This window comes from Bos taurus, chromosome 13 (assembly GCF_002263795.3).
Source record: "Bos taurus isolate L1 Dominette 01449 registration number 42190680 breed Hereford chromosome 13, ARS-UCD2.0, whole genome shotgun sequence".
Taxonomy (NCBI): Eukaryota; Metazoa; Chordata; class Mammalia; order Artiodactyla; family Bovidae; genus Bos; species Bos taurus.
In genome coordinates, this window is record NC_037340.1 from 21,297,340 (window position 1) to 21,874,055 (window position 576,716).

A 576,716-nucleotide genomic window follows, 5' to 3' on the forward strand; every position below is an offset into this window, starting at 1 on the left:
ACCTATGGAATGGGAGATAATACATGCAAACCATATCTCTGGATAAGGGGCTAATATTCAAATATAAGGGACCTAAATAATTTATTAGCAAAAACCCCAATACTAATAATCTGGTTTTTAAATGGCCAAAGAACTTGAATAGTTATTTTCTCAAAGAAGACATAAAATTGGTCAACAGTGCTTAATATCACTAATACAAACCATAACCACTAGATATCACCTCCTGCTGCTGCTTCTGCTGCTGCTAAGTTACTTCAGTTGTGTATGACTCTGTGCGACCCCATAGACGGCAGCCCACCAGGCTCCCCCGTCCCTGGGATTCTCCAGGCAAGAACACTGGACTGGGTTGCCGTTTCCTTCTCCAATGCATGAAAGTGAAAAGTGAAAGTAAAGTCGCTCAGTTGTGTCCTACCCTCAGCGACCCCATGGACTGCAGCCTACCAGGCTCCTCTGTCCATGGGATTTTCCAGGCAAGAGTACTGGAGTGGGGTGCCATTGCCTTCTCTGAGATATCACCTCCTATCTGTTACCAAAAAGGCATGTGATAAGTAGTGGTGAAGATGTGGAGTAAAGGGAACTCTTGTGAACTGTTGGTGGAAATGTTAATTGGCTCAGCTACTATGAAAAAATAATATGGAGGTTCCTCAAAAAATTAAATAAAGCTGTTTATTTAAAGCATTTATTTATTTAAAGCAATAAAGTATATGAACAATTATACTCTGGGTATTTATCCAAAGGAGATGAAATCAGTATCATAAAATTGGATAACAAAGTGGATAACAAAGTAGATAACACACCCCTGTGTTCATTATAGAAATATTCACAATAGCCAGTATGGAAACAATCTAAATATCCATCAATGGATGAAGAGATAAATATATATCATAAAATGGCATATTATCCTGCTATAAAAAAAGTAAATCTGTTCAAGGTAAACATAGATTTACCTTGAAGGCATTATGTTAACGGAAATGAGTCAGAAAAATAAATACTGAATGATTCCACTTATGTGCAATGTAAAAAAGTTGAATTCATAGAAACTGAGAATAGATTAGTTGTTGTCCAGGACTGAGGGGTGGGAGGATATGAGATATTAATTGTAACTACAAATTTTCAGTTTCAAGAGGAATAAATTCTGGTGATATACAGCATAGTGAATATAGCTAACACTACTGTATTTTATATTGAAAGTTGCTAGTAGAATAGATCTTAAACATTCTCATGACCACCACCACCATAAAGTCATCATTATGTGAGAAGATGAATGTGATAGCCAACATTAGGGCCAATATTTCTCAATATATACTTGAATCACATGGTACACCTTCACACCATACACCTTAAACTTACAGTGTTATGTCAATTTTATCTTAGTCAAGCTGGGGGAAAAATGTCTAAAACAACTTAAACTTCCCACCTTAAGAAATTAAAAAAGAAAGCAAGCTAAATCCAAAGCAAGCAGAATGAAGTAAATGATAAAGATTAGAGGGAAATAGAGAATTGAAAAATACAGAAAAGCAAGACAAATAGTTTTTTGTTTTTTTTTTTTTGAATGATCAAAATTGACAGACCTTTAGTTCAACTGACCAAGAATAAAAGAGAAGACTTTAGTTACTATCTTCAGGAATGAAACTGGACATTACTACCAAACTTCCCCAATGAAAACTAAATTTAGGGGGATATTATGACCAATTGTATGCCAACAAATTAGGTGACAAATGGACACATTGTGAACAAGATACAAAATACCAAAACAGATTCAAAAATGAAATCTGAACAGTCTAATAAAAAGTAAAAACACTGATTAGTGATCAAGACAGCTTTCCACAAAGAATATCCCGTATCCAAGTGGCTTCATTGGAATGTTCTGCCATATGTTTAAAGAATACTAATTCTTCAAACTATTCAAAAAAATAGAAGAGGGTACACTTACCAACTTAAGAGGCTAGTTTTATCCTGATACCAGAATTAGACAAAGTATCAGAAGAAATACAGATCAGTATCTCTTACCAAGATGGCTGCTATAAACCTCAAGAAATACTAGAAAATTCAATTCAGAAGCTTAGTAAAAGGAGTATAACCCATTACCAAATGGAATTTATATCATGACTGCAAGATTTGCTTGTCAATACACTATACCAATAGAATTAAGGGATACAAGAGATATGGGTTCAAGCCCTGGGTCAAGAGGATCCACTGGAGGAGGAAATGGCAACTCACTCCAGTATTCTCAGTTGAAAAAGCCCATGGACAGAGAAGCCTGGCAGACTATAGTCTGAAGGGTCACAAATTGTAGGACAGGACTGACTAAACACACATGAATAAAAATAGACATTTCAAGTTATTGAATTTAGTGCTTTTCTATGTATGGGAATATACTAGAGTCTGAGTTCATTGAAATCATTCCTTTGATATCTACCTCAGCTATCTGGGGCCAGTATCCTGTTTCAGGCTTCCCCCGGTGGCTCAGAGATAAAGAATCTGCCTACAATTCAGGAGATGCAGGTTAGATCCCTGGGTCAGGAAGATACTCTGGAGTAGGAAATGGCAACCCACGACAGTATTATTGTTGGGGAATTCCATAGACAGAGGAGCCTGGCAGGCTACAGTCCATGGGGTCTCAAAGAGTCGGACACAACTGAGCACGTACCAAGGGAACAAATGCACAGTCATATTGGCAGATGTAGAAAAAGGAACTTGATCCAACATCCATTCATGATAAAAAAAAAAAAAACAGGAACAGACCCTAATTGCTTAGCCTAATAGAGGGAATCAATGATAAACCCATGGCTAACATTATACTTAGTGATCAAAGAACTAAAGGTTTCCCTCTAAAACCAAGACAACCACTCTCAACACTTCTATTCATCATTGCACTGGAGGTTCCATCGGGGGTAATCAGGCCAAAAGAAAAAGGAAAAAGCCCATTTATATTCAAAAGAAAGATATTGAGCTTTATTTGTGGAAAACATGATCTTACATACAGAAAACTATAGAATCCACACATATTAAGAAACTTTTAGAATGAGTTCAGCAAGGTTGCAGAGTACATGACTAATAAGCAAAAAAATCATTTGTATTTGTCTATACTAGTTGTTACTGGATGAACTGTATGCCCTCCAAATTCATATGTTGAAATCCTAATACACAGTACCTCAGAATTTGGAGGTCAGTTCTTTAAAGAGGGTATTATATTACCATGAGGCTGTCAGTGAAGGCACTAATTCAGTCTGAATGGTGTCCTTATAAGAGGAAGTGTGGACATAAAGACTTACACAAAGAGACTTCAGGGAAGCACTTGCACAGAGCCAAGATTACGTGAGGGCACTTAGAGAAGGTAGTTGTCTGCAAACCAAGGAGAGAGGCCTCAGAAGAAACCAAGCCTGCTGACACTTTGATCAAGTTTCCAAAACTGAGAAAATTTATGTTAAGCTACTCACAGCATGGTATTGTTTCGGCAGCCATAGCAAACTAATATGCTAGCCATGAACAATTCAGAAATTAAACTAAGAAAATTCCATTTATAATAACATAAAAAAGCACTTATGAATAAATATAACAGAAGTACAAGTCTAGTACACTGAAAACTCCCATCTTGAAAGAAATTAAAGACCTTGATAAATGGAAAGACATCTCATATAAATGGATTGCAAGATTTCTTATTGTTACCATGGCAAAAGTCTCCCAAGTTAATCTACAGAGTAAGTTTAATCCCTATCAAAATTCCAACTACTATTTTTGCCCAGTAACCAGAATAGCTTGGTACTAGTACTAGGATGCACATATAGATTAATGGATAGAATTTAGAGTTCAAAAATAAAACAGTCTATGACCAATAGATTTTCAACAATGATGCCAGTTCATTCAGTGAGAAAATTATTTTGTTAACAATTACCAAGACAGTTGTATAGCCACATACAAAGAAATAATTTTGGTCCCTTTCCTCATACTGAATCCAAATATTGAAACAAGATGAATTAGAAACCTTAAAAAAATAGCTAAAATTATAAAACTCTTAGAAAACAGAGGTATAAATCTTTGTGACTTAGAAATATACTTGGGTTTTGTATATATGGTACCTAAAGCAGAAACAATGAAATATATTTAAATTGATTTTAAATTAGATTTTTTTAAAGTTGTGCATATAAAGACACTATCAAGAAAGTGAAAAGGCAGTCCACACAATGGGAGAAAATGTTTGCAATTCATATATCTTGACAAGAGCCTAGTGTTCAGAATATACAAAGAGCATTTACATCTCAATAATGAAAAACACCAACCCAATTAAAAAGGAGTTCCCTTGTAGCTCAGGTGGTAAAGAACCCACCTGCAATGCAGGAAACCCAGATTTGATCCCTGGGTTGGGAAGATCCCCTGGAGAAGGAAATGGTAACCCACTCCAGTAGTCTTGCCTGGGAAAGCCCATGGACAGAGGAGTCTGGTAGGCTACAGTCCATGGGGTCGCAAGAGTTGGACACAGCCTAGCAGCTAAACCACCAATTAAAAAAGAGCAAAAGAGTAGATAGACAGTTCTTCAGAGAAGATATACTAATGCCCAGTAAGCAACTGAAAAGATGTTTAATAGAAAAGGCAGAGAAACCAGAGATCAAATTGCCAACATCCTCTGGATCATGGAAAAAGCAAGAGAGTTCCAGAAAAACATCTATTTCTGCTTTATTGACTATGCCAAAGCCTTTGATTGTGTGGATCACAATAAACTGTGGGAAATGCTGAAAGAGATGGGAATACCAGACCACCTGACCTGCCTCTTGAGAAATGTGTATGCAGGTCAGGAAGCAACAGAACTGGACATGGAACAACAGACTGGTTCCAAATAGGAAAAGGAGTACGTCAAGGCTGTATATTGTCACCCTGTTTATTTAACTTATATGCAGAGTACATCATGAGAAACGCTGGACTGAAAGAAACACAAGCTGGAATCAAGATTGCCGGGAGAAATATCAATAACCTCAGATATGCAGATGACACCACCCTTTTGGCAGAAAGTGAAGAGGAACTCAAAAGCCTCTTGATGAAAGTGAAAGAGGAGAGTGAAAAAGTTGGCTTAAAGCTCAACATTCAGAAAACGAAGATCATGGCATCTGGTCCCATCACTTCATGGGAAACAGATGGGGAAACAGTGGAAACAGTGTCAGACTTTATTTTTCTGGGCTCCAAAATTGCTACAGATGGTGACTGCAGCCATGAAATTAAAAGACACTTACTCCTTGGAAGGAAAGTTATGACCAACCTAGATAGCATATTCAAAAGCAGAGACATTACTTTGCCAACAAAGGTTCGTCTAGTCAAGGCTATGGTTTTTCCTGTGGTCATGTATGGATGTGTCTGAGTACCAAAGAATTGATGCTTTTGACCTGTGGTGTTGGAGAAGACTCTTGAGAGTCCCTTGGACTGTAAGGAGATCCAACCAGTCCATTCTGAAGGAGATCAGCCCTGGGATTTCTTTGGAAGGAATGATGCTAAAGCTGAAACTCCAGTACTTCGGCCACCTCATGCGAAGAGTTGACTCATTGGAAAAGACTCTGATGCTGGGAAGGATTGGGGGCAAGAGGAGAAGGGGACGACAGAGGATGAGATGGCTGGATGGCATCACTGACTCAATGGATTTGAGTCTGAGTGAACTCCGGGAGTTGGTGATGGACAGGGAGGCCTGGCGTGCTGCGATTCATGGGGTCACAAAGAGTCGGACATGACTGAGCAACTGATCTGATCTGAAGTAAGTGTTAGTCGCTCAGTCGTGTCCGACTCTTTGCAACCCCAAGGACTGCAGCCCACCAGGCTCCTCTGTCCATGAGATTTTTTTCCATGTAAGGATACTGGAGTGGGTTGCTATTTCCTTCTCCAGGGGATCTTCCCAACCCAGGGATCGAACCCGGGTCTCCTGAACTGCAGGGAGATTCTTTACAGACTGAGCTACAAGGGAAGGGAAATATAAATCAAAACCATAATGGGATACTACTTCATACCAACCAAGATGGCCATATAAGTATTTTTTTTAATGGGAAATAACAAGTGTCAGTGAAGAGGACAAGAATTTGGGACCCTCAGACATTGCTGAGAATTTTAAAAGATGTAGCCACTATGGAAGACAGTTGGTCATTTCCTCACAAAGTTAAAAAGACTCAGTGTATCATCCATGTATCCACATATATTGTAAGTGATGTCACAGCATCATTAGTCATAATAGCAACAAAGTGGGAACTATTCAAATGTCCATCAGGTGAGTATATATAATGTAGTATATCCACTCAATGGAATATTATTTGGCAATGAAAAGGAGTACGGTATTGATACATGCAATAGCATGGATGAACTTTGAAAACACAGTAAACGAAAGAAGTCAGGCCCAGAATCACATATTGTCTGATTTTGTTCATGTGAGGGATAAAGAACAGGCAAATCCATAGAGTCAGAAAGTAGATTAGTGGTTGCCAGATGCTGGGCCAGGGGAGGACAATGGGAAGTAACTATTAGTATGAGGTTTTGGGAGTGATTCATATGGTTCTGGAAGTAGAAAATCCACTGTACACTTTAAACGAATGAGTCTAGAGCTATATATGCCAATTAAATTTTACATCAATAAAAAACTCAAATGATGAAGATGCAAAGGAGGAAATTTAGAGAAAAGGAAAACAAGATTAATGCAAGGTGAGAAAAGGAAGTGCAGGAGAAGCCTTCAAGGCTGAATATTGGTCACATGATGGTTTGTGTGCAGAGCACTTCAGCAGTGAACACAAGGCCCACGATCTGTGCTAGGAGTGAGAGTCTCCACCCGGGGTTTGCAGAAGCACAACTTCGGCTGGGTCCCACACTTAGAAAACATATTTCTTGAGGTTCACACATATTTTGATCAGTTCAGAAAAGCCTGGGTTGACAATGTCCACAACAAATCCGCATTTTCAGAACTTTTCTGAGTGTTTCCTATTAGGCATTATGCAGCATATTCCTTAACATATTTCATTTATTAATTCACTAAGTGCTTGCTGAGTACTTGCCCATTTTCCTTTTTAGCAAAATGCAGGAGTTGAATTTATCTTTGCAAATAACCGAGGAATAAGGTCTATGTTGCTAGTACTCATTGTTGCTACATGAAAAGAAATGTCAGGTAATGCCCTCACCCTTTTTAGGGGTTGCTGGGTAGCACCCTGCAGGCCTATAAGCCTTGCAGTGACCCAGCCCCAAAGATGAAAAAAGAATCTGAAAATGGCACCAGAGTTAATGACACTGGATAGGGGATCTTATATGTCTGAAATAAAGACTCCTGGAGCAACACCTCACTGTGTATGGCAGACAGGACATGGCAGCCATATTCACTACTCAGTAGAGAAGGCAGCTACCATTTATAGGGGGAATTGACATCAGGTTGGTTCATCAGTTACCAGGGAAACCAGCAGCCTGGGAATGTCCTTTATAGGCCCTCAGTTTAAAGAACATCACAAGGGCAAGTGTTTCTCTTTAATAAACTAGCAGGTGGAGCCATTCTGGCCTAAGGATGAGAACAATCACTAGCTCGGACAGGAAACAAACAAGTTCATATAAGTAGGGTACACTTGGAGCAGGGACTGGTCGACCAGGGGATGTACAGGCAGCAAGAGAACAGCCATCTTGAGTGGCTTGACCATACATCACACCCCTACACACCCTGCACCACCCTTCAATCTTGGTCCACCCCTCTTCTGTGATATACCTAGCTTAAGTATGAAGAGGCGTACTGCAACCAGATACTACACATAGAATACAGAGTCTAAGAAGTGGGCAAACTTTGGAGACAGGTTCTTATCGGGTCAATTTTTTATGGACGTCCACAGGAGGACAACAACGACATCTGACCAGAGACCCCGCAATCAAATTCATTTGGCAGTGAGTGAGGCCACTGCTGTTGCCCAGCCCACAAACAGACTCCCTCTACTTAGGCAAGGGGCGAAATATAAGATATTTAATAGGTACAGTACAGGGAAGATCATGACCATTAGGCAGAACACAAGCCATAAACAGCATTCTGAGATCATATCATTCCTACCTGTAGTTTTCGCCCTGGCCTGTCATACCCACAGCCAATGTCAAATAGACTGGAGAGATAGAATAACAGGCCACAGGTTAATATAATGGTACTTTTCTCATTTGGGGGGCCAGATTACTTACCTTAGTAGTCTTCAGTGAGTCCAGGGAAAAGACAGATGAAAACTGCAAGGACCTTTCTAATTCTATTCCACATATAGCTTAGCAAACCCAAACTATTGAGGATTTACCTGCTAGTCCCAAGGTTACTTTTTTATGTTCCTCGGGGGTATAGACCGATGGTGAGGGCAAAAGCAAGTTACTGTCCTGACCTATAACTGGCAGTCATCTTTTGGTGTCAACAGTTGAATTCTGAAGGTGTTGACTAGTAGCCTCTCGCTTAATGTGAGGTAGGCTCTGAGACGATTGCTCTTGGAATGTTCAGTTTTATAGTTCCTAGGGCTTGAGTTAGCCTCCTGGCCCACAAGTTGAGAGAGCAGGATAAAACGCAGAGAGCAGGAGAAAACGCCAGCATATGTCATTTTCATAGACCTATGTCTGAACTTTGTGGCAGGTGAATTGAGTTCCTTGGTCACTGTGTCCGTGGGGTCCTGTATGTTGCGCACAGCTCTTCTATACCCTGAATAGGGGGTTTTTGCATTACTTGATGACTCACGTAGGCATTCTGTAATTCCTTCCACCTGTTGTAACGCATTGCATACTGCATGTAGCTGTCGTTCCTTCCTACTGTATTGTTGCTTTGCCGCTTTCCATAGCTGTGACGAGAAAGGGTACACTCATTTTGCCATTGTCACAGCCCCTAGCCAAACCCAGGTGACTGCCCATGTCTAACTCACAAGTCTATTCCTGAGTTAGTATCCTTAAAGCTTGTGCCTGTAAGTTTAGGGGCAGTGGTCAGGGGTGTGCTTGGATTTTGTGAATAGTCTATGACCCTGTTCTATCTGTATTCACCAGTCATCCCTGTGTAGTCAAGATAAACCACCAGCACAAGACTTCTACTCTTAAACTTCAAAGACTCTGAGATTAACAGGATATTATCAACATAATGGAAGAGAAAGATCTCTCTCATGGTAGATAACTGCCAGAGAGTCCCCCATGCTGGGTGGATGGCCACCTTGGGACTAACCCCACAATCTTCCATTCCCTGTTATATTTTCCTGACATCTTTGTACTCAAGGGATTTTCCCTGGCGTCCCAACTAGCTCACCAGCTGCTGAGTCACACTGGGCAAGTCCACAAGCCTTGTAGTTCACCAGCCTGGATACTGAAGAAAGAGCCTCAAAACAGTGACAGAGACATCAATAATACTGGATAAGGGAGCTCACCTGTCTGAAATAAAGGGTCATGCTGTGACACCCGACAAGATACGACAGGCAAGCGACATGGAAGCCATATTTACTACTATTTATAGTAGTAAAGTAGGGGCTATTTATAGGGGGAATTGCCCTTATATTTACTGTCAGTTACCATGGAAACCAGCAGCCTGCGCCTGCCCCTTACAGCCCCTGAGGTTAATGAGCATCAGGAGGGCAAATGTTTTCTTATAATAAATTAGCAGGTGGAGTCTTTCTGACCTAAAGATTAGAACAATCACTAGCTGGGGCAGGGGGCAGGCACTTTTGCCTGAGTGGGGTGTAGGTGAAGCAGGGACTGGTTTAGCAGAGGCTGTACAAAGAGGAAGAGAACAGCTATCTTGAGTGGCCTGATAATATATGGGTGTGCTGCTGCTGCTGCAGCTAAGTCACTTCAGTCCTGTCCAACTCTGTGCGACCCCATAGGTGGCAGCTCACCAGGCTCCCCCGTTCCTGGGATTCTCCAGGCAGGAACACTAGAGTGGGTTGCCATTTCCTTCTCCAATGCATGAAAGTGAAAAGTGAAAGGGAAGTCACTCAGTCGTGTCGGACTGAGCCATGGGATTTTCTAAGCAAGAGTACTGGAGTGGGGTGCCATTGCCTTCTCCGATGGATGTACTAGTCCATTTTAATAATTTGTTTTCTACTATTTTGAACTGCACATTTTTGTACTTTGCAATTTACTGGTCAAAAAACTTTAACTTATTAAGATTCAGAAGACAGTACAAACATGTATGCCGTTTTAATGCAGTATGTTATTTCATTATGAGTGAGCCAAATATAATTATATTTTAATTTCATCTAAACAGTAAATGTACTATTGACATGAGGATAAAAGCCATTAAGTACTCTTGCATACTTAATGTCCCTAAAAAAAAAAGAGTGCTATTAGCTGTCATATAATTTTTTAAATGCGTATTTCATTCAAAACACTCTGTTCCTAAAAATTTTACTTAAGATTATAAAACAGCAAAAAGCTGAAATATCCAGAAATAGTATAATGAATTCTCAGTTGATTCTGAGAGCAGAAGTCAAAGAAGGTGAATAAAAAACAAGGAACTACCCTATTGACCCAACAATCCTACTACTGGGCATATACCCTGAGGAAACCATAACTGAAAAAGACACATGTACCCAATATTCACTGCAGCACTATTTACAATAGCTAGGACATGTAAGCAACTTAGATGTCTATTCACAGATGAATGGATTAAAAAGTTGTGGTACAATGGACTATTGTACAATGGAATATTCATATATGTATATTTTATGTATACAATGGAATATTGCTAAGTCACTTCATTCGTGTCAGTGACTGCTGCCATAGACAGCAGCCCACCAGGCTCTCCCATCCCTGGGATTCTCCAGGCAAGAACACTGGAGTGGTTTGTCATTTCCTTCTCCAATGCATGAAAGTGAAAAGTGAAAGTGAAGTCGCTCAGTCATGTCCAACTCTTAGCGACCCCATGGACTGCAGCCCACCAGGCTCCTCCATCCATGGGATTTTCCAGGCAAGAGTACTGGAGTGGGGTGCCACTGCCTTCTCTGACAGTGGAATATTACTCAGCCATAAAAAGGAACGTATTTGAGTCAGCTCTAATGAGGTGGAGGAACCTAGAGCCTATTATACAGAGTGAAGTAAGTCAGAAAGAAAAACAAATATTGTATATTAACATAAACATATGGAATTTAGAAAGATGGAACTGAAGAACCTATTTGTAGGGAAGCAATGGAGATACAGACAGAAAATCGACTTGCAGACACGGTGGGGATGGAGAGGGTGGGGGAAGGAGAGGCTGGGATGAATTGAGAAAAAAAATCAGCCAAGATGAAGAAAGGACTCTTGTAATTGTATGCTAAAGATAAAAAGATTAGCTTTATCAAATGGTGAGGGAGAGGAAATGCCTTAGACCTGGAGGAAAAGGTCGTAATATTAGATTAGGACTAAATAAAAGGAATCCACTAATAGTAATTTCCCTTTTGTTGTTGTCGTTCAGTCACTCAGTCATGTCTGAATCTCTGTGACCCCATGGACTGCAGCATGCCAGGCTTCCCTGTCCTTCACCATCTCAGAGTTTGCTCAAATTCATGTCTGTTGAGTCGATGATGCCATCCAACCATCTCATCCTCTGTTGTTCCTTTCTTCTCCTGCCTTCCATCTTTCCCAGCATCAGGGTCTTTTACAATGAGTAGACTCTTTGCATCAGGTAGCCAAAGAATTGGGGCTTCAGCTTCAGCATCAGCCCTTCCGATGAATATTCAGGGTTGATTTCCTTTAGGATGGACTGGTTTGATCTCCTTGCTGTCCATGAAATAACAATAATAATGTCCTGAAATAACAAAAAATAGGTTACAATAAATAGTGAGTACCCCACAGCCTGTATTACATCTCAATTCTTTTCTAAGTGAGCATGATGGTTTCTTGAGTATCCTGTTAGCCAAGTTTCAGTTTAGGAGAGATGACAAATTTGGAGGTGGGATGAGATGGGTAATTGTAATTACCTTCAGGTAGATAGTATTGCACTTGAAATGTGCAGAAATGGCTCTGAAGGTCAGTATAAATAAGGGGCTGTGAACAGGCCTGAAATCTGTATAGACATTACCTCAGGTGCTAATGAATGCCCAAAGTTCTCTGTTGGCCAGAGTGATTCTCACACACAGTTTTAAGATCTTAAAAGGAGGGTGTTCAGTGAATTTCAGATCTTTTGTCATGGACAAGGAACTCAAGTACTGCTCCATGAAGACTGTTGATTCATTTGTTCCTTGAAAGGTTAGTTAAAATTAAGCCAGTGAGTAAAAAACAAACAAACAAAAAAAATCCCAGCAATTCAGTTCTTATAACTACAGTAAATAGAAACAAACCCCACTCACTGTAACTCTTCTCTTTCTAGTGAGATGGAAGATGAAACTTTTTCCTTCGAGACATCTTAATTTGTTTCCCTGAAAGTGAAATAGATTATTCTGTGGTGAAATATGTATGGCAGACTTAGATCATTTAGGCCACAAAGTATACTACCTTTAATTAGCAGGATTTTATATGAGTAATGAACTTTCCATTTCACCCTGAACATACCATCCTACATATATCTTAGTTATTTGTCACCTGCTATAATGTAAAGGAAAAATAATTTTTAACAAATAATCATTGGTTGACATTTAAGGCAATGTACCAAAGCCTAACTTTATTATGATGGTGCACTTCTTTCTTAGTTCTGAGCACTAAATCATCATGCATGATTGAATTTTGCTTACCTGCATCTTCTCCCATACTTAAGTATTTTCTGTGTGGGCTGCTCTTCAGAATAAGATGTACTTGTTCATAAGATATGAGTAAAATGAAACAGCACCAGTGAGATAGACAAAACACACAGAAGCCTCTCCAGAGTCACTCTGAATTACCACTTGGCTCCCTTTCAATTTTGGGCATCAGATTTCCTCTTAGGGTATATAGCTTCCATCAGGAGGCCAAAGCATTGCTGACAACAAACAAAAATAAGCACTGCTAACTTGCACATATAATAATAAAGGAAAAATAGAAAATGATATCCAGGAGAGGCAGGGACTTGTTTCTTCTTTGAAAAGCAGGAAATACCCATTTTTCTACTGTGAAAGGGGATGGGGAAACACTCCAGACTAAGGAAGAGATGCTCTTGAAATGGCTCCTGCTGGGTCCCCATGATTTTGTGTATAAATGGGACATGGAGCTGCACTGAACGTTTTATTTCTTCAGGGATTCATGAAGTAGTGAGGTCACCAGGGATACAGAGAAAAAAAAAATCAATGTTAATTAAATGACAATCAGAATTTGATAGGAAGATTACTTTTTTCAACTTAATGTTAAATAGATAAGTATCTCAGGTACTCAGCTTTGGGTGTAAGGTTACCCAGAACTTAAAAACGCTTGCCTGGGCAGAAGTAAAAGAACCAGGTTGTGTAAATAAGGTGAAGAGGGACAATCAACTGGTTGGAAGAAAACTCAGGAGAGAGCAAAGAGCATTAAAAAGTGTGTGTGCTTAACATTTGCAAAATAGATAGCAAGTTGAGTATGGGGTTGAGGACAACAGGGTACACTTTTTGTTTCTCTTCTGCTCACCAGCCAAGTAACCATCAGAGAGGCATTCTTTGGGCATCAAATTGGAAGAGTAGTTTAATTATCTGGCTCCACTTCCAGTGGGTATTGAGACAAAATTAAGGTGGTTATGGATGGCACCCATCAATTTTTCAGAGCACGGAAAAGACTAACAGGACCGTTTGCACTTAGAACATTAAAGCGACTTCTCCATTTGATTTATAACGCCTTGTCTCCTCTTCCTTCCCTTTCTTCTCTTTAAGAAGCATAAAGTCATGTACTTCGTGCTAGGCACTGTTCTCAACTCTTTAATTATTCCGTATTAACGCATTTAGTCCAATGCAACCACCTTATAAGGGTATAACTACAATTCTCCCCATTTGATGGATGGGGAACTGAGACACTTAAGAAAAACAAAGCCATTTAGCTAATCAGTAGGGGAGGTGGAATCCTAACCCAGTCTGGTTCTAGAATTTTAACCGACGTGCTGCTTCCCTTTTTTTTTTTTGTAAATCTTTACCCCCATTAAAATAAAGTTAACTATTCAAAACAAGACTATTGAGAGGTCTGGAAAGGGTTAACGCTGAAGCACTTCCGCGAGCTGAAAAAACAAAAACAAACGAGCCAGCGAAAGCCAGTTAAAGCCCCCGTAGGAAATTCTGTGGGCCTCCTGTTTCTTTAAACTCTCGCTTTCGCTCCCGCTGACACTTTATAACAAAGCCGCCACGGCGGGTCCGAGCCGCCGCGCGCTCCCTTCCTCCACCGGCCCCGCGGGTCTGGGGTCCGAAAGGGCTTCGCTGGGTCAGTAACCGAACTGGCTTGGGTTTGCTTTCTCCGCACCCCCAATCTCCGCAGCACACGCCCTCCCAGGAATGGCGAGCTGTAATTAACCCTTTAGCGCCCAGGAAGACCCCGTCGGCGGCGAGTGGCCCCCGGGTCGGCTGCTGGGCCGCAGAAGCCCCGCAGACGGGCGTGAGGGCCGCCCAGGGCCAGGTGGGTGCGGGCGCTGCTGGCCCGCCGCCGGTGGGGGCGAGCAGAGTGCGGGGATGGCGCCCGAGCGGCACCGAGGTGCCGTCCGGCACTCCCCTCCTCGTTCGCCTTTCTCGCCTCCTCTCCCGGAGCTCCTGGCCGCCGAGCTGCCAGGGGCACGCCGGGCTGGAGTTGCCCTCTTACTCCCCCTTGCTTTCCTCCCGGGGTTTAATCTCTCGGCGACTCCTCTGCCAGCCCCGAGGAAAGTGCAGCCATTGGACAGGTCGGTGCTAGCTGCCGGTTTCGGGGAGGAAGGTGGGAGACGCCGGGAGGAGCGAGGGGGAGGGAAGGAGGAGGCGGGAGGAGGGTGCAGCGGCGGATCTGGCAAATTGCGAGCCGCCTTCCCTCCCCAAAGTGTGGAGCTGGAGCGCGGGGGAGCGCGGCGGCGGCGGCGGCGGCGGCGCCTCCTCCGCCACCAAACTCCGGGGCTCGGGTCCACCTCCTCCTTCGCCAGGAGGAACCCTATCCCAATAGGTTTCAGCCTGACTTTTTCCTCCCCGTTTCTTCCCCCCTCCCCACCCCCCTTTCCCAATACATTTTTCTGCCTTCGGACCTCAGACTGCTGCAGCCTGAGCCTGCCCAGGGGCTTCTCATCCCTCCGGCTGCGGGCGAGGACGCGCGCCCTGCGTAAGGGCGAAGAAAAGAAGAAAAACTTGTCGGAGGGCTTTCGCCAGCCCGCTGTTAACCCCCTTCCCGCAAACCTAAGCCTCCTTAGAGGGGGGCCATCCCAAGACTGGGGAAAGTTCCTTCTGAGCCCTCTTGGATTTGGAGGAGGCACCCGCGCTGGCTGTGGAATTAGATCTGTTTTGAACCCAGTGGAGCGCATCGCTGGGGCTCGGAAGTCACCGTCTGCGGGCACTGGGGTGGCGCTGCCTGTGCGGAACAGAGAGTTTGCCAGCCCCAGTTGCAAGTGGCCTCTCGTCTCCGCAGTTGTTGTTCTGTGTCTGGGGTGAGGACTGCGAGTGTTGTGGGAAGTTCTGAAGGGAGACCTGGAGGTCCGGAGAGGACTGCGCTCTGCTCGCACCCGCTTCTTCCTCGTCCCGGCTCCTGGGTGTGCAATCCCAGAGAAATTTACAAAAGCCTCTGCGTCCCTCCGAGACCGGTCCGCAGCATTCAGCCCCGTTGTCCCCATTCCCAACGGGAACCCCGGAGCAGCACAGGGCGCCAGGGAAGGACTGGCGGGGAGCGGGAGATCGCGGCGGCAGCATGGCGAGGTTCCGGAGGGCCGACCTGGCTGCTGCAGGAGTTGTGTTACTTTGCCACTTTTTAATGGACCGGCTTCAGTTCGCTGAAGGAAAGCCTGGAAATCAAGTCAATGGTAAGATGCACTTTCGCTTGTTGCTTTCCTACCCAGTCGAAGACCTCTCTGGTACCCAGTTCTCCACCCACCTCCACTCCATCTATCTGCCCTTGGTAAAGTTACTGCAATTGCATTTCAAGTAAACTTGGGACTCTCAGATGAGCAGAAGGTTGGCTGGATGAGTAGGGTGGTAGGGACTGAGGGTTTTTCTTAAGGATTTACCACTTGCTTCACCTGAGCGGTAAGCAGGGGATGGTACTGTCTTCCCCCGAGGCGTCCTGAGAGGGCTCGGTGTTAGAAGAAACCTTCCCGCGGGTACCTCCCCAGGAGCTGGCATCCTGCTCCGTGTCCTCCCGGGCTCCTCCTCTTCCCCTCCTCCTTGCCTCCTGCCGAGATAAACTAAGGGGGTGCATTGTGGCGGATGTGGTGGCAGCCGGGGATTGCAGCGCTCCCCTCTGCTGGAGAAAATTCCCTGTGGCCGCACCTTCCTCCCGCAGGAGGTCCCAACCTCTGGCTCGCTCTTGCTGTCTGGGGCTGAGCTGGCGCTGGAAGTGGGGCGGGGTGGGTGCGGCGGAACACCGGGGAGGGGAGGAGGTGGTAGAGGTCGGGTGGACGCGCCTCTGGAGACCAACCACCCGCCCCATTGTCCTCCGCCGGCCGGCTTCGCGGACAGGCCTGAACGTGCAGGGGTTCCTGCGAGTGGCCTGGCACTGCCCCCGCGCGGAGCCCGGGAGCCCCGCACAGCCCAGAGGAGGCGCCCCTTGCTCGGGCGGCTGCGCCAGCCAGGTGCGCGTCCAGCCCAGGACCGCGCCCCCGGGGTCGAGCGCTGAGCCTGCGATGCAGCCCTGGGCCGGGGCCCGCCGGCTTCTCCCGGCCAGGTTATGCGGAGCGGAAGGTCCAGCTGCCTTCCGGGACCCTGTCCACCGTGAACCGAATATCTGCTCCCCATTTCGCCCCGCCCCCCCCCCCCTCCGAAGAAATGCACAGACTTTGAGAGGAGGTGAATGAGGGAAAAACACTTGAGAAATAAACGCTAGCTGGTTAGGATAATCAATATTTTGTTTTAATTCCGAGGAGGGGAAATAAGTGATTCCTCGGAAAGTATTCTGGCGTCCACAAATGTCAAACTTGCAAGTCTCAGAGGGAGGGCTAGGGAGAGCACCTGGGGATTCCAGGTGAGGTGAATCTAGAAGGAAATCCTTAAATGAAATTTTACCAACCTGAGACAGCCCGAAACACTGTGTCTGCTCCTTCTGAAAATATTACAGAGAAAACCGATTCTGACTGTGCTCCAGTTTATCATCAGAGGGGTGTGTGTTGGGGATGGGAGTGGGCAATAAGATACCACTTTTAAAGCTGTGAATAAAACGCAAATTTCCTGGATGTCGGTTTGTTGTGCATAGAAGGACATAGGTTGTTCCTGACAAGGTGTTATTTATATCAGTACATCATACCTTCTGTTTATTTCTCTGATACATTTCATTGGTAAAAAAAAATAATAAAACTGTTACTCGTCTGGGATGCAGCACATTTATTTTAAAAAGGGCAACAGTAATTTTCATGGGCATATTCATGAAATAAATAAATGCTTAAAGAAAGCAATTTATTATATCCCAAAGGAGATTAGAGAGGTGTGTGTGCCAGAATGCATTCTAAATTGTTTATTTGAAAACTTCTTTGGCACTCAAAGTAAATAACGCATTTACAGTAAAAAAAAAAAAAGTCAACAAATGTTTATTTTTTCCTGAACCTTTTTCATTAATAATATGTTACTAAGGAAAGAACAATATATATATATATATATATATATATATATATGTTTACTAAGTTCTCAAATTGAGGGTAAAATCCACTCCACTCTAAAATTGGTCATATAATTAAAAGCTTTTGCTTTGGGGATTATAAAATACATATATTGCTCAACATAAATCTGCAGGTGTTGTAAACCAATATTTCTGATGGAAAACTACTCTAGAAGCCCATATATTTATAGGCTTAAGTAAAAAGGAATAGTTTAAATTTCTTGGCAGTTTTTTTTTAAAGATATATTACAAAGTGAAGTAGCTTCTTTCCAAGATATCAATCTCCATTACTTTCATGAAATCATCTTGGAATTAAATAGTTAGCATACTGTAAAATATAAAGTATAGGAATGAAACGGAAGAGAAAAAATAGTTTCCTTTGTAAAACAGACTAGCTAAAAGTTCAAAACGTGAAATTTTTAAAAAGTCCAACAGTCTTGGAATTTGGCATGTAGCAATCAGGATTTTTATTACAGACATTTTGACACAGGGGGGAGAAACCTGATTTCATAACAGAAACATTTTTATTATGCATTACTTTAGAAATGCTGCAGTTGACTTTGTTGCCACCAGAGGGCAAAGAAACTGCTAATTTCCTTCCCATTCTTTCCCAAACCTTGGATTAATGATCCTCAATATTTTCTTTTTCCTATATGCAGTATTTGTTGATATTTCAACTTGACATTTAAAAATGAATGGTGACTTAAAATAATGAGAGTTTATTTTATTTCCAATTTTCATTGAAGTTAAATATTCATTTAACATTTATATAGTACTTCCTACATGTAGACTTATACTTTGAATACATTCTTGTGGCATAATAAGTAGTGGAAAACCCCAAATGCTCTCTTCTTCATCACTGTTGGCAATTATTACCACATTATTGTGGAATTCCCAAGAATATATTTGAAAAAAATCTGTCTTATGATTAAAAGTTCGTTATTGTATAGTGAACTTTTTTAAAGATTGAATATGTTGTATTGATTCTTATATCTGAAAAGTATTTGCTCATACTAAATAGTATGCCTCAACCAATATTTAGAGAAAAATAAGCCTAGAATAATGTTTAATTTTATAAGTCTCAAATCATTTCCATATTGTTATACATTCATCTTTATATCCTGAACTGATTGTAAAAGTTTAGTAACAATGTCAAAGGAGATAGATGCATTAATCTTAAAGAATTTAAAAGTTTAAATCAGGAAAAAAGGTCTAAAAGTATGTAGTTATACTTTGGCCTCATTAGTGCTCTTAAATGTGATTTAATGCAACAATAAGTTCATTACCACTATAGAGAGAGCAATGATAATTTAGGGCCCCAAGGAATTTTCACTTTTTTTAAACTTTCTAATATTGTTGTAGAGAGAAGTAGTTTATTTTTAGCAAATCATTTACATTTAGTTGTTTCTCTAGTTGGATGTTTTTCTATTATTTTCTGCTTTCATTAGAGTTTAAAAACTTAGTTTGAAATACCACTAATTTGTGGAGTTTGCTATGAGAGTATTTCTGTTGAGATGTACTGTCACTATATATAGACATATCTGTAGCAAAAGATTATGACAGAGGGTTAATTCAAGTGAATATTCTCTATAAAATGGGCATGTGTCAGATTATTAGAAAATTTAAAAAAATATTTTTTTATCAATGACTCTGAATTGCATATAAATCATTTTTAAAATATGGAATGTGAGAGTCTTCTTTCTTTAGAGAATAGATAGAAGTTGAAGCCTGAGGCTGGGTAAGTTTGGAATGAGACATAACTAATCTCGAATTTTCAGTTCAGAAGTAAGGTTTGAAATTCATGGATGTTTGCAGAGAGATTCAGAATCATTACAATTAGGACCATTTATGCATTTCTTAAGTTTGATCTTTAGAAAGAGGTTCTTATCAAGAAGAATGTGCTTGAGTAAAACTTAGGAGTGGAAAATACTAATTCACTCCCCACAGATTTCTTGTCTGCGAGAATCAGATACTTCCATGCAAAGATGTGGATACTGTGGATTCTTTTCAATAGTTTTGGTCTCAATTTTTGCTTCCTAAAATGTATCTTCCCTTGTAGAAACAGAATGTTCATAGAGATGAGTGAATTGATCAAGCATGATTATGAGATTTAAAATCTTAAGTCAGTTTCCCACTACATGAACCACAGCCTCTGAATGAAGCTAGTCAGAGGAAAGCAGAGCCACATGATGGGGAAACTTGAGTCCTGTTGACAATGTTTGTGCCCCTGGATCCAACCATGCCTGAAGCTATTATATCCCCTGGACTTTTCAGTTATATGAGCCAATAACTACCTTTCTTTATTTAAAAAACAAAAAACAAAACAAAACAAAAAAACAGGCTCTTCAGCATGGCCATTACCAGTAAGATGGAAATGAATATACAACAGGCCTCAGAACAATAGTTTAAAATGAGAGAAGAGAATCCAAAGGTCTGTGATAATGGCCTTAAACCTTCTGTTAATAGAACTTTCAAAAAGTTCCTCGCACTATTCTGCTACACTTCTGAGTTCTGACTATATTTTCTCTCGTGTACTTAATCTAATATCTTAAAGTACAGTGTATACTCATAGTATGTATATATATATGTATATATGTATGTATATATGTGTGTGTATACATATTATGTGTATATAGTGGTGGTGCTCTATTTTCAGTGGAGATGAACACTATTAAATAAGTTTAGTTCTTTTGGAAACCCACTCCAGTGTTCTTGCCTGGAGAATCCCAGTTGTGGGGGAGCCTGGTGGGCTGCCGTCTCTGAGGTCGCACAGAGTTGGACACGACTGAAGCGACTTAGCAGCAGCAGCAGTTCTTTTTGAAATTACTTTTGAACTGAATTGTGCTTAGGCCTCATTGCATTAACCTACACTGAAGGTGGCTTTAAAAACAGTCTCCTAAAACTCATTATTGGATTTCCCAAGTGGTGGAGTGGTGAAGAATCCACCTGCCAATGAAGGAGACATAGGAGATGCAAGTTTGATCACTGGTGAGGAAGATTGCTTGGAGTAGGAAATGGCAACTTACTCCAGTATTCTTGCCTGGAAAATTCCATGGACAGAGGAGCTTGGCAGGCTACAGTCCGTGGAGTCACAAAGAGTTGGACACGACTAAGCACAAAACTCGTTATGGTAAATGTTTCTGGGGAAGGCGGTTGGTGGTGTGGTGCAATGCTTTGCTCGTAATTATTCCTCAAGTAAGAGAGAGGGAGGGAGGGAGGGAAAGAAAGATATTGTGTCTTAACAATGATATAGTTCTTGTGAACTGGTTTGTTTGTATCTTTTGGACATTATGAATAGTGACCAGAAATATTACTTTAAAAAAACGAGGTTTTTTGAAAGCTCAGAGCACAGTTTGTGGCTCGAGTCCAACAAGTATATGAACCTTCTGGTGTGCATTTTTTGTACTAGTTTACTTAGGTCTTCAGCTTGTCTTTCCCTACTTTCATTTAGCTGTGTCCAGCTTTTCTCACTTAAAATCTTGTATTAGTTTTAGAGAGGGGAAATAAGTAAATAAAAAGCAATCACCCTAATACATAAGGTTGTATATTACAAAGTTTCTTTTCTGCTTTCTTTTCATCTAATTTCAGTCCTTTGTCTTTATTCTGAGCACATATTTCATGAAGCTTTGATTATCTCTTTCTAGTATCCCATTCTGAGAAATCTTTCTTCTTCCCTGAGGTTTACACAGGAGGCCTTCTCTCACTATCCCCCAGACTATAATTCTGTTCAGCTGAGGAAGTTGCTACAGAATGACAGACAGTACTGTAGTGATGCTTCTTCTAGGACAGTTTTTCCCACTATTTCTTGTGTCATGTATTGCCTGGCCAAAAGAATACTATCCAAGGAAAGAGGAGAATAGAAAATATTCTATATTGTATTGTAGCCAGACTTTGAACTCATTGCATGTTTTTTCTTTGTTTCTATTTTTCCCTCTTTAATTAAAAAGGTGATAAGATATGGATTGATGGCACAGATTTGGGTATTTAAATAGAATTAGAGGTCTTGTCAGGAGCCTGTTTGCAATTAGGATAGCCTGTTAAGGATTGTAGATCTGAACACAGGGTCAGAAACTGTATGACCTTCCTTGAAACACAGACTTGCAATCCCTTCCTCCAGAGGCCATCCAAATACATCTGAGCACTAGTAACTCACCTTTCCCCTCCAAATTAAAATCAACTGTCTTCCCTGCTTCAGGCATTACGGTAGACAGTGGCCTGTGATTTTGTCAAGAGAGGGTCAAGAAGGCAGGGATGCAAAATGACTTCCATTTTACTTTTCTGGAATCTTATGACTTAGTTCCTCTCTTTCCCCCACCTATTATTTTTCACTCATTAATTGGAAATTTTCCCTTGAATACGTATTGTTCAAGGTCTGATCCTCTAGGTAAGGTGCTTAGCTGACTGTGGCTATAGGACTATAGAGAACCTGATGGGAATTTGCCCTGTGGATAAACTGCATAAGAATCAGAATGTTTAAAAGTCAAGTTTGTACATACTCCTTGGAGTGTTCAGTGATAGGAGAAGTCTACATAAAGCCAATAAATTCTCTCTAAGCTTGCTGCTTGGTAAGTATACCCTGGTTTATTTAGATCAGGCTAATGTGTTCTTTGGTCCAGTTGGAATATGCAGTATGCAGTGATGATTTTTAGATAGTAGTAATATCCTCCTGTGTTTATATGTATCTGTTTGTAGCAGTAGCTCCCAACTTTTTCTCTCTGAAATCATAATTTGGACATTGTATTAAATATTTATTTCCCTAAACCCTGAAAGGGAAGTAAGCTAGGTGGAATTTATTATTTTACAATGTGAAATTCATAAATAGTAATGATGTTCAAGATGTAAAATAGTCCTGTAGGTGCATTTAAGGTACAGCTCTTTCTGAGTCTATGTACATATAGTACATACGTATTTGCATAATTCTCTCCAAGATACAGCTTAGACAGCAGCTACTACTGACCCAATGAACCTGATTATTCAGTTGGTATATTTTTGTTTGGTTAAAAGAGCCTATTAACCTTACTGCAGATGTAGCAGTATCTGACTTCTTTTGCTTGCACCCTCCCCTTTTCCATCTGTTATCCATTTCCTTCAATACATTCAAAAGGGTCTATGAAGAAATTATATCAATGTAATCTACATTGCAAAATAGTCCTGAAAAAGTGTACAGGAATTAATTTTTGCTATACTAACTCATATTTTCAATGCTTATGGGTTCTTGATATTTAAAGGAATCCTGTACTGAACTTTTGATTAAAAAAAAAACTCAATTATTTTGTTAGACCATAGTTTTATGTTTAAAATTAGTTATAGGGCACTAATATGCATACTTCTTTCAAATATATCATCTGATGTTAGCTGTCTTATTTATTGACTTTAATTGAAGTATGATTGATTGATATTAGCTAGTTTAATTGTGACCTTTTAGTATTTATATACTTCCTGGGAACATACACCTATAATTACTTTTTCCTTTTAAGGGTACGGGTAACTGTAAGGGTAACTTAGCCCTTTTAGTAGACAGTCAACTTGTTTTTAATTTTATATCACTGATTTCTAATTCCTTGGAGAAGGCAATGGCAACCCACTCCAGTACTCTTGCCTGGAAAATCCCATGGACAGAGGAGCCTGGTAGGCTGCAGTCCATGGGGTTGCGAAGAGTCGGACACGACTGAGCGACTTCACTTTCACTTTTTACTTTCATGCATTGGAGAAGGAAATGGAAACCCACTCCAGTGTTCCTGCCTGGAGACTCCCAGGGACAGTGGAGCCTGGTGGGCTGCCATCTGTGGGGTCGCACAGAGTTGGACATGACTGAAGCGACTTAGTAGTAGTAGTAATTTCTAATTTACATATTTCAAATCTATTTTCATTTCAATTATTTACCATTTTCTGTATTCCAAGAAACAAGAATTGAACTAAAAGGCATATTGCTATGTATTTGCATCTTTGGTTCTTGTTTGTTTGCAGTAGGAATAGAGTCATTGAGTTTATTGTCATGCAACAAAAGTTTAAAGAGTATTTTAACACCTATTTGAAAACTCTGAATGCCCTATAAAAGTAAAGTTGACTTGTAAGGTTAAAAAAAAAAAGCCATTTCACATTTTAGTTTGAAAATGTTCTGGCTACATTATAAAGGTATTGCTCAATGTTTTATTTTCATATGTTGATATAACATCATCAGTTCAGTTTAGTTGCTCAGTCGTGTCGTACTCTTCACAACCCCATGGATCTCAGCACACCAGGCCTCCCTGTCCATCGCCAAGTCTCAGAGTTCACTCAGACTCATGTCCATTGAGTCGGTGATGCCATCCAGCCATAGGGTATTGTATATCTTGCATAGTATTTTTACCTGTTTGGATTTATAATTTGAATTTTGACATTTTATGTAGTGTTCTAAATGCTTATTTATTTTATTCAACTTAAATGGACTTTATGAAAGCTTTAGATTAATGTGAAGTATACGTAATAATATTTCCTGTATCAAAACACTGTAGTGACATTTGTAAATATGGCAAGAACTGTACAATTTTTATAGGTTATGAAACAATTTTGATTGAGGCTGAATTTTGTATATATGTATCACATGTAATTGTGTTGGTCCTAACTTTCCCAGTTGATTTATCCCCCAACCGATTTATATAGTCTTCCAGTTATTTTTCTATAAGAGGTGTATCCAATCTTCCATCAATAAAAAATCAGTACTTTTCTTAAAATGGAACGAGGGCATGGCATATTTTATTTCCATTTTACTGAGATGCAATTGATACATAACACAGTGTAGGTTTAAGGTGCGTGTGCCTACTGAGTCATGTCCCACTCTGTGCGACTCCATGGACTCTTGCCCACCAGGCTCCTCTCTCCGTGCGATTTACCAGGCACGAATACCAGAGTGAATTGCCATTTCCTTCTCCAGTGGATCTTCCTGACCCAGGGATAGAACCCAGGTTTAAGGTAGAGAGCAAATGATTTGATGTCCATACATCATGAAATGATTACCACAATAAGTTGAATGAACATATAGGTACAAAGTAAAAGACAAAGGAAAAATTTTTTTGCCTTGTTAGGAGAATTCAAGGTTTACTCTCTTAAGAACTTTGATATGTAATGTATAGTAATGTTAATTACATTTATCATGTTGTGTATTACATTCCCAGTAATTATAACTGGAAGTTTGTACCTTTTAACTGCCTTTGTCACTATACAAAGATGTTATGTTATCAAGTTCAGTTCAGTTCAGTTGCTCAGTTGTGTCCGACTCTTTGCAACCCCATGAACTGCAGCACGCCAGGCCTCCCTGTCCATCACCAACTCCTGGAGTTTACTCAAACTCATGTCCATTGAGTCGGTGATGCCACCCAACCATCTCATCCTCTGTCATCTCCTTCTCCTCCTGCTCTCAATCTTTTCCAGCATCAGTCTTTTCCAATGAGTCAGGACTTCACATCAGGTGGCCAAAATATTGGAGATTCAACTTCAATATCAGTCCTTCCAATGAACACTCAGGACTGGTCTCCTTTAGGATGGCCTGGTTGGATCTCCTTGCAGTCCAAGGGACTCTCAAGAGTCTTCTCCAACGCCACAGTTCAAAAGCATCAAATCTTCAGTGCTCAGCTTTCTTTATAGTCCAACTCTCACATCCGTACATGACTACTGGAAAAACCATAGCTTTGACAGACCTTTGTTGGCAAAGTAATGTTTCTGCTTTTTAACATGCTGTCTAGGTTGGTCATAACTTTCCTTCCAAGGAGTACACATCTTTTAATTTCATGGCTGCAGTCACCATCTGCAGTGATTTTGGAGCCCCCCAAAATAAAGTCAGCTGCTGTTTCTGCTGTTTCCCCGTCTATTTGCCATGAAGTGATGGGACCGGATGCCATGATCTTCGTTTTCTGAATGTTGAGCTTTAAGCCAACTTTTTCACTATCCTCTTTTACTTTCATCAAGAGGCCCTTTAGTTCTTCACTTTCTGCCAGAAGGGTGGTGTCAGCTGCATATCTGAGGTTATTGATATATTTCTCCTGGCAATCTTGATTCCAGCTTGTGCCTCATCCAGCCCAGCATTTCTCATGAGGTACTCTGCATATAAGTTAAATAAGCAGGGTGACAATATACAGCCTTGACTTACTCCTTTCGCAATTTGGAACCAGTCTGTTGTTCCATATCCAGTTCTAACTGTTGCTTCCTGACCTGCATACAGATTTCTCAAGAGGCAGGTCAGGTGGTCTAGTATTCCTATCTCTTTCAGAATTTTCTGCAGTTTATTGTGATCCACACAGTCAAAGGCTTTGGCACAGTCATTGACTGCATTCCCCAAACTGTACATTTCATCCCTGTTACTCATTTTATTAACTGCAAGTTTGTACCTCTTAATTTCCCTGGCCTGTCAGTGCTGTTTGAACACTGGTACTGTGTATAGCCTTGCATACATCTCTTCATGTTCATATGTAGGACTTCTATTTAGAGGTAGAATTCATGGGTTATTGGGGTTGTGAATGTTCTACCATAAAAGGTAAAACCTGGGACAAACCCTGATGGACCTTCCAAAGGTCTGTTCCAAAGATAATGCTTCAAAGATAAAGGTGCATGGTACCCTGATGATTATCTCTGTGCAGATACCACACTCTTAATTACTTTAGCTTTTAATAAGTCTTTTAACAACTCTATTGAAGTTTTGATGGAAATCACTTTATATCTTAGGGTCATTTGGTAAAGATTTCAATTTCAAAACAACTTGGAAACGATGTAATTTATTTTCTACAACAGCTAAACCCACAACACGTACCACTGTACATGACAAATTGTTAATAGTGACTATTTGGCAAGTGACCTTTTTTTAGTTGAAACAATGTCCTTAGATTGAATGTTAGTGCTGTTTTCCTGGTCACATCACGATACTAAACATGCATCTAGCTGTTTCTTGGGAAATAGCAGGGGGAAACCATAGGTTGATTAAAATGAACAATTCAACTAAAGAAAAGAATGTTAATTCCTAACTTTTTAGGAACTATCACAAATGAGAGGTGGCTGCCAGGCAAATAATACCAGGAAATGACATTTTTACAGTGTCATTTTAGTAACCTATCTCGATTAGCATAGCAGTTCCAAGCAAGACGTGAAATTTGCTGCTTTGTAAGCATCAGTTCTGATGAGAATGGTAAAATCCTCTAGATTTAGGATTCTCCTTAATGTTTGCTCTTTAACTAATATCAATTCCATGGCAGATTTACATTGAAAGAGAGTACACTTTATAAATTGCTTCCATTTAAAGATAGTAAATTTATGATTTTATTTAGACTGTAAGACAATAAATTAAAGGTTTATAATTTGCTTCATTTGAAAATCCTAATTGCACCTCCTTCTTAGCCCAGTTTATGTCTGGCCATTGCTCTGAACCCTGCCTGCTGATCTGGATGTTTTTTAATAGGGAGTAAATGGACAGGCTGGGCAGGCTGTTTTATTTCTTTGTTATTTAGCCTTCATTATCTTTTTAACATCTGTTGTTCATTTCAGATATTTTTAAAAACAAGCGTGATTCAACATCATTTGCGGATGATAGTCTCATTGTCTACACATTGCAAAACAGCTTTAGACAGGAAGCCAGATTTGTGCAATCTTAGTTTTGGTCAAGCTGTTTTTAGAAGAGCGGTTTGTAAAATAGGCACAACCAATGAGACACTGATTTTTTACAAACCAAGCACTGATGTTTGACTTGAGACTGCCTTTCCGTATCCCCAGTTCCCTTATCCTAGCTCTGGCAGGCACCATCCTTTCTAGCCTTGTTCATTTCAGTAGTGTCCCACTTTCACTCCAACATCATCCTGCTGGAGTCCTTTCTTCATTCCACAGCTGGAAAGATCTTTCTGAAATGCAAATCTGTGTTACCCTTCTGCTGAAAATGCCTTCAAGTCTTCCTCAGGCTCTCACCCTAGAGGTCAGAGGCCTCGATTACCTGATTCTGGTTTACTTCTTCAGGTTCAAGGTCATCACTTCCTTCCTCCTGCTCTCCCAGGTTTCCCACACTTTCTCACCATGAAGCTACATATGCCATTCCCTCTCTTTGAAGCATCCTTTCCTTCTCTTCCTGTCTATTTGTCTTTCAGGTCCCAGCTTCATCTGGATTTTCAGCATCATTGACTCATTCCTCAGTGTTTCTCTGTCAGCTCCAAGACTGAGATGAGTCCCTCACCAAAGTGTATTCCGCACACGCTCATGGTGTCACTCATCATCAGTGGTGTAACAGGCTGTGCTTGCACTTGACTGTGAGCTGCCCAAGGTGAGAGGCTGTCTGGGACTGATCACCATTGCCTCAAGAGGTCCCAGTACAGGAAGCCCCACTGAACATTTGTAGAATGGAGGGGTCTTGTTATGTCTTCTACTTTGTATGATAGTACTATTAATGGGTGCTTAGTAGCTCAGTCGTGCCTAACTCTTTGTGACCCCATCAACCACAGCACTCCAGGCTCCTCTGTCCATGGGGATTCTCCAGGCAAGAATATGGGAGTGGGTTGCCATGCCCTCCTCCAGGGGATCTTCCTAACCCAGGGATCGAACTCAGGTCTCCCACATTGCAGGCGGATTCTTTACTGTCTGAGCCAATTCATTTGTTTAGATTTACCACTCAGACAAAGGGTTTTGTTTGTAGCTTATTTCTACATATTTCTTTGGGCAGAATTTCTCACTCATATGGAGAAGGCAATGACACCCCACTCCAGTACTCTTGGCTGGAAAATCCCATGGACGGAGGAGCCTGGTGGGCTGCAGTCCATGGGGTCGCTAAGAGTAGGACACGACTGAGCGACGTCACTTTCACTTTTCACTTTCCTGTATTGGATAAGGAAATGGCAACCCACTCCAGTGTTCTTGCGTGGAGAATCCCAGGGACGGGGAGCCTGGTGGGCTGCCGTCTATGGGGTCACATAGAGTCGGACACGACTGAAACGACTTAGCAGTAGCAGCAGCAGTCTCACTCATAATTTATTTCACATGACACCTTGGATTTAAATACCCATGATTATAATCTGTAGACAAACCAGAGACTGACATCAGAGTAAAGGAATTTGTCATATGTTTGTGAAGAACTGAGAATTCATTCACAAATGATGCTTTAAGAATGATCAAGTCACTCCGTAAGCTAAGAAGAATAGAGAAAGCGATACTTGAGTGATTTGTAATCCAACAATTTGAATTGTCTGGTAAGATGTTAAAATTGGTTCATTTGTTTCTCGTGAGAGAATGCCATGGTTAAAAAGCATAGATGGATAAACAGTGAATGAAATAGAAATTAGAGATTGAACCATGAAATCTGCATGAAGAGCTTTCCAGGTATTTCAAAGCTAAAGATGCAAACTGGAAAATGTGCTCTAAGATGATATACTTACAAGAGTTCCAGATACAAATCAATGGGCAACTTATTAGACTTTTTTTTCAACAAGATCCTAAAAGATTTCTTAATGTTTCATACATCTTAGCTTTTGCTAGGCCATCAATCTGTATCCAGAATGGGAGTTACCTCACTGATGTGAGTTAAAGTCTTTCCAAGGTTTTCAGTGTGATTCACTTGCTGAAGTTTTGGTCAGCATCCTTCATGTATATAACAACTTGTATTTGTTATTCTACAAGCACATTTTTTCACCATATCTTTCTATTTATTGCTTTTCTAGAAACATCCTCCAAAGGCCTTCCGATATGTCATACTAATTTTATGGAGTGAACATCTGATATGTGTCTCTTACCCCCTTCTTCTTGTAACAGTACCTTCTCATTATTTGGGGATGTTCAGTCTTTTAGAAACAGCGTGTCACCACCATTTAGGAAGGTCATCTTGCTGACTCTGTGTTGTTCACTTGGGTCTTTGTCATTATACTGTGCTTCCCCAGATAGTTTAGCATATGTCCCAAAGGTGGATACTCATAATAACCTTTCATCTTGGACTTTAGGCCTATTAGTTTATGCTTAAATGTTACATGCATATTCTGGAAGAGAGAGTCTTTTTTATAGAAGTTATTCTGGGGGTTGCTGCATTGGGAAAATATACATCTAAAGCCATCTATAGACAGACTTCCTGATGGGCTTCCTTGGTGGCTCAGATGGTAAAAAGCCCACCTGCAATGCAGGAGATAATGGTTTGATGGCTGGGTCAGGAAGATCCTCTGGAGAAGGGAAAGGCTACCCACTCCGGTATTCTTGTCTAGAGAATTTCGTGGACTGAGGAGACTGGTGGGCTATGGCAAAGAGTTGGACACGACTGATCCCTCTGACTTTTAGACTTCCTGATAGCATAAGTCAGGAAATTTCAGTTTTCACTTGAGATGTATTACTTGCCTCTGAGTCTTAGTAAATACATCAAAGTTTTCAGTTATAGTGTTATTTGAGTAATTACTTGATTGAGGACTGTTTCTCCCACTAGACTGTAAACTCCATGAGAGTAGGAATCACATTTGTTTTCTGTTTTTTTTTTTTTTTTTTTTTAGCACCTTTCATAGTGTTTGGAATATAGAAAGTACTCGATAAATATTTGTTAAATGGAAGTTTCGAATAAGTTCATTTGGGAAATATTCTCTCAGTGACTGGTAAAATAATTCAGTGCTCAGACATCAGGTGAGATTTATCAGATGAGTCCAAAGTTGCAACTGCAATAGATTTTTCCCTGTTGGTTTTCTTAAGTAATTCTCTGTCCCTTTCTCATTCTACAAATTAAATTCTCTTACCTGAGTCTTATTTTTCTAATCTTTCTTCACATTTAATTTGGTGTTTTCCTTTTACTTTCCCTGCAATTCCTATCATTTTATTTTTCTTATGGGTCTAGATATATATTCCAGGCAATAGAAAGAAGAAGATCTTAACTCTTCAATGGATGATACATCATAGCTTTTCTTAGGCCATTAATCTGTACCCAGGATTCAGAGGCAAACAAACATCAAGCAGAAAATAGTTGATCCATAGCCAGTGCTTATTCATTTTATTTGCTTAATTCTTTTTTATTGGGATTTTCCAGACCATTTTAAAAAAATGTAAAAAAAAGAAACAAAAATAGTAAGATTACATGCTAACATAGCACCCAACACATAGTAACTTCTCAATTTAAACTTGGTTGACTTACATATTAAATAAAGACCCACAAAAGCCTGTTTCACTTCTAATTTTAAAATGCATTGACTCATTCCTCTATCTATTCACTCATTCAATAAGTAATCAAATAAAAAAAAAAGGAAGAAATGGAGGAATAAATCAATGCCTTTTTAAAAAGTGAAATAGGCTCTTGTAGATTAATTGGAAACCTAGCCATTCTATCTCACATACGTAAGTAACTTATATGTAAGTTGAGGTCTGCCATATGCTACACGTTTATGTGTGATGAGTGCTTAAAATATATGACATTTTCATGGTACGATTGAAATCCATTTAAAAGTTCTGTTCACCCAATTTTCATATATTAGTTCAGCTGTTCCTCCAATGGGATAATTTTAGTTGTGTCAGGCGAGTGTATTCCCCTCGGTTCTGTCTCGTCACAACAAAGATTTGGAGTGACGGACGTTAAAGCCCTTGGCGTGTCACAGCTCTCGGGTCTTGGACAGACCGTGTTATAGCTCTCAGACAAATCAGTGTTACAGCTCCGTGTTATAGCTCATTTTATTTAGATAATAGCAGGAAAATCCATCCTCGAGGTGTGAGGGCGTGTCGACTCAAAGACGTGAAGAGAAGAGCACCCCAGTGTGGGGGGGAGAGAGAGAGAGACCCCTAGCCCTTTGGCTCCTCTTTTTATATGTTTTTTCTCCCCCTGGGCCTGCCCTATGTAAATTGGGCTAGCCAGGAGTGCTGTTTGTTCTACCTGAGGTCCTCACTCTGGTCCTCGGACCTTCCTTTGTTCTTATTTTCACGGGCTTTTCTCTTCCTTGTCTTTTAGCCACCGCCATTCTGGACTCCTGTTTCCTATTCTAACTACCCAACAGTTGAAAGATGTGTTTGTTCAATCAATTTAATTTCATATTTTATTATCTTGGAAAAATATAAACTAGTTTCTATTCTTAAGGAATGTGACCCACAGGGAAACACAAGCACAGACATAGCATGAATCTCATAGAAGAACCATGTCCAGGGGTTGGCAGGGGTTGGGAGAAGGCCTTTTGGGAAGACAGCATTTGATTGCTGTATGGTTGTTAAAGGAAGCTTCTGATGCCAGACAGCCTTGGCTCACAATTTACCAGTTGAGTGACCATGAGCAAAAATGTTAACTCCTGGAGCCTCCATTTCTTCATCTGTAATGTGGGAACAAAATTACTTATCTGCACTGAACATTTCTGTTCTCTGCAGGTTTGGTGAGATTGCCATAGAAATATTAATATAAGGAAGTGTGGAAGCAGTAAGTGAAGGGAAAAACTAAACAAGAGGGAAAAAGTAGGGCAGAAGTAGGGAAGGAGTGCTCCACAGAATGGTGAGCCAACTGAAAAGGCTTTCAGTGATAATTTAAGATATTAACTACCATGGTATCCATTTCAGACTGTCCAAGATTAAACCATCATCTTTGGGGTAGTAATAATCACAGGCAGGGGTACTGTTGCAAGTGCAGGAAGAATTAAGGCCAGTGAGTGTTTTTGATGGCCACGTGAGCATCAGATGGCATGCAGAGGCCCCGCCAACAGGCTCCGACTTGCATGGCAAGTCCCAGAATCAAAACACTGCTCGTTTTCAGAATCCTCGCCCTCACTCAGCCATAGCCTAGGGCAAGCTTTGGATCTGAAGAACATTATTCCAATAAAATGTACATTAAAAGAACACTCAAATAATTTATTTTTAACAGACTCATGTTGTGTAAAATGAGATGAAGCTCCCAGAAACAGTTTTCTTTTTTTTGGCTTGTGCTGAAGACACAAAATAAAATTCTGCTGCGTCATCTACTTTGAAGGAAGAAAAGAATTCTTTGACCTTATTATTAATAACATACTTGCTTCTGGGGTAAATAAACTGCTGTATAAGATTACACAACTCCCTTCGGTGATCAGGTAACTTTGTTGGATTTATTATGATGTTCTGTGTATAAAGAGATCCAAAATGCTACGTGTGTCTTAGTGAATTTATCAGAAAAGTTAAGCAGTATATGTGTAAGAGCCTGACAGCTATCCTGAGGTTTCATCAGTGAATGGAAGATGAGAAATGTCAAAATAAGAAATGAGTAAAAAAACCTTTAAACATCCAGAGTTCTCTGAGCAGTTCCTATTTAGCATTTTTCCTGCAGAACTACAGAAGGCCTTCGGTGCTTTAGTTAGACCAGCCCTACGTACATGGGCGGAAGAGGTGAATACACTCACGGTGCTATTTGAGAGTCATGGAAAAACTTCCAACTTCTGTCCCCTGCACTACTGTGTCTGTGGCTGCTAACTTCAGAGAGTGGTGTTTTGGGTTGAGGTAATGTGTTGTGGAAAATGTCAGTATTAAAAGGAGAAGCAAAAAATAAAAAAATAAAAGGAGAAGCAATAGCCACCCACAGCCTTTCTGTTTGAAACCTTGCAAAACAGGTATTTACCATACAGGTTCAAGCAGACTGGGCAGGCAGGCCCCCGGTTAGACCAAGAACAGGAAGAAGTCACTAAGAGCATGTGTGGGCATGTGCATGCCGATGTGAAGTTTGTGTGTGCAGGTGTGTGTGTGTGTGTGAAGGTGTATGGAACAGGAATGCCAGGAACAGGCAGAGGAACAGGAATGCCAGAGTTGGGGGGCTGATAGAGAATTGCTGCAGAGAGCTGGGTGGGCTTGGAGGACCAAACCCGTATACGATGTCTCCGTGTGTGTCCCTGTAGGGTATAGTGCCTAGGCTCCCATTTTAATATACAACGACTATTACATTGTTTGCTCATATAATCAAAAGTAATAACTTCTCAGTATATCCAAATTATCCAATTGGATTAGCCCATTAACTGGAAGAAATTGGCTTAATTATATGATGATCAGTATGAACAGGAATTGTTCCATCCCTCTCATAGAGCCACATAAATATGTCTTACATTATAAATTACATTGAAATTAATAGACCATTAAGTTGGTGTTGATGAAGTTTATTTCTCAGAATTATTTATTCATTCAACAAACATTTGTTAGCTGTAGTCTAGGTGCCAAATATTGTGTTATAAAGAGAGAAAACATACAGTCCCTGCCAGGTAGAGGTTACAGGGCAGTATTAGAAATAGGAAGGTAAAGAGATAATTCTAAGAAAATGGGTAAGAGGAAGAGAAGGGACCTCATGATTTTCTGATCATGCACTGTGGATTAGAAAAAAAAAGGACCACAGGACTTAGGTTAAAGGGTCAAGGGAGACTTCCTTGAGGAGATATTTCAGTCTTGATTTGAAGCATGCATAAGATTTAGGAGTGTGGAGAAGATGGAAATATGTTCCCAACACAGAGAATGGCCTGGAGCCAGGAAACAGCAGGCTCTTTGCTGCTGCTGCTGCTGCTAAGTCGCTTCAGTTGTGTCCGACTCTGTGTGACCCCATAGACGGCAACCCACCAGGCTTCCCTGTCCCTGGGATTCTCCAGGCAAGAACACTGGAGTGGGTTGCCATTTCCCTCTCCAATGCATGAAAACGAAATGAAAGGGAAGTCGCTCAGTCATGTCCAACTCTCAGTGACCCCATGGACTGCAGCCTACCAGGCTCCTCCGTCCATGGGATTTTCCAGGCAAGAGTACTGGAGTGGGGTGCCATTCCAGGCTCTTTGGCAACTGCCATTACCTGTGGGGAGAAACAGTTGAAAGACCAAGAAAGGTCTCCTCTGTCATAGAAAGGTGTTGAATTCTTGCCTGCGGGTGACAGCTGGCCATTAACAGATTTTTGTCAGCTGAGAGAGAAACTCAGGTGGGCCTCTCAGAAAAGTAGTATTGGTATGGAAGGGGCAGACCTGGAGACAGACCAGATTTAGAAATGATTGGATTGATAAGGATGAAAGGTGATGAAGACTTCCAATAACAGGAGAACGTCTAAACCAGTTCCCAGATTCTCCAGGTGCTTTAGGGAAGGGACAAATGCGTTCAGCTTTAGACATGTGGAGTATTGAGATGGTTAAGGGACATTCCTGGGGAGATAGATGCCAACTCTACCAGGTGGTGGTCTTGGATGAGATTGAGATGTTGAATCAACATGTTTAAGTGATAGTGAAAACCAGTGAAGAAGCATGACAAGATGGAGAAGAGCAGAGGGTCAAGGTCAGAGTCCTAGAGAAGTGGTTTGGGAAGGATGTATGGAGGAGGGTGCTCAGGAGGGAGAATGAGGAGGAATTACCTGAAGAGGGAGGCCAATCTGTCTGAGGAAAAGCAGGTCATTAGAACTGGCAAGGAGTGGCATCTGGGAATTCAGTCAGAATTTAGCTTGGGTGGATGAATGAGAGGCCCACTTTTGCCAGATTTCATAAGTGATGAAAGTAAGAGAAGTTAGTGATCTGGAGGAAACTACAGTCTTTAGAGAAAATAAAAGGATGTCTGGGAAAGAACTGAAGGGGAGGAAGTACTTACTGTCAAGAGAAGGTTTTGCCAGGATGGGAAATTTGAACCTGTTTACAGGGCTGACCATGTGACTTAGTGGTAAAGAATCTGCCTGCCAAGGCAGGAGACGCAGGAGGTGTGGGTTTGATCCCTGGGTTGGGAAGATCCCTTAGAGGAGGAAGTGACAACCACTCTAGTATTCTTGCTTGTAAAATCCCACAGACCAAGGAGCCTGGTGGACTACAGCCCATGGGGTCACAAAGAGTTGGACACCACTGAACACTCACACACGTACACATAGGTAGGGGAAGCAGCCAATAGATAGCTGGGCAGATTGAGAATATAAATATAATAAACTGTATAAATATAATATTCTATAAATATAATAAACTATGTTTTGTCTCTGAAAGAATGATCACAGCTCTCCCAAAATGCAGCTTGACTCATGGAATCCTTTATTATGTTACATGTAAGAAAATTGATGGGACATCTAATAAAAATTTAATTAAGGCTGGATTATATCACATTTGTGGACCCTGAAGTCATCAAATCCATGAAACCTTAGAAATAAAGTTTGTTGGAAAGAGAATTTCACCTTAAGAAGTAGCAACAAGAAAAATGAATGTTTCATTTATTTTATCAGTTTAGCCTGGGCTGCGAAATGTTTGTAACATGATAAATAAAGTACATGAGAGAAAAGGGCATTTAAAATATAACTTGTTTAGTTTTTGTGCATTTTTTTTAAACCAGCATCACACCCTGAAGGAAATGGGAGTAATGACTTCATTGTTCTTTTATCAATAGGGACCAGTATTAAAATAATAAACTGTGAAAAAGGAGTTGTTTTACCTGCTGCAGTTTGTTTTTTATGGCTCTTTATGGATGAATATTTATAGTGATTATAATAGTGCCCAGCACATAGTACATACTCAGGAAATAATTGTGAACTATGAGTTTTCTAACCTTTATTTGTATATAAGCAATCAAGGAAATAAGACCAAAATACTTTTTCATAAAAACTTTGGATCTCTCTCCTAGGAAACAGTAAACTCTTATAAAAGAAGTGTTTATTTTCTTCCAATATTGCCTTCAAGGTGAGTTGGAGTTTTATCAACAGTTGTTTTATAAAATTGTTAGAAACCTTTAAAAGGACTGATTGTTATCATCTGTAACATGCTACCCAGCAAGACATTCCTGACCAGCTTGAAGTTAAGAAAAAAATAATCAGCCTTAATTAAAGGCTGATTAAAAACAGGAACACAAGTTAAGAGCAATAAAACCCTCTTAGCTGTAGATCGCGTGCTCAGTCATTCAGTCATGTCCGACTCTTCTCGACCCCATGGACTGTAGCCCACCAGGCTCCTCTGTCCATGGAATTACCCAGGCAAGAATACTGGAGTGGGTTGTCATTTCCTCCCTCTTCCCAACCCAGGGATGGAACTGTATCTCCTGCTTGGCAGGTGGATTCTTTACCACCACAGCACCTGGGAAAGATCGTAAATTTGTTTCTCTTTGTAATTGGAACATTGGTCCATGCCTGAGAGAGAGAGAGAGAAAGAGAGAGAGAGACAGAGAGAGAGTGTGTGTGTTTGGGGTTGGGAATGGGGTTGGGGGAGGGGGTTGGGAAGTGATGAGTGACGAAGAAAGTAAAAGATGAAAAATGACATGGCTTTCTGATAATCTAATGATATTTCTGGATATATACATAAAGTTACTTAGTTTGTGCTTTCTTAAATTATATCTATCCTATTTTAACTTTGAAATGCATTGCAATGACCAAAACGATAAAATGCAGAATAAATTTTGTTTCATAAGACATGCAGAAATGCTAATGTGATTATAAATATGCATCTATCCACAGTGATCCTTCAGCTTGTAACTGAACTCGTTAGGTCATTTATCATTGTCTATGTTGGTGGCTTTGTCATATGCTTTCCTGTAAATCAGAAACACAGGCCTCTCCTTTTAATTTTTTGTGTTTTTTACATTTCTTGTTCACTTAATCTGACAATATATTAGTGAGAGATAAACTAGCATAAAGCCATTTAGTTTTTCTAGCACTTGTATTTGAAGAAAAATAGTTATAATTCAGTGAATTTATGTCACTTTTAGTAAAACTTACGGGCTCTAAATATACACTAACGTGTCTAGAATAGATGATATAATGCTTTGTTAATGTATAAAATAATGAAAACACAAAGTTTTCATATTTTACATATTTTTGTTAACCTTGTAGTGTTTTCTAACATGTAATAATAAATACAGCATTGGAAATTTGTAATCAAGTTTATTTAGTCGTTCCCTTCTCCAGGGGATCTCCCTAACCCAGGGATGAAACCCAGGTCTCCCACATTGCAGGTGGATTCTTTACCAAGTGAGCTATCAGGGAAGCCCTAGTAATACAGCATTGGAAACTTGTAATCAAGTATATTTAAGTCACAATAAAAAAGACAAATCGGCTTGTTAGACTCCTTAACCTAATGAAGGTCTTGAAACAATTCTGAGACCTGTAAGTTCAGATGCCTTAAGTCAATTACTATAGAGCAAAAACTGAAATATTAGGATGAAAAGCAACTCAACTCATGGCTTCCATCTTCTCACATTCCCTTGGCTTTTTTTTCTGAGTTCCTGCTTGTATTGGGTACACCTGTTAATCTGCTGATCAGTTTTACATTTCACAGTTCACTTGGTCCCTGTGTAAATCTTGTTTCTCCGACAACTGCTCTCTATCTTGCAAGGAGGAATATGGGCATTGAGTTCCATCAGTCCTTCTGAACTGATTTACTTTTAACCCTGGAGGTTAAGGGACTGTATGTTTTTCCATTTTCAACAGTAGCGCTTTGCGGGGAAAGAATGCACTGCAGAGCTGACTATTGGTTTGCCTGCTGCTAGTTCCTTCTCCTGTCCTGCCTGTGGGCACTCCCATAGTGGGCAGACAGGTCTCCTCCACCACGTGCTGGGCTGGGTCACAAGGGGAAGCCATGAGTGGTGCTGATTGGTAGTCAAGACAAGGGAGTCAGATCTTCATTCGAACTCAGCCCCACCAGTCTTTCATAAAGGATCTTCTTACTTATATAGCATCATAAAATTACTGACTATAATTACTTTGAGAGGATAGAAAGAGCTATCCTATTCTCATAACTATTCTATATCTAATATATATTTAATATCTATGGTCAAAGAGAATTTGGCGAGGAGCGCATATAATTTCTTTATTTTTTTGGTGAAGCATTGAGCATTACTGATTAGATATATACCATCCATGTCATTGCTATTATCAAAGAACTGATTATGACAGGGAAACAGATGTCAGAAAGCAATTACACTAATAACAACATGATTACTGCCACCAATTTAACTCTAGAAACCTGCCTGGAATCCTTATGAAGCAAATCACTTTCCTCAGCCTGTATAGAGTAGGCACTGATCTCTTTCCCTCTCTCCTTACAATTTCAAAGAAAATGTGCATTAAAACGTTTTTGATTCGATGTATCAAATAACAGCATCAGCTATCCAACCCTTCTCTAAAATATCAGATCTTTTTCAAAGTAATTTAATTATTTTTCCAAAGCATACTTTTACAGATGGAGGGTTTTGTTTGTTTGTTTTAAAAAATTTGTTTGCATTTATTTAACCATCATAGTTTGAATTGTGTGCATTATGACAGAATATGTCATGCTCATTCTTTATTTTCCAGGTTACATAAGTTTCTTCCTTGTTTCTCAGTGTTCTCTCTTTTTTTTTTTTTAACCTTGACTCACCAAGTCACCGTGTTTTAATATTTTGTGCTTTTTCTTCTTCCAAGTTTAGTATAGATATTTTACAAAATACAAAGCAGTGCACAGAGGAAATATCTTGCCCACCACTCAATGGTCCAAAATGACCAATATTAGAATTTGATGTGTTTTTTTTCTTTTTTAAAAAATTCTTATGTATGTATCATCTTTATTCCATCCATTCTGGGTCTAGTGCCGTACAGTGCTCAGTCACATCTGATTCTTTACGACCCCATTAACTGTAGCTCGCCAGGCCCCTCTGTCTATGGGATTCTCCAGGCAAGGATACTGGAGTGGGTTGCCATTCCCTTCTCTGGGGGATCTTCCAGGCCCAGAGATGGAACCAGGATCGAACCTGAGTCTCTTGTGTCTCCTGTATTGGCAGGTGGATTCTTTACCCCTAGCCCCTGGGAAGCTGCATTCTGGCTCCACCACTTACTAACCTTAGACTCAGACAGAAGTCTGTGCCTTATGTTTCTCCTCTATAAAATGGGAACAATAACAAACCCCTACCTCATAGGGTGACTTTGAGAATTAAATAAATTACTTCATGTAAAGTGATTAGCAGAGGGACTGACACATAGTAAAGGCTCAGCAAATGCTGGTGATTTGTATTCCTCATTTCTTATTTATATCTTATTTGCCTGTCCTGTTATAGTAGTGGATACATTATAAAAGAGAAACAAAATAGAAATTAAAAGGAACAAGATATCCCAATGGATGGTCTGCCGTACTCCACGTTGGAGACCACTTGGCAAAGGACATTGGACGTTTGCAGGAAAGATAAATGACAATATTTATCAATATCTTCAGATGACCATATTTACTTTGAAATTTCAGATTTGGGATAGGATTCCATTTATTTTGAAAACTTGGTACTCTCTAACAGTAATTTATGTGTTCTTACAGAAAGGAGATGTGACTTAAGGGCATCTTATGATGCTTTAGTTTGAAGCCTCTAAAATAACCACAGGCCTATAGTAGCAGGTTTACATGCTGGGATTATTTTTCAGAGTTCAGCTAAATTTACCCATATCCCACCCCTCCATCATAATAGTTTCCTGACAATTACAGCCCCCAACAGCCTGTTCTCTCTTGATTTCTCTTCTGTTCTCTCTATTTTTCCACCTGTGTACGTCATGGCATAATGAACATCTTTAGTAAATAATGTGCTTTTGTTGTTGTTTAGTTGCTAAATTGTGTTTGACTCTCTGCACCCCTGCAGACTGTGGCCCGCCAGGTTTCTCTGTCCGTGAGATTTCCCAGGCAAGAGTACTGGAGGGTGTTTGCCGTTTTTTCCTCCAGGGGATCTTTCCAACCCAGGGGTCAAACTGGTGTCTCCTGCATTGGCTCGTGGATTCTTTACCCCTGAGCCACCAGGGAAGCCCTCAACTAATGTACATGTTGGCTTCAAATCAAATGGACTGAAATCTAGACCTTAGAGATGACCTGATTGGTAATTATTCAATACTTTATTCTTCTATATTTGAAAATTTTCTTGTGAATTTTAAAGAATCAACTACTGCTATGTCCAGAGTGTCTTCATAAGAACGTGGATACTGCTGAGGACTTCTTATTAAGATATTTTCTGGGAGAGAAAGATATGTTAGGAAACAAAGAAGTGGGAAACAAGGGTGGGGAGCAAGTGAGTAAAGAACAAATAATTCAGGAAGACACCTTTGTCTACATAGACAGAGGTCTCAACATCAGTTGCCTGAGTTTCTCCCTTCTAGGGTATTTTACATGATTGTGAAGAGCAAAAGCACAGTTTGTTGAGGAATAAATCTGACACTTAGTGGTGAAACAGGATTAACATCAAGCTTATCTGGTAAATGTATGCTTGAAACAAGGTTTTCTAGCCATGTGAATAGAGACCTCCAGTCAAAATTGCTAACATCTTGCCTTAGAAGATGAGGGAGGAAGGGGAATTATTTTCATGGGTGCTATCGAAGGCTATGCACAACTAGCTTTGACTCACTCAGTTAAATGACCAACTATTAACTACCAACACTCACAGATAGAGGAGGATCTTCCTTCCCAAAGATTATAGAAATGTGGGATTTCCCATGTTGTTGTAAGGTCACATACAAGGTCATTTATTATCTCCAAAATTCAAAGTTCTGGACATTGGAACGACAAACATAAGCCCAGATTTGTTTTCTTTCAATATTTTCGGAATCTAGTTGTGCCAGGAAATGTCTCACTTTGATTTATTCTGGTTATTCATCTCTTACGTCTGGTAGGAACTTACTGGGACATACTTGCAAGTTCTCGCTTAACAAGACCACTGGTCCTGGACGTGCTTCTCTTTGGTGAGCCTTCCACCTTTCACATGGAGCCAAGTCACGTCACCTCTCTGTTTTTCACGTTCTCTAAGAAGGCCCTTGTGCCAGTTCTGGATCTCTTACCAGGTGTGCCATAACATACGGCTGTCACAGGTGCCCGATAGATCGTAATAAATGTGTAGGATTTATTTTTTGCTACACCTTTGGAGAGGCAATTATGGTGACTTCTTGTCAGATGAAATGTTAAGCCAAGCTGTGTAGAATCGGGGCAATTTATTGTCAGCAGGCAGTGAAGTGTAATTTTAAACCCTTGCCAAGAGGAGAACAGGTGTTTGCTGGAACCTGTGGGAACTCCTCTCCTGCTTGTCAATCATAGAGTCAAGCCCTGCAGTAAACAGTTCTCGGTTAGTAACACCAGGTCGGTAGTTACCAAACCAATAGGGCCCCATCTCCGAAGGCCATTTATTTAATTCTTTTAAGTCAGTTCTCTTATTTCCATAATATTCTGACCACACCAAAATTTTACCAAGCTGCACTAGATTTTATGAGTCAGACCTCTCACTTCTTGCTAGGTACCTCCAGGGTAGCCATGGAAACCACCCTAATGAGTAAATATAAACCTGGTGCTTGTGCCAAAGGTGAGTAATTTGGATCTGGTAGTAGCAGGAAAGCTATTTTTAGGGGAGGAGGAGGAGAAAATGAAAGGGAAAAAAGCATTAATTATCTTTCTTCTTTATTTTCTTGTGACTCAATATTTTTGCCCGAGACAAGAGTGGAAGGGGGAAACAGCAGCTTTGTGAAGTGTTTGAATCCAGATCCAGGGCAAAAAATAAGTCTTACTGCATCAGCTTCTCCTTGAGCCTTTTACCTTTTGAAAAACAGTGTTAGTGATATGAAACACTCTAATCATCTTTTCTTCATATATAATAGCTCTCTTTGTAGGAATAAACCTTACTGGGAACAGTTTTTGTCCACAAAAACATAATTGAAGTTTTTGGTTGTGCTCATAATAAGCCCTGAATGGCAGGATTCCTTCATCTCCCAAAACGTTTTCAGAGAGGGGCTTCCCTGGTGGCTCAGCAGTAAAGAATCTACCTCGCAATGCAAGAGACATGACTTTGATCCCTGGGTGGGGAAGATCCCCAGGAGAAGGAAATGGCAACCTGCTCCAGTATTCCTTCTCTTTTCTTTTTAAAATTTATTTTTTTTTCTTTGAATTTTTATTTTATTTATTTATTTATTTATTTTCCAATTTTATTTTATTTTTAAACTTTACATAATTGTATTAGTTTTTAATTAAAGGTTAACTGATGCATAATATTGTGTTGGTTTCTGCCATACATCAACATGGAGGAGCCATAGGTATGGCAGTGTCCTCGCCCTCTTGAACTTCCCTCCCACCTCCTACCCCATCCCACCCCTCTCAGTTGTTATAGAGCCCCCATTTGAGTTCCCTGTCATTCAGCACATTCCCACTGGCTATCTATTTTATATATGGTAGTGTATATATTTCCATGCTACTCTCTCCATTCGTTCCACCTTCTCCTTCCTCACTCCAGTATTCTTGCCAGGAAAATCCCATGGACAGAGGAGCCTGCTGGGCTACAGTCCTTGGGGTCACAAGAGTCGGACACAATGTAGTAACTAAACAACAACAAAAATCAGTTAGTCTTCAGGGAAACAACGTCAAGACACGCAATGTGGGAAAAAGGGAAGAAGAGAGAAGAGTCTCTGAGGCAACATTCTTAGGCATATCACTGACTTGGTATCTAGAGGTCATTTGAGAAGTGTGACAAATATCCCCACAAAAAGAATTTATGGGTCATTTTGTTCCATTCTACAGTTCGTGGGATCACAAAGAGTCAGACACAGCTGAGCAACTAACACTACTTGTTCCATTCTAGTTCAAGTCCTTACTGAAAATAATAAGATGTTTTACAGCTTCTTGCACCAAATATTTGAATGTACATGCTTTCTTTTTGGCCCCACGTAGAGATCCTGCTCAGTTGCTTCAGTTGTGTCTGACTCTTTGTGATCCTATGGACTATAGCCCACCAGGTTCCTTTGTCCATGGGGTTCTCCCAGCAAGAATACTGGAGTGGGTTGCCAGGGCCTTCTCCAGGGGATCTTCCCCACCCAAGGATCGAACCCAGGTCTCCTGTGTCTTCTGTATCACAGGTAGATTCTTTACCTCTGAGCCACCAGGGAAGCCCAGGTAGAGTTCAGGTTATTTCAAATAGCAGATTTTCATACATAGCAAAAACAAATTTTCTGAGTAACCATTATAAATAAATGGAGCACACATCCCAGAGATTCAAAAGTACCACTTTGGTCTTCGTGCAGACCTATAGAACACATGGGAGAATCACACAGGCAAGGGGTTTTCTCAGGTGAAAAATGCCTGCCTGGTATACATGTCTTAACTCAGTGGTTCCCAAAGTGAGGAGCATAGCATCACCTGAGAACTTACTAGAAGTGTGGAGTCTCAGTTTTCTCCCACCCTAGGTCTACTGGATTGGAAACTTGAGTGGGCACCAGCAAGCTGTGACTTAACAAGCCCTCCAGGCAATTCTGATAGATACTCAAGTTTGAGAATCACCGCCTAAACTTATCTTTACTTTAGGAAACCCCCCTCTCATTTCCTGAGGCCTGAACTTAATTTATTTCAGTCTAATAGCATCCCAGGTGGCTCAGTGGTAAGGAACTCACCTCCAATGCATGAGATGAGGGTTCAATCCCTGAGTCGGGAAGATCCACTGGAGAAGGAAATGGCAACCCACTCCAATATTCTTGCCTGGGAAATCCCACGGACAGAGGAGTCTGGTGGGCTACAGTCCATGGGGTTGCAAAGAGTCAGACATGACTTAACGACTAGACAACAACAACTCTAACTCTAGCTAACATTCCCCGTGCTCTAATTTGTATCATAGTGTGTGCCAAGCACTTTACATGCATTATCCTGTTCTCAGAACTACCCTGTAACAGAAAGTCTATAATTAGCTTCATTTTAATGATGAAGTAATGGATGCTTACGGAGAGAAATTTTCCCGAGGTTACACAATTAGTGAGCAGCAGTGACTGGGGTCCAGCCTGTTTCACAATTAAATCTGTGCACCTAACGAACAGAACTATATCTCTGATATGTTTATCAAATGCAAAGTCGTGAACGCTTGGGTTAGAATAAAATTGTCTCAGACCCAGTGGGATCCCATCTTATGTGGGAAATTGATGTGTCTTCGCCGACTTCCTCTGTGTACTGACTCACCTAGAAAATATTGCTTTTGTTCTTCCTTAATCCAGTTCTGTGGCTGCTGTTAAAATCAGTCTCAAAATGCACCTAACTCCTGGAAGCTTTCTCAGATTTTCTCTGTGGAATGGATCATTTCTGTAGGCATTTGCTTTCAATTTTTGTTGTCTTCTGTTCCTGCAGGTTGGTGGGTTTACGCTATTTGCATGCCTCCTACATCGAATCCCTCAAGTGAATTGCAAATTCTTCCAAGAGAGGAACTACTTCTTTTATTGGTGACTTCTCTCAGTTTCCCAGCAGGGTTCTGTACCTGGTAGGCTTCCAACAAGGCTTGTTGTCTAACAAGGATATTTATAAACTCTCTTCCTAGTCCTTGAATACTGTTTTAGGTTAGGTTAAGGAGGAGCCCACCTGAAACACTGCTGTGAAATAGCAAAAATGAATTAGAAATGCTTAGTCAAAGTACCAAAACTGGAGATAACTGTTGTTTTTTAGTTTGAGTTTCCAAACACCTTTAATGCAGATTAAGATGAATTTCAAATGTTTCCATGAAGTACCCACTAGGATTGCATAGTCTTTCCTCTCCCTGTTGCACCCACGCACCTGAATTTATTGAAATGATTCTGTTTGCCTCAAAGGGTTTTGAAGGGAAGAAGGAGATGGCAGAGTTTTTAATGAACTCACTCTCCATCCCATGAAAGGGAGCTTTCAGAAAAGACTGTTTTACTTTGTTGTTTTAGTCTAAGTTATGGGACAAAAGTTTTAAACTCTAAGTGGTAATTAAGATTTTTATCATATGAAGAAGGAATTCCTACTAATGCCTTTTTGATATCTCATCACATGTGTTTATGCAGATTATCATTCCTTTATGGTCCTTAGAAGTCCATGCATTTTTATTTAAATATAGTGATTTGTAGAATTTCTAAGTTTTTCTATGCATATACACACATGTATAATATTTTAAATGAAAAATAGTCTTATTACAATAGAAACAGGTTTATTGTAGATAAAGGAAATAAACAAATACAAATACAGTAAAATAATCCAAATACATTTTTCTTTCCCATGTGATAGACTTATTGATATAAATTAGTATACATGTATATAAACAAATACTCTCATACACACACACACACACACACACACACACACAAAGTCATAAACATTTTTAATGAAAACCACATTCTACAATGGTGGCTCAGTGGTAAAGAACCCACCCACCTGCCAATGCAGGAGACGCTAGAGATGTGGGTTTGATCCCTGGGTTGGGAAGATCCCCTGGAGGAGGGCATGGCAACCCACAGCAGCATTCTTACCTGGGAAATTTTATGGACAGAGGAGCCTGTCGGGCTATAGTCCACAGGGTTGCAAAGAGTTGGACATAACTTAGCAGCTAAACAGCAACAATTCTACAAAATGAACTCTGATATATTATATATGATATGTGTTATCCTTTCCCAGTGTGTGGGGTAGACTATTCTGACGTTCAAGAAGTCTGAAGTAAAATAAGCACCTAAGAGCAGGAGACGGTACACAAGAAAATAGTTTTCCAGATTTCTGTGAGGGCTGCTTTGTCTGGAGAATTGGGCAGCAGGGACAGTCCAGGCCAAACAGTCTTTGGGAGTATTAAACATAGTTCTCTAAGTTACTTGTACTTTCTCCCTAAATTGTGTTAGAGTAATCTGATAGCCCTAAAGTAGTATCAATAATTGACGTCCCACTTCAGCAACTTTCATTAATTTTGAGCACAGAGGAGGAGGATTATGCTCAGTGCTAACCTCACTGAGGAGGTCAGTGCTAACCTCACTAAGCATGGACAATAACTGCTTTCCTTGTCAATTTTCTTGCTCTGGGTAGTTGAATTAGAAATACCCCTTATCTTACCTAGAAGAAAACTGCACCTGCCTGCCTGACAGATTTCCTCAGACACACACACGCTCTTTGAATAAGGAAAAAAAATTGAATATGTATTTTCCCACACAGTAATTTAGAGTACGTAAGTACTCATTTTTCCGTTAGTAAAAGTCTCCCTACTTAAAAATTTTCAGTGAGAAGTCAGCTGAGTTGTTTATAGATGCTGTGTCCTAAAACTTTTGAACCTCTTCTCTTTTACGGGGTATTATAATTAAACAGCAAAGTAGAAAGCAAATTTGCTTAAAAGATTAATATCTCATGGATGTTTAATCATGAAAGACCAGTCTAATCAGTTTCTACAAGACCACTACTTACCCACCCCATCCTGAGAGATTCTAAAGCAAATAATCTGCATTTGAATTACTATCTGATAAATTCTTTATCAGGGCACCAAAATATGCATTTAAAAATATTCTATATACCGCAGTTTAGGAGAGACATGAATTTTAATGAATTTTTGAGCAACTGACCAGAAAGCAAATTGTGTCTTACTCAGAATTTTTGACTGAATGGCAAACCTAGACCCTAGAGCTAAATGACAAGTGAATTCTACTTAAAGTTCAAGTGCTTTGCTGTTGGATCTAGAGGAGGGGTATCTTGTTCTGGGATAGCCAACCCTCTTGTTTAGTTGCTCAGTCGCGGATGACTTTTGGGATCCCATGGATCCCATAGCCTACCAGGCTCCTCTAACCATTGACTTCTCCAGGCAGGAACACTGGAGCAGGTTGCCTTCGATTTGGTTTAACAAACATTTGATTAGTGCTTGCAGTATATGAAGCATTCAGGTATGTAACCCTGCTGCTGCTGCTGCTGCTGCTAAGTCGCTTCAGTCATGTCTGACTCTGTGCGACCCCATAGACAGCAGCCCACTAGGCTCCTCTGTCCCTGGGATTCTCCAGGCAAGAACACTGGAGTGGGTTGCCATTTCCTTCTCCAATGCATGAAAGTGAAAATTGAAAGGGAAGTCACTCAGTCATGCCCGACTCTTAGCGACCTCGTGGACTGCAGCCTACCAGGCTCCTCTGTCCATGAGATTTTCCAGTCAAGAGTATGGGAGTGGGGTGCCATTGCCTCCTCCGATGTAACCCTAGAAGAATCAAAGAGAATGATAAGACCTATTTCTTGTTTTTGCAAGTTTTCAAAAATAAAGGATTTCACAATAGACAAAAATAGACACATAAACAAAACATTTTATGACACTGATAATTGTTATAAGTAATGGCATTTTATAGTGCTGTTTTGGGACATCAGTGGAGAACTATTATCCTTGCCAGGGATGGTCATGTTCCAAACAAAGGACTGATTTTCTCTTATTCCCTTGTCATCATTCATTAAGAATCATGTAACATCACAGCTTAGGGCCTCTCCCATAATAAAAGCACAACAAAGAGTTGCTTAGCTGACCTGAATCAAAGTATTCTACTTGGAGTTTTTAGGATATTTTTAAGGAGCATCAGGCTCCCTTGAGAGATTTTTAGAAATTTGAAATCTCCCCAGGCCTACTAAAACAGAATCAACTTTGGAAAAAGATTCGCACGTGGTTCATTCATTAAACTTTAAGAAGATCTAGTCTAGAGCCAGTGAAAAATAGGATAAATCATTGAAAAGTACGAAATAAAAATGGATTTTAGAGACAAAAGTTTTTTAGCCATGGTAATGTTGTTACATTTTATAATTCATCTAAAGTCTGTGGAATTATAATATGGAAATGAAGGAGAATCCAGACCTCGAAACATATATTCAGTAAAATGGACACTACTTGTACCTGCCAGATAATGAAAATCTGCATTTTTATGAATGTGTTTTTTATTTTGTTTAGACCGCAGAATAGTCCGTATCAAAAGGCCCTTCTAAGGCGAGTGACTTATCATGAGTCGACTATTAAGCAAAAGAGTCTGGATTATTAAGAATATTTTTTGATCTCCTCATATTGTTATGATAGTTTCTAACTGCATCGTAGTCTTAGGCTGACACAATAAAGCAAACAATGTAATCATCACCAGGCTGAGAGTGAGAAGACTTTTTATTAATTTTATAGATGTGAACTAATCACAGTAATTTGAGTCTTGGACCCCACTCAAAAAAGCCATTTATTTGACTACTCTGTGATGTGTATGTGTTTTCAAGTGTTCCATAAAGGCAACAGATACAGAAAAGTCAGAAAATAAGAGCTCCATTTTAAAGTCTAAAGGATTGGACAAGGTATTCAATGCAGAGTCCTTTGTTATCTGAACTCCAAGAACTTTTGAGAAGTGGACATATATATTACTACTTTGCTGTAACAATTTTATCTTCTCCTTCTGTTTCTGATCTTCTCCCTTCCCCATTTTCTTTTTAGTTTCTTAGTGTGGGGTGTGTAGAATACTGAGCTTGAGAAGTGTTTTGTTACTGCTTTTCTGAAGGATGTGCAATCCCTAGAAAGCTGGAGTGGGACTAAGGAAAGTGAGAAATGAAAGCAGACAGGCCAATAAACAGTGTTGCTGAAGTGGCCACAGTTTCACAAGAAAACATAGCTGGATGCTTAGTCCCACAAGTTGTGCCTGAGCAGTTGTCTGAAACTATAATGTCTTGGAACAGATTTTTATCTGGATCAGTTTGTTTCCTGGATTCTCCCATCTTTTGTTTCTCTTTGATCAAAACTCACTCTATAGGGCTTTGACTCCTCTATACTTTGCCCCCTCCCAGAAGCACATGCAAGATCAGGCATCTCCTTGGGTGTTCTGTTTTTACTATAGACAAACTAAACTGTAATGGAACTAAAATGCAAATTCTGTAAGGGCAGGGATCTTGGTTTTATTCCTGAATGTATCCAATAAGCTTTAAATTGTGCCTAGTTCATATAGTAAACGTTTGGTTTTTTTAAATTTATTTTTTAATTGGAGGAAAATTGCTTTACAATGTTGTGTTGATTTCTGCCATACAACAGTGCAAATCAGTCATAATTATACATATATCCCCTCCCTCTTGAGCCTCCCTCTTCTCACGCATCCAGGTCACCATAGAGTGCCAGGCTGGGCTGTCTGTATTATAGAGCTGGAGAGGGTGTGGAGTAAAGGGAACCCTCTTGCACTGTTGGTGGGAATGTAAATTGATATAGCCGCTAGGGAGGACAGTATGGAAATTTCTTAAAAAACTGGGAATAAAACTACCATATGACCCAGCAACCTCACTACTGGGCAAATAACCTGTAAATATTTGTTGAGTATCATTTTTCATCTGTATTAGTAGAAATGAGGTTTCTGACAGTAATATACAAATACCCACATAATTAAAGCTCAAATACCATTTTATGTTTTTGGTCTGAGTTAACTGATATAACAGACTCATCAGGCCAATGAAATGTCTGATGTCATTTCAAATTATTATCAACTTTCGGCCCTTGAAGTTTTGAAAAGAATATTCTTTGCTAAGTCTCGTAGATATTTATATTTATGGAATCAAACAGACCCAGATCTGAGTCCTTATTCTGCCTCATACAACTTTAAGAAATTTTCTTGAACTTTTTAAGTCATAGTTTCTTCTTTTATAAAACCCACAGTATTAAATGAGTTAATCGAATGGTTTTGGTTTAGTGCCTATAATAAACCAAGTGCTCAAAAATGTCACTTCTCACAGCAAAGGAAACTACAAATAAGGTGAAAAGACAGCCCTCAGAATGGGAGAAAATAATAGCAAAGGAAAAAATGGGCAAAGAATTAATTTCCAAGATATATAAGCAACTCATACGATGCAATACCAGAGAAACAAACAACCCAATCAAAAAGTGGGGAAAGGACCTGAACAGACATTTCTCCAAAGAAGATATACAGATGGCTGACAAACACATGGAAAGATGTTCAACATTACTCATTATTAGAGAAATGCAAGTCAAAACTACAGGGAGACACCACCTCACACCAGTCAGAATGGCCATCGTCGAAAAGTCTACAAACAATAAATGCTGGCGAGGGTGTGAAGAAAAGGGAACCCTCTTGCATTGCTGGTGGGAATGTAAATTGATACAGCCACTATGAAAGATGGTATGGAGATTCCTTAAAAAACTAGGAATAAAAGCACCCAGCAATTTCACTACTAGGCAAAATTGAAAAAGACACAGAACCCCGATATTCATTGCCGCACTATTTACAATAGCTAGAACATGGAAGCAACCTAGATGTCCATCAACAGATGAATGTATAAAGAAGCCATGGTACATATGTATACAATGTAGTATTACTCAGTCATGAAAAGGAACACATTTGAGTCAGTTCTAATGAGGTGGACGAACCTAGAGCCTATTATACAGAGTGAAGTAAGTCAGAAAGAGAAATATAAATATTGTATACTAACGCATGTATATGGAATCTAGAAAGATGGTACTGATGAATTTATTTTCAGGGCAGCAATGGAGAAACAGACATAGAAAACAGACTTATGGACATGGGGGAGGGGAGGAGGGAGAGGATGAAATGTATGGAAAGTAACGTGGAAACTTACAATTCCACATGTAAAATAGATAGCCAATGGGATTTGCTCTATGACTCAGGGAACTCAAACAGGGGCTCTGTAACAATCTAGAATGGTGGGATGGGGAGGAAGATGGGAGGGAGGGGACATGGATGTACCTATGACTGATTCTTGTTGATGTTTGACAGAAAAACAACAAAATTCTGTAAAGGAGTTATCCCTCAGTTAAAACATAAATATATTTAAAAAATCAATTAAAAAATGCCACTCAGTATCACATGCCATTTAAAAATTGAACATATCAGATTTTATTATTTGAAGGTATTTTGTCAAGTCACTATGTTTGCTACTAGTAGCCCAGTCTTCTTTGTGAACTATATATTTCTCACAAGTGTTGCACATCATTTAGTGATTTTTTCTTTAGCAGAAATGTCTCTTTTCTTTAATCACACTTTTAACCAGAATCTTACTTTGGGGTCTTTAGACTTTAGCATGAGAAAATTATAGTAAAAATACTATCATTTTTATTAAAGATACCCAATAATTGAAACTTTACACACACACACATTCACACCATGTGTCAGTATCTCCTTGAAGTGAAATCAGGTTTGACAAACATCGTTATCTGCCAGCTTGATGATCTGTGCTGAACTTGGAAGCAGAGTTGAGCACTGAAAACTTTGTGCTGAGCATCCACGTGAAGCTCAAGGACTGTTGGTCAGTCACTGGGAGCTCAGGGAGGACTCAGGCTTTGTGAGGTGTTAGTGCTCATCCATCTCTTACATCCTTGTCTCTTCTGGCCCTGACAACTCTGCTCTGGCATTTCACCCTCTTTGTCTGCTTTCCTCCACAGTTCATGATTCCAGGCATACATGAAGAAGAGAAATGCAAACAGCGTGTACTGAAATTCTGACAATTTTGAAAATTTTAAATTTTCCCTTCTTATTTCATTATTATTCTTAAATACATTTAATTGCCTTCTTCAAGATATATACTTCACTGCAGTGATGAAGATAAAAAAAAATTATTGCTGAATCATTTCCTCATGGAAAATCAATCAGGAAAAATTGACATGTACAAAATGACTAGGACTATACAAATTGGATTTCTACTGTGGCTAACATATTTTAAAACATACTTTATTAAGTATTTACTATATGCCACACATTAGGGCATTCATTTTACATGGATCATTTCATTAGACTCACTATAGATTCCTTAATTTGCATTAAGAGAAATAAAGAATTCACATATTAAGTTACTTGCCCAAAGTCCTACATCTAGCAAGTTACAGAGCTGGCAGACCTTTACCAGAATAGGGAGTCACTTATTTGTTATTTCAGTTTTCACAGTGTAATTAAAATCATACAGTTCTTATATTTCAGTGTCAGGAGAAAGCAAAGATTGGCTAGAACTAAATCTATCTTTCTTGACTTTAGAATCATAACCTACCCAGTTTTTAAAGCCTGTATTAATATTACAAGTATAGCCTGCACACAGTCAGTTTAAGGGATCAGATAATTCATGCTCCTAATTAGAACTTAAGAGGAATTAATCACTCATTTTTGGGTCCTTTTTTTTTTTTTTTTCCTTTGGCTAACAATCATTCACTTAAATATTCTTCTCAACACTTCCAGAAGATATCTGGGAATAATACAGAGGGGCAGTTCTCATTTCCTTCAGTGTTGATTAGGGAATAATCATCTCTAGTGGCAATTGTTAGAAGGCTCTTTTTCTAATTTGGAAAGTTTTTATCTGTGGCTCAAGACATATAGTATCATAATTCAGGCTTCACACAGGAAATTGACAAAGACATCAGAGATGTTGTACTTTAGATATATGCCTCTTCTTCATTCCTTTCAAGGGCTGGGCAAGCTTAAGTTCTAAAGAAGTATGTTGGCCAAACAATAGCCACAGGAATAGATGTGCAAAGGTAGTATTTACTCAATTTGAATCAATGAACCCTTGGCCAGTGGGTCATTATTAGAGTATTTTAATTTGCCTATGTTTTCCTCCAGAAATTGGGTATTTTCAATAAATTTGTTGGGGAGATGTCAACTGTTGAAGGGCATTTCCTCATTGGACTTGCTTTTGACTTGCTTAAACATGGCCTTGAAATTATAAACTATTACCTCCCCTTCTTCTGGTTTGCCTTTATTCCTATTGTTTTGGGAGCAACACGCAGACACTCAGTCAGCCAGCCAGCTGGCTTCTTGGAGGAATCAATGTCGAAGTGGAGAAAGATGAGAGACAGGAATAACAAGTACTGTTTTGAGCTTCTGATTTCTGAGGGCAAATTTTCAGGCAGAAAACTCCCTAGAGTTGGCTTTGGTCCCCAGAGCTATCTTCCTTCGTCACTCACTCCTCCTGTGGTGCATCATCTGCCAGCAGCCTGTGCCATGCAGTTCATTTCTATCTCCCAACTGCACTGTATGGCTCCTGCACTGTATGGCTCCTGAGGGTGGATTATTTACTGCCTTTTCTTTTTTTTTGGTTGTGTGGCATGTGGAATCTTAATTCCGCCACCAGGGATTGAATCTGTGCTCCTGGAGCACCAGGGAAGTCCCCCTTTTTCAAAGAGAAATCCACAACACTTGATGCAGTATCAAGCACAAAACAAGAGTCTCAATAAATACTTGCTGAATAAGTGAAAGAATCATTTCTCAAAGCCAGTCTCATTTTAACTTTAGGACTGCAGATACAGTCCATCAAATCATTCATTTGAATTAGCAACCCTGGCCTTGTAAAAAATATAAATACTTTTGATAAGATAAGGAGCTCTCAGGTTAATGGGAATGACATTTAAGTGTCCTTTTTCTCAACATGTAATTGGGATTAGCTTCACTGAAGAAGAGAAAGTCACTCAGGCGTGTCTGACTCTTTGTGACCCCATGGACTGTAACCTGCCAGGCTCCTCTGTCCTTGGAATTCTCCAGGCAAGAATACTGGAGTGGGTAGCCATTTTCTTCTCCAGGGGATCTTCCCAACCCAGGGATCAAACCTAGGTTTCCCATGTTGCAGGGAGATTCTTTACCACATGAGCCACCAGGTGAATTTAAATTGAGGGTGGGGGAGAGTTTGGAAATAAGGAAAGTGAGTAGATTGAGGGATAAAAAAGACTTCGGGTTGAAGAGTGGTCGGTCCACTGGGGGAGGAGAGAACAACAGGCATTGCCATGGTAATAGGAGCCACTAGAAAGGAAGAGAGGTGGGTAAATTAGAAGTCTCAAGATGCAGGAGAAATGGCAAGGGTACCCAGGAGTTAGCCCGCTGCTGCTGCTAAGTTGCTTCAGTCGTGTCCAACTCTGTGCAACCCCATAGACGGCGGCCCACCAGGCTCCCCCGTCCCTGAGATTCTCCAGGCAAGAACACTGGAGTGGGTTGCCATTTCCTTCTCCAATGCATGAAAGTGAAAAGTGAAAAATGAAAGTGCAGTCGCTCAGTCGTGTCCAACTCCTAGGGACCCCATGGGCTGCAGCCTACCAGGCTCCTCCGTCCATGGGATTTTCCAGGCAAGAGTACTGGAGTGGGTTGCCATTGCCTTCTCCTAAAACGCCTCAAATCTTTCCCTTCCTTTCCTTGCTAAATTTTTTCCTGTTCCCAAGGCTTGTATTTCAGGCCATATCATTAGTATTGCATTTCAGACTTTTATATTACATTGTATTATATTATGTAGAATAGTATTATATTATGGGTGAAGTAAGTTGTAGCGAGTTGACCCAAGGGCCTATCACCATTCATTAAAGTCTTTCTATGGGGAAAATGCAGAGGGTAACATTTTAGAATTTTGAGACATCTTAGAAATCTTCCAACTCAGTGGGTTTTTAACTTAGCTTCAGAAATCTCTTTTTAAAAAGGAAAATCTTACTTTGCCTTGCGAGGGTGACACAGATGCAAATTGGGGTGGTCACCCTACCTATTCAGCACGTCTTCCTCTTCTCCCTCCCCATCTCCCCCCAGGTGGTCTGGCCTCTGTGGAGAGGTCTGGCTCTGCAGTGCAGTTTGCAGTCAGTGATCTAAACACTTACACTTGTTTACTGGTGAAAGAAATCCAGTGACATTTAGAAACTTGGCAAAACGAGTCAAGAACAAGCCAAGTCTGGTCACCAGTGCCGTGTGCTTGCCCCGCCACCAAAATTCCCTGGCAGTAAGAGCATCTGGCATAGTGTCTAACACACAGTGTCTGACGCAGAACAGACACTTCATAAATAATAGAGGTGGTGCAAGGAGTAAAAAAAGTGAATGAATGAGCTCACATTCATAAGGTTCAATGGGTATCCAAGTATGCAGTGTCCTGGCTCCTTTGGAAAAATGCTTGAGAGTTGCCTATACTTGGGGGAAAAAAGCCAACAGAGAACTGATCAGAAGTGATGCGTCATCGTTTTCTGAAGACATCTTTCTCGCTAGTCAGGCTCTCTGTTTCCCTTGTGAGAAACCCTCTTTCCATGAGGACAGGGAGCATGGGTGTTTTGTTCACCATCAATACATACTGGGCCCAGCGCCTAACAGTGTGCGGGACAAACCAGATGCTCAATACGTATTTGTCAAATACACAGTTTACTGGGTCCCTCCATCTACATGATTTAACTGGGTAATGAATGTGCTCCAAACTACACCCCTTTCCTTCCGTGTTTCTGGTATTGGATCATTATGTATACACTCTTCATTGCCGGAATATATCTGAGAGTCAGTTTTACCTAATCTCCTTTGCTTCCGTTCTGCGACCACACAGTTGTCAAAGTTTGATCATTTTACCATCTCAGTATTTCTTAAATTTCTTCAGTTCTTTCTGGCTCCTAAGTTACCCCCTGAACTGTGGTACCTTCGCGTTTCTTTCCTGGGCCACTTGTTTTTTTGGAGTCTCCCTTGAGGCAAAAGCAGAAGGGGATGGCAGAGGATGAGATGGTTAGATAGCATCACCGACTTAGTGAACATGAATTTAAGCAAACTCTGGGAGATAGTGAAGGACAGAGGAGGCTGGCAGGCTACAGTCCATGAGGTTGCAAAGAGTTGGACACAACTTAGTAACCGAACAACAACTTAGCAGCTCACCTTCTTTTGGTCACTGTCTTCTTGCTTCTTCCTCTTCTTGCCTGATTGGTCTTTTCCGAAGTGAAGAAATCTCACTTTGCCACCTCCTGGCTTAAAATGTTAATGTCTCCCTAGTCTCTATGAGATTGTCTGAACCCCTCAATTAGCACAGCATTCAAGTCACCATTTTAGCCTCCTTTCAGGCCACTCTATTCTCAGCTTCCCCTAAACTAACAACCTGCATCTGCTTAAACGCACTATCCTCTCTCATATTCATTCCCTGTTCACCTAGTCTCTGGTGCCATTCTGCCCCTCTTTTCAGCTTTGCAATTTCTTACTCATCTTTGAAGCCACAGTTCAAATGTCCAATTTTTGACCTTTCCTATAGTCCTCTTGACCTCCAACTCCACCTCAGTTAGAGTTGGAGCACATCTTTTATAACTTTTCTGAATTATAAGATAATTGGCTTCCCACTAGTGTCTCCACTGGACTATGCACTTGATGGCAGAGAGGCTTCCTTACTTACCTGGGACTACATCAAGAGTCTGGTCTTTCAGACAGAGAAGGTTTTGTTTGTGGATTATTCATATGGATTAGTAAGTGGTGTTAATTTAAAACTCCTAGGGAAATGCTAGAGTCTTAAACTCTAAATAGAGGAGATTCAGAAATTCCTTGACTTACAGTGGGGTTACGCCCCCACAAACCCATTAAAGCTGAAAATATCCTTAAGTAGAAAGCACATTTAATGCACCTAACATCATAGCTTAGCCTGACCTACCTTAAATGTGCTCGGAACACTTACGTTAGCCCACAATTGGCACAGTCATTTAAAACGAACCCTATTTTATGATAAAGTGTTGAATATGTTATGTAATTTATTGAGTGCTACACTGAAAGTGAAAAACAGAATGGTTGTTTGAATCCAAAATGGTTGTAAGTGTATTAGTTGTTCACCCTTCTGACCACATGCCTGAATGGGAGTTGCAGCTCACGACCTCTGCCCAGCAGAATGAGAGAGTACTATGCAGTATGTTGCCAGCCCAGGAAAAGATCAAAATTCAAAATTAGAACATTTTATACTGAATGCATATGGTTTTTGCACAGTCATAAAGTCAAAAAATCATTAAGTTGAAGTGTTATTTTGTTGGGGACTATCATTATATTATTTGATGATATGTAAGATACTCAGGTCTATGGACGTCCCTGGTGGTCCAGGAATTAAGACCTCATCTTCCAATGCAGCAGGCACAGGTTCAATCCCTGGCTGGGGAATTAAAATCCCACATGCTGTGCAGTATGGCCAAAAAAAAAAAAAAAGAATGCCACTACCACTTAATGTGGTGTCCGAACACTATTTTTAAAAGGAGAAGTTAAAAACACCTCAAAGAAAGTAAAGATCCTCAGGTCTAAATATGGGAAATAATATTAGATATGTTCCAAACATGTATTTCTTTGTAGAACTTAGAGTGGCATAAGATATTAATAATGACTATAATAATTAATACATAGCATAATCTGACAAGGAAATTTAAACGAAAGTGTCATAATCCAACTAGTTTTGATTAAATAGCTTTAATTATTTGTCTTCTCTGCGAAGCTGGGGATACTCTTTTGCCTAGTACTTACATGGTATTTATCTAGTATTTAAAAATAGTAATTATATATGTAAACATAGAGTGTGCATAAATAGATTGGATTTAGATATCTATATATAATTATACAGCATAGAAATAGTATTTATATGTTGTCCAACTCAGATGTAGTACTTTTGTGTAAAACACTAGATTATATAAGTAACCCCGTTCAGTCCAGAAGCAAAGATTTTCTGCAGCCAGTATTAGTTGAGTCGTGGTATTTATTAAATGTTCACTGTTTTCCAGTCAATAGAAATTCAGTAGTTAACTAAAGAGTTGCAGTAAAGATAGAAATAGAATCATGGGAAGGGGAAACAAAGAGAGTTCTTTTCTTTTTGTGTCTTCTTCAAGTTTACAAATTTGAATCGGCTCATTAGTCGTGAATGAGAAAGTTTACTTGCTTTATGTTTTGCTATTAAAGGCATTTTATAATACCTACGCTACACAACACCTACCCTACAGCAACTCATTTTTCTTTTCTTTTTAACACTGAACTCTCCAATCAGGGAAAATAGAAGCAAATGGTGTTAAGATCTATTTACACCCTGCCAAGAGTTAGCCAAGCTTCTTAGACTTATTGTAGGTTTGCATCCGCTTTCTTTTAATTGCCATCAGTCCCTGGGGCCTGATCTCCTATTCCTTCAGAATCTAGAAGTGAGAGATGGAAGCTGTCTGGCGCCCCAACTCTAAATCTGCTTTGAGGAATAGCAGAAATAAGCTGGGAAGAGCTTCCTATAACCTGCTGGAGTGGTTCCTGTTCTGCATGAACTGTTTTCTACTTTTCTTCTTAAGAAACATAAAGTTAACAAATGGGAACCTTTTTTTTCCCCCTGTTGTGTATTTAGAGGCTAAGAGGAGCTGGTTTTGATCTTTAAGATCTAAAACTGATCCCACCTCTCTCTTATTTGAGTCCTCATGGTATATTTCAATTTTTAACAGCATGTGAGATGGCTAAGGATGTGAACATTGAGCTATGATGTTTTGGGTTCCTTTTTCCCAGCAGTTTTGTTTAGATGAATCTTGGACCTTGGGTAGATGTTCTTGCAGAAGTTGTGTTGACAAAGACATCTGTGCAGATCCCAGTTCGGAACAATATTTTAATTTTGGGAATTGTTCTGAAACAGCTGCCAGCTGACATTACATTATAGAGGTGTTTGCAGGGCTCATACACTGCATGTAGCATTTTACATTTGCCACTTATGAACTGACAGCTGGGCTCCTTAGAAATTATATTTAATATAATTGTTGTGAGGAACAGCATATTGGGCAGGACTTCCTAGGATACAGATGAGCATTGCTGCTCCACCCAAACAGCCCTGGGATTGTCCTGCAGCAATTCCTTATTTGAATGCTGTTTTGTACGGATAACTCCAAGAATGGAATTATTGTCTTCATGTTTCTCTTCAAAGAATGAATGAGTTAATATTCAGTACCTTTAGGGAGCAAGAACTATTAATATATCCCTTGATTTAATTCAGTATAATTTTTTACTTGTTGTCATGTCTCTTTGCAAAGGATTGCTGTTTCAGTATTTTTAAGAAAACAGAGTCCAAATTTCTATAGGTTTTATATTAAAAACAAACATTTTTTTATTGGTTTGAGATAATTGGCCATATATTAGCTGAGAGAAAGCAAAAAAAAATTTTTTTGGGGGGGTCTGTTTTTTTTTTTTAATGGAAGGTATAAACCAAACATACTTTTCAAAATGTTATTTAAATACTAGAGGAAAAGAATATCGGTCCTGCTAGAAATGTGATTTAAATATGGTAATTCATGAAAATATGTGTTGGGGCTCTGACCAATTCACACTAATTATTCACACACAAAGAACATATTGTTTTCTTGAGAGAGGGACCCAGCGAATGAATTGAAACAAAATGCCACTTGTGATAAATCCAGGAAGATTTTTTAATTTGAATATGAGAAAGCATGCTTTCCTGTTGATTAATCATGTTATGTTTTAGGCTAAAATAGGCACCTAACACCATTGTAGGTAAAATCTGAAAGTAGCACTTGCAAAGCCTTTTTAGTATCCTGACTTTGATTGGATTTTGTCTGCTGATTTAAATGTATTTCCTTTAAGAGCGTTTGAGGAAAATATCCCCACATATATTTTGGTTGGTATCATTTGCTGTAAAGTTATTTTTTATGTATAATATATCCATATTATTTATGGATATATTATACATTTGATTGGATATCTTGTTTTTAATTTTTAGTAATGTTTTTAATTTTATAGTTTTTAATTTTATAGTAATGATAAATTTTGTCATATGACTTTATGTTTAACATCCTCTTGACTAGTAATGTGGCTGTGCTCAGAATTAGATTTCCTCACATGCTTTGCCTTATAGTTTAACAGGAAATTATATTACAACTAGATTTGGTAGCATTTTCCTCAAAAATCAGTTACAATTTTGCTTTAACATTCTTATATATACCAAATGCCATTTTTTCTTAAGCTTCGTATTGTTCCTAAAACTAAAGTATAAATGATTTGAAAATTAAAAAATAGAATAATTTAAGGAAGTACATTTTATTAAAATAATGTGCCTTTTTGCTAATTCTGAAGATTATAGTGAAAGTGCTGATGAGATGTTGATGTTTTGGAAAAGGGGAAAATGGACATTGGATGAGAATTAACCAATCAAATTATACTTGCAATGAGTATTCACAGGCAATCGTTATATGCATTGTGCTAGACAATGAAGATGCAATGATGCGTAGTATACAAATCCTTCAAAGAGAGTGTAGCAAAATAGATTGGATAAATATGTAAATATATTCTCAGGAGAGTAGGAAAAGAACTCAGGAAGGAATTCACATTGGGCTTTAGTCACATATGAGAGACATCGCAGTTCAGTTGCTGAGTTGTGTCCAACTCTTTCCAATCCCATGGACTGCAGCACACCAGGCTTCTCTGTCCATCACCAACTCCCAGAGCTTGCTCAAACTCATGTTCATCGAGTCGTTGATGCCATCCAACCATCTTATCCTCTTATCCTGCAGGAGGAGAAGGGGATGAGAGATATCTAGTGTAGATTTAAAGAGTGAGTCAAGAGGGACTTCCTGGAAGAGGTGACAGCACTCCTAAGTTCAAAAGGGTAAGTGAGAGCTGGGGAAGCCTGGACAAGAGGTTTTCCTGGAGGTGGAGGTCAATTTAATCAATGCCCTAATCAATGCCCTGTGGAGACAGAGAAGATGACACTTGGGAAAAAGATCATGGTTCAGTGTGGCTGGAGGAGACAGTAGAAGAGGAAGCAGAGGTAAGACTCGTTTTGCTTTAGGTGTTTTACCAGCAAAGGAGTAGTTTTTAGATCGTCTCTCAATGTTGTATTCCACATAGATGCAATGTCGATTAAAAAAAAAAAATGGAGAGGGAAGTAAATCTAGTTACAGATGGCCATGAAGGTTGGAACAGCTCTGGAAACCTCAGGGGCACTTTACCTGTGTTCAAAGTTAAACCTGCACGATGGAAAGATTCCCTTTCTGGATACTCCATGCTGTAGGGAACTTGTCTAGTGAGTACTCAGTTGCTAAGTCGTGTCTGATTCTTCTCAACGCCATAGACTATAACTCTCCAGGCTCCTCTGTCTATGGGATTTTCCAGGCAAGAATACTTGAGTGGGTTGCCATATTGCTTTCTACGAGATCTTCCCCACCCATGGATCAAACCCACATCTTCTTCGTCTCCTGCATTGGCAGGCAGATATGAATCCTGCGAAGCCCAACTTGTCTACCCTCTGGGTTAAATTCTTTTGCTTTTTTCCTGTGCATAAGAATTAAGAAGGTTGGTGGAAAAACTTAGCACTTTTTTTATTCTTATGAAATGTATTTTCCCAGAGAATTGAGCTGTGCTTCACTTTGCAAATTTAGGAAAAAAAGAAAAAAGCTTTTATATGCTCTGAAGGTCCTGCCTTCTCATCACTAGAATGAATGGATCAAAAGATACCCTGTTTGGCTTTGTGTTTTTAAGGTTTTCTTACATCATTATCATTTACTTTGCTGCTTCTCCACATTTTATCATTCCAAAATACAATAGGGAGAGAAAAAAAAAAAACCCTCTAAAATACCTCCAAGTTCCTGAATATTCCCATGGAAGTTCAAGTTGAAGATTTTTACTTTCTGTTTCAGCCTTGTTCATCTCAGGAAACTCTATACAGAACTGAAGTTTTTTGTTTGTTTGTTTGTTTGTTTGTTTGTTTCTTTTTTTAATGGACCATTTAGAAAGAACAAACTCCTATGACAGTCATAAGACTAAGGCAGGTTTTCACAATTGTTTAACACGTCATTTTCAGGCATCTCTGAGAAATGCACAGCTTTAACTTCCAGCTACGGGCACTGGATGAACACCTACACATGGATGCCCTCACACCCTCCTCCCTCCCTTTCCTGGCAGACATACAGATTCTGTTACTGCCCCACTGGTTATTGTTATTTCAGCCATACCAGAAATGTTTGTGCTCTTCTGTCAGCTCCGGGAGTCACACCTTCATCCTTGTTTATACTTTATTGCCACTGAAAAAAAGGATTATTGGAACACCCTTATAGTGAAAATCATGTTGCTGAGCTTTGTAGTTTTCTTGGCTCTTAGGTGATTAACACAAGAGGAAATGAAGTGAAATTTCCTGGATAAACTGAGTAGAAAGATAATCATATGCAGTCTCTCATTTTAGTATTCTAAAATGTGAGAATAACAACCAGGGTGGAGGTAATTCCACTGAAGAAAATCCAGTGAAGAAGAATATACTTAGTGTCTATAAATCTATCTTTGAAAATCCAAAAGGAGTGACCCTATGAAATTTGATTGCTGTCAATATTCATAAACAGGATTCTCATGAAATCTATAAACATCAATATTAAAAACGAATAGAGGATCTCAGCTAGGTTTAAACTTATTATCTGTAAGTATGCTGCATTTAGAAATTAAAGCTGTTATTTACAGTTTTAGAATCTATTCAAATATAACTGATGTTTTTATACACAGATTGGCTTCCCTGGTGTCTCAGTACTAAAAGAATTTAACAAGTGGTGCTGGGATAACTGGTCAACCACTTGTTAAAGAATAAAACTAGAACACTTTCTAATACCATACACAAAAATAAACTCAAAATGGATTAAAGATCTAAACCTAAAACCAGAAACTATAAAACTCCCTGAGGGAAAATAGGCAAAACACTCTCTGAGGTAAATCACAGCAGGATCCTCTATGACCCACCTCCCAGAGTAATGGAAACAAAAGCAAAAATAAACAAATGGGACCTAAAAGCTTTTGCAGAATGAAGGAAACTATAAGCAAGGTGAAAAGACAGCCTTCAGAATGGGAGAGAATAATAGCAAACAAAGCACCTGACAAAGAATTAATCTCAAAAATATACAAGCAACTCCTACAGCTCAATTCCAGAAAAATAAACAACCCAATCAAAAATGGGCCAAAGAACTAAATAGACATTTCTCCAAAGAAGACATACAGATGGCTAACAAACACATGAAAAGATGCTCAACATCACTCACTATCAGAGAAATGCAAATCAAAACCACAATGAGGTACCACAATGGTCAGAATGGTCACAATGGTCAGAATGGCTGCGATCCAAAAGTCTACAAACAATAAATGCTGGAGAGGGTGTGGAGAAAAGGGAACCCTCTTACACTGTTGGTGGGAATGCAAACTAGTACAGCCACTATGGAGAACAGTGTGGAGATTCCTTAAAAAACTGGAAATAGAACTGCCATATGACCCAGCGATCCTACTGCTGGGCATACACACCGAGGAAACCAGAATTGAAAGAGACATGTGTACCCCAATGTTCATTGCAGCACTGTTTACAATAGCCAGGACATGGAAGCAACCTAGATGTCCATCGGCAGATGAATGGATAAGAAAGCTGTGGTACATATACACAATGGAATATTACTCAGCCATTAAAAAGAATACATTTGAATCAGTTCTAATGAGGTGGATGAAACTGGAGCCTATTATACAGAGTGAAGTAAGTCAGAAAGAAAAACACTGATACAGAATACTAAGGCATGTATATGGAATTTAGAAAGATGATAACGATGACCCTACATGCGAGACAGCAAAAAGAGACACAGGTGTATAGAACAGTCTTTTGGACTCTGTGGGAGAAGGCGAGGGTGGGATGATTTGAGAGAATGGCACTGAAACATGTATATTATCATATGTGAAACAGATCACCTGTCCAGGTTTGTTGCATGAGACAGGGTGCTCAGGGCTGGTGCACTGGGATGACCCTGAGGGATGGGCTGGGAAGGGATGTGGTAGGGGGGTTCAGGATGGGGAACACATGTACACCCATGGCTTATTCATATCAATGTGTAGCAAAAACCACTGCAATATTGTAAAGTAATTAGCCTCCAATTAAAAAAAAAGAATCCACCTGCTAATGCAGGAGACAGGGTTTCGATCCCTGGGTCAAGAAGATTCCTCTGGAGAAGTAAATGGCAGCCCACTCCAGTATTCTTGCCTGGGAAGTCCCATAGACAGAGGAGACTGGCAGGCTTCAGTTCACGGAGTTGCAAAGAGTCAGACACGACTTAGAGCCTAAACAACAAAGACATAGATTAGAAAATCTTATTCACGTTGTCTTCAAGTGCATACAAATAAAGGAGATGCATGGTACTGAGGATTTCCTCACATGTTTTCCAAACTATTGACACACTCTTAAAAATAAAAACCAGTGTTGTACTTTGAGGATAAATGAAAACCAGTGTACAACACTGGTTGTACAGGATCTGAATTCAATGCCGTCTATTTTCTGACTATAAAGTGAAAGTCACTCAGTCATGTCTGACTCTTTGCGACCCCATGGACTATACAGTCCATGGAGTTCTCCAGGCCAGAATACTGGAGTGGGTAGCCGTTCCCTTTTCCAGAGGATCTTCCCAACCCAGGGATTGAACCTGTGTCTCCAGCATTGCAGGTGGATTCTTTACCATCTGAGCCACAAAAATTTGCTTAAAAAGTAGGTTCAAAGCTACACTATTTAAAGGACATATGCAACCATAATTGTTTTATTTTTATTTAGTTAAATAATTGCCCAAATAACAGGAAAAAAAAAATCTGTTGATTTTTGAAAAAGCATCCCTTTTGCTTACTGAATCACCTTTGTTATCCTAAAAATAATTTTTGTAGTGTTTTTATCAGCCCACTTTTTCTTTTTTAACCTTCACACTATACTTCAAATATTATTTCAGTGCATAGTGATTGTATAGGAACCACCAAAATGAAACATATTTATGATTAATTCAAAAGTTTTCATGAGAAACTGCAAATCTTATGTTAAAACATGTAAGATATTTTTGCTTCTTCTGATTTTTTTTTCCTATCACCACCTGATTATATCCTTTGGTGATTTTTAATTATATAAATATTAGCATCTTCTAGCCTATCCTATAGATTATTACAAATAGATTAGAATAAATCCATACAGGTGTCTTGAGTCAGAGAACTTCAGGCCTAAGATTTTGCTATGCCCCTTTCTACTCTTAGTAATTATGAACAAGATAATTTAATTTCTCTAACCTTTTTTTGTCTAAACATTTTTCTTATTTGTATAAAATATTAATTATTATATTACAGAATTCTTGAGTAGATTAAAATGAGAGTAAACAATATAGTTAGTTATTGCTATGTTACTTTTTAATGTTTACTCTTAAGTTGAAGTGTGTAATTAATTTTATTACTTTTATTATAGAGTAGTGTTTGTTTATCTACAATAAACATTGTTATTATTGAACATTAAACATTTTTACTTTACTTAGTGTAATAGCAACGCATTATATTTCTAAACATCCTGATTATGCTAGAAACATGTCTGTTTGTTGTGAAGAAAACTCATGAAAATATATTTTAAAATTCATAGTGCAATAAAAAAATAAAAAGATAAAAAAAATAAAATAAAATTCATAGTGCAGGAATATGCAGAAAGGCTGCTACTGCTAAGTAGCAGTAGCAGCAGTAGTCATCAAAACATTTAATAAGCCCTAGTGAGAATGCCATTGGGTGTTGTTTTATAAAAGCACTCCTAGTGGTTTTGGGCATCTCTTGAAACACTGAGACATCAAAGGTAAATGGAATTCACATGATTTTAAAGTAAAGGTGATTTCTGGTGAGACCTTACCACCAAAGGAATGCTGAAAGCAAAGCCAGGAGGCTCGTTAAGACAGAGTAAGGATTGCTCAAGGTGTTTTTGCACAAATGTAGCCAAGAAAACAATTTTGGGGGGGGTCTTATTCCAAATGCCGATTATAAAATTATTTAAATTAATGAGATGCTATGGAATATGAGCACAATTAAGAAACGACAGGAAGGAGAAGAAATGCACTTCCTAAGGAAAAGGTTGAAACTACTAAGGCATTTCAGTAAATTGAAAGTGGAAAATGTGATGTCTGTTATTTATCTCTAAATATGGCTATTGGTGGAGAAGGCAATGGCACCCCACTCCAGTACTCTTGCCTGGAAAATCCCATGGATGGAGGAGCCTGGTAGGCTGCAGTCCATGGGGTTGCTAAGAGTCGGACACGACTGAGCGACTTTCCTTTCACTTTTCACTTTCATACATTGAAGAAGGAAATGGCAATCCACTCCAGTGTTCTTGCCTGGAGAATCCCAGGGACAGGGGAGTCTGGTGGGCTTCCGTCTATGGGGTCACACAGAGTTGGACACGACTGAAGCGACTTAGCAGCAGCAGCAGCATGGCTGTTGGTAAAGAACCTGCCTACCAGTGCAGGAGCCATACAAGACATGGGTTTAATCTCTGGGTCGAAAAGATCCCCTGGAGGAGGGCATGACAACCCACTCCAGCCTGGAGAATCTCATGGACAGAGGAGCCTGGCGGGCTACAGCCTTCAGGGTCACAAAGAGCTGGACAGGACAGAAGCCACTTAGCAAGCACACAGAGTTGAAGGTGATAAACTAACTGAAGTATTGTATGTAAGATGATTAGGTCATTTCCTGGTGTGAGTGAGTACTCAGTGAAGATGAGCAGTGTTACTGCTACTCCCGCTCCTATGTGCTTCTACTTCTGTTACTACTGTGATGTTTGATTGCTCAGCTAAGGAGGGAAAGTGTGTCTTATTTTACTGACTGCTCACTGTGCACTAGATTGTGTGTTAAATGCTTTTTATGCATTAGCTCATGTAATACACACAGCAATTCTGTGAGGTCGGGTCCATCATTGTCTCCTTTGTACACAGATAGAGCAAACTGAGGCTTAGTCTGAATTGCCCAAGATGAGAGCTAGGATTTGAACCCAGGCAGACTGGCTATTAACCACCATTGGGATCTGACTTCATGCTTTCTCATAGAGAGGGATTTCAAATGAGAGAGACAACAGGTCTGTTTTATTCACTCCTAAATCGACAGTGCTTAGATGCCTGCCTGGTACATATTAAGTATAATAAATATTAATTAACAAATAATAATTTAATAGATATTTGTTGAAGGAGTGAAAAGTACCTTTTCAGGGATAATTAGGCTTAAATGCTCATTTTGAATAATGGGTGAGTTATTTTTCTTTAGGAGGAATTGGTGATTTTCTGAAGAAAATCAGGAATTTCTGAGACCATTAGCCATAAAATAGTCCTGAAAGTGAAGGATGACATCTGTGAAGGCAACTGATTTGAAGTAGAGGAAAAAATCGCAGGCTAGTTCAATCCTATAATGCTGAGTTCCCGAATGTCAAGAAAATACTGAGATTAGGTTTCGGGAGATCACAAAATATCACTAACTGGACAGTGGTGACAGCCCTGTTAGAGAATGCAACAGGCCAGAGAAACATCGAAACCTGGCAGGAATGACAATCAGGACAGGGAATGAATCTGTGGCTTCTTGAGAATCCGCCCAGCAGAGATGGTGTCCATCTCTAGTTCTTTTATCCTAAGAACACCCTGTACTTATTTCTGTGTTTTTGTAGTTTTGCCCTTAAATGCCTAGTAAAATTCTCTGAAAAATTTCGACATTGGCTTAGCTCAACTCAGTAGAGAAGCGTCTCAGCCACACCTAGACAAATGTGGTTTGGAGCCTTGAAATGTTCCAGAGGGAGAGGGCGGCAGCTGTTGAGTTGGGCAACAGGGTGGAGTGAGGGGCTGCAGGGCGGAGAGTTAGGATCAAGGTGGGGATAGTTGAGGTTGGGTAAATGCCCATGACCTCCCTCCAGGGTGTTCTCCACCATGAGGCCCTGTGGTCACAGGACATAGATTTTTCTCTGGGCTAAGTCAACCCAAATGTAGAGAACTGCATTTTGTTGCACCCTGAGAAATGCTTTTAAAGTTTCTCTGGATCTGCTTGAAGGTCACCAAGATGCGAGGAGGAGTCTGGGACTGTTTTGTTAACTCCCCTTTTCCACTTGTCTGATCTTTATGCTGATTCAAATGATTGCACAAACTCCTCACAGAACATTTTGGCTGCTTACACAAAGAATTGTTTTGACAGAAAACCTCCTAATACTGCAAAAGGGTCTTTGCTGGTTCAAAACGAGGGTGTTCATGCAGTGTTTTTATCACGTGTGCCAAAGTGCACCACAGTTCAGGGCTGATGCTTGCCCTTGGAGTTCCCAGGGTTTTTTGCTGCAGAGATTAGGATGGAGGAGGGGTGCCCAGAGGAGTGCTGGGAACAGGACAGCTTTGCTCTATGGAAAGTTGCCGGGTCTATGCTTATTGTATTACACACCTAGCAGAGCTGTATGCTTGTTTGTTTTCTCTTTTGTAGAAGATCTGCGTAAAACTTAGATCTAACATGGCTTTCTACTAGGGGAGAATCACTTTAATCCAGTGTTTTTCAATACTTACAGTGATTCTGGAATTGATCCAAAGAATTTATTTAAAAAAATCATAATGTAAACAATGTATAAAATTTGTTCTTTCATTAAACATTACTTCTTTGGTATTACAAAGACCTATTTCCACTACAAAATGGGATTAGGTGGGTGTGGGGGCTCCATGTGGAACTTTGTACTGCTTTAAATGATTCATGGGGTCGCAAAGAGTCGGACACGACTGAGCGACTGAACTGACTGACTAACTGAGGTAGCAGGCTGGTGTTCAGAAATCTCAATCATCAGCCTTCTGGTTCCACCTGGGGGTCCAGTGTTTATTCTTAGCCTGAAGTTACTATCGTTTTTCCAGTGGTCATGTATGGATGTGAGAGTTGGACTATAAAGAAAGCTGAGCACCAAAGAATTGATGCTTTTGAACTGTGGTGTTGGAGAAGACTCTTGAGAGTCCCTTGGACTGCAGGGAGATCCAACCAGTCCATCCTAAAGGTGATCAGTCCTGGGTGTTCATTGGAAAGACTGATGTTGAAGCTGAAACTCCAATACTTTGGCCACCTGATGCAAAGAGCTGACTCCTTTGAAAAGGCCCTGATGCTGGGAAAGATTGAGAGCAGGAGAAGAAGGGGACGACAGAGGATGAAATGGTTGGATGGCATCACCGACTCGATGGACATGGGTTTGAGTAGACTCTGGCAGTTGGTGTTGGACAGGGAGGCCTGGTGTGCTGTGGTTCATGGAGTCACAAAGAGTCAGATATGACTGAGTAACTGAACTGAAATGATCTGGAGTCAGGAAAGTTTTGAGAGTCAATCCTTGGAACAAATTTGCAGTTCTTATGAGGCTATATGATAAAAGATCCATGAGAGTTGTTTGTTTTTTAAATCATGGAACCAGGTATCCATATTCTTCAAATTTCAGACCTACCTGTGGGTAGCCAAGGAAAAGCAGGTGGTATTACATGTAACTACAACTTTTCTTACTGAAGATAAACTTACCTCAATAAATATCTGGTTTGCACAGTTAAACACACTTATGATTGCAGGTGTCTATCATTGCTTATGGCAGCCAATGAAATCAGTGAAAAGAATGTTCTTACCAATGGTTTGAAGAATGAGTGGCATTTTCTGGGACAGTTGCTGGAATAACTGCAATATAAATAAAGATGTTCTCTAACGTGTGTGTGTGTGTGTGTGTGTGCACGTGCATGGGTGTGTGGGCACACAAGCTAATTGCTATTCCATTTGTTCCAGAATGCTCAGCTAAATACATATGGGATTTAGAGTTCTTGCTGTGAATTTGTGTCTTACAGTGGATATGGAAATACAAGTTAATGTAATTAGTTCAACTTTTCTAAGAAATCAACAGCAAAACTTCTGTTTCCTTGAACTGTAAGATTTCCTTCAAGATAAAATTCGACTTCATCTGAGAATCAGAGAGATTTTATAATCTCTCATTCAGTCATATAAAATATGGGGCATTTTAATTGAGAGCAAAGCTCAGCATGTTGATTTTCTTGATACAGGCACGAGCTCTCAATGCAGATTTACTCCTGAAATTTTTGGTAACCATTTGCCTTTTGACAACAAAAAAAAATCTTAACATTTGTTCGGAGCTTTTTGTTCCAATATACTCCACAAAATTAGATGGTAATCAGTGGTCGAGATTATGAGTCCAAAATCTGGTCCATAATTGATCCTTCCCCATTTCTTATTTTCAAGTCTTATTTGCACTATGGTTCTTGGAGAGTGCAAAAGGAACCAGAAAGGGGGAAAAAATAGGTTATGTGGGAGGGATTTAGGATTACAGAGTAAGCGATCTTTTCCTTTTGTGGTAAAATGAGTTTTGCTAACTTCAGAGAATTATTTTGAAACCAATAAGAAAAACTTGTGTATCAAGACTGAAAAATCTTTGTAGAAACTAGATTATATTCTCCTGTTTGACTGTGGTGAAATGTATACAAACTGTAACGTCTGGTTTCTCAACCAACATTGTGCTGTTGGTCCGGTTTCCTCATAATAGGGAAAGATTTTTAAAAATTTAAAAAACAGATTTTCTTTTAAGATGAAACAAAACATCAGTAAATGTGAATAGTTGTGACAGAATCACTCCTGAGCGTGTCTAGTTATAGCAGCCACAATATATCAGGGTTTTTTTTTTTTTCATTTAATTTCACAGTTTCTCAGATTCCTGATTATGACATTAATCTCTTGGCAGATGGAAGCATTTCTGCCTCTTAAGAACTGTTTGCTGTTGTCAGGTTAAATATTATCTTTTGGCTAGGTTACAGTTGTGAAAGTTGGATTTTTCATCAGTGATATTACATTGCAGGTTCTTAAGAAATCTCATATAAAACATATTTCATCTTTTGTTAATTAAATTAACATTAGCTATAGGTTGCCTAATTGAAACCTAGAAAACAGATGATTTAATTTATATTGCAAATTCAGGGATGTACAAATGACCTCAAAAGTTCTCTATAAAGAACTATATAAAAGTTCTTTATAGCCCACTGAATACAAAAAGATTGAATTCTGTGGAGAGAAAATGAGAATAGCAATATTTTGGTTAAAACTCTTCAATTTTTAGATGACCAAAATATGTCAGGGGGCTTCCCTGGTGGCTCAGATGATAGACAATATGTCTGCATTGTGGGAGACCGGGGTTCGATCCTGGGGTCTGGAAGATCCTCTGGAGAAAGGAATGGCAACCCACTCCAGTATTCTTGCCTGGAGAATTCCACGGACAGAGGAGCCTGGCGAGCTATAATCCATGGGGTTGCAAATAGTTGGACACAACTGAGTGACTAATGCACACACACAAAATAAGGCAGAGAAAGAGGAGATAAGTGATTTTTACAATCCATGCAGATAAGTAGCATCAGAACTGGGGCTACATCAAGCTTTCCTGGATTATCATTATTTCTATTACATTGTATTCAAATGCAACCCTCTAGTTTGCTTTTTGCCCACAAAATTCATTCTCCATTTCTTCCAGGGTTATAAAGTGTTTAGTTGGGCACATGGCTGTCTGGAGAGTAATGATTTTTTTTTCTCACCTACCTATTCATCCAGGTGTGACCATGTGACTAGGTTTTTGCCAGTCATAGAAATGATGTTTGCAGTGCCTGCATCATTGCCTAGAAATACTGCTTCCCCTCCAAGGGGGTTAGAATGGAGGGCTGATGAACCAGCTTCAATGAGGAATTCAAGTAAAGTAGAAGGGAGCTGGGTCACTAGAAAACTTCATGGAGCAAAACCACTCACTCCCCCTTAATTTCTGTCTCCCTCTATTATAGTAGTTAAAATACATTCTATAAAACATTGATATGTTTTCCTTCCTCTTCCTTGGTCTTCAGCAGGGGTTAACATCAGTGGAAGAATATGTGCTACTTAACCTAATGCCAAGTACCTTGGGATGGGAGGAACTTAAAGCAGCCTCGGGTAACATTGCTGTAGCAGCAACCTTGCTTTTTTGGGAAGATGCATTGGAGAATATAGGTATGGGTAAGCGAATTTACCTAGAATTGGGTTGAGCAAGAAAGAATTTGGCAAAGGAATAAAAATGTCAGAAATACTACTTAGTAAATTAGAAATTTTGTATTTCCTACAAAATATCAATTATAAGATATGTTTAAATATAAATACTTGGAAAATATCACATGACCATCACTTACACTTTTCATCAGACTTGACGTTTTATTATTCATGGTCTTAAATAAAAACTGAAGACTGGGATTATATTATTTTCCCACTTTAAAAATGTTTATGAATTTTGATTTACATCTTAAAGAATTTTTAAAAATACACATCTAGAATGTTATCTTTATAAATGCTCTTTCCCACTTCTTAGATTTTTAAAAAATGTATATAGTTTTTGAAAAGGAATAAACACTTTAAAAACTTTGCAAATTGCACACTGCACAAATAAATGCTGGGTTGAGTCAAGTTTAAGTAGAATAATTTTGGGGGGAATGATGGAATTCCCAAAGAAAAATCTTTGGATAACTACAGTGCTCAATTCTAGGCAAACATCTATAATATATAACATGCTCATTGGCATGTGGATAATTTAATCCATCAATGAGCTAGCCTGACCTGCAATATTTAATTGAAGCTGGCACCCCACTCCAGTACTCTTGCCTGGAAAATCCCATGGATGTAGGAGCCTGGTGGGCCACAGTCCATGGGGTCACTAAGAGTCGGACCAGACTCAGCGACTTCATTTTCACTTTTCACTTTCACGCATTGGAGAAGGCAATGGCAACCCACTCCAGTGTTCTTGCCTGGAGAACCCCAGGGACGGGGGAGCCTCATGGGCTGCCGTCTATGGGGTCACACAGAGTCGGACATGACTGAAGCGACTTAGCAGCAGCAGCAGCAAAGTGGTTGAAAGTCTTTCTGATTTATTAATCTCACTGTATAGTTTTCACAGCTCAGTTTGTTTTTATTGCTCAAGCAAATGTTTTTGAGGTTTTTTTTCTGCTAATATTTTTCAGTTTCAAATCACCCTGTCCTCTTTGACATATTAGCAAGCACTATCAAATGAACTCTGGCTTTTTCTGGGTATCATGCTATTTTGAAATAGTTCTCAATAGGTATTTTAATTTTCTTTCAGAATTGATGGCAAACTTGAGTCACAGCATGGGGAAGCTAGAACATAAGGATTCTCTCCAACATATGTAGAGAATGATTCCTTTGTATCATATTGTCTTCTAAACTTCCTTAGTTTTCATTGATGCCACTGTCTTTGGTATACTGACCAGTCTTTAGGCAGGCGAGAATTCTACCACTGAACCACCCATGCACCCTGACCAGTCTTTAAAGTCAGCGAGCTGTTCTTATCTCTGCCAATAGTATCAGCCAGAGAATCATTGCACAATCTGGAGATCCAAATTTCTTAGGCACTTGTAAAGAAACATACTTCATTTAGAGGAAAAAAGCAATACAAGGACAACTAATTAGAACTCTGAGAATTGCAACTTTGCAGAACACCATTAAGAGGAAAATGCAAAGTATAGGCCTGATTACACTATAAATTTTTAGGCTCTCATTAGCATTAATGACCTATAAAATATTGCATGGGTAGCATAGTGCTGGGCTTATGAAATGCATTCAGCTGAGGTTTGCTGTTTAAAATGCAAGTTCTTATTTATCTAGAACATCTAGATGTCATGTTTCATGAATTCAGGCAGTCCATGAGTTTTGTATCTCTATGTATGAATATATATATATATATATATATATATATATCAAATTATTCTATTATTAAATTTGAAATGCCCATTATAGACTAGGACACTTTACCAGGTGCTTGTATTTTAACAAATATAAATGTTTAGTGATTTATATACAAAACCTGTTTGTGTATAACTTTCTTGAAACTTTCTTTTTCCATTCAGCTATTTTAGTATTGCATGGGGTATTCCCTGGTAGCTCAGGTGGTAAAGAATATGCCTGCAGTGTGGGAGACCCCGGTTCAATTCCTGGGTCAGGAAGATCTTCTGGAGAAGGGATAGGTTACCCACTCCAATATTCCTGGGCCTTCCTGGTGGCTCAGTCAGTAAAGAATCCGCCTGCAATGTGGGAGACCTGGGTTTGATCCCTGGGTTGGGAAGATCCTCTAGAGGAGGGCATGGCAACCCACTCCACTATTCTTGCCTGGAGAAACCCCATGGACAGAGGAACCTGGCAGGCTGTAGTCCATGGGGTGGCAAACAGTTGTACACAACTGAGCGAATAAGTCTGTTAGGTCCTGAAAAAACTGTGGCTGCAATGAAAGTAGTTTTGATACCATGTTATTTATAAGCACCAAGGACACTCACTCAATTGTGAGCAAACATTGTTTTTTTGCCTTAAAGAGACTATAACCAAATTGTGCATTTATTGAATTAATTATGCCTTTCTACCTTCCAAAAGATATTTAGGGCAGACCAGTCAGACGGATCTGTGGATGCAGGTGAGAGAGAGGATGCAGGACAGAACAAATAGAACTGGACACAGAGCAAGTGAGCAAACAGTTTAGAAGCTGAAGTGTACTCTAGAAATTCAGAGATTGAAGCCAGCATATCTTGTCAAAGAAATTTCAGCATCTGCGTGGTTGAGTTGCCAAGTGAAGGATCACCCTAGAAGGATATCTGTTGCCCAGACAAAGATGGCACATGGAACCAGTAGAAGTGTAAAAAAAAGGGCGGGGGGCAGGGGGTGGGGGGGTGACTAATGCTGTTCAGTGCAGTAAGCAGGCAGTGCCTATTTTGTGGAAGGGAGAGCATTATCAGAGGTATACTTCTGGGAAATCATAAGGCATATTTGACAATTAAGAATTAGTTCAGAATTGTGGACTATCATGTAGACCTAGGGGTAAGATGAGGGACTCAGGAGATGAACCACTCCATGACCATATTGTAGAAGGCCTTACATTTCCAGCTGAGGAGGTTATACTTACTTCAGTAGGAAGTTGAGAATCCACTGGACACATCATATTGCAAATATGCTGTGAAAGTGTGTTTAGAAGCATTACTTTAGCTGTGTTCTCTAAGATGGGTTTAAATATGAAGGAAGTGATGGTGAGACACCAGTTTGGAACCTTCTGTGGGTAATAGAGGTGACATGTAGACAGTGGAAGACTGTGGCTGACCTACTTGTGATTTTTATTGGTGGTAAGTTGATTTAGGAAACTTGACCATAATGAATGTTTAGAAACCCTTGATCTAGGAAATTTTTTCTTTCCTTCTGTTGTGCAATTGAAAAATAAAAATCTTCCTGTGGGGGGTTTTGAAACAAATTCTCAGTTGGTATGACTCATGTGACACTATTCTGGAATAGTAGAAGCATTTGGGCTTCCCTAGTGGCTCAGACAGTAGAGACTGCCTGCAATGCAGGAGACCCAGGTTCATTCCCTGGATTGGGAAGATCCCCTGGAGAGAGGAATTGCAACCCACTCCAGTATTCTTGTCTGGAGAATCCTGTGTACAGAGAAGACTAGGGGGCTACAGTCCATGGGGTCGCAAAGAGTCGGGCATGACTGAGCGACTTACACACGCATGCACGCAGGCAGTAGAAGCATTCTGCTTAAGAAATTACAATACAAGATAATACTTTTGACCATTATTAAGGATAAAATAGGCATGGTTTCAAAACATTGATTAGTTCTAGTAATTTTCTGGTGGAGTCTTTAGCGTTTTCTATGTAGAGGATCATGTCATCTGCAAACAGTGAGAGTTTTACTTCTTCTTTTCCAATTTGGATTCCTTTTATTTCTTTTTCTGCTAATTGCTGTGGCCAAAACTTCCAAAACTATGTTGAATAGTAATGGTGAAAGTGGGCACCCTTGTCTTGTTCCTGACTTTAGAGGAAATGCTTCCAATTTTTCACCACTGAGGATAATGTTTGCTGTGGGTTTGTCATATATAGCTTTTATTATGTTGAGGTATGTTCCTTCTATTCCTGCTTTCTGGAGAGTTCTTATCATAAATGGATGTTGAATTTTGTCAAAGGCTTTCTCTGCATCTATTGAGATAATCATATGGTTTTTATTTTTCAATTTGTTAATGTAGTGTATAACATTGATTTGCGGATATTGAAGAATCCTTGCATCCCTGGGACAAAGCCCACTTGGTCATGGTGTATGATCTTTTTAATGTGTTGTTGGATTCTGATTGCTAGAATTTTGTTAAGGATTTTTGCATCTATGTTCATCAGTGATATTGGCCTGTAGTTTTCTTTTTTTGTGGGATCTTTGTCAGGTTTTGGTATTAGGGTGATGGTGGCCTCATAGAATGAGTTTGGAAGTTTACCTTCCTCTGCAATTTTCTGGAAGAGTTTGAGCAGGATAGGTGTTAGCTCTTCTCTAAATTTTTGGTAGAATTCAGCTGTGAAGCCGTCTGGACCTGGGCTTTTGTTTGCTGGAAGATTTTTGATTACAGTTTCAATTTCCGTGCTTGTGATGGGTCTGTTAAGATTTTCTATTTCTTCCTGGTCCAGTTTTGGAAAGTTGTACTTTTTAAAGAATTTGTCCATTTCTTCCACGTTGTCCATTTTATTGGCATATAATTGTTGATAGTAGTCTCTTATGATCCTTTGTATTTCTGTGTTGTCTGTTGTGATCTCTCCATTTTCATTTCTATGATTATTGTAAAGTTGCAGGATATAAAATCAACACACAGAAATCCCTTGCATTCCTATACACTAATAATGAGAAAACTGAAAGAGAAATTAAGGAAACAATTCCATTCACCATTGCAACGGAAAGAATAAAATACTTAGGAATATATCTACCTAAAGAAACTAAAGACCTATATATAGAAAACTATAAAACACTGGTGAAAGAAATCAAAGAGGACACTAATAGATGGAGAAATATACCATGTTCATGGATTGGAAGAATCAATATAGTGAAAATGAGTATACTACCCAAAGCAATTTATAGATTCAATGCAATCCCTATCAAGCTACCAACGGTATTCTTCACAGAGCTAGAATAAATAATTTCACAATTTGTATGGAAATACAAAAAACCTGGAATAGCCAAAGCTATCTTGAGAAAGAAGAATGGAACTGGAGGAATCAACCTACCTGACTTCAGGCTCTATTACAAAGCCACAGTTATCAAGACAGTATGGTACTGGCACAAAGACAGAAATATTGATCAATGGAACAAAATAGAAAGCCCAGAGATAAATCCACGCACATATGGACACCTTATCTTTGACAAAGGAGGCAAGAATATACAATGGATTAAAGACAATCTCTTTAACAAGTGGTGCTGGGAAAACTGGTCAACCACTTGTAAAAGAATGAAACTAGAACACTTTCTAACACCATACACAAAAATAAACTCAAAATGGATTAAAGATCTCAACATAAGACCAGAAACTATAAAACTCCTAGAGGAGAACATAGGCAAAACACTCTCCGACATACATCACAGCAGGATCCTCTATGACCCACCTCCCAGAATATTGGAAATAAAAGCAAAAATAAACAAATGGGACCTAATTAAACTTAAAAGCTTCTGCACAACAAAGGAAACTATTAGCAAGGTGAAAAGGCAGCCTTCAGAATGGGAGAAAATAATAGCAAATGAAGCAACTGACAAACAACTAATCTCAAAAATATACAAGCAACTCCTACAGCTCAACTCCAGAAAAATAAATGACCCAATCAAAAAATGGGCCAAAGAACTAAATAGACATTTCTCCAAAGAAGACATACAGATGGCTAACAAACACATGAAAAGATGCTCAACATCACTCATTATCAGAGAAATGCAAATCAAAACCACTATGAGGTACCATTTCACGCCAGTCAGAATGGCTGCAATCCATAAGTCTACAAGCAATAAATGCTGGAGAGGGTGTGGAGAAAAGGGAACTCTCTTACACTGTTGGTGGGAATGCAAACTAGTACAGCCACTATGGAGAACAGTGTGGAGATTCCTTAAAAAACTGGAAATAGAACTGCCTTATGATCCAGCAATCCCACTGCTAGGCATACACACTGAGGAAACCAAAAGGGAAAGAGACACGTGTACCCCAATGTTCATCGCAGCACTGTTTATAATAGCCAGGACATGGAAGCAAGCTAGATGCCCATCAGCAGATGAATGGATAAGAAAGCAGTGGTACATATACACAATGGAGTATTACTCAGCCATTAAAAAGAATACATTTGAATCAGTTCTAATGAGATGAATGAAACTGGAACCTATTATACAGAGTGAAGTAAGTCAGAAAGAAAAACACCAATACAGTATACTAATGCATATATATGGAATTTAGAAAGATGATAACAATAACCCTGTGTACGAGACAGCAAAAGAGACACTGATGTATAGATCAGTCTTATGGACTCTGTGGGAGAGGGAGAGGGTGGGGAGATTTGGGAGAATAGCATTGAAACATGTGTAATATCATATATGAAATGAGTCGCCAGTCCAGGTTCGATGCATGATACTGGATGCTTGGGGCTGGTTCACTGGGATGACCCAGAGGGAGGGTATGGGGAGGGAGGAGGGAGGAGGGTTCAGGATGGGGAACACAGGTATACCTGTGGTGGATTCATTTTGATATATGGCAAAACTAATACAATACTGTAAAGTTTAAAAATTAAAAACAAACAAACAAACAAAAAAATACAAAACATTAACAACACAATGTGATAATCAGTACTTTAAAGCTTGGGTGCCACTTTTTTGAAGTATGCTAATGAATTATTTTTTGGTGTTCTGTGGTATCTGTTGGGCTTCCCTTATGGCTCAGCTGGGAAAGAATCTGCCTGCAATACAGGAGACCTGGGTTCGATCCCTGGGTTGGGAAGATGCCCTGGAGAAGGGAAAGGCTACCCACTCCAGTATTCTGGCCTGGAGAATTCCATGGACTGTATAGTCCATGGGGTCACAAAGAGTTGGACATGACTGAGCGACTTTCACCTTCACTTTCTTTGTATCTATTACAGGACAGGCCAACTTGAACAATGATTTTTAAAAATTCTTTCCTATTTGAAATCAGTGAGAAAAGTACTGTCAATTATATTTACTCTTAAAAACACATTACTGGAACTTCCCTGGTGGTCAAGTGGTTAAGACTTTACCTTCCAATGCAAGGCTCTTGGTTTCCATCCCTGGTTAGGAAGCTAAGTTCCCAAAAAAACCACAACATAAAAAAAAAAAAAATTATGAGTATTATTAATAGTCATACATAGTGTGTTAGGCAGAGGGATATTTTTGAATTCTCTATGAAATAAAGCTGTGAAGTGATGGGACTGGTCCCATCACTTCATGGCAAATAGATGGGAAAACAATGGAAACAATGAGAGACTCTGTTTTGGGGAGCTCCAGAATCACTGCAGATGGTGACTGCAGCCCTGAAATTAAAAGATGCTTGCTCCTTGGAAGAAAAGCTATGACCAACCTAGACAGCATATTAAAAAGGAGAGACATTACTTTGTCAACAAAGGTCTGTCTAGTCAAAGCTATGGTTTTTCCAGTAGTCATGTATGGATGTGAGAGTTGGACTATAAAGAAAGCTGACTGCCGAAGAATTTATGCTTTGAACTGTGATGTTGGAGAAGACTTTTGAGAGTCCCTTGGACTGCAAGGAGATCAAGTTAGTCCATCCTAAATAGGAAATCAGTCCTGAATATTCATTGGAAGGACTAATGCTGAAGCTTAAACTCTAATACTTTGTCCACCTGATGCAAAGAACTGACTCCTTGGAAAAGACCCTGATGCTGGGATAGATTGAAGGCAGGAGGAGAAGGGGACGACAGAGGATGAGATGATTGGATGGCATCACCAACTCAATGGACATGAGTTTCGGCAAGCTCCGGGAGTTGGTGATGGACAGGGAAGCCTGGCGTGCTGCAGTCCATGGGGTCACAAAGAGTTGGACACAACTGAGTGACTGAACTGAACTGAGGAAATAAAGCATCCAAAGCTTTTCATAAATTGTCTATCTTTTGACTTCTTTTGCTTGAACTCATTCTCTGTCTAGACCTTATGCCCCAGTCAACTTACATTATATTTGTACTTTAATGCTTCTCCCTTATTTCAAACTGTTGTTACCCCTGGGATGTTCTTTGTCATCTCAATTTCTGTTTCTTTTAGGATCGTTAAAATACAATAGCTAGATAATTTTAAAAACAGCCTCATGTATTTATAGTTCTTAGGAGTTTTCAAAACATTTTCCTATTATTATCTCAAAAATTTAATTTTTATAATTAAAAATTTTTAGACTTTTATTTTTATAATAATCTTATAAGATTTTGAATATTATGTTTACAGAAGAATAATTTAAAGTGAAGTTGTGCTCAAGTGAGCTTTGAAGCTTCTTAAGTCTTATAAAGAGTTGTTTCCCCAACCCCTCCACCCCACAACTGGTGTCTTAGATACCTCCCACTTCTCTTGCCTCTGAACTTCGTGTATAAGATGTACATTTCCTTCAAGAATGGAGTCTTTTGATTTTTTCCCCCAATGTGCTCTTTACATTGTGAGCCTTTTTAACCCCTACAGCTGAGGCTAATTACAAAACTAGTTTGACTAAAGTAGTAACTGTGAAGTAACTTTGTAATTTTGTGAAATAGCTATTATATTTGCTGATTGACATCAACTATATGGTGGCAGAGTTTCTAACAGAGGTTTTCTACTTTTCCACAACTTGTTTTAACATTCCATATACAAAGTTTTACAAAGCTGCTCTCAGTTGCTTGAAAAGGCAGATGTGACAGCAAAAACTTAAAGATCTATCATATTATTGATAAGTGGAAAAAGGTTAAAGAACTTTAGTGGTCAATGAAAGGGCTAAATGAAATGATAAATTTCTCAATTATTAAAACTGCGATTAAATGTAGATAACCACTATTGTTATGTTGTGGAGGGCATTGTAGTTAGTAGTTTTAAATTTGATATATCTTATTATTATACAGAGCCCATATTTAAATATTTACCCTCTACAAATTATCAGTGTTGTCTTTCTAATGGGACTGAAAGAATACCTAGCTTAGCTTAACTTCATGTTCCAATTATTTCTTCATACAATTATCTTGTGCTGCTGCTGGTGCTGCTAAGTTACTTCAATCATGTCCGACTCTGTGTGACCCCATAGACGGCAGCCCACCAGGCTCTCCGTCTCTGGGATTCCCCAGGCAAGAACACTGGAGTGGGTTGCCATTTCCTTTCCCAATGCATGAAAGTGAAAAGTGAAAGTGAAGTCGCTCAGTCATGTCTGACTCTTCAAAACCCCATGGTAGACAAATATTTTGGTAAGCTTTTGACTGCTGATTCCAGCTCAAGTTCATGTATAAAATTCAACATGTTTCAATTAAAGTTGCTCTTGAATAATTTCTAAGTGAATAGTTAAGTGATCAGTGGACTTTTAATGTATTCCTCATTATGGAACTCTGGCTACTACTGAAGCAATTTGAATGTTTATAATAAAATTCAGGGTAACACAAATTCAGATTTGCTTGCTTTTCATCACAAGATCTTAAAAATTTCATTTTATTTTTGCTACAACTTTACATATTAGACATCAATTCATTATTCTGCAGTAGGAATGTTCACCTGAATATAGCAATAAGGAATAAGGGATCAGAGAATTTATATCATTTAATCAAAGAGAATAAGAAGTCCAGAAGGTCAATATCTAGACCTTTTGTTTAGGCTAATAATGGAAGGATGGAGGAAGAGCTTAGTCAGGCTTTGGAAAAATCAGATAGTCAGCCAGCAGATCCAAGACTAAAACCCAGTTCCGTCTAACTCCAAAGTCAGGCAGCAGAACAACAGGCAGCTGTTGTCCTGCTTCCATAAACGATGTCATGAAGCCGTGTGGTAGAGGTAAGTCAATGAACTGGACATAAGAGTGTGAAAAGCTTATAAAACCAAATATAAAATTCTGCACTGGATTCAAAGAAACTACTGTGATCAAATAGATGAGTTGTGGATAAATAGTAACATATGTCAAAAGCATTTGCTTAATGTAAATTCAATATTAGTCAACACTCTGACAAAGCCAGCCAAGACCCCTTGATGAGTGTTAAAAGAAGCACAAAATTAAGAACAAATAAGATGAGAGTCCTATTTTATATTGTTTGCTTGGACTTGAGTCATGGTTTCTTTGTTCATCTTACACTTCAAGTTAACTAAAATTTATTTAGAAAATAAAAGCAGTAGAAGTTAAAAATGCTTGGCTTATAAGGAATGATTAAAAAACATGGAAGGTGTTTGTTTAGTCACTGTTAGAAAGCCTAGTTGGTCATGATAGATGTCCTCAAAATTTGACCTTCTTCTTTTCAATATATTGATGTGTTTTGTTAAGATTTAAAGTCTACAGCATGAAACTCAAAACTCAAAAGTATCATGTTCTACCTGTTGTTACTTCTCTATAAGTCACTGTATGTCCTACATGAGTGTATAATGGTTTATCTCAAAAGGCTGGTCTTTTACTATGAGGAGGAAGAAACGAATGCTGAAAATTTTGTCACTTTTTATTCCACTCTGGAATATTGCAATAGTGCTCCCTAAGATCAATATTTTGATCTCTCTTTTCCTATGATTTTTTTTCTTCTAAAAAAAATTTTTTTTCCTAGGCTTGAAAACAATCATAGAAATCAAGAGAAGATAGTGAAAATCAAAACTCAGTTCAATTCTCTGGCCTCAGATTCTATATACATCTCCATCATCCAGCTTCTCCCTCTTCAAACATGTCAGTGTCACAGAAGCTCATCTTTATTTAGATCAGTGATGCTCAAATGTTTGATTTTATCTCAGGATCCCTTGACGCTTTAAAAATTTCCAGTAACTTGTCTATTGTGAGTTATATCTCTGTATTTACTATACTAGAAATGAAAAGTGAATTAAAATATTTACCTAATAGTTCATTTAAAAATAGCAAACCCATTTTAGGTTTAGATAAATGCCATTTTATGGAAAAAAAAAATAATATATTCCTGAAGACAAAACAGTAAGAAGAGTGGCAATATATTTTGCATGTTTGTACATTTCTCCAATTCAGCTTAATGGAAGATGGCTATATTCATCCATATGCTTCAGCATCCAGTCTCTTATGTTGTGTTACACATCACTCCAGGTGGAACAGTGGCTAAGAATCTGCCTGCCCCTGCTGGAGATGCAGGAGACGTGGGTTCAATCCCTGGGTCAGGAAGATCCCTGGAGGAAATGACAGCCTACTCTAGTATTCTTGTTTGGAAAATCCCATGGACAGAGTAGCCTGGTGGAGTACAGTCCATAGGGTTGCAAAGAGTTGGATGCAACCGAGCATGCACACAACCCCTAGAAAGTTCCACCACAGACTCATGATAGAATGAGAGTGAAATGGACAAATACATTTGACCCTTGCACAACACAGATTTGAAGAGCACAGGTCCACTTATGTGTGGATTTAAAAAAATATATTGGAGATTTTTGGCAATTTGAAAAAACTGACATATTAACCATGCAGCCTGGAAATGCTGAAAAACATTAAGAAAAAGGTATGTCATACATATACGATACAAAACATGTGTTAATCAATTATGTTTTTGGTAAGGCTTCCAGTCAACAGTAGGCTGTTCCTAGTTAAATTTTTGAAGATTCAAGAGTCATGTGAGAATTTTCAGCTGAGTGGGTGTCAGTGCCCCTAAGCTTCGTATTGTTCAAGTATCAACTGAAATGTCTCAGTGATATTATGAAAATAGTTTTGACCTCTGGCCCCTTGAAAAGGTCTCAGGAACACCTATGGGTCCCCGGAACACACTACTTTGAAGAGAACTGGATAGTCCGTTTATTTTTTAATCTTCTAATTATGTCTCTCTGGTGGTTACAGATAATGTGTTCATTGTACTCTGGATCATTGGCATTCAGTGATACTCTTCTCATCAGAGAAACTAGTGATTAAAACTGGGGCTTTATCTAAGCAAGAGTTTGGCTCAAGAGTGAGGAGGCTAAATATAAAAAGTGTATGTGTGGGCATAAGCGTGCTTACAGGTACATACTTTACATTTTAAACATGAATGTATTCCTTGTTGATCAGTAGAGAATGAAGTAATACGGGTCACTCAAAAAAATAGCCATGGTATCAAAGACGGTATTTGCCCCTGTCTTGAACGTAAAGGTGTTAAGACTTATTCAGGTTATTTGACACAAAAGTAAAAATAAAATAGATTTTTTTTTTTTTTTTTGCTTGAAATAGGATGGACAGTTTTTTACAATTACATAGACAACATCAGCAGGATGTAAGTCATTTAAAGATGACATTAGCCCTGAGCCAGCTAAAATAGGGAAGGAAACAAGATTTTGAGTTATCTACACAGCCCACATTCTGTCATCTATAACTGTTTAATTTTGCTTTGAGATGCAGTCCTGGGGAGAAGAATACACATCATTCTGCTTCTACCAGTGCAATATGCTTTGGTGTCCATCTGTGGGGAAATATTAATGGATTTACCAAAATTAAAGCATTCACTATTGGAAGAGCTTTCCTTTCATATTTTCATTTTATTTGAGATTTCAAACATAAACTAGCAACTGAGTTGTCAGCTTTGCCAAGAGAATGATAAGCAAGTATCATTTAATAAAGATTTATCTGACTGAAGGTGATACGAATTTTGGTCCCTGAGAATTTTGGGAGTATTAAAATTACTGGGAAATCATTCATGTGTGTATAGGATTGGGTATAAATGACATATTTATTTTTAGACAAGTCCTTTTTAAAAAAAATTATTTTGGTTATTGATCTCCAGCAGGCTGTTGAACAGCCTTCAAAATTATGATTTAAAAAAAATGCTCAGGAGTGGATTCCCTACAGCAGGGTGCAATGGATTGGGGTGAATTAGACATATTATTAGATTGGTTTCTAAAAGACAGGGAAGTAGCCTGAGGAGATTAGAAGAGGAGCAGGCCGGGTGACAATATTATAACCAGAGCAAGGCAGCAGGCCACAGGCAAATGGTCCCCATCAGGGAGGTTCACTATGGATACAGATGACACGTCACAGCAGACAGATGGAACAGAGACACAGCCCATTCTTGCACAGAGGGAGATGGCCAAGCAACGGGCATCTGAGAAACAGGTCTGACAGCAGGCGTCTGGGATGGGTCTGGCCATACCTGGGATGGAGGGGTAGTAGCAGTGTTAGTCACTCAGTTGTGTCCGACTTTGTGATCCCATGGACTGTGGCCCGCCAGGCTCCTCTGTCCATGGGATGCTCCAGGCAAGAATCTGGAGTGAATTGCCATTCCCTTCTCCAAAGGATCTTCCTGACCCAGGGATTGAACCCAGGTCTCCTGCATTACAGGCAGATTCTTTACCTGAGCTACAGGGAAGATCCAGGGTGGAGGGGGAGGGGGAGTAAAATCAACAAAAAGCTCAGTTATTGAAAGTGCCGTTAAAGAGAGACACGTGCTGCAAATCAGGCACAATCCTCTATCAGCAGAGCACGTAGAGCAAGAGTGGTGGTTTTGATGGTGCCAACAGGCATTCTTTGGAGGCCATCTCCAAACGAATTTCAGCTCTATGTGTGTTGATTAAATAGTTTGGACTAATTCGATACAAAATTTCTTTTTTGAGTTTAGCCCGTGGTTTGATTTTACATTCTCCAGGATTTAGTTGAAAAAAAAAATACCATTTTCCTCTGGGAAACATTTTTATGATAATACAATAGAGCCCAATTTTTGTTGTTTTTGGAAGAGGGTTCAGTTCAGTGCTAGTGTTCATTTTTCTTTTATGTTAGGATTTATTTATAAAATGCTTAAGAGCCCTTTGAAATCTTTTGGAAGTGGTACACTCCCTCTTTTTTTGGTACACTCTTTAAAATTATATGGTGACAAACTGTTGATTCTTTTCATTGTCAGTTACTTTTATTTCTCCTAATGCCCATGACACTCCTGTTATTAATTGTGCATTTAGGGTCATGCATTAACTCATTCAAGCCACTTGGGCTCCTCCCGATATACGGGTGTTCGATTCATTAAATGATGCATTAATTGTTTTCAAATCACTAGGGCCTCTCTTAATAACTTGCTGGAGCCTGCAATTAAATAGTGTCCCAGTGCCCCCAAAATGTATCCTCATTTAATGACTCAGTCACTCTTGAAAAGGGAATTTGTTAAGTGACCACAATTATGCTAGAGTTGGGAAGTAAACTGAGTTACTTTTCTGAGTTCCTTTCTTATCTTTTGTCTATCTGTGGCCTTCCCAATAGCTTGCTGAGGTATCAACTGCAAATATATATTAATATCGTAAAAGCTTGTAGTTTTGCAATTTCAAAATCTAACACATTCCTCAACCTTAATTTTAGGCATCCACAGACCAGAAAATCAATGACCAAGACAGATCTTACACCTTACAGTCTGAGATGGGCTCCATTACAGTGCCAGCAGGTAGCCCATATAATGGAAAGTGTTACGTATAGGCACTGGACTAAATCTCTATTTCAGTTTTTTCACTGAATTCTCCCAAACTATGGGCTATAGGTTTTTATATTCACCTAGATTTCACAGATGAAGTAACTGAAGCTTAGAGTAGTCCCAGGCAAATGGTAGGGTTGGAATCCTAGCCGAGTCAGTAGCCCTTCCGTCTCCACAGTTCAGTGGCCTCTCATTCATTCATTCCTCTTACAATCACTGATGCTCTCTCTGTGACATATTTGACAGCTTACTGAGAGTGAAGGATGGGTAGCTCTGAGCTTCGTCCAATTCCTTTAAACTTTATAGTCATGACAGAGAATGGTTTTCTTAAACCAAGGGTTGCGGAGTCCCAGTCTTTAAATTCAGGTTATGCATAAGCATATAGCATACGTTTACCTAACACAGTTTAATGTTCTTGCTGCTGTGACACATGGATGTACATGCACGTATGTGTAGCTAATATGAGTGTATCCCCCTTTTATGCTGATCGTCTCTAACATATATATGCCCTGTGTGTAGAAGTCTAAAAAACATGTCACCTCTGGAAATATTCTGCTCTGGGCCATTGGATTTGGATTCCCCCAACCCACCCCCAGCCTTCCCCCCACCACCGGCTCCCCGACTTAACTCCTTTCTTTCCGAATCTTCGACTCTCCTACTGGTCCTGCAGCAGCTGTGGCTTCAACCATCGCCCTTGGTCCTCTCTAACTATTCTGCCGCGCTTTCTCCGGCTTGTGCTATTCCCTCCATAAGTTCCCTGATTTCTCTCTCAAATGCCTCTCTTGTCTCCCAGCCACCGGAAAATAGAATTCCACAGCTAAAGCACTGAGGAGATAACCCAATACGCCCTGTTCTCTTTTCTTAAAAATATTGGGTAGTTAGTATTTCTCTTCCCTTTGTGGTAATACAAAAGTACAACATTATGGTGCTTTGTGTGTCACTTACTCTGGATAAAAGTTTGTTGTTTGTCGGCTTTCAGTGTTTCTGACTTAAAGAATACTCGCACCTGGTTCTTTACTCGCTTCTTCCTGCGCTTCCCCGCCCCCATCCCCCGCTTTCTCTCTCGTCCCGTTTCTCTTCCCCAGTCTCCTGTAATTACCTTTCACATCTGTTAAACTGCCTTACAGGCTTTTGACCGGCATAGCCACAGACTCTAAGGTGGGAAATCCTATTTTCTGAGCTCTGCTCCCTTCTCCTCCAGGGCTTGCTGTGGGCTTTGTCAAATGAAAGCCACGGGGTCCCCACCTCTGCCTACTGCTTAAAAGCTCCTTGCCTCTTCCCTACACAGAAATTAGGCCTAATTTTAGACCCACTGCCTTTGGGAGGTTGGTCACCTCTGGAGTGATTTTAAAGCTAGGCGTGATTAAGGAAATCTCTCTTTTACTTCTACACTAATTCCATTTACCCGTTATAACTTATTTTTGAAGTAAAACTCAAGTCCAGTGACCCAAAGAATTGGTTTTACCTTCCAAGTCTGAACAGAGAAAACGCCAAGTGATATTACATGGGAAATTGCTTCTTTGATTTAAAAATAAAAATTGGATTTTTTTATTTTCGTAGGATAAAAGATCCTTACTGAAACAAAAGGTAGCATAGCTTCATTCTCATGTTAGATTGTTCTCTCTTGACCAGTTTTCTTGTTTATGGGGAAAAAAAGAACTCATGTGAAGAGACACTTCCCTATTTTAGAAGAAAACAAGGAATTTTAGAAATATAGAATGTTATTATTTCCAGTGCAAAGAAATTTCAGGCCACATTAACATTTCCTATAGAAGAGTCATATGCTCCTTGTGCTTAGTAGGTACTTGATCCATATTTATTGAGCAATGATAACAGCTAGTACTGAAATATTTCTTTTATGTGCCAGCCACCCTGCAAGGATTCTTAGTTAATCCTCACAGTCACTTAAACAGGTATGTGGTATTCTTGTTCTTGAGTTACAGGTTTAGCTCTAGGGTACACTGAGGTTAAATGACTTAAACTTGTTCAAGGTCTCTTAACCAGTAAGGAGCTAAGCAGGGAATTCAAACCCTGGCTCCAGAGGCTTGCTCCTACTCCCACTGTGTATACTGCCATCCCCTGTATAAAGACCAGGCTTGTTCATGACATTGTATATCAAAGATACCTGATGAAATAATTCTACTCATGAAGATTTCAGATGTAAACTTACAACTGTGACTGCAATCCAAATTGCTGGCTGTTATGTACACAAAATCAATAATCCTATACAGGAATATTGATTGCTAAGATTTCCTAATTCAGACTATTCGTGTTACTTCATCCTTGGTCATTAAAACTCAATCCTTTGGTCAGAATTTTACTTAAAGGAAACAATACTTTCTATAAATAAACATTGGCTTCTTATACTTTGAAATTCCTTCCACTCCCTCCCCCAAACTGCCCTCCACCTTTGATGGTCACTTTGTACAGCAGTAGGTTTTGATGTTCTCTGGTGTGCCAACAGCAGCAATAAGTCTCAATATGGATTTGTTTATCTCCAAATAAAACCCTTGGTGTGCAGAACAGACTAAGGCCCAAGTTAGACAGCAGGAGGAAACCTTCTTCCTGGCTGTTGGCTTAGAAGCAGTGAATGCCCTTTGCCACGGTAATGATTCACCATTGTTATCACAAGGGGTAGCTTCATGTAAGGCAGGTCAATTGGATAGCTGTTTAGAGATCTAACTTTTGTCCTCAGGGCTTGGCTCCAACTGTCATCCATGAAGGGTAATACTCCTGTTTCAGTGGGGCTGACATGCATAATCATATTTTACTGATCAGTTTATGCAGCCCATCAGGGGACTCCTGGGTGTGGGGAATTGATTTGATGCAGGACTTACAATGGTTGTGGCTATGATAAAACATGCTTTGCTCAGAGTTTTCTGTGTTCATGATGAAAAAATTGCCAATGTATCCATATAAAATATTGTTATTCTGAATATTAAGTCTTACTGCATATTTCCAAGGCTGAATATACATCTTAAGTGTATAACAGTTGTCATGTTTGTTTCAGGAAGCATTAAACAACGTTTGGCGGAATAAAAAGTACCATATTCTGATACTTCATCAGTTGAGATAGTTGAGAGCTTATAATAAAGTGTTCTCTGGGCTACTTAATTTTTACATAATGACTGTTTATACATGCATTTTTATAATGCTCAACCTTAAAGTCCTAAATTCCTTTAGAAAGTCACATAACATAAATAATTGGGGGAAGTATTCCTTTATTTAAGAATGGCCATCAAATCCATCTGAATATTCTAAGGCTTTTTTTACAGAAGGTATGTCTGGGTTCAACATAATAATAATGTTTCCTTTGCAAAGAAGCAATCCTTCTGAAATCAGGGCAGTGCATTAAGAGTGTATGATGCTGGGAGGGATTGGGGGCAGGAGGAGAAGGGGACAACAGAGGATGAGATGGTTGGATGGCATCACCAACTCGATGAATGTGAGTTTGGGTAAACTCTGGGTGTTGGTGATGGACAAGGAGGCCTGGAATGCTGCAATTCATGGGGTTTCAAAGAGTCGGACATGACTGAGCGACTGAACTGAACTGAATCTCTCTTTGACTGTGCACCCTCGATGTTGTGTTGGATACCAGACACAAAATCATATGCTAAACTAACTGGTACATATATAATATCATACTGATTGTCCTAAAACATTATGAAGTAATCAATACATATTGTAACAGTATTTTCAGTCTTTCACCTCTCTGCAGCCTTAAAGCATTCTGTATTTCTGAAAATGGAACTATGATATTTTATTCTTAAAAATTATTAATGGCTTACCTTGCTCTTACAATAACATTTTCCTGAAATAGTGAAAAAAAAAAGAGTGTATATAATAAACAGTTGAAAATAATCTTAGAGACAAGACCCAAGGAAGTGAAATTTTGTGATTAATAAAACAATTCTCCAGGATCTCTTCACTATTCCATCAGCACATCACAAAAGCACATGGCAGCTGGGGATCTGATCAACTAGTAACACAGCCTTTCAGAAATGATTCCTTTCTTGAAGCAGCATAAGTGAACTTTGAAGAGGAAACCTGAATATTCAAGAATAGGATTTAATAAATGACTTAAATGTGGGAGTCAACCATGCTGACAGTGAACCCACTCCAGTGTCCAGGGGTTGGACCTGATGGAGTTCCATTTCTGAAACGGTATAAAGTCAAAGAAACACACTGGTCCTGAGATCGCAGAGGAAGTCAAAGCCCAATTTTTAGAAGGAAAAACTAGCCTGGGCACTCCTCCCCAGGCTGGAGGTACAGCAGGAGCCAGGGCTGTGAGAAATCTTCTGGAGGAATATAAAGGTAGATGTTAATGAAAAAAGGAATTTCCAAGGTGTCCTTGGAGTTTAAAATCACAGGAATCCCTGGAAAACCAAAGGATTGGTACTTTCCACTTTCTTTTTTTTTATTTTTTTATTTTTTGGTACTTTCCACTTTCAATCACAGTCTAAGAAGTTAATTTGTTCCCCTAAGTTTTCCATAGCATAGTTCCCCTATGTGTCATAGTCCCATGAATCAGTGATGTGTTTGCATTAACCACTTTCCAGTTTCTGCCTTTCATATGTTCCTTAGAGGTCAAAGTGAGGTGAGGGGGGATATTCATTGGTTCACACATCTCCTTGTGCATACATGCTAAGTCGCTTCAGTCATGTCCCACTCTTTGCGTCCCCATGGACTGTAGCCTGCCAGGCTCCTCTATCCATGGGATTCTCCAGGCAATACTGGAATGGGTTGCTGTGCCCTCCTCCAGGGATCTTCCCAACCCAGGGATTAAAGCTGCATCTCCTGAGGCTCCTGCAGATTCTTTATCACTGAGCCATCTGGGGAAGCCCATATCTCCTTGTAGATCCTCTTAACTGGATTACTTTTCTTAACAACAACAAAAAATTCTTGAGCCTGGAATCATGGTCTTCTGTAGGGGGGCAATGATAGATCTCCTTCTGTGGATGAATTCAAGACTTGTCTTGTTTAGGAATCTTCCATATTCCAGAAATATATTAGAATACTTTTCTTTTTGTTACATCTCTTTCATGACTCTTTTCTTTAGTGTTATCAAAAAAATGTGGAAAGTATTTTCAGAAACAGAAAATAGAGAATATACTTCATGTTTTTTATTGTATTTAAAATTTTTAACATGTTTATTTTTTCGACTATGCATAGTGGGATATTTTTTGTGTGTGTGTGTGTGTGGCTATCCAGCCTATTGTCAGTTTTTCAGTTGAAAGTACCAAAGCCTAAGAAATTAAATGCTTGGTCAAAATCATACAGCTAGTTAGTAGCAGAGCTAGGAATTGATATTAGATTTCCCTAACTGGAGTGTATGTGATTGTATGTGATAAATCTTTGTATATAATAATACACTTGCAATAGGTAGTTCATTAATAAATAATAATGTAATAATGTGATTTTCAAGTAGCAGGACTGGCTAAGAACTTTGCTTTTGCAACATCAGAAATTATGCTATCAGCTACCAAGCATTTTCAGTCGTCAAAACTGAAGAACACCCTCTACCTATAACATCAACTCATAAAAAAATAGATTTTATCTTGGCTACCATACTCTGGAAGTTCCATTTAGGATTCATTTTTTTTAGATATAAAAATAAGTAGCATTATTTTCATATTTCAGATGACTAAAATCTTAGCCTTGAATCATTCACTCAATAAATACTAAGAATAGGGAAGACAGTTCCAACTTGACATCAAAGAGTTTAGATATAATAAAATTATCACCTTTTGTTCTGGTTATGCATATGTAACCACTTCTCTTACTCACTTAAGAATTTTACCACTCCATCATATCTGGAACTATTGAAACAGGTCTTAATCTTAATTTAAAATCTTGCAAGCACAACCGGTAGAAAATTAATAGCAACCACAAAAATTAGCTTTAATTAACAACAACCTCCAAAACTGATTTTAGATTAGTCAGTCATGCACAAGCAATAGAAAATTAACAGCAACAACAAAAGTTAACTTTAACAGCAACAAGAGAAGGTGACTTTAATTTGAGGATTAGGACACATAGATTGCAAACCTATATCCCTTCTTTTCTTTGCCTCTGAGGTCCTACCTCTTTCCTGGAACAAGAGGGGATGAGAAAGTTTCCTTATCAGTCTAGGCTGAGGACTGTTCCACAGTCAGATGACCGCAATTGTCAAACCACAAGTATTTGTTCTGTGGTTTTGAACATTTGACCTAGAACAGTTCCTTGCACACAGCAGGTATTCATCCCATATGTTAAAGAATGAATGATTGAGATAAATCAGTATATACTTAGCACCTGTAGTATTGCCACTAGTCTAGGTTCCATATACGCACCGCAGTTCTTGCCCTCAGGAGTTCAACCCTCTTTTCCTTAGCATCTTGTCTGGTGCTACAAAACTGAAACAGAAAACTCAAAAGATAACCTGTTAATCACATGCAGAGTTCACTTCGACTCTGCGAAGAGGAAGCCAACTTGGACTTCTGCTGTCTCCTCCTAGATGTCCTACCTCTCACATCTGCTTTTCCTGTCATCACAGAACATCATCCCCAGTCTCCTCTGGGACCTCTCTACCAGCTGTTTCTCTCCAGTTTGTTCTTAAAGTTGTCTCTCATATTTTTTGCATTATGCTTGTGGGAGATTTGCACACTTCATTGATACATTAACTACTTAAGGGATAATAATAGTAAGCATGATGGCCAATTTCCTTCCCAACTAGATCATTTATATAGATCAACCTTCTTGCCCTCCATCTGCTGCTTGAGCTGATGATATTCTGGTGGTTAAACATTCTGGCCTTTAAGGTGCCAACTGCTGCCTAATTAAAACATCATTTCTGCAAAATTATTGCAGGGTTATTGATTGCACCTATTAATATGAGAATAAATACTCATGAACCATATCAAGTAGCTTCAAAAAGAACCTTGTAAGGCCAAATCACTACAATCAAAGTACAGAAAGGAGCAGTACTTTGCTAGTAGGGGTACCTCAGATGGATGTATTTGATCTGAAAGTATCACTAAACTCTTATTATTGGGGAAAGAAGTCAAATTTTTAAAAATCTTTCCAAATTAAATATCACATAGTTACCAAGGGCTTCCCTGGTGGCGCAGAGGTTAAAGTGTCTGCCTGCAATGTGGGAGACCTGGGTTCGATCCCTGGGTCGGGAAGATCCTCTGGAGAAGGAAATGGCAACCCACTCCGGTATTCTTGCCTGGAGAATCCCATGGATGAAGGAGCTTTGTGGGCTACAGTCCACAGGTCGCAAAGAGTCAGACACGACTGAGCGACTTCACTTTCACTTTCACTTTTGCCAAAGGTGAGAAGATGATAGGATCCTGAGTTCATTGTATAAGAGCACAATGTGTGTTATTTTATATTTCTTTAAAACTTGCCCTTATGATATGCTAAGTCACTTCAGTTGTGTCTGACTCTTTCTGGCCCTTTGAACTGTAGCTCACCAGGCTCCTCTGTCCGTGGATTTTTCAGGCAAGAATACTGGAGTGGGTTGCTATTTCCTCCTCCAGGGGATCTTCCCCAAAAATAACATAATAAAACTACAGTATTTTAATGAAAATGTCTGCCTCACCTGTTCTGATTTTATTTTAATTTCAAATCCTTCTATCTCTTGAATCAATTTTTGACAGAAAACCACAAAATTCTGTAAAGCAATTATCCTTCAATTAAAAAATAAATAATGTGGCAAAAAAAAAAAAAAAAAAGATCCCACAACTAAGACTTGGTGCAGCCAAATAAATAAAAATTAAAAAAAAAAAACCTTCTGATTATTCAGTTTTTTGTCATATTTTCTTACATGGTTAGAGCATGATTTTATTCATAATCTTCTAGATACATCATGATGGGAAAAAAGATACAGACATGAAGCTAGGAAATCCATCACACTTCCTGGGGATTTCAATTTGGCCCCAATAAAATTGTTTTTCCCTGTCCTACTGATTGTCTGCAAAGCCACATAACAAATGTGATTTCATTTCCCTACTTAATTTGAAAATATCATTTAATGAAGGGCTTGAAAAGCAATGAGGTTAAAATACAAATAGATGCAAATGAGAAATAGAAAGAATACAGGGATCAAAAGGTCAAATTAGGACTAAGAGGTATATGGTGGGAAGTGGTACTTTGTAACGATAATTTTTAAGCTACATGTCTCTCAGCAATCACTTAGTTGAAATTTTGGTTGTGACCTTCCTGATGACTAAAGCCAAAAGGGAAAGAAGCAGTTACATTATTCACAATTGTCCCCTAGGAAAAATGCATGCCATTTCTTTAAAAGAAGCAAAAACTTTTCTTCAATACAGAAAAAAAGAGTTGTATGCCATGTATTCAGGTAAAATCCTCTACAAAGTCCCTATAGTTTTGGAAATAACAAGTACCTCGGGGCTTCCTGTGTTAGAGTGTTTCAGTGTAAGCGGATGTCTGGACTCTGGGCAAACAGAACAGTGTGTGCAAATGTCTTCAGGCAAGGGCATGCATGGTGTTTAAGGGAACGATCCAGAGACCTGTGTGTCGCAACAGAATCAGTGAATAGAAAAGTGAGAGGTGAGTTCAGAGATCTAGGGCAAAAGGGGAAATCACAGAGGCCTGGTGGGGACTGTCAAACTTGGCATTTGCTCTGACTGGAATGGGACATTGGAGTGTTTTAAGCAGAGGAGCCACACAACCCAGCTTATGCTTTAGTATGATTATTCTGGTTGCTATGCTGAGAATAAACTACAGGAGGAATAAGGTGGTAGCAGGAGGCCTGAGTTAAGAGGCTATTGCAACAATCCAGGCAAGCTGGGCTTGGGCCCAGCTAGTAGCATTGAAGTTTGTGAAAACTGATCAGATCCTGGGTCTGTTCTGAAGGTAGAGCCAATATGATTTTCTGAAGATTAGAGGAAAGTGAGAAGTCCGAGTCAGATAAAAAGCAGGCCACCATTAGCTTTATTTGTACCTTTGTATGAACAAGGAAAAGATGCTCCCTCTTGGACCTTATAGCTTTGGAGATTGTAGTTTGATGGCAAGTGCATGAGTTGGATTTCAGTCCCTCACTTGAGCCGCTTACCCAAGTCTATTTGTCACTGGTTAGAGGATTCATATATTTTCTCTGCTTTCCCTACTCCCCACCCGCATTAAGGGAGCATGCATTCAACTCATACTTAATCAAAGTTGGTCAACTTCAAAGAGATGGCAACATAACTACTATAAAAAGTTTACTGTAGCATATGAACCTTTTTTTCTCATGGAAATGTGTTTATTAAATTTTCCTTTGATTTTTAGATACTAGAATTTTATTTTCGTGGGAGCTGGGAGCCTAAAGTTCTGAGGCTAGATGATGGTGGTAACTCCACATTATCATTCCTTGTAAGGATCTAGATGTTTCTAGTTCCGCTGAGTTGTTGTTGCTTAGTCATTGAGTCATGTCCGACTCTTTGCGAACCCATGGACTATAGTCTGCCAGGCTCCTCTGTCCATGGAATTTCCCAGGCAAGAAAACTGGACTGGGTTGCTAGGCTCTTCTCCAAGGGGTCTTCCTGACCCAGGGTTCGAGCCCATGTCTCCTGCATTGGCAGGTAGATTTTTTACCACTAAGCCACCTGGGAAGCCCAAGTATACTATATATTATGACGGATAGTTCTTAAACATACAAAGCAAAAATATTGGAAATATACCTCTAAAAGAGATGGCAGGGGTGAATGTTGGTGAGTGTTGGTGGGTGGTGTACTTGTAATCTGAAAGAAGTTTACTAGTACAGCTCTATTGAGCCTGCAGGCAAATAGAGTATAGTTTACTAACTCTTTCATGCCTTTGTCCCTGGAGTTCTCTGCTGTCTAGATATTACCATTCCACAATGATGACCACAGAGATAGCAACATCACCCTGTACCACTCAGGCCCTTTGAGTGTGCATGGCTGATTAACACAGACACACTCATTAGGATGACATGTTATGGTGCATTTGTAGTTGGGGCCCTGGAATTCTCTCTTTTTCTTTAAACTGAAGTAGAGTTGATTTACAATGTGTTAGTTTCAGGCATACAGCAGCAAAATGACTGAGTAATATATATACATATGCATATGTATATATATTATTATTATTTGATTCTTGTTCCATTACGTGTTATTACAAGATATTGAAATAATTCCCTGTGCTGTACTGTAAATCTTTGTTGCTTACCAGTCTTAGTAGTGTGTATCTATTAATGCCATACTCCTACTAAATTATCTGCCTCAGCCCCCAGCGACCCTGTAATCCCATCTTTAAAGAAAATATTTTGTGGAGAACAAAGTACTTGTGCCTGTGTAAATCAGCCACACACACTCAAAGGGCCTGAGTGGTACAGGGTGATGTTGCCATCTCTGTGGTCATCATTGTGGAATGGTAACATCTTAGCACAGAACTCCAGGGACAACAGCATGAAAGAATTAGTAAACTGTACTCTATTTGCCTGCAGGTTCAATAGAGCTGTACATTTTAACTACATTTTAAAATAGATTTGGTTTGTTTTATTCTCAGATTCTATTTTATATTCATTTTTTTGACCCAGGCCCATGGCAGTGAAAGCTCAGAGTTCTAAAGCACCAGGGAATTGCCAAGTCTTTTTTTTTTTTTTTTTAATTTATTTTTTGGCCTCATCGAGTGCAGCACTCAGGATCTTAGTTCCCCAATCAGGGATCAAACCTGTTCCTCTTGCATTGGAAGCATGGAGTCTTAACCACTGCACCTCCAGAGAAGTCCCTTAACCACATCTTATAGCACTTACAGCATCTGAGTTTTAGAACTCAGAACAGCACCTGGCTTCTAGTCAGGCTGATGGAAGGAGCTTTCATCATCGTCTTCATCTTTGTGATGACTTATACCTGTCTATTCCCTCTCGCCATCAGAGAGCAAGCTTCCCAAAGCAGGGATCGTGATTTAGTCTTCTCGATTCCTCTAGTACACTGAACACTGCTCGACCCCATAAGTGTTTATTAATAAGTGAGTAATTCAATACATAAATGAATGAAAGAATGAATGAATAATCAAATAATTGAGAGCAAGTAAATGAGAGCAAATAAATTTGCTGGTCATATTCTATTCTGCCCCGGCCATCCGATCATTCCTCTAGTCTCTTGCCAAGCTGCTGTCAACTTTGATTTGTGACTTTGGTAGAATATATGCTGGCTTCTACAAGCTTTATTAATCTCTTTCTTCTTGCTAAGTTGAGTTTGGATTCTAGAATGCTGAGGTGGTAAGACTCTGGGGTGTACTCTATTTTTCCTATGAACCAGAAGTAAAAACTAGTCTGGGCAAGATAAAAAGGAATCTAAACGAAGAAATGTGATTGCCTCATGTTCTCAAGTGTGTGTGTGTGTGTATAAAATTCTGCCACACAACAGTTACCAAGATTTCTGAGATTTTGATTCAGGAATTGTCAGCCTTGCTGAGGCTACTGCCTTATTCATAGGTCCTTTCAGAGCTTCAGTTCTTGCCCATAGAATCTGGGTTATCACACAATAACACACACCATGCAAATTCCTGAGAGGCTGACATACAAAATAGAGCACCAACAGTTACGTTACACATACCACAGCAAACAGTTGTGAAGATGGCTTTGTCAGTGCATTCTTTCTTTGAAAGGAACTTTATATGGTGGTGAAATTATAATCAAAACTTGTTTAATGATCAAAACTAAGACAAATTAGCTGATCCTAACAGTAACAATGCTCAACAAAGAAGACTATCTTCCCCACTGTAAGAACAGAGCTTTCAGTGACCTCTGTCTTGAATACCTCCTTCCCTTAAAATGTGGGGAAAACTATGGTCAGTATTCCAAAGCAGTCTTAAAGGCTTTGGTGAGGAGTAAATGAGAAAATATATGCAAGATATATCACCAGGTAATTAGGTTATTTTGTACCAGTATTCTTCACATTGGGTTATTGTGTACCCATGATAGAACACAAATGCTTACCATCTTGATCATAAACTTCAGTACTTACTATTCCTCATAACCAATCTATTTTATTCATCAGAATCGTACTATGATGCATTTCTTCGGAGTGTTAAAACTTCGTAAGCACCAAGCAGAGGACATTTCCAAATAGGACTTCTGTAACCAGTGAGCTTTTTGATCATTCTGAATAGTAGGGAAAATTGAAATTGTTCTGCTGAATGGAATAAAGATTTAAAGGTTATCTTTCTGCATCTGCTTCATGTCTGTGCATCTTAAGATATATATTCTGAACACCATTCTTATTTAACTTCAAATACCCGATGCCTCTCTTTAACTCTAAATATTTCTTTAAAATTTGCTCTGGGATCATTTTTAAAAAGACCTTTGTACCTGTCTCATTCAAATTTCCTAAGGTTATTGTTTTGCCCTACAAAACTTCCTGAATATTTTACCCTATATTTGAGTCAATATCTTTGTGATAGTAAAAACTGTAATGTTAGCCAAGCAAACCTTTGTTAAATACCAAAAGCATTGGGAAGTGTTAGACTTATGGATTCACAGGCAGAGGAAGGGGGATCGTTGAGGTCACCGCATTTCACCTTATACTTAGAAGAGAAGCCAAATGACATCCACATTGAACCCAGTACAATATGTGTGGTTAAGCCAGGTGGAATCCTGTTCTCTTGCCTGTACTTTACAGCTTTTCCTACCATGCCAAGAAACACCTTTTTCTATTTTCAGTTCATTAAAGAACAAAAGTATTTTATCAGTGGGATTTATTATAATATATTTTGGGTTACAGATGAGTATTTAAAGCAATTTCCTGCAAATACAGATAGTGAATAGACACATAATATTTCAGAGTGTATGTTCTGTGTAAGCAAATTCTGTTTCTCCAGCTTTGAAATTTCTGTCTGCTGTATCTCAAAATATTTCCCTGAAGCAATTTCCATTTTTTAATAGTCTCCACTCTATCTTAGTTTATTACGCATGTCATTTTCCTCCAACTTGGTTTATTTTTCTCAAACTGATTCCACATGCTACTTTCAATCACAGCATCTCAAGACTTTGGATGAATGGCCCTGAAGCATTTCCCTGGCTTGGCATTCTGCAAGGATTTCAGTCTGAGTATACAGAGGCACTAGAGCTGAGATGTGAAATACTTTGTCTTCGTATTGCCTGTCCTTCCATAAACCAGTTGAGATTTAAAAGCAAACAAAAACTTACTTTATTCTTTGTCTATAAATTTAGATTTTTACAAACTCCTTTTAAAGTCAGGTTAACCAAATGAACAGAAATCAATCTGAATTTTTTTCTTTTGAACATTCTAGTAAGTTGTCTAACCTTATAATAGCTGGAATTTTGCCATACCATGAAGAGGAGGAAACCTTGGGAGGTGAATAGAAAAACTGTTTATCAAACATCTCTGATGTATGTAAGTAAAGTGCTAATTACTGCTTTAATTTCTTTATGGTACAGTTCAGTTCAGTCTCTCAGTTGTGTCCGACTCTGCGACCCCATGGACTGCAGCACACCAGGCTTCCCTGTCCATTGCCAACTCCCAGAGCTTGCTCAAACTCATGTTCATCAAGTTGGTGATGCCATCCAACCATCTCATCCTCTGTTGTCCCCTTCTTCTCCTGTCTTCAATCTTTCCCAGCATCAGGGTCTTTTCCAATGAGTCAGTTCTTCTCATCAGGTGGGAACAGTATTGGAACTTCAGCCTCAGCATCAGTCCTTCCAATGGATATTCAGGACTGATTCCTTTAGGATTGACTGGTCTGATCTTCTTGCAGTCCAAGGGATTCTCAAGAGTCTTCTCCAACAAAACAGTTCAAAAGCATCAATTCTTTGATGCTCAGCTTTCTTTATGGTCCAACTCTCACATCCATACATGACTACTTTTACGGTTGACTTTAATATCATAACACTTTTTTTCAGAGTCAAATTCAGTGGCCATGGCCAGTAGGAAAAATGATATTAGTAATATCTTCATAAAATAGATACTGGTAACAGCTATTTTCCTTTCTCCTCTAAAGGTGTATATTGTATTTGTTTTAAAGAAACATAGGTAACATTCATATTTCCCTGGTGGCTCAAGTGGTAAAGAATCTGCCTGCAATGCAGAAGATGTGGGCTCGAACCTTGGGTCAGGAAGATCCCCTGGAGAAGGAAAAGGCAACCCACTCCAGTATTCTTGCCTGGGCTATCCCATGGACAGAGGAGCCTGGCGGGCTGCAGTCCATGTGGTCTCAAGGAGTCGGACATCTGAGTACATGTACACGCACACACAGGTAACATTTAACACAATTTTTAAGCTGTCACAAATTCTTTCAGAAGTTGGTGGTATATAAAATCTAAGAACATGAAAATAGAGACATGACAGCATTTAAATATGAGAAATGTATATGCTAGTTAGCTCTATATCTAGCTGGACAGTAAAATTTTTCTTTGGATAAGCACCCAAAGCTCGAATTGTATTTTCAAATAACTAGTTCTTCTAACTGTATATAGTTGAGAAAACCAGAAACTGGAGCTATTTTAATCTGGAACTGTTTCCTAAGGCAGTTTAATTATCTAAAATGAAGCTTTAAAGACTGGTTTCTTCAGCTTTGACCTGGGACAGCTTGACTTTTAATAAGCTCTCATGTTTGAGATCTCCCAAGTTTTTAGAGTATCTGAATGTTTCTGAAGGCAACAACATGCGATGAATTGAATTCCCATAAAAACCTGTGAGCATCAGTTTTTTCTATTAATAAATTATAACTTCAAACTTAATATTAGGTTATTTGAAATTTTATGTTTCAGTTCATTTATTTTCAATTATTCATTTAGCAACTCGTTTGGTAGCTAAGTCATTTCTGAAAATTAAAATTTAGATAGTATAAATTAGTAAATCCCTGTGCTTTACTCTATTCTTTTAGTCAGTTATGATGGATGAAAATAATGATACCTACTATTTGGGATGCTCAAACAGTAGTATACCTTTTGGAGAGGAACATTTTTTTTTCTTTTTCATTTTCTTTTTAATCTTTTAAGGCAATCGCACCCCACTCCAGTACTCTTGCCTGGGAAAATCCCATGGACAGAGGAGCCTGGTAGGCTGCGGTTCATGAGGTCGCTAAGAGTCAGGCACTACTGAGCGACTTCACTTTCACTTTTCGCTTTCATGCATTGGAGAAGAAAATGGCAACCCACTCCAGTGTTCTTGCCTGGAGAATCCCAGGGACAGAAGAGCCTAGTGGGCTGCCGTCTATGGGGTCACACAGAGTCAGACACGACTGAAGCGACTTAGCAGCAGCAGCAGCTGCAGCAGTGTCTTTTGGAATGGTAAATTTTGGCCTAGATCTATAAGAAAAGTTAATTTCTACTGAAGCTTGTTACTTTAATTCTACCTGAATCACTTGAGTTACAGTAGTTAAAACATGTACATTTACTCACACACACATTGATAAGGATGATGGTTAAAAGGAAAAATGTCTCCATTCCCAGCAAATAGAAAGATGAGAAGTACACACAGAAAATTAAAAGAAAAATAGAAATAAAGAAGGAAGAAAGGACGGAAGGAAGGAAATATTAAATGTGTTTACTTGAGTAATAATTTTTTGTTCTTTTTTGCGGAATACTAAATAATTGCACGTGAAGTGAGAGTCGCTCAGCCATGTCCAACTCTTTGTGACCCCATGGACTATACAGTCCGTGAAATTCTCCAGGCCAGAATACTGGAGTGGGTAGCTTTTCCCTTCTTCAGGGGATCTTCCCAGCCCAGGGATTGAACCCAGGTCTTCCACATTGCAGGTGGATTCTTTACCAGCTGAGCCACTAAATCATTACATGGTCTAGTTTATTTCTCTTATTCCTTAGCTTTCTTTCCTATTTTAAATCTGAAAAGAAGAGGCAGGTGAAAATATGTAAGGATCCACATGGATTCCACTATGGATTCCACTCTATTGGCATATGTAATTACTATATTCTATGTCAACAGAATTTTCATTGATTTATCCATAATTACATAGTAATTTCTGAAATTAATTGGAATTCTATATTTCCGAGACTGTTATTAATTTACCAGCACATTTTTCCTCTTATGTTTTACAGCAAAACACTGTGCTCTGCGAATAAAGCTTATTATTCATGAGAAGCGATATGTCAAAAATTGGAAAGTCAAGGTTACTTTGAGGATTTCTTGTGTCCATTTTCAGACCAAAGCATTTATATGGTCATGGAGATACAAACAAAAACATGCTACTTTTATGTATTGACCTCATTTATACATTTGAACAACCCAAGGCATGGCCATTATTATTCCTATATTTTTTGAGATGGGAATACTGAATCTTAGAGAAATGTACAGAAAACTGAAGTCCAAGGTTACCAGTATTATAATCAAGGTCTATCCTCATATCCTTATACTTGAAACCATAACGTTAACTCTTCATTTTGGTGCATTGACACGTCTATCAGTATATAATGTTCCTTTCCGTGTCCAGTAACTTTCTTTGGTTTGAAGTCTGCTTTATGTGATATTACACCTTTCTTTTGATTGGTATTTTTTAATATAATTTTGTTTATGTATTTATTTTCGCTGTGCTGGATCTTCCTGGCTGCGTGGGCTTTGCTCTCATTGCAGCGAGCAGGGGCTACTCTCTGGTTGCAGTGCACGGGCTTCTCGTTGCGTCGACTTCTCTTGCTGCAGAGTATGGGCTCTAGGGCACACGGGCTTCAGTAGCTGCCAGCACTTGTCTCAGTAGTTGCGATGGCTCCCGGGTTCTAGAGCACAGGCTCAGTAGCTGTGGTGCATGGACTTATTTGCTCTGGGGCAGGTGGGATCTTCCTGGATCACTGGTCAAACCCATGTCTCGTGGATTGGCAGGAAGATTCTTTACCACTTAGCCACCAGGGAAGCCCTTGATTAGTATTTTCATAGTATGTCTTTACTTTCATCCTACCTATATCATTGTATTAGAAATGAGCTCCTTATAGACATCACATAGTTGGAGCATTTTTAAAAAATCCACTCTGCCAATCTCTCCTTCAATTGGCCTATTTAGAACACTCATACTAAATGAAGTAATTGACAGTGTGTTAAGTGTTTAACTTCTTTCTGTATATTGAGAAACATATTGGAAACTATTATGGTTTTGCTTTCAAATATCTATAAAAGAATTTTAAAAACTGGATAAAGAATAAGTAGTATATTTTATTTACCAGTACTCTTACCTGTTCTGTTGATTGCTCTGATGTTCCAAGTTTTTTTCTGTTGTCATTCCCTCTCTATTTTCATCAGTTCTTTTAACACAAGTCAATTAGACATTCTTTGCATAGCAAGGTTCCCTAGAAAGTCTGCCTTTCTGTCTCTACCTTTTAGAGTTTTCTGCTGGTGGTTTTATTCATTTTAACCAGGGTTTTAGGTGTGATAAGGGGGAGATGTGCTTGCTCCGTACTTCCAGAACTGAAGTCCCCACCACCCCTACTCATTTAAGTACAGTTAGCTAACATCAGAAACATGCGTAGGAACAGAGAGCTCACTTTCCCCTTTTCTCTGTCTCAGAGCCTAGAGTCTAACAGCCAGCTCTAAGTATTCACCTCATTAGTCCAGAGTGCATCTGACTTGTAAACGTTGTGGGGAAGAATATAGTTAGCTGCAGCAAAGTAGATAAAATACCAATGAGGAAATTATGTGGAAGAAATTTTTCCTTTGCTTTCTTCTCAAAATACTTATAGATGGATGAGGAACTGAAGTTGGGAAAACACTCAGGTAAATCTTAAAGCAGTAACTGCTAACAGTTATTTACAGGCCCTCTGCTAATCTTTTTACTATTTTAATCTGCATAGTGCTCTATGAAGTGACCATTATTCTTATTTCTATTTAACAGACTTGAAAATTGAAGCTCAGAGACAAGTCTCACAGAGCTCTACAGTAGTGGTGCTTCCGGGAACTCAAATTTCCCCTCAAATATCACTGTGTTAGAAATAAACACCAGAAATAAACACCCCACTCCAGTACTCTTGCCTGGAAAATCCCATGGACAGAGGAGCCTGGTGGGCTGCAGTCCCTGGGGTTGAGAAGAGTCGGACACGACTGAGCGGTTTCACTTTCACTTTTCACTTTTATGCATTGGAGAAGGAAATGGCAACCCACTCCAGTGTTCTTGCCTGGGGAATCCCAGGGACGGGGGAGCCTGGTGGGCTGCCGTCCATTGGGTTGCACAGAGTCGGACACGACTGAAGGGACTTAGCAGCAGCAGAAATAAACACATGAAGTACCTGACATACACTTGATGTTCCAAAATAGAAGATATAGAATAATTATGATTTTTTTGTAGTTTAAAGGTTCATTTGATCTGACTGTGTTCCTGGTTCTCCAGCAGTAAAGTTCAAGAGCAGAACACGGGAAAATTTTCTAGCTAAATAAAGCTGTTGAAAACAGGCAATATTTAGCCATGATAAATGCATTGCCAAAAGAGTCTGAAGACCTTTCTTCTTTATAGAAGTCTCACTTGCAGAAATCAACTGATTTTCATCATTTAAGTTAGAAGGCTGGTATTAAAAGGTCTCAACTCTTCTTAGAAAATTGTGGAGTTTGTTTAGTCAGGGCTTGACTCAATTCTGACCCCTGCTTTGTGTTACTCAGAGTAGCACAGAGCTTTGGTTCCAGCCATGCCATTTGAGCAAGGAGCACTCTCACAGAACCTGAGCATTGCTCTGAATGTGGCCACAGAAGCAGCATGGACCTGGGCTTCACGTACTTCTGTAACCAAATGAAGGATCTTTTATGTCCTTGGTGGGCTGTGATTTAAGCTGTGCCAGCCCTTCTTATAAACTACAGTGTCCTTCCATGATACCTTCGATTCACCCCGAAGCCGATCTTCAAAACTATTACAGAAACTTAAATCATGCTTCATACTCATCAAATTCTACGACTCTCCTTTAACTTTTGGACATAAATTCTCCCAGATGGTTTTGCAGTTCTTTAGAATGTCTGACTCAATTAAACTCCAATCCTTTTAGCGATGAGAAGTGAATGCAGTTTCTAGTTGTTAAATGCTCATGTTCAATTTGAATTTCAATAACTATCCTTTTAGGTTTAGGCTGTTTGTGTTTTCTCACATCAGTAAGATAGGGATTCAGACAATGTGGGTGTCTTATTAGAGATTGCTGGAGAAGACTCTTGAGAGTCTCTTGGACAGCAAGGACATCAAACCAGTCAATTCTAAAAGAAATAAATCCTGAATATTCATTGGAAGGACTGAAGCTGAAGCTGAAGCTCCAGTTCTTTGGCCACCTGATACGAAGAGTCAACTCACTGGAAAAGACTCTGATGCCAGGAAGGATTGAGGGCAGGAGGAGAAGGGGGCTACAGAGGATGAAATGGTTGGATGGCATCACCAACTCAGTGGACATGAGTTTGAGCAAACTCTGGGAGATGGTGAAGGAAAGGGAAGCTTGGCGTGCTGCAGTCCATGGGGTCGCAAGCAGTCAGACTCAGTCAGACATGACTTAGCAACTGAACAACAATTTAACCTTTAATTTAACCTTTAATTCTCCAAAGTCTGTGATCTGTGTCAACAGCTGAGTAAACCTTTTAATGGGTTTACTTTTAATGGGTTAACCTACTCATCTGAATGTATTATAATACAATAAATTAAATTAATACAATACATTAATTAATTAAATCAATTAAATTAATACAATAAATTAAATGCCTATATTATGCTTCAACTTCCTCTGAATAGCTCATGAACTAGAGATCTGGGTAACAAAGGAAACACACACAGTTTTCTCCTCAGACTAAAGCAGTGAAGCTGATTTGCAAAGTTCACAGCACAAACGCTCCTGGTGAATGATGCCAAGTTGGGCACACCACGTTTCTCCTCCAGCTTGAATGAGCTAGGGAAATGCTTTCACCCTTTCTCTTTGCAGGTGCCCCATTCCTGGAGTCAGCCTTCTTGGATTTCAATCTATGAACTGAGTTCTTACACTCCATTTAGCCATTGGTTAATTTGTGCATCGTAACTAGATAAACACTGTCTTCTTGCCAGAAATGCTAAGCCGGTCAAACCCTGAGTTTAGATTGCTACACTATGCAATACCACTTTCATCTAGTCCTTCACTTTACAAGAGAGGAGCTTAAGGCTGTGAGAGATCAAGGAAGCGTTGCTTGAAGACTTTCAGCTGGTTCATAGCAGAGCCAGGAAGTCCCAGCCTTCCTTCTCAGAATAGAATGTAATTAACCTGGGCTGCAATGGTTGAAAAAAATCTTTGCATAGGAGATGGAGCTTCTAACAGCCTAGGTAATTAGAAGCATGTGAGTAGGTAGAGTTCAGCATCACCACAGTTTCTGTAGGAAGAAAATTCTGTAAAAGGTCTGTGAAAATGATGAAAAACATAGATGAGTCTGGAAGACTATGAGCATGCTGATATTTTCTAACATCAAGTATATTAAACACAAGCTGAGCAAATTGATGCAGCTGTTTTTTAATTGAATACAAATTTGAACTAATACCTGTTTTGAGACAAAAAATAGAGGCTTGCCTTGGCTTGAGTAGGGATTGGGAGGGCTGAAAATTGTGGGAAAGTGCTTACTAAAGAAAAGTAAGAAATTAAGGCAGGCACTGCTTTTCTGTCCTCTACTAGTGACACTCCTGGAAGGTAAGTACAGAGCAAGTTGATCATTATATGCTTTTCTTAGCTCAGAGAGCAAATACAGCTTTCTTAAAGGGCATCTGTAAGGATGACTTCCTTTTCAGTGGCAGGTAACAGACTGCTAAGTGTTTCTAAATTATTAAGAACTTACTGCATGATGCATGCAGTACAAGTGGAGTTGCAGGCCATATAGAGAACCATTAACTCAAGTATAAATATGCATCACTGTTGCTGAGTTCCTTGGAGTTTTCTCACAGGAAACAACCTGGGCAGTTAGTGAAGACATTTGATGTATTAGTATACACTTTGTGAAGGGTATACACCTTGTGAAGTGTCAATCACGTTAACTTAGACCTTGCATTTGTAAATATGTGGTGTTTACTGTATTCCACAGTGACTATAAATTATGGAGAAATGTCAACAGAAGAGGGTCTCACTCTCTATAAGTGGCTTCTGATTATTCCTAACAATGTGTTTTTTGAAAATTGTTTTTCAGTCAATGCAATGTAGGATTTTTATCCCAAAAAAGTGACAATAAAAATTCATATTATAGACCCTTTAGCTTTAATTGCTATTATATGTGTATTTACATGGTGGTGCTCAATTTCCTTTGCACCAAAACCTTATTTTTAAAAGGACAGTCTTTACAATTACATATATACAAGGTATGTGTGTGTGCTCAGTCATTTCTGACTCTTTAACCACATGGACTGTAGCCTGCCAGGCTCCTGTGTCCATGGGATTTCCCAGGCAAGAATACTGGAGTGGGTTGCCATTCCTTCTCCAGGGGAATCTTCCCGACCCAGGGGGCGAATCTGCATTTCCTGTGCATCTCCTGTGCATCTCCTGCATTGACAGGTAGATTCTTTACCACTGAGCCTAGGCTCTTGCTAAAAGGACTGCAATTTGCTGGCAGAAAATATTTTACACTGCCAATCTAGTTAGGAGCCTGCTGTAAAAACATCTGCGGCTTGAAAGAATTGGAGACAGCTAATAACAGTGACTATAATTAATAGTTAATTGTTTTAAGGAAAGCAATTAGCAAATTGAGCTGATACTTAATCTACCCGGTTAAAAACAGGAAGCAAAAAGAATTCAGAAAAAGGAAGCAATGTATATTGTATCCACGGTTGTTTCTAGTGGAGATGGTCAGTTTTTCACATTTTCTTTTAAAATATACCTGCTGAAATATACTTTGACCCCTAAGACCTAGTTTATTTTACCTTTATTCCCCTGCTGTTTGTTGCTTAAACCTTCACTTTTGCTATTGGGTATTTAAAGTCAATCTGGTACTCCATTCTAGACACCATACTTTAATACTGACGTTAAGCAAACTGCACGGGGGCAACTAGAGAGGGGAATTACTTGATTGTCAAGTGCAGCAATGTTTAGTCTGCAGAAGAAAGATTAGGCCAAGACATCCTAAACCACCTACTAGAATTTGAAAGACTGTGTTTTAAAAGCTAGAGATACATGTATTGCCTAATTCTAGGAAGTTGATTTAGGTCCAATGGATTAAAAGAAAACCAATTGCCACTTTTATCAACCCCAAACACACACCCAAATAATTTTATAACGTTCCTGCATAGCAATACGTGACTGGAGCTTGGTTGCTACCACTTTTTAAGGCTATCTGAGTCCATTTGAGCTACTCTAACAAATATACAGTAAGTTGCTGGCTTAAACAGCAAACATTTATTTCTCACAGTGTGGGAGGCTGGGAAGTCCAAGTTTAAGGTGCTGGCAGATTCAGTGTCTGGTGAGATCCTGCTCATTTGTTCAGAGAGGACGGCTGCACTCGTGTCCCCAGGTGACAAAAAGAGAGCTAACTAGCTGTCTGGCCCTTTTTTTTTTTAATAAGGGCACTAATCCCATTCATGAAGGCTTCACCCTCATGACTTTACCTCTCAAAGGCCCCATTTCTGAAGACCATCACATTGGGATGAGGGTTTTGACATATGAATTTGGGGGACACAAATACTCAGCCCACAACAAATTAAACAAATATCTCCTGCTCTCTCTACCTGGTGCTGATCCCCAGCACTGAGACCCAACACCAAGAGCTGTTTATCATTGTGCCTGCACCTTGGTTTCATTACACATGGCAATCTGTCATGCTAATGGTACTCATTAAACCTCTAGACACTTGAGTTTTGTCTCCTGACATCTGAGTTTTTTGTATCCATGATTGTGATACTTAACGGTTCAAAATGATGGGCTATATTCTATTGATTTTTATTCTGTTTGAAAATGAAAGTCACTCAATCATGTCTGACTCTTTGCAGCCACATGGACAGCAGCCCTCCAGGCTCCTCTGTCCATGGAATTCTCCAGGCAAGAATACTGGAGTGGGTAGCCAGTCCCCCACCCAGGGATTGAAATACTGGGTCTACTGCAATCTGTTGCAGGCAGTTTCTGTACTGTCTGAGCCACCAGGGAAGTTCACTTATTCTGGTTAAGGGAACATTTTACTCAACTTCAATTTGTATGATTTAAAAAAAAAATGGCACTTTTCAGTTTCATAATTTAAAAAGCATAGTTTGTGATGTAGCCTTTTACAAAATCATCTTAACTTTTGTGAGCTAAAATGGAAAAGATAGTTTCACATACATCAATTAGGAGACAGCCAGTTAAGCACAGAGTGCTACTCCCTTGTGGACGTTTCAGAGGGGCAGTTTCATCTCTGCTGACCATTCTTCTCATCACCAAGTACTGAGATCCTTCCTCCCTCTGGATGGGCATGACATTCACCCAGAGATTTGGAGAGGATTCCAATGACACATGATTCTGAGATGGTTAATTGACTTTAGCCATGCAGCATATGTAACTGGAAAAAACCAAAGCACGACATGTAAATTTTAGCTTCATTTTTTCCTCACTGGACTCAGTTCTGCTTATGATTTTCTCCTCTTCTTTGAGGCTCTGGCTTTAGCTGAATGGGGTCAGTGCTGCGAGACAGGCTGTTGTGTAACTATTGTGAGGTCTGTGCTCTGCCCTTGAGGCTCTGGCCCCAGGAGGTGAGGGGCTGAAGGCAGTTTGAATTCTGCTCACCAAGCCCAGTGCCCTGGGGCCCGTTGGACAGCTCTGCCTAAGTGCCCAACGCAGGGACACTCGACTCTAATGTTCTGGTTTGTGTCTCTGCCTACTCACCATGGACTGAGGGACAGTTTGCCAGTGTGGGTAAAAGCTTAACATAACTTATCCTTTGTGGGGCTATTCCTTGAGAGTAGAATTACATCCGTGTGTTGGAGTGGAGGGTGAAAGTGAAGTGACAGTGAAAGTCGCTCAGTATCTCTGACTCTTTGTGACCCCATGGACTATATAGTCCCTCTTAACTGATGTCTATGAAACTATTTTGTCCATTTTAGCTCGTAAAAGTTAAGATGATTTTGTAAAAGGCTACATCACAAATAATGCTTTTTAGAGTATGAAACTGAAAAGTTCTGGCATGGAATTCTCCAGGCCAGAATACTGGAGTGGGTCGCCTTTCCCTTCTCCAGGGGATCTTCCCAACCCAGGGATTGAACCCAGGTCTCCGGCATTACAGGCAGATCTTTATCAGCTGAGCCACCAGGGAAGCCCAAGAATACTGGAGTGGGTAGCCTATCCCTTCATCAGTGGATCTTCCCGACCCAGGAATTGAGCTGGGGTCTCATGTATTGCAGCTGGATTCTTTACCAACTGAGCTATCAGGGAAGCTCATCAGGAAGCCATCAGGGAAGGAGTGGAGAGTAATTAAACACAAACCAACATTGTGTACTTGATGTTTTGTCCAAGCCCTTGTTCTGTGGATCAGTGGGAATGACCTGTTGCTGGTGGGAAGTCATTCTCGTCTGTTGAGGATGACTTGAGGACCTCCTCTGGATTGGTCCTGCTGCTTCTCCTTTACGGTTAATTGGCTGGGATGAGCCTTCCTTGGGAAGAGAGGATCAACTGTGACACTTCAGGGAGCATATCTGAGAGTTGGTGATTTGAATAGCAAAATATAGCTCAGTGATTCTAAAACTACAGCATATTTTTTAAAGCTCATAAAATTGCCCAAAGTGCCAGAAATCCCCATTTTGGACTGCCTTCAAGGCGATGAGAGCTCAGACACTGACTCATCGAACTGTTTCCTTATTAACAGATGTGGTACCAAACATTTTTGAGGATTGAAAAAATGAGCTGTTGTTCAAAGCCTGTGAGTCTCTTAACTACAAAGCTCTCTTAACCTCTTAATCTTGAGACTTTGGGGATTTCAAAGGAAATCTGATCACAATGTATCAATATACATACTGAATTTTGTTGTTGTCTATCTTTAACTCATCCAAATGCTATTTGGCCAAAGACACTTATTATATTTGAGAAATCTTTTGAGTCATTTTATAAACTGTTGGGCGCTCTATTTCTTTCAGCCAGGAAGTTGCAGTTGCCAGCATTAAGCAGAAAGTATGTTATTGAGTTTTAGCTTTATTTAGAAAGAATGAGGTTTCATGTGTTTGTGAACAGATTTATTTCACTGACCGTCCACTCCAAACATCACATAACAGTTGAAATTTCTCTTAGCATTAGATATACTATCAGAAAAGTCTCCCCTAATTAAAACAATGATTATCATTTTAACAAAATATAAATATATTTGTGTTCAACACAATAGAAGAGAAAAGTTTATGAAAGAGTCCCACAGGAGTAAAAATCAGTCCAAGGATTTATGTTTCTTGATGTTGTGCCATGTTCTTCTGAGGGTTTGGTATTGGTGTACATACTCATTAAACAAATACTTGTTTTCAGTGTTGGCAGAAAAAATGTCTTACCCAAGTGTTACACTGAGGTACTGGAAAAGGAAATCACAACCCACTCCAGTATTCCTGCCATGTGAAATCCTACAGACAGAGGAGCCTGGCAGGCTACAGTTCACAGGGTCGCAAGAGTAGGACATAACTTACTGACTAAACCATCACCACCACACTAAGGCAAGTAAAGGTAACTTTTAAAAAATTCATGCCACTCAATAGAAGGAGGGGTTGGGAGGGGAGAACTTAGCAAGCTCCATTGGTGCTTCCACTTGAATAGGTTGATTGACTTTTTTTCTAGCCAAAACTGAGGTGTGAATGCTGCTCTATGTTTGTATAAATAAAGTTGAGCGTCTTCAACTGATCCCCCCATTGTTAGTTATTAATATACAATTTATCCACTTCTCTCAGATTTGATATAGAGCTAGCAATTATGTTGACATTCCTGCTGGGTGGAGGGCCCTATTTCCTTAGCAGGGTTATATAACAGGGCTTATAATGTCCTTATCCATTCATAGTGAAAACATTGACACAGAAGTAGAAAATAATTTTTCAGAGCAGCGAAGGAATTAATAGGGTTCTGAATAAAACTTTTTTGAAAAAAGGCTTTTAATCCCCACACTTGTACTTAACCCTCAGGCAGTCTGTGTAAATCATTTGGAGAAGATCTGGAAAGATGACCTAACATGTGTGTCCAGTTTTTTCCTACCAAGGTAAAGACATTCAACTTCTTGATGGTTCAATTCCTGCATTTATAGCGTAGGTATTGGTGCTTGCGGGTTCTCTTGCAATTCAGGTGACGAGTGAGCACGAGTAAAACCTACTATACTTCCCAGATGGCAGATGTAGTCTCCTAGGGCCCGCTTTATTGCCATCCATAGAGATACTATAATGGCTTGTTCCATATGACAATGAAGTTGTATTTCTTATCTATTACCTCTCCATGCTTTGCAGGGGGGAACGGAGATTGGCAGGAAAATAATTCAAAATCAGGGTGAAGTTGAAGGTCTGCAAACTGCAAGTGCAGAGAATATAAATTCGTGGGCCTGCTCCAGACAGCACAGTTAACTCACTTAACTTCCAGCCGTGACACCAGTGAGCTGTATTTAACATCAAAGCGCCAGAGAAGGTCACCCAGGTCCCACAGGAAAGTCTTTCAAACTTATTGCAGCTCAGCCGGCATCCTGAGGAAGCTGAAGGCGTGGAGAGCTTAGTAGCCTCTGCCCACTGGTGGCACATGATAGCACTCAGGCAATTTTGTGCTGAATGGGCCTTGTGTGTAGACAGTCTGGTAGGTATAACAGACTTGCAAAAGAGTAAGGGAGTTGCTAGGAGTGTTGATTCATTTCTATTCCATGTCAGAAGGGCATGTGGAAGCCTTGGTCTTTTATTGTTGCTGTTGTTTTTAAGTAAATGATATCTGCATGAACACCCTTTAAAAAAAAGGACAAGATCTAAGTGTTTGATCATGGAAGTTTATGCCAAATTATATTCTACTTAGCTCACCTGCATTTTGCACGAAGTGTGATGGGGCAGTAGTTGAAATCACAGGTGTCTGAGTCGGCTTTTCTGCTCCGTATCTGCCCATCCCTAAAATAGGCCTTCATCAGCCACTGTAGGGTGGTACTTCAGTGAGGAATAAGGAGCATTCATTGAGTGGGAGTTGCCTGCTGTTTTCCACACAGTGAAATGAGAAAGCATGTAGCCTGAGAAGTTTTTCGTTGACTGTTCTGTGCCAGGGTTTATCAGCTAAGCAGTACATTCATTACATCTACCACTGAAAGAAGAGTTCCCACGTGCATCCACATGGTGCGTTAAACAGAACAAGAGCATTGTAATATCAGGAAGATAGGGTTGGTATTTTCCCTTATTTTTCAATATAGGACAAATAAGAGTAAATGAGGAAATTTTTGAGCCTAAAAGAGGTGACACAAAATACAATTCTATCTGGCAGATTTGTACCAGAAGTAAATTTAAAGAAGCATAATTGCCAGTTTCTTGCACAACAGTCTCCACAGTTTCTGTATCTGCGACTTTATACCAATCCCATGGAAGCAAATAAAAGTGAGAAAAATAATAATGTGTACTCATGCTTAGTCAAGGATCCAGGTGAGATTATGTCCCCAAATGAATAGACACTGTCACCATTCTAGCTTAATTTAATGGGCATTACAGTTTTGCACTGAGTAGGTGGACTCAAATGAAAAATTAATTAGTGGATATAATGGCCTTATAAACTGTAAAAAGAGTAAACTTTGAAAAGAGTAAACAATCTACATGAGGATGTTTTTCGGTTTTTGTGTTTTTTTTTTGTCTGTTGGATTATTTTGTCTGAAAATCACCAGAAGGCGTAGAGAAGGGATTGTCTGCTTACGGGAAGCATCTGAAGGCAGAAATCTACAGGACTACAGCACTGAGTCCACTGTGGCTGGGAAATGTACTAGTACTTCAGGGAAAGGATGATGGAATCACTTTCTCAAGGATCTAAGATGGGGGGAAATGGACCAAGGCAGACTTTATTTCCATGTTTTCCTATGGATGTTGTCATATTGTGGAGGAGACATTATAATGAGAGTGGACTCTTGAATGTCAGTCTTGCTTAAAGTATGTCCTCCCCCATTCCCAACACTGCCTTTGAGAAAAGTGGCCTTGTGGGAAGAAATGAGAAAGCATGTGGTGCTGTGCAGAACTGCTGAAAAGAGACATGTCCTGTGGCATTTCAGTGAGACAGGATGCTGACTGCCATATCTATTGACACGAAGTGAATGGCAGCCCTTGAAAGTTTGATCACTGCATTATCTACTAAGATAGACTTGAGAAGTTGGTATCTCCTGATGTAGAGGGTTCTGCAGTTTGGATAATGATTATTGTCCCAACTCTTTCCATTTTTTTTCTCATCCTTCTTTCTTTTTTATTGTAGTATAATCAATACACATTGTTGCATTAGTTTCTGCTGTACAACAAAGTGAATCAACTATATGTATACACGTGTCCCCTCCCTGCTGAGCCTCCCTCCCTGCCCCATCCCACCCCTACAGGTCATCACAGAGCACCAGGTGAGCTCCCTGTGCTAAACAGCAACTTCCCACCAGCTATCTGTTTTAAACATGGCAGTGTATATATATCAATGCTACTCGCAATATGTCCCATCCTCCCTTACCCCATGTCCACACACCCATTCTTTGTGTCTGCATCTCTCTTCCTGCTCTGCAAATAGGTTTATCTGTACCATTTTTCTAGATTCTGCATGTATGCATTAATATATGATATTTGTTTTTCTCTTTCTCATTTCTAGTGCTTGAGTCCCAGATTCCTTTCCCTTCTCTGGCCTTATTCAACTGCTGTCCAACTCACCATAAAACTGATGTTCGTGACAAAATTTACTCTTTCATTCATCCATCCAATTTACTGTGAGTGTTTAACACATTTCAGATGCTCTGCTAGAATTCTGAGAATAAAAAAGATAAAAGGAAAGGTAAACCCCACATTGAGAAACTAGCGTGCAAAGCGGTAAAGCATGGTGAAACACGCTAGGTGATGGAGCACGTGCCTTGGACACACAGTGGCCGGGTAGGGAGGGCGGGCAGAGTGTGTGAGAGCTTCCCGGAGGAAATTGGTATTTGGCTTGGCTTTCAAAAGATGAGATGACATTCTTCTGATAAAGGCAGAATAAAGGGCAATTCAGGTAAAGAGACAAATTTACAATAGCAGAGAATCGTGAAAAGGTGTAGTGTCTTCGTGGAATAATAAGAGGTTCAATGACACTAAGTCTTAAGTTCATGATAGGCTGTGAAGGACTTGAAGTCTGGAGGAGGAAGTAAGTACAAGGTTATGTTGGGCATTGTCCACCCTTTTATAAGATTTTTGCCTTAGGCATCTGGAAATGAACAAGTATGTTAAGGCTTTTACAGAAATAGCCTATTTTTTTTAATGCTAACAGACCATATTTATTGCAAAATTAAGAAAAACAAGTGAGCAGAAGATAAAAAGCACTCACATCCCACTGACAGGGTGGGACACTGGGGAGTCCATCTGGTGATGGACAGAACCAAGGGTCACCCTCGGGTGGGGCTTAGCTGAACTTCCTGTGACAGGGAGCCTGGAGTACAGTCTGGGCTGGGTGGGCTTTACTGTAGATAGGACCCTCATCCTCTCTTCCATCCTAGAGTGACCCAGAGGGAGATAAAGGCTTTTTATCCTTTAATAATGGACCCACTCTCTAGAGGGTGTCAGTTTTGTTTTTCCTTCTAATCTATTTTTTAATTTTATCTTTGGGTGTGCTGGGTCTTTGTTGCAGCCACAGCTTCCTCTAATTGCATCAAATGGGGATTACGCTCTAGTCACCGTGTGCAGGCTTTTTATTGTGGTGGCTTCTCTCGTTGTGGAGTGTGGACTCTAGGCACGTGGACTCAGTAGCTGTGGCTTGTAGGCTTAGTTGCCCCATGACTTGTGGAATCTTCCTGGACCAGGGATTGAACCCATGTCCCCTGTCTTGTCAGTCAGACTCCTAACCCCTGGACCAAGGAAGCCTGAGGGGGTCGGTTTTCTACAGAAAAGCTGCAGTGGGGCTTGAACGTTGGCTGTATACACAGCTCTCAGATTTCCAGTGTGAGAGTTAGCCTAAAGCCTAAAGTGATTCTAGAAATGCCTCTGTACATGGAATCATATGATTCTTCTTCAGCAATATGAAATGTGAAATAGACTGTCAAGGGAATCTATATTTCTTTGTGGAAATTTGTTCTCACCTTTTAACAACTGATTGATACATTTTTAAACAGTAATCTTTTAAAAATCATCTTCTAAAGTTTGCCTAAATCAATTTCCTTCTGTCTTTGAAGCTATTTGTACACACATATAGACTTGAGATTAGGTTTTCTTCTCTTGGCCAGAATCAGAGTATAAGCGATGGCTAACACAAAGCTTTGGGTCAGGAAGAGAAAAAAAAAAAAAAAAGACAAATCTGCCTTTTTATCCAGACACTCAGAATTATGGACTGCTCAGGAGGCTCAGTGGTAAAGAATCCACCAGTCAATGCAGAAGCCACAGGAGACACGGGTTCAGTCCCTGGGATGGGAAGATCTCCTGGAAGAGGCAGTGGCAACTCACTCCAATATTGTTGCCTGGGAACTCCCCTGGATAGAGGAGCCTGGCAGTTCACTGGGTAGCAAAGAATCAAACACGATCGAGCACGCATGTGCTCTGAAATATAGCCCCGGATACCTGAACCTGTGGATTGGTTACACCTCCTGAGAAAAGGGAAGAAAGAATAGTTTTCATTGCCTCTTTATGTTAGTGTTCTGAAAACTCACTTCATTCTCTGGGATATTCATATTTAATTGTTGAAAATTACTCTAAAACTAGAACTTTTCTAACAATCGTTATTCTGAAATCACTGTAGAATTGAGTTTTCTTGGGTGATTGGTCTGCTTAGAGATTTCCAGAAGGACAGTTTCTCCAGTGTCCTGAGGAAGGTCCTTCAGCCATCAGTTCATGCTCTTGAAAGAGTACGTTCTCATTTCTCCTTTTTTTTTTTTTGCCCCAAGGATTTCATTTCCCAGCACGTTTTTTTTCTTTGCTTTTTGGTACATTTTAAGTTCCCCAAATTCCCTGTTACCATTTCAGTATGAAATATACTCTTTCTAGGCCCCCAATTTGATAATTCCAGCCTGGGAGATTATTTCATTAAGAAGATGACTGAAATCAGTTTTTAAAGTGGAGATGCTATATCTCAATTGGAAATTGAACTTCAGGAGCAAACATTTACTGGTTTAAAGAAAAATCTTTCTTTTTTAAAAAAATAACAGCTGGGATGTTTTTTCCACTTGAGCTCACTATAAACCACTAATAAGGTCTTTAGCTGTGTGATCTTAGCATAATTCATGGTTGTCGAGAGGAATATTTGCCGACTTAGAGGATATGTTGACTTTTATCAATGAAATGCAGTCAGGCTGGTATTTATAGTCAGATTTTAAAAATTTCAAGCACACTGGACTTATTCCACATACATAGTAAAACTGAAAAAAAAAAATAGCATACCATGATAAGCAGAAGTGTAGGCTAATTTTGTAAAATGTGTCAGCTACGTTTGGGAAGATGGCTAAACAAGCGAAAACAGATTTTACAAAGAAAAAGCACAGGTGTTCCAGGTGTTGAAAGATGGGATAGGTAGCAGCATGTGTTACCTCCTCAAATGTCAAGAACCAGGGGGAGGAACGCTTGTCTGGTTCTTCAGATACCCTTGTTGACTCAGTGTTAATGCGGTGCAGGAAGAGGGTGTCAGTGAGCCCATTCCCCCTGGGAATTGAACTCAGGTTCCTCAGAAGCAGGAGCCGGCTCCAGCTGGCACATTCCTCTCCTTTCCAGCACGCACCGCTGCCTCCTTCCCTTCCACTCTCATCTCTGAATGTTGTGAGCAGCCTCTGATTTGCCCAGGGCACCAGGCTGTGAGCCAAGCTGATTTTAATGACTATCCTTAAGCTTTAGCCAAACAGATGTTTTACAGGTACACATTGTTGGGCAATTCACAGTTAATACATTATTTAAAAGGTGCCCGTAAAACATTTAAAAAATGTATTTTAAATATTTGTTCTGGTGGGCTTTCTTATTAAAGGAACCCTATAGCAAATCTTTCTTGAAAGGAGAAGAATCTCTTTATGATGTCAGTAACGATCAGCAGACCCTAGGTTTGGCCTTGTATATATTTGATGGATTGAAAGCTTTATTTTCAAGCTGTTACCCTCTGCAGAGGTCCAAATTCAGCTTCACCAGCTCCCTTATCAATTTTTATAATAAATTTATTTATTTTTAATTGGAGGATAATTGCTTTAAAGTATTGTGTTGGTTTCTGCCAAACATCAACATGAATCAGCCATAGGTATACATATGTCCCCTCCCTCTTGAACCTCCCTCCCAACTCCTTCCCCATCCCACCCCTCTAGGTTATTACAGAGCCCCTGAGTCATACCGCAAATTCCCATTGGCTATCTATTTTACATATGGTAATGTATGTTTCCATGTTACTCTCTCCATATATCCCACCGTCTCCTTCCTCCCCCAACAGATAGGGTCCCTTATCAATTTTATTGCTGCATGCCTCACAGGAGGGTCAGATGGTTTGGTAGGAGGGAGGCAAACTGTCTACAATACCTCTGACTCTCTTTTCCTGCTTTGCAGTGTCCTTTCAGGCTTTCCTGCAAGTTGCCTATTTCTGTGAATGAACCTTAATGAAAACTCACACACTCGCATAAATAACTAGATCTTCAAGGATGACAAATTTGGGAAATAATACCTAATGTGTTTAGCTTCAAAACAGGAAATACCTTCTAATTTGGGAAGTTTGGGTACGTGTGTGTATTTAAATTAAATAATGAAATCTAGTAAAAACTTCCTGCCTAAAGGACTTGCATGTCTGTTCAAACAGATTTTTCCAAGTGTATATCACATCACGTGCTGTTTTAAATATCCTACCCATCCCAGTGGGTGTCTGGTCAACGTCTCTTCCTGCTTGTGTCATGGAACATAGCTTTTGCAATTTTCATTACAAATTTGACAAAGTAACAGATACCAGCTCAATTCCTGGTATTATTCTTACTTCTGATTTACTTATCTTCTAGATTTTTCCAAAGGTCAAATTTTTCCATTTTTCTTGTCCTTCTTCCCAGTTTCTTTATTTTCTTTCCTCTTGAAATGAATACAATATGTATCTTTCCTGATCTTGATCATCTTACCTTCTAGACTTTCTATTTATGCCAAGATCATGCAGTCAGTCAACTGAAGTTATCAGAGAGGCTCTTCTGACAAGCTTCCGAATCGCTTTTGACAGATATTAAAATAAACATGTACTTTCAAAGACTTCTCAGCTTCTTTCATTTATTTTTATTTGTTTGGCACACTCTATGGCATTTTCTGATTTCCTTTTATTTTTGATTTTCTGCTTTAGGATTATGTTTTCTTCTGCACAGTGAGACACCACCCACATGTGCAGTCAATTGAAGGAGCACAAAAGATAGCTTTTCACATGAAATGACTTTTAAGTAAATTGTAATCTTTTGATTTGGAGAAGGCAATGGCAGCCCACTCCAGTACTCTTGCCTGGAAAATCTCATGGACGGAGGAGCCTGGTAGGCTGCAGTCCATGGGGTTGCGAAGAGTCGGACACGACTGAGCGACTTCACTTTCATTTTTCACTTTCATGCATTGGAGAAGGAAATGGCAACCCACTCCAGTGTTCTTGCCTGGAGAATCCCTGGGACGGGGGGGCCTGGGGGGCTGCCACCTATGGGGTCACACAGAGTCGGACACGACTGAAGTGACTTAGCAGCAATCTTTTGATAGATTACTTTCATATCTCATATTGGAGGTTTTGGTTGCAAAGCCCAAAGTCAGAATGTTATGGGGGAAAAAAACACAAAAAAACACAAAACATTCCTTTTGAGCATGGTTGAGTACCATCCTTTCCAAATTAGATATTCTCCCGAACTCATTGTGCTCTGCTTAAGTAATCCATTACCTTTGAGATACGCAGAATCAAGTCCATGACTTTGGATCAAGTCAAAAGTGGGTTCTATCCCTGGGTTGGAAAGACCCCCTAAAGAAGTCAATGGCAACCCACTCCAGTATTCTTGCCTGGGAAATCCCATGGACAGAAGCGACTGGTGGTTACACTCCGTGGGGTGGCAAAGAGTCAGACACAACTGAGCACAGCACAGCATCCAGCCCTAAGTGATATTCTGCTCCTTTTGTGATTCACTCACTAAAGTGAAGCAGACTTTTCAATGGTCTATTTTATTTTTTAATTAATATTTTATTGAAGTATAGTTGACTTACAATGTTTCAGGTACACAGCAAGGTGATTCAGTTATACATATACACTTATATTATTTTAAAAATTACTTTCCATTATAGGTTATTACAAGAAATTGACTATAGTTCCCTGTGCTATACAGTAAACCTTTGTTGCCTAGTGTGTACTTTATTTTTTAAATTTATTTAGTTATTTTAGTTGGCAAATAATAACTTCACAATATTGTGATGGTTTTTGCCCTACATCAGTATGAATCAGCCATAGGTATACATATGTGCCCTCCATCCTGATCAATGGTTTCCTTTAAAGAAAAATTTCCAAAGAAAACCCTCTCTCATTGACTCATAAAGCCAAGAGTATTTCAGCAGCAGTGTTGGCCTCAGTATTGCCTCAGGGCTGCTCCATTTCCAGAAAGAGGAAATAGGGTCCCACTGAAGATTTAGTAGAGAAAGTTTTGAAAAAATCATGGTTATGTAAACAAGTCACTGTTAGGGTTTTTGGCCTCTTCTCGTCTTCAGTGGTAAAGAATCCACCTGCCAATGCAGGAGACATGAGTTTGATCCCTGGGTCAGGAATATCCCTTGGAAGAAGGAAATGGCAACCCACTCCAGTATTTTTGCCTGGAGAGAAGCCTGGCAGTCTACAGTCCATGGGTCGTAAAAGAGTCAGACACAACTTAGCCACTAAACAACAGCGTCTTCAACACATACTTCTTTGTGATCGGGGCTGGCCTTAGAGTCACGGGTGGTAGATGCTGACAGAGGGAACCTAAGGCGCTTTTGCTGTCTTGATGGTCTCCCCGCAGGCTTCACCAGCACCCGGTGCCTCTGTGTGTGATCACCATCAGGTAACAGGCTGGCTGGCTGCTGCAGCCAGAGCACACAATGCCCTGACAGCTGACAGGTGTTGTGGCCTGGCGCTGGAGGAGTATCCTCTCCCATCTGGAAAGTGGCCAAGCTGGCACCTGGCAGGAGGAAGAGCCAAGGCAGCGAGAGCTGCGGCTCCTCTCATTTCATCTCAGAGGGAGATGTGGGTTCTCTGGGTTGGTCACAGGAGGTGCACATGTTCAAGAATCTCCCGTGGGAGCCCAGACTTGGCCATGGCTGCTCCTCTGGCTCCAGTGCACACATCTGGGCTGTTCCCACCGATGATCGGCCATAGCCAGGCATCTCTTTCTCTTAGCCCAGCCACTTAACAGGGGGTTAGCATTGACATGATTGATCTGCCTCCTGCTTTTTTTTGAGTCCAGTTCATGATAATCACAGCAGTGAAGAGTCACTCCCCAAGGATGTGCACTGAGCCCATAGACAGCCTTTTGGTGTGAGTGCTATTCAAACGAATTCACATTCTGAAAGCACTAACTGTGGAGACAGAACCATGAAAACTCTGAAAGCACTAACTGTGGAGACAGAACCATTAAAACTCTGCCAGGGCAGTAGAGATGGGAAAAGACTAGTGTAAACTATTGAAAGTTTTGGCAGAATAACACCCGATAGATAGATGCCTTTATTGCTATTATGGATACATATAGAATTCATCAGAATCTGTTGTAAATGAAACAGACAAGTATGTGTTAATTCCCTTCTGATATAAATAAAGAAGTTTAAAAAAAATTTTTTAATTTGTTCTCAGAACATCTTGCTCTTTTTTAAAAAACGTTTTTATGTATGGAAGTATAATTTGCATATATAAAAATGCACATATTCTAATTGTAAGCATGATATCTTCTTACTAGGGAACCAGCACCCTGATGATAAAATAGAACATTCCTAGTACCCCAGAAGTACTGTGTGCTTTTTTTGATCACTTTTCCCCACTTCATCTCTCTTGAGGTCTCCTCTACTCTGACTTGTCATCGTATAAATTGGTTTTGCCTGTTTTACACTTATATCATTAGTTGGCAAGTATTTTCTCTAATGAGCCAGACAACAAATATTTTAGGCTTGGGGGGCATCAAGTCTCCACTGCAACTATCCAGCTCTGCCATTGCAATGTGAAAATAGCCACAAGCAATACATAGACATTTGGGGATGGCTGTGTTCCAACAAAGCTTTATTTACAAAAACAGATGTTGGCTGAATTTGTGTGTGGCTGCAGTTTGCCAGCCTCTGCTTTACATAAATGCCTGCTGGTATGTTTGTGAGATCAATCCAGTGGTGCACTGGGGCCAGCTCACACTAGCTCCTGAGGACCAGCTATGCGCATCTCTTCCCAGCTCAGCAATCAGTGACTTCAGTGGAATATTTACACCATGGAAACTGGCAAATGCTACAAAACATGCCATCCCCTACTCCCTATTTGCTTTGGAATGTGAAAGAATAGGGTGTTAGTGACAATTCACTTCATGTCTCCTAGCTTTTGTTTCTTCATTTGTAATGGGATTATGGAAACACCCAGAGATAATGTATATAACATGCTTAGTGTCTTTTATGCTGCTACTAAGTCACTTCAGTCGTGTCCGACTCTGTGCGACCCCATAGATGGCAGCCCACCAGGCTCCCGCATCCCTGGGATTCTCCAGGCAAGGATACAGGAGTGGGTTGCCATTTCCTTCTCCAATGCATGCATGCATGCTAAGTCACTTCAGTCATGTCTGACTGTATGTGACCCTATGGACAGCAGCCCACCAGGCTCCTCTGTCCACAATGTGCTGCTATTACCTGTTTCATCCCAAAATGATGATCATATTCTGAAATATTTCTGGATATTAGCAGATTGTGAGAGTTCATCTTAGCACTTTCTATGTTCTAATTTTGGATCTTTGATGTTCTTGATGACGTTGGAAACGTCTCTGACACTTGCCCCCCGCCCCAGTCTCCAGTTACATTGAGATGTACACCTGACTCAGCTTTTTATACCTAGAATTGGCTAATGTCCTCTGGTCCTCTGCCCCTTTAGCCCGTCCTCCACAACTGTCATTAAGTTTGCCTTTTCCAAAGTGTGACACATATCTATTTGTTGATAGTTCCCAGAATACTGGAATAGTTTTGCTAATGTTAATAGTTCCCAGTGCCCACAAGTTGGGCATCATCCCTTTCACCAAGTCATGTATTGTCCCAATCCCTCATCTCCATTATCTGCTCAGCATACTCCAGGGCCTCTGGTCATGCTGATGCATCTTCTCATGTCATTTCCACCTAATCTGTAAGGGCCAGTTTCCATGATACCTCCTCACTCTCGACTTTTTTCCAACCCACCTTCCTATCGCATCCACAACAGAATGAATTGTACCCTCATCTGTGTCCCTATGGTCATTTGAGCTTAACATTTGTTATAACGTGTGTCCCATTGTGTTTTAATCGATTGCTGGTTTATCTGCCTCTCTCATTGAGTTGCGAGTTTCATGAGGACAGAGGCTTCTTCATACCATCTCACCATAACTCTGGTGGGATACAAACAGGTGGCTGGAATGTAAGCCAGAAAAACAGGGAAACCCAAGAAGGTAATAACGTGGGCTTATTGTCACGCCTCATAGCAGGGTCTGCCATCCCTGGGTAGGCACATCTAATAAGAATTTCTTTCTGGTTGAAGAAGGGCTCCTGGTTAAATTGAAATTTGAGAACAAGCCAGGAACTAGTTCTTTTAACTGATTATCTCCAGAACACCTTTGGGAGAGTGTTTAACACACTTCTATGGGTGTGGCATTGGCTTTGTGGGACACAGATTGTAATTGCGGCTTTCGGCCCAGCATAAGCAGTGGCTAACACATTTCTTTCTGCCCTGGATGGCTTTTGCATTTGATTTCTCAATGGTTATAAAAACTCAAAACCTCTGTTCATGTGGTGGCATCACTAGCCTTCCTGATTTGCAAATGCCATACCTATTCTTACAACGTTGCAATACATTAAATATAGCAGGTGTAGCTTATCTTACGTTGCCAGATGCCAGTCGCACAGCTGGGAAGCTCAAGGCTCTAACTCAGGCACAAGCATTAAATAGTTCCTAGGGCAGGAGTCTGATCTCTCACACACAAGATTTTCAGTTACCTGGTTCTACAGGGAGATGGAAATATAGGGAGACCAAGTTGTGGGTGACCTGGAAATAGAACTGCAGAGATGGACCTGAGCAGGGTAGGCAACCAGAAGTAACTGAAGCTTGACTCTCAGGTCATGGGAGGGTTCAGCTGGCATGTGTTCTCAGAATAAATTAGAGTAGGAAGAAATAAAATGCAGACATCCTGTGAGAAGTCTGTTACAATAGTGTAGTATTGTAAGTAATGATGTAGGCTCCCAGGAAGTAGCGAGGTTTCTAACTACGGTAGTGGCAGTAAGATTTTTACACATACACACACACACACACGCACATACATATATGGGCTTCCAGGTGGCACAGTCGTAAAGAATCCACCTGCCAATGCAGGAAACCCAAGAGACTCAGGTACAAATTAACCAATTAACACATTTGAATGTCCCCTCTGGGATATCTGTTTGGGAACTGTATAAATTAATGAGACAAAACATCCGTTCCTGTCAATCAAGGTCAACCCCAGGTCAGAGTTTCTCCACGAAGTTAAATTTCATCAAATTAGCTTGCGGGACATGGTTTTTCCAACATAACAAGAAAATGTGTTGTGACTCCAGGATTTATCGAGTGACACTGTTAAGCTTTTTAGTAAAAATCAAGTGCTAGGAAGTCATGAGTTTTAAATACACACTAATTTTAAAAATGATATATAGAACTAAGAAATCATCTGTATGATTTATCCCTTTAAAATGAATCTAAATTTTGGCCTCAATTAATTGGATAGTAAAGGAATAAGATTTTTTTTTCTTACTTGAATTTTACAAGACAGGTATACTCATTGAATATCCCTTAGTAGTTGTAATGTTAGTCACTCAGTTGTGTCCGACTCTTTGTGACCCCATGGTCTCTAGCCCGCCAGGCTCCTCTGTCCATGGGATTCTCCAGGCAAAAATACCGGAGTGGCTTATCATTCCCTTCTGCAAGGAATCTTCTCGACCCAGGAATTGAACCTGGGTCTTCCGCATTGCAGACAGATTCTTTACCATTTGAGCTACAGGGAAGACCTGTTGGGTATGTACAAATACATTTCTTCACTATAAAAGTTTATTTAATTGTGTAAAAGAAAAACCTCGATGTTTTTGGATGCTCAACCATTTCTAAGGTAGCTTTCTGGAAATAATTAAATTTTTATAGCGTTTTAATTTTCTTCAGTCAATAGAGTTGAATTTAAGATCTTACTAGTGTTTAAACCTGTGTGGAAGAAGGAAAAAGCATCTCTGTTGGTTGGGTCTCCTCCTTCACCCCATTTCTCTGCCCAATAGTTGCTTTTTTTAAGAGTAGACAGATTAAATTGGTTCTCAGAATTGCTTGGCTTTTTTGATTCTCTGATTAGCTTCATTGTGTTTCATCATCTGCAGAGAAAGCATACTAGTACCTTTAGTCAAGAGTTGTGAAGTGCCTGAGTTCTATGGGCTTCCCTGGTTACTCAGATGGTAAAGAAGTTGCCTGCAGTGCAGGAAACCCAGACTCTATCCCTGGGTCGAGAAGATCCCCTGGAGAAGGAAATGGCTACCCACTCCAGTATTCTTCCCTGGGGAATTCCGTGAACATAGGTGCCTGGTGGGCTACAGTCCATGGGATTGCAGGGAGTAGGAAATGACTAAGCAACTAACAATTTTACTTTCACTTTGAGCTCTTCAACTGAAATATGGAAAAAAAAAACACACACACACACACATTATTGCCTCCTTGAACAATAGATAAAAAGCATGTCCCAATCACCTGTTGCCCTTATAGCTTAATAAAAGAATGAGACATTTTGGTACTTGGAAATTTAACAAGAATTTTTTTTTGAGGCAGTATAATTAAATGCTTGAAGAAATTCTCTCAAAGAGCAGTTGTTAATAACTTTTCAAATTCTCAAATTGTAATCATTGAATATTTCTAATCTGAGATCTGTCTGGGATGTGGGGTGATTAACACTTCAAAAGTTATCTTGTGGATTCAGGATCTGGTATTACATTATGAAATAGAATGCTGCTGCTGCTGCTAAGTCGCTTCAGTCGTGTCCGACTCTGTGCGACCCCATAGATGGTAGCCCACTGGGCTCCCCTGTCCCTGGGATTCTCCAGGCAAGAACACTGGAGTGGGTTGCCATTTCCTTCTCCAGAAATAGAGTGCTAGAATCATTTATTTCTAGACCTAAAGAATTTCAGAGCAAGAAATTCAGTGCTCTACTTCTACAGGTAAATAAACTAATAAAAGCAGAACTCAAATTGGGTTTGATCTAACTGACAAAGCTATGCTGTGGAAGAACAGGGCTCTTAATCCCTAACAGGATTCCTCATGCCTCTGTTTCATTTTATTTCAAGAATAAATGCTCTTGATCCCTAGATATGGGAGCTTTCAAAGACACTTCCCTGAAAGTATGTTTCAAAGTAATTGGAATTTATAAGGCAGCACTGCACGTGTCTGCTCTGTATTCTCCCTTTGGGGAGATAATGTGTCCCTCTCAGGTGTCACGCATGTGCTCTGATGGTCAACCCCAGTGTCTGCCCCTGAACTGTAGCAGTGATGACCGGTGGGCCCCTGAGCTGCTGCACAGACCGAGTGTGGAAGCCTGAATGGAGATGGGCTAGTCAGTGCCACTCCCCCTGGAACTGAGAACTGTGACAGAAAGTTAAACTCTGATTCCTGCACTGTCTCAGTGAATGCTGGCACCCACAGGTGGCATTGCATAGCTCTGAGAGCAGAGGAAGCTGCTCTGTGGAAAATTATAGGCAGAGAATTTTGCTGGAGCCTGGCTGGTTTTCCAGTTCTGGGTTCTAGTCATTCCAGGGAGCCAGCTGTACCGGGTTACGTCATAGCACACCACATGCTAAGTCGCTTCAGTCATGTCTGACACTTCGTGACCCCATGGACTGTAGCCCACCAGGCTCCTCTGTCCATGGAGATTCTCCAGGCAAGAATACTGGGGTGGGCTGCCATGCCCTCCTCCGGGGGATCTTCCCCACCCAGGGATCAAACCCACATCTGTTATGTCTCCTGTGAATCTTTGTTAGAAATTCCTTTTTAATTTTTTTAAAAATCTTCTCTAAAGCCAGGTCAAATGGAAGTCTTACTTGAAATGATGCCTAATTCATGTTTATCCTTTTAAACATCTTTATGGGAGAAAGAAGAATGCCTTTTGTGACTATGAACATTGCAAGGAACTTTATATTTCATTCACGGAAATGCACACGGACACCCAAGGTTCATCTCCTTTTGTCTGTCTTTGTCCCTCCCGCCCCTTCCAGTTCATATCTTTGAATTCCAAACTCTCATTTACTGAATTCCTGTTATGTGGCATGTACTATGTTCCACATAGGTCTTCTTATTTCCTTTCAGCCAAATGTATATTTTTGCCTTTCATGAGATGAGGTACACTTCTTCAGTCAACCCGTTTTTTTTTTTTTTTTTAGATTGTGTTTGAAATTTCAAAAGTTAAGAACTTTGGTTTTAGAGACAGGTTTCCACAGTGATGGAAGAGTTGTGCACAAAAAGCAAAAGACTCCGGTGCTATTTATCTTGATTGAAGGGCAAGGTTTCATAACTAGCCATGGTTGCTCTTTTGTAAAGATGGGAGTAATTTTGCAACCATTCTGTATCTTTTCCAAAGGCCAGAGAAAGAATAAATGGACTTACGTTGAAATATTGGAAATGCTATTGAAAAGAAATGCTGTCGAGAAGAAAAGATTGTCCAGATGGTAAAAGCTGTTGAATATCATGTGGCGAGCCGAGTAGCATTATACAACACCGTCTGCTGTGCCTGAAATAACAAGATTTTCGTTGTCTGATATTTTGTAGTTGTTTTCCCTAATAATTTTGAGTACTATCTTATGGAGGTTCCATTAACAGAGTTCATAAATGTCCTCTATGTTAGGCAAATTTTGTAACTTTTTATATACTATTTTACATGGCTCAAACATTTTTCATGATTTTTCATGAATCCTAATTGGATTCTCCAAAAATACTGCAAAGAAAAGTCTAATCTTTTCTTCTCAGATGCAGTCCAAAATATATTATATGGTTTCATTTTCAGTTGACCAAATTGTAATTTAAATATTTATGGGGGAAAAGCCAAGGCAACCAGTGCTTATTGGTAATAGTGAGGAGATGCTTATAATGAAGAGTGACGACCCCAGTTTGTTCAAAATCAGTATTTTAGCCATTAATTATAATTTCTTCACCTTAAAAAAAGAAAAAAAGCTTCTTTTTTTTTTCCATACTATTACTTACAGATGCTATTTTGGTTTTAAGTAAGGCTTACTTTCTATCTCTACGTACTTGATAGATGTTCAGTGGCTAAGTCCTGTCCCACTCTTTGGGACCCCATGGACTGTAGCCGGCCAGGCTCCTCTGTCCATGGGATTTCCCAGGCAAGAAATACTGGAGTGGGTTACTGTTTCCTTCTTCAGGGGAGCTTTCCAAGTCAGGAATTGAACCCACACCTCATGCATTGGCATGCAGGTTCTTAACCTGCTGAGCCACCAGGGAAGCCCATGTATTAATAGTACAATGGCTACAATTCAGAGTATAGCTTGAGAACTTTTCAAAAGAGAAGGAAGCAGCAGCCAGAGAATGGAGTCCCCCCCACAAGTTATATATTTAGCCACTGAATAATCCAGATTTAACCCTGCTTGGCTGCTTGCTTATGTAATGGGGCATTTTTCCTGCTATAGGAGTTTTATAACAACAGGACATTGTTTGATGTAAGCATGTACCCTAATTGCTGCTGAGTCTAAGTGTTTTTCTATTGGTCTGTACAATCTCTTTAGGTCTCCGAGAATATTCTCAGCTTCTAATGCTAAGGATTTCTCTGTCTTTGCCATCTTTCTTTCAGAAACAAGGTAGACGACAGAGCTCTCACTTCTGCCCTCTGCCAGGGTGAAAGTATTTTAATGGGACAGCCATTATGTAAGATGTATTTCACAGAGTAGTTGAGCACATAAGCATTGCCATATGCTATGGGCATAGCTTTGCTGGTCAAGATCTATTAAAGCAAAAAAAATAAAAAAAATAATTGCTGTACTTTGTAAAATATTAGACCAAACAAAGCTCCCTGTGCCACTGGACTTTCTTCCTATTCTTTCCTATCTTCCTGTCTCCCTTGTACAGTACCAGTCATCTGAAGAAATACTTAAAATAGGAGAAGTATTCTCTTGTCTGTTTAGACCTGTGAAATCTGATCGACCCATCCGAAGAAAATGAATTATTTCAGGGACTTGTTTACTTGGAAGAGCAGATGGTCATAAAGGTGATTTGTGTTTCTTTATGGAGGAGATAGACTTCTGCTGTGCATTGTTCACTGGAAAGATCATTTGCCACATTTGATAGAATGTGGTCTTTGTACCTTAAAGTAGCTGGCTATCAACTCTTGCCCCTTTCCTCTAAAAAGTTGTGGGCTATTTTTAACTCCCTGGTAGCTGTTATGCAGAAGTAGCTCCATGGTAAATTTGATAATGATTGAAGGATTTTAGATTATAATCACAAGATAAATATCTGTAACATCCTTATAAACCAGGAATCGGTCTGATATACTTTCTCGGAGGTGTAGTATTTCTTTTTTATTCAGTTACAATTGCTTTAGAGGGATTTTCTTGTAGCCTGGTAATAATAAATATTCTCTAGAGAAATAGAGAAATGATGGTATAGTTCGACTAAGAAGCTGTCACATCTCATTGGCTGATGTATTTTAAAGACATGGAAATAAGGTCCAGAATAAGAAGCTGTTTTTTCTCCAACTTCTGACATGAAAGCCTTTAGAATATATATTAATTTGCATGGATATGCTACATATTATAGATTTGAAATATGTATTTTCTTTACTTGTTAACTTCTGTATTCAGTAATTTTTCTTGGAAAAAACCATTCAGATTGGTGCATGTCATAATGAACTTTATATTAATATTGCTGTTCAGATACATGAATACTTGTGGTCTTATTTGTCCTTTTAGGGCTTCCTCTGCTGACTTACTGACTGTACTGAGAGGCTCATCATTGAGGAGATTGTCTTTCTGTCAGTGTCCATGTGGCCAAAAAGATAGTCTGATGAAACAATTTAAAAAATCTTACTGTGTTTGTAGCAGAGCGAAGTCATGTGGCCATGCTGGTGATCAGGCATTATCCCCATCCTGTAAGCCTTCAATTTGTTTGGAAATGAATGCCATATTGGCAACACTCACCAACCATCAGCCTTGCCAAGGCCACGCTGGCCTGGATTCAGTTCTCTTGGCCTGGGTGTCTTATTTTTCCCTACGCAGTCCTGATGGAGCTGGGGGATAGCGTTTAGCCTTGAAGCACTAGTGAAATCCTTAGCTGTGAGCAGTTTGTATGTGACTTGAATTGTCTTCAGGTTCATCTGACCTGCAAAGGACTCCACAGTCTTTTCACATCGTCTTGCCTGTCCTTCGTAAGTGCACTTAGATGCTTCAAGTAAATTCAGTTGCCTTTTTCTTTGGTTTGTTTCATTTTTATTTTTCTTCTATCTTGAATTTATATATATATATATATATTTAAAAGTTTACATTGTTACATTGATTTCTGCCCTACAACAATACAAATCAGCCATGATTATACAAATATCCGCCCCCCTCTCTAGCCTCCCTCCCCTCCCCCTATCCCACCCTTCCAGGTCATCAAGAGCTGCAGACTGGGCTCCCCATGCTATGTAGCAACTTCTCACCAGCTAATCCATCTTACATCTAATAGTATATATGTTGATGCTGCTTTCTCCACTCTCCCCTTCAATTGCCTCTTGATATTGGTGAATTAACTGTCTTGTGGAGGGAGAAAAGCCTACATATAACCCCATCAAAGCACTTTCAGTTGATGTGACAGAGCCTAAAATTCACTCCAATCAGATATGAAAGATTTATATCATCCTCTACCCTGTTGAGTTGAAAAGAGTTACCAGAGGACTGGAAATGTATTTTCACACCAGCTTCCAAAATCCTTGTTATAATTTTGGACAAGACCACAGAAGAGAATCTTCATTCAAGTTGGACCTGATACGATGAACCACTCAAATTTATTCCACCCACTGATTAAGGATGTGGATGGCTCAGGCAGACTGCTTTCAACTTTGAAAAGATTGTCAACATCATCATGAATCAGTCCTGGTATATTAGAGAATTTCTCAAAGCAGCTCAGCTGAATCCCCTGACTCCAATTGTCTTGTCCTTTAATTAATTCTACATACCACTGCCTGAATGACTTAACTCCTACAATGCAGCTCTAGTAATGTGGGAGGGGCTATGGAGGAGCCTCTCATCGCTTGCTGTTGTTCGCTAAGTCCTGTCAGACTCTTTGAGACCTCACGGACTGTAGCATGTCAGGCTTCCCTTCCCTGTCCTTCACTATCTCCTGAAGTTTGCTCAAATTTATGTCCATTGAATTGGTGATGCTATCTAACCATCTCATCCTCTGCTGCTCACTTCTCCTCCTGCCCTCAATCTTTCCCAGCATCAGGTCTTTTCCAATGAGTCAGCTCTTCTCATCAGGTGGTCAAAGTATTGGAGCTTCAGCTTCAGCGTCAGTCCTTCCAATGAATATCCAGGACTGATTTCCTTTAGGATGGACTGGTTTGATCTTTCAGTCCAAGGGACTCTCAAGAGTCTTCTCTAGCACCACAATTCAAAAGCATCAATTCTTCGGCACTCACCCTTCTTTATGGTCCAATTCTCGAACCCATACATGAGTACTGGAAAAACCATAGCTTTGACTATACGGACTTTGAACCCTAGACTCATTAGCATTCACTGAGCTCCATAACCTTTCTTTCCATCTTCAGCTTCCACTCCATTCCTTTGCACTAACCAAATATAATATCCTATTTGTGGTAGGTAAGGTAAAGCCTCTCCTGAGGTGTCCACCCCCTATTCCCCTGAACCTATGACTATGTTATAGCTAAGGAGAAGCAAGTTTAGAAAGGCATTAAGTTTGCTAATCAGCCACCTTGAGGTGGGAAGCTTATCCTGGATTAATAGGGTGTGTTCAGTGTCATCTCAAGGGTCTTATAAGTGAGAGGGTCAGAAGCCTGAGAGACAGATTGGAAGATGCTAATTAGACTTCTGGCTTGGAAGATGAGGAAGGGGGTCATGAGGCAAGAAAGGGAAGTGATGGGACCTGCAGAAGCTGGGTAATGCAGAGAAACAAACAATCCCCAAGAGCTTCCAAGAGGAATGCAGCTCTGGGGAAATCTTAATTTTTAGCCCAGTGGGGCCATTTTGAATTTCTAACCTCCATAACTGTTGATAATAAATTTGTGTTATATTAGCTCCTATGCTATGCTATGCTAAGTCACTTCAGTCGTGTCCGACTCTGTGTGACCCCATAGATGGCAGCCTACCAGGCTCCCCCATCCTTGGGATTCTCCAGGCAAGAACACTGGAGTAGGTTGCCATTTCCTTCTGCAATGCATGAAAGTGAAAAGTCAAAGTGAAGTCGCTCAGTCGTGTCCGACTCTTATCGACCCCATGGATTGCAGCCTAACAGGCTTCTCTGTCCATGGGATTTTCCAAGCAAGAGTACTGGAGTGGGGTGCCATTGCCTTCTCCGATCAGCTCCTAAGTTAATGCTAAATTGTTGCAACAGTAAAAAGCTCATACAGTGTTGTATAGTGCAGTAGTTATGGAAACAGACTCTGAACCCAGACAGCCAGGCTTGAATCCTGACGCCGACACGAGCTTTGTGTCCCTGGGCAAGTTTCTTGAAGTTTTCTGCAACTTGGCTTTCTTCCCCTACTCACTGAAGTTTCTGATAACTAGATAACTGTTTTCTCCAAAAAACATCTTGTGCTTTACTGCTATCATAGTTTGCTAATTTTATGCCCATAATTCTACTTGGGGAAAAAATGTACTTATTTTATTGAATCCTGCACTAATGTTCTGTCCTCCTTAAAAATTTTTGTGATCCCATCAGGCTAATTTATGTCTTTCTCTGTTTTTTTCTTGGTGCAACTCTAACATTTTTATTTTTATCAAGTTGCAAATTTTGTTGTAGTCAGGCATTGTATTTACTTTATTTAAACTCCTTTAAAATATGGACAGATTGTGTTCACATTTGAATCTCCCGTCCCTAAGGATTTGGAAAGTATAATACTTGTTAAAGATGTCCCTAAATCTCTGTGGAATCAGTGAGCAGGTTGCCATTTCCTTCTCCAGGGGATCTTCCCCCACATGGCACTGAGTCCACATCTCCTGCATTGGCAGGCAGATTCTTTATGACTAGGCCACAAGAAAAACCTGAGTCTTATAAAATTAAGGGTTCCATAAGATGTTGTTGGAGGCTATACTACCCATTTTAATAAATAAATAAAATCATGTCCCCAGGAAGGGTTTTAAAATGTTCAAGGATGAAATGGCTAAATAAACTTATTCAAGCAATTCCAGTAAAATGAATTTTTAAGTTCACAACTGACAATTTGTAATACATTTTTTAAATATTAAAATTAGCACCCAGAGGTATCCTTTGCAGGGTTCAAATGCTCAAAGTATTAGTATCAGGGCCTCGAGTAAGGGTGAAAATAGACAGAGACGTGTTCTCTTTCCTCCTGCCCCAGCCCTCTGCTGGTGTCCAGTCTCAAACTCTAATGAAGGGAAAATGGAGAAAATAAACAAGGGTCTTAGCGCAAGCAAGCAGAGGATGGCATTGCAGAATGATTTTCTCTGTGTCTGGAGGACTAGAGAGAACGCAATGCCCTCAATTAAGACTGATTTTGATATTCTATTCTATTTCATACACCGTGACCAATGGTTCCTACATCCACTTTTCCATTTATGGCTGGAAGTTTTCTCTATAAATTATGCTTGATAGTTTCAACAGAAAATTGTGGTTGCAATCAGGAAATTCTGTCCTTGTGTGCTAGTTCAATTAATGCTCTGAGTTCTGGAGAAAGAGACAGCTTAATGTGGATTCCAGCCTTGTCACTTGGGACTTTTGTGGCTTTGAGCCAAGCTTCGCTTGTCCAAACTTCTCTTTTCTTATGCAAAGCTATTAATAATAAAAGAATCTATCTTAAACATAACAGTTATTACTCTTTCAAAAATTCTGCTTTGTATATCTTTTATATTTTAAAGAGTAAAGTGTCATATTATTATTTAATAAATGAGAACACACATACAGTATATACTTAGATAGCAAAGCTAGTTTAATGCACAGAATAGATGCTCCTTTATTCATTTGTGAAGAGCCTGATTTGGGCAGGAGCATTGTCCATGTCAAAATACTAATTCTTTGTGTGTTTGAAGGCTAGTTGAAAATTTGACCTTTAATATTCAAGTGGGAAAAAATTCTGATATGCAGAAATGAAAGAATTAACAGCTATACTGACATGGTCGTTTTTCCAGTGCTGGTCAGAGCATAAGTACCTGAATATCCTCTGGGAGCACATGAGGTTAGATACAGAGAAAAACAATTAATAGGAACAATAAGGGTAAATCAGAGATTCACCTTTAACCTCAGTTGAAATGTGATAAATGAAATTGACGTTTCAGAGTGCTATTAGGGGGCTAAAATAATAGGTGCTCCTGCTCAGCTGTGTCTAACTCTTTTTCATGTCCATGGACTATAACCTGCCAGGCTCCCATGTCCAAAGGATTTCCCAGGCAATAATACTGGACTGGGTTGCCATTTCCTTCTCCAGGGGGTCTTCCTGACCCAGAGACTGAACCTGTGTCTCCTGCATTGGCAGGCGGATTCTTTACCACTGAGCCACCTGGGAAGCCCAAAATAATAGGAATGGTGCTTATGAAAGTGGTTCAGTCGTATCCAACTCTTTGTGACCCCATGGACTATACAGTCCATAGAATTCTCCAGGCCAGAATACTGGAGTGGGTAGCCCTTCCCTTCTTCAGGGGATCTTCCCAGCCCAGGGATTGAACCCAGGTCTCCTGTATTGCAGGTGGATTGTTTACCAGCTTGAGCCACAAAAGAAGCCCATGGTGCTTATATTAGGATGTAAAAAGAATATCATTTCTCAATATAAACTGATTTGTGTGTGACTATCTAATAGAAAATTATAATTTAATTTGATAATGGAGAATTTTCTGTCAGTGGGACTACTTACACATTGGACTACAAAGTAGAAACTTGAAAAAAGAGTAATTAGCATACGTGTGTGTGTATGTGTGTGTATATGTGTCCTGTTGGTCATAACCTAATAACATTTTTTTAGAAAAACTAAGTTGTACAAGACATATTGATGATTTTAACCATATTTAATAGGCAGGCTTATTGTTATAGCCCAACTTTTGGGAACCAAAGTGACTTATTGAAGGACAAACTCTCTTTAATGTGGTATTTTCTCCTCTCTTCATTCCTCCCCTCCTTCTTTTCTAACAAATATTTGTTGAATGCCTCCTATATGTTAGGCAGCGGGGAAGAACAGTGATCAAACAGGCAAAAATTCTTGACCTCATGCAGTTTACTTTGTAAGATAATAAATTAGACAAGTAAGAGACAGATAATAAACAAGACAAATAAGATAAATAGTATGTCAGGGAGTGATATGTCTCTGAAATCAATCTCCCACATCATCTGAACTTTTTCCTCGGATCTTCAAAAGTCATTTTTCCCTAGCCATTTAATCTAAAATTTCCACCCTCTACCCCAAGTACAACTTCTTTCCCATCTCAACATATCAGATTTCTCAACCCTTTTGTCTGGATATTAGTAATATCTTGAATTTAACCTCTTGTCCCCAGATAACTACAATTCTATGCCTCCCTGTGAACAACCTTGGTCTGAAGCTATGGAACTCAATTTTTTGTATTGTCTTTACTTATCCAGATACCCCCAAATAGGAAAATTGGGTTTAACACCATTCTGACATTTTCATTATGAATCTGGAAAATGAAATGGAGTCTCTACTTAAGCTAACGAATAGTTTTGAAAATAATTGAAAACATCTCACAAACCCAAGGTCTAGTTGCTGTGGCATACTCCTAGTAAAGTCTCTATTGGAATACCACACACTAGTGGCTTGTAGAAGATTTTACTATATCCAGACTATAAAATGGTTGCTTCAGTACTGAATATACATGAGTGAATCCTGAATGTAAAATCAGTATATGAACCTGAAACTTGGTTTGGTAGTTTTTAGCCAAACAATCTTGACCCGCACCAGCACCTTGGCTTGTAGATTAATTCATGCTTGTAGTCACCTGGATTCATTAAGAACAAAACCCGCAACTCTGTAACTAGTTCCTTTGAAACATCCCTTTCAGAACAAAGTATTCAGTTTAATTCAGTTCAGTCGCTCAGTCTTGTCTGACTCTTTGTGACCGCATGGACTGCAGCACACCAGGCTTCGCTGACCATCACCAACTTCTGGAGCTTGCTCAAACTCATGTCCATCAAGTCAGTGATGCCATCCAAGCATCTCATCCTCTGTTATCCACTTCTCTTCCTGCCTTCAATCCTTCCCAGCATCAGGGTCTTTTCCAATGAGTCAGTTGTTTGCATCAGGTGGCCAAAGTATTGGAGTTTCAGCTTCAGCATCAGTCCTTCCAATGAATATTCCGGACTGATTTCCTTGAGAATTGACTGATTTGATCTCCTTGTAGTCCAAGGGACTCTGAAAGGTCTACTCCAACACCACAGTTCAAAAGCATCAATTCTTTGGTGCTCAGCTTTTTTTATAGTCCAACTCTCACATCCATACATGACTACTGGAAAAACCATAGCTTTGACTAGACAGACCTTTGTTGGCATAAATATTTGTTGAGAGATTGATTCATTAACAAGACTGTCAATCTTTACAGTAAAATAAGCGTCTTTGTCTGCATGTTACTGTCCTTTTAAAACAAACTCTTTCATGATTCCTTAGAAACTTATGAAACTTACAATGATAACTTCTTATTGTTTGGACTTAAGGAGTTAGTTTACTGAATTTGCTGATGCAGGATATTCTATCCTGCACACAAATGCTTCAGAGGTTATGATTTAAAATATTTACTTAATATTTGTTTTCTACAAATTTAGAAATGACCAAATTTGGCCAATTTTAGTCATATGAGAGATGAGTGGTCATTAATGTTCCTTCTACAGTCTACTGATGTTAAATTGAAATTGAAAAGAAACAAAAACAAGTTCATATCGATTCATCTAATTCAGGGAACTTTGAAGTCCGTACTGAAAGTACTCCAAAAATTGTACTTCCCTGGATTTTTTTCTCCATTAAAATACCCCTAACGAAAGAGGAAGTTGAGGAAGTTTCTGACACTCTTAAGAAATCTGAATATAAGGTCTGACTAATAAGCTAGAAGATTATTAATTATTAATTGACTAATAAGCTTCAAGATTTATATCTTATTTTAAAATTCATGTGATTTTAAATTCATCAATAATATAGATTTTGATATTTTAAAAAATCACACTTTTTTTTTCTGTCTTTGCCAAAATCACACTCTAGGTTGCTGTTATGACTTCAGGTAGCCTCTGCCTCATGGTCAGCTTTTCCAGGCATTGTAGACTTGTCTGTTTGTTATTCTCTTTAGTGTCAGATTCTGACTCAAATAGAAGAATTTCTGAATTACAAATGGACTTATCTAAGAACTCAAGTGTCCAAAAGATCTCTCTTGACCTACTCGAGTACTTAACAGCAGCTGTTATTTAGAAGATACAGTGGATTACATATTAAGTCAGCCTTTCCACCAGCTGACTGGCTGCTATTTCTCAGGAAGTGACACTGATTTTTTATGACCCTCACATAAGTAATGATAGTCAACCTCCTCAATTCATTCAACTTTAATTGAATAAATACAGTGTGGATTCTCCCATAGGATCTCAAAACCAAACCCAAAGTTGTTCACCTAAAATTAAACCTTTGACTGTATGAAACTAATCGGATTTGAAATGCAGGAAGTTCCATTTAGCAGTCAAGACCCCTAGACAATTCCAGACTTAATCAGAGCATTGCCTCCACGGTCGGTTCAGAGAATATACAGGGAAAAATATGTTAAATATATGACATTCTGTTATGGTTGCTTGGGATGAAAGGACCTGCTTGCCTGTGTACCTATTAGAAAAGCAGCAATCTTGGAAATATATTGAACTGTCAGTAAATTCTACAGAGAAATTGGCTAGTTGTCACTTTCTTTAAGTTTCTGAGACATAGGGACATATTTTAAACAGACTAGACCAACTTGTTCTTGTCTGGCCTATTGGCAGTGAGCTTAAAGGCAGGTTTTCTTTTTTTATTTGATTTGGGTGGGGGAGGTTTTAATCTTATCTCTTTTTAGTTGACTTTACATGTATAACACAGAATTCTGTAGTTTCTGTATATTGTTTTAAAATTGAGAACTCCAGATGTTGTGGTCATCATTTTTAGACCTTATTTTATGCTACTAGTTAATTTTGCAATGTAAATTTTCTATAGTATTGGGTTGGCCAAAAAGTTCTACCCAAATGAACTTTTTTGGAAACCCAATATTTGGGGAAAAAGTAAATGATTTTAATAGGAATGATGTATCAAAACTATGTCAAATGCATTATTTATTGAACCGATTTAACACATATTTATTGAGCATCTACTACATGTCAACACGTAATACTAGGCATTTAATATCCTGCAGTAGAATGGACAGTAAGTTTCTGCTTTATGAGGCTTGTGTTCTAGTGGGAGATAGGGGTAAACAAGCAGAGAAGTAAACCAGGTATTATCAAATGTTAAAATGCTCTGAAGGAAATTGACAAGCTTAGGTGTCATAACTGTCATGGGGTGACATGTCATGGGGTGTCGTGGGGTGTCAAACTGCCCATTTCTTAAGGTGGTTAGGAAAGGTGGGAAGAGCATTAGAGCCCAAACCTGACAATATGAAAGTTCCAGCTTTAGCTAGAAAAAGAGGATCTAAGGCAAATAAAGCCTTCTGTACTCTGAAGAGAAATGTCATTGGAGCTTTTATGAATAAGAGGATGAGACTGATCTTAGTTGATATCAAAGCCAGTGTTGAGCTTCTTTAGCACTTTGGAAACCAAGTGGAGCCACTGAAAAATGTCAAGGATGTGAGATGATATTTATAGTTATAGTTTAAATATTTATAGTTTTAAATATTTAGACTGCTGTGTAGACAATGAATTTTAGGGATATAGCAGTGAGAACAGAGACCATTGCAATTGTTGCGGAAGCTCAGGCCCAGGTGATGGTGATGTGGACGAGGGCTGTTGAGTGGGGAGGGGGAGGATTAGAGGCATTTGAGATTTTATCTGGGGGCAGAAGCATTAGAACTTGCTAAAGCATTCCATGTATGTGTTTGTGAGTGTGTTTGTGTGTAGGAGAGAGAATACATACACCCTGGGTAGTTAAGGGTGAAGAGCATGTAGAGAAATGGAGGATGAGGCAGCAGGAGAAATCAAGGAGAACTTCTGTATTTTGGTTTGAACAGTCAAACAGAAGAACAAGTCTATCAAAAATACAATTCTTATTTACAATTTGGAAAAACAGTTCAGACTTACAGCAGGTTGAAAGTGTTGGCATCAAAATGCATTTTTTTGGGTTTGGTTTAAAATAGAAAGATTGGAAGGGGAAAGATAAAATTTCTGTTTCAGAGCCGTCAAGCTTATATATTTCTTGAACACTAAAATTGTTTTCCTTAAAGAGGTTTATAATCACCATGTTTTCAGTGATTGCTAGGAATGATTTAAAATTTTTTCACTATAAATCATCCTTGATATAGAATGAAAAGAAAGTGACCTATTTCTTTTCTTTTAAATGCGACAGTGAATATTCTGTTTCACTAATGAAATGATGTTCTTCCAAGCCTTGGTGATTGTCTTTTAATTTCAAAGAGTCCAGAAAAGAAAGTGACAGCTGTTAACTTTTGGAAGTATGAGAGGGGTGACAGAAGCGTGCATTTAAATCATGTTAAAAGCTTGACTTGAGCTGTTAGAAGTTTAGTAATTTATAGCAAATGATATACAGTGAGCTGAAACTGATGAAAAACCAACAGGATATGTAGGCATTGAAACAGGCAGAGGTTATGCAAATAATAATGTAAAAAAAGCACAATTGACTTAGTTAAGCAAAATATATGGGCTTATCTTTTAAAGCAATTTCTTTGAAGGTACTTAGAAAAAGTAGATCAAGCCTTGCATATTGACTGACTTTCTCTGTCAGCCCCTTTCACACTATTTCCTGAGGACAAAATTTTTACCCTTTATTATTCGCACTAACATTTTGAATGAAAATCTCCTCTAAGCCAATCTTTACCAATAGACAGCTAAAGTAATCATTGTATGTCCCATCTAAAGGAAAAAATCGGGAGAAAGCACCTTGCATTCTATGTCCATTCAGATATTTCACAGGATTTCCATTTCATAGAATGGAATAATTTATTATCTACATCTGATATTTGACTTTTGCTGATCCCTATGTATTCTATCTTATCTATTTAGGCCTTCATTGGAGAGAACAAAAATACAGCTGTAATTCCATTTTCACAGTATAACCTCATTTACTTGAATTTATTTTATTTTTACTTCAATTAAATTAATGTAGAATGACTAGAAAACTATTGCCTGGGAATCCTCAGGTAATTCGCATATTGATATATTGATTTTTCTGAGTTAATAAGCTATTTAATGCAGATTGTTTTCATAGTGAACAAGTAGGCATAAAGGCATAATCTGTTCATATTGAAAGATGGATATAAGTTTGAAAAACATTTTTCTGTCATAACTTAAGCAGTCAGAAAACTCTCAGGATGGTTTTTGGTCTGCTTAAGAGCTAGTCACTTTAGGGATATCTTAAGAGGATGAAATTAAAAGACACTTGCTTCTTGGGAGAAAAGCTATGTCAAACCTAGACAGCATATTAAAAGACAGAGACATCACTTTAGTGACAAAGGTCCATATAGTCAAAACTATGGTTTTCCCAGTAGTCATATACGGATGTGAGAGTTGGACCATAAAGAAGGCTGAGTGCCAAAGAATTGATGCTTTTGAACTGTGGTGCTAGAGAAGACTCTTGAGAGTCTCTTGAATAGCAAGGAGATCCAGCCAGTCAGTCCTAAAGGAAATCAACCCTGATGATTCATTGAAGGACTGATGCTGAAGCTCCAATACTTTGGCCACATGATGTGAAGAGCCAACACGTTGGAAAAGACCCTGATGCTGGGAAAGATTGAAGGTGGGAGGAGAGGGGGATGACAGAGGAAGAGATAGTTGGATGGCATCACCGACTCGCTGGACATGAGTTTGAGCAAACTCTGGGAGATGGTGAAGGATAGGGAAGAGTGGCGTGCTGCAGTCCAAGGGACTGCAAAGAGTTGGACACGACTGAGCAATAGAATGACAACAGCTCCATCCCTGTCCTGTAGACTTCCTTCAGGACACTTCTCCTAAAGTGGATGTGTGAATTATGTTTTAGCTCAAAACTCTCTACCCTAACAAACCCAGTTGGGAGCTACAAGTGGCCTTGTCCATACTAATCTTCTATAATTGTTTCTTGTTCTGTCCTTCCTTGATCTCCTACCAAACTGAACTATAGTTGACCCTTGAACAACACGGGCTTGAACAGCGTGCTTCCACTTGTATGTGGATTTTGTTCAGTAGTGATCAGTGGTTGGTTGAATCCATGGGTTCAGACATGGAGTATGTAGGGACCATGTATAGAGAGGGCCAGCTATAAATTATAGGAGGATTTTCCACTGTGTGGAGGGTTGGTACCTCCAACCCAGCAATGGTCAATGTGCTTCCCCCCTCCCCAAAAACATTCCCTACCCCATCCCCAGGAAATTCATAGATCCTATCCATCTTGCAGTACACACCTTGCTTCTCCCACCACTGGGATCCAAGGTTGTTGTTGTTTAGTCACTAAGTTGTGTCTGACTCTTTTGCAACCCCGTGGAACAACAGACTGGTTCCAAATAGGAAAAGGAGTACGTCAAGGCTGTATATTGTCACCGTGCTTATTTAACTTATATGCAGAGTACTTCATGAGAAACGCTGGGCTGGAAGAAGCACAAGATGGAATCAAGATTGCCAGGAGAAATATCAATAACCTCAGATATACAGATGACACCACCCTTATGGCAGAAAGTGAAGAGGAACTAAAAAGCCTCTTGATGAACATGAAAGAGGAGAGTGAAAAAGTTGACTTAAAGCTCAACATTCAGAAAACTAAGATCATGGCATCTGGTCCCATCACTTCATGGGAAATAGATGGGGAAACAGTGGAAACAATGTCAGACTTTATTTTGGGGGGCTCCAAAATCACTGCAGATGGTGATTGCAGCCATGAAAGTAAAAGACGCTTACTCCTTGGAAGGAAAGTTATGACCAACCTAGATAGCATATTCAAAAGCAGAGACATTACTTTGCCAACAAAGGTTCGTCTAGTCAAGGCTATGGTTTTTCCGGTGGTCATGTATGGATGTGAGAGTTGGACTGTGAAGAAAGCTGATCGCTAAAGAATTGATGCTTTTGAACTGTGGTATTGGAGAAGACTCTTGAGAGTTCCTTGGACTGCAAGGAGATCCAACCAGTCCATTCTAAAGGAGATCAGTCCTGGGTGTTCATTGGAAGGACTGATGCTAAAGCTGAAGCTCCAATACTTTGGCCACCTCATGCGAAGAGTTGACTCATTGGAAAGGAGTCTGATGCTGGGAGGGATTGGGGGCAGGAGCAGAAGGGGACGACAGAGGATGAGATGGCTGGATGGCATCACAGACTCGATGGACATGAGTTTGAGTAAACTCTGGGGGTTAGTGATGGACAGGGAGGCCCGGCGTGCTGCAATTCATGGGGTCACAAAGAGTCAGACATGACTGAGTGACTGAACTGAACTGAACTGAAAATAGAGGACTTCATGCAATGGAGAAACAGTGGATTCTGATAAAGGGAATTGGGAAATTTACTTGCCCAAGATGCAGAAAGATGACTATCTGGCTGTTCTTAAGAGCATTCGCTGCTCCTGTTTGCACATAAAATCAATAGATAGTTTGGTAAGCTATGCTTTCAGGTGATTAAATTAAAGTAGCCCATCAGCAGTTCCTAGGTCCCTTCTGTCTTAAAGGACTTGATGAATCCTCCATGAAGTCTCAAAAACAAAACCAGCTGAAACAAAAATGCATTCTGCATGGTTTCTGCTTGCACTCCATTATATGCCACTCAGTCTTCCTGATATGAATGTATTCTTCAATTTAAGTATCCTTCAGCAGTTTTCTTCTTGACTTTTCTGTCTTCCGTGCTCAGTAATGAACTATTTTCTGCTGTGGAAATGCCCTCTCTCTAACAAGGCCAAGTCACATTGCTATGAAAGGGTAAAAGTTTGCTTCTTTCTCTCCATCACACTTCTTTGAAAGATAAATGGAGTGTGTAGGTCTCCTGGGTTGTCTTTCAAACCCAGAATTTATTCTAAGGATATTTTGATAACAGAACTCACAGTACATACTCGAGGAAAGTGTACATTTGAGGAATACTCAAAACCCAGGGACTCTACAGTCATGAAAATGATAAAAAGATTTATCATAGGATACCTAAGGAAAGCAGCACATGTGTGGTACAAGTGGTGGCACTCCCGGGTAATGGCAAGATTCTGTCTCATATAGCACATTTTGAGGATATCTCGATCAACATGGGCTTCCCAGGTGGCATTAGTGTAAAGAACCTGCCTGCTAATGCAGGAGACAGAGGAGATGTAGGTTCAATCCCTGGGTCGGGAAGATCCCCTGAAGGAGGGCATGGCAACCCACTCCAGTACTCTAGCCTGCAGAATCTCATAGACAGAGGAGCCTAGCAGGCTATAGTCCATGGAGTCGCAAAGAGTCAGACAGGACTGAAGCGACTTAGCATGCACATGTACAGACTGACGTATGATTCCATTAGAAGTCAGATTTTTGTTAAAAGTTTACAGTTATCCCTATTTTATAGTATAAATACTGAAAACTTCAGAAATATTAGCAATTAAGAAGGGCTTCTGGGAACCTCTATTTAATTAAAGAGTAATTTTAGATACCTACTCTTTGGACACTTGTATAATTTGTAAAATGTCAACGTAAATGTGTCTCATTTCTTACAAAGCAACTCAATTTGTGAAAATGAACAATTTGGAAATTTTACAAGTTGTGACAAAGATATATATGCTTACTGAAAAACTGGGACTTAAGGAGTTTGCAAGCCAGCTCACACCAATTTAGTTCTATCTCTAATTCCAGTCTTCAAACTAGGACAGTGTGGAAATTAATTTTAGAGCAGATAGAGTATTCTGCTGATGTGTGTCACATTTTAAAAGGCATATTGATCTCTTTCCAGTTTCTTTTGTGGACTATAGACATGGGAAATGCTCACCGTGAGAATATGAAATATAGAAAGTTTGACACACAAATAAAAAGAGTTGTGTATTTGATACACAGTGTTAGCGACTTTAATATTTTCATACACAAATTTCCAGCAGCTTTTCATTCTTACGTACATTTAGATTACATGTATATAATATTACAAGAAACTTGCATCAATTGCATAAGTTTTTGATTCAATAATATGCTGAAAGTATCATCTTTCATGTTAGCACATGGAATTATCTACCTCTCTTATGGCCGCATAGTTTTGCATGAAGTTACTGCATCATAATATATGTAACCAAGCTCCTGATGATGGCCATCGTGATGTTTCCCAATTTTTGATTTGAGTGACACTGAAGTGAAGTTTCTTTCACACTTGTCTTTGTGCCCTTATCTGACTGGTTCTTCAGGAAAATTTCTACATATGACCTTGGTGGAGCAAGGGCTGCTGCTGCTAAGTCGCTTCAGTCGTGTCCGACTCTGTGCGACCCCATAGACGGAAGCCCACCAGGCTCCCCCGTCCCTGGGATTCTCCAGGCAAGAACACTGGAGTGGGTTGCCATTTCCTTCTCCAATGCATGAAAGTGAAAAGTGAAAGTGAAGTTGCTAAGTGTCCAACTCTTTGTGATATTAATACATGTTGCCAAATTGTCTTCAGAAAAGTTGTGCCTGTTTATATTCTGTTTTCATAGTCCCTAGCAATACAAATCTAATTTTTGCAAATCTAGTTATTGGGACAATAGGTTTATTTTTTCATGTTCAAGTTATATACAATATTGGTACCTATTTTTATATTGGGTGATACCAGAAAGACTAGCAGATATGCATACTGTTTTCTCATTGTGATTTCCTGGTGATCAAATATTTAGACTGTTCCTTTGAACTTATCTGACTTAGATCAGCATGTTCTTGTAAATTCAGCTCTTAACTAGAGACTTAACTTGTTTGTCTTTAGATCTAATATCTTCTTGGGTTGACACATGTTCCTAAATGAAAATTATTTTTCTATGTACATTTGCGGCTATTTCATATGAGAAAGACCATATGAACTTAATCATCTATTTCTTTACTATCTCAGACTATAATCAAGCTTGATTTTATAGTGATAAGATTCCTGTTGTACAATTACTATATAAGAGAGACACAAATGACTAATTTCATGACTTTGTTTATACTTACACTGTTGTGGAAAGTAAATGTTTGACCCTTTTCTGAACCAAGATAAAGTTCTGGGTCACTCTTTATGTGCTTGATTCAATAACTGATAAAACCTACAGATCTAAAACAAATCATTGTAACCTATTAGCTATGCTGTCGGAGAAGGCAATGGCACCCCACTCTTGCCTGGAAAATCCCATGGGCGGAGGAGCCTGGTAGGCTGCAGTCCATGGGGTCGCTAAGAGTCAGACACGACTGAGCGACTTCACTTTCACTTTCCACTTTCATGCATTGGAGGAGGAAATGGCAACCCACTCCAGTGTTCTTGCCTGGAGAATCCCAGGGACGGGGGAGCCTGGTGGGCTGCCGTCTATGGGGTCGCACAGAGTCGGACACGACTGGAGTGACTTAGCAATAGCAGCACCTATACTGTTCTGTGACATTTAAACACATGAGCTAGAATTGAAAAACCAACATCTTTGTCTGTTCAGTAAAGTGTCTGATAAAGCCAAGTATCTCTGTAAGCAGTTCTGTCTTTCTAAAATTAATTGGAATTGTCTATGAAATATAATTGGCCAGGGCATTTGGGATTTAGCACATCTTCTCCAAGGCCATGATGAAGCCCAATACTTGAAGTCCATTCCATAGCTGCCTTTGTTGATGTTGTTCAGAATTAGTTTGGGGAGATTTTTTTTTTTTTTTTAATGAGGTACAAGGAGAGAATAGATCATCGAAAAAAAATTGTGTTTAATCCTAGACTAGATAAGCCTCATGTAAGGTTTTTTTTTTTTTTTTGCTATTGTTGTTGTTCCTCAAATTAAATTCCCATGCTGGCATAGACCTCGTTCCCAGAAAAGTAAGTGGAGCAGTTAGCCAGACTATCAAGGCATATGATCTTGTGGTCAACAAAGGAAATTTTGAACTCGTTTCTGTGGCCTGTTGCAGACAGGCTTCTGACTGAGGTAGAAATAGAAAGCAGTTACTTTACTTTCTGTTATCTGAACAGAGGGAAAATAATGGACTTTGCTGTTATCCCATTGAATGCTTATTTTTCAAATGAAGAAAGTAGTCCTAAGAAGTCACACAATTTAAGGATTACCATCTCCTGATAAAAATCATCCAACTCTCCAGCCAATGAACTCCTTTTATCTTTCAAAATGGGGATTGAATGTTTTATAAAGGGGTCATAAAGGGACCTGCAATGATAATCTTGGTGTTTCTGAGAAACACATTGCTAATAAAAAAAGGAAAATAAAATCAAAGATCGTGTTACTAGAAATAATTGAAAGGAAGTCTTATCCAACTTTACCTTTTGATAAAAAGCTACTAGAGAACATTTCACCTCTGAGAGGAAAACAACTCGCCTAAAAGGGGTATCTTTACAGCCATGAGTTTTTATGATTCCTTTCTTGGCAAGGACTTTGTCCTGGTTTTCATTAAATATATGGTCAGTGTAAGTTGAAGGTTCATATCTTAATTTACAAAACTTTAAAAAGTTTGTAGCTTGGCACTTAAATTTAGAAGCATTCATATCTGAATATACTGTGCTGTAGAGTGACTTGCAAAGGTCTTTATTTAAATCAGTCATTCTAAACCTAGAATCTATGTATCCCCTTTTTAATATCCTCTCCTTAGGGATGCCAGATTTCTTTAGAATATAAAATATTCAATAAGCTAAATAGAACCTTGCTGCTACTGCTGCTAAGTCGCTTCAGTCGTGTGTGACTCTGTGCGACCCCATAGACAGCAGCCCACTAGGCTCCCCTGTCCCTGGGATTCTCCAGGCAAGAACACTGGAGTGGGTTGCCATTTCCTTCCCCAGTGCATGAAAGTGAAAAGTAAAAGTGAAGTCGCTCAGTCGTGTCCGACTCTGAGCGACCCCATGGACTGCAGCCCACCAGGCTCCTCCATCCATGGGATTTTCCAGGCAAGAGTACTGGAGTGGGGTGCCATTGCCTTCTCCAAATAGAACCTTAGGGACCTGCATATCTTGAATATCTCAGAAGTTTGTTCAACAGCTTCACCTCCAATTCTATGCCCTACAGAAATACAGAGCTATGGTCAGGATTTCTAAAATTTTCTAGGACATTTTCTCTGTCTCTAGCTTTAGAGTTCCACTTCTTACATATTTTCTCCATACTGTGCTATATAGCATAGATACGAAAATCATCACCATCTTTGAGTCCCCACAAAGACTACTTACACAGAAACTAAAGATTTTTCTACTATTGGGTTGGCCAAAAAGTTTGTTTGGGTTTTTCCATAAAATGTTATAAAAAAAAAAACAACTGGAAAAATGGAACAGGGATTATCTCCATTTTTGCAGTGTCTTTTGCACACTCCAGTGTCATAGTCTTTGTTAGGAGAGAGCTTCACGCTCTTCATAGCTCCTCTTTTCTTTTCCTCCCTGTTCTCTCCTCTGGTCTCTTCTGCTCTGTTCTCCATGCAGGTAGAAAACTTCTCTCTTGATACTCTGTAACTAAATGGTATCCAGCTCCCATGAACTTGCACTTATACCATCAAAAGCTTGTTGAGAAATTTTCCCAAGCAAAGAAAGTTCCCTTCCACCCTTCAGCCAAGGAACCACGGTGCCAGGGTACACCTTTTTTTCCTCCACCACGTTACAACAAAAAATTTATAATAAACCGTGACAGCCCACAAGGTCAGTTTGCAGAGGCCATGAATAACTTATCATCCCCCCAGTTGTCATTTTGCATAATCAATTGGAGTACAAGTCATCAATGTACATAGCTCACTGACCAGACTAAAAACTATAACATCTATGAAGGCATAAGTGTAGCAGTTATTTTAGTGCATTAGAAAGCAGAGCAGCAGTCAGTTACTTACCTTGAGCCATGAGACCTCATTTTACATTGTACACCTGTAATATCTAGGCCGTTCTGGAAACTGCTGGTTTTAACTGTATAGCATGGGATTGTGTTTGCGTTCACTTAGCTGTTGTTAGCAGAATACTCCCTGCTTGTTTTCACAACAGTTTTCTGCAGGGTTTATGGATAGTACATCTATATTTTCTTGCACACTGTTGAAGAACCTCCAGTTAGATGATTACTTTGTTGGGGTCATGGATGTGGCTATAACTCAACAGCAGCAATGTATATATGCCGACTCGTTATTTTCAAGATCAAAATACTAGCCATTGATTTTCACCAAATGCATCAACAAAGATCATAGAAGTCTAACCAGATAGGATAGTGATGCACTGACGTTCAGTGTCAGGCCACAGGTGAACTTGTATGGAGCTCTAAGCACGTTTGAATATGTGTAACTTGAACCCCCTTGTACTTAGCATTCAGTTAAATTTTTGATGCAGGGGTGGCATTAAAGAAACCTTAGGAGAGAAGAAATATTAGCAGAATCTCATATACTCAAAGTGACAAAAATTACAGTAAGATCAGAAGCACAAAGAAAGCTTAGCAGGAATCTTTTGTCTTATGATCACCAATCGTGTCTTGAGATGAGCCATGTTAATTTCCATCAAGTTACAGAGGTTTCAAAGTGAACTCTGTTAATTTGAGTGTTGTATATATGAGTCAAATGGTGTTGATGTGCAGAGATGTTTGGGTGGCACATTAAACAGAAAGAGGTCGTGGAGGAACGTTTGCTCAGAGAAGCATTTCAGTGACCTGTGAAAGGATTCTATCTGACTGGCTTCCTCATAGCCTGCCTTGATTTCTGAATTGAAACTGTATTGCTCTACCCTGATGCCTTTAACCATGGTAGAAAGCCCCTCAAAATAATGATGCTTTGTCTTTTGTATCAAGCCCTTGCTGAGAAGCAGTTTCCTACAACCTTAATGGATCCATTTTCTATTGTGACAATTGCTGTGTACTTGAACAGAGTAACTTGCTCTCATTGCCACCTCTCCTGATGTTGTTGTTTAGTCACTAAGTGGTGACCAGCTCTTTGCAATCCAATGGACTGTAGCGTGCGAGGCTCCTCTGTCCCTGGGATTTCCTTTTTCCAGAGCAAATGATACTGAACACACTGTCCTTTTTAGAATGAAAATGAGGTGTCTTTTGGTGACTAGGTATCTTTTTGTATGTTTAAAGATGGAAAGAAATAAATCAGATGTTCTTTACCTGCCAAACATTTAGTAACCATTCAATAAACATGAAATTTAGTAAACATTTTTGTATTGGAAAGACTTATTTCAGAAAATAAAAGGATGAGCCTTACAGGTCAAATCATATTGAATTTAGAGCACTTGGGTGTTCTCATGCCTGATCATTTTCCCCTGGAGAACTGACAGTGAAAGGGAATAGATTCTGGACCATTTATTTGAAACAAGATTCTATCTAAAATAGTAATATGATAAAACACGATCAAAAGGAATTTTGAGGCAGGACCCCAAACTGAATTTTACTAAAGGCAATGGAGCCTGAGGATTTTTTGATGTATTCAGTTAGCATCATTTCTTTGACGGATAAAGAGAGCAAAGGAAGGCTGTTCTTTTAGGAAGTGTTTACTGACCTTGACCATGGGCAGACACTGTGGAAGATAGTAATGATACAGGATACACATAATCTGTGCCTTCGCATGTGCCATCTATCAGTCCATCTTTGTGCGAATTAGAATATACCCTGACTTATCTTTTACTTCTAAACTAGGGGTTCTCAAACTTTGAGATCAGAATCACTTGCAGGGTTCTTCAACGCGTAGATCATTGAACGCTACCAATTTCTTCTTTTTTAAAAAAAAATTATTTATCTTTTTGTTTTTCCAGCTTCACTGAGGTATAATTGACAAATGAAATTATTAGATATTCAAAGTATACATCTTGGTGGTGGTGTAATTGCTAAGTTGTGTCGGACTCTTGCAACCCCATGGACCATAGCCTGCCAGTCTCCTCTGTCCATGGTATTCTCCAGGCAAGAATACTGGAGTGGGTTGCCATTTCCTTCTCCAGGAGGATCTGCTTGACCCAGGAATTGAACCCAGGTCTTCTGCATGGCAGGCAGATTCTTTACCAACTGAGCTACAAAGGAAGTCTCTAAAGTATACATCTTGGAACTTGATATAAGTATTCATTTTGAATCAAGTTATTTAATACACTCATCACCATCATATTTACCTCCTCCCTAAAAAAAAAAACAACAAAACATTTAAGTTCTACTCTCTCAGCAAATTTCAATTATGCAATACAGTGTTGTCAGTTATGGTTAGATTCAGTAGGTCTAGGGTGAAGCCCAAGAATTTGTATATCTAACTGGTATGTCTGGATGATGCTTCTAGTCTGGGATTACACTTCAAGAACCACTGGTCTAAATAAAGGTCAGATACTGCTTAAATGTGAGTGAGGATGGATGTGAATATTAACCAATCATTCTTGTAATTCAGTGAATAAATGCTATCACAGAAGAATCATAGTTCTAGTAAAATTTGATGTGTGTTAAACTTTTGTGTGTCCAGTGTTCCTGTGTCATTGTGTGTCCAATGTCACTGTAAAATGAAGAGAAAACCCTTCTGCATTTTAAATTCTGTTTTTTATAATGTAGTCTTCCTCTTAAAGAGCTCACCAAATTGGGCAGTTTTTGATAAGACATTCAAAAATGTTTTTGGTGAATGAAAGGAACACAAGCTATAGATTAAGAATCTGGATTTAAATATTGAGAAGCCTAGCATCTAATTTATCTAATCGATCCTGATGAACTGTTAATAAGCATTTGATTACCTGATATTTGTATTTTAGGGGAGCCATTTTGACTTTTTCTTGTCATTTGTACTGAAGTGTCTGCAGCCATCTTTCTCTGTGAATTGATTTTTATTCCCCTCTCCCGATTTATAATGGATTATGGCTCAGAGCCCTCCTCTCACTCTGGGATACGCCTTTGTCCTGGTTCTTCTGTACTCTGTTAGTCACTTGACACAGCAGGCTTAACAGTATTTCAGAAATAAACTTTAGAGGGCAGGTATTCCATGCCATACTCTTGTCCCCTGAAATCAGAAGTGACACACTCTGTTGCACCCTCAAGGGTATGATCATTTTTCATTACTGGTTGTTTTCATCTGACATTTGATGTACTAAACTCAAGGATACAGATTTCAGGAGACATGATGGGAAATATCTGGAGAGCCCTTTTGATTATCACTGATTAGAGCCAACCTTCTTTCTTTAGGTTTTAGGTCATGTCTGTAGTCAGAAAATGAGTTTAACCACTGGGAAAGGTCTTCTTTGGGAAGGAGAAGCAGTGATTTTTCACCTTCTGCCAACATTGATAAGTAGATTCCTGTAAATGCAAAAATTGCTAATTCATTGCCGAGAATATGGCAACTAGGAAAATTTTATTGCCAAAATAATAGCATTAGTTATAAGCAACAGCATGCCAGTAAATGTTTAAAAACTGACTCTTTGAGGAAAGAAAATAGGTCTGACTTGTAGCACTTGCCAATTTCCTTGGTGTAGATTCTGCCACCAAGACGACTTTTATGCTACCAACCAGATATCACTGAAAATGGCGTTGGCAAGAGATGTGCACAGCTGACTCCTGGAAGCTGGCTTCACAGCACGAGAAGCTTACAGCTTTATTGTTTGTTTATTTTCAGGTGAGAGAGCTTAACAATAGGAAGGAAGATGACCCTCAGATTTTCGATATTGTTCCTTTATGTAAGCAAAAATGTTTCAGGGTTGGACTTTTTCCAGCTACTAGCTTCCCGCTTCCACACAATGTAATAAAGACTCTCCATCTCTCATCACTGTAGAAATAACTCAGAAATTCAAAAGAAGCAATACACTAAAGAAAACTCATCACTAAAGGGGAAATAAGCACACAGCATCCCAGCAATGTCTTTGTAGTAATGCCTCTGAGCTGTGGGTTTTGTGCTAGGCACTTCCACTGGCACTTCCTCACACTGCTGTTCCAGACCTATCACCCTGCCTTGTATCCTTCTTTACCTGCTCTCTGCTCCACTAGACCCTGAGATCCTTGAGGTCAGGCACCATTTTTTTATCCTTATTGCCAAACCTTAGCATAGCTCTTGATTAACAACACGTGCTTGCATGGGTTCTGTGCCTCTGTAGAGGGCAGCTCTGAAGGGCCACATTAGTCCAGAGATCCTCCTGGGGTTAGCCATAGTAGCTCAATTGGTAAAGAATCTGCCTGCAATGAAGGGCACCTAGGTTCAGTTCCTGGGTTGGGAAGATTTCCTGGAGAAGGGAATGGCAACTCACTCCAGTATTCTTGCCTGGAGAGCTTCATGGACAGAGGAGCCTAGTGGGCTACAGTCCATGGGGTTGCAAAGAGTCGGACACAACTGAATGACTATCATTTTCACTTTCTGCTGTAACTACATTACAATTAAAATTTTCCCTCTGCCTAATTCTGCTTCCCTTAACAAGCTGAGGGCATGCTACAACAGACCTCTTGCATGCAGATCTCTAGTTCAAAGACAATAGTTAATGTATGGGGCTTTGAATATTGCATAATGAAATATTTGGAAATCTGGCCACTTTTCTACAGCAGCGCATTTCAGAGAAACATGAAATAATTTGCATTTATTAAAAAGCAGCATGCATCATTTTGCTGAGGCTGCTATTAAACTAGATAATCCATTAGATTCCTTAACTTCTTAAAAATTTCTCTGCCACTCTACATTAGAATGACCTGGCTTAGCTGTGATTAGTGCAGCAAAATCTCCAGATAGATTATAAACTCTTTTGAGAAGGAGTTCTACTGCAGTCAGAAAGTCTCTCAGAAAATTCTGTAGAATTGGCATGGACTATGGGTCAACTTTTTTTTTCTTGGTTCCAGTGAAAATGTAAATATGTGCCTTTGGTCTCATGGAGTGAAGTATACTGAACTGACCTTTTTATCATCTTAATTCCTTAGAATTACCTGGGATTCCTAAAGACAATCCATTCCCATGTCTTTTGTGTATCATGTGGCCAAAAGAATGTGACGTCTGCATCTGGAATAACAGAGCTCTGTCTATGGCAGCAGCAAATCCCCAGGCTTAGGTGAAGCAGAGCCAGTGAGAAAACCTATGACTGTGTGTTTGGACCCACAGATCCTCAAGAGCACAGTAGATTTCCTTGCAAAACATATTTTTGGGTTTTTTTTTGTTGTCGTTGTTATACAATGAAATGGCGTCGTCTAAATGTATGAATCTCAGATATGAGGATGATTAAGTTTAGATTCTACAGCATGCCCCAGAACAGCTATTATTAACCCCGGGCTTGCGTGCCCTAGTTTTAGAATGAAGTTCCTACTTAATTATATCCCAGTAGTCCTCAAATGGGTTTACAATGTTCTTACTAATAGGATCCCATTCTCAATTGTAGAAGATGCTTCTTTTAGCTATCAGTTAAATGGAACAAGCAGACCTTGAACTCCTGTCCTGAATTAGGGAAAGGTAGGATGGGCTGTTATAATCACCTTTGTGATCACCATGATTATAAATCAGAGAAATATGTAAATATAGAACTGCAGGTACTAAAGAATGACACAAGCATTGAACCACAGCTATGTGGCTATCTCTTTCTCTGTATGTATATTGATAGATAGGTCTATATGGGTGTATGATATTCATACTGAAACAGATAATATTATAATTTGGGTTACCTTTTTAAATAGTGCCACCGCTGTAAATCTAGAAGTGAAATGTCAGTAATTATTCTATAATTATTCAGCATACCTATTCTTTATCATTTTGGATAGAAGGAAATAACAGAAAGTAGAAATCTTTGCTGTTTATGTGTTACCTTTATACTCAAATAGGAGAAATATGAGCTTATATTATTGTATTCTTTTGCCTCATGAATAGAATGTACAGTTTTGCATTCTATTATCAGTCATAATAATATGACTTCCCTTCCCTTCCTTCTGCTCTCTTCCTCTTTGTCTTTTTAAGTATGATAAACAAAAAAGCGGGACCTCAGCACTCAAGTCCAGCCACACTGGACCTGAGATTTTCCCAACTGTGCTGAAGCCCTTAGTGGGTGAGACCTCCCAGAGAAGAGAACAATTGGTATTAACATTTTTTCCAAGGTAGGCTAGCCTGGAATGTGAAGGCAGGGTAAATGCTGGGGAAATGGCTCTGAGGTCCTAGCAATGCGACTGTGGCAGCTGGTGCTGGGGTCGCTGTGTCCACAGCCACGTTCCAGAGCTCTGAATGGCCTGTCCGGACATAAATCCAGCCTGTCTTTGTCTGCGCTAACAGATGGCAACCTCATGGCGAGACTTGTTTTATGGTGCAAATCTTATGTGCACTTGGAACATCCAACCTTGTGTAAAATGTGACCATCGTGACACCATCACTTTCCTTACCTCTAAAAAGCAAAACCTTTTTTTAAAAAAATATACATGTTTTAGTACAATGTATAGAGCACCACGTTTTCCTATTAACTGCTTATTCCTAACCTTTGTTGACATAAAATCACAAATGGGCTTGTGCAGCAAAAACAACAACATGGGGAACCTATATGGTGTGTTCATCAAGACACCCATTTTGGGCTAGATTTTCAAAAATATGTCCCAGGAGATGGAAATATGACAGTAGTATCAAAGACAAAGAGAAAAAAAAAAGGATTTTATCTATGTCTGGATGAACTCAGAAAATTAAGGGAGTTTGAAAAGATGAAGTAAGTGAATAAAATGAGCTCAAAACACTGTATGATTTCAATATTTGGGCTCAGACCTAGGAAAACCACTTAATTTATTTCCTGCTTCATTCCTTACTCGTAAGATATACTATACTCAAACTAGAAAAGGTAAAATAAGCATATGAAGATGAAACCACTATAATAATAATAACAGCAATGGTACTAATAGTAATAATTTTTAAAAACATGTAAAGAAGGAATAACCTATGTTGAAATCATACTTCACTGCTTAAAATTAGTTTACGATTTCAGGTACAAAGGAGACACATTTCAGCGCACTGAAATAATTGCTAGTAACACCTTACTCATTTGTGTCTGGAATCTGGAACAATCTTGAGTAGATAGGTGATACAATTTTTATGGTACAACTTAAAGAGAAGGAAGACCTTGCTTGCTTTCTTGTTTTAAAATGGAAAAAAAAAAGCACACACAATGTTAAAAAAATGGAGCCTGATGCCTCAAAGTGAATGTATTAGTAGGTTATATTGACACATTAGTGTCAATGTGTCACAATTTTTCTGGAAAAATCAGACTGTATGCTGGGTGAGACTGTTATTTAGTATTGTGTACTTTTTCAGAGAAAGGTTTTTATACTGTCATTGACGGAATGGATTTCGTTTATAACAATAACGTTAAGAAGAAAAGAACACAAGTATCATGTGAATTAGGTGAAAGAATTTGGAATATTTAGAAAAGACTTGAAGAGAAAGATAGCTATTTCAAATATTTGAAAGACTGTCATATAGACAGTGGTTTGGGCTTCACTGACATCAATTTAATGAGCAGAACAATCAGCAAGTTGAAGTTTCAAATAAACCAGTCTCCACTCAATGTCAGGACGGGTCTTGTAAGATTGCAGCTCTTTAAAGTAGAAATGGACTGCTTTGGGAGATAGTAAGCATGTTTGTGGGCTTCCCTGGTAGCTCAGCTGGTAAAGAATCTGCCCGTAATGCAGGAGTCCCCGGGTTGATTCCTGGGTCAGGAAGATCCGCTGGAGACGGGCTAGGCTACCCACTCCAGTATTCTTGGGCTTCCCTAGTGGCCCAGATTGGTAAGGAATCCACCTGCAATGTGGGAGACCTGGGTTCAATTCCTGGATTGGGAAGATCCCCTGGAGGAGGGCATGGCAACCCACTCCAGTATTCTTACCTGGAGAATTCCATGGACAGAGAAGCCTGGCGGGCTACAGTCCATGGATTGAAAAGAGTCAGACATGGCTGAGCATGTTGGCATGTTCAAAGAGAAGGTGAGATCGATCTTTCAGGTGTATAGTGGAAGGAATTTCCACTTTGCATGAGTGATTAAGTATGATGACCTCATATCTATTCTATATTTGGTTAGGGGAAGAATGCCACTTAGAATTCATTCAACAACATGTCAGATTGTGACATTTGAATAGTGCCATTCATTTGGGACATTTCCTTTTTAGATATTATCAATAGTGGCTAGAATATGGGGGAAAAGCTAAAATAAAATGTCCTTTGGTAATGTAGATGGGATCCTGTAAAAATTAATGATTATTCCTTGCAACAGATGACACAACCCAGTGTTAGACCGGTAAGTTTTGTGAGGGTGAGGCTGCCAATCCAAAGATTGGAAACAGGTGACAAAAGTTCCCTGGGGCACTTGGCATCTGTAAGTAATCAGTTACTGTAAAAGCCTTGGTCAGACACAAATTAGCTTAATTGCTGATGACATTTTTAATAGCTGAAGGACCTCACAGCTTTATTTAATTAGAATTTCAATATACTATATATATTGTAGCTGATCACCTCTGACAAGTGTTTTGTTCTCTTCTACTTTGTTAACCTAAGTTGCAATGTACCAGACATTTTATTTCTGTAATGTGAAAGGCTCATAAACACGTGATAGAAGGCAAGATACACTCCTCTGTGTACTCTGCTCCAGTGTTTCTCTGCATTTCTCTGGTCCTTGCATTCATCCATAACCAACCCTTAAGGAGAAATCAAATACATCTGTACTTGGTTTCTGTTCAGTGGAAATTAAATCCCACAAAAACCAAATGGAGGTTTGAACTGAAAATGCTCATTTTAAAAGTATGTTACTAGCCTTTCTGACATTTTATTCCACTGCCCTCTTGCCCCTCCCCAATGGATGTGGGAGCAAATTAAAGTTTATTCATAGGGGAATTGATAGATAAGAAATAAAGACTTAAATTGCTAACATCATCCCAAATCGGCACTTTCCAACTTTTGGGTTCTCATACTTCAAAGCATCTTTGGAAAATGTTGGGGAGGGGGAGGATTTAGTGGAAAGGCAGGCTATTCAGTTTGGAGAGAAATCTTTTAGCGTGTCATGGGAACATTTTTGTAGATGCCTTTATGCCATTGGCCAGTATTTCCATTAATATGATGAGATAAATTTTCTTCTTATCATACCCTGGGTAACTCATCAGAAAAACTTTTGCTTTGTTGAAACAGTAGGATACTGTACTTATAACAATTGAGACAGGCCATAAAAAAGGATACAAATATATATAAGGGAAAACGATGTAATGGTTTAATATACAGTCTTTTCTTAATGTCAAAGGACAATACACTACATGTGATTCAGAGAGAGGTGTCACATTTTCTGTTTTCTCCATAGGAATAGGGAAAACTATAAGGCAGAATTCTCTGTCACAAAATGGCTACATTTTTAGTTTAAGTGAAGAGTGATCGATAGACTTGGTGGAATTTAAATCTTACCCTACAGTTGTGCATTACCTTGTGTCCCCCAGCCAGTTCCCCCGTCTCAGGAGATCTTTTACTTTCACAGGTTGCATTGTTTTTAGTAGACATTGAGCCATCATTTAACAAGAAGGAAGCATTTTGCATGATTGTGTTTTGTCAAGCCCCTGCTTTGTATTTTATTGGCTTATTCAGGTAATGAATGACTGATTTATTGCTTGGGAGCAACTTTTTGCTCTTGACAGTCCTCATACCTCTTATGCATCAACTATCTAATCACAATTAAAATTTAGAAACAGTAAGTCGCTTGGCAGACTACAGTGACATTTCCAAGGCAGTTCATGTGAGAAAGATAGAATTAAGCAGTAGACAGCGAATGCCTCTGTGTTGTGTGTAACTGTAAAGTGGACTTCAGCTTTCTGTTTCCAATGGAAACACTATTGGATTACCTCACATAATCCTTCAGATTTCTGAGCAGTTTCTGACTGTGAAGCACATGTAGTAACTTCCTCTACATCCTGTGAAGACATTACCTTGGCATACTCTTGTTATTTAGGAGACAGTTGTTGAATTTTTCCAGCAGTTACATTGTGCAAACATAAGGCATCTTTTAGAGTTTCCTGACTATAAGATATGCAGATCCTCTGGTATGGCTTCGTAGCCCCCAAGCGTACCACCATGGTTCAGGAAGGGATTTCTGGGGAATAAGATGCAACTTGCTGGCACCTCCAAGAACTAGGGTGGTGAAAATGTCATGGACGACAAACCTGGAGTCCCTCTGGTACCCCTGAGTGGTCCTGAACAAGTCCCAAGGAATCTAGACTAAACATGTTCTACCGTGGGAGTCGCGCCCCGATTTTCATTCCAACATCACAGAGTCATTTGTCAGAAGTTGGCTTGGGCCTAACAAGTGTAAAATCCCTCGGATGTGTTAGGATTAAATTATGCAGCTGTTCCCAGTGTCTTTCACATCCTGCACTGCTCCTTTCTCTTTTCCTTAGTAGGATTTTTGAGTTTAAGTACAATTTTTAAATAGATATGATTAATTTATAGCAGAGCCAGTTTGTGATTATTTTGTACATTTTGAGGTTGCTAAATTATGCAAATATATTACTGTTGCATTCTACTGCTTACCTTTTAATTATTTCTATTTTTCAAGGAGCTATCAGTTCAGTTCAGTCACTCAGTCGTGTCCAACTCTTTGTGACCCCATGGACTTCAGCACGCTATGAGAGAGAGCATAAACCAATATTTGAATATGCTAATTATTACATGATCAATGAATTGTTTTAAGAGATGAAAATTATGGACTAAAACCAAAGCAAAACCCTGTGTATTTGGGTCTATCACACAATCTCAGTTCCCTCTTATCATAAATATGTGGAAAAGTACTATAGATTTTTTTTATAGAAGGGTAGCCTATCCCTTCTCCAGAGGATCTCCCCAACCCAGGAATCAAACCCAGGTCTCCTGCATTGCAGGTGGATTCTTTACCAATTGAGCTATTAGGGAAGCCCACTATAGACTAGTTAATGTTTCGACTTTGACAGTCAAGGTTGCTATGCCCTAAATCAGAGGTAAGGAAGAAATAAAAGGCCTGAGAAGAGGGGATTATATTCTGAGGCAAGAGAGGCAAGTTGCATAGCCTAGTGAGTTGGTAGCCTGCAAAGGGGTCACGCTCAAGGGTAAAGATTGCTAAGGTCAGAATTCTAGGATGAAGGAAAATGAACAATGCCTGGGCAAAAGAAGCACATTTGGGTTTTCTACATTTAATGGTTTATTAGGTAACTTATGTTGTCCTAGACTTCTGCTTGGCATGTGGTTTTCTCCTTTATTCACTCTCAGCAAACATTTATTAAACCCTTTTAATGCAGCAATGCCCAATGCAGGCATCATGGAGAGAAAAGATGGGATTACCAGTGATGTAAGTCAGAATACGTCAGTTGCCATGATGAGGAGGAGAAAAGTCTTGTGTGTGTGTAATCAAGCCGGGTGCCGTGTTGTTGTTGTTTAGTCACTGCTGCTGCTGCTGCTGCTAAGTCACTTCAGTCGTGTCCGACTCTGGGCGACCTGAGACGGCAGCTCACCAGGCTCCCCCGTCCCTGGGATTCTCCAGGCAAGAACACTGGAGTGGGTTGCCATTGCCTTCTCCAATGCATGAAAGTGAAAAGTGAAAGTGAAGTCACTCAGTCATGTCCGACTCTTAGCGACCCCATGGACTGCAGCCCACCAGGCTCCTCCGTTCATGGGATTTTCCAGGCAAGAGTACTGGACTGGGGTGCCATTGCCTTCTCCAGTTTAGTCACTGAATCCTGTCCAACTCTTTTTTGACCCCGTGGACTGAAGCCCACCAGGCTCCTCTGTCCACAAGTTTTCCCAGGCAATAACACTGGAGTGGGTTGCCATTTCCTTCTCCAAAGGTGCCATGACATTCTTAAGAACAGAATAGATGGGGGTCGGGGGGGCAGCGGCAATCGAAGACAAGGGAGTGGCATAAACTAGGCATTGAGGTAGGAATGTCCAAGGATTATTTGGGAGTGGAGGAGCAGTTTATTTTTGCTGGAAGGTTTGTAGAGTCGGGTGGGATATCATTTGGAATGGTCTTTTTAGTATCAGATTAATAGGTCTAGCCTTTATTCTGTCAATAGTTATGAGCCAGTAGAAGTTTTTGAACTGGTCATTTGACTCTATCATGACGTATCTAGCAACAGTGAGCAAGGGAGATTTCAGTGAGGAGAGAATGGATACAGTTAAGAAATTAGGATGTAGAAGTAATATAACCAGATGAACTATGGTGTTAAAGTTGAAATGAAAACTAAGTGGCATTTAATTGCAGTTGGAGGAATCTGAACTAATTAATGTCCTTTAGGTACTTTAAAAAATTTTTTTGGCAGTGGTGAGACAATAAATTTAAAATATCCCTACTCCCTATCTACCTGGAAAGGAGAGTCAGAATTAAGAAAAATATTGAAAGGGTTAAAGAAATTACTATTTTTGCTAAAGGAAAAACCCATAAGATTTCATTAACTCTCCTATGAATTGGGCAACTCTGTCAAAAATAAAATAAAAATAAGCTATAACTTCAGTTAATTTCTATGTTTTTTGAGAAATTTTGTCATTTGCAATTGATGCAGCTCTTTCGGTTGTCTAACATCCTCTGGGATTTGAGAATGTACAGGATGCTTTCTAGCTGGAACTCTGGCCAGCGCTGTCAAGGTAACCTCAATGTTTTCATTATCATAAAGGGATTCAGAGGCAAAAAAGAATATTGTGGTGGTTCAGATGGTAAAGAATCTGCCTGCAACACATGAGACCCAGGTTCGATCACTGGGTTGGGAAGATCCTCTTTGAAGGGAATGGCTACCCACTCCAGTGTTCTTGCCTGGAGAATTCCATGGACAGAGGAGCCTGGCGAGTCAGTCCATGGGGGTCACAAAGAGTCAGGCACAACTGAGCGACTAACACTAAGGATGTTTTGGCCTCTCGGTTTTTAGTTAGAAATTTCTAATTTCTACTTAAAGCCTAAAATTAGTAAGAAGAAATATATGACAAAGTTGCTCTGGTGGAAACTATGGAGTCAAAAGCTTAAGCTTCAGGTTTACCTTTAAAGAGGAATGCCAGTTTTGCTGCTACAGAATAAAGTTATAGTAATGGAATTTTCCCTCTGATGATGAATTACCAGTCTGAGAGGAAGTGGTAAGGGAATGGTAGCCCATCAGCCAGAAAGCCCCAAGAACAACCATTAATAAGCACTCTTGGGTTGAACACCTATCATTATGGGGTCTGAGCTTGCTGGGAGAGCGCCATTCTGCCTCCGTCTGACATTCAGGACAGTCAGTAAGAGAATGAATGAAAGAGTATTAAAACACTTCCAAAAACAGACTGAAGAAGCCTTCATTTTAGATAAAGAATAAATAACTAAAATTAGAACATTTTATTTTTTCAAGGGAGTTTCATGAGTGAAACTAAGGAATCTTTAGAGTTAACTGTGAGTAACTTTAAGGAGTTAGGATGCACAACTTTTATGCATAATATTTTGAACTTTAAAATATGTGATACTTGAATTTTTTGAGAACCTAAATAAGAGGAGAGCAAGATTGACAGAGCACATCAAACAGTTTGCCGTTTGAAGTTATTTTTGAAAGGTCGGAGAATGGTTCCCATGTCTGTCAAGATTGTAGTACTGTTCCTTTAAGAGAATTTCGTATGTCACATTTCCATCAGGAAGTCGGAAGGTGGCCAGTTTCTCACGTAGTTCCACAATCCTCAACAAAATCTACCACTTACAGAATCCTCATTGCACCACGAGACGTAAATCGTTGGTTCCCCAACCAGCTGGTGGTTTCTGTGGCTCTGGCGGGGCTGTCAGCCAGTCTGTGGGCTGAAATGTTGGCGACAAAGCAGCACTGACATGGAAACATGAAGTCGTGTAAAGGCCACTCTTGAAATGCTGGTGGTGGCCGGACCTTCCTTGGCGCGGAGAAAGAAAGGAAAAATAAATGTCTCAGTGCTTACTGTGTCAGTAAATGAAGTCAAGAGTTAGACTGGATGTGGGTAGAAACGTTCAGAAGGAATGTAGGAAAGAAACAGATGAATATATGACTAGGAGACTTAATTTCCAAATCTATGGTCTTCTAGTTAACAGTAAATGTCATATAAAATGTCTCCGAGCAACTCATAAACTCCATGGGGACAGAGACGGGGTCTAGTTTTGCTCCCTATTTTACCCCTGAGAACTAGTTTGCACTCAGTAGATTTTTGTGAAATGACTGAGTGAACAATTATCTAAAGTTTTATGACTGTGGTTATGTTTAAGAACATAATTATGCCAGGTTAAATAATGAAACAATGAAATACTCTGGTCCTGATTCTTAAAGGCCACTTATTGAGGGACCAAGGAAAAGGTCATAATTCTGAGTCTCTCGGGTTCTTCATGATTAAAATGAGTGTTAGATTAATTCATTGTTATTCTTCCCATTTTCATAGACACTAGTGTGTCAAATGGTTTAAAGAGTTGAATAAATATCGTCAGGGGACTTCTCTGGTGGTACAGTGGTTAAGACTTTGCCTTCTGATGCAGGGGTTGCAAGTTCAGTCCTTGGTCAGGGAGCTAAGATTCCACCCACATGCTTTGTGGGCAAAAAAACAAAACAGAAAACAGAAGTAATATTGAAACAAGTTCAATCAAGACTTTTAAAATGGTCCACAGCAAAAAACAAAACAAAACAAAAAAAAACACAAATAACCGTCCTCAGCCCACATCCACAGGCCTATAATTTCCCACTTGACAGTGGTGGCTGTTTTCACTTCTTTTTAACTATTCCTCTTGATATTTATTAACACATATTTAGATAGTATGCTTATGGTGCTAGCTTTGGTTTTTCAACTTTACCATCTCATAATACACAATTGCAAAATGAGATTTTAGCTCTTTGTATTAACCCCAACTTCCTATTACACACCATCTTTTCCAGCTTCCAAACATTAACATTATTTGGACTGTGAAAGCACATTTTGGCGCTGAGCTATGTATGTATTAGGATTCCCTTCATCTCTCTTTTGAATTGGGTTTCTAGCTTCATAAGTTCTTGGTCTAGCATTTCCTTTAAGACGTGATTTTGGTACAGGAGTATACGCTCCAGTAGTTTCCTGAAAAAGAATGCTTGAGAGAGAGATTTTTGAGACTTGGCATATCTTAAGTGTTGTACTTTCATGCAAAATTGACTGCATATAGAATTTTTAAGTTGGAATTCATTTACCTTCACAATTTTTGAAGGTTTTTTTTTTTTTTTTTTTCTTCTAGTTTCCTGTTACACTTTTGAGAAGTCTTAAACCATTTTCACCTTTTGGTCTGTGGTCTATTCTTCATCTCTCTTTCAACATATTTTGGTTGTCATATCCACAGTGTTCAAAAATTTCATGCTGCTCTGCCAAGTGTGTGTGTGTATAGACCCAGTGGTTTCTATCGGTTTGGAAACTCATCATTTCTGGGAAATTTCCTTACTTGGCTGATTAATGTTTTACTCTTCTCCATTTCATCTGTGCCCCCCACCGCCCTTTCTGGAGTTCCTGTTGTGAGATTCGGGTTAAGTTTAGAGTAAGGCTTTCTAGGTTAATATTCTCTGTCTTTTTTTCCACTTTGCTGCTTCTTATTTTTCCACCCATTTTAAAAATTTTTGCTAAATTTTTCTGTCAAAGTTCTCTTCTAAGCCTTCTTTTATTCCTAACATCAAGTTGGTTTCTTAGAGTTCTTTTCCCCTGTTTTTTTTTTTTAAGAAATAAAATTGTGTTCTTATTTCATGAGTGAAATATTATCTCTGGTATTTCTAAGGATAGTTATGGTAGTGTTCATCTCATTGCGTAACATCATTTCCCTTCAGCCTGTCTGTATCTGATTGGTCTTAACTCTTTTATATTAGAGACATTCCTCAGATGTCTGGAAGTCCTTGGCTGTTCACTCATTATTGTAGAATGGAGTGCTATAAAGCTAACTGCATTCACTCTAGGTTGATCTGGCTGAGTCTCATTTGTTGAGAAATCTCAGTATCAGTCTCTATCCTTCTTTTATGTTGGTCAGATTCTAGGACTTGTCACTAAAAGTATAGGCTGTGACCAACAGCATCCATATCATCTGTAAGCTTGTTAAATGTATTAATAGAACATCTGGCTGCTGCTCCAAAGCTTCTGATAAGAATCTACTGTTTATCAGGATCCCATGGAGAACAATCTCTTCATTTACTTGCAGTTCCTCAACCCAGACACCAGGATCCTAGGAGGCCAGTGAGGGATGGCATAGAGGGCAGCTGTTTCCACGTTTAGATGATAACCTTTTAAGTAATCTTCCTGATTACAAGGCAGTGTCCCTGCTTTCATTATTGCCTGAAGTCCTAGTCTGTTTGGGCTGCCTTAATAAAATACCATATACTGGGTAGCTTAAAGAAAAAATATTTGTTTCTCACAATTTCGGAGGCTGGGAGTCCAAGATCAAGGTGCTGACAGGTGGAGCATCTGGTGAAGTCTTATGTCCTGGTTTGCAGATGGCCACCTTCTTGCTGTATCCTCTCATGGGGGAAAGTTTATAAGGGCAATAATTTCATTGGTAAAGTCCCCACCCTTGTGACCCAATCTAGCCCTAATTATTATACATCCCCAAACCTTACCTCTAAATAACATCATCATAGAAATTGGGGCTTTAACATTTAAAACCTGGGGGAACATAAACATAGCATCTGGTGTCACTTCTGTTTTATCCTTTCTGGATAATATGCCTCCAACTTTTTGCTAAGGTGAACAGAGAATCTGATGATCTAGTTTCTTCTTGCTGCTGCTGCTGCTGAGTCACTTCAGTCGTATCCAACTCTGTGTGACCCCATAGACGGCAGCCAACCGGGCTCCCCCATCCCTGGGATTCTCCAGGCAAGAACACTGGAGTGGGTTGCCATTTCCTTCTCCAATGCATGAAAGTGAAAAGTGAAAGTCAAGTCACTCAGTCGTGTCCAACTCTTCGAGACCCCATGGACTGCAGCCTACCAGGCTCCTCTGCCCATGGGATTTTCCAGGCAAGAGTACTGGAGTGGGGTGCCATTGCCTTCTTAATCCTCCCCAATTTTCTGCCCCACATCTGTGCCTACTTCCTGATATAGTAGGTATATCCAAATTCTGAGCAAATCAGCCTTTTGTTTTTCTGGTCCTGTCTGGTTTCTCGTCTGTTTTTCTGACAGCTAAACTTTTGTATTTGTTTCTTTCCCTTCCATTTAATTTTTGTATGGATTTTTGTATTTAAATAGTCCTGCACTCTGATTTATTGGGTTTTAAAGTAAGATCAGAAGCAAATATGCAGATGTAGTTTACCACCTTAACCAGAAGTAGACTAAATTTTAAAATTCCTCTGACTCTCAAATTTTATGTCTCAATTTCTTTGCTATCTTTATAGAATAAATATATCTTATTATTTATTTGTACACTTACTTCCTTCTTTATAATTTGTCTTTACCCAGTGTTTAAAAATCTGAGCTCTGTCATTTCTAGTTATTTTATGTGAGCAACAAATAGTGCTGTGTTAAACAGGATTTATTTGTGTAGAAATTTTCTACATACCCCGTTTTGAAAAAAAAAAAATCTTTATAAAAAGAAATTTTATTGCTCAAGTTTTAATTGCAACCTAGTTCTGAGGTCAAAGTTAATTAGCACCATCAGAATTCATTGTTAGGTCTAGGGGTATTAAGAGTTGCAGAACCACAAAAATATCATGTGTGTCTTATTTCCAGTTTCACCCCTGAGTAATTACTTGGCATCTGAACAAGATTATAAAGTGCTATCAATCAATCATAATTCCATGTAAGACCAAGCACTTTAAGCATTTTAATGATCACCAGACCTGCTATTTGGTGAGTAATATTGCAGTTGGGGGCTTCCCTGGTGGCTCAGATGGAAAGGAATCTGCCTGCAGTGCAGGAGATCCAGATTTGATACCTGAGTCAGGAATAACCCCTCGGGGAGAAAATGGCAACCCACTCCACTTTTATTGCCTGGAGAATCCCATGGACAGAGGAGTCTGGCAGGCTACAGTCCACGGGGTCACAAAGAGTAGGACAAAACTGAGCAACTAAGCGTGCGCGCGCGCACACACACACACACACACACACACACACTGCAAGCTGGATGCTTTCTAGTCACAGGTTATTGACCACTCTGCAAAGTATTGATTACAACACAATGCTCTCACAACTATTGTTTCTTGTAACTTTGGAAATGATTAAACAAGAACTTGGTAATATTGACTATGATTACTTATGAACATTTTCTCATATATGTATGTGTGTCTATGAATGTGTGTATGCAGGCGGAACAAGAATCACATGAAATGCTTCTGGACAAAAGTTCTCCAAGTTGCCAAACCTCCAGGTTGGAGAATCTTGCTACACTTTAACACAGTAATGACTATGAGTGGTCCTTCAGCCTTTGAATACATTTGACTTGGTTTAACCAAACCTTCCTGAAAACTTTGTTTTCTGCAGAACATGTTTGTTTTGCTTATTTTGTTTTTGTACAGCACTTTAAGAAATTTTCCCATTGGAATAGGAAAGTGTTAGTCTCTCAGTCATGTCCGACTCTTTGAAGTCCCATGGGCTGTAACCCATAGCCCACCAGGCTCCTCTGTCCATGGGATTCTCCAGGCGAGAATACTGGAGTGGCTTGCCATTCCCTTCTCTGGGGTATCTTCCCTATCCAGGGATTGAACCCAGGTCTCTGGCACTGCAGGCAGATTCTTTACTGCCTGAACCACCAGGGAAGCCAAAGCTACATGTGTGTGAAAGTGTTAGTCGCTCAGTCATGTCTGACTCTTTGAAATTTCATTCCCACCTTGGAATGGGAAGGCGTATGGTAAAACTATTTCGTGATACCTCTGCACAAGGCGAATTTTGTGTTTCCTGAACTTCGTTCAGTATTTGGCACATACTCATTAAATAGTTTCAAAATAACCTGAGCCAACTTGGATAAACTACTTTTTTATCAATATATTTTAAGCAAGTTCTTCAAATTATCATTTGAGTTGGTATGAGGTTTTTTTTTTCCCTCCCTATCTTAGATTCTCTGAAGGTACAACTGATCTGGTTTGCCTTATAACCAGGGGCTAGTTAAGTTCCCGCATATGTAATAATGTGAGCTGCCTCTAAACCATCTCCTGAAATAAACTTTGCCTCTGACATATCCACAGTGGAGAAATGGCTAAGCCTAAACAATCCAGATTGATCTGAGAGGTTGGCAGTTGCTTCAATTTCCAATCGAGTCTATATCATTAAAAATCTCTTTAAAAAATGGTTCTTTTTGTCAGTTAAATGTCATATGTGCTGGGTGTATTTGAAGTAATATCAAAGTATCTTATGTGTTATTAAAATTCTCTTTGATGATTTTTGTAATGCCTCAGGCTTCTTATTTCAATTATATTTTGCTAAACTGTGAACATACAAGATATTGAAAAGATGAGAAGGAATGTCGATCTGATGGCAGGTCTTTGCATTTTTTTAAATAACAAAATGTTATGATTTCTTTTGTATCTATTTTTTGCTTAAATGAATGAATCTTTGTGGTGGATATATATAGTTGAAGGTCATAGTGTATCAGTGTATTTTATCAAGGTGTATTTGCGGGGGATGGGGGGGAGCCTGATATTCTTGTATGTCCTTCACAAAAGCTACTTAAATACCAAACACACAGTAGAGAATCAGGTAACATTTGTTGGTAAGTCTAGTGTCTTACAGCTTCCCAGAGAGCTCAGCGGTAAACAATCCACCTGTTAATGGAGGAGACGCAGGAAACGTGGGTTTGATCCCTAGGTCGGGAAGATCCCCTGGAGGAGGACATGGCTACCCCATCCAGTATTCTTGCCTGGATAATTCTGCAGATAGAATACCCCAGGAGGCTACAGTCCATGGCATCACAAAGAGTTAAACACAATTGAGCACAAGTGCACGATGACATGATTTAGTGTCTTATTGTGCTCGAACTGCTATTAAAAAATACTATACACTGAGCAGTTTAACAATTTTTTTTTTTTTCCTCACAGTTCTTGAGGCTAGAAATCCAAGTTGCTGGCAAATTCAGTTTCTAGTAAGAATCTTAGCTTGTACACAGCCACCTTCTCACTATGTTGTCACATAGCTTTTCCTCTGGTGTTTCTTCTTTTTTTTTTTTTTTTTTGTTTCTTCTTATTGTATCACTAATCCTGTGAGGTCAGGGCTCACTCTTATGAACTCATTTAACCTTAATGACTTCCTGAGAGGCCAAATCTGAAATACAGCCAGACTCAATGTTAGAGCTTCAACCTGTGAATTTTGGAGTGACACAAAATTCAGTCCGTAACCTCTGGTTTTATAAAATGTATTTTGAGCTGGTCTTGATTAATTTATTAAGGATTACATTCCAAAGCTTTCAAAGAAAGCACTGAGTGTTCTATTTTCTTGATTTTCTTAAATTGAAGTAACATTAGTTTATGTTTCATGTGTACAATACTGTATTTCTACTTCTGTATATTCTGTAGCATGCTCACCACCAAAAATTTAATTTCCATTCATCACCATACAATTGTTGTTCAGTCGCTCAGTCATGTCTGATTCTTTGTGACCCCATGGACTGCAGCACGCCAGGCTTCCCTGTCCTTCTCTGTCTCCCGAATCTTGCTCAAACTCGTGTCCATTGAGTTGATGATGCCATCCAACCATCTCATCCTCTATCATCCCCTTCTCCTCCTGCCTTCAATCTTTCCCAGAATCAGGGTCTTTTCTAATGAGTCGGCTTTTTGTATCAGGTGGCCAAATTATTGGAGCTTCAGCTTCGGCATAAATCCCTCCAGTGTATATTCAGGGTTGATTTCTTTAGAATTGACTGCCTTAATCTCCTTGCAGTCCAAGGGGCTCTTAAGAGTCTTCTCCAGCACCACACTTCAAAGGCATCAATTCTTTGGTACTCAGCCTTCTTTATCATCCAGCTCTCACATCCATATGTGACTTCTGATTTAGATGGGTAATACATGGGAAAACCACTGAAGTTCTTTGACAAAGAGTAAAAGAGAAATCCCAAATGGTGTTATCATTAGCTCAAAATACATAGTCTTCTCAACTGACTTTGGCCTCTGCATATTATGCTGCCATTTGACTTTTAGACACAGATAACAAGGACTTTTCCCCCAACAGAGTATATGCACTCATTTTTTTGAAGCTGGATTTTTGTAAAACATTCTTCAAATCAGGGAGTCACCTAAGGTGACTAGAATCTTTTTCCTTGAGGAAGAAATAACAACACTTCACATGACTTGTTTTAATCCTAGAGTTCTTTGTTGGTCATTTGTGTCTGATTTGCTATGGATGCAGTCAGAGTCATCCCTGCATTCTGTTAGCCCTTTTCACTATCCTGATTTAGTCATAACCTTCACAATCATTTTTCTTCTTGAACATCATATACTCATGAGCTTATTTCCACTATGGGATTTGGAATACAATCCAAATAATAATACCTGTCTGATTTATTACTTTGATTCTTTGTTAAGTGGAGCAAAATTAATCTTTTTTTTAATTTAAAAGTGATAATGTACTTATATCATTTAAATATGGAAATCATGGTCACTGGCTAAATTTTTTATGGGCAATAGCAAGAGATTTTCAAAAATAGGCTTTATTTTTAGAGCATTTTTAGGTTTACAGCAAAAGAGAAAAAGGTACAAAAATGTGTCATTTATTCTGTGCCACTTACATGTACAACCTATCCCACTATCAATACTCCTCACCAGAACAGCATATTTGTTACAATCTATGAACCTACACTGACACATGGTTATTATCCATAGTACATAGGTTACATTCAGATTCACTATTAATGCTGTATATTCTATGGCTTTGGACAAATTTATAATGAGATATGTCCCTGATTATAATATTGAAGTAGTTTCTTTGTCCTAAAAATTCCCTGCATTCTCCCTCTACATCTTTCCTCATCCTCTAACCCCCTGCAACCACTGATCTTTTTACTGCCTCCATAATTGTGCCTTTTGCAGAAAGTCAAATAGTTGGAATCACAGTATGCAGCCTTTTTATACTGGCTTCTTTTACTTTCTAATATTCACTTAAGTTTTCTCCATGTCTTTTCAGGGCTTGATAGTTCATTTCTTTTTAATGCTGAATAATGTTCCATTGTCTGGATGTACTACCATGAATTCATCCATTCACCTCCTGAAGGACATCTTTTTTTTTTTTTTGAGATGCCTATTCAGCATCTAGTTGGCAGGTTTTGCATTAAAAAAAAAACACACAATAAAAATCAGCTTCTTTGTTAGTGATGCTCATTGCAAAACAGAATTGTACAGAAATAAACAATATAACCTTCATTCTACAGGGACATCATTTGTATTGCTGAAGGGATACTGAATCATTGCATGATATTATTATGATTGGTATTACTGAACAAAGAACAGCAGCTCTTAAAAGTCAGTTTATCTCTGTGAGAAGTGAATCTGCTAAAATATAAATATGTTATCATAAAGTTCATATCAGCACCTGCTTTTTTATTCCATTTATATGGGCTTTAGTATATTTTTTAAATCTAAAATTATTCATATCTCATTTAGTGGATAAAAAATCTTCTAAGCAGCAACTCTCTTCAGGTAACCCCAACTTAATCAATTATGAGAAAATTCTAAATCTTGAATCTTCACTGCTACTGCTGCTAAGTCACTTCAATCGTGTCCGACTCTGTGCGACCCCATAGACGGCAGCCCACCAGGCTCCCCCGTCCCTGGGATTCTCCAGGCAAGAACACTGGAGTGGGTTGCCATTTCCTTCTCCAATGCATGAAAGTGGAAAGTGAAAGTGAAGTCGCTCAGTCGTGTCCGACCCTCAGCGACCCCATGGACTGCAGCCTTCCAGGTTCCTCCGTCCATGGGATTTTCCAGGCAAGAGTACTGGAGTGGGGTGCCATTGCCTTCTCCATGAATCTTCACTAGTGAATCAATTGATATAAATATCAATAGTAGATTCAACAACAATCAGTGGGTAATTGCTTAATTCCATCCCTTTTTCTAAATGAATCTAGCCAAATCAGAGGACAATGCCATTTTCTTGTGAAAATCAAAAAGAGAGGAGAGAAGCAGTTTTCTTCAATTTTCCATGATAGTGCCTTTCATAATTCAAGGGCTATTGAGAAAAATAAAGTAGATAATGGTTTAGAAAGTACTTTTCAAAGTAGTATAGGCAGATAAGGAGTTAAAATAAGGCTGTAAATATTGGAAGAGAAGTCTTTTCTATGTCAGAATAACATCAGAGCCAATATCCACAGACTATTTAATGTTTTCCTTCATGTTCCTCCATATTCCGTAACTTTGAAAGGTGCCCCCAAGGTATAAACATACGATGTTTAATTCCGGACACAGAGGAGATAAAATTCTTTGGAGTTTTACTATGGCAGTGTTTCTCCAAGCATTGTTCTCTGGTCTACCTGCCTCAGAATCTCCGGTGGCCTTCTTAAAGAGAGTGGACTTTAGGAATTTTCAGGGACACTGTGATTCTGATGCATTCTAAAGCTTGAGAAACTAATTTGAGTGCATTTTTGCTGTTTTAGGAAAAATTTATTAAAGTGTAACACATAGGCCTTTTGATTTCATAACAGCTACCCGTAATTTCCCCTTTCATATTTACTCTTCTAGAAGGAAATTGTACTTCCGCTTTTTTTCCTGAGATTATGTTATTTAACTCATTCTTTCCAAAAAAATTTATTAAGCATCTAACAGAACTTTAAAGGTTTATCATTTGTCAAAGAAAACCGCTTCATTATTAGTTTTGCATTCCTAATTTATTAGGGCAATAAATACTTAAAAATGATCTTTGGTTAGATTTTTGGGAGAAATGTGAACTTTGGACACAGTCTCTGCTTGTGAAAAATAAGCCACCCTAAATTTTGAGGGCCACCCCCCCCCCCGCACTGTACTGCCTTTTCTTTTACTTTAAGCCAAAATTGCTATTCTTTCTACCTACTGTGGTATTAAATAAAGACAGAACAAATCTTGTTCTTTGTTCCTCCATGCCACACCTTAATATATGGAATTTAAATGTATATTCTAGTATCGTGGAGATACTATAGTAGTAGATTATAGTGGACACTAGTTTTTTTCCTTTTCTTAGAGACATTGCTGATGATGTTTCATATATAAAATTCACAGTCAAATATTTTATGTGTCTTATTAAATACATGAAATGAGAATTAATGATCCTAGACATTTAAGTTGTTAGTCACCTGTCACCTTAATTACTCATTTTTCTTACCGTAGTCCACTCTTTTATGCTAATTGACAGCTCATTGGAATCAGTCAAGCCCTTATTGAGTGAACATGTTAGTCTTTCTATATGGCAGCTGAACATCTTCAGAATAAAAGTGTTTTCTTTCTTACTGTTATCAGTAGAGCCTAAAATGATAAAAAAACAACTTATATTCCTAGTAGTGGAGGTGATCTTTTGAAAACATGTGTCAGATCATGCCCTTTCCTGGTTAAACCCTTCCACTGACTTTCCATCTGTCTCAGAGTAAAACCCCACTTCCTTACACACTGCTAGTGCCCTATGTAATCTGGTTCCTCCTCACTTCCCCAGCCTACTCTTATGCTCTTTGCCCAGGCTCCTTCTCTTCCAAACACACTATTCCTCCTTCAGATTCTCCAGTAGAATGTCCCTTCCTGCCTGTGCCACAGCTCTGGTTGCTTCTTCTACATACCGCTGGGAAGCCTTTGGGAAGTTTGAAGATGGCCTGTAACAAGATGTAATTCATGCAAATGAATGAATGAATGAATGTACAGTAAGTTGAGAAGAATGCATTTCTTTTCTTAAACAGGAAGTGACATAGGCATTTGGGGGAGTGCTTTGAAATGTTTCAAATGTCTGATATTGGTAAATGTATTATGGATTGGCATGAGGCCTTTCTAATTGGCCCCAGAATGAGTTTAAATATGGTAAAGTTAGGATTAGCATTCTCAGAGCAGACCTGCATCTAAGCTTAGAAACAAATTTACATATAAATAGAAAATTAAATCAGTTTTCTAACCAGGTATTTTTGAAAATCCAATAATAGGTTAACAAATTTAAGGTTTATACAAGCACACAGAATATTTTTGACTTAATTTTAATTAAACTTCATGAAGTATTTGATGGATAAGTAAAAAGAGGAAGAAAGCATTCTCTTGGCATTCTGAATAGCACTGAAGGATATTGATGGCTTTACAAAAATGATCCCAGACTGCCTGTCTGTTACCCAGCCAAGTAATTCATAACAAAAGGCAGGTTAAAACACTTCACTCTAGAGCAGTGTGTTGTGAGATGTGAGACATTACATAAAGTTAAAGCAAGAACAAGCTGACATGTTTTCTTCTCTTTATTCACATGCCATTCTTTATAAGCAATACATTTGAAAATTTGCCTCAGAGCATTTTGTGTTTTCCTCTAGGGAAATGTGAAAGAAAATTATCTGTGTAGAAATAAAAACATATTAATGTGTGTTAATTTATTCTACAAGAGATGAAGAGGCTTATGTTGGAGTAGGACTGGAGTTAAGTTCAAATTGTGATTTCTGTGTATGAACACTGGAAATGTTCATGGCCAGTTATCACCAGTTTTTGAAGTGTGAATTGGTTAGGGGCAGAATTGTACATATATGTTTAATTTTTTGATATCTCTCTTTCCCAGTGTTCTTTTTTCAAGTACGGCCATTCTTAGGGCTTCCCAGGTGGCACTAGTGGTAAAGAACCTGTCTGCCAATGCAGGTTAGACATAAGAGATGCCGGTTTAAACCCTGGGTAGGGAAGATCCCCTGGAGAAGGGAATGGCAGTCTACTCCAGTGTTCTTGCCTGGAGAATCCCATGGACAGAGCAGCCTGGCCAGTTGCAATCCATACGGTTGCAAAGAGTTGAATAAGACCGAAACAACTTAGCGTGGCCATTCTTAAGTTAAATTAATTAAGCTATAAATGGAGTACAACCGTTACCCAGGTTTCAATATAGTGTAAAAGGACAACCAAGGTTCATTCCTTTTGTCTGGAGAACGTAGAACAATGGACCCAGATCCAGATGCAGAGCAAACCACAGCAGGTCACATCTGCGTAGAGTAAGCATATGACAGCCCAGCTGCTAACTCCAAAAGAATTCTCTCTAATCAACTCCCCAAATTATTTTTACATAAATAATTTGTAAATTTTTGTCATTTTCTCACTTTGTCATTTTTCTTCTAAATCAGATCAGATCAGATCAGTCGCTCAGCCGTGTCCGACTCTTTGCAACCCCATGAATTGCAGCACGCCAGGCCTCCCTGTCCATCACCAGCTCCCGGAGTTCACTCAGACTCACGTCCATTGAGTCAGTGATGCCATCCAGCCATCTCATCCTCTGTCGTCCCCTTCTCCTTCTGCCCCCAATCCCTCCCAGCATCAGAGTCTTTTCCAGTGAGTCAACTCTTCGCATGAGGTGGCCAAAGTACTGGAGTTTGAGCTTTAGCATCATTCCTTCCAAAGAAATCCCAGGGCTGATCTCCTTCAGAATGGACTGGTTGGATCTAAATACTTCAATTAAAACCTCTTTTTCTTTCCTTTTTTCCTTTTCCTAGATTAATCAAAAGACTTGTCTGGCTCTTTGATGTAATGTGTATCCCACCTCCCCCATGACTTGTTTTTATACCCATTCAATACTTTAGCTTATACTCCTTACTACCTTAATTTCTTCCTTTTGGTGTCTAGGGTATTGTGAATAGATATCTGGGCTTAAATTGATTAAAATTTAAATATTAGTGTATACCTGCCATCCTTCTTTATCCTAGGTTGACTTTCTAGCTTTTTATGCTGTTTGTTTTTTAAATTTTTTATTTGTTTAAAATTTTTGTTAACAAAATGGACGAGTTCAGCATTATAACTTTCACTTATATTCTATTACTTTACCCCTACTCTATCTTGTTTAAAATTTGGAATCTTTCCCCCAAATAATTGCACTTTTTCTTCCTGGGGCCTTTTTTAAATGATGAATGAGTTCAGTGTTTTTGTCCTTGATTTGGAACCAGACTCGCCATTTGTATATCTGCTCTTGGAGTTGTTTGTTGTATGAGACTGCACTTCATTTGTTGGGGCTTTGAAGTTTCAGTGTTTTTGAAAGTCTCTGGAAGACTACCTGATATCTAGGGAAACTCAAAACTGGAAAATACCAGATGGGTGGATAGCTTTCAGAAAAAAGGAGGACATTCCAATATTTTATAAGAGTTTGGACCCTCCCAGAATTATAACCAATGATTTCCTACTATTTTTCATGAATTCTATTCATTCATTCATTCATCAAATATTCAATAATTGCTTATGGGCCTCTTTGATGAGGGTTCATTTTTTATGTGGTAAATACACATAGCAGAAAATTTACCATTTTAATAATTTTTAATTATGCAATTCAGTGGTATTAACTACACTCATCATGTGTTGCAGCCATCCCTACTATCAATCACCAGAACATTTTCTTCATCACAGATTGTACTCATTAAGCAATAATTCCTCATTATTTTGCCTTTTAAGTATCTGGTAACCTCTACTCTACTTTCTGTCTCTAATGTTTTGACTACTTCAGATAAATGGAATTACATTTGTCCTTTGTGTCTAGTTTATTTCAGCTTGCACACTCTTCAAGGTTTATCCAAGTTGTATTATACATAAGATTTCTATTCCTTTTCATGGCTGAATAATATACACACACACACACACATATATATGTATACATAATATATAAACCATGTTTGTTGAGCTTTATATGAAAACATATCCCTGTATCTTCCCTTTATGTCATAACCATACAAAGGTACTTAAACAACATAATAGTCTCATATAATAGGAAAATATATCATGATTTCAATAACTTTGTCTGAGACAGATTTATATAATGAATGATTTTCTGAAAAATTTTATAGAGTTTTTACTAAGCTGACCAATCCCTTAAATTTAAAAAATGAGTTACTTATCTCACAAAAGGGCTTGAATAGGATAGCAAAAAAGAAACAAGGGAATAGCATTAAAAATGTTGACTCACTAACAATCAAAAATTGTTAAATTTTTTAATTGTTAAATTGTAAAATTGTTAAATTAAACTGGTGAGATTCTGTTTTTTCATTGAACAAATAAGCAAAAATAAATGTTTTAAGATACCATAAAGTGATTGATGAAAATATGGGATATCTGGCTTCATGTCCTTCTGGTTATTTTGTAGACTGATGGAGTTTAAATACATAAGAGTGCAGATTCCTCTTTCATAAATTGTTCCTGAAAAAGAGTTAAGGCTGCTCACAAAAGTTAACCTCTACAATCAACTTAAAAATTCAACAATTGATGACTAATTAGATACTTTATAATGTATTTTAATAAGTACTTAAGTACTTACTTTAATAAGTACTTAAAGTACTTACTTTAATAAGTACTTAAAGTATTTACTTTAATAAGTACTTAAAACTGGAGACTACTCCAGTTTATCTGGAATTTGTTTGTATGAGTCAAAAAAATGTTTAGAAAAAATAATTCAAGGATAAAGGAAGAATGAAGCAATAGATTCTATGATCCAGCAATCCCACTGCTGGGCATACACACTGAGGAAACCAGAAGGGAAAGAGACACATGTACCCCAATGTTCATCGCAGCACTGTTTATAATAGCCAGGACATGGAAGCAACCTAGATGTCCATCAGCAGATGAATGGATAAGAAAGCTGTGGTACATATACACAACGGAGTATTACTCAGCCATTAAAAAGAATACATTCGAATCAGTTCTAATGAGATGGATGAAACTGGAACCTATTATACAGAGTGAAGTAAGCCAGAAAGAAAAACACCAATACAGTATACTAACGCATATATATGGAATTTAGAAAGATGGTAACAATAACCCTGTGTACGAGACAGCAAAAGAGACACTGATGTATAGATCAGTCTTATGGACTCTGTGGGAGAGGGAGAGGGTGGGATGATTTGGGAGAATGGCATTGAAATACGTAAAATATCATATATGGAACGAGTCACCAGTCCAGGTTCGATGCCCGATACTGGATGCTTGGGGCTGGTGCACTGGGACGACCCAGAGGGAGGGTATGGGGAGGGAGGAGGGAGGAGGGTTCAGGATGGGGAACACAGGTATACCTGTGGCAGATTCATTTCGATATATGGCAAAACTAATACAATATTGTAAAGTTAAAAAAAAAAAAAAAGTTTCAGTGTCCTCCTGATCTATACATGGTTAAAATGTTGCTTTGGATTTCTATCTCACTTTGGTGGCTTAATTCTTACCTGGTGGTTTGACTATTTCAGGAATATATCAGAGAAATTGAAATCTAACTTTAGTACAGTTTTACTGTCTTAATTTCTTTTTTAATGTAATTTTGTTGATTGTGGTTTATTTACAATGTGAGTTAAATTGTGTAATCAGCATAAATGTATGCAATCAAGCAGTTTAATTAGGCAATGTTATTTAAGAAAGTAGCTACAGAATTCAGATATTCATAGCATTTTAGAAATTCTTGAACTGTATTTTAAAACTGCTATTGGAATGGTAGTTGATATTCAAATTTAAGTATTTCTCTTTTAAAAAAAAAAGGGAAAAATACAGTGAATTCAATGGAGTAAAAATATAGTATTATAAATATGATACAGTTTGTAAAAACATCAAAATTTCTTGACTAAATTTGCATTATTCCTCTTATTCCCAGTTCTATTCCTCATTATTGTCCCAGTTTTTTACTTGAAGTATCTCTATCATTATCAAAGAGGCTATTTGGAACATGATTTTTTTAAACTGAAAATCATAGGTCTACATAAAGAAATATTTTTTCTGTGTCAAGATATTTCACCCCAATACTATCTTGAGGTGTCTTAAGGGGAATTAGGCAAGGAGATGAATCATGGAAGTTTTCAGCTAATAAATACTCAAGAAGTTCTAATGAAATGAATACATCTTTGTATATAAAGTATTTCTTATTTAAATATAGATAGCAAAGTGTCAGTTTTGTTTAAAGAATTATATGCTTTCTACTGTAACTAATATATTATTTATGAATCCTTGCCTAACAATGCCTTTGATATTCAGAAACATAAGTCTTTCCTGTGATTTCTTTTAAAGAACTTTTTGTAAAATTATTTGGAGATGTCAAAGCTGAATAGTTTTGCCCATTGCTTTGTGGTTCTCAGGTCATGTGAAAATATATTGCATTAAATATATGAATTAAATGTGAGAAGTAGAATAACTTGGGGGAAAATCACTTTGTCTTGCTGTATTAATCTCTCTGAAGATTTTAAAGGATGCTACAGATAGAATGTTGTAACACTAATATTTTACTTGATGAAACACATATAGAAAAAGATGATAAAATATAGGAAATTGCACAGAAATTGATAGGGCTACATCTAATTTTCTCAAGAAATAACCCCCATAAATATAAGTATACAAGGCTAAGAATTTTAAGCAGAGAAATTAGAGTGCCTTAAGCAAGAGCTGCTATGATAGAAAATGCGTGGTCACCACCCTAAGTGTATCAGGACATATCGCAAGGAAATAGCCTGGGCAGTTTTAGTGAACATCTATTATAATAACAAAAAAAAGCACAAAGATGAATAAAGACATGACACCTCCCATGGATAAGTTCATGGTAGTTTGTGAAGGAATGGCATTTAATCAAGAATTACACTTTCATGAGAAGAACACAGAAATGGGTTTGATTAAAGTTCTATGAGATCACATTAAAATACTCTGCCTAGGAAAATCTTCTATTGGTGATGAGGGAAGGTTTCACCAAGTCAGAATATTTGAACTTGACTTTCAAAAGGTAGAGACATAGGAATTTTTTCCCTTGCTATAGAAGTAACACATTATAAAAAATGTACAAAATAAAGATATGCCAAAAGAACAAAACAAATCAAATTGACTGCTTACAACTTGTATAACAGAAAAAAATCACTAGTAATACTATAATGTATTTCTCTTTTTAATTTTGTGTGCATATGTATGGTTTTCCTTTTAACCAATTCAAATAATACTATTGCAGTTTTTTATACTTATTCATAAATCATTTTGCACATCTAAGATTTCCACAGCATCAAATCCTAGAAGATTTTTACTACAGATGGAAAATATGCACATATGAAGTTCTGATTAAAATTGGAATCTGCCTACCAATGTTAGAGAGTACAATACTATTTTCATAAAATAACCTTATCACATACTGACAAGTACAATTTTACAATAAATCTTTGTGAGTGTAGTATATAAAAAATTACAGTTTATTGTATTTCTCTGACTTCTTAAAATGCTAAATATTCTAATATATTTGGTAGTATTTATATTTCTTTGCTGTGAATTATCTATTTATGGAATTTGCCTATTTTTTAAATTTGAGGACTAGTCTTTTTAAAAAATTTGTTAAATAGGATGTACGTGTGTATATTAAGGAAAATATACATGATTGAAATTTTATAGATCAAAAAGACAGCCTTCAGAATGGGAGAAAATAATAGCAAATGAAGCAACTGACAAACAACTAATCTCAAAAATATACAAGCAACTCCTACAACTCAACTCCAGAAAAATAAATGACCCAATCAAAAAATGGGCCAAAGAACTAAATAGACATTTCTCCAAAGAAGACATACAGATGGCTAACAAACACATGAAAAGATGCTCAACATCACTCATTATCAGAGAAATGCAAATCAAAACCACTATGAGGTACCATTTCACACCAGTCAGAATGGCTGCGATCCAAAAGTCTACAAATAATAAATGCTGGAGAGGGTGTGGAGAAAAGGGAGCCCTCTTACACTGTTGGTGGGAATGCAAACTAGTACAGCCACTATGGAGAACAGTGTGGAGATTCCTTAAAAAACTGGAAATAGAACTGCCTTATGATCCAGCAATCCCACTGCTGGGCATACACACTGAGGAAACCAGAAGGGAAAGAGACACGTGTACCCCAATGTTCATCGCAGCACTGTTTATAATAGCCAGGACATGGAAGCAACCTAGATGTCCATCAGCAGATGAATGGATAAGAAATCTGTGGTACATACACACAATGGAGTATTACTCAGCCATTAAAAAGAATACATTTGAATCAGTTCTAATGAGGTGGATGAAACTGGAGCCTATTAAACAGAGTGAAGTAAGCCAGAAGGAAAAACACCAATATAGTATACTAACGCATATATATGGAATTTAGAAAGATGGTAACAATAACCTGGTGTATGAGACTGCAAAAGAGACACTGATGTGTAGAACAGTCTTATGGACTCTGTGGGAGAGGGAGAGGGTGGGAAGATTTGGGAGAATGACATTGAAACATGTAAAATATCATGTAAGAAACGAGTTGCCAGTCCAGGTTCAATGCCTGATACTGGATGCTTTTGGGGCTAGTGCACTGGGACGACCCAGAGGGATGGTATGGGGAGGGAGGAGGGAGGAGGGTTCAGGATGGGGAACACATGTATACCTGTGGTGGATTCATTTCGATATTTGGCAAAACTAATACAATTATGTAAAGTTTAAAAATAAAATAAAATTTAAAAAAATTGAATAGATATACATAGTATTAATCTTAATATGTGCTATTGATGTTTTTCCTGCTGGCCTTTTAAATTTATATAAAACTGAAATGGGCTTGTTTTAATTTTCTACTTAATGTTTTTTTAATGTCTTTGTGTTTGATGCTCAAATTTGAGCACCTTAACCATATTTTTTGAGCCTATATTATCAACTCTGGCAACAGTAGAAAGTCAAAAATTCCAGAGTTTGTGATTGTACTTTTCATCTTTATCCAAGAATGATATTCAACACTAACAACTAATATTATCTGTTTAGTAATAATGGGAACAGAACAGGCTATAGGGCTGAGCCTTGACCTTGCTAACCAGGTCTTTAATTCCTTAGTTGTTGGATTATGTGAAGGGCATTGCTCATTATTTTGGGGGTAAGTAGAGAGTGGGGTGCAGTTAATACGTTAATTTGTTGAAATATGGGGATATTTTGATAATGGTATGATTTATATTGGGCTTCCCTGATGGCTCAGATGGTAAAGTGTCTGCCTGCAATGTGGGAGACCTGGGTTCAATCCCTGAGTCAGGAAGATTCCCTGGAGAAGGAAATGGCAACCCACTCTAGTACTCTTGCCTGGAAAATCCCATGGGTGGAGGAGCCTGGTAGGCTACAGTCCATGGGGTCACAAAGAGTGAAACATGACTGAGTGACTTCACTTTCAAATCAAAGTTACAAAAACATAATCTGATAGAAATATTAATACATTTAATACATGAATTGTCTGTCATCTGTGGTCATTGGCTAAGTCAGTCTGGGCTCCTTTATGGATGCATATGTGCTAAGTCACTTCAGTTGTATCCAACTGATTCTTTGTGACCCTGTGGAGCCTGCCAGGCTCCTCTTCCATGGAATTCTCCAGGCAAGAATAGTGGAGTGGGTTGCCATGCCCTCCACCAGGGGATTTTCCTTACTCAGGGATGGAACCCATATCTCTTACATCTCCTGCATTGGCAGGCGGCTTCTTTACCACTAGCGCCACCTGGGAAGCCCTCCTTTATGGATCTGACCTCACAAACTGAATATGGGCTGATGACAACACGCTGTGAAACTGAGTCTATCAGACATCCGGCAGCCATAACTTAATGGAAGGCCCTTAGTGATTTGGGTCATAGGCATCTGGGTGTTATCGTTGACATGAAAGTGAAGTCGCTCAGTCATGTCTGACTCTCTGCGACCCGGTGGACTGTACCCACCAGGCTCCTCCGCCGATGGGATTCTCCAGGCAAGAATACTGGAGTGGGCTGCCATTTCCTTCTCCAGGGGATCTTCCCGACCCAGGGATCGAACCCAGGTCTCCCGCATTGCAGGCAGATGCTTTAACCTCTGAGCCACCAGGGAAGCCCCATCTTTGACATGGGGCACCATTATAACAATTGATTCTATCTGCCCTGATTTTGGCTCAGGAGACTAAACTTGCCTTAGAGTCTATTGGCCACGACTGGTCCGTGTTTACAGAAATTTCCATCTCCATTGGCTGGCACAGTCACACTTTTCATACATTGGATCTACCTTTTGTTTTTACATCGGTCTGAATACAAGAAATAAGAGTAGTTGCGGATGGCCAATAATAAAGAGAAATATTGAGGTGTTTCATCAAATAGCTTTACTTTTTTATTGTGCTGTGGAGACTCAAAAGTTTTATAATACATGGATTCTCACAAATAGTTAACCTGAAAACAAATGTATAGAATATTTAATATATGATTCCAAATAGCCTCAAGTATGTTAATGAGATATTTAGCTAGCAAGTTCCGTTCAGTTCAGTCGCTCAGTCATGTCCGGCTCTTTGCAACCCCATGAATCGCAGCACGCCAGGCCTCCCTGTCCATCACCAGCTCCCGGAGTTCGCTCAAACTCACGTCCATCGAGTCAGTGATGCCATCCAGCCGTCCCATCCTCTGTCATCCCCTTCTCCTCCTGCTCCCAATCCCTCCCAGCATCAGAATCTTTTCCAACGAGTCAACTCTTCACATGAGGTAGACAAAGTAAATAGTTGATAGAATTTTATAAGCTAGGAGAAACTGTAAAAGCTATAAATCTGCCTCTTCTTATTTTACACATGGCTAGGGTCATGTAACCTAAAAATTCCATGTGCTTTCTGGCTTTATGATGCTGTGTTTTCTGCAGAAAAGCCTAAAACCTTATTAAAAGATAGACCCTTAGATTTAATTACATGCTGTTTTCACTATCCATAGGTTATTTGTAGGCTATGGCTCATGTAGAAATGAGTTTATTCTCCAAATCTGACAGATTTATTGGGAAAAAAATCAGTGGATAGCCTGAGTTCTCTGACAGTCATCTTTGTTATAATAAAATAGGAGGCTATCATCATGGTAAAACAAGTGCTGAAGTCTACTTGAAGGAATTCAGTTTTTCTTTCAAATTTCTACTAGGGAGTTTTAATAGAAAATACTCAGTTAACAAGATTAATTATCTGTTTTAAAGCACTTCGAAACTTTTCAAGGCATGAAAAAATATAATCAGTATTAAAGTGCTCTTATTTTCTGCTGTTTTTACATCAACATTTTTTCATTTCTTCCCATTGGCAGAGTCAACTTGATGAAAATGAAATATTATATTCTTTATTTGCTTTCACTGCTGGACTGTTTACATATTTTTGCCATTTCAAATAGTGTATTTCGTCTGATACATTTTTTCTTTGAGATTCTTTGTGTCGTATTGTTGTTGCTCAGTCACTAAGTCATTCTGACTGTTTGTGACCCTATGAACTGCAGCATGCCTGGGTCTCCCTGTACCTCACTGTCTTCCAGAGTTTGCCAAGTTCGTGTTCATTGAGTCGGTGATGCTATCCAACCATCTCATCCTCTGCCACCCTCTTCTCCTTTTACCTTCAATCTTTCCCAGCATCAGGGTGCTTTCTTTGTGTCATATCATTAGACTTTCTGACAGATGTCTAATTCTACCCCTCGAAGATTCATCTAAAGTGGATTGCTGCTGCTGCTGCTGCTAAGTCGCTTCAGTTGTGTCCGACTCTGTGTGACCCCATAGACGGCAGCCCACCAGGCTCCCCCGTCCCTGGGATTCTCCAGGCAAGAACACTGGAGTGGGGTGCCATTTCCTTCTCCAATGCATGAAAGTGAAAAGGGAAAGTGAAGTTGCTCAGTCGTGTCCAACTCTTAGCGACTCCATGGACTGCAGCCTACCAGGCTCTTCCATCCATGGGATTTTCCAGGCAAGAGTACTGGAGTGGAGTCTGAAGTAGATTAGATGACAGTTAATACCAAGCCTGTGGGTCCAGTTCTGCTTATTTTCCTAGTGTATCACTCACCCTGTCATATACATGTTTCCTCATATGTGAAATAGGAAATGCCAAATAGTAGATGCCAAGTACATTAACATATGCAAATGTTTGGAACAGTGCGTTACATCCAGCCAATCCTAAATGAAGATCAGTTATTATTACTAATATTATTATTATTAACCCATTATTAGAAACAGTACATAGATCACCTCTATAACTGTTAACACAGTTTTATTTTCTCTTTATTTTTAAGATTTTAGTAAATATGGACCAATACCTTAACATTGTCTTAAATATTATTAACCTTTGCTCATAAAGCTAATCATGTTTTCCATAGGATAATTAACCATTTTATATATAAGATTAAGATGTCTGCTTATTATCTTATTTAATAGTAAAGTTAGAAAACTATTAAATTTTTAATGTGTAAATTTTTTCTGTACATACTTTGGACTATTTGGTTGCATTTTCCTGTTCTCTTTCATTTCCTGTGTGTTTTTTCTTGAACCACCTAATGTTCTTCTCTGGAAAAATACTGCAGAGCAACCAAAAACCCTGTGATGACTCAGAAGTCAGAGAAGGGGAAGAGTGGAGAGTCGGGGTATGCTGGACACTTAATCTTGTCTTCAGTCTTTGTGGTTCTTCTACTCTGTGCCTCAGAGACTGGACTAATGCTTCAGACTTGTAGAGTAGTCTCCATTTATTTTCCACATTTTATTTTAAATGTCCTTGTTTCCAGTACTTCATACCTTTTTAACCTCACTGGACCATGCCCACGTTCTTCAAAGACTTGTATTCTATTTCTTACTGAGTTCATGAACCGGGAAGAACTGCAACCACGAGTCTTGCTGAACGTCACCCAACTGGCCAGCGAGCTTTTGTTGAGTCAAACTCATATCTGATAAGGAGAAGCTGCTATAGCTTTGTTTTCCCGTAATTTTCTCCTTCCGCCCTTTCATCTGACTGAACAAGAGACATAATTAAAGTCTTAAGAAGTTGGACAACGGATCACATACATAATCCTTTAAGACACTGTCTCAGATGAGCAGCAGCCTGGCCAACTATTTGCTTACTCATTCACTCATTTGCTTTTCAAAAAGAAAAAACTTTGGGTATTTATCATATGTCAATGACCATGTTTGTACCGATGGGACAAAAAGTATAAATAAGATCAAAATCCTGTTCTGAAACATCTCTGTGTTGGGAGACTTCAAGGCCACTGTCAACTTTGGTGACGTGATAGGAGGACTCACAAGACTCAGTTGTGCTTTGTTACAGCAAAAGGCTACAGAGCAAAATCCACAGAGGGCAAAGGCACTCGGGGTGATGTCTGGGAAAAGCAGGGCAGGTTTCCAAGAGCCTCTCCAGTGGGATCACAGGGGAAGCATTTACTTCCTCCAGCAACCAGTTGTGATAACAACTGTTGAAATATGGTCAGCCAGGGAGGTTCACAAGAAACTCAGTGCCCAAGGATTTGTACTGGGAACCGTTCACATAACCACTTTCTGTCTGCCATGTACCTAAATTCCACACTCCTGGAAGGAAGACAGGTGGTCAGCATAAGCAATATTGTTTGCCCAGGCAGTTTAGCCACAGTAAGCCTCTCTTATCTGTTAGGGAAAGGTGAGGACCCCCCCACCACCACCTGCGAATCTCAGTTCCCAGGTGCCAGCCAAGGGCCAACCTTACAAACAAGATTACTAAGGATGGCAGTCTCAGACCTGCTGTCTCAACTATTTTCTGTACAGTCTCACATTGAAGTGGGCATAGGTGGAAGAATGATTAAAGAATCAGATGAGAAGATTCTTTGATGAGAATGAGGCATTGGCCTACAGAAGAAAACTTAATCAGCTCTGCTTGGAGGAGTCAAGGGATGCTCCATTTACCAAGACACTATTTGAACTAGATGTTGAAGGTGTTGTGTGATTTCCCAAAGCCTGGAATGAGGAAGGACTTTCCCCCCATGCAAAGGTATTTGTTGCAGGTAAAGAGGTTATTGAGAGATTCTGTGTGGTGGGAGCATAGAGCTGATGAGGGAGGCAGAGTCAGGGAAGAGTGGTTAGAACAAGAGCATGAAGTGCTTTATCATTTTGTTGGGTGGTAAGGAGCCTTAGAGGTTTTAATAAAAAGAGAGAAATGAATAAATTTGAAAGCTATCTCTGACAGCAGATGGAGAAAATATTGGAGAAGGAAGAGTTTGAAGAAAGTAAGACCAGGCAGGAGGCAAGAGATGATGAAGACGTGACCTTAGGCACCTGTGGTGAGACGAGAGCATGGAGCAGTGGTCCTCAACTGGGAGACATGAAGAAACATGTGTGAAGCTTAACAAGAAAATAATGTCCAGGTCCCACTCAAACCCTCTACTGCCTCTCAACAAAACATTCTGCATGCTTGCTCTTCTGTAGCTATCTTCTCTGTAATGCTATCAGGCAAAACCTCCAAGCCCACTACATAACCAGCTCGTCATTGGACAGAACCAGTAATAGAACCATTTGTATGGAATTTCCCCTTCACTTCCATAAATTGAGGTGTGTGAAAGCATACAGCAGTCTACCTTAGCTGAATAATTTGCCTATTCTTGGATGAATCAAGCCAGTAAATCTATTTGTAGCGAAAAATTGTAGTCTTTGCACAGGATCCACAAGGGTGATTTCGTTCATTTGTGAAGTGCAAGCCAAAGTGTGTGTCCAAAAGGTACAGTCATGGTGGGTCCTCACTACACAAAATACATGTCAATTTATGTAGTTACTCCTTGCTCATTTGACATATATTGTGTATATGACTGTATGTAAGACTCAAGAAATACAGTACAGCTAAAACTAACACAACATTGTAAAGCAATTATACTCCAATTAAAAGTAAATAAACAATAGAAAAAATCATGCTGGGGTTATAATAAAAAAAATGCAGTTAAAAATGCATTCAACTATTAACTGAATATAAGGTATTTAAATAAAGTCATTAGGATGAGATGCAAATATAAACATAGCTAACCCAGAACAGTTTTCTTCCCTTTTGTTTTTATTTTAAATGATTTTATTTTATAGTAGATGATAGCATAAAAGAAACTTGCAGGTTTTGCAAAGAATAATATGAAGGGGTACATGAGTTTCTTATTTTGCCCTCAAGATTAACTAGACATTATTGGGTTTCATAATGATGATCTATTTGAAAGGTAGTGAAGAACCTTTTTCAATAATACTTTATCTGCAATTTTTATTGAATAAAATATCTCAAGAATGTGTTAAGGTCAATTTATGTATTAAATGAACAAAAATGTGTCTTTTAGCTTTCTCTCCTTATATCCAAACGGGAGTTATTAGATATATTTAATGTTTCCATGAACTATGTGATTAACAACTATAGCAAAGTGTGTTCGCAGAAATTATCTTGGAAGGTTTTCCATCAGTGGTTTAATTAACATACAGCAGACAGAAAGCAAACAATCTGTTCAACCAGACTACTGAATGATCCCTCCTGTTGCTTTCATTTTCACTACAGCTGGGAAGGGAAAGATTATTTTACATATATCCTTTCCTCTTGCTTCAGAATGATCTGTTTTGGTGGTGATTTAAAGAATTATTTGAAATATTTTTATGAGTTGGAAAGCCCATGAAGTGAATAGGAATAATTTACAATGTAGAAAACCAGACTGTGGCTTTACCAGTTTTTCTCCATCTTTATTTCCATTTTTGACTTGTTTTATCTCCTCTAAAAATCATTCTGAAAAGGGGTCAAAATCGAAGCCAATGTCAAACTTTCGTCTTAATGAACCATGTACTACCGAGTCATGAACAAATAGGGAATGTTTCCGCTATGCGTGATTGGGTAGTTTTGCTTATCCATAACCTAAGCAGAGAAGAAGACTTACATGTAAAGCAACAACCCCAAGGAAAATTCAGAGTCTAGGCTCTAACACTCACAAATTTTGTCATTGGAAAGCCCTTACGTCCTTTCTTAAAAGTGAAAGTGAAAGTCACTCAGTCATGTCCGACTCTTTGTAACCCCATGGACTGTAGCCCACCAGGCTCTTCTGTCCATGGAATGCTCCAGGTAAGAGTACTGGAGTGGGTAGCCGTTCCCTATCTCCAGGGGATATTCCCAACCCAGGGATTGAACCCCGGTCTTCCTCGTTGCAGGTGGATTCTGTACGAGCTGAGCCACCAGGGAAGCCCCATAGGTCCTTCCTTAGCCTTTGTTTACTCTTCACAGTCAGCCAGCAAGTGATTGAGCGATTGGTTTACAGAGTTCAAAGTGGTAAATTCTAGGAGGAGCAAGCATGTCCATCTTGGAAGCAAACTAATCAACAGCTGTAATAGGTGTTAATACAACAGTAAAGAAAGCAAGCAAAAAAAAAAAAAGCATGTAACATCACTAAAAAGTAAAAAACAAATACTTTATATAGGTCTGGGGACTTACCCTTATATGGGATTGGCCAAAAAAGTTTGTGTAGGTTTTTCATAAGATGGTACAGGAAAACCCTAATGAACTTTTTTTGGCCAACCTAATAAATTCCAGAGAAAGCATTTATGCCTGTTTTATGTGGAAGGCCTATCTGTCTGTTAAATTCACCTTCCCCAGTAATGTAGCTAAAGGATGAGGTGGAATGTTCATCACTGAAACAAGAGTTTGACACATTCATCAGACTTTCCAAATTTCAGCTTAAGTGGTGTTAAAAGATTAACTGAGGCATACTAAACATTTTAAGAGCCTACCCGAACAAAAATCAGTTTCAACAGGGCAGTGGCATACCAAAAGTGGTTAGTAACACTCCAAGGACCCCAACTAGGGGAGAGATTTTATGGAGAAAAGGCAGAAGAAAACAGGGAAATTATTTCATTGGCTGTAGCTTAAATGTCTGCCTGATTCAGAAAAGTCTAGTAGGGAGTTTGTGACTGTTGTCCTTAGGTTTTGATTTCTCAGACTTGAGGCACCTACCGGCTCAGCTTTAAGTTGCTTACATAGGCTGCTAAAGCCATTAAAGACTCCTCAGTCTGATGGCCTCCTTGTCTAATTAATTTAATAGTGGGGAACATGGACTTTATCCTCCCTATGTTTTGAAGCTCTTTTTATTTGTTCTTTAGGGTAAGAAGCCAGAAAGGGAGAAAAGGAGAAAGGGGACTTCCTATGCAGACAGCTCCTTCGTTGTTCATTATTTCATCTACTACATGCCTTGTGCCAGGACCACAGGGGCTAGCGTGATGTTTCTGACCTAACGGTTTCATGAAAAGCACTGTATTTTGTCCTGTGTTATAAAAATCTAAAATGATAATGTTGAAGTTAAAGTTGGGCAGTGAATATCCAATGATAACATCTATTTTAAAGAAACCTACAGTGGGGTTGAATTTCTGGTTTGAAGAGTTTAATGAAGACTACTACTTTGAAGATTTAGGTACATTTTTCTGATTTACATTATAAAGAACTAACAAACCTCTGGCTGGAGCCTTTCCCTTTCTGTGATGTTAAAAAACAAAAACACTTATATCTAGGACTGTTTGACCCATTGACTGCATTATATTTGCTATCTTTCTTATCTAGACTGATGTTATAATACGGATACTATAGGTTTTCAGTTGTTCCTACATAATTATATTCAGATCGCCACCACCCCTAGGGCAAAGTGAATGCATAGCTCTAAAGTTTAGTCTAAGTGTTGTGCTATGAGGCCTTACCTGGTTGTTATAAAACTTTACTGTGTACTTTTGTTGTAAGCTACATCATATATTTTTAGTAATGAAGCAGGACATCTAAATAAATCAAATCAAATTGCTTTATGTAGCTTTACCTAGAATCATAAGTCTTAGAGCCTGACACCTACTCAAGAAAAGCGGTCTGCTTTTGCAGGTGAGATATTTTCATTCCCATTTGAAATAAAGGGTAACAAAAGCACAGAGAGTTTTGTAAATTTTTCAACATCCCCTATTCAGCAAACCTAACAGAAAGAATTCCACCCCAGTTCTCCAGAATCCTTGCATTTCTTCCCTTACCTAATTCTGCCTGCTCTCATCATCTTTGTCTACAATTTATTTATTATTCATTCATTCAGTCAACAAACATTTATTGAGCACTATTCAATGGCCAGTGGGTATAACACCTTAAAAAAGAAACATTTTCTGTAAAATCCTCTTTAGACATACTTGCTGAAATTTACTGCGTGGCAGGTGGGAGGCACTGCGATCAACCCTCCATGTACCCGAGTTTTTTCTTTAGCCTTATAACAGTTCTGTGAATTGAGCACAGTGCTGCATTGTCTGGCTCTCAGTTACCTCTCTATGGAATGTTTGGTCGTTTCCATTTCCATGATTCTTTTACACTCTAATATTCTCCAAGCCCATGGAAAGGTCTAGATGGCCTACACTACGGTAGTATTTTGCTCTAGGCTGTCTCTACTAAGGCATTAAACAATGGCAGATCTTTTAAATTCACAGTGAAATCAAAGGATATCCCCTCAAGAAGAAGTGATTAGCACCTTCAGGACTTCAAAGGGAGATGTTTTAGACATTTGCATGTGACTAGTAGTGGTAGCCTTTACTTGGTTATTAGAGTTCAAAGTAATGGATTTAATGGTATTATTTGTTGTTATTTTTGTTCAGTTGCTAAGTCATGTCCGACTCTTTGCAACCCCATGGACTGCAGCACACCAGGCTCCCCTGTTCTTCACTGTCTCCCGGAATTTGGTTAGATTCATGTCCTTTGAGTCCATGATGCTATCTAACCATTTCATCCTCTGTCTTCCCCTTCTCCTCTCGCCTTCAATCTTTCCCAGTATCAGGGTCTTTTCCAATGAGTCGGCTCTTTGCATCAGGTGGCCAAAATATAAGTTTCATTAAATACATTTTGGTTTCTTGGAATCTTCTTGTATTGATAGCAACATCACAGCTGTGATTTAATCACCATTCTCTTAGCCCTTTTGAACCCATGTCCTGCCGGCTATAAAGGCTGTCAATTCATATCTTTTGGTAATCGTTGCCTAGAGGAGAACTGTTCTTGGTCAGATGCTGAATTTCCCACACTTGTGGAACACCTTCCTGCTGACCACCTGAAGTGAAAGACTAGAAGTAATGATGAAATCTAATTCCCTGCCCCCGCCCCCCCCCCCCCCCCCCCCCGCCGTAGAAGCAGCATGAGCTGGGTCAGCAAAGCCAGTCCCCGCAGATGGCTTTAAAATACCTCTGTGATTTGATCTCCTTGCGTTTCTCTAAGTGCCTATCACTGTCATCCTTAACCACTCTGACAAGATTCCAAGGTGAGAACAGCCCAAATGAACAAAGCATTTGTGATGCCTCCCAGGGACGTTGCTTATTAAATAAATGAATTCGGCAGTGAACCAAGTCTGACTTGTGAGCTGCAAGGCAGGTTATCACATTGACGTGAAGATCATCCCATGTATTTTTTAACCCGTTCAAATGCTCTGTTATCTCTCTGCTGCCCAGCATAACTTATGTGAAACAATATCAACTTGCAAGTTAATGATGTCGGATTGTATTTTCAAATGTGCAGGGAGTCACTTAGTTCCATTCCTTTGTTTGTTTTGCAGCTTGTTTTCTCGGAACAACTAGAGAATGTTTATGAAGTGTGTGTGTGGAGGGCGGGGAAGGAAGGGAATAAAAATGCATTGCTTTAGGGCAGCGCATCTGTTTTGGGGACTCTGCTGGATCTGCACATTAAGCATTGTCATGACTTATGGCATGTCCTGAAATTGCCTTCTACTCAGAGTTGTTCATACCAAACTCAAAATATTACAGTTAAACGAGTTTCACTGTTCTGAGTTAGTTTCCTCTTTTCATGAGTGGCAGGATATTTTTCTTCTCTATGAGAAAGCATGCGAACGATGTCTGACAGGTGGTAACTCATTATTTTATTTTATTTTTTCAAACAGATGGGCAGTATCAGGTAGCTCAAGCCTTCCCACAGACAGAAGAGGAGGTGGAGGTGGATGCACATGCATTCAGCTACCGGTGGAAAAGGAACTTGGATTCTATCAAGGCCGTAGACTCGAACCGAGCCAGCCTGGGCCAAGACTCCCCAGAGCCCAGAGGCTTCACGGACCTGATCCTGGACGATGGGCAGGACAACACCACCCAGATTGAGGTGGGTCGATAATCTGGGTGATTGAGGTGGATTAATGAGTATGCTTCTTGGAAGGCACCCAAATTCCACATTATGCTGTCTCTTTGGCTCAATTTAGAACTTTTGGACCTTGTTGCAGGGATCAGTTTAATTCATTAATTAATAATTGATTAATGATGGTAACAACAATAATCACAATATATAACAATAATTATGTGTTATACAATTTGTTGATAGTCAGGAACTCAATGATAAGTAATTATTACTCATTATAAATAAATTAATAGAATTAATTAATTAATATAAATAAATAAATAGCGAAGCTATTTAATCATCCACAGATTCACTTACTCAAGAAACAGACAAACAGGGGCTTGGTGTGGTGATGACAGTGAAGGGAGAGAATAAAGCTCCTCCCCGCTGGGAGATCAGTATGTCAGAGGGTCAGAAAGTCTAGCTGCCATAGCCACGTGATATGCACAGAAGTATGTACAGGCCAGTGTGGTGTGGAGGAGGGGTATCACCTGCTAGCAATTGGGGGATGGACTGCTGGCGAAGAGGCTTAGGAGTGGGCATTTAAGCTCAGGCTCAACTGGTTGAGAGGAGCTCAGCAGGCTGATAATCTGTTAATAGTAAAAGAAGATTGCTGGCAGAATGAATTACACATTCAAAGGCTGACTGTCAGGATGACAGGCATGGAGTCTCATATGGTAACCAACCAGCTATACCAGTTTACCTGGGACTGAGGGGGTTCCAGGGATGTAGGACTTTCAGTGCTTAAAATGGGGAAGTTCTGGGCAAGCTAGGATGGTTGGTTACTCTGTTCAGTTCAGTTCAGTTGCTCAGTCGTGTCTGACTCTTTGCGACCCCATGAACTGCAGTATGCCAGCCCTCCCTGTCCATCACCAACTCCCGGAGTCCACCCAAACCCATGTCCATTGTGTCGGTAATGCCAGCCAACCATCTCATCCTCTGTCGTCCGCTTCTCCTCCTGCCCTCAATCTTTCCCAGCATCAGGGTCCTTTCAAATGAGTCAGCTCTCCGCAACAGGTGGCCAAAGTATTGTAGTTTCAGCTTCAATATCAGTGCCTCCAATGAATACCCAGGACTGATCTCCCTTAGGATGGACTGGTTGGATCTCCTTGCAGTCCAGGGGACTCTCAAGAGTCTTCTCCAACACCACAGTTCATTAATTCTTCGGTGCTCAGCTTTCTTTATAGTCCAACTCTCACATCCATACATGGCTATTGGAAACACCGTAGCCTTGACTAGACAGACCTTTGTTGGCAAAGTGATGTCTCTGCTTTTTAATAAGCTATCTAGGTTGGTCATAACTTTGCTTCCAAGGAGCAAGTGTCTGTTAATTTCATGGCTGCAATCACCATCCGCAGTGATTTTGGAGCCCAGAAAAATAAAGTCAGCTGCTGTTTCCACTGTTTACCCATCTATTTCCTATGAAGTGATGGGACCAGATGCCATGATCTTAGTTTTCTGAATGTTGAGCGTTAAGCCAACTTTTTCACTCTCTTCTTTCACTTTCATCAAGAAGCTCTTTAGTTCTTCACTTTCTGCCATAAGGGTGGTGTCAAATGAGTATCTGAGGTTATTGATATTTCTCTCTGCTGTCTTGATTACAGCTTGTGCTTCATCCAGCCCAGCGTTTCTCATGACGTACTCTGCATATAAATTAAATAAGCAGGATGACTATATACATCTTGGTGTACTCCTTTTCCTATTTGGAACCAGTCTGTTGTTCCATGTCCAGTTCTAACTGTTGCTTCCTGACCTGCAAACAGGTTTCTCAAGAGGCAGGTCAGGTAGTCTGGTATTCCCATCTCTTTCAGAATTTTCCACAGTTTATTATGATCCACACAGTCAAAGGCTTGGGCATAGTCAATAAAGCAGAAATAGATGTTTTTCTAGAACTGTCTTGCTTCTTCGATGATCCAACAGATGTTGGCAATTTGATCTCTGGTTCCTCTGCCTTTTCTAAAACCCACTTGAACGTCTGGAAGTTCACGGTTCACATATTGTTGAAGCCTGGCTTGGAGAATTCTGAGCATTACTTTACTAGCATGTGAGATGAGTGCAGTTGTGCGGTAGTTTGAGCATTCTTTGGCATTATCTTTCTTTGGGACTGGAATGAAAACTGACTTTTCCAGTCCTGTGGCCACTGCTGAGTTTTCCAAATTTACTGGCATATTGAGTGCAGCACTTTCACAGCATCATCTTTTAGAATTTGAAATAGCTCAACTGGAATTCCATCACCTCCACTAGCTTTGTTCATAATGATGCTTCCTAAGGCCCACCTGACTTCACATTCCAGGATGTCCAGCTCTAGGTGAGTGTGAATGATCACATCTTCATGATTATCTGGGTCGTGAAGATCTTTTTTATACAGTTCTTCTATGTATTCTTGCCACCTCTTCTTAATATCTTCTGGTTCTGTTAGGTCCATACCATTTCTGTCCTTTATTGAGCCCATCTTTGCATGAAATGTTCCCTTGGTATTCCCAATTTTCTTAAAGAGGTCTCTAGTCTTTCCCATTCTATTTTTTTCCCTCTATTTCTTTGCATTGATCTCTGAGGAAGGCTTTCTTATCTCTCCTTGCTATTCTTTGGAACTCTGCATTCAAATGGGTATATCTTTCCTTTTCTCCTTTGCTTTTTGCTTCTCTTCTTTTCACAGCTATTTGTAAGGCCTCCTCAGACAGCCATTTTGCTTTTTTTGCATTTCTTTTTCTTGGGGATGGTCTTGCTCCCTGTCTCCTTGTACAATGTCACGAAACTCTGTCCATAGTTCATCAGGCACTCTGTCTATCAGATCTAGTCCCTTAAATATATTTTTCACTTCCACTGTAAGTCATGAGGGATTTGATATAGGTCATACCTCAATGGTCTAGTGGTTTTCCCCACTTTCTTCAATTTAAGTCTGAATTTGGCAATAAGGAGTTCATGATCTGAGCCACAGTCCGCTCCCAGTCTTGTTTTTGCTGACTGTATAGAGCTTCTCCATCTTTGGCTGCAAAGGATATAATCAATCTGATTTTGGTATTGACCATCTGGTGATGTCCATGTGTAGAGTCTTCTCCTATGTTGTTGGAAGAGGGTGTTTGCTATGACCAGTGTGTTCTCTTGGCAGAACTCTGTTAGCCTTTTCTCTGCTTCATTCTGTATTCCAAGGCCAAATTTGCCTGTTACTCCAGGCAAATGTGACTTCCTATCTTTGCATTCTAGTCCCCTATAATGAAAAGGACATCTTTTTTGGTTACTCTGTTATTACATGTAATTCTCTATGATAATTGGAGCCATGAAGTGGAAAGAAAAGGATGGTTGCAGGTGGGCTTGGTGAGTATGGAACGCTGCTGAAGGCACATTCCAGGCAGATTTTGGGGTTGCCCAGAGGCCTCAAGGGTGGTGTTGCATTGCTTGGGTTCCCATTGTTGTTGTCGTTCAGTTGCTAAGTCATGTCTGACTCTTTGTGACCCCATGGACTGCAGCACACCTTATCCTTCACCGTCTCCCTGAACCTGCTCAAACTCATGTCCACTGAGTCCATGATGCCATCCAACCATCTCATCTTACTGCCCTCGTCCCCTCCTGCCCTCAGTCTTTCCCAGTATCAGGATCTTTTCCAGTGAGTCGACTCTTCACATCAGGTGGCCAAAGTATTGGAACTTCAACCTCAGCCTCAGTCCTTCCAATGAATATTCAGGGTTGATTTCCTTTAGGATTGACTGGTTTGATCTCCTTGCAGTCCAAGGGACTCTCAAGAGTCTTCTTCAGCACCACAGTTCAAAAGCATCTAGGTTTCCACGGTCCTTTGCATTGTAGATGGTAAAGTATGATCTTGTTAGTACACTAGATATAACAAAAAGAAACAAATGAATCGTATGGAAATAAGCGAAAACTGCCGGAATGAGAACTGAGCTGTTTGTTCAGTTTGTTACAGCAAGGGAGTGAGCCTTCATCACTGGCCTTCAGAAGAGACTCAAAGAAGGAAGGAGAGTAGGAAGCTTCTCAGTTTAAAAAAAAAAAAAGAAGCTTTCAGGTATGCTCTGCCTGGAGGTGGTTGGCATGGAGAAGCCAGAGGTGTGCTAGTCAGAAGCCAAGTATCTTGTGGGATTGGTCTGGGGGATGTTTGGCTTTCCATGGTTGGTCCAGAGTTGGGCAGAGTAACGACAAAAAAAAGAAAAACCATCAGTTGTCAATAAAGTCCTGCCCATTCTGGTACAGTTGCTTCCAGGATTGAATTTTGGCTCCTGGATTAGTTGCTCTAGAAGTTGAGGTCAGACTTCTGTTTTTATCCATGGTGTGGACATTGTCCATTTGTATATTCTCTCCATCTGAAGTTTTAGTTCCTACCATCGTCTAGGTAATACGCTTATGTTTTAAAGAACCAGGCAGCATTCTTTTTGGTGCCCTGAAATACTCATTATTTAGGAAGAGAACTCAACTTCATGAAGCAGATGCGACATAGTTCTGCAGATAGTATCAAGGCTTTGTTTTGTTCCCTCAGGGTAAGAGCAATCTTCAGATCTGAAGCATAGGCCATTGGGATTCTATGGATGTGAGAGTCCCAGCGATTTTTAAAGCCGTTCTCCATCCGCTTAGCTAGTGTGTGACTTTGGGGGATCTCTGGATGCCCCAAGTCAGCCCCTTAACAGGCAACAGAGGATGTGCCAGTAGCAGAAGTCATATAGTGCTTCCAAGAGGCCATTCTGCCTCCTGCAGGGTGTCTGCTATTTTGTCAACAATGTAGTTATAGCAACTCAGAGTGGGCAACGCAGTTCTTCTCTGACCTGCTCTTTGGCCAGGGTGCAGCAGAAAGCAAGGCGAGCGGAACAGAAGCAGAGCTGTTTACTCTCTGTCTAGAACTAAGCTAGTAACCTGTAGAGATTAAAAGGGGAGAACACGGACTCCTAGAACTCTGTGGTCTCTGTGCAGGATGCTGACTTTTTCTTATCATTTATCAAATAGAAAAGTCCTTTTGCTCAGAGATATATGAAGACTTCTCAAAATTAGTCCTAGTCATTAGTATAGTCATGATTTTGTTATTCAGCCACTTTTTCTCTTTTTCTACCGTAATAGAGGGATTCCTGATGGTGGCCTCATAGAATGAGTTTGGGAGTTTACCTTCCTCTGCAATTTTCTGGAAGAGTTTGAGCAGGATAGGTGTTGTTAGCTCTTCTCTAAATTTTTGGTAGAATTCAGCTGTGAAGCCGTCTGGACCTGGGCTTTTGTTTGCTGGAAGATTTCTGATTACAGTTTCAATTTCCGTGCTTGTGATGGGTCTGTTAAGATTTTCTATTTCTTCCTGGTCCAGTTTTGGAAAGTTGTACTTTTCTAAGAATTTGCCCATTTCTTCCACATTGTCCATTTTATTGGCATATAATTGCTGATAGTAGTCTCTTATGATCCTTTGCATTTCTGTGTTGTCTGTTGTGATCTTTTGGACTCTGTGGGAGAGGGAGAGGGTGGGATGATTTTGGAGAATGGTATTGAAACATATATAATATCATATATGAAACAAGTCACCAGTCCAGGTTTGATGCACGATACTGGATGCTTGGGGCTGGTGCATTGGGATGGCCCAGAGGGGATGGTACGGGGAGGGAGGAGGGAGGAGGGTTCAGGATGGGGAACACGTGTATACCTGTGGCGGATTCATGTTGATATATGGCAAAACCAATACAATATTGTAAAGTTAAAAAATAAAATAAAATAAAAATAGAGGGAGACCACATGATGTCAGAGATTCTGAACCAGTAGAAAGGAGGAAGGGTGATGGAGGGAGCTATTCGCTGAGTACTCTCGGTGCTGAGACCTGCCAGGTGCCCTGTGGAATCATCTCACCTGGTCCTCTCATCAACCAGACAGGACTTGCGTCCCCAGGTTCACTGGCTAATCTCAGTGATTTACATGAGGGGACTTGCAGATTTTTAGGCTTAGTATTTTTCTTAAGCTCTCTCATTAATGAATAAAGGGCTGGCTTTCAAGCCAGGGCTGCCCAGCTCTCAAGACAGCCTTATTACTTGACTTCCTCTAACACGAGGGGTAATTTTTTTGGATAGTGGCAGCACCTGAATATCGATAGAGTAACCCTGGGGTTTCAATCTGTGTGGAAGGGGAATTTTCTTGAAGCTAGATTTCATAACAAGAGGACTGCTTTTATTTTAAGTTGGTTTTTGTGGGGCTCTGGGGATAGATTGAGATTATTGGGGATCTAAAGCTCCGTAAGTCACTCCTTGGCACCGCCACTAGTTCTGGAAGCAAAAGCCTACATCTGAAACTTCTCAGCAAAGTTTATTTATCCTGGCCCTTGAAATAGTATTTTTGAACACTGTTGCATCTCTTTGGGGGCTGGGAGCGGAATACTTTTGTCTGATTGAGTTAAATGGGAATAAGAAAGAAAGGAACCAAATGGTTAGACAGTGACTGCTCTGCCCTGGGCATTGTGACAAGATCTTTCTTATCTTTTAGGAATAAGCATTTTGATTTATGTTGCGTAATACAAGCAATGAGCATGAGAGACTCTGTATGCTTTTTCTTTTTAGAAGCTTCCAAAGTCGATGTCAGGAATCAGAATTATTTTGCGTAAGAGCCTGACTGTAGCAGCGGCTGTTAAAATAATATGTATCCCAGTGAGATTTAAACCACCCAGAATGGCATTCATGTGCGTGTTCTCCCCAACTTCTGCCACCATCTAGACTTTATATCCCAGTTTCACTGAACAAAGACAGAAAACAAAAGACAATAGTATATTTACTCTTTTGGCACAGGCTCATTCTGAAATAAACAAAGGCTGTTATTCTCTTAAATTGTGACAGTATTTTTTCTGGCTCTGCCTGAGAACAGATAATGGAGGGATTATAAACCTTAGTATCCCAGTTAAAGAATGCTTCCAATGGAAGGTTCGTTGTTGTTGTCATCGTCTTCTTTTTTTTTACATTCTTTTCATGAAGATATAAAGATGTTTTGAAACTATTTGTATTTCCTGGTGAATAAGTGGGGACTCAGTAGTTGACAAGTGCCCCTGTTGATCTGGATGTTAATTGACACGAGAACTTTCTTCTTGTATCTTCTCTGTTCGTGTGGACGTGTGACCATGTGGACGTATGACCACTTGAACAGAGGGGATCCAATTGGGCAGATCGAAAGAAGCATTCTTCCTTCGGATTAGTGGGTATTTAAAGCAGTCACTAGCGTGCTTTTTGTAATTACTTTGGGAACATAAGGGCTTCAAGGAATTTCAGGTAAGACTGAATTCCATTCATGATTCGGCCTTGTTTGAGCAGTCTTCAGTGAATTCCATGCCCCCAGGGACACATGCATGGATGAGCAACACATGGACCTTCTCCTCCCTGCTGACTGCCCTTCTGTTTTCTGGGGCAGAACCCTTACAGCATTGAGGGGGCCTTGTAAGAAAGAGGAGGCTTAAGCAGTGTTTGGTGAGAATGGCCAGTCTTTATAGAGCTATGGTTCTTGGGTTTCTTCCTGTGTAATACTGTTGGTAACTTACAGTTCCTCACTTTACAAAAATCAGTCACAAATTCCTTTCTAATGCAAGGAAGCAAATACGTGGTTCTTACCACTTTTTCCTTTTTATTATTTTTTTAATTATTATTATTTGTTATTTTTATTATTTTTCTTTTTTCTTTTTTTTTACTTTACAATATTGTATCGGTTTTGCCATACCTCAACATGCATCCGCCATGGGTGTACACATGTTCACCACTTCTTTCACATGAAGTGTTTGGAACTTCATATTCCTTCTCTTGGGCCAGTGAATATATTTCTGAAAAGGCTTGTCAAGTGTGATTTTGTTTTTGGCTTTGATTCCGTATTACCTGGATGACTTGAAGAAGGGAAGGTTAAAAATAGGATTTATGGATCATATAAGTGTAACTCCATGATCCAGACTGACTGAGACACTGTGAACTTGACCAGCACCTCTCTGGTGATGCAGATATGGCCAAACCATAGGCCACACTTGGCCTTGCAAGGAGTTAGAGCTCAGAGCAGATTTAGCTGTTAGGTTTGAGGATGTACGTTTCTGAAAAATCCTAGATTAAACTGCACTGACTACCAACATCGCTCATGGATTTCACATTCTTATACCAAATAAAAATTGCAGGCACATCTAGCAATTGTGTCACCTCTGTTTACATTAAAGCTTATCTTTAAGGAAAGTATCCTGGAGAATGGTTAGCAAATATGCCCTATATTGCTGTTGAGTCACTAAGTCATGTCTGACTCTTTGCAACCCCATGGACTGTAGCCTTCCAGGCTTCTCTGTCCATGGGATTTACCAGGCAAGAATACAGGAGTGGGTTGCCATTTCCTTCTCCAGGGGATCTTCTTCCCCACCCAGGATAAAACCCACATCTCCTGCTTTGCAGGCAGATTTTTTTTTACCACTAAGCCACATGGGAAGCCCCAAGAATGTGCTGTAGTTGTAGCTAAAAACTAGAGATCAAAGACTTCCCCGGTAATTCAATGGCTAAGACACCAAGCTCCTAATTCCAGGGACCTGGGTTCCATCCCTGTCAGGGAACTAGATCCCATATGCCACATGTAAGAGTTCACATGCCATAAGATTGGGTGCTGCAACTGAGACCAGGCACAGTCAAATACATAAATAAATAAATCTTAAAAAAAAAAAAAAAAAAACTAGAGATCAACTGTTTTTCCCCAAATGCGTATATAAAAGCTCTTTTTTTGATCATCTGCTGTGGCACATTGTCAATTGTATCTGTATCATATTGTCACAAATTCTGTATTTCTTGAAAAAGCTAGCAGTTGCTAATTGCTGCACACAGGTTATTGTATGCATTCGAATATTTTATTGTAGTTCATAAGTAGGTACTCTGTTTGCCAAGAAAGAAGTCACTGGCAAATCCTTGATCTAAAAGAGAGTGTGGTTGCTTTAATGGCATTTTACAAAGCAAAGGTAAATTTCATAATGTCTCATGTGGGCATAATCTCCTTGGTATGTTTACAGGATAGAGAATGCATCAGAATATTCTTAGATAATGAAATTCTACTGCTTGTGTGTCTCAAGCCTAGATATGCTTTCTTAATTTCAGAGATCTGACAATAACAGTTCTAAATAGAAATATCAGTAGAAGTAATAAGACACAGCATCCCATTTCACAGAAATAATGGAAATTTGCAAAATACTACTATGCTGATTCTGCCTCAGGCCACTGTTCTGCTTAGGAACTCATGGAAGACAGTCCTTATAGATGAGAAGGATGTGATTATAATACAGATTTGTGACATTTTTCAAAAGAAAGAAAAGTCTCACCTGATACTGGAAATTTCTGTTACTATACTTATTATGAATGTGAAAAGCTGGTGTAGATTTTTTAATGAAGCATTTCCATCTCAGGGGAATCTTAAACTTGCGGAGGTATCTCTCTGTGGTTGCAGAATCAGAAAGCTGTGCAAAGGGAATACTAAGATAAATCCTGAAGAAGCACACTTCTCTGACTCAAGAGTGAATTGAAATTTCCTAAATGCATGGGGATGTCAGATCAGCTTCCACAAAATATGAGAAAGAAAGTTTGGTGAGGGCCTCTGATTAAAAAGGAGCAGAAATACTGCATAAATTAATCGGTACCCAGAGGAAGACCCTTATTCTGTAGAGAGCCAGGATTAGTGTAGAGACAAGTTAGCATCTGAACCCAGTCACGGAGAGAGAGTTAGAAGGAAGCCAGGTATCAAGGTATTTCTAGCCAGAGAGTTTTGCACAGATAAGCAGGGACAGGATTCCAAACTTCCTTATATACTGTGTGTCTTAGTCTGTTCAGGTTGCTACAACAGAAATACCACAGACTGGGTGACTTAAACAACAGACTTCTGTTTCTCACAGTGCAGGCTGGAAGTCCAAAATCAAGGAGCTGGCGGATTTGGTGTCTGATGAGACTCCACTTTCTGGTTCATAGTGGGGGGCTCTCTTTCTGCTGTGTCTTCCCATGGCTAAAGGTGCTAGAAGGCTCTTCAGGGATCTCTTATATAAGGGCACTAATCCCACTGATGAAGGCTTCACCCTCGTGACCTAATCACCTCCTAAAGGCCCCTCCTAATACCATGGCATTGGGGGTTAGGTATCAACATGTGAATTTTGGAGAGACACAACTGTTCAGTTCATATCACTACGCTAAGGTGTTTGGGATTTATCAGGAAGGTACTTGGAAGCTACTGAAAAGTTTTAAATAGGGAAAGGCGAGACTGTATTGATGCTCCAAAAATATTACTATGGGGGGCTGAGGGAGAAGTGGATCTGAAAACACAAATCTAAGGAGTGGAAAGATGATTAAATTTAGATGAGAATTACTGTGAAGTAAAGTGAAATAGTAGTTAGAGGAATGCTGCTAATGAGCATATGAATTTCAGGAATATTTAGATTTCTAATCAATAACATATATTAACCACTATGATCAAGTTTATACCCAAACTTCTGGTGTTTGCTTGATTTTGAGGGCAATTACAGATCCTGGTCATTTCCTTCCCTGGCAGGGTGGCCAGCTACAACCTTGACAGCACCTATCTCATATGGTTTGGGAATTGAACTCATGTCTTCAACTCTGTATTGCCAAAGGTTATGTGAACTGACAACAAAATCTGTTTCACTTCCTTTTTTGGGGGAAATTGGCAAAAACACACAGTTTCAAACTTATGATTTAATCCCATTCATTTTCTTTTAGAATCTTGATGATGATGACTTTCAGTTTTCAAGGAAGAAAATCCACTGAAAATAGTAAATCAGGCAGAACTTATCTGCAATTATTGCTCACCCTCTAAAAAGATAATGAGGATTAAAATAGAGTGTCATATATCTTGCTCAATTATAGATTATTCTGAGCTTGACATGTCAGCTCTTTATTGAAACAAAAATGGAAAAAGATCCATAACTGTCCTTTAAAGATTTCCATAAAGAATAACGGAATTATCTCTATGATGCTTCACTGTTAGTTAATTGAGTTTGCTTACAGTAAGAGCATGTAAATAGTCTTCAGAAAGATATATACAGGTTGTAAAATTTCAGCTGAATCTTCACCAATACTTTGGCCACCTGATGCAAAGAACTGACTTATCTGAAAAGACCCTGATGCTGGGAAAGATTGAAAGTGGGAGGAGAAGGGGACGACAGAGGATGAGATGGTTGGGTGGCATCACTGACTCAATGGACATGAGTTTGAGTAAACTCTGGGAGTTGGTGATGGACAGGGAGGCCTGACATGCTGCAGTCCATGGAGTTACAGAGTCAGACATGACTGAACTGAACTGAAAATTAAGTGTGTTATAGTCATATGATTTACTTTTAGAACAAGAATTTTATTTTGGAATAATATTCTTACATTCTCCATACATGAAAAGAAATATCGTATTTAACCTCCCCTCACCAGGAACCTGAGATTAATAGAATCTTGCTCTTGAGTTTCTCCAACCTCAGTTTCCTAGCCATTCATGAGGGCTCTATCATATTGTCTACCTTTCTTCACATTAATAGGATCGTGATAGGGAACTTCTAATACAGGAAACACCAGGTTAACCAGTTGAATTTCTGTCTTGTCATCTTGCAATCTTCTTTTTTGTCTTTCCTTAGGCTAACTTCCAACAGGATGTTTAAAATATGCTTTCATAAAAATTATTATTATTATCAAGATTATAGTACAGCTCAATGTTATTAGTCTATATCATTTATCCAACTGATTTTTTTTAAATCATGCTGAAGAAATGATTAATTGTTTGATAGTCCAGAATGTGTCCAGTCTTTGTATGTTGAGGAAGGGGCTAGGGTAAAGGAACAAGTGATCACTAAGGAGGGACTAGAAGTTGGTAGCAGAAAAGCCAGTAGAGTCCTCTGTTCTCCTGGCATCTGATGGAGGGGTGTCTGCCAGTGGACAGTGGCTCAGGAGGGCTGTGTCCTGTTTGCTTTTCCTCTTTATTGGACAAATTGAAAAGGAGCATTGTACAGGGGAAAGACACACTTTAGGATCAAGCGCCAAGCAGCCCAGACTGACCCACCAGTGGATTAAGAAGTGCCAGTACCTTGGGCTGGTCTTGCCAGGTTCCATGCAGAGTTGGGTTCAGGCTTAGTCCTTCTCCTTGCTGGGTACATAGCTCATCTTCTCAGCTATCTAGTTTCTGGGCAACAAAGAGACAGCTTTGGGGGTCAGTCACTGGACAGCCTATTCTGTATTAATGGATTATGCCTTAAGGATTAGTCTTTTATGTGACTCTTTCAGAAGCAGGATAATATAAGTAATCGTAGCTCAGTGAAAATCACCCAATCATGTCTGACTCTTTGCGACCCCATCGATTGTAGCCTGCCAGGCTCCTCTGTCCATGGAGTTCTTCAGGCAAGAATACTGGAGTGAGTAGCCATTCCCATCTCCAGGGTATCTTCCCAAACCAGGGATAGAACCCAGGTCTCTCACATTTCAGGCAGATTCTTTACTGTCTGAGTCACAAGATAAGCCCAAGAATACTGGAATGGGTAGCCTATCCCTTCTCTAGCAGGTCTTCCCAACCCAGGAATCAAACCGGAGTCTCCTGCATTGCAGGTGGATTCTTTATCAGCTGAGCTACCAGGGAAGCCCTTATTTGTAGCTCAAAGGCTCAATAAGTCTGGATTGATAAAGGTATGCCAATAACATGATTTTTATTACTACATCTGGAAGAGTATTGAGGCCACTACTTAATCATCTGAAGATTTGTGGCATAGTGAATCTGCCAGCCCCTATGATGTTATTAAGTAAAATTAACTTATTTAATTTTAGAAATACTAATACCAACTGAGCTCACTAAATCATACCAAGTCTTTGCCATTTATTTTATCTAACAAATTAATGTTAGTTACTAAACTCTGCAGTTTAGTACCAATGCTTTGAAAAAATAAGGACAAGGCCTCTGATAAACAACGATGATCTGGCATTTTGTATGGCACCCAGAAGTTTCTATGGACCTTTGTCAAAGACGTCTCATGTGTCTTTGCCAAATATTATGACTTAGATGGAGACGTTATTAGGTCTCCACATAAGTGGGCCATTGCTTATATAGGAAGTATTTAAAATTTTCTGCTTTAAACTTACAGTATGATAAAGTATAGTTTTATTCTTAAACAATGATGTATAATATATTTTGTCAAGTGTTCAGGGAACTTTTATCTCACCTTGTATATTTCTGAAGCAGTTTTAAGGTAGATAAAATGAAAGTGTGTTAGTTGCTTAGTTGTATCTGACTCTTTACAACCCCATGTAGCCCACCAGGATCCTCTGTCCATGAAATTCTCCAGGCAAGAAAACTGAAGTAGGTAGCCGTTCCCTTCTCCAGGGGATCTTCCCAACCTAGGAGTCAAACCAGGGTCTCCTGCATTGCAGGCAGATTCTTTACCATCTGAGCCACCAGAGAAGTATAATGTAGATAAAGTCTCTCTATAAAAAAGCATGCATACGCATATTTATATTCTTTGTTTTTTGCATTTGTCATAAAGAAATTTTCCAACATGTCACTCTCTACTGTATTCAGGAAGGCATCAAATATCCAAAGGTCTTTTTAAGAAGGGGTGCTTAACATTCGGAATGAATAGAGAATGCCTTAATTTTCTTTTTGTGTGTCCGAAAGAAAACCTTTCTGTTCATGCCCCAGCAATGCATAGATGTCTGAATCTGTCTAGAAACGAGAAAAGAATTGAACTTTGCAGCCCTTGGGAACGGTTGTTTTGAGCTATTTTCTGATGGTATTTCAAGCCTGAGCTATTAAATTGAAAAAATAGTTTGGAATCCATGGCACTGAATTGAATGAACAGATTAAATACTGCTGAAACTATTTCTATTTTACAAGTAATTCTTTGCTCTTTTGTAAACTTCATATATTTACATGATCTCTAGCTTAAAAAGCAAAGCTATGGAAAACACTAACATTCACCTTTTAGACAATATCTCTATCTATCATTTATCTAGCTATATAATTCTGTATTCACAATGCTGATCCCACTTGTGGCCAAAGGAATTTGAATGAAAAACTAGCAAGCAAATTTTTTACTGTTTAAACATTTCTCTTAGTCACAGCACCTTTTATTAAAGAAGTCTTTTAGATATTTGCCAAACTAAAAATATTTCATCTTCTGATAGGATTTTTCCAGTTAAATATAATACTGCCTACCTTTTAAGCTTTCATGAATTCTACTCTATAAATTCTTGTAATTTTCAAAGTTGAATGTTATGATTTATGATCATCAGATTTTTTTTCCGAGAACATTTTAGGTTATAATATTTTCCAATTTTCTTAATTTATAGTGCTTTGCCCAGTATTCATATTTGAGTGCAAATCTTTACTAGTTCTGTCATATAAAACTAATGTAGAGCAAAAGATGATTTAAAATTTTAGTTTCTGAAAATGTTTACAGAGAACAATAAAAAACGTCTCCAAGGAACTCAAAACAGTTCATTTATTCATTGTAAATAGTGTTATAGATGATCTGTTATCTTAAAAAATCAAGTATAAACAATCATTTTTCTCCTTCTTATTGAACAAAAAATGACTTGTCAAATTTCTCTGTCCATTGAGCAAGCAGATTATTTTTACAAGAAGCAGATTAATCTTTTATTATTTTATTATTTATTTATTAAAATCCCATGGACAGAGGAGCCTGGTAGGCTGCAGTCCATGGGGTTGCTAAGAGTCGGATACGACTGAGCGACTTCACTTTCACTTTTCACTTTCATGCGTTGGAGAAGGAAATGGCAACCCACTCCAGTTCTTGCCTGGAGAATCCCAGGGACGGGGGAGCCTGGTGGGCTGCCGTCTGTGGGGTCGCACAGAGTCGGACACGACTGAAGCGACTTAGTAGTAGTAGTAGTAGTATTTATTTCATTTTTACAAAGAATGAGATCAATCTTTACCAGAGTAGAAGGATGTCATATTCAGATGGGAAAGGTGTAATTCAAAGAGTAAGAAAACAACTTTATGAATAAATACAGAAATGTGCAGGCCAAAATAAGTATTCATTGGAAACTGTTCTCACATTACTGTTTTGACCTGGTGATAAGAAATTTATCCTCTAAAGTTAAAAATTTTAGACAAATCTTTATATTGTCACTGTTCCTCAGAAACTCTGTGGAAAGTAATATTTTCTACCATAAACCTAAGGAAATAAAGTGATCAGTTCATTGAAAAGCCCCCCTTCTTTCCTTCTGCCAATAGTCCAGCCAATGTGACTGTATTTAGGCAGAAGATTTTACAAAGAAAACAGCTGCAATTCAGTTACTTATTGCTCCACAAAGAACTTAAATAGAAATCAAAATCACTTTTGCCACGATGGTTGAAATGTTATTTTGCCTCATCGAATAGGTTTGCCACGGTCTGAGCAGATTTCAAATGTATTTGATATGCTTTATTCAGGCAGTTTAGTTGCTGAACCATCATAACTGCCACTTGAAGGATTTTTTTTTTTAATTTCGCTTTGTAAAGGTGTATTTCTAACTTCGTTCTTAAAAAGAGAACGGTGACATTTTCTGCATTTAAATCATTTGCATCAAAGGACAAAAGAAAAAATAACTCTGCATTTTAATTTCCAAAAGAAAAATGTTTAAACATCTTCAAAGGAAACCTTTTTTTTTTTCAGTTGGTGATTACTTCTGAATGCAAATTAGAGTAAGTGGTAAATGACTGTTCTTCCTGATTTTCTGTTGACTTTGTAAGAGTTGGTAATGCAGACTCTGGTTAAGAGAAAATGATTTCCAACTTTGAAACAGTCCCTGAAACAAAGCTGGAAGCCAGTTGACAGCACTGAAGCAGAATCTGGGACAAACATTAATTTTCTCACTTTGTTCCTTTTCATTCTAGCAGTGCTTTCCACCAGTGATCTTCCATCTGCCCAGTAGCCTCTGTACCAAAGTGTCTTGGTCTTCCTTTGGGCTGAAGTTGCAAAATTAAAAACCAAAGAATTTGGTATTGTAGGTAGTGGTTTTAAAAATCCTTTTGTGTAGGCAAGGTTGCTATAAACTACAGGTTTTTTTTTTCAAAGCCTGTAAAAAGAACTTTAAGTCATTTGTAAATGTATGTGTTATCTATATATGTTTGGGTGTGTATGTTTTGTGTGTGTCTGTAGACATATACATGTGTCTACATTATTCATAATCATTGTAAATAAAAATTACCTCTGTGGGGGAAAATAAACAGTGGCTGGATAGCCCCTTCTCCATTATACTTAGACACTTATTTCTCTGAGCAAAAACCAATATATATATATTTTTTTTCACGGAGACAATAAAAATTAAACAGCAACCTGGAAGACATGGCTAAGGTTCCCTTTGCTTCAGTGAATGGCTTAAGCTTTGAATATGTTCTTTAGATTATAGTTCTGGAGGGAAGGATGAGACACAGTGAAGGAAATCAAAGCATAATGGGCTTTTTGAAATAATGGGAATCAGAAATTATGAAAACTGGAAGGGAGGTGTGACTATGAGCCCAAGACAGTGGGGCAGCCAGGGTTCTCCAGTCCTGTCTTCCTTCACTGTGCCCCTTTCAGCACATGCACACAAAGCCCTGGTACACCTGGCTCTGTTTCAATCTCCATGGCCCCTCTTCTCCCTTGGGGGCAAATTTCCCCTTCCTCTCAACCAAGAAGCAGCCAGGCTTTCTCTTGATTGGAAGCTCGTGTTACCGCTAACAACTTCTATAGTCTGAAGTCATTATCCTGTCTCTCTGTTCCTGCAAGTTCCTATGAAAAATAGTAGATTCTCTTCTAGAATAAGTGAAAGGGCCTCTTTAGTTAAAGCATAGTTTGGCAAGAGAAACTCTGTGAATATCCACCTAAATCATATAGCCAAGAAATGACCAGATTGTTTCAAAAGACCCAGTCTAGGGAAATCTAACTCAGATTACAGCCTCCGTGAAAGATGAAACAATGCTGCATCCTTTGTTGACATTCATAAATCATTCATCGATTTGAAGTAAATTTTATTGGTGGCATGGAGAGCAGTTATTTAACTGAGGGTTAGACGTAAAACCCAGAAGGGGTAGAGAGACTCAACTTCCTTTCTGACCAAGAAAACCAAGATTCACTTGTGGCTTGGACTGTAAATAAAGTAGAATGTGCCAAGGGCTAGAACTAGATGACCAAACAAAAGCCTGACATTGTCGTTGGCTATTTCCACCTTTGAATGAGTAGTGAAGTGGGGTATGTGATCATTGCTTGTCTACTGGGATTCTTCCTATGACAGTAAATTTGTTTTCATACTCAAATGATCTGAATACAATTTTTTTCTGCAAAAGAAGAGATGAAGAATGAGGATAAGTGGTTACCGAGAAAGCGTTTTTCTCATGGTTGTGGTGTAGAAACCCCTTTCCCTCGGGTTCAGGCACAGTGACGCCTCCTCGGTGCCTACCTGGAACCCTGGCTTGTTTCCGCTGGACTAAGTCCCCATCCACTTGCACTGATTGAAGCTCCTGCTACCTGCACAAATTTGCTCCCCCACCCCCTATAAACTGTGTTTTGAAGCGTTACATTTAAAGCTGTCCACATATACAAAGTAGTAGTAAGAGGCGACAGCAGTGCTGGCATCCGCAGCATCGGATCCACGCAGTGTTCTGGAGCAGAGCAGTGAAGCCACCATGCTTTGCAAAAACAAGGGTGCACCTGCAAGAGAGGCGTCCCCTTGGCTCTGGCGCTGCTGCTCTTACTTCAGTCGATTTGCCTCTCCTGCGGCTGTTCTTATCCCCTTTGCTGCCTTTCCTTCTGCTTCCCCTCTGACTGTTGCAGTGAAATGAAAGGAAATGCTGCAAAAAGCACACATGCCTGGAGACAGAGAGAGGCAAAGAGAGAACAGAGAAGCACCTTACTGATTTCTGTCCCTGCCAGTGATGATGGAAAACACGAAACCACTGCTGGGAATCTTAGACCACCTGCCTTGGGTGCTAATTGGCCTTTCCCTGACAACAGCAATATTATAATGCTTCCAGGTGGGCAGCAGCCATTGGGCATCTGGGTAGAAAAGGGAGGGAAAGGTTCAACATAACTTTGGGCCCTTACAGGGTTGTGCACCCACTCACTCCTTGGTGAGTCATCCGTGGTGCAAGGCTTCTTTTAATAGACTAATCCACGTGTTAGCCTCCTATCAGGAATCAGGAGAGACCTGTTTTCAAGTTCCCCTTTGATGTGATCAATCTGGAATTTCTCCCCCCATTTTCTTGAGGGATTATGTATCTGCCTACTTCTAACATGAAGTAATAAAACTCCATTTTTTAAAATGGCTGTATTAACCACTGTTTTGGATTGATGACTCCCTTTTGGTTTACATAGACTTCCTCCAAACACAATTCCATCTAGTTCATTAAATCCCTTTCTAATTATTATACTAGCACATGCCAGATTTGTTGTCATGACATGTAAGTACAATTGCCTTGATTGGGTTCTGAGTGATCTGAAACTCTGCAGTCCTGTATTTGAAGACAATCACTGGATTTACATTTGGTTGGCAAATTTCAGCCCTTGGGGTCATGGTGGCAAAATTCCCAAAAACTTAAAAAAACAAAAAACCAAACCAGAGATTTCATCACAGGTGGCATGATTTACTGCATTCCTGGGTACAGGAGAACGATGGGGCATGGGGATAGAACCGTGGCAGCTGCAACAGAGTGGAACCATGTGGGAGTGTGGGCACAGATTGCCAGAGTTTCTAGTTTCTCAAAAGATACCCAAACACTCTAAAGTTGTTCATTCATTCTTTTTTTTTTTTCTTAATCACACCTGGACCAATACAATGATGGCAAAATAAAACATGTCCGTAGGCCCATCTATCAAATGGTCCGGGGCTTCCCTTGTAGCTCAGTTGGTAAAGAATCTGCCTGCAATGCAGGAGACCTGGGTTCAGACCCAGATTCCTGGGTCAGGAAGATCCTTTGGAGAAGGAAATGGCAACCCACTCCAGTATTCTTACCTAGAGAATCCCATGGACAGAGGAGCCTGGCAGGCCACAGTCCATGGGGTTGCAAGAGTTGGACACGACTTAGTGACTATATGATGACCCAATGATCCACACAGAGACTATTTCTACTCTATACCAAACAAATAACTGATATATTAATAATAAAATAATTAATATAAACTTGCTAGGTCATATCCCAGAGGGCCAAGTTCTGAGAGGAACCTCCCTGTTGTCTTTATGTGTACCCCAGAGGCAGCATACTCTATACTGAGTTAAACTCAGTCGAATATAATCTGATTCTTGGAGATCTATCCCAGATCTCTTCTGTCCTACTTTTCTTCCACCCTTATTTTATGTAAGTACAGTGCTGATGAACTGCTTCCTATTGTGTCCCTTGTAAACATGACTTGATGTTGAAAACAAGAAGTGAAAGATGGTTTGAAAGGTCTCACCTTCACTGGTTATGTCGAAGAATGTTTCTAAGATTATTTTTTGGTCTTTAGAAATGTTGCAATCCCATGGACAGAGGAGCCTGGCAGGCTACAGTCCATGGGGTTGCAAAGAGTTGGACATGAATGAAGCGACTAACACTTTCACTACTTTTTCATGATGTCTATAACTAGCTTTCTAAAAAATTAAATAAATAACAAATGGATTAAACTGTATAACTGCATGATCACCATGTATTCAGTAGTATTGTGTATGTATAAAATAGCCACAGCCTTTCTAATCTGCAGATAGATATGGAGGAAAATGAGACTGAAACTCAAATAAACTGACTCGGGGCACACTTACAGAGACTTTTTTTCTTTTCAATTGTATAGATGTTGCACCAGATACAAGTGGCACCTTACCTGCCACACTTGCTTTAGAAGTCCGATGGAGTAACTGCGTTCAGCTCAGATCACTGGCAGAGCCAGGATAAGGACTGACATCCCCTGTTTCTGCCCCTGATGTCAGCCAGTCCCTCCCCACTCATCACTGCATTGTAGCTCTTTACCTTGACGCCAGGATAACTGATACTTGGTGCACTGGCCTGAGTCTTATCCTTCTCCCAAGTCAGATGTTGAAGCCCTCATCACAAGTCTGACTGTATTTGAAGGTAGGGCTTTTAGGAGTTGATTAGGTTAATGGTAAGGTTAAAGTTAAATGGTTAAATGATTAAGGTTAAATTTAGGAGTTGATTAAGGTTAAACCTAATGAGCTTCCTTTGTGGCTTACCTGGTAAAGAATCTGCCTGCAATGTGGGAGACCTGGATTCAATCCCTGGGTTGGGAATATCCCCTGGAGAAGGGAATGGCTACCCACTCCAGTATTCTTGCTTGGAGAATCTCATGGACAGAGGAGCCTGGAGGGCTACATTCCATGGAGTTGCAAAGAGCGGGACATGACTGAATGACTAAGCATAGCACAAGGTTAAGGGTGGGGTCCTAATCTGATAAAGTTAGTGGTCTCAGGCAAAGAGTAGGAGGGACATAGCTCTTTCTCCACAGATACACACTGAGAAAAGATCAGGCAGCCTGACAACATGGTAAGAAGGCAGCTGTGTGCAAGTCAGGAAGAGGGTTTGAACCAGGATCTGCAGGCATTAGCACCCTAATCTGAAACTTCTGGCCTCCAAAACTGTGAGAATAACTTTCTGTTGTTACAGCCATTCAGTCTATGGTATTTAGTCATGGCAGCTTGAATGAACAAAGACACCTGGCAAGTGTGAAGAGACAGTTTACTCCATGACGTTTTCTTAAAAGGGTCCTTTGAAGCTTCTGACACTAGAACATGTAACCTTCCAATCTGAACTTAGTCAGCCAGTCAGTTCAGTCATGTTTGACTCTTTGTGACCCCCATGGTCACAGCATACCAGGCTTCCCTGTCCATCACTAACTCCTGGAGCTTACTCAAAACTCATGTCCATTGAGTCAGTGATCCCATCCAACCATCTCATCCTCTGTCATCCCCTTCTCCTCCTGCGTTCAATCTATCCCAGAATCAAGATTTTTTCCAATGAGTCCATGCTTCGCATCAGGTGGCCAAAGTATTGGAGCTTCAGCTTCAATGTCAATCTTTCCAGTAAATATTCAGGATTGATTTCCTTTAGGATTGACTGGTTTGATTTCCTTGCAGTCCAAGGGACTCTCAAGAGTCTTCTCCAGCATCACAGTTCAAAAGTATCAATTATTCTGTGCTCAGCTTTCTTTGTGGTCCAACTCTCACATCCATACATGACCACTGAACTTAGGTGGTACTGTTTTCTTAATGAGAATCCTACTCTCTTCAGTCCTGTGACTGGCTGCAGGGATCCCCACAATAGAATCTCTTATTGTATCTTCTTTCCACCCCACTTCCTCATGGTGTATTTTCCAGTGAACCCATGATAATTTCTCTCTCCAAGAAAAGTAGCAAGGTCAATTTACCATTGTGCACACTTTCTCTCTTTATTCATATGGACTCCCTATTTGTAAACAGCATTTCCTTAATGGTCTGAAAGTTTTGGTTACAGTGTTTTGGAAACTGAATTATCTAATTAAATCCTTCAAAGTTTGTGCGTGTGGCTAGAATCACTCAGAGTTGCACATATCGTTCAATAATCAGTGCCGGGTGAGAAAATTAAATATCAATTAATGATACTTTTCTTCTGGTACCCTAGATAGCCTTGTTTATTTAGAATGAGACATCATATAAGGTAAAGAGTGTCCTAAGAGCATTGACCCCAATGAATGAGTACAAGTCAGAGATAGAATGTGGAAGGGAAAGATGGTGAAGATGAAAAATAATCTAGGTCTTTTTTTGGAAAATTCAGATTGATCTCAGCTTATTTCTTATCTAAATAGCAAATTATTTATTTAGTCACCAATTACTTCGGGAAGTAGTTTTAAATATAGCTAAATTAAATATAGTTTAAATATGCTTAAAGATAGTCAAAATAATCTGAGATAGTATAAAATGCATTTCTTATACAAATACATGAAACTTTACCCGTAATAGTCCCAACAGCCTTTGCTCAAAGTCTTCTAATGGGAATTTATCCTTTTTTAAGAGAGAAAATTTTGGTTTTGACATCTTAATTTATTAAACTGTTTTCTGATCCTTGCCTGAATATTTCATCCACAGAAAATCACAGATGAACTGTGCTTCTGACCTTTGGGTAAAGTAAGTCCAGTTCCTCTCTGCCATCCAGTGGACTCTTTCCCATTCATTTCTCACATGACTTGGCCTACAGAACCTCAACCATTTAGATCTTTCTCCTCTAGCCACATTTTATTTCATTTGTTATTAAAATGCTGAACTCACAATTGTACTCAGCAGGAATTTGTCAAGAAACTATTATGGGGCAGACTAGCAACTGTCCCTCAACTTACTATTGGGAAAGTAGTAGCAATCTGTTTAGACTCTATACATTTACTTAGAAACTGACATGTAGGAACTCAAAATACATTTTTTTTAATAAAATAAAGCAAAGTTCCTAGGTTTCATTCATCCATTTATTTTAGTCATTCAACAAATATTTATTGCTAGGTTTTTTGTTTTTTCTCATAAATAAAGCATATATGAACTGGGCCTTCTTGGAGCTACGGTTAAGTGGTAAGGTAATGGTGAAAGTCGTTCAGTCTTGTCCAGCTCTTTACACCGCAAGGACTCTAACCCGCCAGGCTCTTCTGTCCATGGGATTCTCCAGGCAGGAATACTGGAGTGGGTAGCCATTGCTTCTCCAGGGGATCTTCCTGACCCAAGGACTGAACTTTGGTCTTCTACATTGCAGGCATATTCTTTACCATCTGAGCCACCAGGGAAGCCCCACAATTAAGTGGGGGTGGAAATAAAAAGTAAATAAAGAAATCTAGAATCATAAAGATGAAGAAACAAAGCAGGTGAAGAGACAAGAGTCATTAGCTGGGGATGCCAGGGGTTTCTGAGATACGATGGATGAAATTTCTGTTGAGACTTAAATGATGGAGCCACAGGGATGGAATATTCCAGATGGGAAAAGCGGCATTTTGAGAAGGCAGTGAGTAGGGAGGAGGTGGCTATATTCCAGGAACTGGAGGAAGGCCATGGTTCCAAGGTTGGTGGGGAGAGACTGGCTCAGGAAGAGAACCTGAAATTCAAGTCCAAGTCCAGAGATCTTTGAAAGCCCGGTGAAGGAGTCTGCATATCTTTGGGGCATAATTTACTTCCTGTGCATTATTTGTACTAGGAACAGCTTGATCCCCAGAGGACCTCAGAGGCTGGTTCCTGGAAAAAGGATTAGAAGATCAGTACCATGTAAATACTCTCGCCACCCCCACATCCCTGCTCTGAGGAGGTGACTGCCACTCTCTATGCCTGCACAAAAGCCCTTCAGCCACTCTTAAGCACCGGAGTGACCTTGGGAGTCCTTTAGAGCTTCCTACCAAGAGGAAGTGTAAACACATGCAAATTCTCATATGCTAGATTCTTTATTGTGGCTTTTAGAGGTGAGGGGGGAGTCTGAGTTTGAAGATGGAAACCTTGTAACTTTCCTAGAATCCTTGTGAGTTAACTTTGTCAGAGTATGAGGAGTATGAGAAATTCTCTAGGCTTTAGCTCACCAGTTTTATGACCAATATTTTCGGTTCTTTAAAGATGTAATCTGCTCTGAAGAGGAAGGGAAAAAGCACTGTGGCAGTGGCCTCTGGAACTTGGATATCATAAAACCAAAGTGAAAAAAAAAAAAAGACTCAACGTTTTCATTTGCAAACTAATGGCATTTTAAAATATGCGTTATCTATAAAACCTATCTTTTCAGAAAGAGAAAGCATTAACAAGAAATAGAACATGATATTAGAGTAATGATAGGTGAATAACCAAGTGTATCTTAAAAAACTCATTAAGTTATTGTCATTTTCTTGCATTTTATTCTTTGAGAACCACTGTATTATGAATTCATTACTGTGGATCTCATTTTTGTCTCTATCCTAAATTCTTTGATAAGTATGCAAACAAGTTATTTTTCACGTAGCCACTTTCCAAAACTCCTTCATTTAAAAGATTGACCAGCAAATGATTTTATTGCTTCATGAAATACTCTGGGGGAAATGATCACTTTCCGTTTTCAAGGCAATCTTTTCGTTTTTCTTCCTTGGCTTTAAAAATTATGCCTGTTATTTCTCTGCATGTTTTGCAAACCGTTGTTGGCGTTTTTTGCAACCAAAAACCTCTAGGCCATCGTAAGTTATATAGAGTCTCCACTATATCCAGGAGGGCTTCCCAGGTGGTTCAGTGGTAAAGAATCCACCAGCCAAATAGGAGACACAGGCTCGATCCCTGGGTGGGGAAGATTCCCTAGAGAAGGAAATGGCAACCCACTCCAGTAGTCTTACCTGGGAAATCCCATGGATAGAGGAGCCTGGCAGGCTACATCCATGGGGTTGCAAAGAGTCAGACACAGCTTGGCCACTGAACAACAAATAGTCACATTCAATTTACCGCAACTGACTCGATGGACATGAGTCTGAGTGAACTCTGGGAGTTGGTGATGGACAGGGAGGCCTGGCGTGCTGCAATTCATGGGGTCGCAAAGAGTTGGACACGACTGAGCGACTGAACTGGACTGAACTGAACTGAATTCTTTGCACTGCATGTTTATGCAAAGTCTGATGATCATGCTTGAAGACTAATGATCTTTAAAATTGTGTTGATATCTCAAAGCAATAGACTTCCCTGGTGTTTCAGATGGTAAAGCGTCTGCCTACAATGCAGGAGACCTGGGTTCCATCCCTGGGTGGGGAAGATTCTCTGGAGAAGGAAATGGCAACCTACTCCAGTACTCTTGCCTGGAAAATCCCATGGATGGAAGAGCCTGGTAGGCTACAGTCCGTGGGGTCGCAAAGAGTCAGACATAACTGAGCGACTTCACCTTACCTCTCAAAGCGTTACAGCACATTCATTACACTTGTTTCAAAGCTAGTATACCTGAAGGGAAAAAATACATAAAATTGTATGTCTAAAGAATTCATCCAAAGCCATGATATGAAGATTCCAAATTTATACTGTTTGGGACGTGTATAGATGCAACCTATGAAACATTCAGAAAGCTCCAGATCTGAGAAATCAGAAGTTCTCCAGATGTCATATTCACTAAGGAATAGAAATCTGGACTCAGCCATCTTTATTGGGAACTTTAAGGATCAACATTTCAAAAACAGATGAAGGGCTGTTTATTACTCCTACAGTTCTCTGGAATGTAAACCTTGCTGTGTGTGCTTTGGAAAGTGCTAAGCTCAAGGTTTTAAGAAATGAAATTCTTAAATTCTGGTAAACTCACTGGAGAAAAGTTTAATTTTTTATATATTTCTGAAGTCTTGGTTTTGGTATGATCATATAGATATAGAACATGTTCAGTTGCATATTGGGAATTTCAGCTAATAGGGTGATATTTGCTCTTATTCAGTGTTTCCCAGTTGTGTCTGCACATTGGATTACACTGCATTCAGCCCTGATTCTGACTTAACTGGTCTGGAATATGATCCGGGCTGTGAAATTTGTAGATTATCTCCAGTTGATTTGAATGTGCAGACAAGTTTGGGAACTACTGCTGCAGTTCAAGGGCATTCATTAACTCATGGCCTTGTACTCCTCCCGCCTCTGCCTTGAGCACTTATTTGAATACTCGGTGAGAGAAAGAAATACAGTTGTTACTTGAATATGGGTTGTTTGTTGTTGAAGTTGTTGTTGTTTAGTCACTAAGTTGTGTCTGGCTCTTTGTGACCCTATGGACTGTAGCCCACCAGGCTCCTCTGTCCGTGGGATTTCCCAGGCAGGAATACTGGAGTGGGTTGCCATTTTCTTCTCCGGGGGATCTTCCCAACCCCAACACGTCCCCTGCGTTGGTGGGTGGATTCTTTACCACTGAGCCGCCTGGGAAGCCCAGCTTGAATTTGGGAGAGCTTCTTGGTTCGCATCTGCTTACTCCTTGGGCCTTATTCTGTGACCATTGGTATATGCGCTGTGTGTGGGAACCAGTGATATTTATTTTTCTGTACTTGTTTGTTAGCATTTATAATGACGTGTTAACTGGCATCGTTCCTCTCAGCTGTCCAGGCGGTCCTAGTTATCCTGACTAAATTCAGCAGGGTCATTTCTGAGTGCTCTTCTCCCTCATAAATACCGGCAAGTCTGTTGGATTCTTCAGTCTTTCTCACAACAGCCTCTTCCCTTTTGTTCTTTCTCTTAGTCATCTGGTTGAGCTGTTACGATTTTGTTCTTGATTCTTTTATTCTTTTTCTAAAAAGTAATTAATTCGTTCATTTTTTTATTCTTTATTCTTATAATAGCTTCCAACCAATGTATAATTCTGATCTCTCTCTTATCCAGCCCATTCTATTTTCTAGATTGTTTCTTCTAAGTCTACACTTAAAACTTCCAAGGCTCTCATTTTATGCAGAATCAAGTTCAGACTTTCAAGATTGATGTTTAACGGTTTATAGCATCAAAGTTCTACCTATCTAACTGCACTCACTTCACATTACTCCCCTGTTGTTCCAGTTAGTTTCTGTATTCTTCTCAGTTTTTTTCTTGCTCATTCCCCTGGGCTCAGACCAGTCCTTCAGAGAATTACCCTCTCAATTCATGTTTTAAAGCCCAGATTAATTATCATGACTTCTATGAACCCTATATTTTATAACTAAAGCCAACTGAGATTTTCTCCTTCTGAGAAGGCTTATGGAAATGACTCTGCCATTAGTACAGCCCTTATCTTCTGCTGGTCTGGAGTAGGGAGATCTGAGTACCTGCATTATGTCACTCTGTTGCAGGTTTCTGGAGAGCAAAAACTGTGTCCTGAGCATCTTTCGCCCTTCCCAGCAGCCAGCTCAAGGTCTCCCACATACATAAACATAAATACTTGTTAGCTTGTATGAGTGACAACTAAAAGAAATGGTTGTAAATAAATAGGCCGTTTTATAGCACCTTCTACATTAGACTATGTTCTCTTGAATATTTTACCTCCGTGCATTTTTCTGGCAGCCTTTCCAGCTAGTTCTTAGGAAAGTGAGAAGCTCATAACACCGATTTTCCCCTGTGTGATTTTGTAAGACAGAAGCAAAAAAAGAAAGCCTGCTCCTCAGACTGTACAGGAATAAAATCTCTCCTCTCTATCTTAAAATTTGATTGCAAGAGATAAATACCAGCTTTATAGATCTGAGAGGGAATCTCTCTGCAAAGTCAGCAAAAACCATATTGTGAAAATATTTTTCCGAATCTAGAATTGGTAATTTTAAAACAAAACCTCAACAGATTGTGTTTTTCCTCTTGCTTCTTTATTTTTAATGGCTCATGAAAACGACTGCAGCCTCTCTGCCTTGGATCTGCCCTTCTCTGACCTGTGCCTCAGCTACCTTGAGTTCAGTGAGTTTGCACCAAGATTTTCCATCTTCTAAAATGGAATCCTGGAAGAATTTATAATTTCAAATGGGCTTTTAAAATTCGTATTTTGAAAGCAGTAGGAAGATTTACAGTCTTGAAAGTCCCTCTATGCTAAATGAAAAGCAACTACAGATTTTTTTAATTGAAGCTGCCCACAAGTATTGTCAAAATGGTTTCTCAGCAAAGTGGAAATAGTATAGTCAAAATAACTTTATGTATACTTAGCAGAACAGCTCAACCATTCAAGCACAGAACATTTGCATGGCTGCTGCTGCTGCTGCCAAGTTGCTTCGGTCATGTCTGACTCTGTGCGACCCCATAGATGGCAGCCCACCAGGCTCCCCTATCCCTGGGATTCTCCAGGCAAGAACACTGGAGTGGGTTGCCATTTCCTTCTCCAATGCATGAAAGTGAAAAATAAAGTTGCTTAGTCACTCAGTCGTGTCCAACTCTTGGCGACACCATGAACTATAGCCCACCAGGCTCCTCCGTCCATGGGACTGAAAATTCCTGCAGTTTATCCCATGAAGAGGTACCCTGGACAAGCTTTGTATCTTGTTCTGATCAAATGACGAGGCGGAAGTGACGTTGAACTCCTTCTGAGCAATGCCTCCTGATGCTTGCAGCCTCCACCCTTACTTGCTTGGATTCTCTCAGTTTAGGAATAAGCCCAGTCTGCTCTCCTTGGGCTTGAGACGGCACAATGAGATAGAGACCCTAAATGGGTGACCAAGTCCATGTGGAACCAACTGACATGAGAACTGGCCACAGACCAGCAGTGAACCCAGCTGGCACCATGTAGGACAGAAGCAATGCCCAGCTGCCCCCAGTCTCACCTCAGCTGAATCCTGCACAAAAGAATGGTTGTTTCAAGCCACTGAGTTTGGGGGTCGTTGGTTATCCAGCAATAACTCCTGACAGAAGTAGCTTGTGGTGGGAGGGCAGTGGGGTTGTCATAGATCATGGAAATTTCAAGAATAATAAACTGAATAGTGAATAAAATATATAAGTAAATTAGATTGGTTTGTTTATGATTTTTTACTTGTACTTTGCTATTAAGAAGAATTAACCATGGTAACATCTTTTCTTAGGAGGTAATAAGGCCCAAGTAACTAGGTTTGAAAAATATAAAGAAGGTCTATAACCTGCATATACTGAGTATGATGTACCGATGTTTACTATTTAGAATACAGCTGTGAACCCAATAAAAGAGAGAGAGAGATTTTAAACAGGGGGACAGTAAAAAATTTTTAAGTCCAAAGATAAAAATTACAAAGGAAATTAAAGCAGACTCAGAAATAAAGCATGGCAGACTAGGAGAAGTGCATAAAAGACCAGGTGCACAGTATGGTGTTGGGGTGCACTGCATGCTCATGGGGCAGCAGGAGAGCCAGCAGAGTTGGTGAGGAATGTCATGAGGAAGATGAAGGGGAGGGGATGGCTCCAGTGTTTGTAAGGACTTTGGGTTTTATTCTAAAGTGTGAAGGGAAATCTCGTTAGAGCAGGAGAGGGATATGATCAGGTTTCTGCTTTAAAAGGATTTCTTTTAAAAGGATTACTCTACTTTGTAGAGAATAAACTAAAGGGAACCGAGATGAGAAGCAGGGAGACCTGTGAGACAGCTATTACAGAAGGCCTGAGCACTAGCCTCATGAAAGCAATGTGACCAAAGGTAATATTTGTTGAGGTCCCAAGAGAATTTAATACCTATCAGGCATTTTAGAAGTGGAAAGAACATAGACATTGGAGAGATATAGGACTTTTTTTTGTATATCCCTGGGTTTTATGTGATGCCAAGCAACTTAGTTGGTATTTCTGAACTTTAGTATCCATACAATTTATTGACTTGTAAAGATTATATGCATAATGCATATTATGTGCCAGGCTGAGAATTTGCACTTATGAGAGTTAGCTACACTTATTAACCAGCTCTCATAAATATGTGATTAACATTTTCTTAGTTTTAAAGTAAAAGATCTAAAACAAAGACCTACTAGCTAAAGTCCAATAATAGATGGCAAAGACAGAGCAAATGACTTCAATATGTGGAGACTATAGAACTCTAATTCAATATTAGATATAGATGCTTGGTCAGGCCAGTTAATAAGGGGCTGCTGAAACACAAAGTAAGTGACTATTTTTCCATCATTTTGTCATTCCAAGTATGAGAGTATATTTATCTACTTCTAGTTTACCAAGCAACATAGCTCTTTTCATGTTTTATTGGGTTTAACAGTTTTGTAAAGTATGTTTATCACAGATCAAATATACATATACAATTTGCTTCCAAGCTGTATTTTCTCCTAATTCTTGTTCTATTTTCCACATATTAATTTTGCCTCAAAACCAGTACTATAAAATTTGCAAATGAGAAAAACTAAAATAATATGAGATATATTATCAATTAATTTTTTAAAAAATTTAATGTGAAAGATGTGAAAATTGTGATGGAGAGGGCTTAAAAATATATTTAAATAAATGGAGACAGTGTGAAGAATTATCTGTTATTTCACCAAATTTAGAAATTTGAAATAATTACCCAAGTAACATATCCTCTTTATCTGTCCTAATGTTAGGTTTTCAAATATAATTCCAAAATTCCAATGACATTAATATAATTTTATTTAGAGGTAATTGTCAGTCCCTGTAGCTAGATATGGAGAAGGCAATGGCACCCCACTCCAGTCCTCTTGCCTGGAAAATCCCATGGACGGAGGAACCTGGTAGGCTGCAGTCCATGGGGTCGCTAAGAGTCGGACATGACTGAGCGACTTCACCTTCACTTTTCACTTTCATGCACTGGAGAAGGAAATGGCAGCCCACTCCAGTGTTCTTGCCTGGAGAATCCCAGGGATAGGGGAGCCTGGTGGGCTGCCGTCTATGGGGTCGCACAGAGTCGGACACGACTGAAGCGACTTAGCAGCAGCAGCTAGATAACTGATAGAACTGGATACCAAATTTTCTGTAATAGCCAGCAATATTCTCACAAACATAGTTAGGTTAAATATCCTGGTGCTTCTCTTTACTAGCATAATGTGACATATACTATTAACGATGAAATTACTTTCTTTGTTTGCTATATTTTCTATGCTTTTAGAGAAATATTTTGATAATAAAAATGGCAAGGCAACTACATGAAATTTGGTGAAAAGGTGGATTTTGTTCAGGGGTGGAAACTATTATGTTTGAGGAGAATTCATGCTTCAGTAAGGGTTAGTAGCATAAAATATAAAATGTCTCAAGTTTTGTTTTTAAAGATATGAGAGGTTGAAAAGAAGACATGGAAAATTTTATTCTTTGACATTAAAGATGTAATAATATGAAACAAAGCTGGATAATTATATTAATACCTGTCACTTGAAATACAAGACTGGATAGTTTGGAGACTGTAACAGTCACCTTAGAAATGAAAAGATTGGTCAGTTCATAGGAGGAAATTACCCAGCCTTTCCACAAATGGTTATGTGAAAACTGTCAACTGAGTTATAATTTTTAGAAATTGGTCTAGAGTAAATTTTTCCATAATTCTTGTAAAAATATAAATAGTAGTTATTTCTCAGTTTTTTTCCTAAGAAATAGGCCAAGACAGGGAACTGTATGGATTTTCAAAAAGCCCTCTTATTTTAGAAAGCTTGGGTGGCAATTTTGATTAATACTAGAGAATGACATGAATTTTCAAAGGTATTAAATTTAGGGGTTTTTTTTGTTTGTTTTTACAAATCCAAAGTTAATAAACGAACTATCTGTATGTGCTATCAACTGGATTTTGTCTTCCCTAAATTCGTAGGTTGAAGCCCTCATCCCCACATGGTTATATTGGGTTGGCCAAAAAGTTCATTCAGGTTATCCTGTCACATCATATGGGCAAACCTGAGTCAACTTTATGGCCAACCTAGTGTTTAGCGATAGGGCCATTACAAGGTAAAGATTAAATGAGGTCATTAAGGGTGCAGCCTGAATCCAATGGGATTGATGTACTTATAAGAGGAGAAGTGAAGTGAAGTGAAGTGAAGTGATAGTCCGTCAGTCATGTCCGATTCTCTACGACCCCATGGACTATAGCCCACCAGGCTCGTCTGTCCATGGCATTCTCCAGGCAAGAATACTGAAGTAGGTTGCCATTCCGTCTCCAGGGGATCTTCCCGACCTGGGGATTGAACCTGGGTCTCCCAAATTGCATACAGATTCTTTACCATCTGAGCCACCAGGGAAACCCTGATGAGGAGAGGAAGACACTAAAGAACTTTTTCTCAGCTGTTTGACAACATAGCAAGAAGGCTGTCATCTACAAGCCAGGAAGACAGCATTCACAAAAACCACATCAGCCAGAACTTTGATCTTAGGCTTCCCAGAACCCAAAACTGTGAAAAATAAATTTTTGTTGTTTAAGCCAGTCTATGGTCTTTTGTTACAGCAGCTTGAGCAGACTAAGACAGTATGTTTATGGTGCCCCAGTTCCTGCCCTAGCATGAATGCACATCTAGAATAGAAGTGTTCATAATTTTAAATTATGATGGTTTTTTCTGATTACCAGAACATTCTGAGGTCCCTTACACCATTGTCTTTTGCAATTGATGAGAAAAATATACCAAGAATTATAGAGAAATTCAGTGATACTATCAAATGATCACAAATTTTATGCATCATGATATATTGTGCATTTAAAAAAGGCATTCAAATACAAATTAAAAAATAATGCATACAAATACAAGACCTGTGATTTTTTTTCAGTTTGCACAGATAATGTAGTGTCCCCAGGGATTCATACACTCCTTGCAACAAGTCTGTTAAGTTGCCTCCAATTTTGGGGCCAGTCTATAACTTACCAACAAAAATGTTAGGGACCTATTGAAATTGTACTATACTATCCAGTTACTATAACTAGAGATCCGTGCCTTCTCTTCAAACTGCACACTTGTATTTCTTTTGGTGGGTATCACCAAAGTCTTCTGATTCATCCCTAGCAGTGTCTTCCCATTTTTCTTGTGGCTTTAGGATCTTGGGACCTGAAAGGCATTTTAAGAGACATCTAGTTCAATTTCTTACATAGAATGAAGTCCAGAACTTACAGTGGCTATTTAAGAGACAAAAACTGTACTTCAACCCAAATCCCCATTGAGCAATGTTATTGTGATGCTAAGTTTGCGTTTTTTAAATAGAAATCTCCTACATATTTAAAAATTTTTTTCATGCATATGTTTTTTCTGTAGTTTTTCTTTTTTTTTTTGAGCCTTCAGAGGTTCTTTGTAAATTGCCAATGCATCTCTTAAGTGGCCACTGTCTGATTTGGTTTCACTTGCTTGTATTTATAAAAGGTAAATTGAGATGTTAATTCACTCAAAACTACCCCAGATTCTCTCTCTGGTGGATTCTTTCTCACCCTTCTAAGACTGGGAGCGCTCTCCCAAGTTTATTCTTCCAAAGGTTAAAGGTTTCTACCAGGAGGAGATAAATGTATACTATTAATATATCCAGATAGAAATTGCTATTTGTTTCATTTAATAAATGAGTCAACACAAACACATACCAACACATTCCAAAATGCCTGGAGAGCTAAGCAGCCACTTAACTGAATTATGGAGCTTTGGTTTTGTTATTATCTTGAAAGATCATAAATGAATATATTATGCTTGCTTGTACATATACTTTACCTCTCTCTACATAGCATGAGACATGATCTCATCTAAAAGAAACTGTTACTGGGAAAATGAAAATTATTTTATAATGGAAATATTGCTGGGATCCCATTTTATTCTGTCACATAGTAAGCTGACCTCACAATAAATTCACATACACAGCATACACACACACACACACCAACTAATCTTACATTCTTGGATCGTCATTTAACTAAACTCTTATGAAGAACTGATAAATTAAAGAGTCTAGACAAGATTTCTAGGGAGATAGACCACACTGCAAATAGATCAAGTAGGTAAAAACCCTTAGAGAAATGGTAGAGGAATCCGTGAGAAACTGAAAATGTGTAAAAGATATGCATAATGAGAACTGGCGCAATGATCTGATATAATCAACAGGAGACAGAATTGATTTTAATTCTTCTGACACCATAACATTAAGTTGAATTTTTTCCTGCATAATTGTTCAGAGTGTCTGAAAAAGGGTATTGCTATAGTACTTGCTGATGTATATCGAAGGCTATTTGAAGCTAATATGGAATTGTCCCTATCGTGGTAAAATTGTATGGGGCTAATTTAATAATTCTTTATATTCTGTCCATATGCTCTTCAAATGTGCTTAAATATGTTGGTCTAATTTCATTCTTTGGCAATACAGTGACAGAAAGCTAAATCCTCTCACTGGCTTTTTATTAATAGAGACGCTCATGTGACCTAACTATCTTCCTATACTACCTTCCCTGTAGGTCACCTTCTTGTAATGTAGCTGGGAAAAGTGGAGGTTACCGTGGATTTTTCATCCACCTCTCTTTCCGTGTATCTACTGCTGTCTAATGGTGTCTTCAATTCTCCCGGAAGATCAACTGGGCAGTACCTGTAGGTCCAGGACCCCTGCCATCCCCTGTGTGATTTTACTTCTGGCCAAAGAAGGATTATGAGCCCAGGGAAGTTCACACTTTGAGTCCACTGAAATGAACTGAAGGCGTAATTGACTTCACTGAACTGACAGAATCTATTAGTGACCGAGCGTGTGAGAACCACGGAGCAGATCACCTGCCTTCACGTTCAATGCTGTAGTCCACATCATGTTCCCCTCCCCGCAGCTTTCCCTGCCTTCCATCCTCTGCCCGCGACTTTGTCAGAATGTAGCCGCGCCTCAGCATATTCCCTCTTTTTGAGATCCTTCATAACATTCCTGGAAATAAGCCAGGAGATTATACTAAGATAATAACTAAAAGCAAAGCACAAGCAACTCATTAAAAGTCTCTCATAAGGAATTTGGGAGTATCAGAAAGAGAAAAACAAACATCGTATATTAACACATATATGCAGAATCTAGAAAAATGATACAGATGAACCTGTTTCCAAGGCATGAATAGAAACACAGACCTAGAGAATGCACGTGTGGACAGAGCAGGGAAAGGAAAGGGTGGGACGAATTGGGAGATTGGGGTTGGCATATATACACTGCTGCTGCTGCTAAGTCGCTTCAGTCGTGTCGGACTCTGTGCGACCCCGTAGATGGCAGCCCACCGCGGCTATGTGTAAAATGCATAGCTAGTGGGAAGCTGTTGTATACTAGCACAGGGAGCTCAGCTCTGTCCCCTGTGATGACCCAGAGGGGTGGGCTGGGGAGACGGAGGAGAGAGGTCCAAGAGGGAGGGGATATATGTATGCATGTGGCTGAGTCACTTCATACAGCAGAGACTAACACAACATTGTAAGGCAATTGTATTCCAATTTTTTTAAAAGAAAAGTCTCTGGGTAGAATTATAGCCATTGCCAAGATGAAGCTGTACCATTGAAGAATTCTTCAGCATTACCTCCTGTATTTTCTGTCAAAATGTATCTCGCTAAAATATATTGTGTCTTCTACACACGAAACAAATGATTTCTGCATAATGAATGAAGAGAGAAAATTTAGTAATACTTGTATAAAATGCTTAAACATAAATTCATTTTATACAGATTCAAACTCTAAGCAACCTCTCCTTCAAAATTTAGTAGAAATGACTATTTTCATGTTTCTATTAACACTGATTTCATTCTCCTTAAGTAGTGAAAAAAATTTCACTCTATATCAATTAGGTTGTTAAAACCAGTATTTTAAAGAAAAGGTTTAATGAAAATTTATATATTGGCTTTTTCACAGGGCAGTTTAAATTTATTGACCTTTAAGCTCTTCACTGAGTATGACTATCTAATTTATAGTCTTCTTTAAGCAGGGTACTTATTTCAGGGTACTTATTATAGATATTCTACATGATCGGTGTATAACATTGTAGTCTTGTGTCTCTTGATATATTGTGGTAATTTGATTCCAAATAATCAACAATTAATACTTTGAAGCATCTTCAAGGATTTGTTATTATTTTATGTAAAAAAAGAAAGTGGTTACATGTAATGTTTATTTTCAAAATTCAGTAATTCAGTAACACAGATTAAGGGGACAAAACACTCTCCAAACCCCATCATCTAGAAAAAAACAATATAACAGCTTCTCTATTTTTGTGACCATGTTTGATGCACTCCTCAGTTGAAATGGTTGTGTAATTAGGTGTTCCATTTTTAAGAAAGGGCTGCCCAGGTGGTATTAGTGGTAAAGAACTCACCTGTCAGTTCAGGAGACATAAGAAATGAGGGTTCGATTCCTGGATCAGGAAGATTCCCTGGAGAAAGGCATGGCCACGCACTCCAGTATGCTTGCCTAGAGAATCCTATGGACCGAGGAGCCCAGATGTGAAAATCTTGGTTAATATCCCTCTGTATTTGTGGGTATTACAAATATGTGTGTTGCCTTTATAATTACATTACAACTCAGGCAAAAATTCCTTGAATCCCAACTTCCTTCTCGCACATGGTACAGCCATTGTTTCCACTGAAAATTATGGAGAAGTATCAGCCTAACCAAGGTTTTTTACTCTTTATACATGACTCTATTTGTCTTGCTAGATATGTACAAGATTTCTTATTCTTTTTTTTTTTAACCTTCGAGAAATTTCACCAGAGGATTTCTTAATATTCAAAATTCTATTGCAAATTTACTTGGGACATAGTGTATGATTCAGGTCTTTATCTCAGAAAAAAATTATTCTAACATAATTAAAGAGACTTATCTAAGTCAACTAAGTGTGTGGATATATATGTGTGTGTATGTATATCAAGTTATTTTAAAATATATAAAGTTTTTAAAATGTATGTCATTTTAAAATAATTTATCATTCTTATATATATATACTTCATTCTTCTTTTCCATTTCATGTTGTGTCTTTCTCAAGACTTTTCCCTATGTCCTGCCTAGTAATTAATTACATTTATTCTGCTGTTGTTGGGCTTTTCAGATGGCTCAGTGGTAAAGAATCTGCCTGCCAATGCAGAAGATGCTGGAAAAGTGGGTTTGATCCCTGAGTTAGGAAGATCTCCTGGAGTAGGAAATAGAAACCCACTCCAATATTCTTGCCTGGGAAAATCCCATGGACAGAGGACCCTGGTGGGCTACAGTCCATGGAGTTTGCAAAGAGTTGGATACAACTGAGGGATGGCGTGCACACAAACACACACACACATATTCTGCTCTTGTTTCTACTAATGATTTAATCTCGTAACTTTTTCCTTTGTAATTGTCAGCTCACTCTCTTCTTTTTGTAATTTGCTCATATCCTTTTGGTTTCTTATATCAACATGATTTTTTAAATTGATTATTCATTTCACTATTTGTTACTTATTGTTTTTAAGGAGGTTTATATACACAAGTAATATTTTAAAATGGCTTTACCTTTAAATATACTATATGACCCTTGTGAAATCATTAACATAAGAATATAACATATTTGGTGTATATTAACACCTGGCAGGAACCATTCAAATTATAATATTTCTTTATTTATTATGAAACTATCTTTGAAAGGTGATCAATCCATTAAATGCTAAATAACTTTACCTAAGATCTTTGGCTATGTTTTATGTATCTGTATATTTCAGATGACTAGCACAGTGATGTTCGTACAATATACTCATGATTTTTAAAAATAATTCTCAATGAAATGAATTTAGAATTCAAATGCTGTTACCACAAAAGGCAATATGAGGCATCCATAAAAATTATTTAACATAAAATCAACTTAATACCTATGAAAACAAGAGAAGACCACACATAGGTTAGGAATTGAGTGAACTGATTGTTGCTGAATGGTTAGGCTATAGTCGCAAAGACGTTTTCTCTGTATTTTTGGTGTATGTCCTCTGTTTACAGCTGCACATTTCCAGACATGTCTGAAAAGCATGGACTTATAGGATTTATAGCTACCTACTGTGCCATCCACTTTCAGTAACAGTTGGTTTCCTAAATGAATTGGCAAGTAGTCATATCACAGTGGTGGTTTGTTTTATTTTCTATGATGTTAGAAATAGTTTACTTTTGAGCAGAATAGGAAAATCTTTACGCCTGAAGTGGCTTTTGGCAAAGCTTTAAGTACCATTACTCCTATAAAGGACAAGATGTGGTTTGAATAATTTAGTAGTGCTAAGATGTCATATTTTTGAGACATCTAGTTTATGGCGCTCCTGAATAGCTGAGCCAAACACCTCTCCCAGGAATTTAACAACTTCTGTCTCTAAATTCCTAGGTAAACAATAAATTGTCTTCCTCTTTGAATAGAAGTTTCCATGACAACCTGGCAAGCTTGGGCTGTAGAAGGCAAACACCAAGAAGTCAAAAGGCTTTAGCTTTCAGTATTTTCAAAGATGTAATATCGTTTTGAGAAGCTCCGATTTAAGTGAAAATGTAAATGTATGTTCACATAGCCATATCAGTAATTATAATTACTTATTACAGACCCCAAAATGTATATTTTTGCAGCAAGTCCATTGTTTAGCATAACGATACTCTTATTCTTTATGTTAACTTCAAGACTATGTCTTGATTCGTTACAAAGACTTAGAGGTTAAAGGAAATACAGAAGTCATTTTAGATATGTTGATTGCAACAATTATACTGAACTCTATACTGAAAATTTGTAATATTAAAGAAAATATCTATTTTGCAATTATATAAGAATTTGGCACTATCATAAAATCTGTTACATAACTCATATAAAGATTATATCTCTGACCTCAATGATGCTGAACTCTGTAAAAATACTAGGAATAGGAAGAAAAATTAATTTTTTAATTTAAACTCATTGAATATTTTCTTCAAAACCACTCTATTATACCATTCATTGAAAAATTAAATGAGTCATTATCATTTGTTATTCAGACTTGATGATTTCTGGCAGGTTAGATAAAAGTTTTCATTCCTGCTATGTGATTTGATGGAATACTAGATACGAGTGGGAGATGTTTGTTATCCAGATCTATAAATGTGTAGATAAGGTTGTCTTATTCAACACTGCTTAAGTCTCTTTTCATGCAAGTTAAGAAAACTTGTTTGTCAGGATTCTTTTGGTTCATAATAACTCAACTCAAGGTGTTTTAACAATACAAGAGATTTAATGATTCATCTAAGTGGTTGAACAAGTCTAGGAGCTGGCACACTTTACTGGTTAGGGATCTGGCTCTTTCTTTGCATTACGTATGGGCTTATGGTTCTGTCTTTATCTGTTTGCTTTGTCTTCAGGCAAGGTTCCCCCTTGGTAGCAAAATGGTGGCAGTGGTTCCAAGTCTCACAGCTACACATCTCAACAATCAGAATCAGGGAAATTATCTCCTCTCTACATAGTTCCCTGGATGTCTCACTAATTGGTCTTCCTTAGGTTATACGCTCATCCTAACAATCAGCCATTGTTGCCAGAAGTATGACACTTGTAGAAGGACTTGTGCCCAAAGTCAAGAAAGGTTCTCACCACTGAAAGCTTCCCCAGACAATGGAAGGAGTTGAAGCACAACCACAAAGCTTGTTACTCTCCTAGAACCCGGGCCGTCCGTGTCATCACCTTCTGGAAGGGAGGGCCAGAAAATCATTGAGATGGAAGCTCCTTTGAGTTGCAGACTCTTATTCCTACTTCTTTCTTTGTATTTCCTTTTTTCTTCTTCTCCACTGCACTTTATCGTTAATCATGGGTATACATGTAATTTGTATATGATAGAGTTTAATTGGAGATTTTCCTAGGATTTATTTTTTTAATTTACTGTTAACATTTAATCACATTTCTCAAGATTTACACTTGGGGTCATATTTTTTCTTTTAGTCATGAAGCAAAATCTATTTAGGATTAATTAAAGATCTATTTAGGATTTTGCTTACCATATTCCTTTCCTTTATGTAGGGGTTAAGGTTAGGGTAAGTACCATATATGGTACTTAAGAAAAGGTACATGGGATTCTTATTTAGACTGGATCTCAAGGATAATTATATTTTATATAATTAGCACTTAAATAATAAATGCATTAGATAAAATTTATCCCAAATTTTATTATTCTAATCATAGACCCTCTGTTCACTAACCATAAATCTTACATATACTTGAGTGTTTTCAAATATGTTCTGTTTGCTAATGCTAAGTCACTTCAGTCATGTCCGACTCTGTGTGACCCCATAGACGGCAGCCCACCAGGCTCCCCCGTCCCTGGGATTCTCCAGGCAAGAACACTGGAGTGGGTTCTGTTTAGAGACTCCTCAAATAGATAAGCCAAATTACATTTCATGAGAAAATAAACCACAGAAAACCTAATTGTGTTTCAAATTAGTCAAGAATAATATGATTTTACTGAGTGTTCCTCAGCAAAAATGCTTTTTAAAACATGTAAATATTCAGTGAGTGAGAAACAAGAAAAATAAAGGTTTTGTGACAGGTACCATACTGATATCAATAGTGATAATTCAAGTACAAATGGCATTCAGCAACCCGCATTATAGGGAAGAGACGTATTATCTCAATTTCTCAGTCAGTTCAGCTCCGTTCAGTTGCACAGTGCTGTCCAACTCTTTGTGACTATGGACTGTAGCACTCCAGGCCTCGCTGTCCATCACCAACTCCCAAAGCTTGCTCAAACTCATGTCCATCAAGTTGGTGATGCCATCCAACCATCTTATCCTCTGTCTTCCCCTTCTCCTCCTGCCTTCAGTCTTTCTCAGCATCAGGGTCTTTTCAAATGTGTCAGTTCTTCACATCAGGTGGCCAAAGTATTGGAGTTTCAGTTTTAGCATCAGTCCTTCCAATGAATATCTAGGACTGATCTCCTTTAGGATGGACTGGTTGACTCTCCTTACAGTCCAAGGCACTCTCAAGAGTCTTCTCCAACACCACAGTTCAAAAGCATCAATTCTTCATTGCTCAGGTTTCTTTATGGTCCAACTCTCACATCCATACATGACTACTGGAAAAACCATAGCTTTGACTAGACAGACCTTTGTTGGCAAAGTAATATCTCTGCTTTTTAATAAGTTTATCTAGACTTTTTAATATGCTGTCTAGAAAACTCAATTTCTATGACCATTCAATGAAAGCAGGGGCAAATCCTAGTTTAAAAGGAGAAGTTTGAATTTGCTGTCACTCAATAGTAATTATAGTTCACATTATTAGAAAAGACTAGTTCCAGAAAAACATCTATTTTGCTTTATTGACTATGCCAAAACCTTTGGCTGTGTGGATCACCACAAACTGTGGAAAATTCTTAAAGAGATGGGAATACCAGACCACCTGACCTGCCTCCTGAGAAATCTGTATGCAGGTCAGGAAGCAACAGTTAAAACTGGACGTGGAACAACAGACTGGTTCCAAATCAGGAGAGGAGTACATCAAGGCTGTATATTGTCACTCTGCTTATATGCAGAGAACATCAAGCAAAATGCTGGGCCAAGTGAAGCCCAAGCTGGAATCAAGATTGATAGGAGAAATATCAATAACCTCAGATATGCAAATGACACCACTCTTATGATAGAAAGCAAAGAACTAAAGAGCCTCTTGATTTAAGTGAAAGAGGAGAGCAAAAAAGTTGGCATAAAGCTCAACATTCAGAAAACTAAGATCATGGCATCTAGTCCCATCACTTCATGGCAAATAGATGGGGAAATAATGGAAACAGTGACAGACTTTATTTTTTTGGACTCCAAAATCACTGCAGATGGTGGCTGCAGCCATGAAATTAAAAGATGCTTCTCCTTGGAAGAAAAGCTGTGATCAACGTAGACAGCATATTAAAAAGCAGAGACATTACTTTACCAACAAAGGTCTGTCTAGTCAAAGCTATGGCTTTTCCAGTAGTCATGTATGGATGTGAGAATTGGGAATATAAAGAAAGCTGAGCGCAGAAGATTTGATGCTTTTGAACTCTGGTGCTGGAGAAGACTCTTGAGAGTCCCTTGGACTGCAAGGAGATCCAACCAGTTCATCCTAAAGGAGATCAGTCCTGAATATTCTTTGGAAGGACTGAGACTGAAGCTGAAACTCCAATACTATGGCCACCCGATGCGAAGAACTGACTCACTGGAAAAAGACCATGATGCTGGGAAAAATTGAAAGTGGGAGGAGAAGGGGACAATGGAGGATGAAATGATTGGATGGCATCAGCGACGCGATGGACATGAATTTGAGGCTCCGGGAGTTGGTGATGGACAGGGAAGCCTGGGGTGCTGCAGTCCATGGGGTCGCAAAGAATGTGTGTGTGTGACTAGACTGTACTGAATTCCAAAAGTGACATTTTTTGTTTAGGCAGCAGCAAATAGAAACCTAACATACTGGTTTAGGAAAGACCCTTGTACACAGATTGCTCACTAGCCTTTATGTTTTGGTTTTATGTAACAGTTTATTCTAAAGAGGCTTATTACTTTTATATTTTAAAAATCTAATTCACTTTCATTGAAAGTGAAAGTGAAGTCACTCAGTCATGTCCGACTCTTTGCGACACCATGGACTGTAGCCTACCAGGCTTCTCCATCCATAGGATCCTCCAGGCAAGAGTGCTGGAGTGGGTTGACATCGCCTTCTCCAGGGTATCTTCCCGACCCAGGGATCAAACCCGGGTCTCTTGCATTGCAGGCAAATGCTTTACCCTTTGATCCAACAGGGAAGCCCCACTTTCCTGAGAGATTATTTAATTCATTTGGCTATTTTGAAGAATACTAACACTTCTAATTCCAATAGAATCATTTTTGTTTGTTTTTTTATGAATTTTAGGAACACCTCTGTTCTTCTTCTTTTTTTTTTTTTCTTTTGGGGGCTGACTTTTTTCTTCTTTATAATGAACTGTATATGAAGTATTCCAGGTGGAGTGTGTGTGCTCAGTTGTGTCCCACGCTTTGCAACCCCCTGAACTGTAGCCCGCCAGGCTCCTTTGTCCATGGGATTTCTCAGGTGAGAATACTAGAGTGGGTTGCTATTTTGTCCTCCAGGGCAATCTCCCCGACCCATGGGTTGAGCCCGTGTCACTTGAGTCTCCTGCATTAGCAGGCAGGTTTTTTACCCCTACCCCCACCCGGGAAGCCCAAAACTCTATATATAACTCTTTAAATTATGTAATTTTGATGTATAATGATTTAAATGTTTCTCTTTTTATTTTTTTTAAATATTTCTCTTTTTAAAAGGGAATCGGAAGAAAGAAAATTATTTTTTGATCCTAGGACAATAAAAGTATTAAAAATTTAACTGATGTGAAAAAAAAAAAAAAAAACATTGAATGTAGCACTAAATTCACCTGAAAAAGAAAAAAATTGTTACAAGTGGATTCATCTTAGAAGTATTATTTAAAATAGCAGTCAGAATCAACACAAAGCTTATAACAAGAACCAAATATGATTACCTCTATCTTTGCTTGCCACAATTCTGACATACTCTCAATTTTAGGGTAAAATGATGTTTAAACAACTCTAGGGAAAGAGCAAAATAAACTGATGAAATGGAGAAATTTCAAGCTGCCAAGGTCATAAGTAAACTATACTTTTTTTATATTCTAAATTAGAAAGTAAAATGGTTTAGGCAAATTTAGCTAGTACTGAGTAGGTTCTGAAAAGAAAATAAATGTTTCTCTTTTTTTCCTACCTTTATTGAGATGTAATTGACATGTAACATGGTGTAAGTTTAAGGAGCATAACATGCTGATTTGATACACTTACATAGAGCATTAGCTAACATCTCCAACATGTCATACTATTACCATTACTTTTTTAGTGGTGATAACTTCTAAGATATACAGTCTTAGCAACTTTCAAGTTACTATATTGTTATTCAGTCAGTTAGCTATGTCGAACTCTTTGCAACCACATGGACTGCAGCACGCCAGGATTCCCTGTCCTTCACCATCTCCTGGAGCTTGCTTAATCTTATGTCCATTGAGTCAGTGTTGCCATCCCACCTTCTCATCCTCTGTCGTCTTCTTCTCCTCCTGACTTCAATCTTTCCCAGTGTCAGGGTCTTTTCTGATGAGCCAGCTTTTCACATCAAGTGGCCAAAGTATTGGAGCTTCAGCATCAGTCCTTCAAATAAATATTCAGGATTGATTTCCTTTAGGATTGACTGGTTTGATCTCCTTGCAGTTCATGGGACTCTCTAGAGTCTTCTCCAACACTACAGTTCAAAAGCATCAATCCTTAGGTGCTCAGACTTCTGTATGGTCCAACTCTAACATCCATACATGACTACTGGAAAAGTTACTATATAGTTACTCTCAGTTCAGTTCAGTTCAGTCACTCAGTTGTGTCTGACTCCTTGCGACCCCATGGACTGCAGGACGCCAGGCCTCCCTGTCCATCACCAATTCCCGGAGTTTACTCAAACTTATGTCCATTGAATCAGTGATGCCATCCAACCATCTCGTCATCTGTTGTCCCCTTCTCCTCCCGCCTTCAATCTTTCTCAGCATCAGGGTCTTTTCGAGTGAGTCAATTATTCACATAAGGTGGCCAAAGTATTGGAGTTTCCACTTCAGTCTCAGTCCTTCCAATGAATATTCAGGACTGATTTCCTTTAGGATGGACTAGTTGGATCTCCTTGCAGTCCGAGGGACTCAAGAGTCTTCTCCAACACCACAGTTCAAAAGCATCAATTCTTTTGTGCTCAGCTTTCTTTATAGTCCAACTCTCACATCCATACATGACTACTGGAAAAACCATAGCCTTGACTAGATGGACATTTGTTGGTTACGTGATGTGTCTGCTTTTTAATATGCTGTCCAGGTTGGCCACAGCTTTTCTTCTAAGGAGTAAGCGTCTTTTAATTTCATGGCTGCAGTCACCATCTGCAGTGATTTTGGAGCCCCCCAAAAATAAACTATGCCACTGTTTCCACCGTTTCCCTATCTATCTGCCATGAAGTGATGGGACTGGATGCCACAATCTTAATTTGCTGAATGTTGAGCTTTAAGACAACTTTTTCACTCTCCTCTTTCACTTTCATCAAGAGGCTCTTTAGTTCTTTTTTCTGCCAGAAGGGTGGTGTCATCTGCATATCTGAGGTTATTGATATTTCTCCCGACAATCTTGATTCCAGCTTGGGCTTCCTCCAGCCCAGGGTTTCTCATGATGTACTCTGCATATAAGTTGAACAAACAGGGTGACAGTATACAGCCTTGACGTACTCCTTTCCCGATTTGGAACCAGTCTGTTGTTCCATGTCCAGTTCTAACTGTTGCTTCTTGACCTGCATATAGTTACTCTATAGTACAGTATTTTTAGTTATAATCACCCATGCTGTGCATTAGATCCCCAGAACAAATCATGTTATTACTGGAAGTCTGTACCCTTTGACCAACATCTCCCCATTTTACCCCCTTCCAGCCCCTCATCACCACTATTCTCATGTGTTTCCATGAGTTTGGCTTTTTTAGATTCCACATATAAGAGATACCACAAGGTCTTTGGTATTTATCTTTCTCTTGCTGACATTTCACTTGGTACAATACCCTCAAAGTCTGTCTGTATTTTCTGTGTTCTTGATGTGCCTTATTTTCTATCATTACAGGAGGACACAGATCATAATTACTATATATCTCGGATATATGGTCCATCTGATTCTGCCAGCCGGGATTTGTGGGTGAACATAGACCAAATGGAAAAGGACAAAGTGAAGATTCATGGAATACTGTCCAATACTCATCGCCAGGCTGCAGTAAGTGCTTTGACATTTCGAATTTCTTTTTTTTTCCTGCTGTGAAAAAATTTTTGCTTTACCTGACATACTGACATTGTTTGTTGTGATCACTTTTCAAATATATTTAGTTCTGCATTTGCAGTTTAGATTACAGATAAGATGTTGTGGAATATGATAAAGAATTGTTTTGAGAAGCCAGTATTTTTTTAACCATTAGTTAATTAATTTAATTGTCCACTGATTTATCCAGTAAGTAGCATGAGTTGCACATTCCATTCAGAGTTGAGGTTTATCTTGATACTTTTCAGTTTTCTTGTAATCCATGCATTTAGACAACATTTTTAATACAGTTAATTCACAATCTTCCATTTTATATGAGTTTATTACTCTTGGTCTGAAGATGATTTAACTAGACACATTCATAATTCAAATAACACATGTAGACTAAATTCCATGTGGTAAGCAGAGAAGTTTAATATAAAAGAAAATAATTAATTAAATCCAGAAGGCTCCAAACGTAATTCAAGCCCAAGCTTAAATCACTTTCCAGTGGTGGTTCCTTAAAAGGTAATTTAAATCTTCTGAGGCACAGTTTCTGCATCTATACAGTGGGGAGGACAGGAGATATTGAAGCAGGTCTCCCTTAGCTTACATGGTCACTGATACTGTATTCTTCCTGTCAAATTGAATGCTTACATGGATTAGCTTTTTTAAAAAGTTTTATTTATTTGTGGCTCTGCTGGGTTTTTGTTTCTGTGCAAGGGCTTTTCTCTAGTTGTGGAGAGCTGGGGAGACTCCCTAGACGTGGTGTGAAGCCTTCTCATTTCAGTGGCTTCTCTTGTTGCAGAGCACAGGCTCTTGAGTGGGGGCTCAGTAATTGTGGCCCACGGGTTTTGATGCCTTGTGGCATGGGGTATCTTCCTGGACCAGGGATCAAACTCATGTCCCTGTCTTGGCAGGCAGATTCTTAACCACTGAACCACCGAGGAAGCCCAACTTTTTCAGTTGTCACAACAGTTCTATAATTTAAATATCACTTACCATCTAGGTGTTGCAGATAGGAGAACTTAACCTTGGAATAACCAGCCTCTCTAAGGTTCTCATGCTAGTAAGTGGTGTGACTCAGGTGCGAACCTAGGCAGTCAGTCCCTCGTTCAAAATGTATGTGTAAACGTTACCACTCTCGGTTCTCAGAATATTCTTTGATAATCATTTTGTCAAAGATGATTCCTGATTTAACATTTCAAACGTTATTTAGTTTCATTGCCGCTGATTACAGTGGTGATCTTACTATCGTGAAGCAATGTCCTGTTCAGTTTAGAAAGATGTGCAGTGAAAACAAAATAACTTTACCTTTTCAAGTGCAATTGCCAGATATTATTGACACAAAGATAGAACTAATAGAGTAATGGCTGATCTGATTTAAAGAGGCATTGATGTGGTAAATATAAGATATCAAAAATGTTGACCATCAGCCTTCATTGTGTATATGTAGATGTTCCTATATCAGGAGATCACCTTCTAACAGTGAAAATGGAAATTAATTGTATCATGATGCTTCATTGAAGTTCAGAAGCAGATGAAGTAGCCACCACCCCTTGCTGAATTACATCATTCCTTTTCCTTTGCATATTCAAGCAGTCTCAGAGAAGATGACAGATTCGGAAATGATTCATGGTCTGGCTTAGAACAGATCTTCAAAAGAAGAGAAAATGAGAAATATTGGATTAATACCATGATTTTCAGGAATGTATTGCATTTGACAATCTTCCCACTATATCACAGTCCCTAATAATATAATATATACTTTATAAGAGTTTGAACATTGGCATGTCCACATGGAGATTCCAGAATATGACCTAGGTCTTTGTCTATAAGCAAAGGAAAAAGTTCATCAGTTATAATGTTAGCTGATTTCTTCTTAGACTTTCTCAAATGTTCTCCCACAGGGGCGGTAGTTCGTGTGTCCTGTCTTTCCTTAAAGAAGATTTTTTTTTCTCTTTGGAATAGAGTTTTGTTGCCTCGTAACAACTTTCTGATAGTTTCAAGAAAAAATATGATGATATAAAGATCTATTTTTTTCTTACTGTGATTGTGACCTTGTTGGTTTGAACACCAAAGATTGGCTAAAACACAGATGGAAAGACTCGAGCTTGAGCTTGAAACTTATCTGGTGCTCCATGCATTGATTTTTAAATATATATCATTGATAGAAACCTTTATTTTAGTTACTGTGCCATTGGTTTTCCGTGAGAATCTAAACCATTGTCAAGAATTTCTTCCGGCTAGAAATTAGTCCTGAATCCACTATCCCTATCACCACCAACAGAACACATACACACACACACACACACACACACACATGCGCATTCACATCCAAGTACATATTAATAAGTTCAGTTTATAACAATAAAGTTGATAATATCATGTAGTTACTTTTTTTTCAGGAAAAATTTGCCATTTAGACTTTTTCATTCAAATAGTTTTATATCTTGGAACTTACAAATTTTCTTACTAGAATATTTTATAAAAGTTTCCTACATTCTTTCTTTCAGAAATATGATGTTATATATTTGTTTTAAAAATTGTAGAAAGTGATCCATGTTTCACTATTTCTTCCACTGGTCTGCTCATCTTTCCAATCCTGCCTTGTTCTCTTCACTCCCTCTCTATTATGCCAGCCTTGGAGTAGAACCAGGTTTTAGAGGTGATGACAGAATTGCAGTGTTAAGGTAGTGTTATGGCCAGGGACTCAACGATGCCCACATACAGCCTCTTCCCCCACCCCTCTCCATACACACAACACAGACACTCAGCCACAGCTACTCTCCCCTCTGTGATATTATTGAGAGGCTTAACCCCAAGGGAAAACAGCAAATGGGAAACAGTGATCCACTTCATAGATTAGGTTCCTGATATAATCATCAAAATCCTTGATGCAGAGCTTTCTGGTGGACTTTCCAAGTGGTGCTAGTGGTAAAGAACCTGCTTGCCAATGCAGGAGAAGTAAGAGAAGCAGGTTCGGTCCTGGGGTTGGGAAGATTCCCCTGGAGAAGGGAATGGCAACCCACTCTTGTATTCTTGCCTGGAGGATCCCATGGACAGCAGAGCCTGGCAGGCTACAGTCCAGGGGATCACAAAGATGGGCACAACTGAAGCGACAGCACGCAGGCCCCCTCTGGTAGTTTGGCTGGAAACAGGACTTAAGTTTAACCTCTAAGGGAAGAGGGGAGTTTCTTAAGTCTTAACACCAAATGATGAAATTTGCATACCCAGGGCATCCTTTCTGTCAGCCAGTTAGACAAAAGAAGAGAACAGAAAGATCTAGCCTAGGGGAGACTCAAGGGCAGCTGATTAACTAACCAGCCCTGGGCAAAGGGAAAGGAAGTCAGAAAGCTGAAAACTGGGATGACTGCCCTTCCCAACTTCCTCCCAGTAGGTCACAGGAAGACACAGGAGTGTCTGACCTGGAAACATAACTTTTTAAAGAATATTATCCCCTTCACCACTATCATCTATAAATGTGGTCTGAACAGTATTTTGGGATCTTGGGTTAATTTTCTAGAAAAGGAGGAATATTGGACATAGAGTAACAGTTGTCTCTTTTCTCCCATCCACAATACTATTATGCTGTCAGAGTAAAACTTACCATTTAATTCACATTCTTCACGTGCCAAAACACCCTAATTTCTCTTTGCTTTAATAATGTAAACTAAAATGATTAGTATTTATACTATCTCACACGCTAGTAAAGTAATGCTCAAAATTCTCCAAGCCAGGCTTCAGCAATATGTGAACCGTGAACTTCCTGATGTTCAAGCTGGTTTTAGAAAAGGCAGAGGAACCAGAGATCAAATTGCCAACATACACTGGATCATGGAAAAAGCAAGAGAGTTCCAGAAAAACATCTATTTCTGCTTTATTGACTATGCCAAAGCCTTTGACTGTGTGGATCACAATAAACTGTGGGAAATTCTGAAAGAGATGGGAATACCAGACCACCTGACCTGCCTCTTGAGAAATTTGTATGCAGGTCAGGAAGCAACAGTTAGAACTGGACATGGAACAACAGACTGGTTCCAAATAGGAAAAGGAGTACGTCAAGGCTGTATATTGTCACCCTGTTTATTTAACTTATATGCAGAGTACATCATGAGAAACGCTGGACTGGAAGAAACACAAGCTGGAATCAAGATTGCCGGGAGAAATATCAATAACCTCAGATATGCAGATGACACCACCTTTATGGCAGAAAGTGAAGAGGAACTCAAAAGCCTCTTGATGAAAGTGAAAGTGGAGAGTGAAAAAGTTGGCTTAAAGCCCAACATTCAGAAGACGAAGATCATGGCATCCGGTCCCATCACTTCATGGCAGATAGATGGGGAAACAGTGGAAACAGTGTCAGACTTTATTTTTCTGGGCTCCAAAATCACTGCAGATGGTGACTGCAGCCATGAAATTAAAAGACGCTTACTCCTTGGAAGGAAAGTTATGACCAACCTAGATAGCGTATTCAAAAGCAGAGACATTACTTTGCCAACAAAGGTCCGTCTAGTCAAGGCTATGGTTTTTCCTGTGGTCATGTATGGATGTGAGAGTTGGACTGTGAAGAAGGCTGAGCACCGAAGAATTGATGCTTTTGAACTGTGGTGTTGGAGAAGACTCTTGAGAGTCCCTTGGACTGCAAGGAGATCCAACCAGTCCATTCTGAAGGAGATCAGCCCTGGGATTTCTTTGGAAGGAATGATGCTAAAGCTGAAACTCCAGTACTTTGGCCACCTCATGTGAAGTGTTGACTCATTGGAAAAGACTCTGATGCTGGGAGGGATTGGGGGCAGGAGGAGAAGGGAACGACAGAGGATAAGATGGCTGGATGGCATCATTGACTCGATGGACATGAGTCTCAGTGAACTCTGGGAGTTGGTGTTGGACAGGGAGGCCTGGCGTGCTGCGATTCATGGGGTCGCAAAGAGTTGGACACGACTGAGCGACTGATCTGATCTGATCTGATCTGATATATATGTATGTATGTAGTAATTTGATTACATGTTCCTTCAATTTCCCCTTTGTCCTTTTTTGTTTAAATATCCCCATTGTTCTTTTTGAGTTAAATAACAATTCTTAAATCATATTTGCAGTAAAAACAGATGTTAAAACCTAGTTTTCCAGTTGGACACATTAAAGGAAGAAGCATGTCTTCAAACAGTAGTTAAAGGAAAAAAAAAATTGGCATAAGTCCCTATCACATGACAAGCAATGAGTCAAGCACCTTACCTTCAAATAGTGGTACTTATTTGGGTTTTTTGTTCCTTATTTAAAGTCCGTAGTTATCAGGTTGCAAACCTAGAACTTTCTGACTACAAACCTGGGAACCAGTTGAAATTTCTTCTTCTTTTTTTTTTTTAATTTCTATGAGACCTTCAAATGCCATCATTTTGAGATTTTCTTCTGTACTTCTCAGTCCATATAACTTAATTTATTGCTGGACACAGTTTGATTCAACAACCAAATTATAATTCATGTGTCTTTTGAAACCACAGTTTATGAAGTTCTGATTCACAACTTCTACAGAAGCGCCATTGTCCCAGTGGAAGGATTCTGGGGTTACAGACGTTATGAGACCTTGACTCCAAAACTCATTTTCTTAGATTCAGGCCTCTTTGGACCTCAATGTTATAACCTAGAACAAAGGGGAAAGTGCCTGCTTTGACTCCCCTCCAGTGTTATTTCAAGAATAAAAGTGAAATAAATATGAAAGGACACTGCAAACATCAAATAACAATGAGGCAGTAATGAAGCATTGTTGTTTGAGTCCTAATTCTTCACAACAAAACATATTAACCCTAAATACATTAATTCCTAAGTAATCTCTCAGAGTCGCTTTCTATAGATAGATATGCACCCATATATTTATATCCATATATCTTTAAATAATTTTTTTTGGCCAGGAAATTGCCAGTGTGCTTTTTGTCAGACATAAACATACCCTGCCCTTAAAATTTTTTAACTATTTTTCTATGTATTAGTAAGAAGATTGATTCTTTATATAAGAAACACTAGCAAAATGAAATGAATTGTTGCTCTCCTGTCTACCATAAAGCTGGTAAAGTTTTTGATGAGACTGGTACAGTTTTGATGATAGACTGTTTTAAAATTTAAAAATTGGATTGTTCTCTGTGGGGATCTTCAGACTACTCAAAAACATACCGAAACCTTCATTAACAAAAATTAGGCTTTCTGGAGGTATTTTCTTTTTCCCCAGAAAAATAACAGCATTTTGACTAGCATTTCCATTGGTCTTAAATTTGCATAATGTTGATGTTGGGAGAACTACATTCCGATGCTTGTGGTGACTTAAGTCAATTGTTTTTGTATATTGCAGAATTTTATTTTTTCCTGTGCATTAGAAAATCTGTTGATAAGTGATTATTTTTCTAAATTATTAACTCAAAAGGCAATTTAATTTGCTATCTCTATCGGGCTATTATCTGGACCACACATTTTTGTCTGTATCCTATTCACAGTGTCTAACAATAAGTTGCTTTTATTTTTATTTTGACTGGTAAATAAACTTGCTGCATTCTCTCTTGTGAGTTGTTTCATTTCAAGTAAGACATACATCTGGAGGAGGAAATGGCAACCCACTCCAGTATTCTTGTCTAGGAAACTCCATGGACAGAGGAGCTTCGCAGGCTACAGTCCATAGCATTGCAAAAGAGTCGAACACGACTGGACACACAGGCACAAGACATACACAGTTCATCAACCTGTCCTTACTTGTCTTCATTCATGGGGTTTTTCTCTAGTTTAATAACAGACTAGGATAAGCTGTGTCTGTACAACTGTTTCTCTAACTTAATTTTTGTCTAATTAATTCACTTTACTATTAATATTATCATATTGAAATTATAAATTTTGAGAATAATTATCTGTCCTGAAGAAAGTATTATTTGAGGGCCTTTTATGGAAAAGAAAGGCTGTGTTTTTCCCCCATTCCACAAAACCAATCTGAGATCAGAGTAACTGAATTCCTTTGCATGCCATGCAGGTGAGCTGGTCTGCTTGTCCCAAAGCCAGTGGACATGGAAGGATCTAGTCCCTCTTCCACAGATGGTGTTAATGACTCAGGCTAAACATTCCCATCTAATATTTTAGTCATGGAAGCGACTTTGGAAATTCTCGAAGATAGTGGCCAATTTTTACGCATATTCCTAACCTTTGTTTTCCAAAGCAAGAACATACTTTCTTTTTAAAAGTCATCCTTGAGTTCATCATATTTCAGTTTAATTTCATCCCATTTCTCCATGTTGTGTCTTTAGTAGAGGACAGGCACCATTCTTTACATAAATTTCGAGTCATAGGAAGTAATCATACATTCGCCGTTGTCTGTGATGACTGTAAAGTAAATCTAGATAGATAACTATCTACTCAACTTTTTAAAGTCACAAGTGAGGCAAATACTTGGAGGTTTCACATTAATCTTCTATAATTAGGGCTGCTAAAGTGGGATCCCACAGTCAAGCAGCTGTGTCTCAGGTGAAATAAATAAATCCAGTTACTCCTATTTTTCATCATAGGTTGTCTTATCAAACCCATTTTTAATCATCCTTTCTGATCTCTCTAGGACCCTATGAAGACTTAACAAGGGTTAATTTTAGATAACATGAGTGTAAAACATAGTCTCATCCTGAAGTTATTAAATGATAAAGCTTCCACAGGACTCTTTTCAAGGAAAACATTTTGTAGCACAGAAAAGTTAGCAAAATGTAGATGGAATATAATGTTCCCTAAGAGTAAATACAACAAAAAGCAGCTAGGTATAAGTCTTGTGGAAAATCTTAGAAGATAAAAGACTTCAGACATTTTGGAATTGAAATTTCCTGAACAAGTTAGTATTCTAGTATCCTTTAAAAATATTTTTTGGTGTCTGTTTTCAGTAACTTTATTTTTGTCCATTTCTTCTTACTAAATTATAGCCTATGACTTAGGTGGATGATTACTTTCGGTGAAATAGTCAAGATCTCACATTGTTTGTTTATAAGTTGGCCTCCCCATCAGGAACATGTGTTGTGCCTGAAATTCCAGCCCCAGAATGTAGGTCTCATCCCTTCTTCACTAAAGGTGCTCTGTTCCTATGCCGATGGGACCGGAAGTAGAACACTTTTAGTCACTCTCAATGAGTGATAAATTGCAAGGAATTTCTTGTTATGCAGCCAATGTCTGACACAAATGTCAAGTAAGGTTCACTCCTGATAGACAGGCTGAGTTTAGCTACCTGAGTCCTGATCCCTGCAGGACCAGCTGTAGACATGAGTAGGGTGGGTAAAGGAGCAGCTCTTGGAAGCTGTGTTGAGAGGCATCAATTTACTTATTTAGCTTTTGAAAAATCCAAAAGTTGGCCACTTTGGCAAACTATTAAAAACCAGTGAATCTGCATAAAAAATATAGGAGACTCTCTGGATTATTGTAACTTTCATTGAATTTATTTCCAAATAAAATGTTAAAAAAAAAAAAAATAAAAAAAAATAAAAGAGGGGATGTTAGTGGAGGAGGATGAAGAGTTAAAATTGGACCTGGCCTAAATTTTCATTTCAACCTGTGGTCAAATTTTGAATGATTTAGTCACCCTTCTGCTGAGATTTGCCTGCACTGAATTCCAAATCCTAATACCCTACCTGATGTGCATAGAAACCAATACTGTGACGCAGGTATTTGAGAAAGAAAAGGGCTTTATTGCGAGGTTGACCTGCAGGGAGACAGGCAAGGCTCAAATCTGTCTCTCAGATTCAAGGTTGGGGCGAAATTTAAGGGGTCAGGGGATTTCAAACTTGGAAGCTGATTGGCTAGTCTCTAGTTACTGTGCTGCTGGAAGCTGACTTCTCACTTTGTAAAGGGCTCCAGTGGCAACTTATCGGTTCTTTGAGATGCGTAGATTGAAGTTTCTTGGTTTAGGGTCAGTCTGGAGACACCGGTTCCTATCTTGCACATGTGCACTGCTGTTTCTGTAAAGTAACCCAGGTTTTGATTATTCAACAGCCTGATTTTAGGGAGCAAAACCAGTTTCAGTTGGTCAGTGTTTCGAGCTGTTTCAATGTCAGCTGAGGGGCAGCTTGATAGAGTGTATAAGCATGTCGACTTAGAAACAGGCTGCCTACACAAGAGTCTCCACTTCTGCCAGCTAAAAGCTGGGTAACTTACAGTGTTTTTACTTTATGTTAATCATTTCCCTCAGCTGTAAAATGGGAATGATGATAGTACCTACTTTCTAAGATTTTCACTAGAATGGAATGATTTATTAATAACATTTGTACTATGCTTAAGCAGTGGCTGCTCTAGATGACTGTTAGTATTGATACTAATCACTGTCATACAGACATTTTAACTCTAAAACAATCATTTTTCCAGTGACAGGAGAGAAGGGAGGACAGATTATGATCCACGGAGACAAGCAAGGGCATTTTCAAACTGTCCCGGATAAGCTCATAGGAATACATTTCCTGTCCTGCCCTGTTTGAGGGTCACTGGTCAAGGAAGTAGCCACCATGTCCTTGTCCTTAGGTGTACTGAGGCTGCAAAGAGCTTTTGCAAATCATTACTTTAAAGGTGCTGTGCTAGGAGGTATCCCTATCCTTTCCTGCCCTAAATGGAAAATTTCAGGTCAGATGAGTGCTAACAGGCAAAGTGAGATGATGTTATCCAGAATCAAGTCTATTTATCCTTTTAACCCATTTCACACTTGTCAAAGCTTCCTTACAGCACTGTTTTAGAGTTTCAAAGACCATTTATATGACACAAAGTCTTGACTTTCCAAGTGGGGTTTCTGGGACAGTCTCAGGAGCACTGGGAGCTTGTTAGAAATGCAGAATTTTAGTTCCCTCCCCCCACCCCTGACTATCCGCAGCAGAGTCTATTTTTAACAAGAACCTTAAGTGATTACCATGCACACTCAGGTTGGAGAAGTCTGGTAGAATTACTGCCTTGTTCTCAGAGCAGTGTGGAAAATCCGGATGTGACCTCTGGGTCTCCCCTCCCCCACTGACTCTCCCAGGGCTCCTTTATAAATCCTGGTTTTTCTTACCCTCTGTGCCCTTAAACAGACTTATGCTCTGCACTCTCCCTGAATGGTAAACAGTCACATAACTCATTTGAATAATTCTCAAAACGTGCAAGTATAGGCAGGCAACCATAAGCCAAGTGTTGCTAGGAACCAGGAAGTGTAAGAGATCAAAAGATATGATGTTCACTCAGTCTCAAGTTCATATGAACAAGCAATGGGTAACTGCAAAATGTTCATATGTTATTTTCTAATTTACATGTAGCCCCATGCAGTGTCATTCAATATGCAGGGTTAATTAAGTTGTCGGTTACAAAAAAGTGCTGAAGCAGTTAGAATTTCTAACCCAGAAAATCAATTCGATTGATGGGCTTTATTTCTGAAAGGAGCCACTCCCTTGCCTGTATATTTGCATATTGATTAGCCCCTTTTCCTGAACAATTTGACCTTTTAATTAGGTTTCCAGTGTTTTCTGTCACTGGATTAACGACCCATATCCTGTTCATTCCCCTGCAAGAGGGAGAGTTTGTTTAAATTCCATTTTGTAAAAATTCCACATGGTAAAAGTGGCGTGAAGCATCCTGCCCACTGCAGCTATTTTATTCCTGGCAAATACTCAGCTCATTTATGGCCTTGAAGCAGGATCTGACTTTAGGATATATCAAAAGAAGCTTGCATTGCTGTCGGCCACATGGAAATGCCTCTCCATAGTACATTTTCTCTCTTTGGTAGTAACTTGCTGTAGAAACTTGTTAATTCAAATTTTTCTATCTGTATGTACATACATACACCTGTATACCAACTTGAAAAGTGTTAGTTGCTCAGTCATATCTGACTCTTTGTGACCCTATGGACTCTAGTACTCCAGGCTCTTCTGTCCATGGAATTCTCCAGGCAAGAATATTGGAATGTGTAGCCATTCCCTTCTCCAGGGTTCGTCCAGATCCAGGGATCAAACCAGGATCTCCTGCGTTGCAGGCAGATTCTTTACCATTTGAGCCACCAGGGAAGCCCATATACTTATATTTATATCTTTCAGTTTATTTTACTTTTATAAGTGAATATTTGTTAAACAGGTGAATAAACCAGTGAAAAGTCATTACCATTGACAATTGTAAAACACATGCAAAGATGCTCATCATCACTCGTTATCAGAGAAATGCAAATCAGAACCACAATGAGGTACCATTTCACGCCAGTCAGAATGGCTGCGATCCAAAAGTCTACAAGCAATAAATGCTGGAGAGGGTGTGGAGAAAAGGGAGCCCTCTTACACTGTTGGTGGGAATGCAAACTAGTACAGCCACTATGGAGAACAGTGTGGAGATTCCTTAAAAAACTGGAAATAGAACTGCCTTATGACCCAGCAATCTCACTGCTGGGCATACACACTGAGGAAACCAGATTGAAAGAGACACGTGTACCCCAATGTTCATCGCAGCACTGTTTATAATAGCCAGGACATGGAAGCAACCTAGATGTCCATCAGCAGATGAATGGATAAGAAAGCAGTGGTACATATACACAATGGAATATTACTCAGCCATCAAAAAGAATACATTTGAATCAGTTCTAATGAGGTGGATGAAACTGGAGCCTATTATACAGAGTGAAGTAAGTCAGAAAGAAAAACACCAATACAGTATACTAATGCATATATATGGAATTTAGAAAGATGATAATAATCCTGTGTACGAGACAGCAAAAGAGACACTGATGTATAGAACAGTCTTTTGGACTCTGTGGGAGAGGGAGAGGGTGGGATGATTTGGAAGAATGGCATTGAAACATGTATAATATCATATATGAAACGAGTCGCCAGTCCAGGTTCGATGCACGATACTGGATGCTTGGGGCTGGTGCATTGGGTGACCCAAAGGGATGGTACAGGGAGGGAGGAGGGTTCAGGATGGGGAACACGTGTATACCTGTAGCGGATTCATGTTGATATATGGCAAAACCAATACAATATTATAAAGTTAAAAAAAAGGAATAAAAAAAAATTAGGAGTCTATTTACAAAATAAATAAATAAATAAATGAATGTTGTGTAAGTTTAGAAAACAGGCCCTTGGATCTATCCTTGGCAGATAAGAAACGGAAGCATCTAATCCTCAAATGTGCAAAATGAGTAGTTCAGGCTGTTCCCATCATCCAGTGAGAAGAGACCACCACGTTACCATCAGACCTCAATGGTGTGCAGCTCATGACAGCTCCACGCAGCCCAGCATGGAGTTGAGTCGAGTCTAGTCTAGTCTAGTCCCTGTGATTTCATCAGAAAGACTGCTCTGTACCTTCTCCAGATTTTCTTTTTGTGTGTGTGGCTTTAGCCTCAGGCATCCGGGAGCTTTCTATTTCCGCTGTTATTAAATTTTAAAGAAAATTAAGTTATGTTAACTAAGAACAAAAACATCAGTCACTGACAACGTTAAGAGTACCAAGTAGAAAATGCCTGTAGAAGATGTGAAAATAGGTAGGAAAAGGATCACCTAGTATAAGGGAGAGAGAGTGATGTCCTGTAGTGGGCAAGATTTAGGAGTTTGGAGTCAAGCACATTTGGATTGAAATCCTGGCTCTACTGCTTCTGGTGCTTTGAACTTATTAGTTTTCCTTTCTTATAAAGTTTGATCAAGGAGGTCAAACCAGTCAGTCCTAAAGGAAATCAATCTTGAATATTCATTGGAAGAATTGATTCTGAAGCTTTAATACTTTGCCCACCTGATGTGAAGAGCCAACTCATTGGAAAAGACCCTAATGCTGGGCAAGATTGAAGGCAGGAGGAGAAGGGGATGACAGAGGATGAGATGGTTGGATGGTATCACCGACTCAATGGTCATGAGTTTGGGCAAGTTCTGGGAGATGGTGAAGGGAAACCTGGTGTGCTGCAGTCCATGGGGTCACAAAGAGTCACATATTACTGAGCGAATGAACAACTTGTAAAGTTTTGTTTTGAAATAATTTCAGGCTTGTAAATAAACTTGGAAAACTTATCGAAGAGTTCCCATATAGCTTTCAACAAGCATCCCCAAGTAGTAACACGATATACTCATGGTATGATTTCTAACACCAAGAAATTACCATTGGTGTGATACTCTTAACTAATCTACATGCTATATTCACCTTTTGTGAACTGTCCCCAAACCACCCTTATTCCTATTTGGAATCCAATATAGGACCCACACTGCATTTATTTGTCAAATCTTCTAGTCGCACCTCCTCCAATCTATGACACATTTTCTGTCTTTCTTTATCTTTCATGAACTTGACATTTTGAAGAGTCTTTACCAGTCTCTGTACAGTGATCTTGATTTGAGGTTTGTCTACTGCTGCTTCATGGTTAAATACAGGTCTCTATTTTAGCAAGAATACTAGGGGAGGGACTTCCCAGGCAGTCCAGTGGTTAACATGCAGGCTTTCATTGCCCAGGACCAGGGATCCATCTCTGGTGGGGTAAGATCCCACAAGATACACAGTGTGGAAGAAAAAAAAAAAAAAGAATACCCAGGGAATGGTATTTTGTCTGTCATCATGCATACATCAGGAGGTACCTGATGTCATCACGTCTCATTACCAGCCATGTTAACTTTGATCACCTGCTTAAGGTGATGTCTACCAGATTTTGTTTCTTTACTGTAAACTTACTATTTTTCCTTTTCTAATTACTAAGTATCTTTGGAGGAGATACTCTGTGCATACAAAACATCTTCTTTCTTGTCATACTCTCACCTAGTTTTAGCATTCATACTTATTCAATGCAGACAAAATACTTAGAATGATGTCTGATACATTAAAAGCTAATTCCATTCTTATAACACCAGTAAATACACTAGTTATGATCATTTCAATATAACAAAAATGAAGCCATCATAATGTTTCTGTGAAACATAATATCTAATTGTGATGTGATTCTATTACAAAAGCAATTTGCCTCGATTGCTATTAGAAACAACATATATCAAATCATTTCCACCTCCTTATTAGAAATCAGATAAGGAGCTGTTATTATTCAGGAAACTAGTTTTAAGGAACTTTTGCTATGCCAAACCCTTCAGGTATATAATACAATGTTAACTATCATTGACTCCATTGACTCAGAGCTTATGAAGGTCCAGGTGTCATTTGGTCATTTATTCAGGTATTTTGGATGAAAACCCGTATCATTAGAAATAGCCATGTAAATAAAACAACATGTATTTTTTCCTTTAAATTTTCAACTCCTCCCAAAGTTATTAATATAATATTTAATAATACTTGGCATCAATAAACAAACTGAAAATGCTATCACTCCAATTTACTTGGCCTAATTTTTTGGAAAAATTAATACAAATCTCACTTTGTCAGTCATCACCATCTTCATCCTGCTTATTTAATAGCTTCAAGATACAAACACGTGCCCTACAAACATGAAATTATTTGAATGATTAAAAATAGCACGTTCAAAAAAAATAAAATAAAAATAGCACGTTCAAATACATGTATAGAAATTAATGATTAACCCATGAATTTATTCTTAAATAAATGGACACCACCTATATTCTTTGGACTTGTTGCTGTCGTGAACTTGTGAGATCAGCAATTACTAAAAGCTTATCATTGTCGTTTAGTCACTAAGTTGTGTCCAACTCTTCTGTGACCCTATGGACTGTAGTCCGCCAGGTTTCATGGGATTTCCCAGGCAAGAATACTGGAGTGGGTTACCATTTCCTTCTCCACTAACAGGCTGCCTTCATGAGGATTATACCTTATAAAGATGAAATGGAGGCTAGGGAACCATAAGAGTGTAACTTTACTCCTGTAAACAAGAAGCTGTCTTAAAACAAAAGGCATTTTTTATGAGTGACTTTCTCAATGGTTTTTAGGATTATAAATGCACCCACTTCAGATTTTTTAACTCTTATTAGGAGGTTTCTGTCTTCAAGGTCTTGAAAGCATTGATTAATTTATCTTTGTAATACCACTGAGAAATAGGCAAACAAGTAAAACTGGAGCAGTGTTTACATAGGATTATAATTCTTGTGTTATTAAAAAAGAATTAGCAGAGATCACAATAATTAGAACCCAGATGGCAACAAGCATAAGAAAAATATGTAACAGAGGCAATAAGAGAGGTAGACGTGCTTAGTAATCTATGAGAGGGGCTTCCCCGGTGGTCCAGTGGTTAAGACTCCCCCTTCCAAAGCAGGGGCTTGAGTTCCATCCCTGGTGGAAGAACTAAGATTCCACAAGCTGCGTGGCATGGCTGGAAAAAAAGAAATCTATTAATATGGCCCTAATTTCCTCTGATAGTCAATTCCCCACAGTGATTCCATGGGGCAAGTTGTAGAACAGCATGATTCGGTTTCAAAACTCACAGTCATATGTGGCTGTACCTGCTATAAATTTGCAGCACACCATCTAGCCCCTATTTACCTACTTCTACAAGCTTTTCAAAGAACGCTTCACAAATTTCTTGTCCCGCATATGATACTTCTTATGCCTGTCTCAGAATTATGATACCTCTCCTGTCAAATAGTTCGCTTTCTGCCAAGTATAAGGAATTAGCAAATTCAGTTGATTTTATGTATGTCACACATGCGTTTTACAGTTTCACTTTTGAGTTTTTATTTTACATTTTGCTCTATTAATTAATTTATTGTCTTTACGTGACAATTTTCTAAACACTTCTTCCTTTTATGTTGTGTGCGTGCGCATGCGTGCTCAGTCGCTCAGTCATATCTGACTCTTTGCAACTCCATGAACTGTAGCCCACCAGGCTCCTCTGTCCATGGGATTCTCCAGGATCATTCTCTACATAGGATTATAATTCTTGTGTTATTAAAAAAGAATTAGCAGAGATCATAATAATTAGAACCCAGATGGCAACAAGCATAAGAAAAATATGTATAAAGAATACTAGAGTAGGTTGCTGGAGAAGCCGATGGCACCCCACTCCAGTACTCTTGCCTGGAAAACCCCATGGATGGAGGAGCCTGGTGGGCTGCAGTCCATGGGGTCGCTAAGAGTCGGACACGACTGAGCAACTTCACTTTTCACTTTCATGCATTGGAAAAGGAAATGGCAATCCACTCCAGTGTTCTTGCCTGGAGAATCCCAGGGATGGGGGAGCCTGATGGGCTGCCATCTATGGGGTTGCACAGAGTCAGACATGACTGAAGCAACTTAGCAGCAACAGCAGAGTTGGTTGCCATTTTCCTCCTCCAGGGGATATTCCTGACCTAGGGATTGAGCCTGCATCTGCTGCATTGGCAGGCAGATTCTTTACCCCTGAGCCACCTGTGAAGCCCTTCTTTTACCTTAGATATTTCTTACTGCATGAGATCCAAAATAGGAAAATATTCACCATTTGTGTCATGTACATCAATTAAATCTAGTGAATTCCAATATTATGCTTCTTGTTTGCAGTGGCTTTTTGTGATATTGTCCAGGATTTTGTTTACATTTCTGGTTGCAGAAGAGTTTTTGTTGCATATTCAAGTTCTAAAAAATTTTAATGATGTGGTTAAAGGATGTGTAATTAATTAGTGACACAACAGGTCTTCTCACACCTAACCAAAATAGGTCTTCTTCCTGTATTCATCATCTCAGTTAGTGGATTATGGTCCGCCAGTCACCTAGCTAGAAACCTGTCCTTTATTCTAGATTTCTCTCCCTCACTCCCAACTTGTGTGTGTGTGTGTTTGCAGTCGTGTCTGACTCTTTGTGACCCCACAGAATATATCCCACCAGGCTCCTCTGTCCATGAGATTTTCCAGGCAAGAATACTGGAGTGGGTTGCCATTTCCTTCTCCAGGGGATCTTCCTAACCCAGGAATCAAACTGGAGTCTCCTACATCTCCTGCATTGGCAGGCAGATTCTTTACCACTGGAGCCACCTGGGAAGCCCAACTTTTAATTATGATTTCAATTAATTATGATCCTTCCAGTATTATTTTCTACGTATGTTTTTACCCATGCCTTTCACTCCCATGCTTTCAGGTCTCATCTGACTAGTGTCTGGCAGTCCCCTTTGAAGAGCTTCCGTGCATTTCCTCTGGGTTAGGTGTCCTCTTCAGGTCCTTACTCTGCTCCTGCCTGGGCCTATTAGTTTCTCCTTCCATGTTGCTCTCCTGCATCACCTTCTTAATGCCTTGAAGGGAGAAACTGGTTGGGTCTTACTCTTTGAGGCTTATCCTTGGATTTAGTGCCTGGTATGTATAAGGTGTTGGATCAATGATTTTTGACTACACGAATGAATGAATGAATGAATGAATGAATAAAACTCTCCTTTAGCTTCACTGAATACCTGTTTAATATACCATGAAAAGAAAGTGAAAGTAGAAGTTCCTCAGTCATGTCTGACTCTTTGCAACCCCATGGACTGTAGCCACTGTAGCCCATCAGGCTTCTTTGTCCATGGACATCTCCAGGCAAGAATACGAGAGTAGGTGGCCATTTCCTTCTACAGGGGATCTTCCCAACCCAGTGATCAAACCTGGGTCTCCTGCATTGCAGGCAGATTCTTTACCATCTGAGCTACCAGGGGAGGAAGCAATAATGAACCAATTACCCAGGAGTAATTACATGGAATATATAATAATTTAGCTTCAAAGAGTCCCATGAAATCCTAGCATTTAATCATTTCTGTTTGTTTTAATAATTTGTGTGGATGTGTTGTTCTGTGTATCTGTGTCTATATGTGTTGTAAAGAGGGATGATAATTTTCAGAAATTTGCCCTTAAGTGTGATACTTTTTATTTACTTTCAATATTTCAGTAATTAGGAGCATTGCCTTTGTTGTCTTTCAAATCTGGGTTCAAGTTTTGGTGTCCCACTTGGGCCATTTTTCCCTGGATAAGGAAATGGCTACCCACTCCAGTATTCTCGCCTGGAGAATTCCATGGACAGAGGAGCCCAGCGGGCTTAGAGTCCATGGGGTCACAAAGAGTCTGACATGACTAAGCGACTGACACTTTGGGCCATTCTTAACGACTCTGGTGCTAAGTTAGTTTCACTTTGAAGCAGTTAAAATCTGAACCCCATGTGATTGTTTTATGTGTACATGCATATAGAGAGAATGGTTGATGAGATACGGTAGGAGGTATAACTTTGCAAGAAGTAATGGTAGGACTCTGAGGATGACACTCTGTGGTCCCTCTTGATCCTTTGCCCCACATCCCTTCTGCCTCCCTGAGCTCAATGAAAATTGAAACTATGGGAGGCAATTTCCAGGATACCAGCTAACATCCCAACTCAAGTGCTGTGTCTCTTCTTTCTGCCTGAGAATAATCCTGGGGAAGAAGGGAATCATCTGCCCGCTGTCAATCAACAGGAGATCAGAGTGGATGGATCAATATCCCAACCTCCCAACCTCCAGTGAGATGATTCTGAGTCATGTTTTCCCTACTCTCTCCCAGAAGGTCTCCAAGGGAGACCTGGCTATAGTGGTAACACATCCAGTAACTGTTACTGGTTTTTCTCTTCTCTGTGTCTCACTTTTCCCACGTCCCTAGCAAATGCTTCCTAGGATCACCTTCCAAACTATCTGCCCCAAGTCCTTATGTCAGGTTTACGGCACCAAGGAAACTAGGCCAAGGCTTGAAGAATATGGGAGCCATGGCCAACCAAGGTTGAGAGATCATTACAGTCAAGAGAGACATCATGTTGAAGAACTGGAGCCCAAGATTAAGGGTGGCATTTTCAAGGAAGTAAAAGTTGTTCTAGAAGGCTGGCCAGGGTAGAGAACGTGAAGGGAGAACCATAAGATAGCAGAGACCAATTAGTGGTGGATCTTAAAACTCGTTTTCACTATTTTTGCATGATTCCAGGGTCAGTGGGATTCTAGATCGAAAGATTTGGATTGGGGAGTGATATTCTATCTAGATAGTATAGGAAAACAAATTCCAAGGAAAATGGAACCAAGATACCTGTAAGCAAGTCATTGAGATAAAACTGACCTACACTTAGGGAAGGGTGTCAGTAGTACCTGAAGAGAAAAGGGTAGATTTCACAACTATTGAGAAGGTAACACCTTTATTAATTGTCATTGCTATTAGTGCAAAGCAGGCCATGGTGATAACTAAGGTAAGCTGGTCATTTAGACAGTAAATGGGGAGACATTTCAATCATTGATATTGTGCTTCAGGATAATATATTAGCAAATTTTTCTGTGAAAACTTACTATCAAAAATAATCTTTAACTTATGTATTTGTTTTTCTCAGTTTGATTCTAAAAATATTTAAATATTTGTCATGGCTGAGAAATTGTCATATTCTTCTGGTTCATCTTTGGTAGTAATTGATAGAGTTTGTTAGTGATAGATGTTTAAACCAAACTCTTATTCTGGAAGTGAGAATGCCAAATTTTACCAATTTCCCCATGGCATGGAAAAAATTAGACTGATGGAGAACAATATACTAGACCAAGTGCCTTTATAAAACTGTGTCTGATGTCTTCTTTGAAATATATGATTTTGCCACTGAAGCTTTTATTTTAGGGTTATTAGTAACCACTCATTTCAGTCAGTGCTGTAAAAATAGGTTTTGTTGTTCCCATTAGTCAGCATAAATTAAAAAATGAAGATAAACCCTTCTGAAGATGCAGCTTTCATTAAAAAGGAAAGGGAAAAAAACTAATTGAAAGTCACTGTAAATTTTAAATGATTAATATCATGCCAAATAAGTCATTAGGAATCTCTGATGGATATAAAAAGCAATCATTTGCACAATTGGAAAGAGCCAAATTCAATCTAACTATACTGCTCTATTTTTTTAGCTTGTATGTTAGGAGAGATATAATATTGAAATTGTTGAATTTTAACATAATAGCCTTTTATTATAGGTGGTTTGTACATTCTATTGGGCTCTAAATCAGCTAATTAATTTCCCTATGGACCCTTTTATTTCAGTTGATCATCTTTGTTACAACTCACTGTTTTTTTCTTGTTTCCTTCCTAATAATAATAAATCTGATTCTTATCATTTCAAACATATGAAAAATCTAGGATTTGTTTTTCTTTGCTTTGCTTTTTTGTGTCTTGTTTTTTATCTTACTATACATATGTATGTATAATATATAACAATAAGATATATTATAAATATATATATATATATCCAAAGCTTCAGATCTTCTTTCAGAAAAAAAGAGGGGCAAAATTTATGAACTTTATTCCTCGGTCTCTCCAGTTTTCCTCTCTACAAAGTAAAAGTAGCTTTCTAGTGACCAACATTTTTTAATTATTGGTATCCCATGCCTTTAAAAGTGTACATAAAGTGGTTGCTCTCAAACACACTGGGGGCCAGGGCTGCCAGCCCTCACCCAGTTGAAAATCCACACAGTGGTACCTCTGCCTCAAAAACAAAGGAATTAATGAGTGACTCACCCAAGGGCAGGATAGAATCTGGACTCAAACCCTAGTTCTTTTGATTTCATACTTTGTGATCTCTAATCAAACTTTTCTCAACACTGCAATAATTTAAAGATCTCTCTATTGAAAACAGATACTATATTATTGGGGGAAAAAAAAAAAGAAAACATGTTATAAGTAGAACTGACCAATACAGTTCAAACCCATGTTCAAGGGTCATTTGTATACTGAATCAGGGGAGTTTATCACAATCTGAAAAAGAAAAATATCTGCAGGTTTAGATCTGTAGGTGCAAAGTATCTTGTTCTATAAAACTGCCTTTTGTTCTATACAGAAGATAAGTTGACTATATAATTGCCTAAACTAAAATATTTTTACTTTTTATTCAGTAAAACTGAACAGGTAACATGCTCTACTATTTTGGAGAAGATTAATCCAACAAAAAATAACCCTAAATAAATTGTTGATCATGATGGTTGACCTGCTTTGTAGTGATCAACTGAAAGGTAGTGGTGATGTTAAAGAGAAAAGCTTGATTCAGAGCTGAAACTGTTATATTCTCTTTGGAAGTGAAGAACAGATTAAAAGATCATAACAGCCCAACTTTATTTTTTCACATATTTTAAACATTTAATTATCAGAGGGTAAAAAATTCTTTTATTTCCATCCAAGATTCAGATTTGAAAAGTCAGCTACAATAATAGTGGGGTAAAGTAGAAGCATTTTTTTTTTTTTTAGGTAGAAGGTTCTTCATTTTACATTTACTGTTATGCACATTATTGATTTTCTTTTCTGGTTGTTGTTCCTTGCAGAGAGTGAATCTGTCCTTCGATTTTCCATTTTATGGCCATTTCCTACGTGAAATCACTGTGGCAACTGGGGGTAAGTGGTTTTCTACCCATTCACTCTAAATAATCTACAGTTTCACACAGTTATTATTTTTAATTTACTCCATATTTCAAAAGGGACATTTATTGGGAAAGCCATTGTCTTCTATCAAAAAGTGATGGGTATAAATAAAAACTAAGAAAAGTACAGCTATTGGGAAAACTTTTCTGTAGGAAAAAAAAAATGTACTTATAATAATTTTCAGCATAGATTCATCTCTGCTTTCTTTTCAAGTTTTCATTCATTTTTGATAATATGGAAGACTATATGAAAGGGAACAGAATTATAAAGAAAATGTGCTTAAGGAAGCTATAGAAGTGTATCATTTTCTTTTAACTTATGTAATAGATTGAGATATGTGTATACACACACACACACACACATTCTATTAGCTTTAGTTATTTGGTTGTTTCCTCCCCCTTTAATGCCACCTAAGTTGACTGAGAATTTTAAAAATGAACACTGAAATTTGGTTTGAATTCTCTTCATTTTATTTTTCTCCACAAACTTTGGAGGTTAGTTTAGAGTTAGCAATAGCCTAGAAATGCAATTATCTGTTTTTATAGCATATAGGAGTCAAAAAATGTATTCCTTGAATGCTACTAGCAGAAATAAGCAAAATGCAAGAGAATATCACTGTTTGCCTAATAAGGAGCAGTAGATAAAGTAGGAGAAAGAGAGAAAAACATAAAAATGGAAAAGTAAAGAAGCAAATTATTAATAAATTAAATATACAGATAGGATGAAAGGTCTGTGGATGGCTCATACTAAAGCACCAGAGAGAGTCCCTTTCCTTCCCTGGGTTTTGGTCTTCTGGATGGTATGGAAACCAGGTTGGTCACTCATCATATTTCAGTAAAAGACTTAGAAGTTATATAGGATTCAGAGGAAGATTTGTAATCAGGAATACCAATAATCAAGGAAAAGTTTTAAGCACCATCTCTAAGCACTGGCAAACAAAGCTACCTCTGCCTTAGGATCATGTAACCTAGTACACAAGGTGAAGCAGTGTGGGAGTTCCTTAGAAAATACAAATGATGAAATATGAGTTTCCAGAGATGATAAAGCTCAAACGTGAGAATCCTTTAAGACTTAATAGAAAAATTATTTAAAATATTTCTTGAAGGAAGTTAGAATTTCTGTGATTGTGTAGGGAAAGAAGAGTAAGTCACAGGGAAGAATGTCTTGAATAAATACTATACAGAAGAGAAAATTGGTGGAGTATTTTGAGACAGTAAATAACCGAATTTGAATGAAGCTGGATGTGTAGGTTTAAAAAAAAAAACAATGTTAAGATGTGAAAAGCAGGTTGGGACAATTTTGTACACTGCCTCAAAAGTCAGTTAGAGTCACTAGTCCTTGATTAGATAAGTGATAAACTTAAGAAGCATAACCAAGATTATATGTGGAATCTAAAAAAAATGAGACAAATGAACTTACTGACAAAACAGAAAGAGACTCACAGACTTAGAAAACACACTCATGATAGCTGGGGGGAAGGGATAGTTAAGGATTTGGGGAAGGTTATGTACACACTACCATATTTAAAATGGATAACCAACAAAAATCTACTGTATAGCACATGGAATTCTGTTCAATGTTGTGTGTCAGCATGGATGGGAGGGGTGTTTGGGAGAGAATGGATACATGTACATGTATGGCTGAGTCCCTTCACTGTTCACCTGAAACAACATTAACAACACTGGTAATTGGCTATAATCCAATATAAAATGTTTTTGGTGTTAAAAAAATAAAAACACAAAGCAGAATCAAGATACTTTGTAATGCCTTGAAGTTAGTGCATATAGTTGAAAGTGTGACAAATATTGCTGCTGCTGCTAAGTCACTTCAGTCATGTCCGACTCTGTGCGACCCCATAGACGGCAGCCCACCAGGCTCCCCCGTCCCTGGGATTCTCCAGGCAAGAACACTGGAGTGGGTTGCCATTGCCTTCTCCAATGCATGAAAGTGAAAAGTAAAAGTGAAGTCGCTCAGTCGTGTCCGACTCCTAGCGACCCCATGGACTGCAGCCCACCAGGCCCCTCCGTCCATGGAATTTTCCAGGCAAGAGTACTGGAGTGGGTTGCCATTGAGGACCTTGGTAATTCTGTGGCTTCAAACCATAGGAGAGAACTGATGCTATTAGCAAAATTTACAAACTCTAAGCAAAAGAACTGGTTTTAGGGCTTCAGTCCAGAAGCTATTACATTTTATGTAAAAACAGACCTATATATAAGTAAAATTTACACACAGATTCTGTCTTAATGAGTTCACTGTGTATTTCTGTGCCAGTATATTGCCAGGCATTTAATAGACATTTTAATTAATATGTTGAAGGATTGAATGTAAAGGAGAAAGGCAAATTAAAAGATTGCTCCTATAAGCCATGAATTACTTCATGTCCACTCACATCTTTAAAGTATGATGTAAACATGTTATCTCATAATATGAACATTAAGCATATTTTCTGAGACTTAGGCTACCAGTGTTCTACTTAATTTTTAAAAGTGAATCATTAATTATGTTTGTTCAAAATCTGTACACACAGTGGTAAAAATATGGGCAGCTTTGCATTTTCAGTTTCTCAAATCATTTTATCTTTAAAAGTCATGTCAGCAATTTAGCCAATATGAAGTAAGATTTCCCTTAGCTGAGTTGGTGAGAAAAAACCCAAACAGATGGCTATGTCATGTTTACTGCTTCAAAATACCTTTTTTCTTTGCAAAGATCCTCAAAATAAGTGAAAAATCTGGTGTCTTGAATGATTTCTATCTTCTTTGAAGAAACCAATAATGTAAAAAAGCCTTTTTCTATTTTTTGTTTAAGAAATGCTAGTATGGCACTTGCATATATAAATCCATACCTTGTTTAGAGAGGCACAAATGAGATAATTTAGACACTGACCTAGGCTTCTCCAAAATGGAACCAGAATCTCTTGTAAAAGTTTCCAACTAAATAAATAGCTTGTCTACACCTCCATTGTTTATTTATTCAATCAATTTTGGTTGAGTCCCTCCTATGTGAAAGACACAGTACATAACATTAATACTTTGGTTTGTACAGAGAAGAATAAACTGTGGTTCCTCCAGGAGCTTAGAATCTAAGAAGAGGAAGGATTATGTGACTAAGTGATAAGACAAGGTTGACTGTGAGTGTTGGAGGATCAGAAAGGTGCCCCATGAGAGGGTCATTCTTATTGAGGAAATCAGAAACAGGTTTGTAAAAAAGCTAACATTTGACATTGGCCTTAAAGGAAGGTGGAATTTTAGTATGCAGAGAAGCAGGTTGAAAAGAGGTGAAGAGGGAAGGAATATTCTAGACAAAGGGATGCTGAGCTAAGTGACTTTGCTGAGTCCATATTGAGCATATTTGGAGGGCTGTCAAGTAAATCTGTTTGTCTTGAGTGGAGACTCAAAGTAAGAGTTCAGTGAATGGGAACTGGGAAGAGTGGTGTAAAATACTTTTAACTTTAGACATCTGGATGATATCCAGCAAGCACTGGGTTTCTTTGAGTAAATAACAGATCTGGCCTGATCTGGTAATGGAGGATAGGATAAGGTGAGGGGTTTAAAGGTAAAGAAAGAGGCAGGTTTAAAGGTAAAGAAAGAAGCCAGTGAAGGGCACATCATTTGAGTTGTCTAATCATTGTGTTTGCAAAGGTTTTCAGGCAACAGGATTCATTAGGACACAGGTGAGTAAAGCTAAGAACAGCTTGGAAGAGAACTTCTGAATCATAGATTTTCAGTTGGTCTCTTCTGACTAAATAGGTGGTATAAGCAGATAGACCTACCTGACAAATGCTCATCATTTTACAAAACTAGAGAAAGTAGTTAACTATGAAAAACTTACAAGAAAAATAGAAACCACAGGTCAGGTTAAATAAAGTAGACTGAAGACCATTACAAATAGACCAGGGACTGAAATTTTTCAATAGAAATACATTGGTTTTTATGATACAAAATGAAAGAAGATATTCTATTGACTGCCAGTTCTCCCTGAATGTGTCCACAAATTACTGTGACCTGTCTTTATATATGGACTTCCTGGTAGCTCATTGGTAAAGAATCTGCCTGCAAATGCAAGGGACATTGATTCAATCCCTGGTCCAGGAAGATCCCCTGGAGAAGAAAATGGCAACCCACCCTAGGATTCTTAACTTGAGAATTCCATGGACAGAATAGCCTGGCGGGCTACTGTCCATGGGGTCGCGAAGAGTCAGATATGAGTGAGCAGCTAAATAGCAACAAGATGAATACTTTAATAGGTTCTTTTTAAATTTTAGGCTTCTAAGGTCATCTTTTAAAAGCTTCAAAAAGCAGGTTTACATCTGAGGATATAATTTTTTAATTCTTGCAACCATCACTAGTAATGATATCTTTTTCATGAGTTCATTGTAGGCACTACATTTAACTAGATGAGAGGAAAGTGAGAGGTGGAAGAATGGTAATTGATGCCTTATATAATGGGGAAGAGAAAAGTTGACATTATCCAGACAATTCTGACCCCAAATTTTAAGTATGTAGATATAGGCTAATTCAAAATGAGTGTGCAGAATTGCAAGCAAGCCACACATGAGATTAGGAATCAAAGATGATATGAATTAAAAGGCAACTTTGGTTATGTAAAGGTTTACTGTCCTTTCCTTTCTTTGTGAATTTCTAGTTGAAGATATAAGAAGATAGCTGTTCAGGTTTTTTTGTCAGGGTATGAAAACAGTTCTATTGTAAAACCTGTTTCACACACATCTCTTCTTCTGGTTTAATGATATAATTGACATATAGCATTTTATAAGATGTCAATTTTAGTTCTGTTTTCTTTTGTTTGACAGATGCTAACTAATAAAATGTAAAATGTCCACTAAGTAGTCAGTATTTAATATCTGGAAAATTAATGGCATTAAAAAAAGTCAAACAAGGAAAAGTAAAATATATATAGTCAGCCCTCCATATCTGTAGGTTTTGTATCCTGGGATGCAACCCACTATGGATCAAAAATATTTGAAAAAAAATTTTTTGGAAAGTTCCATGAAGCAAAACTTGAATTTGCTGTGAGCTGGCAACTATTTACATAGTATTTACATTGTATTAGCAATTATTTACATTGTATGAGATATTATACAACCTAGAGTTAATTTAAAGTATGTGGGAGGATATGTGTTGGTTGTATACAAATTGAGCTTGAGGGGATTTTGGTATGGAAATGGGGCTGTGTCTGGGAGACAGAAGAACAACTGTATCTCCTTTCTTCCCATGCCTCCTAATCCATTAGTACTCCTCCCAAGGTGAAAATAAATTAATTTGTGTGTGTGTGTTTTAAACTGTTGTTGTTTATTGTTTAGTCACGAAATCGTGTCTGACTCTTTTGTGACCCGATGGACTCTAGCCCACCAGGCTCCTCTGTCCATTGGATTTCCAAAGCAAGAATACTGGAGTGGGTTGCCATTTCCTCCTCCAGGGGAATCTTCCTGACCCAGGGATTGAATGTGTGTCTCCCTCATTTGAGGCATGTTCTTTACCACTGAGCTGCCAGGGAAGCCCCACTCTTTGAGTTATGGTATGCAATCAGATCTAAACTAATTTCCTATATCTTGTTAATAGTCATTTGTTTTTTCCCCCTTAAGTCCCTAATAAGAGAGGTTAAAAAAAATAGTGCATATTATTTTGATTGGGTTTTCAGGAAGTATATTACCAAATCTTCCAGTTTCTTTTTTATTCTTTCTTTCAAATAGCAATATTTTAATTGTAGTCCCAAATAATATTTTATTTTGTAGTCCCAAGCAATATTTTAATTGTAGTCCCAAATAAGGACTTTCATGCTTTTTAGAGGTACTTGATTAATAACAGTTATGAAAGGCTTTTTAACAGCAGAAGAGAGTTAGTTATTACTCAGGATGATTGATTTAAAATACCAACCCTGTAATCTTCCAAATATATAACCTCGATATAACAGAACTTTATTGCATCCATTATCTTTCTGAATCTAGTGAAAAAGTAAATGACATTATTTTATATTATTATTATCATTATGTTATTATGTGTATCTAGAGATCTGATACATGCAGGGAGATATTGAAGGGATAGATGTTGCACAAAAGAAAATCCATTCCAATTTGGTTCACTAATTTAAAGTAACAAACTCAAGTCTCAAAGATTCCTGGATGGAAAGATAAGTTGTGTGATGTCTGCTCTGCCGTGTCTGAGTGATTCTCTGGATATATGTCCTGAAAGTCCAGCTCAATTGTCCTTCTTGATAATTTACTCCCCCAGACTGTCGAGTGTCCCTCAGTAGATTGAGCAGATTCACCAACATTACTGAATTTCTTTTCCCTGAGGCTTTATGAATTGCATGTTCACAAGCCCCTTTGTTTCTCCTGTGTATCAATGTGTTGTATTTCATCAGCACTGGTTCCTTGGGATTGGGGTGAGGTGTCGCTGGAGATCAGAGCAACAAGAGATGCAGAAAGGGGCCACCCAGGAGATAGACTAGAGTCAGTATGAAAATTACCAGAGGCAGAAATATGGGTAGACAGAAGTACAGTTTTTAAAAAGAGAGGATCATTGATCCATGGTGGGTAAGTGATGATTGGTGACAGGAATGGGGAAATGTTGATTAATCAAAGTGAAAGTCTGCGTAAGAAGCAGATTCTCCAGGCTTAGCCCCTTCCATCACCATAGCAGCCACAGAGAAGTCCACAGATCAATGGACGTTCACTGTTCACTTAGGAATGTTTGCACACGGAAGGCACCGTTTAGTCTCTTGTGGATCCAGGCTTTGTTTGAAATATTGGCAAATATTTGCTTTCCTCCCTAGTTCAGATAAATAACAGTATTACCTAGATGCTCAGATACATCACCCAATTGAAAACAAAAGGAGTTTAGATGACTAATTAATAAAGTAACAAAGTACAGCAATTGCTCTAACTTTGTTCAGTCCTAGAAAGAAGAGAAAAATATTAAGTGAGGCAGGATTGACTTTAGATGCTGGGCTTCCCAGGTGGCATGATGGTATAGAATCTGCCTGCCAGTGCAGGAGACACAAAAGACGCTGGTTTGATTCCTGGATTGGGAAGATCCCTTGAAGAAGGAAATAGCAACCATGGACAGAAGAGGAGCCTGGTGGGCTACCGTCCATGGGATCACAGAGAGTCGGACTTGATTGAGCACACACACACACTGGACTTTTCAGGAATAAGTTCAAAAGTGTTCTCTTTTTTACTGAAGTCAGCAATTGAAATTCATTTTCTTGGAGAAGCAGTCTCCAAGAAGCAGTCTGATACCTAGGTTAAGATAAATACTCTTGTATTAGAATGTGGGTCTTCATAAATCACACCAGTCGTAGCTATTGTGACCTTCAGTGAATTACTTAATCTCTCCTGCCTCAGTTTCCCAATCTGTACAATAGCATAATGAAAGCTCCTAGTTCATAAGGACTTTTGTCAGGAGTTAATGACATAACATGTATTAGTGATACTTATTTCAGAGAAAAAGCTACAAAAATAGCATGTATTGTTACTACTGTCCTTTTTTTTTTTTTAATATGTATTTGTTTCTCTTCTATTCCTTTGCAAAATATGTTTGCTGTAAAGTTGTGTTTGCCTGTTAGTTTGTCTATTGTTTTCTTTGGTAACATGATCCATAGCTCAGGAGGTGCTTAGGGACTTACCTTTTCATTATCTCCTTTTAAAGTCTGGCTCATCCGTTCCTAACTGGGAAGTATAGGCCTGTGTAGATGACTCGGATGTCCTCTTTGTTAGCATGGGTATATCTGTCATCTCTAAGTACACCGCAGAAGCTCCTCTAAAGGCCTCCCAGGGCTGCAACTCTGAAAGTATTACAAAATTTCACACATGGCAGAAGAATCTTGAAATGTTGGTCTAATTGTGATATTATGGGTCATAACTGAATAACAGGCATAATTATCAACAGCAAGCCATCCATATCTTGATGCTTCTTATTCTGCCCTTTGTAGAACATGAGCTTTAAGGACAAGTCATCAAAGCATAAAGTTAGTTATGGGTAAGATGATGGGGGGTGGGGATGACACTTGCCTGGTGGCATCTCATCCAGGTTGCCTTTCATAGACATGAGATTTGATTAACTGCTAATAATCCAACTCTAAAATATACTGAAGACCCAACCCCAAATGCAAAATTAAACATTCATTTGGGTAAATTTATGTGTGATGTTTTGCCTTTGAATTAGGAGACAATTTTCTTTATTCGTGCTCAGTCGCTTCAATCATGTCCAACTCTGCAACCCTATGGACTGTACCCTGCCAGGCTCCTCTGTCTGTAGGGATTCTCCAGGCAAGAATACTGGAGTGAATTACTGCGCTCTCCTCCAAGGGATCTTTGTGACCCAGGCATCAAACCCGCATCTCCTGCGTCTCCTTCATTGCAGGCAGATTCTTTACCACTGAGCCACTTGGGAAGCATAAAGTTATTTCAATGCTAACCATTATTGTCAGGATTTTCCCCTGTTTACATCACAGGAAACCAGTAGGTATAATGTGGAAACAACTCAAAATTGTGTTCTGACTTCAACTGGTACAGCTCTGGAGCTGGGACATATTATTAAACAATAAATATTTTGTTGGCTATTTCTAATGGGATTATGGTAGATTTAGATTACTTTGTTGATCTGACTAGCCAGAGGGCTACAGTGAGATTTTCATTTAATCTGCTTATGGTTCAAATGAGAGGTTTCTGCTGAAGGCAAAGAAAATGGAGGGGAAAAGCTTTTTTAATTATTTTATTATCAATTTCCACAGCTCCTTTAAAAAACAAGCATCTTTTAGTTAATAGCTTGTGGAGAAAATCAATAGCACTTTTAGATTGCTGAGGGAACATAGAAAAAGTAAAAGTACTTGGAACAATTAGATTCTGCCAAAAAAAAAAAAAAAAAAACCCACAAAATTCTATATAAATGATAAAAAGTCTTTTAATGTTTTAAAAATTGTTGGCAATATACATAGCAAAAGATTTACCATACTATTTATTAAGTGTAGTCATTGAGCACTGCTCCGAATAAGTTTTTCCTCCTGATTATTCTTTTTTTAAGTGGTAATCTCCATAGATAACTTATCAGTTTCCTCCAAAATGCCTTCAAAACACAATTGTTTCCCAAAACTTTATACCAGTACATTCTTGTAAGCAAAGCTTACTGTTCTTAGTAGGTGGCAGAGAGAAAAACCTATTCCATTGGAGAAGCATTTGTGAAGGTCACAGTCCAAAGACACAGGACCTCTAAAGGCTGAGAAACTTCTAAAACTGAACTACAAAGAGAAAAAATAGAAGCAAAAATAGAACACCCAAGAACTATGGGACAATAATAAAAGACGTAGTTCAGTTCAATTGCTCTTGTCTGACTTTTTGTGACCCCATGGACTGCAGCACACCAGGTTTCCCTGTCCTTCACCAAACTCTCAGAGCCTGCTCAAACTCATGTCCATTGAGTCAGTGATGCCATCCAACTGTCTCATCCTCTGTCGTCCCCTTTTCCTCTTGCCTTCAGTCTTTCCCAGCATCAGGGTCTTTTCCAGTGAATCAGTTCTTCACATCAGGTGGCCAAAGTATTGGACCTTCAGCTTCAGCATCAGTCCTTCCAATGAATATTCAGGACTGATTTCCTTTAGGATGGACTGGTTGGATCTCCTTGCAGTCCAAGGGACTCTCAAGAGTCTTCTCCAGCACCACAGTTCAAAAGCATCAATTCTTTGGCACTCAGCTTTCTTTACAGTCCAACTCTCACATCCATACATGACTACCGGAAAAACCGTAGCTTTGACTAGACAGACCTTTGTAAGTAATAAAAGATGTAATGTATACATAATTGGAATGTCGGCAAAGAGAAAAGAAGAGCAGAGCAGTGAAATATTTGAAATAATAATTGCCAAGAACTTTCCAAAATTAATGACAGACACCAAACCAGGAATCTCAGAGAACACTAACCAGGAAAAAAAGAATGACAGCAGAAAGCACAGCTGGACATATCAGTTTCAAACTACACACACACACATGAAAGAATGCATGAGAAATTCTTGAAAGAAGTCAGAGAAAATCACACCTTCCTACAAAATACCCAACCAGTGCTCCTTAAAACGTCAAAGTCATCAAAAACAAGAGAAGTCTGAGAGACCGTCATAGTCAAGAGGAGCCTGGGGAGACATGATAACTAAATACTCTGTGATGTCCTGGCTGGGATGCTGGAATATAAAAAGGACAGTATGCAAAAATTTAGGGAAATCTGAAGAAGTTTACTTAATAATTCAGATAATTATTATGTATCATTATTGTTTCATTAATTTTGACCACGATATGGTCATACTAATGACATACTAATGTAAAGTGTTAGTATGAGAAACCAAGTGTGGAGTATATGAAAAGATTCTGCACTATCTTTGTAGCTTTTCACTAAATTTAAACCTAGTAATAATAAAAAACTTATTTCTTTAAAAAAAAATAGGAAATACAAGTGGCTGCTAAATATATGGAAAATGTGTAATCATACTCCTAATAAAAGAGGTACAAATTAAAACAATGAGGTATCTTTTCTACTTGTGATTTGTAAAGATGTTTGAAAAATAAGTTTTATAATACAATAATTTTTTAGGATATAGAGAAAAATAGTCTCAATTATAATCTATTAAAATATAAAATGCATAATTGTCATTTCCACTTCTAGAAATATACCCTTTAGGTGCATTCACACAGGTGTGAACTAATGTATAAGGCTATCCCTTGCTAAAGATTGAAAACAACCTGTTAATAAGGTTGTTCAAGTTGTGAACAGATGAAATAAATTATTATGCACTCATAGAATGGAATGCCGTGTAGCCTTTAAACAGAATGAACAGCTCCATAAAAATCAAGGCGCAGAACAATGTCACACCCATATATGTGTGCATGTATATGATTGCAGACAGGGATATTTAAACATGCATAAACTATCTCTGAAACAGTTTGAAAGAGATATGATTTTAAGTTCACAAAGAAATTGCTGGAAAGATATATAGCAAACTATTAACAGTGGTTACTCTTAAGAGAAGAATTGGTAGATTGCTGGAGATGGGAAAAAAGGAGACAAATTCCACAGTCATCTGTACATCAAACGATTGCTTTGTTCATGTATTATCCCTTCAAATGCTATTAGGATTTAACATTCTTATTGGTAAGAACTCATAAGGAATAAATCCCTGAAGTACATATATTTGTTTTCTTTTTGATAATCGTTATAGTAGATAGTTATTTGAAAACAATGGAGTTTTCAGAGTGTAAGGTATCAAATTTTTTTGTAATGAGTTTTTTTCAAAAGTTTCTTATGTTTTAGAGTTTCAGGTAGTAAATGAAGTTGCCATTTTTATCGTGTTCATTTAAATTGTTTATTGAAGTATTTATTGGTATATCTAAATTTCTTGAGGATTAACCCAAATTAACATCAAATTGCTAAATGTGACATTGAAAGAAGGGCAGAAAAAAGATTTGGGTGATTCATGGTTTAAATATATTGGTCATATTAGAAGGGAAGATATCACCATTTAATTAATCAACACATATTTGATATGATTAGAAACAGTTTATTTGACAAAATAGTATCAATAATTAGAAACTGGAAACAATTAGCTGAGTATTTTCTAAGGAGAAATAGGAAAATGTAAGGAGTGTATCTATTATCATAAGTCTGCAGATTTGGCAGCAAGAAGTATCAGCGCTTCAAGGGTGGACCTGTGAGGAAGAGAAGTTAAATCAGGAATGAATGAGGCCATACCAGTGGAGATCCTCTTGCTGTGGTGCTAGACATTGTTTAATGAGGATATTGTTATGAACTGAATATCTGTATCCCTCCCTAAGTTCGTATGTTGAAGCCCTAAACTCCTATGTAGAGATGAGGCCTCTTAAGAATGTAACTGAGGTTAATGAGGTCATAGGGAAGGGGCCCTGATTCAGTAGGATTGGTGTCCTTAAGAGAAGAGACCACAGCAAGCTCACGCTCACCCTGTGTGCACTCAGGGAAAGGCCACATGAAGACTTAGCGACATGGTGGCCACATCTGCAAGTCAAGAAGAGTCCTCAACAGAAGCCAAACCTTGCCTGAACCTTGATCTTGGACTTTCTAGCCTCAAGAACTGTGAGAAAATACATTTCTATTGTTTAAAGCACCTCATCAATGGTGTTCGGTTATGGCAGCTTGAGCCGACTAATACAGATGTCCAAAGGGCTTAATGACTTTGGACTTTCAACAAGGTGGGAGACAGACTCCAGAAGTTCAGATTTTCTGGACCAAAGTGATACTTAAGTTCTTGGCAATGTCCTGACTCTGAGTAACCTGTCCTTTGGCCAAGCTATAAGGAGCAGAGCCAGCCTCAGAGAAGCAGAAGCCAGGCTGGGCTTCAGGGCTGGCCAGGGTGGCAGAATGAGAAGGGCAGAAGCCAAAGCAGATTAGCATTAGGAATAACAGAGACAGCTTGTGCAAGGTACTAGATGACCACTCCTCAGAGAAGGTGCAGGGTCCAGGGACTAGTGCCAGCCAGAGGAAGATTTCCAGACCACAGGATTCTCCAGAAGGACAGTTATACAGGACAACAGACAGCTGTGGGCTGCCCCCAGTGGATTTGCTGTTGGATAGAAGAGAAGAATGACCTGATGGGAGAGCCCACAAATAGCTCAGTTGAATATTTGTTCAAGAATGTGTAGAATGAAGAATTTCAGGACCAGCCACTGAAAGTGTGCATGAAGGTGGTGGTGGAGGTAAGGAATTACATTAGCTCTCTGTTTGTAAGAATATCTCTACTGAGAAATCTGTGTCTTATTAATACTGTCCAGGAGCCTTCTTTATTTCAGTGTATTCCTTGTATGTTACATAACCTTTGCATTTGTTCTATATACATTGTTGTTCAGTAGATAAGTTGTGTCCGACTCTGTGAGCTCACAGACTGCAGCATTCCAGGCTCCCATGTCCTCCACTGTCTCTCAGGTTTCTCAAATTCATGTCCATTGAGTCGGTGATGCTATCTGACCATCTCATCTCTGCCACCCCCTTCTCCTTTTGCCTTCAATCTTGCCCAGCATCAGTGTTTTCCAATGAGTTGGCTCTTCAACCTGTAGAATATATAAATTACTTGCCTTTTCAGTATGTATATAAATGGTATACCACTCAGGTCAGGGACACAAGCATGCATTTCTTTTACCTCTAGAGACGATCGGTTGTTTGGGCAGTGGTTGATCCTATGGCACTTATCCTATAGTCTGACACTATTTTAGTACTAGGCTCACACCTACTGGAGACAAGGGAGGTGGGGTGGAGCTGCTATACAGTTCAGTTTAAAAACTCTTAGTTTCATAAACTAAACTGCAACTGTGTTTCAACACTTCAGGCTTAGCAGGTGGATGCCATGGAACTGATAAAATGTTAGAATGAATAACAAGTTCTGTCTCAGAATTCCCTGGAGTGCTTTTTAAAAATGTGGATATCAGGGTCCTGCACCACACCCGCAGACAACAACTGCTCTAGAATGTCTATGTTCAAGGGGCAAGGGATGAGGGACCAGGTTAGAAGATGAGGGCATGGGACTAACCTAGACAAATGGTCATTAAGTTGAGTTTGTGTAGCATACACACTCTATTTTTCCCAGATTCTATTTCATTTTAATAGAAAAATTTTGTAATATTTCATATTCAAAGTACATGTAAGATTTGCACTTTTAATTGATTATTATTATTTTATTTGGGGAGATATGGAAAAGTGATGTGGATAATGGGGAGTACAGACCACCTCTAGACACCACCACCCTCTTCTCAATTGGACTTCCTGGCAGCAGAACCCAAGAATCTGATTTTCAACAATTCCCCAGGTGATCCTCATGCTTATTATGCTTGCTATTTTCTTGGGCTCCAAAATCACTGCAGATGGCGACTGTAGCCATGAAATTAACAGATACTTGCTCCTTGAAAGAATAGCTATGACAAACCTAGACAGTGTATTAAAAAACAGAGACATTACTTTGCTGACAAAGGTCCATCTAGTCAAAGCTATGGTTTTTCCAGTAGTCATGTATGGATGTGAGAGTTGGACCATAAAGAAGGTTGAATGCTGAAGAATTGATGGTTTTGAACTGTGGTGTTGGAGAAGACTCTTGAGAGTCCCTTGGACAGCAAGGAGATCAAACCAGTCCATCCCAAAGGAAATCAGTCCTGAATATTCACTGGAAGAACTGATGCTGAAGCTGAAGCTCCAATACTTTGGCCACCTGATGTGAAGAGCTGACTCATTGGAAAAGACCCTGATGCTGGGAAAGATCGAAGGCAGGAGGAGAAGGGGGCAACAGAGGATGAGATGATTGGATGGCATCACTGACTCAATGGACATGAGTTTGAGCAGGCTCCGAGAGTTTGGTGAAGGACAGGGAAACCCGGTGTGCTGCAGTCCCATCAGGTCACAAAGAGTCAGACATGACTGAGTGACTGAACAAGAAAATGGGACAAAACACATTTTAAGAAACAGCACTTTTATATAAATCTCAGTGGAGATTCTGTAGTAAAAAACGAACTTATAAACATCTTTCTACTTACATCATCAAGAAAGCAATTAGAGTTTTCAGGCATAAATTCAACTGCAGCTGCCTATAAACTGTAAAAGGGAAAAAAAGTCACTTCTCATCCCCAGATTGCAGGTCTAATTACTTCCTTGTAATAGTTTGCCTAGCAGGTCAAGATTTAGACGGCAGAGCATAAGATTGTTCTTACAAGCCTCAATGTCACCTCTGCTTTGTGTCTGTCTTCCAGAGCTTTCTACTGGGGACACGGACTCATTATTTTCACGATTTTGTCGTCTGGCAGTATTTAAAGACAGTTTGTGCCTGGTAACTTTCATTAACTTTTCCCCAAAACTGTGTTCTAAGCAATAATATGGTTTATCCCCTCCTGCCCCATTCTTCGTTATGCTGTTTTCTTTGGGTTATAAGGGCATTATGTATATTCGTATCACATTCCAGAACATGAAGCATAGTTGACAGTCTCCTCCTAGGTTGGTCCAAACGCAAAATGTTGGGCAGCCTCTTCAAGTTAACATTTCAGTGCTGTGCCATTTGAGTGAGAATTCTAAGGGGGATAGAAGAGAAGAGTTTTATTTTTTTCACTTCAGTGATTCAGTGAAACAGTATCTGTTACAAGCACCTCATTCAAATAACCCATCCTCAAAGTGAACGGCACTTGTAGTAGCTCCTTGAAAAATTGAGCCTGCGGGTACAATAGAGCACTTACCTTCAGAGAAGGGATGTAAACACCAGTCTGAGCAAATGCTGTGCCACTTCTGCTCGGCTTGTGTTAAAAACAATGAAAAAAATAGAATGATGAGAGTCTTTTGTACAGAAGGCTTTTTATCCTAAATAGAAGGCAAAAGAGTGTATAAAACGTTTTCTTTAAAATTCTCAAGGATGAATAAGAAATTCATAATTAAGAATTCAAAACAAAAACGGTCATTACATGATCTTGATTTTATGACCCATCCATCTATTCTGGAATGTTTGTTCAAATGCACATTGCCCAGCCTTTCCTGTGAAGTGTCCAGCTTGCTTCCTCTAGGCCCCTGCAGGCCAGCATTGACCCCAGCAATATATCCGGGAACTGCATAGCAGGATTGTCAATTTCACTAACACCTAGGTTTGGGCTAGAAGAGGAAGTCTTTCTGCGCCATTCAGCTTGAAGATACTGAGAATCTACCTGTAACTCAGAGACTACCTAAGACAACTTATTAACATTGAATACAGGATGAAAATGTTTGGCTTGCTAAATAATTTTTTTTTAATTTGCCAAGTTGTCCATTTTCATGGAGCAAACCACAATCCATCACCTTCATTGCATTTGCCTTACACACAGAGTAGCTTCAAGCCAATACATATCGATGTTGTCCAGTGAGATATTTGTTTCTCGAGCTCTAGATGTAAAATCCTGAGCAATCTTAAAACCACGGGAACCTTCTAACCTTAAGTGATTTTTCTTCCTCCAATAGATGCAGTTTGAGTATTTAGATCTTGACATTTTGGCAGTCGGACACACTATCCCTGATGAAGAGCCCCATGACAGCAGTCAAAAAGTAATTCCTCACCCTAATGAACTTGATCTTTTAAAAACTAGGAGCAATGTATTAGCAGTTTGTTTTAAAAGAGAAAAACAAGCGAGGCTACATCTGAAAGCAGCGTTTCTGTTGGTGGACTGCAGTTTCCACATCCTGTGGTCCTTTCATTAGTCTTTTTATTAATGATTTCTCACTACTTCTGCCATATCCTTAAACATCCCCAGTGTTTTAATCAAGGATATGTTGGTTCTGGCACTTGGTCACAACACCCTTCCTGTGCTTTAATGGAAATGTTAATAAAATGAGTGTCAGACTGTACAGAATGAGGGGAGTAGAGTATATAAATCCCCACTGCCCAGGCTCATTATTCCTTTTTCTTTTTTCATAAAATCAAAATTATCTAAACAGCAATGGGTCAAAGAGTACAACTTTGAATACTTTACAGCACTAGGGACCTAAGCTGCCTGGAGGTGTTTCAAATCTATTTTAATTCTGTTTCTGACAAGTGGGTCTGTAAGTGTAGATGAAGGATTTCTCCTAATGCTACTATGCAAAGTGTGCCAATGCTTACTTTACATAGCTGCAGTGACGAAGCTAAATGTTTCCAATATGTATTAAGTCAGTTTTTAGTGAAAAACCCAAAGGCAAATGAGAATTTATAGCCTTACGTTTAAGAAGAAAGAATTACAAGTGAATGAAATCTTTTTCCTGTGTTAGAAAGAAGTATTGAGGTTCGATATTTTAGTGAACCTACTGTTAGTTTTACAGTCTGCTATTTACAAGTAACCATGCTGGACACTGTTGATGAGACAAACCAAAAGGCATGATATTGGTGCCCTAGAGAGGTAGAGATACAATATACCTGTACAGGTGTACTATTTTATACCTATAGTAGGTCATTCATATTTACCACCTGGTAGATAGCAGAGAAGGAAATGGCATTCCACTCCAGTATTCTTGCCTAGAGAATCCTGTGGACAGAGGAGCCTGGTGGGCTGCTGTCCATAGGGTTGCACAGAGTTGGACACGACTGAAGCGACTTAGCATGCATGCATGCATTGGAGATGGAAATGGCAACCCACTCCAGTATTCTTGCCTGGAGAATCCCAGGGATGGAGGAGCCTGGTGGGCTGCCATCTATGGGCCCACACAGAGTCGGACACGACTGAAGCGACTTAGCAGCAGCAGATAGCAGAGTGGGCTTCCCAGGTAACTTAGTGGTAAAGAATCTGCCTGCCAATGCAGGAGACACTGGTTCGATCCCTGAGTCAGGAAGATTCTCTGAAGGAGGAAACGGCACCCCATTCCAGTATTCTTGCCTGGGAAATCCCATGGACAGAGGAGGTTGGTGGGCTGCAGTCCATGGAGCCACAAAAGAGTCTGAGTGACTGAGCACACACACAGAAAGCAGAGTGGGTTGGTTAAAGGTGCAAACTTTAGAGCAATATGGCCTTGGTTCATACTCTGCCTTTGCATTGAATACTTTTTGCCATCTTTTCCTTAGCTTTTTAATCTGTAAATTGGGTATTTCAATAGCCTCTGCCATACAAATTGCAGTGATAATTAAATATTACAATACGTATGAAATGCATAGGACAGTCCTTGGCAAATGCTAAACACTGAATAAAGATTAGAAACTTTATATATTCTCTGAGGAATATAATTCTTCCACAATTTAGGAATATTGCTACAACGTTTAGTGCCTGACCATCAACCCCCATTGTATTTGACCTTATCTGGGAAACAGAGCTTCTGGGCTGCAGGGCACAAGCTGGGCTTACAGCTAGGTGGGGAATTCATTCAAATATGTTCTCCCCACAGTGGGTAATTCAGTCATTGCTTCTGTAAAAACATAAATAATGCATGTCATGGTCATTTAGAACCACTCACAAATAGTCAAAATAGGAAATGTTAAATTAGCTAAATTCAAAGATCTGCTGTTATACTTACTTAGAGGCACACAGTCATGTGCACACACATTTATATGCCTATCAAAAAGATAGGACACTGAAAGATGAACTCCCCAGGTTAGTAGGTGCCCAACAGGCCACTGGAGATCAGTGGAGAAATAACTCCAGAAAGAATGAAGAGACGGAGCCAAACCAAAAACAACACAGAGCTGTGGATGTGACTGGTGATGGAAGTAAAGCCCAATGCTATAAAGAGCAATATTGTATAGGAGCCTGGAATGTTAGGTCCATGAATCAAGGCAAATTGGATGTGGTCAAACAGGAGATGGCAAGAGTGAGCATCAACATTTTAGAAATCAGTGAACTAAAACGGACTGAAATGGGTGAATTTAACTCAGATGACCATTATATCTACTAATGGGGGCAAGAATCCTTTAGAAGAAACGGAGTATCCATCATAGTCAAAAAAAGAGTCCAAAATGCAGTACTTGGATGCAATCTCAAAAACGACAGAATGATCTCTGTTTGTTTCCAAGGCAAACCATTCACTATCACAGTAATCCAAGTCTAAGCCCTGACTAGTAATGCTGAAGAAGCTGAAGTTGAATGGTTCTATGAAGACCTACAAGACATTCTAGAACTAACACCCAAAAAGATGTCTTTTTCATTATACAAGACTGGAATGCATAATTAGAGAGTCAAGAAATACCTGGGGTAACTGGCAAATTTGGCCATGGAGTACAGAATGAAGCAGGGCAAAGGCTAATAGAGTTTTGCCAAGAGAACGCACTGGTCATAGCAAACACCCTCTTCCAACAACACAAGAGAAGACTCTACACATGGACATCGCCAGATGGTCAACACCGAAATCAGATTTATTATATTCTTTGCAGACAAAGATGGAGAAGCTCTATACAGTCAGCAAAAACAAGACCGGGAGCTGACTGTGGCTCGGATCATGGACTCCTTATTGCCAAATTCAGACTTAAATTGAAGAAAGTAGGGAAAACCACTAGACCATTCAGGTATGACCGAAATCAGATGCCTTACAATTATACAGTAGAAGTGAGAAATTGGTTCAAGGTATTCAGTCTGATAGAGTGCTTGATGAACTATGGACAGAGGTTCATGACACTGTGCAGGAGGCAGGGATCAAGACCATCCCCAAGAAAAAGAAATGCAAAAAGGCAAAATGGTTGTCTGAGGAGGCTTTACAAATAGTTGTGAGAAGAAGAGAAGTAAAAAGCAAAGGAGAAAAGGAAAGATATACCCATTTGAATGCAGAGTTCCAAAGAATAGCAAGGAGAGATAAGAAAGCCTTCCTCACTGATCAATGCAAAGAACAGAGGAAAATAATAGAATGGGAAACACTAGAGATCTCTTCAAGAAAATTAGAGATACCAAGGGAATATTTCATGCAAAGATGGGCACAATAAAGGCTAGAAATGGTAGAGACCTAACAGAAGCAGAAGATATTAAGAAGAGATGGCAAGAATACACAGAAAAACTATACAAAAAAGATCTTCACAACCCAGATAATCATGATGGTGTGATCACTCACCTAGAGCCAGGCATCCTGGAATACGAAGTCAAGTGAGCCTTAGGAAGCATCGCTACAAACAAAGCTAGTGGAGGTGATGGAATTCCAGTTGAGCTATTTCAAGTCCTAAAAGATGATGCTGTGCAAGTGCTGCACTCAATATGCCAGCAAATTTGGAAAACTCAGCAGTGGCCACAGGACTGGAAAAGGTCAGTTTTCGTTCCAATCCCAAAGAAAGGCAATGACAGGAATGTTCAAGCTGCCACACAATTGCACTCATCTCACATGCTAGCACAGTAATGCTCAAAATTCTTCAAGCCAGATTTCAACAGTACATGAACCATGAACTTCCAGATGTTCAAGCTGAATTTAGAAAAGGCAGAGGAACCAGAGATCAAATTGCAAATATCCACTGGATCATCGAAAAAGGAATAGAGTTCCAGAAAAACATCTACTTCTGCTTTATTGACTATGCCAAAGCCTTTGACTGTATGGATCACAACAAACTGTGGAAAATTCTTAAAGAGATGGGAATACCAGACCACCTGACTTGCTTCCTGAGAAATCTGTATGCAGGTCAAGAAGCAACAGTTAGAACTGGACATGGAACAGACTGGTTCCAAATAGGAAAAGGAGTTCATCAAGACTGTAAAATGTCAGCCTGCTTATTTAACTTATATGCAAAGTACATCATGAGAAATGCTGGGCTGGATGAAGCACAAGCTGGAATCAAGATTGCCAGGAGAAATATCAATAACCTCAGGTATGCAGATGACACCACCCTTATGCCAGAAGGTGAAGAAGAACTAAAGAGCCTCTTGATGAAGTCAAAGAGGAGAGTGAAAAAGTTGGCTTAAAGCTCAACATCCAGAAAACTAACATCATGGCATCTGGTCCCATCACTTCATGGAAAATAGATGAGAAAACAGTGGAAACAGTGACAGACTTTATTTTTTTGCGGGGTGCGGGGGGCGGCTCAAAAATCACTGCAGATGGTGACTGCAGCCATGAAATTAAAACATGCTTGCTCCTTGCAAGAAAAGCTATGACCAAACTAGACAGCATATTAAAAAGCATAGACATTCCTTTGCCACAAAGGTCCATCTAGTCAAAGCTATGGTTTTCCCAGTAGTCATGTATGGATGTGAGAGTTGGGCTATAAAGAAAGCTGAGCGCCAAAGAATTGATGCTTTTGAACTGTGGTGTTGGAGAAGACTTTTGAGAGTCCCTTGGACAGCAAAGAGGTCCAACCAATCCATCCTAAGGGAAATCAGTCCTGAATATTCATTGGAAGGACTGATGCTGAAGCTGAAACTCCAATACTTTGGCCATCTGATGCAAATAACTGACTCATTGGATAAGACCCTGATGCTGGGAAATATTGAAGGCAGGAGGAAAAGGGCATGACAGAGGATGAGATGGTTGAATGGCATCACCGACTCAATGGACATGAGTTTGAGTAAACTCTGGGAGTTGGCGATGGACAGGGAGGCCTGGTGTGCTGCAGTCCATGGGGTCACAAAGAGTCGAACATGTCGGAGCAACTGAACTAAACTGAATTCCCAGGTAGTACTACTGGTAAAGAACCCATCTGCCAATGCAGGAGACTTAAGAGAACTGAGTTAAATCCCTAGGTCAGTAAGATCCCCTAAAGGAAGGCATGGCAACCCACTCCAATATTCTTGACTGGAGAATCCCATGGAAATGGAGGCTGGTGGTCCTTAGAGTCACATAGAATCGGACACGACTGAAGTGACTTGGCATCGCACGGCATGGCATACATTGTAGAGATATTGCAAATGGCATTGGGAGCCCAGATAAAAGCAAATTGATTCCTACTTCGTATGTCATGAATGGATTTATGGTGGAAGTAGCATTTGACTTGAATCTTGAAGCAAGAGTAGGGTTTTGGCAGGCTGAGAAGCTGGGGGATGGAATTGCAGGCAAGGGAAGATGTCTAAGTGAACTGTTTTCAGCACACGTGGAAGGTGGTGAGTGGTCCAGAGACTTGTACATGGGATATGGAGATATTTACTAAGAGAGAAGGTGAAGGAATGGGTTAGAAACATTATGTAAAAGTCCTTGATATTAGGAGAAGGTTGAACTTAATTTTATAACCACTAAGATGGGACTGTTGAAGACTGTGTGGATTACTATGGTTGCTTCTTGTTTCCATTGTGAAAGATGGATGAAATACAGGATCCTGGTCATCGTTTCCAGTATGTGATTAAAAAACTATAGGATCTAAATTGGCCCAAGACAGAAGACTAGAAAGGAAATTAAAGGAGGTGGTGATAGGTCATTGACAGAACTCTTACACATGATGGTTCATTAAGAGTGAAAGAAGTCCAGGAGAGAATAACCATGAACCAACACAAGAAACAAAGGGTAAATAGCACTCTGAGGCATTTAGTGACAGTCCCACCTTTATGGTCACATGAGCTAAAGGGGAAAATGGACGTTGGATTCTATATCCATTGTGTGTGTGTGTTTATGTTTTTTCAAGACCTTTTTGTAATAGGCTAACAAAGAGGGAAAATCTCACAGTTCCCCTGACCTGCACACCCTGGTAAACCCTGTGTGGTGGCGTTTTCCTGGGCACAGCTGAATGTCAAGGAAGTTGGCTCACCACAAATGGAGCTGAGCCTTACCACTGGGTAAACCAGCTGACCTAACTGCTGGGTGCACGGTGCCCACAGATGTAAATGGTGGTTCATATCCCAGTCCTCTGCCCCATTTTCTGTTTTGTAGATGGCAAGAGAATTACATGGTAAGTAGGGGGAAGTGCAGAGAAGGCAATGGCAACCCACTCCAGTACTCTTGCCTGGAAAATCCCATGGATGGAGGAGCCTGGTAGGCTGCAGTCCATGGGGTCGCTAAGAGTCAGGCACGACTGAGAGACTTCACTTTCACTTTTCACTTTCATGCATTGGAGAAGGAAATGGCAACCCACTCCAGTATTCTTGCCTGGAGAATCCCAGGGACAGAGGAGCCTAGTGGGCTGCCGTCTATGGGGTTGCACAGAGTCGGACACGACTGAAGCGACTTAGCAGCAGCAGCAGCAGCAGCAGCAGGGGGAAGTGCCCATATGTATTCTAGGATAGCAGGTTATTTTTAAAGTTCAAGCATGATTTCCACAAAAATCATGTAACAGGAACTATTTTCCACAGAAAAACAAAGGAAAAAGTAAAACTGACATCATTCTTAGGTTTATTAACAAAATCTGAAATAACAATGGAGGGTCAGGAAACTATACAATCTAAGCAGGAAGTAGCTCTGGTGAGGGGCAGAATGAATGAATTAGATAGAAGGGGAACATGGAGGGAGATAGGCTGTGGAGTTCTGCATCCATGTCCTGGAAACAATGTTGCTGTTCAGTCACTATGTTATGGGGTACTGGTCTCTTCATGGACTGCAGGACGCCAGGCTTTCCTGTCCTTCACTATCTCCTGGAGTTTGCTCAAACTCATGTCCATTAAGTCAGTGATGCCATCCAACCGTCTCATCCTCTGCCGCCCCCTTCTCCTGCCCTCAATCTTTCCTAGAATCATAGGCTTTTGCAGTGAGACGTGCTTACATTTAACTTCGCTTTGCTATCTATATTCATTCTGCTCACTGGTTCAGCCTCTCTTATTTTGTGCTTTATAAGTGTAATATTTAAGCTACAGTTACTGTGTTAAATAGAGTTAAAGTTAAAAACTTTCAGAGAAAGTTCTGAAATTCTGAAGTTGTAAGATGTTTCTTCTACATAATATATTAATATTCCATAATCACTGCATACAGTTGCACATTAGAAACAAAATGACTTGATATAAATCATCATTACTTACCTCTTTTATGGAAAGCCCCAGAAAACAATCCCCCCTGTATCCAAAAGGCAAAGGTTATCACATGTTAATAGTAGCTAAAGAAGCATACTTTTAAATAGTATTAGCAGTATCATTAATATGATATCCATTCATGCAATTTCTAATATTAGTTTTTGTTTTTTTTTTACTGGAATATCCAATCAAATGTCTGAATGAACAAATTCGAGACTCAGAATCCTGAGGTAATAGGTAATAAATCATTTTGCTACCTGGGTTGTACCCAGGGTAGAGATAGCCTTGTGAACTTGATCATGGCTGGCTTCCCCATGGTTTAAAACATTACTGTGAGGACTTTCCTGGTGGTCCAGTGGTTAAGAATTCTGCCTACCAGTGCAGGGGACACAGGTTCTATCCCTGGTTGGGGAACTAAGATCCCACATGCCACAGGGCAACTCAGCCCGTGTGCCACAATTACAGAGCCCATGCACTCTGGAGCCTGTGTGTTGCAACTAGAAATCCCACGTGGTGCAACCACAACAAAAGAGCTTGCATGATGCAACAAACATCCTACGTGCTACAACGAAGACCTGACACAGCCAAATAATTAAATATTAAAAATAAATAAAAATTGAAAATAAATAAAACATCACTGTGCAGATCTCTCCAGAACTTCCTGGGGATCCTGACATATAGGTATCACTAGCATTCGGGACAACTCTGTGTCAAGGCCCCACCTCAAAGGCAATACCAAATTCAACATTCCATGCCCCACTCCCACCACCAGGGTCCCCACCCTTCCCGCATGTTCCCCACTGTCCTGTATGGAAACTCGCACACTGCCCTGTCCAGACCTGAGGTCTTGTTGTCATTCTCATTCATATTTCACTCTTTCACCAACTCTTGTGTTAGCAGGTCTAGAACAAGTGTACTTTTTAATCTTTCTCTAATGCAACAACTTTTCTAACTACTTTCTGTCTTTGTGTTTTGCCTGTTACCCTCCCTCCTGGATAACTCATGTACCCTCTTACGTTATTGCTGTTCTTCTCATCTTGTCTCTCCAAACTCTTCTCCCTATGATAAAATATTCTTTTAAAGGTGGGTAGGCACAGCTTTTCTGTGTCAGCAGGAATTCCATGAAATGGCTGTTCATGCTTCCAACTTCTCAAAATAGCCCTTCTGTACTGAGTTTCAGCCACACTTTAAATACCTTAGGGTTATAGTTACTTTATCCCCTGGTCCAGGCCTCTTCACAGGCTCTTCCTTCCCAGATTCATTACCTGCATCATCCCTGCCAGGCCCTTGGGTCTCAGCTGATACACTTCTTCACAGAAGCCATGCCTGGCCCCAAGACTTGTATAGGTATTCCTCCACTTATTTAAATATGTAGGTGTATGTGTTGGGAAAAGGATTCAGAAAAAAACCAGTTCATTGATGAATATAACTCTTGGCAGGCATTGGGCAAACAGTGTGCTCTCTCTCCTAAAGGCAGGATCTGAATATTTGTTTCCTACATGAATAAATAGTCAGACACGACTTAGCAACTGAACAACAACACAAGAATAAAATCAAAATTAATTCCCTTCTTAGATTTATCTGCATAAGGTTTTTAGAAGAGCAGCTCTGCAGGTTTTCCTTGCGGCTGGTCTTCAGCCTGTGTTGTTATTTCTATCCAGTAATCTGCAGATTGCCTTCTTGTTGTGCTTTGGGAATCTAGTTCCAATGAGCCCACTGGGAGAAATCAGTACCTTGAATTGATCCCAGGGCATTTGTCTCCCGTGAATAAGTAATTTAGAGTTGAGAGCGTACTTCACACAGCCCAAGTTAAGAAACATCTTATTTCACCAAGAAATAGGTCATTTGAATCAGGAGACTCTGAGAGTGTGTTTAAGGTAATTACATGGAGCAGGTGGTCTTCACAGCTAGTGCTGACTTTGATTAAACAGAGATCACAGTCTGAAAATAGCCTGAGTCCTGTTGAGTTCTGGAGAGGAAAAGGGAAAAATTTAATAACTAGCTTTGAAGTGAATACCAATATTCTGTCATCCTTTACTTATTTTCCATGGCAGATTACAGATATTCTTACTATTTTAACTGTGTTTCTGTAGGAAAAGTGTGAGGCAGTGCTCTTTTCCCATTTCCTTAATTTCTTCCTTAAAAACTTGTTCCAGTGATAACTTTTAGATTTATCATGAATCTATTTGTTTTTACTCATAAATTTCTTTTTCCAAACTTAAAGTTATATTTGAATGGAAAAAAATTTAGCCTTTGTAACCAAATCCAGTTTTGAAAATGGCCATGCAATTTCTACAGAAGTCAATGAAATTGGTTATAGGTGCCCGTGGATCATATAAAGATTTGTTTAAATTTGAGGGCAGCACCTTGATGAAAAGACATTATTTCCTTTTGATGGAAATATGGGAAGAATTAATTCTCTGTTTTACAAATTATTTCATTTTAAAAATAATACTCTTCTAAAGTAATAATACATGATTTGGAAAGTAATAGTGTATTATATTACTTGGTCTGTCTGTTTCTCTCTGTCTCTTTCTCTCTCTCTCTCTCTCTCTATATATATATATATATATAGTCTATGTGGCAGACATAACATGTCAGTTTTTCAGCTGTATTAGTTACTTTTGATGGCTGTAACAAATTTCCATAAACTAGATGGCCTAAAACAACCAGAATGTATTCAGTTCTGGAGGCTAGAAGTCCAAAGCAAGTATCATTAGGCTGACATCAGGGTCGGCAGGGTCGCACTGCCTCTATAGGCTCTGGAGAGGAGTGTCACTTGCCTCTTCCAGTCTGAATCTCTTCAAGGCCAGTGTCTTCTAATTTCTCTCTGCTCTATCCTCATATCGTATTCTCCTGTGTATTTGTTAGTGTGTGTGTGCACATACACACTCATGTCTAATCTCCTTGTGCTACTTGTTTCAAGGATACATGTGATTGCATTGTCCATCCAGACAATCCAGGATGATCCTTAACACCCAAGGATGGGCAGAGATCTTTTTTTGCCGAATTATATAACATTCAAATGTTCCAGGGGTTAGGATGTGAATATCTTTGCAGGTGATGGTGGGGTGGTGGAGGATGTTTTAGTCTAAGACACTGTTAAATACACATTCCCACTTTCTTCCTTGCTAATGGAATCCTGATTTTGTTCAAGGTTCAGTATTCCTATAAGGTATTGTCATTGACTCACAATGAATCTAAACCACTTCTGGCGGTCAGTCTCTCCATGCGGTGCAGCTGGGGATGCTCCTGTAATCCAGTTCTGGCAAGTGAGATGTGGAAAAAAAAAAAAAACACAGAAAAGAAAATGAGTCTGGGTGTTAGTTTTCAGAAAGGGGCTTCAGTAAAGAACCTAAATGGAACAGGCATGACTAATGCTATTTCTGGTCCCATTTTCTGCCTTGAAATCAGATACGATTACCTGTTACTAAGGTAACAATTTGTGATCATGAGGCAAAAAAGCCCTTAAGGGGGAAAAAAGTAACAAAGCCAAAGATGGGAGAATTGAAAGAAGGTCATTATTAAGCAGCTGAAGCAATGCCAACAACTTCCTGTTCCAAACTTCTTGATATATAAGAATATTTAATTAATTAATTAAACTGATATTTGCTGAAGCCACTTAGTCAGACTTTCAGTTACTGCAACCAAAAGCATTCCTAACTGATATATACTGAAATATTTCAAAAATACTGAGGAGCACAAAAATAGAAAAAGAAATCACTATTAACATCAGCACACAGGAATTATCACTGTTAACATTTTGTAGTATATTCTTCCAGCCATACAAAAGGGATCTTTCAGAGCGTTCTTTTTGATCTAATTATGTTATGACCGTGTTCTCATGTCAGTAAATACTAATTTGAAAAATCAATATCTCCATGGTGATCCATCATTTTTTATTGAACTTTTATTTAAAAATTAAGAATTGAATATTTTAAGTACTTTCCTTTCCAGTCTATTTCCCAAACTTCCCTGGTGGCTCAGATGGTAAAGCATCTGTCTACAATGTGGGAGACCCGGCTTCAATCCCTGGGTCGGGAAGATCCCCTGGAGAAGGAAATGGCAACCCACTTTTCCCACAGACTCTCGAATGAATGTTTCAAGAGTTGCTTTTCATTGTTGTTGTTTAGTGTTTCTTGGTTTAGCAATAAAATGTAAAATGAACATGAACAGCAAAAAGGAAAAAGCACTAGGTTAAGTGAGGATCTCTGAGCCATAAGAAAATTTTCCTTGTTTTCACAGTATTCCCCCTCCCCATTGAGAAATCTAACAGAAAGTTCCAGGAGGATAAAATCTAGTTCAGGTTGACTGAGTAAATGATTATGTTGCTAAGGAGCTTCTCTTAATTATATTTGATAGAAATCGTATTTGTTTTGCTATTTTCTTTCAGCAGTACATTCTCTAAATAACTTTTATGTAAAATAGCTTTATGCAAGAGGTAATACAGCATAATTGTGATTTAACAAAACTTAAAATATAAAATCAATATATAATATTGGTGCCCAAGGGAAACAAAACATTTCTCATATGCAGAAAAGGAATTCATGGAAAGTGTGAGTCTAACAACTTATTCTGTCTCAGAATTTCAAGGAGGAAACTGAGAGACTAGCTTCTAGAGAACAAACTTTGTCTCTATCTTGTTGCTGGAGATAAATACACGGTAAGGGCACAGTGAGTAAGAGAATGTCATTCTAGCAAATGCTGACTCTCCACGGAAGTATTCCTAGCTGTGGAAAACCATAAGAAGTGGTGAGGGAAAGTGTTAAAGAGTTTCTGATTAAAACCATGATTCATGTACAGAAATTCTAATCCTCTTCTTTCTCATCGAGACCAAGTTATCAGTTGCTTAGTCTGCATGTAGGATTTTGTGATGATATTTTCATAAATTTGTAATGCATCTTATGTTTCCATTTATAATTCCATATAGATATGGGCAGAGGTGTGATAGGAAAAGAAAAAGAAAATAGGTTTCCATAGCAGCAAAACAGAAAATCCATAACATGGAGGTGATGTGATATAAATAACTTCTTCCTCCAAGGTGAAGGGTGGAAGTACAGTAAATGTGGTGGGCGGATCACCCAAGTGCAGACATGTTGTGTAGTTCAGAAGGCATTCAATGTAATTGAGAATTGACTGTAACTCCGTTGATCAGGTCATGTCATTCCTGTTGCTATTCTCTCCTCCCCCTAAGTAAATGAATGAGTGAAACTCACTCAGTCCGTCGTGTCCAATTTTTTGCGACCCCATGGACTGCAGCATACCAGGCTTCCCTGTTCATCACCAACTCCTGGAGCTTGCTCAAACTCATGTCCATTGAGTTGGTGATGCCATCCAAGCATCTCATCCTCTGTCATCCCTTTCTCCTCCTGTCTTCAGTCTTGCCCAGCATCAGGGTCTTTTTCAGTGAGTCAGTTCTTTGCAGCAAGTGGCCAAAGTATTGGAGCTTCAGCTTCAGCATCAGTCCTTCCAGTGAATATTCAGGACTGATTTCCTTTAGGATTGACTGATTTGATCTCCTTTGAGATACAAAAGTGACAGGACAGAAAGGGCAGTCTTTTGGTCATTTAAATAATTTTGCCAATTTTTTTGGTGCATTTTACATTTTGGTTTGTGGTTCAGTTGATTTTAAAAATATTCGTCACTAAAACACAGTTTCTGCTGGGCACTCATCTAAACTAAGATAAAAATTGTGTATTAGGTATTAGCAGTTTAAGTCATGGACGGAGGAGCCTGGTAGGCTGCAGTCCATGGGGTCGCGAAGAGTCAGACAAGACTGAGCGACTTCCCTTTCACTTTTCACTTTCATGCATTGGAGAAGGAAATGGCAACCTACTCCAGTGTTCTTGCCTGGAGAATCCCAGGGACGGGGGAGCCTGGTGGGCTGCCATCTATGGGGTTGCACAGAGTCGGACATGACTGAAGCGACTTAGCAGCAGCAGCAGTTTAAGTCATATCCACACAAGTTAAAAGAAAAAAGTCTAAGAAACTCATTGTGAGCAGTATTGGCAGTTACAAGATAATCACCATATCATATTATGTTGTCCTCACTTTCTAGGTTAGTAATTCAGTTTGAATTTGTTATCATTAAGATGTCAAGGCTTTCATTGGCTAGTGGCTGCCATTCATCTGTTTCAAAAATTTTTCTCCACGTAGTGATGAAAGTAAGTGATGAAGAAAAGGTATGATTAAAGATAAAATCATTAATGGCATCTGGCTTGGGGACACCATGACTTCTGAAAATGGAGTATGCAGATAATATACTATGTTTAAAGATCTCAGAGGGTGGGATAATGCTGATCTACTCACGACACTCTTACAAGGCATAGAGGACAAGAGGATGGCTCTCAGAAACTAGCAACGTAAAAGAGAAAACCAAGATTGTAGTGTCATTGAAGACGTTTGAGAATAGCTTTCAAGAAGAGGGTAATCAATTATGTGGAATTCTCCTGAGAGTCTGAGTAAGATGAGGACTTAAAAGTCACTGTCACAGCCAGGTTTTCCACTACCTGCACGCGTGCTAAGTTGCTTCAGTTGTGTCCAACTCTTTGCTACCCCGTGGACCATAGCCCACCAGGCTCCTCTGTCCATGGGATTCTCCGGACAAGACTACTGGAGTGGGTTCCCGACTCAGGTATCAAACCTGCATCTCTTATGTCTCCTGCATTGGCAGACAGGTTCTTTACCATGGGCGCCACCTGGGAAGCCCCAAAAAGAAGATATGAATATAATAACAATAAATATAATAATGAATCCAGCCTATATTGTATTTTTTATAACAATACACATAAATTATAATTTTAATATTCTTAAATACCTTTTTAGGTACTTTTTATGGAAAAAAGTCCCCTTGAAGGTCTTAATGTAGCTCCGCTGAGCACTGGATGGGCAGTGGGGGACCGCTGCTCTCCTTGATAAGAATAGTCTGGAAGGAGTCCTGGGAAGAGAAACCTGATAGGTGTGGCTTCAGGGTGAAGCCAGAGGAGATGGGTGTGTGTGTGTGTGGGTGTGTGGGTGTTTGGGAAACTAGGAAGCCATATCTTTTAGAAGATACAATTGGTGGAGCAGAGTCCTCCAGAGTAGAAGGGTGTTGGAAAGATAACCAGTGGGATGAGTCAGTCTTGGATGGGAGACAGTTCTTCCCATGGCTTCTGCTTCCTCTGTGAGATAAAAAATAAGATCATCAGCTGGGAGTGAGGCAGTCTGAGAAGTGTGTGGGAGATTTGAGGAGAGGACAAAATATTCAGTAGCCACTTATATATTGAGAGAATGGATTGTCTAGGGAAATGTAAGAAGATTGTTGAGGGAGAGAGGATGTAAAAAAGCTGAGAATGTTAACGACAGTAGTTATCTCTGGGTAGCAGAAGCAAATTTGATTTTTATTTTACTTTGTATAATTTTGGTTTTCAACATGTTTTAATGGAACTACATTTCAACGTTTTAACACGATGCCTGGTTGTTCAGTTACTAAGTTGTGTCCAACTCTTTGTGAAGCCACAGACTTCACAGCAGGCTCCTCTGTCTTTCACTATCTCCTGGAGTTTGCTCAAATTCATGTCCATTGAGTCATTAATGCTATCTAACCATCTCACCCTCTGGTGCTCCCTTCTCCTTTTGACTTCAATCTTTCCCAGTATCAGAGTCTTTATGAATGAGTCGGCTCTTCACATCAGGGGCCAAAGTATTGGAGCTTCAGCTTCAGCAGCAGTCCTTTGATGCTTTATAAAACTGTTAAAAATAATTTTTTAAAACTCCACAGCCTTCCTATTCTTTGTATCTTGCCTTGATTTTTATTTTCTATATGAATTTTTCCTGGATCAAATCCGGTTACATGTTGAAATTCCACTGAGACAATCTCCAGTGTGTGATGGTACTCTTTTTCATATATTATGTTATTTTAACTGTTTTCTGTGTAAATATATTGTTTTCATAATGAAATTACCAAATCTTCACTGCTAGCAACTAGGTCCCATATCTACTGTTCTTAGTTTGAATGCATCAGTGGACACAAAGGTCTTAGATACCGGTCTTCTTTGTTAACACGTGGGTTTTCTCTCTCCTTCTGTGGCAGAGCTTACTCTCTCCTTGTAGGCCATGTAATCCCCGCTCTGAACTAGACGCATCTCATTGTGCCCCCATCCTTCCAAATATATCTCCGGTTTTGTTGAGACCAAGAGCTTGCTAACTGCAGAACAGACTTGCGGTTGAGATCGGGGTGGGCGGGGTGGGGTGGTGTGTGTGGCAGGCAGGGAAGGGGAGGTGAGCAAGAAGGAGGTGAGAGAGGACTCTGCTCCTCTACTCGCTCAAATTCTCACCTCCATTCCTCGCCTCCTGCCCCACAGCACTCCCTAAAGTGTTCCAGTATCTGTGGATGGTAGTAAAGAGAATACCTATGCTAGCATCCCTTCTCTGTGGCCACCGTGCTAGAATTTGCTCAATGATGTCCTTCCAGATGATCCTTTGAGATGAATGACTCTTCTCCGGCCCCAACCAAGCTCCTTGCTGGGTCACACGGAGGTGGACTGTGTGTGTGTGTATGGCGGGTGGGGGGAGGCGGACAAGGAGTGGGTAGTGTTTGGATGGAGGTAGAATGACAACTTGGGAGTTTAATTTGGAGGTATTCTTTCCTTCATGTTGGCTGTGGCTCAGCAATGCTAACCTCCTTTCAGTCTTCAAAGGAACCATGCTCCTTACCATGTCAAGGCCATTCATGCTTTTTTCCTCTTCTGGAACTCTCCCTCACCAATGCATGCTTATTAATTCCTGAGCATCCTTCAGTTCAGCCTTTCAGGGCACTCACCTAACTGTCCACTATATACTATGCTAAATAAATTCTATATACCACACACTGGGTGCTACATGCTGTATGCTATTGACTCTATTATACATGCTATATTCCATACACTACATAATGTATAATGTCAACTTTATGCTGCATACAGTATATTTTCTTCCTAGCATAGCATTTGTCACTGTCCCATCGTATATGTTAATGTTTCTGGCTATTTGTTTAGATATTTTTCGCCAATAAATAGATTTGCCAGGCTAGAAGCCATGTCTTTGCTGTTTACCATTGTATACTTAGTGCCTCCATAAATGCTTTTTGAAGGTTGAATAATGAATTATGTTCTTCCAGAAGAGATTAATTTTGAGATTTCTGAAGGGAAAGTATATAATGGATGGAAAACTGAAGAATGGAAGAGCTTGGGCAAACATAAAAGCAGAAATAAGCTTCTAACATGTGACAAGTAAACTTCTGGGGTTTTTTATTCTAATGAATTATAAGATTAAGTCTACCTTTATGAGACACTGTCCTCAGCATAGTGATTTGCAGTGGTCTTGCTTCACTGTCACACTCAAGGTTCTGAAACTGTTCTGGGAGAGTTATTATGCAAAGGTGACTTTCAAAAGTCTTCCTGATGAACAGATGCCAAGGCAGAGAAAGATTTATTCAGTTTTGGGTGTTTTTAACGTTAGAGTTTATTCAGTTTATGGTATTTTAGCTTCAGTGTTTGGATTCATATCCTTAGAATGAAAATTATTTAAAAGTATGTACCTCTTAGCAGTAAGGATGTGCATATTTATCTAAAAGAAAACAACTTCAAGAGGCAATATAAACAAAAGGAGGAAAAGTCAACAAATTAATCTAGAATATTACTCCTAAGGAAGTTATCTTTAAATAATTCTTTTAGGTTGATCTTTGTCCTAGGTTTTATAAATGGTTCCAGGTACAAGTTAAATACATTGCAGTCCTCTCTATCAGACTTCCTGGGTTCCTGTTCTCTGCTTATGTATCTTACTCAGACTTTGCAATATTTGAAATAAATCTTCAATACATCTTTAGCAATTCCCTGAAGAAAAGTTTCATCTTCCATTTTCTTCATCTATTTGCTCAAGAAATTTAATTCAGAATCTTGTATCATAATCAAGGGGAGGGCATAATTGAGGGAACAGACAAATCTCTGAGGACAAAAGCTGATTGTTAAACAAGAAGCTCTAGTCGATCTTTCTCAAAAAAGACAGATGATGTCTTGTTACCAGTAACCCCTGAATGGAAAATGAGTCAATACAGCAGGTCAGCAGGTCAACATTAGCAGTGACTCTTCCTGGACCTTCCTGCTCTGCCCTTTTCACTCTACTGTGATGTTTCTCAAGTTGTGTCTGTAGGGCTGAGCGATAGGCAGATATTTAAAAAACAGCATATTCTGCTCAAATAAACGTAGATTACCACATACCAAAAATCCCTCTCGGAAATGTACATTAGATTAAAAACTCTAAGGCATTCTAAAATTTTTCAAAAATACTATTCTAAGCTGAACTAATAAAGCATTAAGGGGAAAAAAATCAAGGCACAGAAAACAGATACAATAGCAGTCTTAAGTTTCTCCTATCCTTTCTCCAATGTCTTGTGCACAGTAGGTATTAAATACATGTTACATGAGAGAAAAGAGAAAGATGTTAGTGGCAATTAGAAGTTCCGTGCATGGTAGGTCAGGTAAAATCCTATGGATGCAAAAAAGGACTGATGCCAGTTCATCAGTATTTGAAAAGGATGGATAGGGGCTATTATGAATATGTAAACTGAAGGAGATCTCATCATCATCTCTTTCTGATAGAGGTTATGTCATTTGCTATTGTTCCAAATCCCCATTCATCCTCAATCTTCTAATTTTTTTGCCTTTTGAATTTTCCAAGTACTGGATTGGCCCGTTTTGGGCCAACCCCATATATGATTTGCCTTAGTTTTTAAAAATTTCTTATTTTATATTGTTATTTTAAAGTCACCTTATTGAGGTACTATGGACATACAAAAGCTTGTAAATATTTAATGTATACAACTTTATGAGTTTAGAGATAAATATTCACCCATGTAACCATCACCACAATCAAATCTATAAATAAATTCGTGTGTTTATGCCAAGTCGCTTTAGTCGTGTACAATTCACTGCGACCCTATGGACTGTAGCCTGCTAGGATCCTCTGTCTGTGGGATTCTCAGGCAAGAATACTGGAGTGGGTTGCCATGCCCTCCTCCAGGGGATCATCCCGAACCACGGATTGAACCCACATCTTGCATTGGCAGATGGGTTCTTTACCACTAGCACCACCTGAGAAGCTCATAAATAAATCCATTACCTCCCACAGTTTCCTCTCATATGATTGACTGATTGATTTTTATATTGATTTTTCTTTTGTGATAAGAGATTACCCTCCTAATAAAATTTGAAGTATATTTTTAACTATAAGACCTATGTTATAGAGTAGATCTCCAGAACATATTTTGTTTTTTTAGAATTATTCAATGGATAGCAAGTTTGCAATAGATGCAAAGTTTAGATCAAAAGTAGATTTAAATAAAAGAAAAAAATTTATTTAAAAAAAAAGATTTTGTAATGCCTCTTGATGAAAGTGAAAGAAGAGAGTGAAAAAGTTGGCTTAAAGCTCAACATTCAGAAAACGAAGATCATGGCATCTGGTCCCATCACTTCATGGCAAATAGATGGGGAAACAGTGGAAACAGTGTCAGACTTTATTTTTCTGGGCTTCAAAATCACTGCAGATGGTGACTGCAGCCATGAAATTAAAAGACGCTTACTCCTTGGAAGAAAAGTTATGACCAACCTAGATAGCATATTCAAAAGCAGAGACATTACTTTGCCAACAAAGGTCCGTCTAGTCAAGGCTATGATTTTTCCAGTGGTCATGTATGGATGTGAGAGTTGGACTGTGAAGAAAGCTGAGAGCCAAAGAATTGATGCTGTTGAACTGTGGTGTTGGAGAAGACTCTTGAGAGTCCCTTGGACTGCAAGGAGATCCAACCAGTTCATTCTGAAGGAGATCAGCCCTGGGATTTCTTTGGAAGGACTGACGCTAAAGCTGAAACTCCCGTACTTTGGCCACCTCATGCGAAGAGTTGACTCATTGGAAAAGACTCTGATGCTGGGAGGGATTGGGGGCAGGAGGAAAACGGGATGACAGAGGAAGAGATGGCTGGATGGCATCACTGACTCTATGGACGTGAGTCTGAGTGAAAGGCCTGGAGTGCTGCAATTCATGGGGTCGCAAAGAGTCGGACATGACTGAGTGACTGAACTGAACTGAACTGAATGCAATCAAGAAAAAGTTATATGGATTGAAGGTTTCATTTGTTTATGTATAAAATAAAGGATGAAAAAATCAGATCAACAAATATCTTGATCATTTTTCTGAAAGAGAAAATGAAAAACTTGAACTTTTTCTAATTGTGGGACAATACATAGCCTGGTTTAAAAAATGAGAAGGCACTCCAACTATTGTGATTTGAAATGCTGATCTATAACTCAGGGAGGTTTTATATTTATATTTTTTAAAATTTTTTAAAATAAAATATCATATTTTCCCAAATTTCTGCTTATACCAATTAACCTTCATATTATGATATGTTTTCATCACCCTGTTTCCAAGATGTGTTTAGCAACAGCTGTGAGTTTGGGGTATTGTCTAAATGACATAATATGTCATCATTTTTTATAATGCATTATTTTTTAAGATACCATGTTGCTGCCTCCAGTGGCAATTACGGGCTTGTAGTGGTTTTAAATGTTTCCATACAAATTGGCAACTTGAGCATATTAGATATTATTATTCCTTGATTGGAAAAGCAGCTTCTCTCTTAGCTTGATATATTAAATTGTGTTTCCAGTGATGCACTAAAAACATTAAAAACTAATTATAGCAAAATCTTTCTTCTTCTAGGGTATTCTGCCCCAGTGTTTGTAAGCTTAGCTCTAAAGAATTAGATCAGTTTGATTATTTTGTCTGAGAAAACATCTTGTCTAAAGGTTTCTCTCCTTAATGATAATTGTAATCAGTAATTTTCTATTTTTAAATGGTCTTTCTAATATCTCCTTTCAGATGGAAAAGAATTATAAGATTATCTCAGTGGAGAATAGGTATGTTTTAAAAATACCACCATAATTAAGAAGTGATCCTTAAAGTAATAAATCTTTTTTTTTTAAACTTTACAATATGTCAATGTACATCCAAAACATTAAAAGTAAGCTCCCAGAAGGTAAGACCCTCTTTATCTTTCAGCGCTATATCCATCCCCGAAAATAACATCTGGCCTGTGTCAGCCCTCCAATTGATAAATGGAGGAATAAATGAAATATGTAAAGCATAGTTTTCCAAACATTCATGGAGATGTAGTAAATGCTAAGTCTGATCGTTTCCATCTTCGAAGGGAAATTAATATGACTAGCAAAAGAAACAAATACACAAAATATGTAGAAGTTCCAAAAATATTCTCCATGTCATGGGAAAGTTGAAAGATGATGGGAAAGTTCAAAGGAATACAAGAACATCTGCCTGGTAGGATGGAAAATGGCTCAGGAAAAAGATAAAGCTGAAGAAGAAGGTGCGATTTTGTCAGGAGTAGTTCGCTGGGGAGAAAGGCTTTCTGGAAGGGAGAAACAGAGAAGAGAGTGTGAAGAAAGGAACGGGAAAAACAGTGAAAGGAAAAGACCTGCCATTGCCTATCTGGGGAGAAAACCGAATAGATCATTTATTGCTGCTCAAGGAGGGTATTAAAAGTTAGACCATGCCACTCAGCTGTTTTATTATCACCTTTTACAGTAAATGGGTTCTCTTCCTTTTTCTTTTATAATAAGTAGTAACAAGGGATGCCCTGATCAGAAATTTTCTATTGTATTTTTTTTTTTAACTGAATGCATTTATATTATAGACACACCCTCTTTTGAAATCAGTCACCTCTTTGGATTTCTGTGATGCTCTTTCCCAGCTCATTCCCTCTTTTCCTGGCCTCCTCTGTCTCCTTCCATGCTCACTCTCCTCCATCAGGAAGGCTGGCTCCAGCATCCCTGTCCTCTGGCCGGCCTCTGTAGACTGACCACGGTGATGTGCAGCCTCCTGTCCCACCTCCACTCTGCTTTTCCAGGTGGCCAGCCTCTAAGGACTTCAGGTTTGGATAATCATCACCTCTCCTCCTAAACCTTGCTCCCTATGTCCTCCATCTCTCCACTTTTTTCCTACATTCTAAAGTTAAAAAAATTTTTTTTTTCCTTCTGATCATCTTTTCTCTGTTGTTTCCCCTCATAAACTCTGTTTGACCCATCTCTTGCTTTCCATTCTCACTGCCAACAGTTAGGTCACCTCACACTGAATTATTTCTAATCACCTCTGGCTCCTCGCTGGGCTTCTCGTCTACCACTACTCCCTCAAAAAGGAATGTAATTCTACCAAACTAAACTAAAATATATCTTTAGTACTCTCCCTTCTGCTTAGTTTCACAATAGAAATCAGCCAACATTTATTGAGAACCCGTTACTTGCTACACAGAGCAGTAAGCAGAAGGGGTTACAGTAACAGATGCATTCCCTGCTCCATAGGGACCTTCAGTTTAGTGTGGGTCACAGACTGGTAAACCTTAGTTACTCAGTAAATTAGGTAATACAATGCCTTAAAATTTCTTCTATCATTTTCTATTACTTTGACATAACCTTGTTTACTTTAACCTTGATGGTAAACTCTTCATACCATTTTAAAATAACTCCTGAATTGTTTTTTAAATCTACACCAGCAGCTATGGTTACTTAAACACTTAAAAAAAACGGAATTCCTTAAAATAACCGAATTGGTTTTTACTTTAAAAACTGAATTGTTTTTTAATTTTTTTTTAATCTACACCAACAGCTCTGGTGATGATGTTTTATAATTTGAAAGATAAGTAATTCTTTTAATCCAGAGGTAGACTTTTTGAAAACATTTGTCTTGAGATTTGGAAAAATATATTTCACTTGGACTGTAGATGTTTTCCAAGCAAAATATACGTATTTATAAACTAACATTTGGTTTTGTTTAGTTCAAAAGCTTAAACCAAAAACGTCAAAGTGGAATGTTTGCTTTGTCAATAAACATTATAAAAAATTATGCTGTAGTCATTGCCACATATTTACTCCATTTTAAAATTGGTTAAGAATAACCAAATATTAGTGTTCTCAGCTTAAAGGAGACTGTTAATATTATAAGATGTTTTATGTAAGTTCCATGGTAACCAGAAAAATAACACATGTAAAAGATACATGAGAGAGGTAACAAAGCATACCATTACTAAATTATCAATGAAATGCAAAGTAAAATAGCAAGAGAATAAAAGATGGACAAAGGAACTACTACAAGGCAGAAAGCAATTGACAAAATGACAACAGTAAGTCCTTCTTTATAATAATTGCTTTAAATATAATTATATTAAACTCCTCAATCAAAAGGCTTAGAATAGCTGAATGGATGTGTGTGTGTGTGTGTGTGTGTGTGTGTGTGTGTGTGTGTGTGTGTATATATCCAACTATCTGCCATCACTTTAGATTTAAGAATGTATACAGATTTCGAGTGAAGGATTAGGAAAACATATTTCTTGCAAATGGGCACCAAAAGAGAACAGAGTAACTATACTTATATCACATAAAATAGACTTTATGTCAAAAACTGTTACAAAAGACAAAATATACTGTATTATGATAAAAGAGTTAATTCATCAGGAAGCTATAACAGTTATAAATATATGTGCACCCAACATCAGAGCTGCTGCTGCTGCTGCTAAGTTGCTTCAGTCATATCCGACTCTGTGCGACCCCATAGACGGCAGCCCACCAGGCTCTCCATCCCTGGGATTCTCCAGGCAAGAACACTGGAGTGGGTTGCCATTTCCTTCTCCAATGCATGAAAGTGAAAAGTGAAAGTGAAGTTGCTCAGTTGTGTCCGACTCCTAGCGACCCCATGGACTGCAGCCTACCAGGCCCCTCCGTCCATGGGATTTTCCAGGCAAGAGTACTGGAGTGGGTTGCAATTGCCTTCTCCCAACATCAGAGCACCAAAATATATAAATCAAACATTGGCAAACTGCAAGGAGAAGTTATCAGTAATAGTTTGAGACTTCAATACTCTTCTTTCAATAATGGAAATAACATCCAAACAGAAATCAGTTAGGAAATGGCAGGCTTAGGCCAAAATAACACTGTAGGCCAAATGAACCTCACATTTCATACATAACATTCCACTCATCTGTAGCAAAACACATATTCTTCTCAAGTCATGGAACATTCTCCAGGATAGATCATATATTAGGCCACAAGACAATCTTAACATATTTTAAAAGACTGAAATCATATCAAGCATATTTTCCAACCACAGTGGTATGAAATCAGAAATTATTAGCAGAAGGAAAACTGGAAAATTCACAAATATGTGGAAATTAAAGAACATACCCTTGAACAACCAATGGGTCAAACAAGAAATCAAAAGGAAACCAGATGATATATTGAAACAAATCAAAACAAAACCATAGCATACCAAAGTTTATGGGATTAGCAGAAGTACTAAGAGAGAAGTTTATAGCTATAAAAAAAGAAGCAAGTTTTCAAGTAACCTAACTTCACATCTCGGGAAACAGGAAGAAGGACAAACTAAGCTCAAAGTTAACAGAAGGGAGGAAATAATAAAGATTAGAGAAGAAATAAATGAAAAAGAGAACAACAAAACAATAGAAAAATCGTTAAAAGTAAGACTTGGTTTTTAAAAAGATTAGCAAAAATGACAAACCATTAGACTAAGAAAAATGAGAATTGACTCAAATCAGAAATGAAAGAGGATACAAGTTATATCAGAGAAATGTAAAGAATCATAAGAGATTACTGTGAAAAATTATCCACCAACAAATGGATAAACTGGAAGAAATATGTAAACTTCTAGAAACATAAAACCTACCAAGACTGACTCCTTAAGAAACAGAAAATGTGAGCATATCTGTAATTTATAAGAAAATTGAATCAGTGATCAAAAAACTTCCATACAAAAACTTTCAGCCATATAAAAATATGAATAATACAGAAAACGTGTGTACCCAATACTGACTGAAGGGGGTAAAACGGACACAGTTGAATTTTGCTATGTACCCTTTTCCATGTGTTCTTCACTGGAAATAAACACTCTTCTGAGTGTGGTGTTTATCAAAGTGCTTTTCCAGTAAAGTAGATCTGATTGTGTTAAGTCTTGGATTCAGCCCTTCAGTGTGCTCCTGCAGACTTTGAAAAAAGGTCAAGGAATTGCCTGGTGATTCAGTGGTTAGGACTCTGTACTTCCACTGTAGAGGGCCCAGGTTTGATCCCTGGTTGTGGAACTAACATCCTGCAAGCCACACGGTGTGGCTTAAAAAAAAAAAAAAAAAGTCCCCACACCTTTGCCATGGTTGGCACAACCTCCCAGAACTGACCCCTGGCTGTTGTTCTCCAACCTCATCACACACACACCATTCTCTGCAAAGTCCAAAAAATGTCCTCTCCCTACTGTAACCTCAGTGCCTAATGTAACCTCTCCAACATACCAAGCACTCAACTATTACCTGCAAATGGATGTGGACATGAATGACTGTCAGAACTTGTGTTGAGACACAGATATGAAGAAGTCACAGTCTCCGTCCTCTAGAGTCTATAACAGGTGATAAGTGAGAGGAGAGGCAAGGGGATGGATATGAAAATAAACAATTGTAACTCAGTGTGGTAAGACCTGTAATAGAAGTCAGGTGAGCATAGGGCTGGAACTCCAAAGGGTGTAATCAGATCTTATGGGGTTGGAGAGGATAAAAGAAGGCTTCACACAAGAGGAGACATTTAAATTGGAGCTTGAAAAATGAATAGGATTTTCCAGGACACAAAAGGAGGAAAGCATATTTCAATCAGAAAAAGCAGCATGTGAAAATGCATAAAATCCTTGGCACCCACAGAGAGCTGTGAGTATCAAAGCCCAGGTTACATATGGAGGAGAAAGTGAAAGTGTTAGTCTCTCAGTCGTGTTCGACTCTTTTCAACCCCATGGACTGTAGCCCATGGGCTTCACAGGTGGCTCAGACCATAAAGAATCTGCTTGCAATTCGGGAGACCCTGATTTGATCCCTTGGTCAGGAAGATCCCCTTGTGAAGGGAATGACTACTCATTCCAGTATTCTTGCCTGGAGAATTCCATGGACAGAGGAGTTTGGCGGGCCACAGTCCATGGGGTCACAAAGAGTCAGACACAATTGAGCAACTGAATAGCACAAGAAGGAGATAAATTCACAATGAAATTTTTTAAACCTCTTTCTCTTCCAATATAAGGTTCTCTGAAATGGCTATATCTAATGAAATTGCGGTTTTGTATACTTTCAAAGCCATTGGGTAGCAGCTATAAGCCAGAGGGACTGGCATGTCACTCTAACACTTGAGATGAACTGTGTTGTGGTATCAAGTCTTTAAAAATCTCCAGCATTGCAGAGCCTACAGATGATGACAATGGTCACCTGAAGGGGGTGATGACCCACATTCACATGACTTTACCTTCCACGTTTTGCAGGATGGTATGAATTTAGTTGAAGACCTGTGCTGACCCTCCTACCCAAGGTCAGCAGTGAGTAGACGCCTACTTGAGTAATTTCAACCCTTTGTTAGTAAAAACAGGAGAGAACCTTTTTTTTTTTTTTAGCTTAAGGAGAGTCCTCTTCCTCAAATAACAAAATAACATTTAAATACTCCTGAGAGGGGATACCATGGTAAAGATCATATGCCATTCACACTGTAGTACACAATAATTCACCAGATTCTTCCTGAGAGATTTAAATAGGAAGGAGACAGCTGATAGTCATTTGTACCCAGGCAGGGTTTCTGACAATGGCAATGTTGAAGCCTGGACAGTGAACTCTAATAAACCTTGCCTATTTTTCCCCAGGCCTCCTGTACCCCAGATTTGTAGAAAGGTTAAAACATCAGTCATTTTTATTTTAATAAATTTAAAGGGGTATAATTTTAGCACTGGGGTCTGATTGAATATAGGCTTTCCCTGGCTTTGTTGAGCTTTGGGCATATATACAAGGAGTGCTGTTATGACTGCGTTATGTCATCGAGGCCAAATTCACCAGCAGCCACCTTGACTGCTCCATTCACACATTGATCAGGACCTGCAGATGGATGTCCAGGAAAGAATTCTTCCCAGCATGGAGGACCTTTTCATGCTCTGCCTTAGCAAACATCAAAGTGAAATAAAAGAAAAGCCATCCCTTCAGTTGTGATCAGTCTGAATCAGTTACACAAAAGCACATTTTAAGATATGGGTTTTTGCTGCTCTGCCTCAAAAGCTACATATTAGAGAACCAGATTATCAATTACAGAATAGTGGCTGTGCTTTCCTGAGGTCCCCGTTGAGAAGTGCCTCTTTCAACCCAAGAAGATGAGAGCTTTGCTCCCCCAGCCTTTGTGGCAGATGTAAATGTAAAGGTGTTGAAAATATATATATATATACAAATCTCTTTCATTTTCCCTGGGAGGCAATGAAGTGTTGCCACTGCATATGGAAGGTCTTTTTCTACTTTTCGTACCAGTTAACCTAAGAGCAGGTGTAGCATTATTCCTTCACTCTGGGTGGTCCCCGAGTTGTGGTTCTATTGACTGCCTTTTGTTCGCCACATACCTATATCCATTTCTGCCTGATTCCAGTATTATTCTGGTCAAAGGTTCAGTAAAATGAGAAGTAAATGAGCCATTTTTTTGAATAACATTTGCTACTGCTTTCCTTCAGTTGGATAATGAGATGTTAAGATATAATTGAAGTAAAAATGTTGAGAAGGAAATGGAAAAATAAGATCCCTAATAGAGTAGGATGGAGAAGGCACTGGCAACCCACTCCAGTATTCTTGCCTGGTAAATCCCATGGATGGAGGAGCCTGGTAGGCTGCAGTCCATGGGGTCACTAGGAGTTGGACACGACTGAGCGACTTCACTTTCACTTTTCACTTTCATGCACTGGAGAAGGAAATGGCAACCCACTGCAGTGTTCTTGCCTGGGGAATCCCAGGGATGGGGGAGCCTGGTGGGCTGCCGTCTCTGGGGTCACACAGAGTCGGACACAACTGAAGCGACTTAGCAGCAGCAGCAGCAATAGAGTAGGAAGGAAAATAACATTTTCAGATATCTAAGGATTCGTGGTTTAGATTCTCTTTCTGTCTAAGGTATGTACAAAGTAAGAAGAAAAATACATGGGCACATATAAAAGCAAACAGAAATTCATTGAACATCAAAAATGTCCCTAGTTGAATGTGTATGAATGCTTGAATATGTACTTAAGCATTTTAGAATCTAAGCAATCTTTGTAATGACTCCAAAGGTCAAGGAAAAATGTTTTATTGGCATTTTTATCAAAATAAATATATTCAATCCAATTTTTTCATAATAATTATAAGAAATAGAATCTCTAACATTTGAATTAGGATCTAGTTTGTGAGATATATAGTAATTCTAACCAAATTCTATTCTCTTCTGCCTCTTGACCATATCCTGAATGAATATGAGTAGCTCTGTGTAGGAACTCTCTGGTGGAAGAATATACATCCTCATAAACTCTCCCCTGAGGCAACACTAGGAAGGGATAACCTTGAATAAACAAACTTGATTTTTTTTGGTTGTTTATTTTTTCATGTACTGTGAGGGAAAGAGTTGGGAGAGAATTATTAGAATTATTATAAATGCGCAAAGGTCTTAGGGCTTCTTTTAATCTCTCACTGCTCTCAGTAACTACAGGTTTTCCCAAAACAGAGTTGATAAATATTATGTAAGAATACATTATATCAGTGAAAATAAATGCTCTTTTTAAAAGCCCAATCTAGTTGGTATTAATCAAGATATTGAAGGGCTGTGCAAAAGGAATCAGCAAAATGGGTAAAATCATACTTAAAATGCTTTTAGAAGAAATAAGCTGATTGGATTTTTATTGTGCTTCAGATTTTGAGATACTCAATATGTGTTTTGAATGGATTTACAAAATCTCTGTACTCTAAGATGTGCATGCACGTGCTCTCTATACACATATGTATATATACCTATGTATGCATATACATATGTGTATATATAGGGGTGTGTATTGGAGAAGGAAATGGCAACACACTCCAGTGTTCTTGCCTGGAGAATCCCAGGGATGGAGGAGCCTGGTGGGCTGCCATCTCTGGGGTCGTACAGAGTCAGACACGACTGAAGTGACTTAGCAGCAGCAGCAGGGGTGTGTATGCACACAAAACACACACATATGTGTATAAAAACAAAGCCAAATACGTTATAAATTTCTTTCTTTTCCCAAATAGAGTTTTTCTTTCAGCATTCCATTTAGAGTGTTCAAATTGGAGGGCATATTGAAAGTACAAAGTGCAAGTTGTGCAGTATGAATGTACAATTGGGTCAGTGCTCTCTTGTTATGGCTGTTTTGTCCCTCTCATTGAGCACTCATCACCTTAAGGGACCAAACTACCCAAACATCTGAGAAAACAGAATTAAGATCACAAGTCTGAGACTGTAAACAGGGCATGTGTCTCAAGAGGGTGGAAATATCACAGAAGTTCGAGCCTGACCAGGACCTCAGTGATCAGGAGCTCAAGAGGAGAGGAATCAATGATGCAGTGGCCGATGGGCCTCCCCAGAGCTCTGATTTTAAAAGTATGTCAGAGCAATGAAATGCTCGATGTATATGTTCTGTGTGGTAAAATTGCACCCACATTTGTAGAGAACCTTTTCACCAGCTAATACACACAGCAGTGTTGTTTAAAAGGGGGTTAATTTTAGTCTGATTTACAGAAGAAATTGCAACTCAATGAGAGTAAGTATTGACATGAGTTGGGATCATACAGCTTGGAAAACATGAAAAAACAAAAGAAGTTATAAGTTTTTGTTTCTCTTCTTTTACTCACCTACACAATTCTAGCTCCTGTTCTTCCCTTCTGGGGTTGAAGAGAGGCACTTCGTATCCTCAACATAAATGCTTATATTGGTAATTTCATGTATATAATTTACAGCCAATAACCAAGCTGTCACTGGTTGTTTTTCTTCCCCGGAGGATAACTTGTAATTTGTAATCCCCAATGTGGCTTTAAGCCAATAGAATAAAGGAGTCTTTGAGAGTTGATGTACTTTGACATATATGCTGCTGCTGCTACTAGTCACTTCAGTTTTGTCCAACTGTGCGACCCCATAGACGGCAGCCCACCAGGCTCCGCCATCCCTGGGATTCTCCAGGCAAGAACACTGGAGTGGGTTGCCATTTCCTTCTCCAATGCATGAAAGTGCAAAGTGAAAGTGAAGTCGCTCAGTCATGTCCAACTCTTAGCGACTCCATGGACTGCAGCCCACCAGGCTTCTCCGTCCATGGGATTTTCCAGGCAAGAGTACTGGAGTGGAGTGCCATTGCCTTCTCCATTTGACATATATAAGTTTTCATTATATAAAATATGATTGATGTATTTTACCTTAACAGGTGGTTGGAATTGTAGAGGAAATGTATTTGATGATTGAGAAGAGTATAGTTTGCTTCCTAGGTACCCATGGTTAGTAAGTTCACATGAGTTTCAGAAATGTTTCTTCTTTCTTTTTTCCTTTAATGAAGTTGCATGTGCATACCAGTATCCTCAGAGTGAACTGCATGATCTGCTAGCAACAATTTTGTCTCACGGAAGCCAGTCACATGAAACCCATCATTGTATGGTTGCATCTGGCAGACATTTACCAGATAACTTACCACAACTCTTAATTTTCATATTAGCAGTTGCTGCTACATGTGATTTTGTTTAAAACCCTGACTGAATTACAGGCATGTATTTGTCTGAAAGAGGTTGGCTTAGATAGCATGGGATAACGTATTATGATTCATAAAATGGCATTTGTGCAAAATGCAAGTTGAATTATGCAAAAACTTCATTTGTTTGCTTCAAGCAAGTTGTCTACCACACACACCAGTTCAATTCAGTTGCTCAGTCATGTCCTACTCTTTGTGACCCCATGGACTACAGCACGCCAGGCCTCCCTGTCCATCACTAACTCCCAGAGTTTACCCAAACTCATGTCCATTGAGTCAGTGATGCCATCCAACCATCTCATCCTCTGTCATGCCCTTCCCCTCCTGCCTTCAATCTTTCCCAGCATTAGGTCTTTTCAAATGAATCAGTTCTTTGCATCAGGTGGCCAAAGTATTGGAGTTTCAGCTTCAACATCAGTCCTTCCAATGAATATTCAGGACTGATTTCCTTTAGGATGGACTGGTTGGATCTCCTTGCAGACCAAGGGACTCTCAAGAGTCTTCTCCAACACCACAGTTCAAAAGCATCAGTTCTTCGGTGCTCAGCCTTCTTCACAGTCCAAATCTCACATCCATACATGACTACTGGAAAAACCAGCCTTGACTAGACAGACCTTTTTTGGCAAAGGAATGTCTCTGCTTTTTAATATGCTATCTAAGTCAGTCATAATTTTCCTGCCAAGGAGTAAGCATCTTTTAATTTCATGGCTGCAGTCACCATCTGCAATGATCTTGGAGCTTAAGTCTGTCACTTTTTCCACTGTTTCCCCATCTATTTGCCATGAAGTGATGGGACAAGATGCCATGATCTTAGTTTTCTGAATGTTGAGCTTTAAGCCAACTTTTTCACTCTCCTCTTTCACTTGCATCAAGAGGCTTTTTAGTTCTTCTTCACTTTCTGCCATAAAGGTGGTATCATCTGCATATCTGAAGTTACTGATATTTCTCCCGGCAATCTTGATTTCAGCTTGTGCTCCTTCCAGCCCAGCGTTTCTCATGATGTACTCTGCATATAAGTTAAATAAGCAGGGTGACAATATACGGCCTTGATGTACTCCTTTTCCTATTTGGAACCAGTCTGTTGTTTCATGTCCATTTCTAACTGTTGCTTCCTGACCTGCATACAGGTTTCTCAAGAAGCAGGTCAGGTGGTCTGGTATTCCCATCTCTTGAAGAATTTTCCAGTTTATTGTGATCCACACAGTCAAAGGCTTTGGCATAGTCAATAAAGCAGAAATAGATGTTATAAGTATACATATATCCCCTCTCTCTTGGGTCTCCCTCCCATCCCCTCTGCTGTTGCTGCTAAGTCGCTTCAGTCGTGTCCAACTCTGTGCAACCCCACAGACGGCAGCCCATCAGGCTTCCCTGTCCCTGGAATTCTCCAGACAAGAACACTGGAGTGGGTTGCCATCTCCTTCTCTAATGCATGAAAGTGAAAAGTGAAAGTGAAGTCGCTCAGTCGTGTCCTACTCTAGTTACCCCATGGACTGCAGCCTACCAGGCTCCTCCGCCCATGGGACTTTCCATCCCCTCTAGGGAGAATTTAATTGATTGTTTTTTTCTTGCACATTTTTGTTTTAAACACTGTCTTTGGGTGTTTTTTATTTATTAACTCATTCAACCATCATAACAATCCAATGATATTGATATGATTATTCCTCCATTTAATGGATTAGAGATCTGAGGCACAGAAAGGCCAAGGAACTTAAGTCACTAAAGTCAAAGAACTTAAGTAAAATTATTCGAAATAACTTGATTTCACCATTAAATAAATTCTCTACTCATATGTCATTCACCTACCAATCTGAGAGTCATTTGGGGGACTGTAATAGAGGACATCCCTCCTAGCTCAGTTGGTAAAGAGTCCATGGTGTCACAAAGAGTTGGATATGACTGATCGACTTTCACTTTCACTAGAGTAATCTAATTTAAATCTACTTATTCAATTTGCAGTTAAAAGAATAGAGGCTGAAGCAGTACAGTAAAAGTAGCAGGACTTAAGAGGACTGCCGCTCTGCTGTAAGGTGGAGGTGTTGGAACTTTCACAGAGACAACAGGTCTTTTCTTCCTCAAACTCTTTAAGAATGAAATCCAGTGAGGGAGAATGTCTAGTTATTGACATGTAATGAATTCTAAAGTATGTTGTGAAGGGGTCATAAAATTTGGAGACCAATTCTAGCCATGTGGCTTTAAGCAAATTATCCAGCTTCATTACATGCTTCATTTAATAAATGGAAACTTGCATCTCCTGCATTGGCAGGAAGATTCATTACCACTAGTGCCGCCTGGGAAGCCTAATAGTAATAATACTAATATTAATAACGTGGACATCCCTGGTGTCTCAGAGGTAGAGAACCCACCTGCAATGCAGATTCAATCCCCAGGTGGGGGAGATCCCCTGGAGAAGGAAATGCAACCCACTCCTACATAGAGAATCCCATGGACAGAGGAGACTGGTGATCTACATTCTATGGGGTCACAAAGAGTCAGACACAATTTAGTGATTAAACAACAACAAAATCAATAATGTAATTCCTTTCAAAGTTATTATAAGGACACATTGAAGAAAATATATAAAAATTATGTAATTGGTAAGGCCCATATAGGTATTGGGGTCTTCCCTGGTAGCTCAGTGATAAAGAATCTGCCTTCACTACAGGAGCCATAGGATACACGGGTTTAATCCCTGGGTCAGGAAGATCCCCTGGAAGAGGGCATGGCAACCCACTCCAGTATTCTTGCCTGGAAAATCTCCATGGACAGAGGAGCCTGGCAGGCTATAGTCCATAGTGTTGCAAAGAGTTGGACACAACTGAAGCAACTTAGCACACATGCATATAGGTATTGGAGCTTCCCTGGTAGCTCAGCCAGTAAAGAATTCACCTGAAATGCAGAAAACCCCAGTTGATTCCTGGGTTGGGAAGATCCCCTGGAGAAGGAATAGGCTACCCACTGTAGTATTCTTGGGCTTCCCTGGTGGCTCAGATGGTGAAAAATCTGCCTGCAATGCGGGATACCTGGTTTCCATCCCTGAGTTGGGAAGATCTCCAGGAGAAGGGAACAGCTACCCACTACACTATTCTTGTCTGAAGAATTCCATGGACAGAGGAGCCTGGCATGCTACAGTCCATGGGGTTGCAGAGTCAGACACAACGAAGCAATTTTCACTCATATACACACTGGTTTATTATAAAGGATACAACTCAGGAACACCTGAATGGAAGAGATGCATAAGGCAAAGGGAAGGGGAAGGGTGTATGTGTGCAGTTTCCAGGCCCCTTCTGTGTGTGCCACCCTCTGAGTGAAACTGTTACCTGAGAGGGGACCCCTTCCAGGACCCAAGAGCAGGCTCTTGTTTAATATTCTAAAATGAATTGTTCAGGAAGACACATGTACTGAAAAAGCACAAGACTTTATTGGAAAGGGGTACCTGGGTGGCGCTAGTGGTAAAGAACCCTCCTGTCAATGCAAGAGATGTAAGAGATGTGGGTTCAATCCCTGGGTCAGAAAGATCCCTTGGAGAAGGAAATGGCAACCTACTCCAGTATTCTGGCCTGGAAAATCCCATGGACAGAGGAGACTGACAGGCTACAGTCTGTGGGGTCAGAGAGAGTGGAATACGATTAAAGTGAACTAGCACCACATAGGTATTGGCTAATCTCACAATTATCAGAATAATATTTGTGGTTAATAAATATGTAATCATGGTTAGTAAATATATAATTATTGTGTAGGGGTTATTCATATCAGGACTTACAGTGATAGAATTCTCAAATGCTTGAGGAGGTGTACAAATTTAGAACTATAGATTATTCAAGTGACTAGAGAGGGCAAGGGCACCCCACTCCAGTACTCTTGCCTGGGAAATCCCATGGACAGGGGAGCCTGGTAGGCTGGTCCATGGGGTCACGAAGAGTCGGACCTGACTAAGAGAATTCACTTTCACTTTTCACTTTTCTGCACTGGAGAAGGAAATGGCAACCCACTCCAGTACTCTTGCCTGGGAAATCCCATGGACAGGGGAGCCTGGTAGGCTGGTCCATGGGGTCACGAAGAGTCGGACCTGACTAAGAGAATTCACTTTCACTTTTCACTTTCCTGCACTGGAGAAGGAAATGGCAACCCACTCCAGTATTCTTGCCTGGAGAATCCCAGGGACGGGAGAGCCTGGTGGGCTGCCATCTATGGGGTCGCACAGAGTCAAACACGACTGAAGTGACTTAGCAGCAGAGACCATCTACAGAAATAGCAAAGTAGATCCTTCAGTTGCAAGAGAAAATCTGCCAATTATAGCTGAGCTCAGAACTTGACTTTAGGCTTAGTAATGAAAGCAAGAGAAGTGTGTAACTGTTGAAATTCAAAAATCTAAACACATTTGCTTCTCTTATTTGGACTTTTTAAGTGGAAGTATCACTGAGTTACACATTTGCTCAGTAATAACCACTTTTCTACAAATCTTATGACCAGGTAGATAAATTCTATTTAAACTAGAAATACGTAATGAGTAAAAGAGACATTTTGTGATCAGCTTTTCAAGTGGCTACAACCAAGCTTGAAAATAAAAAAAAAAAATTTAAAAACAGTAAATATGTGTTACCTAAATTACCTTAAAATGTGAAAGACCAGAAAAATGAAATATTTTTTCTGTACAACTGGACATGCCCTAGATAACTAAAGACAAGAGACAGCTATGAGTGCTTTTGAAGATTTGGAAAAAATTTATTCAAATAAAGGATGCTTTACTTTGCATAGCTGGTTCTTATTCAACACCTGATTACACTTCCCTCCCTGCTCTCAGCAGGCCTGGAAGGTTTCTCTCCACTCAGTTATTAATCATTTCTAAAATGATATTTTTAAAACTTAGGAGTGTAAGGAGAACTCAGTAGGGCCCATGGCTACATTCAAGCATTTTACTTTATAGTCATTAAGAACTAACCTAAGATAATGGAGGAATTGGGTTTCATATGGCTAAAGAAAACAAATATTCTCTGAATTAGCAAAATTAAACTCATTGTATGGAGTAGTGGAATCTTTGTATTCTTGAATTGTTTTTCACATTAGTCTTCGTGGTAGTGGTATTAATGGTAATAGTGGCAGCAGATTAATCATAGTGGCAGATGTGCTAGTAATTATAGTAGCAGCTTCTTGTTAGTGGGTCTACCCTGGTGGCTCAGAGGGTAAAGTGTCTGCAATGCAGGAGACATGGGTTTGATCCCTGGGTCAGGAAGATCCTCTGGAGAAGGAAATGACAACCCACTCCAGTACTCTTGCCTAGAAAATGTCACGGACAGAGGAGCCTGCTAGGCTAAAGTCCTTGGGATCGCAAAGAGTCGCAAATGACTGAGCAATTTTTCACTTCTCTTCTTGTTAGTAGAAGTTGTAGCAATTGTAATACTCCTATAGTTTAAATGGCACCCCACTCCAGTACTCTTGCCTGGAAAATCCTCATGGACAGAGGAGCCTGGTGGGCTGCAGTCCATGGGATCGCTAAGAGTTGAACACGACTGAGCAACTTCACTTTCACTTTGCACTTTCATGCATTGGAGAAGGAAATGGCAACCCACTCCAGTGTTCTTGCCTGGAGAATCCCAGGGACGGGGGAGCCTGATGGGCTGCTGTCTATGGGGTCACACAGAGTTGGACACGACTGAAGTGACTTAGCATACAAATATAGCTTTTACACATTAGCAAATTCTTTCATCTTTTCACTTAGTTCTTTGGGAACAGTTTGAGACTTCACCTTTGAAATCTGAGAAATTCTAGTCCTGGAAAACTTTTTCCTGATGAGAGGAAGCGAGAGAGTGATTCTCCTTATCTGAAAACTGGGTTATACAGAATGGAGAATAACATTTTGAGAAATCTATAAAATAAATGTAATCTTATTTATTTTAAAAATAGTGAGAATTATGTATCTGAAATCTTTTATGACTGTATTTTTCAATTCTGTTTTTAGGAATTGCTGCTGCAATTTCTTACTGCAGTTGTTTCAATGAATGAATATTGTATTGATTTAAAATTATCTTACTGCCTTGAATTACTGCTCTCCTTATTCTTTAATTCAATCAGTTTCTCTTATTAGTACATGGAAAATTTAAAGTAGAGGAATAACTATCCAGAGATATTGACCCTGAAAGAACACTTTCAGAGTGTAAATCAATCTTTTCCTTAAAAGATTATATTTATAGAATTGTTGTCTTCCTTTTAATGGTGAAATTATAAAAGGCACACTGGTGAGGATAAGAGAAAAAAATCACAGACCCTGAAAAATAGTCACTCTTCATCTTTATAATTTTAAGGGTGTTGGACTTTGAACACTGAGAGCATGACTCTGAGAATCTACAGGGAAATCAAGTAAAAGCAATGACTTTCACCCTACTGTCGTCTTTCAGTACACTTGAGCTGTGTGACATTGCAAATTACAAAGTTCTGCTCAAGACACTGGGAATTTATTTTGAAAGTTTTTTTTTTTTTTTTTTGGTGAATGAGGAACAAAGAGTAATTGATGACTATAACATGCTAAAGATTTTACCAGTTTAAGAATCTTTTTAAAACCTGAATGGCTATGATTAAATTATGCCTTTGGTGAAAAATAAAAAGGAAGTCAAAGGAAAGAAGACACTGCTGGAAAGACAGAAATTGATTTCAAACTAAATAACTACAGATTTAGGGCTTCCCTGGTGGCTCAGTGATAAAGAATCTGCCTGCCAGTACAGGAGACTGGGTCAGGAAGATCCTCTGGAGAAGGAAATTGGCAACCCACCGTGGTATTCTTGCCTGGAAAATTCCATGGACAGAGGAGCCCTGTGGGCTACAGGCCATGGCGTCTCACAAGAGTTGGACATGACCTAGCAACTAAACAACAATAACAAACTACAGATTTAATTCTCCAATAACTTACTAGAAATTGCAATAGAGAATTTGAAACAATGAGGGCCATGATATGCTAATGAAAGCTTTATTCAGACCATGAAATGAGATAAAAGTTTTACACTTTTAGGGGTTTAAATTCAACATAATTTTGTGGGTTTTTTTTTTAATTCTGCTTTTTCTAAAATTAATTCTTAAAAAATTAAATTAATTCTTATGAAAATATTAATATAAAAATGATCTATAGTAACCCCAGATATGTAGTTAACTTATAATTACCTAAACATTACAATTGCATTGTCACAAATAACTTGCTTTGAATTTTCTTTGGTTAATGTATGTATATGAATGTTTTTATATGTTCTTAATTGTGCACTTCCTAGTTTAATATTAGAAATTAGTATTCCCTGAGCTGACTCTCCTTTTAGGCAGCTAAAGACCTTGGAGGCCAGAAGCCAGTATAGGATTAACAATTTGTCATGGATAATCCACAAAGTAAATAAACCCAGTGTGAATAATTGAAAGTGGGTAGAGTTGTAACATGGGCACTATTGAAATTTAATTCAAGATGAAGTTCTCCATAGTAAATTCCCTCTCGTTATCCAATAGCTGAAATAGGCTGACATCGATAACTCTCTAAATAGAGAGGTATTTGTGCATTATCAATGGTTACATATAGACTAACTCCTTGATACGGTGCTACTTGAGCAATCTGAGAAATGTGAAGTTTATCCTTTAGTGCTTAGCTTCCTTTCAACTTTGAATAGATGGTTCAAAATACTTTCTGCATTTTAGTACTAAATATATGTATGTGTGAATTCTAAAATGTCCTAAACTGAGATTAAGAATGTGTAACTGAACATCATGAGAATACATTAATTTGTAAACTGAGCTTACCTGTTTGACTAGTATAAAAATAACAAGGGATTACTAAAGGCAGATTTAATGTTTGGATTACTTACAGTACTATCCTAGCCTTTTCACCCTAATAATCTCTTGGGATAGTAGTCACTTTAAGTGACTTTAAGTCACACACTTAATTGTACATATAATAAGTTTATGATTACTATTCTGCTACCATATTGTATATTATTCTGCTACCATATTAATCCAGACTCAACTATTGCTGATCAGATATTAAGATATTAATTATGTTTCTTTTTTTAGCTACTGTGATTTTTCAAAATGTCAGTGAAGTGGAGTTGGGATATTTTAATTAAAATATTCTGTTTTTTTCTTAACAAGCTCCTGTTTTTCTAATTACAGGTTTCATATACACTGGTGAAGTTGTGCACCGAATGCTAACGGCCACACAGTACATAGCACCTTTAATGGCAAATTTTGATCCCAGTGTATCCAGAAATTCAACTGTCAGATATTTTGATAATGGTATGTGTTGGTTAGCCTATATTTTGCTGAATGTATACTTATAAACACTGATCATCAGATTCATATTAATATTTTTGTAATGTTGGGTTTAGACTGGATTTGTTAACTGGTGCAAATAGCCTGAGGTAACGAATGTTATACTGCACCAATTAATACTATAACAAGTGGATAAAGTATATGGTAAAATGTCACTCACGTATTCATTCATTCATTTGCTCATTTAACAAACATTTATTAACATGTATTAGGGAATATAATAAATGAGTTGCAGCAAACATTGTTTTGGACAAAGCAAACACATTTATTTGATGCTATTTGAAGTAAGTCCTTCCTACTAAAAAGAAGTAAATAAGGAAAATTTTTTAGTTCTGATTTTTAGGTAGAGACAAGTGGCATAATATATTGATATTAAATTTCTAAAACTTATAAACTATTTGTATATTTTGAAAATATAGGATGGTGTAGTAGTGAAGTCACTCAGTCGTGTCCGACTCTTTGCAACATCATGGACTGTAGCCTATCAGGCTGCTCCATCCTTGGGATTTTCCAGCCAAGAGTACTGGAGTGAGTTGCTATTTCCTTCTCCAGAAAATATAGGATAGTGAGTAATTAAAATTCACTTGGCCTTCCCAGATGGCTCAGTGGTAAAGAATCCACCTGCCAAGTTGACGTGAGTATGATTCCTGGGTAGGGAAGATCCTCTAGAGAAGGAAATGGCAAACCGGTCCAGTACAGAAATCCCATGGACAGAGGAGCCTGGTGGCTACAGTCCAGGGGGTTGCAGAAGAGTCAGACACAACTCAGCAACTAAACAACAAAATTCACTTACGGAAAAAGTTTTCCTGACTTTGAAATATGAAATAGAGCTGTTAAATTTTATCGTATATACTGACAACAGTCTATCCCTACTAATTCTTTAGGGGAACACACAAAATAGTCAAGGAAGAAGTAGACTATGTCACTAAATGCCCCCAAACCTAAGTAAGAAATTGATGTTCCTAAAAACATAAATGAATTTTCCTGTCTACATCTTAGTTAAGACTGTAACTATGATAGAAAAAGAATATAGGAAAAGAGAGTTTGTTTTGGAAACTTAAAAATAGAAATTTCTGTACTCTTTACAATACAAAAATATTATTTATTTGCCCATATGAGAATCATCTTTTAAAAAATAGAAGCATGTGGCCTGAACAGAGTTATTTCTCCTCTTGTCTTGCCTTAATGACCAAGGGAGAAATTAACCGTAGGGTAGCATAGACTTACTGGTGACCTCAGCTTTGGGAAAATGACATCACTTTGCTGAAAGAGATCTGGCCAGTGTGATAAAGTCATTTTACAAGTCAAAATAGCAAAAGAGGAAGACAACTAAACACATTCAGATGTGCACTTTGAGAAACAGATTTCAAACAATTTGAATAACACCAAAGTATGCTCCAATAAATGAAGTTAACTCTAAATATTAACTATAATAATTATTTCCTTCGGTTATGTTAAGAACTGTTATATTCTGTCCTCTCACTTAAAGGAAATTGACGTACAAAGGGTCAAAGATATACAAGCAGATTTTGAGTATACTTTAGACAGAACTACAGTGAGCAACTTATCTGAAGCTTATTTCCTGAATCACCTAAGGAATCTACCCTATGTAGTTTAGAAAGTTGAGTATTTTCCAAGCTTTGTCACTTACTAGATTATGTTGAGACATTTAGTCATAGACACAAGGTTCTGTTGATCAAGTGTTTATATCATTAACATCAAAATCATAAAACATATTGTCTCCTTCCCCATACACTCTCTCACATATCTTGTGCCTAAGTAGCTCCGTAGTTAAATTTTATCTTTATTAAAATGATTTTGAAAAATTGATATGTGCCACTTCAACTGGATTCTAAAGGCCAGTGGCTATTTATAAGAAATGATTTTCTCTTGCATACCTGGCACGAGAACTCAATACACAGTAGGTCCTCAATAATTATACAATGAATGAATAAATGAAAAAAATTAAGTATGTAAATTGATTTTTAATTCTGAGACTTGTGAAAGTACAAATACTCAAGAACTATTGTATTTTTACTTTATTGAAATATCTTCTGTGTAGTAATCAATGGGAATACTGAGTTCTTATAATAATAAAAGCTAGTAATTTCTGTGTTTTATTAAATGATAGAAGCACTTCTCAATATTGTAAGGATCTTCACAAAGTCCTTTCATACCAGAGCAACTTACTGAAATATTTCTAATTCTGATTGGTTAGGATCATTGAAGGAGTGCTTAAGGATGGGAAACTCAACATTTTAGGAAAGCAAAACTTCTCTAAAGGAGACAGTGGCAGTTTAGAACATTTCTTCTAAGATGAAATTTCTGCAGTATTAAAACACTAGGTTTTAAAAATCAGACGATGCTTCCAGATATGATAGCCAGACTAGATAACTACTGGAGTGTAAGGAAGTCACAGAATATTAATGCACAAGAACTAGAAAAGTTATTAAACTAAATCTTTTATTAGAAAAATAATTTGATGGCTCATAAATAGCAGATTAGAAGCATAATTCTTATCGAAATCATAAACCTAATCAAACATAGAATCAGAAAATTTGGAGTTAATAGTGACCTTAAATGCCCCTAGATCAGCCTACTTGCCTGTTTTTATTTTGGAGATTAAAAAATTGGCATCCACTACTGATCAGAAAGTTTGATGATCACCCTAGCGATACTAAGTTCCAGCTGCTCAGTTCCGTTAAGCACATAGGATGGTGCAGTAACTCATGTAGTCTGTAACATGAGCTTAAATAACAACTTCAGCTCCACCAGGAGGAACTGTGCCATTAGATTTTGTGTCCATCATCAGAGAAACAACATATGATTGTCAGTCATAAGCCAAGAGATGCACCACTCTAACCCAGCTCTTTGGTAAATTCCATGCTTGAGTCCAAGTTTTGCTCTTGACAGGTTATTCTCCTACCTCGTAGCTGACCAAAGAAAATGTTTTTTGATTCACTTATCTAGTTGCTTCCTGTGTTAGGTGCTACCTAGAGAGCAATATGTGATCATTATCTGCTAAGAGAAATATAAGATTATATCTCTAGAAGCCGCTCTCACTAACCTGTGGACTATAGGGTTTTAGATTTAATAACAGGTGAAACTTGAAATATTGATTATTTCATAAAACAAAATAGAGATAATTTTAAAATTTAAGAAGGTAATTTTAATGTAGGTAATTTTAAAATTTAAAGATAACATTTACACTCAACTAATCTTACTAGTGGGCTTCTCTTGTGGCTAAGTGGTAAGGAATCCACCTACCAATGCAGGAGAGGCAGCAGACGGAGGTTCGATCCCTAGGCCGAAAAGATCACATGGAGGAGGAGATGACAACCCACTCCAGTATTCTTGCCTGGAGAATTCCCTGGACAGAGGAGCCTGGTGGACTACATTCCATGGAGTCACAGAGTCAAACACTATTTACCAACTAAACAACAGCAATCTTACCAGTAGACCCACTTAAATTAACAAATGTTGGAGGAGCTGTGATAGGACTTATTCACACATTTTAGTGTTATTTTATAAAGCCTGCTATAATAATATGGGGAGAATATCATCATCAGAATTTGCATTAAAAACATTTAATTACTCAAAAAGAGGTAGACCTCTTTTATGCACAAGAATGTGCAGAAACTATGTATTTGGGAGCTGAATGCAGAAATCTCTAGAAAGTGAAAATTAGTCTTCCCATGTTGCAGAAGATACAGGTTCAAGCAGATTGTGTCCAAAGTCACACAAAAAGTTTGAGAGGCAGGACCCAAGTCTAGATCATCTGCCTGCCAATTCCGTGTTCTCTCTGCACCATCAAAGTGCTGATTGAAATTAGTGAAGATAGAAATTAGCAAGGATAGGAATTACGAGGAGACCAGATCTTGAAAGGTGTGGACACGTGTGAAGGAAAAGAAGCTGTTAAGAGGCATTTCATGATCAGAAGACCCTTTTACTTCTACAATTATGGAAAATTTCCTGGTTATTACTGTCCTCGCCTTTTCCAGTTTAGAAAAAAAAAAAAAAAGTAGTAGAGATACAGAGATGCCCATGAAAGGAATAGACATGGATTTTCACTTAAAACAGGGCTATGTCTTAGGTGCTGCTTATGACTAAACATACCAAGGTAAAAGTCAAAAATAATGTTTTTACTTATAAAGTTTTACCTCAAAGAAACAAATATTTTTCTGTATTTAAAGTGTACAGTGTGATAATGTGGTATATGTATACCTTGGAAAAGAATTTCTACCATCAAATTAACTAACATATTCATCCCCTCACATATGTACCTTTTGTTTTTCTGATGTGAACTCTTTAGGTTTTATTCTCAGTAAATTTTGATTATATTATACAGTGTTGGGCTCCCCTGTGGCTCAACAGTAAAAAATCCACCTGTAATGCAGGAGACATGGGTTAGATCTATGGGTTAGGAAGGTTCCCCTGGAGAAGGGAATGGCTATCTACTCCAGTATTCTTGCCCAGAATTGAATATCATGGACGGAGGAGCCTGGCAGGCTACAGTCCATGGAGTCACAGCGTTGGACATGACTGGAGCGAGTGAGCAAGCACACATACCTCCAGTGCCAGACACTGTATTCCCTGTGTTACACATCAGATCCTCAGACCTTATTTATTATATCAATGAAAGTTGGTATCCTTTTGTTAGCATTTCTTTTTGCCCCAGACTCTAGTCCCTGCTTTAAGATTTCACACGAACGTGATACCATGCAGTTTTTCTCTTTCTCTTTTTGGCTTATTTCACTTAGCTTAGTGCCCCTCCAGATTCATCCTTGTTGTCTCATTGGTGGCTATTAAGCTGTGTTTCAATTAATATTTCATGTTAATAATTTTATAGTAAACATTGGCAGATTGACTTATCAGACTGTGGTATATAGCACTGAAGAGTCATCCCAGTGTACTTCAAGGGGGCTTCAGAAATCTTAGCCTGGGGCACTTAAAGCTACCTTGCAACCTTCTAGAAGCAATACTACAAAGACAGAAATGCAGGCATTGTGAATAAAAGAAGAAAATTCCCATTAGTGTTAAAGAAATGTCTTCAGCACAGAAGAGTATAATTCTAAATATGGAAGAGACATCTTCAAGTCTGTTATAAGTGATGCTAGCTTCCCTGAATGTGTTCCTTTCTCTCTCAGCATTTGTCAAATGTATTTGAAGTTCATTCAAGTCACTTGGGTTGCATTTTGAAAGTGGCTCATGGAAATTTAAGCAGACAGTAAACCCATTAACATTAATGGACTTCCTAAGGCAAAATTCCCCCATACTGGGCTCAATATTAACCTCAGTATGAGGTTAGATTTAGAGAATACTCAATTCTTTATAAATATCCCAAATGCTATTTCAGTAACAGAATTCCAGTTAACTATATACAATTCAAGTAGCACAACTACTAGATGAGAAAGTTAGATCCATGCTTTTGTGAAGATTCCCACCAGAACTGATTGAGTTATTTTTCTCATCGCATTTCTTCTGTTCCAATGGGGTTTATAGGCACAGCGCTTGTTGTCCAATGGGACCATGTACATCTCCAGGATAATTACAACCTGGGAAGCTTCACATTCCAAGCAACCCTCCTCATGGATGGACGCATCATCTTTGGATATAAAGAAGTAAGTAATACATTGATGAGTTCTTTCCCCTTTGACCTCTATCATTTTCTCCAGGTGTCAAGTAAAGGGCATTTAACATTCATGAACCTCAAGTCATTTTCTCACCTCTTGATTTCTTTTGCTTTATTAAAAAAATACAGTTTTTAAAATCTGCTGGATAACACCGGTTATTTTGGGGTTTTATTTTTGCATTCTCATATCTTTGGCATTATGACCCTTGAATTTCATTAAAATTATTAAATAATTATATTCTTGTGATAGTATAAAGAAATGTCTCTGAGAAAAAAAAATATTCCCAATTGGAAGGATTTTCATCTAAATCTGATTGTTTATGTTTATATTATTTGTTTTTGCCTCATCATCTTCTGTGACATCTTTTGACTCTAATTTCAAAGTGTTAATAGACATGAAGATTTGTGTGGCTCGATGACCCAATACTGAGAGCATTCCAGGACAGCTGAGTCCACAAGTCCTTTGGCTAGTGTTTATTGCTACCTGATAGGAAAGATTAGGGCTTCCCCAGTGACTCAGTGGTAAAGAATCCGCTGGCAAAGCAGGAGACACAGGAGACACAGGTTCGATCCCTGGGTCAGAAAGATCCCCTGAAGGAGGGCATGGCCACCCACTCCAGCGTTCTTGCCTGAGAATCCCATGGACAGAGCAGCCTAGTCGGCTACAGTGCATAGAGTCCCGACGAGTCGGATATAACTGAAGAGACTAAGCAGGCACGCAGCAAAGATTAATTAGAGATCTAAGTGACAGAATGAATAAGGAAATTTAAACTTTGTTTCATTTCCCCAGGCTGACAGAGAATAGAAATTGACTAGATTGCAACCTTAAATTTACAGAATGTCTAAATTAGAATAATAGCATGTTTGATTTAACACTCTGTTGACAATGTAATTAAGATCTATTAGACAACCTAAACTTGGGGAGAAGGTAGCAAAGAATTTAAGAATAAAGTTTCAGAAGTATCAGAAATGATGTTTTAGGCAGTCACTAATCGTGAGAGAAATTCTGACAATGTGAATTGATAATGGGCATTATTGACCATGTCTAAATGAGTATTTATAATACTGCAATACTGACTCACCATCTTATTTCCCACTGAAGGGTTATTTTTCCCTTGGGAAATGAATCCCTGACTCTAAAAAAGATGCCAATGATTTTAAAAGGATTCACTTTGGTCACGTCTTCTGAAATCTATCTTTTCTATAAAGTGAGGGATGGTTATGTTTCAGTTAAGTAGGCCAACTTTTGGAAATCTCGTAACCATGTTAAATGTTTCCATTCCTTTGAAGAATTCTTCCATGTGGAATTAATCATTTACTTGGGGCACTTGTGGACATAGAATAGAAGAGAAGATCTACTCTGCTTGTTGCATCCTCACCCAAAGCTGTTTTGATATCATAGCCCACCTGTTCCTTACATCACGCTCCTTGGAATCTGAGAGAATATTGCTTAAAGGGACTTATGCATTCCTGGTTTTCATTGTAATCCAGTGTATTGCTGGAACTGCCAAGTAATGTTATGCAATGTTATTTTCGACATTGTAACTAACAGTGGTAAAATTTCTGGAAAGATGAAGAGTCAGAAAGTCTAGAATCTGAAATCGCACTAACTGTAGGCTTTGTCAAAACAGAGGTTTGTGTTCTTATTGTGGTCTCTCTCTCTCTCTAAACCTTATTATCAAAATTGTCATCTTTATTTATACTGTTCTCAATGGGTGTCTCACACTGCATAGTAACAGTTTATTTTTCCTATTCTCTCTTTGTAGTGAGATTGATATTTTTTAAATGTCCTTTTCTTTTCTTTATTTAACTGAAGAGAAATTTTCCATTGTGATTTTCCTGTATTGTCATGGGAATATTAAGCTGAGAGTCAATTTTAACACTTTCTTGATATTCCCAGACTATCAGTCCTTGTGAATTTAGAGTTCTAAAGGAAGTCATTTCTTTGTCATTTGCCTTGCTGCCCTTTCTCCTTCCTGGTTAAAAACCAGTTCCTTGTTTTCTGTTCTACTTTTTTCTTCCTGATAACTGTCTTGTATTTTATTTTTCTAAGGCAAGGTTCTGCTTGTAAAATCTGCCACAGTAAAGACCCTCCTGCCCATTTGAGGTTACAGCTAGGTGCTCCTGGCCTTTCTAGAAAAGCATTTATAATTTGAGAGTGTGACATAGTTGTTTGCCTAATGTGTTATCCTTGACAACGTGCTTTCATACACATGATAGTTTTCAATTCTTCAGCAATATCTTATATTCTTATCCTTCCACAAAGGCACAGGCACATAGAAGGTGTTTAGTAAATGTGAGTGGCTTGACTATGGAGTTAGGTCATACACAATTACCTTGATTTTACAGCTATGCAGACAGAGAGGTTAATTGATATGCCTGAGGTTACAGAGCTTCATATGGACAATCCACAGCAATATTCTTTAATGTGGTGACCCGAGGACACCTCAACGTTTTTTTCTTTCCCAAGAAGATTATGTACAACAAGTCACAAATCTATTTCTCATTTGTTTCATTTCAATAAATATGTTTTAATGATTGCTTTTTAATAATCTTTCCATCGGACTCCAATATATTACACAATTATCGTCCCATAAAGTCAGGAGTTAAGCTATAGAGCTAATGAAATTGTAAGAACATAAAGGAGTATAATTTTATAGTCCTGTTCTGATTAAATATACAGAACTAAAATTATTTTTTAATTTTTAAAATACTTTTATTTATTTATTTTGTTTATTGCTGTGCCAGGACTTTGTTGCTGTGAGGGCTTTCCTCTAGCTGCGGAGAGCAAGAGCTACTCTCTACTTGCGGTACGCAGGTTTCTGATTGTGGGGGCTTCTCTTGTGGCCAAGGACCTGCTCTAGGGCATGCAGGCTTCAGTGGTATCATGTGGACCTAGCAATTGTGGCTCCCAGGCTCTAGAGCACAGACTCAGTAGTTGTGGTACCCAAGTTGCTCTGCCCGCACGTGGGATCTTCCAGGATCAGGGGTGGAACCAGTGTCTCCTGCACTGGCAGGCGTTCTTCACCACTGAGCCACCAGGAAAGACCCTATTTTGTTAATTAAAAAAAAAAATGAAAAGAAGGTGTACATAAGTGAAAATAATGATAAAAACATAGATCCTTTCTCAGATAAATGGATTTTGGAAAAATCAAATTACCATTTCTGTTCTGTTAATAGGAATAACTAGCTGTCATAATAGAACACAGATTCAGTATATTTTTTTTAAGTTACCATTGAATAGTGATGTTTGTTTGCTTTACAATTATTCTTGTTAGTCGCTAAGAAGTGAAGTGAAGTGGCTCAGTCGTGTCCGACTCTTTGCGACCCCATGGACTGTAGCCTACCAGGCTCCATCCATGGGATTTTCCAGGCAAGAATACTGGAGTGGGTTGCCATTTCCTTCTCCAGGGGATCTTCCCAACCCAGAGATTGAACCCGGGTCTCCCGCATTGTAGGCAGATGCTTTACCATCTGAGCCACCAGGGAAGCCCTGTTAGTCGCTAAGTTGTGTCCAACTCTTTTGTAACCCCATGGTCTGTAGCCCATCAGGCTTCTGTGTCATGGGATTTCCCAGGTAAGGATACTAGAGTGGGTTGTCATTTCCTTCTCCAGGGGATCTTCCCAACCCGGGTATCAAAGCCAGGTCTTCTGCATTGGCAGACGGATTCTTTACCACTGAGCCACCAGGAGAGCTCTTGATTATACTACAGACCCTGAAATTCTTGGTCTATTGATAATGTAACAAGGAAACTGCCTGTTTACACACACACACAAAATATTATTCCAAAAACATTACAGATTTGAAACCAGAATTCTTACAGTTCTTGATGCTGCCTGTCCTAGTATACTATCATATTTTAGGAGTTGCATTTCTCTAACTTGTTTCATCTTTCTTCTCCTATTATATTTTGAATTTATTGTTACTTCAGATACAGACTTGGAAAGGAAGTGATCCATTTTGTGACTATTGTAAATTTGATTATTTTTTTTTTCACTAGTTCGTGGGAGGTTTCAGACAATACGATTAAAAAGAAAAGTCATGCAGTCTTTTTATGGCCATAGAGGAATACATGTCCTACCTTAGAGTCAGTCTACTTTATCCATTTTCATGGTTGAATACCAATACTTATTACCTCATCCTGCAGCAAATTTTAGAGGAAGTATATATAGAGGAACTTTACTGTTTATTAGGTTAAATTACGTTTTAATCTCTTCTACCATATAAGTATTTCATCCTAATGTTCCTTAGTGTAACATTTACTGTTTTTGTGGAAGGATGCATAATTAATAAATCATTGCCAATTGGTTGTGGGTTTAACTGGCAACCTAAATGCATTTTTTAAATTTCTTTGAGAACTATTTCTCTTACTTAAACTGTAATGATCCTTCATTCATGATAATCATCCTGAAAGTATTAAAAGGTGAACATTTGGTGAGCTTGTAAAATTTATAGGGAAAAAAAAAATTCAAAGGAAAAGGAGAAAGCCAAAAAGAACTGAACAGTGAAACAATTGCCACTTAGGTATGAAGTGATTTGCTGTTATGGCTATTGCTGTGTATGCTAGAATGCTTAACATTGTTAATATAATGTATATGCATCCCAGAAACTATATATATATATATATGTGTGTGTGTGTGTGTATAGATATATTTATATATTTAAATAAAATTTATTTGATAAATGTATCATACAGGGTTCAGAAAACCCAGATGCCATAAAACGCTAATTATAAACTATCAAGAAATAATTCCAAGAAAAATGTAGATACAGATGTTTTTATATCATATCACTTCCCTCTATTTTAAATACATAAAGTGCAAACCATAAAACACTAAACTATCAAGAAATAATTCCAAGAAAAATGTAGATACAGATGTTTTTATATCATATCACTTCCCTCTATTTTAAATACATAAAGTGCAAAATTGTATCTGCATGGCTTTATTTAGGCTCTAATTAATTTGCATTTATGCAATTTTGTTATCTCACATACTAAAGCTCCCCAATATCTTCATTTTCTAAAACTTCCCATAGTACAAGATAATGACAGATTGAACCATTCTTCCTTTATAATATTGGGAGTGAAAATAACTAAATAAAGTAGCAAGGAAGTAGGAATCAATGACCTACAAGAAATAATTATATTTAGAACAGAAAGTTTATTCTAATGCCGCCCTGCAACTAGTAGGTTATGTTGTCCTTGGACAAGGTATTTGATCGTCCTGGGTGCATTTTCTCCTTCTAAGCCCCACTTCCCTTTAATCTTTGAGATGACATGGAGAGGTTTGTTTCACACAGGGCTCCTGTCCATATCAGGCCATATCCCATTTCTCTGCTCTGAGGATTCCAGAACCTAAGAGCTAATTTGTCCTTGAGGCAAAAGGCCTTGTACTTTCCCAGGCCTCCTCAAATCCAGGGTATGCTTCCTAATTCCATTTCCTTTCCCTCACTGTTTTATTCCCAACTGTTTAGGCAAATTCCTTTATCCAGCTATCATATCAGAAGATCTCCCCATTATGGTTTTCATTATCCTGAGCCAAGTTGTACAGGCTTCTTCAGGGGGTACCTGCCTCACTCTCTTCTTTTAAAAGATGCTCCAGCTCTACTTTGTCAGTTCAGTAATGGGCAGTCTTTAAGTCAGAGGGTTCAGTGATGTGTATTTAAAACATGGATATGTTCACTTCAGTTCATTCGCTCTGTCATGTCTGACTCGTTGAGACCCCATGGACTGCAGCACACAAGGCTTCCCTGTCTATCACCAACTCCCGGAGCTTGCTCAAACTCATGTCCATTGAGTCAGTGATGCCATCCAACCATCTCATCCAATGGATATATTTCCCACATCTAGATATTTGAAGATTTCACATAAAAATATAGATTTGTCTCCTTTCTTGAGAAATCAGAAGCCCTGGAACACTCATCCTACATTTCCAATCACTGGCGATTGGCTAGAAAATTTACTCTTGGTGTGCTCTCTCCAATGTCTCCCTCATCAATTTCTTCTTTCCTACCCGAGACCATTTCTAACTTATGTAGAAATGAAGTTGGAAGCCCCTCTTTTAATATAGAGCTGTTCTTGTCAATTTAATCCTGTTGTCTGCTTCCAGATTTTCTATGGGGTACAATCATGAAAATGAGAGTAGGAAGCATTTTAAGAATATAGCTTTAGGGACTGCCTTGTGGTCCAGTGGTTACGAATCTGCCTTCCAATGCAGGTGATGTGTTGAGGAACTAAGATCCCACATGCTGCAGGGCAACCTAGCCCAAGTGCCACAACTAAGGCTTGATGCAGCCAAATAAATAATTTTTAATAATAATATTAAAAATAATATATCTTTAACTTATGGCTCATCTTTGCTTTCAGGCCATTAAGTGCATTGCTGAATAGCTGGCATATGAAAAACATTCAGAAACTGAAAGCTAGAAGCAGATTAAAACAATTGTGAGAACTGGCAGCGATATTCAGGAAAGCAAATGGATGTTTGTATTGTCAAATTTAACTGAAAGCCCTGCTGTTCAAATGTAGTTTTCAGACAACTAAGCCCTAATATTCAGGACTTTATGTGTTGCTTTGATAGTAATAAAAGAGAGCATGACTTTTAAAAATTGGATGTCCTACTGCATAAGGAGAAGCCCAGTTAGATTTTTAAGGGAGATGAGGTAGGAAGTTAAGGGTTAAGTGAAGGTAAGAGTGGTTAAAATTGCAAGCTTTGGGGTTTTTTTAAGGTACATGTATAAGCTATTAGACACCACGTTGCTGTTGTTAGCGAGTGAACAAAAATGAGTTTAAAGTAATTCTTCTCCAGTTGCATTCTGCTAGGCATATGATTCATACTTGGGAGCACATGCTCTGCAATCAGACCCTTGCTGAGATGCTGTGCTGCCTATTAGATACATAGCTGGGCCATAATGGAAACAAATGAATGTTTTGGCAAGGTTTGCAGGGCAGAACACAGAGAAAAATAAAATTCTGTTCCCTCTGACTCGAGCAGCATGCTGTTACCCACCTAACTGTTATAGAGACAGACATAAAAGTTCACGTTTTCAGTACTGTGTCTGGCCCTTGTGTCCTGGAGAATAATACCACAGACGGAAAAGAGAACAATTTCTGTCTCTGAATCTTCCGCCAAAGCCCTGCATGCTCTGCCCTAAGCTGACGCCTGATACCATTTCCTGCCTTAATTTCACCTAGTTATTCCAACTCTTTTCTGCCTCCATACTTCATTTGCTTCACTGTATCATTTCTAGAAAAAAATTATACTTACTTAAGTAACAAACTTATCTATGTCTTATGAAATGGAAGGAAAATTAAAATACCTTAAAAGAAAAGAATTGACAAATGCTTGTGTAAGCCGAAATGGAAGCATATTTTAACTGGTGTTAACACTCCTTTTCTGTATCTGTCCTGTGGAATGAAAAACCTGTTCTTAGAAATTTATGATTCATTACAAATCATACGGAGGTCAAGTGAAAATTAAGCTTAGCTTTAATCATAAAAAGGTGAGTATTACAGGCTCTTGAAAATAATGAAGCCACATTTTTTAAAAGCTGGTGTTGTTCAGAGATTGTATGCAGATTGGCTTCCTGACTGACATCCTCAGGAACTAACTTAGGAGAGATTTTAAGGATGAATATAAATTTGGAGAAAGGATAAAGAATAGCTTCCATAAGTAGAGTTTCAGAGTTTTTGTTCTTGGACATTACCCTTGGCTATGGCTTCTCTGAGTTGCGTACTTTGTATCCAATACAGAGTCTGCTATAGAGTAGGGGACTGTGACACTATGACAGGTCCTTGTGCTAATTTTGTGCACTCTCAGTTCTAATTCTAGACAGTTTATTTGTATACATATGCACACACACAATTGCTTTGTTGATGTTAGTAAAAAAAAAAAAATTGTTCATTTTAAATGTAGTTTTAGCCGTGCTCCTGATTTAGCTTAACAAATGGCCTCTCATTATAAGCTGTGAAGCCTGGCCTGACTCGCTCACAGGGAGCTCACATGGCCCAATTACTTACTGCAGTAAGTGAGTAGATGAACCATCTTTATGCTGAACAACCCCACGCCTTTGAGGTTTTGAAGTGAAAAGATAACAGCCCAAGAAGGCAAAGTGGAAAAGATAGGACAGTATCAGGTGAAGAGAGGCAGACGTGTTCCTGAAAGAAATCTAAGAGAAAGCCTACACTTGGCCTCATTAATCTTCTCCCAAATTAAGCATTTCATCCAATTGATAAAAGTGGTTTTATTCTAAACATGATATGTAATCGTTTCCTAAAAGACTTGGCTGGCGTCTAGGAAAATGTGGAGAGTCAAAAGCTTCTTGTACATTTTCATGTTAATATTTAATCAGGATAAAATAGCAGAGTTTTAGAAATTCTATGCTTTTATTCATGCACTCTATAAAATGTGAAAGAAGAGCGCTTGAGGCCAGTGGTATTGCAGCCCTCTTCCTTTTGCATCGCTTCCTGCCCCTAGTCTCCTCCTTCTCTGGACCTTTCTATGCTGCTCTTCACAGCTGTCTTCTCTGCACAAGCAGAGGACACTATGCTCATAGCCAGCAATGGGAAGAACCCTGAAGCTGTGCAGCACACTGGCCCCAGTGAAAAGCATGCCATTTTTCTTGCTACTAAGACCAGAAGTCTTGATGATGCTGTTGACTTCTTCTCCCTCTCCTTAAATCCATGACATGCTCACCAAGAATCATCTTCCTGCCACTCCAGCTCCTATACTTACCACTTACCTAGTATACTTCAAGCCACATATATTGATACTAAGTATGACTTGTTCTTATTTAGTTGCCATGTCATGTCTGACTCTTTTGCTACCCCATGGACTGTAGCCCACCAGGTTCTTCTGCTCATGGTATTTCCAGGCAAGAATACTGGAGTGAGTTGCCATTTCCTTCTCCAGGAGATCTTCTTGACTTGAGAATTGAACCCATGTCTCCTGCACTGGCAGGCTGATTCTTTACCACTGAGTAACCTGGGAAGCCCAAGTATGACTTGGCAATTACTAAATAAATTATCTCAGAGTTTCATTTAGTAAATAAACTTTTAGGGACAAAAATCTTGGTTTGATTTTGTTTGTTTCTGTTGTCCACATATCAGAATACTTCTTAATGCTGGTTAAGAACTGGGCACACTGATATAAAATTGGCAATACCACAACATTGTTCAGGAGAAGACCGATTAGTACATAAAGGGAAAATGTCATCTTCCATTTACTTGTTTTGAGATAATTCCACAAATTTCAGAAACATTAAAATGTCCTCTTAGTTGGTCAGTTTCAATGAAATAACCCTTTTTATACTTTCATGATGTTGAGGCAAAAATAAGCAGTATAGCCCTTATTATATCTTCTCTCCAAGTTATTTTCCTTTCTTTTTATTGGTATGCTGTTTATTATGGTTTATACAACCATATCTGATCTAATATGTTCTTTAATGGATTTCCCACAGGTGGTCCACAAGCTGCTTTTTCTACTTAAAGATTTGTTCATGCATTTACCCTTCCTTTTCATTTCTTGTCCCTTTATTTATTGAAGATTTTTTTCTTTTTTGTGTTTTTAATTAATGTATTTGTTTACTGTACAATATTGTATTGTTTTTGCCATACATTGACATGAATCAGCCATGGGTGTACATGTGTTCTCCATCCTGAACCCGCCTCTGACATCCCTCCCCATCCCATCCCTCTGGGTCATCCCAGTGCACCAGCCCCGAGCACACTGTATCATACATCAAACCTGGACTGGTGATTCATTTCACATGTGGTAATTTACATGTTTCAATGCCATTCTCCCATATCATCCTGCCCTCGCCCTCTCCCAGAGTCCAAAAGACTGTTCTATACATCTGTGTCTCTTTTGCTGTCTCGCATATAGGGTCATTGTTACCATCTTTCTAAATTCCATATATATGTGTTAGTATACTGTACTGGTGTTTTTCTTTCTGGCTTACTTCACTCTGTATAATAGGCTCTGGTTTCATCCACCTCATTAGAACTGATTCAAATGTATTCTTTTTAATGGCTGAGTAATATTCCATTGTGTATATGTACCACAGCTTTCTTATTCATTTGTCTGCTGATGGACATCTAGGTTGCTTCCATGTCCTGGCTATTATAAACAGTGCTGCGATGAACATTGGGGTACACATGTCTCTTTCCCTTCTGGTTTCCTCAGTGTGTATGCCTAGCAGTGAGATTGCTGGGTTATATGGCAGTTCTATTTCCAGTTTTTTAAGGAATCTCCACACTGTTCTCCATAGTGGCTGTACTAGTTTGCATTCCCACCAACAGTGTAAGAGGGTTCCCTTTTCTCCACACCCTCTCCAGCATTTATTGCTTGTAGACTTTTGGATCGCAGCCATTCTGACTGGCATGAAATGGTACCTCATTGTGGTTTTGATTTGAATTTCTCTGATAATGAGTGATGTTGAGCATCTTTTCATGTGTTTGTTAGCCATCAGAATGTCTTCTTTGGAGAAATGTCTGTTTAGTTCTTTGGCCTATTTTTTTATTGGGTCATTTATTTTTCTGGAATTGAGCTGCAGGAGTTGCTTGTATATTTTTGAGATTAATTTTTTGTCAGTTGCTTCATTTGCTATTATTTTCTCCCATTCTGAAAGCTGTCTTTTCACCTTGCTTATAGTTTCCGTTGTTGTGCAGAAGCTTTTAATTTTAATTAGGTCCCATTTGTTTATTTTTGCTTTTATTTCCAATATTCTGGGAGGTGGGTCATAGAGGATCATGTTGGAGAGTGTTTTTGCCTATGTTCTCCTCTAGGAGTTTTATAGTTTCTTGTCTTACATTTAGATCTTTAATCCATTTTGAGTTTATTTTTGTGTATGGTGTAAGAAAGTGTTCTAGTTTCATTCTTTTACAAGTGGTTGACCAGTTTTCCCAGTACCACTTGTTAAAGAGATTGTCTTTTCTCCATTGTATATTCTTGCCTCCTTTGTCAAAGATAAGGTGTCCATAGGTGCGTGGATTTATCTCTGGGCTTTCTATTTTGTTCCATTGATCTATATTTCTGTCTTTGTGCCAGTACCATACTGTCTTGATGACTGTGGCTTTGTAGTAGAGCCTGAAGTCAAGCAGGTTGATTCCTCCAGTTCCATTCTTCTTTCTCAAGATCGCTTTGGCTATTCAAGGTTTTTTGTATTTCCATACAAATTGTGAAATTATTTGTTCTAGTTCTCTGAAAAATACCATTGGTAGCTTTATAGGGATTGCATTGTATCTATAGATTGCTTTGGGTAGTATACTCATTTTCACTATATTGATTCTTCTGATCCATGAACATGATATATTTCTCCCATCTATTAGTGTCCTTTTTGATTTCTTTCACCAGTGTTTTATAGTTTTCTATATATAGGTCTTTTGTTTCTTTAGGTAGATATATTCCTAGGTATTTTATTCTTTTCATTGTAATGGTGAATAGAATTGTTCATTCCCCTTTTTTTCTCTATAAAACTGGTAGTAAAAATAGTAATCATACCTCTAATGATTCTTTTCTTAATCTAGAAAAAATGACTAGTAGTAAGAATTTGTCTTACTACTGTTGTATCATGTTTAGTATATTCTCAGTGTGTCCTAATTTTTTAAAATGAATGCATTATAGATGTCTATAATATTCAGATTTTGGTTCTATTGAGATTTAAATTTAGGAGATATGACCTTAAACTGACCCATAATAATGTGTTTTCCATATGAGTTTTACCGAGGATAGTGAAGTTTGACATGCATTAACAAACAAATGCCAAATCTCACTGTATATTAATCAACTATATTAATATTAATTTTAATTTATCTATTAATATTAATTTTAATCAATGTAATAATCAAATGTATGTTAATAATATATAGTTAAGAGTACACTATTGTCTTTCTCTACATTTTATATCTACAAGGCCACTTGAAAACAAGGATTTTTTTCAACTATGAAAATGAATATATAATACAGTCTTTAGGGAAAACAAATGAAACCAAAAAAAATCTGTGTTTCTGAAATGATAGCCAGCACTACATGCATTCATGGTGTGCCAGTATGTGTGATAAGTTTTCAGCATTCAACATCCATTTGATTCTCGGAGAATCTGTTACTTTCATCATCAAATAGCCCCATCTGTAGGACTAGGAACCCTCTTGTCACTTTAACCCATCAAATAGCTCTAAACAGATGTTATTTTCAGATATTTATATCTTTTTTCTTTACTATTTCCTGCTCTCTCTGTCCCTTCATCTCCATCATCTAATTTTATCCATTAAACAGAATGATGACATTCCCCACCCCTACCCCTGAATGAAATTCAAATCTAACTCATAACAATATGCTTTTTCTTTTCCAGATTCCTGTCTTGGTCACACAGATAAGTTCGACCAATCACCCAGTGAAAGTGGGCCTGTCAGATGCATTTGTCGTTGTCCACAGGATCCAACAAATTCCCAGTATGTAGAAGAAGGGTAATCTCAGAGTCTGAGTGCTGTAGGGGTAAATTGAAAGGAGGTTGATTTAGGCTAATTGCTGCTTCTTAATTATATTGTTTGGCTTATAAGTCTAATTGGCATTTGCTATCTCTCTGGTAGTGTTGAACTAATAATTTAGGAGGAGTGAAATTAAATAGCCAAGCCAAGACAGCTTGGATTCTTTGGAATAGTTTGGTTGTGCAGATATATTTCTTTTATTAATAGGAAGAAGAACTTAAAAGAGTGACAAGTTATTTGACTGATAGTTGTGTGACTGTTGAGTTTACATAAATTTCTCAGCAAAAGAACAGCTTTGTGCCATTCTATATTTAAAACATTCTTATAAAATTATTTGAGAGTCTAAAGGAAGATTTATTTTAAAAAGTATAGAAATTGAGGTTAAAAAATATTGACAGAGCCATACCTATCACATAATATATTTTATTTTTTGGTTTAAATCACTTTTGCCTTTCTAGTGCAGTTTATATTTTTAGAATAAAAACATATATGTTACTTGGGCAGCTGGTCATCATATTAAAAATCAAAAATGTAACTGCTATTTGTAGTAGTTCTGATCATGTAAATAGCCATTTCTTGAAAGCTTCTGTTTTCAGAAACCTCCCTCTATTTCAAGAATAGCCCTAAAAGTTGCTTGGGTATGGTAGTACCAAAGGTGATTATTATTTGTGTCCTGGATGTATTCATGTAAAGCAAGAGGTTACAATATAATACGTCTCAAGATTAGATCATTCCTTTCCCTTTTGTTCAAAGGTCTTGTTCCTCTTTTATTTCCTTATAGCGGTAGACTTGATTTATCACATGCGTATGCTGTTTGTTCTAGACTTGTGCTACATCTGTTTAATTATGTCATCTCTCAAATATAGAAAGTAAATGCAGTGCAAATTAGACTTTTCAGAGCAGTGGATTGGCTGGAAACATTATAGGGGTTATCTTATAATTACAGTTTAGAATGACATTCATTTGTGGCAGTTCTGTTTGGTGAAGACAGTGAATCTTCCATGGCTGTTTCTCCTTGTTCACTGAGAATTTGTGGGAGGTAATATTCCAGCCAACTGTTAAATCAAGGCAGGTTTTCCAGAAGCAAACCTGTACTGTGAACAGAGCAGAGACATATCCTTATGTGCAGGCAACATAAAGGCATCCTGACAGAACTCTTAGACAAGAGGCTGAGCCCTGGAAGAGGCCAAGTTGATTCCTGTGTGAGGAAGAATGTTCTCACATTTTTCCTTTCAGAGGTTTTCAGTCAAGCATGACCTGAGCCAATTATCACTCAAGTAAAAGGATCGCTAGTTTTATTTGTGGCTTCTTTCATCCCAGAAAGAATTTTATTTGCAGCTTCCTCAAAAGCCATCCTGGTACACATTGATATTCTGATATATTATTGTTTGAAGAAGAAGATCCACCAAAGTAAAGGAATTTTTTTTTTTTTGCAAATGTATTTTAATATTCAATTATTGTATCAGAGGGGACTTCCCTGGCAGTCCAGTGGTTACAACTCCCCACTTCCACTGCAGGGAGCACAAGTTCAGTCCCTGGTTAGGGAACCAAGATCTCGCATACTGCTGCTGCTAAGTTGCTTCAGTCGTGTCCAACTCTGTGTGACCCCAGAGACGGCAGCCCACTGGGCTCCTCTGTCCCTGGGATTCTCCAGGTAAGAACACTGGAGTGGATTGCCATTTCCTTCTCCAATGCATGAAAGTGAAAAATGAAAGTGAAGTCGCTCAAGTCCGACTCTTAGCAACCCCATGGACTGCAGCCTACCAGGCTCCTCCATCCATGGGATTTTCCAGGCAAGAGTACTGGAGTGGGGTGCCATTGTCTTCTCTGAAGATCCCACATAAGGTGAGGCAAAAAATAAATAAATAAATAAGAAGAAGGAATAGAAAATTTATTGAATTGAATAAAAGTGAAAATATGACATATCAACTTAAAAAATGTATGGGAAAAGGACCAAATTGAAAACAAAACTGTCAGAACTGACAGATGACAAAATTGTCCTCAGACAGCATCATCCCTAAATGCAATTTTTGCATCCCTTGTGACATTGTAATAGGGTGACCCTTATGTTTGGAGGGGAAAATATCCTTCTTAAGTATAAATTTCATTGAATAAATTGGCAACGTTAATATAAATTTTGAGAACAGATTACCTCTGAAGTTTGGGACTCAGCATTCATCTAAAGGAAGTACTCAAGCTTTGAGTTCAGGGAGAAGCTTCTCTCAGGCAGGCTTTGCGCCAGAGTGATGTTCACATTTCCTGTTAACCTCAGTGTCATCTTGAGAAAATTTGCCAAGAAGGAACAGAAGTCCTGAGTTTCCAGTCCACTCATCCCTGTCGTTAGATGGGACCATATTTTAGCAAGAACATTGGAATTGATGTGTTCTACTTAAAAGTCTTTGGAGAAACAGAGAAATTTTAATCTCCTTGAAAATCTGTTCCCACATTTATAAAGTGTAACAGTATGTGTTAGGAAGTTCAGTGTAAAAGACATGGTTGCATGGTTGCATTGTATTCTCAGTCAGGGGGAAAAAAAAACAGCTTACTTATTTATGCCAGAGATTAGGCTAACCCAAGAATACCGTAATACAAGTTACACAAGTAATATTTTTTTGAGGAATTAGATGATTCCTAGAGATCAATATGCTACTTACTTGCACAATCAGAATTTAGATAAATATTTAAGTTCTTTTCAAGATTCTGTTCCCTTACTTAGCAACCTTGCTTATTAGGAGTCATCCTTATAGGGAATTTAAATCTTCTATCTCTGTTACCCCTTTTTCTTCTCCTGAGTGAATTTAGGGAAAACTGATCATTATCTTCAGTAATGGGTGGTTTTATTTCTTCTGTATTCCAAGGTGCATTATTATACAGGACCTCATTCTCATAAGATCGATTTTCTATTCTTTTAATCATTTTGGTTGGAGAAGGAAATGGCAACCCACTCCAGTACTCCTGCCTGGAAAATGCCATGGATGGAGGAGCCTGGTCGGCTACAGTCCATGGGGTCACAGAGTCAGACAGGACTGAGTGACTTTACTTTCTCTCTTTCTATAGTTCCTTTTGGAGAAAGAAATGGCAGCCCACTCCAGTGTTCTTGCCTGGAGAATCCCATGGACAGAGGGGCCTGGTGGGCTACAGTCTATGAGGTTGCAAAGAGTTGGACACGACTGAGCAACTAACTAACACACAATCATTTTGGTTACCTGGGTTATAGACTGTAGATCCTTGGCTTAATCTAGCCATGACAACACGGGAAAGTATGACAACCATGAGAATAATTCTTCCCAGTGGACCCACAATTAGTATACCATTCTTATCAGATTTGGTAAAGGTTTGGTAAAGCACTCAAAAAGGTATAAGGCAAATGGAATTTGTTTATTATGAAGATTCACCTCCCTTTCATCATAACGTCGACAACAAAACAATTTTTTTTCAGTTTTTAAAGGCATCCAAATAATAAATGTTTTCCTTATTACTTTCACCAGGGCTTATTAAAATAGACTTTACCTTTCAAAAAAGATTAGGTGGTCTGATAGTTTAAAATATCAAAGGGAATTCAGGCATTGTAAGTAAGTTAGTAAACAGTTCTGAGGTTACAAGGGAAATTCCTTTCCTCCTTCAAAAAAAAAAAAATGAAAAATGTCTATGATGAAATTAATCCTTATATTTGAAAAAAGTAAAAGATAAAAGCTAGTTAATAGTCCAGAAAGTTTAAGGGATATTGTCATGTGAATACTGGCTATGAGACCTTGAACATTTTATTTAATTTCTATAACTTTCTTTATGTGCAAAATGACCATCTTGGTATCTAAAGATACAATGTGTGTATAGCATGTGGTACCTGGCACAAAGGAACACTGTATTTGTATTTGCATGTATGTTTATTCATCAGAATCAACATTGCTACTTTAAAAAGACAGTAGTTCTGACTGAGGTGTCCATACCCAGACCCAGTGCCCTGAAGAGTGAGGCCACAGGGAATTTCCACTCAAGGACACTTTGACACTGTCTCTGAAACTCATTCTTTCTGATTATGACATCATTTGTTTGTTAACCTTTTGTATTGTCTGTTGGTTGTATATGTCTGCATTACCTTCTGTTTTTCATAAAATATTTTATAGAACTTAGAACAAAAGCCACAGAGATAAGTCAGTTCGGTCCCCAAAGGAACAGATGTGAAAAATAGGTCTACATGTAGGGAACTTGTTTATAAATTATAGAAATATGAGGTAAAAACATACTTGGGATTATGAGCACAGTCCATATTAATTCAAGGGAATTTTTAAAATAATAGAAAACCCAAAGAAGGAAATTAAAGTGCCCATAAATCTACTACAGAGAGATAACAATCAATATTTCCTTGTATCGTCATCCAGTATTTTGTTTATAGTGTATACAAACACACACAGGAAGAAAATTGGTATTATCCTGTAAATATGTTTAGCGCCTGTTTTTCTTATATACAACATTTTTTTTTTCTACACTGCTAAATACCTGTCTAAATGTGGTCATCAATAGCTGCAACAAATTCCTTTGTTTCATAATTTATATAATTTGTTTCTGTACTGGTTTGTCATGTAGGTTGCTTTTCATGTTAATTATCAGTAAAACAACAGTACTGAACATCCTCTTTTTAAATGTTTACACATATCTAATTCATAAAAAGTGAATATGCAACCCTTAAATGTTAATGGATTTTTATGTACATTGACAAATTGTTTTCTATAAAGGCTGTAACAATTTACTCCCCTGGCAGCATCATATTACATACCCTTTTTCCCCAAATGCTCTCAGACAATATTATCATTTTTTAAACTTCACAGATTTGATATGCGGAACATGGTATTTCATTGTTGCTCTAATATTCTTGTGATTACCAGAAAGTTCTAACATTGTCATCTATTCATAGATCATGTATAATTGCCATACGTTCTTGCTAAGTAGCTCTACTGAATAATTGTTTCTCAGTCTCAGCTTATGTCCCTCCAGATCCTTTTACACAGTACGTAGAGGTCTTGGATAAATGGACAGTGCTCACTGATACCGTTCATACTTGTTTGTTTCTCTCCTCCCATTTAACATTTTGAATTTCAGTCAGTCTCCAGAGTGCTGACTTTCCCCATCATCCCTCACCTTTTCCTTCACCTTCTGAGCTTAATGAGCATAACATTTCCAGCAAGAAATGCTGAAAGTCCACTCGTGTCTCCATGGTTGGCTTATTTGGAAATTCAAAGCTATGTCATTTCAGTAACGTCAAAGTTACAACTGCATGTAGAATTCCTGTACTAGAAACTAATCTGGAAAGCAGCTGACCTAACTTGAAATTGTTCTACTACAAGTTAAAATAATGACAATTTCTCAATCCCTTAGAATACTCCACTTTTTTCTTCCTACCAACATACATTAACTGGCTCTTTCATAACACCAGTCCCTTTCTCATCGGCATCTACTATTTTAAATATACTGACACTGTTTGTGCCTTCACTTTGTTGGTTATTATTATTCACAGCTCAATGAGAAACAGCATTTTCAAAAATAATTTGGGAAGCAAATGTATTTTAAAAATACTTAGAGATTTAGGGAACTCTTTAGCACTGTATATAGTTTACCATACATGGTTTCCTTATGAAATTACAGAATAGGCAGCAATTTTTCAAAGAGCTTGATCAAAATGATGTGCACAGACTAAAAAAAAATGTAACTTAAACAGAAACAGAGATGCACTTTTATTATACAAAATACCTTAAGCTTTAATTCTAAAAAATAATAATAATAATAACAGCATAGACCAATACTATTCAATAGAACTTTCTGTGCTGTTGAAATGTTTTAAACCTGAATTGTCCAGTATGGACTTACTAGCCATACGTGACTACCATGCACTTGAAATGTGACTGGGGAATTGAATTTTTAATTGGATTAAATTAATTTCAATTGTAAGAGTTATGTATGACTCATGGTTACCATATTGAATAGAATGACAATGAACCATATGTATGTGTTGAAATAAAATATTAAATTTCAAGTATAATATTTATATTAACCTACTTTTTACTTCTTCTTTGCCTTTTGAAAGGCTTTAGGATTTTAGAAATGATTCAGTATTACATTTTCAAATTTAAGCATTCTGCTTTAACTGATTTTGCCCATAAAAAAATGTGTATAATTTTGGATTTGGTAGTAGGACACATCTATTATAATTACTTAGTAACTAAAATGAAAGAACATGTTGACAATATTTTTCCTTAATTTTTATACACTGCAATTAAAGCTTTTTCAGAAGACCTGAACCTCATCTATTATTTTCAAAGTTATCAGGACTTTTCTCATTCATTTAATGACGGATCGATCTACAAACCCTTCAGTAAATTGTGTCATCTTACCTTGTCTCTCCTCAAAATGAAAAACACTTCAAAATTATTCATTTTTACAGAAGATAAAATTGCTTCTCTTTACTGCACAGCTTCATTAGGCACTCCGTTGTCAAGTACATACTAGCTCACTCCAGGCTCAACAAAAGGAAGCAGAAATAGAAATCATGACATTTTCCCCATCAAGTCACCGCTCATAAAACTCTTCAAAGATAGAAAGCATTATGCAAAGTGATATTTTATTGCTTTAATACATATGGTTCTCCCATACCCTATTTGATTGATGTTGATTTTTCAAAAGAAGCAAAAAACAAGAATTTTTTAGATATTAGAAATCACTGATTAATTTTGACATAATTGAAATTTTTTTTAGAATTTTTATGAACACAAAAGAATAATGAGAGGAAAATCTGAGAGGTTCAGATTAGCACCTCATGGTCACCTAAATTTTATGTTGCCTTGTTCAGTGCTAACTTATATTATTGTTTAATAGGATTAGAACTATAGAGAGAATTTTAAACCATTTGAGGCAGGGATTTCCCTGGTGATCCAGTGACTAGGACTCTGTGCTCCCAGTGCCAGGGGCCTGAGTTCGATCTCTGGTCAGGGAACTGGATCCATATGCTGCAACGAAGTATTCACATGCCACAGCTAAGACCTAGTGCAGTTAAATAAATAAGAATAAATAAATATTTGTAAATGTTTGAGGCAGAAGTATCTTCTATTGTAGATGCTTTATTTCACAGCTCCAACCGGCTAATTCTTTTCATGTATTGGATTTTTGTGTGGGAAGCTTATGACTTCTGTAATAGTGCACTTTTTCACTCAAGAGTCTTTTTTTTCCGAGTCTTAATGCTGGGAATGAACTTGTCATTGAGTTTTGCAATATATGATATTTACATTAAAGAGTACTCTCACAAGATGGTGCTGTGTGCTAGGCCCAGTTGGGACTAGAAAAGAAAATAAATAATCTTCAGGGACCAGTCATTAAGCATTGCAACACATAGATAAGAACGTGTTAGCTAATCATTTACTTGACAATTCAGACAAGATATTAAAATATTTATATAAATGTAAGAATCAGACAATTTAGGAAATTTAGGAAATAACTCATACATTCTCTCTGTAAATGTTAGTTTTCAAGCAGACAAATAAACTAGATCATTGCTAATCATGCCACAGGGTACTCATTAAACTGTTTCCATTTGAGCTAGAATGGATATTGATTGGAGAGAATTCCTGGTGCTTCCATATGATCACTCAGTCCCTCCCGCTGATATTGTTTAAAATATCTAAAAAAGTGTAATTTGATGGTTATGCTTTGAATCATATTGCCTTAAGATTTTGATTATTGAATTTTATTCTCTATGTGTTAGCTGCTGAGAGATTTATTTCATTTCATTTAAAAAAATTTAAAGCCCTTCATGGGTATTATAGTTGATCTTGGTTTTGTAAAGATGTAATAAAACAGTTGAAGCTGCATCACAACAAGACAGAATGTTTGGTTCACCATTATTTTGGCTAGCTTCCTAAGAAGACACATGAGTGAAATACATTTCTGGAATCAAATGAAAGTTTCTAGCACTGGCAGGAGCTACCAGTAAATGCATTCCTAATTACTTGTTTTTGACAGGGAGATGTCTGAAATACAACAGAAATGACCATTTGGAAGCTGTCATTAATTGGCAGGTCATCAAACAAAACTCATTCTTATTGATTTTGGTTTTGTTAAATTCATCTCCTCCCAATTGTTGGAGGTGTCTGAGCAGGTGATAGAAAAAGGTCAAAAAAGGTCACTCCTTCCCCTTACCCCATCTGCTTCATCAATAATAAACTCCCAGAGGCTTCACTGTCATGCCCATTGTTTGAGCTTTTCAAAGTACAGTATGAAATTAAAAGAAAACTAGTATTTTAAGCACCTACTAATATGATAGATACTATGCAAATTTTAGGATGAAGAAGGCTCATAAAGCCCCATCACAGTGATCCCAGGGCAAGTCCATGTTATTTATTTATTTCTGAGAGCTAAATTGTTTAGCAAAATGTATAGGAAACCAGTATATAGGAATGTATACCATTTAGGCAGAAGCTGAGTGATGGTTTCATATGCCTTAAAAGTTAAAAAGAGAGAGAGAAGACATGATTCATGTATATCAAGACACCTTACTAAATACCATGAAATTAGCATTTTCACTAATGTTGGATAAAATTTCACTTGAAAATTATATATGCATCTTTTGTTTATGCCAAAAAGATGTGAATTGGATTTCTAAGCAGTTTTTCCTAATCTGAGAAACCTGAAGGTGTATTCAGTGAAGGGCTCTATATGCATCCCCAGTCCCCACAGAGTTCATTTTGGGCTACTCCCTCCCCTTCCTCTTCTGCTGTAGAACTTCATGGAGAATAATCAGAAGTGGGTGAAAGAATATGTGTGGAGAGAAAAGGAAGTGTGTGTAGGTTGTGAGTAAATATTTGACTTCCCTCCCAGATGTGTGGATATCTACATTTCCTGATCGTGGTTACTAACGGACAGCTTTCTGTCTTCTGAGTTACCACACTCCTGCTTCATGTCCTAGAGGGCATCATTGTTGGGTCTGTTGACTTCAATCAAAATTTAACCTTCCCTAATATAAAATGGGAGACAAAATCCCAGAAGCCTAATTTCAGGGCCTAAATCTATAGGAATTAGATCATTACATGCAGTATGATCTATGGTTGCCATATTGAAATTAGACAAAAATTATGTCTGACATTTTCTGAACACCTACTGTGTGAAAGGGATTATTCTAAGCAACTTTCATTTACTATCTCATCTTAATCCTCAAAACAACTCTGTGATATAGGTACTATTATCTCTATTTTATAGATGAGAAAAGTGAAGGACAGAAAGGATAACAAGAGCTCAAGGTCATGACATACCTAGTAGCAACACTAGGATTTGAACCAGACTGTTCAAATGCATAAATTTTTTTGTTAACACTATGACATATGACTTCCTAAAATCAATGTTTTAAATATAATTTATAGCCTGTCAAATAATTCCTGATAGGTATCATAGTATCAAGAAATGCATTCCTGTTATTGTAACCATTCCAAGAGCTAGGTAAAATGCTGATAATATTACATTTCTCTTTATACTTACCAAAGTCAGGCAAGCTAATAAGTATAAGGCTCAGGTCTTTTTTTAAAGTAGATTTTGAATACATATCATCAGTGTCTTGTTTTGGTATAAGATATACTTGCTTGTATTTATCTGATTTTTACTTATTAAAGTTCTTCTCAAAGTTTTCATCTAACCTATTCTTCAGGAACATGGCTGGATTTGCTGATGAATTATTATAAATTCCTACATGCAATATAAGTGTTAATTATTAGCCTTCATTGGATATGACACTGTATATTTAATAAATAGCAATATTGATTTAATGATTTAAGTTGTGTCTTCAATTTTATTACAGAAACTTACCCTAAACCTTTAAAACAGACTCTTATTCTAGCTAAACCGGGTGTATTTATGCTATGAAAAAATTTTGATTGCTACCCATTCCTAAAGGACTCACTTTAGCTTCAGAGAAGTGGGATTATCTTACCTTCTTGATTTCATATGTCAAGTTCTTTCAAAATGTATAAATCTATCAAGAAATTATCTTAAGTATACACTGGGTTTGAAAATAGATTTGAACCCTGTTAAATAAGTGAGAAATCTGAGACCCTAATCAACATTTTCAATTTCCTGATGAAAAGATTTCTGGTACATGGTCACTGAGTTTCAGATTTTGATACTCAATCTTTTTACAGGCTTTGATTATTTAAATTTTTTATTTTAAAGTCCCATCACGTGAAAAGCATGTAACTCTACATTCACTATTAAAGTGCAGTTTTTTTATAAGTGAAAAAATGTTGAAAGGGGATTTTTTTTCTATTTTTTGTTTTTCCAGATGTTCGAAGAAGAACAATTTATGAATACCACCGAGTGGAACTACAGATGTCAAAAATCACCAATATTTCAGCAGTGGAGATGACCCCACTGCCTAGTAAGTTAACATGGAAACAAAACTGGGTGGGGAAACAATTTGCAAGTTTGATGATCTGGTCTATTTATGCATGGGTCTCTGGATCCTGCATATATATGGGGATGCGTGGGTGATTTCAATGTTAGTGGAGTTATCTTTTTTTTCCCTCTCCTCTTCATGCTGCCAATTAGCCTTGATGCATCCATTCTCTCCTGTTTCCTAGCGTGTCTCCAATTCAATGGTTGCGGCCCCTGTGTATCCTCTCAGATTGGCTTCAACTGCAGTTGGTGTAGCAAACTTCAAAGGTAAAAGAGAATAATGCAAAACATTTAAAAACTTTGTGAAGACGTGTTGCTTGTACTCTTCCATTGAGTTTTGAATGTGTAAGGTGTGTTGACTGGGTATACATGAACAAATATACACGTGTTAAAAAAAAATACACCAAAATGCTCAGATGAGGGAATTGTCATATTTTTCTATGTTTGCTCAAAATGACTAGGAATCTTTGTAGTCCATACGATAATCATCTGACCTACTTCTAATCACGATGGGGCTTAAGATTGATGATGGTGATGGATGAATCTATAAATTGATGCTATTGGTTCATAGTCTTCAGAAATCATGATATGACATATCTTCACAGTAACAAGGATGTTTTATGTTTAATCACATGAACAGTCTTAGCAAATTCCTATAAATATGTCAGAGGTTACCAACCAGGATTAGAGGTCTAGTCGGAGGCTGAGGAATGTGATGACCCTAACTGATCTGTGCTACATAAATACAATGTGTGGTTTGGGCCTGGGTTGTAACTAACTGACTTCGAAACTTAAGCTGCATCACCTGCTGGTGTCAAAGAGGTTTACCAATTTTCATGAATGCAAAGAGGATTTTTCAGTCTGTAGGGTTTTTCAGAGACTGGATGATCATTTGTTGGAAATACAGAGTGAAGACATTTAAATGTCTTACTCAACCATTTTGTGCATCGGTTATGTCCCAAGTGCTGGGAGAGCAGCAGTGGGTCATATAGATCAACCCACTCCAGTATTCTTGTCCAGAAAATTCCATGGACAGAGGAAGAGGAGTCGGGCGGGCTACAGTCTATGAGGCCGCAAGAGTCAGACACGACTAAGTGACTCACTTCACTGCCCACCATGGAACTTCCAGTGTGTCTAAGAATAAGTCCCCTCTCACCTTCAGAGTTCATGAAAAATCTGCTTCTTGCTCCAGGAGGAGAACTGAGTCTTCAGGTTCCTACATGTTCCACCAGAGCTTTCTGTTTTATAAGAAGCCAGTGTCTTATCATCTTACTGCAGCCTTTGCTGTGATGATAGAGGCATGTTCAGGAAGACTTTAGAAGTTACTGAAGCTTAAAGAATAGAATTCCAATTCCTTGATAACAAGCTTTTGGTAACATGTGTAACTTGCTGACTTTAGGACAACCACTATAATATCATAGAGAGAGTAGTAGTATTTACTGTAACTGTTGCTTTATTTTCAATGTAACATGTTGTTCCAATAATTTCCTTTGTGCAATGAATTGCTAATAATGCAAAATCAAGTAGGCTAGTCATGTTCTTAAAAGTAGATTCTTGGCTGTCTCTCCAGAGTGGGAAGAACTGCTATAAAATTAAGGATTTATAATCCTTTAGATTCAGATATTGCTGACAATGCATACAAATTACATGCAGATCAGAAGTTAGTCAAAATCCATTTAGATGATGACCAAAATGAATCTAAAGATATGGCATTTTAATATGTATATTTAAGTAATACTGAACTAAAACATGAAAAATGCCCAGAAGAATGAAGTAGAAGGTTTTGATTTGAGGTGCAAACTTAATTCAAGTTCCAGTTTAGTGTTCACCAACTTTCCTTCATCTGAGTCTGTGTGAGGTGCCCAAACGCTGTGGTTCCTGGCATGGGTACATCTTTGCTCAGTTGTTCAATCCTGTCCTACTCTTTGCAATCCCATGGACTGTAGCCCCCCGCCAGACTCCTCTGTCCATGAGATTTCCCAGCCAAGAATACTGGAGTGGGTTGACATTTCCTTCTCCAAGGGGAGCTTCCCAACCCAAGGATCAAACCTTTATCTCCTGAGTTTTCTGCATTGGCAGGAGGATTCCTCACCATTGAGCCACCCGGGAAGCCTGTGGTTCCTGGCATTCTGTGCCAACCTCTATGTTTAGCATCTTGCTCAGGGCTTATGGACATTTGTCCCTTATTGGTCTCGTCTGCTAGGCTCTGAGTTTATTAAAAGTAAATTGTCTCCATATCTCCACAGCCTAAGGATGTACCTGCTACTGCAGAAACATGAATGAGTGAATGACTGATGGTTAGGTTCCAAATGACGGAATCTTGAGTTAGTTTGGGAATGAAACGTCTCACAGGATGAGGGATATTCAGTGCTGAAACCAGGAACATTGACAGAAAACCAGGATGAACTAGCCACCTCACCTAGAGAACTATTAGGACAATTCTCAACTGAAATAATGATATTATAAATGAAGGTTTGGGACACTAGTCTAGAAATCTACCTTCCACTAACCATTTCATTATTTTTTAAAACATTTTTGATGGAAATGTATGTTTAGGGTTCCAAGCAAGCAATTTTGACAATCAAAACGCATCAAGTGACAAACTTCTTTGTACTGTTAATGCTCCCATTTTATTGAGAAGTTTCTCTGACATATATCGTTCCAAGGAATTTCCAAAGATATTTAATTCACACAACATTTTTGTAGTTGAGGAAACTGAGGCTTCCAGGAGCTAAGTCACTCGTATATGATCTCAGAGCTCTTCAGTGATGAGTTTGAAACTCAATCTCTGTGACTTCTGGCCTTCTGGGGATTTTTGTTTGTTTGTTTGTTAATTGAAGGATAATTGCTTTACAGTGTTGCGTTGGCTCCGGCCTGCCATTTTGATATCTCACCTCTTCTGCCTCACACAGACCAGGCCACAGGTGTACTAAGCTACTTAATCTTAACCACTTCTTGATAAACAGTTGACATACTATGGGAAATGAATATTTCTGTAATTGAGGGTGCAAGAAAATTACATGGTTTTGAAGTTGACATGAAAAGAATGCAGAAGAGAATCAAGCAAAGCATGACTTTTATATATTACTGAAAGCATAGGGGTTTTTTAAGATTAATGGAAAAAGAAAGGTGATGATGCATATGAATGAGGAAGGAATTTGTCAAAGAAGAGTATTAAAGAAAACTTCAAGTTTTCTGCATGTTACCATTTGGTGTTTGGTTGCATACCAAACACTAGCTTAAAATCTTGGATTTATTTTTAATTCATCAGCAACTCAGTTATATACATATCAAGACCTGCTTAATTAATTTGTTTAACTATGGCTCATTGCACTTTTGTTCAACTTAATTTCCCCACTGCATTTTATTAATTTCTCCTTAGGCCTGTGAGCATCAAAACTTCACTTTTGCTGCCCAGTAGCATTTCCCTAGACTTTAGAGCTTTTGTTAACAAATTCAATAAAACAAGAAACATCTTATCCTAAGGAGCATGAAAATTGCCTCTCAGACTCTGTTCTTCCATGCTTCTTACCTTTCCCTTTGTGCTTTCTTATCCCTGAATGATAATCAGTTGGTGGCAATTACTGAATTCTCAAGTTGGCCTTCCTCTAAAAAGATAATTTTAATTGGTTTGTTTATTTCCTTTAACTCCCATTTTTCAACAAACCAAAACCAAGGCAAAATGTTTATAATGGCTAATCCAAGGTCTAAAGGAATTTGAGTTATAGGAACATTTAATGAGATTGATGATCAAAAATGTTTTCTCAGAGGAATTCCCCAGTGGTTAAAACTCAATGCTTTCTCTGCCTTGGGCCTGGGTTCAATCTCTGGTCTGGCAACTAAGATGCTGTAAGCCATTCAGTATGGCCCACTGAAAACATTTTCTTGGGATAGGTGGTCATTTTTTCTAGATAAGATTGTTTTTATTTCTTCACTGAAAGCTGAGAGGACCTGAATCAACCACTTTCACCCATACCTTTTATCTTCACTTATTCAACAAAAAAAAAATTTAGTATCTCATGTTTAAGTTACTATCCTAGATTGGGAAGTCAATAGTAACTGAGAGAAAATTACTTCTCTCATAGAGCTTAAATGTTTAGTAAGCAAGATAGAGTTTAAGCAAAGAGATATGCAGGAAATTAAGTTAGTAGTGGTGAGTGCTAGGCCAAAAGAAATAGGATATCAGAAGGTAAAATATAGCAAAACTGATAAGAATAACAGGAGTGTACATGTTGGTTTCATGCTAAGTAACCATTGTCTTTGTGAAGAGACCTTGGTTTCATCAGCCATCACCTTCCAAATGTTCAGTTTTTAACTGAAAATGTTGGGTTGGTCAAAAAGTTCGTTATAATTTTTCCATACGCTGTTATGGATGTTACAAACATTTTGACAAAGCCAGTATATTTTGGCTCTTAAAGTACTCATTTACTCATTCATTTACTTAAAAATGTATTGACTGCTTTCCACATTGATCTGAACAGCAACTGTTAGTCTAAGCACTGAGGTAGTTAGAAACCTAGTGATGCATCAATCAAGGCAAAGTTCTCATGGAGCTTAGAGTGTAGTGTCTTAAGCTAGAAAATGAATGAATTGATAATTAAATTAAAAAGTCAGTTGATGATGAGTGGTCTGTCAAGTTTAGAGAGCTGGTCCTTGTTCTGGACTGAGTGGCCAGGTAAGGCTTCTTGGGAAAAGGGACAGTTAAACTTAACTCTAAACAACTGCGAAAGATTGAGGGCAGGAGGAGGAGGGCACGGCAGAGGATGAGATGGTTAGACAGATCACAGACTCAATGGGCATGAATTTGAGCAAACTCCAGTAAATAGTGAAGGACAGAGGAGCTTGGTGGGCTGCAGACCATGGAGTCAGAAGAAGTCGGACATGATTTAGTGACTGAATAGCAACAAAACAGCTGGGAACCAGCTACACCAAAGTGAAAGGAAAGAGCATTTCAAAGGGAGACAAATTACTTTGTAATGGATTAGAAATGAAGGCAAAGAAAATGATATGAATCCAGGATACTTCCTAAATTTTTGTTTGACCAGTTTGATGGATGCTGGTGCTCACTTTTTGAGATAGGCAAGATGGCATACGAGATAGAGGCTAGGGTAGGGAGAAATATAGAGTTTGGTTGGGGTAAACTCTTCAGTAAATAAAGATTTTAAGTTTAAGGTGCCTGTCAGACTTCCAGGTAGAAATACTGGGTGGGTAGGGATATATGAGCCAAAAATTCCAGGAAAAGGTTATGGCTAGAAGCTCAGATTGGAGAGCTATTATCATATAGATAGCATTTAAATTCAGTGGACTGAATGAGATCAGCTGTGTAGAGAACATAAATTGAAAATAGAAGACATCCCAGGAACCAGCCTATGGCTTGGCATAATGAGGTATGATGCTGATTTTCCATTACATAAAATTATTTAAAGTATTTGTATGCATGTATGTTTGTTTAGACAGAGAATATCTCAGAGAAAATATCTAAACAACTGATAAATATATTTGTCTCCAGGGAAATGATCATGAACAGGGACAGGAGGAGAATGAGTATTGCTTTTCATTATATACTCTTTCCTGTGATTTGAATTTTGCCACATGAAGTTGATGAATAAAGGAGGAACCAACAAAGGGGGCATGAAAGAACATAAATTCTTTAAAAGGTAGAAATGCAATCTTAATCTTACTCATTTTCATGTCTCCTACAGCACCCAACACAGCACTGGACCTAATAAAGGATTCCAATACATACAGGCTGGACTGAACTGTGAGATAATTGAGGCCAGAAATTTCCACTTTACTGGGAATTGTAATTGCCCACTTTGGCCATTTCTCCCCATTGGCTTTGTCAGTGTCAACCACGTGGCTGTAGAAAGAATTATGGGGATGCCCAGCATAAAATGTTAACATCTATCATTAAGCACTCTGAACGCTGAGGAGTTAGTCTCTTGGTGCCTCATTTTAAAAGAATTTTCCACCTTATAATTACTTAGTTCCAGTCAAAGTCATAAGACTGGTACTGGTAAAAACTTGGTAATAAATGTTCTATGATTCCACCCATCAAAAGAATAAATAAAATAGGCAAACCTCTCCTAATGGATCTACAGAAGAATACTATAACATATTTACTTAAGAAAAAATATGAGATGAGGGAGAGATGTTTCTGAATAACTCTTCTCTATTTTTTTTACCTATTATTTCTACTTCATCTCCCTGAGCATCTTCTGGCACTGCCTGTTATTTTGCACTAAATGAATTGAGTTTCTTTTCAGTAACAAAAAGAGAAATAGGAAGAATCACATGTAATACATTTCAAAAATTTTGAAAATACATAAAGTCAGAAATATTGGCCAGTAATTCATTAACAATAGGAAATATATTATCAACCTAAATTAATTAAGGATATAAATGCATATCCGCTGGAGTAGGAAATGCAACCCACTCCAGTATTCTTGCCTGGGAAATCCCATGGACACCTGAGCCTCGTGGGCTATAGACCATGAAGTCCCAAAAGAGCCAGATATGGCTGAGAGACTAAACAACAACAGCAACAACAAATAAAAGCACATCTAATTTTTTAAAAGAAAATTCTTCTCATATTTTCATTGAGCTTACAGAAATTAAATTGCCTACATTTGGGAGAAAAAAGGGAGTTGGAGAGAACAAATTTAAACTGTGCAGCTGATCTCACCTTTCACCAGTCAGTAATCTTTTGCTTCTAAAAAACAGCACCAGGGTGACTTGAATGTATCTTTGTCCTTTGATCTTGGTCCTTTGTACCCCTTAACGCAGGCACCTTTGCTGCACTGAGTGGGACTCTAGTGTTTAAAGACACAGTGGGTATTTTTCATTATCATATGGTTCAAAGAAGCAAGCCAACAACTTCATCACCAAGAACCTCGCACTCCGTAGCCCATTTTGATATTGAAGGAAGAACAGAATGTCAGGCTCCTGAGAGGGCTGTAACTAAGGGAATTCCAAGCATATTTTGACTGAGTATGATTTTTACTTACTTACCCCCCTCAATATGTAGCCCTGAAGTAACATGCAACTCCACTATAATCCTTAGAGGGCCATGATTGAATGAATGAATGAAAGTTGCTCAATTGTGTCCAACTCTTTGTGACCCCATGAACTATAGAGTCCATGGAATTCTCCAGGCCAGAATACCAGAGTGGGTAGCCTTTTCCTTCTCCAGGGGATCTTCCCAACCCAGGGATTGAACCTAGGTATTCCACATTGCAGACGGATTCTTAACCAGCTGAGCCACAATGGAAGCCCTAGAAGGCCATACAAAGCCATAAAAAGTTGGTCTGATTTAATAGTAAGGCTTAATTTAATCCAAGGTTTTAAGATTGAAGGAGAGGATCAGGAACCTATGATTCTTGATTGACAAGCCATATACTCTGAAATTATGGTCAAGTCTGAAATTTGTAAAATTAAGATAGGTCAGTAGATTGAGTGTAATTTTACCTGTTCAAATGCACCTTTTATATCTTGGACAAAGCTCTAGTCTGTAACACTTTTGACATTATGGTCTAATAAATTCACATTGAAGCTACTTGTAAATTATTCATTTATATGATTTTTTTTCACATAAGGACACCTATTAACTTTCGTGATAAGGTGTGAAGTCCAGACCTAATAATCAAGTAGAAGCCATTAAGAAATCTAGAAGCCCTGATCCAAAATTAATTATATTAGACTTATTTCAGTGGATTGGGGTAGAATAAAGTTCTGTTTGAAAATGTACCTAGTTTCAGATGGAGATTTGGAACTCACTGAGTTTTTAATTTTTTAAATAAATTTTATTGATGTGTGTTCCAATATACTGACTTTCAAGTTGAAATCTCTTCTATCTGCTTGAAAGAATTACTGATTAGTAATATTTTGATTGCCAAAAATGTTATTCTTTTCAGTATATAAATTGAATGTCAGATGTAGATACAAAATATGAAAGTTATTCATAACTATAGCAAAATCTACTTTTTCTTTGATAGAAGGTATCTCCTTACTTATGTACTTATGTCAGATACAAAAAAAATTATTTCATTGATAAAAAATTAATTGGAATGTTTTGTCACTTTGCCTACTTATGATCAGTTCAGTTCAGTAGCTCAGTCGTGTCTGACTCTTTGTGACCCCATGGACTGTAGCACACCAGGCCTCCCTGTCCGTCACCAACTCCTGGAGTTTACTCAAACTCATGTCCATTGAGTCAGTGATGCCATCCAACCACCTCATCCTCTGTCATCCCTCTCTCCTCCTTCAATCTTTCCCAGTATCAGGGTCTTTTCAAATGATCAGTTCTTTGCATCAAGTGGCCAAAGTATTGGAGTTTCAGCTTCAGCATCAGTCCTTCCAATGAATATTCAGGACTGATTTCCTTTAGGATGGACTTGTTTGATCTCCTTGCAGTCCAAGGGACTCTCAAGAGTCTTCTTCAACACCACAGTTCAAAAGCATGAATTCTTCAGCACTCAGCTTTCTTTATAGTCCAACTCTCACACCCATACATGACTACTGGAAAAATCATAGCTTTGACTAGATGGACCTTTGTCAGCAAACTAATGTCTCTGCTTTTTAATATGCTGTCTAGGTTGGTCATAACTTTTCTTCTAAGGAGCAAGCGTCTTTTAATTTCATGGCTACAGTCACCATCTGCAGTGATTTTGGAGCCCCCTAAAATAAAGTCTGTCACTGTTTCCACTCTTTCCGCAGCATTTTGCCATGAAGTGATGGGACCAGATGCCATAATCTTAGTTTTCTGAATGTTGAGTTTTAAGACAACTTTTTCACTCTCCTCTTTCACTTTCATCAAGAGGCTCTTTAGATCTTCACTTTCTGCCATAACGGTGGTGTCATCTGCATACCTAAAGTTATTGATATTTCTCCTGGCAATCTTGATTCCAGCTTGTGTTTCATCCAGTCCAATATTTCTCATGATGTACTCTGCATATAAGTTAAATAAGCAGGGTGACAATATACAGCCTTGACGTACTCCTTTCCCTATTTGGAACGAGTCTGTTGTTCCATGTCCAGTTCTAACTGTTCTTCCTGATAGACAAGAAAACAATTGCTGTCACTTCTAATTGAAGGCATCAAGGAAACATTAGGCTTTAATTATATACACTCAGCAACAGTGGATAAATTGCCCATAAATCTGAAACTGGTGACCATAGTAGCACAAATCTAAACTAAATGAAATTCTCTCTCTTTAGTGTATACTTATTAAGTGTATTGGACTTTCTGTGTCAGGGAGTACTAACCAGCCAAACCTCAAGTGGAGCCCTAAATGGAGGAAGTGCTCCTGAGTTATTCAAAAGGAATCAAAATTCCCAAAATTGAAACTAGAGAGGAAGCCACGTTTTGTTGTCTGAAGTAAATTCAGACTGGATGTCTGAACACCTAGAGCCACAGCCAAGAGTTAACTGACTAACCTTGGACAAATTAATGAAGCTCTTTGACTGTATATGCTAAAATGTGAAATCAATATGTCATCTAGATATGTTTGCTTCTTATGTTCTTTGCATCTGAATGACTGTAAGCTCAGTGGTTCTCACACAAGTACAGTGAAGAACTGCTAATAAAGCATTGAAACATATACATTACCATATGTAAAGTAGACAACTAGTAGGAAGTTTCTGTATAAAACAGGGAACTCAACCCAGTGCTCCATGAGAAGCCAGAGGGGTGGGATGGGGTGGGAGATGGAAGGGCAGTTCAACAGAGAGGGGACATATATATACTTACGACTGATTCACATTGTTGTATAGAAGAAACCAACACAAGATTGTAAAGCAATTATCTTCCAATTAAAAAAAGATGAGAATTGCTACCAAAGCTTGTTAAAATGCAAGTATCTCTGAAGCCCTCCAGGGGATTCATATTCAGTAAGTCCAGAGTGAAGCCCAAGGATTTAACTTTCTAACAGCCCTCCTCAGGGGATCCTGGGGTAATGGGAGACTGGTATAGTGGGAATGCTGCTCTTTCACATGTAGGCTAAGAATCCTGTAAACCTGCAGTGTGGAAACACTTGTTCTTAATTTCGAATAGAGAAATACTACGGAAAAAAAGTTCTGAAGGCAAAAATATTTGTTGTTAAAATCTATCAAGAGTTAACAAAAAATAGATCATAATAATAGAAAACAAGAAAATTTTGGCCAAGTATAGCATATGAGTGACTTCACTTTCACTTTTCACTTTCATGCGTTGGAGAAGGAAATGGCAACCCACTCCAGTGTTCTTGCCTGGAGAATCCCAGGGACGGGGGGCCTGATGGGCTGCCATCTATGGGGTCGCACAGAGTCAGACACAACTGAAGTGACTTAGCAGCAGCAGCAGCATATATAATAAATAAATAAGATTATTTTGGAACATTGTTGGCTAGTTAGAATTGTTGGAACATGTTTGATTTCTGAATTTTTAAATGAAATTTTAAATTACTGCTTCCAAAGTAGAAATTCACTGTTCTAAAAGAGCAAAGATACTTCTAGAAATACTATACATCCAAGATAATTGTTTTTGACATGCAGGACTTATAAGCAGTGAATTGAATTTTGAAATCATTTTAGTGTAAGTCCCTTTATAATCCTTCAAATTTAAATAAAGAATCTTAGTACATCTCTTAATTAGGTTATCTTGAAATATAGCATAAACAAAGTTGTCTTTTAAGAATACAGATTTAGAGTCTATTTTTATTTCCTTCTAAGCATTCCAAGGTCGGCTTGAATAGTGTACAGATTTTTGTGTGTGAATTAATTCTACTAGTATAATGAGGTGTGATGTCAGTGTATTCTGATATAGAGAGTACTTTTGGAAATGTACATGAAAAAAAATGAAAAAAAAGAAAATGTACATGAGATACTAGTAACAGAGTTCACCTTTGGAAAAACTGCCATGAATTGGAAATTGACATAAAAAGATAATATCATTTCATCAGATTCCCTTTTATAGAGTTTGAACTTACATATGTACATGTTACCTACACCAAATCAATCAATAAATATTAAAAGAAAGGAAATATATGTTAAAGTGTATTAAAATTTGGATACTCTTTCAGAAGATTCTAAAGTTAAAGAGCCTTTCAGGAACAGAAAATTATCAATGCTGAATGTATGGCCAATATTTCTTTCTCCAGAAGAGATGCATTGGATTTATTAGCCTTTTGGATATAAAATGCATTTAATTCTTTAAAAAAGAAATGTACTGAACTATGTATTTTATCTATCTATAATCTAAAGCTCTCTGTCTTTCATCTATCATATATTTTGCATTTTGGTCTTTGCCTCCTTTTTGCCACTGGCCATCTGCCAGTCTCTCTGGGTGGGTAACTGTGAATACAGATTGGAAACCAGATTTCTTTTTTCCAAAATCTAAAGCAACAGGTGCTTGAGCCAAGTCTCCTGGTAATGAAGTCCCACCTGAAATATCAAGGCATCTTTAAAGTTGTCTTTGATTTTCCAGTCAGTGAATGATGCTGTGTTTGCATTCCATCTGAGCACCATTTGGCAAACTAGAGATAAAATCTGTAGAATTATTTAGCATCATATCTGTTTATACTTGTTTTTTCAAGATTATCCAAGTGATTTTCAAGTTTTGCTTATGTGTTAGCCAACTGTGGTGGCTGCATTTTATTTGGTTATAATTTAGAAAACTAAACTTCAACAAATGCAATCTAACAAACATATATGGAGTAGCTAAAAAGGGATCATTCTAGTGCTAAATTACATATTCCATTCCCTTAGCTGGTTTGTACTAATGCAATAATGAATTCCCCTGGAAATAGTTAAAATTTGATTGTCCAAGAATGAAATTGAATTTTTCAATTAAAAAACAGTAGGTTCTAAATTATTATGAGGAAAAAAGATCCTTAAAGGACAAGGAAACCAACATTTAAAAGTAAAAACCAAAGTTTACAGTTGGCTTCCATGTTAAAAAAATAGAAATGACTATTGAGTATTAGGTGAACCTTAGATTAACAGTCTTATAATGAAAGGACATATTGTGGTAAGAAGAGAACATTTAATAAAAAGTCTGTTGGTTTAAATATTTGTTTTGCTGGAAATCTTATGTCAAGATGTATAAAAATGTTCAAAATACAATATATTCATATTCAAGTCAGCTCTTTCAACACTTACATAAGAAAATGATAAAAGTATTATTGGATAGTTTCTGAATTTTTGCTTTCTGCTAAAATCTTTCTCATGAAATTAAAAGACGCTTACTCCTTGGAATGAAAGTTATGACCAACCTGGACAGAATATTAAAAAGCAGAGAGATATTACTTTGTCAACAAAAGTCTGTCTAGTCAAGGCTATGGTTTTTCCAGTAGTCATGTATGGATGTGAGAGTTGGACTATAAAGAAAGCTGAGCACCAAAGAATTGATGCTTCTGAACTGTGGTGTTGGAGAAGACTCTTGAGAGTCCCTTGGACTGCAAGGAGACCCAACCAGTCCGTTCTAAAGGAGATCAGTCCTGGGTGTTTATTGGAAGGACTGATGTTGAAGCTGAAACTCCAATACTTTGGCCACCTGATGCAAAGAGCTGACTCATTTGAAAAGACCCTGATGCTGGGAAAGATTGAGAGCAGGAGGAGAAGGGGACAACAGAGGATGAGATGGCTGGATGGCTCACCGACTCAATGGACATGAGTTTGGGTAAACTCCAGGAGTTGGTGATGGACAGGGAGGCCTGGTGTGCTGCAGCTCATGGTGTTGCAAAGAGTTGGACATGACTGAGTGACTGAACTGCACTGAAAATCTTTCTCTGAGAAAAGCTGAAATATGATTATTTTATACTTCTTGATATGAACATACTACTTAAGACTTTTAAGAAATTTTCTAAATGCTAAAGAGTTTATTTTCTCTCAAGTCTTGAGTCAGAGATACAATGCAATTAACAATGCTGTTATTTCTTTAGCTCTACGAACATCTAAATAGTGTTCTTCCAGAGAGGTATCTTTCTATATGACTTTAAGGCAATCTGACCAAGCTAATAACACTTTATTAGGGAAAAACAAAGAAGATATTTCAGGATAAAAGTGATCTATTGGTTGAACAAAGACTGTGCTATGCTTAGTCACTCAGTCGTGTCTGACTCCTTGCCACTCCTTGGACTGCAGACAGCCAGGTTCCTGTGTCCATGGGATTCTCCAGGCAAGAATACTGGAGTGGGTTGCCTTGCCCTCCTCTAGGGGATCTTCCCAACCAAGGGAGAAAACCCAAGTCTCCTGTATTACAGGGAGATTCTTTACTCACTGAGCCACCAGGGAAGGTCAAGAATATTGATGTGGGTAGCCTATCCCTTCTCCAGGGGATTTTCCCTACCCAGGAATCGAACGGGGTTTCCTGCACTGCAGGCGGATCCTTTACCAGCTGAGCTACCAGGGAAGCCTGAACAAAGACTAGCATTCCAATTTTCCTTTTCTGGGTTATTATAAAATAGATCAGCAAATTCCGGATTAGTGACACTCATTTTTTTTTCTCCTTTCTAGAGAACCACTTTCTCCTTCATCCCAGATCTCAAATTTTCCCTTCAATGACAATTCATATTTTGAGGGGGGACTGTTCTTTCCATGTATCATGACCTTGTCTGCAACAGTTTCTAATGACAGGCTCTCGAAAAATTACACAGATATTATATTCCTAAAATAATGTCTTTCAGCCACCAGAGAAGACCTCTGTATTGAACTGTGCCCTGATCAGAATTCATCTCTTTCTCCTCTGCACTCTGCTAGCACACGGGTTTATTTCATCTTTGCCCAGATTTCCTGCTGCCACTAAATTGCATGAGCTTTAAAAGAAAAGACAAGGGAGTTGTTTTAAGAGGAAGAATGCCTTACCTTGGAGATGCTTAACATAATTATAGTACCTACCTTTTATTCTCTATTACCATGTGCTAGGCATCACAGGAAAGCCTTTACTTCCACTAATCTTCTAATTCTAAATTCATTATTTCATTCAGTCTTTGCAATCACATTAAGAGGTTTTTAAGATCCCTGTTTCATAGATTAAGTACATGAGAATTAGGAAGGTTGAGAAGCTTAGCCAAGGTCCTGACATTAGTAACCAGTGGAGCCAGGATTTAAAATAAAAATTTTTGAAAGATAGGTGGTTGGAGAGATGAAGAGAAAAATAAATAAGTATCTCCATTAGGCTTCTATGCCTACACTTAGTGTATGTGACTTTGCTAAGAACATTCACAAACTGGATGAGCAACCCAAAACAGAAGGCCTCCCCTTGCCCACTTAAAGGAGTTTATTATTAATAGCATATTTACACTAACCTCTATTCAAAACTTATCTGAATTATCTATTGTAAAAGATACATATAAAGTTTCCTTTAATAATTGAAGTTATATCCTTGCAAAGTGAGTAAATGGTAAGCTAGAGTCCTCATTTAAAAAAAAAATTAAAATTGGGAATTGCAGAAAGTAAAAATATCACATAGATGGGGAAAACTATTTGTAAATAATCTATTAAGATTGCATGCAGTAAAAATGGCATATGGACACTTTATTTCAGATAGGAGAGGTAGTCCTGTATCGTTTTTTGTCCGTGTCAAGTTTTCTACTCATATCAGAAGATGGAGTTAAAATGGGTCCATGCACTCAGTCTGTGAAAACAGAGAATAATCCTTGATGCCATCCATATTTTGGAGGAAGTGGTGCACAATGCTTCACAGATTTAAATTTGTGTATGCCAGCATAAACCTAGATTGTCTAAGATAAAGCGAATGTGGTAGGAGATAAATATACTAGAAAACCTGACAAAAAGATTTACCAAAATTGAGCACAGAATTCGTCTATTAGAAATGTCTGTGAAGTGTGAGGATTAGATTCATGCTCCAATTGCCATGTGCCCAGTTTTCTCAGTACAAGCCTGCATTAGCCCTATTATCCCAATACCCCATTTCTTTCTCTCTCCAACGTGTAGTGGTTCCCACTATACATTAATTATATGGTCACCCTACCTAACACCATTATGGAAATCTTTGCTCTTGTCTAAGTTTTAACTACATTTGCGTATTCAGGATCTAAGGCAAAGAGTAGAATTCCTAGGTTAAGTTCAGTTATTCTCCATAAAGGAATTCCTGTGACAGAGATCACAAGACCAGCTGCCTGAAATACTTACTAACTGAGCCTTTATAGGAAACCTTGCCAGAAAAATGGAGGACCTGTAACAGATATGTTGATTAAGAAGAAGAAAAGCAAAACATGTATTCCAAATACATTATTTCGAAAGAAGATTTTGACTGCTTTTGAGAGGTTTAATGAAGTAAACAGTGACACTGGGATGAACAAGGTGGTTGTAATAATTATCGCCTAAGGAAACAGCAGACAGTAAATGAAGGACAAGGTCAAATGAATATCTTGGTGTTTGAACATGAATAATAAAGAATTCATTTTGAGAATGTTGAATTGATGGGTCTTCTGAACTATTAGCATGAAGATTCAGGTCTAGATAAATATTCACCATATGCTTCTATAGCTTTCACTATGAATAATTTTTTGATCTGTGTTGAAGGACTGCTCTGGAATACCAAGTCAGTTTCATTAAAAGAAAACTTGAAGAAAAAAAGCTACACATCCCAAAATGCTTCTGTTAACATAAGGTGACACTAACTGTATTTTATGAAGCAGAAAATTGCTTTACATCCAAATTCTTAAAATCCTTCTTTTTGCTGTCTTTAACAAGACATAGAACATTTGTACACATGAGCTGCATAAAACTCTAATACAATTAGCATTTAGTAATTTGATATTTTATATGCCTGACAAATCTGATATACAATAAAGCAAGGAAATAAGGAAGCAGAACACTTTTTTATAACCAGAATCATTCGTTAAAGTGGAATGAATTTACTAATACATTGTTCATAATCTACATAAGGACCCGGACTTGCTATAGGCTTAGAAACAGACCATTCCAGGTGAGTCCACAGATTCATATGAAGAGAGAATAATAAAAATTTAAATAATAAAATTTAAAAAGAAAACAAAGGTTTATATATATGAAAAATCACTACAAAATTATACATATTATTTTTTTAAGCACTGGTATTACAATCTAGACTTCAAGAGGCAAATTGAACTCAAATGTAGATAGGTAGGTAGGTAGATAGAAAGAGATATATTTTAAAATATTTAAACATGCGGTTTTTAAGTAATGAGGAACTCTTGTTTAACGTTGCAGCAAACTCTATAAATCTTAGAAGTTTTTCCATCAAAATCAATTTACTTCTTCTTGGAATAATCCTATTAGCATTGCCTTTCTTTGGGATTGGAATGAAAACTGACCTTTTCCAGTCCTGTGGCCACTGCTGAGTGTTCCAAATTTGCTGGCATTGAGTGCAGCACTTTCACAGCATCATCTCTCAGGATTTGAAATAGCTCCACTGGAATTCCATCACTTCCACTAGCTTTGTTCATAGTGATGCTTTCTAAGGCCCACTTGACTTCACATTCTAGGATGTCTGGCTCTAGGTCAGTGATCACACCATTGTGATTATCTGCGTCGTGAAGATCTTTTTTGTACAGTTCTGTGTATTCTTGCCACCTCTTCTTAATATCTTCTGCTTCTGTTAGGTCCATACCATTTCTGTCCTTTATCGAGCCCATCTTTGCATGAAATGTTCCCTTGGTATCTCTAATTTTCTTGAAGAGATCTCTAGTCTTTCCCATTCTGTTGTTTTCCTCTATTTCTTTGCATTGATCACTGAGGAAGGCTTTCTTATCTCTCCTTGCTATTCTTTGGAACTCTGTATACAGATGTTTATATCTTACCTTTTCTCCTTTGCTTTTCGCTTCTCTTCCTTTCTCAGCTATGTGTAAGGCCTCCTCAGACAGCCATTTTGCCTTTTTGCATTTCTTTTCCATGGGGATGGTCTTGATCCCAGTCTCCTGTACAATGTCATGAACCTCCATCCATAGTTCATCAGGCACTCTATCTATCAGATCTAATCCCTTGAATCTATTTCTCACTTCTACTGTATAATCATAAGGGATTTGATTTAGGTCATACCTGAATTGGTCTAGTGGTTTTCCCACTTTCTTCAATTTAAGTCTGAATTTGGCAATAAGGAGTTCATGATCTGAGCCACAGTCAGCTCCCGGTCTTGTTTTTGCTGACTGTATAGAGAGCTTCTCCATCTTTGGCTGCAAAGAATATAATAAATCTGATTTCAGTGTTGACCATCTGGTGATGTCCATGTGTAGAGTCTTCTCTTGTGTTGTTGGAAGAGGGTGTTTGCTATGACCAATGCATTCTCTTGGAAAAACTCTATTAGCCTTTGCCCTGCTTCATTCCATACTCCAAGGCCAAATTTGCCTGTTACTAGAACTGGAATAATCACTCTTAAGACTTTAGAAGAAAAAGCTGAGTTTAGCATGAGCTAAAGATATGCCTGGGGAAATAGGTTCCTTGAGCAAAATAAGTTGATGAAATGGAGCAATGACTGTTTTCAAGTTTGAATGATTAATGTAAATAAATATGGATACCTGAAATGCAGTACTTGGATAAAATCTCAAAAACAAGGGAATGATCTCTGTTTGTTTCCAAGGCAAACCATTCCATATTACAGTAATTCAAGTCTATGCCCCAACCAGTAATGCTGAAGAAGCTGAAGTTTAACATTTCTATGAAGACCTAGAAGACCTTCTAGAACTAACACCCAAAAAAGATGTCCTTTTCAAGTAGGGGACTGGAAAGTAAAAGTAGGAAGTCAAGAAATACCTGGAGTAACAGGCAGATTTGGCCTTGGAGTACAGAATGAAGCAGGGCAAAGGCTAATAGAGCTTTGCCAGAACACACTGGTCATAGCAAACATCCTCTTCCAACAACACAAGAGAAGACTCTACACATGGACATCACCAGACGGTCAATACCAAAAATCAAATTGATTATATTCTTTGCAGCTGAAGATGGAGAAGCTCTGTACAGTCAGCAAAAACAAGACCAGGAGCTGACTGTGGCTCAGATCATGAACTCCTTATTGCCAAATTCAGACTTAAATTGAAGAAAGTAGAGAAAACCACTAGACCATTCAGGTACGGCCTAAATCAAATCCCTTATGATTATACAGTGGAAGTGAGAAATAGATTCAAGGGATTCAATCTGATAGAGTGCCTGATGAACTATGGACAGAGGTTCATGACATTGTACAGGAGGCAGTTATCAAGACCATCCCCAAGAAAAAGAAATGCAAAAATGCAAAATGGCTGTCTGAGGAGGCCTTACAAGTAGCTGTGAAAGAAAAGAAGTGAAAGGCAAAGGAGAAAAGGAAAGATATACCCATTTGAATGCAGAGATCCAAAGACTAGCAAGAAGAGATAACAAAGCCTTCCTCAGTGACAATGCAAAGACATAGAGGAAAGCAATAGAATGGGAAAGACTAAAGATTTCTTCAAGAAAATTACAGATACCAAGGGAACATTTCATACAAAGATGGGCACAATAAAGGACAGAAATGGTATGGATCTAACAGAAGCAGAAGATATTAGAAGAGGTGGTAAGAATACACAGAAGAACTATACAAAAAAGATCTTCATGACCCAGATAATCACAATGGTGTGATCACTCACCTAGAGCCAGACATCCTGGAATGCCAAGTCAAGTGGGCCTTTGGAAGCATCACTATGAACAAAGCTGGTGAAGGTGATGGAATTCCAGTTGAGCTCTTTCAAATCCTAAAAGATTTTGATGCTGTGCAAGTGCTGCACTCGTATGCTAGCAAATTTGGAAAACTCAGCAGTTTCTACATGACTGGAAAATGTCAGTTTTCATTCCAATCCCAAAGAAAGGTAATACCAAGAATGTTCAAATTACTACACAATTGCACTCATCTCACATGCTAGTTAAGTAATGCTCAAAATTCTGCAAGCCAGGCTTCAATAGTACGTGAGCTCTGAACTTCCATATGTTCACTAGATTTAGAAAAGGCAGAGGGACCAGAGATCAAATTGCCAACATCCATTGGATCATCAAAAAAGCAAGAGAGTTCCAGATAACACTTCTGCTTTATTGATTATGCCAAAGCCTTTGACTGTGTGGATCACAACAAACTGTGGAAAATTCTTCAAGAGATGGGAATACCAGACCACCTGACCTGCTTCCTGAGAAATCTGTATGCAGGTCAGGAAGAAACAGTTAGAACTGGACATAGAGCAACAGACTGGTTCCAAATTAGGAAAGGAGTACATCAAGGCTATATATTGTCACCCTGCTTATTTAACTTATATGCAGAGTACATCATGAGAAATGCTAGGCTGGAGGAAGCACAAGCTGGAATCAAGATTGCTGGGAGAAATATCAACAACCTCAGATACGCCGATTATACAACCCTTATGGCAGAAAGCAAAGAAGAACTAAGGGCCTCTTGATGAAAGTGGAAGAGGAGAGTGAAAAAGTTGGCTTAAAGCTCAACATTCAGAAAACTAAGATCATGGCATCTGGTCCCATCATTTCATGGTAAAACGATGGGATGTGGAAACAGTGGAAACAGTGACAGACTTTATTTTAGGGGGCTCCAAAATCACTGCAGATGGTGACTGCAGCCATGAAATTAAAAGATGCTTCTCCTTGGAAGAAAAGTTAACCGATCTAGACAGCATATTAAAAAGCAGAGACATTACTTTGCCAACGAAGGTCCATCTAGTCAAAGCTATGGTTTTTCCAGTAGTCATGTATGGATGTGAGAGTTGGACTATAAAGAGAGCTGAGCACCAAAGAATTGATGCTTCTGAACTGTGGTGTTGGAGAAGACTCTTGAGAGTCCCTTGGACTGCAAGGAGATCCAACCAGTCCATCCTAAAGGAAATCAGTCCTAAATATTCATTGGAAGGACTGATGCTGAAGCTGAAGCTCTAATACTTTGGCCACCTGATGTGAAGAACTGACTCATTGGAAAAGACCCTAATGCTGGGAAAGATTGAAGGCAGTAGGAGAAGGGGATGACAGAGGATGAGATGATTGGATGGCATCACCAACTCAATGGGCATGAGTCTGAGTAGACTCCAGGAGTTGGTGATGGACAGGGAGGCCTGGCTTGCTGCAGTCCATGGAGTCTCAAAGAGTCAGACGCAACTGAGCAACTGAACTGACTGACTGACCACATGTATATAAGAGATGTTCTAATTTTTCTGGAGAAGGAAATGACAACCCACTCCAGTATTCTTGCCTGGAGAATCCCATGGATAGAGGAGCTTGGCAGGCTACAGTCCATGCGGTCGCAAAGAGTCGATCCAGCTGAGCAACTGAAAGTTACAGTTACTCAGGATCTTAGAAAAATTATCTCACAAATGTAATATCTCTGAAGGATATAGAAGTGCACAATCAAAAATCATTAAGCAAATATTTTTTAAAAGACACGGTTCTGCTCATCATTGTAAGATTCACTCATGCATTATCTCTGGCATTAAAATGCCTTAAGTTGCTTCTCCTACAGATATACAGAGAGAAAAAGAGAAAAAGTTGCTTCTCTTCTTGGAGTTCCATGTCAGTGTTATATTATCATATTTTAAATAAGCTCATTGTACTTGTCTAAAAGATTTAATTACATTGTAAAATATAATGATAATAAGCCTAGATTAATTAATGGGATATACAAATGACTTAATAAAATGGTTTTCAAAATTCTTCATCTTAAGCAGGAAAAACATTTTTGAAAAATGAAACCTCAAATACAAATTGGTTAAAATTAGAACTTGAAAATCCATGATGAATGCAAGTTGTCCTAGTTAAAAATACTAACTTAACTGGTTCACTAGTTCTTTCTACAGATGATTTGCCAGGACCCAAATGTACTGTGATTTGATAGAAACACTTCCATAAAGATACCGCCTGTGATGCAGGAGACTTGGGTTCGATCCCTGGGTTGGGGAGATCCCCTGGAGTAGGGCATGGCAACCCACTCCAGTATTCTTGCCTGGAGAATCCCCATGGACAGATGGGCCTGGCAGGCTACAGTCCATAGGGTCTCAAAGAATCAGAGGTGACTGGGTGACTAAGCACACACACACACACATACACACACACACCTCTTAAGGAAGGGGTGGGGAAGAGGAGAAAGAAACTGATTTGTCTGGGTAGTTTAATGGTAGCTCTTCCTGGAGCTGCTGCTGCTGCTGCTAAGTCGCTTCAGTTGTGTCTGACTGTGTGCAACCCCACAGAAGGCAGCCCACCAGGCTCCTATGTCCACGGGATTCTCCAGGCAAGAACAGTGGAGTGGGTTGCCATGTCCTCTCCCTTCCTGGAGAGATGATGATAAATGTCTCTTTTATTCCTTATAGCCCTTTCCTAAATGGTAAATGAAGGTAAAGAAAAGTTCATGCTATGGATTCTCTGAGAAACTAGAAGTACCATCTTTATCTGTTTCTCTATAAATCTCAGCTTTCCAAATAAAATTCTGAAACTTTTCATAGTAAAGAATAAATACATAAATTAGAATACAGACATTTCCTTGATGAGATAATCATCTCCTCAAAGGAATTTCTGGTTTCTTACCCAAGCCCAGCACTGCTATCTTGGCAGAACAGAGGTGAGTTGACGCATGCCTCACTGATGTTCCTGAAGAAGATGGACAGCTCTGAAAGACGGGGAGTCATTCATTTGAGCACCATGAATAAAACCTTATTGGCAAATGGATAGTATCTTACAGAGGTATGGCACACCTATATCCACAAAACATTATGCTCCTTTTCCTGAGCCAACATCAAAGGAAAAGTCACTGCTCTTTCTGTCCACCTCTGTGAATTTGAAAGTGCCCTTCAAGTATAATATTTGGTAAGAAGTCAAGAAATTCTAAGAAAGGGTGTCAAAAGTCAGAATCCTGAAATGGCCAGAAATTTTGTTTATCGCAGGGTGTTTGCTTCAATGACTAACAGCCACAAGGAGGAATCTTCTTTTTTTTTTCTTTCCCTGAGAATTCAACTCTCATTTCTGTTCTATCAACACAGCAAAGCTGAATGCTGGCAAGGAATTTTTAGATCCTGGAAGAATTTATCAAAAAGAGAAGATTTCTTCTGTTCTTTGTTTTATATCCCTAACTTTTATGGCTGAAGACGCTGGATCAGTACTTGAAGATTATTTTATAGATTTTCAGTTAGGTTACAATGTCTTTTTTTTTCCAACAAGTACTTTTCAACCTGTGCTAAGTGCTATGGGTGGTAAGAAAGCATAAAATAACATATTTATTGAGCACTTACTGTGTCAAATGCCAGAAGAGTGCTTCATCTATATTATCTCATTTATCCTCACCCAGTGAATGTATATTTTACAGTCTCCAGTTTACAGAAACTGAATCTCCAGTAATAGCTCACCATAGATCCCACCCAATAATCTCTATAATAACTTGGAGATGGATCGTAATCAATCAATGGCAGAGTCGAGAACTGAACCTAATTTTATGTATACAGTTCTGAAGCTCATGCTCTTTCCACTAAATAAGTCAGTCACAAGTTTTTGCAAGAGTCAAATGGGGATAAATGTAAGGAATACTGCCAGATTTGCATAAGAATTACATAACTGACAGTTATTAAACACATGTCAACTACTACATGCTCAGATGACGTCAATAACCTCTACTTCCTTCCTTTTCTTTTCCCATTGTACCCGTAGTATATTAGGCAATGTTGTTTTTTTCCTGTCAATGACCCAGTAGCATGTTGAAATTATTAATCAAGTTAGTTATTACTTTAAGTTTAGAGACTCCATTGCTCTTAGTGCCTGAATTCAGAAGGGGAGTTGAGTGTTTAAGGAGAATTCTCTTTTCTAATGTGACACAATGTGCTGTGCTCCCCAGATTCTTGAGAATGTGCTAGAATGCTGCTCATATTAAAGACTGCAAAAGTTGCACATTTAGTTAGGTGGAAAAAGGACATTGCTTTTAAAATGGAATGCTCACTTTATACACATATTCTAAAAGCTGCAAAAATGATTAATTTTGTTCTTAGAAATAATTATTAATAAATAGTCTTCGTTTTTCTAAAATAAAAGCTACCTGACATCTTATTCATGTATTTATAATTTGAAAAAACAAAATGAACTGTCTGCTTATGTAACTGTAATAGTCTACCGTCAGTTACCATACCTCAGCCTCCAATTAGTCCATGTCTTCTTTGAAGAGTTGCAGTGTTACTAAAGGAGTTGCAATCTTTCATAATGAAAAAGCCAAATTGTTAAAATGTGTTTTCAGTCAGATTTTGGCAAATTGCAAAAGGCATATTTAAGGTCAGTCAATGAAGAAATATTATACTTGAAGTTGGGATAACAAGTTTGTTTTTAAATGTTAACAGCCTTTAGTAGAAAGGCTAATGGCAGAAAATGAAGAGAAACTAAAAAGCCTCTTGGAGGTGAAAGGAGAGTGAAAAAAACTGGCTTAAAATTCAACATTTAAAAAACGAAGATCATGGTATACAGTCTCATCACTTCATGGCAAGTAGAGGGGGAAAAGTGGAAACAGTGACAGATTTTATTTTCCTGGGCTCCAAAATCACTGTAGATGATGACTGCAGCCATGAAATTAAAAGATGCTTGCTCCTTGGAAGAAAAGCTATGACAAACCTAGACAGTATGTTAAAAAGCAGAGACATTACTTTGCCAACAAAAATCCATATAGTCAAAGCTTTGGTTTTTCTAGTAGTCATGTATGGATGTGAGAGTTAGACCACAAAGAAGGATGAGAACTGAAGAATTGATGAGTTCTGAAGAACAGATGCTTTCAGATCATGGTGTTGGAGAAGACTCTTGAGTGTCCCTTAGAGTGCATGGAGACCAAACCAGTCAATCCTAAAGAAAATCAACCCTGAATATTCATTGGAAGGACTGGTACTGAAGCTGAAGCTCCAGTACTTTGGCCACCTGATGTGAAGAGCTGACTCACTGGAAAAGACCCTGATGCTGGGAAATATTGAAGGCAGGAAGAGAAGGGGATAACAGAGGATGAGATGGTTGGATGGCATCACCGACTCAATGGACATGAGTTTGGGCAAGCTCTGGGAGATGGTGAAGGACAGGGAAGCCTGGTGTGCTGCAGTCCATGGAGTCTCAAAGAGTCGGACATGACTGAGCCTTTGTATTCATCTCTAATTGGGTAACTTTTATCAGATAGTACATGTTCTGTTCTCAAGCTGGGTGCTGTAATTTTTTAAATTTATTTTTAACTGGAAGATAATTTTTTTATAATATTGTGTTGGCTTTTTCCATACAACAGTGTGAATCAGCCATAAGTATACATGTGTTCCCTCCCTCTTGAACTCCCCCCCACCCCAACCCCATCCCCCCTCCCAGGCTGTCACAAAGCACCTCACTGAGCTCCCTGTATTATATAGCAACTTCCACTAGCTATCTGTTTTACATACGGTAATGTATATGTTTCCGTGCTACTCTCAATCCTCCCCACCCTCTCTTTCCACACTGTCCACAAGGCTGTTCTCTGCATGTGCATCACTGTTCCTGCCCTAAAAATAGGCACCATGTAATCTAGCCAGCATATTCAAAAGCAGAGATATTACTTTGCCAACAAAGGTCCGTCTAGTCAAGGCTATGGTTTTTCCAGTAGTCATATATGGATGTGAGAGTTGGACTGTGAAGAAAGCTGAGCGCCGAAGAATTGATGCTTTTGAACTGTGGTGTTGGAGAAGACTCTTGAGAGTCCCTTGGATTGCAAGGAGATCCATCCAACCAGTCCATTCTGAAGGAGATCAGTCCTGGGTGTTCATTGGAAGGACTGATGCTGAGGCTGAAACTCCAGTACTTTGGCCACCTCATGTGAGGAATTGACTCATTGGAAAAGACCCTGATGCTGGAAGGGATTGGGGGCAGGAAGAGAAGGGAACGACAGAGGATGAGATGGCTGGATGGAGTCACCGACTCCATGCACATGAGTTTGGGTGAACTCCAGGAGTTGGTGATGGACAGGGAGGCCTGGTGTGCTGCAATTCATAGGGTCACAAAGAGTCAGACACGACTGAGTGACTGAACTGAACTGAACTGAACTGAATCTTGATTCAAATTGCATCTGGGAGAAGGAAAATCCTTCACCAAAGAACCCTTCCCAGAGCACAGCCTGGGTTCAATCCAAAGAAGAGATGGGTCAGATGGAAGGAGAAAGGGGACTGCAATGAAACAGAAGGCAAGCAAACTAGAGATGTTAGAGATTAGAGGGAAATGATTTGGAAAAGAGCTGGTAGAAAGCAAATGGAAATGCTGAGTCTTTGTTGTTGTTTGAGTCTCAGTTTTCTCTATGCCCCACCAGCTACCCTCTTCTGGAAACCTTAGAGTAGATTATTTCTTAAGCAGACTATATGACTCAGTGAACAGAAATGTCTGGTTTAGTTTGGTGATGCATACAAATCCCAGTGTTTCAAAAAGAGGAATGTGTGCAATTTTTGTCATCTCAGTAGTGTATGATTTCCAGCCTGCTCAAAAACTTTACCCACTTTTCTCTGAACATTTAACCCTAAGATACACCTTGGATTCTAGCTGATTTTAGTCATTGTAGTATTGAAGTTGTTAGCTTTTCAGCTTTCCAACATCATAACAAATATTATTTTATATCTCTGTCGAGGGTTGTTCTGAATCTCAGCAGTTCGGTACTTCTTCTGAAGTTTGCTATGTGTACCTTGTTTTTGCCACTTAATCAAGCTGTGCATTGACTTCTTATTTTACTTTGCATTCGTAGAAGAAAGATGCGAAGCAGGAAGCAGTTAATGATTTGACTATTTTGCTGAAACTTCACTTTCTTGGGTTCTAACTTTGCCTCTTCAAACTGAACAGTACAATCTTGATTAGAAGTAGTCAGAGTGGCCATTTTATCTCATTTCTAATTTTAGGAGAAAAACATTCAGTCTTTCATCATTAGGTACGATGTTGTTGTTGTTGTTAAGTCACTTCAGTCGTGTACGACTCTGTGTGACCCCATAGACGGCAGCCCACCAGGCTCCCCCGTCCCTGGGATTCTCCAGGCAAGAACACTGGAGTGGGTTGCCATTTCCTTCTCCAATGCATGAAAGTGAAAAGTGAAAGTGAAGTCGCTCAGTCGTATCTGACTCCGTGCGACCCTATGGACTGCAGCATACCAGGCTCCTCCGTCCAAGGGGTTTTCCAGGAGGAGTACTGGAGTGGGGTGCCATTGCTTTATCCGATGTTAGCTATAGATTATTCATAGAGCTCTTGCATTATAGTTAACAAAGTCAAAATAATTAAAACATTGCCAAATAGTGAATTTACCCCATGAAAACAAACATGGTTTGGTTTAAAGAAATCTATTCGTGCCATTTATAGCACTAGTATTGAAAATCATTTAGTCATATTAATAGATAGGAATATATTTAATAAAATTCAACTTTTTTCTATGTAAGAATTGTTCAGAGTCTGTCAGGCCCCTCTGTCCATGGAATTCTCCAGGCAAGAGGGTAGCCATTCCCTTTTCCAGGGGATCTTCCCAACCCAAGGATCAAACCTCAGTCTCCTGCGTTGCAGGCAGATTCTTTACATCTGAGCCATCAGGGAAGCCCTAAGTAAAAAAAAATGTTAGCAGGCTGAAATAGATACATATTAACATGACAGTAAATATTGTTTCAAACAATGGAAAAGTATACCAAACATTAAATACCCCAGAGACATTCCCACTAAAACAAGGAAGAAGACATGTGTGTGATTACTACTGTTATGTACCAAAATTCTATAACTCTGTGTAACACACAGAGAAAAGAAACAAATGAGATAAAACTATTGGAAAGCAGAAGCTATTTTTTTGTAAGTAAAGGAACCTGATACAAAATACACAGAAGTTCACAGCTTTCCATGTCAGAAATAACTATTTAGAAAATGCAAGATTAAAGTTCCTTAATAATTGCAAAAATAGATAAAATACTTACTAACAAGCTTAATCATGTGTAGGTTCCATATAAGGAAAGTAATGAAAGTTTGATGAGACACTTAAAAGAACACCTGAATAAACATTTTAATGGATGGAGAGCCAGAATAGATTAAGATATCATTATTTCCACATCAGTTCCATCAATAACATTATTATTTGGAGCATCAGAATGTAATTAGAAAAATCACAGAGAAGCATAAAGAGTGAGACAAGTTGAGAAAAAATTTAAAAATAAGATCAATGAAAGCAGACTGTACTAAGTCTAAATAAAATGTTAGATTAAACTGTAGTAATGAAGTCATTATAGGAATTGCATGAGAAGGAACAGGGCAATCAATGGAAGATTATACAGTTTCAGAAATAGACCTTAGCATATGAGTGTAACATGCAGTTCCAAACAATGGACAAATGATCTCTTACTCAACAAATTATCTGAGGACTCTTAGCTACCAATCTGAATAAAATTTGTCTCTTTAGATTTGGTTCTAACTTCATGCCACATACTACAATAAATTTAAAGCAGATTAGAGAACTGAAAGTAAAGAATGAAATAATGAGCTAACTAGTAGAGCCTATGGCAAGTTTTACGTAATGCCAACATAGTGGAGGCCTTTCTGAGCAAAAAAGCAAAAAATAAATCTTGAACAAAAGGTTTAAAAATGTTACAGTGTGAAAATACATACCACTGCATGGCAAAAAAAAATCATATTTAGAATTAAATGGCAAATTACAGACAGATGATATATTTAACAGAAATTTAATGCTCTTATTTTATAGAAAACCTGTAAACAAAAAATAGTCCAATTGGATAGAATGAGGATTGTTAAACATGGTGTGAAGTTTCACCTCACCTGTAATAGAGAAATGCTAAATAAAACATAACTGTCACTTTTAATCCATCAAATTGCAAAAAGAATAATGGTATGTATTTTTATAAGGGTTAAAATGACATATGCATGCTTACAATATTGTTGTTTAGTTGCTAAGTCTTATCTCTTTTGCAAATTCCTGGATTGTAGCCACTAGGCTCCTCTGTCCATGGGAATCCCCAGGCAGGTATACTGAGGTGGGTTTACCATCTCCTCCAATGGATCTTCCTGAACCAAGGATCTAACCCTCATCTCTTGTATTGGCATGCAGATTCTTTACTACTGAGTCACCAGGGAAGCCCATATGCTGATATATAGGTTGAATTATTATTTCCAGTTTTATTGAGAAATAATTGACATACTTCACCATATAATTTTAAAGCTTTCATCATGATAGTTTGATTAACATATATGGTGAAATGATTACCAAAATAGGTTAAGCTAGCATCCATCTTCTCATATAGATGCAAAAAAGAGAGAAAAAGAAAAAAATTTTTTTCTTTCATAGTAACACATAGAATTTACTCTTTTGAAACTTTCCTATGTATCATACAATAAAATGTTTATAAAGCCATATAATGGAGTATATGCTGTCATTAAAAATTAACTCTCAAGGGGTATTTATGGACTTGGAAAATGCGAAGACTATCATATTAATTGTAAAAAAACAAGTTATCACATGATATGATTCCACTTTGATTAATACATAAGTATATGTAATTATATGTTAAATAAAGATTGGTTGGAAAATAAAACTAGCAATATCTTAGCACTGGGATATTATTTACTTTAATTTCTGTTTCTATACTTTTCTGTAATTTTCTATTAAAATGATTATTTTACAAACCAGGCAATGCTATTTAAAGCATAAATATGATTAAAATTTTGAACTACAAGGATAGAATTATTCAAACTGAGGGTTTCAATTCAGGAGGGTCATGCTATCAATTACCCAGTGGGTTGCAATCAGCACTTTTGTTAACGAAATAGAATAGAATACAAAATATCTCTGTGCTTTATTTGGATGTTTTGAAAAAAGAAACATCACAATAAATATGTAGTTTCAGCACACACAAACATACAACCATAACACATACCCAGATATATAAATGATTAAACAATGTTAACTATTTCTTAGTATGGTTCATTTCAAAAAGTTTCGACTACCTTGGAGTAATCTGTTTTTTGATAGATTGAAGATTTCTGAAATTGCATACTTCATATTACTAATGCAGTCACATCCACTTCATGCAGGTGAATTAGGACAAAGCTGGAGGTCACTGAGGAATTCAGAGTTAATTATTTCAACTACTTCTGGTGGGAATCCATATTTAACTATTTAAGCTACTATCGGTTTTAAAAAAATAACAATAATAATGTCTAAACATATGGCTTAAATTTGTGAATAATACAGAGATTATGTGATGCTCTGTAATGAAGGATAATTTTAAGTCAATACACAGCCAAACTTGCATAATTTAAAATTTCCTGAGCCAGCATATTTCAGCGTTCACTAGAAGCACTTAAAAGTTAGGAAGAGCAAAGATAAAAATTGAATTTTACTGCAAACAAGTATGTCCAAGTCTTTTGAATCAGATACTTTTTAACTGTTTCCATATGGGTGAATACTTCATTCTCTTGCCCTTTCTAAGTAGTATCTTAGGAGACTTTTTGATGTAGATATAAAATAAATACTCAGATATCTAATAATCTGGGTACAGTTGCCATCTCCCTGATTAAAACATGGTGAAAGCACTGTACTATCACTAATTATTTTGCACTAAAGTGGGTTTATTGGATTGTCCAAGGTATAAATGACTTTTTATGCATCATGTATTTCCTAGGATATATATATAGAACCAATAGTTTGGAAGGAAAAAGAAATAAGATGTGAATATTTTTAATGATATACAAGAATTGGAAGGGTAAAAGACCCTGATATTATGCTTTTAAACACATATTAGGGTGCTCTAGACTCTAGAAAACTAAAGAAATAGTAAGTCTTTATTTTATAAAACCTGCAGCTCTGCATGATGCCACATCTGATATGACAAGGTTCTGCTTATCAGATCCAGATGATTTCACCCCAATTTTCCATCTGAAACTCATCTTCACTTGCAAAGTTCCTGTGTTCTGCAGATAACTATTCTTAATGGCATTGGCTTACGATCCCGGGCTACAACTAATATCAAGAGCTTTTGTTAGAAGGCAACATGCTCCATATCCTTGCATATTATAATGATGTAAAATTTCATAATTTGTCCTATAGTGTTGTCTCCGTAATAGATTACTGTGTACTCAAATTCATCTATCATTCCCAGAGCTCTATGTAATGAGTAGTTCAGGTATGAAGATTCTGAAAAACTTTAAGCTCAAGTTTCTTGATTTTAGGAGAAATGCTTTTAGAAATTAAATCATCCATCTCATGCCTGAAGCCAATTAGGAACAAACATACCCCATATGGGAAATGAGATATGACTTTTTATTACTAACTTTTTATTGACAGTAATGATTATTGTACTCAACATTTTAAATTTTATGACCTACCTTTCTAATGAAATTTTTTCAGTATTTCGAAACAAAATCATTTTCCTGTATCTTACAGCTCCACACTCATAACAAAATATGTTATGAGTTAGTTTTTGTCACAGCTGTTTATCATTATACTTGTTTCTCATCTAAAACACTTATTTTTTTAAGTACTTTCCATCTCTTTAATGCCAGAGGATCATTTTTCACACTATTGCAGACTACGGCAAGAAAACGTAACAGAGGTACAATTGATTTTCCCATTAAGATACTATGCCAGTAAATACACCTGAGGCCTCAGTTCAGTTCAGTTCAGTTCAGTCACTCAGTCGCGTCGGACTCTTTGTGACCCCATGAATCGCAGCACGCCAGGCCTCCCTGTCCATCACCAACACCGGAGTTCACTCAGACTCACATCCATAGAGTCAGTGATGCCATCCAGCCATCTCATCCTCTGTTGTCCACTTCTCCTCCTGCCCCCAATCCCTCCCAGCATCAGAGTCTTTTCCAATGAGTCAACTCTTCGCATGAGGTGGCCAAAGTACTGGAGTTTCAGCTTCAGCATCATTCCCTCCAAAGAAATCCCAGGGCTGATCTTCAGAATGGACTGGTTGGATCTCCTTGCAGTCCAAGGGACTCTCAAGAGTCTTCTCCAACACCACAGTTCAAAAGCATCAATTCTTCAGCACTCAGCTTTCTTCACAGTCCAACTCTTACATCCATACGTGATTACTGGAAAAACCATAGCCTTCACTAGACAGACCTTTGTTGGCAAAGTAATGTCTCTGCTTTTTAATATGCTGTCTAGTTGGGTCATAACTTTTCTTCCAAGGAGCAAGCATCTTTTAATATCATGGCTGCAATCACCATCTGCAGTGATTTTGGAGCCCCAAAAAATAAAGTCTGTCACTGTTTCCACTGTTTCCCCATCTATTTGCCAGGAAGTGATGGGACCAGATGCCATGATCTTAGTTTTCTGAATGTTGAGCTTTAAGCCAACTTTTTCACTCTCCTCTTTTACTTTCAAGAGGATCTTTGGTTCTTCACTTTCTGCCATAAGGGTGGTGTCATATGCATATCTGAGGTTATTGATATTTCTCCCAGCAATCTTGATTCCAGCTTATGCTTCATCCAGCCCGGTGTTTCTCATGATGTACTCTGCATATAAGTTAAATAAGCAAGGTGACAATACACAGCTTTGACGTACTCCTCCCTATTTGGAGCCAGTCTGTTATTCCATGTCCAGTTCTAACTGTTTCTTCCTGACCTGCATACAGATTTCTCAAAAGGCAGGTCAGGTGGTCTGATATTCCCATCTCTTGAAGAATTTTCTACAGTTTATTGTGATCCACACAGTCAAAGGCTTTGGCATAGTTAATAAGGCAGAATTAGATGGTTTTCTGAAACTCTCTTGCTTTTTCAATTATCACAGAGTTAAGTATTAATAATTATGACAGGAACTGTGTAGTCTTCAAAGCCTAAAATATTTAGTACCCTGTTTTTTTCCCCCTAATCTCTTAATCTGACTCCTAATCTCCAAACTAATTCCTAATTGGATCTCAGGAATCTGTGAAGGTTTTCTCCAGAATTTTCTTTTGTAGCAGTTTCATCTTACTGGTGAAATAACACATGTTCAATTGTGTAGAAAGATATGGACTTCATTTTTATTCCTTATGTATGTATTTTAACATGTACTCTGTTTTCTTTATCCTAACATACAACCTTTGCAAAATAAGTTGTATTTGTGAAGCCCTTTCCACAAACTGAGATCAGTTAGAGACATGATGAGATCAATGCTTTAATCTCACAATTGAATAGATGCTGCAAACTAGGAGAATATTGTTTCCATTCTTGGCTGCCTTATTAAATGGGGTTCACTTAACATGGTTCCTGGGGGCTTTGAAATCAACATCCCATTGAAGCTAAGTGGAAAATAGTACAATTAACTTGAAGTATCACTCTCTAACAATCTGCTTTGATATTAGGTAATAGTGAGAAGAAGGTAATAGCTTGAAAATAAAACCATTGGAAATCTTTTGTAGTTAGGAACTCAGACTGTTGAAATCATTTTTTAAGGAATATTTACAAAACCACATAATTTCTATTTATAAATATTGAATAAATATGTGCTCTATATTTGAGAGCAATTCAGATTTTTCTCTCATAAGATTCTATAATATTAATTTCCAAATATGGTGATGGAGGAATTTTTAAGTATAAAAGACATTTCATATTATCATGGTACACAGCATTAATTTCTATACATTTTGTAACTTCTATCTATATAGTGAAAATCTCACGTACTCATTTTCGAGAGTTCTTGACCTTGTTACGTACATACTACAAAGACATTACTTAGGTGTTAAAAACAGCTGACATTTACTAAATGTTGACTGTGTACCAAACACTCTACTTTTAGTTCTCACCTAATCCCCCTCCATCATTTTACAGATGAGGAAACCAGTTTAAATAGGAAAAATAGCTTGCCTAAGATCACATACCTATTTGGTGGCCAAAACAGACTTCTAACTCAAGCAGTTTGACCCTAGACTTTTCATCTGAATTATGTTCCCCTGCAAAGTCTTATGCATATGAGAAGCTTGAAAACAACCAATTGTAGTGTAATAGTAGATATTAGCACTGATGTTGAGGGACATTGAAAACAGGGTGCTATGTCTTCTGGGTAAGAGCAAAAGGAGATGCTTCTGGAAGGAGATAAGGCTTGCATTATATTTGGTTTACTAATTAGAGATGAGGAAGGTACTCCAGACAAATGTAATGGCATGTTCAAAGGCAGAGACTCAAAAAGAGAGAAACACAATCAGAGAGGGGTAATAAGCACAGGAGATGGGCTGGTGGAGCGGGAAGAGGCCTGTTATGTAGACATATCATGTAGGAAGTCAGTGGGTTTCCCAATTCAGTGTGATGAGAATCACCCGGGACACCTATTTCCAATGGAATTGCTGGACCTAAGTTGCAGGAGAATCTTACTCAGATCCAGGAATCTGCATTTCAGCAGGAACACCAGGTGATTCCAGGTCAGGAGAGCCTCTCTGAGAACTCTGGAAAACAACCTGCTAGAGTACAACGTGGTTAATGTCGTGATGTTTTAGAGAAACAACACAGCAGCTCAGTGGAGGGAGGACGGTGTTTTCAGAAGTGATTTTTTTACTTATTTGTTGTTGTTCGGTTGCTCAGTCATGTCAGACCCCATGGACTGCAGCATGCCAGGCTACCCTGTCCTTCACCATCTCCCGGGGTTTGCTCAGACTCATGTCCATTGAGTGGATGATGCCATCCAACCATCTCATCATCTCATCATCGTCGCCCCTTCTCCTCCTGCCTTCAATCTTTCCCAGAATCAGGATCATTATTTAGAATTTTGAAATAATAGAAAGATAGCTTTTCTTAATGATTGGTACAACACACACAGAGAGACACACACAGACACATCTTCTTGCTTATAATTGGTTTCTGATGCTGTTTAAATGACTAGGTTTTAAAATTAAATGATGAAAAGGCAAAGTCCTGTTTTGTTAATTTGTAAAGGCATCATAAGGTACAAAAATGTATGACTTTTTCAAACCAAACTTTATTTGTGTTTTTCCATTGTCAATCCTTCCCACCCTGGACATTAGTAAGCTGTGGATCAACTAATAGGTAATCAATTGTGAATAAATAAATGAATGAATTACTTAATTGAATTACATATTTTCAGTAGAACCTAATTTCACACACAATAATTGAGAGAGTATTTAATAACTCAGGCAAACTGCAGTGTTTCTATACTTTTCCCTGGGATTAATGTAATAATTTAAGGGACCAATTACTTAAGATAAAATTGACTCATAAATTTAAGATTTGGTACTGTCTTTTTACAATATAAGGTAAAAATTATTTCCCACTGGCTTTGAGTACGTCTAGAATGGAGTAAGTAAAGACAGACTGCATTTTAAAATTATTTGTTGCGTTTAATTACTTGTCAGATGATTCCCAAAATATATTCTCTGTAGAAAATTGATAGATTCCCGTCTTGCAAAAGAGAATATCAGTATACTTTTCAATATTTAAGCAAACTTGGGAGAAAGAGAAGAGGCAACAACCGTCTGATTCATCTGGAATTGGACTCTAAACGTCAGAATCTCTTTGGGTAACCAGATATGGCCTTGACCAACTGGGGATTCTGAACTCAGGATGCTAGATCACACACTGATGTTTATTTCACACTTGAGCTTGTTCAGCACAGATGGTAGGTATAAAATAGCTGAGCTCTAATGGATCATGTCCAAGCAGAATGATAGATATGGTCTTTTCTGTTGACAGTCGAGCTGTTTTCACATTCCACTTGAATTAAATTGTGCTCATTCATGCTATGGTACATGATCTCTGGCAAGGATTCTTAGGAAAAAATCATGTGGACTCATTGCAAAACAAGTGAAAAAAGAAGTTGTGAAGTAACAGTGTAAGAAAACATGAGACTAAAATTGAACAGCCTGTAAGAATATAAGACAAAAAGCCTCCATTTATTTTGAAAAATACATAAATATCTATTTAGATTATTAACATGGATTTATATTTATAATGTATTAAGTATATATATTTATATATTAAAATTCAGGATCAATGTAAACCTTTGCTTTTCATAGACTCATAAATATATGAAAAATAAATCATGTGTCAGATATACTAGTTCAGTCACCCAGTTGTGTCTGACTCTGCAACCCCATGGACTGCAGCATGCCAGACCTCCCTGTCCCTCACTATCTCCCCAAGTTCATTGCATGTCCATTGCATCGAAGTTCATGTCCATTGCATCAGTGATGCCATCCAGCCATCTCATCCTCTGACAGCCTCTTCTCCATCTGCCCTCAATCTTTCCTGGCATCAAGGACTCTTCCAATGAGTCAGCTGTTCTCATCAGATAACCAATATACTGGAGCTTCAGCATCATTCTTTCCAACGAGTATTCAGGGTTGATTTTCCTTAAGATTGACTGGTTTGATCTCCGTGCTATCTAAGGGACTTTCAGGAGTCTTCTCTCGCACCATAGTTCGAAGGCATCAATTCTTTGGCGCTCTGCCTTCTTTGTGGTTCAGCTCTCATGACAGTACGTGACCACTGGAAAGACTATAGCCTTGACTATATGGACCTTTGTTGGCAGAGTAATATCTCTGCTTTTCAATACACTGTCTAGGTTTGTCATAGCTTTCCTGCCAAGAAACAGTCATCTTCTGATTTCGTGGCTGCAGTCACCATCTGCAGTGATTTTAGAACCCAAGAAAAGGAAATCTGTCACTACTTCCACCTTTTCCCCTTCTCTTTGCCATGAAATAATGGGGCCACATGCTATGATCTTAGATTTTTAATATTTAGTTTTAAGCTGGCTCTTTCACTCTCCTCCTTCACCCTCATCAAGAGGCTCTTTAGTTCCTCTTTGCTTTCTGCCATTAGAGTGGTATCATCTGCATTGTCTGAGTTTGTAGATGTTTCTCCCATCTATCTTGATTCCAGCTTATAACTCATCTAGCCTGGCATTTCTTATGATGTGCTCAGCGTATAGGGTAAACAAACAGGGTAACAGCAGACACTTCATTTTTCATAGGTAAATATATGAAAAAAAATCATGTTTCAGATATACTGCTACTGCTAAGTCACGTTAAGTCATGTCCGACTCTGTGCAACCCCATAGACGGCAGCCCACCAGGCTTCTCCGTCCCTGGGATTCTCCAGGCAAGAACACTGGAGTGGGTTGCCAATCTTTCTCCAATGCATGAAAGTGGAAAGTGAAAGGGAAGTCGCTCAGTCATGTCCAACTCCTAGAAACCCCATGGACTGCAGCCTAGCAGACTCCTCTGTCCATGGGATTTTCCAGGCAAGAATACTGAAGTGGGGTGCCATTGCCTTCTCCATCAGATATACTAGGAATGCTTAAATATAACACTGGTCCTAACTTTAAAGTATTCACAATCAAGTTTGGTAAATAAGTGGTTTCTGACTCTTTGCATCCCCGTGGACTGTATAGTCCATGGAATTCTCCAGGCCAATATACTGGAGTGGGTAGCCTTTCCCTTCTCCAGGGGATCTTCCCAACCAGTGATTGAACCCAGGTCTCCCACATTACAGGCAGATTCTTTACCAGCTGAGCCACAAGGGAAGCCCAAATAAGACATAAGGCCATGAAATTGTATATAAATGAGAAAAGTTAAATAGTAAAGTAACATGTGAGCACACCAATGATGAAGCTTTATCAGAATGGGCTCTGGGTAGTAATTTCTGAGTCTTGAAAAGTGAATGAACTGTAGTTAGATTTTCTGTAGGGAGGGCAGAAATTATTTCAATCAAGAAAGAGAGTGGAGGGCTTCCCTGGTGGTCCAGTGGTTCAGACTCCATGCTTCCAATGCCAGGGTTGTGAATTCAATCTCTGGTTGGAGAACTAAGATCCCACATCCACACAGCCCAGTCAAAAACTTTAGAAAAAGAAGAAGAAAGAAAGTGGGAGTGAGCCAAATCTCAACAACCCAGTGCTTGCTTAATTTGACCTTTTATTTTTATTATTTTACTTAGCTTTTATTGGAGTACAGTTTCTTTACAATGTTCTGTTAGTTTCTACTATACAGCAAAGTGAATCAGCTATACATATACATATATCCTCTCTTCTTTGGATTTCCTTCCCATTTAGGTCACCACAGAGCACGAAGTAGAGTTCCTTGTGAATCTGACCTTTTAGGCGTGACTTAATCTTAGGAATTATGTAGGCAGGAATCCACAGGAACACACTCAGCTTCGCTGATTCACTGAAAGAACTGACAGAGAGGAGAAAACGTTGTGCTCCAGGTTGCCGTTTATTACAACAAAAGGACACAGATTAAAATCAGCAAAGGGAAGGAACGTGGGGGAATCCAAGAGTGACAAGGCACAGCTTCCAGTCTTTCTCCCTCGGTGGAGTTGACACTTAATTCTTCCAGCAACTGTTCGTGAAAACACACACCAAGTATTGCCACTCAAGGAAACTCATCCAAGTCTTGGTATCCAGGGTTTTTACTGAGGGCCATCATATAGATATGAAATTTTCCATTACCAACTTTATCTCTATTCTCCAGCCCCCGCAATGGTCAAACTGATGCAGCATGGCCCAGGGCTCCAAGCAAATAAAAACAGACATGCACTATAAATCATGTTGTTGGTGTGAACTATCTAGCATAGCCCAAGACCCAAGATATACAAAGACACTTTTATCAGGCAGGATATTCCAAAGCCTTAGACGTGATCTCCCTGGACAAGGGCCAGTTCTCTCTTTGGAATGTGTAGGTTTGAACCTCCCAAACCTGACTTACTAACCTTTTACTGTACAATAGGGAAAGAGTTTTTGTGACTGTGGATCTTAAGTTTTAAAATGTAAGTAAAACAAATAAGATCTGAAATCCTGAAAAATGCCTGCAAAAAAATTTGCATCTGTTTGTAGTAATGATGAAAAATATATACGTATGAGGAAAAGAAAAGCCAGCTCCATAGAATGGCTACTGTCTCGCCTTTGTATGGGGATCTCTGTATTGTGTGGGAACCTCAGTAGAGTGATCTGCTGTCACGTGCAAACGTAACGGCATCATTACCTAAGGTGTGCATGGGTGGTTACACAGAACTCTGGAAATGCTCATCCACTGCTCCAGCTAACAGTTCTATAGAAAAAAATGTTTTGTTGTGCACATTTGAAAATTAACTACTTACCAGAGTTTCTCTTTTAATTTCTACCTCCACTCTGTACCCCATACTTTCTTTTCTGATCTACAACATGGCTGTCTCTGAAGATGTTCCAGTGGATTTGATCGCCATCGGCAGGACTGGGTGGACAGTGGATGCCCTGAAGAGGTACAGGTGCGCTTTATTATGATGAGATTGCTAAGACCACGCTGTCGTATATTATTGCTGCAACTTAATGAAAATGGGGTCTAATTTAATAAAAAGAGCCCGCAGTCACTGAGCCCTTATAGGTACCAGATGTTGGGTTTAACTCTACATGTATTATCTCAATTTATTCTCATACCCATCCTATGAGATCAGAGCTGTTATTGCCTCCGTGGTACCAAGAGGGGAAGAGAAAAGAATGAAGGGTGATGTTCAGGTAGAAGTGGAAAGAAAGAATCTGGAGGTAGAGATGTGACTCAGGAATCGTAAAACCAGGATTTAAATCTTTTCGATCAAAGGGCAGCTGTCTTAAATATTTGCTGCTTTTTTGAGATCTTTTTTTTTTTTTTTCTTCATCTTTTTCACTCAAATAAGGAAATCAGTGGTATGGAGGAAAAGATTGCAGTAAATCAGCATAATAGAAGAAGGTAGATGTGGTCTAACATGGAAACAGTAAGTCTCAGGCAAATATCATGGATACAGTGATGCAAAGAAGTGATTTAAGCAAGTAAATAAAATTGCAGAAGGGATTCTAACGTGTTTAAAAGTTTTTTAGTGAATTGTATTTGCACTGTGAGTTCAGAGTTACATAAAAGTATCCCATAAAGTTCACAGAGAAAAGTAGTATTTGTTCCTTCTCCCTTTGTTAAGTTTTAGGGTATATATTTCTAACAAAAACCATTATCACTTCTACAAGCTTTCTCATTCAGTGAAGCATATCATGTCAAAGAGCTGTTTTTAAAACTATTAGGGAATCCTGGTTACTAAAGCCTTTTTAATTAAGTTTTTATTTGATGTCTCATAAATATCTTGAGAAATGCATTTTTCAGGATATTCTTGAACTTACTGCCAATGTACCTTTAATCAACTTTTTGACACTTGGTTGGGGGTGGGGGAGGTGCATTACAATAATGTATACTGATTTATCGGAGGAAGTGATGGCACCCCACTCCAGTACTCTTGCCTGGAAAATCCCATGGATGGAGGAGCCTGGTAGGCTGCAGTCCATGGGGTCGCTAAGAGTCGGACACGATTGAGCGACTTCACTTTTATTTTTCACTTTCATGCATTGGAGAAGGAAATGGCAACCCACTCCAGTATTCTTGCCTGGAGAATCCCAGGGACGGGGGAGCCTGGTGGGCTGCCGTCTATGGGGTCTCACAGAGTCGGACACGACTGAAGCGACTTAGCAGCAGTAGCAGTATACTGATTTATCAACAGTATTTCATTTCACTTATTTAACAATGATACTTAAGAAAGAAAATCTATTAATGAGAGTCATTGTTGTGTTTTAAGGTTGATATTTCTTTCAGGTAATCACAGTTACCTCAATTAAAAATGTTGAAATTGGATATCAAAAGTGTAATTGAGACCTCGTAATTTTCTTGCTTCAGTGTGGGCCCAGTATGAAACAGAAGCTATTGAGAAGAATCCACCACATTCTAAGCCCTCCTAAATATATGTGTGGGGAATTCACCGTGTCCTATGGTCTGTGCTAAGCACTAATTTTTTTTTTAAATGATTCCCTCTTCCCAAGAAGCTCAGACTCTAGCACATTCTATAATATCCAGTGTTTCCTTTTTATTCCATAACTAAATTGTCAACATTACTAGCTCTATTGTGAGCAATCCTAGACTTCTGTTACAGGTAAGTGAAGAGGGTCACCAAATCCAGTCTATTTTCTGTGCCTAAAACTAGGGTTAAATTTTCCTTCTGATCTTGTGAGATGAATTTATTCAATAAGTGCAGATCCTAATATAAGAATGTACTATTTACTGTTCTAAGTACTGCTAATTTAAGTGTGAGAAATGTGTGTAGCAGGGGAAACACACACTGAACAAAGAACCACACTTAGAGAATGACCCCGGCAAAGAGGTGCATGGTCTTGTTCAGCAGGATAAGGGAGCGTTTATTTGAGGAGGTGATATTTAATGACTTCTGAGGGGTAACTGAAGATAAGAGTGGTGAGAGGTAACACTGGTGAGGTGAACAGGACCCAGTAACATTGAAGGAGTTTGAGCCTCATGTTAAAGGCAGGACAAAGCTATCTGGAGGGTTTTAATTAAGGGGATGATATGATCCAAATGACTTTTTGGAAGAATGAATACATTGTATATTACCCTGTCTTAATTACTGTAGTTTTATAAGAAATATCACTAGCTATAGAACAGACTTTACTTTTTCATCTTCTCAGGTGTTTTGACAACTTTTGAACTTTTGTTCTTCGTATAAATTTTAAAATAAGCTTGCAATATCTGTAGTCAGTCAATCTTGTCAATATTTTTACTCAAAGTCTGTTGCTCAGTTGTGTCCAACTCTTTGTGACTCCATGGACTATAACTCGCCAGGCTCCTCTGTCCATGGGATTTCCCAGGCAAGAATAGTGGTTGCCATCTCCTTCTCCAGGGGATCTTCCCAACCCAGGGATTGAATCCACATCTCCTCTTAGCAGGTAGATTCTTTACCACTGAGCCACCAGGGAAGGCCCTCATTTTTACTGAAGTTACATTGAACTATGAATTACACTGCATTTCCAAAATGGAAATTTTAAATTTCATCTTTTCATTATTGACTTCTTACCTAATTGAATTGCCAGACAGCACATTCTATATGACACTGATTCTTTAAAATTAGTTGGAGCTTTTAATGGAATAGTCAGTGAGTCATTTGTAACAAAGATCTACATGTGCTCAGAAGGATGTGTGTTTTCTAACTGATTGGTTATCCAGTTGGATAAATGGGTTCTAGGTATTTTCACCATAAGCCTCTTTACGATAAACATTTTGGCCACAAACATTTTTGCCAAGTAAATGGCCATGAGGTCATAATTTTGCCACTAAAGATACAATAAGGAAAAATAAAAGAGGGACATTAGAAAGGATATAATGAAACATGAAAGTGAATAGCAAAATTGAAAAGATTTTATTGAGAAGTACAAAGTATCTGAATACACTTAATGTGTGTGGAGACTCACAGCAATACTGTGCAAGTAAGCGACTTTATTCTGTGGGTTGAACCTAAGCACTTGCCTTCCAAGTCTTTTGTTCATAGTATTACACATTTTTTTGCTACTAATTTGTCTGCTTGTTCAACATCCCAATGTTATTTTCAGCAAAATTTCTTCCTTCTTGAAGAGAGGCATCAATTCCAAATGCTAGGATGCATATTTGTAACCGAGCTTTCTATTGTGTCATAAAAGCCTCTGCACTGCTGTGTGTTCTTGGCATTTGTCACATGCCTTCAGTAGACATTACAAAGTTTTATGGGAAACGCAGATTCACCTCTGTGCCTTCAAGGTCCTCAGCCTCTTTCCTGCCATGTCTTGTGTTTCAGAAGAAAAAACCAACTTGGGCAAATCATCATCATCTGTCATGATTTCTGTACTGTGTATATCCAACCAAACCACCAGCCAGATATTTTATCTTTTACAGCAAAATTGCCTTACAGCCAATTAGTTATGCGACAAGAGTATTTTCAGCAAAAATGCATGTGACAAAGATATTTACAGCAGAGAAGATTATGATAAAAATTCTGGGCACGTGATAAAGTCAGTCAGACTCTCTCCATTCTCTTCATCTTCACCTCTGAGCTCTTTGGAGGTAGGCTGGACCTGCTCATCACTTCCTTGCATAACCTCTCTTTTATATCATCTATTTTCTTATTTCTCTGTGCTGCATCCCAGGGGATTTTTTCAGATCTATTTGCCAGTTTATTAATTCTTTCTTCCTCTTGTTCAATCTGCTCTTTAACCTATCCATTGACGTAGTAATTTCAACAATGGTATTTTTCATTTTTTAGGGTCAATCTTTACTCAATCTGCTGTATCATTTTTATAGCCTGTTTACTAGTTTATTTTTAAATTTTCCTATTTATTTATTTCAATATTTCATGTATAATTTCTATACGTTTCACACTGGATGATCCCAATCTGGGATCAAAAAGTTTTTGCTAGTCTGATTATGTTGTTCTCTGTTTTTGCTTGGTCTTTGTCAGACTACTCTTTTTCTCTTTGTGTTTCTTTTTGTGTCCTTTAATTAGCAGTGCATTTGTTTGATCTTATTCCATGGGAATTTCTAGGATGTAGGTAGGTGATGTTTTCCACTAAAGAGGTTTTGATGATGAAAACCTGAGGGCTTCAGGGGGTGCCATCTGTTCCTGCGTTACTATGGGGAGGAGAGGTTTGGATTAATCTCCCCCATCTACTGTTGGTACCAAGCTGATCTCCTTGGAGCATAATTAGTTTTTGGCATTTTTACCTTCAGAGCAAACCCTGCACTTTTACTTTACCTTATGTATATTGCTCCTGCTGTCTTTATAGCACACAGGTTTTGCTTTATTTTGTTTTGGTGGTGGAGACAAAAGAAAGGCCCCTTCAGAGACTTTTCTCTACTTCCTGAAAATCCTCATAATGCTTCAAAATTCTTGTTTTATCCAGAATCCACGTATATTATGGCAGGAGGACCATTCAGGATCTGTAGTGTGCCTTTACTGCCATGAGCAACACAAAGGTCAGGATTTTGGCTTAACCATTAGGGTGATTAAGAATACTGATATACAGATTTCTGTGTGTGTGTGTAAATAGAACCACGGGGGAAGAATAATGTGTGACAAATTCCGTCTTAGACTTATTGAGCTTGAGAAGTCTGTGACATCCACATGCATATAAGTCAATAGATGAATACTTGGGCCTAAAATCCAAGAGAAAAATGTGGACTGGAGATAGACATTTATGCATAATTAACATAAAGATGTTAATTGAAGTCATAAGTATGGAGGAAATTATTAGTGACCATGCCTATAGATAAAAGACAGGTCAGGAAAGATCCATAAGAACTACCAACCCTTAAAGCAAAGAAGGAAGAAGCAGTTGGCGAAGCAGTTGTTAGAAAGGAGTCAGAAAATTGATGAGTGTGTGTCACAGACTCTAAGGTTAGAAAATGGACAGACAGTGCCAAATGCTAGTGAAATATTGAGTGTATATGGAAGGTGTGATAAATACAGAAATATTTAGAAACATTGGTATAAGAAGTTTCAGTTAAGTTGTGCTGGACAAAAACAAACTTGTGGGCATCTGCAAAGCCCAAGGCTGGTCCATCTCTCTTGAATTCCGACTGTGAATGGAAGGAAAAGCAGGATGATCCCAGGATGCATGTGGAGAAGAGGGAAGATGGAGTTTTTAAAATAAGCTGGGATGTGCTTGAGTATGGTAAAGTGCTGATGATAACAAGGCAAAAGGGGATTAAGACTAAATACTGAGGAGAAAGGAGGGGGGTCAAATGAGCAGGTTCACAATATCTGAGAAGGTAGACTGGGCTGGGCCAGAGCAGACACATGGGGAACAGCTGTTAACAGTGGACTTGTCCATCCCAACAGGAGGAAGAAGGACAGGTCAGTACAGATGATGATGGGATGATGATCTGTAAATAAATTTTTAAAATTCTTGCTGATGACTCACTTATCAAAGATATAAAAAGTGAGGCCAAGGGTAAAATTGGGGGATACATTATGGAATGGCAGTTCTAAGTAGAGTGGAGAGGGTTTGAAATTGATGTTGAGGATAATGAGAGAGGAGGTCAGCAAAGCTGGGCAGTATTGCCAGGCAGCATAGAAGCCCTTGCTGGGGATGCTGGAGGTGAGTTTGTGGAGCTCCCAGTGGGAGGATGTGTGGTTGTTCTCCAGCTCGCTCGCTCGCTCGCTGTCTTTCTCTCTCTCTGAGCTTTGGCGCAGGCAAGGAAAGGCAGAGTTTTTACTGTATTTGGTACTGCAGATTTTCTAAGAAGGTGATGTGGAAAACAAAATACACACAAAAACAAGGCAAGATGCTTAAAGATATTGAAAAGAGAGGTTGAACTGATGGGGAAAAAACAAGACTAAAGGGAGAGCATCATTGTGCTTGGGTTTTCTACAGAATCACGGGATAAGAAGAATGTGAGTAGCTACATTCATGAACAGCTACCTGAATAGACAGGAAAAAGGATAACTGAAGGTATGATTTCAGAACTAAAGCATCCCCAGCTGCAGAGAAGGTCCAAGGTGTGGGGATGATAACTAAAGTGGAGTCAAGGAGGAGATCGTGAGATTACTGAGGCTGAGAAGATGCAGGAACGAAAGTCTGTGGGATCGAATGGGCTGCTAGGATGTTGGAGAGAGTAAGCTGGATCATATCTAACTAGTGACAAGGAAACCATATTGGATGTTCTTCCTGAACCAGCAGTACAGTGCATTGCATGTTCCTAATGACAAGAGAACTTTAAAAAAGGTATTTATTTAATAAAACTTTTCAGTTGTGGGATAAGTACCATCCATGTGTACGTAGTTATCTTCTATTAATTGTCAAGGACCACCAGAGGGATGAAGTCCTTTGAAGCACAAAGAGGTAGGGAGAAATACCAACTTCTAAACTATAAAACTTTGCATGTTGGAAATCGTTACTGGTAAATGTCATATTGTTTCTTCTTGTGGGCTATAAATGAAAACTACGATATGCACCATGTCCTCGTGTAGCTCGGTTAGGGAGAAAATATTCTAAGTGATTGCCTGAGTGCTGTTCAATCCTTTGCGTGGGTGGCTCTGAATATTTCATAAAGGAAGGCAAAATTTTAATCTTAAATATCCATTCACCCTGTGGGAAGTTATTTTTGAAACAATGGAGTAGTATAGAGCAGTTACATGTTTCAAATTTAGCATTAGCAATTTGATGTGAATGGAATACATTCTTTCTTCACACACTTAACCATGTTTTAAACCTTCTCTTTATATACATTTTTCTTCTGGTCTGTTTCCCATCATGTCTTTTAAAAATATATTGATATAAAATTTGGGTTAAGATCAACAGTAATATGAAAAGTTAAACTCAGAAATGACGGAATCCAAATATCTAGACATGGAAATGCTTTCTAACATCCCATTTTAAATATATATATGAAGTCAGTAAAATCTATAACTGTAGTCCTGTAAAAAAAGTATTCCTCATCTTGATTTGAGAGGCCTTTGTGCTTTACAGCCCAGCTTCTTTTTATTCTTTTGTTTCTTCTATTATTTTTCTCCTTGATATAATTTTAAAATGTAGCTCTGATCACTCCTCCATTGTCTCCCCCTCTGTTTCTCTTATTAGTCAAAAGAGAAGATGTGTGACCCCACAGAGCCAGCGGAAAGTTCTACTCGAACCAGCACCACCATACGTGCAACAACCACACAATTCAGGGTCTTGACGACCACCAGAAGAGCAGCCACCTCCCAGCTGCCCACCAGCCTGCCCACAGAAGGTGCCCTGGAGACACTTTTTCTCTGTTACTGAAGGGGGGAAAATTCACTGTTGACGTGTACAGGAGAGGTTCTCCAGGGGAAATTTTTTTCTTCAGCGAACTGGATTTCTTAGGAATGTCTAAAAGGGAAAATACAAAATTATAGTGGAGTAAAACTATGTGCTGTGTTTTTTTTGTGTTTTTTTTTTTTTTTAATGTATGGATGCCTTTTATTAAGATTTAGTCTTTAATGGTGATCTTGGCTACTAGAGTCTCTAGAAAAGAAAGAAAGAACTTCCTCTCGTGTCCTTCCTTCCTTTCTTGCTGAACTTTGTAATAACAGTGTTTAACATTTTAATCACAGGATAGGAAGGCAAAATGCATAGAAAATGTCCATTGATTTTGTATTCTGAATAACAGGTAATTCTGCTAATACACAATTCTTATATTTGCGTGGATACAGTCAGTAAAATATGCTGGTCTATAACCTTATAGAGAAGCACTGTGTATGACACAGAAATTGTACTAGAGAAGCATTTCCTTTGCCAGGAAAGGCAAAAATACTAGAGGGCATGAATGCATGCACACAGCTCATTGGGGAAAGATGGGATATTAGCCCAAATTTGTTAGTCATTTATTCTGAATGGTGCCACTAGGGAGAAATGTGAGACCAGTTAGCCAAGAGTAAGCCTTGAGGGGAAAACATGGTCTTATTTCTTTTCATAAGCCTTGCTTTAATTTGAATAGGATATTAAACTTGAATCTTTTGCTCTTAATTGAAATTTAATTGGATATTTAAAGTTAACTAGAATAAAGTGTTAAAATGAGGTGAAGGACAGCTGCTAAGTACATTTTAATGCTTTTAAAACCAATATTATATTTTAATTCATCTTATTTGGGGTTGTTATGTAGCCTGAGAAAAATATTTCTGTAATTCAAATCCTCCCCTTTAGAATGAAATATACCATTGAAATTAAAAGCACATTCTACATTTTGTAGGACAAGATACTTTGTATGTTATTTTGGTCATATTTATTAGCAATGAATAAGCATTTAACTTTTGAAGTCAAGTTTGTAAATATTGACAAATATTTACTATTCCAGTTAACTTGGAATTTCCTTGATCTTGGCCTTTAAAATAAATAAGGACTTCTAGAGTCTAATTACAGTAAATCATTTTAGAAAATTAAGATAAATGTATTTTAAGTCAAAGTTATACCAGTGTACTTTTCTCATAGCTCTTAAGAGTCATATAAAACTTTACTAAAGTTTTACAATCTTGACCTTACAATCTCAGAAAGTTTAGTACTACATCCTATAAGGTAAGACTAACTCTCATTGACCTAGAAATTTACTCAGTAAAGTATCAGAATCCATTCCTGTTAAACAGTTAATGCATTAGTAGACAATTGATTTATGTACCTTAAAAATTTTTTTGTTGTAACTTTGACTTTCTCTTCCAGATGATACCAAGATAGCTCTACATCTAAAAGATAATGGAGGTAGGAACTGACATTTTTCTTTTATAAATATTTTTTAGATACTAATCTATTTCATTCATTTAAGCATGAGAAAGAACTTGTGGGCTTCTAAATGTAGAGTGAGGTCATATTTTACTCCTTCATGGTGTTTAACACAGGAAGAATTCAATGGTTGACTTGAAAAGTCAAATTATTTCAATAGCGGAGTGAAATTCTAATCTCAGTGTTTGCCTGTAAAACTTCAGGACGCCACTGACCAATTGTAAAGTGAAAATTTATCCACATTCCTTGCTGTTTCTTGTTGCTGGAGCCCTCGGTTTATTGGTTGCATATGTGGCTATCTACCAGTATTGGGTTCAAGCCTGTTTTTCACTACATTGACTATTCAACATCATTTATAATTAAAATTAAGAAATAGAGCAATATGGAAATATACTTTTACTAGGCGTTTTTATCTTCTATGCAAAGAAAAAGACAAAAAGAAACTTGAGGAAGAACAGTTAATAAGTAGATAACTAGAGTTTTTCTAAGACAATTTAGGAATGTATGTAATAGTACATGAAAATTTGAGGAAGAAAGGCTTTACCAAAACAAGTCTGTAAAAGATATTGACCAAAATTTTTCAAATAGCTCTTTTCCTTTTAAATTATGTTAGGTCATATGTGCAACTCTATCATAGAATGCTGGATTTCATAAAAGAGATGTAACTATATTAGTAACTGTTTATTCAGCTCAGGAAGGGGGTTTCCTCTTAGCAGCATCTTTTATGTAAATGTGGGTTCACTGTATTATTGATCTCGACACAGTCTCACTTTTGCAGCCCCAGGCGATAACCTGAGTAAGTCAGAATCCAACATGTATGGTGTTAGGTATGTTTCTCTCTGTATTTGTAGAGAATAGTTTCTAAATTACTCAGTCTAAGTCAAGAAACAAATATTTCTGTTTGTTGTTAGGTTACTGTATATCTATATATATGTATTTAGATCAGTCCACTTAAAAGTTGCTTAGCCTCTCCATATATATCATTATCACATCAGTTTTCCATTGTCTTGCTTCTGTATCACAATATTTTATTTCATTTATTTACTTATTGTTGTATTAATGCAATAAGTGGATAGCTTCACAAGTAGCCATTTGCCACATATACACTAGCTAGAAATAAAATCTTAGTGTTGAAGGGACTTTAGCAATTCCCCCATTCAACATTTCTCAGAGCAGGTTGTTGGTGAACCTAAGTCCTAATGTCAGGGTTACCTCCTTTGGATGGAGGATGTTAAAAAGAGATAAATGGAATGGAGGAGGGTTCCCCAGAAGCTTCTGTTGTATTTGCTATGTTTAATTATTAACACAGGTAGTAGTTATATGTGTTTGTTATATTGTTCTCGATTCTGTCTTTTCTTTTTTCTTTAATATGACTAAAATATTCTATAATGCTGACAGAAAAAAAAACTGGAAAAGGAAATGGCAACCCACTTCAGTATTCTTGCCTAGGAAATCTCATGGACAGAGGCGCCTGGTGGGCTACAGTCCATGGGGTCACAAGAGTCAGACATGACTTAGCGACTAACCAACAACAATAGAAAAAACAAAAGATTCCTGTTATCAAATAGCTATGAGATATTCTGGTTGAAAAAAAAATGTAAGCAATTTACTTTCTGGAAAACTGTTAAAAGCTTTTACCGTTCATTCATTCATTTACTTATTCCTGCCGAGTGCCTGCTAATTGCAAGGGATTGTATATGCTTGCAGCTATGGTAGTGAAAATGGTTTAGACAAATTCCTGGCTTTCAGAAAGCATAGATTCTAAAGAAACTTCCAAGATGGTGATAAAGATTTAGCATCTGGCATTTCTCCACTATTTGGTCTTAAAATTTTTTTGCAAATAGCTTTCACTGACTTAATGTTTTGTGGAATACACTTTGGGAAATAGTTTTCTAGAATGTTACCAGTTATCCCAAGGAAAATCCTTAGTTTTGTTTAATGCAGCAAGGAATAGTAAAACTCTGAAGATTTTTTTAATGCAGTGTATTAAAACTATCTTATGACACTGAGAAATCAAGTTAAGTAAATTCCAAGATTGAAATGGAGGGCTTCTTTTCTTTTTTCATCTTACTAGAAAAATTAACTATTGGATCTTCAGATTATATAAGATCACTGATATGCATCAGGTGGCACAATGGTAAAGAATGCCAATGCAGAGAGACACCAGAGATGAGGGTTCAATCCCTGGAGCAGGAAGATCCCCTGGAGTAAGAAATGGCAACCCACTCCAATATTCTTGCCTGGAAAATTCCAAGGACAGAGAAGCCTGGCAGGCTACCGTCCATGGGGTTGCAGAGAGTCAGACATGACTGAGCTACTGAGCACAAGCATGCCTCAGGTACCCGCCAGAGTTCCAAAATATCACAATGAGACTTAATATGTCTATACACTGGAACTCTTTTCATGGCCAGGTTTGCTAATGAAGCACTTTTCCTAAATGTGCAGTTAGAGCAGACCAACTTGACCAGTGCTAAGATAAATGTTCCTTTCAAAGAGTACTTGAGATTGCAGATTCCTTTTTATAGCAACTTTATTAAGTTAGCATGCTACCACTGCTTTTTATTTTATGGAATATGGAAATGTAGGAAGGACTGCCAATTTAAATCCAACTTCATTAGTTAATTAAACATGTTGAAAACAGAATTCAGAATTGTTCTTTTCCTCCAGCTTCACATTTTTTTTCTTTTTTTGAGATTGAGGTAATAATGGAAAAGGATGTCTAAATGCTTTCTCACATTTAGTGAGAATTTTTTTAGATGCAAGCTAAGACATTTGTGTAAATTGCTATGTATTGCAGAGAAATTCAGCACATTTTCTTTTAATTTAATTGGCTGCTCTTAAAACCATTTTAATTTAGAGGTCTGTACTTTTCTAGAAGAGGGTGATGTTTATCAAAGTACTCAATGTGTAGCTATACTCTGCCCTTTACATCCGTACATCACCTTCTTTAGATATTGGATTACCTTGGCCCTGAGTCTTCCTAGAATATTTCTATGACTTAAAGTAGTTGATTTTCTCAGTGGTATCCACAGCTGACCTGATTATATATTCACTTTCCAGGAGATTTCCCTTCATCTTTGATATGAAAACATAAAATACTTCTGAGCAGCTGGACACCAGAGGCACACAACAGGGCTTCTCATTCACAGGACCCAGACTGAGTTCCAGTCTGCAAAAATCACTCTTGATAAATCGTCACTTGTGCATTGTGTTTCCTGCTACAATTAGATCAGGTCTAGGAAGAGCCTCTGCATATTTCCAGTTAGTTGTTTGATTGGAGACGTTTTATTAGTCTTCAGCATTGAGTGAAAATCCTCAGTTCTCTAAATAAGTTGGAGAAAAGAGACTGAAAAAAATATCTAGACAAAGAGAATGACTCCTAATGAAGCAGGTGCCATTAGTAAGTTAGCACTGATTGGCCATTATAAATGGCTGAATACAAAAACTCAGAGGAACCAACATACAGATAGTATTTTGTCTCCAACTGAAATGTTCCTACTTGCGTGTTTATGGTATTAAGTTGCAAGTAATATATATGTCTAATTAAGTAGCATTTCTGCTCCTTATTCATGTGAAAGGCAGGTAAGAAGAAGGAGGTAAGAGGAGGAGGAGAAGGAGGAGGAGAGGGAGGAGGAGGGGGAGGAGAGGGAGGAGGAGGGGGAGGAGAGGGAGGAGGAGGGGGAGGAGAGGGAGGAGGAGGGGGAGGAGAGGGAGGGGGGAGGAGAATCGAAGAAAAAGCAGAGGAAAAACATTTATTGTTTCCTATGCTCCAAGCACTCTTCTAAATGTACCTGTATTAACTCATTTAATTCACACAACATCCCTGTGACTAGTTCTGCCCATATTTCCATTTTTTAGCTGAGGAAATGGAGGTACAGAAAGGTGAGGTTACCTGGCTGGTAAGTGGCAGAGCTGCCACGTGAATCTACTTAGTCTTAAAGTGGATTCCAGGACCCTGGCAGCCTCACAGTATGGCTGCTCCTGAGTAGTACAGTCCTCTTAGAAACTTCACATGGGAGACGCCAACCCAAGGAGTTTCATTCCCACCTCCAGTATTCTTTTTCCTCTTTTATAACAACTGGTTATACGTATAAGTATTTAGAAATGAAATTTCCTTTTGCCATGTAATTATGCCTTACTTTTCATTTTATCCTTTCTTTGAAAATCCCAATGCATTGATCCCCCTGTGTAACTGAGTCCTTTCTGAAACACTGGCATGTATTCTGCAAACTGCAGGGGTATTCTTTGTTTATGTTCAAAAACTAAATTCTTTCAGCCTTCTAGGTTTCTCGAGAAATTCAAGTTTAATTCTCTATTAAGGGGTTCCTAGAATGTATTCTTTAAATAATATGTATTTCTGTGGATAATGGTTATAAGCATTTAAAACTACATCTCCCTTGGGTTTTCGAATTCTGGCAAAAGCTTGTTTAGAAAAGTCACATTTTTAAGGAGTTACCTAGCTGTATGTTTTTAGCTGGTGCCACTATTGACTGCCTTCTTTGGTATTTAATTAGTTGCTTCCAAATGACACTCACCACCTAAATAGAAATGTAAATGCCTTCAAGATGCAAACTGGAAAAAATTATATTTAGGGCCGAAATAGGTCTGTGAGTTGAATCAATGGCAAAGTCTCTTAACTGAGAAGTGAAATCTTCAACCAGATTCAGCTCAATTTAGCAAATGAAGTTGTGCCATTCTGCTATACTGCAGATGTTAAAATTATATCAAGCTCTAAAATCCTATGATTAATTTTATTATTTAAAATTTGTTGACTGAGATTTGGTACTATGATAATAATACCAAAAGCTGCATTCGCTCTTGGTTCCTCGAAAGATTCTTCCTTCTGATAAAGTCATGTTTCTTTTTAAAAAACATATTTGCATGTAAGTTCTTAATTACTAATGATATTTAAAGTATGAGCACCCGAGACATCACTGGTGTGTCTTGCAGGTGGCACTGTGTTCGTCATTTCTTCTCATTGGTAGGAAGTCTGCTAAACCTGGATTCTGAAAGGCTGTGTTCTTGAGTCGGAAGGTGGGGTCTTCATCAAAAGGATGCTAAAGTAACTACATTAAGCAGTTTGCAGAATGTGATCAAGTTAATTCTGGAGTACAGATCTGCAAAATAATTAATTTTAAAGAGTTAATACAGAAATATTACTTTGAATGAATTATGGAGTGGTTTGTCTAAATTCTGAATCTGTTGTGTTTAATCTCCTACTTATGAACATATAAGGCCTTTTATCCAAAGATAAAATGTTAGAACATTATTCTGACTTTTTCACTAGACTACTTCTAAGGTTATATTTTTATTACCTAGTGTGTAGTGACAGATCAAGTGTCTAGTGTTTCATTTATCATTCAGTCACATTATTTTTTGACTTTAATACATAAATCATCAAAGTCACCTATCTTTCACTTTTTTCTCCTACCTTCCCTTGCTATTTTTTTTTTCATCTTTTTCTTTAGCAGCGATCACAGTCTTGTAAGCAAAGGGAAACCGTTATTACCTTTTGACAGACTATTGAGTATCTATCACTTACTGTTTCTAAAACTGTAAAAATAACTTGGCATTTGGTTTTATGTTTTGCTCTGTGTGACTACTTTCATGATAGCACTAATTGTATAAGAAAGTGTACAAGTGCCATAATAATGAACATTTCTTACACTTCAGAATATTATTTTGAATGTCCCGTATGGATTAAGAAATTCTCTTCTAAAATTTTGTTTAGAGTAGTGTTTTTCAACTTTTTATGTACATAAGAATCATCTGGTTATTCTCATTTTATTATTCTAGCTCCTAAGAACCCCAGTGCTCAGGCTGTTCTCCGTAACACTTAAATCTGAACCTCGGGATCTGGGATCCAGGCATCAATACTTTTTAAGCCCTCAGGCAATTCCCACATACAGTTCCATCAAGAACAGGTGGTCTGAGGCAATGCTTCATAAATATGAAGAAGCATTGGAGACATCAGGGAAAGATAGAATCTATGCAAATCTGAAATTTACTTAAGAAATACAAACAAACTATAAATTTAGGCATCATCAGCATATAATGATAGTTGAAATTATCAGAGTGAATGAGATCACAGAAGAATAAAGTAAAAATGAAAAGGTCAAAGGACTAATGAGGGAAAACGTACATGCATGCTAAGTCACTTCAGTCATGTCCAACTCTGTGTGACCCCATGGACTGCAGTCCACCCAGCTCCTCTGTCCATGGGATTCTCCAGGCAAGAATACTGGAGTAGGTTGCTGTGCCCTCCTCCAGGGGATCTTCCTGACGCAGGGATCAAACTCACGTCTGTCATGGCTAACTTGCATTGACAGGCAGGTTCTTTACCACTCGCACCGCCTGGGAAGCCCGTAAGGGAACACAGCAGTTGAGATTTTGTGGGGGAGGGAGGGGAACTCAAACACAGCAAGACAATCAGAAGAACTGGACTCACAGAAAACAAGAAGACAATTTCAAGAAGCAAGTAGTGAACAATGCCAAAGACAAATGGAAAAAAAAAAAGAAAGGTAACCATTGAATTAAATAGTAAGTTGACATTGGTTGATCTTGACCTGATAGTTCTATAGTCCACAGATGCACAGTCCCCAGAGAGAATCTGAGAAGTTGATGAGCAATAAGGACATTGAAGTCAAATGGGACATGCTGCTATTTAAAGAAGCTTGGTGAGAAGGGAAGTAGGATTTCTGTTGTTTTGTTTTAGGAGTGTATTTATATGTTAGAGGTGTTGAGAAGAAAAAAAGACATGAAGAAAAGGAGTGAGAGATGACTGAGAATGAAGCAATATATGTGTAAGCAGGGATGGGTCAGTCCACGTGGATGAGAGGAGATGGGTAACAGGGAGAAATCTAGGGTATTCCTCTGGGCTTGTTGTTTTCTCAGTGTAATAGGAGACAGCAATATGGCAAGAGTGAGTGGGAGAGGTCAGAGTATGGGGTCCAGGAGTTGAAATAACCCATAGCACATTTCTGAAGGAAATGGAAAAGGGAGCCTCCTATGTATGTATGAAGGGTGTGCCAATGTGAATTTGGGGCCTGCTGACCATGTTGACCATCCTTGTGCTTTGGTGACATCAACACTAAATGTTTTCATGTGTGCTTGAATCAATACTTATTGATTCAAGGAATCATGAAATATGCTGATCCAGCTTAAGCAACCAAAAACAAAAAAAAAGAAGAAATTTTCTTTGAGAGAAAGAATATGTTATTTTTTAAGACATAAAGCTTTAAAGACAGTATTTGAATCTATTAAATGGTAAATTTAGTTTAATATTTTTAGCAGCTAGGTTTTCACTGGCTTACTGTTCCATTAAGACTAATTTTTGCTTGAATTTTATTCTGCATGGTCAAATAATACCATGCAAGATTTAAAATGTATCTTGGGTAGCAAGGACAGGCGTTAATTATTTAACACTAATTCATAACAGTAAGTACTGTGACCGAATGTTATTATTTCAGTTACAGTAGTGAATTAGCAACTAATTGGATCAAATTTCAATAAGTGATTTCAACATGTCTTAACATTATGCTCAGCAACTACTAAAGAAAAAAAATTTTTTAATATAGAGTTAAATTAAAATGGAATTCTAAGAAATATCTGTTTAACTTAAAGAAGGCAAGAGAGGAAGAAAAAATGGACCACATGATGGATGGACACGAAGGAAACAAATAGCAAAATGGAAGACCAAATTCAGGCATACCAATAATTTTACTAAATGAGTCAGAAATTCTACTTCTATGTATTCAAAAGAAAGCATAGCCATAAAAGTATTGTACCAGAATATTCATAACAACTGTATTCATAATTGCCAATAACTGAAACAATCCAGGTGTTTGTCAATAGAATAAACAAATTAAATATTTCATAAGATGGACTACTACTCAGCAGAAAAAAAATAATAAACTGCTGATACATGCAATAATATAAATAAAACTTTAAATCATTAGTTTAGGTAAAAGAAGCCAGGTATGAAAGAGTATATATAATATGATCTGATTTATGTGAAATTCAGTATAGATGAAACTAATCTACAGTAAGAGGAATCAGCACAGTGGTTTCCATGGCAGGGTAAGGTCAGGATTGATGGGAATGGAATCAATCGACTGATTGATTGAAAATTTTCTGAAGGCATGGAAATAGTCTGTATGTTGGTTTGGCTGATGATTTCTTTGGTATATAAGATCTGTGCATTTCAAGGTTGCAAATTTTACCTTAGTGGGAAAAAAAAGAAAACAGAAATGTTGATGTACTTCTCATGAACTAGATAGTTTTTTCTTAACTCTCATGAGTAAATTTTTTCAAGCTTCTTAAAATTCTCAACAAAAGAGAGCAAAAAGATTTATCCTTAACAAAGAAGCTTCTCTAATTAATAAGCATAAAATGTAATGCCTCTGATTACTTGATTCATGGTTTACTTTAAATTATTCTTAGAATCGTCCCATGTAGTTGCTAATAGTGATAAAGTTATCTTGCAATTATTGGATTTACTGTACACCAGACATTCATCTAAGGGTTTTGCATGTTGATCTCATTTAATCCTTAGAGTACCCCATGAAGAAAGTCATACTATAATCCTATTTTACGCATGAAATATCAGAAGGACAGGGATTTAAGTATTCTGTCTGGGGTCCCTAATCTGTAAGGGATGTAGCCTGGCTACAACACTAAACACTCTGCTGTCGGAGCATGTGCTATGCTCCCCATAGCCATCCTGGCCTGCAACCTGGGAGAGCTTCTCCAGTTGTGGCACTGAATATAACGGAAGAATCCTCTTCACCCTGTACCTATCAGAGTGAAAAGACAGATGTGTGTCCAAACCACTGAGCTAATCTGGAGCCTTAGCACCTGCACGCCGCTCAGTCACGGCTGTACCACCAGGTCAGTATGAAGCCTCCTTGAAATTGTTCACAGAAATGGGATCCTTTCTCTCACTGAAGCTTGAATGCATGTTGAATGAAAGCGTGGACACTGTAGCCATTTGCCTGCCACTCTGCCTCTACTAAAGCCATCCAGGATCTCAGCAAACACAGACAGCTCCAGGTGTCAGTTCATGATCAGAATGAGCCCCGTGGGTCCTCTGAGCCCATCCCTCGACAGGTTAACTGTCGACAGGTGACTGTAAGATTCATAGTAGTGCTTTATACCCACGTGTGGGGCCAGTTCACAAAGCTGATTTAATGGGAAAGGTAAGGCTGAGACTAGTGCTCACCTCGAGAAGTAACCATATTCTATCCCACATTCAACGTGTGGAGCTCTGTATTCCAGGAAACTTGATATTCCAGGACCTAAGGGAAGACAGCCATGATAAACACACTTTTTTAGCATGCTTCTTCCTTCCCAAGCAGGCCAGCTGAATTTGCCCCCATTAAAGCCCTTATCTGAGCCATGTTTTGGCAGTTCTGATGTGAAACATACCCTTCAAAACTGGTCCTCAAGTGGTTTCAGTTTTTTCTTTCCACCCTTGATATATGTGCCTGTTTATTAGCTCTGGTAACACACATTAAAATATAGTTCGAAGCTCTACCCAAGTTTATTTTTTTCCAATTTCCAATTCTGTCTTTTTGAGATACATTCATATAGTCCTGCCCATTTACCCTCCTGGGAGATTTCATATGTCAGCCACAACAAATAGCAAAAGGTTGTGTGGTTGTTAACATCAAGGGCTAATGTTCAATCCTGAGGTACCCACAAGGGCCAAATTGACATCTCCAGCAACTAAGTTAACCCATGCTTTCATAGGAAGCACTTAGGTTCTCATTAATTGTAAATATAAACTCAGGTGCCAAAGAACTTGAGACTGGCTTAATATTTAGCAGTTTTCTAAAGAAGCTGTCCATAAGGTTAATTTTGTTTAGACAGCCTACCAAACCACAGCAGCTGGGCTTTTGTTTTTCAGATACTGTGTGCAGATTCTATGTGGCATGGCCATGTCCCAGTTACTGCTGGAGTCTGGGGAGAGACAGGTTAACTCTTACGGAGCTTGGTGGTTTGTTTTCCTTCAAAGGGGTCAACAGTGAAGGTACATGGAGATTGATCTTGATCTTTCCACTGGAAAAGCTATTCACTAAGACATCCTTGCTTTATCCAGCATGCACTTAAGCTTCCCATTTCCATGAATAATTTCAAGAAATCCTCATATTGACTTGGTAAGACAGCCATGATTAAAAGAAATGGCAATAGCAAGGGTTCACATTAGCTAAGTGGTTTGGACACACATCTATCTTTCCACACAGACGGGAGCAAGGTGAAAAGGTTCCTTCTCTATGATCAGAAAACATGATGGATTTGATAGGGAAGTGAACATTTATTGCATTTGTATATTCATTCATATGTTTGTATATAAATGAACTGTTTTACTATAAGGGACTTAATTCAAATGGACAGGATTAAATGGCATAAAGAGTCACTCTCTTCTGTACCCCCAGATCTTGAAAGTACATTGTCAACCTCTTCTTTGGTATTCCATTGTAATTGTGAATATATTTGTCATATATATTTAATATGTTTACTATTTAGATGGGAAACTTAAGTACTAAGATTTCTGTGAGTTATTTTATAAAAGTAGAGATTTTTAGAAAACAATTTTTAAATATACTTTTTTTTTAATTTTATTTTTAAACTTTACATAATTGTATTAGTTTTGCCAAATATCAAAATGAATCCATCACAGGTATACATGTGCTCCCCATCCTGAACCCTGAAGAAGCAAGGCAACTTGATATAGAAAGCTGACGTTAGGAAAACTTTAAAAGTTAGATCTTATAAAGATCTTGGTTGCTGAAAATATTAGAGACACAGGTCAATTATTACAAAACATAGCACATACAAATAAGAAATGAAAACCAGAATGGATCATTACAAGGATTTGCTTTTGGTGTTGCAGTAGCCATAGATATGGTGAATCCCCTGTTTCTGATGCTCACACACACACATGCACAAAAGCACTAATCACATAACAAAGCTAGTAGCAGACTGGGTGGTGACTACTCTCCAAAGTCCCTCATTTTGATGGAATCAAGCATTTCTTTTAATATGATTTCACGGAAATTTTATTTAGCCTTATTTTCCTGAGATAAAAGGTAGCGGATTATTGTTTAAAAAGGATTGTCATACCCTAAGCTCTTTTAAGCCAGAACATTTTATATGTTTCCCTGAATGAAATTTCACAGCTGCTCTGTAGTAGCACAGGCTGCAGACGAGAAGCTGGGCCAGCTGCCCCTGCCAGAATATTATTCTCACCACACATAATGCACTTAGCTGTGTTTTGTGCACCATTTTAATATCTTTTCACAGTACTTACTCAAATCCCTCCTAAGGAGATGTCATCATGTGAATTATAAATGAATGTAGGGTCACAGTGATTCGTATTGTGGATTAAGTATGGCTTGTATAATAGTTTCAAGGAACCCTAATACCCAAATAATATTGACAGATTGGTAAGCATCCAAAAGAAAAAATAGGGACACCATGATTAAGAAAATGAAAGAACAAAGAGAATTATGAGAAATAAGAAGGTATGTAAAATACCCAGAGAAACTCTAAATGAAGTCAAGGTCATGATCATGTTTGTAGAAAATTAAAAAAAAAAAATAAATAAAAATAAAAGAGACATGAAGGAAATTATGTGAGCTACGAAATGAGATCAGTTGCAAGGGAAACTTCCAAAGGAAAAGTCAGTTTAGTGAAAATTTTTACTTTTACTTGATTTTCTGCTGTTATATTTGGTAGCTCATAAATGGGTTCAATAATATTCCACAGGGAAACTCGTGTGTTTTCAATCCAAAAATGCAACACTAACATTTTAAGCATTTTGTAGTTCAATTTCATTCTGAAGTGTTAAAAAAGAACACTTGACATCATCTGTATAAGATTTATGGATTTTTGAACAAATTCATGCAAGACTTTTCCCAAAGCCTCTTGGTCCCCCAAAAGACATTATATTGTGGAATTTATAGGTTTTTTTAAAAGCCAAGAGAATAGTTAGATTTAGAACTAACTCTTTAAAGTGAATAAAATTTCAGACAAGGAATGTTTCTACTTTAGTTTTACTTTATTGCTGGACTTTAGTTACTGATAAGATTTAAAAGTGGGTATGATCATTTCAGCAGTGTATTAAAACTTCTAATGTATTCAAGAATTGTACTTCTAAATATCATTAATAATACTACATACATATAAATACTGAAAAAAAAATAACAGACGTAGAAAGACCTAGGAGACATAGTGGTCTAAAATTAAATGCTACACCTTGAAGAAACAAAAGGTCAATTTTTTTTCCCTTCTTTCCTCCTATCGTCTTTCTTCTACTTTTTTTCATCTTATCTTTTATCAATACTTTATGAACTTTTCTTGGAGTGCAGAAAATTAAACACATTTACATGAGGTCCTGGATATTTTCAGAATGTGCAGCCTTTTAAAAATCTGTCATCTTTGCTATCATGGTAGCTATAAAACTTACCAAAAGATAGGATAATGCCTTGATTGATTTGACAGTTCTCAAAGTCCTCTCTGTGTCTAAATATTGATCTGTGTTTTATAAAGCACTAAAAGTTAGAAACTCATAAGAACTGATAGGTCACTCTGTGGATTAGATGGGAGTGTATTATCTTTGATACTATTGATTTTCTGTGCTTCATTTATGTTTTAAAGTATGTCTACAAGAGAGCAGAAAAAAGGCTTTGATTTGGTAGCCTTTTCAAATATATTTATGTATTTCCTCTTTTGTTTTTGGCTCTGAGGCTCCCTTCGGGGGGTCTTATTGTCTCTTATCATTAACTCATCGTATTTAAATATACAGGGTAAAGGTAAACAATGAAAGACTCGAGCTGTCCTCTGTGTGATACTATGTGTGTGAGAAAGAGTAATTCTTCAACTTTTGTTCACTTTGGGGCGTAAATGAAAGAGCATAAGACATTTCTAAGACTAGAATAAGAACTTGGTTTTCAGGCTAGATTCCTCCTGACCTCTTTGAATATTCCCCCAACTCATATAGACTCTGACGAACTTTAGAAGTTTGTACCTGAAACAGGTTCAGAGTCTTCTTCGACCTACTTCTTTCTACTGATTGCCAAGAATAATCAGCTGTACCTCAGGAATGAATATTGTCAGAGATGACATCTCTGTTCATTGTCTTTTCTGAGGAATGAAATCAACTTATTTGAGCAGTCTGCCCTCGAGGTGAATGAACTAAATTTCAATTATGGAAATTACTAGCACTTCCTTAAACCTTTTAAATTTCAACTTGTGTTTGAGGTGATCATGATTTTTATCACAGAGGGTTCTCTGTGTTATTTGCAGTTTCCCGTAAGTGTGTAAACCCTAGTCCCTTTAATTGAAAAGTGGTATCAAACTGAAAACCAAATAGTGAAATAATTTGAAATCAAAGCACATCAATGATGTATTCACTTTATCTCCAGATTTAATGTTCCTTAATGTGCCATCATAATACCTGTTAATAAAGAAAGCAGCTAGAATAGAGATGCAGAAAGCTTGGCTAAATAGTGAGAGCAGAAGAGTAAGTTCTCCAGAAATATGAGTACAATTTTTGCCACTTCATTTTGATTATTTCTGAAGTATTTAGAAATAGCATGGGCTTGGGACACCAAGATACCTCTGTAATATTTTGAAATTTGCTACATTTCTCCTTAAATGATTTGTTCTAATTATGACACGTCTTAAAGTCATGTGCACATTCATGGGTTCCTAAGTATTTCTTCTGTCTACTGGTTAGTAATATTGTGAAAATCCATGAAGATAGTTTATTTTGTTAAAATCATCATCATCCAAAGATGTTTTAAAATGCTTCTTGGCTTGTAACAAACTACATTCTGTACAGGTTTCACTAGATATGAAATGGTGTCTTAACATCCATACCAGCACTGCAAAGAAGAATTTGTAAAGGAGGATATTATAAGTAGCCATTATTAGAAATATAGATTAATAATCATTGTGAGTGTAAGCATTTATGCCTAAATAAAAGGAGTGAGTGGATTTCAAGGAATAAATGCAGTTATGATTATGATTTTTTATTCTAAAGATTGGCAACATATGGCCTGCAAGTCATAGATAGTTTTATTGACAAGAACTGCTGAGTTCTTGAGTGAAACATGTCCCTAGCTCTCCTCTTCCTTCCTAAGATAACTGTCCCTTGCCTGCTGCCTTCTCAACAGGCTCTGGGTCTCTGGCCCATTTGAGAAATCACAGTCCAAGGTCAAGTCACAGGTGTCTTTTCCTTCCCCTCCCCATCTTCACATACACACACACACAAAATTAAACTAGACTTTATGATGCTTCTGAAAGATTACTAATCCCAGAAATAGAACCAGATGCTATTTGGATAGATGGATGCATGAATGAAAAGAGAGCAAGATGGATGAATGCATGCATGCATGCATGGATGCATGAATGGAAGAAGAGATGGATGGATATAAAGAGGGATGGATGGGTGGATGGAAGGATGGATGGATAAATGGATAGATGGATGGATGAATGGATGGAAGGAGGGGTAGTTGGATGGAATTATACATGAGATTTGAATAAACATTCAAGACTTTCTTTCGTGACTCTAGCAGATATTTTTGCCACATATTCTCCAAAGTAACATTTTATTTTTTTTAATTTAAATTTATTTATTTTAATTGGAGGCTAATTACTTTATAATATTGTATTGGTTTTGCCATATATCAACATGAATCTGCCATGGGTGTACACATGCTCCCCATCCTGAACCCTCCTCCCTCCCCATACCAACCCCCTGGGTCATCCCAGTGCACCAGCCCCAAGCATCCTGTATCCTGCATCAAACCTGGACTGGTGATTCGTTTCTTATATGATATTATACCTGTTTCAATGCCATTCTCCCAAATCATCCCCCCTCTCCCTCTCCCACAGAGTCCAAAAGACTGTTCTATACATCTGTGTCTCTTTTGCTGTCTCGCATATAGGGTTATCGTTACCATATTTCTAAATTCCATATATATGCGTTAGTATACTGTATTGGTGTTTTTCTTTCTGGCTTACTTCACCTGTATAATAGGCTCCAGTTTCATCCACCTCATTAGAACTGATTCAAATGTATTCTTTTTAATGGCTGAGTAATACTCCATTGTGTGTATGTACCACAGCTTTCTTATCCATTCTTCTGCTGATAGACATCTAGGTTGCTTCCATGTGCTGGCTATTATAAACAGTGCTGCGATGAACATTGGGGTACACGTATCTCTTTCAATTCTGGTTTCCTCGGTGTGCAACATTTTAAATTAATCCTACTTTTCCATGAAAGGAATCTGTCGCCCTCTTTTAAAAATAAAAAAAAAAGCCAAGTGTACAAAATGCAGTAATACAAGTACTTAAGAATGAAGCCAGACTCTTAAAAGTAACAAATATTAAGGGCAAAACATAATTTATGCAGTGTCCTGAATCTGACAGTGTAATTTGCCTCAATCTGCCTCATATAAAATATAATAATGTAATAACTACATTAGTTAAGTACTTATTGTATGCTAGGTGCTTTCTTATGTATGTAATATGTATGAAATGTTTGATTTTCACAGCAACCCTATGGCATAGTTACTGTTACTGACATGGAGAGAGGGCCTAACCAAAGACTAAGCAGGCTACATTAGGAGCAGGTGTGTAGCTGCCCACCCCATGGCTGAGCAGCCAACTGTCCTAAGTGGTGAAATTGGCTTGAATTAACTACAACGTGCAGTGTGAGCCTTCTTCCTGGAAGTTACAAGCCTTCAGTAGAGTCCAGAGTTGTCAGATTCTGCCATTTGAATTATTGTCAATGTGAGAAGACATGTTCCTGATACTTCTTCCTCTACCATCTTCCCAGAATCCTCTGAAAATGAACTTTTACATAATGGATTACTCTAAATTATACATTCCGTGACTAATGAACTTCTGTTATGTTAAGGGAAAGCTTTAGGAATTTAAGCTTTATTAGCTGTGGAGTGCTGTGCAGTGCTTCGTTGCTCAGTCATGTCCCACTGTTTGCGACCCTGTGGACTGTGGCCCGCCAGTCTCCTCTCTCCATGGGGATTCTCCAGGCAAGAATACTGGGGTGGGTTGCCATGCCCTCCTGGGGATCTTCCCAACCCAGGGATCGAACCCAGGTCTCCCACATGGCAGGTAGATTCTTTACCATCTGAGCCAACAGAGAAGCCCATTAGACATGGAGAAGAATTACTGAATACGAACTATGGGTCTCATGCAAAGAATAAACAAATAATAGCAACAAAACTTGAAAGCATGGATGGGAAGAATTGGGAGTTCATATTTCTTTTCTCTATTTGGAATTTTGTTGTCTTGTATTTACCACACATTCTGATAGATAGTCATGTCTGGTTTTTTTCTACTAATAAAATTATGATAAAAGAAATAAATCAGTGCTTATTAATTGAGGTTTAATAGACCAAAAAATGTTTAAAACATAGATGCAAAAGTTGGAAATAACAAAGATGTAAATTGCTAATGAAAGGATTAGGAATCACTGTTCTAGAACTTCTATGAGTCTTAAAGAATTGTCTAATGATTCAAAAATACCCATCATATTATGTAATAAGGTACAATTTCCTGGTGCACATAATTTAAGAATATCTCCTCTAAATGCCTGAGTAGACATCAAATATTATAGAATCTTAGAACAAGAGAAGACTTTAGAGATTGGCTTTATTTGGTTGCTTGGCTTGGCTTGGCTAATTATTGCTTTCAAAATTTAATTTCTCCTTTTTCCTTACTCTCTGAAATGGATATTACAATGGAGAGCATCTTAGTAAAAATTACAGAAAATGATATTAGTCTGTGGCATAGTAGAATATTTTCATATGCTGTGTGTTCCCTTTAGATAGTGATAAACTATTTGCGGGTCATTTAGCATCCATCTGTTACACTTTTATAGAGCATTTCAGTTTAAAACAGAGTTTGAAAATAATCCTTTGAACTCATGCACAGACTTTCTCAAAATGCCTGTGTAGCCCACCAAAAGATGTTTGGTACTCTTCAGTTCACATTTTCCAAAAGAAAATGAGAGAGGAGATTTCAAAAAGTAATCAATTTTTCCATAGGTAACAGTGCCAGTGGTTTAATGAGAAAGATCAAAGTTAAATTTATTACACAGTTAATTAGAGTTTTAGATTTTCCCCAGTACTTTTAGAATAAAGGCTATTAATTTTGCCTTATTTAACAGAATAAAGACTATTGAACCATAAATTAAAACACAGTTATAAATGTGCTTTTAATCATTAAGAGTATGGGTTTTTCATTTGCCAAGCACCTAACTTCTAAAATTGGTGTTGCGGAAAAGAAAAGTCGTTCAGAAAGTAAAAAAAAAAAAAAAATTCACTGGTACTTTATTAAGAATATGAATATCCCCCTGAGTGAAAATGCAGATCTATGAGTGCACCCATGAATGTCTGACAGCGGTGCTGTTCTTCCAGCCTCTACAGATGACAGTGCAGCCGAGAAGAAAGGAGGAGCCCTTCATGCCGGTCTCATCGTCGGGATTCTCATCCTGGTCCTCATTATAGCCGCGGCCATCCTTGTGACAGTCTATATGTATCACCACCCGACATCAGCAGCCAGCATCTTCTTTATCGAGGTAAGTGTCAAGTAGAGTACGTGAAAACCTTGCCAACTGATGAACTGTAGCCATTTGCTAACACCACCTGCATTTAATATTTAGCACATTTTCTCCACTTTGCACTTGGGAGCTGGCTGGTTTCACATACGCACGCACGCACGCACGCACGCGTGTATTGATGGATGGCTTTCATGTGCTGAGTTCAGTTACCTTATCTCAGGAGCTTTTAAAGAAATAAGCCATCTTGCCTTTTCCAGACCTAAAAGAAAATAGAAACCATATTTTTTGTCTCATTACAGCAAGTATGTGAACCAGCTGTTCTTCTGATCCTAAAAGGAATGTACCATGTGCCACAGGCTGAGGGACTTAGCTTAAATCAACTAATCGATAAATACTGAGTATTAGCTGGGTTCATAGTACACTATGATGGGCCTGCTCTTAAAATGCTTACAAAACATTTAGGAAAAATATAGATTTCCCTACAAAATAACAGTTATAACAATAAGATAATGGTATGTGCCATTGCCATTTTGTGTGAACGTGTGTGTTTTTATACATTTATCAATATATATATAAATGCATATGCATGCACACACACTCATTCAAACACAGTGAGAGCACCAAGCCAAATGAGTGTTGTGTTTGCATGTACAACATGCCAGTGCCCAAGAGCAATAGGTAGGAGGAACAGCGTTGGTGTACAAAGGGCCAGAGCCAAGCCCTGGTATCCAGGAGGCCTGAGACTGGGAAGCCTGGGGGCCACAGGATAAGGTCCATGTGACCAAGTCACCTTCTATCTCTCAGACAACTGGCTTCCTGGTCCCTCTGTGTGCATGGCTTCCATCCCAACATCATGGAGCCAATGCTCTTCAACACAACATAAATACTAGAGCAGTGAAGGAAACCTCCCTCAGAGCTTCCAACTTGAAAAGTTTAAATCTTCTCCAGCTCACCAGGTGATATACAGATAGTCACTTAGAATTTTATTCACGTGTTAAGTGAGAAATTGTGATGACCTTTAAACTACAGATTTACCTTTGGCCTCTGTACCAGTGGAAAGTGAATGCAGATCAATTAAAGAATTGTTCAGAAGTCCCCTATGGCTCTCAGCTGTCTGTGGAGTGAAGTGCAGTCTTCTCAGACCTCCTTCAAGACCTTGGCTGTTTCCATCTTGTCTGTCAGTTCGGTTTTTAATCCCATAGCTCCTCAACTTGGAATTCATGTTAGTTGCTCAGTTGTGTCCGACTCTTTGCCACCCATGGACTGTAACCCACCAGGCTCCTCTGTACATAGAACTCTCCAGGCAAGAATACTGGAGTGGGCTGCCATTCTGTTCTCTAGGGGATCTTCCAGACCCAGGGATTGAACCCGGGTCTCCTGCATCACAGGCAGATTCTTTACCATCTGAGCCGCCTTCAACATGGAGTTCAGTACCATCCAATTCACTTCATGTTCTTCTCCACACGCACCCCAAATTCTCTATGCCACCAAGACGTTGCTCCTTCTGTTCCTTCCACCGAGAAAGTCCCCTCTTACACTTCAGTCTTTGAATTCTGGATCCCAGTAGCCTTCAACACCATGTACCCTGTAAGCTTTCCTTACCATCGCTCTGCCAGGACAGCCGCACATATTCTCTCTTTCCTCTGAAATTCTATCCATAGTAATACATCTATATATTTCTCTGGTATTTACCTTTCTGTTTTGCATTAAATATATAGGTGATTTATTCCACCCTGAAGACTTCTAACTTCCTCGAGATTTCAATTAAATAACTGAAATCTCTTTCAAATAAGGGTATTCTATAAGTACTTTCTAGAAAAAAGATAAATATCCTAGGATATTTCAAACTTCCACTAAATTTTCACACACAATGTCTTCCAAAACTGGCATTCTCATTTAAAGTGATAATTTAATGACTTACTGGAGTGGGAAAGCCATTGCCTTCTCCAGGGGATCTTCCTGACCCAGGGATCAAACCCAGGTCTCCCTTATTGCAAGCAGATTCTTAACCGTCTGAGCCACTAGGGAAGCCAAAGTCGTAATAATTGTATAATGATGAGACATTGTGTTTGGTTGGAAAATTCATATTAAGTCTTGTTGATGTGCTTCCATCTTAATTCTGATGGAAGAAAGGTCATTTCCCAAGGTTATGACTGCATTGCTCCAAGGGCTGACAGGTGACAAGCTGTAAATCTTCAGTGACTGACCAGACACCAAGCTGCTGCTGTAACCCTCACGTGTTTAAGCCTTTTAGTGCCCTGTGTCCTATACTCTCATAACACAAAGGAAGAGACAGGCCGAGTGGTGGATCGCCTTCCCCAAGGTCAAAGAGCCACAGTTCTAGGAAGAATCCTCGTCTTTCCACACCTATTCCTCAGGTTCCCAGCTTCTCTTCTCTTTGCCTTTTTTCTTGCCATTGAGTCATTTGCCAATAATTCTGCCTCCATCACTGGCTCTTTGACACCCTGCCGTCCTCATGCATCTCACAGTGGCTGGTCAGCAGATGATTTTTTAAGATAATCATCATAATTGTACTATTATTAAAGCTGATCCATGTCTGCAAAATCAAAACAGAAATGCATGATGACTGCCCAGTTTTACTGACATGCCAGACCTATGAATTCAAAGATTTGAATTACTAACTAAATTAGAGCTATTGGTGCATGAAGAGATTGTGTTTATCAATATTGTCTAAATTGCTTTTCATCTTCTATATTATACTACTGTCTGCTTTTTAGGCGAATTTCATGTGCTTTTTTCCATTAAGAAAGTTGTACCTCTTCATTATTAAAAAAAAAATCTGTGGAAACATAAAAGCAAAAAGTAAAGTCATTTAGAGTCCTAATGTACAGAACTAATCACTATAACTGTGTTTTTCTGTAATTTTTACATGCATAACTTGGTGTCTGCCTACTTAGTATAATTATGATTTAACTGACATGCAAATTTATACTTTTTATTTTTGAAACATCATTCTGATGGCTGTATGCTATTCCATTCAACATTCATTCAACAGCTTTAAGTTGATTGTCCCATATGCTGTGAAGAGAGTTCAGAAACACCAAGGGCCTAACATTATTTACAATGCCTTGAAGTAAAAAGAACCTTATTTCAACCAATTCAACTGTGCATTAGTTTTCTATTGCTGCTGTAACAAATTACCATGAACCTGATAGCTTAAAACAACACACAGTCTCTTACAGTTCTGAAGGTCAGAAATCCAAACTCAGTCTCATTAGGCTAAAGTCAAAGTGTTGGCGGAACTGACTCCTTCTAGAGGCTTTAGGAAGAATCATTTCCTTACCATTTGCAATTGTTAGAGGCTGCATGCATTTCTTGGCTCCTGGCCCCTTCTTCTCATCATTCCATCTCTGCTTCTGTCATCACATCTTCTATTACTAACTCCAACCCCTACCGTCTTCTCGTCAGGCCCCTTGTGATCCCAGATAACCCCCCCAGGTCATGGGCCTTAGTTTAATCACATCTACAAAGTCTGTTTCGCCTATCTGGTGGTTGACCCGTTTTTGCAGTTAGGACATGGACATCATTGGGAGGCCCTTATTCTTCCTATCACAGATTGAATCAAATGTGAACTGCATCACACACTTCTCATTAAACTGGGATATGCCCTTGACTTTAAGACACATCCCAATGTCCATGATGTTAAAATGTGACCCAGTATGTTTCTTGTGTATTTCACCACGAAATCCAGACTGCATTAAACACTTATAAAAATTGGTTTCCATGCTAAAAAAAAGTGTATGCTGTGATGAATTTTTTTTAATTTTATTTTAATTTATTTTTTTAATACCAGAAACAGTGTATACTGGGATATAAACAAGTAACAATTTTGTGATAGTTTCAGATGAACAGTGAAGGGACTCAGCCATACATGCACATGTATCCATTCTCCGTCAAACCCTCTTCCCATCCAGGCTGGCACATAACATTGATACAATAGCTTTCTGTTGGGTATCCATTTTAAATATAGCAGTGTGTACATAACCTTCCCAAAGTCCTTAACTATCCCTTCCCCACTGGCAGCCATGAGTTTGTTTTCTAAGTCTGTGAGTCTCTTTCTGTTTTTTAAGTCAGATCATTTGTATCATTTCTTTGTAGATTCCACATATAAAGGATGTCATATGATATTTCTGTTTCCCTGACTTACTTCACTCCATATGACAATTTAATAACTTGGCCCTTAAGTGGATAGGCCACAGTTTATGCACCCATCTTGTATTCTGGTGCATTTGGGGTTCTTACCATTGTTTGCTCTTATAATTGGCCCCATGAACATGATAATGAACATGATAATGATAACAGTGAACATTTACTAAATTCACTGGTGAAAATGACTTGTATTTATTATCTCATTTAGTCCTCACAGAGAACTGTGAGGCACTAAAATGGTCTCCATGTCATAGATGAGGACCATAAGGCACAGAATTTAAGCAGCTTGCTCAGTATCATGTATTTAGTCCATGGTGGAGTCAGAGTTTCAGCCCAGGCTCTCCAGAATCATGCCCTTAACCTCTAGGCTATGCTGTCTCTCTGTGGAAAGGGGCTTGCTTCACACGCTGTATGTAGCCATGTAGGAAGATGTGTGCATGCGTGCTAAGTTGCTTAGTCATGTCTGACTCTTTGCAACCCTATGGACTGTAGCCCACCAGGCTCCTCTGTCCATGGGATTCTCCAAGTTAGATTACTGAAATGGGTTGACATGCCCTCCTCCAGGGGATCTTCCCAATTTAGGGTTCAAACCCATGTGTCTTATGTCTCCTGCCTTGACAGGCAGGCTCTTTACCATTAGCACCAGTAGAGAAGCCCAGGAAGATGTGTATCTAAGGACATACATTATGTTCCTAGAACAGATGCCCCGAAGTGTGATCTCATGAAAGAAAGAAACATCTTAAAGGCACTTAACAAATACTGCCAAAATCATTGCCCAAAGGTGTACCCCGCTTTATGTAGCTGTCCTTGCTATTGTCTTGTTTTAGTGAAGATAATAATGACAGTAGCTATTATCTTTGTATTATGTGGATGCAAACACTCTTCCTCATATGTTACCTGGACTTTAGCTTTTAAACTTTTTCTTATAGAAAGAAAATGGGATGAAACAAGGATTAAATTCTAAAAATTCATTGTTACATGGAATGCTCAGTGAATGTGACTCAAGTGATTAAAATCAAGAGAAAAGTAGTTGAGAATGAGGAAGTCTTGATGGTAAACCAAATCATGACTTCATATATTGTGTAATTAAATAATAATTGAGCTGACTATTTACACCTCGTGTCTTAGAGGATCGGGGCTAAGAGTTCCATTCTCCTGAGACAGTCACTCTTTACTCATTTGGCAGAATAGTCTATTTTTCATAAACTTATCTTCTATATTTCTCTGTCATCCTCTTCAGGTCTTAAACTGAGCATTTTCTTTTGATTTTTTCTAGATGGCTTTCATTTGCATTGACCTATCTGGCTTCTCTCAGTAATTTTCAAACAGATACTTGAGTTTGACTAAAACCTATCTCATTATACATGAATGAATAACATGCTTAAAAGTCCTTTTTGGAAATCGGGTTCATTATATTGAAATAAAATAGCAAAGAACAAATATTCAAATAAGCACATGTTCCTTAATTTTTAATAGATTTTCATGAAGCTGCTATTTCTTTGGAAGAATTAAAATGCCTTGGGTTCTACATGAAATTTAATGTTTGCTGAACATTTCTAGGCATAGATTCTGTGGTTTTATAATACAGAATGAATATGGGTTATAGACATAAATGTTTGCCCACTGTTAAATACTATCATATATCACTATTGAAAATGCCCCTCTATTCCTAAATACTTTAACCTACTCCAGTATTCTTGCCTGGAAAGTTCCATGGATAGAGGAGCATGGCAGGCTGCAGTCCCTGGGGTCACAAGGAGTCAGACACTACTGAGCACGCACATGCACACTGTTCCTGAAAGCTAAGTGGCCAGTGTCCTTTCTCCCCTCCACCATTTTTGGAGGCAACTCCAGTGCAGAGACAGAAACACAGCATGGTGAAACAGTTCACTTGGGGCATGTGACAGCCAGTTTCAGAGCCAAGACTTGAACTCGGGACTAATCTGGCCTGTGGGCTGTGCTGCTATAGCACCCACATAACCACAGGCTCCTGAGCAGTTTGTCATTCAAGGAATTCCTCACCCCAAGAAATATTTGTGAATAACAAGGACCCATGGAGAGTGAGATGAAAGAAAGACAGGCAGCTGTGGCCCTTAACTTTTCCTGGCAATCAGGAGTGCTGCCAGGAAAGAAACCAGAGGAAAGGAGCTAGGCAAGGATTCAAGAGGCTGCTGCTGGGGAGAAAAAAAGTGTTTACTAAAAGTTTGGCATCTTGCTTTACAGCTGCCTAGTGAATAGCACTTGGAAGACAAGAAGACATGATTCATTGACTAACCTGTGTAGTAAATAGAGAATTCATTTCATAGACCCATGGATCTTTTTTTATCTTGAAGTCACATTTCTTTTTTTTTCATAACTGAGTGTTGCCCTTAAGGCATTCTTTAGTAAACTCCAGGAAAAAGTAGGTTCTTGAAAGAAAATATTTATTTTTATTTCTTAGAGGAGGCAAAAGGGGGCATTCACTTTTGATGAACTACTGTGAAGAAAAGATGAGGCAAAATCCAGCTTAAATGGTTTGACACTCTCCTTAAAGAAGTTGTTTTATTAGATGGCAACTTTCCAGAAATATAGCCATGTGAAAAAAGGTGAAAATCATTTGCATTTTTTAAAAAGACACTTTTTGTGTATCTGTCTAAAATGCTGGAATTTTATTCATGTCCATCACTGAATGTTTCTGAGACATCAGTTTAAGTTTATGGTGATTCTTTTATTTATGCAGTTACCAAAATAAGATCTCTTTATAATCTTTCATTTACTTTTCTGGATAACATGTATATGTGTGTGTGTGTGTGTATATGTATATGCTAAGTTGCATCAGTCATGTCAAACTCCTTGCAACACTATGGACTGTAGCTCACCAGGATTCCCTGTCCATGAAATTCTCCAGGCAAGACTATAGTGTTTTTAAATTAATAAAATATTTTCTTCATCAGGAAGAATTATTAAAAATAGTGAATAAAATATTTAATATCTCACTGAATTCTCTGCTCTAATTGCTTCTTAATTACCATGTGCTGTGCTTAGTCACTCAGTCATGTCAAACTCTTTGTGACCCCAGGGACTGTAGCCCACCAGGCTCCTCTAGCCATGGGGATTCTCCAGGCAAGAATACTGGAGTGGGTTGCCATGCCCTCTTCCAGGGCATCTTCCCAACCCAGGGATCAAACCCAGGTCTCCCACATTGCAGGCAGATTCTTTATCATCTGAGCCACCAGGGAAGCCCCTTAATTACCATACCATAACTCATTATTTTTAATGGTGCATAAAGCCATGAAATAAATTTTATATATATTCATATTATATTTTTATCATACATATTTATATGTATATATATTTTTTATGGGGCTTCTCGGGTTGTACATTGGTAAAGAATCTGTCTGCCAGTGCAGGAGAAGCAAGAGGTGTGAGTTTGATCCCTGGGTTGGGAAGATCACCTGGAGGAGGAAATGGAGAAAATTCCATGGACAGAGGAACTTGACGGGCTCTGGGGTCACAAAGAGTCGGACACAACTGAAGGACCAAGCGCACACACACATATAATTTACACTTGTGTATGAAATTCCACAGGGAGATCCTTAAAAGATGAAAGAATCAAGTGAATAAATAAATAAAAACCCACAGAACTACAGTCTACTTGGGTGTCTTTAAACCTGAATTATGTTGCTTTAAGAACACGATATATGTTTTAAGTATTCCAAGTCTTTCTTTCTGTTAGCTCTTTAAAAGAAGGTTGCTCTACTTATAATACCAACGGTTGAATAATTTCTTCTTTTTGACTTTAGTATCTGACTTTTGTTAAATAATTTCTTCTTTTTGACTTTAGTGTCTGACTTTGGTTAAAATAAATACTTAAGTCTATTTATAGAGACAGAGACTATAAACTTTAATTTAGCAATGATAATTGGGTTGAAATCATAATAAATTAAACTATAGATTATTTTTCCACCAATTCAAAATAGTGTGATTTTTAGGACAGCATTATAAAACAACTAAACTAAATAATTTATCGTGAATTATGCTTTTGAACTGTGGTGTTGGAGAAGACTCTTGAGAGTCCCTTGGACTATAAGGAGATCAAACCAGTCCATCCTAAAGGAAATCAACCCTGAATATTCATTGAAAGAACTGTTGCTGAAGCTGAAGTTTCGATATTTTGGCTCCCTGCTGTGAAGAGCGGACTCATTGGAAAAGACCCTGATGCTGAGAAAGATTGAAGGCAGAAGGAAAAGAGGATGACAGAGGATGAGATGGTTGGATGGCATCACTGACTCAATGAACATGAGTTTGAGCAAGCTCCAGGAGATGGCGAAGGACAGGGAAGCCTGGCATGCTGCAGTCCATGGGGGTCGCAAAGAGTTGGACACAACTGAGCGACTGAACAAAAACAACAATGCTTTGGATGGAAAGACACATAATAAATTCATTCCTGTTGTTGTTTAGCCACTAAATCATGTTCAATTCGTTACCACTGACCTACCAGGGAAGCCCAATAAATTCATTAGGATAATGAAATATTAGGAGAAATATTGGACTGGGTATGTCTTAATGGGTATGTCTTAACAAACAACATAATTGGATTAGAATTTGTTTAGAAAGAGAGATATATAAAAAATAGGCCATATGAACTAAAAACCACTGAACATGTTGAGCAAAGTCAAAAGAAAACCAAACTGATAAATATATTGATAGCAACAAATCCAAATGTAAAAGAAATGAAATTATTGGGGAGAAAGCTATAATAACAGAAAGTCATAGACAAAGCTATGGTTTTTCCAGTCGTCATGTACAGATGTGAGAGTTGGACCATAAAGAAGGTTGAGTGCCCAAGAAATGATGCTTTTGAATTGTGGTGCTGGAGAAGACTTGTTGAGAGTCCCTTGTACAGGAAGGAGATCAAACCAGTCAATCCTAAAGGAAATCAGTCCTGAATATTCATTGAAAGGAATGAAGCTGAAGCTGAAGCTCCAATACTTTGGCTACCTGATGTGAAGAGCCAACTCATTAGAAGAGACCCTGATGCTGGGAAAGACTGAGGACAGGAGGAGAAGGGGGCAACAGAGAATGAGATGATTGGATGGCATCATCAACTCAATGCACATGAGTTTGAGCACACTCCAGGAGATAGTGAAGGACAGGGAAGCCTGGTGTGCTGCAGTTCATGGGGTGGCAAAGAGTTGAACACAACTAAATAACAACATCAAAATACAAGAAGATATAAAAATTTCAGGAGTACAGAAGAGGAAAAGTAGAATATATTTTTTAAAAACTAAGTAATTATCATGGTTTTGGATTTAAATTTTTATTTACCAACTGTAAAAGCTATTTAGGAGAATATATTTAGTGTAATTGGGAAACAGTATATATCTGTTTTTTAAATGAAATGATTTATGGTATTTCAGTGGAAGAATAACCAGAGGTTATGAGATTTGAAATTATTTTCTATTAACTCTGGTTAATAGGTGGAATTAACTGATCAGATCTTTCAGGGGACTGTCTTTAAAACAAAATCAGAATGACTTCCCTCACTGTATTATTTTATTTTGCTTCTTAGTGAACTTTAATAAATATATGGTAGCCCCAGGGGATAGAACATCTGTCTCATTCATTGTTTTTATCCCCAGGACAAGCACAATGCTTAGTAAATACTTGCTGAATAAATGCGTGCATATGTGCTCAGTCGTGTACAACTCTTTGAGACCCCATGGTCTGTAGTCTGCCAGACTCCTCTGTCCATGGAATTTCCCAGACAAGAATACTGGAGTGGGTTGCCATTTCCTTCTCCAGGTGTGAGAAATATGCTCACCAGCTTCAAACCAAGGAATGGAATCCGAGGCCCAAAGCACAGCAGAAGTGATACTTTGAATGATGGTCTTGCAGGATGAGGTATCTCATGGACAAGTACACCCCTGAAGTTACAGCAAGCTCTTTTATTCCCTACCACACAGATCCCTCCCCAGTTCCTCACTGGCTACGTACTATGGGGTTAAAATCTTCCCAGATGTCATCGTCTAGGTCTCATAGGGTATTCTTTCTACTCCCTTCCCATACGAAGTCCACATTTCTCAACAAGGACTTTAGTTTATCCCTTCCCAAACATCCTGTTAGCTTAGGGACCCTCCAGGTATAAGCTGTTAGACAACACTAACTTGCCAATAATTTTCCAAGAAAAAATGGCTGACTCTGAGTGGAAAACCATTGGTTGATAATTTTCCACACAAGGCCAGCTACCTCATCCTGAAAATGGACCACTTCAAGTTCCATTTCTTACTAGGGGAGCTTCCTGGTCCAGGGATCAAAGCTACATCTCCTGTCTCCTGCAGTGACAGGTGGATTCATAAGTAGTCTCATCTAAAATAATCCAAGTGGAATGTCAATAACAGAATCATAAAATGATAGAAAGTTAGAGACAACAGGAAATTTAAGGAAAAATCAAATGCAGTGGTCCCAACTCTTGCATTACATGTCTCACCTGAAGAGAAATTAAAACTTCATTTCCCTGAATAAACTTTTGTGTGCTTGGAACTATAAGTAACTCTTGAAATTGCAACATTGGTGTTATAAGACTTGATGCATTTGGACATTTTTAATGCAAATCTTATCGGAATATTTTAGTTGAATCTTTCACTGTAAGTTTTAAATGCATAAAATTAATGTTGATTTAAAATATTGCCCTTTCAGGACTTCCCTGTTGGCCAGTGGCTAAGACTCTGAGCTCCCAATGCAAGGGGCCCAGGTTTGACCTCTGATCAGGGAACTAGATCCCACTTGCCATAACTAAGATCTGATGCAGACAAAATATTTTTTTTTAATTTTTAAAAATAAATAAAAATATTGCCCTTTTAAAAAATCATTGGTACATATGTAACAGTTATAAGGCTAATTGGAGCTTATAGGCTCATAGTAAGTAGAGAACCAGTGTTTGTCCATTTTCTCACTTTATAGATGAGAATGTGAATAATAAGAGATGGGAAGTGATTTGCCTGAGACCTTAGTGTTTGACAGTAATGGAAGCAGGAACCAGCTAAGTGCAGTAAGTAGAAAGAGATCAGTGCAAAGCAGACAGACCTTGCAAAAATTCTAGCTTTTAATTTACTAACTTTGTGACTTTTGGTCAATTCCTTAACTTCTCTGTGTAATGCAACCAGGAATTAAAAGCACATTTGCTGCCTCCCAAGGTGCCTTCATCAGCATTGTGTTAAAAGCACTATTTTTAAAAAGATAATCATTAGTTTTAGCCAAAAATTGGTATTTAGCCAAAAATGCCAAAATTTATTGGAGGTATTTATCTTTTTTCCCATTGGGCTTCCCTGGTAGCTCAACTGGTAAAGAATCCACCAGTTCAATTCTGGTTCAAGGATACCCTGGTTCAATTCCTGGGTTGGGAAGATCCCCTGGAGAAGCGAACGGCTACCCACTCCAATATTCTTGCCTGGAGAATTCCATGGACAGAGGAGCCTGGCAGACTACAGTCATGGGATCACAAAGTCAGACATGACTGAGCAACTTTCACTTCACCTCATTTATCTTTTTCCCATTGCTTCCTTCTTGTATATATTGGAGGGGTTCATTTGTTTCCCATACTCAACCCTCCTTTCTTAAGCAAACACTAGTGAGTTATCCAAATGAGAAGAGGCAGGAAAAAAAGTGATTTAGAATGATGTAAATAATTCACAAACCAGGTTCTCAACCCCTGGGTTTAATACCACTGATTATGCAATAAAAGTCATTTTTATAGGTTCTAATCGGTCTGTCTTAGACATCTTGATTTTTTTATTTCTTTCTTTCATTTTAAAAACATTGTGAATGTTGGAGTTACTTCCAGAACTGTAACCTGGCTCACATAATATCATTAGAGTGGTTATCATTACTTCTTTATCACAGGATGAATGTCTTGCGCTTTCAACTAAGCTTTTGTAGAAATTACATGAGTCTTTGTAAAGGATAGAAATGAACATCACTGGAGGCTCTAAGTAAGGAATCATTAAACACTGATATTAGTCAGTTACAACGTTGTATGAAAATAGCTATAAATGCATCTGTAATACCCCTTCCAATGATCTTTAATAGCAGATATGCTTAACATTTTTTTCCTTCCATCCTAATGCTATATTGTTCCCCTTCTTAGGATTTTAATTACTTTTTTATTTTTTAAAATTGAAGTACAGTCGAAGGACAGGCTTCGCAGGTGACTCAGTGGTAAAGAATACGCCTGCCAATGTAGCAGAGTTGAGTTTGATCTGTGGATCAGAAAGATCCACTGGAGAAGGAAATGACAACCCATTCCAGTATTCTTGCCTGGAGAATCCCATGGACAGAGGAAACTGGTGGGCTGCAGTTCATAGAGTCACAAAAGAGTTGGATACCTCTTGACTAAACAACAACAAAGCTGATGTACAGCATTGTATTAATTTCAATGGTACAACACAGTGATTCACTTTTTTATAGATAGGATCATAATTGTTTATTTCAATTTCTGAATTGACTTGAAAAGAGATAGTATGTATCCAAAATTCCAAAATAAATAGGACAAGTTTCTCAAATTTAAAAAAGACATATATTATATATATTGGAGAAGGCAATGGCACCCCACTCCAGTACTGTTGCCTGGAAAATCCCACCGATGGAGGACCCTGGTAGGCTGCAGTCCATGGGGTCGAGAAGAGTCAGACATGACTGAGCGACTTCACTTTCACTTTTCACTTTCATGCATTGGAGAAGGAAATGGCAACCCACTCCAGTGTTCTTGCCTGGAGAATCCCAGGGACGGGGGAGCCTGGTGGGCTGCCGTCTATGGGGTCGCACAGAGTCAGACACGACTGAAGCGACTTAGCAGCAGCAGCACGAGCATATTATATATATATATATATATATATTTTTTTTTTTTCTGTAGTACCTTAAATAGATAAAAAGTTTGCCATCTGCCATTTAGAGTTTTTCTAAACCTTTTCATCTTATGTAAACATATACAAATTAAACACGTCATGAGATACCAGTCAAATACTATAGATCTCTTTTTGTCCTGGCTTGGTTGATAAGCATTACTCTAAATTGTCATTATAAATAGGGTTCACCCCTGGATTTGATGGAATAAGCAGGGGTCCCCAACCTCCAGGATCTAATGCCTGATGATCTGAAGTGGAGCTGATGCAATCATAACAGAAATAAAGTACACAGGAAATGTAATGCTCTTGAATCATCCCGAAGCCACTCCTCCACCCCAGTCTGTGGAAAAATTGTCTTCCATGAAACCAGCCTCTGGAGCCAAAATGGCTGGGGTCCACTGGCCCACAAACCAGTCAGTTGGGTTGTTTCCTGATTAAATGTGGATTAAAACATGCAATCCCTTTAGGACAGAAGATAGTTCACCATTTACCATCCCTAAGGTCATGGCTAATTAGAGTTTAACTTGCTGCTTTTCTTTGACTTCACTGACCTCACTGACCTCACCCCACAGTGATGCTCCAGATACAAGTTACTTTATGAGAACAGCCTCTCGGGGACCGCAGCCAGTCCTGTCGTTGTTCAGAACAGCACTAACTCACATTCAACTTTTATTAGAACATTTATGACCAAAGTAGCTTTATCTCGTCTTTTAACCAAGTCACTAGGTGCCCGTGAGCTGGCTTGTTTCCACACTCACTGCAAATTGCTTTTCCTCAGAGTAAATTGCCTAACAGCAAATTACTACTGTTTTAGTAGACAACAACCACTCGTGGCAGTTTGGTTCAAAAATTAAGAGATACTGCCGGCTACATTATCAATATGGTATTATGAGCTAAGACTAAGGAGGACTGGAATCTTCACAACTTATATCATGGAAAATCAATCCAAACTGAAGCTCCTACTTGTGAAATGCAATCTGGTAGATGCTGTTAATATCACAGAGGTGTAACTCCTAGTTTATATCTATTGTCTGATATAGTTGTTAATAGTTCTCCCACTCCCTCTCAAAGTGTCCTAATTTGGACAATGTCATGTGGTCATCCTCTGTATAATCACATTTGCCAGCTTATTATATAGGTGAAATTGTAGAACATAAAAACTTGAATGACCAAATAGCCACATAGGAATTTAATAATAATACAAGGAACATTAAAGGTTTATTCAATGCTGAATAGTGCAGTCAATTCAGTTCCGTTTAGATCAGTAACTCAGTCGTGTCCAATTCTTTGCAACCCCATGGACTGCAGCATGCCAGGCCTCTCTGTCCATCACCAACTCCCCGAGTTTGCTCAAACTCATGTCCACTGAGTCGATGATGCCATCCAACCATCTCATCCCCTCTTGTCCCCTTCTCCTTCTGCCTTCAATCTTTACCTGTATCAGGGTCTTTTCCAATGAGTCAGTTCTTCATATCAGGTGGCCAAAGTATTGGAGTTTCAGCTTCAACATCAGTCCTTCCAAAGAATATTCAGAACTGATTTCCTTTAGGATGGACGGGTTAGATCTCCTTGCAGTCCAGGGGACTCTCAAGAGTCTTCTCTAACACCACAGTTCAAAAGCATCAATTCTTTGGCTCTCAGCTTTCTTTATAGTCCAACTCTCACATCCATACATGACTACTGGAAAAACCATAGCTTTGACTAGACAGACCTTTGTTGGCAAAATAATGTCTCTCCTTTTTAATATGCTGTCTAGGTTGGTCATAGTTTTTCTTCCAAGGAGCAAGCGTCTTTTAATTTCATGGCTGCAGTCACCATCTGCAGTGATTTTGGAGCCCCAAAAAATAAAGTCTGTCACTGTTTCCACTGTTTCCCTATCTATCTGCCTGAAGTGATGGGACCAGATGCCATGAGCTTAATTTTCTGAATGATGAGCTTTTTTTTTTTTTTTTTTTTTTATGCTAGAACTCTTTGTTTTAAAAAAATTTTTTTTCTATTTTTATTTTTTTTTTTTTATTTTTTAAACTTTACATAATTGTGAGCTTTAAGCCAACTTTTTCACTCTCCTCTTTCACTTTCATCAAGAGGCTCTTTAGTTCTTCTTCACTTTCTCCCATAAGGGTGGTGTTATCTGCCTATCTGAGATTATTGATATTTTTCCCGGCAATCTTGATTCCAGCTTGTGCTTCCTCCAGCCCAGCATTTCTCATGATGTACTCTGCATATAAGTTAAATAAGCAGGGTGACAATATACAGCTTTAACGTACTCCTTTTCCTATTTGGAACCAGTCTGTTGTTCCATGTCCAGTTCTAACTGTAGCTTTCTGACCTGCATACAGGTTTCTCAAGAGGCAGGTCAAGTGGTCTGGTGTTTCCATCTCGTTAAGAAGTTTCCACAGTTTGTGGTAATCCACACAGTCAAAGGTTTTGGCATAGTCAGTAAAGCAGAAATAGATGTTTTTCTGGAACTCTCTTGCTTTTTCAGTGATCCAACGGATATTGGCAATTTGATCTCTGGTTCCTCTGCCTTTTCTAAAACCAGCTTGAACATCAGGAAGTTCACGGTTCACATACTGTTGAAGCCTGGCTTGGAGAATTTTGAGCATTACCTTGCCAGCATGTGAGATGAGTGCAATTGTGCGATGGTTTGAGCATTCTTGGGCAAAATAGTGCAGTCAAGGACTGAAAAATTCTTAGGAAAGAGAGACAGAGATTAATTTAATCAGGGGGAGTTTCATTAAAGAGACAGTATTTGAGCAGAGTCTCAAATGAGTGCCAGGCTGTGGAGGAGGAGATGGCATTCACATGCAAGTAGGGTCTGTTATGATTTTACAAAAATGTTAAATCAAGGAAGGTTCAGATTGGTTGGTTTATTCAACTGTATATTGGTATCTATGGTAAGTACTGGGAGTAGCTTTAATGCAGATGGAGATTACATGTGACAGATTTTGAAGAACTAACTACAAAATCTGGGCTTCAGTCTACAGGCAGTCAAAATCAGTGATGTAATAAAGAAGTAGAAATTGAAAAGGCATTAGGAAAATGGGCTGGAGACAGCTGGAGAAGAGAGAAAGGACCCACACAGGAGAGCTGGAAGGCTGTATTTGTAGTTCATGTGTGACATGAGAACTGGGAGCTGAAGTAGGGTATTAATAGAAGGAATGGAATGAAGCTAATTCAAGAGCCATGTGAAGGCAGAAGACAGAATTCAGCCATTTTCACCTGCTTAATACTTTGTATCTGAAAGTGCCTTCAGTTAATTTTCTTTGGTTCTCAGTGAGATCCGTAAATGTAGTCATTGTTGTACAGAGAAGGTAACTTGAAGAAGTTAAGCAATTTCTAAAACTCCTAGAGCTAATTCATGGTAATGGTAGAGAGGGTGTCCTGATTCTTTGCGTTGAAAGTGTGGGATGAAGAAGAAAGAAGCAAAGATAATTCCAAAGTACAAAATCTGAGAAACAGGGACATAAAATTTTCTGGTTATTAGAATTAGAAACATCAGAAGACAAAGTTAGCTTAGGAAAGAAAGTGAGAGGGGTGGATTTTAAGCATGTTTGTTTTGAGCTGATGGTCAAATCACAGTTGGGCCTCTTCAAAAAAGCAACTGAAGGGAAGGAATGGATTAAGATAAAGCAGTCAGGTGAGAAAATATGAAAGTTACAACAGTGAGAATTGAACTCCAAGAGAATAAAGAATGCCACTGGGAAGAGGGATCAGAGAGTTCATGGCTCTCTTAGGACATCTTAACATTTAGCATTTAGAAACCAGCAAAGGAGACAGTTGATTAAAAAAAAAAAAGAAAACAAAAGGAAAAACCCAAATGCAAGAATATATGCCATCTTAGAGAACCAACAACAGGGAGAATATCAGAAATGAAGAGTACCCATCATTATAAACAGCTCTAGAGACGCCAAAGAATTTGAAGCAATAAAAGGTACTAACTTGACAAAGAGATTGTCATCTGTGAGGATGCAATTTCAAGGGAAGGTGGGGACATCAGATTTAAGGGGCGAAAATAATTGTATAATGTGAAGGCAGAGGATTCAGTCAGACATTCAAGAGAGATTTAGTAATGAGGCCCCCCCCCCAAAGAAAATCAAGTAAAGGCGGTTCTTTGTTTTTCTGATGTTGAGTGTAGGCATAAGGTAAAGAAAAAAAAAATGAACTTTTTTTTTTTAAGGTGCACAGGATTGAGTAGGAAATGCAATTAGCTATGCCATGGAGAGAGACTATCATTTTATTTCAGACAAGAAGAAAGGATCAGTGGATATGAAGTCTTTAGTGAAGAACAAGGGGAAGGGTTAGCATCTTAGTGGCTTAATCTTCTCAATAAAAATGGTGATGAAATACATGATTGAGAGAGAATTGGAACTGGATGGAGTTTGGGTGCATCATACGGATTTAACAAGAGAAGAATGAACTTATCACTGAGTTCACAATTGAAAGAGTGTGATTCTGATCTCAGGTGGCCTCAGCCTGCAGCAGCTTGAAGCAGGGTTTCGGATCCTGGCCAGAGAGTGAGGTCAGGCCACAGCAGTAAGAGCGGTGAATCATAGCCACTAGACCAGTGATCAGTGACAAGGCCCTGGCCCTTCATTGTTGCAGAAAAGAATTCCCACAAAGATAGTGAAATAAGTAAAGTGTTTATTAGGAGGAAAAGAGGAGTGTGGAGAGACACACAGGGTGACTCAGAAATAGAGTCACGCCCCGGTGGCAGTTTGGATCACTTATGGGGGCATTTCTTCCAGGTTTCCTTTGGCCAGTCATTTCTATTTGCCTGATTCTGAATCTGTATTTCATTTATCTTAGGATCCGCCCATGTGCACATCTCTTAGCAAGATGGATTCCAACAAAGAGGCCTATGGGTAGATTGACATCACTCCCCTTTTGACCTCCAAGGAGCTTTCTAATCAAGAAGGTCTCCTTGACTTTGAGAATGAGAAATATGTGGTCTCTTATCTTTTATCTGGGCAGGGCTCAGCCTCTCCAGTTATCCTGTTTTATGGCGTTTCTGTCCATAGGAAATGAACTCTATCTGCTTAGTCTGGGGCCCATCTATCTCCTGCCTTAATCCTTTAGGGCTGGCTTAGCCTGAATATGTGACTTTTTTCTGCAGTAGTGTCACTGCTTAGAGTCTGGAATAGGAAAATGTAGAGGATGAGAATTTAAGATACAGCGGGAAGAACTTAATCTAAAGGAATTAGAGGTAGTGCAGTGCAGGGAGATGGCCAGGCCTTGGAAATGGCTGTTTTGAGATGAGACACGATGAGCAATATAGAAGAGACAGAAGTGGATATTTTCAAAGTGATCGGGGAGGAATTCTGAGGAAGAGAATGTTGAAGTTTTTAAAGTTGTTGGAGGGGATAAAGTAGAAGAGAAAAAACAAAGCACACAAAACCAGAGGCTGAGGTTTTCTAAAGACCTGGAATGAGTTCAGCCAGTAGCCTCCAGGCTGCACTGAGAGTTTCATTCTGTCCTTTGCCTTCATGTTCAATCTGCTCATAAAAGCATCTCTGATGACTCAAATCCAAAGGAATGCCTCTTTCCTCCAAACTCATAAAATTTACTTTCAAATACTTTTAGCACATACTTGATTTTATACTGAGTAATCAAATCTCTTGTCTGTATGTTTTTAGCTTTAAGTGAATTCAATCTTTTGTATGCAAATCCCTTATTTTCCCTAAATATACTTTAAATGCCTTGAGTTAGTGTTGTGTTTTACATATAGGTGCTTAAATAACAATTTTATTGGCTGACTGAATGCACTTATACCCACATGAATGCACTAATAGTCACTATCAACCAGTCATTCTTATTTGGGGCAACAAAATGCCCAATAATGGGTTGATGTCAAAAGAGAAAAGAAGACTCTGGATGCTAGTATCTCACAAGGCATAACTTGGAGAAGAAGATCTATGCAAATCGATATGAGTCTCTTTGTGCCTTATACTTTGCTAGACGTGGTGGATCAATGTGGAACCAAGGACAGGGCTTTGAGCACAGTCACCCCCAGGTTCAGGTCATAAGTGGGGAGGGGAGGGATTGTCTACAGAGAATGGCAAACCAAAATAAGCTAAGATTTTTCTTATCACTGTGTGTTTGAAATTCTAAATTGTGTTAAAAACTTTTGCTGATCTAAGGTCTAAAGAGTTGATTCAGTCACTGTTGAGTTTTGCTAACACAGTATATATGTAAAGTTCAACTCAGCACCTGTTTTTGTTTTTTTTGTTTTTTTTTACTTTTCCTTTAGTGAATATTGTCTTCTACATGAAAGTTAATTCAGAGAACCCCCAGTTGCATGCTTGGCACCTGACAACAGGCTCAGTTGTATGCATTCATTTAGAGGATGAATGAATTCTTATGAATCATGACTCCATAAAAGTCTAGTCTTTTTATGTGTTCAGAATCAACAGGTCTCCAACCCACCAGTACTTCAAGCATCTGTGTTAAAACAATAGATTCAAAATAAAGAATGACACCATTGTGTTTGTGAAGACAAAAAAAAAAGAACTTGAGTCACGTCAGTTCTATTTTTACAAAGTGCAAATCATTCTCTGAACCTGGTACTCACCCATTTAGCAATATTCCCTCATGTGTCTTTTCCACCTTTTTTCAAAAATACATTGTCATTCTATTTTACCATTTGTGCAGTAATATTTGTTTTGTATTTTTATTTGTTTTTTGCTGATGTGATTACATCTATGAAGTTCAAAACAGGAAGGTTTTCACTGTCTTCTTCTTTTCCGGTCATTATTATTATTCATTTCCTTTTCCAATTATGACTGAAAATAACATCTTGCAGAAGAGACAGATGTTACGTATGAAAGAGATCTACTCCAGATGTCAGATCTACTCCAGATTTTCAGTACACACTGCTATGGCTAGTTCAGGGTTGAACAGATATGACGTTGACCTGAAGGACAGATACGTACGGTGCATGTATGCAACCACATAAGCGATAACCATGTGAGCTAAACTGTGATAAGACATGTAGCTAAAATATCAGGAAATGTCTGTGACAACATAGCAAGATGAAAAGTAACTTCTAATCTGTAGGTGGAAATCCAGAAAGCTTTCTGGGAAATAATATGAAATGGATAGTGTTTACATAAGTAAAAATGATGAAGTAAGTGGCATTCCAGGTAAGGGGAGCCACAGGCAAAGGCTCAGAAGTAGGAGAGCATGTGATATAGACATGGAAAGTGGTTCTCAACCCTTACTGTGCATCTGACTGACCCAGAGAACTTAAAAAAAAAAAAAAAATCCACTGCCTGAGCCCCAGTGATAGATTCTAAATCAGTTGGCCAAGGTGGGCTTTGACTTCAATAATTTTTTTTAATTTCCCCAAGTGAAATTCCCTGAGATCCAGTGGGCTATATTTAAAAAAAAAAAAAAAAAAAAAGGACATTGTTTGAAATGTATGTTTGCAAGATTTTTCTTCCCATATTACAAAATTTCTTTCCCTAATTTAGCAGCCAATAATCACTTAATTTTCATTTTATTTTGTTTCTTAATTTTTTATTTTATATTGAAGTATAGTTGATTAACAATGTTGTATTAGTTTTATGTATACAACAAAGTGATTCAGTTATGCATGTATCTGTTCTTTCTCAAATTCTTTTCCCATTTAGCTTATTAGAGAATATTGAGCAGAGTTCCCTGTGCTATACAGTAGGTCCTTGCCAGTTATCTTTTTTTTAATTTTATTTTTGGCTGTGCTGGGTGTTCACTGCTGCATATAGGCTTCTCTAGTTGTGGCAAGCAGGGGCTACTCTCTAGCTGCAGTGCATGGGTTCAGCAGTTGTGGCGCATGGGTTTAGGTGCCCCTAGTCTTGCCTGGAGAATCCCAGGGACGGTGGAGCCTGGTGGGCTGCTGTCTATTGGGTCGCACAGAGTCGGACATGACTGAAGCGACTTAGCAGCAGCAGCAATAGCAGCAGCAGGCATGTGGAATCTTCCCAGACCAGGGATCAAAACCGTGCCCCTGCATTGGTAGGTGGATTCTTAACCACTGGACCACCAGGGAAGTCCTAACCTATTTTAAATATATTAGTGTGTACATGTCAGTCCCAAACTCCCAATCTATTCCCTCCTTTTAAAAACTTTTTATTTTATATTGGAATGTAGCCAGTTAACAGTGTTGTGATAATTTCAGGTGGACAGCAAAAGGACTCAGCCATACACGTATATGTATCCATTCTCCCCCAAATTTCCCTCCCATCCAGGCTGCCACATAACATTGAGCAGAGTTCCCTGTGCTATATAGTAAGTCCTTGTTGGTTATCCATTTTAAATAAAGCAGTGTGTACTTATCAATCCCAAACTCCCTATCTATCTATCCCCCCTTTAAGGGTACTTTATCTTTTAGAAAATCATGTGAGTATTATGATAGTTTTGTTATTCCCAGTAAATAACCATTCTTCATATGCTTTGGGACAATTTTCATTTGGGGTATGTATTAACTATGGTTATAGTAATTAATTCTTCAGGATTTATCCATAACACAGTTCTAAAATGAAGGGAACAGACCACTGGGAATATATAATTTTCGGTTGGAAAAGAGGCAACTGCAGGATAGTAAAACAACTTTCACGTGAGGAAAAGCAACTAAAATAGGATGAGTAGAGACTGTGCAAAAAAACCCCAAAACACCCAGGCTTTGTTTCACACAAGAGTTATTGCTTAGAATTCTTGGTCACACCAGAAGCCAGACAAATCCATTTGAGTTCTCTTTTTAAGAAAAAAGTAACCTCCAATTTTTGAAGCAAAGAGACACAGCCACAAATAGGAGTCATTTACTTTAATTAGATTGCAAGTTTGACTGTCCAGGGCCCACAGATATTATATTGTGTTTTCCTGTGAATTTAGGGTTGCCAAATCAAATACATGACACTTAGATAAATTTGAATTTCAAATAAACAATGAATAATTTTTAGTATGAGTATGTGCCATGAAGTATAGTTTAAAAATATTACTCATTGTTTATCTGCCATTCAAATTTAACTGATGGCCTATAGATGCATTTGCTAAAACTGGCAGCCCAGATTTATAAGTGAATATAACCTGTGTTGAACTAATATGCAACACAAAATAAGGAGATGAGAGAAATGATTCCCTTCCTGTGGACAGTCAAACGTGATCAAAGCTAAATGTGAAAAGGCTGACTCAGTCATACTGGAGTTTCCATGAAGGTATGCGGAGATCCAAGTAAAGTCAGAGTTCAATATTTTTCTTCCACTCACTTTTAAAGAATGCTGATTGCAGAGAGCATAGCGAATCATTGTCCTTGCAATTCCCAACGTGCTGTGGACCAGCAACATCAGCATCACCTGGGACCTTGTTAGAAATGCAGAGTCCCAGACCTCGCCCAGGTCTGCCGAATCAGAATCTGCATTTTAGCAAGATGCCTTGTGATTGTCTGCAAGGTGAGAAATGGAGATCTAGTTCGATAGTTTCCCAGACCATGCTCAGGCACAGGATCCCCCAGGGCTCAGGAAGTGTGTAAGCAGGGCTTCGTCCATTATAATGAAGAGAGACCTTTACTCTGAGTGATCCTGTCTGGGCTTCAGGTAAAATTTCATTGGAACAAATGGTCTATGGTTTAATTTTTTTTTAATTAAAAAAGAAAAAATTCTTAGAAAAAAATTATCTAGTTCATTTCCTTTTCCAAATGGGGAAACTAACAAAACACTCGACTGTGCCTGAGTCCTGTGCTGGGAAGTGACAGGACCAAGATGCTGTCCACGCCTCAAAATCTCAGCCTCCTTCCACTACTCCCTGTTTACTAAAGAAAGCACAAAATCTCAGAACAACTGCTTGTCAAGCACCATCAAACACCACAGGTGTCTTCTAGCTAGGCCTGGAAGTTCAGAATTAGCCTCTTGTCTTTCACACTCACGTCTAGTAACTGCTTTTCAAGGGTTCATCTAACGCATAAAAAGCACTCTCTGCTTTGCTCTCTGAGCTTGAAGACAAGTCTCCAGCTGCAGTTTTGTGTACACTGCTAACGGAGGGTACCCTGCAGGTTTGTTTGTGGATATTTCAGCTAATTATCTCGCCGCAGACCATTGAGACAGATCTGAATGACTGTTCAGTTAATAGTTCTGAAGGAGTAATTAGGAAGAATACCTGCCTGCATGGCCCACCCCATTGCAGACATATCAGCATGAACATTTACTTCTGAATGTGATGAATCGCATAAATAATTCTCAGAAATGAAATTAGAGAGCACCCATGCATTACACACAGTCATGTTTTAAGCCATGACATCCTGCATCTCTGTAATGAATTAACAGTACAGTCTGGTTTGAATTTTTCAATTTTCAGCATACATCCTGCTCTGTTAACAAGTGACCCTGTGGCCCCCATCAGTTTCTGTAATAATTCGAATTAGCCATTCTAAAAAGAACACAGACTGGGACGTGTTTAAACCTCAAGAAAGAAGTATTAAATGCTGGGTTGTGACCCATCCATCATATTTCGTGGCAGAGCCAGACATGATGCCCAAGTTTCTAGATCCCATTTGTCTACTGGATAGATGCCTCATGGTATCTACCAAGCTTAAAGATAAGGTTGGTAGTCACCAACCTTACAGATTGTTCTATGAGAACTAAACATTGAATCGTGAAAGTCAGAGAACTGACCCCTTGTTTTCATTTGTAAGGAAATTCTCTGAGCAACTGCAGATTGATCTAGGAAAACAACTTCAGTTAGGACTAATTTATATAGTCCTAACTAATTATATAGATTTCAGTTTAGGGATCCTAAAAGTTAGTGGAGGAAGGTAGGAGGGACAACGATCAGAAGAACCATGACCCTGAGAAGTTTTTAAGTAACTTTTCTCCCCAGTGTTCAGTTATCTCAGGCAAGCAGGTATAAGGATCCTACAATTTTAGAGGACAGATCCCCAAATATCATTGTACAGATAAGGAAACAAAAGCCCAGAGAAATCAAGTGATTTATTTAGGATCATTTAACTGATTTGTGATATGTGGAAGCATTCTAGAAAGGAAGCAGGATTTTGATAAACTTATTACTCTGTGGCATTTTTAGGGTTAAAATTGAGATATCAAAAACTGGTAAAAGAATGTAAAATCAGACCAAGTGCATGACAATTGCTAGATTTCATTGCATGAAATCAGACCAGTTGCATGACAATTTCTAGATTTCATTGTAAGTTTTGACATAGTATTATGGGAAATGCCCTCTCTTTGCATCTAGTCAAAAACTGTAGAAGTAAGTATAAATCTTTCCGTTTTGTACATATAAAATAGGAGTCTTGAATAATTTTGTAGTTATATAACAACCTATTCTATCTTGTTCATCTTTAGAATGCTTATTTGAAACCTAAATTAAGTCTTACCCCTTTTACCCTGAAGAAGTTTTTATCTTCCATATGGAAACCATGTTTTATACTTTTCTTTGGTCATATGCCCTTCAAAACAGCATCTTGCACCATGTTAGACATTTCAGATATTTTTAGTAAATAATCTGCACATTCTCTTTGGATCAATAATTTCACTTCTGTGAGTTTATAAAAGGAACTAATCAGAAATATTCCTTTGAGGTTAGCAGCAAAAATATTCACTGGAGCATTATTTATACTATCAAACAGTCTGGAAAAAAAAAAATCTCAAAATCAAATTGACCGTATAACTCATATTGAGTTATATGTAGTATGCTTTTGCGTGCACTAAAAGTAATTTTGTAGAGGAATAGTTCATAAAATTTTTTGTGTGCTTAATTGGAAATAAAGGAGTTCATAAAACAGCATCTGCTGTGATTTAGTGTTTCTAGAAATGAGTATAAGTGATATACACAGATTGAACCAAATTATGTGTGGGTGGTGGAATCTCTAGTGATTTTAAATCTTGTTAGGGTGTTTTTTTCTCTAATGAGTAGTGGTAAGATGAAAGAAAAATTTTTAAGGACATGAAATTAATTCAGAAAATACGTTTGTACTGTGTTAACAGTGGTAGCTTCACTGTACTTTCTATTTTGAGAACCTCTGTGATGAGTTCACAAAGAACATGATAAACATTATCAATAATCCTGCAACTTTTTCACCTAAGACAGAGAATTAATTATTAACTTAGTAATTCTTAGAATTCTTAGTAATGCTTAGAATACTGAAGTTGTTGTAATGTCATAGTTTAAGATTGAAATAAAAATAGAACTATGTTCACAAATTTCAGATAGGTTGTACACAAAGTAATGAATTTTAAGGGCTAATTTCTATAGTGGGAGAATTAACTTTGGAAGTTTGTAGCTCTCATTTTAAATCTTGGATGTGCCATTTGCCAGCTTTTTAGGTTTGGGTGCAAGGTAAAGGATTGAGTTGTACACATTAAATAAGATCATGTGTGTAAATCACCTTCTAACAGCATGAAATATGATTAATTATGTTTGATAAAATGTAACTTTCCCAGGCATCATCATCAACAATTCTCATCAGTGGTGTTCCTTTTTATTTCTTTAATTAGATAAGTTTGGCATTGTGTAGGTTTAAGGCATACAATGTGTTACTTTGATACATTTATATATTGTAATATGGTTGCTGTGTATTACATGCTTATAGTACAATATTATTTAATACTCATCACAAGTGTATCCCCTTACGTACTATCAATCTTATCTCCCCATCTGTATTACCTGGTAACCACTGTTTGCTTTTTTCTTAGGTCTGACTTCTTTAGATTCCACAGAGAAGTGGTATCACACAGTTCTGGTCTTTCTCTGTCTGACTTACCTCACTTGGCATCGTGTGTTCAAGGTCCGCCCATGCTGTCACAAATGACAGGATAGCCTCTTTTCTCATGGCAGAATAATATTCCATTGTGTATCCATACTGCATCCTTTTTTATCCAGTCATCCATGGCTGTGCACCTGGGATGCTTCCATATCTTGGCTATTGTGAATAATGCTGCCATAAACATGGGGATATAGTTATCTCATCAGACTTCTGTTTTCATTTCTTTTAGGTATATACTAGAAGTCGAATTGCTGGATCATGTAGTAGATTCATTTTTAAGTTTTTGAGGAACTTCCTGATTGTTTTCCATAGTCTTTGGGCCAATCTACAGTCCCACCTATAGCGTCTAAGTTTCCCTTTCCATCACGTTCTCACCAGTACCTGCCATCTCTTGTCTTCTTGATGACAATCAGCACTCCTTTCTAATGGTCACCTGTAACACAATGTCTTTATGGCCTGAGTGGTAAATCAGTGCTAGTCCATAGGGCTGAACTTGCCTGCTGGACCCATGGGCCAAATGGGCCTTGTAAGGTAGAGCTTCAGAACAGACAGTGGTGCTGCCTGACTCCAAGAAACACAAGGGCAGCTGTGCCCTAAGAAGCCCTGTTGCGAAGTAGCTGAAACCAGAGTGGGGGTTATAAAGAGTGAGTACACGGAGGACTTCCCTGGTGGTCAGTGGTCAAGACTCTGCACCTCCAGTGCAGGGGGCTTGGGTTTGATCTCTTGCCAGGAAACTAAGATCCCATGTTCTGAGGATCTAAGATCTGGTGCAGCCAGGGATTTTTTTTAAAGAACGAATGAGCATATTGGCATTTTCCCACAACAGGAGGACCATAAATTACAGTGTCCATCTCTCTAGAAACATTTATAGTTTATATCTCTAGTATATTTCCATTGATGATGATTTTTAGTTGCAACAAAGACACTAAATTGCTATTTAGCCCTCTCAGTTTTACCTTCTTTTTTAGGAAAATAAAGATAATTCAGTTTCACTTACATAATGGGACTTAACCAGCTAATAAATATAAAGCATTTTGACCACATAACGTTATAGAGACAGTACTAATATTATTAACAGACAAGATGCAATTACCATGACTGGTATTTTTCCAGAAGGTAAAGCTAATAATACTCATTCCAACCTGATGGGAAAACTCTTTTACAGCCATTAATCATGACAGTGGAATGTAATTGGCCAATCTAGAAAGCTGCCAAATGCCAATATACCTAACCTGATATTTAACATTTTTCACATTAAAATTCTTAGGTAGAAATAAACTTCCTTTAATATTTATTGGTTTATTTACTCCAAAATAAAGGTACTCTGATAAATGGAATAGTAATTTCTGGTGCCACTATGGCTGAGAAATGCCTTTTAGTGTCTTCTGCTGCTGTAACTTAATAATTTATTTCATCACTTCTGTTTGTAAATCACAAAAGGTTTGTTTAATAAACATAGGGTTAGGGAGAAGTGTCAATACAAGTAACCTGTATTTTAAGACCATTGTCTGTATGTGCAATTATTTACATGGGTTTGAGATTATTCACAACCTCTGACGTTGGATTCAGTTTTCAGGGCATGACATCTGTTCATTTTCAAACACAAAAAGTCATCTATGGGATGTCTTAGCTTAATAAATTAATTCTTAAGATATTAAGGTGATTGATCTTTTAGTTTGGTTTTTGCTAGGAAGTCTAAGCACCAAATTTGAAGCACACTTCTAATAACTGTGCAGAATTTTATGGTCTTAGGTTTTTTGAGTGAATTAATAAATGAAATGAAGTGATATCACTATTTACTTCTAAAGAGAAGGTGTCCATGGTTATATATTAAGAAAATTTGTTTTTCATGACTGTTCATTTTTGCTTAGTTACATCTGGACATTTAATGGAGTCTTTTAGACGTAAATATGCATAAAGCATAAACCATGTCTTTGAGAAACTCTCAATCCTTTGGGGGGTAGCTTTGGCCAAGGGACTGTCATCTGGGACGTGCTGGTAGTGCCATAATAGAGAGTCAAGCAGGGTGCTTTGGGCATGTATAATTTCAACTGTGGTGGTAATGAGATCATTTAATATGTTGCTACATTTAATTCAGAAGTTCGTCTGAAATAGTTGGCAAATATACTTTTCTTATGATGTGACCGGTACTGTGCTTTTCACTCCTTTTGCATTTTTCTGTTTCAGAGACGCCCAAGCAGATGGCCAGCAATGAAGTTCCGAAGAGGTTCTGGCCATCCTGCCTATGCTGAAGTTGAACCAGTTGGAGAGAAAGAAGGTTTTATCGTATCAGAGCAGTGCTAAAATTTCTAGGACAGAACAGCACCAGTGCTGGCTTACAGGTGTTAAGACTAAAAATTTGCCTATACCTTTAAGACAAACACACACCCACACACACACACACACACATACACACAGGAGCCCTAAGCTGCTCTAGCCAGAAGGAGATGAGATTTCTGGACAAGCCCAGCCCAGAAAGGGTTAAAAAAATTTTTTTAAACTTATAGAGGATATCAGTTACCACTGAACATAAAATTCCCTAGTGGAATGACCTCTATAGTTCACTCAGCACATCTCCTGTGGACTTATCAGAAATATGACAAGATTACAGTGCTGTTGGCTTAAGGTGCAGGGTGCAAAGGGATCGAGAAAAAAAATAATAATAAAGCTTTAGTTCACAAGGGATCTATACCTTTGGTTCAAATATTCTTCTCTGATAATTGTGTTCCAAAGCCTGAACCCATTCACTCAAAAGAACAGTGACAGATATTTCCAGTTTGCTGAGAAAAGTAGCTGATGCAGGGGCCCAAACAGACACAAAAGAAGAGATTTTGTGTCTTTCCACAAGACACGTGGCTGAAGGATTTTGTTTTGCTGGTCTAGACCCACCTGTTCCAACCACCAGACCCACCTGTTCCAACCAGTTCGCTACTTTACAGGATGAGTCTTTTATCTTTCCAGTTCTAACTTGGCCTCCCTCTTCCTGGATGCCTTCTGTGTAAGCAGTGACAGGATTGTAGCCTTTTAGCTAAGCATGAGGACAGAGGGAGGGACAAACGAGGCTTCTGGTTCCCCCCACCCCAGAGTAAAACATCTGATTGGTTTTCAGAAGCATCACCTCCACCTCCCAACTGTGAAGTCCTGTGAAGCCACAGTTGTTCTTGGCTGAAGGAAACAGAAGGACACAGTACCATGAGTTCCTTAATCGTTTTTGAAGCAAAAATGTTTAAGGGATTCTAAGCATATGAGGTTTTTGGTGTTTTGGTTTTTTTTTAAACTGTTTGCTGTTTCAGTCTGAGAGGCCCATTTCATTGTCGATTCCTATCTAAGAAGGCTTTCAAGTCAGCATATCCCTGGTGAGAAAAAGAGCGAAAGAACCCTGCTGAATCATACAGTAATTTTCTTTAAAGCACATAGTAGTTACATAAATATATATATATAAATATATTTTTGTTTATAACTAACACAAGGCAGGCTCTTGTGACTCAGAGTGCATTTTGTCATCAAGACAAAACAAATGCGAGATGCATTACTGCATACTTCCATAGAGTTGTAAAATAATCCTTAATATTAGAATATTTTTATGTCACTTAGTGGAAGTGGTTCAACTGGTTGCAGCACCGATCGATTTTCCTGCCTGTTGGAGCCGCTCTCCCGTTCATATCAACCCCTTCCCTCCCTGGAAAAATAAAGCAGATGCAAAAAGCTCCTTAGATGGATCTGTTGTTTGCCCTATAATCACAGTCCAGATTTTGAACCATCCCTGTGAGTGAAGACAGGAAAGGCACCCTCCACCCCCAGAGGAGGAAAGTGGTTAATATATATACTGAGCTCCTAAAGTTTGAATTCAGGTACTGTGTGTACAATTTTATCAACATCTCGACCCATGAAACTTACATGTTGTGCCAAGAAGCTGTTGGTTCTCATAAGGTACCCATGTCCAGCATTTGCAGATTCAGGTATCAAGAAGCAGAGCTGTCTCGTAAGTAGCACTTTACTACCAACTCAGCATCTGTACACAGTGTCTACATCAAATGACATTGGTCCACTAACAGAGTATCACATATTACCCTCACAACCGTCTGATGTAAACTCGTGCAATTTTCCATCAAGTATATTTTGCTTAACATTTTAAAGTACCTGATGAGGGTGTTAATTTTTTTTCCCTAACCTGCTTAGACAAAAATTGCAAAAAAAAAAAATTGACAAGCAAGGTGATTGAAGGATGTGATGACTGCTATAGCTCTCTGCGTTCAGTTGATATGAAATAAACCAATTTATTTCTTGTGGAGTAGGTTTGGTCAGTTAGCAATTACCAAATGACTTGCCAATATAACTGGTGCAACAGGTATTCTACAAAGGCATAAGGAACACATAGACGATTCCTTCTAGGATAAGTTGATGCTTCTTTCACTTGCTTTTGTGTTAAGTGTGGCTTCCAATACAGCTGATTGACAGTTATATAAATCCTGCATATATATATCCAACACCTTTCTTAATTCTTTGAAGTAGTGGTGTAATTTCTATCCCTTTCAAAGTTCATCTTCCACTTTTGATTTTTTTTAAAAAATGCCAGTTTTGTAAAATAACCTAAAACTCTCTGAATTGTCCAGTGCTCAAGAGCACGCAATAAGGGAAAGTGAAAAGGCTGCTGAAGTATGGGAAAACTTCCCAGCCAAATCAGGAGTTAAAGGTGGTGAGATGTTTCTGTTGTTGATGAATCTTTTAGAGGTAAGAGAAAAGGCTGACTGAATCCTTTTTTTTTTTTTTTTTCATGAAACTTTCATTCAACTCTGTACCTCTGGTTTGTTCTTGGTGCCCCTTTACTGCAAAGGAAGAGCAGACATTCACAGAGTTTCTGGAAATTCAGAATGGACTCTGGTGCTTTGGACTTTTCATATATTATGTATTAGAAAAGATGCATCTGCATGTTATTTCATATACTATGAACCTAGTAAAAGGAGAATAAAAGCAAAGGAACATATACAAAGTTCTAGAAAAATCAGATAAATGGTGCTATAGAGGAAGTTAGTTATTTCATCTTAATTATTTGTAAAAACATTTAGTGAATAGGGAAAGGATTCCCAGATGGCTCAGACAGTAAACAATCTGCCTGTGGTGTAGGAGACCCAGGTTCAATCCCTGGGTTGGGAGTAGAATGACTACCCACTCCAGAATTCTTGCCTGGAGAATCCCATGGACAGAGAAGCCTGGCAGGCTACAGTCCATGGAGTTGCAAAGAGTTGGACACACTTTCACTTTTCAAAGGTATTAAAAGTCAAGAAAAATATCTTAAGCCAATGAGGTGAAACTGACCACGGTGTTGTTTTGTTTATGAAAGGTTTGAAATTCAACATGTGCTAACAAATAGAAAGCTAAATAATAAAATGCGATTTCCCTCCAATTATTATTTTAATTTGGGATGTCTAGCTCAGTGGTAAAGAACCCACCTGCCAATGCAGGAGACGGGGTTCAATCCTTGGGTTTCAAAGACTCCCTGAAGAAGAAAGTGTCAACTCATTCCAGTATGCCTGCCTGGGAAATTCCATGGACAGAGAAGCCTGGTGGGCCACAGTTTGTGTGGTTCCAAAGATTCAGACACAGCTTATTAGCTGAGAACATACAAATGGGGCAGTCTCACAGGAAGCTTCTAGGATGTACTGTCCAATATATACACTAGCCAAATTGAACGATTTAAATTAACTAAAATTAAGTAAAAATTCAGTTCTTCAGTCACTCTAGCCATATTTCAAGCCTCCAAAAGTCACATGGGACTTGTGGCTTCCATACTAGACAGCACCGAACGCTCCTGTCTTTGCAGAAAATTCTATTAACTCTGCTGTAGAAGTGTTTCCTTTTCGGTGGCTCAAACAGTAAAGAATCTGCCTGCAATGCAGGAGACCCAGGTTCGATCCCTGGGTTGGGAAGATCCCCTGGAGAAGGCAATGGCTTGCCTGGAGAATTCCATGGACAGAGGAGCCTGGCAGGCTACAGTCCATTGGGTCACAAAGAGTCGGATACGATTGAGCGACTAACACTTTCACTTTCTTCCTGGAGAAAAGGAGGAGGATAAAAAAATAGATTTGATAGTTCCTGGACCTGTTTTTCTTCAGAGAGGCAGCTTAAAATAATGAAAAGAATCCCAGCTGACACGGTTTTGAGTTTCCACTATGTCCTCAGGAAAATCACTTTTACCACTAGAAGTTTCCATTTGCAAGTTTGGAAAATAAAAATATTTCTATCCTGTCTTCCTTGCAAGATTATTATTATATAGATTGACTAAACATACAGACTTTTAAAACCTTATGTCAATTGAACCCAAAGATGGGGCTTCCCTGGTTGCCTAGACAGTAAAGAATCCGCCTGCAATGCAGAAGACCTAGGTTTGATGCCTGGGTCGGGAAGATCCGGTGGAGGAGGAAATGGCAACACACTCCAGTACTCTTGCCTTGAAAATCCCTTGGACAGAGGAGCCTGGTGGTCCACAGTCCACAGGACTGCAGAGTTGGACACAACTGAACAACTAAGCACTCATGTACAACCCATATAAAGCACATCTCTTGGCCCAGTACCAGCACGAACTTGTATTCTGAGGGAAGAAAGTCCATCCATCCTAAAAGCATTCAAAGACAATCAGATCAGTACAGTTCTTGAGGAAATGCCAAAGGAACATACACTCAGGAATCGCTTCAATTCCTTTTTCCCCATATTAATATTTTCTCTTATGTTCCCCCTGCCTGACATCAGCCTCAACCATGCTTTCTCTCAAAGTCCTGGGTGCATCCTTCATCAGGCTCTGTTCTTTATTGTATAGTGTCCCTGAGCTTCTCCATTTTTTTTTCTGATTTCCCAGTTAACTCTTCACAACAAAGAGAAACCCAGGAGCTGACCAGCAGGCTTCTCTTTAGAAGAGAGTACCTCAAACAAATCATTTCAAATATGCATTTTCTCCCTGTAACACAAGTGTAAGGGCCTGACACATTAAAATATAACAGTAGGTGGAACTTAATTTTAAATGTAAAAATTTGCAAATGCAAACTACATAAAAAGAATAAAATTTAATTTTGTCATATTCAGATAATACATATTCTCAGATTAGTGTGATTTCTTAGTTTTGGCAAAAAGGTAAATTCTTATGTTATTTCCTTATTCTGAGGGAGTATAAGTTTGGCAATGCCCTAGTGTCTATTGCCCAGGGCAATAAGAAAGGTTTTGCTGAAACTCATGCCTTGATTCAAGACACTTCCGTGATAAGAAATTAATATTTAAGTAAGATTAACTGAAAAATAGATGCTGCGGTTAAGGCTCTTTCCTCCTTTGAATTGTTATTTTGCTTTGTATTTCTTCAGGCATTTTTTAGATATTTTATTAAGATGTATTTTATTAATTCCCAGAGATTGCTCTTGCTTTTACTTTACCAGCCTCCAGTTTTTGACATCATCATCTATATACCAGAATCATGGAAGGTCATCTAATCCAACCTCTTCATTTACAGATCAGAAAATTGAGGCCCAGAGAGATATAGTCATGTGCCCAACATCAGAAGTGGGCCTTGATCTTAAAACTCCTGACTATTCATTTTTGTTCCAATTCTCTTTGCCTACACCCCCTCCGTCAGTATTTAAAGCCAACCACACAGTTTCAAGAATACTGGAGTGGGTTGCCATTCCCTTCTCCAGGGGATCTTCCTGACCCAGGGATTGAACCCAGGTCCCCTGCATTGCAGGCAGGTTCTTAACCTTCTGAGCCATTAGGAAAGCCCTTAGAAGGCACAGTCTGCCTAAAAGCAATTTTTATTTGCTATCCTGACTCTCTGCTCTGTCCTAGAATAGAGAACATTGGATCAACCTTCCGCCATCAAGTGGTTGTCCTAAGAATGGTACCAGTAGTTCCAGTTCTGGTTATTGCAAGGTCTTTATCTGGTTTTACATGCCCCTACCTATGGCCATCTAAGTTAGCAATACTATCTTGTGTCACTTAAAATTGCTCTGCCTTTGCTTCATTTCTTCCCAGATGTACATGAAAACTAGTCATCTTCATAGCAGATTTTCTTACTGAATTATCACAATTTTTATTTGCTTTTAAACTAGTGGAGCCTAAGAAGCTCTTTGGAGCAAATGTTACGAGGTCAGTGGCATTACATACTATGTACTCCTATTTCCTTGTGTTCGTATAGCACTTTACATTTTACAGGGCACTTTGATTTATTTCTTCATTTGTTCATTCATTCAACCACCCAGTTCACTTAAATAGTTATTGAGCACCTACTGGAACCAAGTTCCTGTGCTAGGTCTTGTGATATACAGTGAGAGGTACAAACAGTAAGAGACCAGGCATGTCCACTGACAATTGTAACAGGGTAAAATCTTCAAACACAACTTTGCAAATTGATCAGCTCACTATTACTCTATCCAATTTCCAGTTCTAATTTCTATTCTACTAAGATAGGGAACTTTCAAGTACTTTTCTGAGGAATGTTTCTGAAATATGATACATCATTGCCCATCTCTGCTGTTTGCTCAATTTCAAATGATGTGTTAATTTCACTTATGAGAAGAAAAGTTACTCATTCAAAGTTGTCCCAGTCCCAGAAGGACTTTTTAGGTCATTTGAATTCTTCCTGATTAGATGTAATAATAGTTCACTATCTTATTCTCATATTTCTACTGTGGCTTTGTGATTTATCAATGCCATCTTTTCAGGGTCTTCTGGAAGTATCCATAGATCAATGAAGCATTTGCACTTTAGGTATGTGTGGTTGTTTGTCATTCATTAGATTGTCTCAGGTTTTCTCAGCCCTATTGACATTTGGGGTCCCATAATTCACAGCTGGGAATGGGGTGGTGGAGTGGTCCCTTGCATTGCAGAGTGTTTGCCAGCTTACCAAGTTCCCATTGACTACATGCTGGTAGCTCACACACACACACACACACACACACACACACACGCATATCTCAGCTGTGACAATGAAAGATGTCTCCAGACATTGCCAAATATCCCCTGGGATGAGATTGGGCAAACCTACTGAATTATCTAATGAACAAAATATATCAGGAGATAAAAAGAAATGTTTCTCTTTTCCTTGGCACTTAATCTTCATTATAAATAGTTTTTTTTAATAAATAATAAGACTTGGCATCGTAAACTCTTTGTATGAGAAGGGACTGTAAATGTCACTAGTTCAATCACAACCGAACATCATCTTTTTCGGTTTCATCATCTCCTAGTTTTACAAATTTATTGAGAGATCCGAAGATTGTTTGTTTATCTCTGGAACTTGGGGATTTACTTTCTCATAGCAAGAGATAAGGCTGTTTGGTGTTTTTGCTTTGCCCTGAAATAGCTGCCACAGGGGTGTTGGCCTCAGTCAGGGAGTTGGTGTCACACAGCTTCAGTATCTCAGAGACTTCAAGGAGTTTTCTTCTGGGTATTTCACACATCTGCAAATCTTGCTCCATCGTCTTTGCTTTCAAAATGTGCATAGAAGTTGATGTTTGGTATATCCAATTTTAAGTATATCTACATGAAATATTTTTTTCTTTTCTATTTCTGATATTGATTTCTTTTTATTGTCCCTCTTTGGGGAAAAAAAACCAGACTGTCCCAAATAATTGCAAGTTGGAGATGTCTGAGTTGTACTATCTAAACCTATCAAGCCAAAGTTCCTGCTGATTCAATGTGCCTTAGGTTAGTTTTCCTGTAGGATCAGTGATTTACTATAAAAAACCCTGTGTTTGTACTTGAGTCTGTGCTGCACCAATTGGAAAAGTCGGTGACATTATGAGACAACCCCTTAAGAATATCTTACAAATAACAACAAACCTCCAACTGGAGTATCAGGTCTTCCTCTACTCCTTTGCTAAAAGACCAACCCAGACTTTGGAAGCATTCTTCATTGTTTACTACAAGTTGCTAATATACACACATAATTGAAAGCTTTGATTATAATATCCAAGGCTATAGAGTATTGACAAGAACAGCCAGAGAGACCTTTCCCTACCAAGACCATCACAGAAATCAGAAAACTCCAACCTAGGAGATCCTCGAGTGTGTGTATGAATTCCTTCTTTACCACTGTCATCTCAGATGCTATGATGATACTTAACGTTTTGACTAAGATTTTCCAGTTTCAACTTAAATTTCAATGCGTGTGCCTAATTATTGCCTGCCTGACATGTATTTTAAATCATCCAATGCCCATTGCTCTCACAATGATTATTGCAAAGCAGTAAGATGATAATTACTCAAGTAAAATTACCTAAATTCTTGAATCAATTCTCCATAACAAATTTATAGAACACATCGTCATTGGCTTCTCAGTGTTAATTCTTATTAATTTCCAGATCACTGTCCACACTGAAAGAGTCTATGTTACTTTAAATCCAGGATAAAAGATTAACTAATGCAAAACATGTGCTTTTGCTCATCTTTTTCTAATTTCTAAGATTTATTAACATTTGAAAATTACTTTTTTAAAAAAGCCTCTCCTAATGGGATAAGGTAAAAAGATTTAACTTGGCAGATAGTAATATATTCATTTTTATTTCAGTTGAAAAACCTCAGTGACTTCTGTCAATACCACTGGAGTGTTGTTTTCTTTTTTTTTTTTTTATAAAAGTGGTCTCTCCCATCCCTAGCATTACAAATATGTATATATATATATATATATATTCATGACCAATATATCACTTACTTATCATGTAACCATAAACCTTGGGTGCCTATCAAATAGATACATAGCATGAAACTAATTTTAGACATTTGCTATATGAGAAGAAGTATAGAAATGGGTGGATGGGGGATGATTCATGGAAAAATAAAGATCAAAATATGCTTTCAAGCGTAATTTTCAACTTCTTTAGAGCAATGTGCAAATACATATTCAATGAAGATCAGCTCAAATTTAAGTCATCCAGACTTTGAGACATTGGGTCCAGATCCCGCCAGTTATGCCAAGAAACACATGACATCCAGAAGGCAGAGGTGGCCCCATTTTAGCTAAAACTCAGCCATTACCCATCTGTACCTCTTCTATGGCACCAATGCTAAATTCATAAGGCTTTTTCCCTAGGGAATTGGATTACTTGAGTAAGTAATGACCAAAAAGACACTGTTCACTTATTACGCTCTGACTTACAAGGCATAACCATGTACTTTGATTCCCTTATACCAGAGACCATGAGACATCCAACCACACATAGGCAATAAAATACAATAAAAATACTTTTCCTGAGGAAAGTGTACAATATTCTGCAGACCCAGCTCTAGATCTCTGTGAAGTTTGACCATCTTGGGACCCAGACTCCATACTCATGTCTAGACATTGTGGTCATGCCTAAGTAACCATTGTAAAACTAGTTTCAACAAAAATATACTCAGTGTCATATTTTTAGCAAGGAAATAAAAATTCAAAGTGTCTTCTTTGGCTACTCTGTAAGTGGCTACTCTGAAAATACCATCAAGTGAAATCAGAGCTTCCTTTGCTAAAAAATGTTAAGATCATTTTAGGGAAATGAAATAAGTTTCTTGAGACACAAACATTTTGTGTTTATTGGAACTAAATCTCAGGGCCTTAGCTGAGATGAGGGAAGTCTTTTCATTGGTCAGTCAAAACAAATCTCTCGTTTGCCTCATTTCAGGGCCTTAGCTGAGATGAGGGAAATCTTTTCGTTGGTCGGTCAAAACAAATCTCTCATTTGCCTCATTTGAGGCATTTGAACAGTGCCTGGGAAGAACATTATTTTCAGGGGAAAAAAGAAACAGGCTTTTTTTTTTTTTTTGCATGCCAGCTGGGATCATGGTAACTTCCAATGCCAGGAATTTACTACTGTTTCTGGTAATTCCGCTTGTAGTCATCTGAAACGCTGAAGGGTGAAAGGAGGAGAAACTGGGCACCCGGGGAGGGGAGAGCTGTCTGTGTTTCATGCCAGTTGCACCAGCACACAGAATATTTGTAAATGTATTTCAAAGTGGGTATAATTGTAGCCTTTGTCAGAATCACAAAGCTCACTATGGAGCTGCTGAAAGAGAACACTGAGGGGAAAATCTGACCCTCTACACACAGGGCTTCTCTGGTGGCTCAGTGGTAAAGAATCCACCTGGCAATGCAGAAGGCACAGGTTCAACCCCTGAGTTGGGAAGATCCCCTGGAGAAGGAAATGGCAACACACTCCAGTATTCTTGCCTGGGAAATCCCATGGACAGAGAAGCCTGGCAAGCAATAGTCTGTGGGGTCGCCAAGAGTCAGACACAGCTTAGTGATTAAATACCACCACCCAGTCAACCCCCAACAAAAGGAAAGGCAGTGGGTAAGGCTGTCACACTTTTGAGTTTGTTTCTCTTTTCCACTGCCCTGGGCTTCAAATCAAGGACATGTCTGTCAGGTGAAGGTTAATTTTACTGAGGTTTTTCCAAAACTTCATTTAATCCTTAGAAAACTGAGCGTTTTGAATTTACTCCAATCCTCCAGGCATCATTCCTACTTCTTTTGCCATGTCAATGAGACACTGGAGATCACATTTTTTCATAGTAAAATCACATTCAAATACTTCCTCGATGACCTCGTGCTTGACTTACCTGAACCTGCAAATGTAAAAATGATTGTATCTGAATTTGCACTGATGGTATATGATAGCAGAAGACCTTACTGGAATCCCCTGTTTAAATTCAGTAATTTGGATGCTACATACGTCTGCAATCTTCTTGATTATTTTCACTATAAGATTAATTATCTAAGTTTCAATGTATTTCCTTACAGTCTATTCATTTGCCATCTATCTCTTACCTGGGGATCATTATGATTGCAATAATTCACTGAAGTTTTCCTCAGCTTCTTAAACCAATTTTTCTGCATTTCTTTTGCTTACAGTATGTGGAAAATCTGGTTTGTTTGTTTTTCCTAGTAATCATTTTGTAAGAAAGCGCAGTGTATCAACTGCCTTGGTGACACAATTCATCTTTTCAGGTCTGGAAGCTGGTTGTGACCAAATGCCATATGTCTTCTCTCTGTCAATTGCTATTTTCAGAATTAAATCATTTATTTTTTATTTTTCACTTTCAGTTGGAGTCAACATATTTGGGAATTTTTAGAAGGGGGAGAAGGGAGCAATTTGTGTAATACTGCTGTCATATTTGACTACATATTAAAAACAATAAATGATCGTTTTGTTTTAATTTCTTAAAATAGTTTTATTTATTTATTGACTGCGCTGGTTCTACATTGCTGTGAGGGCTTTTCTCTAGTTGCACGGAGCGGGGGTTACTCTCCAGCTGCGGTGCACAGGCTCAGCGCAGTGGCTTCTGTTGCTGCGGAGCACAGGCTTTAGAGCACAGGTTCAATTGTTGCAGTGCGCGGGCTTTGTTGCTCCGTGGCATATGGGATCTTCCCACACCACGGATCAAACCTGTGTATCTTACATTGGCCAGATTCTTTACCATGGAGCCACCAGGGAAGCCCTGTTTTCATTTCTTAAATGTGTTTACCCTTGTCTTTCAAGGTATTTTTGTTCCTTTCCACCATTAGCCTTTGAAACATTTTCCCTATTGTGGAAGAAAATCTGAGTGCAGTGTCCAGAGCTGTAGGCTAGTGAAAGGATAGGAAGTCCTTTTGTTTCTTTTTTTTAACATTTTATTTTATATTGGAGTATAGCCCGTTAACAATGTTGTGATAGTTTCCAGTGGACACAAAAGGGACTGAGCAACACATATACAGGCATCCATTCTCCCCCAGACTGCTCTCCCATCCAGGCTGCCACTGAACTCAACATTGAGTAGAGTCCCTGTGCTATACAGTAGGTGCTTATTGGTAATCCATTTTACATATAGCAGTGTGTACGTGTGGATTCCTCACTCCCTAACTATCCTTTTCCCCCATCCTTCCCCTGCTCCTGCAGCCATAAGTTCATTCTCTAAGTCTGTGAGTGTGTTTCTGTTTTGTACATAAGTTCATTTGTATCCTTTTTTTTTTTTAGATTCCACATATAAAAGATGTCATACAACATTTCTCCTTCTTTATCTGACTTCACTCGGTATGGCAATCTCTGGATCCATCCATATTGCTGCAAATGGCTTCACTTCATTCTTTTCTATGGCTGAGTAATATTCCATTGTGTATATGTTCCACATCTTTATCCATTCCTCTGTCGATGGATATTTAGGTTGCTTCCATGTCTTAGCTATTGTGAACAGTGCTGCAATGAACACTGGAGTGCATATGTCCTTTTGGACCATGTTTTTGTTTCTAAGCAAGCCCTAGTGTAAGACTGATACCAACTAGAGTGAACTGTAGAAAACGGAGGACCTGGGATGTCTAGGTGGAGACTTGGTTGAGTCCTCCTGGACCAGATAGATGGGAGGATCTGAGCAGCCAGTATGAAATAAAAACACCCTCAAACTGGAATAAATCATGGGGCTGAAGTTCAGCTCCTGCCTCTGACACTAGTTTGGTTCACAAACTCCCATGACCTTCCAAAGAAATTACTGAAGGTTCTCCCTGATTCCGTCCCCTTTTCCCTAACTGGAAATGATCTTACCCCTTTGTTAGCTAATTAAAGTAGAATGTCTGAAGTGAGATGCTTTGAGTTCCAAATATCCTTTCTCTTTTCTGGTCTATCACTCTCAGGCTATTCTTTTATCAACACCAAGTATGCCCAAGCCTGAACTTGGGCCAGGAAGCAAGTGCCAGAAGCTAGAATTCCAGTCAGTGGTGCTGGTTGAACAATTATTCTGTGCAACTCAATAGTGATTTTCTTTTTAAATCTTTACCTCTGTCTGGATCTTTTGAACTGGGTTGATTAAACTTTGAAATCACGTAGTAAATTCAGAACTACCATTTTAAATGGTGTAAATTGCTTCCTGATGCCAAAAGGAAAAATGTATTAATGTAAATCATGCAACTTTCCCTAACAGTAAAAAACATTAAGGCCAGTGCTTTGAAAAATCACTTAATGTGTGCCATCTCTTTAATAATGCAGTGGAAATATTAAAGAAAAGATGTTAATGACAATCATAAAACTTTTAAATTAGCTGTAGATCTGTCTCCTATAAATTCAAGTCTTCTCACAGGTCCTCTATTCCAAACCATTGTTTTTAGAATCAGAGCTTTCTGACATGCAGTCAGGAATTTTTTTTCCCCCCTTGGTTTATTTTAATTAAAATTTATTGATGTCTAATCTCTGCTAACCCTGGTGGCTTGGATGGTAACAAATCTATCTGCAATGCAGGAAACTCAGGTTTGATCCCTACATTGGGAAGATTCCCTGGAGAAGGGAATGACTACCCACTCCCGTATTCTGACCTGGAGAATTTCATGGACAGAGGAGCCTGGCAGGCTATAGTCCATGAGGTTGCAAAGAGTCAGACATGACTGAGCAACTTTATATACATACATACCCCATGCTATGCAGGGTGCTTGACTACAGGGCTACACAAACAAAGAAGATGAAATCCTTGTTTTCAATTAGCCTGTAGTATAATAGAGGAGAGACACCTTTAAACAAACACAGCAGATCAAGGATAACAGGCATAGGATAGAAATGTTAACACAGTTATATAGTTAAGTTGCAGAGGAGGGGAGAGTCAATTCTGTATAGAAGCCATCAGGAGAGCTTTCATGGAAGAAGTGATATTTGAACGTGATCTTGGCAGGTGAGTAGGCCTTTAGCAGGGGACAACAGAGGCAGCCCAAGGATGGGATTATTGTTGTTGTTCAGGTGCTCAGTCATGTCCAACTCTTTGCGACCCCAAGGACTGCAGCACCCCAGACTTCACTGATCTTCACCATCTCCCGGAGCTTGTTCAAACTCATGTCCATTGAGTCAGTGATGCCATCCAACCATCTCATCCTCTGTCGTCCCCTTCTCTTCCTGCCTTCAATCTTTCCCAGCATCAGGGTCTTTTTCAGTGAGTCGGCTCTTCACATCAGGTGGCTAAAGAACTGGAGCTTCAGCTCCAATACTTCAGGATGGGGTGGCTAGGAGCAAATGGACTGGCCAAGGAAGAGAAACAATGAGAGGATGGCTGGAGAGTAAAGCCCTTAATGACATCCACAGACAGGCCTTCAGAGTATAACTTGAAAGCAGTAGATACACTAGAAAGTTAAGAAGCAGAGAAGCCATAAAAATGAGACCATTTCAGAAAGATGACCCAGTAGGCAAAGTAATGAATGAATCACAGGGGAGAAATCTGGAGACCACCTGGAGATAACTATTCAAGTCTGGCTGCTGTTCCATGACTACTCTTCCTTCTTAGTTCTCAGATCTGGCCTCTACGTGTCCCTTTAATAAAATCCGATGTTTATCAATTGCTTGTCTGGACACACGCCAAGGTCCTAGCCAAGTCAGACCCTTTGTCTCCACCAGGAAGGTTCTTTTTTCTGCTTGGATTCTCGCATTCAGTAATGAAACTGATGCTGACACTGGAACATCCCAAGTTTATTCAGTGGTCAATGAATAGAAAAGTAGGAACTTAGTTTGCAAACCAACTTCTCAACTAGATTGGGGCTGAGATGCAATATATATAGGAAAGTCAAGGTAAAAAAGAAAGAATTAAGTAAAGAGAGGAAAGAATGAATGATTGTGACATATCCGAGGATAGGGGCGTGGTTTGGATGAGAAATTGAGGCAATGCTCCATTTCAAGACTAAGAAATATCTCACAATGGGAAGAGAATAAGACCCACCTAGATAATGGAGAGAAAATAAGACTTGCACAGAGAATGGGTTCTTCCAGTTGTTGTCGTGGCAACCATCAACTGTCTTGGCACTGATGGGTGCATCACTTAGCATGTTAACATATTACAATGAGTGTAGAATGAGTCTCAAGGTCTACTGGAGGTCAGGCCCTCCACTATCTTGGGCCCAACTGTTTCCAAGCAGTTCTTCTTTTTCATCTGGCAGCTACCTCCTTTTGTAGTTGAATCTGACAATCAGAGAAGGGCACTTAGTTTCCACTTGAAGGAGGGGCTGGGGCATGATTCTAGGGTTAACAGCCCCATGGCATGGGAGAAATTCCCCCTCCTCTGTAAGCATCCCTTACAGCAAATTATACATTCCTTTTTCCCAAAGTAAGAGCACAGCACAGTCTGACAGACTGTCATGTGAAATCAGGTAGACCAGGCCAGGTGTATCCATCTCTTCAACTTCTTCTACAAGAGCTCTTTATTCATCTCCTAAAAATCCCAGGACAACCCAGACAATCAAGACCTCCTGACTTGCCTCCATGATGAGGACAAAATAGGAAAATGAGACATCATCAATTTCTTCCCTGTCAATATAGACATAACTTTTATTAACATTTATTTTTATTTATTTATTTGACTGTGTCAGGTCTCAGTTGTGAGAGGATTTCAATGCAAACCACCTCTGGATCATTTGTGGGTATATTGATGTATTTCAGAGCTCTCCAAGGAAGCAGATAAACTCCTGAGTTAGTCATCAGGGAAATCAAGGAGATGCCAGTCGTGAGGCCAGTTGGCTCCCTGAACCTGACTCTGTATTTAAAGATTTTAAAGATCATGCATGGCCTTGCAGGTCAAGTGCGTTCTTTTTTGCAGCACCCCCCCCCCAAATTGGTATAGAGTTGCTTTAAATGTTGTGTTAGTTTCTACTGTATAGCAAAGTGAATCAGCTATGTGTATACATATATCCCATCTCTTTTGGATTTCCTTCCCATTTAGGTCACCACAGAACACTGAGTAGAGTTTCCTATGCTATACAGTAGGTTCTCACTAATTACCTAAATTATGTTTCTGTTGTTGTCATTTAGTTGCTAAGTCATGTCCGACTCTTGCGACCCCATGGACTCTAGCCCACCAGGCTCCTCTCTGTCCATGGGATTTTCCAGGCAAGAATACTGGAGTCGGTTGCTATTTCCTTCTCTAAGAGATCTTCCCAACCCAAGAATTGAACCTGTGTCTCCTGCATTGCCAGGCAGATTCTTCACCACTGAGCCATCAGGGAAGCCCCTATCTACAGTGTATGTATGTCAATCCCAATCTCCCAGTTCATCTCCCTATCTGCCCCATTTTCTCATGAGGAAGTAAAGCTTATGCCTTGATGATCTAAGGAGCCTGTAGAAGCACAGAAACCTACAGTTTTGTGATATTACTTACACCTCCATCTCCTCTTGGGTGTAGTGTGTCTCTAGGCAGAGCCGACGGGAGTGTGGAAACAGAAAAAAGAGATGACTGCAGACAGGACATTACTGCCTCAGCTGATGCTCTTTCCCTGATCCAAGCAGATGGCACGGCAAGAAATGTTATCCACATGTCTGCTTCTCCAAATCTAAACATAGGGCAATTATAGTTTTTGGAAATTTCAAAAATGTGTCAAAGAGAGAAAATCAATGAGACTCCCATCACATTTGCAACTCTAGGTCATGCAGAAACCCCAGCCTCCACCTAGAGATGGACTTATTATTTTCTGTGAGTTGTTATCATTTTAAAGACACACTGAAATGCACTTGGCCTCCCCAAGTAAATACACTTCACAAATGCCAGCACCTCTTGATAAATGTTAATTGACCCCTTTTTAATGTGCATTCCTCTTATTGGCTGCAATAAACTTTACTCAGTGTCTTTGAACTTCTCCCAGACAGTCTCCTGACATTTTTTTTTGGGGGGGGGGTGAACTTTAACAAATATTTTGGGGTTGCAGGGTAACACTGGGCTATTTTTCTCCCCAGATTTCTTTGTACAATTGCAATTTAGATTTCCTTCCAAAAGTATTCATTGTGGTGTGAGCCTTGATAGAGTGTGAAGCGAATTTCTCCTGCTGCAGTTTGGCTCTAAGCCTGGAGGATGGCACGCATAAATTATTCTAAATGCCATAGAACCTTGCATCTTATTTTCTTGTATAACATTTCAAATTGTCCTCAGGGTGCCCCAAAGTGAGACATTAATCAAGCATGGCCAGAAAGAGATAGGTGGTTTGCTTAAAAAAAAAAAATCCCTTTTGTAAAACAGTGTCCTTTGGGATTTAATTAGATGTCATTTTAGCAAGGAAATGGATGTTTGAACAAGACCAGATCTCAATGGGTTAAAGTAACAAAGCCAATAGGAAAGGAGCACATGGTTAGAGACGAAGTGAAAACCAGAGCATGAATATCACATGAGGGTCCCCAGCAGCCAGGCTGGAAGAGGGGCAGTACATGAGGAAGAGGGGGTTCATGTGGATTTCCTATTGTTTTTCTTTATGACCTGATATGATGCTTTATTTGAGGCATCGAGGTGGGAGTTCATTGACTTCAGCCAGATTGCTGCAGTCAGTTTGATTTCCTTGATAGAAAACGACAACTGATAACTGACCTGGCAGTCATGGCTCAGAGGCACTGAAAACAGCAGTTCTTGCTAAAACAGGAAGGAAGGTCCGCTGGTGATTGCTTTTTGCCCTTCTGATAAATGTCAGACCAGGATCCCCCAGAAGCCGAGGGCTCACAGGCAGGCATGGGCTTTCAGGTTTACTACATATATCAGTTTCCTGAGCTCAGTTTTCTCTCTCCACCAATAATATGAGCTATTAGGCCATCTGATACCTACATACCCTATATACTAGCATTGAAGGGGACAAACTCTGTGACATTGCCCAAATGACCTTTCGAAGCTCGATTTCATCATCTATAGTCCCACTCGTCAAATAGTACCTCCTTCCTAGGATGATTATGACAAATAAACAAACTAAAATATTTAGCTTTGTGTTAAATTTACAATGTCCAATAAAAGTTATGTTATTGTGTTGCCTATGAAGGATGCATTGATTTGGCTACAAAAGTGTTTTCTTAGTCCTTAAGAAGATAAAGGTAAGGCAAAGAAGCAGACAGCAGCAATTAACTGCAAGAGCAGATCGGAAAACAAGCAGCTCAAACTGGAAACTGTTTTTCATTCTCCCTGCAAGTCTCCTTTTCCTCCCCACTGTATATCTTGGTCTTATCCTCTCCTTATTCTGAGAGATTTATCAGAGTGAAAAGGAGGGAGCGTTAAACCTAAGTGATGAAAAATTTAAAAATCAAATTTTAGAAAAGTTTAAATAATTTAATTAAATAAAAAATTAAACACAAGGACTTCCTTCGTAGTCCAGTGGCTAAGACTCTGTGCTCTCAAAGAAGGGGGAGCAGGTTTGATCCCCAGTCAGGGAACTAGATCCCGTGTCCACAACTAACACCCAGCACAGCCAAATAAATAAATAAACATTAAAAAAACACACAATGATAGCACTATGTGTTATTAACATTTGGTTATAGAATGTAAAGAGCTCTCCACTCTTTTTTGACTTTGTTCATTTGTTTATGAATTCACAGAAAAATCAAGTAAGGCTTCTGAGTGTTATTTTAATCCAGTTCACCTGTACAAATAGCACCACTGCTCAGGAAGCAACTCACAGGAGACATCTCTGAAATATGAGTGTATGTTAGTCACTCAGTCATGTCCAACTCTTTACGACCTCATGGACTGTAGTCTGCCAGGCTCCTCTGTCCATGGGATTCTCCAGACCAGAATACTGGAGTGGGTTGCCATTACCTTCTCCAAGGGATCTTCCCGACCCAGGGATTGAACCTGGGTCTCCTGCTTTGCAGGCAGATTCTTTGCCATCTGAGCCACCAGGAAATAGGAGGCTCCCCCAGATCCAGCAAACGAAACACATTCATCAGCATACCCCCCAACTCAAGCCCTGGTTTTTCTTTTGCTGTGCATTTTTTCTTTTGAGGATTCATTCTATGAATGTTTGCTGATCATCTTCCAAGAGCCAAATAGTGTTTTATGTGCTGGAAATTTAACACTTTATTTATTTCATAAATACTGTTTTTCTTATGCCAGACACTGAAATAAACATATTAAATTTTAATGTTAAAATTTGATATGAAATTATTGAATTCTGTTATTACCCCCTCTTAACAGCTGCTCTGTCTATCTCCATATGCCATAGACTGAATGTTCGTGTCCCCCCAAAATTCACAGGTTGAAACCTAGCCACTACTGTAATGGTATTAGGAGGTAGGCCCTTGTGGAAGGCACTACGTTGGAGCATGAAGCCTTTATGAGTATGATTAGTGCCCTTAATAAAGAGACCTCAGCACTTCCCTGGTGGCTCAGTGGTAAGAAACCACCTGTCAATGCAGGAGATGCAGGTTCAATCCCTGGGAGGGGAATAAACCCTGGAGAAGGAAATTCAATTTGCTCCAGTATTCTTGCCTGGGAAATCCCATGGACAGAGGAGCCTGGTGTGCTATAGTCCATGGGGTGGCAAAAGAGCTGGACACAACATATTGACCAAACAAAAACACGACAACATAAGAGACTGCAGTGAGAATTCCCTGGAGTGTAATTCCCTGCCATGGCCTCAGGTTCAATCCCTGGTTGGGGAATTAAGATCCCACAAGCCACATGGCGTAGCCAAAAAAAAAAAAAAAAAGACCCAGAGAGCTCTCTGACCCCTTTCTCTAAGTTAGGTCACAGTGAGAAGATATCTATGGAGGAATGGATTTTCACCACACATCTGCTAGAACCTTCACCTTGAACTTCCCAGCCTCCAGAATATAAGAAATAAAGCTCTGTTGCTTATAAAGCCTAACCCTAGGCTAACCCAGTCTATGGTATTTTGCCATAGCAACCTGAATAGAAACCCCAGGTCACAGGAGAGGAAGTGGAGGAAATTAGTGCTTGAGAAACTGGTCCACAGGCCCCTAGACAGCGAGAGGCAGAGACCAGATGCACGCCTCGGGGCTGTGCTCATGGTCACTGCTCTGGGCTGCTTTTCAAACAAAACAGTGACCAAAATAACAGAAATCCTTTGCCCTCTGTATGCATATTCTAAGGGGGTGAAAAAGACAAATGAAACACTTATCTAAATTATATCCATTAAAATAAGTTACAAAATAGGCACTATGTAGAAAAATAAAAGAGAAAAGAGAAATCAGGAGCCTTGGAGAAGAGGGCTTCTAATTTTAAGAGGGCAATCAGAGAAGGTAACCTTGGAGTATTGACCTGAGAGTTTCCAGGGAAAATGCAAGTCCAAAGCCACACAGAAGAGGAAACATTCCTGGCAGGTTCAAGAACAGCAAGGACATCAGAGTGGCAACAGAAGGAGGTCAGAGAGAAGGCAAGGCCAGGTGTGATCCCAAGTGAGATGGCAACCAATGGAGAGTTCTGAGCTGTCTGATGACAAGACCTGACTTCTGACTGGGAACGATGACTCTGGCTTCTGGGTGGGACTGCGGCAGGGTGGAAACAGGGAGCATGTCAGAAGGCTGGTGTGGTCTGTGGAAAATAAAGCCATCGGCCCAAACCCAAGAAATGGACTTGGAGACATGAGGTTGAGGTGCAGCAAGATGCGAGGCTTTAATGACGGTCTTGCACGATCGGGTGTCTGGTGGGCAGGCACACCCAGAGTCGCTACAATGGGTTTTTTATCCTCTCAGCATGCATGATTCTGCTAGGCAGAATCACACAGACTTTGCATCTGGGGACAAGGCAACAGCAAGCTGGAGCTGTGGGGGACAGCCCAGGTATGACAGCCAGGGTGGGGTTAGCTAGGTTTCCATGGGGTCCCTTCAGGATTGGCTAGTTTGAAAAGTTTGAGAGGCTCCAGAACATAGGAGGTGTTGCTAGTTGTTGGGCACTTCTGGCCCTGAAGGGATTAGGGCAAGTGGATGGTGAAACCAAGTGTATGGAAAGTGGTTTGGGTGTGGATTAATCATCTGCTTTGAGAAGGAAACAGACCAGCCATCAGCCAGGACTTCCAAACTAGGTCTCGGGTCTTCCCTAGTGGTGCAGTGGTTAAGACCTCACCTTCCAGTGCAGGGAGTGCCAGTTTATTCCCTGGTTGGGCAACTAAGATCCCAGGTGTTTCAGGGCCAAACGAACGAAACTTAAAACAGAAAAAATATTGCAAAAAAATCAGTAAAGACTTTAAACACAGTCCACATCAAAAAATCTTAAAAAAGAAAACCTAGGTCATGAGAGCATTATAAAGAAAAACACTGTATGACAATGAAGCAATGAAGATGTTCAGGATTGGTCAGGTCATGGTTCTATTTGACAGGAGAAGCAATAGGGTTTGCTATGTGGCCCAGATGGTAAAGTATCTGCAATGCTGGAGACTCAGGTTCGATCCCTGGGTCGGGAAGGAAATGGCAACCCACTGGTTCGATCCCCTGGAGAAGGAAATGGCAACCCACTCCAGTACTCTCGCCTGGAAAATCCCATGGACAGAGGAGCCTGGTAGGCTGCAGCCCATGGAGATGCAAAGAGTCGGACATGACTGAGTGACTTGATTTGACTTGACTTTATTGGGTCAGATATGGGATGTGAGAGAAAGAGGCATCCATCTGCAGGATTTCTGGGGTTGGGAACCTGAGTCTGGAGGACTGGAACTGCCTTTGATGAAGATGAGCAAGACTGAAAAATGAACAAGTTGGTAAGAAAACATTAGAAGCTCAGTGTAGAACATTTTGTGTTTGATATGTCTTTTTATTTTATTTTGATGACATCGCAGTGAAGATGTTGAACAGAAAATGGATTTATGAGTCTGCAGTTCAAGAGACACGTCTGAAATGAAGATATAAATTCAAGAGCACTTGACATGAATATGGTATTTAAAGCCACGGGACCAATGAGATCATCTAAGAAGTGAATGTAGATAAAGGGAAAATGTGACCTAATGCATGACTCTTGGGACATTCCAACATGAAGAAGTTGAGGAAAAGGGGCAAAAAAAACTGGGAAGAAACAGTGTAGCAGAAGGAAGAACAGTGGACTGGCCTCTAGGGAACCCCAGGAACAAGCATTTCATGGACACAGAGATATTTAAAATCGCCAGCCATCAGACGTACATGTTAAAATGACAATGCAATACCACTTTGACCACTAGATTAGGAGGCAGTTTAAAAACAGTCACTTTATGTTGTCAAGAGAACTGTGAAGCAGTTGCACCATTTTACACCCTAATTGGGAAAATAACTGGGTTGAACTTTCTGGAAAGGAATTTAACATGACATAAGAGCAACTTCATTACAAAGTCTACATACTAAAATTCAGCATTTCCTCTTCTTGGAATCCACCCTGAAGAAATAAGCAGAAACTTAAAGTTTTATATTCACAGATGTTCTCTGCAGGGTTATTTATATTAGTGAACAGGTAGGGGGGAAATTACATTTTGGACAAGGAAAATTATTCCAAAATGTGTAAGTCCCAAATAAACTGGATAATGTAGTCCAGACAAATGATGATTGAAAAGTGTATTTAATGACACAGGAAACCCTCATGCTACTGCACTAATTGAGGAAAATAAGATAATGTCCCAAACTGATACTTACCATTTATTGGAAACCTACTGTGTGAAAAGCACTGTGCTAGTCATTCATATACCTTGTTCATTTAATTCTAACAAGTAGGCATCATGAGAAAGTAGTGGCTCAAAAAGTTAACTGATTATGTCATGGTTTACTTGATTATATTCATGTATTTGGGAGGCGATCTCTCTCACACACAAGGAAAATCTGATGGCCTCTCCTGTAAGTTCCTATTCTCCTTCAGGGACTTCCCTGGAGATCCAGTGGCTAAGATTCCACACTTCGAATGCAGGGGGCACAGGTTCGATTCCTAGTTGGGGAACTAAGATCCCACATGTCACACACCATGGACAAAAACTTAATTAATTAATTAATTAAATTGTTGAAGAAGAAGCAGCTTCAGCCACCTACTATAGAATCCAGAGCAAACTTTGAGTTCATGAGTTCCTCCCAAAGAAAGATTATAAGAATGAAAACAGAGTGAAGAATTAAGCACCAGTTTCCTCATTTATATAAAAGTCATTTTCTTATAATTTCATAATTCTAACTACTCACTTATAAAGACTAAGATGACTTTAGAAACCATCCCTAACCCTGCCAGATCCTTTATTACTCCTTTGGTGGCTGAGTTGATTCACTGTGATATAAAAAGCTGAAGGAGTTAAACATTTTCAGAAAATTTATTTTATTGAGGACCAGGGTTAATTTACGAACATAGTCTTTTTTCCTTTTATTCTATAACCCCTATTTTTCAAATCGATTCCTTAGGTGCTTTACCCCCTTTTTGAGCTCTCCCTGTGATAAAAATCAGTTTATTCACATCCTAACATATTCAATAACGCAGTCAATGGTACGACTACTACACACCAGGCACTCTTCTGCCTCCTGGAATGGTCAGAGGAGACCCTTGGGAAGAACAGATTCACATCCTTGTTATAGCTCCTATTCCAGAGAAACTCATTGTCTAGAGGAGAAAGCACATCACACTCATGTGAAATGTAACAGCGTTAAGAATCTGCCTGCCACCGTAGAAGTTGCAAGAGACATGGGTTCAGTCCCTGGGTCAGGAAGATCCCCCTAGAGAAGGAAATGACGGCCCACTCCAGTATTCTTTCTTGCCTGGAAAATTCCATGGGCAGAGGAGCCTGGTGGGCTGCAGTCCATGGGATCACAGAGTCAGACACGACTAAGTGACTGAGCAGGCACGCAAAGGCAGAAATGAAGGAATGTGTAACAAGAACTATAAGAGTGACGTTTGAAAAAGAGGTGAGAAAGGATAACTTCACAGACAAGATGGTGTTGACTGCGCCCTGGGGGGTGCAGAGAAGGAAAAAGCAGCCCAAGCGGAGACCAACACAACATAAAACAAAGCAGAATCATGAAAGCCCCAGAGTGGACAGAAAACAGTTCAGCGGAGGGGCCAGAATGGAGCTGTCTACGAAATGGGGCTAAAATAACTGGGTGAGAAAGATGGTTAAAGATGATTAAACCTGTTTTATGCCTGACAGTCAGGAAACTATTTTCCCTTTTATATGGGGAGAAACCACCAGCGTCCCATTTTGAGTGCCTGCAGGCATTAGTATAGAAGCAGGTAGCACAGTAGAGCAGGTGACTAATGGTCAGGGCCACAGAGAGCCTGGGTCCAAGTCTTGCTGGCCATGTGACTTCATCCCAACCCTGGTGGGACTCAAGGTCCACTTTATGCCACTGACCTGGTCACTTGAAAGTATCGTGTACATTGCCTGTGATGTGCCTGTCCTGGAGTGTCAATGTCGCAGTCTGCACTGATCTATGAAGTGTCATCTCTTTGTTCCCAACTCTCTGATAGCTCCTCCTCACCATCCAGCTGCTGCCCTATCCCGCTCCCCACTTCCCATCCCCCACTCCCCATGAGCTACTCAGGCTCTGCCGCTTCCCATCCCCCACTCCCCACGAGCTACTCAGGCTCTGCTTCTTTATGCCGCGCTGATGTCCCATTCTCAGGAACCAAGGATCCCTCTTGTTCTTTCCCCTCCAGCCTTTAAGTCCTCCACCATCTTTCCCTGCAGGCAGGCTTCTGCTCAGATGTTCTATCCTCTCAGCCACCTTCCCTGACTGACCCTTTTCTCTAGAATATTTAGAACCTTCTCCCTTCTCTCTCTCCTCCTCAACCCTATTTTTTTTTCATGGGGCTACCTGACGTGTTTTAGCGGCCCATGGCTGGGCTCCCCAAGGGAATGGAAGACATGTGAGGGGAGAGACTCATTTCTCTCTCTGTCCATTGCCTACATAGGGCCCAGCAATAGGAAGTGTTCAATAAATATGTGTTGAATTAATTAAAATGGATTAATGAATGAGTGAAGGTAGTGCTTGGCTTTCACCGGGCGAGCAACTGTCTGCTGGTGAGTCATTATCATCATCACTGACGAAGATAGGAAGGAATTTTGGGGGCCCCTGGGAGAGGCTGGGGTAGAGCTGCTCAAGCAAGGCCAGGGGTGGGGGAGGGAGCAATTCTGTGGACTACAATCTCATAGCCCTGGGCACTCCCAGGACTCTTTCCCTTGACATACTAAGGTCTAGAATTCAGGGCTCCCCATCCTCCAGGATCAAATGCCTGATGATCTGAAGTGGAGCTGATGTAATAATAATCATAGAAATAAAGTGCACAATAAATGTAACACGCTTGAATCATCCTGAAACCATCCCCCTGTCCCCTACACACACCACCCCCGCCACAACCCTTTCCATGGAAAAATTGTCTTCCACGAAACCGGTTCCTGGCGCCAAAAAGTCAGGGACCACTGGAGATGATTTTGCTAGGCTGCTAACTGTCCCCACACTGATGCACTTGGGGATGGTCGGCTTTGTCCTGGATGTGATATACAGTCCCTGACCCTGGTCTTCCTGACTCTGGCAAGCTCTGAATCTCCCACCTTACCCACCACTCAGTCAAGGGCATCTCTTGATGCTCAGTCAAGGTTGGTGAAAAGCTTTTCTAGTGTTTCAGGCCAAGATACTTTGGCTATCTGCAGCCAGAAATTCTATCCTTTTTATCTCAGTGTGAAATCATCTAAACGCCCCTAAGTACTTAGGCTTCTGCAAGAATAAAGTTGGAGAGGAAAGTATTTTACCTCTTAATTTGGTTTTCTGCTCTGCCACATCTGGGTCATGAGGTAATCAGTGTGGAGCAGAACATTTGGTGAATGAAGGGAAAGCAAAAAGGCAGAACAGCAAGAAGAAAAAAACAGACACGTTCATAAAATATATATACATTATTATTAGCTTGGTCAGATGATCACCTCTTTCCTATTGAGGTACAGCCAGAAAAAAAAGTTACCTGGTGAGTAGCCCTGAGCTTCCAAAGAAAGGGAAGAATGGAACTCTTTTAACTAAATAAGTGTAAATATCAAATTTAGTATCAAATATCAAAGCCCTCATGGTTCTGTATAACTATATTTTTCTTATAAAAACATTTTACTGGAGTAATACAATTTTATGGAAAATTTGCCTTTACTCATTCTTGACATATAAGCATTCCAAAGTACTTCTTTAAGGGAAAAATTTTCCAAGAAACTGAACCTTCTAGGACACTTTAACTTTTCTCTCTTTTTTAATCTCCAGGATTTCTTGCTGCTGTTGTTGATTTATTGTTCCCTTGTTTTGTTTTGTTTTCTTCATTTTCTTGGGAATATCTTAAAAGCTGATATGATAACACCAGCTACTGTTGGAGAAAGATAGCAGTTCAATCCAATCACATTTAAAGTTATCCTGCTTCATTTTACATAACAATAAAACAAGCAAAAATTCTCTCTGAATTATTTTTAAAGAGATAAATAAAGTATGCACAGAAAAACATATATTGAGCTCATATATTTAGGAAGAGTTGGAAATACCTGGGCATTGTCATTAACAACCACATTTGAATGAAACCAAAGATGAGCAACACAAATTAGTTATAAAGATAATGTATTTGCTTAGAGAAGAAGGTTGGCTTTTTGTCATCAAGGTTCGGAGGCATAGTGAAAGCTAGAGGCACTGATCATTTTTCCATTTTTCTGCCTCTGTGTTCAGCCTAGGATATCTTAAATCAAGCAAGCCCTGTAGTTCAGAGATGCCGTCATATTTTACAGTTGCCAAGGCAGCTCTAAAAGAACATTTCATTAAATTTAAACTGTGTGTGCTTTTTCCTTTAACTTTCTGAAAAATTTAGTGAGTAGAGCATGTTTATTTTCAAAGTGTGATTTTACTCTGTCTTAGGCTTCAGATTAAAATTCACAACTAATGGATTAAAAAGGTCTCTTTACCGAACTTCTCTGGCAGTCTGGTGGTTTAGATGTTGCCTTCCAATGCAGGGAGTTTGGGTTTGATTCCTGCTTGGGAAACTTAGATCCCATATGCCTTGCAGCTAAAAAACCAAGACATAAAACAGAGACAGTATTGTAACAAATTCATTAAAGACTTTAAAAAAAACAAAAAGGTCTCTTTGCAGACAGAGGGGGCTTCCAGAACAATCAGCATTGCTTTGTCAAGTGGTGGGAGGGCTTCAGAGGAAAAAGACCTGAAGTGATTGAGTGGAACTGAGCAGACAGATGGATGCTCCCTAGAGAAGGTTGGAACCCAGGCTGTATATTAATGCAAACACCTTCAGCTTAACGGTGGGCTTGGCTGTTTTGGAAATGATTTGTGATCTAATTTGAGATTGTTGTTTATGATCCCAACACCTAGTTTATTTCATCCTGGCTGATAGCATAAATAGTTGTGTCTGGTAGATAGGAAAATCCAGCAATCGGATGAACTACCCAGCTATAGCACAGCATATCGGCTCTATTAATCAAATCCAAAGACAATCCATCATTCTCAGGTTAAAGCTTTGCATTTGTACTGACTACCTATCACTGTTGGGAGGAGAAACACCAGCCTTATACCTGGCATAGAGCAGCTGTTCAATAAATGTAAATTTCCTTCCCCACTGAGATCAATGAATTTGTGAATTATGGAGAAAACTAGTCCCTTAGTTCTGTTTCCATCTGTTCTGTCAAAAAGTGGGTTCTTTAGTCAAATAAGTATAGGGAATCACAGAGTCCAAGGGCCAGACTCCCTCTTGGAGCTTGAAACTGATTCTTAGCTTGTGCAAGGGATTCAAAGCAGAGTCTAAGGACAACTATCCACTCTTCATTCCTTTGCTGTAAGACTTATGTACTTAACATCTGTTTTCTTAGAGGTGAAGTGACGATACCTTCTACTTCATGTGATTACTATGTTAATATTTATGAAGCACTTAAAAATGTCTGGCACATAATACGCACTGAATATGTATTTATTGAACAACAAAGGTCTCTGAAATTTTCTTCAGGAAAAAAGTTAATCTGGAGTTTCCCAAACTTTGACCAAGGAAACCCCTGCCCCACCTAACTCCATCCCACTCCTTTTTATCCCCTCCACAACAACTTTATCTAGGAAAACCATGCTTCTCGTTTTGTTTTTTTAGAAAAAGAAAATCTGCTGCAGAGAGAAGTTCATTGAATCCACTTTCTTAACAAAGGATTAAAAAGAAAAGATTTTAAGGGTGTCACTGGTGTGCATTTCAATCATGAATCTAAAAGCTTTTGAAACCAAAAGAGAAAATTCCAGAATATGCCAAGTGAAGAGAGTTCGTAGTTAATGAACTTCGTGTAAAGCTGTTGATTCTCATGTTGTGTTACTGAAGGGAATCATAATAATGGCATTCAGCACATGCTGAGTACTGTGTCTACCAGGCATTCATCTATGTTTAGATGTTATTTCTAGATCCTAACAGTAACCTGGAGAAATAGACACTACAGTTCCTCCCCATTTCATAGATACTGAGGCTTAGCAGGTCGGAGATTTTGTATTTGTTGCCTAAGGTCACCCAGCTAGAAACTGCTAGAGTCAGAAAGACAAATGCAAGAATTCAGACCTCCTTTAACATACAAATTATTTCTCTCCTCATTGTACTTTCTTCTATCTTGGAGGGACTCGGGGACCCCAAATCGGTCCACCATGGGGTCTAATTTGTCCCTGTGGGACGACAATATACAATAGCTATTGTCATCCTCATGCTAAGTCGCTTCAGTCATGTCCAACTCTTTGCGACCCCATGGACTGTAGCCTGCCAGGCTCCTCTGTCCATGGCAGTTTTGGGGCAAGAATAGTGGAGTGGGTTGCCATGCCCTCCTCAAATTATCATTTTATTCTTCATCTTTTCCCCCTCAAAGATTTGACATTTTCACACACCCAGTGCATGGAGGAGACAGGACTCCAACCTCCATATTCTAATTTCGAGTAAGGGGCTCTTTCTTCCGAATCTTATTGCTACTGCCAGAACTTCGAAATTCACTGAAATCTTTGTTGTTTTTAAGTGACAACATTTAACAAATACTGTTGTTTGGTTTGCTTTGTTTTTCCGTTCATACATAAATGTATTGCAGAGTTCTCAGACACTGGTGGCATGTGCCTCGTGGCCGGCCATGCTGACGGCACACCTGTGAGCTCGTGGAGAGACTGCTGGACAGCCAGCTCCAGGAACCATGTGTCTCACTTCACTTTTGCACCATCTGGGCACCACTACATTCAAGGAAGAATATAAACGAGGCTTTTTGGAAAGGAACAAAGTAGATCTTTGTAGCTTTTATTATTGAAAACCAATTCAGTACATGCAATGGCTTGAAACTAGCGAAAAATCAACCCAACTGGGAACGTTTTCTTTTGTGCGTTGCAAATTCAGCAGATGGATTGACTTTTTTAAAAAACAGGATGTTCTCAGATCTCAGAAAAAATCGTGCCTTCTAAAAGAAAGACTATAATATGTATTTATGTAGTTAAATACAATCAAATTTTTTACTTCCAACCTGTTGAGATTAAACGCATCCATCCTGGCCATATTCTATGTAAACATCAGTACCAGTAAAGAAAAAACAGAGCAAAAGAAAACCAGAGCTGGACGGAAGTTAAGCAGGGAAAGTAGATTTTATTCAAGACTAGTGCAAAAGAGGGACAGAGACCTCAGTATAGAACCAGGCTCAACTCCGAATACAGCAGAGTAAGGAGGGATTTATAGACAAGAAGCAGTCTGTAAATCCCTGGGGAATTTACAGTCTGGGGGTCAGTGGATGAAGAATTACTAAGAGGAAGCATCAAGGGTAGAAGGGTTCTGGCTGAACCTGGCTAACAGGACCTTTGCTGAAGACAGACCTGGGGGATGATGGAGAATGAGGAAATCAATTAGATATTGAGGGGCCATAAGAGGAAGAAGGATGGCAAACTCACACTAAATTGAATTAACATGGCTCTTGCTAAAACGAGATTTTACAAACAGGTGCACAAATGGCCCTAGGAAAAGGCGATGGAGCTTGATTTAAGTTTAGTCAAGCAAGGAATCTGTGTCAGGATCATCCCTGGGGTTTGAGGGCAGCATTATTCTCTTCAACTGCCATCACCTGTGTGCCTGCACATAGGAACCACACACACAAATCGAACAACCCAACCCTGTCCACCGATGGTAAGGAATATGAGTGGCAGCTGACTAAATATCAGGTCCTCAAATCATCCAGTGACCTGGACTTCAGGAAAAAAATCACTGTGTGTGCTTGGTGTTCGGCACATATATGTAGTTATATGCAAGTAAGGTGTCACACGTGGTGCACCTTAGATACATGGTATCAATATCCTGTTCAGAGACTTCCCTGGTGGCCCAGTGGTTAAGAATCCTCCTGCCAGTGCAGGGGACACTAGTTTGATCCCTTGTCCAGGAAGATCCCACATGCCTTGGGGAACTAAGCCTGTGCACTGCAGCTACCGAGTCCATGTGCCACAAGTACTGAAGTCCTCACACCCTATAGCCCATGCTGTGCAACAAGAGAAGCCACCGCAATGAGAAGCCCTCGCATTGCAAACGAGAGAGTAGCCCCTACTTACTACAGCTAGAGAAGCCTGCGTGCAGAAACAGACCCAGTGCAGCTGAATTAATTAATTTAAAAAAATTCTGTTCAAAGATCCTATAAAACCCACGTAGGTTAAGCAGGACTTGAGCAGGTGGTTCTGGCTCCCTCCTTCCTAAATTCACATCCTTTCTCTCCTCCAGGGCCCTGGATCCACACTCAGGTCCAGGATTCTTGTTACCACCACAGTTTGCCCTTGGAAAAGTACTGCCCCTCTGTGGACACATGCGCTTTTCCCCAAGGCTGTTCTGTAGGCCACTAGCATCAGAATCCTGGAGCAAACCTGTTGAAATTCAGGTTTCTGGGCTCCCCCTGGAGTTTATTGAATTTCAGTACCTATAAGGGAGTCCTGGAATCTGGATGCTTCATTTACAAGCAAAACTTTTAGAATCATAAATATTCACAAAACATACAAGGGGAAAATGAGATTAAAAATAGAAAAGATTTTGTGATTGTTCAGTTGCTCAGTCGTGTCCGAGTCTTTGTGACCGCATGGACTGCAGCATACCAGGCTTCCCTGTCCTTCACCATCTCCTGGAGCTTGCTCAAACTCACGTCCACTGAGCCAGTGATGCCATCCAAGCATCTCATCCTCTGTCGTCACCTTCTCCTCCTGTCCGCAATCTTCCCCATCAAGGCAGGGAAACCATATTTAACTGCACAGCTCAGGGGCACTAAGTACATTCACAATGTTGTGCAGCTCTCACCATCATCCATCTCCTGGGTTGTTCACCTTTCTAAACTGAAACTCTGTCCCTGTTAAACACTAATTCCCCATCCCCACTCCCCAGCCCATCCCCTCTCTGACCCCTGGCACCGACCAGAGTACTTTCTTACTCTATGAATTTGACTATTCTAGGTACCTCATGGAAATGGTCAAACAGTATTTGTCTGCACCTAATATATTAATATACTGGGGTGCATTTTTAATAATTTTATGTATTTATGACTGTGCTGGGTCTTCATTGCTGCACAGGCTTTTCTCTAGTTGCAGAGAGCAGGGGCTACTCTTTAAGTGTGGTACCCAGGCTTCTCAAGGTGGTAGCTTCTCCCGTTGTGGAGCACGGGTTCTAGGTAGGGCACACGGACTCTTTAGTTGCAGCTCCTGGGCTCTAGAGCACAGGCTCAATAGTTGTGGTGCGTAAACTTAGCTGCTCTGAGGCAAGTGGGATCTTCCTGGATCAGGGATAGAACCTGTGTCTTCTGCATTGCCAGGTGTATTCTTTACCACTGAGCCACAGGAAAGGCCCTGGAATGCATGTTTTAGGTTACCTTAATATATGTCCTACAAACAGGTACCTTCTTTTTTTCCCACCTCTGCTGTATATAGTAGGTTCTCATTAGCTATCTATAGTAATATATATATATATATATATACATATATATAAATATGTCAGATCTATAGAAATATATATATATGTCAATCCTAGTCTCCCAACGTATCCCACCTTCCTTTCCCCGCTTCAGTTCAGTTCAGTTCAGTCACTCAGTCGTGTTCTCTGTGTCTGTGTCTCTATTTCTGAAAATAGATTCCTCTGTACCATTTTAGGGGGGAAAAGAATATATCTCTTATAGATATTTCACACCCACTTAACCTATAATTTTCCCTTATTCCCCTCTGATCCCCCAACTGCGGCTGCTGCTTGATATATGTTGAAGCAACTGCTGGGCTCTATGGCACATTTGGCTGCACACCAAGTGGGCATCATGGGCAGTCACACAGTTTGCTTCTCCCACAGCCTCCTGACACTGAGAATCAGGGGATCTGGGGCTGTCAGAGCACACATGGTGTTATCAGCAAGCCCTGGGCATGCTTTCCTTGAAAGGGAGGTGTAAATATCCTTATGCTTGGAAGGAGTCAGGGAAAGGGAGAGAGGTCACCAAAGATTGCATTTTACATATAATCACATTACCCTAAACAAATGCTAAATCAGACAGGATGCCAGGTAGAGGGGCAAACCAGGACTGCCCCAAATAAACAGGAACATATGGTCACCTTGTCTAAGAGCATCTATCATATGCAATATTAACCAAAGATAAGATCCAGCTTGGTTCGGCCTGCCACACTCATGCCGTACTCTAAATGGTCATTTTCTTTGTCTAAATCGCTGTTTCATTCTTAAGGAATTCACCCTTTCACCTCTATTTTTATTTATTTTTAAATTATTTTATTGTTTATTTTTTGACACTTAAAAATTTTTACTTAATTTTTCGGGTATAACTGATTAACAATGTTGTGATAGCTTCAGGTAGACAGCGAAGGGACTCAGTCATACATATATATGTTATGCATTCTTCCCCAAACTCCCTTCCCATCCTGGCTGCCATATAACATTGAGCAGAGTTCCCTGTACTACACCGGAAGTCCTTGTTGGTTTGTTGTTGTTCAGTCACTCAGTCGTGTCCAACTCTTTGCGATTCCATGGACTGCATCACATCAGGCTGCCCCTGTCCTTTACTATCTCTTGGAGTCTGCTCAAACTCATGTCCACTGAATCGGTGATGCCATCCAACCATCTCATCCTTTGTCATCCCCTTCTCCTGCCTTCAATCTTTCCCAGTATCAGGGTCTTTCCCAATGAGTCCATTATTCACATCTGGTAGCCAAAGTATTGGAGCTTCAGCATCAGTCCTTCCAATGAATATTCAGTGTTGAGTTCCTTTAGGATTGACTGGTTTGATCTCCTTGCAGTTCAAGGAAGTCTCAGGAAAGACTCTTCTCCTTGTTGGTTATCCATTTTAAATATAGCAGTGTGTACATGTGAATCCTAAACTCCCTTCACCTCTATTTTTAGATTTTCCTTTCCCTAAAAAAGAAATCCAGATAAGTTTATTCATTCATTTCTTTGCTCATTTATTCATGTGAAACATATTTTGGATGGTTCACCACAGCCAGACCCTGCTGATGACTCAGCATGGATGAAGCAGATTACACTTCACATCCTTATAGAAAGGGAGGAGATAAAGGGATAAATACACAGGTAGATAAATATAAGTGAACACTGTGCTAAGTGCTATGAGGAAAGCTGATGTGATAAAAATGGAAAGAAGACTATGAGTGGGGAGGGGAAAGGAAAAGGAAGCAGCTTGCAATGTGCCCCCTATCCTGTAAGAGGAAGTCACGGTTTAACCAAGTATCCCATTGAAAATGAAAACAATTACCTAAGTGACATTTTTCTCACCAGTGCTGAGGAAGAGCCCCAAGAGGACAGAAGCCCTTTCCTACACATTGGCTAACATGACTTCCTGGGCCAGGTGATCCACCTGGAGTTTGGCCCCTGACACAGAAGGAAGACTTGTTCAATGATCGGCAGGAAGGAAGCGGACACCTATGACTTGATGTGATGGAGGAAGCCTGGGTGGTTATAGAGGAAAGGTCAATACAGGAATAGTGGGTAGTTTAAACAATGCTTGTCTGCTGATTAGCCATGTAACCTGAGGCAAATTATTTATTATAGTTGCCTCCTCCATACAATGGAAGATACTAATAGTTCTTACCTGGTGTTTTTTTTTTTAATTTTTTAAATTATTATTATTTTTTTTTTACTTTAAAATATTGTATTGGTTTTGCCATACATCAACATGCATCCACCACGGGTGTACACGTATTCCCCATCCTGAACCCCCTGTGGTGGGCTTTTATGAGAATAAAATAAGTGAATATGGGTTAACATGCATAGAACAATGCCTAGCACATAGCAGGTGCTCAATAAATACTTTTTAAAGGATATAGTCTACCTATAGATTATCTTTAAAGTATTGAAGTGGTTCACAACATGCCATCCTAAAATACTGCCACTTTGGCATATTGATTATTTTGAGAGCAAGGCAATTGAGAAACCATAGCTGGAAGGGCTCTCTACCCTCCTGTCTATCTAAAAGCTGGTCATGAGATTTCCATGAAAAAAATCTGCCCTCCCAGCACTAGAAAGAAAAAAATACTATTATCACTGGGGATTGTGAGTTGAAACCTAAATGAATCTATACAAACAAAACAATAAAAACAACCCTGATCTCCCATCCATTTCCCCATATATTTCTTGTGTGTGTTTCAGTTGCTCAGTCATATTCAACTCTGCAACCCCATAGGCTCTTCTGTCCATGGGATTTCCCAGGCAAGAATACTGGTTGCCATTTCCTCCTCCAGAAGATCTTTCCAACCCAGGGATTGAGCCCAGATCTCCTGCATTGGCAGGCAGATTCTTCACCGCTGAGCCACCAAGGAAGCCCTTTGTGTATGTCCTAGAAAGAAAGAAAATGAAGTTGCTCAGTCGTCTCTGACTCTTTGCGATCTCATGGACTGTAGCCTACCAGGTTCCTCTGTCCATGGGATTTTCTAGGCAAGAATACTGGAGTGGGTTGCCATTTAATTCACTGTCCCAAACCAAGTCCCTTTGTCTTATCCCATCCTCACAATTTATTGTCCTTTTTTACAATCATATATAAGCTCTAGGGCCTAAATCACTTCTTTACATCTTCATTTCCCTCATCAAGATTCCTGAATACAGGTAAGAATATTAAAACTTGCATGCTTTTCTCCTGTTAATCTTATGTTGTCAGGGCCAGGCACAGAACTTAGGAGGGTAGAAGTTTTTCCTCCCCAAATTTTACACAGCAGCATTCTGTACTAGTTGGTGAATAACATATGTAGACCTCTGTACTTGATCATGTTGAATATGAGAAACATATAACAGGACTCAGACAGTAGAGTAGCACAGAAGCCAAGACACACCTAGCGAGAAAGCAATAACTGAAAGCTATGAGTACACAGAAGCCATAAGGTATGGAAAAGGAAAGTAAGTTCTCAACAGTGGCACAGAGGCAGAGATAATTAAACCTAAGAACCAGATTACTAGATCTATGTTAGCATACTAGCAGTAGTACTTTATTTTGAAAATCATTTCAGTTCTTCATGAACATTTATTATGCTCCTGGATTCCCATGAGTTGGTATGATGCTCAGTGGTTACTCCCTCATGATGCAAAGTAGCTGCCAACAGCTTTAAGCTTGCACTCCCACACCTTCATGGCACATAGAAAATGATAACATATCTTTCCTTCAACATACCCTGCCATTGTCCAAAGATTCCATCATACTTATTCTGACTAAGACTTTTGCCCATCCCTGAACTAATTTCTGTGGCTGGGAGAAAGGGGTATTCCAGTTAGCCAGGCATGAGTCACTTGCCCATCTCTGTAGCTCAGACTAATATCAATAATTCCCCAACCACAATGGGGATTGAGATGGATGGTAGGATGGTTCCCTAAAGGAAAATAGAGGTAGAAATGGACACTGGCCACAAAAACAATAACCTCTACTGCAGTTGGTAGGAAACAACATCCGGGCAGAGTTGAAACAAACTTTCTTGAAATAAATGGAAGGGGCATGACCTGCAGTCCTGAGGGACACATGAAAGAGCTGAGCTCCTCACTCATAGCCTCTCAGAGATGCACAATTCAAGGCAGAAGCTTGACCCATTGATTCTGCAGGTCACCTCCACGCACTCCCGCCACCACCAGCCAATCCACCCTTTATTGAGGATGCTGCCTCAGTGGGAAGGGTTTACTTAGAAGCTTCAGGAAAGTATTATTCAGAAAAAAGTGACATTACACCTCATTGTGTATATTTTACACAGGACCAATCAGGCCCAGTGTTAATTTCCATCATGTCCTGGGGGAACTATTTAATCAGGGATCTCATATCATCACTGTAATAAACCCTCCTTAAACAATTATAAACTTCCTAGCAACAAGGAGAATGGCTTTTATTGTTCTAAAGGAGATGGTGTCTCTGAGCTCCAGGCTCTGAAAAGAAATACAATATAAGAAAAGTGAAAGTGAAAGTGAAAGTCGCTCACTCACGTCCAATTCTTTGTGACCCCATGGACTATAGCCTGCCAGGTTCCTGTCTCCATGGAATTCTCCAGGCCAGAATACTGGAGTGAGTAGTTTATCCCTTCTCCAGGGGATCTTTCTGACTCAGGAATTGAACTGGGGTCTCCTGCATTGTAGGTGGATTCTTTACCAGCTGAGCTACCAGGGGAGCCCACAGTATAAGATCCCTCAGGAAAGCAAAAAAACTTTCCTGTTTTGTAAGTTGAATCTTTTTGCTATTTAGGGGAGAATGCATGCAAAATTCAAATATATTCCTAGTCAGAAAATTAGAGTCCAGTTGTTCAGTTGCTAAGCTGTGTCTGACTCTTTGTGACCCCATGGACTGCAGCACACCAGGCTTCCCTGCCCTTCACTATCTCCCAGAGTTTGCTCAAACTCATGTTCATTGAGTCAGTGATGCCATCCAACCATCTCATCCTGTGTTGCCTTCTTCTCCTTCTGCCCTCAATCTTTCCCAGCATCAGGGTCCCTTCCAATGAGTTGGCTCTTCACATCAGGTGATCAAAGTATTAGAGCTTTAGTTTCAGCAGCATAGAGTCTAGGAAATCAGCTTAAAATGCTGTCAAAATGTAAAAAAGACATCAAATAAAAATAGATGGGGAGATACTTTTCCATGAAACTCCAGCTCACTCTATTTCTCCATTAGCAGCAGTCTTGCTAGTGACCAAGAGCAATCCAGCTTCCTGGTTTTCAAACTCTATGGAGAATCTACCACTTCAAGCGTTCCCACCCATCCAAAGTTTTTTAAAGGATAGAAAGTAGCCATAATTATATATAGACCTACAGTCAAATTGGAGAAGGAAATGGCAACCCACTCCAGTATTCTTGCCTGGAGAATCCCATGGACAAAGGAGCCTGGTGGGCTACTATCCATGGGGTCGCAAAAAGTTGGACAGGACTGAGCAACTAACACACACACACACTCAAATATCAACATGCTGTACTTTAAAACTTGCATCTCTGGGCTCAAAACTGTAATGTGATATCTACCAAGATTTAGGAATCTACTCACTCCATTAATAATACAATTTGTGCTCTTCATCTCTATCACCAAATCAGAGACTATGATAATAGGATTTCTAGGGTTTGTGTCTTTTGGATTACAGAAGCTGAGGTGCAGTACAGATTGTTAACTCCACAGCAAGAATACAAATGATTCAGTGCTCCCAGCTAAGAATAGATCTCTAAATGCCAAGATGAGGGGAAAGAAAAACCCCACACCCCACACATCTTCAAGATCTTATATTCTCCCGCTGGTTTATTATTCCTGAACATCTTTTTTAAGGTGCCAATGCTTCAATTTCAGCAGTTACTATTATCTTCCAGCTTCTTTTTTATTTTTGAATCCATTTCCTGTTCTTTCTCTAACAGAAATCACACCCGCACTGCATCCGCAGCCTTTGGGGCTGTGTCTGTCACATGCATCTGTCTCATGGTTTATTTTATTCTGTGTCTCATCAACTTGCTCTGAACTTTCTGTTTTCTGGGGAAGCATCACAGTCATATTTCTGTTCACCTTTCCAGTTTTTCCTGCGGGGAATTAAGAGATGATTAGTCAGTCCTGTAAAGTAATTTTGGGTTTATGACTATTGCAATGAAAATTTAGTGATCTTAACTAGGCAAAAAGGTTTCTCAGGAAGAAGTATGGATTATTTCCCCTTCTCTCGCTCTTTTTTTTTGAATGGAGGAAATATGGCCATTTCTCTTTCTGTTAATACTGCTTTCCTTGGTGAATATTTTCTGTTTTCCAAGAGAAAAAAAAAAATGTAATTCCCAAAGATTAAACTTGAATGGACCATCAAATGCTGAGACTTGCCATATGCATTTCTCTAAAACCCCTTCCCTAAAATGGTAACTACAAATTGGAAAAAGGCACATGAGCATCTGAAGGGACCAGACAGTTCTCTCCACTAAACAGATCAAAAGGCAATTTTGAGAGCCTCAACCGCAGAATGGCTAGGACAACATGGCAAAGCAAAGTTTAAATATGCTGGTATTTAAATTTAAAGTTTAAATTTGTGAAGATAATTAAATGTCCCACAGATGTGTGGGGCATATGCTCTGGAGTGCATATGCTGCCAAAGCCTGGATCTGTCCACTAAAGGATAGTAGGGACAAATAGTGTAAGGCAAGTCAGATTTAAGAGTGTAGATATTGAATATAACATCCCCTGTCTGCTTTTGGAAGTAATTTCAAAGAAATCCAGGCAGTTTCTTGATCTTCTTTTCTGCCCATTTCAAAAAGTTGCTTCCTCCTCATGTTATCACCTCCCCAGAATTCCTCCTGTTACATCATTTCTCTGCCATATCCCTCCCCCTCAGCATGACTTCTGCCTCCAAGATACCCAGTGGGTTCATAACACTAATCCTGCTAACCTTTTCTCTCCCCTTTGATACTTCCACTTGATACACGATGTGTGCATCTGTTAGTCGCTCAGTCGTGTCCGACTCTTTGCGACCCCATGGACTTTAAGCCCACCAGGCTCCTCTGTCCATGATATTTCCCAGGCAAGAATACTGGACTGGATTGCTGTTCCCTTCTCCAGAGGATCTGCCTCACCCAGGGATTGAACCCTGGTCTCCTCATACATGATACTATTGTCTATACCCAACTTCTCCTGGGGTCCCTTTATCCATCTCTCAGTGGCCCCAAGAGATGGTACTTTCTCTCCTTTTGCCTCTCTTTCCTTCACTGGTTTTGCCTCTTTGGTGTTTTTCCCCCACATCTCTGGCTCTCACACGAGAGTACTTTCCTCTGAAATCTCAGCCAGTCTACTGGCCACAACCCCTAAAAGAAAAACAATGTCTATATTAGTATCAAAGCTCATGTTCCCTCCCTGGCTTCAGTTTACCTCTCTCCCTGAATCCTAGAAGATGCTTTTAACTTCTGCTTTCTTCTAAGCCATGATCCTCTCTGCACATCCTAACTTCTGGCAATGGTGGCACCTGAATTCACAAAAATTTTCCTGTTAAGCTCTTATTGTTCTTGTTCTCTTTTTTTTCTTGATTTGTCTTCACCAAGATCTTTCTCTTTCCTATGTTCAACCTACTGCAATCATCTTGCCCTTGGCTCTGGTGCCTCCACTCTCTCACCATTCATTTATCAGAGTCAACAGACTCTAAAGACCAGGGTGTCAAAGAAGACCAAGACGTGACATCTGCTCTGAAGAAGCTTCTGGGTTCAAGGCAGTGGAGGAGGCTGCGAAGGGTAGAAAAGTGCATTTATAATTTCCTGAGCAACAAAAAGGTAGTAATAGGGTGAAAAGAGGCATAGTCTAAACATTTAAGTCACATTTAGTAGTCAAAGGTCTCCAGGGAAGGCAAACTTGGAAGGGTGTTTTAAATGATGGATATGAAGAAAAATGAGCATAAATAATATATTTAAAGCTCAGAAGCTTTGGGGTATCTGCACAGGTTCTTTATGGCTAAAGGGTGCATCTCAGAACAGGTGGGAGAGGAGGCCAGAGAGCAGGCTGCATTGTTAGAGTCCCAGGAGGAAGAGCTGGGTATTCAAAAGGCTTGAGGTGGGTAGAATTTAACAAGGGAACTAGATATGTGGAAATAACGGGGTACATGGAGATCTAATAAGGGCCATTAACACCCACAGGCAACAAGGAGCAGAGGAAAGGAGTGATGTTACAGGAACCTGGGGCTAAATTTAGTGGAATTACCACCACAACCAGTTGGGAACAAGCAGCAAGGCGACCTTCACAGGGAGGAATGGGAAGGCAATCCTTCCCATTGCGGGTGAGAGCACCCAATCTGCTCTCCTGCCAGTGCTGCATGTTAGACACAGCCAGCCAGAACCCAGAGAAAAGAAGCCTGAAACCTCCCTCTTTACACAGCCCTGGGGGAGGGGGTGCAAGTGTAGGGGAAGAGCAAGCACAGGTATTTCTGAGCAGGTAATTCTGCAAGTTACAACTTGAGCTTGTTTGGCCATTGTGATTTGTATAAATTTCTGCTTAAAATCTATACTGGACCCGTTTTAATTTTTTTATCTTTTGATTTTCTTATCCTATTTAATGGCTTCCCATAAGGCACTAGTGGTAAGGAACTTGCCTGCCAATGCAGGAGATGCAAGAGACTTGGGTTTGATCCCTGAGTTGGGAAGATCCCCTGGAGGAGGGCATGGCAACCCATTCCAGAATTCAAGCCTGGAGAATCCCCATAGACAGAGAAGCTTGGCGCGCTATGGTCTATAGAATCACAAAGAGTTGGACACAACTGAAGCTCCTCAGCATGCACATCCATATCCTATTTAAGATGAAACTAAAACAAATCACACTGTGATGAATTTCACTTCCATGTAATTTTTAAACTTTAAGAACATGTTTTAATTGAACATGTTCTCTAATTCCCTGAAGAACATATTCCTCTAGGGAATATGTTACTATTCTTTTAGGGCTATATAAATGTACATTCCTTGAGGGTTATATCAGTTTGACCAGCAATAGTTTCTAATTTTCCATTCCATTCTCTGGCTTACATTTTATATCTTGGTACATTAGAGTTCCGTGCTAAACACTTTCTTTTCCTGACGTCAGCCTCAAACCATCTACTTTCCTCTATGGCATAAAGTAAATGAAAGTGGGGGGAACATCTAAGTGAGAAGAGTTGTCTCATTTGATAAATGGAGTAATGTGAACAGAATTCAATCTATTTGACAAATGGGCCTAATTTAACCAGTGTCCTGACTCGGGAGAATTTCTCCATTTGGTAAGACCATCAGTGTTTGCAAGCTCTCTTGCCTTGGTATGTAGAAAAGAATCCAGAATGTGACCGAGGTGACACCTGATCTTCCTGTGGAAATGTCCCCAAGATTTCAATGAATAGTGAGAGACTATGCTTTGTCTAACAGATTGACAGATGTATTCAAATCAGCATTTCAATGTTTGAGGGATTTTTGCAGGAAGAAGAGGAGGGAAGAGGGAGTGGGTTACATACCAAAGGGCTCAGAATGGAATCAGATTTCTCAACAGCTCCCCCCAAAATAGAAGAGAATGGAAAATTACCTTCAAAACAAATAAGGAATGATTTACAACATGGAATTCTATTTCCAGTCAAATAATAAATCAAGTGCAAGTGTTGACTAGACATTTTCAGATACGCCAGGTCTCCAAGCAGTGGATTCCCTGTAGATCTGTTTTCAGGGTTTTGGAAGATATGTTCCAATAAAAATGAAGAAGTAAAGCAGGGAAAGAAAGAAAAAGAGAGAGGGGCATGGGAGATGAGAAAGGGAGAGAAAGGTATAGAAATGAAGAACAAGAATTTCCATGACAAGGTGAAAAAAAAATCTGGGCAGAAATCTAAAGTTGCACCCAATCCAGACTGGAAAAAGAGGCATTGACACTCTTAGAGATGTGTTTACAGGGCTAAAATAGTCATGATAATAATAAGGACTGACGTGACCTGATATGTCCCATTATGTGATAGGTAGTTTTTGTTTAAGTTGTGTCCGACTCTTTGCAAGCCCATGGACTGCAGCACGCGAGGCTCCGCTGTCCTTCACTATCTCCCAGAGCTTACTTGGACTCATGTCCATTGAGTCGGTGATGCCATCCAACCATCTCATCCTCTGTTGTCCCCCTCTCCTCTTGCCCTTAATCTTTGGCAACATCAGGATCTTTTTCAATGAATTGGCTCTTTGCATCAGGTGGCCAAAGTATTGGAGTTTCAGCTTCAGCATCAGTCCTTCCAATGAATACTCAGGGTTGATTTCCTAGGATTGACCTCTGTAGCCTACCAGGGAATAGAACCCAACTTCCACACATAACTGCTTCTTTCCTCTGTGCTCTGGTTTTAAGATTTCCATTTTAGTTTTTACAGGGAAGCAGTAGCTTAGCTGGGGCTCAAACTTGGCTGGGTTTATATACTGTGGATTCCTGGTCTATAGTTGCTGACGTCCTCTGATGAGGTCGACCAACAGGAAGCTTCTATGAATCCTTTGGCCCCACCCCTCTTCTCCTGATCTTTGGCTCATATACAATATCCTCTTCCTCCAACCCCAGTAAAGGCTGGAACCCCTCTTTTTAGCCTCAGGTGAAATGCAGGCCATGTATGTTAACAACTGGAAACCCTCCAGACCGCCTTTCCTGTCTAAGAACCTATGTCCTACTCCAGAAAGTGGCCCCACCTTCACACCAGCCTCACCCAGCAGAACCTTTCCCCAGAAACAAGTGGCCTTTTCCTATCAGAGTACATATTTTATTTCTGAACATCTCCAAATTTCTAAAATGAGGACTTCTCATTGTAGAAGTCATACCTGCTAGAATTAAAACATCTGTCTTGACTCAAAATCCTGCCATAGAATAGCCTCAGTCTGCAACCTAACTCAGAAAACAGAGCTCTGTTTCAGTATTTCTTCCTGTGAATTTATTGTTGGACTAAGACAGCCACATGCTATAAAGAATTCAGATACAGTTCTTCATTTTTACACAATGAAGGCCCGATATGGACCACATCTATTCCCCCAAATCTCTGAAATATTGTTTGTCTGTGGTCCTCTCAATAACAACCACATCATTTCCTGAGCATTTCTGGTGCTAACTTGATGCAGATTCTTCAGATTTTAGGAAAAGTATGAATGGGTAGAAAAAATAAAAGTAGCCAAAGTTTGTTGTGTTTTTGCTATATATTTTTTCTTCATTGACATACTGTATTGCTTTAAAATGGTCTGTTACACTGTATCTTGAGACACTACACATAAAAATTTCCTTAGGTATGTTCATTCATATCTATGACATTTCATGTTTCCAGTACATGTGGATATGTAAGATGTAGTGAGTGTCAAGACTAATAGGTTTATCTTATGCTAAAATGCATAGTTTAATAGGCTCCCTTAGGAAGGGTGACTTATAAAGCAAATATTTATGCAGTGATGCACAGTTTTTGTGTTTTCTTCCACGTTTAAGTCATTGGATGTGCTGAGCTTGTGCTTTGTAGAAAGTATAAAAGGTTGTCAGAAATGAGGGATGAAGGGAGGTTGAAGTTTTATCAACACCCTGGCCTCATGGACATGAGATTGCAACACACAGGCACCTGGGTCCGTAAGAACTGAGGATTGGCCATTGAATTAATCCAAGACCTTCTGCATATGTGATTTGGTACTTACAGACCTGAGTCTTGAGGTGCTGGCCTGTAAAACTGGACCAGCTCCTACCTAGAGGGTCATTTCCAGTTTCAAATGAAATACTGAAAAAGAGTTTTCGATAATCCGGAACATACTGTGGAAAAATAAGATCATTCTGCCATCAGGTCAGTATACCACTTCAGTTCTCTTACCTCTGAATACACAAGCAGGCAAGGTCCTCTGGGTCCCTGGCAGATAGCAAGGCCGAAAAGGCAAGTCATGTTGTACAGGTTCAGCTAGTTTGCAATCATCCATGGAGTTAAAATGACGAGCATGATCATGGCATCCAGTCCCATCACTTCATAGCAAATAGATGGGGAAGCACTGGAAACAGTGTCAGACTTTATTTTTATGGGCTCCAAAAATCACTGCAGATGGTGACTGCAGCCATGAAATTAAAAGACACTTTCTCCTTGGAAGAAAAGCTATGTCAAAGCTAGACAGCTTATTAAAAAGCAAAGACATTACTTTGCCAACAAAAGTCTGTCTAGTCAAAGCTACGATCTTTCCAGTAGTCATATATGGATGTGAGAGTTGAACCATAAAGAAAGCTGAGCACCAAAGAATTGATGCTTTTGAACTGTAGTGTTGGAGAAGACTCTTGAGAGTCCCTTGGATTGCAAGGAGATCCAACCAGTACATCCTAAAGGAAATCAGTCCTGAATATTCGTTGGAAGGACTGATGCTGAAGCTGAAACTCAAATACTTTGGCCATCTGATGGGAAGAACTCACTCACTAGAAAAGATCCTGATGCTGGGAAAGATTGAAGGGAGGAGGAGAAGGGGATGACAGAGGATGAGATGGTTGGATGGCATCACCGACTCAATGGACACAAGTGTGAGTAAACCCTGGGAGTTGGTGATGGACAGGGAAGCCTGGTGTGTTGCAGTCCCTGGGGTCACAAAGAGTTAGACACGACTGAGCTACTGAACTGAATGAACTGAATGGAGTTAAAAAGAAACAGTACTGTGCGAGGTGCCACCCAGATCGTGTCTTCTGTACCTGAGTGCTGATTTCCCCATCTGCTGTGAGTGTGGCTTCTGGCAGCTCACAGCTGAGTTCCCTCCAGCAATTGCCCGCTTCAGCAGGAAACTGCCTTCAGGAAAGCAATCCATGTGTCAGTGCAAAATTCCGGTCCCTCACCTCCCTTGGGGATGATGTGGGAGCGTCTTCCAGTTTGATGATGCTTTGGGGTCTATGACAGCCCCTTTTGTAGTGACATTATCACAGTTCATGGTGTCCCTCAGTCCCATGCTTCTTCCCCCACCTCCTTATGGACTTCATTCCCAGGTCCACTGCTTAAAAAATTCTCCTGCTTGCAAATCTCCATCTCAGGAATTGGTGTGTTTTAAAAGCTCTCAGTGCTCTTATCTGAGAGTCTCATCTCAGTGATGACCTAGAGGGCTATGATGGGGAATGGGTGGGAGGGAGGCTCCAGAAGGAGGGGATACATATATACATACAACTGATTCATGTTTTTGTACAGCAGAAACTAACACAGCATTGTAAAGCAATTGTACTCCAATTAAAAAATAAAATAAATAAAAGCTCTCCAAATCATTTGGGTATCCATCAGGGCCGGAAACGGAAGTTTAACCTCTCCAAGCCCTCTCAGACAATTGGCATAACTATCTTAGACAGTTTTCGTTAGAAGAGCTTTCTAATGTGATAACACAACATCCACAGCATTGTAGATACTCAATAACTGTTTGTTGTAATTTTCTTTATAGCCAATCAGGAAGAACAAAGTTACCATCCTGTATGATTGGGCCTTATGTATCAATAGAGGTACTCTATTAGATACGGTACTATATCTATACCTATATAATGTACTCTATTATGGTAAAGAATCCGCCTGCCAATGCAGGAGATTCAGGAGATGCAGGTTCAGTCCTTGTGTCAGGAAGATCTGGAGGAGGAAATGACAACCCGCTCCAGTATTCTTGCCTAGAGAATTCCGTGGACAGAGGAGCCTGGCGGGCTATAGTCCATGGGGTCACAAATCAGATCAGATCAGTCACTCAGTCGTGTCCGACTCTTTGCGACCCCATGAATCGCAGCACGCCAGGCCTCCCTGTCCATCACCAATTCCTGCAGTTTACCCAAACTCATGTCCATCGAGTCGGTGATGCCATCCAGCCATCTCATCCTCTGTCATCCCCTTCTCCTCCTGCCCCCAATCCCTCCCAGCATCAGGGTCTTTTCCAATGAGTCAACTCTTCGCATGAGGTGGCCAAAGTATTGTAGTTTCAGCTTCAACATCAGTCCTTCCAATGAACACCCAGGACTGATCTCCTTTAGGATGGACTGGTTGGATCTTCTTGCAGTCCAAGGGACACTCAAGAGTCTTCTCCAACACCACAGTTCAAAAGCATCTTCAGTGCTCAGCTTTCTTCATAGTCCAACTCTCACATCCATACATGACTACTGGAAAAACCATAGCCTTGACTAGACGGACTTTTGTTGGCAAAATAGTGTCTCTGCTTTTCAATATGCTATCTAGGTTAGGGTTAGTTGGATACAAATTAGTGACTGATTAAACAGCACACACAGCAAAATTAGATATTCAGACAAATGCAATAATAGAAAGAATATTTAACTGGAGAAAGATTAATAGTAACCGATAGCAAACGAAAGATAGTAGGAAGGCTATTTCATCAACTGAAGGAAGCATGATGCTTATTATAGAGATATTTTTGTAAGAAAAGAACTCATACATATATACCAAGTTTATTGTGGAATATTGGTTGAAAAAATGTTCACCAAAGTTTGTAGCTAACGTGATAGCATACTATATTTGGTGTGTGTTGGTTCAAGTCTCAGGGATAATTAAAAGATAAGAAACATTAACTCTGAAGATAAAGTAGAAACTTTGGGGAAACTGTTATTTTTTATTTTTGTAACTTTAAAAAGTTTCTATTATTTTATAGGAAATGGTGACCAGCTTTTAAATCTCTTGGATTTCATTTGGGAGATGGGAGTTGTGTGGAAAGACATGTAACTCTTAATATTTTTCATTTTCCTGCTTATGTATTTTTTAAAAAGGGGTCATGTTACCCTTACCTTCTGTATAAAGAGATATTCATCAAAAGACTCTGTTGAATTATCCATTCAAAGAAAAGTAATTTCTGGGTCTTAAAAGGATTGGATGGGGCAGGATACTGTTAGGATTGATAAAAAGTAATTATCCACCTTGCCATTCAGTAATCCCAATTAAAGAGGTTTAAATTGCTTAATTCCGATTTTTTAAGCATTTATAAATGATTCCCTGATTTTGATCATATAAAGACTCAAGTATAAGAACTGGGGGATTTGCACTAAGATTTGTCACTATTTAAAAAGAAAATCAGGTCAACTTGCTAATTTTCATATTATTTCCCAGTTGTATTTACCAGTTGTAACTCAGTCTCCCAGATCTTAGCAATCCATAGCAATAAAATAAGATCATGGTGAATATCTTTTGTAACTTAAAAAAAAAAAAATTAAAGTACTTCAAATATTTAGGCAAGTAATATAGAGGCTAATTGAATGAAGGCTCTAACACAAGACACCTTATTTTATAAATTCTTGATCATTTTGTATCACATATCTCAGATTATTTTAAGCAATAAAATACTATGAGGTATTTGAAAGCCTTTTATATATTCCACTGTAATCCCATTCTCCATTTCCCTTCCTAGAAGTAACTATTATCTTGGACTTGCATTTATCATCACAGCAATTATTTTTACAATTTTCATTCATATGTAGGTGACCATTGAAAAATATAGTATTATTTTCATATAAATGATATTTTCAATGTGCTTTTTCTGGTTAAATATTAAGTTTTAAAGATTTATCTGAAGTGAGATGTGTACATTTAATTCACTCATTAACTTGCTCTGCAGTATTTTCTTTGTGACAGATAGCAATATCTTCATCCTGTCTTTAGTAAAAAATAGCTTATTTCTAATTTTTCTCTATTACAAAGATCTACTGTGCCCTGGGTGAGGGCTTATCTGTGACCTATACTGAAGGTGAAATGTTTGGGTCTCAGGACCACAAACACCTTCAGTTTCCCTTTAAAAAAAAATTTTTTTTTTTTCTTTTGATGTGGACCATTTTGAAAGACTTTATTGAGTTTGTTATAATAATATTGTCTCTGTTTCAGGTTTTGGCTTTTGGCCATAAAGGCATGTGGGATTTTAGCTCCCTGTAATGTGATATAATGTATGTCTGACTCATTGTGACCCCATGAACAGTAGCCTGCCAAGCTCCTCTGTCCATGGGATTCTCCAGGCAAGAATACTGGAGTGGGTTGCCATTTCCTTCTCCAGGGGATCTTCCTGGCCCAGGGATGGAACCCGAGTTCCTTACATCTCCTGCATTGGCAGGTGGATTCTTTACCACTGAGCCACCTGGGAATCCCTTTTATTGTGACATAATTGGCAAAAACATTGTATTAGTGTAACTCATACATCATAGTGATTTGATATATGTAGATATTGCAAAATGATCACCACGATAAGTTTAGTTAACATCCATCACCTCACATAGTTACAGTTTTTTTTCTCCCCTTAATGAGAACTTTTATGATCTACTCTCTTAGGAACTCCATAATTAATTTAAATGGATGAGTGGTGTGGATCCAGGTTTCCAAAGATAGATGTTCAAATCCCAGTGCATTAGCCTGAAAGGTTTCCTGTCCTTGATAATGTGTGGACACAGATGCAGGGGCTCTGGGGGAGGAAAAATGGTGCCTGGAACACTTGAGCTAAGTAATGTCTGGGAAGTGCTCCATCATTCCACACTCAGTAGTGGAAACTACATCCTGGGGTCGTGTGATCTGAAGGAGGAGTTTGAAATCCTGCCTCTTATTCTTAGACTTCTGTGGTTATTATAATCCAAGACTCTTTTGTTAAGATAGAGAAGCACACTATCAGTGAGAAGATGGACAGCGTCATGGTTACAGTTGCCTACTTTATCCTTAAAGTAGGTTCACAGTCTAGTTTCGCCACGTACTCTCTCTCTTATCAAAACCCTTAGAGATTTAGTCTCCTAGTTGATGTAATATCAGCCTGGCAATAATACTTGCTTCCTAAGCTTTTGACCAGAGAAGGCAATGGCACGCCACTCCAGTACTCTTGCCTGGAAAATTCCATATATGGGGGAGCCTGGTGGGCTGCCGTCTATGGGGTCACACAGAGTCGGATACGACTGAAGCAACTTAGCAGCAGCAGCAGCAGCAAGCTTTTGACATGTTTTATTTTAGTTTAAATAAAAGCTATGTAAGCTACTTGGCATAGAGGAAAACATTTCATAGTACCTATTCTTACCTCTATTTAAAATATATGTTATTATAATTATTGTTGGCATGTTTCTTTCACCCACTATTCAGGGACCTCCTTAAATACAGAATATTTGTCCTGCTCTTTCCCTTCACTGTCAAGTTTTAAAACTGTACATAATAGACAGAAATGTTTTGCATTAATAATCAAGGTAGTACTTTAGAACTATTAATCTAGTGGTTTCAAATGATAGATCAGAATGTAGAAAGACTGGAGCCAGGGAGATTGGCTAAAATATCCTTACACTGTGAGGGAATTTGATGGGAATGTGTGATCAGAAATGATGGTTAAGGATAAAAAGAGGTCAAAGACTTTATATATATATATATATGACTGTATCAGGTATTAGTTGCTTCTCTCTAGTTGTGGACCATGGACTTACTTGCTCCATAGGATGCAGGATCTTAGTTCCCCTAACAGGGATGGAACCCACATATCCCAAGTTGGAAGGCAAATTCTTAACCACCAGTCCACCAGGAAAGTCCCAGAAAGCAAATTCTGTAAACCTTGGCCCCTGAGGGAGCCAGTTTCTGTCTAAAGGGTGACATGCTTTCCTGGTAGAGCCCTAGATTGATTCTTTGCTTGGAAGCCATTTGCTTTGAAATTTTTTCCCTCGGTGATAATAGGGTTGAGAATAGTTTATTTTTGAACCCAAAAGTTTTGGTTTCTTTAAAGAATACACAGAAGAACTGTACAAAAAAGATCTTCACGACCCAGATAATCACGATGGTGTGATCACTCACCTAGAGCCATATATCCTGGAATGTGAAGTCAAGTGGGACTTAGAAAGCATCGCTACGAACAAAGCTAGTGGAGGTGATGGAATTCCAGTTGAGCTATTCCAAATCCTAAAAGATGATGCTGTGAAAGTGATGCACTCAATATGCCAGCAAATTTGGAAAACTCAGCAGTGGCCACAGGACTGGAAAAAGTCAGTTTTCATTCCAATCCCAAAGAAAGGCAATGCCAAAGAATGCTCAAACTACCACACAATTGCACTCATCTCACACACTAGTAAAGTAATGCTCAAAATTCTCTAAGCCAGGCTTCAGCAATATGTGAACCGTGAACTTCCTGATGTTCAAGCTGGTTTTAGAAAAGGCAGAGGAACCAGAGATCAAATTGCCAACATCCGCTGGATCATAGAAAAAGCAAGAGAGTTCCAGAAAAACATCTATTTCTGCTTTATTGACTATGCCAAAGCCTTTGACTGTGTGGATCACAATAAACTGTGGAAAATTCTTTAAAAGATGGGAATACCAGACCACCTGATCTGCCTCTTGAGAAATTTGTATGCAGGTCAGGAAGCAACAGTTAGAACTGGACATGGAACAACAGACTGGTTCCAAATAGGAAAAGTACGTCAAGGCTGTATATTGTCACCCTGTTTATTTAACTTATATGCAGAGAACATCATGAGAAACGCTGGACTGGAAGAAACACAAGCTGGAATCAAGATTGCCGGGAGAAATATCAATAACCTCAGATATGCAGATGACACCACCCTTATGGCAGAAAGTGAAGAGGAACTCAAAATCTTCCTGATGAAAGTGAAAGTGGAGAGTGAAAAAGTTGGCTTAAAACTCAACATTCAGAAAACGAAGATCATGGCATCCGGTCCCATCACTTCATGGAAAATAGATGGGGAAACAGTGGAAACAGTGTTGGACTTCATTTTTCTGGGCTCCAAAATCACTACAGATGGTGACTGCAGCCATGAAATTAAAAGACGCTTACTCCTTGGAAGGAAAGTTATGACCAACCTAGATAGCATATTCAAAAGCAGAGACATTACTTTGCCAACAAAGGTTCATCTAGTCAAGGCTATGGTTTATCCTGTGGTCATGTATGGATGTGAGAGTTGGACTGTGAAGAAGGCTGAGTGCCGAAGAATTGATGCTTTTGAAGTGTGGTGTTGGAGAAGACTCTTGAGAGTCCCTTGGACTGCAAGGAGATCCAACCAGTCCATTCTGAAGGAGATCAGCCCTGGGATTTCTTTGGAAGGAATGATGCTAAAGCTGAAACTCCAGTACTTTGGCCACCTCATGCTAAGAGTTGACTCGTTGGAAAAGACGCTGATGCTGGGAGGGATTGGGGGCAGGAGGAGAAGGGGATGACAGAGGATGAGATGGCTGGATGGCATCAGTGACTCAATGGATGTGAATCTGAGTGAACTCCGGGAGTTGGTGATGGACAGGGAGGCCTGGCGTGCTGCGATTCATGGGGTCGCAAAGAGTCGGACACGAGTGAGCGACTGATCTGATCTGATGGATCCTCTAAACTCACATTGAAACTTAACAAGTGCTTTTTAAAGTTCCTTCCCTCTTCATATATGTTATCATACATAGACAAAAGAAACTAGTTGGATCTTTGGACATTCTATCTGGAAATCTCCTTACCTAGATTCACAAGTTCGTTAGATACATGATCTATTTTCCATATTCTACACTGATAGTTTTTCTGTTCTTTCCCCTATGATGTAACACAGTTATCTTCTCTCCAGCGCTTTCCTCACTGTCCTTCAAGTCTTCCCACTTGTCTCCTGAGGAACCTCCAATTTCCACTTGCTAGCTGGTTCTAACACTGATACTACGTTTTGATATTTGGTTATGGCTGCATTCTGCCTCCAGGTAACAAATTCTGTTCCAGATACACCACAGTACACCTAGAGATACTATGGGAGCTGTAAGTGTTTTAAAGTCTGAACCCAGACACTTTACAACATCATTCTTATCAAAGTTCCCCAGGCTGAAGATGCCACCTCTCTATGGGAGTGGTGCCAAATAAATTGGAGTCATTTTTAATCTACCACAGATGGAGAAGCATGAAGGAAGGGGGAGCAGATTTGAAGATGAAAGTTCAATTCAGCATCTGAAATTGAGAGAGACAAGTTAATATTGCAAATAAATGCAGCAACATGGAGGAACCTAGAAATTATCGTACTAAGTGAAGGCAGATACTGAAAGACAAATATTATATGATATCACTTATATGTGGAAACTAAAAATTAGAACCAATGAACTTATTTACAAAACAGAAACAGATGCACAGACATAAAACAAACTTATGGTTACCAAAGGGGAAAGGGGAAAGGAATAAATTTGGAATATGGGATTAACAGATGCACACCACTGTACTTAAACTAAACAACAAGGATTTACTATACAGCACAGGGAACTAGATTCAACATCCTGTAATAAATTAAAATGGAAACTTTTTTCAAAGGAATATAGTTATGTATGTGTGTGTGTGTATATATATATATATATATAAAATATATAATTAAGTCACTTTGCCGTACACCTGAAGCTAAGCAATATTGTAAGTCAACTATATTCCAATTTTAAAAAATTTCAAATAGACTCTTGGATAGGACTCTGGATCCCCAAAGAGAGCTCCAATCTTGATGAATAAATTTGGGAACTATGAAACTGAACACTACTACTCCAAAGAGAGTATGGAGCAAGAAAAGAAGAAGGTTCAGTGCTAACAATCGAGCAATTCCAGTTCAGGCAGTGGAGTAGCTCATGGTATAAAAGAGAGAGAGTGTTCAGAAGAAGAGGAAGGGAAGCTGGCCAGTGTAGTGTTTACAGAAGACAGCAAAGAGAGCAAGTGGAGACAGACAGACTGCACAGAGGATATATGCTCCTCCTCATCAGCTGTCCTGCCAGCCCCACTGAATGGACCACATTCTAGAACAAATAACAATAGCATACTCTCCTACTGAGTTAAAATTATCAGCAGGGTTTTGAATAAATCTAAATTTTGTTTTTGTACAAGTAAGAAAACATTTAAATAGCATGAATTTCCAGGGGGGTGGGCAGGATGTAAAGACCCAATAAACTTGACACCGTGACACTTGGAGGCCAAGCAGAATATGTTTGTAATAAGAACAACATGTAGGGAAGAGAAAAAGAGCATCAAATCAACAGTATGTCTGAACAGTGCCCTTGTACGGAAAAATCAAACATCTTGCCATTTCACTCACTTGTATTTGAGGGGAAGGATAATCTTCTGGGAAAATTAAGAACCAAGATATGATGTATATTTTCAGTAAGCATAAATCATGTAGGAATGCTGTTGACAAGTAGAAATTTCCTTTTCCAACTACATTTATGAAAGAGTTTTGTAAAGGATGGCCACCTGGATGGTACTGTAGGATGAGCACAAGCTAGCTTGAGTTTCTTGGAAGCGATTGCTGCAATTTGCTTAAAATATTCTTCCATCCTAGGATGCCTTATTCACCCACAGACTAGCTGCTGCCCACTTGGGATGTCAGGATTTCACCTCATCTCCCCTCCTCTCTGGCCTCCTCTCTTTCAGTGAACACAAAGCACTGAACATGAAAAAGAGAAAAAAAATCTAGAATCTTTGCTCTTTAAAAAGCCCTGGAACATTCTCTATGGATGGTTGACAGTCATGGGAGGAAATTATAATACAGGACATGAACTGTTTCATCATCATCCTTTGAGGTGTGGGGTTCATGTCTTGCAGGGAGATAACCATAATGCCACTTTGAAGGGGGTGGGTGTTAGTTCCCTGATCAGGGATCAAATCCGTGCCCCCTGCATTGGGAGTGCAGAGTCTTAACCACTGGACTGTCAGGGAAGTCCCCATGAACGCCATTTTTATATGGATATTTCCAAATACCTGAAGCTCTGGAGAAAATGCCATCAACATAAAATCCTTCATGTTTAATGTAAAAAGCCAACTCAAAGCTTTGCTCCCATATCTGTAGGGGCAGGTGTCACCTGTAGGTTGGTTGTCTCTGAAACATCCCCCAAAGGATCCTGAAGTCCTGATAGCAATTAAGTATAAGAATGTAGAGAAATCAGCTAAAAGAAAAAAATATTCAGAGAGAGGTGAAATGTAAAGATTCCAGGAAGGCCTGGGAAACTGTACAAGTTTTTCCAGAAGATTGATTTGAATTTTGGAAAAGTCTTCTAATTGCCCAGAGTTTATGCAAATCCAAGTTCTGAATGCTTTTGAGGTCTGCCCTATCAATTGTAATATATAATGGAAAGAACTAATTATCTTGGAACACTGCAGCTGCATGCAACCTTCAGATTAATATCAGAGTTCAAAGACAGAAGCAGATGTGTAAAGCAGAAACAATGCCAGATATGTACTTTGGAGTATTAGGAAATCTTTGGTTTGATGAAAGAGTCTTATTCAATAATAATTTTCCATCTCTCAGCTATGGCAATGGGATTAATATATATTAGTCTGTCAACTAGGTTGCTGTTTTTCATTGTATTTGTTCTTTTTCCATTTGGGGCTTAATAGACAGGAAATTGCAGCTTTTTCGGAGCTTGTGTAGATTTTGTAAATCCCATGTGGAAGACACTCAGAAAAACAAATCCAAATAAGGTGCCTCTGCTATCGTCAATTAAAATGTATTATGCCTCTTTTAGCAGGACTGAGAATAACACTGCACAAGTCCATTTGCTGAGAATTGTCTCTTAATTTTTCAGCTAAAGAGCTAAGATTTGGACACAAATTTTTAAGACAGTAAGTCTTTACCAGTATTATGCTTTAAGTAATCGTTATAGATGCCTTGGAAAGCCAGCCCAGATTTTGGGCGGCTTGGAAAACTCAAAGTCAAAGATGCTGAATAACCACTGTGAGTCTGAAAGAGGCCTAGCTTTCTGACACTGGCATATCTTTTCTGAAATCCAGCCTTCAATCAGATAAAAATATTTCACTTGGAAATGATCTAAATAAAACTGTCCACAGCAAAAATGTAAAGAATTGTCATTTGTGGGTAGAACTATGTGTGTCTTTCAATTCTTCTTCCAATTTCTCTTCCTTTTCCTAAATTTCCTACAATGGGAATTGAATGATGTTTCATTGAGATAAAGCTAAATATATATTTTTTAATGTTCTACTTAACTGTTACATCTAACAGGATGCCAACTCCTTTATGAAGTGAACACATTAGCTTAATAAGTGATTAGAATTTACAAGTGAATTTTAAAATTCTCTAGTTCTCCTGGAAATATTTATTTATTGATAGAGAACAGGGAAACCTATGTCCCCCTGATGTCCAGTATTTGAGGAATATGAGTTTTCTCTATTTTCACATACCAATCAATAATATGGCTTTTGTTCTTCTTTATCTTAACAAGCTGAAATCATGGTCCAGTGTTAGTGATACGTCTTCCTTAATATGAATCAACCATCATTACTCTCTGGCACAAAAATTACCAAATTGTAAGGCAATAAATTATGTAGGGTTAGATTTGGGACAGTCATCAGGGGAGAGGCAAGGCTGACCTTTCTGGACTCAGTCTAACCCAGATGTTACAGTGTGGGGTGAGCCATTGGAGAAGACACGACAGAAGATATTAATACAAGCTCTAGCCTGGAAAGTAGCAGCCCTCATCAATAACAGAAGTGAGGAAAAGGAGAACAGATCTTCAACAAACTTCTGGACTTTCTCCCTGGCACAAGAACAGTGTGACTGCTGAGGTTCAGTGCCTGCATCCGCTACCACTGTGTCAACAAGTGCTGAGAAAACAATGCCTGGTCATGAATCCATCTACCATATTTGGGAGTCCCTACTCTATGCTGAGCATTGTGGTAAATGTTTCAAATTCTTTATCTCATCTGGGACTCACAGCTCTACAGCAGGTGCAGTTGAAACAGAGCAGGACCCTGTGGTCTTTGCCTCTCATGTCCTCAGCCTGCCATTTGTCTGTGGAAAAACTTTAGCCAAGAATAAGTATAATCAGAGAAGTGAGAAAATGCAGAAACAAAGGAAAACAGTCCAACAAGACTAAATAATAATAGTTTGGTCATTAAGCAAAGTTGAGGACCTTTGGTTCTTCCTCAAGGGCTGCTGCTGCTGCTGCTGCTAAGTCGCTTCAGTCGTGTCCGACTCTGTGCGACCCCTGAGATGGCAGCCCACGAGGCTCCCCTTCCCTGGGATTCTCCAGGCAAGAACACTGGAGTGGGTTGCCATTTCCTCCTCCAGGGGATCTTCCCAACCCAGGGAGTGCATCCAGGTCTCCTGCATTGCAGGCAGATTCTTTACCATCTGAGCCACAAGGGACGCAGCTATGACATAAGTTGCCACAATTCTGAGAATCGGTCTCAAAGAAATGGGAATAAACTGACCCTGAAACCGAAGATTGAAGTGAAGTGAAGTCGCTCAGTTGTGTCCGACTCTTTGCAAGCCCGTGGACTGTAGCCTACTGGGCTCCTCCACCCATGGGATTTTCCAGGCAAGAATACTAGAGTGGGTTGCCATTTCCTTCTCCAGGGGAACTTCCCGACCCAGGGATCGAACCCGGGTCTCCAGCATTGTAGGCTTTACCATCTAAGCCATCAGGGAAGTCGAAACTGAAGATTAACTATACTTAAAACAATCAAGATGATGCTAATCAGACCACCAAAGATCGATTTCAAAATGACAGAGCTGACTGTACAGTTTCTGCATGTAGCCCCCTCCCTCCATCTATAAAAGCTCTTGCCCACTGGTTGTCAGTAAGGGTGGGGGTAGTCGACCTTTGGACAGGAGTCTGCCCTCCCCACCCCTGACCCCTGGTTGCAGCCCCTGAAATAAAGCAAGCTTTCTTTTCCTCTGACTTGTCTCTTTATTGACCTTTGAGCTGCAAGCAGCCAGGCCCCACTTTCATTTACACTGTGACCCCATTTAGCCAGGGAAACCTGAAGCTCAGGTTGGTAAATAACCTTCTCAAAATCACACATCTAGGACAAGAGTTGGAGTCTGAATCCAGGTTTGTGTCACTTCCAAGCCAGTGCCCTTCAGTGTTATGACGTGTTGCTCCTAACATCAGTTTCACATATGACTAGCTTATAGCAGCTTCATAGCTCCATGACATGGGTTTGTGATGAAGGTGGCGATATCACTTCTTTCCTAGACATAAAAGCACAGTGAGCAGAGAGATGGAGTGCCTGCTCAGAGCCACAGACCTAGAAACAGCAGAAATGGGGCACCAACATAAGATTCTGGTCTTTTTTTTCCCCTCTTAATCCATAACACATAGTCTGCAATTTCTAATTTCACCAGTAAACTGTCTTTGTGTGGCTGTGAAAGCCATATGTTTTCTACCAACTGAACAGGAAGAATAATAATCTAGAAACAATATAGGATGTTAATAATCGTTCTTTTTTTTTTTTTCTTCATTTTTTGGGCCCTGCAGGATGGCATGCAGGATCTTAGTTCCCTGAACAGAAATTGAACCCACGCCCCCTGCAGCAGAAGCGCAGAGACTTAACCACTGGACCGCCTGAAAAGTCCCAGGTTGTTAATAATTCTTCCAGGACATTATTAACCTCTCTTTCTAAAGAGACAAAATATGCAAACTCTGACCAGCATAAGGAGTTAGATTTGCCTCTCATTCAAAGTATGGATTTCATTAGTTACTTCATTTATGGCTTTTCTATGAAAATCTTGAACCTGTATTTTATGAGCAGCAAAGTCTTGTTAAATCCCTGTGACAAATCCTTTTTAGCATTAAGTATCACCATCAGGATGATAGAAGTACCCTTCAGTGATGAAGCTGCAGTCTGTTTTCCTGTTAATACTTGTTTGAACCCAAGTACTGTTTGTTTTACACGAGTGCTTTGCAGACATTTGTCCTATACCTGTTCTATCAGAATTCACTGGGGGAATTTGTTACACATTTTGTGACTCCATCCCCAGAGATCTGGATCACTCAATTTGGGTTGAGTGGTTGGCATCTGTGTTTTTAAACAAACCCCAAGAGTGGAGAATCGGGGCTTTATTACTGGACTTCCTGCTAATCCTGCGGCACTGATGCTTCCTGTGTGTGTACCAACTTCCAGGAATTCTGAAGCAGCATGAGGCAACTTAGAAAAAGAAGAAAGACAGGCAGACCGGCCCTTAGAGAAACAACTGCTGAAAGACTGAAAATTGCTGGACCAAGCACTGTTTGATTGAATACTCTCTTCTTCCTACATGTCTTGAAGGAGGACTTGGAATCAGATGGGTTAAAGTTCTACCTTGACCAGCCTTATTGGCCACAGTGAGGCTGTAGAACAATCCCTCGAAAAACAGAGTGGCTTGCAGCAACATGCTGTTATTCCCATGCTCTGAAATCTGCAGGTTGGTTCTGGTTCTGTGGCTTCAAGGTGGGCTCAGTTGGGCAACTCTGCTTCTGGCTGTGGCTTGGCTGATTTGGGTACCAGGTCAGTCTCCTCCAAGTATTAGACTCAGATCTATACCCTGTAGGTTTCCTCTGGAGACAAAGCTGGAGGGGCAGTCGATTCCTAAGTTCAGAGGACCCTCTAGAGAGCAGTTACACCATCTCAGAATGTTTCAAATGTTTCCAGGATGGGTCTGCAAAGATTCCTGGTAGACTTAGGTTTTGAGATATAAAAATGCCTGTAACAGTGCTTCAACCACATCATAGTTTTTTGGGTTAGGGGGGTGGGCTCTGGGGAGATGCAACACCTCCATAGTCATAAATTGCTCCTCCACTATCCTCAAGTTACAGCACACTTTTGGACTAAGGGATGAAATAGCTACATAACGCAGGGCTAAACAACAAATAGGTTTGCGTGATAAAGAATAACATCCATGGTTACATCAAACCGAGAGCTGAACGCAAGACTATGAAAAATATCAAAACAGCAAGTGAATAAGTTCACCGGTACCATTTTTCTAGATTCTATGTATGTGGGTTAATATATATTTGTTTTTCTCTTTCTGACTTACCTCATTCTGTATGTGTAGGAATAGAGATGCAGACGTAGAGAACAGAGGTGTGGACATGGGGTGGGGAGGAGGGATGGGATGAATTTGGGGGATTAGGATAGACATATACACACTGTGCTATGCTTAGTCACGCAGTTGTGTCCGACTCTGCAACCCCATGGACTGTAGCCCACCAGGCTCCTCTGTCCATGAGGATTCTCCAGGCAAGAATACTGGAGTGTGTTGCCATGCCCTCCTCGAGGGGATTTTCCCAACACAGAGATCAAACCCAGGCCTTAGTGCAGACAGATTCTTTTACTGTCTGAGCCACCAGGGAAGCCAAAGAATACTGGAATGGGTAGCCTATTCCTTCTCCAGGGGATCTTTCCAGGCCAGAAATTTAACCAGAGTCTCCTTCATTGCAGGTGGATTCTTCACCATCTGAGCTACCAGGGAAGCCCAATACACACTGCCATGTGCGAAGCAAACAGCCAGTGGGAACCTGCTGTGTAGTGCAAAAAGCTCAGCTTGGTGCTCTGTGGTACCTAGAGCGGTGGGGTTGGGGCAAGAGGAGATATATGTATACATATAGCTGGTTCATGTCGTTGTACAGCAGAAACCAACACAGCACTGTAAAACAGCTATACCGTAACAAAGAAAAGGAAAAAATCCTGAAAACAAACAAAGAAAACAAAGTAAGTAAAAAGGACTACTCTCTCCTTTTTTGCCCCCCAAATTTAATTCCTATGGAGGGAGTCATAAGCATCTGAGCCATCTACAGCAAACAGAAAATGAATAAAAGATTGCCAACTTGGATCCCTATTTTCAAACTGATTAGAATGGCAGAGACAAAAATGATAGTTAGGGATTATTTTCCCCCACATTACAATACTCTGCTGTGATTATGCTTTATTTTGCATAATGAAAGGATAGCATTTACTTGAGTGGTCTAAATTTACACTTGCATGTTTCAAATATCAGCATTCATAATTTATGGTCAACTGATTTATACTTCTTCATTTGAGTAGACAGAAAATGTTTCTCATTAAAAATAAATTCCTAACACATGAAAATTTTATCTTTTCTTTTTCCATGTTGAGTTTTTTCATAGTCATTGGCTAAATGTTGCCACAAAATCTAATTTTAAATTGATACATTTTTATGTCTTTATATTAAATTTTGAAAACACATTCTATATCTGGGAATATTATGACAGAAACAAAAAACTGAAATGCAAAATGAAGCTATTGCAGATGCCTAACAAGAAAATATGGACACACAAATACCCTTATAAATCTCAGTAAAGTATAATTAAATTTTGCTCCAGATTAAAAAATCTTGCTTGCTGGTTTGAGCGGAAGTTATACTGGCCCCACCTTGCATGTTCACTTTCCGTGGAAAGCAATCCTGCTGTCTGTCTTTTTTGACCCCTTGGTAGGCACAGCTGTGGTGGGGCCACTATTCCAATTTGTCACTTCAGACAATGCTTCCTTCTGCGCTTTCTTAGTTTATCCCCCATAGACCATGGGCATGCAATCCAAGGCTTTGCAACATCCCCTGGCTTCCAGGAAGATACGGACTAACCAGGATTTAACCATCCCAGGAAGGTTCTGGTTTGCTGGTAGGGGATTCTAAGAGTCAGGACATCATCACAGACACTGGCAAAGCAGAACTGTTGGTTTTAATTACCACTTTCAATTAGATTACCTTTAATTTTATGTCTTTATCTGAGAGTTCCAGATACCATCTCATTTGAATATGAGGTTCTCCCTTTTCTGCCATTATTATTTGTTTTAAATAGTCATTTTGCTTTTATATTTATTTACTTATTTTAGGCTGTGCCAGATCTTAGGTGCAGCATGATGGCTTCTCTCCAGTTGTGGAGTGCAGATGAGTACTTGCAACGCACAGGCATGTGGGATCTTAGTTCTCTGACCAGGCACTGAACTCAAATCCCCTGCATTGGAAGGTGGATTCTTAACCACTGAACTGCCAGGGAAGTCCCCTCTCTTTCTTAAGTTCCTTGTAAGCACTGCCTTGTAACCAATTCAGAAAATAGGAGGCAATGATGATATTCTCTGATGTGCTTTTCATTGAATCATAGGAAAGCTTACTTTCCAGATCTATCTGTACATATCTACCCACAACCTTCCATTTTTAATGTAGTTGCACACACACACACACACACACACACACATATATAGAGTGCACAGTGACCTGCCAGCAGTCATCAGTTTGTGTCTTTCTTGAGTCAAGTTATTTATTGCAGAAATTTTGTAAGAGATAAATTGGTGATTGAAGAGATCACATCATTTCATCTATTAGTGTCTACCCATCAACTCACCCCTCAGCCTTCCATTCACTTTTGATCAGCACTAAGAGAACAATTTTTTAACTAATGCTGATGGGCATCTCACAGATGTAGGAAAAGATTCTGTAAATGCCTTTTCTTCCTCATGTTTATACCTTTATGAGCCTTCATCTAATTTTAGGAGGCATTAATTTGACCACATTGGTGGTATCCAAGGACATGCTTAATCGTTGTTCTTTAAAATTCTTTGTAAAAAGAAAGCCTCCTCTATTGCAGCACACAAAGGAAGGCAAGAAGTAAAGTATCTTCTATTCCTGGAGATCTTGATCTCTTAAAGAGGTTTTATGTTGGCTAATTTATGTAACAGTCACAAGCACTTTGGTATGAATAGCATGTATGCTAAATCACTTTCAGTCATGTCCGACTCTTTGCTACACTATGGACTGTAGCCCGCCAGGCTCCTCCGCCCATGGGATTCTCCAGGCAAGAATACTGGAGTAGGTTTCTGTTTCCTCCTCCAGGAGGTCCTCTGGACCCAAGGATTGAATCCACATCTTCCTGACCCAGGGATGGAACCCACATCTTTTATGTCTCCTGCATTGGCAGGGTGGGTCTTTAGCACTAGAGCTACCTGGGAAGCCCCTTTGGTATGAAGTCGCTATGCTACTAAAACAAAGAAAATGATTAAACTATGAAAAAAACTGTTTTTTGGTGTTTTGTTTTGTTTTGTTTTGTTTACAGCAGATGACTCTAAGAATCACCCTTTCTATGTTTTGACCACCTCAGCATTGGAAGGTGAAGTCTTAACAATTGAACCACTAAGGAAGTCCCTTGAGAAGATTTTAGATAAGTTGTGAATCAAATAAAATGCTCTCTCTTTTACTTCTTGTCTTTCACGTAAGTTGAAGTTGCCATAACTGAATTGGTTGAATCTCCAAATCCCCCTGTGACCTTTTTATTTGCTCTTTAAAGTTAGTTTTGTAGTTTAATTTCTAGAGAGTTATTGTCAGTTATTAAGACTTTACTGCTCACCCTTCAGGTCTCAGCTTAAATATCACTTCCCCACAAAACATTCCTGAACTCTTTCGCCTACCTTTGGCCACCTGCATGTTAGTTTGGTCACTCTGCACATGCAGAGTGGCAGATTTTTTTTAATCCACGTTTTGCAGCTTTTTCAATGACCTATTCCTTTCTTGTTTAATAAAATGCAGCTTCCAGGAGTGGGGAGTATGCCGCATTCACTAGCCACAACCTCAGACCTAAGATAACAGCCAGTGGATACCAGAGGCAACATAAATTTGGATAAATGTCAATGAATGCAGGATGGCACGGTGGCCACTGAGGATGCCAAACTCTGGAAGCATCTCAGGGATTCATTGTCTAGTCAGGCATGCAGGACAGGTAAATATAAATACAAACAATATGAAGTTAAAATGAAGAATAATCAAAAGTGTAACAGATTTTTTTAAAAGCTGTATCTTCAGGGAAGTTGACAAGGATTTAGGGAAGTGAGGACTGTGGCTTGGGATGACCAAACAGTCAGAGGACAAAGCGATTTAGCTCTTGTGGAGAGGGTGTCGCCTTGACCACAATGAAAAGACTCAGGCCTATTGGACTCTGAGGATGTATCTGTAGGTTTTCATTTGCTTCTGTTGGATATGGAATATCGTATTCTGTCTCTCATTCTCTTTTTAGAACTTTTTTAAACTGGTTAAGGGTATTCCAAAGTAGTCATATATGAATGTGAGTGTTGGCCCATAAAGGAGGCTGAGTGCCAGAAAAGTTGAAGCTTTCAAATTGTGGAGCTAGAGAAGACTCGAGAATCCCTAGGACAGCACAGAAATCAAACCAGTCAGTCCTAAAAGAAATCAGCCCTAAATAGTCACTGGAAGGATTGATGCTGGAGCTGAAGCTCCAATACTTTGGCCAACTGATGTGAAAAAGGCAACTCATTGCAAAGGACCCTATGCAGGGAAAGATGGAAGGCAAAAGGAAAAGAGTAGGGGGGCAGAGGATGAGATGGTTAGGTAGTATCACTGACTCAATGGACAAGAGTTTGAGCATACTTTGGGAGATAGCGGAGGACAGAGAAGCCTGGCGTGCTGTAGTCCATGGGGGTTGCAAAGAGTCGGACATTACTTAGCAACTGAACAAGTTATTACAAAACCAAACCATTTAGGAACATTTAACACAACAATATGTAGAGGTTAAAAAAAAAAATGGGAAGGAAAGGAGTTCACTTTTGTAACCATACGTAAGGCATAAGAAGGAAAACAGCCAGGGAGGAAAGCTTTCCTTCTGTCCTCTTGGGTTCTGTGGCTGAGCCTAAGAATTACATTGCCGTAAGACGGATTACAGGAAAAAGCCTATAGGTGTTATTTAATATAGTCCGTGCTTAAACAAAGCAGGTCTGAACTGCATGGCTCCACCTATATGTAAATTTTTTTTTCAACATAGATGTGATTGGACTACAGGTTCTTCAGGTGGTAGATGTGGAACCACAGATATGGAGGGTGGACTGTAAGGTGATTTTTGTTTTTGTTTTTTGGCTGAGCCCCGTGACATGCAGCATGTGGGATCCCCAACCAAAGATCAAACCCCCAGCCCCTGCAATGGAGGCTCGGAGTCCTAACCACTGGACTGCCAGGGAATTAAGGTAGACTACAAATTATCAGAGGATTTGCTACTGCACAGAGGGTAGCGCCCCTAACCCCTGCATTGTTCAGGGTCAGCTGTATTTTTTACAAGTACACTGAGTGTTGATGAGGAAAATGAAGATCTGAAGAAGCAGGTAGGACCAAGCCCTTAGAAGTTTTCTAAGCAAAGGAACAATGTATTTGGAGAGTGACATGACAGAGAGGCTTGAGCTGGGACAGTGAATTGTGGGCAAGTGACCAGGAAATAAATGGGGAAAACGAGTGGAAGATCGGGGTTGTTTAGGTTGTTTGTACCTATTCAGTCCGGGGATGACTCCCAGTCTCCAGAGATAAGAAAGAGCTTCTCTTACCGGTGACTTGAGGGCAGATTTCTCACCAGAAATCATATGACCTGCTCTTAGAGGGAGAGGAGCAGGGCAGGGAGCGCCTCGCATCAACAGTTTCTCAAGTGACTTGGGCTCAAAATAATACTTCAAAGTGGCAATGTTTAGGGGGTGGCATGTCTGAACCCCTTTGGTGGGAAGGAAGAGACAAGAACAGACCATCAGGATCTGATGCTGGATTGGATGGAAAAGGAAAAGGAGAGGGGAGTATCTTAGAGGATGCCCAGATTTTAAAGGGATGTGAAGAACAACAGTAGGGCATGAGAGAGATAGAGTGAGAGAGCAAGAGAGAGAGGTGGGGAAGGTTGGATACTTTGTTTGAAATGACAAGAGCACAGCCCAGCTAGGAGAAACAGCTTGCATAGGGTGCAATTTGTTCTGCCAGCCTGGAGAGCTTAGGAAGAGAGTCTTTAATTGGAGAAGAAAAATGTTAATGTACTGGCTTTGCTTTTCAATCTAAAAGACAATAATAAAAGTAGTTCTCTCATGGAGACCCAGAAAGTGATACTGATCTTTCCCATTCAAAATTTGCATACACCATCAGTGACTTCTAATTGTCATAAAAAATTGGAACTATGAGTAGAGTTTAAATCTTTGACTATATTCATTACTACCGACCTAAGATGTTAAAGGTAAAAATCCAATGATAAACATGATGAGTGTTGAAACCAAATAGATCACCAAGGCCAGTGTAATGACATCATAAATATGAAAATTCCATGCAATCATTTACCACAAAAGAAGGGCTTCTTATAAGAAGTGAACTTTTGTAGCATGAACTACTCTGCACCAAAAAAAAATTGGCTTTGATTTTTGAAACTGAAGAGCTAAGTGTCCAAAAAGTGAGCCAAAATAGCTGCAAAGTGTCAGGACTGTAAAAACAGTTCTGCAACTTTTCCCAATGGTGTGGCCTTCAAGTCATCTGGGATGTACAGCGTTGTAGTGGTTGGGTGGGTTTGTACTTGGATGGGTTGCTGATTCTTAAAGAAATTAACAGATAGTCAGCAACCACAGGGCCAGCTATTAAATTACTCCAATTTTTATTGCTGAAAAGTTGACCCTTCTGTGAATGTGCCAGAAGCAATGATGAGACTGCAGGTCAACACTGGACTGCCAAGTCCCACCTCATTAGGCTCCCATCTGACTTTCACATATTCTCTGCAGCCTGCCTTTATCCAACACAGGAAGCCCTCCTGACACTTGGCTATAGGTATTGGGAGCCCTATAGAGAAAGCCAAGAGTGTGACCAGATGGTAGCTCTCTCTTGGACTTCTTCAGAGATTTATTTTTTTCCTATGAAGCAGAGGGAATTGGGCCAGTCTGCCAAGCACATGGCCTTTTTTGTACTTTTATTATATGAGGAAGCCCTGGCTAGTCTTTTGGCAGCTGAGGATTTGGCAGGCTGGCAATCTTGGCAAAGCCACACAGCTCACAGACTCAGGGGCCCTTCAGACTACAAAGCAGTTCTTGCAATTTGCAAAGTTCCTAGATGAAAGGTGGGGGTGGGGGGTGGGAGGGATATCATTCATTTCAGGCACCTAAAAGCATTCTGGAAATATGACCAGCTCTGCCAAGATTGAGAGTGAAGAGATTGTATTTAATAATTCTTTCCAAAGAAGCCTTATTTTGAAAGTTTTTAAATGCATAAATGATGATGGGCATTATAGAAGGCCATCTATGTATTGATTTTCACACAGTTTCCAGAATCATCTCAGACTTCATGAAATTTATAGTGAGGATGCAAACTTGTCATTTTGTTATTACTATTAGTTCCATAATTTAAGAAAAACTTAACAAGGGCACTAGAGGGTTATATGTGTCCCCGCTCCAATCTTTAACTTTTTTTTAGACAGAAGCAGCATTAAGGACTTCCCTGGTGGTCCAGTGGTTAAGATTGCACATTTCAATGCAGGAGGTGTGGGTTCCATTCCAGCTAGGGAAGCTAAGATTCCACATGCCTCGGGCCCCAAAACCCAAAATATAGAAAAAAGAAACAATGTTGTAATGAATTTAATAAAGACTTTAAAAATGGTCCACATCAAAAAAATCTTAAAAGAAAAGAAAAGGAAAACAGCTTTATTGAGATACAACTCATGTGCCATCTAACTCACCCATTTAAAATAAAAAGTCACAGTTTTTATTACATTGAATTATTAATTTAGTTAAACTGGTAAGATATATATAACATAATTTGCCATTTTGACTCTTTATAAATGTACAATTCAGTGCCATGAATTATATTCACAATGGTATACAAACATCACCACTATTTCCAAAACATTTTTATCACCCCAAATCGAAACTCTGTAATGAGTAAGCAAAACCTCCCCATTCCCCTCCTTTCACAAGCCCTTGGTAATCTCTAATCTACTTTCTATCTTAATGAATCTGCCTATTCTAAATATTTAATATAAATAGAATTATTCAATATTTTTCCTTTTCTTCATGGATTATTTCAATTAACACAATGTTCTTCTGGCTCATACATATTGTAGTGTGTGTCAGAATTTCATTCCTTTTTATGGCTAAGTAATATTTCATTCAGAGAAGGCAGTGGCACCCCACTCCAGTACTCTTGCCTGGAACATATGTATCACATTTGTTTATTTATCTGATGAATGGACACTCAGGTTTTTTCCACTTTTTGGCTATTGTGTTCAACTGATTTTGTCAATTGAATGACATTTTTATAGGGATTATGTGTCCCAGATGCATATAGGAATAAGCAGCATGTATACTTTTAATACCTTGCAACAGTAAATACTCTAAGGACAGCCATCCCATGATGGGCATCCTCCTGTCCAATACCAGAGAAGATTGACTGGAATGAATTGCATTGATATAAAAATAAAGAGCAGATCACTAAACATTTTTCTCAACATAATCTATTTGGAAAAAGTAATGTGGTTCTCTTAAGCATAACTCATGCCTGACTAATCCAATCGACTTCTTGGAGGTGATACATATTTATGTGGAAAAACAGACACAGAGAATACAATTTGTTTAAATTTTCAAAATGTCTTGGAAAAAGTTGTACAGCAAGGCTATTAGGTTTTAAGAAAATCAACATAGAACTGTTTTACCATTATAGAAAATTGACATTTAATTTGATGAATATTTATTACATGCTTAGTTAGGAACTATGGAATATACAAAGTAATACATACTCTACCAAATCCACAACCCAACAAGAAAGGAAGTACAAAGAATAAAATAAAATGTGTGTGGCATAAAAGGTCACATTTAAGAAAATATGTGAACAATGGAATTTCATAGAGAGTCAGATCTATTTGATCAGTTCTATTTGAAAGATCATAAAGTTCTAAAAGATCAGTTCTATTTGAAACATATTTCACATAAAAAGTGGTGGAGACCATATATGAGGAACTACCCAGGCTTGCATATGCCAATAAATTTTTCCCGGAAAGAAAGTCATAGATGAATTTATGCTTCATGAATGAAAAACAATAAGAAAAAATGACTCATACATTCCAATTGCGTATTGAATAATAATATTTAATTTAATATAAATTCATCCTAAAATTAATTTTAACTTGTCAATTATACTCCATCAAATGTGACCTGGGATAAGTGACTAAATATGTTTACCCAAGTCAAAATTATTATATTGAATCCACATGATTTTAAAAAAAACAGCATAAGGCAATAATAGCAAGATTATTCTAGAACAAGCCAGAAAACATCTCCTAATCTAATTGTAATCTTGGAAGAGTCACACCTAGTCTGGGAATTAGATGTTTAAAGTTATCAAATTACAGAAGGTATATAACCCTGCAGTTTCAAAAGGTCCATTTCATTGAAAACATCAACTTTATAAGATAATACAAATCTCACTACTAAAAGAAGCAGAATTCTGTGAGTGTTTTTTTTTTAAAGAAAAGCAACCCTTAGATTCACATTTTGTGCCAGACATGAACAAAATTATTAAAATATTTCGGTTTAAATTATGTTAACAAACATTTCAAGCAAAAACTCAAAAACTCAGAAAAACACATCAAAATTGATGAGAATGATGAGAAATAACCATTCAGCTTTTAGCAAATGTCATTTTCATTGTCAACAGCTTCCAGCATATTACCAGATGGTAAAGTCTGAGTTACCTAATTGTAGAAATTGTATAAAATAATATAAGAACATCATTAAACTAAAAGAGAGTTGAAAACATGTCAGAATACTCAACAAATGCCAAACTTTAAAAGTTTATGCCATATAACAATCATTGATCTAAATTAATGATGGGGCTTGTTACATATCCAGCTCTCCCTCTTTTTTCTTCTTGCTTAAGATCACAAAGTTAATAGATCTATTTGTAATGGATAGAATAAAATTGACCTGGAAAAGATCCAGAGAAAACAAGTAAAATGATATCAGAGTTGTAGTGAGAGATGTCAAGGAAGACAAATGAAAAAGTTTAGAATTTGCAGTTGGAGAGGTAAAGACTGAGTGAGGTTATTTTTGATGTTAAAAATTGCAAAAGCTGAAGATATGAATGAAGAACATCAGCTAGTTCATCAGATCCTGGGATGTTAGAGCAAGAAGGCAAGCTCTTCAGTCTTTCAGGAAGAGTTTAAGGTTAATATCAAGAACATAACTCTTCACCATGCTATGTGAGCTAACGTTCCAAAGTCTAAACGTGAAAAGAAAATGATTTAAGTCAACTCAAAAATTACCAAGTTTGATGAAAGTGAAAGAGGAGAGTGAAAAAGTTGGCTTAAAGCTCAACATTCAGAAAACTAAGATCATGGCATCCGGTCCCATCACTTCATGGCAAATAGATGGGGAAACAGTGGAAACAGTGGCTGACTTTATTTTTCTAGGCTCCAAGATGGCTGCAGATGGTGACTGCAGCCATGAAATTAAAAGACGCTTACTCCTTGGAAGGAAAGTTATGACCAGCCTAGACAGCATATTCAAAAGCAGAGACATTACTTTGCCAACAAAGGTCCATCTAGTCAAGGCTATGGTTTTTCCAGTGGTCATGTTTGGATGTGAGAGTTGGACTGTGAAGAAAGCTGAGAGCTGAAGAATTGATGCTTTTGAACTGTGGTGTTGGAGAAGACTCTTGAGAGTCCCTTGGACTGCAAGGAGATCCAACCAGTCCATCCTAAGGCAGATGAGTCCTGGTTGTTCACTGAAAGGACTGATGTTGAAGTTGAAACTCCAATACTTTGGCCACCTGATGTGAAGAGCTGACTCATTTGAAAAGACTCTGATGCTGGGAAGGATTGAGGGCAGGAGGAGAAGGGGACAACAGAGGATGAGAGGGTTGGATGGCACCACCGACCTGATGGACATGGGTTTGGGTGGACTCCAGGAGTTGGTGATGGACAGGGAGGCCTGGCGTGCTGCAGTTCATGGGGTCGCAAAGAGTCGGACACGACTGAGCGACTGAACTGAACTGAACTGAATGTAAGAGAACAATTAGAATATAGCAGAACTTTATGTTTATAGCCAATGATTATGCAGTCAAACACATCCATCTTCCAGAAATACATCTCTGCTAAGCTGGTTGTATACAATAACTTCAATCCATTCTTCTGACTCTTAAGTGCTGTTGTTTAAGGCAAGCTCTAGAGATGAGATCAGAGTGTGCTTTAATGAAAAATTAAGCAGACTGCATGATCTAAAAGGATAAGGACTTTCTCCCTGGGAGTCTGGGAGCCTACAGCCATGCCTAATTTGGAGCCATTGTACAAAAAGCTACTATACTACGTTGTCCTTATTCTTTCACTCCAAGAGAAGAGGTAAAGAAATCTACACACTTTAGAGAAACAATGGGGAGAAGATTCTGAAACAATGAAAATTTTGAAAATATACAAATGTGACATCATTACACCAAAGTTGCTAGAAAATTAAGTCATATTTTCTTTTTTCTATTTCCAAGAGTTTTTTTTTTCTGGAAAACTATTAAAGAATCTTACAATTTACATTTATTGTTAAAGTATTATTGTTGCAATCACAATATTTATCTAACTTCACAGCTTTGCTTGCCTGTGAAATGAGTTGACCTGTAGATCTTGCCATTTCTAAGTCCTTTTTTTTTTCCCCAAAATTACAACTAAATCCAAGTTGAAGAAACATAGTCTCAGTAAAAATAGGCTAATCTGTCTTTGGCACAACAGTTATTAGTTCATATGTAATTTGGAATAGGATTCACCTCATTTCATGAACATTCCAATAACTGCATCTAAAACAGGGGAAATAAGCCAAGATTTTATCAGGACAATAAATAAATTATATAAGTAAAATGATAATTCTTTATTTATCAGGAAGTCACCTCTAACCCTAAAATGTTCCAGCTGGAGCTAGAACGATAAACAGATGACTACGGGAATTTAATGATAAAATAATGGTTGAATTAATTCAATTCAGAAACTATTGCCCTTTATCTGTTTAGGAACAGATGCACTAGGAACTTCCAATTATGGAACTAGGATCAGAACTCATTCTTCCCCCCAGTAAGAACATTTGAAAGTAAAAGCAATGTCTCTCTTCTCTAGTTGCAAATGTCTCTAGGTACTTTTTCTGGAGGTAATGCATTGGTGAAAAATGCTAAATATGCTTCAGTTGAAGTGCTGTATCAGAAAACATCACCACAAGATCCATTATTCAACAGCTTCACACCCGGATCATGTGGGAACACCGTCTGCTCACAGACCAAATGCCGGAAGCTTCAGGAAATCTACAATGACACAGGAAAAGAACTCCATTCCCCACCCCTCGTGCCCCATGAGCATACAGTAGTCGATATGTAAATGCTTTGTCATCTGGAGAAGTCTGTGAGGGAGCTGGGAAACAATGCTGTGTCAATACAAGGGCAAAAATCTTGATGAAAATTTATTGAAGTCAAATCGCCAAATTTCTTGAAGGTGGACCAGATGTCTAGAATTGAGTGTCTCTGCATGACATGTGAGATTCTTTTCTTTTTCATCTGGACTGCCTGGCAGTGAGCAGACCAACATGTGTCTTAAATTACACTTGCTCCTGAGAATGCTCTTTATGTAAGATTAAGCTTTCCTGTTTTCCCTTACAAGTGATTTAGCTATGTAAACTGGCTTGACTTTGAGAGGGTAACAGGCAGAAAGACTAGCTGCAAGTGTCAGACATTTTTTCTCTCTCTCTTAAGCGGCAGGAAAAAACAAACTACAAATGTCAGATTTTTTTTCCCCTTCTCTATACAAAATTAAAAGGAGGCATCTCTGAAAATTCTGTGTTGCCATGACAACACCTGGCACCACCTGAACTTAACTTTTGTCAAACCTTGAGCTAACCAATGCGTTTTTCTTATGGAAATGTTTTTCTTAAGCTATATTAGTGAACTATGTATTTACCCTAGACTCTGCCTTTAAGTTGGTTCCACTTAAGACTCAGAACCAATAAGGGCTCAACAAACTTGTATGTTTTACTCATACACTGTTCTCCTAATCTATGTTAATGAAACTATATATTTACTTGGAAACCTGCTTTTCTTCAAGATTCATGTCAATCGTTCTATGGCCCAGGATGACTCACCTGGTGCCAGTGTTATCTCAAAATGCATGTTGTTGGTGAGGGGCCTGTGCCACTCTGAGTTTTGAGACATCTCCTTTCTCTAATTAACAGCTTCCTAATAGGTATATAACATATTGCTAAAGGCTAGCAGGTGGGCACTCTTTCTGCCCCCTTCTGATGTCTATGTCAGAAACTTCTCTATCTCTTTTACACTTTAATAAAACTTTACTACACAAATGCTCTGAGTGATCAAACCTTGTCACTGGCCCCAGATTGAATTCCTCTTCTCCAGAGGCCAACAATCCTGGCATCTTTCATAGCTCAGCAACAACCTTTCAACTTCACCAACAAATTGTGGCTTTCATAAAAATGTTTTAACTGCCTGTGTTTAACCCTTCACAAAATCCACCATTAGATTTGTCTGAGATTTCACCTTTTGAATCTGGGAGTTGAGTAAGCCAGTGTTTCTCAAAATTAAATTCTGATTCAGTTGTCTAGTGTAGGCCTTGATGGTCTGCATTTCTGACAAGCTCCCAAAACAGGCTATTACTGGTGGTCTGAAAAAATGCAAAAATGCAAAATGGGCTTCCCTGGTGGTTCAACTGGTAAATAATCCACCTTCAATGTGGGAGACCTGGGTTAGATTCCTGGGTTGGGATGATCCCCCAGAGAAGGGAAGGGCAATCCACTCCAGTATTCTGGCCTGGAGAATTCCATGGACTGTATAGTCCACGGGGTCACAGAGAGTCGGACACAACTGAGTGAATTGCATTTTTTTTTTTTTTGCACTGGTGGTCTGAGAATCACACTTAAGACAGCAGAGTTAAGCAATTATTACTTAAGCCATTAGTGAAAACACTTGGGTGTACTCTGAAGATACTCTGACAGTGCCATTGAAATTCCATTTTTACATTTCAAAAATAGCCACATTTCCACTCAGGAAGTGATTCTAAGTCTGCCTGGATCATTCAGCATGTAGTTCCTATCTTGAATTTACAAAATGAAATCACACCTTCAAAGGACCATGCATAAATCAAATAAGGTCACCCAAATATAGAGAAATGCTTTTGAGTTAAGAAAAGTCATTTTTTCATTCCAGAAACTTTGCATATAAAGAGTGAAAGCTGTTTTCTACTCTTAAAAGCTTCTTATCAAAAGCAGTGACAGTGACAACAGGTTTGAAAGGTCAAGAGATCTGCCTTGGGTTTCTACAGCTGAAGGCTTTCATTACTTTTTCTGTGCGGTGTTGAGCTGTTTGGACTTTGAAATGAAATATCTACTGTTTCAAAAATTGATCTCAAGTATTTCAGTTGTTCACAGGTAAGTTTCTAGCTAGAAAAGGTCGTGAAATGCTGGCTGACTCATTCAGGACATTGCCACGGGCTATGGAAGGATTCAGGCAAAACCTTTAGAAGCATAAATAATGACATAAAACATAATACACAAAAGACTGTCTTAACAAAATAGGTTGAAAACATATATAATTCAATAAATTTAACAAGTTGCTTTATGAAAGTAAATTATAGATTTCTTAGGAAAAGACACATATCAGTTGAAATTCCAATCAAATAACACATTTTAGTAGTAAACATGTAGGAAAGAGGTAAGGGACAATTGAAGAAATGTAAGTGAACATCAGTCAGATATAACTTGCAGAGATTCAAGTGGAGTAAATATTGAAACCTCCCACTTCTGTCATACTCAACCCCCCAAATTCTATGGTTATGATTTCCTTTACATTCAGTTCAATTCAGTCACTCAGTCGTGTCTGACTCTTCAGGACCCAATGGACTGCAGCATGCCGGGCTTCCCTGTCCATCATCAACTTCCAGAGCTTGGTCAAACTCAAGTCCATGGAGTCAGTGATGCCATCCAACCCTCTCATCCTCTGTCATCCCCTTCTCCTCCTGCCTTCAATCTTTCCCAGCATCAGGGTCTTTTCCAGTGAGTCAGTTCTTCGCATCAGGTAGCCAAAATATTGGAGCTTCAGCTTCGGCATCAGTCCTTCCAATGAATACTTAGGATTGATTTCCTTTAGGATTGACTAGTTTGATCTCCTTGCAGTCCAAGGGACCTTCAACAGTCTTCTCCAACACCACAATTCAAAAGCATCAGTTCTTCAGTGCTCAGCTTTCTTTATGGTCCAACTCTCATATCCATACATGACTACTGAAAAAACCATAGCTTTGACTAGATGGACCTTTGTCAGCATATGAATGTCTCTGCTTTTTAATATGCTGTCTAGTGACCCCATAGATGGCAGCCCACCAGTCTGCCGTCTATGGGGTCACACAGAGTCGAACATGACTGAAGTGACTTAGCAGCAGCAGCAGCAGCAGGTTGGTCATAGCTTTTCTTCCAAGGAGCAAGTGTCTTTTAATTTCATGGCTGCAGTCTCCATCTGTAGTGATTTTGGAGCCCCCTCAAAAAATAAAGTCTGTCACTGTTTCCATTGTTTCCCCATCTATTTGCCATGGAACCTGATGCCATGATCTTCATTTTTTGAATGTTGAGTTTTAAGCCCGATTTTCACTCTCCTCTTAACTTTCATAAGAGGCTCTTTAGTTCCTCTTCGCTTTCAGCCATAAGGGCGGTGTCATCTGCATATCTGAGGTTATTGATATTTCTCTCTGCAATCTTGATTCCAGCTTGTGCTTCATTCAACCCAGCACTTTGCATGATATACTCTGCATATAAGTTAAATAAGCAAGTTGACAATATACAGCCTTGACGTATTCCTTTCCCAATTTGGAACCGGTTCCTTGTTCCATGTCTGGTTCTAACTGTTGCTTCTTGACTTGCATATAGACTTCTCAGGAGGCAGGTAAGGTGGGCTGGTGTTCCCATCTCTTTAAGAATTTTCCACAGTTTGTTGTGATCCACACAGTCAAAGGCTTTGGTGTGGTCATTGAAGCAGAAATAGATGTTCTTTTGGAATTCTCTTGCTGTTTGTATAATCCAATGGATGTTGGCAATTTGATCTTTAAAATTCCAAAGTTCTTAATGTATGGACTGCTGAAAGATAAAAATTGATAAATAAAGGAAAAATATGTAGTTAAATGCATATTACACTGATTTCACAGGCTTCATTCAAAATTGGAAACCAAGGCGTTAACTGTAGATATTAAACTATCTTGTTTTTTAGGATACAGTGCTTCTATAGGTAGAAAAGTATTAATTTTAAACATCTTATAGTATAGTTATTTTTATTTTGTTGAATTTGTTTATTAATTTGGAAGGCAAATAAACTGTTCTCTTCATATAGATCAGTATAAGTGAATGGTTCCAATAAGTGAAGGTGACAAATAATATTTAGCAGTACCTGATATGAATAGCTGACTCATTGAAAAAGACCCTGATGCTGGGAAAGATTGAAAGCAGGAGGAGAAGGGGACGACAGAGGAAGAGATCATTGCATGGCATCACCAACTCAATGGACATGAGCCCGGGAGATAGTGAAGGACAGGGAAGCCTAGCATGCTGCTGTCCATAGGGTCACAAAGAGTTGGACATGACTAAGCGACTGAACAAGAGCAACAGAGAATTTTAAAATAACAGAAAACATATACAAACATTCGCTACAACTTAAGAGTTAGATTTTAAAGTTAAAATAGGAACTTCCCTGGCAGTCCAGTGGTTAAGACTTTCTATGCTTCCAGTGCAGGTTTCGAGGGTTTGATCCCGAGTCAGGGAACTGAGATCCCAAGTGCTGCTTGGTACCACCAAAAAAAAAAAAAAAAAAGGTTGAAATAAATGTGGCTACAGAGTCTGCTCTCTCAACATAACGATACTGCTAATTGTATAATTGGCAGAGAAATAATAAGAGAAAAGTTGTAATTTGGACAATAATAGAAAGAAAGGATTAAAGATGGTAGCAGACAGGATGGAGATAATTCCAAAGAAAGTATTAACTTGTTGCAAGCACACACACAACACCTTGAGGCTCATATCCCCAGGAAATACTTATTTCTATTTAGATTTGGCAGTGAAGAAACAAAGGAAGTACCCTTAACACAATGCCTTTTTAAAAGAGTCTCTTCCACTATAAAAATTGAGGTGATGGTTATGTTAGATAACAGATTATTGGCAATATTGTGCTTTATATTTTAAGATATACTTCTCCAAATGTTTTTAAACTTAATTTTGGTTGTTTGGGCCTTGGCTGATGGTTTAACTCAGGAAAGAGTTTCTTTTGTTATGGCAAAATTCCATCTAGTGGAAATTTAGGATTACTCTTAATGCTTGGCTGTTAGGAGGAAGATTTGTTTAATCATGATTTGAAGGGGGGAGGGGGTATATGGAAACTATAATTTCTGCTCAATTTTTGGGGAACCTAACACTACTTTAAAATCGAAAGTATACCAGGACTTCCCAGTGAGGAGGACTTCATCTTCCAATGCAGGGGGTGAGGGTTTGATCCCTGGTCTGAGAGCTAAGATCCCACATGCCTCACAGCCAAAAGACCAAAACATAAAACAGAATCAATATTGTAACAAATCCAATGAAGGACTTTCAAAATGGTCTACATTAAAAAAAAAAAAAACTTAAAAAAATAAAGTGTATTAACTTAAAAATAAAGGAAAGAGCAATGCTATCCCTGAAACAAAAGTCACATAAAAATACCCAAAAATGAAAAAAAAAAAAAAATAGAAGCCTACCCTTTAGAAGAAATCATAGGACAAGAAACTAAAAGTGAAGTGAAGCTGCTAGTGGAATTTATACATTTTTCAATGGGACTTTATATTTTTCATTTATTTATTTCAACTTTTTATTTTGTTTTGCATTATAGCCAATTAACTATGTTGTGATAGTTTCAGGTGAACCCTGAAGGACTCAGTCATACATACACCTATATCCATTCTCTCCCAAACTCCCCTCCTATCCAGGCTGCTACATAGCATTGAGCAAAGTTCCATGTGCTTACACAGTAGGTCCTTGTTATTTATCCATTTTAGATAAAACAGTATATACATGATGATCCCAAACTCCCTAACCATCCCTTCAATGGGACTATGATTTTTAAATGTAGAAACAGAAACAGCAAACCCAAGATAAAATGATCAGGGGGATTAAGTCTCACATTGCCATCAATAGCCAAATCCCATCAGGACCTCAAAATTACATGGTTATGCTCAGTATTCCAAAAAATTCATTTGTCTATTTTGGCATATGCAGTTTTCATATTTAACTCTAATTGATATGATAGTAATTAACAGTCCAGGAGAGAGGCCAACCTAATTTAATTAAAGTTTCTCAGGGAATCATCGTCATACATTAATATTTAATGTATTATATGCTGCAAAAGGAAAATAACAGAATCATAATTCCATTTTGTCATGATTCCTGACACCCTCATGAAATGCGAAGAAAAGTTATTTTCCTGTTGCATGGTATATTGGGAAATGAAAAGGGGAAATGATCCAGAATTACAGATGATGGCCTGAAGACTCAATAATATACAGCTATTTATAGATATTGGCAAATGATATAGTATTTAAGTAGCCAAATATAACCCTGTGAATGAACATAACACCAAAAAGGAAAATTGGGTTGGCCCTGAAAGCCAAGAAATAGTGTAATTACCACTTTGTTTTGGGAGGGTTCCTTGGGCATTTGTTGCTATAATTTAGAGTGGTATTAGCTATTGGCAATGAAATACTCTCCCTTTAAAGGCTTGATTGTTACTTGATTATTATTTATGATAAGGTCTTTTTTGTCTGTCAGAATGAATTTTTTTCTACGTTAAACTGTGGATAGTGTAACTGACTCTCAAGTAAAAATCACAGCATCAAATTTGCCCTCCATCTCTGAGACCAAACATAAAAACTTTGGGCTTCAAAAGACAGAGTGATAGCTAACTCAATATGGAATGTCAACCATTTTTCCTGGGTTTCACATATCTGACAAGCTTTCTTTCTACCGTGACATAGACGAAATAAAATGTCACCATGTTTCTAAGTCTATAGAACACAGAGATGTTCTGTCATAGTTTCACTGAGTGATAAATGCCATTTGCAGTAGACATCTCCATCTGCTTAGAACTATTGAATTCTCTGACCACTCTTGTAGGGGCAATAGTCCCATCAAGAGGGCTCCACCCTGAAGACCTGTTTATCTCCTGAAAGGCCCCACATCCAAATACCATCACATATGGTAACGTTGGGCTTCCCTGGGAGCTCAGCTGGTGAAGAACCCACCTGCAATAAAGTTCGATTCCTGAGTCGGGAAGACCCTCTGGAGAAGGGATAGGCTACCCACTCCAGCATTCTTGGGCTTCCCTGGTGGCTCAGATGGTAAAGAGTCTGCCTGAAATACAGTTTGATCCCTGGGTTAGGAAGATCCTCTGGAGGAGGGTGTGGCAAGCCACTCCAGTATTCTTGCCTGGAGAATCCCCATGGACAGAGGAGCCTGGAGGGCCACACACTATGGGGCTGCAAAGAGTCGGACACGACTGAGTGACTAAGTCGTGACTAAGCACAGCACAACACATGGTAACTTTGTGTCTTACATTTTGAAGAATGGTCAAACTGGTTTTCTAAATGTCCTGAACCATGTTAAAGGTCATACAGCCATGTCTGAGAGTTTTAATTTCTGCACATTCTCACCAACACTTGCTATTTTCTTTTTGATTATAGCCATACTAGTCTGTGTAGTGGTAGCTTATAGTGGTTTTGATTTTTGTTTTCTTCATGAGTAAAGATACAGAGTATCTTTCCATGTGTCTGTTAGCTATTTTCATTGTCTTAGGGCAATGTCTGTTCAGATCCTTGGCTTTTATTAACTGGATTATTTGTCCTTTTAACTACTGAGTTACATAACTTTTTGTATGTTCAGGATGCAAGTTCCTTTTCGGGTATATGATCTGCCATTATTTTCTTCTTTTCTGCTGGTTGCTTTTTCATCTTCTTGATGGTAGACTTTGCAGCACAAAATTCTTAAATTTTGGTGATGTCCATTCTTATTTTTATTTCAAGAATGAATCATTAAGATAGGTGTATAGCATCCTGAAGGACTTTAGGTCCATGTCATACAACGAGCACTACATAATTTATTTAGGATGACAATTTTGATAAGCAGTGAAAAATTTTTTCCAGGATAACTTTACTATAGAAAAACTTGGGGGGACATTTCCTATGTAACTATCTGATACAGTCATATTTTAGTAACCATTCTGAAGTAACCATTCACCAGAGCAATAAAACTTCTCTGATCATTATAACTACTAAAGCACTTAATGGATTTGTTTTGTACAATTAGCTTTAGTAGAATTAGCTTCACAAAAGGGAACTTTCAGTTTGATTAAAATATCTGTTAATTAAAGAAATTCTGGTGCCGTGATGCCCCATGGGACAGGGGCTCACCGTTACACATTCTTGTAGCTCCTAAAAATCTGCAGATAGAAAAGAAAGAAAGATAAGATTTACCAAGCTCATAATATGTGTCAGATACTTTATAAGACATTCTGTGCTGTGCTCTGCTGAGTCGCTAAGCTGTGTCTGACTCTCTGCGGCCCGTGGACAATAGCCCATCAGACTCTTCTGTCCTTGGGATTTTTCAGGCAAGAATACTGGAGTGGGTTGACATTTCCTACTCCAGGGGATTTTTCTGACTCAGGGATCAAACCCTCATCTCCTGCATTGGCACCTGGGAAGCCCTATAAGGCATTCTACTGCATGGTAAGATGATTTATAATAGAGTCATTCAAGAGAAGGTCAGCAGCCACAACTTAGGCCCTCCTTTGTTTCCCTTGTCCCTGCAACACAAAAATGAAGAAGTCATTTAATTTGATCAAGAAAAGTTTGCTAAGTTCCTACAACATGCCGAGTATTGTACTGTAAAACAACAGCACTGTAAGGAAACCCAGCTGAGCTGATGCCGGGTGTGTGCTCAGTTGTGTCATTGTTCCCAGGCAATACTGCATGAGTGAGTTGCCATGCCCTTCTCCAGGGGATCTTCCCAACCCAGGAATCAAACTTGCGTCACTTACCTCTCCTGCATCGGCCGGCAGATTCTTTATTGCTGGGCCACCTGGGAAGCCTAAGTATTGTACTAGATATTACAATTACAAAGTTGATCTATTTTTCCTCAAGAAGGTGGTATTTTGGGAGGGGTGAGGAGAAAAAGGTAAACAAATAGATATAATGAAGTGTTGCTGCTGCCACTGCTGCTAAGTTACGTCAGTCATGTCCGACTCTGTTCGACCCCATAGATGGCAGCCCACCAGGCTCCTCTGTCCCTGGGATTCTCCAGGAAAGAACACTGGAGTGGGTTGCCATTTCCTTCTCCAATAATGAAGTGTTACTGGCAAAATAAGTATCTATAGGACACAGAGATCAAAATACGAGCAAATATAATCCTGAAAAGCAGGTTTTTCATTTCCACTTCACAAATGAGAACTATATGGATCAAGAAAGTTAAACTTTCAAAAGTTCAAAGAAAATGAATAAGTATCACAATAGAAAGTCAAACCGAGTCCTCCTGTTGATTTTCCCAGTTTGTGAATTAGCTTCATAGGACTCATTCTGCTTATCTCTTCAGTCAGGCTAATCACACAGAGGTCAGAGAAGTACAGACCCCAAAGCACTAGACTTTCTGTCAGCATGTCTGTCCACATGTCTAGTGAGGATTATTGTATTCTCGAAACCACTCTTCTTCACATCTGGAGTCACCCTGCTGTGCTGCTGGACTACAAAAGTTATCAGGAATATCTAATAACTGGAGAATCGTTTTCAAACAAGGCATGTTGGCGCCCTTATTTTGACCTGAAAATGATAAGCTTTGTGGTCAATTGAATCATTGTTCAAAATTCTGTACTCTTGGGAATTTCCCTTGCAGTCCAGTTGTTGGGAATCCGAGCTTCCACTGCAGGGGACCCAGGTTCAATCCCTGTTCAGAGACCTAGCATGCCACAGGCCCCACAGCTCAGCAACCCGCCCCCCGCAAAAAATTATTAAAATTCTTTACTCACACTGCTCACCCCCCTCCCATCCCAATGCCTTATACATCTACAAACTTTGCCACATGCTTTTTCAGTATCAGTGGCTAAGGTAGGCAGAGTTTAGTGTCCAGTCCCATTGACATTGTGTTTGAGCTTATGTGAACGATGGAATAGGAGCAGAAATGATTATGTGCCAATTCCGGCTGAGCCTGAGGAGGGAAGGGTACATCCACATGAGAATGTCGTTCTGTCATGAGCATCATGATTGTGCCACGAAGAAGTTCTTCTGTAGCTGCTGCATCTTGCACCTCATCCCCATAGTAGACACCTTTGGACCAGACCAGAGCCCAGCCTGCACTGAGAAGCCCGACCTAGATCAGCTGAACCCTAACTATTTCACAAATGCATGAGAAATAAATGTTTATGGTCACATGCCACAAGATTTTGTGGTTATTATACACACTACAATAGCTAACAGAGACAAGTCTCATCTTCTTGCACATGCGGGAATTTATAATATGAGCATTCCAGATTTATTTACCCAATTTATAACTCCACTGAGCTGCATCAAACTTACCAGCTCGAAAATCACTTTGTTTTCCCCACTTAATGTATTCCCCCACGTTGGTCTCCCCATCACAGAAAATAGCACTATGGTTTGCTAAAAACCCAAGTCATCCTTAACAATTCAATGTCATTGCTCACTACATCTCATCCACCTGCAGCTTTCCCAAAAATTTTCTGGGATTCATTCACTTCTCTCCTTGGCCCCATTCAGTCTCCACTCTGCAACTAGAGCCACGATTTCTTCTCATCAATACATACAAAGAAGAGAGTGAAAGATAAATCCTCCACAAACGAACACAAAAATATGCTACTAATCAAAGATTGCTATATAAGGCTAGAGTAGTGGTATATAGTAGAAATATAATGTGAGCCACAATGGCAAATTTAAATTTTCTAATAGTCATATTCAAAATGATCAAAAGAAACAGACAAAAATAACATATATTTTATTACTCTAATATATCAAAAATGTAATCAAGTCAACAAGTAATTAATACCAAAACTGGTAAAAAGATAGTTTACATTTTTTCATATTGGTTTCAACTTCAATTTTTATGTTAAACTTATAAAACATCTCAGTTTGGACAAATCACATTGTAAGTACTCAATAGCCACATGACTACTACAGTAAGCAAAAAGATCTAGAATATTCAAATGCTTATAAAACAATAAGAAATAGTTCAGAAGAAAATGGGAAAAACACATGAACATAAGGGGAAGTACATGCAGCCTTCTTCTACTCTGTCCAGGTTTATCAGTCAGTTCAGTTCAGTCACTCAGTCCTGTCCAATTATTTGCAACCCCATAGACTGCAGCACGCCAGGCTTCCCTGTCCATCACCAACTCCCAGAGCTTGCTCAAACTAATGTCCATAGAGTCAGTGATGCCATCCAACCCTCTCATCCTCTGTCGTCCCCTTCTCCTCCTGCCTTCAATCTTTCCCAGCATCAGAGTCTTTTCCAATGAGTCAGTTCTTCCCATCAGGTGGCCAAAGTATTGGAGTTTCAGCATCAGTCCTTCCAATGAATATTCCAGACTGATTTCCTTTAGGATGGACTGGTTGGATCTCCTTGCAGTCCAAGGGACTCTTGACAGTCTTCTCCAACACCACAGTTCAAAAGCATCAATTCTTCGGCACTCAGCTTTCGTTATAGTCCAACTCTCACATCCATACATGACTACTGGAAAAACCATAGCTTTCACTAGACAGACCTTTGTTGGAAAAGTAATATCTCTGCTTTTTAATATGCTGCCTTGGTTGGTCATAGCTTTTTTCCAAGGAACAAGCGTCTTTTAATTTCATGGCTGCAGTCACCATCTGCAATGATTTTGGAGACCCCCACAATAAAGTCTCTCACTGTTTCCATTTTTTCCCCATCTATTTGCCATGAAGTGATGGGACCAGATGCCATGATCTTAGTTTTCTGAATGTTGAGTTTTATGCCAACTTTTTCACTCTCCTCTTTCACTTTCATCAAGAGGCTCTTTAGTTCTTCTTCACTTTCTGCCATAAGGGTGGTGTCATCTGCATATCTGAGGTGATTGATATTTCTCCTGGCAATCTTGATCCCAGCTTGGGCTTCATCCAGCCCAGCATTTCTCATGTGGTACTCTGCATATAAGTTAAATAAGCAGGGTGACAGTATACAGCCTTGACGTACTCCTTTCCCAATTTGAAACCAGCCTGTTTTCCATGTCCAGTTCTAACTGTTGCTTCTTGACCTGCATACAGATTTCTCAGGAAGCAGGTCAGGTGCCCTGGTATTCCCATCTCTTTAAGAATTTCCTACAGTTTGTTGTGATCCACAGTCAAAGGCTTTGGTGTAGTCAATGAAGCAGAAGTAGATGTTTTTCTGGAACTCTCTTGCTTTGTCAATGATCCAGTGGATGTTGGCCATTTGATCTCTGGTTCCTCTGCCTTTTCTAAAACCAGCTTGAACATCTGGAAATTTACAGTTCATGTACTATTGAAGACTGGCTTGGAGAATTTTGAGCATTACTTTGCTAGCATGTGAGATGAGGGCAATTGTATGGTAGTTTGAACATTCCTGGCATTACCTTTCTTTGGGATTGGAATGAAAACTGACCTTTTCCAGTCCTGTGGCCACTGCTGAGTTTTCCAAATTTGCTGGCATATTGAGTGCAGCACTTTCACAGCATCATCTTTTAGGATTTGAAAGAGCTCAACTGGAATTCCATCACCTCCACCAGCTTTGTTCATAGTGATGCTTCCTAAGGCCCTCTTGACTTCACATTCCAGGATGTCTGGCTCTAGGTGAGTGATCACACCATCATGGTTATCTGGGTCATGAAGCTCTTTTTTGTATAGTTCTGTGTATTCTTGCCACTTCTTCTTAATATCTTCTGCTTCTGTTAGGTCCATACCATTTCTGTCCTTCATTGTGCCCATCTTTTCATGAAATGTTTGCTTGGTATCTATAATTTTTTGAAGAGATCTCTAGTTTTCCCCATTCTGTTGTTTTCTTCTATTTCTTTGCATTGATCACGAAGGAAGTCTTTCTTATCTCTCCTTGCTATTCTTTGGAACTCTGTATTCAAATGGGTATATCTTCTCTTTTCTCCTTTGCCCTTAGCTTCTTTTCTTTTCTCAGGTCCTCAGACAGCCATTTTACCTTTTTGCATTTCTTTTTCTTGTGGATGGTCTTGATCACTGCGTCCTGTACAATGTCACAAACCTCCATCCATAGTTCTTCAGGCACTCTGTCTATCAGATCTAATCCCTTGAATCTGTTTGTCGCTTCCACTGTATAATCATAAGGGATTTGATTTAGGCCATACCTGAATGGTCTAGTGGTTTTCCCTACTTTTTTAAATTTAAGTCTGAATTTGGCAATAAGGACTCCATGTTTATAGACAAAGTATAGTTAAAGTGTTTTTTCTAAGACCAAACTGAAACACCACTTGGGGAAGGGGGAGTGTCTTATCCTCTAAAAGGAATGAAAATGGCTACAAATCTTAATTCTCCTTAGTCATGATTTTGCTATTTAGAGATTAAACAGACAGGCCACATTACCACTGAAATTTCATGTTTAGTTCTATTATAATATAACGATTATCCATGTTCTTGAAATTCTAGTTATCCAAGATAATTTTTATCCAATTTTATTTTTATTGGCTATGCAAGCTTGTCAATTCATTCCTCTTAGGGAAAATTAAGCTTCTATCTAACAGAATCTTCACCATCAGCATAACAACCACCCCATCATGAATGAGTGAAAGGAAAAAAATCATGGTGTGCAATATTTTCCTTAAGTCACAGAAAAGAAACTAAGTAACCAAGTTTAGCTTCTAATTCATTGTAGATAGTATTCCCAATAAAAGGATATTTTCTTATCTCTTGAGAACATTCACCTTGTTGAGTCCATTTCTTTATACATACCAGAGAGGTCTGTCCTTTTAAAAGACAATTATCATAACAATTCTACTAGATGGCTCATCAGATCAGATCATTAGCTCAGTCATGTCCGACTCTTTGCCACCCCATGAATTGCAGCACACCAGGCCTCCCTGTCCATCACCAACTCCCAGAGTACACTGAGACTCACGTCCATCGAGTCAATGATGCCATCCAGCCATCTCATCCTCTGTCGTCCCCTTCTCCTCCTGCCCCCAATCCCTCCCAGCATCAGAGTCTTTTCCAATGAGTCAACTCTTCCCATGAGGTGGCCAAAGTACTGGAGTTTCAGCTTGAGCATCATTCCTTCCAAAGAAATCCCAGGGCTGATCTCCTTCAGAATGGACTGGTTGGATCTCCTTGCAGTCCAAGGGACTCTCAAGAGTCTTCTCCAACACCACAGTTCAAAAGCATCAATTCTTCAGCGCTCAGTCTTCTTCACAGTCCAACTCTCACATCCATACATGACCACTGGAAAAACCATAGCCTTGACTAGACGGACCTTTGTTGGCAAAGTAATGTCTCTGCTTTTGAATATGCTATCTAGGTTGGTCATAACTTTCCTTCCAAGGAGTAAGCGTCTTTTAATTTCAGATGCAGTCACCATCTGCAGTGATTTTGGAGCCCAGAAAAATAAAGTCTGACACTGTTTCCACTGTTTCCCCATCTATTTCCCATGAAGTGGTGGGACCAGATGCCATGATCTTCATTTTCTGAATGTTGAGCTTTAAGCCAACTTTTTCACTCTCCACTTTCACTTTCATCAAGAGGCTTTTGAGTTCCTCTTCACTTTCTGCCATAAGGGTGGTGTCATCTGCATATCTGAGGTGATTGATATTTCTCCCGGCAATCTTGATTCCAGCTTGTGTTTCTTCCAGTCCAGTGTTTCTCATGATGTACTCTGCATATAAGTTAAATAAGCAGGGTGACAATATACAGCCTTGACGAACTCCTTTTCCTATTTGGAACCAGTCTGTTGTTCCATGTCCAGTTCTTACTGTTGCTTCCTGACCTGAATACAGATTTCTCAAGAGGCTGATCAGGTGGTCTGGTATTCCCATCTCTTTCAGAATTTTCCACAGTTTATTGTGATCCACACAGTCAAAGGCTTTGGCATAGTCAATAAAGCAAAAATAGATGTTTTTCTGGAACTCTCGAGTTCTGAAAAGGTTATCCGTTTCATAAATGCAACTATTAGACTTTCTGGAGCTCTTTATTCATAGAGTTTCCAATAAGCCTCTTCAGAGACACAAGAGAATAAGGGAAATAATTACTGAGGCCTAGGAATGAAACTTCTGAAAGTCTGGGATGGGAAAATGACTCATTCTGGGAATGGAGAGGGTTAAATATTGGAGCCCTTCCTGGGGTGCAAGTTCATTCTGAGTAGAGAGGAAGTTACCAATCCTGCATCATGCCAGTCCAACATCTCAAGTGTCCTATGACCATGACCTTGAGATCTAGCACGGATTATCTCAGAACAGGAAGTAAAAGAAATAAAAGTCCAATTTGACAATACAGTAGAACAGTAAGACCATAAGGACTACAGCAACACTGAAAGAAAAGAAAAAAAGCCTAGCATGGGCAGGCCACCATGCTACCATATTGGCTATAGGCTAAGGAAGGAGAGATGACACCAAGGACAAATACGGTGACCACACAGCAAGCCTGTGAGTGATGGTAATATAAGAGTAACCACTGGGTCCAAGCCAATCAGCACTCTCACATGGGCATTAGGATAGACATTTCCATGGAAACCAAGAGGGGGCTACATCAACCACTGCAAGGGTAAAATAAATTTGGCGAGAGAAACAGGAGCATTTTGGGTGAAGCTGCCAGATATTCCTGCCAAGGGAAGGAAAGGTGTTGAGTGATTTGAGAGCCCAAAGAATGTGTTTTGTGGAAACACAGGGGGACAAATGCTATTTTCCTTTCACTGGAGTCCCCATCCCCACTCTGTGGTACTCTGGAGATTGTAAGCTCCAGGTCATTCTTATCTTACTTGTTTTGTAGAAGTTTTCAAAGTTTCCCATCAGCACTTTTTAAAACCTACTTACCAATTTTATGGACTACTTATTGTGTGTGGTAGGTGATTTATAACGTGAAAAATCCCAACCAGTCTAGTTTATGACCAGGAAGATGGTTCTACTGAGGTTTGGAATCGCTGTGCCTGTTCTTTGAGCTATAATATATAGCTCAGGTATTTCTGGGATATTGCATCAGAATCCAAAATTTGAGCTGGAAGAAAAAAACAAGAGCTTTATTTTAAATGGAGTCTTTTTAAAAACCATGTTTCCCCATTTTCTTCCCTTCTTTCTCAATTTTCCTCTCGGCAGTTAAAAAGGAAAGCGCTACTTCAGAAGACACACTTTTAAAGAACATTGTGGGGGGCATGTAATTTGAATCTAAAACACCTTACATTACCTGTCCATTAGCAAAAATCAGATCTTGCACTCCCTGAACTAGTTTCATTTAATTGAAAGTGCTCAAAGTGCACTCCATAAATATTAAAATTCAGGAACTTGAACTAATACAACTCTGTTTGACTATCCTGTCACTGGATGAAATTGAAAGTAATAAAGCTAATAAGTACAGTTAATAAACTACCTTCACCTGGATTCATATAGATTAATGGATTAATCTACTTGATTAATATGGAAAGCTGATCTGATAAGTTAAAGCAAAACTTGCATTTTCTTCTTAGTAGCAAAAATATTTTTAATTAAAAGCACATATTGGAGTTCTCCCCACCCCCAATTTTATATTTTAAGAAATTCTAAGCCTATAGGAGATTTATAAGACTAAGACAGTGAACATTCATGTCATTTACCCAGAATCATCAACTACCAACATTTTGCCTCATTGGAATCACTTCTCTCTCCTTTTTATTTTCATGACCTTTGTAAGAATCAGTTGATATCTTGACATTTCACCTTTAAATACTTCAGTCTTCATTATCTGAGAACAAAGGTATTTTCAAAGGTATTTCACAATTTAATAATCCTACTCAAGAAATTTAACATTGATTCAGTCTATTTTCTAACATTGAGTCCACATTCAAATTTCCCCAAATTTTCCAGTGATAGCCTTCATAACATTTTTAAATCAAGGATATGATAAAGAACCACACAGTGAATGTAGTTGTCAAATCCTCATCTACTTTATTTACTTTTTTATTAAAAATATTTTGTTATTGATTTGGCCAGGCCAGGTCTTAGTTGTGGCATGCAAGATCTTGTGACCTACAACAGTTCACCAGGTTTAAAATCTCATTATTTTTTTCTACACAATTCTGAGAGGAATTTGCAGATATTGTGCATAAATAATTTAGTATGACTTTCTAAAGAGTAAAAATATTCCTTTACAGAAATACAGTATGAGTTTTAAAATCAGTAGTTTTTATCATTAAAATTGGTTACTTCTTTTTATTAAAAAATTTAGAAAACACAAAATAGTAGAAAAAAGGGAAAAATCATTACTTTCCCCTAGTGAAAAAGATGGTGACTATTTTGTTACACTTCCTTTTAGTCATTTCTTTATAAATTGTTCATTTGCATATTCGTTGATTTCACAACATTATATGGGAGCAATATCCTAACTGAAAATTTTAAATAATATATTTTAACTTCCACTTAATAGCACCTCTAAAACCAGAATAATACAAACATAACACACCTGGAGCAATGAGATCAGAAGCTTCAGGCTAATGACAGCAGAAGCCAATGTCAAGATAGTCTGGACTCCAAATGCTACGTGGAATTGTGGCAGTAAATTGACATCTGAAATCTTTCCATTATATTATTCTTTAGAGTTTCAAGGTAATTGTAATCAATAAAATGGTAACTTCAGCCAGACTAATCTGAATTCTAGAGTTTTCTACTGTGACATCTAATTGAAAAACTTCAAGTGAATGAGAGAGTGCATGATGGTTGAGTGTTCCTTCAATTGCATGATTGTAAATTACCCTAATTCCTCTTTAAGAACTGTCTAGAGGGTATTACCAGGATAAAAGAATAGTTTTAAAATGAACTCAGGGGCAGTAAAGGGCATCTAAAAAAGTCATAAAATTTGAGTTGATATAGTCTTGGAACAAATCCAAAACCTTCAGCATTTCACTAGATTTTCCTCCTTCATCATCGTGACTGTGCTTTATACTTCCCAGAGGCAAAGAGTCCTCAGAACCATTCAGAATATATTTCAAAGAAATGAGGATATTATATCACATGTATATTGACCTGAAGAGGCACTCAGGGACTAATGATACCACCTGATTAAATAAGAGTCTAAGGTTTTCTTCAGTGTTTCAGTCAAAATGCTATGGGGAGCCAGACCCAGACAAGTGAGATTAGAATACTGCTCAAAGCATATGTAGTTCTTACCAATCTCTAAGAGTTTCATATTCATGGTTGATGAAAGTATGACAAATTTTTAAATGACTGGACTTCTCTGAAAGAAAAGAGTAAGCAAGAAAAAAAAAAAGTGTAGGAGTCCTTGGTCTCTTATAACTACAAAGACATAAATGTTAAATGAGAGAAATTTATTAATTTAGAGTCATATACAGTTTCCTTAAGGGCTTCCTAGGTGGTGCAGTGGTAAAGAACCAGCCTGCCAGTGCAGGAAATGCAAGAGATGTGAGTTTAATCCTTGGGTCGGGAGGATCCCCTGGAGTAGGAAATGGCAACACACTCCAGTATTCTTGCCTGGAAAATTCCATGGACAGAGGAGCCTGATGGATTACAGTCCATGGGGTCGCAAAGAGTTGGACATGATTGAGGGCACACACACCACTATTTCTTTTTTTCAGAAGTATTTATGTACTTTGAAAGTTTCTAAAATAATTTTATGTGACCTCTTTTCCCTTCCTTGTTGAAAGGAACAATTCATTATTTTGTGCATATAAAATTAAAAGGATAATTAAAGCAATAAATTATAAATAAGAGCTGTTTGTTCTCTGAGAAAGAGAGTTATTTTTCTTTTTGGTAGCTTTTACAGCTAAAAACAAAGTTTACATTTTTAGATATCATTAAATGTAATTGATATTCTTGATTTTTCCTATTATGTTTTATTTGTTTATTTTAAAAAGGGAATATCCATTTGTTCATATTAACACATTTGGATAGTTCTTACAGCCCATATAAAAATTAGATACCATATATTTTATATCGATCTACTCTGAAAAATCCATTTATAGCATAATATTTTGGTACATTTTTAAATGCAAATATAGTTATTATTTGTTACTATAGCATAGCTTAAAAGCCAGAGAACACTTCCGGAATTAAAGTAACTTTAAAACCCTAAGTGCATAACTTCCATATGAATGTAATAAAATTCAAACTTAAATTTTCATTAAGATAAGTTGTATATATGTAGGAATATATATATGTATATGAGATGGAAATTCTATAGGTTTTCTCTGATTGTCAATGTCAAGCAATAAAGAAATGCATTCTTAGAATGAATCCTTATCCCAACCCACAGTGCATGCCCTCACACACACAGTACTGCTGAGAAATTATCAATCAGCTATGTGAATGAAGATAAAACATAAATGTGTGTGTGTATCATCTTTTCACAGATGACACAATTCAGTTTACGTAAAGGACTTTCTAAGAGTATTGTCAAATTATTTCCACTAAAATAATGAAAATGTCCTCTTAACCATCAGGACTGAACAAACAGACACTTAGAAACAATACTTACTGAGATGTGTATCATCCAAAAGGAGAAATTCCTACTAAAAAAGAGATTATGCAATGATAGTAGTACTCAGATGCTGATCGTTAGATTCACGAAATTTGAAACCCTTAGATTAGGTGCTGCAAAAGGTAACAGAGTAGCTACTAAAGGAATCAGAAAGTAAGCTTCACATTGCAGAAGATGAAACAGGTGGGACAGCATACGTGCTGGAATATACCTCATCCGTCCGTAACCAATAGTCATGCCTGAGGTAAAACGTCCTGGCAGTCATCATGGCAGAGGGACATTCATTTAGTAGGGCATAAAATGCTATTAGGGATTTATATCTCTTCTTCTATTTTTGAAAAAGAATTTGCTATTCAAAAACAGCAGCTATTTTAAAATGGTGAGAACCCAGCTGCTTCCAGTCTCAACAGCAAAGATCACCATTTTGAGCATAAATGTGCTTTGAACCCAACCATTTCTTAACAGATGTAGCTGTCTGATTCTCCCAAGCACCTGCAGGGGTTGAAAGATGTATTGGATTAAATTCATGTGGATGTATGGCAAAAACCATCCCGACCCAATAGTATAAAGTAATCAGCCTCCAACTAAAATAATTAATCTTTTTAAAAAGTCAGAAGCCATGGGTTCAAGTCCAGAAGACAACACCTTGCTAAGTACTTTTATCTACCTTATTTAATATTTGCAATGATTTGATGTGGCAAACGTTATCAATTTTCACAGGAGCAGAAACTTTCAAAACGAGTAAGCTGCGTAACTGGACTGGTTCAGCTGGAATTCTCCCATCATCTCCACATGCTATTCACTCACTTCTTTTCAGTATCACTCTTTGTGCAGTGGCTCCCTCATGGCTGAGCCATCCTTGTACCATGAACATAGGTGATGTGCATTAAACCTTTGCCCCATAAGGAATAATATACTGAGCAACACATGCTGGGCACAGGTCTTGACGTAGAACAGTCAAGAAAGCCAAACCCTAATCTTGTGGAATTCACATTATAGAGAGGAGAGGCATGAAGCCTTATGAACAAATAATTGTGTATTAGAGGGTGATAAGAGCCTGGCAAAAATAAAATAAAACTGGACAAAGGGAGAGAGGAATAGAGATGTGCCATTGTAAATGAGATAAACAGAGAAAACTTATCCAAAGCAGTGGCATTATGCAGAGGAGAGTGACATGAAGGAATGAACCATCCAGAAATCTGGGGGAAGAACATTCCAGGCAGAGGAAAGTGCAAAGTAAGTACAAAGACCAGAGTCAGGGCCACCACACCTGCTGTGTTTGAGGGAAAGTGTGGGTTCCTCTGTGGTTGGAACATCATGAAGGAATCAAAAGTGTTTGGCGATGATGTCAGAGAGCAGACTGGTTGGCAGGTCAAAAGATATGTGGTGGGCATGTGAGAATTTTGGATTTTACTCTGCATGACACAAGAAATTAACCAGTGTGACATAATCTAACCGTAACATCACTTCAAATAGATCCCTCTGGATCAGGGAGAATTGTGAAGGGCAGGAGTGGAGGATGCTGGGATTGAAGCTGGGAGCCATCAGAAAAAGTCCAGAGAAGCAGCAGCTTGTTTGTTTAGCTTGCTTTATTTTTTTTCAGTAGGGGAATAATTGTTTTACAATGTTGTATTGATTTCTGCTGTACAACAATGCAAATTAGTCACAATTATATATGTGTGACACATACATATATATATATATATATATATACACACACACAAATATATATATAGGGCTGCAATGCAGGAGACCTGGATTTGATCCCTGGGTCGGGAAGATTCCCTGGAGAAAGGAATGGCAACCCACTGCAATATTCTTGCCTGGAGAATTCCATCAACAGAGGAGCCTGGCAGGCTACAGTCCATGAACTTGCAAAGAGTGGGAGCCGATTGAGCAACTAACACTTTCACTTTCATCCCCTCCCTGCGGAGCCTCCCACCCATACTCCCATCCCACCCTTGTAGACTGACAAGGAGTAGGGACTGCAGATGGAGGTGGTGAAGAACTGCTCTGATGTTTGGGATTTCGTGATTTTTCTCTTTGAGCCAGTTAAAGGGTTTACTGGGTCATTTTGGACATTTCTTTGTTCAGAAAGCAGAGATTATTCTTTAGAGGATGGGGAAAACTTGCTTAATTTTGGGGTGGTCTGTGGGTATAATTAGGCTGAAAGAAGAAATTTTCTAGCACCCACAGCATCAAGACAGCCAACTTAGGGCTCCTTATTAAATAGATATGCGGTTGAGCTTAAGGGACTTGGCGAACCAAGCTTATTGAAAACCTACTTGACCTATTGTGCAATTTAATTAAGAACTGGATTCTTGCTTGATGGACTTGTGGCTTCTCCATGGTATCATCTTAAAGGCGGGGCGGGGAGAAGGGAAGTGGAATCGCCAGATTCTTTAAAATGGCCTAAACAAAAATGGAGAGGTTTCATCTCCATGAAGAGAACTCTCTAACTATCACAAGTGATTTGATTTTTAACACACAGAAATCAATGCCTTCCTTCCTGAGCAATTATCTAAATAGATATAGCTGTGCTTTGAAATTGTCTCATTTTCTGGACACCATTACTGTGACTTTGTCTCTGCCATCCTGAAGCCCAGAGTACAATCATCTTTGATAGCCAGGACAGTTTTTCAGGTGGATTTCCTTTAAAAAAGAGGAGTTTTTCTCTAGGTTTCCATTACAAGAAAATTAAGTTGAATTGGATTTTCAGGTGCCATTAATTGATGTAACAGAGGGAACAGAAATCTAATGATTTGCCTCAAGGCTTTTTTTTTTTTTTAAGAAAAAGACTTCAGTGTGGAAAGCCTCCAGGCCTCAAATGTCAGCCTTCTTGCTGCTTCCACAGCAATACCTGTAGCAAAGAAAGGAAGCAATGTGCTTGATCATTTCCCTGGAGAATGCATGTTTTTACCTGCAGTTTCTATATACCATATTGCAGAAGAAAACCCAGAGATAGTTTATTTACAGCAAAAGTATGTTTAAGAGACAGAAACACTGAACAATCGACAAAAGAACCTAAAGTACATTTCACTTTTTTTCCTCAATCTAAATGTTGGTTTCTCGTATTTCTAATGATGACATAAAGAAATCTTTATTTGACATGATTATGTATGTGCCTCATAGACTGACTGAATAATTAAAAGGCTCCTCACTTGTGGGCAGTAATGAATTGGGTCATTAAAAATAAATGTATTTTGTTAATTTCTCATTTTGAAAAATGTGCATTGAGATGCACAGGAGTATCTGGAAAAGTTGTTATAGTCTACTAGGAATTTTTCATCTGGAAGGATATCGAACACTGCTCAAAAACCTCAAAGGCAAAGGGAGATGATGGGAGAGCTGATACCCAGAGCCTGTGTTCCCAGAGGGGTGATACTGCCCCCAGTGGGGTGAAAAATGCTTCTCAAAATTGCTTCTCAAAGAAAATGTTAGGTATTACAGTGGTTCGTGGCCTTCTATGGCAACCAGAAAAATGTCCCCCTAACCCTGGCCTTGGCCCATCAAAGAAGTCTATGCCCTAATCCCTGGAAACTGGGAACATGTTATGTCATGTGAAAAATAGGAATTAAATTTGATAATTTACTGTCTTCAGAATGGGGAGATTATTTTGGATTATCTGGGTGGGCCCCATGTAATCACATGGGTCCTTAAAAGTACAAGAGGAAAGCAAGACAAGGAAGAGAAGTCACAGATGAAGTGTTTGCTTTGAAGGTAGAGGAAGACGACCCCAGAAAAGACATGTGAGTGCCCTCTGAAAGCTGGAAACAGATTCTCCATTAGGTTTCTATAAAGGAATGCATCCCTCCAGCTTCATCATTTTAACATGGTGAGTCATACTTCTATTACTACAGACATATGATAACACACTTGTGTGTTTATACTGTTAAATTTGTGGTCATTTGTTATAGCCGCAACAGAAATCTAATACATCCCCCGCGGGCCACAGAACATAAACATAGACACAGTGTGTCTATGGTACTAATTGGTAAGCAATTAGGGGGAATTGTCTAAATAAGGGCAATAATGGGGAAAAATGGAGAAACATTGCCCTGGAAGGTGGCATGCAGGCTCTTATACTTGTATTTAGTAACAGCAGACATAATCAATGTTCGGATGCTGCTGCCGCCAAGTCGCTTCAGTCGTGTTCGACTCTGTGCGACCCCATAGATGGCAGCCCACCAGGCTCCCCCGTCCCTGGGATTCTCCAGACAAGAAGACTGGAGTGGGTTGCCATGTTCGGATGAGTGAGTTGTATAGCACTGGAATCTTTTGCTTTTATGCAGAGGATCAGAAAAGCAGCACAAGTAGGTGGTGGTGGTTGAGTTGCTAAGTCATGCCCAACTGTAGGCCGGCAGGCTCCTGTGTCCATTGGATTTCCCAGGCAAGAATACTGGAATGGGTTGCCATTTCCTTCTCTGGAAGATCTTCCCAATCCAGGTGTGGAATGCACACCTGCACTGCAGATGGATTCTTTACCACTATGCCACCAGGGAAGCCCAGCACAAATGGAGTTATTTCTAAATACAAAGAACTAAGCAAATGTTCTTCAGAGAAAATATGGAGGGAAACAAAATAGCTCGTGTGAAATAGAAAGCTGAAAAGCACTGACATGGGAAATTGCCTATATGTACATTTTTGATAGAAAAAAATATTTGAAAGTTTTTAGGCCTAAATGTTAATAGTGGGTTTTCTGGGTGGTCATTCTCTGTTTTGCTGCTGGGTTTTTTTGGTATAACTTTCCTACAAGAATTATATATTATAGGAGGTTTTTACCAGATGACAGTAGTTGGTACCCAGATGGGGTCGAAAATTTCTTTGTAAATATTTTTTTAATTCAGTTTGTATAAAATAAGCTACAAGGATATATTGTCCAATACAGGGAATATAGCCAATATTTCATAATAACTGCAAACTGAATGTAGTATTTAAAAATTGTGAACCACTATATTATACTCCTTTAACTTACATGATATTGTACATCAACTGTTCAGTTCAGTCGCTCAGTCATGTCCAACTCTTGGTGACCCCATGGACTGCAGCACGCCAGGCTTCTTTGTCCATCATCAACTCCCAGAGCTTGCTCAAAATAACGTCCATCAAGTTGGTGATGCCATCCAACCATCTCATCTTCTCCTCTTGCCTTCAATCTTTCCCAGCATCAGGGTCTTTTCCAGTGAGTCAGTTCTTCGCATCAGGTGGCCAAATTATTGGAGTTTCAGCTTCAGCATCAGTCCTTCCAATGAATATTCAGGACTGATTTCCTTTAGGATGGACTGGCTGGATCTCCTTGCAGTCCAAGGGACTCTCAAGACTCTTTTCCAACACCACAGTTCAAAAGCATCAATTCTTCAGCACTCAGCTTTCTTTATGGTCCAACTCTCATATCCATAAATGACTACTGGAAAAATTATGACTTTGACTAGATGGACCTTTGTTGGCAAAGTAATGTCTCTGCTTTTTAATATGCTGTCTAGTTTGGTCATAGCTTTTCTTCCAAGGAGCAAGCATCTTTTAATTTCATGGCTGCAGTCACCATCTGCAGTGATTTTGCAGCCCAAGAGAATAAAATCTCTCACTGTTTCCATTTTTTCCCCATCTATTTGCCATCAAGTAATGGGACCAGATGCTATGATCTTCATTTTCTGAATGTTGAGTTTTAAGCCAGATTTTTAATTTAAAAAATCCAGTTTGACTTGAGTCTTTATTTTTAAAAATAAGACAAGAATTCTAAAAATAAATCTATTTTATCTTACATATTCTTATTATTAAATGTATGTTGCGAATAAAGCTATATTGTTGGGACTTCCCTGGCAGTCCAGTGGTTGAGATTCAGGGCTTCTAATGCAGGGGGCATGGGCTCCATCTTGGTTGGGGAACTAAGATCCCACACGCTGAGGGGTGTGGCCAAGAACAAACAACTATATTGTTAGAACTGTGTTCTTAGTATAGATTCTGGAAAATAAAAGTTGTGGTAATTTTGTTTTTTCTTTATTTGTATGATTACTTGTTAAGATCCTTCATTTCATGTCTTAGGGTCATGTTTGCAAAAATATTTGAAGCTTTCATCAGTTTTCCCAGGGGTTTTGTCTAATCCTTATATAATCAAATTATTCCCTTTTGAAATAACTATTCTGTAGTCAACTTTGTGCATTTTTTTCTCTTCCTCAATTTAATTGGTAAACTATGCCAGATTCTCATTTGTCAGTGCTGTGACCTGTAGTTGAAAGAGTTCAGCAACATTTCTTTTCATCAAATGCATCACTCCCATATTTTTAAGCAAGATTTTCTATTTCATCCTGCGTTGAATAATTAGATGTTTAACAGTTAGGTGCAAAGAAGGAAAATTTGAATGTGTGCTAATTTTATAATTGTTTAAGCTCCTTAGTCAATAATATTCTGGTGACCTTTGTTTCTCTACATAACTTCAAGTTAGCAAGAACTCAGATAATGAATACTTCAATAATAAGACCATCTTGTATGTGAATAATTTGGTAATATTTCATCACACACATAAATAAAAACATATTCTGTACCTTATTTTCAAACATATGAGCATAGGACTTTTGAGAAATATCCTGCTGTGCTTTTCAGAAAAAAACTCAGCACCCTTTTACCACAACAAAACACATAGCTCACAGGTTTTTTGTTTTAAATACTTATTTATTTGACTGTGTTGAGTCTTAGTTGCAGCACATGGGCTCTTTGTTGTGGCGGGGGTTAATTGCTCCTCAGCATGTGGGATCTTAGTTCTCTGACCAGGGATTGAACCTGCATCTCCTGCATTAGAAGGCAGATTTTTAACCACTGGACCACCAAGAAAGTCCTGAGCTCACAGGTTTTTAATAAGAATATAGGTATGCTAGTTTGATTTAACAACAAAAAAGGGACAAATTGTGATAGTTTCAGCATAATGTGCAAATATACAAAATTCCTGTTTAGTCCATTCTGTTTTTTGACAATCTCAGACAATGAATGTCTTCTCTAAAGAGTTGAGGGTTTCCAGGGTAACAGTATGTTGTTGCCCCTTTCCAACATACTCCTCACTTGGCCCCACACTAGACATGTGTCCCTGGCCATTGAGGAGCATCTTATGATGGAGTCTTCATCCTTGTCTCCAGAGATGAGGTTTCACTTAATGGCGACATTCCCAAGAGCTGTTTTTCCAACCTCTATGTGTATTGTCTGAAAGCAAAGGAAGTTAGAATTGAGAGTCACCTGTTGACCATCAAGCCCATACATCTTCATTTCATGGATAGAGAACTGAGCGCCATTGGCGGTACTGGTGGTGCTGTTGACAGCAGAGCTCATCTGACATAAACACTCCCATGGAAGATTCCTCCAAGCACAGAGGCTGTGAAGATGTGATCGTCTGAACAACTCTTAACCCATACATGGCAAAGTCCCCCAACCAGGGTACTCACACTGGTCAAAGCAGCAGAGCCCCAGAGGACAAATCAATAAACTTGCCAGATCTTCAGAGGACTCCACATCCACCTGGCCCCCATCCATAGGCTCTCTGAGACGCCCTGGAGTGTCCAGGTAGAGAAGATGTTGTTGGAAGGTTGAACATTGTTGACTTAAGCAAATAGGAACATCTTCCAGGATTGAGCTCTTTCAGATAAGTCAGAGAGGGCCACAGAACCACCGGTCCCATTGAAGCATTGCTGCCTCTGGGACCTTCCTCTCTATTTGCCCATAAGCCAGTCCTGAGGATCTGTAGGATTCATTCTGAGTAAAACTCCACCCCTCACACCCTCACACTGCTCCATACAACACTTCCCCCTCCTACTGAACCAGGTGACTGGGGCTCACTCCCTCCCACTGCTCCATACAACACTCCCCCTCCTACTGAACCAGGTGACTGGGGCTCACTCCCTCCCACTGCTCCATACAACACTTCCCCTCCTACTGAACCAGGTGACTGGGGCTCACTCTCTCCCACTGCTCCATACAACACTCCCCCTCCTACTGAACCAGGTGACTGGGGCTCACTCCCCCCCACTGCTCCATACAACACTCCCCCTCCTACTGAACCAGGTGACTGGGGCTCACTCCCTCCAAAACCCCATGTCTATCAGTCCCTCTTCCATTCACTTTGGCACTCCCTATTTCCTTTAGGATAATTTCAAGAGTCAAAACTTTCCAGAAACTTCTCTAATTTATCCCATAATGCTCACCACTTTACTCTGTTCTCCCAGCTTTTGGAGAAAGATTTTTAGACAGATAGATAGACCTACAGATAATAGATACAGCAATAAAGATTTTGTATCCTCTACTGGATTCTTTGGGCTTCCCTGGTGGCTCAGCAGTAAAGAATCTGCCTGCCAATTCAGGAGATCCCTGGGTCAGGAATATCCCCTGGAGAAGGAAATAGCAACCCACTCTAATATTCTTGCCTGGGAAATCCCATGGACAGAGGAGACTGGCCAGCTACATTCCGTGGGGTCACAAAAAGAGTCAGACCCCACTTAACGACTGAACAACAACTGGACTTTAATCTCCTAAAGCCCAAACAGCACATTTTAAAATTTCTTTTATATTCTCCTTCTCCCATATTGCACTGTTGTTCCTTCCTGCATTGCCTCACTCTCCTACTTAGTAACTGTTTTCATCTGCCCTTTGGAATTCAGAGGTCTAGGAGGCTGAAAGCTATCATCCTACAAATAAGAAATGGTGAACACAAAAAGGCTTTGTGCCTGGAAGGGCCCTTTAGGGTCCTGCTTGTTTTCCCCGAAGCTCATGCCTCTTCGTCTAGGTTCAGATATCCTTGCCCCTTGATCTTGAGTTTCCTGACATCCTGTCTTTCCTGGCTGCATCTCTGTTCTCTGAGCCCATCAGATTAGCTCACTGGCCCACCTGGTGTGGTCCTGACTGGCCCCAGCCTGCCGGCACCCAGCCCTGGGATCTCCGAGTAAGTTGATTGCCATTGGGATGACATTTCAGAATGATGGCTGGAGTGAAATTGAGGCATTTCTCTAACATCAGCTCTCATTGTTGGCTGGCCCTCATCTGGCCTGAGTTTAAGGCCATGCTCTGCTTCCAGAGACTAGAAATCATGTTTCTTGATCAACTTTAAGACCTTGGCTATCAGCTATGCTTTCTCTCGCAGGGGATCCATATTGGGTTTATGGTTTCTGGCACTGAAAGCCTCCATTCCCTAAAGCAAACTGAAAATTCAGAAATTTTCTCTGTCTGTTCTCAAAAATCCTCCTAAAACCTATCTTCCAACTTTTTTTATCTGACATCTGTTGCCTACACTCACACTCTCCATATCCACTTTCACCAACCAGACCACCCTTACTGCCAAAGACTTCCTAAAACCAGAGTCCAGAAATCTCTGTCAGTTCCCAGGAGCTAGTCAGCAGCTTTCATCTTCCTCCCCTGAATCCAGGGCTCCCTCGACAAGGGCAGGAAGAGAAGAGAGCAGAGAATGTGAAGGTTTTATTGTGTGTTTCAGATTGTCTTGGTCAAGTGCCGCCCTCCACATGTGAACTCACAGCAGACACACAATGTTCTGAAAAGGAGGCATTGTCATGTCCATTTGATAGAGTACAAAACGGATGCTCAGAGAGTTGGAGTGACTTGCCCCAGAGTCACACATCCAAGATTCCAGTGGATCTGAACCCATGAAGCTGAGCTCAGGGCTGATCCACAAAGGAGCAGGATCCACTACTTGTGTGAGCTCACTGTTCCTCAGAGAATGGTACCAGGAGGAAAATCCCATATTTAAGAGGAGGCCACCTTTGACCAAATAAACTTGGGGGTGATGAACTAAGATGCTCTCCAATGTAAACACAAGCTTGGCGGTCATCCTTAGATGGATCACATTATGTTCTTTTATTCACTGTGGTCCTTTAAAGAAGGTCTTTTTTCCCCCTGTGTCCATGTTGAGTATCACTGCGTCAGTCACTCCCTTGAGGGAAGTTAAGCTGATGGTGGGGAGGCTGAGCATGCCGCCGATATTTCCAGTCATGGCAGCAGTGAAAAGACAGTCTTGACTGCTAAGACCGAGGAAACAAATGTGTTGTCTGCCTCAGTCCAGAGAACAAGACTGGCGCAGATCATCTTCATTTATGAGTGAGATGGAAAATATCCCATGTGGTGATTGTCCCCGCCTTCATGTGCCCTGCTTCATGCAGGCTGGCGTGAAGCAGAAGCACTTCTTCCTACTGAAGAGACGCTGGACTATGCTGTGGAAGCCCTGCAGGGTCACAGTCAAGGTGACCTTTGCTCTTAAAGGACTCTTGAGAGATCTGGGGCTCTGGGTGAGTAACTGACTCCCTGAGTCTATGCTCCCTTAGTGCAAAATAAGAGACCTGATGCCTCAACTCAGAGGCCAAAGAGTGGCTGATTTAGGAATACGATATTTATGACTTTCTTTTCTTTTCATTTCTGGTCAATACTAATGGTCTTAATACATTGGCAAAATGAGTCGTGTACAACATAAAGATACAGAATGCCACAAATATGTTGATAAAAGTTTGAGAAATATGCATTCCTGTACATAGAATGTGGAAACGTATTCTTTGGGGAGGGTAATGGGCATTGTGCATTAAAATTAAAAGTCCTTTAGACTCTGCTCTTCTGTACTTTTACTATATACGCATGATGTGATATGTATGGGTGTGTGTGTTTTCTAAATGTTCAACAATATCCATGTGTGTGTGTTAGTTGTGTCCGACTCTTTGTGACCCCATGGACTGTATCCTGCCAGGCTTCTCTGTCCATGGGATTCTCTAGGCAAGAATACTGGGGTGGGTTGCCATTTCCTTCTCCAGGGGATCTTCCCAATCCAGGGATCAAACCTGGGTCTCCTGGGTCTCCTGCATTGGTAGGTAGAATTTTTACCACTGAGTCACAGGGGAAGACGTCCAACAACAGGGGACTAATTTTTTAAATGTACAACATGCAAATAGAGGAGATTATACAACTATTTTTAAATGAATGCATTAATATGAAATGTCATCTAAAGTGAATTAAATCTAAAGAAAAAAAGCTGGTACTCAGCCTCCTGTACAACATAAAGATACAGAAAGTATAATGTATAATGTCAACCCACTAATTAAGTGTATATGCAAGCATATTCATATACATTTTACACTCAAGTATATATTTATTTCTATATGAAAGATCTGAAAGGATGGCCAATATAGCGGAAATCCTCCCCTCCCTTCTGCCTCCCAAGTCCCTATATTTCAAATGGATTGGAAATACTAGTTAATTTTAAGCCTGGCACAAGCCAACTAAAGTCAACTAATATAAGAGTTGAGGTATCTTTGTTGAAGTAAATACGTGGAATTTACCTGTTTAGTGATTATGTAGTACTTGTATTAAGACAGCCATAGTCATCATGTGTAAAAGGCTAGCAGGAAGCTGCTGTATAGCACAGGGAGCTGTTTGGTGCTCTGTGATGACCTAGAGGGGTGGCATGTGGAGGGACGATGCTCCAAGGCAAGGGATATATGTATACTTATGGCTGATTCGTATTGCTATACAGCAGAAACCAACACAACACTGTAAATCAATTATATCCCTATTAAAAAATAAAAAAAGAAAGTCATAGTCATAATTCCCAGTCCTTAGAGTTTTCCATAGTCTTAGATACCTGGACCAATTGACTGCACACCAGGTGGGAATATCTAGAGCTTAATTTTCCTGAAATGAAAAACAACACATGGAGGGGCAGTCTCAGGGAAATATACGAGGAGTGGAGAGCGCTCAAATCAGTGAGAAAACAGTACAATGGCTTCTCTGCTTCTTTTATCTACTAGAGAAAAGCTTTGCCTACAGAAAGTAAGGACAAAGTTTATTAATGTTCTTGAACTTTTTATTTGACTTCTCAATGGGAAAAAAGAAATATTGTACCTAAATCCTGGAGTTTATTACCCTGCAATTGTTTATGGCTTTTGCTACACCAAACTTCAGCAGTTGAACTGCATCTCTATATATTTTGAAGATGAATTTACTTAGATGATAGCTTATACAAGTTTTATTCCTGAACTGGCCTCCCTAATAGTGGAAAAGTACCATTACTGATCTTCTTATTTTGATTATAGTTTTGATGGATTGAACATGAATGGGGGAGAAACTGGACTGGTTTAGCTGTGAAGGGCTATGGAACGTGTACTTCTCTCTTGATGTTAAAAGTGTTTTTGTATGGTTATGGGGGGGAACAGGGGGCAAAGGGATAGTTAGGGAGTTGGGGATGGACAGGTACACACTGCTATATTTAAGATGGATAACCAATAAGATATACTGTATAAAACAGGGAACTCTGCACAATGTTATGTAGCAGGCTGGACAGGAGTGGGATTTGGGGGAGAATGGATACATGTGTATGTATGGCTAAAAAAAAAGAGTGGATATGTGGATATGTATAACTGAATCACTTTTGCTGTACAAAGAAATTAACACAACATTGTAAATCAACTATACTCTAATAAAAATTAATGAATAATAAATAAGTTAGTGAATTTCCATCAGGAAAATAAAGCTTTTGGAACATTTTGAAGGCAGCGTCTGTATGTGTGTGGCAGGGGTGTATGTATGCGTGTATGATATCACTTCACACCACAGAAAACTGGCAAGGATGTGGGGAACTGGAACCCTCAACACCGCAGGTGGGACTGCAAATGGTGTGGTCATTTTTGGAACACAGTTTGGCCGTTTCTTAAAATGCTACACGTAGGCTTACCATATGATCCAGCCACTCCACACCTACCTGTTTACCCAAGAGAAATGAAAATATATGTCCACATAAAAATTGGCACATAAATGTTCATAGCAACGTTATTCGTAATAGCTAAAAAAGGAGAAACAAACTAAATTTCCATCACCCGGTGAACGGATGACTCTTCAGAATGGAATCCTAGTCATCAATAATGAGGAATGAAGTACAGATACAAGCTGCAATACAGATGAACCTGGAAAAGTGATGCTAAGTGAAAAAAAACTAGGCACGAAAGACCACAGATTTCACGAGCCCAAGTATGTGAAATGTCCAGAATAACTAGGTAACTGTATAGGGACACAAAACAGATTAATGATTTCCCAGGCGTGGGTTTGAGCCCCGAGTCAGGAAGATCCCCTGAAGAAGGAAATGGCAACCCACTCCAGTATTCTTGTCTAGGAAATCCCATGGACAGAGGAGCATGGTGGGCCATAGTCCATGGAGTCAAAAAGAGTCAGACACAACTTAGGCACTAAACAACAAAAAATTAGAGCATAGTTTTTTGAGGGGGTGATGAAAAATTTTCTAAGTCAGATTGTGGTGGTGGTGAAGTCTATAAATTTACTAAAACCCATTAAATTATACATGCCACATGAATGAATTTTATGATATGTAAATAACTACTGAATAAATCTGTTTAAAAACATATGGGAAGGTTACCAGTGTGCAAAAGATACTAGCAAGAGGTCAAGACCATGGTTACTGGGGAGGTCTGGACTACGTGTATAACCAAAGGGCCTTGTGTGTAATATTTTACATACAAAATCTTTATTTTAACAGGACATGTGTTCAGAGAACGTGTAATCTTTAGCTGGAAAACATTTTGCTGCTGAGTTTTCTTTGAAATAACGTTTTGAGGTAAGAGTGCTATTGGAATGTTCACCTTGACGGGCTGCTCTTCAGATTATTTTTCCCTCAGAACAAGTCGAGTTGTTTTCTTCTTTTTTAAAACAACCATAAATAAATGGAAATTTCTGACACACTGTACAACACAGTTTTTTTTTCTTCTTTAGAGACTGCAGGAAATGTTTTAGATTTTATTCCTTGTGGAATTCACAAACAAACAAGAAACAGAACAAGAAAAACCTGTCCAGTCTTACCCTCTCTTTCTAACTTTCTCTGAAAGCCGGCTAAGATACACGAAATCTGATTCTCTTTTTATCTACCGAAGGGCAAGGATCCTCATTAGCAAGGAAAAAGTTTGCAAAGCTAAGAAAATTGAGTGAAGAAGTTCAAGGTCATCTCACCAGAACCTAAAATACTCGCTATGCTATGCTATGCTATGCTATGCTATGCTATGCTAAGTCACTTCAGTCATGTCCAACTCTGTGTGTCCCCATAGACGGCAGCCACCAGGCTCCCCCATCCCTGGGATTCTCCAGGCAAGAACACTGGAGTGGGTTGCCATTTCCTTCTCCAATGCATGAAAGTGAAAAGTGAAAGCGAAGTTGCTCACTCTTAGCGACCGTATGGACTGCAGCTTACCAGGCTCCTCCATCCATGGGATTTTCCAGGCAAGAGTACTGGAGGGGGGTGCCATTGCCTTCTCCAAAAATACTAGGTGTCCCATAATTAACAGTAAGAAGCCAAATGTCCCTGGAGTGAAATAGAACACATTACAGCACTCAACTTTGACCTTCCTTGATCCTTTTCCTAAAAGTTCTGTTAATGAATGATTATAGGACACCAGAATGTGAACAGGAAAGGAGAGGTTTGAACCTTTGCTTTAATCACTATGATGGCAAAAATAGTGCTTTAGAAACCTTCACTTCTACTCCTTTCAAATCCAAAATAACATTTATTATCAATCTGATCATCAATTCAACATGCAAAGAACATCAGTACACAAAGAACTTTTAGACCTTGGTTACCTTCTCATATTTTAAACAACTTTACTGAAGTACAATTTACATATCATAAAATTCATTGTTTTAAGTATAGAATTTAAAGATTTTTAGTAAATCTAAAGGGTTGTGAAGCCATGCACAATTCAATTTTTTCTACAGAAAACATGGTTAGACTCTGAAAATTTTAAAGTAATTAAAGAAAGGACTTGCTTGTGCGCTCAGTCGTGTCAGACTCTCTGCTATCCCATGTAGCCCTTCAGGCTCCTCTGTTCATTGAATTTTCCAGGCAGGAATATGTGAGTGGGTTGCCACTTCCTTCCTAGGGGATCTTCCTGACCTAGGGATTGAACCCACATCTCCTGTGTCTCCTGCATTGGCAGGTGGATTCTTTACCACTGAGCCCTTGGGAAGGTGTAAAGAAAGGACTGTCAGAAGATGAAATGACCTGTCAAGAGTAAGGTATACTGCATTCAGGGCTTCCCAGGTGGCACAAATGGTAAAGAACCCACCTGCCAATGCAGGAGATACAGGAGACAAGCGTTTGATCCCTGGGTCAGGAAGACCCCTTGGAGGAGGGAACGGCAGCCCTCTCCAGTATTCTTGCCTGGAGAATCCCAAGGACAGAGGAAACTGGTGGGCTATAGTCCATGGTTGCTGAGTCGGACATGACTGAAGCAACTTAACATGCACGCTCGAATACTGACTTCAAGAACTCTTAAATGAAAAAAAGAAATGGATACATACCATTACACCAAATTATAACATTTTAAAATGTTACACCTTTTAAGTATATGTTTCTCACTTCTTATTTTAAAATTGAGGCATGCTGTTATTGCTATTTCAGGGATCTTACCAAAAATAATGGTGTGCTATTTTGGTGCCATCTCCGTTTGCTTCTAAAAATAAAAATCTTTGATGCATGAATTCTCAAAACATTTTAAAATTTTAAGTCTTTGAATTCTGCCTTTAAAGTAATTGAAAAAAAAGAATAAACTCTTGAGGGGGTATTAAGGGATTTTGCTGCTTCTAACAATAATGTCTTCCTTTAAGGAAAACGAAAAACAGATTCATAGAAGTAATCAAGGAAAACTGTTGGCCAAAATGGTAATTAGTCCCGTTAAATGATAATAAAGGAAGTTGTGATAAAAAAAAAAATGAAACAAGCAGTTCCCTTTTTTCTTGATGTGTATTGACTGGGTATGGAATGAAATGCGTTTCTCCTGAATTCCCTGGTCACCTGCTTCATTAAACAAACAAACAAAAAGCTTATCTTTCTATTCCCATCCCTACAGAGCAAATATACATTCAATCCAAAAATGGCATGACCAGCTCCAGATAATAAACATTGAAATGGACCAAACATTGAAATAAACACAGAGCCACCAGCCACAAACCCTGAGTGTAACTGACAGTGATGCTGGATGGCAAAGCCCTTGGCCATCATCAAGATTTCTTCATTTCAAGGTTGTCTATGATGGCCAGGAGTATTAAAGAGTTATGGTAATATTCCAATTAACTGTATATCATTATTAGAGTAATGAAAGGGAGTTTGAAAGTGAAAAGTGAAAATGCAAGTTGCTCAGTCGTGTCTCTTTGTGACCCCATGGACTTTACAGTCCATGGAATTCTCCAGGCCAGAAGACTGGAGTGGGTAGCTTTTCCCTTCTCCAGGAGATCTTCCCAACCCAGGGATTGAATCCAGATCTCCCACATTGCAGGTGGATTCCTTACCACCTGGGCCACTAGGGAAACCCAAGAATACTGGAGTGGGTAGCCTACCCTTTCTCCAGTGGATCTTCCTTACCCAGAAATCGAACCAAGGTCTCCTACATTGCAGGCGGATTTTTTACCAACTGAGCTATTAGGGAATCCATGAATCATTCTATACAACATCTGACAGTGACCAAATCATCTGGAGAATAGAATAGTGTTAAACCACGTATAGTCTGAGTAGATACAGTTTTATTCATTCACTCAATTATTCAGTCGGGCAACTGATATTTACTAAATTTTTATTGTGCCTCATTGCCGGGGACCAGCCCCGGCTGATCCAGGGTATTCGAAGGAGAGACGGCATAGGCGAAGATCAGGAGACAACTGCTTAATTAAATGTTAATTAAGGATATAAAGAGTAATAGGATGAGGATAGCTCAGTGAGGAAATTCAGTGGAGAAAAGAGGCTGAGTGGCTTGGTTTATGCGGGAGACCAATAAAACTTCAAGACAAGAAGTTTGCACCACTTACGTAGGCCACAGGCGTCCTTCCGTTCTCCCGAAGGACAGGAGACACTGAGGCCTCCCCGGTCGGATCTTAGAAGCCCAGGCATAATTAGTAAGCATGGTGGGTTCCGCGCTCCAGATGGAGACTCAGCCAGAGTGAGAGAGAGAGCGACATGGGGAGACCAGTATTTCGAGAAACTGATCCCAATTCTTTATTTTCCAGAGTCTGTTTTTATACACTAAGATGTTATACAAAAGTCACGTGGGGACAGCAGTCCTGACTTTTATTAAAGTCAGGTGCTTCACACAAATGTATACAGAGGTCTTAGGGGTGTTACATCATCTTCTGGCCAGGGGGGCCTGCTGACAATTTACGACCCTCTCCTTGTGACAGTGGTCAGTCAATCAGGACACTTATTTCTCCAGGGCTGATTATTCTCAAAACAGACGCCACCCAAATAAAGTTACATTCCTACAGGGTGAGGGTGTAGTGGGTTTTAGTTAAGGAAAGAATTTACTTAGCCTAAGGTCTAACGTGATTAATATCAAAGGTTAATACTTATTTCTTCTATATATTCATTAATGTGTGTAAGGGCAGGGGATGTGGAGACTTAGCAACAAACATTGGCTCAACAAATGAAAAACCCTTCACCAACACAATTTCTAATTAGCCCATTATACTTATACTAATAGTTTTCTAACTTCTCTAAAGAACCTGTTTTTAGAGGGTTTAAAGCATCTTGTGCCTCTCACGGTTGGGAGGCTGTGAGCAATCACATGTGGCCGGACGAGCCTGTCAGGCAGGCTAGAGAACCTTCAGAGGAGTTTGTAGGTTAAAACACTCTTATCACGCCCAGGAATTATTATTAACTGGATCTCTAGGTTAACTCCTTCTCCGAAAGAGGTGGTGGGGGACAGCCCCCCGTAAAGTCAGAGGTGTAGGTAAGAGCACAAAGTAGTAAAGTAGGCAGGCTCTGGTTATGGGGGTAGACGCTCGAGGAGTTCCAGGGGGACTCCTGAGGCTCGATCCCGCCTTTGCGTATGTCGAGCCTCCTTCCTCATGACCTTTGTCACGGGCGGAGTACCTCACTCTGGCCCCCAACACCTCATAGAGTTGACATGGAGTGAGTCTTTTTATTTGGTCCAATGTATGAAGGCCACAGAAAGAATTTCTTCTGAACTGCTTTACTTTTCTCTATAATAACATATGTTTAATAATGTGGGGAAATTATCTGGCAGTCCGGTGGTTAGGACTCTGCATTTCTACTGCAGGAGACACGGGTTTGATCCCTGGTTGGGGAACTAAGATCCCATAAGTTTGACGTGGTACAGCCAAATAATAATAATAGTTTTGAATGCACCATTATCTTTATGTAAAGAGAATTCACTGAGTTACCCTATGGCTAATAATCAAATAAGTCTGTTGATTAGATTTAATCCAAATCCACCTCTTCTCCACTATCAAGTTCCTCCCTAAGACATATATTAATAATTATTTCAGTCAATTTCAAGCAGCCCTAACTTTTAGAACACTGCAGGTGGTGATTGCAGCCATGAAATTAAAAGACGCTTACTCCTTGGAAGGAAAGTTATGACCAACCTAGATAGCATATTGAAAAGCAGAGACATTACTTTGCCAACAAAGGTCCATCTAGTCAAGGCTATGGTTTTTCCAGTGGTCATGTATGGATGTGAGAGTTGGACTGTGAAGAAAGCTGAGCACTGAAGAATTGATGCTTTTGAACTGTGGTGTTGGAGAAGACTCTTGAGAGTCCCTTGGACTGCAAGGACATCCAACCAGTTCATTCTAAAGGAGATCTGTCCTGGGTGTTCATTGGAAGGACTGATGCTAAAGCTGAAACTCCAGTACTTTGGCCACCTCATGCGAAGAGTTGACTCATTGGAAAAGACTCTGATGCTGGGAGGAATTGGGGGCAGGAAGAGAAGGGGACAACAGAGGATGAGATGGCTGGATGGCATCACCGACTGAATGGACATGAGTTTGAGTGAACTCCGGGAGTTGGTGATGGACAAGGAGGCCTGGCGTGCTGTGATTTATGGAGTTGCAAAGAGTTGGACATGACTGAGCAACTGAACTGAACGTTTAGAACACTTATTCTTTCCCAGATGTTCAAAGACATAAGATCTATAACAGGAGGTTGGGGAGAAAGAACTTTTGGCTTCCGCCTAACTTTTCTGGACTTGCTAAGTGAAATGCAAAAAAAAAAAAAAAAAACAATTGGTACTTGAAAGAGCCTAAGGAGGAGAACCAGAAATGAGGTGATGAGATGCAGGGGGCAATCTCTTGCTTCCCCAGTTTCAAAGGCACCTGGTCGGTCACCTCCAGGCAGTTATGCCTGTAAGGATAATGTACACAACTCACGTGACCCCAAAATATAAGACTTATGCCTCTAGGTGACTGATAGGAGCCAAGAAGCTCTCATCTCACATAAGCCTTAGAGAAACAGGAGGAGACACACTTCGGACTGGAATTCACATGTAGTCAGAGAAATGAAACCAAGACCGTGCAAATGCCCTCTCCAAGTTGTGGAGCAAGCCAGCGTGTAGGCCAAGTCAACCGTTCTCAATGCACTGTGTAAGCTACTAAATCCTACTGTCTGGATGGAAAGCCTTAGACTGAGTCTCGGGGATCATCACCTTTTCCAGACGATGCTCTTTGTAGTTTTATAGAGATTTAAAAATCGTGTTGCGGTGTTTTTTCCAGTTGGGTTTGATGGTATTTTTGCAACTTATTCACAAACCTGGATCTGAAAACACTTTGTAGATTTGAGTTTCATTGATGAAAACATTTCTATTCTTAATAATAAACAATAACAGACACATTTTGTTATATATCATTCTTAGCTTTCACTATGATGCGTATCGACAAAAGGATAATAAATGTACTCACATTTTTTAGAAATCCATCATTTTTCTGTTTGCAGTTGCACAGAAATATAAACAAAGTACAGTTCTCAATTAAACATGCTTCATTAATGGGGATAATGTACTAACATAAAAAGTCCGATATTTGCTACTCGAGACCCATCAAACTGATAAAACTGGCTCAAAATCAGAATAGTCGTTAAAAATAACAACTGTTTTTGGGGGGTGGAATGAATTAGGAGATTAGAATTGACAGATATACACTAACATGTGTAAAATAGATAGGTGGTGGGAAGCTGCTATATAGCACAGGGAGCTCAGCTCGGACTTTTGTGATGACTTAGATGGGTGGGGTGTGGGAGAAGGCAATGGCACCCCATTCCAGTACTCTTGCCTGGAAAATCCCATGGACAGAGGAGCCTGGTGGGCTACAGTCCGTGGGGTCGCTAAGAGTCGGACATGACTGAGTGACTTCACTTTCACTTTCATGCATTGGAGAAGGAAATGGCAACCCACTCCAGTGTTCTTGCCTGGAGAATCCCAGGGACGGGGAAGCCTGGTGGGCTGCCGTCTATGGGGTCTCACAGAGTTGGACATGGCTGAAGCAATTTAGCAGCAGCAGATGGGTGGGGTGGGAACAGGAGTTGGAAGGAGGTCCAAGAGGAAGGAGATTTTTATTTACATACGGTGATTCACTTCATTGTAGAGCAGAAACCAACACACCATTGTAAAGCAACTATACATGCTCAATTCCTAAGTTGTGTCCAACTTTTTGAGACTCCATGGACTGTAGCCCACCAGGCTCCTCTGTCCCTGGAATTTTCCAGGCAAGAATACTGGAGTGGGTTGCCATTTCCTCCTCCAGGGGATCTTCCTAACCCAGAGATCGAACTGGTGTCTCCTGCATTGGCAGGAGGATTCTTTACCACAGAACCACCAGGGAAGCCCTAAAGTAACTACACCTTAATATAAAAAAAGAGGAAAAAAAAAAAGACCCTGTTTTGATTCCTGAGCTTCCCAGGTGGTGCTAAAGAACCCACCTGTCAACACAAGAGACATAAGAGATGCTGGTTCAATACCTAGAGAAGATCTCCTGGAGGACAGCATGGCAACCCCCTCCAGTATTCTTGCTTGCAGAATTCCATGGACAGAGGAGCTGACAGACTACAGTCCAAAGGGTCACAAAGAGCCAAACACAACTGAAACAACTTAGCCTGCTCACATGCATGTTTTGATTCCCAGCTGCCTGCACTCTCTGCTAGGACCATCGCTCCATTTGGAGATCATCAGCCCTGTAGTGGCATTTGGGCATTATCTAGTGCAATGTGTCCCCCATTTGTATGTCACTTCCAGATTCGGGGCAGAAGATCAGGTTCGGAGCACTTTCCCTGTTTCCTATCCACCCTACCATCCTCTCACCTGCCTCTCCCAATGTTCACTCACTCATGGAAAAAAGGCTTTCAAAGATAATGCACATTTCTGGATACCACACTAAACAGCAACAATTCTGGGTTGAAATTTTCTACATACTCTCTACTCTCTGTCCTTTCCTTATGCCCTTCAAGATATGTGCTTCCAAGATGCCTTGTGTGAAATCCTCAAGACCAAGTATTAGAGGTCATACAGCTTTCTTTGTAAGCCACCAGTGAAAAGCAAGCCTCCAGGTATCTCGCTGGATTTGTGTAATTTCACTAAGTAACAGAAAAAGAAGCCCAGTACACAAAGAACCAAAATGCCTATGGAAGCTCCTTGTCAAGTTACTGTCTGGAGCATTCAAGTTTCTCTTGCTAACTAAGATCACCTTACAGAAGCCAAGATTTACAGGGAAAAGAATTCTGAAAATAAGGTATTAGAAATCTTTTGTTTAAAATGTACTGGCCTCAGGACTTCCCTGGTGGTACAGAGGTTAAGACCTCCTCTTCCACCGCAAGGGCTGAGGGTTTGATCTCAGGTCAGGTAGCCAAGATTCCACAGGCCTTGTGGCCAAAAAGCCAAACCATAAAACAGAAACAATGTTGTAACAAATTCAGGAAAGACTTTAAAAATGGTCCACATCAAAAAAAAAAAAATCTTAAAAATAAACAAAATGTACTGGCCTCACATAAATAGGCTTTCTTGTTTCTCTTCCTTCCTTTCTCCCTTGTTCCTCCTTTCTTTCTTGCAAAGATGCAGTTGTATTTATTGAGTACAATAGATTGTTCTAAAAGCTTATTGAATTAAAGTACAATAATGGGATGCACCAAATATATTCTCTCTAGCAGAGGATTACTGTGGATGCTCAAGAAGACTACAATTTAAACAACAGCAAGTCAAGATTTAGATAAAGCCCCTCTGAGTTTCAGAAATCAGAAGCGGAAGCTTCAAGTTCCTTTAATAGCAAACACTGTTAATCGTAGCTGAGTAATTAAGGATAAGAAGCTAAAAAAACATGGACATTCATCCAAGACTGATGTGCTTGTTATACCGGTTTACAAATCCTTGCATCTTCATTTTGGGACTAGTAGCCTTTAAATCTTTTTTTACCCTGGAGAGGAAAAGAGTTATTTGGCAATGCGAAGGATACGTGAAGATAAACTGCTAAGACATTTATATCCTTACGCGGTCTCATCCACTTGAGTGAGATGCAGAGTCATCTCAATGGCTGTAAAGTTGTTATGTTAAATGTGTTTCATTAATATTCTTCATGTGCCAACACCAAATGAAAGAAGCATGGGCATAAAGTGGTACCATTTTGAAATACCCCAGATGGGAGTAAGACAACTGAGCATGGCAACATAGCTGTCCAGATACTCTGATGCACCACTACACCTTAAGAGATCGTAATATTGAGGACTGTTTGACAGTTACATTTAGAATATCTTATGGCTAAGATCCAATATAAGCTTTCTACTTAATTCCATTGTATTGTGGGTATCTTTGTAATCTACATCTCAGTAATTATGAGATGCCTTTACAGCCTCACACATTTTGTGCCCTGAATCCATCTATTAGAACTTGGATCTTAACAAAGTATATAGTCCAAGTGAAGAAGGAAACATTGTCCTGACTTTGAACCCTTGCCAGACGTTCCAGCAGGGATGCTGGTGATAATGACAAACACTGGCAGCTCTAGACCCTTTTGCCAATGAAAGTATTATTTAAGTAGTATGTCTTCAAAGGAAGGAAGCCTATTTTGTGTTGCGGAGTTCCTTTGCCTTCGAATTTACTTCGTGCTTTTAAAATGGCTATACTGTCTGGTATGCAAAATAAGACGTGGCGAGTTAGAGGTGTGTCGGGTGTTGCAACTGTATTACTTGTCTACTCACCGACGTACAAACGCCACAGTTTCCACAGATCTCCAGTAGAACACGCCATGACCCATAAGAAGCGAAGATGATTCCACCCTTTATTGATTAAAAAAGGAAATATCTTAAAAATGCAGTATAACAACACAATCTTTGCAACAATGTATATATAGATTGAATCCTCCAGGGTTTTCAGCTTCTATGGCTCTTCTTCACATGCTCCCCAGGCTGTAGAAGATCCAGCCCACTTGGACACAGCAGCAGACAATCTTGTACTTGGAGGTCCTGGCAATAGCTTTCTGTACCAGATGCATGTAAATTGCATTGCTTCTGTGTCTTTAAAGCAACTTCTTCGGAAATTTTATCTGATTCTTGCTGTATAACCCGCTCAGCTCAACTGAATGGCTTTATGATAAGGCATTTGATAGCATTCTTTTCAGGCTTCCCAGGTGGTAAAGAATACGCCTGCCACGCAGGAGACGCAGGTTCAATCCCCGGGTCACAAAGATTCCCCTGGAGAAGGAGATGGCAACCCACTCTAGTATGCTTCCCTGGAAAATCCCATGGACTGAGGAGTCTGGAGGGTCCATGGGGTTGCAAAAAGAGCTGGACATGACTTAGCCACTAACACAACAATAAGCATTCTTTTCACAGGATAACACATGAAAGTCTGCATAGCAACAGTGAGATTAGGGGAGTTGAACTTAAGCACTTGGTGTTGATTATCCATGTAAAGACACTTGGGCACTGAAACTTCAAAGACACAGACACCCTGTTCTCTTGGGTTAGCCCCACAGTTTAAAAATTCATCATATATCTAAGCTCCTGCAGCCTGAGATCCACAAGTCTGATTTCTAAATGAAACTTTTTCTGACACTCTACTGCCATTCAAAGCCTTGGACATTTTTGCCCTGAGGAGTTTTATCTTGGGAGAAATGGGGCAGTGGAATATTGATGAAGCATTTGAAGATGTCTTCGTGGAAATGAATTTCCTTCTGAGATATTCCAGAGACACATCAAAAGGGAAGACCAGGCACCTCATGGACTCAGTCAACTTTGAACCATTTCTCTTTCAGGGTGGCTGATACCAGATATTAACTTCACCATTAGAAACACAAAGTCTTTCTCATTCCATTTGCGATTTTATATCATCACAAATAAATTTGGCTGAGAGACATTTTACTTTTCGGGAATGAAAAGTAATCTATTATACTTTTTTAAAAGTAACAAGAAATAGAAAAATGATTACCTATAATTTTATTATCCAAAGGAAATTATGGATGACATTGAAGTATATTTTTCTAGCCTTTTTCCTATGAAATTTTAAAAGACTGAGCTCATATAGCATACACAACTTTGCAGCATGCTTTCTTGAACATTTCATCATGCTTTTTCCATATCATTAAAAATCTTTCAGGAAGACTACATGTTATTCCATAAACAAATGCATCATAATTCATTAATCACATTTCTATTGTTGTAATTAAATTATTTATAATTTTCTCAATTATTAATAGACTTTAGTAAACATCTTTAGATGTAAAACCATGATAGATTCTCAAGTTATTTCCTTATGAAATATAGATTTGCAAAATTTTAATTGTGGGATTAAAGTTATGATCTTTAAAGCTCTTCACACATTTTGCCAAATTGCTTTTCAGAAAATAATTATACCAATTTAAACTCCCTCAGGCTGGGTATGAGAATAAACACTGTGCTTTCTGTCATTTGTGTCAGGTCATCTCATTTTTAAAAATGTGTGCTAATTTGATGAATGAAAATAGCATCTATCCAAAAGATACCAGTCTTCTGAAAATTGCTCTATGGATTCAAAGCAATTCAACAGAAGTTCTAACAGAATGTTTCATGGCACTTGAGAAACAATTCTTTAAAAAGAATTGTTTATTTATTTGGCTGCGTCTGGTCTTTGCGGCAGCATGCCAGCCCTTAGTTGCGGCGTGTGGGCTCTAGTTTCCTGACCAGGGATTGAACCCAGGCCCCCTGCATTGGGATCATGGAGTCTTAGCCACTGGACCACCAGGGAAGTCCCAAGAAATGTTTTCTTAAATGTATATGGAAGAGTAACAAGCAAAGGAGAAACTAAATGTTTTAGAAAGCTAACAATGGGGAAATTCCTTTTTATTTGATATCTGCACTTACTTTGAAGCTCAAGTAACTAAGATGATGTGGGTGTATGTGGAGGTAGACAAAGTGACCAGTGTAATAGGCAGGATAGAAACAGACCCATTAAAATACAAACATTTGATTCATGATAGTGATGCAGGGCAGGTCAAGAGAAACAACAAACTTTTCAATGATTAGAGCTAGATAAAAAATTACACATACTAAAAAAATAGAATAGGATCCCATTTCTTTCCAAATACAAAAATAAATTCCAGATAGATTAGGACTTAAATATAAAACTTTGAAACTTTTAGTTTTATTGGCAAATATGTTGCTGACCTTGGAAAGGGAACAGATTTTTCAACTGAGACTCAAGAAGCATTAGCTAGACATAAGACACTCATGAAAAAAGAATGATGAATCTAAATACATTAAAATTTAAAGCTTCTCTTCAATATCATGTTATTCAATACTTTGAGCAAGTGATTTAATTTCTCTGTGCCTTTGCTCATCTGTAGAATGGGATAATAACAGTACCTACTTCTTTGGTTCTTTCTGCAAATCAAGAGTTAACTCATGTTCTCATTCAGAACAACTATCTGATATTTAGTGAATACTCAGTAGTCATCAGCTCATTATTACTGTCATATGAAAGGTTTATATGTTTTGTATAGTAAAACAAAGTTATCTTTATTATTTTCTTAGTGATTTTATTATTTGACCTTAAAAATATCCCTATCTAGTTCCCATTGAGATATAAAATTCATGAAAAAATATGCTTAATTTTTATATACTGATTATTATTAATATATTTCATTTTTTAATAATGTAAAAATTTATTTTAAGGCATACTCTGAAAAATGGATTTAAACTAATTATCCAGGCATTGTGCTTCATGAACCTTTACTCTCTTAGTGATTCATGAAATCTGCATGATAGAATATTAAATTTTGCCTCTTTGTTTGTATTTGCATTAATTTATTCTTTTTAATTCTGTAATAATTAGTTGGAGTTGAATCTTTTTGACAATTTATCAGGGAAACCACTCATATCTCTTACATCGTTTTCACATGTATACAACATAAAACTGATTTTTGAGGCTTCTTCAATTTTCCAAGCATTTTTTCCAAAAGGCACAAAATAAAAGCTCCAGAAGTCATCTAGACTTGTAATTATAAAACCAATACCGATTCACATTAGTCAGTTATAAGGAAGCCCAAGTCAGGCCTCTCTAGTACAAAAAGCAGTTGTAAGATATACATCAGTACTTGACAAGTTCAGTCTGGACCTTTTCTGCAAAAAGACATCTTACTATTTTGCAAAAAAAAAGAAAAAGTTACATGATTGCTTATCATCAATCTTTGCGAGATTTAAAATCATCATATAAGCCCCAAATTACGAATGTATAAAACATCAACTGTGTGATGATCTTTTGGAACTAAGCTCACCACTGGAACGAAAAAGGCTGACTTCCTTCTAGGCAGCATATAATGCAGAACAACAGCAGTGGACCTAAAATAAATATGCTTGGATGTGCCACTTTCTTAGACATTTATTATAAGTTACCGTTTTACAATCTGAAGTTTCAAGAAGTTTTTTGACATAATTGAGGACAGACATGAAAATAGCTATGTTGTAAAATCTATATAGCTGAGATTCTTTTTTTAAGGCAATACATAGTTTATCAAAATCCTTGGTTGGTCTGATTAAAAAGCCGACCTGCCTAGAAATGTAAGGAAATGAAGTTAGCCTGGTGAAGCTGAGGAATGCGCAAGTGATGGGAGAAAAACCCTTAAAAACATCAATGCCCTAAATAAGTGGAGAAAAAAAAAAGAAAGCTTTCACCTGAAGTGATCAACCTGCGTTCTTTTTCCACCTGTTTTTCATTAGGTTTGGAGACACCTTGCTTCTGGAAAGTGGCATAATCTATTATGTGCACGCATGCTCAGTAGTGCCCAACGCTTGGCGACTCCATGGCCAGGCTCCTCTGTCCATGGGACTTTCCAGGCAAGAATGCAGGAGTGGGTTGTCAATTTCTCCCCCAGGGGATCTTCCCGACTCAGGAATCAAACCCACATCTCTTGTGTCTCCTGAATTGGCAGAGCTGGTTGTTTATCACTGAGCCACCTGGGAAGCCCTAATCCATTATAAGCACCTAAATGCAATAAAGACTTAAAAAATGTCACTTGCCTGGACTTATTACCAAATGTCTCTGTTTCAACGAACTTAAAGTGTAATCCTTGAATAGTGTAAAAAGGCACCTGATTAAAAAAAGAGAACCTTGTGTATAGCTCAATCTCAGCCCCCCCCCGGGTCCTTGAGTCACATAAGCCGAGTTATGTAACTTTTTTTGCCTTCATTATCCTCATGCTTAAAGTCAAGTGTCCAAATTAGATGCTGTCAATGTTACAGGGTTATCAAACATGTAAAGTTCTTAGAGCATTGAGTCCCTAGTGAAAACACAAAGAATTGTTATTTTCATCACTGAAATGTATGATTCTCTTGTTCAGAGCCTTCTCAGCATCTCCAGCCATCTTCAGAAATCCAGTTTATTCTAATAGAACTAGCCATTATCTTAAGTCCTTTGTGATCCTGTCAACCCTTGGAAATCAGAATGGTTTGGTTCTCCACAATATGGGCATGAATAAATCTTTCCTGCCCACACCAGACTTTGAGACATATTCTAGAGCAAGGGGAAGAAAAGAGAGTATCTTCTCAGGGGCACCCTAACTCCTCTGTGACTTGTTAATATGTTCTGCAGTTTTCCAGGAAAATTTTACCCATAACCCCTCTCTGTGCATCCCATTGGCAATATCCCTCCATGCTGGAATTAAAACCAAGCAGTATGAAATTTTAGAAAGTTCTTCCTTTTCTGTGAATCCATTGTTTCAAATCTGCATATTAAATTATTTCACAACAGAAATTTTATTTGGTAAGAAAATGCAGATTGTTAGATGATAGAGAGATAGTTAGAAATGAGCATGAACTAAAAGGAAGTCTGCCAATAAGACTTTCTTCCAATAAATATCAAATTTGGAACTTGGTTTTATATCAATTCCTTAGCGGGACATGCTGATGTTTTCTTAATCTGAAAGAAATAGGCATGTCTATGTGAGAGAAGAAGAGGGAGGTCTTAGGTGAGCAATCAGTATCCATCAGAATTTTTTTAATCCAATTTAATTTTGGTGGCTTAATTATTCCTGAGGTCTGGCAATTTTGACAAACTGCTGAAATACATCAAATACAAGTGGCAGAGCTGAAGACAAGACCCAGTTTGAGACTTATAACTAGAAAATGATAGAACAGTGAAGGCAGAGGACACTTCCTGGAAGAATTAAGAAACAGAAGTGCAGCTCCAGACTTTGATCCTTAATGAGGGCGGTTTGAGCTTCCCAGGTGGCACAGCGGTAAAAAGTCCACCTGCCAAGCGGGAGACGGGGGTTCGATCCCTAGGTTGGGAAGATCCCCTGGAAAAGGAAATGGCAATCCACTCCAGTGTTCTTGCCTGGCGGGCTACAGTCCATGGTGTCTCAAAGAGTGAAACATGATTAAGCATGCACGCATGAGGGCATTTTAGGTAGAGGTGTAAACAGATGTCTCAATTCCTGAAATCATCATTGTTTCAACTGCTCATTAATATATTCCTCTAGATAATTTTAGGTCTGCGAAGCAAAGAAGGGCAAAAAACTTAAAAAGAACTGTGGGGCAGACTTCCTGAGCCCCTTAAGGATTTGCCAAGGGTCAGGGTGGGAGGCTGAGCATACTTTTTGGCTAAATAAGAAAAAATTTTGTTGCCAGTAAGCCAGAAACCTAAGTGGTCTCACTACTCTGCTGTTCAGCACAGGGCAAAAAGACCAACAAAATCTGCAGCACTGGGGAACTTCATCAGTAAATGAAGTGCTATATAAGGGAATAATGTCTATTTTTTTCTGGCTTGGAACACAAAAACTGTCCTGATCCTATTATAAATAAGATTGTTATTAGTGGAATTTTAACCCAATGAAGCTCAGACTTTAGAGCAGGAAGAATATTAAAAATACACATTCTCTTTCACTTTTGACATTATTTTTGTGTGTTTTTCCTATGAAAATACATAGGTCCTTCATGAAATTTTTGGAAGATGCAACCACGGGCAAAGAATAAAATACAAATGTCCTGCAACCCCAAGACCTAGTGATGAATTCAGTTAACAGCAAGTGTCCTTATAGGGCAATGTGTCCTTGTGACACAGGATTGCTTTTTAGCAATAAAGCTGCTATCTAGTCACATAGGAAGGGGGCAGTTTTAAAAGTGAACATTTTTATTAAAATAAAGTTCTCTTACCATTTCTGGGAAAAATTATATTCATACATATTCATACGTGTTTGACTAAAAATGTCCTTCTGATACCAGAGAAAGGATTCACTTTCTCAGTTGGTTATTTGTGCAATGTTCTGTGAGACTTTTTTCTTTTCTTTTTTTAAACTACCTTAGCTTAGTTTCTGTGGTCTGGGGGGGAATCTAATCCGTTACTAAGACATATGATTTATTCCGATTTCCTTATTTCTCCCACCAACAGCAAAATTGCACAGCATCACCTGTTAGCAGAACTATGGCAGTGATCATTTAATCTGTCCAGTATAGTGATGAGTAAGATTGCAGACCTATTGCTCTCAAGCTGATATGCTGCCATGTGATAAAATACCACACAATCCCACCTAGTATTCAAATATAGAAGTGCATCAAAGTAAGTTTTAATTGAATGTTTCATCTTTCTTCTTCACTTTCGTACTTAATAGAGGCAAATAGGTGGAGAAGGCAATGGCACCCCACTCCAGTCCTCTTGCCTGGAAAATCCCATGGATGGAGGAGCCTGGTGGGCTGCAGTCCATGGGGTCACGAAGAGTCGGACACGACTCAGCAACTTCACTTTCACTTTTCACTTTCATGCATTGGAGAAGGAAATGGCAACTCACTCCAGTGTTCTTGCCTGGAGAATCCCAGGGACGGGGGAGCCTGGTGGGCTGCCGTCTATGGGGTCACACAGAGTTGGACACGACTGAAGTGACTTAGCAGCAGCAGCAGCAGCAGAGGCAAATAGGAAGGAAAAAAACTTTTTGTTACATTCTAGAAATAGTCACAAAATGTCACTGGGACATTCCATTAGACTTCCTGATGAGAGAGAATTCGGGTAGAGAGAAAGGGAGAGAAAAAGGGGAAAGTGTGAGAAGAGTGACATCATCCAAGAGGCCAGGGACAAACCAGTAATGTTTCCTTGGTAGAGTTGTCAGTTTTGTAAAGTTGGTTCAAAATGGATTTTTTTTTTTAAATATTTGGAAGTGCACTGGTTACCCACCTACACACAGGGACCTGTGTCCACATGGCCCTGTCTGCTCACAAGGCCCTCACACCCATATCAGTTGTGCTGCTACTATTAGGATCTATTTCTACCCTCAGGATCCGTTCAACACTGAATCTGAGGGGTTTTCCCACACCGACAATCAGTTCTCTAACTCTCCAGACACCAACTGGGTATCCAAGGATTCTATCCAGTTGTGACACTAACCACCCCCAAGGGCTCAGTCCCATAGGACCACCCCCACCTCAGACATCAACCACAAGTCTGGGTTCCCTGTACTGCTGGCTGATCTGCTATAAGGCCAGGGACAGCACCATCCTCTCCTCAGTGTGATAATTTGCTGTAACGCTTACAGGTCTCAAGAAAACAGGTTAGGTGCTATTCCTGCTTTATTATTAAGGATACAACTCAAGAACAGCCAGATAGAAGAGATGTGTAGGCCAAGGCATGCTGGCTTTTTAGACTCTTTCTTTGGTATTTGATATTCTGTAATGTATTTGATATTTTCTAATATATTCTTGCTGGAGAAAGAAATGACAACCCACTCCTGTATTCTTGCCTGGAGAATCCCATGGACAGAGGAGGCTGGCAGGCTACAGTCCATGGGGTCGCAAAGAGTTGGACACGACTGAGCAACTGAACATGCAATATATTCTTGGGCTTCCCTGATGGCTCAGATGGTAAAGAATCTGCCTGCAATGCAAGAGACCTGGGTTCTCTGACTGGATCTTTGAGACAGGATCTGAAAGATCCCTTGGAAAAGGAAATGACCACCAACTCCAGTATTCTTGCATGGAGAATTCCACAGACAGAGGAGCCTGATGGGCTACAGTTCATGGGGTCACAAAGAGTTGGACATGACTGAACGACTAACACTTTCACTTTCACTTCACTTCACTTCAATGTTTTCTTGAATTTATTGAATATATTCAATATGATTGTATTCCCATATTATCTCCTCCAGACTTATTACACTGATAGCTATGTCTTTATGTCATATTAAATTCAACATTTTAGATTAGATCTAAACAATTTGGATTAGATTTAGATCTTGTGCTTCCAGTTTCAGTTTTTTTGTTTGTTTCTTTGTTTTAAATCTGGGAGATTTCTATCTTCTGAAGGGACATTTACAAATGGAATGATCTTATCTATCATGTTCAATTATATAGTTCAATTAAATATTTAAGTTTCAATGGGTACCGTTATTTAACTGTGCATCAAGTTTCTGAGAGAAATTCATTATTGTTGCTGCTAAATGATTCATGGGGTGTGATAGTGGGTCAGTGTGTTGCTGCATTGGGTTCTGAACACCTGGCAATAAACGAGAAGGATACGTAACAGAACCGGACCACAGAACATCAGGACTAGAAAGAACCTTTGGAAATTTCCTAGTCACGTTAAACAGAGAACATAAAACTCAAGACCACAGCATTGTCTAACTCAATGAAACTAGGAGCCATGTCGTGGAGGACACCCAAGACAGACAAGTAATGGTGGAGAATTCTGACAAAATGTGTTCCACAGGAGAAGGGAATGGCAAACCGCTTCAGATTCTTGCCTTGAGAACCCCATGAACAGTATGAAAAGGCAAAAAGACAGAACACTGAAAGATGAACTCCCCAGGTCGGTGGATGCCCAATATGCTACTGGAGATCAGTGGAGAAACAACTCCAGAAAGAATGAAGAGAGAAAGCCAAAGCAAAAACAACACACAGTTGTGGATATGACTGGTGGTGGAAGCAAGGTCTGATGCTGTAAAGAGCAATATTGCATAGGAACCTGGAATGTTAAGTCCATGAATCAAGGCAAACTGGAAGTGGTTAAACAGGAGATAGCAAAAGTGAACATCGACATTTTAGAAATTAGCAAACTAAAATGGACTGGAATGGGTGAACTTAATTCAGATGACCATTATATCTACTACTGTGGGCAAGAATCCCTTAGAAGAAATGGAATAGCCTCATAGTCAACAAAAGAGTCCAAAATGCAGTACTTGGATGCAGTCTCAAAAATGACAGAATGATCTCTGTTTCCAAAGTAAACCATTCAATATCACAGTAATCCAAGTCTATGCCCCGATGAGCAATGCTGAAGAAGCCAAAGTTGAGCAGTTCTATGAAGACCTACAAGACCTTCTAGAACTAACACCCCAAAAAGATGTCCTTTTCATTCTAGGGGACTGAAATGCAAAAGTAGGAAGTGAAGAAATACCTGGAGTAACAGGTAAATTTGGTCTTGGAGTACAAAATGAAGCAGGTAAAAGCTAACAGAGTTTTGCCAAGAGAACGCACTAGTCATAGCAAACACCCTCTTCCAACAATACAAGAGAAGACTCTACACATGAACATCACCAGATGGTCAATACTGAAAGCAGATTGATTATATTCTTTGCAGCCAAAGATGGAGAAGCTCTATACAGTCAGCAAAAAAAAAAAAAAAAAAACCACCAGGAGCTGACTGTGGCTCAGATCATCAACTCCTTATTGCCAAATTCAGACTTAAATTGAAGTAAGTAGGGAAAACCACTAGACCATTCAGGTATGACCTAAATCATATCCTTTACGATTATACACTGGAAGTGACAAATAGATTCAAGGGATTAGATCTGATAGACAGAGTGCCTGAAGAATTATGGATGGAGGTTCGTGACATTGTACAGGAGGCAAGGATCAAGACCATCCCCAAGAAAAACAAATGCAAAAGGCAAAATGGTTGTCCAAGGAGGCCTTACAAATAGCTGAGAAAAGAAAAGACATGAAAAGCAAAGGAGAAAAGGAAAGATATACCCATTTGAATGCAGAATTCCAAAGAATAGCAAGGAGAGATAAGAAAGCCTTCCTCAGTAATCAGTGCAAGGAAATAGAGGAAAACAATAGAATGGGGAAGGCTAGAGATCCATTCAAGAAAATTAGAGATACCAAGGGAAAATTTCATGCAAAGATGGAACAATAAAGGACAGAAATGGTATGGACCTAGCAGAAGCAGAAGATATTAAGAAGTGGCAAAAATAAATAGAAGAACTATACAAAAAAGAGCTTCATGACCCAGATAACCACCATGGTGTGATCACTTACCTAGAGCCAGACACCCTGGAATGCGAAGTCAAATGGGCTTCAGAAAGCACCACTATAAACAAAACTAGTGGAGGTGATGGAATTCCAGTTGAGCTATCTCAAATCCTAAAAGATGATGCTGTGAAAATGCTGCACTCAATATGCCAGCAAATTTGGAAAACCCAGCAGTGACCACAGGACTGGAAAAAATGTTTTCATTCCAGTCCCAAAGAAAGGCAATGCCAAAGAATGCTCAAACTAACGCACAATTACACTCATCTCACACCCTAATAAAGTAATGCTCAAAATTCTCCAAGCCAGGCTTCAACAATGCGTGAACCGTGAGCTTCCAGATGTTGAAGCGGGATTTAGAAAAGGCAGAGGATCCACAGATCAAATTGCCAACATCCATTGGATCACTGAAAAAGTAAGAGAGTCCCAGAAAAACATTTACTTTGCTTTACTGACTACACCAAAGCCTTTGACTATGTGGATCACAACAAACTGTGGAAAATTCTGAAAGAGATGAGAACACCAGACCTAACCTGCTTCCTTAGAAATCTGTATAGGAATACCAGACCACCTGACCTGCTTCCTTAGAAATCTGTATGCATGTCAAGAAGCAACAGTTAGAACTGGACGTGGAACAACAGAGTGGTTCTGAATTGGGAAAGGAGTATGTCAAAGTTGTATATTGTCACCTTGCTTATTTAACTTATATGCAGAGTACATCAGGCAAAATCCTGGGCAAAACAAAGCCCAAGCTGGAATCAAGATTGCTGGGAGAAATATCAATAACCTCAGACATGCAGATGACACCACGCTTATGGCAGAAAGCAAAGAAGAACTAAAGAGCGTCTTGATGAAAGTAAAAGAGGAGAGTGAAAAAGTTGGCTTAAAACTCAATATTCAGAAAACTAAGATCATGGCATCCAGTCCCATCACTTCATGGCAAATAGATGGGGAAACAGTAAGAGACTTTATTTTCTTGGGCTCCAAAATAGCAGGAGATGGTGACTGCAGCCATGAAATTAAAACATGCTTGCTCCTTGGAAGAAAAGTTATGACCAACCTAGACAGCATATTAAAAAGCAGAGACATTACTTTGCCAACAAAGGTTCGTCTAGTCAAGGCTATGGTTTTTCCAGTAGTCATGTATGGATGTGAGAGTTGGACTATAAAGAAAGCTGAGTGCTGAAGAATTGATGCTTTTGAACTGTGGTGTTGGAGAAGACTGTTAACAGTCCCTTGGACTGCAAGGAGATACAACCAGTCCATCCTAAAGGAAATCAGTCTGGAATATTCATTGGAAGGACTGATGCTGAAACTCCAATAATTTGGCCACCTGATGCAAAGAACTGACTCATTTGAAAAGACCCTGATACTGGGAAATATGGAAGGTGGAAGGAAAAGGGGGAAACAAAAGATGACATGGTTGGATGGCATCACCAAGTCCATGCACATGAGTTTGAGTATGCTCCAGGAGTTGGTGATGGACAGGGAGGCCTGGCATGCTGCAGTCCATGGCATTGCAAAGAGTCAACATAACTGAGCGACTGAACTGACTGAAAACTCAAGAAGACACATTTCCAAAGCCTGCAACATTTGTTTGCAGGCTGGATGTTTATTTAGGTTACAATACAAGGAAGGGTGTACATGGGGACTTTCTTAGTGGCTCAGAGAGTGAAGAATCTGCTTGCAATGCAGGAGACCCAGGTTCGAACCCTGGGTCTGGAAGATCCCCTGGAAAAGGGAATGTCAGCCCATTTCAGTATTCTTGCCTGGAGAATCCCATGAACAGAGAAACCTAGGGGGTACAGTCCACGGGGTCACAAAGAGTCGAACATGACTGAGCAACTAACAAGGGTGGACATAATAGCATAATACTTAGGAACATATCCAGAACATATGTTATTTTTAGAGCTGTTCCTCCAAGTGAGGATCACAGACTTCCTGAAATAAATCACAAGAGGTACTTGTGAAAAATGTGGACTCTTGTCCCAACGTTGAATAAGAATCTCTGACTGTACAATTCAGAAACAGGCTTTATTAACCATCTCTGCAGATGATTTTTGGACAAAATCGACTTGAGAGCCAATGGTTGATGGCTTCAACCAGAAAAGAGTTATGTCACTTTCCTGAACTTTGGAGTGTTTCCAGTTAAAATATATTCTTTATTTCCTGAAAAAGAAGCAAAAATCCCTAATAGCACAGAAAGAGAACCAGAGATCAGAGAAGGATAACCAGACTGACTGACCCTCTGCTTCCATTTAACTCTAACCAGAGCATCTTCATTTGTGTTGGGAATGTCTTTGCTTTGGACTATACCAAGGAAATAACTGTGAGAAGAGTATAGAACAACCTGTATATGTTTTCCCTTATGGTCTATAGACCTCCTGAAACAGATGTATATCAAAGAATGTACTAAACAATGACATACTTTCCCTCAAAGATCACAGGGATAGAAATGTTGTCAATAGGATGGAAAAATGTCTTCTTGGCCAGGAAACGAGGATAAAAGAACTCCTGGTGGAAGTGTTCATTGGTGTAACCGCCATAGAGAGCAGTGTGGTGGAATCTTGACAAACTGAAAAATTGTTCCTTGTGCTTTGGAAATTCCATAATCAGATACATTTCTAGGTAAACTCTTCTTAATATACACAAGTAGACCTCAAAATAGCTGGTGTTGAATAAGACCCAGTGTGGTAGCTCTTACAACAATCACCCAAGAGACAGATGGGTTTTATTGTAGATGAATTGCTGCAAGTTGGGTAGGATACTAAACTCATGTGGCTAACACATGGACAGGCACCCTTGCTGGGAACCCCTAGTCTAGACTGCCTCCGATGGTATCCTTGCATGCCTGTGTGCTAAGTCTCTTCAGTCATGTCTGACTCTTTGTGACTCTACAGACCGTAGTCTGCCAGGCTCTTCTGTCCATGAGGTTCTCCAGGCAAGAATATGGAGTGGGATTCATGCCCACCTCCAGGGAATCTTCCCAACCCAGGGATCGAACTGTCTTCTCTTACGCTTCCTGCATTGGCAGGCAGGTTCTTTACCACTAGCACCACCTGGGGAGACCAGTGGTATCCTTATTGGCACTGAATTGTGTCCTCCCCAAAATCCATATGCTGAAATCCTAACCCAATATGTCTCACAATGAGACTGCATTTAAAGATAGGGTCTTTAAAGAGATAGTTTCATTTTGTCATAGGGGTGGGCCCTGATCCAGTATGATTGGTGTGATTTTAAGAAAAAGGAAAGACACCAGGGATGTACGTGCACAGAGGAAAGGCCACCTGGGAACACAGAGAAGTCAGACCCAAGCCAAGGAGGGATTTCAAGAAAAACCAAACCTGATGACACTTTTTTCTTGAACTTTCAGCCTCTAGAATTGTGGGAAAATAAATTTGTTATTTAAGACACCTAGCTATGGTGTTTTGTTTGGTAGCCATACAAACTGTATGTATATAATAGAGATACTTAAAAAGATAAACACAGATTCTCTATTAGTAATAATGAGCTATAAGAAACACACCCAATAACCAGCTACAGGAAGGCAGTATGTTGATGTGCTGGAGCCCTGTGATGGTGGTAAACAGGATGGGCTGGATCTTGATGCAGTAAGAGTAGATCTCAAAAGCCATGTTAAATGAACAAAGGTGAAGAATGATATATCAAGTATGAAACCATTTATGTGACTTTAAAACATGCTAACCCAACACACTTGTATAAATCAAAGTAAACACATGATATGATTTTTCCATATCATGTGGGATTGTCCCACAAGACAAGAAAGAAATGCATCCAGGCATGCAGGACAAGCAGGAGTTGTAGCTTACTTGGCAGAATAAAGTTTACCAGACATATTAAGTAATAGACGATGTCTTTAAACATATATGACATGTTAATAGTTGCCATTCTGGGCTGTGGTTATGCAAGCATTGTTATTTCTTAAACTCAACATAGTCTTAGAAAAAGAATATTCTAATTCAGAGGTCCTCAGCCTCCAAGATCTAATGCCTAATGATCTGAGGTGGAGCTGATGGCATAATAATAGAAATAAAGGGCACAGTATATGTAATGTGCTCGAATCATCCTGAAACCACCACCCCCACCCTGCTCCGTGGAAGAATTGTCTTCCACAAAACCGGTCCCCAGTGCCAAATGGTTAGATTCTAACTAGTGTTAGATAAGAGTGGTTCAGACATTCCTGAGGAGACATGAAACATACAGGCTTGGTCTCTCGGGTAGTCTGGTATAAAATGTGCAAGTGCTCAGAATAACGCCCAGTACACTTAGCCTTCCACTATGGATTTGCTCCTAGGATTATTATAACATAGTTATCCTAGGATTCGAAATAATACATGAAAAACATGTGGCACTCAGTTGGAATTTTATAAGCAACAACTCTCCAGCGCTAATTAAGAATACTGGATGATTTGAGAAAGAGAGGAAAGTTGGCTGTAAAATTAATATGAGCCATCATGGATCCAAAAGATCTGGATGAATCCTCTTTCCCAGGCCTTAAACTCTGTTCTCATCTTTTAATCAGGCTTCTCCAGATGTATGGCATTAACTCTCTTGCTGTCCCCAAAGTTGCCTTTCACACATGAAAATGACATCAGTCTCTGTTACCAAAAAAAAAAAGAGGTTCAAAACCTCCAAATGAGAATGTACTGATCCAAGCAGCCCATGTTGGATCCTTCTGGGATTAGTTTGAGGTGCTGCAAGTTGTTGAAAGCTGATAAGTCTCTCTGAGAAGTCGTCATTTACAATGCCCCTGTGGCCTGGCAGAGTCAATGCAGCCTTCAGCAGCCCCTAATTATCTCCTGGAAGTAGTCTGAGCTCTGGGATAACCGGACTGACTAAGAACACACGAAGAGGTGAGGCTGCTAATTACCCCCAAAGAGCATTTTTGGCTTCTTGTTGGTGTGGCTGAACTATATGCCAGACCTGACTCTGGCATTCTTCCCTGTGACCTGCTGATCCAAAGTTCAATCCCCAGATTTAAATGCATGGATCAATGGGAGATTAAAAGAAATCCAGATAGAAACACAGTTGGAGATTCCAAGTTCAGATAAAAATGAATTTATCCCCCTGTAGAACTCCAATCCATTCTACACACATTATGCTAGTAACTTAAAAATGACACAGATAAAATTTCGAAGCCCAGCAATTATCACATGCAGAGAATAGTGAAGCAGTTGAAACATAGACACCATAGCCGAACTATCTGCTTTGCTGCTGCATCTCTATCCCTTGCCACACAGCCGTGGGATATTTATGCAACTTCTTGGTTCTTCAGTTTACTTATCAGAAACACAAGGATAGTCAAATCGCTTGTTTCTGGGATTGTTATAAGTCTTCATGACAAAACAAGCACCTAGAACACTGCTAGGTGTTCAAGGTCTATATGAGTGTTAGCTTTTGTTATTACTATATGAAATCTAGGAAAATAGTACCAGTGAACCTCTTTGTGGGGTAGGAATAGAGACGCAGATGTAGAGAATGGACTTGCGGACCCAGCGAGGGAAGGATAGGGTAGGATGAATTGAGAAAGTAACATTGACATACACACACTACCACGTGGAAAATAGATAGGTAGTGGGAAGCAGCTGTATAGCACAGGAAATCCAGTCTGGTGCTCTGTGACGATCCAGTTGCTCAGTCGTGTCCAACTCTTTGTGATCCCCATGGACTGCAGCACACCAGGCCTCCCTGTCCATCACCAACTCCTGGAGTTTACCCAAACTCATGTCCATTGAGTCGGTGATGCCATCCAACCATCAAATCCTCTGTCATCCCCTTCTTCTCCCGCCTATAATCTTTCCGAGCATCAGTGTATTTTCAAATGAGTCAGCTCTTCATATCAGGTGGCCAAAGTATTGGAGTTTCAGCTTCAACATCAGTCCTTCCAATTAATATTAAGGACTGATCTCCTTTGGATGGACTGGTTGGATCTCCTTGCAGTCCGAGGGACTATCAAGAGTCTTCTCCAATACCACAGTTCAAAAGCATCAATTCTTCAGTGCTCAACTTTCTTTATAGTCCAACTCTCACATTCCTACCTGACTACTAGAAAAACTATAGCCTTGACTAGATCTTTGTTGACAAAGTAATGTTTCTTCTTTTTAATATGTTGCCTAGGTTGGTCATAACTTTCCTATCAAGGAGTAAGCATCTTTTAATTTCAAATTTCATGACTGCAGTCACCATTTGCAGTGATTTTGAAGGCCCCAAAAATAAAGTCAGCCACTGTTTCCCCATCTATTTGCCATGAAGTGATGGAGCCAGATGCCATAATCTTAGTTTTCTAAATGTTGAACTTTAAGCCAACTTTTTCACTCTCCTCTTTCATTTTCATCAAGAGGCTCTTTAGTTCTTTTTCACTTTCAGCCATAAGGGTGGTGTCATCTGCATATCTGGGGTTATTGATATTTCTCCCAGCAATCTTGCTTCCAGCTTGGCTTCATTCGGCCCAGCATTTTGCTTGATGTACTCTGCATATAAGTTAAATAAGCAGGGTGACAATATACAGCCTTGACGTGCTCCTTTTCCTACTTAAACCAGTCTGTTGTTCCATGTCCAGTTCTAACTGTTGCCTCCTGACCTGCATACAGATTTCTCAGGAGGCAGGTCAGGTGGTCTGGTATTCCCATCTCTTTAAGAATTTTCCACAGTTTGTGGTGATCCACACAGTCAAAGGTTTTGGTGTAGTCAGTAAAGCAGAAATAGATGTTTTTCTGGAACTCTCTTGCTTTTTCAATGATCCAGTGGATATTGGCAATTTGATCTCTGGTTCCTCTGCCTTTTCTAAAACCAGCTTGAACATCAGGAAGTTCACAGTTCACATACTGTTGAAGCCTGGCTTGGAGAATTTTGAGCATTACTTTACTAGTGTGTGAGATGAATGCAAGTATGTGGTAGTTTGAACATTCTTTGGCATTGCCTTTCTTTGGGATTGGAATGAAAATTGACCTTTTCCAGTCCTGTGGCCACTGCTGAGTTTTCCAAATTTGCTGGCATATTGAGTGCAGCATTTTCACAGCATCATCTTTCAGGATTTGGAATAGCTCAACTGGAATTCCATCACCTTCACTAGCTTTGTTTGTAGTGCTGCTTCCTGAAGCCCACTTGACTTCACATTCCAGAGTGTCTGGTTCTAGGTGAGTGATCATGATTATCTGGGTCATGAAGCTCTTTTTTATATAGTTCTTCTGTGTATTTTTGCCACCTCTTCTTAATATCTTCTGCTTCTGCTAGGTCCATACCATTTCTGTGCTTTATTGTGCCCATCTTTGCATGAAATGTTCCCTTGGTATCTCTAGTTTTCTTGAAGAGATCTCTAGTCTTTCCCATTCTGTTTTCCTCTATTTCTTTGCGTTGATTGCTGAGAAAAGCTTTCTTATTTCTCCTTTCTATTCTTTGGAACCCTGCATTCAAATGGATATATCTTTCATTTTCTCCTTTGCTTTTCACTTTTCTTTTCACAGCTATTTGTAAGGCCTCCTCAGACAGCCATTTTGCTTTTGCATTTGTTTTTCTTGGGGATGGTCTTGATCCCTGCCTCCTGTACAATGTCACGAAACCCTGTCCATAGTTCATCAGGCACTCTGTCTATCAGATCTAGTCCCTTGAATCTATTTGTCACTTCCTGTGTATAATCGTAAAGGATTTGATTTAGGTCATACCTGAATAGTCTAGTGGTTCTCCCTACTTTCTTCAATTTAAGTCTGAATTTGGCAATAAGGAATTCATGATCTGAGCCACAGTCAGCTTCCAGTCTTGTTTTTACTGACTGTATAGAGCCACTCCATCTTTGGCTGCAAAAAATTCAATCAATCTGATTTCAGTATTGACCATCTGGTGACGTTCCTGTGTAGAGTCTTCTGTTGTATTGTTGGAAGAGGGTGTTTGCTATGACCAGTGCGTTCTCTTGGCAAAACTCTATTAGCCTTTGCCCTGCTTCATTCTGTACTCGAAGGCCACATTTGCCTGTTACTCCGGGTATTTCTTCACTTCCTACTTTTGCATTCCAGTCCCCTAGAATGAAGAGGACATCTTTGGGGGTGTTAGTTCTAGGTCTTGTAGGTCTTCATAGAACTGTTCAACTTCAGCTTCTTCAGCATAACTGGTTGGGGCATAGACTTGGATTACTGTGATATTGAATGGTTTGCCTTAGGAAACAAACAAACATCATTTTATAGTTTCTGAGATTGCATCCAAGTACTGCTTTTTGGACTCTTTGTTTGATTATGATGGCTACTTCATTTCTTCTAAGGGATTCTTGTCCACAGTAGTAGATATAATGTTCATCTGAGTTAAAGTCACCCATTCTAGTCCATTTTAGTTTGCTGATTCCTAAAATGTTGACGTTCAGTCTCACCATCTCCTGTTTGACCACTTCCAATTTGCTTTGATTCATGGGCCTAACATTCCTTGGATGTTACCGCTGCCCCTCCTGACCTTGAACATGGAATAGCTCCTCTAGGCCCTCCTGCGCCCGCGCAGCCACCACTCCTCGAACATGGGGTAGCTCCTCCCGGCCGCTGCCCCTGACCTGGATATGCAGTAAATCCTCTTGGCCACTGCCCCTCAGCCATGGGGTCCTCCCGGCTTCTGCCCCTGACCTCGGACGTGGGGTAGCTCCTCTCAGAGTACATCATGAGAAACACTGGGCTGGAAGAAGCACAAGCTGGAATCAAGATTGCCGGGAGAAATATCAATAACCTCAGACATGCAGATGACACCACCCTTATGGCAGAAAGTGAAGAGGAACTAAAAAGCCTTTTGATGAAAGTGAAAGTGGAGAGTGAAAAAGTTGGCTTAAAGCTCAACATTCAGAAAACTAAGATCACGGCATCTGGTCTCATCACTTCATGGGAAATAGATGGGGAAACAGTGGAAACAGTGTCAGACTTTGTTTTTTGGGGCTCCAAAATCACTGCAGATGGTGACTGCAGCCATGAAATTAAAAGACGCTTACTCCTTGGAAGGAAAGTTATGACCAACCTAGATAGCATATTCAAAAGCAGAGACATTACTTTGCCAACAAAGATCCATCTAGTCAAGGCTATGGTTTTTCCAGTGGTCATGTATGGATGTGAGAGTTGGACTGTGAAGAAGGCTGAGCGCGGAAGAATTGATGCTTTTGAACTGTGGTGTTGGAGAAGACTCTTGAGAGTCCCTTGGACTGCAAGGAGATCCAACCAGTCCATTCTGAAGGAGATCAGCCCTGGGATTTCTTTGGAAGGAATGATGCTAAAGCTCAAACTCCAGTACTTTGGCCACCTCATGCGAAGAGTTGACTCATTGGAAAAGACTCTGATACCGGAAGGGATTGGGGGCAGGAGAAGAAGGGGATGACAGAGGATGAGATGGCTGTATGGCATCACTGACTCGATGGACGTGAGTCTGAGTGAACTCCAGGAGTTGGTGATGGACAGGGAGGCCTGGCGTGTTGTGATTCATGGGGTTGCAAAGAGTTGGACGCAACTGAGCGACTGAACTGGACTGAACTGAACATTCCAGGTTCCCATGTAATATTGCTCTTTACAGCATTGGACCTTGCTTCCATCACCAGTCACATCCACAGCTGGGTGTTGTTTTTGCTTGGCTCCGTCTCTTCATTCTTTCTGGAGTTGTTTCTCCACTGATCTCTTACTGACCTGGGCACCTACTGACCTGAGGAGTTCATCTTTCAGTGTCGTATCTTTTTGCCTTTTCATACTGTTCATGGTGTTCTCAAGGCAAGAATCTGAAGTGGTTTGCTGTTCCCTTCTCCAATGGACCATGTTTTGTCAGAACTCTCAGTTATGGCTGATTTTCATTGTACAGCAGGAACCAACACAGCCTTGTAACGCAATCATCCTCCTATATAAAATAAAACAAAATAAAATAAAAAACACATCTAAACACAAACACAGCAATAAAATTTGAAAACAGCCATTCCTACTGTCTATCTCCACTTTTGTTCAGCATCACTGGTCATCGGAGGCTTTTCAAGTTGAGTACTGATTGAGTGCTCTTGCTATTGTCTGTCTCTCTAACCAGAGTGTGATTCCCCCAAGACACTTCTGTGGTCTCCTCTCACATCTTATTCTAGTCTTTGCTTAAAAGTCATGTCTCAGATACAACCTTACTGGAAACGCCACATCTCTGGCCTGTCACACTCTATCCCTATTCTTGCTCTATGTCTTTCCCTCTTGTTTTTACTAAATGGAATTTCTATTGTATGCCTATTGATTTACTTCTTCTATTTCTCTCTCATATGCAAAAGGGCAGGTACCTGTTCTGTCTTGCTTCTTAAGAAGAGTGTTTGCCTAGGACACAGACAATAAGAAAACATATTAAGTGAAGGGATGAATGAATAAGCTGTACCTACATCCCCAGAATTTCTCTGGTTCCTATCTTTTCTAAATCCAGTAGTTGTTCAGCTTTTCACTTTATTTTTCTAATGTATTTTTTCTCTTTCTTTCTTTCTGTTTTGTTACGTTTAAAGAATTTAAGTTTCTGATGCTAAAGAACCCCAACTGACAGAGATCAGTGCAAAGTACCTTTAACATTTTTCTCATGAAGCATTTCACAGCAGTTCTGGCATGTAAGTAGCACAGAATTTGTATGAATTTTTATCCCTTTCTTTTCCCACTCCCTTCTAGCTAAACCTCGGGGATGGCTGCAGTAGACCAGAAGATATATCTGGTAGTCCTAGGCACACAGTAGGTGTTCAAAAGTAGTAGTTAAACGTTCCATTGGAACTGAAAATGACTACTGAAGTACTGCCCGCACCTCTAGAAAAACTCTATTTCCCTGGTACAAGAGTTGGGACTTGGCAGGTGGCTGAGAAATGGCATCCCCAACCTGGCATATGGGAGGGTAGGGATATAAATACTGCTTTTATCAAGAAGATATACCAACCTCCTCTTCCTTCTCTGCCATTAATTAAGATATTTGAGCTGGGTCTTAAGGAAGACATTTGCTTTGTGAAAAAGAGAGAGGACATCCCGAGCAGACAGCTGACCTACTTTCTCAGGGCTGAATTACATAATGCACTATCACACACTCAGTAACTTAAAACAAAGGAAATGTATTCTTTCATGGTGCTGGGGGCCAGAAATCTAAAATCAAGGCATTGGTAGGGCTAGATTGTTACGGAGGCTCTCAAGGAAAATCCACGTCTTGTCTCTCTCCTGGCTTCTGACGACTTCCAGCAATCCTTGGCGTTCGGTGGCTTGTAGGTGCATTACCCACAATGCATCTTTCTCCATCTTCACACAGCCTTCTTCTGTTTGTCTCTGCGTTTTGTCTCTTACAGGCCACCTATCGTGGATTTGGAGCCTGCCCTAATCCAGAAAGATCTAAAGATCCTTTTCTTAATGACATCTCCAAGGATTCCTCTTCCAAAGTAGGGTGAGTTCTGAGGTTCCAGGGGGAAGTATATTTGAGGGGGCCACAATTTAGAGGGCACACTGCAATGTGTAGAGACATAAAATGTCTGACACGGTTGTGGGTGGCAAGACAGGCCATCTGGCGGGGAGGTTTGGTGCTACTGTGGCCAGTGGAGATGAGACTGGGGTGGCGTTCGTTGCAGACTGGGAAGAACCTTGGCATTCTTCTGTGAGTAACAGGGACTCAAGAAGACTGTCAGCAAGACAGTGATGTGCTCTGACTCCTTTGGGGGCTTATGACTCTGAACAGGAAGATGGACCAGACTGAAGAGAAACTAACGTTACGAGCCGCAGTGATTGCTGGGAAAATCCTGGAGGAGCCCCTGGCTTCTGGGTAGTTCTGCTGCAGAGAAACAGGCAAAGCTCTAAAGCAAGTTATCATTTGAGCTGAGAATTTACTCCTACATGACATGCTCAGGAGCTCAGTTGTTTCTGACTCTTTGCAGCCCCATTCCACGGGGCTGTAGTCTGCCAGAATTCTCTGCCCATGGAATATTCCAGGCAAGACTACTGGAGTAGGGTGCCATTTCCCCTCCAGGGGATCTTCTCAACCCAGGGATAGAACCCACATCTCTTGCATCTCCTACATCAGTAGGCAGTTTCTTTACCATGAGCACCACTGGGGAAGCCCCACATTACTCCCACAGCTGCTTCCAATTTTGTTTACCTCAGACCCATCAACACATTCTAACTAAATCTAGAAAATAAATACAACCCTTTTGACTTTAAATTAATGGGCAAATGCAAAACCAGTGTTTAAAGTTATATCTATTTTTGACAGATCAAATGTTGAATAAGACTACTGATATCCAATAGGTTGAACAATTAATATCAATTGATGTAAATGATGAAATAAGTCACTACTTTGTATTAACTATTTCCAACACAAGTTCATGCTTCTGATCAGCTGCTTATACAAACACATAATCAACAAGAGGTTCATGAAATGATTGCCCGGCTCCCTCCTTTATTACCAGCACAAATGCCTAGCATTTGCCAGCTGCATGATGAAACTTCCAATTGCATTTAAATTATGATATTCAAATGCTTAAAATTTCATGTTGTCAAAAAACAGCAACATTATCAAAGGGAAATGAGTATGATATAAATATATACTCACTTTTAGAAAAATGCACAGCATTTCATTTCCATAATAATCACCAAGTTCTCTTGTAGAAAACCACATTTCATGTTAAGAAGACTAGTTCTGTTCACTTAGAGATTTTTGCAGAGCAGAGTTGGGGTGGTTTCAATTCTGGGCAAATACTTTATTTTCAGAGAACTGCTTTTTTCAATTTCATTTCTAAGAAACACACTTTCTTTTTAAAAGAATTTTAATGCTCTCTTGCTCCTCAGACCATTCATCTTTTAGAACATTAATTGCAGTTGTTTTATTTCATTGTTTGTGCTTCATTTAGCTGCCTTAATAACTTAAGAAAACTTATGCAAACACATTCATAATTACTTCAGAGTTCAGCTCTTTTGCTTTCAAGTTTCCACACAGTTTCAGGACTGTGTGAAAAAAAAAAATTCAGTTTGTCACATTCATTATAAATCCTACATTTGGCAAATATTTATGTGTACATATGTCTATTGAGTTTTCTCCCTGAAACTTCTTTACCTTTTCTCCTTTAACGCTAATATTCATTTTAATTCTGATAGTTTCATGTCAGCTTCTCTAATCAGGTTTCATTTAGATGCAGATTAATAATAAATTTTTCATGAGGCTATAAGATGCTTACAAAATCCATCATCTCTGCATTTTGATACTAAAGCTAAAAAATGATGAGTAATTAAAAACAGATGTTTTTATTTCTTTTGGAAAATCCAAAATGTCCACGGATTGATGAATATACCAGACTATTAAGGTTTAGAACAGTGTTATCTGTATGGTGGACAAGGGCGGGATGGGAGCAGCGTGGAGGAGGAACATGTGGGGAATTCTAGATGATTTCTCTCATTCTATTACACTGGGTGAAAAATACAGGCATAACCTCACTTTATTGCACTTTTCCCATAGTGCATTTTTTTTACAAACTGAAGTTTTGTAGCAACCATACATCAACCAAGTCTATTAGTACCCTTTTCAACAGCATTTGCTCACTTCACGTCTCTGTGTCACATTTTAATTATTTCCACAGTATTTCAAGCATTTTTATTATTACTATATTTATTTGTTATGTGATCTGTGATCAGTGATCTTTGATGGTACCATTGTGATTGTTTTGGCATTTTTTGGCAATAAAGTATTTTTTAATTAAGGTGTGTACATTGTTTTTTTTGGACATAATGCTACTGCAGACTTAATAGACTACAGTATCATGGAAGCATAACTTTTACATGCACCAAGAAACCAAGAAGTTCATGTGTCTCACTTTATTGCGATATTTATTTTATAGTGGTGGTCTGGAACTGAACCCAAAATATCTCTGAGCTAAATATAAATATGACTGTATGTGTTTTTTTCTTAATATTTAGTTTAGATACATCACTTGTTTTATAAATGTGTGTTTGTATCTATTCAATATTTAGTAAAAATAAAAAGAAGAACCAACTTGTACCAGATGGGGAAGTGTCCTAGGCCCTTCACCTTATTTCTTATTGGTATCCTCTTTTTGTTTGTCCAAGTTTGGTTACTTTTCTTCCGTTACATTTAGCTCTTTGTTCTCTTCTTATACAAAGGCCATTGTTATATTATCTCACTGGCATCTGCAGTATAGATCAGTTATCTGCAATCTCAAAAGTCAATATGTATACAAAATTGAAATATTTCTGAGGCATAAATTTGAAAACAGCACCCACTTACCTTGTGAGTGAACTTAACCACTTGTTCAACAGTCACATTTCCAAGAGGTTTTGTTGTTCCTGACACTTGGTTTCAGAGGCAGTGACACTCAGCATCCTTTATAGCATTTAATGGAGTAAATTATGAGCTATAATTGCATTTATATATTTGGGAATGTACCTCTCACAGCACTAATTGCTGAAAATTATTTGTTTCTGAATCTACACACCCTCCAGATTTTTAAAAAATTATATTTTTAAAAATATCCCACACTGAGCTGATCCCCCAGGCATTTTAACCTCTCCACGGGAGGTAGCCTAGAATTTTACTGTTATAACGTTGGAAGCCCAGTAGAGTCGGGTGCACAGTCAGGCATGTATTTTGCGGCTGGAGATCATTGACTTTTCCTCTGCTCACCTAAGAGAGAAGGGAGGAGAGAATATATTTTCTTGCCCTTTCCCATTCAGAAAACTTGCCTTCTGGGCTCAGAAAAACGCAGTGACTGAGTGAGCCTCGTGAGAATCCTGGTTAAAGCTGACCTTCTCCCCCATCTCATTAAAATCTTACTTCCTTTGGGATGACCTTTGAGGAGATGTACAATATGTCATTTATATAGCAGTTTCAAAGGAGGAAGTAAAGGGACTTCCCTGGTGGTCCGGTGGTTAAAACATCACCTTCCAATTTAGGGGTTGTGGGTTCGATCCCTGATCAGGGAATTAAGACCCCATGTGGTTCATGGCCAAAAAGCCAGAGCATAAAACAGAACCAATACTGTAACAAAATCAATAAAGACTTTTAAAATGTCCCACATTAAAAAAATTTTTTTAAAAGAGAGAAAGTAAAAGCCAAAATAGACATTGATAAAATCTCTATCCTTCCTGGCAGTTGATTGATATGGCAGTTGACAGTCATAACAGGAGGTAATATATTCATAAATAAACATTGAGGTGGGAAACCAAAAAGAGAGGATGGGATGGAAACTTCCTTCCACTCTTTGCTCCAAAATAATGGAGACAGCGCTGATAGCTTCTGTGTTTGGTCCTGACCTTGGAGCTTTACATGTGCTTAGAGCAGAGTGGGACACTGGCACAGATGAATGAGGAAGGCTCTATTGTTATTTTATTGAGGATGATACTGTGGAAAATGAGGCCCAGAGGGATTAAATAAACTGCTGAAGGTGGAACCAGGATCAGAGATGCAGGCAGTGAACCACTCTGTCAGTAAATCTCGTCCCCGCCTTCTTCATTTCTCCATGGAAAGGGTAGAGACTGGGAGTGAGCCAGGACCAACCAGAGGGCAACCCTGAGATGTTGACACAGTCTGGAAAAAACACTCAATCCTCATGGAACATGACCTAAAGTCCCAAACAGGAAACGCTGAGACCAGAAGGAAAAACTAGCTTTTCACTTTCCCTAGTCATTCTCCTGTGGTGTATTTCCTAAAAGACTAGACCTGGAATTCAGGTCAGACTCAATGGACATCTGATTCCTACCATGATGAGGTCTCCTTACACTAAATTCACCACGTACTTTCATTTTTACATAATGAAATGATTTCATTGGCATTAATATTATCTACTGATGGAATAACCAGTATGTGATTATCTAAACTTCTATTTTGATCTTTTTGCTATTTGTTATTTTTGACATTTTGTATTTTGATATTTTTCCCACAAACACAGATATTTCAGAGGAAATCATCAATCTGAGTACCATGTTGCTTTACATTCTGTTGAATCTCTTTCTCATTCTTATCCAGCTTTCATCTCTCTGGTTTAATCGGAGGGAGTGTGGTGAATATTGCCATTTTCCTGTTCAAATCCTTTAAAAGATTTCCTATCACCTATGGGATTGGACTGGTGGCTCAGACTGTAAAGCGTCTTGTCTACAATGCGGGAGACCTGGGTTCGATCCCTGGGTCGGGAAGATCCTCTGGAAAAGGAACTGGCAATCCACTCCAGTAGTATTGCCTGGAAAATCCCATGGATGGAGGAGTCTGGTAGGTTACAGTCCATGGGGTCCCAAAGAGTCGGACACGACTAAGCGACTTCACTTACTTCACTTACTTATGGGATTAAACTCACCCTTATTATCCTGGTGGAGCTGACTTTCTTTCTAGACCAATGGACAAGTCAGTCCACCCTGCAAGTAATTAAAGTCTACATTCTCATGCATGGAGAAAATTTCATGTAGGCTTTTCACGACTGTTGTTCCAGTTTCTATCAGCAAGGTCTCCAAAAATCTCAGACATAAAAATCAAGGTCATGTAACCTATTGATATCATCATTCAACATTGTCTTCACTGATGCAGCTGTATCGTCATGATTTTATCTACATGAACTTAGTGAGTTCTACACACAATTCCCCAGGCAGTATATCATTTGACCTTTATTGATGCTAGTTTTTCTGTTTGAAATTGCCAGCCACCTTTATATATACATATACATATACATATACATATACATATACATATACATATAATTCATCATCTGGACTTCCTGGTGTCTGAGTGGTAAAGAATCCGTCTGCCAATGAAGGAGAGGTGAGCTCCATCCCTGGGTTGGGAAGATCCCCTGGAGAAGGAAATGGCTACTCACTCCAGTATCCTTGCCTGGGAAATCCCATGGACAGAGTACCCTGGTGGGCTATGGTCCACAGGGTCGCAAAAGAGTTAGACACGACTTAGCAACTAAAACAACAATAACATAACTATCTAGAGAGGACAGTCATCATGCATGTAGTTCCTTAACGATTCGGGACACACTTCCTCTGTTTGAGAGTAGCCCACATTATGAATTCCACTCCCTAAAGTAAGAAACTAATGGATTCTTTTGGATTTCTTTGCTTCCAGGGTCCAGGCTTGGGACCCAGCTCCTGCCGCGCGCGGGCGCGCGCGCGCGCGTGTGTGTGTGTGTGTGTGTGTATGAGCGCGCGCTCACTCAGCCATGCCGACTCTTTGTGACCTCATGGACCCTGCAGGAGCAATTTAGTGAACATGGCGCCCTCTCTCGGCAGCTGAGTGGTAGAACCTGCGAGGTCTGCAGTGGCTGGGGTACGTTTGAGAGGCAGGCAGTCCTTCAGTAGAGTGTGGTTTAAGCTAAACCCGGAAGAATGAGAATGAGCAAAGTATGGGAAGAATCTGGAGAAGAGACTCCCAGGCGTGGGGAAGAGCAAATGCCCAGTTATGAGCTCTCAGCCAAAGAAGAATGAGGAGACTTTGGAATCATCCCAGGGGAAAACCACAGTGATGATTAAAGGATTGTGAATATGAGTCATAGATGAAGGGGAGTGACCAGCTAGCCTTCATCTCCCTCCTAGAAAAAAGAGGAAATTAGAAAATAAAGGATTTCATCTAGTGTGTTTTCCTTTTTGAAGACAAATAACCTGTGAGCACCCTCTGTTAAGCTGACCGGATCCTGAGTCTGGTCTGAGGCGGATCAGCTGTACAGTTCATTAAATGGGAACCTTCGTAGACCAAACCTCGGAGAGCGCAGCTTGTGTTGGCTACATTTAAACACTTGGGAAAACTACAAAATTCCAGGTCCTGGACATCAACAGTCCTGTGGGATAAAACCAGCAGTGTGTGCCCAGTTTAGCATGGCAAGAAAGGAAAGGTCCAAATTCATTCTTTTAAATGGATAATAAACACACACCCCATGTGACGTGAGGTACTTGATGAATAAAATTGTAAGATACTTAAAGTATAAACATGATGATTTGATATCTGTCTACTTTAGGGGGTAAAAGACCCCCCCCTCCCCATATTGAGTAAATTAACACAGGCAAGCTGTTGTCAACGTGCCTTGGGTCAGAGGGATTCTGAGAATAAGAGAATAAAATAGAAAGATGGATGCAGGTGTGTGCCAGGGGTCCAGTGGGTCTGTGTCCCCGCTGAGGATCCCCAATCTGGAAACACCCAATCTTATAAAGAGGTTCTACAAGCAAACCTGCTTAAACTTTACCCCAAAGGGAGATATCATTTTAGTACACTATTTATGATACACATCTGCCCTCTGACCCAGATGGAGATACTCTTGTCTAATTTCCGAGGTGTTTGCTATACGAACATCCTTCAAAAGGTAGTCTTAAACAAATGCTATCACCAGCACACTATCACCATGGAGAACTGCCGCACAAAACAAGGTAGAAAAGATATAAAACAATGAAAGGAAGAGATATATGAATTAGGGAGAAGAAATAGAAATAGGATTTAACACAGGATATCTCTATAGATTGGGGCTTCCCTGGTGGCTCACAAGTAAAAAAAAAAAAAAAAACCCACCTGCCAATGCAGGAGATATGGGTTCAATCCAAGGGTCAGAAAGACCCCTTTGAGAAGGAAATGATAATCCACTCCAGTATTCTTGCCTGGGAAATCCCATGGACAGAGGAGCCTGGAGGGTTACAGTACAGAGGGTCGCAAAACAGTAGTTCATTACTTAGCAACTAAAAGAACAACATCTCTTTAGATTGTCATACTACTAACTTTGTTAGCAACTATTCTACTTAGTACAAGATAAGCCTTGCTAATACTATATTTCCCTTCATCTGAAATATGAGTGTGTTTGATACTTGTTAGCAAAAGTTCTTTAGAGCCTTTTGCCCATGGATGGTGACTGCAGCCATGAAATTAAAAGATCCTTGCTCCTTAGAAGAAAAGTTATGACCAAACTAGACAGAATATTAAAAAGCAGAGACATTACTTTGCCAACAAAGGTCTGTCTAGTCAAAGCTTTGGTTTTTCCAGTAGTCATGTATGGATGTGAGAGTTGGACTATAAAGAGAGCTGAGAGCTGAGGAATTGATGCTTTTGAACTGTGGTGTTGGAGAAGACTCCTGAGAGTCCCTTGGACTGCAAAGAGATTCAACCAGTCCATCCTAAAGGAAATCAGTCCTGAATATTCTTTGAAAGGACTGATACTGAAGCTGAAACTCCAATACTTTGGCCACCTGATGCGAAGAACTGACTCATTTGGAAAGACCCTTATGCTGGGAAAGATTGAAGGTGGGAGGAGAAGGGGATGACAGAGGATGAGACAGTTGGATGGCATCACCGACTCGATGCACACAAGTTTGAATAAGCTCCGGGAGATGGTGATGGACAGGGAAGCCTGGAGTGCTGCAGTCCATGGGGTGGCAGAGTTGGACACGACTGAGCAACTGAACTGAACTGATTCAAGGAAAATAAGGAGATTATTAGATATCATTTCCACCACCATACTGGTTCCATTACTGCAAAAGTCAGTAAAAACATTAAAATCTTTCACTTGCCATTACTAATCAGCAGCTGAAAATTCAGTGCGTATCGTTTAAGGAGCATTCCCTTAGCAATAAAAACCTCTTTACTGCTTTCTGTTAATGAAGAAGACATACAACACCTTCCC

The 576,716-nt window shown here is 39.0% G+C and overlaps 2 protein-coding genes, 1 long non-coding RNA gene and 1 other non-coding gene across 13 annotated transcripts; 2 read left to right on the forward strand and 2 right to left on the reverse strand.

Moving 5' to 3' along the window:
* Positions 1-11,221: 11,221 nt before the first annotated feature.
* LOC112449264 (serine/arginine repetitive matrix protein 1) lies at positions 11,222-15,622 on the reverse strand. 4 transcript variants are annotated; one of them, XM_059892914.1, is made up of 4 exons: positions 13,486-15,622; positions 12,645-12,868; positions 12,264-12,332; positions 11,222-11,722 (listed from the first exon to the last, which is right to left on the reverse strand). In XM_059892914.1, the coding sequence occupies exon 1, from the start codon at positions 15,620-15,622 to the stop codon at positions 14,348-14,350; it is 1,275 nt and encodes a 424-aa protein (XP_059748897.1). In that variant the 3' UTR covers positions 11,222-11,722; positions 12,264-12,332; positions 12,645-12,868; positions 13,486-14,347. The 4 variants fall into 4 exon arrangements, with proteins under 4 accessions (XP_059748897.1, XP_059748896.1, XP_059748895.1 ...); XM_059892913.1 differs by adding an exon at positions 11,996-12,154 and having other exon boundaries at positions 12,645-15,622; XM_059892912.1 differs by adding an exon at positions 11,996-12,154 and having other exon boundaries at positions 12,264-15,622.
* PLXDC2 (plexin domain containing 2) lies at positions 14,842-445,042 on the forward strand. Of its 7 annotated transcripts, XM_059892587.1 has the most exons (16): positions 86,615-111,620; positions 112,080-112,149; positions 113,391-173,326; positions 192,260-192,471; positions 237,304-237,450; positions 258,641-258,710; positions 312,829-312,951; positions 318,490-318,608; positions 330,972-331,071; positions 341,420-341,515; positions 341,718-341,799; positions 379,610-379,676; positions 386,821-386,971; positions 388,414-388,452; positions 405,924-406,084; positions 434,057-445,042. In XM_059892587.1, exons 3-16 carry the CDS (start codon positions 173,320-173,322, stop codon positions 434,171-434,173), a joined length of 1,491 nt encoding a protein of 496 aa, XP_059748570.1. In that variant the 5' UTR covers positions 86,615-111,620; positions 112,080-112,149; positions 113,391-173,319; the 3' UTR covers positions 434,174-445,042. The 7 variants fall into 7 exon arrangements, with proteins under 7 accessions (XP_005214246.1, NP_001071396.1, XP_059748570.1 ...); XM_059892585.1 differs by having other exon boundaries at positions 86,615-114,492; positions 114,732-173,326; XM_059892586.1 differs by having other exon boundaries at positions 86,615-112,149.
* On the reverse strand, positions 223,596-223,655 carry MIR2285DL-2 (microRNA mir-2285dl-2). The gene has a single exon (NR_162426.1). It is a non-coding gene; the product is annotated as a microRNA mir-2285dl-2 (primary transcript).
* On the forward strand, positions 438,781-445,046 carry ADNCR (adipocyte differentiation-associated long noncoding RNA). The gene is made up of 2 exons (NR_137293.1): positions 438,781-439,507; positions 444,045-445,046. It is a non-coding gene; the product is annotated as an adipocyte differentiation-associated long noncoding RNA (long non-coding RNA).
* Positions 445,047-576,716: the final 131,670 nt, after the last annotated feature.

Coding starts and splice junctions, on each gene's coding strand:
- PLXDC2 (NM_001077928.1), top strand. CDS start 15,697: ATGGCGAGGTTCCGGAGGGCCGACCTGGCTGCTGCAGGAGTTGTGTTA. Junction 312,952..318,489: donor TGTCAGATATTTTGATAATG/GTATGTGTTGGT, acceptor TGGGGTTTATAG/GCACAGCGCTTGTTGTCCAA. Junction 341,800..379,609: donor TGGTGTAGCAAACTTCAAAG/GTAAAAGAGAAT, acceptor CTGTCTCTGAAG/ATGTTCCAGTGGATTTGATC.
- LOC112449264 (XM_059892914.1), bottom strand. CDS start 15,622: ATGGGGACAACGGGGCTGAATGCTGCGGACCGGTCTCGGAGGGACGCA.